General features: G+C 40.4%; 7 protein-coding genes, 1 non-coding gene and 2 pseudogenes across 22 annotated transcripts; 6 read left to right on the plus strand and 4 right to left on the minus strand.

Annotated features, from left to right (window-relative positions):
* Positions 1-20,009: 20,009 nt before the first annotated feature.
* Positions 20,010-22,102, minus strand: LOC135277224 (serine/threonine-protein kinase NLK-like). The gene has a single exon (XM_064383003.1). The coding sequence runs from the start codon at positions 22,100-22,102 to the stop codon at positions 20,540-20,542; it is 1,563 nt and encodes a 520-aa protein (XP_064239073.1). The 3' UTR covers positions 20,010-20,539.
* Positions 22,103-22,791: 689 nt separating this feature from the next.
* On the plus strand, positions 22,792-88,487 carry LOC110568865 (phosphorylase b kinase regulatory subunit beta-like). Its single transcript, XM_064383028.1, has 9 exons — positions 22,792-22,860; positions 23,296-23,365; positions 23,937-24,014; positions 26,475-26,633; positions 40,460-40,554; positions 76,010-76,065; positions 76,583-76,676; positions 85,734-85,853; positions 88,280-88,487. The coding sequence occupies exons 1-8, from the start codon at positions 22,852-22,854 to the stop codon at positions 85,737-85,739; spliced, it is 567 nt and encodes a 188-aa protein (XP_064239098.1). The 5' UTR covers positions 22,792-22,851; the 3' UTR covers positions 85,740-85,853; positions 88,280-88,487.
* LOC135277326 (small nucleolar RNA U13) lies at positions 82,022-82,124 on the minus strand. The gene has a single exon (XR_010344942.1). It is a non-coding gene; the product is annotated as a small nucleolar RNA U13 (small nucleolar RNA).
* LOC105713378 (ubiquitin-like) lies at positions 83,439-84,288 on the plus strand. Its single transcript, XM_012447082.3, has one exon. It carries the CDS (start codon positions 83,632-83,634, stop codon positions 83,863-83,865), a length of 234 nt encoding a protein of 77 aa, XP_012302505.1. The 5' UTR covers positions 83,439-83,631; the 3' UTR covers positions 83,866-84,288.
* An 8,657-nt stretch (positions 88,488-97,144) lies between the features above and the next one.
* LOC135277191 (uncharacterized) lies at positions 97,145-330,054 on the plus strand (the record flags this gene model as incomplete). The annotated part of the gene is made up of 25 exons (XM_064382928.1): positions 97,145-97,346; positions 105,568-105,611; positions 110,311-110,461; positions 113,703-113,829; positions 117,217-117,350; positions 192,686-192,729; positions 197,431-197,581; positions 200,845-200,971; positions 204,364-204,497; positions 223,730-223,773; positions 228,478-228,628; positions 231,890-232,016; positions 235,408-235,541; positions 254,783-254,826; positions 259,531-259,681; positions 262,947-263,073; positions 267,895-268,028; positions 287,262-287,305; positions 292,009-292,159; positions 295,426-295,552; positions 298,944-299,077; positions 318,315-318,358; positions 323,060-323,210; positions 326,487-326,613; positions 330,006-330,054. Coding segments are annotated over exons 1-25 (2,838 nt in total), but the record flags the coding sequence as incomplete, so codon positions are not given.
* Positions 147,687-149,018, minus strand: LOC135277227 (ubiquitin-like; annotated as a pseudogene).
* On the plus strand, positions 157,899-192,679 carry LOC135277230 (lon protease homolog 2, peroxisomal-like). 5 transcript variants are annotated; one of them, XM_064383032.1, is made up of 5 exons: positions 157,899-159,093; positions 159,741-159,859; positions 162,817-162,979; positions 164,427-164,522; positions 192,581-192,679. In XM_064383032.1, the coding sequence occupies exons 1-2, from the start codon at positions 158,861-158,863 to the stop codon at positions 159,799-159,801; spliced, it is 294 nt and encodes a 97-aa protein (XP_064239102.1). In that variant the 5' UTR covers positions 157,899-158,860; the 3' UTR covers positions 159,802-159,859; positions 162,817-162,979; positions 164,427-164,522; positions 192,581-192,679. The 5 variants fall into 5 exon arrangements, with proteins under 5 accessions (XP_064239102.1, XP_064239100.1, XP_064239103.1 ...); XM_064383030.1 differs by lacking the exon at positions 192,581-192,679 and adding an exon at positions 184,375-184,483; XM_064383033.1 differs by lacking the exon at positions 192,581-192,679 and adding an exon at positions 182,045-182,384.
* A 1-nt stretch (position 330,055) lies between the features above and the next one.
* Positions 330,056-396,341, plus strand: LOC105710574 (lon protease homolog 2, peroxisomal-like). 10 transcript variants are annotated; one of them, XM_064383022.1, is made up of 8 exons: positions 330,062-330,099; positions 341,020-341,146; positions 349,349-349,392; positions 354,096-354,246; positions 357,506-357,632; positions 361,024-361,157; positions 386,484-386,625; positions 391,526-391,614. In XM_064383022.1, exons 1-7 carry the CDS (start codon positions 330,082-330,084, stop codon positions 386,579-386,581), a joined length of 699 nt encoding a protein of 232 aa, XP_064239092.1. In that variant the 5' UTR covers positions 330,062-330,081; the 3' UTR covers positions 386,582-386,625; positions 391,526-391,614. The 10 variants fall into 10 exon arrangements, 9 of the variants coding, with proteins under 9 accessions (XP_064239092.1, XP_064239091.1, XP_064239093.1 ...); XM_064383021.1 differs by lacking the exon at positions 391,526-391,614 and adding an exon at positions 387,957-388,045; XM_064383023.1 differs by lacking the exons at positions 386,484-386,625; positions 391,526-391,614 and adding an exon at positions 383,553-383,667.
* A 4,005-nt stretch (positions 396,342-400,346) lies between these two features.
* Positions 400,347-536,439, plus strand: LOC105706659 (lon protease homolog 2, peroxisomal). 2 transcript variants are annotated; one of them, XM_064383000.1, is made up of 15 exons: positions 400,347-400,681; positions 411,266-411,500; positions 415,757-415,888; positions 417,677-417,799; positions 420,760-420,923; positions 422,396-422,490; positions 428,007-428,265; positions 453,477-453,618; positions 471,661-471,811; positions 475,025-475,151; positions 478,521-478,654; positions 515,647-515,789; positions 527,912-528,119; positions 528,510-528,700; positions 532,770-536,439. In XM_064383000.1, exons 1-15 carry the CDS (start codon positions 400,449-400,451, stop codon positions 532,989-532,991), a joined length of 2,559 nt encoding a protein of 852 aa, XP_064239070.1. In that variant the 5' UTR covers positions 400,347-400,448; the 3' UTR covers positions 532,992-536,439. The 2 variants fall into 2 exon arrangements, with proteins under 2 accessions (XP_064239070.1, XP_064239071.1); XM_064383001.1 differs by lacking the exon at positions 415,757-415,888 and having other exon boundaries at positions 400,434-400,681.
* LOC135277228 (ubiquitin-like) lies at positions 515,868-517,199 on the minus strand (annotated as a pseudogene).
* Positions 536,440-540,835: the final 4,396 nt, after the last annotated feature.

The raw sequence follows: 540,835 nt of genomic DNA on the forward strand, positions 1-540,835 counted from the left end.
GTGAAGTTTCTAATTGATAATATAATTAATCCTAAGCTACTGAAATGCTGTCAGTAAAGAAATATTTTAGGAAGTTACACAGTTGTGCACGAAAGTAACATGGTTTTTGTTATGGCAATTATAATACTATTTCTCAAGTCTTGAATTTAAGGAAGTTTCTAGTTGTAACATATTGACGCATCCACCACTCTTCTCCTCCTTAAATACACAAGCACTCTTCTCCTCCTTACATACGCAAGTACTCTTCTCACCCCAGCTCCCTCTAGAGGATGGATGGGCTCTGTCTATATGAAGGTCATGAGGAATTACCACACACTGTGGATCACACATTTTCATATTCCTGGATGGGTGGGTTAATGGATGGATGGAGGGAGGGAGGGAGGGATAGATGGACAGACCAGCAGACAGATAGATTAGATAGAAAGATAGATAGATAGATAGATAGATAGATAGATAGATAGATAGATAGATAGATAATTAGATAGATAGATAGATAGATGTAGGAAATAAAATGACACTAAAGAATGGCATTGTGTTAGGGGTCAGGAGACAGGATCACTACATGCGCTGTGCTCACTTCCACCAGTTAGTTTGGTTAGTTATTTACCTAAGCCTCAGCTTCCTCATCTAAAAAAATAAAGATAATGATAATAAAACCTAACTCAGGAGGTTTTCATGCAAATAAAAGTTAACTTAATTAGCATAGTGCTTGGCAGAGATTAAACTTTTAATAAATGCCATCTCTTGTTGCTATCATTTATGAAGTAGTAGTAATACAAAGGAAGGGAAATGAAGAGACAGAACTGAAAGCTTTCTAGAGCGTATCTCAAGGAGACTGAGAGGAAGCATGGTTTAAACTAGAGCTGAATTTAAACTAGAGCTGATGTTATCAGCAGTCGGAAAGGTACATGTCTTGCTAACCTGCTTCTGTGACATAACAAATACTGAGCTGAATGGAGCTGAGTGTCTCTTGGTTGACTCTTACATGGTAGCAGCCAGCTCTTTTTTGCAATTGTGTCATCTCCCTTGAAGTACCTGAGTCTTAGTGTATGTTGCTTACATACCTGTATGCACCCCTTCCAATTATGTGTATACTCACACACATACATACAAGCTACATTTCCTAACTCTACCTATCTTTCAGGGCTCTACTTTTCCCAGGAAGCTTTCATAGATTGCTCAGCTGTAATTCTAAAACCACTAAATTGCTTTACTCTGCATTTGGATTCTGAGTCATAACTGTATTGCTGATATTGTTCCTCAGCCAGTTTCTCAATCTTGACTACACATTGGAATCATCTGAGGAATTAAAAAAAATACTCATATATGAGCTTTACTTCCAGGGATTCTGATTTAGTTGGTGTAGGGGGAGGCCTTGGCATTGAGATTTTTTGGAACTCCTCAGGAATTCTAGCATACAACAAAGGATGAGAACGACCGCTCTGAGCCTAGTTAATTTTTGGCCTTGTTCAGGTCACATCTGTTTCCAATGGAGCTATGTATCAAATATTTGCTGAATTGACTACTACTTGATTATTTCAGATGGAAATATGAACAGATAATGTCTTCTTTCTTTTTTTTTTTTTGAGACCGAGTCTTGCTCTGTTGCCCAGGCTAGAGTGCAGTGCCACAATCTCAGCTCACTGTAATCTCTACCTCCTGGATTCAAGTGATTCTCCTGCCTCAGCCTCCCCAGTAGCTGGGACTACAAGCGTGTGTCACCACACCCAGCTAATTTTTGAATTTTTAGTAGAGACAGGGTTTCACCATGTTAGCCAGGCTGGTCTCGAACTCCTGACCTTAGGTGATCCGCCTGCCTTGGCCTTTCAAAGTGCTGGGATTACAGCCGTGAGCCACTGCACTCAGCTGTGTCTTATTTCTTTAGCCACAAGAATATCACATGTTGCCAGTAAAGCCCCTTCGTCTTCCATTTTTACAAGCTCGTGTCAGTGTCCTAGTTTTACAAATTCCCTTTCATCTCTTTTTCTGATACGGAGAAGTGCAGAAATATGACTTTGAAAATGTTACTATTCCCACCTCTACAGCAGTTAAATTAATAATGTGCCTACTAAACAGTAGCACATTTAGAAGTGCATGTGCTCTTTTTAGCGTTTTTATAATGTCATTGTATATACTTAAAAGAGCTGTGATCTAATTAAAAGTCAGTGGCTGGGAAAAGAATTGACATAAAGAAATGCTTGGGCCAGGCGCGGTGGCTCACGTCTATAATCCCAGCACTTTGGGAGGCCAAGGCAGGTGGATCACGAGGTCAAGAGATCAAGACCATCCTGGTCAACAAGGTGAACCCCTGTCTCCACTAAAAAATACAAAAATTAGCTGGGCATGGTGGCGCACACCTGTAGTCCCAGCTACTCGGGAGGCTGAGGCAGGAGAATTGCCTGAACCCAGGAGGCGGAGGTTGCGGTGAGCCGAGATCGCGCCATTGCACTTCAGCTTGGGTAACGAGCGAAACTCTGTATCAAAAAAAAAAAAAAGAGAAGAAAAGAAAAAAAAAGAAATGCTTTTACTCCAATGACAATCCATAAAAACCACCTCAAGACTTGGGGGATTTCAGATCATATTGATATTCACAGTTATTTCTAAAGGCCATTGGTATAAGGTTTTGGAGGACTTGATCATGTGTCTTTAACTAAATTAGTTTAGAACTTTCAAAAAGGACATTCCCTGTGGTGGCAACTCAAGAGAGTCATAGATCTTTGGAGATGGAAGAGCCCCTCTCCCAAAATGAATGATCAGAAGGTTGAGATAGTGTTTCTCAGATCACTGGTTTTGCACAGGTCCAGTAATTAAAACAAAGCCACTCCTTAATGAATCTATTACTAGAAGATCCACTTGTTGGTATGGGAAATTTCAGCTGTTGGACGCCTTCTACTTTTAGAATTAGGAACTGTGTATTTTCTTTAAAAACTCTTAAGCTGTTTTCTACTTAGTAATTATTGAGCTTCTGAAAGAGGTATCCATTTCACAAATAGTGTAAAAGGCTTGCCTTTTGCTCCTTTTAGGCTTCAGCATATGAGATAAAACAAATGTTAATTTTATTTTTATGGGCAACTGTTGGGAGGAAAAGTTTTTCACTTTGGTTTTGATTATTATGTGTTCCTGCACTTCCTTCTTTTTTTCCAATATTAGCTTTACTTATTATTCAAGGAAAAAAAACACTTTAAATTTTCATTCTGAAACTATTTTCCAAATTTATTTTTCTTTAGGACACTGAGAATAAAATGTGATAAAATGGCCTAGTTTCTTTAATGATTTGTTTACATTAAAGGCTAATTTGGGGCAGAGCTACATTTAGAAACATATATAATCCTCAATATGAGAATCACATATTTCATCATGATCTCAAATATATTCTGTATAAGTATCATGACAAATATATTTAAATATTATTTAAGTAATGTTTAATAATATTTAAATAGTAATATTTAAATAAATCATAATTTATTTTCATCAAATGTCATAGACATAGTAAGCAACAGTTTTGTGATTCCTGGGTTTGAGTCTCAGCTCTGTTCTTTTGAGACCCTGAAAATTAATGTCCAAATTTATCTGTCTCTGTAGTTTGAAAATTCCTTTCACAGTATGTGTGTGAGGAGAAAGAAGCCTGGATTGTGAGAGGGGCTGCTGGAAAGAGCTGTTAGGTCAGTAAGCAAAAGTTGGGTATTTACACATCTATTGCCACCACAGCCTTGGTGCAGAGGGGGAATTCCCATCAGTAAATACCTTTTCTAGAAGAATACATTTCTCCAGGCTCTGCTACAGAGCTCAGTGACAGCCTCGTAACTGAGCTAGGGGACAAAATCTCCTGACTGTAGTTTTGTGGTGTGGTTTTTGATTCCAGAATAAGAATGTGAAAGATCATATACAGTAGATCCAATGACCAGTTGTACCTTGTTTTATTTTTTGATTCTGGATGAGGACAGCAAGTCTCTTAGCTCAAACTCTGAAAAGTGATTAATGAAGAAAAGAAAGATCAGACAGTCTTTCAAATTGTTTTCTTTTGAATTGAGACCAGTGAGATCAGCAAAGTCTTATGTTTACAGTTGATACCCTTGGCCTTAGATACCATCTCAAAAGTGGTTGTTCTGGTCATGGGATTAAGGGAAATGTACTGCAGCCCTTCCCCACCACTGGAACTCAAGTCCCCATGATAGTGCAGGTTTCAGAATTGTCATCTCCCAGTCCCAGTATATTTACTAGAAGGAAAACGATTATAGAAAGTCAGTTAGGGAGTAAAGTTTGAGCTGTCAGTCTTAAAATAAGCTCTTTAGGTGGAGTCAGGATATTAATGGCAGAATTATAATGATTTCAGGAAATGAAAGATGAAAATAAAATATCCAAGTTGATCAGATACTCTGAAGCGACATATACATATAAAACATCCTTTCATATTCCTGACCTTAATTGGGGAAATCAAGATACTGGCAAATAAGATGAGGCCAGAATCTAAAAGGTAATGACTAGAGAGATTGCTCATGTTATGCAAAGTGTGGAAAGCAGTGCAGACATCTAGCTTCCTTTGAAATTTGCAGGCCTTAAATTAATGTGTCTGATGATGTAGAGTAGGTGATAATTAATTCCATGTGTGGATTCTCCTTGATGACTTTTAAAAAGACTTGCTTCTGGATTGGGAATAGCTGCCCATGACCTTGGGTGATTTTACCCTCTTGGAAATCTGGACTGTAATGCCTGAAGCATGGGATATTTTTGTGAGAAGACAGCCAAACAATACAGTTAATCACCCTTTGATCTTTGTGTTAAAATATGGTAACATTGTGAAACCATTTTTCCCTTTAGGCATATTTCTTAGGTTGGCAGAAAAAAATTGAGAACTGAATAAATACTTGGATGAATTTAAACAAACAAGCCGTTTATTTGTGGCCAGAAAATAGAAGTTGGCTGTTTACATTAATCAAGTAATGTAGAGAATTGCCACATTTGCCACTTCACTTCATTATTTATAAATTATCCTACTTAGATTGTATCTTTTGAAAATTTCATTCCAGGCAGATAGATTGGTATACAATTAACTGTATTAATTCTTGGCTTAAAGATAAATTATAGCTCCTATTTTTTGTGTATTCATAGGCTCCTAACATGTTGTATACGTTCATTTCTCTGCTCTTTCATTCTAACTACCCTACTTGCTCCACCAAAATTCAGAATCTAGCTCTAGTCCTCACCTTCTCTATGAAGTGCCCCAACTTCCCCGGGGACTTGTTTTATAATTTTCTTCTCTCCTTTAAACCACTAACTTTGATGAAACTAAGTCACGTGTTACGATGTGCTGCCTTTTTGTTTTCTCAATAATCTTCTTGTTGAGGACTGTCGCCTGGGTCAGCTCCTTGGGAGCACACGTCAAGTTTGATCATGCTTGTTTTCCTCAAAGCAGAGTGCACAGTACCTTGCCAGTGGCAGCTGCTGCGTGAACCAGGAGAGATGGAAGGTTGGAATTTCAGAGTAATAGAAAGGACAGTTTACCATTCATCTGGTGGTTGAGAGACAGCCTCACTGAATCATCGTTCATTTATTAATTTACTTGTCAGCTTTTAAAAAGATTTAAAATTGATATTCTGAATGAGAAGTCATTCTATTTTGAGCTAATTTTCATGTATGAATATGGGCTAACAGGAAAAATACACCTCTAGTGAACCTGATATCTAGATATGGGATCTGGTACTGCTAGATTTTGAAGTTTCAATTTAGGTGATTGATTGGAGATATTTTTGTTTCAGCGTGAATGGATCTGTGAAGTCGGTGAGAATTGGGACAAGATTCAGAAAATACTATTAAAGCAACATGGAATTAATAATTCTCTTCTCTTTTTCTCCATGTATTTTTCTGAGTATTCTCTTATATTGTAAGCAGTCTTTATTGCCATCCCATTCTACATGATTTCACATGTTTAGCTCCCCAGTAAAGCTATTGAATATGGAATGCACTAGTTTTAACCTGGTAAGCAGATCAATTAACATTTTCTGTTACACTTACTTTTTATATTCAAGCTTTTTGTTCTTACTTGAAAAAATATATATGTGTGTGTGTGTACATATATATGTATATATATGTATGTGTGTGTGTGAATATATATATAATATATATATACACACATATATATACATATATATACACACACACATATATGTGGAGAATTGTATAATCTAGTGTTTAAAGAATGGACTTCTGTGTGGGAGACTTGATTTTGAACCTTTGCTTTGTTAAAGTAAGGCTTAATGTCCTTTTCAGTAAAATGGGGAAAATCGTATCTACATATGGATATTAAATGAGACAACCCATGTGACACAAAAAGCATAGTATCTGATGCAGTGAATATTAGTTCAGATTATTTGCTTTATTGTTATTTGAGATTTCCCTGTCTTCATATTTTAATACGATATTCTTTACATTCATCTAGATTATATCTAAATTTGTTTAATTTGATCATATAGTCAATATTCCGTATGAGAAATGTACAACTCAGATGTTATGAATCTGCATTCTCTCTCATTCTGTGTCATGTTAGCTAAACTATATTTTCATTAAAATGAGTATCATTAATATATTGGCAATCTCATAATCAGTACATTTTGATTTATAAGAAAGTCAAGGAAAACTAGGGAAAACATAAGAACATTTTTATGATTATAAAATTCATGTTTATTGCAGTAAATTTGAGAAATATTGAAAGTATAAACAAAGTCTTCTGGAACTCCATGCTCAATGCCGGCAATGTCAGCATTTTTGTGAAGTTTTCACAGTCCAAATGCCAAATGTTCTACAAGTCTTTTTTCTTAAGTAATGTTTTTCTTTTTCTCTTTCCAGGGTTGTTCATGGTCAGTTATATTTGTGGATCTCGATGCTCACAATCGCAACAGGCAAACTTTGTGCTCACTGTTACCCAGAGAATCAAGATCACATGTGAGCCATTTAATAATGATAAATTTAACATGAACTATTGTTTATGATTTCTGTGTAGTTTTACCTTCATTTCCAAGAAAGTACTCTAAAATGTTAGTGGTTGTCCAGAAGAGATAAGAAGACATGATAGATATTGTCCCTTACTCTGGCCTGGGGAGGTCTTAGGAAGTGGACAGGAGTTGTGGACAGGGCTGCTTTGGCCTTTAAATGTTTTGCAGGGCTATAGAAAAATAGACTTTTCTTTTAGGGGAGTAGCAACATCGGGCCAAGATGAATTATTTTTTGCCATGGAATATTAGAAAAGTATTTTTCATAGTATATATTTCTTTTGAATAAAATAACCTTCCATTTCTTATTTCTTTTTGCTCATTCAATTGACTTTTTCCCCTTGGTTGATGAACTTCTGTATGCTTATCCTACCTAATTGCATAATTTTCTGGGGATTGTTTGTGGTCCTGTTATTTAGAAAACATCCAAAGTAGAATAATTTAGTTATTCAAAAACAACTGTTTTGTATAAGTAAGATTGTCATTAAAAAAAAAACCTCCCCAAATAAGCAAATAATATAATACCCACTCATGCCACCACTCTGATATAATCTTAGGGTAACAACATTTGAGTATATATGTTTTGACATATTTTTAGACACCTATAACATTTTTATTTTACAAAGCTAGAGGAGTGCTTTTTATATCGATTGATAACTTAGCTCTGTGAATAGATATTGTCCCATACCAATAAACAAATTTCTACAATATAAATTTTAATAGTTGCAAATTTACTCAACTAAATTGTTGGACATTTTAATTGTTCTCTCTTTTTTATTATTATAAGCAAATTGTTAGACTAACTTGTGACAACTATTAAATTTTTGTGCACTGTTTTAATTAGTATTTTGACATGTCAGCCCATTGAACCTTGAAAATGCTGTTAACAAATAAAGATTTATCTCCTCTGTAGGGTTCGCTGGAGCATGCCATAGAAATATCTGTCTGACCGTGGGAGCAGAGCACACTCACTTTTGACTACATAACCTCACTGGTTTTTCATCTCCATTGTTCTCCTTGGGCTGTGTTGATCACATCATTGTGGACACTCACAGTCTCTCTTTCTCTGCCTCCAGAACACAGATGCTGCCCTCCTCCCCTGCATCAGTTATCCTGCATTTGCCCTGGATGATGAAGTTCTGTTTAGCCAGACACTTGATAAAGTGGTTAGAAAACTAAAAGGAAAATATGGATTTAAACGTTTCTTGAGAGATGGGTATAGAACATCATTGGAAGATCCCAACAGATCCTACTACAAACCAGCTGAAATTAAGGTATTAAAAGATATCCTATGGTTTTTTTTTTAATGTTTTATTTTTTATTGTACTTTAGGTTCTGGGGTACATGAGCAGATCATGCAGGATTGTTGCATAGGTACATACATGGTAATGTGGTTTGCTGCCTCCTTCCCCCTGTCACCTATATCTGGCATTTCTCCTCATGTTATCCCTCGCCAACCTCCCTACCCCCACCTGTCCCTCCCCTAGTCCCCCCCAACAGACCCCACTGTGTGATGCTCCCCTCTCTGTGTCCATGTGTTCTCATTGTTCAACACCCACCTATGAGTGAGAACATGTGGTGTTTGCTTTTCTGTTTTTGTGTCAGTTTGCTGAGAATGATGGTTTCCAGATTCATCCCTATCCCTACAAAGGACACAAACTCATCATTTTTTATGGCTGTGTAGTATTTCATGGTATATACGTGCCACATTTTCCTTGTCCAGTCTACCATCAGTGGGCATTTGGGTTGGTTCCAGGTCTTTGCTATTGTAAACACTGCTACAGTGAACATACGTGTGCATGTGTCTTTATAACAGAGCAATTTATAATCCTTTGGATATATACCAGTAATGGGATTGCTGGGTCAAATAGAATTTCTATTTCTAGGTCCGTGAGAAATCATCACACTGCCCTCCACAATGGTTGAACTAATTTACACTCCCACCAACAGTGTAAAGGTGTTCCTATTTCTCCATATCCTCTCCAGCATCTGTTATCTCCAGATTCTTTAATGATTGCCGTTCTAACTGGCATGAGATAGTATCTCAATGTGGTTTTGATCTGCATTTCTCTAATGACCAGTGATGATGAGCATTTTTTTTATATGTTTGTTGGCCTCATATATGTCTTCTTTTGAAAAATGTCTGTTCATGTCCTTCACCCACTTTTGAATGGGTTTGTTTTTTTTCTTGTAAATCTGTTTTAGTTCTGTGTAGATTCTGGATATTAGCCCTTTGTCAGATGGGTAGATTGCAAAATTTTTTGCCTATTCTGTTGGTTGCCAGTTCACTCTAATGATTGTTTCTTTTGCTGTGCAGAAGCTCTGGAGTTTAATTAGATCCCATTTGTCTATTTTGGCTTTTGTTGCCAATGCTTTTGGTGTTTTAGTCATGAAATCCTTGCCTATGCCTATGTCCTGAATGGTATTGCCTAGGTTTTCTTCTAGGGTTTTTATGGTGTTAGGTTTTACATTTAAGTCTTTATTCCTTCTGGAGTTAATTTTAGTGTAAGGTGTCAGGAAGGGGTCCAGTTTCTGTTTTCTGCACTTGGCTAGTCAGTTATCCCAACACCATTTATTAAACAGGGAATCCTTTCCCCATTGCTTGTTTTTGTCAGTTTGTTCAAAGATCAGATGGTTGTAGATGTGTGGCATTGTCTCCAAGGACTCTGTTCTGTTCCATTGGTCTATATCTCTGTTTTGGTACCAGTACCATGCTGTTTTGATTACTGTAGCCTTGTAGTATAGTTTAAAGTCATGTAGCTTGATGCCTCCAGCTTTGTTCTTTTTGCTTAGGATTGCTTGGCTATGCGGGCTCTCTTTTGGTTCCATATGAAATTTAAGGTGGGTTTTTCCAGTTCTGTGAAGAAAGTCATAGGTAACTTGATGGGGATAGCATTGATCTATAAATTACTTTGGGCAGTATGGCCATTTTCATGATACTGATTCTTCCTAACCATGAGCATGGAATGTTTTTCCATCTGTTTGTGTCCTCTCTTATTTCCTTGAGCAGTGGTTCATGGTTCTCCTTGAAGAGGTCCTTTACATCCTTTGTTAGTTGTATTCCTAGGTATTTTATTCTCTTGGTAGCAATTGTGAATGGGAGTTCACTCTTTATTTGGCTCTCTTTTAATCTGTTATTGGTGTATAGGAATGTTTGTGATTTCTGCACATTGATTTTGTATACTGAGACTTTGCTGAAGTTGCTTATCAGTTTAAGGAGATTTTGGGCTGAGACAATGTGGTTTTCTAAATATTCAAATGTGTCATCTGCAAATAGACACAATTTGACTTCTTCCTTTCCTAATTGAATACCCTTTATTTTTTTCGTTGTTGCCTGATTGCTGTGTCTAGAACTTCCAATACTATATTGAATAGGAGTGGTGAGAGAGGGCATCTTTGTCTAGTGCCAGATTTCAAAGGGAATGCTTCCAGTTTTTGCCCATTCAGTATGATACTGGCTCTGGGTTCGTCATAATAGCTTTTATTATTTTGAGATATGTTCCATCAATACCTAGTTTATTGAGAGTTTTTAGCATAAAGCGCTGTTGAATATTGCCAAAGGCCTTCTCTGCATCTATTGAGATAATCGTGTGGTTTTTGTCTTTGGTTCTGTTTATGTGGTGAGTTACGGTTATAAACTTGCGTATGTTGAACCAGCCTTGCATCCCCGGGATGAAGCCTACTTGAACGTGATGGATAAGCTTTTTGATATGCTGTTGCAATCGGTTTGCCAGTATTTTATTGAAGATTTTTGCGTCTATGTTCATCATGGATATTGGCCTGAAGTTTCCATTGTTTGTTAAGTCTCTGCCAGGTTTTGGTATCAGGATGATGTTGGTCTCATAAAATGATTTGGGAAAGATTCCCTCTTTTGGATTGTTTGGAATAGTTTCAGAAGTAATGATACCAGCTACTCTTTGTATGTCTGGCAGAATTCGGCTGTGAACCCATCTGGACCTGGGCTTTTTTTGGGTGGTAGGCTCTTAATTGCTGCCTCAACTTCAGCCCTTGTTATTGGTCTATTCAGGGTTTCCACTTCTTCCAGGTTTAGGCTTGGAAAGATGCAAGTGTCCGGGAATTTATCCATTTCTTCCAGGTTTACTTGTTTATGTGCATAGAGTTGTTTGTAGTAATCTCTCATGGTAGTTTGTATTTCTGTGGAATCTGTGGTGATATCCCCTTTATCGTTTTTTATTGCATCTATTTGATTATTCTCTCTTTTCTTTTTTATTAATCTGGCTAGTGGTCTGTCTATGTTGTTGATCTTTTCAAAAAACCAGCTCCTGGATTTATTGATTTTTTGAAGGGCTTTTTGTGTCTCCATCTCCTTCAGTTCTGCTCTAATCTTAGTTATTTCTTGTCTTCTGCTAGCTTTTGAGTTTTTTTTCATCTTGCGTCTCTAGTTCTTTCAATTTTGAAGATAGGGTGTCAATTTTAGATCTTTCCTTGTTTCTCATGTGGGCATTTATTGCTATAAATTTCCCTCTAGATACTACTTTAAATGTGTCCCAGAGATTATTGTATGTTGTGTCTTCGTTCTCATTGTTTTCAAAGAACATCTTTATTTCTGCCTTCATTTCATTGTTTATCCAGTCAACATTCAAGAGCCAGTTGTTCAGTTTCCATGAAGCTGTGCAGTTCTGAGTTAGTTTCTTAGTCCTGAGTTCTAATTTGATTGCATTGTGGTCTGAGAGACAGTTTGTTATGATTTCCATTCTTCTGCATTTGCTGAGGAGTGATTTACTTCCTTCCAATTATGTGGTCAATTTTAGAGTAGGTGCGATGTGGTGCTGAGAAGAATGTATATTCTGTGGATTTGGGGTGGAGAGTTCTGTGGATGTCTATTAGGTTTGCTTGGTCCAGGTCTGAGTTCAAGTCCTGGATGTCACTGTTAATATCAATCTGTCTAATATTGACAGTGGAGTGTTAAAGTCTCCCACTTTTATTGTATGAGAGTCTAAGTCCCTTTGTAGGTCATTAAGAACTTGCTTTATGTATCTGGTTGCTCCTGTATTGGGTGTGTATATATTTAGGATCGTTAGCTCTTCTTGTTGCATTGATCCTTTTACCATTATGTAATGCCCTTCTTTGTCTCTTTTGATCTTTGTTGGTTTGAATTCTATTTTATCAGAGACTAGGACTGCAACTCCTGCTCTTTTTTTGCTCTCCATTTGCTTGGTAAATCTTCCTCTATAGCCCTTTATTTTGAGCCTATGTGTGTCCTTGCACGTGAGATTGTTTTCTGGATAAAGCACACCGATGAGTTTTGACTTTTTATCCAATTTGCCAGTCTGTGTCTTTTGATTGGGGCATTTAGCCTATTTACATTTAGGGTTACTATTGTTATGTGTGAATTTGATCCTGCCATTTTGATGCTAGCTGGTTGTTTTGCCCATTAGTTGATGCAGTTTCTTCATTGTGTCAATGGTCTTTACCATTTGGCACATTTTTGGAATGGCTGGTACTGGTTGTTTTTTCTATATATAGAGCTTCTTTCAGGAGCTCTTATAAGGCAGGCCTGGTGGTGGCTAATCTCTCAGCAATTGCTTGTTCATAAAGGATTTTATTTCTCCTTTGTTTATGAAGCTTAGTTTGGCTGGATATGAAATTTTAGGTTGAAAGTTCTTTTCTTTAAGGATGTTGAATATTGGCCTCCACTCTCTTCTGGCTTGTAGAGTTTCTGCTGAGAGATCCGCTGTGAGTCTGATGGGCTTCCCTTTGTGGGTAACCCGACCTTTCTCTCTGGCTGTCCTTGGCATTTTTCCTTCATTTCAACCCTGGTGAATCTGATGATTATGTGCTTTGGGGTTGCTCTTCTTGAGGAATATCTTTGTGGTGGTCTCTGTGTTTCCTGGACTTGATTGTTGGCCTGCCTTGCTAGGTTGGGGAAGTTCTCCTGGATAATGTCCAGAAGAGTGTTTTCCATCTTGGATTCATTCACTCTGTCACATTCAGGTACACCTATCAAACGTAGATTAGGTCTTTTCCCATAATCCCATATCTCTTGGAGACTTTGTTCATTTCTTTTCATTCTTTTTTCTCTAATCTTGCCTTCTCGTTTTATTTCATTGAGTTGATCTTCTATCTCACATATCCTTTCTTCTGCTTGGTTGATTCTGCTATTGAAACTTGTGTATGCTTCATGAAGTTCTTGTGTTGTGTTTTTCAGTTCCACCAAGTCATTTATATTCTTCTCTAAGCTGTTTATTCTCGTTCGCATTTTGTCTAACCTTTTTTCAAGGTTGTTAGTTTCTCTGCATTGGGTTAGAACATGTTCTTTTAGCTCAGAGAAGTTTGTTATTACCCACCTTCTGAAGCCTGTTTCTGTCAATTCATCATACTCATTCTCCATCCAGCTTTGTTCCCTTGCTGGTGAGGAGTTGTGATCCCTTGGAGTAGGAGAAGCATTCTGGTTTTTGGTGTTTTCATCCGTTTTGTGCTGGTTTCTTCCCATCTTCGTGGATTTATCTACCTGTGGACTTTGTAGTCGGGGACTTTTGTATGGGGTCTCTGAGTGGACATTTTTTTTGTTGATGTTGAAGTTATTTCTTTCTGTTTTTTAGTTTCCCTTCTACCTGTCAGGCCCCTCTGCTGTAGGACTGCTGGATGTCCACTCCAGACCCTGCTTGCCTGGGGATCACCTGCAGCAGCTGCAGAACAGTATAAGTTGCTACCAATTTCTTCTTCTGTTATCGTCGTCCCAGAAGGGTAACTGCCAGATGTCAGCTTGAACTCTCCTTTATGAGGAGGTCATAAAGGATATCTCTTTGGATATATGGGAGTTGGGGAGCTGCTTGAGGAGACAGTCTGTCCCTTATAGGAGCTCAGGTGCTGAGCTGTGAGCTCCATTGTTCTGTTCAGAGTTGCTGGGCAGGTACATTTAAGTCTGCTGCAGTGGAACTCATAACTGCCTTTTTTCCCAGGTGCTCTGTCCTGGGAAGGTGGGGCTTTATTTATAAGTTCCTGACATGCTGCTGCCTTTTTTCAGAGATGTCCTGCCCAGCAAGGAGGTAGTCTAGTCACAGTCTGCCAGTAGAGGCATTGCTGACCTGCCGTGGGCTCTGCCCAGTTTTTTTCTGAGCTTCCTTGCAGTTTTGTTTACAGAGGTACAGTTAGAACTGCATCGGTAATGGTGATCCACCTTCGGTAATGGTGGACTGCCTTGGTAATGGCGGACTGCCTCGGTACAGGCTGACTCCCTTTCCCCCACCAAGCTAGACCATCCTGGGTCCAGCTGAGCTTGCTGCAAAACTCTCAATCCAGAATGTTTCAGATTGCTGGTCTTTGTTGGGAGGGACCCGCTTAGCCAGATCACCTGGCTTCCTGTTTCAGCCCCCTTTTTTTCAGTTGAATGAGTGGCTCTGTATTCCAGGCATTCCAGGCGCCAGTTGAAACAGCTGCCCATATTTATGTGAGTTTTCGTGTGGAAACCCATGGCACCTGATACAGCCGTGCTGGAAACTTGTGACGCTTTTCAGCCTGGGAATCTCCTGGTCTGTGGGCAGTGAAAATTCATTTGGAAATGTGGTGATCACTCACCCTCTGCATTGTTCTCACTGGAAACTCAACTCCAGAGCTATTACTATTCAGCCATCTTGGATCCACCCAAAATATTCTATGTTAATAGTATACCAGAGTGGTTAAAAGCACAGATTCGAGAGACTGACCATTGGGTTTGAATTCTGACTCTGTTACTTACTAGCTGTGTGGCCTTGGGCCAGTTAATTAACCTCTCTCTGCATTTAATTTTTTTCCTTGGTAAAATAATAATAGTACCTATATCCTGAGGTTCTTATAAGGTTTAAATAACTTACAAAAAAGTGCTTAGAATAGTGCTTGGCACTAAGTGAATGCTCAGTAAGTGCTAGCTCTTATTACCAGTGAGGTATTTGCTGATATTGGGCCATGGTGATTTATTGGGTGAATAGTTTTTCTATTGCATTTTTAGTCCTGTGCTTGCCTGATCCATACTATTTGTCTTATATAATATTAAATATCTGTTTGTGATATATCTTTCAATCTATTAAGGAAATTCTTTTATCGAAACTGATGTGCAATTCTGTCTTCCTTTATCTGTTTCATTTAGACACTTTCTTTTAAAATATAGTCCTCTAAATGTTTAGTTTTAAAATATTTTGTATTTTGAAACACACACACACACTGTTATATATCTAGGTTTATACTAGCTACTTTTAAGTCATCTAGAAAACATCACCCCAAAAGAGTAAGAAGTCATGCACATTGCTGAGGACTTTGCTTTAATGTAGTGTATTGAAAGGTATTTTGTATGTGTGGGCATAACTGGATCACTCGCTGAAGGTAGGTAAGGTCCCCAGGAATCTCTACATAGAAAATGTGTAGGCAATATTATACCTTTTAAGTTGTTTGGCAATTAACATACTGTTTTAAAATTTAATATACACTTTTGCAGGAAAACTAAACAAGCTATTTATCATTTTATTTAACTTCTTTTCTTTTAAATAGAGACCAGATCCCACCATGTTGCCCAGGCTGGACTGGAACTCCAGGACTCAAGTGATTCTCCCGCCTCAGCCTCCCAAATAACTGGGACTACCAGCATACACCACTATAACCCAGCTTTGTTTTATTTAATTTCACAGTTGACTATCAGTTGGAAACCATTTTATTGTGTACACTTTTGAAATTTTCAGTAGTGTTGGCATTGTTACAATCTGTTAGGTTGGACCAAAAGATCCATTTATCTCTTAAACACCTTCAAGTGTTTCTTTCCTATTTAGTACATTTTCTGTGCCAGTGTATGGCACTGACATTTGAATTGGACCGCCTGCAACTACCACCTTGCACACTTCCAACTTTGGATCCGTCCAGCAAGCTTTCTCTACTTTTGCACCTGCTGCTGAGCACCACCAAGGAAAGCCACAGCACAGTGGGTAGGAGCTGCTCCACAGTCAGGAGATCTGTCTTGGTTCAGCCTCATCACTGTGTCAGTTCTTGTTAGTCCTGCTATCTGACTCTGCCAGTAACTCCCCATGAAGACTTTTCCAGCTTTTTTCAATTTGTACTCAAGTTGGCAGACTTTCCTTTTTATTACCTACTTGTTAGCCTTTCATTTCTGTATGGCCTCCTCCACTGTGTCTTTCCTCATCCATACTTACCTCCCTCTCTCTTGCCTGACAGAAGGAGCTCTCTGTTCTTTCTAAGGCTAACCCATCCTGTGTATACCCTGCCCTATTCTTTTTTACTTTCTTGATACCCTCACTTGTTTTCTTCTGTGATAGAAGGATATCCATTTCTCTTTCTTTTTTCTCCTCATTTTCCCCACTGCTACCTTCTCTGTCTTGTTTCCCCAACTTAAATTAGCTTTTTTCCTCATTGATGTTTATTATTAAGAAACAAAACCAAACCCTTCCTCAGCCCTTTCCCTGTCCAACTCCATCCTCTTTCTCTTTGTGCCACACGTCTGAAAGGCATGGCGTCTACTTGGTGTTTCTTGTTTGCTTCCCTCTTACTCTTTCCCCTTACAAACTGGCTTCCTTCCGAGCACTCCCCAGTAGCTGTGCAGGCTTCAGTCCATTTACAACCCCGAGTCGGAGTGGATGCTTTTCTGATCTTGTTTCATAGAACTTCTTGGCATTTGAGTGTCTTTGCTGAATCTTCTTTGTTGGAACATTCTCCATTTGTTGTGACCCCATTCTTTTTTTTTTTTTTTTTGAGACAGAGTTTCGCTCTTGTTACCCAGGCTGGAGTGCAATGGCGCGATCTCGGCTCACCGCAACCTCCGCCTCCTGCCTCAGCCTCCCGAGTAGCTGGGACTACAGGCATGTGCCACCATGCCCAGCTAATTTTTCGTATTAGTAGAGACGGGGTTCCACCATGTTGACCAGGGTGGTCTCGATCTCTTGACCTCGTGATCCACCCGCCTCGGCCTCCCATAGTGCTGGGATTACAGGCGTGAGCCACCGCGCCAGGCCTAACCCCATTCTTAATTCTCTACTTCTCTCACTTACTTCTTAGTCTCCTTTGCAGTTTTCTCTTCTTCCGCCCCCTCTTGAACACTGCTCTTCTCCTGGGGTCCATCCACAGCCCCAGTCTCTCTTCATTCTAGCTGTGAACTCTCAGCTTCAGCTATAGCTATTAACCGCAGATCTCCATCTCTAACTCATACCTTTCCTCGAGTGCCTGACCCCTGTATGCAGCTGCCTTGTGAACATCCTCGATTAGATGTCCTACAGTCTTCCTGTGTTCAGCTTCCACTCCTGTGCTCAAGTCCTATACCTGAGAGTCATTCTAGGCACTTCCTTCTCACCCATCTTCCTTTGTCAATCACCAAGGCTGGCAGATTTAGCCTCCTAAAAATCCTAAAATTCTGTTTCTTCCTCTCTATTACTCCCTGGTTTAGTCTAATGGATTTGGGGTGATTTTGCCCCCCAGGGGATATTTGATAATGTCTGCAGACATTTTGGGTTGTTCTGTACTACTGACATCTAGGAGGTAGATGCTAGGGATGCTACTAAACATTCTGCACCACACAGGACCGCCCAACAACAAAGAGTTATTTGGTAACAGTGTCAGTAGTACCCAACTTGAGAAACCTCAGTTTAGGCTGTCATCTTTTCTCTTTGGATTTTGCTCCAGCAATCTTCCAGCTGGTCCTGTTTCCTGCCCTATAACTCTCTTCAGTATTACCAGCTGCTCAGTCTGCCAAGTAAATATAATGAGTAAATCTGATCCTGCTCAGTATTCACCTGTGGTTCTTTTTTATTTCCAGACCAAAGTCTTAGCCACTTAGCATGACCTGCAAGGCCCTTCCTGATCTGGCTGGCCTGGGCCTCCTATTGGGTTTCAGTTTTCACTACTTCTTCCTTGTTTATTCCAGAAATACTGAATTACTGGTAGGTTCTTTAACCTACGTTGTACTTCTGTGCATCTGTGGTTTGTAACTGATGTTTCCTTTGCCTTGAGTTACCTTAGCTCGTCTCCCCAGTGAAGTCCATCCAGCGTTAGCTGAAACATCTCCTTTCCTATAAACCTTCCCTGACTCCAAGGCAGACTCAGGTGTTCCACCCACTATGAGCCTGATATACCATGTGTAGATATTTCCTACTGCACGATAGTTGTTTATTTACATGCCGGCCTCCCTACTAGGCTGTAGCCTCTAAGGGAAGTTCTCTATCTTTTATCTTAGTAGTTCTCTGTCTATTTGGTTCCAGGCATTAGTAAAGATTTATTGGAGGACTGCAATTCGATGGACTGAATGACTAGCTTTTGAATAATAAAACTTGAGGAAATTTTTTTTTAAGAAAAAACAACAAGGAAACTGCTTACAAAATCAGTTCAACTTTATTGCTATAAACAAATCTTTGACATATTGCCTAACTATAGTTCTTCTAATTTAATTGTTAGTGACCGGGCACAGTGGCTCACACCTGTAAACCCAGCACTTTGGGAGACCAAGGTAAGAGGATCTCTTGAGACCAGGAGTTTGACCAGCCTGAGAAAGATAGGGAGGAGATTACATCTCTGAGAAAAAAGAAAGAAAGAGAGACAGAGAGAAGAGAGAGAGAGAGAGAGAGAGACAGAGAGATAGCTATAGTCTCAGCAACTTGGGAGTCTGAGGCAGGAGAAAGGATTGTTTGAGCCCAGGAGGGCAAGGCTGCAGTGAGCCATGATTGTGCCACTATACTATAGCCTGGACAACAGAGTAAGATCTTGTCTCAAAATAATAATAATAATTGTTAGTGAAAAATTTAATGTTTTATTTTCTGTTTTAGCTATTTGATGGCATCGAATGTGAATTTCCCATATTTTTCCTCTATATGATGATTGATGGTAAGTGAGCTTTTTTTTTTTTTCAAATGTCACATTTAATGTTTTCACCACTGTACTTCAAATCTACATTGTACAAAGTGTGCCACGGTAATTGACCAACCTCTGAGATTGTACCTTTCACACCAGTGTCTTCTTGGGCTCTTTTGATACTAAACACGTTTCTCATTCAAGTGAATTGAAATGCTTCAGTTGGGTTGATTCTCAGGAGCCTCATAAAAAAAAAAACAAAGATATTGCACCATCTTTGTTTAGTAATTTGTTTCTTTCACAGCAAATAATTACTTCATTGAAGTTAAAACTTCCAAACATAACTTATTAATAGTCTTCAAATTCAGCTCAGATCACTCAAGTTGAAAATACTCTGCTAAATACAGATAACTTACAATAACTTTAACAGTTAATTGTCCATAACACACGCCAAGGTTTTTTCCTAGACCAGTTTTAAGACGATCCATTAATATTCCTTGTACAGGTGAAAAATGATCTTCAATTTTCTTTTTATTTTTAATATAAAAGTTGGAAGGGACATTCAAGTTTCAAGTCTCCACACTAAACTTAAAAAAAAAAAATAGTCATCATCAGCATGTGGAGGAAACAAGCCAAGTTGTATAACTCCAGGAGGTAGAGGCCTTCGATTTGTATTCACATGTACATATGCACAGAAGAATTCACTGTTCCAACAGAAAAAAAGAACTTGTCAAAAAGTAATAAGTTATTTACTACTGTGACATTTCAAGACTCCCACAGCTTTGCCTAAGGACACAAACACATTTGACATAATTCCCTATGTGCCTTTTTAGTTGTGGCTTAAAATTTTTTTAAATTGGTTTTTGTCTTTTATTATTTTTTTACTGTCCAGTGCAGGAAAAGTCTCACAAAATTTCACAGACCTAAAATGTGCAAGCTAGGTCTCTTTCTATACAGCAATGTTGGGATTCTTTTGAAATTAGCCCAGAAATGAATTATTTACACACATGAAAGATGCATGCTCGGGGTTCTTTTATGTAAGAAAGAGCAGAAAAACTTCTAATAAAAATAGATTAAATAAATATATATATATATTTATACTGGGTAAGGAAAACAAAAGTTTAGTCTCTCCTAGTCACAAACTCATTCTCTCTACCCACAACATTGGATTTTAGACAGCGCACATCACCATCATGGCTCTAATGAGAAGCTAATTATAGGGCTTGATCATTAGGTGGCATGCCCCTCATCCCTACCCTCCCCACCAGGTGCAGCCACGATCAGTTCACGTAGCTCCATGACTGGTCGCGGGCAAGGTTTCTAGATTTTTTTTAGTTTTAGAAAACCCCCAATCTTTAGGAATGGCTCAAATATCAAAATGTATGACTGTCCTGTGTGTGTGTGTGTGTGTGTGTGTGTGTGTGAACAATCTCACTTCATTTTAGAAAAGAAAAACAACAAACACATAAAACCCCAAACTCCCAAATTTGGTTCAATTCTCTTTTGTTCTGAGGTAAGCCATAACAGCTGCACTAAATTCATAAAACATGCACAACTCTGGGTAAAATATTTTTCTTCTAAAAGCACAACCACTTTACAAGATTAAAAGTCTAGTAACATTTCTAAATATTATTCATATCATACAAGTAGTGGTTGTTAATTTAAAACTTCATTAGTAAAATTACAGTACAAGCATGATTAACCTCTAGAATTGCAAATCCCAGACTCCAGTGGAAAGCTACATTACATCTTCAGTAGTACATTATCTTCCACCGTCACTCCCACACCAGAGGAGATGGGGGCATCTCAGATGGCTGAGCAACAGTGGAACTAATAAAGCTCTTAAAAGCAGCAGACTGAGGGTTGATGCAGAGAGGCACTCTGTTTCCTTTCTGCTGTTCCAAAATGAACTGGTGAATAATTTCTTTAACCTGTCGGACAGAACTGAGGTTCTTCTCAAAAGTGTCATCAAATTTGGGATTGGTGACAGGCTCAAAGTCACTGGTATAAACTCTTCCAGTAGAGGTGGAAAAGCAACATTTACACATACATGTGTGATATCGTAGTCGCCCTTCATCTAGGTAGGGGTGGGCTAAGGCATCCTTAGCGGATATTCTTTTGGATGGATCAAAGACCAACATCCTGCAAAGGAGATGAACAGCTTCATGTGTAGCCTGGCTAGACAGGGTATAGAGTACAGGAAGAGATGGCTGTTTATGAGGACCCCTGAGTATATGTGCCTTAGCGCCTTCACAAGCTGTCCTCATTGCTTCCAGTGATGGTGTGCCCAACAGATCCGTGATCAAATCCAACTGCTGAATGAGACTCTGTGCCTGAAACAATATTCTTCGTCCTAGTAGTTCTGCAAAGATACATCCAACAGAGCAGATGTCAATAGCATTGCTGTAATGACGGCTGCCCATCAGGATTTCCGGAGCCCAATAATACTGAGTAACAACTTCCTGAGTCATATGACGGGATTCATCTAATTCTTCCACTCTGGCCAATCCAAAATCACAAATCTTTAGAACACAGTTGCTGTTCACAAGGAGATTCCCTGGCTTAATGTCTCGATGTAAAATGCCAGCTGAATGGAGATATTTCAAACCTTGCAAAATTTGATAAAGAAAAACTTTGACATGATCTGAGCTGAGAGGTTGAGGAGAGACGATAATTTTATGTAGGTCACTCTGCATCAATTCTGTGACAACATATATTTCTTCAAAATAGTCAATGTGTGGAGGTTGGAGTATGTCAAGGGCAGAGAGTACATTATCATGCTTAAAAAAACACAACATCTTCAATTCCCGGAAGACCCTTTTGCAAGAGACCAGATTCTGGAAGACGTTGGGCATCTTTTTGAGCACCACTCTCTTTCCATCTCTTGGATCTGTTACTGACCAGACAACACCAAAGGCTCCATATCCAATAGGTCTATCCGGTTCAATATCCAGCTGCTGTTGTGGATGATGCGAGTGCTGATCATGGTGCGCCTTAACTGTAGCAGCTGTGGCAGCCTGTACCTGAGCTGGGGCTGCTGCAGCTGGTCCAGGAGCCTGCCCCGGTGCCGGTGACGGGAAATACGGCTGTCGTTGCCCAGGGTTTAACATGGCTGCAGCCGCAGCTGCCGAAGAGGTGTGCTGCTGTACACGGTGTACAGCGGCAGCTGACCCCGGATGAAGATGGTGTTGAGGGTGGTGGCGGTGGTGCAGGTGAGGAGGTGGGAGGTGTGGAAGGTGGTGGTGACGGTGGTGGTGGTGACCTGCTGCTGCTGCAGATGTACCGCCATTGTAAGCCGCCATCATTTTTGCGTTGGCTCTTGCGCCACAAACAGACATTCAAAATAAATGCCCTTTGATTGGAAAGCAAACTGGGTCAAGCTGTCATTTGGCCATTTAAAAATGAAGAAAAACCACTCACTCCACCTCAAAAAACATAAGAGCGTAACTGGCTTTATGTCTTCATCAGTCAATCCAAACAAGTTTAGAGGATCTTGGTGTTTTAATTTTGGGGTGAGCGTGTGTGAAGGGTGTGGATTGCCAAAAGGGAAAAAAAGAAAAGAAAAAGGAAAAAAGGACCCCTTCCCCCCAGGATTCCTGCCGCAAGTGGGTACTAAAACTCCATTCTTAATTCGGGGGAGGTTCCAACTTTGAATGTGGGACTAAAGGCCAAACCTCCCAACCCCCTGAACTCCACACACGAAAAGGATCTGGTAACACACCACCCTTGGAATCTTGAAAGAAGGTTGACTCATCTACCCCTTCCATTCCCACATCCTTTTCTAAACACCTACCACCTCCTCAAAAACACGATTAAAAAAATTCCCACCACCCTAAATGGAGAAGATAGGGGGAAATTATCCGGGAAACCAGCTTCCAGCTTCCCCCCCTCGAACTCTCAGGCCTTCCTACACCTCCCCCTACTCCTAGTCAGGTTGACCTGATTGGGGAGCGGGGGCGGGGGTTCTAAACTTTCCTGGGAGGAATGAGCCAGGGAAGGCGGCTGGAGTGAGGAGAGGAGGCGACAGCAGGGCAGAGAGGAGAAAGAGAGCCGGGGCAAAAGTGAAGGGAAGGAGGTGCAGGGAGGAATGAAAGAGGTGGGCAGCGCTCGGACGCCCAGACAGAGGGAACCGCCCCAGGAGAAGGTTAGGGTCCCGGGGCCAAAGAATAGGAGTCCCGGGAGGCGGGCGGGGTACGGTCGGAAGCGGGCTGACTCCTGCCCCCGCCGCCGGCTGCTTCTGCTGAGGGTTGGTGGGGGGAAAGCGGGTGGACCCCCCGCGCGACGGCCCCGCAGGGCTCAAGGCTGCTCCGTCTCCCCCGCCGCCCCCACCCAGCTTCCGTCCCCGCGGCCGCTTTCTCCTCAGCCGCCGCGGCCGCTTTCTCCTCAGCCGCCGCGGCCGCTTTCTCCTCAGCCGCCGCGGCCGCTTTCTCCTCAGCCGCCGCGGCCGCTTTCTCCTCAGCCGCCGCGGCCGCTTTCTCCTCAGCCGCCGCGGCCGCTTTCTCCTCAGCCGCCGCGGCCGCTTTCTCCTCAGCCGCCGCCTCCTGAGCCGCCGGTGCTGCCGCGGCCGGACTCACCTCCCCTAGCAAAGCCGGATAGAGCCGGTAAGTGAGTTTTTTCCTAAAATTTAAGCAAGCTTTTTCCTGAAATTTAAGCTATAGGATTTAAGTGATTTAAAGAAGAGCAGAAATGAAATATGACTCCTTTCAGCGATAAAAATGGTCTGCACTTCAGTGATGTGAATTGCCCTGCATTTGTGTATGCCTGCTCCTTTGCTTTCTGAGTGAATGCTAAATCTTTTAAAGAATTAAAAAAACACTCTGAAGCATTTAAAAAATTGCACCATATATATTATTCATATTTACAAAGAAAAATCTTTATTAGTAGAAGTCATAATCCATCATAATATGAATATCTATAACATTTATACTTAGGAATAGGGAAAGTTCAATTAAAATTCAGGTTTCTATTATAAATGCTAACATGACTTTCTAAAACCAATTTCTTGGAAAAATATCATACAGATTTGCATTACTTTTTTCCATTTTAATTTTACTATTTGCATAGAAAATTGCCAAAATAATTGTAACGGGGCTAATAGATTGTTTCTAAGGTAAAATTTTTGAGATGCTTATTGAGCTCAGCTGCTATTGTATTTTGTATTTTGTATTTTAGGAGTTTTTAGAGGCAATCCTGAGCAAGTACAGGAATATCAGGATCTTTTGACTCCAGTACTTCATCAGACCACAGAAGGTAGAGTGTATTTTTAAGAAATTCTTCCAACCAACATTTCTTTAATGTTTATTTGAAATGTGTAAGCCCTTTGTAAAACACAATAGCTTACGTTAAATTGAAAAAAATGATTGGTCCCTTAAATGAAATCAGAAAGAAGATTAACCAAAACAAAAATGGAGATGAATCTAGGTGGGCATGGCTATAGTCATTTCAAAATAGTTTGTCAGGTGGACTGAGTTCCTTCATCTGTTATTTACTATGTAATTCCGTTACTCTGTAAGTGTGACAGTAATAGAAAGTGACTAGTTTTTATCCAGGTCACCAAAAATGCTATAGTCAGGTGAGTGCCGCCTCTGCAGAGGGATACCTGGAGAGGTTCTGCCCTTGTCTAAGGCACTAGAATTGCCGAGAATATTCTGGACCCCTCTTTGGAGTTTTTTTCTAGGGTCCTTAGCATTGTATTTTGAACGTCTGCCATAGTGCTAAAATGTCATCCTTTGAGGATGGATTTAATATTTTAGAAATGGTCAGAAGGCCCAGTCTTAGAAATAAGGGTATATTGGTTTCAGTCAAACATCAGTAGGGACCCTCAAAAGACATAACTGAATTTTCTGTTTAACTTGGATTTTCAAAGGAATTCTGGATGAGATTTTCTAGATGTCTTTGGGATCTTGAAAGTACTGACAGTCACAGCACTGGGCCCCATTCCTATCTCACATGAAGTTTGTGATATTCTTTCAGATATCTCAGAGTAAATACTTCATATTATATGCTCACTCACATGCTTGTAATGTTAAAAGTTGTGAAATGTTTATGGATAAACATTGAATTCAAAGTGAATATTAATTTTTAAAAGCTATTTTTGTCTTTATGCTACAAATGATCACTTGTCCAATGTGAGAAATAACGTATTGAATTTTGTAATGCATGTAATATTTGAAATCCTTTGAAGCAGCTCTTTTAATATTTTGTGTTAGATCATTGATGCATTGAGGTGTAGTAGTTTAATGTACTTCAGGCTTCATCATGTTCAGAGTGATGTTCAAAGTATTCTCTGTATATCATAGACCTTCTTACTGATTTTAGACACAAATATTATTGTTGATTGTTTGATATGTAAGGAAGCAAAATTTTAGGGAAATCTCTGCAATTTTATTGGAAAAATTATGTTCACTACGGGTAATATGACAAAAAGTCTTCTGTAGCATCCTACCTAGATTGTTGATTATTTTCCCATTATATCATCCACAAAGATTCTACTCTTAAATAATAATTTTAGTTTCTACCAACCCAGTTTTCAATGGTCACTGGGGAGGATGGCTTTTTCTCTTCCATGATATTGAATGGTAGATAATGGGCTTAATGCTTAAATGGGAATTTCTTTGCTCTAGCAATGGCTCAGAGTTATAATTCTTCATTTAAGATTACACAATATCTCATTTGAAAAGCTTCTACGGACTAATCCTGTTAAAAATAGCTTCTTCTGTGGCTCTAAATATTTGCATACTGTGTATTTGTTGATTCAATTAAAGGTATTAAAATTAAATGTTGTTGAGGGAGATTATGTACTCATTGTTAGCCAAAGAATAACAACCTGCTGTTGAATTAGTGTTTTAAAGTCAATCTTTTCTCCACGATTTTCACTGACAATATCTGAAAAGAACCAGAATATCCAGCCTTCTATAGCTTATCAAATCTGCTGCCTCCTGTACAACAGTTCTCTCTCTCTGCTTTCTAATTGTTACAGTGTCTTGAAGGGAAATTTTGGAAAAGACACTGATTTTGTATGGTTTGACTGTGTCCCCACCCAAAGCTTACCTTGAATTTTAATAATCCCCCTATGTCAAGGGTGGGACCAGGTAGAGATAACTGAATCATGGAGGTGGTTCCCCCTCATGGTAGTAAGTCTCAGGAGATCTGATAGTTTTATAAATGCACAAGCCCTCTTGCCTCCACCACGTAAAACATACCTTTGCTTTTCCTTTGCCTTCCACCATGATTGTGAGGCCTCTCCAGCCATGTGGAACTGTGAAGCCATTAAAACTCTCTCCTTTATAAAATAAATTACCCAGTCTTCAGTATGTCTTTAATAGTAGCATGATAATGAACTAATACAGATTTGTTATATATATATATATATATATTTTTTTTTTTTTTGAGACGGAGTTTCACTCTTGTTACCCAGGCTGGAGTGCAATGGCGCGATCTGGGCTCACCGCAACCTCCGCCTCCTGGGTTCAGGCAATTCTCCTGCCTCAGCCTCTTGAGTAGCTGGGATTACAGGCACGCGCCACCATGCCCAGCTAATTTTTTGTATTAGTAGAGACGGGGTTTCACCATGTTGACCAGGATGGTCTCGATCTCTTGACCTCGTGATCCACCCGTCTCGGCCTCCCAAAGTGCCAGGATTACAGACTTGAGCCACCGCGCCCGGCCAGATTTGTTATTATTTTAAATATTTGTTTTTAAACTCCATAGGATATCCTGTTGTACCAAAGTACTATTACGTACCAGCTGACTTTGTAGAATATGAAAAAAATAACCTCGGTAGTCAAAAACGATTTCCTAGCAACTGTGGCCGTGATGGAAAACTGTTTCTTTGGGGACAAGCACTTTATATCATTGCAAAACTCCTGGGTAAGTGGAGAAGATTGGGAATGGTATTTTTTTCCTTGTTATTAAGCTATTAGAAATAAATATGCCTTTCCTGATGTTTATGTTGGATTTGGGTGGTGTTTCATGCTTTTAAGAGGTCTTTGGGGAGTGTCTTAGTATCTAATGGTATATTAATACATCTATTTCACTGAATGATGATGGACAGTTTCTGGGAAGAAAGCAAAATAGGTATGGGTACCATTTGTGATCATTTAGGAGGCTGCATTCAGCTTAGTGTATAGGCTTCCTGCAGAAGATTATAGAAACTTTGAGTTACTTTTATATGATATATTAAAAATTCTGCCTTAAGAAAGCAGTAACAGTCATGCTTGGTCATACCTTTAGTAAGCCACTTGCCAAAAGGTTTTGGTCATCTCAAAGTTCTTTTCTTTCCAATAAATACATATTGGCAATTTTAGTTGGAGGCTTAATAGGACCATTATTCATCATTCTTTGAGGAATTATTTTTCATCTTCTCCTACAACTTGAGCTGAATCACAGCATTCTTGGACACTTTGAAATGAAGACAAATTTGATAAACACAGAAAAAACATTATGCATTTTCCTGCACCATTCCTTGCTCAAATTTTAAATGTTATTAGCATTTATATAAAAAAGGCTATCGCTTTAGAGTCAGAATCCCTTTATGGCAAAAAGATTATGAAAAGGCTAACTATAAATACTGTACCTGCACTAAAATAACTACCTACTAAAGTGCCAGATATGGGTGACAGGGGGATGGAGGCAGCAAATCACATTGCCATGTATGTACCTATGCAACAGTCCTGCATGATCTGCACATGTACCCTAGAACCTAAAGTACAAAAAAAAAAAAAGAACTGCCTACTGTATAAAATACTATTATGATTTTTATTATTTCTAGCATTACTGCATAAATGTTAATAAATTTGTGCCACAAGAGTGATCATCTTTGGTTTTTTAAAAATATTCCATTAGGGAAGAATATTTCGCAGGACAGATTTCCAATGTGAGCTTTACATAAATGATACGTAAGAGCAGGAAGAAGCTAACCAAATAAGTAAAAACTAAGTTAATGCTGTTTTCAATTTGCTGCTTTCCTAATTTTATTTTCTGGGTCTCTATATATACCTATTACTAATTTAAGAACATGTAGAAACATTTTCTTCCTTTAAAGGGACCGTTTTTTGACAAAGAGTTGATATTATTTATATAGGCTTTGCTTTTAGAATTTCCAAAGGAGGGGAAGAGACACATGAAAGAGTCTTCTTAGAATCAAGCCAAGTTGGGAAGGTTATCTCTGGTTAGGATGTTATTTCCATCTCACTAGCATAATTACAAAGAAGCTTTGTTGATACAGCTAAGTAAAACATACTTTAGTAGAGGACTTAAAACATACTTTAGTAGAGGACTAGTTAACTTATGTAAGGATAAGAATTTTAACATTAGAATTATTAGTTTTTATGTACTACATTTGGAAATTACAAGTGAGCATGATGGATTTTTTCTGTGATTCTGAGGCTGAAACCTGGCACCTAGGATCTGGGATATGAAATTAAAACCTTCCTCCTCCTGCTTCTTGCCATATATCCAGCCTGGGTTTAGTGCAACTAGAAAGAATGTTGCTTGAGCAAAGCCTCTAGATAAAATTGACAAAGCTAGTGAAAACGTGGAATCGACTACACCCTGCATAAGCAAATTGAGCTTTAAAAGAAGAAAAAGATTGACAGTAGTATCAGTAAAAACGCATTGAACTTTCCAAAATAAATGTGTTGAATGTAGACAGATCTTGAGTGAAGACAGTATTTTTTCATGTTAAGACCAGAGTGAACAGAAATAGTACAGCCCATGCCTCCATTTCTGTTTCATGACCAAAAAGAGGAAGAAATCCTGCAGGGCTTCTGTAAAAGAAAATCAGTTTCTCTTTTCCCTGCTGATCTTCTGAAAAGGCAATGAGAACATGCAGTGAGTATGTTGCATACTATGAAATCACATCCATATCTCCATATTCATGAGTAGTCTAGCCTAGCTATGTGTCATCTGGTTAACAACTAACTGGTTAGGATGAATAACATCTCAGAAGATTGAATCATTTAATTGCTCTTAACTGTTGTATACTAGCCCTAAGAACCATCAGACTCTATAGATTTTCATTAAGATTCCGAATGCATTTACTTAAAAAGTCTTTATTCACTAAAGGAGCCTCAGTTGGATATCTGCTTGGCAACATTTTGTGGGCAATTAATTGTGGTTACTACTTTTACATGAAAATAATAGAGCAGTGAATCTTTAAAAATACTCTATAATATACGACTTTCACTAATTCACACCAGTTTGTATCTTATGAAGTCTAATAATACTTTGCTTTGTGTATGCCTAAGTTAATAATTATACAACAAAACAATGTGACTTCTATTTCATTGTTAAAAGAATGACACAGTATGCTATTTCCTGAACCAAGGCCTGAAGTCCCCGCTGTGTTCTTAAAAAATAAGTTAATTATTCACAGTATTTCCTTATAAAACTTATACTTTGAGAAAATCAATATTTGCTATATAACTGGTAAATTTATTATAAACATGTATACTTTAAGCCACCTAAGACATACCTTAAGATATGTTTGATGTGTCTTAGAATAAAATGATCATTAGTTATACCTTCAATTGTTACTCGAATTAGAAAGTTTAGAAACTATTCATGTAAGACCAGTCTAAAGAAAGCAGAGTAACTTTTTTAGCTCTTTGCAAAAATAAATAACCTTAAAAGTACAGTCATTCATTGCTTAATGGTAGGGCTACATTCTGAGAATTGTGTCTTTGGTGATTTTTAGCCTACGACATGCCTAGCCTGTATGATATATATACACCTGTGTATATATACCTAGCCTATATGATGTATACATACCTAGCTCCTAGACTACAAACTTGTAAAGCATGTTACTGTACTGAATACTGTGGACAGTTGTAACACAGTGCTAAGTATCTGTGTACCTAACGTATTTAAACATAGTAAAGGTATAGTGAAGTTACAGTATTATAATCTTATGGGACATCTTTATGCATCATCACATAACTGTATTTATTGCATTAAAAATCACTAGAGGCTGGGTGCAGTGGCTCACGCCTGTGTCCCAGCATCTGGGGAGGCTGAGGTGGGCAGATTGCTTGAGCCCAGGAGTTGACGACTAGCCTGGGTAACATGGCAAAAACCTGTATCTACAAACAATACAGAAAAATTACCCAGGCATGGTGGTACACAGCTGTAGTCCCAGCTACTCAGGAGGCTGAGGCTGGAGGATCACCTGAGCCCTGGAGGTCAAGGCTGTGGTGAGCCATGATCACGCCACTGCACTCTAGCCTGGCTGACAGAGTGAAACTCTGTCTCAAAAAAAAAATTAAAAATCGCTTGAAAATCTTGATGTTTGGATTGAATTTTTTTTGAGATTCCAAAAACTAAAGAAATATAAAGTTAATGATAACATTACTCTAATAGCATTATATAGCCATTATAAAGGCCATTATATAACTTTAATATATGTTCTTTTTCAATATATCCTAAAAAAGACACAAACATATCAACTTTTAAAAATCTGACCTCTAGACTTCAACTTGTCTTCTCCATATATGCAACTAAATTCTTATCCTGTACATCAGATATTCATAGTGATGATCTTCATTCATGTATTAGTACATAATCCTGATCCATTAGAGGTTAGAGCTTTACATACTATATAATTTAAGGCAGGTGAATACTAGAATTTTTTAGGGTGGATTTTTTGAAAACATTAATAAACGTTACTGGTTAAAAAAAGATATATTCTTGGCCAGGCATAGTGGCTTATGCCTGTAATCTCAGCACTTTGGGAGGCTGAAGTGGGCAGATCACGAGGTCAGGAGAGACCATCCTGCCATCCTGACTAACCTAGTGAAACCCCCTCTCTACTAAGAATACAAAAAATTAGCTGGGCATGGTAGCACGTGCCTGTAGTCCTAGCTACTCGGAAGCTGAGGCAGGAAAATTGCTTGCACCCATGAGACGGAGGTTGCAGTGAGCAGAGTTCGTACCACTGCACTTCAGCCTGGGTGGCAGAGCAAGATTCTGTCTCCAAAAAAAAAAATATATATATATATGTATTATTTTGATAAACTTGAATATTAAGCAGTTTTCACCAGTAACCTCTGTGGCATGAAATATTCCTATTAAAAGTAAAAACATTGCTAGCCTAATAAGATAATAAATTGCATCGTTTTCATTTGCATCCTATTAGAAATGTATTTCTTAGTCACTCTTCTGTGAGTTGTCTGGTAATTTTTTTTGCCAATTAATCTTGGTTTTATGGTTTTTCTTATCAGTATACATGAATGTTTTATATATATATACACACACACACACACACACACACACACACACATATATATATTTTTTTTCAGAAAAAAATGTATTGGAAATCTCTTGAATACATTTTGAAGCGTAGCTCAGTATTTCCAAACAAGTAGGTTGGAGAGGTTAGAGGAGAATGTTTTATATATTAAGAGTATAAAACCTCTCTAATATTTTCCTTGTTTGTTTGCCTTTAAACTTTGCTTTTCCTGTATTTTCAGTAGGAGAACTTAAAATCTTTACACACTCAGATCTACCAGTGTTTTCCTATTTAATTTGTGCTGTGGAATTTACCACTTAATTTTAGAAAGTCCATCCTTGTTTTTTTTTTTTTTTTTTTGAGACGGAGTTTCGCTCTTGTTACCCAGGCTAGAGTGCAATGGCGCGATCTCGGCTCACCGCAACCTCCGCCTCCTGGGTTCAGGCAATTCTCCTGCCTCAGCCTCCCGAGTAGCTGGGATTACAGGCACGCGCCACCGTGCCCAGCTAATTTTTGTATTTTTAGTAGAGACGGGGTTTCACCATGTTGACCAGGATGGTCTCGATTTCTTGACCTCGTGATCCACCCGCCTCGGCCTCCCAAAGTGCTGGGATTACAGACGTGAGCCACCGCACCCGGCCGAAAGTCCGTCCTTGTTAATCAGTTGAGTAAAATGCGTGCATATGTGCACACACACACTTGGAATTTTTTGGTATAATATGAGGTTAAGGATCTGCATTTTCTTTTTCTCTAAGTAACTCATTTCATAATACGTGTGTTACTAATATGTGTCACCACAGCTGAGGATCAGCTAGGCTTTGAAGTACATAATTTTACCCTGTAAATATCTGCTGAGCCTATTTTAGTATGTCCTATGTAATTTTTGTGTCATGATAAAAAAATACTTGCTCTATTAAATTTTCTTGAAATTATCATTTCATTAAAGAAACAAAGATTTTTCTTAATATTTTCTTTTTACCCTAGACAGTTTTTGCTGAGGTAAGCCAAGGATATATTTTATAAACTTTCTGTGCATAAAAAATATAAATATTAATTAATGTAATCCCTATGTTCTTAGGATTTAAAGACAGATATCTCTTTTATAAAAATTCTTGATTATCTTGGAGGTGTGGTTCTGTTCTGCAAATGTGGAAAGCCATTGACCTCTTACCCTCATCCTTTTATTTTCATTTTAAATATTCTGTAGTTGGTTGGATATAAGTTCTTTCAGGATTGTCACTCTTCACCAGAAAACCAGTTTCACTGAATGATAAAAATCAATACAGTGGGAAAAAAAAAAGGGAGGCCAAAAACTTGACCTTTTAATGACATTTATCACTTTTACCATTATGGAAATTAATGAGTATGGCAATTAGTGTTTCTGTATTTGCTAACCCACTAATTTATTCTTTTGCTTAGTAAGTCTATAGAGTGCCTGCTAGGTACTGGCTGCTGTACTAGGTACCGGGGTATTACCTTGTATAAGAAGGATACAGTCTATGAGGTTATAGATGAGCACATGGTGTAAGTTGGAACATCAAGCTAGGTAGAAAAGTGTGGCACAAAGAGAGACATATGAAGGAAATGCAAACAAATAAGCTTTCGAAAGACTTGGTTAACTATTCAGTTCTTATCAATTTTAATAGATTAGCATTTATGCTTTAAAAGGATACAAGGTTTCTTAATTTATCTGTCACCATTTATAAACAATAAAATACTGTAATAAAGATAGAATTTAATTTCTATAGCATGACTAAAAACTTGTTGGTTTTAGAAATTTTTTCACATCTCAGTGATCATACAAATGAAATAAATAGGGAAATAATTTGCTGCCTATTTAGAATATCAGTGTACTAATTAATCCCGTATCATGTGAGCTAAACTGAAATTAATACATTAAAGTTATATGTCGATATCTGCTTTTATTGGTTTGGTTTAAATTTTGAAGAAGTATATTTTTTTCAGAGAGGAAGGAGAACATTGGTAATATGCAACCTGATTTAGATAGGAAAAACGTAACATGTCTAGATAGTCTTTTTTATTTCTCCCTCCTCCTGGTATTGTTTTCACCAATGTTGTGTAGAATGTCAGGGTTCTTAAAGGGCAGGATTAGTATGTGTTTAAGAGCCCTGACTCTGGAAGCTGACTGTGTCTCAGCTTTGCTGTATATTAACCACAAGAAAGTTGCTTAAACACTCAGGTGTTTCTGGTTCATCATCTGTAAAATGACAAAATCGTTGTGAGGATTAATGAATGAGTATATGTGAAATACTTAATGCCTGGAGCTGAATAACTGTAGGTATTGCTGCTGCTGCAGAGGCAGCCGTGGCTCTGGCAGACTCTGCTGCTGCTCTTCTTCCCCCTTTTTCTTGTTATTCTACTATTGATACTACTTTAATTATTATTGAAAAGATCTTCCAAGAGTTACTAAAATCCTTTGGTGATTTTGTCTCAATTAACATTGCATATGTGCCTGGAAAGTACCCCAGAATAGAAATCTAATGTAGAAATATTCCTAAAGCTGCAAAGAAATTTGTAACCATTGATTCCCTGCTCTGTCATATTTACTACCTAAAAGCAACATATAAAATGCTATGGAAAATGAACTGTAACTTTTTTAGTAAATATTATATACAGGTACATTTATACAAAACTTAGCATAGTATTGTTTTTGAGTGATCATTTTAGAGCTGAAGATCAAGAATGAAATGTTGTATAGCTTACATGCAAGTTGTATAGCTTACATGCAGTAAAAATGAAGAAGTGCACAAACTCACTTTAGAAATTGGATTTTGTGGTCAGGCGCAGCGGCTCACACCTGTAATCCCAGCATTTTGGGAGGCTGAGTCGGGTGGATCATGAGGTCAGGAGTTTGAGACCGGCCTGGCCAATATGGTGAAACCCTATCTCTACCAAAAAAAAAAAAAAAAAAAAAAAAAAATTTGGACGTGGTGGCCTGTGCCTGTAGTCCCAGCTACTTGGGAGGCTGAGGCAGAAGAATTGCTTGAACTCAGGAGGGAGATTGCAGTGAGCCATGATTGCGCCACTGCACTCCAGCCTGGGTAACAGAGCAAGACTCCATCTCACACACACACACACACAAAAAGAGGTTTAATTTTGTTGTTGTTATTGTTCAACTAATTTGCACACATGTGAGCATAACTAAGATAACTTTATAGATACAGACTTGCTGGGTTGGAAAATATGCGCACTGTAAATTTGTATAGACAACTGATAACTCGCACTCCAAGGAGGTTTTGCAGAACTGCATTTCAGGGCCTTTTCCCACCACTGCCACCTGTCCCCGGCATATTCTCTTCCAGGCCCGTGGAGAAAACCTGCTGTAGTGAGTGGGCCTCCGGTGATGATGGGTATCCCTTAGGTGTGTTACAGCAGAAGACAGCAGAAAACTACAGACTTAGCCCCTTCCTCCCCACCGCCTCTCACTCTAAATTTTCTTCTTTCTTATGTCCTTGGATTTTATCAAAAGTTGCCATAAGGAACTACCAAGTTAAATGGGCTTCCATGTTTACAGTGCAGCAGCAGTTGAGGACGTTGCCCTCATGTTGGTCAGTGCCCCGTAACAAAACGCCCCTTCTCAGAAATCTCTTTTAGAGTTTTGTATCAGGAAACACTGCTTCTTCTTAACAAACTGATTTCCTTCCTATTATTTTTTTGATTTTTCTGAAAGAAATCTAACTGATTTCTTTCCTATTATTTTTAGAAGAGCTTTATTGGGATATGATTTACATACCATACATTTCACCTATTTAAAGTTCACAATTAATTGATTTTTAGTATATTTATACAGTTGTGCAACCATCACTGCAATCAATTTTACAATGTTTTCATCATCTCCCTGCCAAAAAACCTCATGCTCAGGAGCAGTCACTCCTCATTTTCCTCTCGTTAATTCACTCTTTCCTCCAGGATTAGGCAATGGTGAGTAAGTCTACTCTCTAATTCTATAGATTTGCCTATTTGGGACATTTCGTATAAGTCAATACTGATAATGTGGACTTTCGTGTCTGGCTTCTTTCACTTAGCCTAATATTTTCAAGGTTTATCCATGTTGTAACATGTTTCAGCAATTTATTCCTTTTTATGGCAGAACAATATTCCATTATAGATACACATTACACTTTATTTACCCATTCATCACGAGATGAGCATTTGGGTTGTTTCCACTTCTTAGCTATTGTAAGTAATGCTGCTATAAACTTTATGTAAAATTATCGTTTCATTTTTCTTGGATGTATACCTAGGCATGTAATTACTGGGTCTATGCTAACTCTTACGTTTTTTTTTGTTTGTTTGTTTTTTGTTTTTGAAACAGAGTTTCGCTCTTCTTACCCAGGCTGGAGTGCAATGGCGCGATCTCGGCTCACCACAACCTCCGTCTCCTGGGTTCAAGCAATTCTCCTGCCTCAGCTTCCCGAGTAGCTGGGACTACAGGCGTGCGCCACCATGCCCAGCTAATTTTTTTGTATTTTTAGTAGAGACGGGGTTTCACCATGTTGACCAGGATGGTCTCGATCTCTTGACCTCGTAATCCACCAGTCTCGGCCTCCCAAAGTGTTGGGATTACAGGCGTGAGCCACCGCGCCCGGCCCGCTAACTCTTACGTTTAACATTTTGAGCAACTTCCAGACTGTTTTCCAAACCTACTATATCATTTTGCTTTCCTATCAACACTCTTTGAGGGTTTCTATTTCTCTACATCTTTGCCAACATTTGTTCTTACCTATTTTCTTTTTTTAATTGTAGCCTTCATAATAGATATGAAGTGATATCTCATTGTGGTTTTGATTAGCATTTCTCAAATGACTAATGTTGTGAGCATTTTTTCGTGTGCTTATTGGTAATTTGTATATCTTCTTTGGATAAATGCCTATTTAGACACTGTGGCTATTTTTTAATTGTTTTTATTTTCTTTTTATTATTACATTGTTATGAGTTCTTTATATCTTCTAGATTTAAATCCCTTATAAGATACCTGATTTGTGAATGTTTTCTCACATTCCGTGGGCTCTAATTTCACTTTCTTGATGGGTCATTTGCAGCACAAAAAAGTTATTTTGATGAAATCCAATTTATCTCTTTACTTCTTTTATCACTTTTGCTGTCATAGTTTTGTCTAAATCAAAGTCACAAAAACTTCCTCCTATGTTTTCTTCTAACAGTTTTAACTCTTTGATTTGTTTTGAGTTGTTGTTTATATATGGTGTGAGGAAAAGTTCCAGCTTCATTCTTTTGCATTTGAATATCCAATTGTCTCAGCACTATTTGTCAATAAAAAACTTTTTTTGGCTGGGCATGGTGGCTCACGCCTGTAATCCCAACACTTCGGAGGCCAAGGCTGGTGGATCCCTTGAGGCCAAGAGTTTGAGACCAGCCTGGCCAACATGACAAAACCCTGTCTCTACAAAAAAATTAGCCAAGTATGGTGGTACATGCCTGTAATCCCAGCTACTCAGGATACTGAGGCACCAGAATCACTTGAACCTCGGAGGTCAAAGGTGCAGTAAACCAAAACTGTGCACTGCACTCCAGCCTGGGCAGCAGAGCAAGACTCTGTCTCAAAACAAAACAAAGAAAAACCCTTTCTCTCCTTGTTGAATTGTTTTGGCACCGTCTTGTCAAGAATCAGTTGACTATATATGCAAGGGTTTATTTCTGTAATCTCTATGATATTTCTGTGTCTATGCTTATGCTAATACCGCACTGTTAATTACTGTAGCTTTTTCCTTTCCAATCTGATACTTTTTATTTACTTTTTCTTTCTCAATTTCCCTGGATGGAACCTACACTTCAATGTTAAATAGAAGTGGTGAGAGTGCACATCCTTGTCTTATTCGTGATCTTTGGGTGAAAAGCATTCAGTCTTTTACCATTGAGTGTGGTATTAGCTGTAGCTTTTTCACAGATGCCCTTTATTAGGTTGAATACGTTTTCTTCTGTTCCTACTTTGTTGAATGCTTTTTTATTCAAGGGTGTTGAATTTTGTCAGATGCTTTTTCTCAGTCTGTTTAAGTGATCATATAGTGTTTTTGTCCTTTATTTTGTTGATATGGTCTATCAGTAATTGATTTTGGGGATGTTAAGCCACCCTTGCATTTGTGGGGTAGATTCTACTTGGTGATGGTGTGTAATCCCTTCTTTATGTTACTGGATTTAGTTTGCTAGTTTTTTATTTCAGTTTTTTGTGTCTGTATTCATAACATATTTTGGTTTGTAATTTTCTTGCAATACTTTGATTTTGGTGTTAGAATAATACTGACCTATTAGAATGAGTTGGGAGGTGTCCTTTTTTTTTCTTTTGGTTGTTGTTTGTTTTTGGTACAGTTTGTGAAACATTGACTTTAATTTTTCTTTAATTGCTTGGTAGAATTTACCAGTGACACCATCTAGTCCTGAGCTCGCCATGTGTGTGTGTGTGTGTGTGTGTGTGTGTGTGTAAAGTTTCAATTACTTTATGTATTTTTTACAAATCTGTTTAGATTTTCCATTCCATCCTAATTCAGTTTTTGTAGTTTCTGTTTTCCTGGACTAATTTGTCCATTTCATCTAGGTTATCTAATTTGTTGACATATATTCGTTGATATTATTCTCTTATAATCCTTTAGGCCTGTGATAATGTTTCTTTCTTGCATTCTTGACTTAGTAATTTAAGTCTTCTTTTTTTGTTGGTCAATCTAGCTAAAGATTTGTGAGTTTTATTGAGCTTCTTTTTTTTTTTTAATTTTTATTATTTTTTTATTTTTTTGAGACGGAGTTTCGCTCTTGTTACCCAGGCTGGAGTGCAATGGCGCGATCTCGGCTCACCGCAACCTCCGCCTCCTGGATTCAGGCAATTCTCCTGCCTCAGCCTCCTGAGTAGCTGGGATTACAGGCACGCGCCACCATGCCCAGCTAATTTTTTGTATTTTTTTTAGTAGAGACGGGGTTTCACCATGTTGACCAGGATGGTCTCGATTTTTTGACCCCGTGATCCACCTGCCTCGGCCTCCCAAAGTGCTGGGATTACAGGCGTGAGCCACCGCGCCCGGCCTTTATTGAGGTTTTTAAGAAACTACTTTTGGTGTCCTTGATTCTGCGTTTTCTATACTCTGTTTCATTGATTTCCACTCTAATCTTTATTATTTCCTTCCTTCTGCTTCCTTTTGATGTAGTATGCTTTTCATCCACTGTCTTAAGGTGGAAAAATGGGTTATTGATTTGAGATTTTTTTCTTCTGTTTAATATAGGCATTTATAGGTATAATTTTTTCTCTGAGCATTCTTTTACCCACATCCCATTAATTTTGGCGTTTGTCTTTATTCTCATTTATCTCATCAGAAAATATATTAGACGCCCTCTGGCTTCGTCCGCACCCCGCGCTTCGCGAGTTCGCTCTCCGCGGTGGCGGCGGCGGCTCCGGGGCTCGCCTCCCCTCGCGCTCCGGCGGGGCCGAGGGGGAGTCGGTGACTGTAGATAAACAAGACGGCGGCAGCGGCAGCGGCAGCGGCAGCAGCGGCGGCGGCCGAAGATCAGGGAAGGCAGAGGCGGCGACCGGCCTTATGGGTGGCATAGATGCTTTTTTTCTATGAGACTAATGGAGAAATGCAAATTCTTGCCAACTTTTCAAACGTGTTATTTTATTAAATGTGTTACAGTATTTATGCAGATCAAAAAATCAACACGTGATTTTTACCTACAAAGACCCAGTGATAGTATTATTGCTCCCGCCCTAGTAAGATCAGGTAAATTTTTTTTTATGAGATATTTTAATATAGATATTTAATCTCAAAATTCAATTATAAGTTGTAACTCTTTCTCTTAGTATTGTAATAATTTTCCCTTGATCTTTTAGTATGTAGGAGTGAAACCTCTTTTGCCTCTTTTTCCCTCCTCAGTCTGTCATTTAGTATCAGTCAGGTTCAGGGACTTTCATAGATTGGCAAACATACTGATCAAGGTGTATTTAAAATGGTTTTTGTGTGGTAACTGGTGACCACAATGACACAGGTAATTAAAATAACCAAGTACCAGAGATCTTCCAAATTATCACATATTATGCTGGCTGGTAATGGCTGTGTATATACAGATTCTGTAGACAAATGAAAGTGTATGTGTAGCCAGTCTTTAGGGTTTATCATTTGTTTTATCTTTTTTTTTTTTTTTTTTTGAAGAAAAAGCTTAAGTAAGGATGATAATGGTGCAGAGATAAAATGCTTGAGATTCTTTTGGAGAAGCACATTTGTAGGAGAGGATTCTGTACTTTGATTTTGACTGACTAAAGGTTTGTGTTTTGGGTATTTCTCCCAAAACCTCTTTAAAACAACAGATTTTTGAATCTAACTTTTTAAAGTTATTTTTTAAGTAGCAACTTCGAAATAGAGAACCATTGAAGTGCTTAGTTGATATATATTTTTAAAGAAACGTGGAATGTCTTCATTCTCTTGTACATGAAGTGTGGATAAGGTGCTATTAAAACAATCTGAATTAATTAAACTGCTGACTTGTACATTTTTCTGATTTCAAATAGAGATTTTTTTTTCTTGAAAATGCTATATAGCAGCAGCAACCTGGAATATTAAAAATACATTGCCTAAACTACGTTGTATAGAATAGTTACTTCTGAAGGAGATATAATAATCCCTTGTTCAAAATAAAGCATGTTTTTAATAAGAACACTATGTGTTTAATAATAGCATGCATTTTTTCTTTTGGCCTGTAGGTTTTATTTTTGAGTAGAGGAAAGTATTTATAAAGAATTTACCTAGATACTCATATTAGATTGAAATAAGAGATTAAAGTTCTATACCATGGTAATACCCACCCAGTTTATATTACCTTGAGGTGTTCATTATGGCTTACCAAAGGTTGATTGTGCAATCAGTCAGACACCTTAAGATTTCTGCTAGTCTTTTACTTTTTTCCTAATTTTTTTACTGCATGGAATAATATTCCTAAATTAATTTTTCAACATCCATTCCCTTTTCCTAATGTGTGAAAAACACCATTGTGTATATATGATATGGGTCATTGTATGTGTTTCTTATTCTTGCTGCTGTGAGATTTGTAGCTACAGTATTAAATGCATGCTTGGCTGTAAAAATATATATATATATATTCGAATGCATTTTCTCATTTCCCTTTTGATTTATTATTTGACCCATTAGTTATTTAATAGTATGTTTTCATTTCCACATATGTGTGAATTTATAAGATTTCTTTCTGTTACCGATTCCTGATTTCATTATCTTGTGGTCAGTGAATATAGTTTTTACGATTTCAGTCCTTTTCTAAATATTGAGACTTATTTTATGGCCTAGTATGTGGTATATCCTGGTGGAGGTTGTTTCATGTACACTGAGAAAAATGTATATTCTGCCCTTGTTGAGAGGAGTATTTTCTAAACGTCTAGTTGGTTTCCAGTGTTATGCAAACACATTTTCAATAATGTCATTCCCCTTCTTTTTTTCAGCTGATGAACTAATCAGTCCTAAAGACATTGATCCTGTCCAGCGCTATGTCCCACTAAAGAATCAACGTACCGTGAGCATGAGGTTTTCCAATCAGGTAAAGAGATTTTGTATTTCTCAAGTAGGACTCGTCCAAAGTCCGAAGACATTTAAGCTTAACTGAAGAGAAAATTTGTGTTCTGAATAAGTTTTTGTTGTTCCTTCTGAAGGAAAGTCTTCTCCCTCTTCTGGTTAGTTAAGATTTACTTGTGGTAAAGGATTATTTGTTAATGAGGAAGTAGGTTTCAGGTGGGTCCAACAAAGTGCCTTCCAGGTAAACATTTCCACCTTCAGAATGCTGAGTTTAAGGTGTCAAGTGTCTCTGAGAAGAAGCAGTGGATTTGGGTAGCAGGAGGAGTGAGATTCCCCGAAAGGCCTTGTGCTTGATGTCTCTCCTGCTCTGTGGCTCCGTGACAAGGCTGCATGACTGACACAGTTGTTACAGCAACAGTGACTTGGTGACATGTTGGAGAAGGAATAGTTTTAAAATTTTTACATTTAGTAGCTATGGATTCAGACTGTGTTGTATCAACAAAATTGTTTGTAGGATCAGCAGGATTGATATTGACTTGAGCAAACCCTCAAGTATTAAATGATACCAGTAATGACGACTGTTAAAATGAGAATGTTGTGGATTGTGGAAACTGCCTGAGGAGAAAGGGAATGAACCTGCGTGTGTGCCTGGGATTCTAAACAGTTAACATGCATTTAATAAGAATGGCATCAGTGCTTAAAGAAGATAGGCTTACAAATGGAAATGCTCCTTGTATTTAAAAAAATACAAATACATATTACACACACACACACACACACACATACACACAGCAGTAAGTGCTTGTTTCAATAAGAGAAAGGGAGAGCCAACGGCCCCACTAGGTTCTATTACACTGTTTCTTTGACTCCTTTGCTGGTCTTCAACAAAACATGTAATGACTCTGAGTTGTTTATGGATGAGAAGCTATTTGAGAGACTTGTAAATAGATGCTATGGTTTTGTCAAGAACATAAAATTCCTGTGTTAATTTGTGATGGGAATTTCTCACTGGCTGGTAGCTCCTTCGGTAAGGGGGAATTTGGCCTTTATCTTAGTTACCGGTTGTGTTGGTACAACTGGCAAAGTTGTTCTCAGCATTTGGCGACGTGTTGGGGAAGGAATAGTTTTTAAATTTTCGCATTTAGTAGCTACTTATTCAGACTGTGTTGTGTCAACAAGAGTTTGTAGGTGCAGTGCAAGTGTACAGTCTGTACCAGTTTGAAATACACCATTTTACTTGAAGACATGGCAAAATAGGGAATTCATCCAACTCATATTACCAGTGCTGTGACTGAGCCATTTTGAGACTAATGTGTATCATTAAAATAGTATTTCACATGTCTGACCCGCTTCTCTAGAGTGATGAAACCTCAAAGCCTTTTCTTAGATAATAAAGTAATAGATCACAGATTTGAGGTGTGGGGACAGGAGCCAGAGAACATCCAAGCATTTCATAGGCATATAGTGAACAGAATCATCAGTTTAAACAGTTGTTTCATGCTTGACACATATAATGATGGCTGTGGGTTATGTGTAAATTTTGGTATACTGCATACCACCTGCAACTCCTTCTCTCCTGCTCAAGAAAGCTTATCAGGATATGAGTGACTGAGAGTGAATTTTAAAGAGAATTCACTCTACAGGTATGTTTTATATCAAAATTACTTCGTACTGCTGCTACTGAATTATCTGTCATGCCTCCCAAGTGGAGAAAGGCTTCTCTCCTATGGCCATGTGGTAGATTACCTCTGTGCAGTGTTGTATACAGTTTCTGAGCAGGAGGTGATGGGGAGATTCACAGCAGAAAACTACTGGAAGTGGGTATGTCCCCGCGCGGTTGGCAGCTTGGTTGTGGTGGTATATAAAGTACTGAAGCTGCCTTGCCATTTTCTCAGCCATTTTAAGCAGAAGGAAAGGCCTGGCATGCCCATGTCTGTTCCCAGGGCTGGGTGAAGTGGACTGATGAGATAGAGGAGTCAGATATATCCGCAGATGCACAGCCCTCTGTTTGAAATGTTGGTGTCAGTAGCCACTTAGTCATGATTGACCAGGTCAGATTTTGTAACCAACTGGTCTGTGGGAATTCACTAGGTGCTTTAAACCCTGCCACAAGTTAGGAAAGTAAATAGGGAGTGGTTTACTACTACAAGCATTTCTGAAAATGGTAGAAGTGCTTGCCCTCGAAAGAAGGTATGTCAGGGATCCCATGACTACCCTCGGCCACTAGAATTCACTGGAGGATTCACAGAAGTCAGAAGCTGTTACACTTACACATAGGGTTGATTACTGTGAAAGGATACAGAATAAAATCAGCAAAGGGAAAAGGCACATGGGGCAAGTCCTGAGGAACCTTGGCACAGGCTTCCAAGTGTCTTCTTCCAGTGGAATCACATGAGATGCACTTAATTACCCTAGCGAGGATGTGTCAACACATGCACAGTGTTGCCAACCAGGGAAGCTTGCTCAAGCTTCGTTGTGTATAGTTTTTACTAAAGGTCAGTTATGTAAGCTTGCAGCATCTCAATTGTTTAAGCACCAGCCCCCCCAGGGAAAAAGAAGATGTTCACCGTAAATCACACTGTTAGTGCAAACTCTCTGGGCAAACTTGTACAATGTAGCCCAGGGCCTCACACATACAAAACACTCTTATCACCTTGTGAGTCTTTTACTTTTTCTCAAATATTTTCGTTTCTTTATTTTTGTCCATATTTTACAATTAGTTACATTTTATTAAAAAGTTTGTGTAACCACCACCACAGTCAAGATACTTAATTGTACCATCCCATGTCACCATAAGGCTTCCTTGTGTTCCTCCTTTGTGACCACACTAACTTCCTTCACTCCAGTTCTTAACCCCTTGCAACTACTAATATGCTATTTATTTTATAATTTTGGCATTTTAAGAATATTATAAAAAATTGAACTGTATTTACCCTTTTGGGATTGACTTTTTCACTCAACATAATTTCCATGAGATTCATCCAAGTTGTTGCGTGTATCAACAGTGTATTAGTCCATTCTCACACTGCTATAAAGAAATACCTAAGACTGGGTAATTTATAAAGAAAAGAGGTTTAATTGGCTCATGGTTCTGCAGGGCTGTACAGGAAGCATAGCAGCTTCCATGTTTCCGGGCTTCTGGGGAGGACACAGGGAGGTTTTACTCATGGAGGAAGGCAAAGTGGGAACAGGCATCTTATATGGCGGGAGCAGGAACAAGAGAGCGAGAGGGAGGAGCTACACACTTCTATTTATTTATTTATTTTTATTATGCTTTAAATTCTGGGGTACATATGCGGAATATGCAGATTTGTTATGTAGGTATACACATGCCATGGTGGTTTGCTGCATCCATCACCCCGTCATCTACATTAGATATTTCTCCTAATGCTATCCCTCCCTTTATCCCCCCACCTTCTGCTCTCCCTCCCCTAGTCCCCCAGCCCCCAGACAGGCCCCGCTGTGTAATGATCCCCTCCCTGTGTCCATGTGTTCTCATTGTTCAGCACCCACTTATGAGTGAGAACATGCGGCGTTTGGTTTTCTGTTCTTGTGTCAGTTTGCTGAGAATGATGGTTTCCAGCTTTATCCATGTCTCTGCAAAGGAGATGAACTCATCTTTTTTATGGCTACATAGTATTCCATGGTGTATCTGTGCCACATTTTCTTTCTCCAGTCTATCACTGATGGGCATTTGGGTTGGTTCCAAGTCTTTGCTATTGTGAACAGTGCCGCAATAAACATACATGTGCATGTGTCTTTATAACAGAATGATTTATAATCCTTTGGGTATATAGCCAGTAATGGGATTGCTGGGTCAAATGGTATTTCTAGTTCTAGATCCTTGAGGAATCGCTACACTGTCTTCCATAATGTTTGAACTAATTTACACCCCCACCAACAGTGTAAAAGCATTCTTATTTTTCTGCATCCTCTCCAGCATCTGTTGTCTCCTGATTCTTTTAATGATCACCATTCTAACTGGTGTGAGATGGTACCTCAATGTGGTTTTGATTTGCATTTCTCTAAGGACCAGTGATGATGAGCTTTTTTCATGTTTGTTGGCTGCATAAATGTCTTCTTTTGAGAAGTATCTATTCATATCCGTTGCCCACTTTTTGATGGGGTTGTTTGTTTGTCTTGTAAATTTGTTTCAGTTATTTGTAGATTCTGGATAGTCCTTTGTCAGATGAGTAGATTGCAAAAATTTTTTCCCATTCTGTTGGTTGCCAGTTCACTCTAATGATAGTTTCTTTTGCTGTGCAGAAGCTCTTTAGCTTAATTCAATCCCATTTGTCTATTTTTGCTTTTGTTGCCATTACTTTTGGTGTTTTTAGTCATGAAGTCCTTGCCCATACCTATGTCCTGACTGGTATTGCCTAGGTTTTCTTCTAGGGTTTTTATGGTGTTAGATCTGACATTTAAATCTTTAATCTATCTTGAGTTAATTTTTGTATAAGGTTTGTGTAAGGAAGGAATCCAGTTTCAGCTTTCTGCATATGGCTAGCCAGTTTTCCCAACACCGTTTATTAAATAGGGAATCCTTTCCTGATTGCTTGTTTTTGTCAGGTTTGTTAAAGATCAGATGGTTGTAGGTGAGTGGCATTATTTCTGAGGCCTCTTTTCTGTTACCTTGGTCTACATCTCTCTTTTGGTCTCAGTACCATGATGTTTTGGTTACTGTAGCCTTAGTATAATTTGAAGTCAGGTAGCATGATGCCTCCAGCTTTGTTTTTGCTTAGAATTATCTTGGCTATGCGGGCGTTTTATTGGTTCCATATGAAATTTAAGATGGCTTTTTCTAATTCTGTGAAGAAAGTCAGTGGTAGCTTAATGGGGATAGCATTGAATCTATGAATTGCTTTAGGCAGTATGGCCATTTTCATGATAGTGATTCTTCCTAACCATGAGCATGGAATGTTTCTCCATCTGTTTGTGTCCTCTTTTATTTCCTTGAGCAGTGGTTTGTAGTTCTCCTTGAAGAGGTCGTTCGCATCCCTTGTTAGTTGTATTCCTAGGATTTTATATTTTTGTAGCAATTGTGAATGGGAGTTCTCTCATGATTTGGCTCTCTGTTTGCCTGTTATTGGTGTATAGGAATGCTTGTGATTTCTGCACATTGATTTTGTATCCTGAGACTTTGCTGAAATTGCTTATCAGCGTAAGGAGATTTTGGGCTGAGACGATGGGGTCTTCTAAATATACAGTCATGTCATCTGCAAATATAGATAATTTGACTTCCTCTTTTCCTAATTGAATACGATTTATTTCTTTTTCTTGCCTGTTTGCCCTGGCCAGAACTTCCAATACTCTGTTGAATAGGAGTGGAGAGAGAGGGCATCCTTGTCTTATGCCAGTTTTCAAAGGGAATGCTTCCAGTTTTTGCCCATTCAGTATGATATTGGCTGTGGGTCTGTCATAATAGCTCTTACGATTTTGAGATACGTTCCATTGATACCTAGTTTATTGAGAGTTTTTAGCATAAAGTGCTGTTGAATTTTGTCGAAGGCCTTCTCTGCATCTCTTGAGATAATCGTGATTTTTGTCTTGGGTTCTGTTTATTTGATGGATTACATTTATAGATTTGTGTATGTTGAACCAGCCTTGCATCCCAGGGATGAAGTCAGCTTGATGGTGATGGATAAGCTTTTTGATATGCTGTTGCATTCAGTTTGCCAGTATTTTATTGAGGATTTACACATTGATGTTCATCAGGGATATTGGCCTGAAATTTTCTTTTTAGTTGTGTCTCTGCCAGGTTTTGGTATCAAGATGATATTGGTCTCATAAAATGAGTTAGGGAGGATTCCCTCTTTTTGCATTGTTTGGAATTGTTTCACAAGGAATGATACCAGCTTCTCTTTGTACCTCTGGTAGAATTCAGATATGAACCCATCTGGTCCTGGACTTTTTTTGGTTGGTAAGCTATTAATTGCTGCCTCAATTTCAGACGTTGTTATTGGTCTATTCAGGGATTCAACTTCTTCCTGGTTTAGTCTTGGGAGGATATAAGTGTCCAGGAATGTATCCGTTTCTTCTAGATTTACTGGTTTATTTCCATAGAGGTGTTTGTAGTATTCTCTGATGGTAGTTTGTATTTCTGTGGCATCAGTGGCGATGTCCCCTTTATCATTTTTTTATTGCATCTATTTGATTCTTCTCTCTTTTCTTTTTTATTCATCTGGCTAGTGGTCTATCTGTTTTGTTTATCTTTTCAAAAAACTAGCTCCTGGATTCATTGGGTTTTTTTGAAAGTTTTTTTGTGTGTGTCTATCTCCATCGGTTCTGCTCTGATCTTAGTTATTTCTTGTCTTCTTCTAGCTTTTGAATTTGTTTGATCTTGCTCCTCTAGTTCTTTCAATTGTGACATTAAGGTGTCAATTTCAGATCTTTCCTCATTTCTCTTGTAGGCATTTAGTGCTATAAATTTCCCTCTACAACACTGCTTTAAATGTGTCCCAGAGATTCTGGTACATTGTGCCCTTATTCTCATTGGTTTCAAAGAACATCTTTATTTCTGCTTTTATTTCATTATTTATCTAGTAGTCATTCAGAAGAAGCAGGTTATCCATTTTCCATATAGTTGTGTGGTTTTGAGTGAGTTTCTTAATCCTGAGCTCTAATGTGATTGCACTGTGGTCTGAGGGACTGTTTATGATTTCCGTTCCTATGCATTTGCTGAGGAGTGTTTTACTTCCAATTATGTGGTCAATTTTAGAGTAAGTGTGATGTAGTGCTGAGAAGAATGTATATTCTATGGATTTGGGGTGGAGAGTTCTGTAAATGTCTGTTAGGTTTGCTTGGTCCAGATCTGAGTTCAAGTCCTGGACATCCTTGTTAATTTTCTGTTTCATTGATCTGTCTAATACTGACAGTGGGATGTTAAAGTCTCTCACGATTACTGTGTAGGAGTCAAAGAGTTGTAGGTCATTAAGAACTTGCTTTATAAATCTGGGTGCTCCTGTATGCATATTTAGGATACTTAGCTCTTCTTGTTGCATTGATCCCTTTACCATTATGTAATACCCTTCTTTGTCTCTTTTAATCTTTGATGGTTTAAAGTCTGTTTTATCAGAGACTAGGATTGCAACCCCTGCTTTTTTTTGCTTTCCATTTGCTTGGTAAATCTTCCTCCATCCCTTTATTTTGAGCATATGTGTGTCTTTGCAGGTGAGATGGGTCTCCTGAATACAGTACACCAATGGGTCTTGACTCTATCCAATTTGCCAGTCTCTGTCTTTTGATTGGGGCATTTAGTCCATTTACATTTAAGGTTAATATTATTATGTGTGAATTTGATCCTGCCATTTTGATGCTAGCTGGTTGTTTTGCCCATTAGTTGCAGTTTCTTCATAGTGTCTGTGGTCTTTACAACACTTGTAAACAAACAGATCTCATGAGAACTCACTCACTACAGAGTACCATGGGGGGATGCTGCCAAACCATTCATGGGAACTCAACCCCCATGATCCAGTCACATCCCAGCAGAGTCCCTACCTTCAACACTGGAGATTGCAACTGGACATGAAATTTGGGTGGGAACACAGATCTAAACCATGTTACATAGTCTGTTTCTTTTTATTGCTGAGTTGTGCACCATGCTATGACTGTATCGTAGGTTGTTTATTCACACACTGAAGAACATTAGCAGTGGTATCATTCTGCTACTTTAAGTGAATTATAGAAATTTTACTTCTTCCATTAGTTTCTCTTACCTTCTTCATTTCTTAGACATAATTTTAAAAAGTATTTCCTCTACCTTCACTGAGCAGCACATCAGATTGTGTGAAAATGTTTACTTCAACCATAAACTTTGATTAAAGAAGTTCATGAGATGAAGGATAGTCTATTGTGCTGACCTCAGTTTTTACCATTCCATTGTTCTTTCCTTTCTGAATGTCCCAGCGTTCTGTTATCATTTTCTTTCTGTTTGGAGAGCTTCCTTTAGACATTATTTATGGGTAGGTCTGCTAGCAACAAATTTCTTAGTTTTCCTTTGAGAACATCTTTATTTCACTTTCATTCCTGAAGGGTAGTTGCATTGGATATAGGATTCCTAGTTAACAATTGTTTTACTTCAGCACTAAGACATACTGTGCCACTTCCTCTGGCTTCCATAGTTTCAAATGAAAAATTCCCTGTTGATTCAAATTTGTGTTCCTCTATAGGGAATGTGCCATTTCTTCTTGTCCTAAGTCTCCTTATGCCACTGGATGGAAGGCCAGAAGAACCAGGCTCAGCTGACATGGGAGGATCAGCCTAATTGCTGTTGCCCCTGGTGTGAGCAGGGGTCGAGTAGACTTGTCATTGCTTTGAACCCTCTGCAGGTGAATTGGACTATCCAAGGCTACCTGAGTAGTAGAGCACTGTGGAGTCAGGAAAACTCTCTGGGGCTTCTCTGTTGGTGCTGCAAATATGTTGGGCCATCAGTGCTCTGGTTATGAAGCAGAGGTTGGGTTGTCTCACCAGGACTTTGAAGTTGCTGCTGAAGACAGATTGGCAAACTGGTATCTCAGTTGAAGAGCTGAGATTAGAACTCCCCACTTGGTCTCTGTTGTGTTTTCCATTTCCCAGTCCTCTTGTGAGAGAGAACAGATTTTTTTTCTATGTCCATTGGTTGTTTTCAGGCTGCACACTCCTGCAGTGCCCAGCCTAGCATATGTGTGATCTCAGGAATCTCACTGCATTGCTATTCTTCAAGTGCTGAGGCCTCTGGCCAGTCCAGTCTGCTTTCTTTCCAGCTTTTAGAATCCTTTAATAGTTATCTGTCTAGGCCATCTTGTTCGTACTTCCAGTTTTTTATAGTTGATCATGTATGTTCATAAGTCTTTCTACAAGTAAAAAAGATTTCTTCTGTTCCTTGACTCACCTTTTCTCTTCAGAGTATTTTTTAAACATTAATGGCTATCATTTACTGAACATTTATTTTTAATCGCAGATTTATTGAAGTATAATTTGCATCCCATACAACTCACTAATTTAAAGCATACAATGAAGTGGTTTTCAGTATATTTACCAGAACCAATTTTAGAACATTCAGAACTATTCAGATACTGTGGCCATTTTTTAATTGATTTGTTTCTTTTTATGATTGAATTGTAACAGTCCTTTATGTATTCTGAGACCTTTATATGATTGCAAATATTTTCTCCCATTCTGTGGATTATTATTCCAGTTTCTTCTTGGTGTCATTTGAAGCACAGAAGTTTGTAATTTTGAAGAAGCCTCATTTATCTGTTGTTTTCTTTTGGTTGCTTGTGCTTATGGTGTCATGTCTAAGAAACCATTGCCTAATCCAAGGTCATGAAGATTTATATCCATGTTTTCTTCTAAGAATTTTATAGTTTTAGCTCTTATGCTTAGACCTGTGATCCATTCTGACTTAATTTTGTATATGGTATGAGGTATGAAACCAGCTTCATTCTTTGCATGTGGTTATCCAGTTGTCACCATTTGTTGATTCTCCACAGTAAATTTTTTCTTTTTTTAAAATAAAGTAAAATATATATGATATAGAAATATAATATGTAATAACACATTATACTAATATATATTAAATAATATATATTTAATATATAATATATTAAATATATTTTGTCATATAGCTATATGACATATAATATATCCTATATATTATGTTATATGCATATTAAATATTATATATAATATATAATATAATAAATAATGCATTATTGAATTAATGAAATTAATGAATTCTACATTATATATTATAATATATATTTATATATATCATTTCAATCATTTATAAGTATACATGTCAGTGGTATAAAGTACATTTACAGTGTAATGTAGCTCTTGCCACTGTGTATACCAAAACTTTTTTTATCATCCTCAATAAAATTTCAGTACCCATTAAGCAGTGACCCTCTCTCTCTACTCCCTCCAACCCCTGGTAATCTCTATTCTAGTTTTTGTCTCTATGAATTTACCTATTCTAGTTACTTCATGTAAGTGGAATCATGCAATATTTGTCCTTCTGTGTCTGGCTTATTTTAAGCATAACTTCCATGCTAATGTTTGTGTGTTTCATTAATATGGTGGTTTTCTTTCTTCCTGCTGGTTATTTTGTCACATACCTGGTAGACCTCATCATTCAATCACATATCAGTGTGTTAAGTGGGCTGATTATTCTCAGTGTATTAAGTAGTAGTCTCCTACTCCCAGCATCCCAGCTAGAGGTGAGGGAAATGTGATGGGAGTTTTGTCTCCTGGCTAACCTCATTGATGAGTCAGGGATCTGTTTGGGAAAAAGCAAGACTCTTATCACCCTTGCCAAATGCCAAGGCTTTATTTCAAGAATCTGTTGTTTGCAGTAGAAGCATTAACTCATCCCAACCAGCTCATTCTGTATATTTGGAGAAAAGTCCTGCTTTGTTGCTGACTGTGGTCCTCTTTGTGGTACATGGGGCTGGCCACTGTGGCCTTTAATCAGTCCTTCCATGTCACTTCTGTTTCTCCCATCTGTCCTCCATTGTGCTTGCAGACCAAGTGCCCCTCTGAGGCCCCTCTAGTTGCTGGGTCAGCTCCCACACCTGCTGCAGCACTTTGGTGATACTCTAAGTGGTGTCATTTGTTTTATACAGGTTTTCTCTGCTCTGCTTTATTCATTAATGCATTTTTATTTGCCATCTTTTACACTAGAAATGTGTTTAAATACCTTGTTATCTCTTGACCTTCTTTCTTTTTTCATTGCTCTGGCTTAATCTTTTTTGCTTATTTTAAATCTGTAGCTGGTCTCTTCTCTGGGGTCTGAAGAGAGATGAGAACTGAGAGCACTTTGCTCTCTGGAACTAGGAGCCCAGGCCTCACCTCCTGTGCTTGAGTCTTTCCTGTTTATTTCTGTTGAGTGTCTTTTTCTCCTTCTATATCCAAAGTTCTTCAGATCTTAGGGAATAAACCTAACATTGTGATATATATGAGTAGAGTAGATATTTACTAAATAGTTGTGATGGCCCCACATAGATACAAAGCAAGTAAATAAAATACCAGACTTTTTTATATTGTCTGGGAAAGTCATATATGAAAGAAAATTTACCCCAAACTGTTCATTGGACCATCCTTTATTCTTATAAACAAGGTAACAGTGTCTGCTTCTCTACCCCCACTTTTCTATGGCATATTTTATTTGGGGAAAATAAATTACAAAAAACACCATATTATCTTATCCTATAAATTACTCCCAGAAAACAAGTCATGTGTTTACAAGCTGTGCCATTAAGACTGATTTCTTTTGCGTACACCTTGTTATAACATTTGTCACTATTGCAGTTGTTGGTTTACATGCCTGACTTTCTCAAAGAGGTCCTCAGAGTAGAGAATTTGTCTTAACTCTTGTCTTCTCTTAACCTAGTTTGGTATCTGACAGGACCAGAGAATAGAAGTGAAAGATACAATGGTAACTACTATTGATAGTGTTTCTTTTGTTTATAGGCACTGTACAAGCCACTTTTATAAACATTATATCTGATTTTAACATTTTTTCTGAGACAAATATGATTATATCCATTTTACAGATAGAAAGTGTGAGTCTCAGAGAGGTTTAGTAATCTCTCCAAGGTCACACAGTTGTCAAGTGGCAGAACCAATATGAAGGTATTAACTGAAGAAGAAAAGGAAGGAGGAAATGTCAAGCATTTGGAAGCAGTGACTTTTGTAATGGTATGAAGGAGTGAACAGGAGAAATAGCTTGTTTGTTGAACAACCTGGCTGAATATCACATCATAGGAACCCAGTTGCACCTGTGCCTTAGGATGCTGAGAGGCCTGCGGAAGTGATCGGAAAAATTAAACACAAAGATGTCACATCAGTACAAAAACGTATGCCGGGATTCATTATATCATCATGTTAATTATTTCCTTCTTTCTTTTTCCCTGTTATGCTAGGATGAGAAACCAACTCTACAAATCTATAACAGTAATTTTAGTAGGGATTTTCTTCTTCCTTATCCAAAGGAAAACCCTTTCAGGAGGTGTTTACTCCCTCTCCTCATTCACCCTGACTTGTTCCTGTTAAAGGGCCCATCATCTTCTGTTGCCTAGGTAATTCTGGTTCCAGGTACCCACGGATTATCTATGAATGAGATCTTCATCATTCATACTGCAGTGCCTTTGCCATGCTAATGTGAGAGAATGGTTTCTTGAAGACTGTGTTTGTTTCCAGCCTTTGTAGCTCATTCACACTTGGAAGAGGTCTGGTTGCAGCAAAAACTGCATGTGCATTTTACTGATTTATTGCATTTTGCATTACAGTTGTCCACTAAGGATAAGGTGACCCTTAGAGGACATCCATTAATAGTAACTAAGGGGTGGGTTTCTATAGTTCTATAGCAAATGGACTTATTTTTACATGTGTATTATACTAATTAGAATACAGAAGATTCCTGGTTAAATAGGAAAACACACCTAACATCTTTCTACATGTTTGCGGGATTCTGTCTGAAACTATTGCATTTAACAGGCAATAGCTAGCCAGGAATTGCTTTTTTCCCCCTTCGTTTTGTTTTTAAACCAATTTAAGAAAAATTGATCTTTTTTCTCAAAATAGATGTTGTTGAATGCAGCAGAATTTTTACATAAATAAGCCATTCTAGTGTTATAGAAAAAGTCATCGAAAAAATATTCTGACATGAAAATGCTATTTCAATATTCAAGAGTACAAATAGGAAAGGTTTCATACTGTTGGATGTTCTGCCTAGCAAAATGATTAAGAACACAGGAGGCACACTGCATGCTTCTGAATCCAACCTTGGGCTTAGCCTTTGTTATTTGTATTTTGATAGTTCCAATGCAGATATAGCAATTAATTGAGGTGCCCAGTAGTTAATATAAATGAAACATGCAAGACTGTATTCTATTGAACATGGTTCATGGTGGAAATTAACCTATGGGAGCAGACAATTCTTGGAAGGCCAGGCTCCAGTCTTTGTTCTTTGTCACAGTATGGGTAACGCAGATGGTGGAGTAAAGAGATGTTCTAGGACCGGCAGGAGAGAGTAATCTATCAAGAAGTTTAAAACAGTGTCATGGATATTAAAATGTGAAGAATTTTGATTTCTTGATTCAAGAAGGCTGACTATCTCATTGGCTGGGAAGAGCAGCAAAGTACTGGCAGAAATTAAGGTGCTAGTTCTCTAGACCTGTGTGATTCACCTGGAGTATAAACTGGGGAAGGATTCCTAGCATCTCTGGAGTGTAGTTTTCTAATCTGTAAAATTATTTGATTGGGTTTAATTCGTAAATCCCCTTCTAGCACTTCTGTTGCTGGCTGCCATAATCTAGGTTACTGGTAACCTTTGAGAGACTTTAGTGGAGTAGTGTGCCCAGAAGCCAGATTGTAGGGAGTTAAAGAGCAATTAAATGGTGGAAGGCCATCTGCTCAGAAAGTTGAGTTTACTACAATCCAAGAACGGTTATAAGCTCCTCCTAATTTAGTAGGTACGTTATGTAGCACTCCTATAATATGGAATTGTAGCTATTTTCCTTTTTAAAGTTTTGTTCCAAATCTATTCAGTTTTAAAGGATTTATTAATCTTTCAAAAGATTTAAGGAAATTTAAGGTGGTTTAAGGAAATTTTGCATGTGGTTCAGTTTTATTTGGCTCGTTTTATTCTAATGCTCTCAAATAGTTTAACCAGTTTGAGACATAATTTTTCCTTAAAAGATTAAAAAATAACAACTTCACTAGCTTGGCAAAGAAAGAAAGTGTTTGTGTGGGACCAAAAACCCAAATTTATCTACAAGCATGGGAGGGAATTTGAGTACTGCATAGAAGTTCTTATGATTATCATAATAAAACAGCATAAAATAGTCAAGGCATCAAAGATCCTTCTGAAAGAGTATAGCCTGAATATGCCCAGCCACACAGTTTCTCCTCAATTCTCTCTGCCGTCTTGAAGGGTAATGAAGAGTCTCTTATCAACTGGTATTTATACCTGAGCCAATTAAAATTCAATGCCTTGATTAAAAAAAAAAATCCAGAACTTAGAAAACTTGAATTGGTAGTCAAAAAAATGAGCTTAAGCACATTTAATAACATCATTCTAATCAACCCATTGAACCTATTAAAATTAAAAGTTTCAATCATAGGCATGATATATAATTTTTTGATATGAAATATTTTATCTACAGGATGGAAACTTCTTATATTCATGGCTAAAATGTAAAAGAAGGAAAAACAGAAGTAAGAAAGCAAGATTTATGGTCCAGAATAAAGACATACAAGGATTGTTATGATCTAGTATTATTTTAATGAATCTGTATTTATGACATTTTTCTCTGAGGAAAGGAATCTCAGTTATTAATAAATATGAATATACTTATGAACTTAACCTGAAATGTACGTACTTTACTTTTTTTCTTGTTTTGACTGTATTCACAGTTTTTAAAGGTCTAGTGATCTTTGAAGCAAACCTATCAGTTAATCCCTTCTAGCCCCACCTTATTTAATAATCTGTATCCTGACAAGTTGCCCCCTTCTAAACCAGAGGATTGGGCTTCTGAGCCCCTACTTCCTTGAGGAATTATTTTTCTCTCATGAGGTCCTTGGAGAGTTCCATGTATGTTTGCCATCATGCAGGTGAATAAAATACAAGTATTTTTGGTCAGCTACTTGAGGTAATATTTTACATTAATGGCAGAATTATCATGATAGAGCAGATCATGTGTGTTGACACACCCTTGAGATAATTCAGTTTCACATTCAGTGACACCCAAGCTTTGAATCTATGAAGTAGACTAGCACATTTAATATGCCAATTCAGATTGATTGATCTGCTTTGACAGTCTTTGGAGAAAAGGCCAATATGAAAGGAATGCTTTTTAGTCATAAGAGCTTATTTTCTGTGCTGCAAGTTTCCAAATTGAGGAAGAAAATCAGTACTTATTTGCTAAATCATGTACATATTTATATAGATCTCAGCTAAAAACATATAGTACACTTAGTCTCTCACTTTTCAAATTAATGAGGAAGAGGGAGTTTCATGCTTTCTCTTCTAAAAATACAGATGCATAGAATTTTGCATGAGTTACTTTCTTAAAGATTAAAGAACACTCCAAATATGTGTAATAAAGTTTTGTTTTTAAGGAAGAAATATAGTATAGTGGCCTTACATCTCATACAGGCCTAGCTATAAAACCTGTCTCTTCTACATATTAACTGTGTGACCTTGGACAATTGAATTAATCTTTCTAAGCCCCACTTTTGTCATATTTTAAATAGGAATAATAATCCCTAACTCGGTGTGGTGTGTATGATTAAATGATCATATATGTGAACCTCTTAACTGAATGTCTGACACATTATGCAAACTAAATAAATATTATTGTGTTTTATTTCAGTAATTTATTATATAAGTAATATTTCTTTCTCATTAAAGAGATGAGAAAAAAATCCTACAAAGTCTGGAGGAAAACTTTTATATTTTCAACATTTTAGCTATTTTTTTAGGCTATATTCAACTTAGAAAAAAAATTAAATGTTTAATATTTAACCTGTTAGATTTCTTCTATTTCTTTGTATATGTCTGATGAAGACTGTCACTGTATAGACAGAAGCCATTGTTTTAATGGCCTTTGAACTAGGGTTTTTGGGGTTTTTTTGGAATTTAGTTCCATTAAAAAAATTAGCTCCATATATTGATAGTTTTGGTTTGTTATAGATACAGCTTAATTGCATATTTCCTCTTCTCAGATTACATTGTTTTCTTCTATCCTTTACTTTTTAAGAATGGTACTGAATTAGAAATATCAGAATATAATGCCTAAGAAACCTGCCTTTTTTTTTTTTTTTTTTCTACTCAATATCTTTCACCTGTAGGCTGCAACTTTTTTTTTTTTTTTTTTTTTTTTTTAATTGCATTTTAGGTTTTGGGGTACATGTGAATAACATGCAAGGTTGTTGCATAGGTGCACACGTGGCAGTATGATTTGCTGCCTCCCTCCCCTTCACCTATATCTGGCATTTCTCCCCATGCTATCCCTCCCCAACTCCCCACCCCCCCACTATCCCCCCTCCCCCCCAACAGACCCAAGTGTATAGTGCTCCCCTCCCTGTGTCCATGTGTTCTCATTGTTCAACACCCGCCTATGAGTGAGAACATGTGGTGTTTGATTTTGTGTTCTTGTGTCAGTTTGCTGAGAATGATGTTTTCCAGGTTCATCCATGTTCCTATGAAGGATGTGAACTCCTCCTTTTTAATGGCTGCATAATATTCCATGGTGTATATGTGCCACATTTTTCCTGTCCAGTCTATCATCGATGGGCATTTGGGTTGGTTCCAGGTCTTTGCTATTGTAAACTGTGCTGCAATGAACATTCGTGTGCATGTGTCCTTATAGTAGAACGATTTATAATCCTTTGGATATATGCCCAGTAATGGGATTGCTGGGTCAAATGGAATTTCTATTTCTAGGTCCTTGAGGAATCGCCACACTGTTTTCCACAGTGGTTGAACTAATTTACACTCCCACCAACAGTGTAAAAGTGTTCCTATTTCTCCACATCCTCTCCAGCATCTGTTTTCTCCAGATTTTTTAATGATCGCCATTCTAACTGGCGTGAGATGGTATCTCAATGTAGTTTTGATTTGCATTTCTCTAATGACCAGTGATGATGAGCATTTTCTCATATGTTTGTTGGCCTCATGTATGTCTTCTTTTGTAAAGCATCTGTTCATATCCTTCGCCCATTTTTGAATGGGCTTGTTTGTTTTTTTCTTGTAAATCTTTTTTAGTTCATTGTAAATTCTGGATATCAGCCCTTTGTCAGACGGGTAGGCTGCAAAAATTTTTTCCCATTCTATTGGTTGCCGATTCACTCTATTGACTGTTTCTTTTGCCGTGCAAAAGCTGTGGAGTTTGATTAGGTCCCATTTGTCTATTTTGGCTTTTGTCGCCAATGCTTTTGGTGTTTTGGTCATAAAGTCCTTGCCTACGCCTATGTCGTGAATGGTTTTGCCTAGGTTTCCTTCTAGTGTTTTTATGGTGTTACGTCTTATGTTTAAGTCTTTAATCCATCTGGAGTCAATTTTAGTGTAAGGTGTCAGGAAGGGGTCCAGTTTCTGCTTTCTGCATATGGCTAGCCAGTTTTCCCAACACCACTTATTGAACAGGGAATCCTTTCCCCATTGATTGTTTTTTTCAGGTTTGTCAAAGATCAGGTGGTTGTAGATATGTTGTGTCGCCTCCGACGCCTCTGTTCTGTTCCATTGGTCTATATCTCTGTTTTGGTACCAGTACCATGCTGTTTTGATTACTGTAGCCTTGTAGTAGAGTTTGATGTCCGGTAGTGTGATGCCTCCTGCTTTGTTCTTTTTGCTTAGAATTGACTTGGCTATGCGGGCTCTCTTTTGGTTCCATATGAAGTTTAAGGTGGTTTTTTCCAGTTCTGTGAGGAAGGTCATTGGTAGCTTGATGGGGATAGCATTGAATCTGTAAATTACTTTGGGCAGTATGGCCATTTTCACAATATTAATTCTTCCTAACCATGAACATGGAATGTTTCTCCATCTGTTTGTGTCCTCTCTTATTTCATTGAGCAGTGATTTGTAGTTCTCCTTGAAGAGGTCCTTTACGTTCCTTGTTAGTTGTATTCCTAGGTATTTTATTCTCTTTGTAGCAATTGTGAATGGCAGTTCGTTCTTGATTTGGCTCTCTTTAAGTCTGTTATTGGTGTATAGGAATGCTTGTGATTTTTGCACATTGATTTTGTATCCTGAGACTTTGCTGAAGTTGCTTATCAGTTTCAGGAGATTTTGGGCTGAGGTGATAGGGTCTTCTAGATATACAATCATGTCGTCTGCAAATAGTGACAATTTGACTTCCTCCTTTCCTAATCGAATACCTTTTATTTCTTTTTCTTGCCTGATTGCTCTGGCTAGAACTTCCAGTACTATATTGAATAGGAGTGGTGAGAGAGGGCATCCTTGTCTAGTGCCAGATTTCAAAGGGAATGCTTCCAGTTTTTGCCCATTCAGTATGATATTGGCTGTCGGTTTGTCATAAATAGCTTTTATTATTTTGAGGTACGTTCCGTCGATACCTAGTTTATTGAGAGTTTTTAGCATAAAGGGCTGTTGAATTTTGTCGAAGGCCTTCTCTGCATCAATTGAGATAATCATGTGGTTTTTGTTTTTGGTTCTGTTTATGTGGTGAATTACATTTATAGACTTGCGTATATTGAACCAGCCTTGCATCCCCGGGATGAAGCCTACTTGATCATGGTGGATAAGCTTTTTGATGTGCTGTTGTAGTCGGCTTGCCAGTATTTTATTGAAGATTTTTGCATCTATGTTCATCATGGATATTGGCCTGTAGTTTTCTTTCCTTGTTGAGTCTCTGCCGGGTTTTGGTATTAGGATGATGTTGGTCTCATAAAATGATTTGGGAAGGATTCCCTCTTTTTGGATTATTTGGAATAGTTTCAGTAGGAATGGTACCAGTTCCTCTTTGTATGTCTGGTAGAATTCGGCTGTGAAACCATCTGGGCCTGGGCTTTTTTTGGGTGGTAGGCTCTTAATTGCTGCCTCGACTTCAGACCTTGTTATTGGTCTATTCAGGGTTTCGACTTCTTCCTGGTTTAGACATGGGAGGATGCTACTATCCAGGAATTTATCCATTTCTTCCAGGTTTTCTAATTTATGTGCATAGAGTTGTTTGTAATAATCTCTGATGATGGTTTGAATTTCTGTGGCATCTGTGGTGATATCCCCTTTATCATTTTTTATTGCATCTATTTGGTTATTCTCTCTTTTCTTTTTTATTAGTTTGGCTAGTGGTCTGTCTATTTTGTTGATCTTTTCAAAAAACCAGCTTCTGGATTTATTGATTTTTTGTAGGGTTTTTCGTGTCTCTATCTCCTTCATTTCTGCTTTGATCTTAGTTATTTCTTTTCTTCTGCTAGGTTTTGAGTTTTTTTGATCTTGCTCCTCTAGCTCTTTCAATTTTGATGATAGGGTGTCAATTTTAGTTCTCTCCTTTCTTCTCATGTGGGCACTTATTGCTATATATTTTCCTCTAGAGACTGCTTTAAATGTGTCCCAGAGATTCTGGTATGTGGTGTCTTCGTTCTCGTTGGTTTCGAAGAACATCTTTATTTCTGCCTTCATTTCAGTGTTTATCCAGTCAACATTCAGGAGAAAGTTGTTCAATTTCCATGAGGATGTGCGGTTCTGGGTTGGCTTCTGAATTCTGAGTTCTAACTTGATTGCACTGTGGTCTGAGAGACTGTTTGTTATGGTCTCCGTTCTTTTGCATTTGCTGAGGAGTGATTTACTTCCAATTATGTGGTCAATTTTAGAGTAGGAGTGATGTGGTGCTGAGAAGAATGTATATTCTGTGGATTTGGGCTGGAGAGTTCTGTAAATGTCTATTAGGTTTGCTTGTTCCAGGTCTGAGTTCAAGTCCTGGATATCCTTATTAATTTTCTGTCTCGTTGATCTGTCTAATATTGACAATGGTGTGTTGAAGTCTCCCACTATTAATGTGTGGGAGTCTAAGTCTCTTTGCAAGTCTTTAAGAACTTGCCTTATGTATCTGGGTGCTCCTGTATTAGGTGCATATATATTTAGGATCGTTAGCTCTTCTTGTTGCATTGATCCTTTTACCATTATGTAATGTCCTTCTTTGTCTGTTTTGATCTTTGTTGCTTTAAAGTCTATTTTATCAGAGATGAGAATTGCAACTCCTGCTTTTTTTTGCTCTCCATTTGCTTGGTAAATCTTCCTCCATCCCTTTATTTTGAGCCTTTGTGTATCCTTGCATGTGAGGTGGGTTTCCTGGATACAGCACACTGATGGGTTTTGGCTTTTTATCCAATTTGCCAGTCTGTGTCTTTTGATTGGGGCATTTAGTCCATTTACATTTAGGGTTAATATTGTTATGTGTGAGTTTGGTCCTGTCATTTTGATGCTAGCTGGCTGTTTTGCCCATTGGTTGATGCAGATTCTTCATTGTGTTGCTGCTCTTTACCATTTTGTGCGTTTTTGGAGTGGCTGGTGCTGGTTGTTTTTTTCTAAGTGTAGTGTCTCCTTCAGGAGCTCTTGTAAAGCTGGTCTGGTGGTGATGAAATCTGTGAGTACTTGCTTGTTCACAAAGGATTTTATTTTTCCTTCACTTATGAAGCTTAGTTTGGCTGGATATGAAATTCTGGGTTGAAAGTTCTTTTCTTTAAGGATGTTGAATATCGGCCCCCACTCTCTTCTGGCCTGTAGGGAAACCTGCCTTTTGAAAATGATTTTCAGAAGCTCGATGAAGGCTATAAATTCATATAATTTATATAATTTTTATATATTTTCATGAATAATTTTCATAAACTATGACTTCATGAATTTTGAGCAAATATTTATATTTTAATGTTCTCCTTATTTATTTTTGTGAGTATCTTTATTGTTTCCCCAACCTTACTTAAAACATCTTCTTTTATGGGAGCCTGTGGTTTGTAGAGCCAGCTGGTTTATAAAGATGAATTGAAAGGGACACTGTAACATGGTCAGATATCTGGACACTGATTATGTCTCCTAATCATATCATTAATCAGAAGAAACTGTAAGTTCAGCACAAGAATATGAATTTAATGTGGCGATGAAGAATAAATAATCCTATGTAGCAGAACATGAGGCCTTCCTTGACTTGTCAAAATTGTTCAAAGTGGGAGATGGAGCTTTAGTTTCTCATAAGGGTTTATAAAAATAAAATTAAAACTGGACTAATGGATTCTAGTACATGCCAAGATCATTGCCTCTAATTATCATTGGATTTCTTCCTCTGAATCCCAGAAGACTAAGAAAAACCTCCATCCCTAGGCATTAACTCACCCAGCTTTTTTTCCTCTACTGTCAACTGTTCCAATTGATATTCCTTCTTTCCTCTATACTTTATACCTTTCTCTCTACTTATTCTTTCCCTGACCGTGTTTAAGTGCTCTGCAGCTATTCGCCTCTCTCAAGGGCCTGTCTTCCCTTTCAGACAGCTTGGAAAAATGCTTGCACCATCTTCATGTCCTCAGTTCTCAGTCGCTCCTTGTAATGCACAGTCTGGCTTCTTATACCGCCACTCTACAAAAACCACATGCGATGGGTTGTTAATCTCCTACTAGTTGATAAATCCAATGAACTGTTTTCAGATGTCAGTCTATTTGACTTCAAAGACATTCAGCACAATTGAACACTCCTTCCTTTAAACTCTGTAAAAGAATAGAAGTAATCTTTGATTCCTCTCTGCCTGCCTCACCTCTTCTCTTCCAAATTCAGTCCTGTCAAAATTCTGTTTTCTAAATAGTCCCTATATATTTTCACTAGCTCCTTCTTCCCTCCTCTTCACTCCGCTATGGTCCAGGTCACCATCATCTCTCAACTGCAGGCTCCAACTAATCTCCATATGTCTGCTCTGCCCTGCGCAAATCATATCTATATGGCAGCAAGAGAGCCACCATCATGTGAGTTAATATGTATGTAAAGTGCTTAGGAAGGGCCTGGCCCATATAAGTACCCTCTGTGTGTTTATTAATATTGTTGTAGAAATGTAGATTATATTGAGTCTTTTCCTTGTTTGAAACCCTTTTAAGTAGCTTTTCATTCCACTTAGATGAAAGCCAAATGCCTTGTTGCCTGTAGGGCCCTGTGGGGCCTTGTCTGTTTCCACCCTTATCTCTTGTCAGTCTTTGGCTTGCCTGTTTTGCTCCAGACACACTGGCCTCCTCTCAGTTTTTCCAGCACTTGAGGCTCTCTCCACCTCAGGGCCTTTGCACACTCTTCCCTTCTGCCTGAAGTGCTCATTACCAGACCTTAGCACACTCCATTTCTAAGTCACTAAGTCTCAGATTTAATGACACCCCCTAAGAGAGTGACTTTATGACCATCAATCTAAAGTATCCTCTGTCTTCATTCACTGTATTACCCTTTACTTTTTTTATGTTTATTTATATATATTTAATCAACTCTCTCACTGAAATGTAAGTTTAATGAGAGAAGGACTTTATTGTCTTAATGACACATAGTGAATGATGACTATTAACTGAATCACTTCATTAATGGCAAGTTTTTATCTTCAAGAACAGCTCAGATACCTTTTCGATAAAGTCCTCCTCAATTCCCTGAGGCTAAGTTGGATGCTCCCTCTCTTGCCCTAAAAGTATCCATTAACAGTGCTGTACTTAATATCCTATTGACTTCCATATGTAGTTGTCTTCTCTCTTATGTGGTGAGTTCATAAAGAATAGAGATGACGTTTCATTCATCTTTCTGCCATCCTAGTGCTCACTATGATGTCTGGATGCTTGAAAAAATTAGCAAACTCTCAAACCTTTCTAGTGTACAAAACCGTTGAATTGTTATCTCAATTGATGTAGAACACCCTTAGGTTTACTTGCAAAGAGTGATAGTAGAGTGTCTCCTCTGTAGTTGGGTCCCTTGTGTGAATCCGCACTAGGAACAGGTTGGCCTCAACTCAGTGAAGATGGCTCTGCACTGCTAAAAGCTTGTTGGATTCTAGAGCCTGCTGGGTGCCTCTGTAGTTGTTGGGTCTGACCCAGTGATGATAAATCTTGCCACAAGTTGGCCCTTGTACTGTCTTTCCAGCCCAGTCTTTTTGTCATTTAGACGAGCGTCAAGTGCCAAAAGAGAAAGTAGAGCAGGTTTTCATGCCCGTCCCCTCCAGGGTCACTCTTCTTAGGTGGCTTTTACACTGTAATAACTGCACACATGGCCTTTGTATTCATTTCCACTCCTAAGTGGAATGGTGCACTTGGCAATTCTCTAGTGAACTGAAAAGTTTATGGTACAGCCCGTAAGATGCAGCAGTCTGACTTAGCAAAGAGAACTCTAGACCGAGTCAGTCCAGAAACAGATTCTGCTTCTGGGTCTGCCACTAACTTGCAAAGGGACCGGGCTATTTCCCTTCTCTGAGTCTCTGTCTCTTCATCCATCAAGTGGATTAACTGATTTTATCAAGAAAAGCCAATTTTCAGACAAAATCTTAAGTAGAATTTCAGCATATAAAATAGTTCTAAGTTGTGCTGCTCTGGCTGAAATGGTGTCTTGCCACCAGTCTCCCTCATAGACCCCTCCCACAGCCAAATGACAGAAATGGCCACCTTCCGTCTCTGACATTTTCAACTCACAGGGAACTGATTGTTGGTACAAGCACCCAAAGGAGAAAAATTAAAAGCACATTGGTTTACTGGACTTGCTTTTTCCCCCCATGATTCTAAAACCCGGTTTCTTACTGTCTACCACTAGGGACTTTTTTTTGCCTGTAACCCACCATTTGAGGTGTTCCTAAATGACCTAAAAACCTGAGATTTAAATGACGAGATTCTTGGAATCTCTTCTCCCTTTTCTGCCTCTTCCTGCTCTGTTTCACCCTCATCTTACTCATCTTTCCTGATGTTGATCTTTCTGTTGTGTTTCTATGAGGTTCTCATAATTTGTTCTTCCCCTTTGTCGTGATTAAAGCTATGAGAACACCATAGGTAAGGGTTTCTCTACCTGGGTTCATGCGGCCATTTTGGCATTGTTCTAGGCAGTGCGCAAGACTGTTAGCACTGTCATTTCCTTAAGATAAAAATAAAGAAACACCAGTTACAGCAAGTACTTGGAAAGGGGTGAAAACGTTTTTTACAAATCAATTCATTGCAACAAAGCATTCAGTATTCTCTTCCACTCTAATCACAGTCATTGAAAGAACTGCTGTCAAAAAGCATTGCCTGATTTATTCATCTGGGTATTTGAAACTATGTGTTTGAGGTCTGGGAATACTTTTAAAAATTCATTTGTTTTCCTCTTTAATAGATAGCTTATATAATCACTAATCCAGTATATAAATACACAGGGCCTAAATGACCATTTTCTCCCAAGCCAAGTCGACTCTTGAGCCAAGTTTAGCTTTTTAACCATACTTAATGTTGTTAGTCCTCTGATATTTCTACTTAACTTTCCTCTGCTTTCCTATTAATTTTCTACATGTTGCTGCTTTGGCTTGGTTGGAAATGTCAGAACAAGATGCCAGTGTGTCTCACTGAGGACGTGGCTGTGTTCAAACTGCCGTAGCCTGTTACTTGGCTCCTGCGGGAAAAATACTGGGGGTGTAGTGTTTCCAGTTGGAATTGAGATGTATAAAGCATCTGCCTGGTTTCTTCAGCTAATGAGGTTTTGCTGAAAAATGAGTGTAATGAAAAAATGCTGGATGTTGGCAGGACCTACTGATGAACGCTAATGAGCATAAATGAGTGTTCTGTAAGGCCCCCAAAGCAGAGGCATAGAATGTTTCAAATACACTGGCCTTGAGGCAAGACCAGCCTTGGATGAAGTGTGACCCTTTTATTTGTTGGCTCCTTTTTCTTTCCTTCTCTCCCTCGTCCCTTGCCTTTCTTTGAATAAAAGACCTATGTAAGCCAGACATAGTAGCTTATTTTATGCAATATATGGCATATTAAAAATAAATCTACTAGACCAGGGCTCAGTACAATTGCAAAAATAAGAAAAGCTTTACATGCCATATGATTTAATAGAAAAGGCAGTCATTTTTGTATTTACTGGTCAAGAACTAAAGAATTATATTCTATCAGAAAGCAGATAAGATCTGTAACCTCAGCACTTTGGGAGGCCAAGGCAGGCAGATCACCTGAGGTCAGGAGTTCAAGACCTGCCTGGCCAACGTGGTGAAACCTCATCTCTACTAAAAATACAAAAATTAGCCAGGCATGGTGGCACATGCCTGTAATCCTAGCTACTCAGGAGGCTAAAGCATGAGAATTGCTTAAACCTGGGAGGAAGAGGTTGCAGTGAGCTGAGATTTTGCCACTGCACTCTAGCCTGGGTGACACAGGGGAAACTCTGTTTCAAAAAAATAAGCAGATAGGAAAATAGCTGTTTTGTAAACAATACTTGGAATTGAGTTTTCTTAAAACCTGATCTTAGGTGGCTGAAGAAGAGACTGTTGGTGGGATTTTGCCGACTCTACTCCCCATGAAATGTAACATGTTCCTGCACCTATGTGATTGTTAGTTTTATGTGTCAACTTATCTGGACCACAGGCTGCCCAGCTATTTGGTCAAACACTATTCTGAGTGTTTGTGTGACAGTGTTTCTGGATGAAGTTAACATTTACATCAGTAGACTGAGTAAAACTTATTTCCCTCCTTAATGGGAATGGGCCTCTTCCAATCAGCTGAAGCCTGAAAAGAACAAGGCTGACTCTCCACTGAGGAAGAGAAGGATTCTGCCTGCAAGACTGCCTTCCAGCTGGGACATGGGCTCTTTTCCTGTCTTTGGAGTTGAACTGAAACATCAGCTCCTCCTGGGTCCCAAGCCTGCCAGTTTTCAGACTGGAATGACACTGTCTGCTCTGCTGGTTTTAGACCTTCCGACCCAGACTGGAACTAACCCGTCAGCTCTCCTGGGTCTCAACTTGCCAGCTCACCTGCACATCCTAAGACGTGCCTGCCTCTGTAATTGTGTGGCCCAATCCTTATGATAAATCTCTTTCTTCTTCTCCTTCTCCTTCTCTTTCTCTTTCTTTCTTTCTGTTTCTCTTCCCCTCTCTCTCTCCTGTTTCTCTAGAGATCGCTGCCCAATACAGCAAGCAGCATGCACATAATCTGTGAAATACATACTGTGACATGTGCCATATTGACTTCAGACCTGGACATTCCTGCAGTCAGGTTAAACTCTATCACTGACTAGATGTGTGACCTTTGACAAATTATTTAACTGCTCTCCACCTCAGTTTCTTCATCTTTAAAATGGGAGTTCTTATGAGAATATACAACAAAGTGCTTGAATAACACATGGCACATAGCAAGCTGTCAAGATGTATTAATTCTTTCACATTTCAAACCAGACTACAAAACAAATGTAAGCAATAACATAATGAGGTAACTCTTATCAACGAGCTGTAACGTATTTCCATACACTGTAAATGGACATCTGTGCATCTTTTTGTGCCACCCTCCTAGAAAAGACTCAGACACTTCTCACTGCCCCCTCCCCAAACCCAAACCTACTGATCTTTTCTTATAATAGTTCTCTAGTGACCCACATAATCCAGTGGTGGCAATTCCTCTGAATGATATAGTTTGAGTGCTTATTCTACTCTTATAAGCAAAATTAAAACCTGATGTTTAATGGTGCCACTATGTAACCATAAGCATTTCCAGAGATTTCAGTGCAAAAGGTTGACTAGCCTTAATTGATAAAAAGGTGAAAAGATGACATTAATACATATGATACAGCTACATAATGGAATTCTAAGCAGTTAGAATGAAAATTAGGACATGTTCTATGTATTAATACATGAAAAGAGTTCCATGATATACAATTATCGACTAGAAAAAGGTGCTGAGAGTAACTTTTGAAAATAAGAACATATATTCACATTTGCTGTTGTAGGCATGAGGAAACTCTAGAGCAAGGCATAAACAATCACAGCAGTGATTGGTTGTTAGATGGAGGGGAACTGTGGTGATGAGGGCCCCAGGTGGGAACAACATGTCACCGAAAACTTTTTCATAATTTTTAAGTGTTTGAACCATATGAATGAATTATCTATTGAAAAAATTAGAAAAAAAGAACAAGCAGAAGAAACACTATTAGGGCACAGTCACATTGAGTTTTCTCTGTGTACCCTTTGAAAGTTGTGTTATACTGTTTTATTTATAGCCCCCAGCTGCAGATCTCTTAGCTTTACTACTTTGACCTGATTTGAGTAATTTAAAAACTAGAATCGAGACAGATAGACATGCAGTGTCTTAACTACTGTAGTTTTAAGTTTTGAGCCTGATGAGTTGCAATATTAATATAGTTAGTGACCAGCTTATAGAGAAGTTATGCTGTAAAAGTTCCTCTTCCACTATACACTTAAAAATGGATAAGATGTTAAATTTAGATTATGTGGGTTTTTTTGTCCCAATTAAAAAATGTTAGAAAAATACAGTCTGACTTTATAGAAATGAAAATTTTGAATGAGAATATTTCTAACTACGGGCTTTTGGTCCTCAGTTGTATTGTTACTCTGACGTGTACACTCTTTTATAGTGTACATAAATGTGTACATTTTACTGATGATTTTCTTTTTTTTTGTTTTTTTGAGACAGAGTCTTATTTTGTTGCGCAGGCTGCTGGAGTGCTATGGCATGATCTCAGCTCACTGCAGTCTCTGCCCCCTGGGTTCAAGCAATTCTCCTGCCTCAGCCTCCTAGTAGCTGGGATTACAGGCATGCACCACCACACCCGGCTAATTTTTGTATTTTTAGTAGAGACGGGGTTTCACCATGTTGGTCAGGCTGTTCTTAAACTCCTGACCTCATGATCTGCCCACCTCGGCCTCCCAAAGTGCTGGGATTACAGGCGTGAACCACCACGCCTGGCCTTGATTATTTTCTTTTGCTAAAAGTATCCTTGTTTATATTTGCAAACATTTGTTCTGTATGCTCAAAGGAAGATTTGTGGATTGCTAATAAATGTAACCAGCGATACTAAAAAAAAAGTTCTTCCTCCAGATCATCAAATGAATGACAATTGCTTTTCTTTTAGTACAAGGTATTGCCTACATCCTAAGTGAGAAAAGTAAGCATGAGGGGCCCCTGTAGTTTCACAGACCACTCATAGGTGTTCTAAAAGCTAAATAACCTTTCCAAAGACCTGGCATGAGGTGGTCCGGGACTTGCGCCCAGTGTCTCCTACAGGCAGTACCAGCTATTGCTAGTAGGGACAAAAGATACTTGGACTCTGATGTTTGGGGGAGTTTGGGAGGAGGATAGGTTAAAAGAGTGAGTCAGGATCTGGATAGATAAAGAAACAGAGAGAGCGGTCCAAATGTAGAGGGACAGCTAACAGAATCATGAGATGGACATGAGTGAACTGTTTTTTAGTGGAGTGCTCCAAAACAGATGGGAGGCCAACAGGGAACAGCAGGTAGCCCCTGAGTTGTAAAAGTCCTCAGAAGTTTGGGCTTTATTTGGGAAACATGAGTTTTGGGGTAGAGAAGTAATATGCTAAATATCGCATGACTGTATCTGTTTGCTTCCTCTTCTCCCTTCCTCTTTCTTCATTCATTCAACAAATATTTTTTGACCACCTCCTTTGTGCAAGAAAGTTAACTTGACCATAAAGTGCAGACAACAGGCAAAGGCAGGTATGAGGCAGAAAGCTAAGGAAGGCTATTGCAGTGACCCAGGGTTGTGGTTGTGTTACTGGCATTGATAGATAGCTAATGTTTTTTGGACACTTACTATATATGTTCTAGTGTTAAATGCTTATATATATTATGTATTAGTCTCATAATGCTAGGCAGTAGATTTTTTTTTTTTTTTGAGACAGAGTCTTGCTCTGTCACCAGGCCCCAGGCTGGAGTACAGTGGCGCGATCTCGGCTCAATGCAACGTCCGCCTCCTGGGTTCAAGCAATTCTCCTGTCTCAGCCTCCTGAGTAGCTGTGACTACAGGCGCACACCACCACGCCCAGCTAATTTTTGTATTTTTTTTTTTAGTAGAGATGGGGTTTCACCATGTTGGCCAGGATGGTCTCTATCTCTTGATCTCGTGATCCGCCCACCTTGGCCTCCCAAAGTGCTGGGATTACAGGCGTGAGCCACCACGCCCGGCTGGAAGTAGATATTTTTATTATTCTCAATTTATAGGTGAGGAAACTGAGGCTTATTGAGGTTAAGTGGCATAGTGAGTCACACAGCAAATACTAGTATAAATATTATTGTGTAACAGATCAAAGTTTCCAAATATTTTACATGCCTTCTTTTGTTTGATCCTCTTCTTTTGTGGTAGGCACTGTACATATTTTTTCCATTTTACAGATAAACAAAGAATTGAGAAACTTGCCTGGGCAGTCATTCATCAAATAGTAAGGCTGCCTACTATGTTCCACACATGGGGAGGTGGCAGTAGACCAGCTAGATCAAGTTCCCCGCCCGCTGGGAGTTACTTTCTTAAGGGAATGAGTAACAATAAGTGATATAATTTCTGTATGGGACAGGTACTATTAGGCAGGCAAAATAAGGTAAAGTGGTAGGCTGGGGCTGGAGATGCCTGAGGAGAGCAACTTTGGCCTTGGTGGAGAGAGAAGGCCTGTGCAGAAGGGATGGTGGTTGAGACCTGTGTGACTGGAAGGCATTCATTCTACAACCTGGAGGAGAAAACATACCAGACAACTGTAAACAGTGCACTTGATGACCACCGCAATAGGCTTCCGCATCTTTCTGCGTCACGTCTGCTTTTGCCACAGTAAGCTAAGGCATCTATCAGATGAACAGGGTCATTGCTGGAGGAAGTGACAAGATAGGACTTGTAGGTAGGTCTTTCAATCTAAAGTCTGCCCTCTTTCTGCTCTTTGAGAGGCAGGGTAAGTGAGTGATTATGAGCACAAACTGGGTCTGAATTCTAACTCTGCTAGGTCTGTGTCCTTGGATAAATTTCTTAAATTTTCTATGCCTCATTTTTTAACCTGTAAAATGGGATAATAGTTTGATAAAGCACTTAAACAGTTCCTGGTATGTGGAATATGGTTATATAAAGTGTTTGCAGTTGTTGCTACTTTTAAATCCTGAATGTTGCTATAGAAATGCAAAGAAAACAGCATTCAAGATACTATGTGAAGGAAGGATTAACAGGATTCTGGTGACTAATTGCAAATGGAGGGTAAAAGAGAAGCATCAAAGATGATTCTGAGGTTCTCAGTTAGAGCGACCCATTAAATGAGGTTTAAAGAATAAGAACCTGTTTGGGGTGGGGGTGAGGTTGATGATGAGTTTTAGATCTATTAACTTTGGAAATAGCCAAGAGAAAATGTCCGAAAAACAGTTTAAAATGTGGGAACTAGAACTCAAGAAAAAGTCAAGACTGCAAATATAAACATGGAAGCATCTGCTTATGATGGTGGCAGCGACCTGTCTGGAGCAGCCGCTGCAGGGACACCAACTGCAGCAGGGGAGGCATGGCCAGGGCTGCACACTCCATGGAGCCAGAGGGCGCCAGGAGTAGGCAGGAGCCCCACTCCCTACTGAGTTGGCAGGGCAGGAGCCCCAGGCTCTCAGGTGCAGCTGCAGACTCAGGCATCCCTGCATTTGTGGGGGCCCAGGAAGCCTCTGGCCCCTACAGGCTCAGAAGTGCCTGCTCCCGTTTCCTGGCCTCTCCCTGTTCTCAGCACCTGCTGCAGTATGGAGCAAAGTTGTGACCAAGCCCAGGCACTGTTGCAACCCAGCTGGGTGTGCGCACGCTGAGGGCAACGCTGACATGCCAACCCCCTGCTGCCTCAGCCCCCTCCGGGCTTTAAGTACCGATGAGCATAGAGGCTGAGGGCAGCTTGGTGTGGGCCTGCAGGCACCGCTTGACACAAACAGCCTGGGCACCATGGACAGCATGTTGATGATGGCAGGAGGCAAACAGGCTCCTGGGTGGCAGGGGGTGGGTCTCTGGTGAAAGCTTACCTTCAAACCAGGGATAACCTGAAGCCTGGGTGCTGGGCTGCCACCCCTGAATGGAGTCTGCAGTCCAGGATGAGAACTCGTGCTTTTTCCAGGCCCACCCATGGCCACCCATGGATCAACCAGCATGAACTTCCTCCCTTCTGAGCCCATACAAACTGCCAGACTCAGCCAGACTTGGACATAGGGACTACCGGCTGCAGGAAAGAGCTACCCACTTTGGGTCTTCAGGTCTCCTCGACTCATGGGGATGACCTGACTGCAGAAAGGAGGTACCCGTTGCAGGTTTCCACTCTGCTGAGAGCTGGACACTCATTGGAACAACCTGCCTGCAAAAAGAAGCTACCCATGTTGAGTCTCCTGAGAGCTATTCTGTCACTCAATAAAGCTCCTCTCTACCTTGTTCACCCTCCAGTGGTCTACATACCTCATTCTTCCTGGAGGCGGGAAAAGAATTTGGGACTTGCCAAATGGCAGGACTGAAAGAACTGGAACACAAAAGGGCTGAAACATGTAACATGCGCTCCCCTCACCCCACTCACCACATTGTGAGCAACCGCAAGGAGAGAAGAGCTGTAGCCCTTCAGAGAGCCCAGACCTAGGGCTCCCCGAGCTATGGCTGTGACACCCTCTTTGGGGCCCTGAAGTTCCTGGGATCTCCAAGCTTCTGTGCATTCCCCTCATCCAGACACAGGTGCCTGCAGTGGAAGCTGCGTGCAGTTCATCTGATCCAGCCACAGCCTCGCACAGAGCCAGCACCTGTACCAGTGCCTGGAGCTTCCCGCCCCACCGCAGCAGCCAGCGTGCCTGGCTGTGTGCAGTGGCCTGACCCTGTGCTTGCTCGCCCACACACCCCTCACCACCCCACACCTGGCTCACCCTTGGCAGGTATGGGATCCAGGCTGGTAGTGCGAGCTGAGCACAGCCTACTAGGCCAAGTGGGTGGAATGAGCCCAGGGGGTGTGAGCGATACTCAGGCAGAAGGCTCCACCAGCTACAGAGATTTCTGACTGGCAAAGCGACACCCCAAGGATCCCATGACACTTAGAAATAATAACTTAAAGCTACCAGAGTGGATGAGACTTGAGAGAGAGAATAAATAGAATGAATATGTGACCGTAGACTTGTGTTAGGATTATGTATATCCAAAGACAGCCCAGGATAGATTGTAGAGGGCAGAAGTACAGAGGCAAGAAAGGTAAGGACACAGTTACAGTCTTATGCTTGAGAAATGAAAGGAAAAAAATGGGTAGTAGTTAAGTGTCTTAGTTTGTTCAGGTTGCTATAACAAAATAGCATAAACTAGGTGGCATATCAACATCAGAAATTTATTTCTTGCAGTTCTAAAAGCTGGGTAATCCAAGACCAAGGTGCTGACAGATTGAGTGTGTGGTGTGGGCCTGCTGTCCTGTTCATAGATGGTGCCTTCTCCCTGTGTCCTCACATGATGGGAAGGGTGCAGGGCCTCTTTTATAAGGATACCAATCCTGCTCAGGAGGGTTCCACCCCCATGACCTAATTACCTCCCTAAGTACCCCTCTCCATTCCCTAGCCCCTTAGCCCCTGCCAATACCATCACCTTGGGGGCTGAAATTTCAACCTGAATTTCAGGAGGAACACACACATTCAGACCATAGCATTAAAGAAGGTGGTAAGTCACCTGAGGATGTCTTTTAAAAGATGTTCAGAATCATCTGGGGAAGAACTAGCCATATTAAAAAAATATAAGATAATGGATAATCCAAATGTCTTAGAATGGTGGAAGCCAAGGGGATCTTGGGCAACACAGGCATTATAGCAAATCTAGACAAGGAAGAGGGAACAGGTGTTCAAGGACAGGTGTGAAGATAACGGTAAGCAACTGTGCAACCACAGCAAGAATGACCGCCCTTTATTGAGTGTTTTTGTGTCAGATACTGTGCTTAGCACTTTGTTCTTTCCCTAAACCTTCAGCAGTTCTCTGAGATAGGGACAATTATTATATTCTCTGCAGAAATGAAGCATTGGAAACCACTTAAATGTCCATTGAAATAAACATTTTAAAAATAAAGTAGAAAAAAATTAAATAATAATAATAATAAAGTATGGTATATTCACAGAATGTCATGTCCTGCAGTCATGTAAGTTAATGAGGTAGATCTGCCAAAGAAAGATACCAGTAAAATACTTCTATGTGATAATAAGCACATGTGTGAAAACTTATCTGTTATCCATCCCTCCTAGTAGACTCAGCTCCTCAGGGAGAGACATTGGGTCATATTCACATTCTAACGTGGAGTCTTGTGGATAGTGTCCTCTTGGTGAGATGAATGAGTCAACAAATACCTGTAAAATGGAGTGTACTGGTACCACACAGGGCTTGAGTATGTGTATATACATATGTGTGTGTATGTGTGTGTGTGTGTCTGTAACCTATAAGCAGAAATTATTACAATATTATTAGGAAAAATGCCATTCAGAAAAGAAGGTATTAATTTCTATTAGTAAATTATCAGAGAGACTTCATGGATTTTAGACAACAATGGTGTTGGTTTGCTGGATGCAGTGGCTCACGCCTGTCATCTCAGCACTTTGGGAGGCCAAGGCTAGCAGATCTAGCCTTGGCAACATAGTAAAAGCCATCTCTACAAAAAAGTATAAAAATTAGCCAGGCATGGTGGTGCATACCGTAGACCTAGCTACTTGGGAGGCTGAGGCGGGAGGATTACCTGAGCCCAGGAGGTCTAGGCTACAGTGAGCCATGATCACACCACTACACTCCAGCCTGGGCAACAGAGTGAAAACCAGTCTGAAATAAATAAATAAACAAACAAACAAACCAATGGTGATTTTTTGAAGAAAATGATAAAAACAGAACAGATGTCTCCAACTTTGGCAGTGAGAGGAAGAGAGTTTTAGGAGTGGGGCTGCCCATGCTGAATTCTTTCTCTCGGTGGTAAATAGGGCAAAGGGTCCCCCTTGGGCTGGAGTTGAAAATCCAAGCTCATTGTGGTAGATGGTTTATGAACCAGACTATCTGAAATGCTTAGTTTTTTTTTTTTGAGACAGATTCTCACTTTGTCGCCAGGCGCCAGGATGGAGTGCAGTGGCACAATCTCAGCTCACTGCAACCTCCGCCTCCTAGGTTCAAGCAATTCTCCTGCCTCAGCCTCCCAAGTAGCTGGGATTACAGGCGCACACCACCACGCCCAGCTAATTTTTTTTTTTTTTTTTTTTTTTGAGATGAAGTTTCGCTCTTGTTACCCAGGCTGGAGTGCAATGGCGTGATCTCGGCTCACCGCAACCTCCGCCTCCTGGGTTCAGGCAATTCTCCTGCCTCAGCCTCCTGAGTAGCTGGGACTACAGGCTCGCGCCACCATGCGCAGCTATTTTTTTGTATTTTTAGTAGAGACGGGGTTTCACCATGTTGGCCAGGATGGTCTCAATCTCTTGACCTCGTGATCCACCCGCCTCAGCCTCCCAAAGTGCTGGGATTACAGGCTTGAGCCACCACGCCCGGCCTTAGTTTTTACAATGAAAGTGCTCTTCAGCCATCGAATAGTCCCTATGATGCTCAGTATGATTCAGCATGTGTAGTGGCCATTTTAGATCCGAGTACTCTGTCATACAAGTGGAAACAATATCCTAAACAGGCCTGTGATTTAAAAAGAAGATTCCAGTTTGCCAATTACAATCTATAAACTGCCTTCTTTATTGTAGTTAAAATATTATCTGTATTCTCATATGTTTTCATTTGCTTTTTATTTAAGAATCCCATAACTGTCCTGAAGATTGTACATAATGGCATATTTTAAGCTCACTCGTCCTTTTGAAGAAGTAAATACTAGAGATTTCATCCAAGAGAAATAAGGCTTAATTTTTTCATTTGTTGTTAGAAATCTTGATAAGGCTTTGAAAAGTTAAGTTTTTTTCTCATCCTTTTGAGAAACATTTAATTGTAAGGTCTTTATCAAGTAAAAACAGAAGTTATAACATTTTAAATGGGTATTTGTTTTTGTTGGATTGTTAAATCACATTTTCTCTTACACATTCATTTAAATCACATGAAAGTCTGCCTGAAATGGCACTTTCACGATGATTCTGGGAACCATCCCTTTGATTGTATGGTATTTACTGCTGATATATGTATGCTGGTGTTTCTTGCCTTCCATCATACATAAATTTCAGTGGCATATTGAATACCATAGAGAGGAACTGATTAATGATAAATCAAATGTTTTACAGCATATTATTTGGAATGTTGGATTCATTACTATAAAAGAGTTATGTCTGATCAGTATTATCAGAGCTCCCTAATACTGTAATTCATTGGTGCTTCTTAATGTTCTCTGTTAATTATATGCAGGTTCAAAATTGGGTTCAATTTAACAATGTATGATACATGTTATAGTGAATCTTTATCACACAAAAAATGATTAGCAAATATCTAACACTATCTTTGATGAGAACTATTAAGTCCAACAGCTTGTATTTAATGAACATAATGTTAATTATATAGTCAACTGGGTAGTTCATGCTCTATTATAGGAATCACATATTAGAATAAAGCTCTTTTGATGTGTAAGGTGCCAATGGAAAATTGGGTAACAAGAAAGGGAATAACCTTATATGTGGTTAAGATGTCAAATGAACAATTTTAACTCACAATCTTTTTTTTTTTTTACAGAGAATACATAAATTGGGTTTTTATTTTTAGTTCCTCCTCTTTCCTTTAGAATTAAATGATGGAAAATGACTCTCAGTCCCCAAACTACTCTTGTGCATCATTCAAAATAGCCCTGACAGGCTAGCCCCTGTGATAGTGGTGAGGTTTATGGCTTTCCATTCCTTGGTGTTCTATTACTCTGTCTACACAATCAAATTGATTAGTAGGCAGTATCGAGCAAGGAAAGAGAGGTGGCCGCTGAGAGCCAGCTGATGTCCATCATTTTAATGAACTGCTTAGAGATGGTTAATATTGTCCTGGATTCTCATTGTAGCTGATGATGACCGGATCTTTTAAAATGTTTCCCCCTCCCTTACTCTGCATTACAGGGCCCACTGGAAAATGATTTGGTAGTTCATGTGGCACTTACAGCAGAAAGCCAAAGGTATGAAATCCAAATGGATAGTAGGGTTTTTTTGGTGGGGGGAGGGGAGGGGAGGGGAAATGTTGCTTTATGCTTACAATATCGAGTATGGTAGAAGAGATTAACTTCAGAAACTCCTTTACAGGGTTTCAAGGATATCATTAACGCCACTTTAAATGGCCAGCATGTCATTCTTTTCATGTTTAAAAATAATTTTGTTTTAATTGAGGTAAATAGTAAAGACTTTGACCCATGCCATGTTACCTGGGTTATAGTTTTGAGAAATTCATGCAAACACATGGGGATTACCAAAATCAGTGCTTACTCTCCCTGCCAGCCCCTAATGTTTCCAAATGATGCTTCACGGAGAATCCATAAGAGCCTCTGAAGTCTAGTGCAGATGGCAAATTGCTAATACTAATAAATTAATAATGTCCTCCAAGTTAACATGCTCCCTTTTATCCTCCTCCTTCACTGCTTCCTAAACTGTAAATGCATTGTCTAAAAACATCTCTCTTTTTTTCCCTATGCTCTTTAGACTTCAAGTATTTCTGAACACATATGGTATTCAAACTCAAACTCCTCAACAAGTAGAACCCATTCAGATATGGCCTCAGCAGGAGCTTGTGAAAGTAAGTGGTTCTGCCTTTCTTTTCTTGCCTTGTAGAGGTACTAGAGCCTTATGGTCGTACTTAGTTTACAGACAAGTCACGCAGTTAAAATCTAACTCTGAGATATGACCAGTAATCCGAAAGCTTCTAATGAAATTGAGAAGCCCACTTTAAATGGACACTGTTACTAAAAACAATTTGCACTCTGTGTGTGTGTCTGTGTATATTATGTTTATAGGTCTTACTGATTTCTACTTCTTTCTAAACTCTATTGCTAACTTAGGCTGAGCAGTTAAAGCACAAGTTAGTCTTAATTTTAATAGGTATAAAAGTATTCTTTTCTTCTTTTATCAAAATGTATTCTTACATTTTGATTTGACTTTTTTCCTCTTTTTATCTTTGATTTTTTTCCTCTTTGATTATCACAAAATATTTAGGTATGCGAAGCTTTGTCAAAAATAAAAACACCTTCTCATACCTAAATATTTTTGATATCACTACTTTCCTTTTTTTCTCTTGCCTTACTTGCCAAATATGGTGTCTGAAGTAATTGCTACCCCTTTGGTTTGCTGGATCTCAAAGCAGTTATAAAGTAAAAGTAACATCTGTATTTCATTGATGTAGTTCCATACCTATTTGGGTTGGAATTAAAAGGTAACATTTGAGGCCTTTTGCATGCACTACTCTGCAGATGGGTCCATTATTGCCTATGCTTATGAATATTCTTGCTCATTAGAGACAGGACATTGTTGACTCCCACCCACTACTTATTTATAAACTGCCATTTTTATTTAGTATTTGTTAAAAACAATGTAAGAACAAACTGTTCAGTGTCTGGTAGAAGTCTTTCCTTCTTTTTTTTTTTTTTTGAGATGGAGTTTCGCTCTTGTTACCCAGGCTGGAGTGCAATGGCGTGATCTCCGCTCACTGCAACCTCCGCCTCTCGGGTTCAAGCAATTCTCCTGCCTCAGCCTCCTGAGTAGCTGGGGCTACAGGCACGCGCCACCATGCCCGGCTAATTTTTTTTTGTATTTTGTAGAGACGAGGTTTCACCATGTTGACCAGGATGGTCTCGATCTTTTGACCTCACGATCTACCCGCCTCGGCCTCCCAAAGTGCTGGGATTACAAGCGTGAGCCACCGCGCCCGGCCTGGTAGAAGTCTTTCTAACAGTATATCTCAAGTGGACATGGTTAAGTTTATTAGTTTAATGTACATGGTTGTAGTCAAAGTCTTAATGCTATAACAGAAGAATGAAGGCTTAGAGAAGAGAGATACATGTTACATGGGGAAATGCAGGACTTTGTTGCTGAGTATCGTGGCTAGTTCTTGACATTAGGCAACACAAACCAGAACCTGGATGTCAGGTCACCAAGAGCACCAGCTCTTGGAGAGTCCTTCCACCTTCTTTAATAAATTTAACCACCACTACCCCGCCAAGAGATAAACTGAAAATACAAGGATCCCTAGAGTAGGTAACAGTTTAAACTCATGCCCAGATGGAAATGATGGTCCAAGGCAAGGAAAGAAGGCAACGTGGAAGGAGAGAAAAGGATGCCAAAATCTAAGGCTCTCGCGCCGTGCTGTTAGTATTCAGCGGCAGGCTGTTGCTGCTAATACACTTCTATATTCTCCCGCTAAAAGCTCTAGAGAACGCCAACAAAGCTTATTCTTTGATAAACATACTCTTAAAACAAATTAACCCAAATCTGTTGTTTTAGTGTAATTAATAATTAGCAACTTATTTTAATAGTAGGTGAGTTCATATCCTACCAGACAACATGCAGTCAAGATTTAAAAGGCTAGCATGGTGAGCAAATGACTTGAATGTGGTATTCATTCATTCAGCAGCAAACACATGCTATATGCAGAGCACTGTGTAAAACACTTAGATGAAATGACTTTGTCCCTGTTCTCAGTGACCCCTGAGTTTACTGGTTTGACAGGAAAAAAACAGTTAATTACAGTTCACTTTGTTAACTGTTATAATAGATGTTCATACAAAGTGCTTGTGGAATCAGAGGCAGTAGAAGGCATTCTGTTATAGAGCAACTAAAGACACCAGTTCCTGGCTTATTTTATATCTTGTTGTTTTAAAGATGTTGTTGACAAATGACTTACAATTTTGGCGTAGTGTGGCTAAAAAGACAAACTTGTGAGCAAGAGCCAACCTTCCTGTGCATGTGTTGAGATGGAAGATTGTTTTTCGGTTGCAGCTGCAGCCTGTGTGTTCCTAAGTAGCTACTCTTTGGAATTCATCCTCTAAGATATATTGCCCAGTATTCCAGTCCTTATAAGTCTGCCTTTTAAAAGTAAAGGTGTTCCCTCGAATCTTAGCTGATGCACATCTTCTTATGCCAGCGATTGATCCCTTTCTTCTGAGAAGCCGCTCCCTCCCTCAGCCCACCGAAGAGCATGTGAGGGCAGACAGCTGAGAGCAGGGCTTTTATGCAGCATGTGGTTAATATTCATGATGTGAAGACTATAGTGTGATTTGCTTCATGGGGGTCTGAATACAGAATTCTGCTCTACGGTACAGACCTAGTAGCAAGTACTTCTGTATTTCTGGGTAGTTTGGTCACTACTGTGTCTTTCGGTGCATTAAATGGTATGAGTGTGCACAACATGGGGGCAGTGTTATATTCACCCTGGAATGTGGGATCACTAAATAAATTGTTACAGATCCTTGTACTGTAATAAAGAGTAGTATTTAAAGGAATCCCACCTAGATCAACACATTTTACTATTCATTTATTTCTGAAAATTTGAAACTATTAATATGTAAGGGAAAGGGGGCTGCATCTAGTGTTATGTGCTACGGTTTCAGTGCAGCTACGCAACATAATGCTTATAAAGCACTGTTTCTGGCCAGTTGACTTTGTCTAAAACCACTGCTATTCCAGAATCAATATTCACAGCACATGTGGTTCAGGAGAACATTCAGTTGCTCCCTCATTCATTTATCAAGTATTTCCTAAGCACCAGCTACATGCTATGTAGAAAATTAAAATATATGTATTTATATATACATAATACAGAGTTATTTTTATGTTCTAGACATTAACCCCAGATAAATATATAGTTTGCAAATGTTTTCTCTCATTTTATGGGTTGCTTTTTCACACTGTTGACAGTGTTTTTTATACACAAAAAGTTTTTACTTTTGATGAGGTCTAGTTTATCTATTTTTTTCTTTTGTGGTCTGTGCTTTGATCTCACATCTAAGAAATTATTGACAAATCCAGTCAAAAAGTTTTCTCCCTGTGTTTTCTTCTGGTTTTCTAGTTTTAAGGTTTACATTTAGGTCTTTGATTCATTTTAAGTTAATTTTTGCATATGGTTTTAAGGGTCCAAACTCATTCCTTTGCATGTGTATGTCCAGTCTTTCCAATATCATTTGTTGAAAAGGCTGCCCTTTCTCCATTGTGTGGTGATATGGCTTGGCTGTGTACCCCTACTCAAATCTCATCTTGAATTGTAGTTCCCATAATCCCCACCTGGTGGGAATATAATCATGAGGGTGGTTACCCCCCATGTTGTTCTCCTGATAGTGAGTTCTCAGGAGATCTGATGATTTTATAAGGGGATTTCCCCCTTTCCCTCTGTACTTCTCTCCTCTGCTGCCCTGTGAAGAAGGACGTGTTTGCTTCCCCTCCTGACATAATTGTAAGTTTTCTGAGGCCTCTCCAGCTATGTGGAATTGTGAGCCAATTAAACCTCTTTATAAATTAACCGATCTCAAGTATTTCTTCATAGCAGCAGGAGAATAGACTAATACATGTGGTCTTGGAACCTTTGCAGAAAATCGTTTAATCATATATGGGAGGGTTTATTTCTGGGATCTCTATTCTATTTCAAATATCTGTCTTTCTGCCAGTAAGATACTTTTTGGTTATTGTAGCTTTGTGATATGTTTTGAAGTCAAGATGTGTGAGGTCTTTTCTTTTTCAAGATTGTTTGGCCATTTGGGGATCCTTTGAGATTTTACATTTTTTTTTATATTTATGAAAAAATACCATTGGGATTTTGATAGAGATTGCATTAAATCTGAGATAGCTTTGGTTAGTCTGGACATTTTAACAATACTAAGTCTTCCAATCACAAATATAGACTTCATTTCTATTCAGTTGTATCTTCTTCAATTTCTCTTAGTAATATTTTGTAGTTTTTGGTGTACATGTCTTTTGCCTCCTTGATTAAATTTATTTCTCAGTATTTTATTATTTTTGATGCTGTTGTAAGTGGGATTACTTTCTTGATTTCCTTTTCTAATTGTTCATTGTTAATATATAGAAATGCAACTAATTTTTATGTGTTAATTTTGTATTAGGCAACTTTGCTCAATTAGTTTATTAGTTCTAACAGTTAAAAAAATTTTTAACAATGTATTCTATTTAACCCTCTATATTCAAAATATTTTAATGTGTAATCAAATAAAAATTATTAATAATTTTTAATTTTGATTTTAGCAATTAGAATCTTTTCTCTTGTTTTTCTTAATCTAGATAAAGGCATGTCAATTTTACTGATACTTGTGAAGAATCAACTTTTGGTTTTATTGATTTTCTCCGTTGTTTTTCTATTCTCTATTTTTATTTATATCTGCTCTAATCCTTATTATTTCCTTTCTTTTGCTAGTTTTGGGTTTAGTTTGTTCTTTTTTTCTTCTAGTTCCTTAAGGTTTAAAATCAGATAGTTGATTTTAGATCTTTCCTTTTAACATTAATATTTATAGCTTTAAATTTCACCCTTAGCCCTGCTTTTGCTACATTTCATAAGTTTTGATAGCTGGTGTTGTCATTTTCTGTTGTATCAAGATATTTTCTCTTTTTTTGTGTCAAGATATTTTAAAATTTCCCTTTGATTTTCTCTGTAACTCATTTATTGTTTAAGAGTGTGTTAATTTCCACATATTTATGAATTTTCCAGTTTTCCTTTTGCTATTGATTTGTTTCATTTCATTGTGATCAGTAAGGATACTTGGAATGACTTAAATCTTTTAAAATGTATTAGGAATTCTTTTTTTTTGCCCAACATGTGGTTTATCCTGGACAATGTTCCACGTACACTTGAGAAAAATGTATATTCTGCTGTTGTTGATGGAGTGTTCTGTATATGTCTGTTAGGTCCAATTGGTTTGTAGTGTTGTTCATGTCCTTTATTTCCTTATTGATCTGTCAGTTCTTCAGTCCTATCCATTATTTATGTGGAATCCATTATATATATATATATATATATATATATATATATATATATATATATGTATTTAAAGGATCCCACCTAGATCAACACCTGTGTATATACCTGTGTGTATATATATATACACACACATACACACAGACACAAACACACATATATATACAACACATCAGATCGGGTTATATGCCAATGATGTAAAAGGTTTTAGAGAGGCACATCTTATATGTGAGCGTGAAAACCCAATAATCATAATTATGAACTACAAAATATATGAAAATTTAAGTTGTTAATCACTAACCTTGTTTGCACTTTTGTACACTGCTGCTTGCACTAGGATATTAGTGTGAATTTTCAGTTGTTTTACAGTGTATACAGATTATTAAGCATAATGTATATAAAGATGTTTCTGTTTACCTTTGTGTATTTTACAACAAAGAGCTATAATAGATGGTTAAACGTTTTTGAATTGTGTTTATATGTTATTTTGATTATGTTCTAATTATGTCTTCACCTATGAATTTGAGTGTCAGGAAGGGAAAAATAAAATGCTAATCTGGTCTTGAATTAAAAAAAAAAAAAAAAAAGGAGAGCGCGTGCGGGCGGTCCCGGCGGCGCGCGCCTACCCCGGGATGCCGCTCTGGATCCTGAGGCCGTCGTCTGCCAGCCCCGACCCCGGACCGCCAGCCGGAGACGCCCCGGCGACCCTGCCCCGGAGGCCCGTCTCGCCGAGCGCGCTGGCGGGGCCCCTGTCGCTGGTGTTCCCGGGCTCGTCTTGGAGTGCGTGGGAGACGGAGCTGCTGCTGGGCGCGCTGCTCCGCCAGGCGCTGGCCCCCTCCCGCCGCGTGTTGGGCGCGCTGGCCGGGTAGCAGGTGCACCGCCCCCGCCAGGGCCGCCGCCGCCACTACCGGTTACTCCGGGTCAGCTTCCCCCAGGCGCAAGGCCAGCCGCCCGGGCCCTTCGACGAGCACATCCCGGAGCTCACGGGGTTGCCGGGTGACCACGGGCGCAAACTACCCCGATGCCGCTACCGGGGGTCTGGGCGCCCCCAGCAAGGCCGCGGTCCAGCCCCCAGCGCACCCGCGCTGGCTCGCGGCCAAGCAGGCGCCGCCCCGCTGCCGACCGCCGGCAGCCCCCACGCTGACCCCGCCTGAATGCCCCGCTTCAACCAGTCCCCGCAGAGGTCTGCGGACGCCTCCCGCGCCCCCGGAAGCCCCGAGGACCGCGCACCCCCGCCGCTGAACGCCGCCCTGCTGCTGACCCTGGGGCACCTGCACTGCCTCATGAGCATCCTGGGCCCGCTGCACGACCAGCTGCGGACCCTGAACCAGCACGTGGAGCAGTTGCGCGGCGCCTTCTACAAGACAGTGTCCCTGGCCATGGGTTTCGTTCTGGGCAGTGCGGCGGCCGTGGGCTTCATCCTGGGCAATGCGGCCGCCTAGGGAGGGGTCACCAGGGACCCATGCCAGTGACGCCCGGCTGCAGCCAGCCTCCCCGCTCCAGGCCAGGGCCCCTCCGCCCTGACCCCTCCTTCTGCCTTCCCATCCCCACGCCTATGCACGTTCAGTAAAAGCATTGTTTTCCTAGAAAAATAAAGCAGAAGAAGATGTCATTAAAAAAAAAAATGTGAAGGCCAAGATCTAGGATAAGGAAAGCATCCCCCCGCGACCAGCAGAGGCTCATCTTTGCAGGCAAGCAGCTGGAAGATGGCTGCACTGTTTCTAACTACAATATCCAGAAAGAGTCGACCCTGCACCTGGTCCTGCGTCTGAGAGGTGGTATGCAGATCTTCGTGAAGACCCTCACCGGCAAGACCATCACCCTGGAGGTGGAGCCCAGTGACACCATCGAAAATGTGAAGGCCAAGATCCAAGATAAAGAAGGCATCCCCCTCGACCAGCAGAGGCTCATCTTTGCAGGCAAGCAGCTGGAAGACGGCCGCACTCTTTCTGATTACAACATCCAGAAAGAGTCGACCCTGCGCCTGGTCCTGCGTCTGAGGGGTGGCTGTTAATTCTTAAGTCTTGCATTCGCAGTGCCCATTGATGGCAATACTCTGCACTATAGCCATTTGCCCCAACTTAAGTTTAGAAATTACAAGTTTCAATAATAGCTGAACCTGTTCAAAATGTTAATAAAGGTTTTGTTGCATGGTAGCAAAAAAAAGAAAAGAAAAAAAACTTTAATTGGAAATGTTACAGTTGAAATGAAGTTTTATCTGATAGACCACAAACAAATGTTTTAGACATTAAAAAGTGCTCAAAGACCAACTGCGCCCAGTCCCCCAAGTGCCGTTTTCTGAGTGCAGAACGGAGGGTGAGTCTTGAGCTGAGGCTGTGTCCCCAGCATCAGGTATTGTTCCCCACCCCTTCTTCCTTCCTTACCTGTTGCCCTTCACCCTTCTTTTTCTGTTTGCTGTGGCCTGGTTCAGTATAACATATCCATGAACTCTAGCATGGGCCTATGGACAGTCATAGCTGCAATCAGACTTTCTAAGCAAATGGGAGTGTGATATGCATATATGATAACCATTAGAAACTCTGCCACCTCAGAGGGGAAGTGAATTTCTTAATTTTTTTAGTTACAAGAGTCACTTCTTAGCCAACTGACTGGAGAATGCAGAGTGAACAGGGGAGGAAGTTGCTGACAGCACAGCCCTGCCACAGTAACCAGAACACACCCCCATCAAGTGTCACCTCCAGGAAGGCACCCCATCCCCACCCTCCCTTTTCTGGGCTCATATTTAGGCAAAGCTCTAAGACTCCCAACTTTCCCAGCTCACCTTCACCCTTGTCCAAAAATGTGAGGTGAATGGGCAGAACGAGCATCCTGTCTTCGCCTATCTGAAGGACAAGCTCCCCTACCCTTATGATGACCCCTTTTCTCTCATGACCGATCCCAAGTTCATCATTTGGAGCCCCGTGCACCATTCAGATGTGGCCTGGAACTTTGAGAAGTTCCTCATAGGGCCGGAGGGCAAGCCCTTCCGACGCTACAGCCGCACCTTCCCAACCATCAACATTGAGCCTGACATCAAGCGCCTCCTTAAAGTTGCCATATAGATGTGAGCTGCTCAGCACACAGTTCTCCAACTCCATCCAGTCCTGAGGAGCCTTAGGATTCAGCGTGCCCTCAGGAGACTCTGCTGGACCTCAGCATTCCCTTGATATCAGTCCCCTTCACTGAAGAGCCTTGCCTTTCCCCTCTGCCCGTTTCCTTTTCCTCTTCCAACGCTCTGGTTGGTGATTCAACTAGGGCTTCAAGACTTGGGTAAGCTCTGGGCCTTCATAGAATGATGGCACCTTCCTAAACCTTCATGGGTGGTGTCTGAGAGGCGTGAAGGGCCTGGAGCCACCCTGCTAGAAGAGACCAATAAAGGGCAGATGTGGAAACACACACACACAAAAAAATGGAGTTGTATAAATACTCCATCAACAACAGCAGAATATACGTTTTAATGGTAAGTTTTGATTTCTTTTGGTGTATATTCTATAACTATTTTCTTCATTGTTATCGGGGGATTACATAAAATATTCTAAATATAAAACAATCTACTTTGAATTGATACCAACTTAATCTTGATTGCATATAAAAACTAATCTTCACAACTCTGTTCCGCATTTTAATGTTATTTATGTTATAAACTATCCCTTTTATTGTGTACCCATAAAATAGATTTATAACTATTTTTATGCATTTGTATCTTCAATACTGTGGCAAATATGAAGTTCCTGATTCTTAGGTGGATTCTTAAATTATTCATTTTAAACTACAAATTTTCTTCTAAGTACTGTTTTAGCTGTAATTCCCCAGATATTAACGTTTTGGTTTCATTTTCATTAAGTTTTAAAGCTTTTTATTTTGTTTTGTTTTGTTTTTTAGAGATGAGGTCTTGGCTATGTTGCCCAGGCTGAAGTGCAGAGGCTATTCACAAGCACAATCATAGTGTACTGCAGCCTCTAACTCCTGACCTCAAGCAATTCTTCCACGTTGGCCTCCCAGGTAACTGGGAATATAGGCACATGCCACTGTGCCAGCTCTCATTTTCACAAAGTTTAAAATATTTCCTCATTAATATTGCAGTTTCTTTCTTTACTCATGTGTTATTTAGAAATGTGTTTAAAAATTTGTAAGTATTTGAGGGTTCCCAGATATTTTATTGTTATTGATTTCTAATTTAATTCCATTGCAGTCAGAGAACTTATTCTGCATAATTTCAGTTCTTTAACATTTATTGGGACTTGTTTTATGACCTATAATATATTCTGTTGTTGAAATTTCCACATGCCCTGAAAGGGAATGCGTATTCCACAATTATTCAGTGGGACAGTCTATAAATGTCAATTATGTTCAGTTGATTGAATGTTTTAAGTGTTTTGTGGTCTCACTGATTTACTGTCTACTTATTCTATCAGTTATTGAGACAAGAGTGTTGAAATATCCAGCTATAATTATGAATTATTTTATTTGGTTTTAAAATTATATTAGTAAAGTTTGCTTTATTTGATATTAACATACCCATTCCAGCTTTATTCCTTTTTTTTTTTTTTTGACACAGGGTCTCACTCTGTCACCTAGGCTGAAGTGCAGTAGTGCAAACATGGTTCACTGCACTTCCACCTCCTGGGCATAAGTAATTTTCTCACCTCAGCCTCCTGAGTAGCTGGGACAACAGGCACACACTAGTGTGCCTGGCTAATTTTTAAAAATTTTTTTATAGTAACAAGGTCTCACCATGTTGCTTAGGCTGGCCTCAAACTCCTAGGCTCAAGCAATCCTCCCTGTTTTGGCCTCCCAAAGTGTTGGGATTACAGGTATGAGCCACCACACCTGACCTCCAGCTTTAGTATCTTTAATGTTTACATCATATCTCTTTTTCTATATTTTTAAACTTATTTTTGTTTTAAATTTTAAAGTGTGTTTTTCGAATTCAGTATATAGTTGGGTCATGCTTTAAAAAAATCTAATTTAGTATCTACCTTTTAATTAAAATATTTAGATCATTTACATTTGATATCATAAATGAAAAAGTCAAGTTTAAGCCTGCCATCTTGATATTTGTTTTTAATTTTTAAAATTTTTTTAATTTTTCTTTTTATTTCTTTAATCTACCTTATTGTCTGACTTTTTTTTTTTTATTTACTTCCTCTGCTCTTTACTCTTTATACGTCTCCATTTTTTAGCCTCTGGTATGGTTTGGATATTGTCCCCTCTAAATCTCATGTGGAATTTTCATCCCTAGTGTTGGACTTTGGGGCTGGTGGGAGATGTTTTGATCGTGGGGGTGAACACTTCATGCTTTGGTGCTATCTTTGCAATAGTGAGTGAGTTCTTACAAGATACGGTTGCTTAAAAGTGTGTGGCAACTCCCTCCACCCCAACTCTCTCTCATTCCTGCTCTGGCCATGTGATATGCCTGCTCCTGTTTCACCTTCCACCATGAGTAAAAGCTTCCTGAGGCCTCACCAGAAACTGAGCAGATGCCCAATGCCATGCTTCCTGTACAGCCTACAGAACAATGAGCCAATGAAATCTCTTTTCTTTATAAATTACCCAGTCTTAGGTGTTTCTTTATAGTAACGCAAGAATAGCTAACACAGCATTCTTTCGAATTGAGTGTTTTTCGATTCCATTTTATCTGCTAATGTCTTCTTAGCTAAATATCTTTTAAACAGTTTTCTTATAGTTACTTTAGGGCTTAAAATACATATCAGTAGCCAGACACAGTGGCTCACACCTGTAATCCCAGCTCTTTGAGAGGCTGAGATGGGTGGATTACTTGAGGCCAGGAGTTTGAGACCAGCCTGGCCAAAATAGTGAAACCTTGTCTACTAAAAATAAAAAAAATTAGGTGGGCATAGTGGTTTGCACCTGTGGTCCCAGCTACTTGGAGGCTGAGGTAGGAGAATTGCTTGAATCCAGGAGGCGAAGGCTACAGTGAGCTGAGATCATGCCACTGTGCTCCAGCCTGGGCAGCAGAGTGAGATGCTGTCTCAAAAAAAAAAAAAAAAAAAGAGAGAGAAATGAAACATAAGATAAAATATACATCAACATCACAGACTGCCTTCAAATATTATATCATTTACTGAACAATATAAGAGTCTTACAATAATATACTTCAATCTCTCCTCATAGTTTGTGCACATATTTTATGTCTTTACGTTACGAATTCTCAAATATATTTGTTATAATTTTTGCTTCCATCAATTATCTTTAATAAAACTTAAAAGTGAAAGGAAAGTATTTTTTATTTACCGTCTCTCACACTTTTATTCTTTTGTTTATATGCAAGCTTTCATTTCAATAATTTTCCACTGCCTGAAGCACTTTTTAAAAATATTTTTTGTAGTGTAGATATACTAGTGATGAATTATCTTAGATTTTGCTTTTCTGAAAATGTTTTTATTTGCCTTCTTTTTTTTTTTTAGATGGGATCTTGCTCTGTCACCCAGGCTGGAGTGTAGTGGTGCAATCTCGGCTCACTACAACCTCCACCTCCTGAGTTCAAGTGATTCTCCTGCCTCAGCCTCCCAAGTAGCTGGGATTACAGATGCCTGCCACCCCACCCAGCTAAGTTTTGTATTTTTTAGTAGAGACAGGGTTTCACCATGTTGGCCAGGCTAGTCTTGACTGCCTGATCTCAAGTGATCAGTCCATCTTGGCCTCCCAAAGTACTGGGATTACAGGTGTGGGTCACCGTGTTGGGCCTGCTTTCATTTTTGAGATATACTTTTACTGTGTATAGAATCCTAAGATGACAGTTATTTTTTTCTCTTAGCATTTTAAAGATGTTATTTCATTTCTGGATTTCTGATGAAGGTCTGAAATTATTTTTATCTTTGTTTCTCTGTACACAGTGAGTCTATTATTTTCCTCTGGCTTTCAGGAATTTGATTAAGATATGTCTTGATGTGCTTTGCTTTATATTTATTTTGTTTGAAGTTTGTTGAACGTTTTGGCTCTTTTTCTGATTTTCATCAAATTTGTTAAAAAAAAGTTGGCATTGTTTCTTTCAGAGTTTTCTTGTGCTTCTTTATCTCTTTCTTTGGGACTCCAATTATGTGTACATTAAACTGTTTGATTTTGTTCCATACGATATTAAGACTGTTCATTTTTATATTTTTGTTTTGTGCCTTATTTTGGTTAGTTACTACTGTTACTTCTTCAATTACATATTTTCATCTGCAACATCTGTTGCGTTTTTCATTTCTGATATTTCTATTTAATAACAATAACTTCCGCTTTTCTCCTCATTGTTTGTGCTTTTAACTAGTTAAGCATTTTGAACATACTTACAAAAGCTTCCTTAATGCCTTTGTTTGTTAATTACATAAGTTCTGTCATTTTTAGGTCTGTTTCCATGGATTAATTTTTTCTTGTTTTATTTTTTAAATTAAAAAGTATTATTTATTGATTTTTGAGTTAGTGTCCTGCTGTTTTACCCAGGCTGGAGTGCAGTGGCATGATCTTGGCTTACTGCAGCCTCAGCCTCCTGGGCTCAGCAATCTTCCCACCTCAGCTTCCCAAGTAGCCAGGACTATAGGCATGTACCATGATGAGACAAGCCTGACAAACCTCAATTTGTAAATTTTGTATCATTAAGTACTACATTTTGCTATGATCTTTTAGAGAGTGTTGAACTTTGTTCTGGCAGGAAGTTAAGTGACTTGGAGATTAGTTTGATTATTTTGAGGCTTATTTTAAAATATTTCTTTCAAATTGTTGGTGCTTCTTTATCTACCTGGCTTTATTCTAGGATTGATTTAGCACTGTTAATAATACCTAATCATTTTTGGTCCTCTATTAAAGACCATGTGAATTCAGTGAGGTCTCTCTACTCTTGCTGGTGAGAACTTGAATAATTCTAGGCCCAGGATGAGCTATGGGCATTACCTGGCTTATATATCTTTAGTAATTATTCTTTCCTTAGGGTTTGTCCTTTCCTCGTCTCTATGGAGTCTCATCATATGCAGTTTGATATCTGGTCAAAGACTCAGAGGAATCCTCATGCACATGTTTGGAGCTTGTTTTATGATAGCTCCATGATAAAATAACTCATTCCTCCTCCTTCACATTCCACATCACAAATTTTGGCTCCCTAACCTCATTAAAATCCAACCTGTATCTCCTCGATTCAACAATACCTATAGTGTTTTACTTGGGATTCCCTTCCGTGTGCCACCAGAAATCAACCCTAGACAGAAAGCAGGAGTGATCATGGACTTCACCTCATTTTTCACTTTATTAATTTCCCTTCTCTCAGGAACCACAGTCTTATTTTATTTTATGTTTTACTTTTTGGAGACAGAGCCTTGCTCTGTTGCCCAGGCTGGAGTGCAGTGGTACCATCTTGGCTTACTACAACCTCTGCCCCCCTGGGCTCAAGCGATTCTCATGCCTCATCTGCTTGAGTAGCTGGGACTACAGGCATGCGCCAAGGCTAGTCTCAAACTCCTGGGCTCAAGTGATCTGCTCTTCTCAACTTCCCAAAGTAATCCCAAAGATTACAGTCCTGAGCCACCGCACCCAGCCAGTACAGTCTTTTGTTGTGAATTGTCTAATCTCTGAAAACAGTTTTTTCGGATATTTTGTACAGTTTCCTAATTGTTTATGGTGGGAAAGTAAGTCTAGACATTGTTATTCCCTCATCGCTGGAAGTGCATATGGGGCTGGTACTATTTTTCTACTATTCTCCCTTGGTTAAGTCCTGTATTACTCCCTTTCTGATTAGACAGCCACCGCCTTTAACTCACCAACCCATCTGCCTAGTGGGTCTATGTTTATTTTTTTCTTATTTCTCCCTTGTTTCATGTTTCATCCTGCTACTCCTATGCTTAAAAACATTCAGTAACTCCTGGAATGAGCATATGTTGTTTTTCCTGCCCTTCTGTTTTTTCCTTAGGGAACCATTCTTTCCCCCATTCCATTCCAATGGAAATGTCAGTTTCTATCCTTTGCCCCAAGACTACCCATTCTATGCTAGCTAGTCAATCTTGGTACCTCCTTTCACAGCTATAGCGATCATTCCAGGAATAGATAGTGTCACTCATAGTCTTCAATAGCACTAATACACAGATAGAGACAGATGCATGCTCTCTGGCTTGTCATGTTAAGCTGAGAGAATATGAATCTGGGTCAATTAAAGGTCATTTCCCTCTGCCTGATGGAGAAAGATTGACTGCTGTGGGAGAGAATGAAATCAACCCATTGAGTAAAGAAGGGCAAATGGATAGAGATAGACGAATAAAAAATAAGAATAAAAATATTAGGAAATCCCTAGATCCACCTGTGCACAGAGCTAACAAATCCTTACCTTTCCCTGTTCTTTGAACCAATTAATTCCCATTTTGCATAGTCTAGTTTGAGCTGAGATTTTCTTATTTATATTTGAAAGAATTGGTTTAAGACAGTCTCCTCTGTTTTTGTAATAAAGTGTAGCTCCAGGGAAGCTACTCACCGACCCCAGAAGCCTTCCCTGCTTTTGGCACTTTGTGCTGACATTCCTATCAGGCATGCCATGCTACACTTATCACAATGTGAGTCAGAACATGTCTTGGTACTGTGGAAAGAACTCAAGCTCAGAGCCAGAAATACCTGGGTGAAAGACTTTCTGCTGCCTATTAGCCGTATGAACTGACAGGTTACTGCACATACTCTATTTCCTTCCCAATAAAGAGGGGAGGAATGGGGAGGAAGTAGGGCAGCCGACAGTACCAGTGAGAATTAGGTTTAATCACATAGAAGTAGAAACCTAAGAACTCTTTGATAACATCGAAGTTTGTTTCTTCGTCCTGTAAATTAAACTGGAGGTAACTGATCCAGGCTTCACGAAGCCATCAGGCAAGCCACTCCTTCTAACTTTTTCCTTCACCATCCTAACATATGACTTCCATTATCAAAGTCCTTCCCTCTTTGTTGAAGTCATCTGGGCCTATGATGCAGAAGGGATGTGTTTCACCTCAGTTAGCAGAATCTGCTTAAACAAGAAATTGAATGCTTTCTGAATTTTCAATAAATGGGAAGAGATGAAATAAAAGACAATGTGATAGCAGCAACCGTGATGATAGCATTAGGAGAAATACCTAATGTAGATGATGGGGCGATGGATGCAGCAAACCACCACCATGGCATGTGTATACCTATGTAACAAACGTGCACGAACTGCACATGTGCCCCAGAACTTAACGTATAATAAATGAATAAATAAAATAAATTAAAAAAATGAAAATTCCCCCACAATCTTTGGGAAATTTTTGGCATGGAACTTAAGGGGACTTCGGCTGACAGAAGGAATGCTTTTACAATATGTGGATGAAATCCTTGTTGCAAGACCTTCAGAGCTTTCCTTGAAAATGCCGTAAAGCACCGATTTTCCTAGTGGAAACAGGCCAGATATGCCAAAAGACAGTAAAATATGTAGGGTCTGAACTGAGCAAGAGGCACAGAAACCTTCCCCCAGGCCACCTAGAGGCAATCGCCTGGATAGCTGTCCCCATCTCCTGTAAACAACTGCAACGGTTTCTAGGAATGGTGGGATTCTGTTGAATTAGGATTCTGAATTTTGGACTTATGGTAAAACCCCTTTATGAGGCTCTAAAAGGAAAAAAATCTGAGCCCCTGATCTGGACTTCAGCATGCCAAAATTCTTTTAATAAAGTCAAAGAGGCCAGGTGCGGTGGCTCATGCCTGTAATCCCAGCACTTTGGGAGGCCAAGGCTGTTGGATCACCTGAGATCAGGAGTTCGAGACCAGCCTGGCCAACATGGCAAAACCCTGTCTCTACTAAAAAATACAAAAATTATCTAGGCATGGTGGTGGACGCCTATAATCCCAGCTCTTGGGAGGCTGAGGCTGGAGAAATCAGGAAGCAGAGGTTACAGTGATCTGAGATTGCACCACTGCACTCCAGCCTGGGTGACAAGAACGAAACTCCATCTCAAAATAAATAACAAAATAAATAAAGTCAAAGACAAGTTAAAGACTGCCTCTGTGCTGGGCCTTCCAGATTTATGAAAGCCCTTTGATTTATTTTTGCACAAAAAACAAGGCATGGGCTTGAGAGTCCTAACTCAAAACTTGGGAACTGACTGAAAACTGACTGCCTATTTCTCTAAACAGTTTTACCGGGTGGCCAGGGGTTGGTCCCCCTGCCTCCGAGCAGTGGCTGCAACTTGCAACCTTTTCCAGGAGGCTGCAAAGCTAACTCTAGGTCAGCTCATCACTGTCCACACACTACATCACATCTTCCCTCTCTTAGAGCAAAAAGGTGGGTATTGGCTCACCTCTGAGAAGTTGGGAAAACACCAAGTCATCCATCCACCTTGACAATGCAGAGGTGAAGTCAAAGGCGTTCTTGGTTCTTAACCCTGTTACCTTAATATCTCCAGAGAAGGAGCCAGGCCCCATACACAATTGTCTTCCAGCTATTGAGCTGATCTTTCCCAGGCAAGCAGACCTGGCAGATCAGCCCCTGCTGCTCTCCAAACTAGGACTGTTCACAAATGGAAGCAACTTCATGGACCATGGGCATCATCATGCTGGATTTGAGGTCATACCTTACAAGGAATTAAGGAAGCCAAAGCCTTATTGCTAGGCACTTCAGCTCAGTAGGCCAAGGTGCCCTTATACATTTGCCCTCCAATTGTGTAAAAAAGAGTATGAATATTTATATAGACTTTGAATATGTTTTATTGGTGTCACACGACCATGGAGCCATGTAGAGAGAGGTCTTTTGACTAGCAAAAATGAAGAAATCAAATATGTTTCAGATATTTTGGCCTTATTAGAATCAGTACAAGGCTGGGCATGGTGGCTCACGCCTATAATCCCAGCACTTTGGGAGGCCGAGGCGGGTGGATCGCCTGAGGTCAGGAGTTCAAGACCAGCCTGGCCAACATGGTGAATCCTTGTCTCTACTAAAAAATACAAAAATTAGCCAGGCGTGGTGGCACGTGTCTGTAGTCCCAGCTACTCAGGAGGCTGAGGCAGGAAAATTGCTTGAACCCAGGAGGCAGAGGTTGCAGTTAGCTGAGATCGCACCACTGCACTCTAGCCTGGGTGACAGAGAAAGATTCCATCTCAAATTTTATAAAAAGAATCTGTAAATCCCCCTTCCAATAGTGGCTATCATCCATTGTCCCAGCCATTCAAAAAGGAGACTCCCGAATAGTCAAAGGAAATCAACCTGCCAACCTGCCAGCCAAGAAAGCCACAGAAATATTGGACTTGGAGGCTTTCTTAACCCCACTAATACCTCATGTCGATCTGACCAAGTTCCAACCTTGCCAAAAGGGATTTAAAGTGAGCCAAGGAATGGGGATTCACATCCCCAGCCCTGGCCCATCCAGCTGGAAATGTAATCCGGAATACATCATATTGGTTCCCAGTGCCCTCCTTAAAGATATAGTAAGCCAGTTCCATCCAAGCGTCTATTATGGAAGAGATGCAACCCTTCAGTGCCTACACGAGTACTTGATTGGCCGAGACATGCAACGGGTCATCAAAATGTGATCCGTCAGTGCATGCTTCGTGCACTAAAACTGGACCCTGCCCCTGTTCAAGGGTACAACATCAAGGGGACTCTTCATGCAGAAACTGGCAAGTTAATTTCACCATAATGCCACGGGCACCTGGAGGCTACCGGGCATCTTTTTGTACAAAAACCATCTTTTTGGATTTTTGTAGACACATTTACAGGATGGGTAGAGGCACACCCTATCCAAACAGAAAGAGCAGCTCAAGTGACCCACACCTTACTAAAGAGATAATTCCCCAGTATGAACTCCCTTTGATGACTCACAGTAACAATGCTGTGGTGTTCGTCTCTCACGTAGTGTCTTCAAGTGTCTCAAGTCCTAGACACTGAATGGAAACTTCATGCAGCACAGCCACAGCCCACTGGAAAGACTAAAACACCGAATCAAACTATTTAAAGAACAACTAGACCAGGTGTGGTGGCTCACGCTTGTAATACCAGAACTTTGGGAGGCCAAGGCGGGCAGATTATTTGAGGCTAGGAGTTTGAGACCAGCCTGGACAACATGGCAAAACCCCATCTCTACTAAAAATACAAAAAAAGTAACTGGGCGTGGAGGTGTGTCCACCTCCTGGGTTGAAGCCATTCTCTGGCCTCATCCTCCTGAGAGGCTAGGATTACAGGAACCTACCACCACACCCAGCTACTTTTAGTAGAGATGGCTTTCACCATGTTGGCCAGGCTGATCTCAAACTCCTGACCTCAGGTGACCCAACCACCTTGACCTCTCAAAGTGCTGGGATTACAGGCATGAGCCACCTTGCCCAGCCATAATTCCTTCTAAGGCAGCCTTTGATCCCTACCCCACCAAAGAAAACCTACAGTCAACAGCATCTCAAAACTTAAAAGCCTTTTTATTACTTATCTATTAATCCTAACGGATTTGTTTATTCAGTTTGAAAAGTATGTTATCGGAATCAATAAATTGTTATGTATCTATATATTTGGAAAACCAGCTGGTATCTAAAGTCAGGCCAACAGTCTCAGCAACTCGTAGATTCTGTAGCCATAGTATTGAGAAATTTCCATATCTTTTTCCCTTTAGATGAAGAACTGCAGTTTCCCCAAAGGGGTGTTTTTGGCAGCATTCGCACGCTCTTGCTGAGCCTTCCTCTTCATGGCCTCACGCTCTGGCCTCTGCTCTTTTGTGATGGGCGTTGACACTACTGGCCCAGAGATGTCAGGTGCCCTCCATGGCCTGGGTGGTAAGCTGAAGTCTTGGATTAGAAATTGATTTTGAGGCTTGGCCAGTGACTGGAGATTGGTCGTAGTAGAGGAAACAGGCTCCCGCTGGGAAGAAGAGCAAGATGATGTTTTGTAGGGTGCTGGCCTAGAAGCAGCAGACTGAGAGGCAGTAGGAGGCTGGTTAGGATTGGCTGAACCACGTTGGGTTGCATTGGTCGAAATGGGCTGAGCTGGTCTGGCAGGACCTGTCACAGATGTGTTGGTAGGAGCCGGTTGGGACAGACTGACTGCAGTCGACTGAGCTGACTTAGTAGAACCACGTGGAGCAGGGCAAGCCACAGCAGGCCTACGTGAGGCCGGAGGGTGTGGCCGCCGAGAAACACGTCGAACTTGAGGTTTGTCCAGGGTCAGAAAGGGCAATGGTATCAACTTGACCTTCCCAGGTGGTGGCAACTCATACTGGGATGGAGATGGACACGTTTTTTCAGCACTATCATCCAGTTTCTGGGCCTTGACTTGAGTTTTCTCCGGGCCTTTCCCCTCACGTCGGGTATCCAGCCATGGTTTGAGAGCTGAGAATGGCCGAGGGTTCTGGGTGTTGCTTGAGCTTCCCAGAGTCCGGGAGGAAGAGAATCCAGTTTTCTTGTTGGTCTTTTTCCCCACGGCATGGAAAACTTGCCCGGACTCTACCATGTGCACGTCCAGGGAGCTTCGTGGCTTTTTGAAGGTGTCTCGGCTAAGCTCAGGTTGATCTTTCTTGCGCTTCATATTGGGAATGGCTTGCTTCTCTTCTACCTTGACTTTGGTCCCTGACTCCTCACTGTGTTCAGATTTTTTGGAGCTGTTCTCTCTGCTCCTTTTGGTCTTCTCCTGCCCGTGCCTCTTAGTTGTGCTGCTCCTGCTGGATGCGTGAGGTTTGTTGTGAGGTTTGTGACATTTGTTGCTAGAATGCTTGCTCTTGTTCACAGAAGCGCCGTCACTGGCGGTAGCACCACGAACAGTCACTTCTCCCTGTAGTAGGCTCTCTGTGTCCTTTGGCTGGATTTTGGCCTTGGGAGCACCCTGGATAGGCTCGGCAGCTTTATGCTTGTTCTTCCTGACTTGATGAGAGTGACCCTTTCTGAAGCTTGACTTTTCCTGCACCTGATTTACCTTGATGGCACTGGGATCTTTCGCTTTCTTTGCAGAGGGTTGGTCAAGATCTTGTAAGGAACTGAAGCTGGAGGGGAGGGGAGTATCCTCCACCAATGTAGTGATGTCTGCAGGATCACTGCTAGACTCCATCCCATTTTCAAGTATCCCTTGGCCCTCAAGACTCAGGCTGTTCTTTCTCAGATTGGTGTTTTTGGAACCAGACTGCTCCTCTTGGCCAAGAGGATCAATGCAGGACAGAAGCTGGTGACTATCAGGGATTTCTAAAGGAAGCAGTGGAGGCTCTTGATTTTCTCTTGGGAACTGGTAGGCATCTAGAGGCTTTGAAAGCTTGGTTTTAATCTCATCCAAATTCTTATTCTCGGTTTTGTCCTGGCTTGGAGCTGGAGACAGTGTCAAGAGATTAGTTGGACTCTGGACTGGAGCTGTCGTTGAAATGTCCCCAAGGTCAGGTGTTGCGTTACTCTCGAGTATCTGGGTATTTCTGCTACTGCAGGACTTGGAGAATTCTGAAGTTCGTGCCAGACAAAATGTCTGGCTTGGAGATTGCAATCCCAGGGAAGTATCCATCCCCAGGGAAGTTTTCATCACTACAAAGGAATCAAGGAAGAAGTCAATCCCTGGTAAGTGAGATGCTCCCCCTACACACCGATGCAGCAATTGGATAGCTTTGTAACATGGGCAAGGCATTTCTAGTAGCTCTTCTTCATGACCATGGACAAGACCCTGCATTAGGGGATAGGCAGTGACTGTTCTCTTACTGGTTATCATTTGATGTGATTGTTTCTTGGCTTTCTTTGGATTTCATAGGGTTGTTGTAAGCCAAATAAAAAGCGAAAGTGATTTTTAAATAGGAGATGTTTTATAAAGCCTCATATTCTCATACGGGGTCCTTTCCATTCTCTCCACTCTCCTGAGGGAATAAGAACACCCTTTACACCATATACTACGGGAGAGAGTGGAGCCCTTCCTCATGAAATATATAAGCAAGCCCAGATTCTGAGCCTGTTTGTTTTGGAGAGGATCTGTAAGCACAAGGTCTTAAATCCTATTGTAAGTTAAGGAAAATCAAAATGTCACTGCAACAATAAGAGTTCTGAAGTGCCTTCCAGAGACACTAAAGTAATAGATTAGGGAAGGAAGTTACAGAGTGCTGGTGCAGGGGAACTGATCAGCCAGGCCACTAAAAAGTGTTGCATCTCTTGGGACTCTCTTCTATGTGGCATAGATGGCCATTGTAGTGTTCAACTTTCCCACTGAAAAGGTGTTCTTAGATAGACTCTGAAAATGGAGAGCAATGCCCAAGAATAGTGGTTGAAGTCTCAGGACTTAAATTCTGCCTGTCCATGGACTTACCACTCAGCTATAGATTTGACCCTCCCTTTCAATACTGTGTTTATTCCTCTCCTTTCTTGCTGTTTGTACTCACCTTGATTGTAGGGATTATAGGCAGACACCACTGCACCTGGCTATCTTTTTGTATTTTTAATAGAGACCGGGTTTCACCATGTTTGCCAGGCTTGTCTCTAACTCTTGACGTCAAGTGTTCTGCCCGCCTCGGCCTCCCACAATACTAGGATTGCCACATGAGCCACTGTGCTCGGCCTGGAAGCATCATTCCTAAAACACATTTCTAAAATATTGATATTAAAGGCTGCCAAGTGTCATCTATGTTCAAAAAGGCAAAAGAAAAAAAACAACTGAATGTGACTTCTGATAAGCTGCATTTTCTAGGGATACTTTATTCTAGCCTGTTTCCTTCCTAGTTTCTTGATCTAAGCATTTGCTAAAACCAACTTCATTTTGCCCTATTCAGAGTAGATTTTGCTCTGTTGTCTTTCTGCTTTTCTTCTAAAATTTAAAGTGTAGTTTTTGCTCTTTAAATCATTGTGTCATTCTCCAGGGCATATCCCAAGGGTAAGTGTAGGGGACCCGGTCTTTCTTCTTTCATTTAAAATGCCAAATTCCTTACCCTAGAATATCTGCCTCCTTATAACCCAGTAGTATTCATTTTCTCTTTCCATCTAGTTCAGATAGGAATCTCCAAAACGTGAATATTACTTTTGTTTGTTTGAGACAGGGTCTCACCTTGTCACCCAGGCTGAAGTCCAGTGGTGCGAACATGGCTCACTGCAGCCTCAACCTCCTGGGCTTAAACAGTCCACTGATCCTCCCACCTCAGACTCCTGAGTAGCTGGCATGCCCGCACACCTGGCTGATTTTTTAAAAAGTTTGTAGAAATGAAGTCTTGTCATGTCGCCCAGACTGGTCTGGAACTCCTAGGCTCAAGTGATTCTCCCATCTCGGCCTCCCAAAGCACTGAGATTACAGGCGGGAGCAACCGTGCCCAGCTGAATATTAAAAACATCACTACACATCACTAAATATCAAAGAGTAAAGTTGAAATATTAGTTAGGGAGATGTCCTCTCAAAGTGCTGAGATTACAGGTGTGAGCCACCATGGCTGGCTGAGTATTTAAAACATCACTGAATTTAAAATAGTGAAGTTGAAATATTAGTGGAGGGAGACTATTACACATGAAACACGTCAGAATATGTCGCTAGTTTTCTACGCCACTTAGGTTTTCCCTCTGTTTCTCTTGAAAGACACACGCTCAAAAAGTGTCTGCTTTCATTTTCTCTACGTGTGCCCTTTAAGACTCAGCATTAGAAAAGAAAGGGGCCAGAAGGAATAACCAATCTATTATCCTAATGTAACAGATGAGGAAACAGATTTTCTGAGAGAATAAGAGAGTCCTCTAAAGTCACACAGCTAGTAAATGTCAAAGGCAAAACTGAAATGAGGTCTCTAGATTTCTGTTGCAGGGAAGGAATGAGTGAGGAAAGGAATAACCATTTCTAGTGAGGGAAGGAATAACCTTCCCTGTTATTCCAAGCTGTTTGGGACTATACGGGTAAAGAAATCTAAAGTTAGGGGGAAAGAAATCAAATGAAAAACTGTCAAGAAAGTTTCTCTCTTTACCTGACTTGGTCAGAGAAGAAGAAACATCAACTGTAGATACAAGGGATGAAGAGACGATCCTAGTGGATGTCTGCGTGACTGAAGCCAAGGAGTGTGTGTGTCCAGTATGAAGGCTACTGGTCACACTGCTCACTGGCCACTTGTGATGATACATATCTACCCCAAGATTCTACCAGGTGGCAGTAGGCTTGGTGAGAGAATGATGTCACAAAGCAGGCAGTTGAAAGGTGTGCAATAGCCAATAGGGAGGCCAGGTTCCCAAGAAGATGGGATTGGCTGGCAGAGGTGGTAGGAAAGCTGAAACAGTAGTAAGGGGCTGAGTTCCAGGGAGGTGAAATCCTGCAAGATCATCTCAGTGTTTCTTATACATGTTCACTAATATCATTGACTAATATTGATATTTTATGTGTTATATTTCATATTATGTAATAGTCCTATACATTTATAGTTGTATAGTACACACACCATATGCTTGTACAGAAAGGAAAGGGACATCTGAGCAATTACACTTGTTCTAAAAGCATTTCAGTGAATCTGATTAATGAATTTCCTGCTGCTTTTAAGAGCCAAAGGAAGAGATTAAAGAGCCCTCTTTTGTACCTTGGCTGAAGAACAAAGTTCATTGACTGCCCCTTGAAGGAAATGATGTGGTCCAAAGCTCCTCTCTTTTAATTTCTTCTCCTTGAATCCTACCTTCCTTCAAATTACCGTATTTTTCAACTCCAAAATTTCTATTTTTAGTTTTTATTATTTATCTTTGTTTATATTCTCTATTTGTCAAGACGTCATTCTCATACTTTCTTGTAATTGTTTACACATAATTTCTTTTGGTTTTTTAATTTTAGTAAAATACGTATAACAGAAAAAGTGCCATTTTTTACCCCTTTTATGTGTGCAGTTCAGTAATGTTAAGCACATTCATATTGTTGTACAGGCAATCTGCAGAACTTTTTCATGTCATTAAAGTGAATCTGTATACTTATTACACAGCAGTTCCTCATTTCTTTCTCCCTTTCTCAGTCCCTGGCAGTTACCATTCTCTTTTCTGTTTCTATGAGTGACTACTCTATATACCTCATCTATGTGGATCATACAGTATTTATTTTTTTATAATGGACTGACTTCACATAGTGTTCTCAAAGTCAATCCTTGCTGTGGCATTACATGGATTATAAATATTTTAAAGCATATTTATAGTAGCCAATTTGATATTAATAATATTCATATTTGTAATATAAATATAAAAATTTATATTATGAATATTTTTAAAGCATATTTACAATAGCCGATTTGAAATCTCTGTCTAATAAATCCAACATGTCTTCCTTAGGGATGGTTTCCATTGACTTCTCTTTTTCTTTTTTGAGACAGCATCTTGCTCTGTTACCCAGGCTGGAGTGCAGTGGCACACTCATGGCTCATCATAGCCTCGACCTTACCCAGGGTCAAGTGATCCACCCGCTTCAGCCTCCCGAGTAGCTGGGACTACAGGCACATACCACCCAGGCTGGCTAATTTGTTTGCAGAGACAGGGTTTTGCCACATTGCCCAGGCTGGACTCAAGACTCCTGAGCTCAAGCAATTTGCTTGCCTTGGCCTCCTAGAGTGCTGGGCTTATAGGCATGAGCCATTGAACCCAGCTGACGTCTCTTTCTTTTACTGTGTTTACACCATACTTTTGTATGTCTCATATTTTTTTTTGTTGAAACTGAATATTTAGAATATTATATTTATATTAAATATAATCTGATATATACTTGAATAGTATAACCTTAAGGGGTTTTTGTACTGTTGTTGTTGCTATTTGTTTAGTGACTTTCTGGTTTCATCCCGTAAAGTCTGTGTTATTTGTTAATGTGTGGCCACTGAAGTTGCTCAGTTTGTTTAGCGGTCAGCTAGTGACCAGAGATTTCCTTAAGTACTTGGACAGTAGCTCTCCCACTCTTTGCCCAAGGGGTTCTTATGTAAGTATTGAAGTGGGCCTTTCACACTTGGGCAGATGGTTTGCAGTTGTACCTTAGCCTTCACTTCCTGCTATTGCAGAGCCTGTGTCTGCTAAACATGAGCTTCTGGGCCTTCTTGGGTCTGTCCTGGACATACTTAGAACCTGCACATTCACATGAAATTTTGGATTCCCAGGTGTATGTCAAGGCTTTTCAAGGCCCCTGTGAATATCTCATTTCCCAGTTTTTCCATTTAAGTTTTTGGTCAGCCTCTCCTTCGTCCCAACTAGTATCATTGCCTAGGCAGCTGCAGTGCTAAACAGTTGCCACTGGTTGTTTCTGGCAAATGTCGTAAGGATAAAACTGTTCTCACAGAGTGTTCTCTGAGTTAAGTTAATTAAGGATATGGAGCTCTTCCAAGGAACTGCCAGACAGGGACAGTTCTCTGGGGATGGGCTTTTGAAGGATAGTAATCCTTTTCTACCCCCTACAAGGTTGCTACGCTACCGGTTTTCACAGCTACTGGCTTATGAGGCTGTTGGTTGTCAAGCTACCATGAACTTGAGAGAAAGGGATGAGTGTAAAGCAAGTTAAAATATCACAAAGCTTGTTCTGTTTATTGTGATTCAGCTGTTTTTCTCGAATAAGCACTCCTGAAATTGTTAGAAGTTAATATGTAGCATTCTGAAAAAGTTGATTTTGACAATTTTTGCTAGTGCTCTCATTGCTTTTCTGGAGGAGCAGGTTTTCAGTTTCTTACTTTATCATTCTGTAATAGAAGTGCTTCCTCCCATATTTAGTTTTGATTCTGTGACTGAATGATTTCACTGCATGCTTCTGATCCTTGTATTTTGGTTTATCACTTGTTCAGTTGGAATATATCTTCAGGTTACTTGATTTGAAGATTTGTATATGAGTTGTATTTTGAATTCCTTTTATATTTGAGAAGGCTTCTTAGTTGTCTGCGCCAGTAGCCTCAATATGTTTTGTTCATATATGCCATCAGTAAAAAATTTTGAAAATATATTCCCATATATATTTACATATAACATATAGTAATATATATGTAAATAAAATTAGAATGTATTAGTCTTCTAATACATTCCTAACAAAGTATCACAGACTGGGTAGCTTTAAAGACAAAACAGAAATTTATTTTCTCATGGTTTTGGAGGCTAGAAGTCCAAGATCAAGGTGTCTATAGATCTGGTTTCTCCTAAGACCTTTCTCCTTGGCTTACAGACAACGGACTTGTGGCTGTGTCCTCGCGAGATGATCTGTGTGCATGTATTCCTGGGTGGGGGGGATTCCCTTTCTTCCTCTTGTAAGGGTACCAGTTGTATTAGATTAGGGGCCCACTCTTACCTTCATTTAACCTTAATTACCTTATTAAACACCCTGTCTCCAAATGCAGTCTTCACCCTGACTGCATTTGAGACAGAGTTGGGGAGTTAGGGCTTCTGTCAATTTTGAGGGGGCACAATTTAGTCCATAACAAAGGTATATACAATAGATACATAATATATATGTACCAGTGTGCTAATATCATGTACTTTATGTAAAACACAATCGATTTTAAAAGATAATTATATTTTCGGTGAAAGCACTGTGTTCTAATTAGATAATTGTTTTTACTTCATAATATGTCAATCGCAGCTTATTATAGAAACAAAGTGTCAACTTCATTATTTTCGTGTGGTTCATACCTTTGCCTATACACTTTTCAATGATATTTTGCAGGAATCTTTTTAAGCCACTCCTCCCATTTGTAATGTTAGGCACTGTGAGCCCAGAAAATTGGAGACAGGTCTTAGTTAATTTAAAAAGTTTATTTTGCCAAGTTGCGGGTGCGCACCAATGACACAGTCTCAGGAGGTCCTGATTACATGTGCCCAAGGTGGTCAGAGCACAGTTTGATTTTATATATTTTAGGGAAACCTGAGACATCCATCACCATATGTAAGGCGAACATTGGTTTGGTTTGGAAAGGTGGGACAACTGGCTGGAGAGGGCTTCCAGGTCACAGGTAGATAAGAGACAAAGGGTTGCATACTTTTGAGTTTCTGATTAGCCTCTCCAAAGGAGGCAATCAGATAATGCATTTACCACAGTGAGCAAAGGGGTGACTTTGAATAGAATGGGAGACAGATTTGCCCTAAGTAGTTCCCAGCTTGACTTTTTCCTTTAGCCTAGTGATTTTGGGGACCCAAGATGTTTTCCTTTGGCAGCACACATGGACTGCAATGTGCTGTAATTACAGTTAAGGCAGATAAGTGAGGGCACCACAGGCGGCCTTTGACATTATGGAACTTGTACTCTTCTCTCAGAATATCTCACATAAATGATATGCATACCAAGTGAAGACATCAATTCCATTTTACATATTAAATATTTACAAGCTAATTTTTTCTGGTATTTGTAAATAAAAAAGATAAATACAAATACTAATATTTTCTACTTCCACTTTGGTGGGGTCATTTTCCACTTTTATAACCATTGGTCTAAATAGATAAACAAATGTCTTCACAAATGGGGTAGTAGGTTCACAACTGTTCATTTTGTTGTTATGCATCATATCTTATATATGTTACATATATTAGATGTATTCAAGATTGTAAAATATTTTAAACTAGTGATAATTTTGCTTGAAAATTCTATAGGTGTTATTCTAACGACATCGTCATTTCTGTTGCACAGGAGGAGGAATCTAAAGCTTTTCAATCCATAGTGTCAGGGCCTTCTAGAATATTTTTATTCCTTTAATTATTCCCTATTGTAATTTACTGTGACCTCTTCTTTGGTTATATCAACTAGCTATGAATTGCATCTCTTAATTTCTCCCGTATTTATCCCCTACATGGCTCTAAAGCCCTTTTTCTTTTGTGTCCCGAACACTTTTCTCAAGTTTGTCTTTATCACTGGTTTAATTTCTGTAGTTGAGGATATAGAGGAAAAGCAAACTCAGTTTCTTCTGCTGTACTGTTATAACACAGAACACTTCTGACCAAATGCGTGGGGTTTTTCTCCACACGCCAAGCAAACAGTTCTTCAGTAGCAGACAACAGCTGGGTGTCCTCTAATTCAATTCTGACACTGTCTACATGGAGGCAGCGTCAGATCCTACAGGTTGAGCACTCAGTCCCACAAGACTGCCTCCCACTTCAGATGCCAGTCGTGAGTTGGCTTCCAGAACGTGTGACCAACCAGTTATAAATTGCAGTTCCCACAAGCCCCTTCTCAGGTTTGCTTATTGCGAGAGCAGCTCTCAGAGCTCAGGGAAACAGTATTTTAAAGAATACAAACAAACAGCACAGGAGCTTCCATCCCAGTGGAGTTGGGGTCCACCAGCCTCCTTGCACCTGGATGTGCTCATATTCACCTTCCTGGAAGCCTCCTGACCTTAGTCCTTTCAGGTTTTTAATGGAGGCCTCATCACATAGGCATGATTGATTAAATCACTGGCCATTGATGATCAACTCAACTCTTAGCCCCTCTGCCCTCCCCAGGGGTTGGGGTGAGGGACTGACAAGTCCTCAGTCCTCTAATAATGCCTTGGTCTTTCCTGTGACCAGCCCCCATCCTGAAACTACAGAGGGACTGCCGGCCACCAGACAGTCACTAGCGTATAAAATGATACTTAACCACTTTGTTGATTCCAAGGATTTTAGGAGTTGCCTGCTAGGAAATAAACAGATGAAAGTTAAATGTATATTTCACAGTATCATAATAGTATTAATTGTGTGTGGCTTTCAGAGCTGATTTTAGTTATGTTATTTTATCTTTGTTTTCTGGTGTGGAAAATTTCAACCACAGCAAAAGCAGAGAAGATAGTATAGTGAAGTATAATGAATCCTATGGAGTCATCACCCAGCTTTAATGTCTTCTTTCATCTATTTCTTCCCATTCTCCCACACCCAGCCTCTGATTATTTTGAAGCAGATTCCAGACATCACCATCTTTTCGTAAGTATTTCAGTGTCTGTCTACAAAAAATAGACACTTTTTAAAAAGCATAATCATACTATATCATACCTAAAGAGGACAGTTACCTAGTCATGTGTAGTGAACTCTGTTGTAGTCTATTCCTGGCTTGCCTCCAGACATCTGTAGTTCTTCTCTTCAGAAATTATTTATTTATTTTTGAGACAGAGTCTTGCTCTGTCACCCAGGCTGGAGTGCAGTGGCGAAGTCTTGGCTCACTGCAACCTCTGCCTCCCGGGTTCAAGTGATTTTCCTGCCTGAGCCTCCCGAGTAGCTGGGACTACAGGTGCATGCCACTACGCCTGGCTAATTTTTGTATTTTTGATAGAGATGGGGTTTCACCATATTGGCCAGGCTGGTATCAAACTTCTGACCTTGTGATTCACCCACCTTGGCCTCCCAAAGTGCTGGGATTACAAGTGTGACAGAAACTATTATTGAAGAACGATTTTCAGTGTACATTCCTCCCACGGTTCATCCCACCGTGACTTCACATTCCTAGGAATGTGTCGTATCACAGCTATTTCCATTTCCAGTCATACCTCATAGGTAGGAATTATGGTCCTAGGATTGATACAGAAAATCTTTTAGTTGGGGAGAGTAAAGGAGAAACAGCCCGAATTATTTTTGAAAGAAGCTCTGGATGTGGGCAGTAGAATCCCTGCTCTGAAGGTAGGGTAAGAAGCAGAGGTTTGATAGCTACAAAGCTCTTAATTGTAATTTTCGTCCTTCCATGGACTCAGCAGTTTGCCTTGGAGCTTCATCTGAGTAGTGATTACCAGAAATTATTTTCTGCCAGAATACTGATGAGTATTTCTGATGCTGTTTAAATTCTAAATGTCTTTTTATGCTTTGGTAAACCAGAAAGTATCTGAGACAGGTCTCAATCAATTTAGAAGTTTAGTTTGCCAGGGTTCTCCAAAGATGATTTTGTGGGCTTCAGTATTTCACGGGGAATGGGCAGATATTGGGGAAAGAGGTAGAAATTTTAAACGGTCTGGGTAGATAAAAGACAAAAGGTATGGGTAAATAAGAAACGGTTGCATTCTTTTGAGTCTTTGATCAGCCATTCACATGTGAGAGGGGGGCAGAGGAATAGTCACGGATTCATCTAGCTTAGTGAATCTGTATTTCTGTGTAAGATAAAATAAACATAGTGCACAGGAAGCCATCAGATATGCATTTGTCTCAGGTGAGCAGAGGGATGAGTTTGAGTCCTGTACATGTAAAGATAAAGCTATTAATTTACATTGCTGGGGTAAAATTCAACAGAACTGTTACAGGGTAAAGATCTTGGGGCCCACAAGGAATTTCTAAGTGGGGGAATTGTGAGGGAGGTATGTAGCTTTTTTTGTCTTTGTAGCTATCTTATTTGGGAACAAAATGGGAGGCAGGTTTCCGAGACACAGTTCCCAGCTTGTCTTTTCCCTTTGGCTTAGTGAGTTGGGGGCCCTGAGATTTACTTTCATTTCACATTTTACTAAGGAAAAGAGAAAGGCAGGCAAATTGGGCACAAATTTAGCCTAAATCTGCCTCCTTACATAATAATATCTTACGTTTGGCCTAAAGGTTTCCTCTTACAAAGTAAACTGCCGCCTAACTAGATGTGTAAATAGAGTATTCTTACACTAGTCACAGATTTTCATCAAGTCACAGGAAGTCAGCTGTTCAAACTGTGCTTAAATAAAGCAAACACCAAGCTGTAACCAGTCCCACTGTTTCTGTACATCACTCTCTGTTTTCTGTATGTCACTTTCCTTTTTCTGTCCCTAAATATTTTCAGACCATGTGCCAGGGTATCTCTGAACCTATTCTGGTTCTGGGAGCTGCCCAATTTGAGACTCGTTCTTTGCTCAATTAAACTGTTAAATTTAATTTATCTAGAGTTTTTATTTTAATAGGCATCACTGATTTTCTCTCCTTATACTCTAGGTATTTTGTAATACAGGTTTTAAAACCTCCTTTGTAATTCAGAAATGTTTCTTTATTAATTTTCCTACTTTTTAAAAACTCCAGTGTCTTAAAATTTTAAGAAAAAAATTACTTGTTCAGCTCTGACAGCCATTTCTAAAACACATCCAACATATATAAACTACCTTTGATTAGACCCATTTAGGATAGACTTTTTTCCTTAGCTAGTGTTAAAAAATTATTCATGACACTTGTTAAAGGTAGCAAGGATTACTTTATTGGGAGACTAGGTATAAGAAACACTGCAATAGGCTTTTGCAGTGGTAGGGAGAATGAGTGGGGAGTCAGTAGAGGGAAAGTTTTTAAGAGGAAACATTGGTGTTATGAGGGAATCTCACTAGAAGGACACAACAAAACTCTTGCTGAAGAGAGGCCGGGGTGAAAAGAAACTGGGTTGGGAGTGAGAACAGATTCAAAAGGTGTGGGACATTTTCAGTAACCTGACTAAGCAGGATTCGTGCTCAAATTGGGTTCTACAAAGACAGAGGAAAGGCTCACGGCCTAGTTGAGCAGAAGACTCGAAAGAGCCTGACTCAAGTTTGGGTCAAAAGGGGAGCGTCTTTGTCATTAGATAATAGTTTTAACTAAGATTACCACATTTTCCACGTATAGAGAGTTTGTTTGTTTGAGATGGTATTTTGCTCTGTCACGCAAGCTGGAGTGCGGTGGCGTGATCTCAGCTCACTGCAACCTCCACCTCCAAGATTCAAGCAATTCTCATGCCCCAGCCTCCCGAGTAGCTGGAACTACAGGTGTGTGCCACCACACCTGGCTAATTTTTATTTATTTTTTGGTAGAGATGAAGTTTCACCATGTTGGCTAGGCTGGTCTCAAATGCCTGACCTCAACTGGTCTGCCCACCTCAGCCTCCCAAAGTGGTGAGATTACAGGCGTGAGCCACCACATCTGACCTGTAAACAGTTTTCAGATAATTTGTAGACAATAAGACCACTGTTAACCAATTTGATACTGAACATAATTAGTTTTCTTTAATTACTTGGAAGTACTTGTTTTTTAGTGACATTAAACATTGTTAAGTCTGGTGAAAATGTGAAATTAGAGCTTTCTGGGAATTGTATTCTGGGAGTTTCCAGTAACAATTAATGTTTAACAAAATTCAAAATTTTGTATGAGGCCTAGAATTAAGACTAACTTGGGGTTGGATATGGTAATCTGAGCACTTTCAGAAGCCAAGGTGGGTGGATTGCTTGAGATGGGGAGTTTGAGACCAGCCTGACCAACATGGTGAAGCCCCATCTCTACTAAAAATACAAAAATTAGCCAGGCGTGGTGGTGCGCACCTGTAATCCCAGCTACTCAGGAGGTAAAGATTGCAGTGAGCTGAGATCATGCCACTTGCACTCCAACTCGTGTGACAAAATGATACTTTCTCAAAAAAAAAAACTAGGGGTAGTTTTGAAAATAAATAAAACTTCAGAAAGAATCAGAAGGTAGGAAAAACTGCTTATGTAGTTAAATTGTGGCTGGTGACTATATTAGTCATTTTATTGCCTTTTTGAATATGTATGGCAACCCTGTTTGTATTGATTGGGCGTAAGTGAAAGTGTTAATATGTTTAAGGTTTGGAACATGTAGAAGCTATTGGTGCCTTACTAAAGTCCTACACAGGCCCCTTAGCAATAAGTGCCTGTGACTCGAAGCTCTTTAACGTATAGTTGCACATTTTAAGACTCCAAGTTGACTGGTAAATTATCTGATGTATCTAATTCAAATATTTCTAAGAGCTGTTGTTGGGTGCAGTGGCTCATGCTTGTAATCCCAGCACTTTGGGAGGCCAAGGCAGGTGGATCGCTTGAGGCCAGGAGTTCAAGACCACCCTTGCCAGCATGATGAAACCCCATCTCTACTAAAAATACAAAAGTGAGCCGGGCATGGTGGTGCACACCTGTAGTCCCAGCTACTCGAGGCTGAGGCAGGAGAATCACTGGAACCCAGGAGGCAGAGGCTGCAGTGACGGCACTCTAGTGAGACTCTGTTCTTTTTTTTTTTTTTTTTTTTTTTTAAAAGAGCTATTGATGTTTTGCTTATTATAAGTGGCAGTGTTTTTGCATTAAGCCATTTTTAAATAGTGATGCTTTTTTTTTTTTCTCTATCAGAATATAGTACCATAGTGATTTTTATTGTAATTTAACTCATAGTAAAGTTTACTCTTATTTGGAATTCTCCTTTTGGTTAAATAATTTATACCAGACTTTCTGAAACTGTTTGAGAAGGATTATATGGGTTATTATTTTACTGGTTATCTGAGAATTTCAAAAGACTTTACACATTTACTTTATATTCCCATAGCAGTTTAGATAGGGTGTGTTCCCAAGATGGAAACTGGTTCTGCAGGACTGGAGACTTAGGATGGCCACACAGTGAATCATTAATAAACAGATTTTCGAATAAAGCTTGAAAGTAATTTCTTGATAATCAACACAATGCAAGAGAAAAACAAGTAATTTCTGTTGCTTTGTGCTATTATATTTTCAGAAATGTTGACGCTGAACATGTTTTATTTTTTAAAATTATGTAGAATGTAGAGAATACCAAGAATAATGCTCAGATGTTAGTTTTATCTGTTTTTTAAACTAACTATTCTGAGCAGAAATATCAACCTTGCCAGTACATCATGTGTGTTTTCACTTATATGCAGCCTTCTGTTGGAACTACTAAATTTTTTAAAATGTGTTTTGTTCTCCCCTAGGTGTTGGATCCTGAACAAAACCATAACTTCACCGATCATTATCTAAATGTGGCCTTTGACCTTTCTCAAGTTCTTTTTATAGCTACCGCCAACACCACTGCCACCATTCCAGCTGCCTTGTTGGACAGAATGGAGATCATTCAGGTTCCAGGTACTTGAATCTTCAGTGAAATCATTATTTGATATATCTTGCCTTTCTGACCATAACCCTTTAAAATTAGTCATGCTGTGGAGCGTTGACTAAGGAAGTTCCTTTGCCAACATACAATCTGCAGAAGTTCTGAGGAATGTATATAAATCAGCTTTTGTGTAGCTTCAGAATCTGGAAGAGCAAAATAACGAACGTTGACAACAACAATTTCACATTTAATTTAGCATTAAAGAATGATAATTTTATGACAAATAAGACATTCTTCTTTAAAGTAATTTCTAAAATTACAGGCCGGGTGTGGTGGCTCACGCTTGTAATCCCCGAGGCGGGCAGATCACTTGAGGTCAGGAGTTCGAGACCAGCCTGGCCAACGTGGGGAAACCCATCTCTACTAAAAATACAAAAATTAGCCAGTCATGGTGGTGTGCACCTGTAGTCCCAGCTACTCAGGAGGCTGAGGCAGGAGAATCCCTTTTACCTGGGAGGCAGAGGTTGCAGTGAGCTGAGATCACATCACTGCTCTCCAGCCTGGGTGACGGAGCAAGACTCAAAAAAAAAAAGAATAACTGAACTTTCTCATAAAATCTGGCTTCACTTTTATATTAAAATACATGACTTTTAAATTCCTCTTGAATCTATCAAATAGTTACATTTTTTTAATGTCTTCTTCAGTTACTGGAATGTGTGAAATGTATTCCTTCAGTTACTAAAACTAGATTTTAAACTACAGCATTTTCACTTTATTTTAATTGTGCAGAATTGTTTTCCCTGGAAGAGATCAAATATCAGTGGGGTTTTTTTTTAATGTAGAGTAAAATCTAAATGTCTTTATTTATTTATTTATTTATTTAGAGACAGAGTCTAGCTCTATTGCCCAGGCTGGAGTACCGTGGTACGATCTTGGCTGACTGCAACTTTTGCCTCCCAGGTTCAAGGGATTCTCGTGTGTCAGCCTCCCAAGTAGCTGAGATTACAGGCGCCTGTGACCACACCCAGATAATTTTCGTAGTTTTAGTAGAAACAGGATTTCACCATGTTGGCCAGACTGGTCTTGAACTCCTGGCCTCAAGTGATCTGCCTGCCTTGGCCTCCAAAAGTGCTGGGATTATAGACGTGCGCCATGGTGTCCAGCCTAAATACCTTTTCTTATTTCCACGTGCCCAGCCTAAATGTCTTTTTTTATTTTTTTGAGATGGAGTCTCACTCTGTCACCCAGGCTGGAGTGCAGTAGCACAGTCTTGGCTCACTGCAACCTCTGTGCCTTCTGAGTTCAACTGATTCTCGTGCCTTAGCCTCCTGAGTAGCTGGGACTCACTTGGTGCACACCATCACAGCTGGCTAATTTTTGTATTTTTAGAAGAGACGGGGTTTCGCCATGTTGGCCAGGCTGGTCTCGAACTCCTGACCTTAGGTGATTCATCTGCCTTGCCCTCCCAGAGTGCTAGGATTACAGGCATGAGCCACCACACCCAGCCCTAAATCTCTTTAAGATTCTAAATGTAATCTAAATGAATTTTTCATGTTAATCTCAAATACATTTTTACAGCTAAGTGAATTATAGTTGGATTTCTTAATTATCTGCTAGCATTTCAGGTTCCTATATTTAGTTTTGAAATATGGTAGAGTAAAAAGTTAATTGTGAATACTTAAAGTCTAAAGTAAATAGGTAATGAGACTAAATTCCCTGGAAACTCCAAGTTATCGCAGAAAATCCATTAGATATACTAAAGTAAAGTGAAAGAATCAGGACAGCTGCTGCAGAGGAGAACATATAATGCCACCTTCTTCCGCTGGCAGATTCAGCTGTCCAATCTTCTAGCTTTCCTGGTGTTTACTAACCTCCTCTTTCCATTCAAAAAGTGCCTTATCAATTCATATTTTTGATTTTTGCTTGTTAAATGGAAAGGGACATTAGATCGAATTTTGTCTTACAGGATTTAAAGACAAAGAAAATCTGTACTGATTCAGGCTATTATATAAGAACATAGTCTTTTAAATATGCTATTTATATATAAAAATACATATATATACACATATACAAATACATATACACACACGTATATATACCATCATGTGGAGGGAAAAACCTTTTATAGGGACATCTTAGGTTTTCTCTTTTTGCTACAATTTATTTTATAGTCATAGTTCTGGAAACAGTATCTTTAGAGCCCTTCCCTTGGAAACTCACTGCTTATTTAATTGAAGGGTGTGTGTGTGTGTGTGTGTGTGTGTGTGTGTGTGTGTTTCAAGTATAGATCAAATTATGCTAAAAAGATGCATTTATTTTTCTATTTGAAATCTCAGAGGGTTTGAGGACAAAGAGATAATTGTCTCTTAAGGTTTGAGGTTTTTTCCTTTCTTTGGGAGATGTATCATTTAATCAGAAGACTTTCAAACACTGTGCCTAGTAAATGCTTGTTTTGTTTGTGAAAAAGTCGGAAATGTTAAAAATTATTGATTTAGATTAAATTCTTTTTCTTCCTTTTTTTTTTTTTTTTTTGAGACTGAGGCTCTGTTGCCCTGACAGAGGCTGGAGTGCAGTGGCATGATCTCAGCTCAGTGCAACCTCCACCTCCCCACTGAAGCTATTCTTGTGCCTCAGCCTCCAGAGTAACTAGGACTATAGGTGTGCACAACCACATCCAGCTAATTTTTTGCATTTTTAGTAGAGACAGGGTTTTGCCATGTTGCCCAGTCTGGTCTCAAATTCCTAAGCTCAAGTGATCCACCCGCCTCAGCCTCCCAAAGTGCTAGGATTACAGGCGTGAGCCAATGTGCCTGGCCAGAATAAATTTATTTATTATAATTATAGTCTCATTTGAAATAATACTTAAATTTGTTCTAAACTGAGATCTATTTAATCTACATTTGAGTCATTCAAAAAGCATAGCATTGGCCGGGCTCAGTTGCTCATGCCTGTAATCTCAGCACTTTTGGGAGTCTGAGGCTGGTGGATCACTTGAGGCCAGGAGTTTGAGACCAGCCTGGCCAACATGGCAAAACCCTGTCTTACTGAAAGTACAAAAATCAGCCAGGCATGGTTGTGTATGCCTGTCATCCCAGCTACTTGGGAGGCTGAGGCAGGAGAATCGCTTGAACCCACCAGGTGTAAGTTGCAGTGAGCTGAGATTTCGCCACTGCACTCCAGCCTGGGTGACAGAGCAAGACTGTCTCAAAAAAAAAAGCATGGCATGATGGGAGCCATGTGAATAATTATGAAACAAGATCTCTTCTTTTCCAGGGTATACACAGGAGGAGAAGATAGAGATTGCCCATAGGCACTTGATCCCAAAGCAGCTGGAACAACATGGGCTGACTCCTCAACAGATTCAGATCCCTCAGGTCACCACTCTTGACATCATCACCAAGTTAGTTAGCCATCCTGAGGCTTCATTAACTCCAGGCACATTTTGCGTATTTAGTGAGTTACCAAACCTAGGACAGAGAGTATCAATATTTGAGTTTTTCATCTTTTGAGGTATTTCACAATCTCCTGAAAAGGAGATTATATTACTGGTATCCCATAGCATCTATTTCTCTTTCTTCACCAACTTCCAGCAGGCATCATATAACTATTGATTTACACCGTTCTCTATACTAGGCAGAAGTTTACAGAGAAACCATTTGGAATAGGTACAGCTAAAGCTGTAACAATTTATAGGAATTTTATGCTTTGTCACAATAGCAATATAAGGGGTTAATTTGATAATTTAAAAACCAAAATACATGGCAAATATAGAGATACTTTTTATGCCCAGGATCTTGGATGTTGTTGAATTATCTTAAGAGGTGATATGCTACTTTCAGATATCTGATATAAGTTACTCTGTTTTCTTTTCTTCTCTTTGGCTGAGAGATTTTTAAAGTCCTTGGAATTTTGATCTTCAGAACTAACAGTGGAACAATAGAGAAGGTACCTTCCCAAGTTTAGTACCAAATGCTTAAGCCTGTAGCAAGCAGTGAGTAACTTATCTGAATAGAGCATTGCTTAGTCTAATTTATAGATTCCCTGTTTGAATGGAAAATATACTCAGTTGAGAATTTATATCCACCACAGCCTCTTACAGTTTCCCTGGCTCGGTATTACAGATCCATTGCATCATCCAGCAAGTGGTGTCAGGCTGCCAGGCTCTCCTCATGCGGTCCTTTTCTAGTACCTACTGTTTTTAAGAGATGTGAAGTATCCCTCTATTTTGAACTTTACTTAGAGTTTGGCCATACTGCCTTTTGATCTATGCCTTCTCATGGATCTACTTGGATTTATATACAAAACAGTAAGACTACGTCTTACCTGAGGGTTCCTTTTCTTAGTTTGTTTTGTGATTTGCTGTGTGGATAATACCAGGAGAAATAAATTAGGTGATTTATATGCCTGAGTCTTCCAACAATGTCATTATTCCAGATAACACCCATGATGCCTTTGGGTAACATTCAATAAGTCATTTAACCTTTTTGATAGCTGCCCCGTCTGTAAAATATGAGGGATGGAGAAAAATCCAGAGCTTATCTGAATAATAATGATTCTGAAGAGGGATCATTATTTGCATTTCCCAATTGTTGCCTGGAGAACTATTTCTTTTTTATATATACTTGTTAACTTAGAATATCAGATCTTAAAAGCTATGGACATAAGAAAATCTCTGAGCAGTTTTGTTAGTTTTGATATTGTTTTTAAAAACAACACAAATATCTACTACTCCATTTACCAAACTTAGGATATAGAGTATCAGTATTTGAGTTTTTCATCTTTTGAGATATGTCACACTCATAGACCCTAATGTTCTAGTCTTTCTTATCTCCAACTATAACTCACCTACTTGAATACTTCCAGTCCCAGTATCCTTAATGCTAGCTAATAACTACCTCTTTGTGAGTAATTCTAATTGTTACAAAGATATTCTTTTTTTTTTTTTTTTTTTTTTTAAAGACAGGTTTTCACACTGTTGCTCAGGCTGGAGTGCAGTGGCATGATCTTGGCTTACTGAAACCTCCGCCTCCCAGGCTCAAGCAGTCTTCCCACCTCAGCCCCTGAGTAGCTGGGACCACAGGCACGAGCTGGGTGTGGTGGCATGCGCCTGAAATCCCAGCTACTCAGGAGGCTGAGGCACGAGAATCGCTTGAACCAGGGAGGTGGAATTTGCAGTGAGCCAAGATCGTGTCACTGCACTCCAACCTGCTCTGTCTCTGATGGTGACAGAGCAAGACTCCATCTCAAAAAAAAAAGTTTAATTTTTTTAGTAGAGATGGGGTCTCACCATTTGGCCAGGCTGGTCTGGAACTCCTGAGCTCAAGTGATAATTGTTACAAAGCTATCTTTCTATTCACTTTGTATAATTTTCTTCTTTCCTGCCTTTATAGGAACACCTGGAATCTAAGTGTAATTCCTTCTTGTACAGCCCTTCTGACATTAAAATAAAATACTGTTAGTTCTTCACACTAAATGTTGTCTTCTTCAAGCTAACCATTCCTATCCTCTGTACCATTCCTGTTGATGTAGTTTCAAGAATTCTTACCTTCCTGATTAGTCTTCTTCTGAAAGAATCCTGTATGTCAATGTGCCTTTTAAAGTTAAACACTCAGAATTGAACACAGTGTTTCAGATAGAGTCTAAGCAGTTCCTGGTATAGGAAGACCATGGTTTTCTTATCTGACTATGTTGTTTTATGACTCTATCTCTAGATTCTTAGCTTTTTGAAGATGATTCTCTTCCCTTTTTCATTGAATTTCACTAAGCTTGGCACATCCCATTTTGTATTTATACAGTTGAATTTTTTAAAGCTGAAATGTAGAAGTTTTTGAGATGCCTCCCTGTTTTCTTCCTATTGAAATTATATGTAGTTGCATAATATAAACTTTATATCTTTCTATACCTTTGACTGAAATGAGTTTTAGAGTGTTTAGCTTAGAGTTTTTTATCTGTCTTTTTCTCAGAACTTTTAAAATCTGCTTTCCTAAAGTCTACGGTGTATGTCTGACTTAATCAAATGTATGGCTCAGTCAGATCCAATTCTTCAGATGAAACTGCATTCTCCACCTGATCCTGTCTGTCCAGATCCATTCAAAGCTGAGTGGCCAAAAATGGTTATACTATATAATGGCCTGTGGAATGACTTAATGGAGTTTGATTCGAATGTGCATGTTTTTAAAGCATCTCTGCTTAACCACACGTAGAGTCTTTTTCACAGAGTCACAGTGCTTTCATCAGTTAGCCACCTTCTTCCTTCAGAAATCTTCACAGTGAAAATACACTGAAGAAAGGTGATTAGCAAAGTGCCTAGTGAAAACCAGATTTCTGTCTTAGAGTTGTTTTTGTTTTAGTTCCACAAAGAGCACAATTTCTCTGATTCTTTCAGCAATATTTCAAGTACCATAAATTGATCTAGAATTTCCTAAATTGACAAATTTTGTTTAAGAAGACTCTTCAACAAATTACCAAGGAGTAAATGGTTGTTTATATGCTGCCAAATTTACTTTGGTAATGTAAATTGAACTTAGAACTAGGGTTCATTTTTAAGCATAGGGTTATAATTCAAGATAATCTGTATAAAGGAAATAGTAGTAGCTGAAAATCCATCTAAGTGTTGAAGAAAGAACAATAATGAGGAGTTTTAACTGTGGAGAAGTTAGTACTCAAGAAAGGGTAATGAACATTTAAATATATGCTGTTTCTTTAGCAAAAATGTTAATAACATTACTTCTGTCTATTTTTTTTAGGTGGTGTATGGCTAAAAATAAAATATATTTTTTGATGACAGGTATACCAGAGAGGCAGGGGTTCGTTCTCTGGACAGAAAACTTGGGGCCATTTGCCGAGCTGTGGCCGTGAAGGTGGCAGAAGGACAGCCTAAGGAGGCCAAGTTGGAACGTTCTGATGTGGCTGAGAGAGAAGGTTGGTGACCTTGTTCTGGCGTTCTCAAGCTTAGTGGCTAGGAGTGAGTGACAGAAGAAGGTTGGATATGGAGGGGAAGGCATTGGGTAGTCCTTGGAGCAGTGGCACACATTACTCCACTGTTAAATGCGTCCAGTAAGTAATACTTTAATATTTCAATATATTTCATCAAGAGGATTGTCTTTTACAATTAGCACATGGTTTTAACTGGAAGAATAATAAGAATGCTTTGAGGATACAGTAGGTATATTAGGTTTCTCTAGAGGGACAAGACTCATAGGATAGATGTGTATATGAAGAGGAGTTTAAGAAGTATTGACTCACACGATCTTATGGTCAAGTCCCACAATAGGCCACCTGCGGGCTGAGGAGCAAGGAAGCCAGTCCGAGTCCCAAAACCTCAAAAATAGGGAAGCCGACAGTGTAACCTTCAGTCTGTGGCTAAAGCCCCAAGAGCCCCTGGAAAACCACTGGTGTATGTTCAAGAGTCCAAAAGTTGAAGAACTTGGAGTGTAATATTCGAGGGCAAAAAGCATCCAGCACGGGAGAAAGCTGAAGGCCAGAAGACTCAAGTCTCATCCTTCCACCTTCTTTAGTCTGTTTTACCCAGTCATGCTGGAAGCTGAGTAGATGGTACCCACCCATATTGAGGGTAGGTCTTCCTCTCCCAGTCCACTGACTCAATTGTTAAACTCCTTTGACAGTATCCTCACAGTCACACACCAGAACAATACTTTGCATCCTTCAATCCAATCAGGTTGACACTCAATATTCACCATCACAGTAACTTTCTCTAGATGTATAATGATGGTGTACATTATGTATGGGTTCTGGTGTTATCTTATTTCTTTCTGACCCAGACAGTTTTTTAGTAGAGACAGGGTTTCGCCTTGTTGACCTCAGGTGAGCCACTCTCCTCAGCCTCCCAGAGTGCTGGGATTACAGGCGTAAGCCAATGCACCTGGCTTTATTTTTATTTTTATTTTTATTTTTACTCTGCCTTAGGAGAATCCGGAAAACTTTTGCCTTTTGTCCCACTCTTCACCCGTGCTTTCGGGGCTACCTTGAATTCCTTAGCTTTTGTAGACTTTTATGGCTTAACATCAACTGATTGTTCTCTACCTCTAGCCCCACAGACGTTGAGGTTTCTGCTTTCTCTGGCCTGTTAAGTGTTTGTTACTTTTTGTCCATATACTTTTTGTTTTCCAAAATTTTGTCAGCATCTCTTATCAGCTGTTGTCTTCTTTCTCATTGTTTTTGTTCTTGTGGGTTTATATATATTTTACTTCTTGTCATTTTAATACAATTTGTCATTTAATACAGGAATTATAGAGATAAACATATGTTCAGACTACCATTTATAGAAATTTGAATTTTAAAAAAATGTTCTAGGTGAGGGAGTACCTATCAAGGGTGGAAATCACTGGTGTAGATGACAATGACAGTCAAGAACTGAGGTCTATAAAAGTTAAGACCTAGATCTAGATGCTCCTGAATTTCCCTTTTATTCTTACACTTCCTTTGTGCTGTGGTCTCAAGCAACTGAGCCTATATGTTTTTGTTCTTGTCTGTGATGTAACAGAAGGTAGAGGATGAAGTGAGTTTATTAGATAAAACATTTTGAAAATTGCCTTTAAGATTTAGACGATGTATTTTAGAACTTATAATAATACACTCAGAGGAATTCAGTGTCAAGCGAAACTTTTGCATAATTATACATTGCTTAATGTTTATACATATATCCATTAGAATATTTCTAACAATATCTTTGATTATACTAGCTATTTTTAAATAACCCACAAATACTCAAGGAATTGTTCAGTTGGTGAACTGTGTGAGAACTACGGTTTTTCATGGAATATTTATTTGTGTGGTTTTTTAAATATGTAATCACAGAACATCTTCTAAATGATAATATAATTAAGCAGATTTGCTTAGTTAAGATATTAGCAAGAGCATTCCAGATGAATAATTAGAATAAATGCTTGTCTCTTGGAGATGACTCTGGGTGTAGTCTTTACTAGAGGCACAGGTATGGACTCTAGTTGGCTCTTACCTCACGAGATACCCTTAAGTAAGCAACAACCATTCTCTAGCCCTTAGTAGAATAATTATTAGGTGTCCTGAATTGGTGTTTATGACCTCAACCAAACCAAAAAATAATTTCTACAAAAGAGTCTGTGTTAAGTTTTCATAGCGCAAAGTTCAAATGGAGCTTAGTAATGAAAAGTTTCTCATTAAGAAATAAATTTAAAATTAGAGTATAAAACAAAACAGTTGTTTTAGAAACTTCAAGTAATACAGTGTGGGAGTTATTTTTAATGTTAAAAATAAAGCTTTCCTAATTCAAGCACGAGAGACAGAATAATAATAATAATAATAAGGCGGAACTTGGAGTTACTGCCAAGAAGAAAAGTAAGTTTGGGCCACAAGCTTCAAAAGAGGCAGAAACCTCCAGTGTATCGAACTTTCTGGAATAGGCCCAGAAATACTGGTCTGTGAACAGTTGTCTTTGTATTTGTGGAGTCTTAACTGGCAGTTAAAGAGACTAAATAATAGCCGGGAGTTGAAAAAGCAGGTGAGATTTAGAGTTGATCAACCTGTGTTAGATGAGGAACATTTATGGTTTCAGTCACTTACCTATAAAGTATGAGAATTGTTTCTTTAAAAGAATGCTGCCTCTGTTTTTCTGCATGTTGTTAGTATTTTCTGAATTGCCCTTTTCCTTTCTTGGGTATTTGTTGGGTTGAGGAATTAGTTGGATTATATTACTACAGTTTTATTCTGCTTTTAGCCTACCTTTGCCAAGAAAGACACAAATGTTCCATGTATTTAATTTTTCATACTTGGGTGTTTCTAAACAGGCTAAATGTTCATGTGTTTAAGTAGCCATGTATCATATATGTTCAATTTATATCTAGCAAGATTTTTTCTTGAAAATTATCTTAAGCAAAGAAGGATTCATATTATAATCAGTCCTTATAAAGTTTCTCATAATACATAGCATTCTCAATTACTTTATTCTTAAAGAATATAGTATTTATTAGAGGAAGTTACATCAAACAGAAATAACCTTGGTACATAGTAGTTTCTGATTATTCTCATAGAAGTCACCTGAAAAATTGGTTTAAAAGAAGAGAAAATTAATACAGATTTAACAGTTATTCATGAAACATGTAGATGTTGTTATTTCATTTTGTTGTGCTGTAAAGGAGTACTTGAAGCTGGGTAATTTATAAAAAAAGAGGTTTTTGGCTCAGAGTTCTGCAGGCTGTATGAGAGGCACAGTGCCAGCACCTGCTTCTGGTGAGGCCTTAAGAAGTTTACAATTATGATGGAAGACAGAGGGAGAGCAGGCATGTCACATGGCGAGAGAGGGATCAAGAGAGAAAGGAAAAAGAGCCAGGCACCTTTTAACAACCAGCTGTCACATGAACTCATTACCTTGGGGAAGGCACCAAACCATTTATCAGGGATCTGCCCCTGTGACCCAAACACTTCCCTCTAACATTGGGATACAAAGCTATATTAATCAAAAAAGCACGGTACTGGTATAAAAATAGACACATAGGTCAATAGGACAGAATGCAGAAACTGGAAATAAAAATCTACAGCCAACCGATCTTTGACAAAGTAGACCAAAATGTACACTGGGAAAGGAAAACCGATTCAATAAATAGTGCTGAGAAAATTGAATAGCCATATGCAGAAAGAATGAAACTGAACCACTCTCTCTTATTTTATAAAAACCAACTCAAGAGACAAGGTGGGGTGGCTCACACGTGTAATCCCAGCACTTTGGGAGGCCGAGGTGGGCAGATCACTTGAGGTCAGGAGTTTGAGACCAGCCTGGCCAATATGGTGAAACCCCTTCTCTACTAAAAACATGGAAATTATCTGGACGTGGTGGCGCATGCCTGTAATAGGAAAATCACTTGAACCCAGGAGGTGGAAGTTGCAGTGAGCCGCGATCACCCTATGGCACTCCAGCCTGGGCATTGCACTGAGACTCTGTCTCAAAAAAAAAAAAAAAAATCAACTCAAGAGAGATTGAAGATTTAAATGTAAAATCTAAAACTAAAACACACTAGAAGAAAATCTAGAAAAATATTCTTTTGAACATTGCCCTAGACAAAGAATTCATGACGAAGACCTCAAAAACAAATGCAAGAAAACCAAAAGTAGACAAATAAGACTTAATTAAACTAAAAAACTTTTGAACAGCAAAAGAAATAATCAACAGAGTAAACAGACAACTTGCAGAATGAGCAAAAATGTTTGCAGATTACATATCCAGGAGACCAGTATCCAGAATCTACAAGGAACTGAAACAACTCAACAACAACAGCAAAATACAAAAAGTAACCCCATTAAAAAGTAGACAAAGCACATGAAAGACATTTTTCAAACGAAGACATACAAATGGTCAGGAAGCATATGAGAAAAATGCTCAACATCACTAATCATCAGAGAAATGAAAAATCCACAACGAGATATCATATTACACCAGTCAAAACGGCTATTTTTAGAAAGTCAAAAAAATAACAGATGTTGGTGAGGATTTGGAGAAAAGAGGGTGCTTATATAGTTTTGGGAGAAGTGTAAAGTAGTACTACCTCTATAGAAAACAGTATGGAGTGTGTGCCTGTAAACATAGAGTGTGGAATAGTTAATAGACGTAAGCATGAGCTACCATGCCCAGCCTCAAAAAATTTAATTTCCCTCTTCTTTTTTTTGCCCCCTGAGATGGAGCCTTGCTTGGTCACTTGGGCTGGAATGCAGTGGCATGATCTTGGTCCACTGCAACCTCTGCCTCCCGGGTTTAAGCGATTCTCCTGCCTCAGCCTCCGAGTAACTGGGATTACAGTCCACCACTGCACCTGGCTAAATTTTGTATTTTTAGTAGAGATGGGGTTTTACCATGTTGGCCAGGCTGGTATCACACTCCTGACCTCAGGTGATCCGTTCACCTTGGCCTCGCAAAGTGCTGGGATTACAGGAGTGAGCTACTGCGCCTGGCCTAATTTCCCTCTCAATTTTGTCATTGACCCAAAAGTTGTCCAGGAGCATGTTTAATTTACATGTATTTGTATATTTCTGAGAGTTCCTCTTCAAATTGATTTTTAGTTTTATTCTGTTGTGTGAAGATACTTCATATGATTTTGATATTTTTTTAAATTTATTGAGACTTGTTTTGTGGCCTAATGTTTGGTCTGTCTTGGAGAATGTCCCATGTGCTAATGAGAAGAATGTATCTTTTGTGGTTGTTGAGAAGAATATTCTGTAAATGTCTGTTAGGTCCATTTGGTTTTAAGTTCGGTGTTTCATTGTTGACTTTCTGTCTGTCTCCGTGATCTATTAGTGCTCTCAGTGGGGTGTTGAAGTCCCACGTTATTATTGTATTGCTATCTGTCTCTTTTCTTAGGTCTAATAGTGTTTGTTTTATTAATCCAGTGCTCCAGTTTTGGGTGCCTGTATATTATATACCTAGGATTATTATATCTTCTTGTTCAGTTGATAGCTGTGTCATTATATACTGACCTTTTTTAAAAAAAACTATTGTTGATTTAAAGTCTGTTTTATCTAATATAAGTATAGCTATTCCTGCTTGCTTTTGTTTACTTTTACATGGAAAATTCCACCCCTCACCACTTTACCTTCAGTCTATGTGTCTTTAACAGTAAGGCAGATTTCTTGTAAGCGGCATATCATTGTTGTTGTTGTTTGGTCCATTGCACCAATTTATATCTTTGAAGTGATGCCTTCAAGCTTCATACTGATGCATGAGGTTTGTTCCAGTCATAATGTTAATTGCTTCTAATTGCTTTGTAGATTATTTATTTATTGAGCAAGAGTCTTGCTCTGACACCCAGGCTGGAGTGCAGCAGCACAATCTTGGCTCACTTCAACCTCCACCTCTCAAGTTCAAGCGATTCCCATGCCTCAGGCTCCTGAGTAGCTGGGATTACAGGTACATCCTACCACACCTAGCTAATTTTTGTATATTTAGTTGGACAGGATTTTGCCATGTTGGCCAGGCTGGTCTCGAACTCCTGACCTCAGGTGATCTGCCTGCCTCCGCCTTCCAAAGTGCTGGGATTACAAATGTGAGCCACAACTGGCCAGCTTTGTAGATTCTTTGTTTTTTGTTCCCACTTTGTGATTTTCTGGAGTTCTGTCATGTTGCACTTTGATTAATTTCTTTTCCTTTTTTGTATAATTGTTTTATAAAACTTGTGAGTTTCATGTGTTTTTATGAAAGAATATCAACTTTTTGTTCCCATGTTTAGAACTTCCTTAAGCATTTCTCATAGGACCACTCCAGTGGTGATGAATTCCCTCATTTGCTTGTCTGGGAAACACTATTTTTCCTTCATTTGTGAAGCTTACACTAGCAGGATACAAAATTAGAGTTTGACCATTTTCTTTAAGCACTTTGAAGATAGAATCCCAGTCTCTTCTGGCTTCTAAAGTTTCTGCTGAGAATTCCACTGTTAGTTTGATGTCGTTTCTTGCCTGTGTAAGTGACTAGACACTTTTATTGTATTTAGGGATTTTTCCTTCACATTGACCTTAGACAGCCTGATGACTAGATGCTATGGTGAGATTCTTCTTGCAATGAATTTGGCTGGAGTTTGTTGAGCCTTTTGTGTCTGGATGTCTAGATCACTTGCTAGACTAGGGAAGGTTTCCTGAATTATTTTCTCAAATAGGTTTTCTGAGTTTTTTTGCTTTTTTTCTCCCCTGGGAATACCTGTGATTCGTAGTTTCCGAGGTCTTATGTAATGTCTTTCTTCTCAAAAGCTCTTCTCATTTTTTAAAATTCTTTTTACTTTTTTTCTGACTGGATTAATTCAAAAGACCTAACTTAAAATTCTGAGGTACTTTCTTCTGCCTGGTCTAGTCTGTTGTTGAAGTTTTCAAATGAATTTTATAATTCCTTCAATGAACTTTTTTTTCCAGAAATTCTGTTTGGTTTTCTTTTTAAAATGTCTGTCTCTTTGGTAAATATCTCATTTATATCCTGAATTGACTTTCTGACTTATTTGTATTAGTGTTCAGATTTTTCTTGTATCTGGTTGAACTTCTTTTCTTTTCTTTTCTTCTTGAGACAAGAGTTTCCCTACTGTTACCCAGGCTGGAGTGCAATGGTGCAATCTCGGCTTACCGCAACCTGCACCTCCTAGGTTCAAGCAACTCTCCTGCCTCAGCCTCCCAAGTAGCTGGGACTACAGGCATGCACCACCATGCCCAGCTAATTTTTGTATTTTTAGTAGAGACAGGGTTTCACCATGTTGACCAGAATGGTCTCGACCTCTTGACCTCGTGATCTACCCACCTCGGCCTCTCAAAGTGCTGGGATTATAGGCATGAGCCAACCGCGCCCAGCTGAACTTTTTTCTTTTACTTTTAATTTCATTTTATCTTATTTTAAAACAGGGTCTTGCTCTGTTGCCTTGTCTGGAGTGCAGTGATGCAATCATAGCTTACTGTAAGCTCAAGCAGTCCCCCTGCCTGACTGTCCTACGTAGTTACAAATTCAGGCACATACCACCACACCTAGCTTATTTTTTTATTTTTTATAGAGGTGGAGGGTCTTACTATGTTGCCCAGGCTAGTCTTGAACTCCTGGCCTTAAGTGATCCTCTTCCTTTGTATCTTGGCTTCCTAATGTATTGGGATTACTAGCATATGCCACTGTGCCCTACCCCGACAGCTTTTTTTTTTTTTTTTTTTTTTGAGACAGAGTTTTATCTTGTCACCCAGGCTGGAGTGCAATGGCATGATCTTGGCTCACCGCAACCTCCGCCTCCTGGGTTCAGGCAATTCTCCTGCCTCATAGCTGGCATTACAGGCATGTGCCACCATGCCCAGCTAGTTTTTTGTATTTTTAGTAGAGACGGGGATTCACCATGTTGACCTCATGATCCACCCACTTCGGCCTCCCAAAGTGCTGGGATTACAGGCGTGAGCCACCGCGCCCAGCCCTGAATTCTTTACCTGGCATTTTGAAGATTTTTTTTTAGTTAGGATCCATTGCCAGAGAATTGCTGTGTTTCTTTGGGGGTGTCATAGCACTTTTTTTTTTTTTTTTTCTTATTTCCAGTATTGCTGTGCTGATTCACTTGCATCTGGGATAACAGTTGCTTCTTCTTCTTTTTTAAGTTTACTTTTGTTGGGGCAGGACTTTTTTTTTCCCCTTAAGAATGTATCTATTTTAACAGCAACTGGAAAAAAAAAATGTATCTATGATGTGTGTTCAGTAGGGTCATTTGGCTTTGCTTCAAGGTGCATTCAGTGACATGGACATTGTATGTTAGCCTTCGTTATAAATACTCTTAGTATGGTGGCTTTCTCAAATGCCAGTAATAGTAGTAATGTACTGGGTGGGTGAGTGGGCTCAAGGCTTCCTGCCTAGCTGGGGTGGGTGATGGTGGCAGCAGAGGTCATGTAAATCTTGTTTCCTTCCAAGGCACTATGCAGTTGTATCAATAGATATTGTGATGGGTGGTGCAGGTTGATTTCTCCGCTAGGAGGTGCCACTTGCAGATGAGCGTCAGCTTCAGTAGTGGCAGTAGGGTGATTGACCTTTGTAATTCAAGAATTATTCAGGTATCTCAGGTGCCAAGGTGGGCCGTGACGCTCTCAGGGGTCCTGGTCTTGTGCTCTGCTTCCAGGGTAGGTTGCGGAGTAAAACCAGGTGGGCTGCACCAGCCAACCTCATGTTTGAGCCCCCTGAATGGGTACTTTGAGCCTGGGATAAAATTTCCAGTGGCTGCCTCAAACGTTGTTTCAAGAATTACTTTATCTTAGATAATCTTGGTATCTGGTCTTCCAGCTTTGTTGTTCTTTAGAATTGGGTTGGCTCTTGTAGGTCCTTCAAATATCCATGTAGAATTTAAAGTCAGTTTGTCATTTTCTACCAATAAGTAGGTAAATAAATAAAACTCCTGGGGCATTTTTATTATGATCGCATTGAATCTCTAAATAAAGTTGGGGAGAACTGGCAATTTGATATTATTAGGTCTTCTCGTTCATGACTAGCTTCATTTATTTAAGTCTTCTTAAAAACATTTTTTTTTCCAGTTTTTATTTTAAGTTCCAGGGTACATGTGCAGGATGTGCAGGTTTGTTACATAGGTAAACGTGCCATGGTGGTTTTCTGCACAGATCAATGCATCACCCAGGTATTAAGCCCAGGATCCATTAGCTATTCTTCCTGATGCCCTCCCTCCCCTCACTCCCACCCCCAACAGGCCCCAGTGTGTATTATAATTTGCCCCCACCTGTCCATGTGTTGTCATCGTTCAGGTCCCACTTATAAGTGAGAACATGCAGTGTTTGGTTTTCTGATCCTGCGTTAGTTTGCTGAGGATAATGGCTTCTAGTTCCATCTGTGCCCCTGCAGAAGACATGATCTTGTTCCTTTTTATGGCTGCATAGTATTCCATAGTGTACATGTACTACATTTTCTTTATCCAGCCTATCATTGATGGGCATTTGGGTTGATTTCATGTCTTTACTATTGTGACTAGTGCTGCAATGAATATATATATAAATCATTCTATTCCTTTGGATATATGCCCAGTAAGGGATTGCTGGATCAAATGGTATTTCTTCTTCTAGATCTTTGAGGAATCACCACACTGTCTTCCACAATGGTTGAACTAATTAAACTCCCACCAACAGTGTAAAAGCATTCCTTTTTCTCCACAACCTCACGAGCATCTGTTGTTTCTTGACTTTTTAATAATAATTGTCATTCTGACTGGCACGAGAGGGTATCACATTGTGGTTTCGATTTGCATTTCTCTAATGATCAGTGATGTTGAGCTCTTTGTCATACGTTTGTTGGTGACATAATGTCTTCTTTTGAGAAGTGCCTGTTCATGTCCCTTGCCCACTTTTCAATGGGGTTGTTTTTTCTTGTAAATTTTTTAAAATTCCTTGTAGCCTCTAGATATTAGACCTTTATCAGATGGATAGATTGCAAAATGTTTTCATTCTGATGATAGTTTATTTTGCTGTGCAGAAGCTCTTTAGTTTAATTAGATTCCATTTATCAAGATTTGCTTTTATTACTATTGTTTTTGTCATTTTCTTCGTGAAATCTTTGCCCATGCCTATGTCCTGAATGGTATTGCCTAGATTTTCTTCTAGAGTTTTTATAGTTTTGGGTTTTACATTTAAGTCTTTAATTCATCTGGAGTTATTAAATAATTTTTGTATAAAATGTAAGGAAGGGGTCCAGTTTCTGTTTTCTGCATATGGCTAGCCAGTTCTGCCAGCACTATTTATTAAATAGAGAATCCTTTCCTCATTGGTTACTGGTACAAAAACAGACACATAGACCAATGGAACAGAATGCAGAACTCAGAAATTCTAAGACTACACATCTACAAGCATCTGATCTTCTTAAGTTTTTTAAGAGCTTTGACCGTTTTCAGTGGCACACTTTTACATACCTTTTCTTTAGATATGTTCCTAGGTATTTGATCTTTGTATGTATATTATTGTAAATGATGTTCTTAGAATTTTGTTTCTAATTTTTTGTTGTTAGTATATGACAATACAATATTGACCTCCTGTTCAACAAACCTGCCACATTCACTTATTAATTATAATTGTTTATGGAATCTTTTGGATTTTCTGCATCCACTGTCTGTAATCACAGATGCAGATGTCAGTTTTTACTTCTTCCTTTCCAATCGTTATACCTTTTATTTCATTTCTTCCCTAATATGCTGTCTAGGACCTCCTGGAAAATGCTGAATAGAAATAATGATAATAGACAAAGTAAGCAGGATAAAAGCCTGTGAAGAGATTACCAACTGACACAGTCTTTGTTTCATAGCTTTAGGTCACCCATCATCTCCTAATATAAAATTGCAATTCAGTAGGATTCTCAGAAACTGTAAGGTCTGTTCTCGCCGAGTGTAAGATGAAGAAACTGAGGCCAGCACAAAAATAATCCAGTGCGAAGGAATTTATTCAGGCTCCCAGGTGAGGTTCTGCGGTCCGACAGGAGGGGCCAGAGAAGTCACGCGGACTCCTCTTAGACGTGGGGTTTTATAGGGAGTGAAGGAGTTTGATTGGTTGTGCCCAAGGTGAGTGGGGCAAAATGGCGGGGAGTGGGGCCCAGATGGAACAAAATGCCAGGGAGTGGGGCCCAGATAGGACAAAATGGTAGGCAGGGAGTGGGGCCCAGATAGGACAAAATGGTAGGCAGGAAGTGGGGCCCAGATAGGACAAAATGGCGGGGAGTGGGGCCTGGATTGGACAAAATGCTATCAGGTAGGTCCTGGTGGGGCTTTTTTTCCCCGGGCTTCCGGTGGGGGTGTGTCCGAGCTCCTGGCAAGGGAAGGAGGTGTGTGAGAGCTCCCAGCGAGGGGAGGCGGTGTGTCCGAGCTCCCTGTGAGGGAGGGAGTTGTGTGCGCAAGGTCCCGCGAGGGAAGGGGGTGCGTCTGAGCTCCCCGCGAGGGAGGGGGAAGCGTCCGAGCTCCCCGTGAGGGAGGGGGGTGTGTCCGAGCTCTCCACGAGGGAGGGGGGAGCGTCTGAGCTCCCGGCGAGGGAAGGGGGGGTGTACGCGAGCTCCTGGCGACGCAGCCAGCCTCACATTCTGACCTTTTGAAGATAGATAGAGGGCGCCGCTCTTTCTGACTACTTCCTGCTGAATAGGGGCGGAGTAAGGGGGACTGGTCAGTTGGCTTGTGCCTCGGCTGAGAATCGGACGAAGGGATGAAGCAGCATTTGGGTGACAGCCACTCGTCCAATTTCTCACATATGAGCTTGTAGGAACCTGGGCCAGTGACGTGATTTGTCACTGGAGGGAGGCCAGAGAGGCAGCTGACGCTTCAATGGCCACACAGAGCTTGTCTTCCAGTTGGGCGGCTATAGTCACACTGTACCCTGGGGCACCGCTCCCGAGTCCAGCTGCTGCTAGAGAGGATGCTAGAGAGAGACCAACAACTATTGGGAGGAAGACAGACTGCTCGTTTGTTTCGGGGAGCAGAGGAAAGCGTAAGGAGAGATAGGAGCTCATCTTGATCGTATACCTCCAACCGTGAGACTAGAGTAATGGGCACACAGGGGGAGGGGAGAGAGGCACTTATAACCTTGGTTAGGGTCCCATTACACCAAAAGTATTCTCTTGGAGGTGAAAATGTGAGGTCTGGGGTAGAGAGAGGAAGGTTAGACAGGCAGGCCCTCCCGAGGTGTAACAAATGTATCTATTTGTTCAGGACAGGAATGGGCTGGAGAGGGGGAATGGGATGGAAGAGAAAACAAAGTAGCCGAGTTGAGTAGAGAAGTGGGATGAAGGCTGACTGAAGGATTTTTAAAGAGAAAGTAAGACTCAGAGTGTAGAGGAATGGCAAAGAAGGACTGAGACCTGGGAAGGTATGCTAGGCCCTGAGTAGGAAGGTAATACAAAGTAGGTAGCCCCCATGTTCACTAAGAAGGAAATGGACTTACCCGCTACCTGCAGCGTTACCCTGGGCTCGGCAAGGGTGATGGGGGTCCTCGAGTCCGGGCTGCATCGGTCATTCAGAAAGCCAAGAGATTCAGGTGAAGGGACTGCCTCCTGCAGACTGGCCTGCTCCCCACATAGAGGTGCGGGGAGTGGGCCTGTGGTCCGGGACAGGCAATCAACCTTCCAGTGTCCAGTCTGCTTGCAGTTTGGGCAAGCTCCAGGAGGTGGACTAGGACAGGGGCACTCCCGGGCCCAATGTTCTTCTCGACCACATCTGAAACAGGCCCTGGACCGGGCCCTTGGAGCCTTTTGGAAGGGTTTTGATGGACCTCCCCCACCGGATGTTCAGTGGGCTGCCAGCCTCGGGGCTGCTACAAGAGCTCGGGCTGCTGTAAAAACCCGGTCCCGCTCATTTGGGGTGAGGGTGGATAGATTGGAGAGGGAGAAGGGAATGTGCACTCGGACAATGCTCTTTACTCCGTCCGCCTCGCAGAGGGGGCAAAGGAGGGAGTTTTCATCATTAGGAGCACAGCCTGAGCAGGTGTGTGCACTAACAGGAGAGGCCGGGTTGGAATTAGGAGGTGGAGGAGCTGAAGGGGGTTGAGGTCTATCATAAGGTGGAGGATTATTGGGTTGGGCCAGTGGAGAGGAGAGCTCCTCAGACGCATCGGGGTCAGAAAAGGAAGAGAAGGAGGGTGGAGGGGCTAAGGGCGAAGAGGAGGTTTCTTTGGCTGGGAGCACCTGGGCGGTGGTGCAAGAGGGACAGAGGGTGGGTGGGGAATGAAGATACCAGAAAGCCTGCACGGTTACAATGGTTATCATCATTGACTTTGCAAGCCCTAAGCATGCTTTATGCTAGTTATTTTAAGTGCAGCTCCTTCCTCAACCAAAACAGGAAGCTGTCCCTGCAAGAGAATCCAGTGTTTTTGATCCTTTCAGCTTTTTTTAAACTATTCTTCTCCAAATCTGAAGCATATCCATTCTCTTGTCTACTGACATGAGTGCATTTATGTTAACAAAAAATACTAAATTTAATGGTTTTAGAAAGTGACCTCTAAGGCTGGACACGGTGGCTAATGCTTGTAATCCAGCACTTTGGGAGGCCAAGGCAGGCAGATCACTTGAGGCCAGGAGTTTGAGACCAGCCTGAGCAGCATAGTGAAACCCCGTCTCTATTAAACATAGAAAAAGTTAGCTTGACATGGTGGTGGGCACCTGTAATCCCAGCTACTTGGGAGGGTGAGGCAGGAGAATCGCTTGAATCGAAGAGGTGGAGGTTTCAGTGAGCCAAGATCGAGCCACTGCTCTCTAGCCTGGATGACAGAGCAAGACTCTCTCTCTCAAAAAACAAAAGTAACCACTGTGCTTTGTGTAACTTTTTGCTAAATTCCTGTTTTTGTCTTCTTGGAACAGTCTTCTACTTGTTACAGGATCTGTCTATCTTTTGGATTTTATATTAGTTTTCTACTGCTTTGTAAACAAATTACCCTGAAATTTTGCTGATTAAAACATGTAACAAGCATTATAATCTCACAGTTTCTGTGGGTCAGGAATCTAGGAGCAGCTTAACTGAGTAGTTCTGACTTGAGACCGTTCATGAAGATTACAGTCAAACTGCCAGCCAGCTGAAGGCTCAACTCCTGAGGAATCTGTTCCCAGGCTCACTGACATGGCTGTTAGCTGACCTCAATTTCTTGCTGACTTGGCCAGAGCCTTCAGTTTCTTACCACATGTGTCTCTCCATAGGCCGAGGCCGTGGCAGCTGGCTTCTCCCACAGGGAATGATGTGTGAGAAAAGCAGGAGAGTAAGAACCAGACAAAACTGCAGTCTTTTATAATCATCACTATTGCCATATTCTGTTGGTCACACAGCCCAACCCTGATACGATATGGGAGGGTACTGACTCCATGGGGGTAGGATATCTGGGCGCCATCTTGAAGTCTAGCTGGCACAGATTATTTTTTGTGTGTGTGTGCCTATAAGAATTTTTCTGAGCCAGCATTGAAGTTTATGCTGTAGAATATCCATCAAACTTGAGCTGATTTCTTATTAAATACCCAGTTTGCACAGATAGAGTTTAGAAGTTTGGATTCAGTTTTGCATTTTCAGTATTTAAAGTCTTGCTTCATCCTGTTCATTCTTATCTTTCCTTTGATTGTATTAGTACCTTGGGACAAATAAAAATTTGTCATTTCCCAGGAACTAAGGTTACTGTTGAGGAAGATGGGTTTCAGAGACAAGAGTTTGGTCCTCAGGGCACTGGCTAATTGGTACTAAGCTTCAGTGGTTTGTAGTGTTGTTAGGGCTAATTAGATTTTCAGATAAACCAAGATTATTTTTTCAAAAATAAGTCTAGAGAGTAAGACTTTCTGTGCCAAATCCTTTGTATTTGGTAGAGATACTAGGCAGTATGCTATGTCCAAACTTCTAAAATCAGGTGGTGGTCTAATGTTGAGGTGAAAATATCATGTTGGTATATATTGCCAATATCATGAAGCTATGCTAAATATTATTTTGTAAGTCTGACATTTATACTGATTTACTGATTTATCCCTCATCAATATTGGCCTGGTTTCAAAGAGATTTGTTTGCCTGTACAGACTGGGAGGAAGTGTCAATTAAGTCAAAAAACTAATTATAATAGGGACCAAACATTTGTTATTTAAATTCTATTTGGAGACAGGAAAATAAAATATGACATAATTATAAAGTCATAATTCTGTTAAATGAATCATATATGAAAATGCAGTGACCTTTGAATGTGAAAATATATATATATATATATATATACAGTCTGACTCTGTCACTGGGGCTGGAGTGCAGTAGCCTGATTTCAACTTGCTGCAACCTCCACCTCACAGGCTTAAGCTTTCCTCCCACCTCAGTCCCTTGAGTAGCTGGGACTGCAGGTTTTGCCATTTTGCCCAGGCTGGTCTCAAATTCCTGAGCTCAAGCAGTCCACTTGCCTCAGCTTCCTGAAATGCTGGAATTACAGGCTTGAGCCACCACACTTGGCCTGCAATGTCCTTTGGTTGTCATTGTTATACATTATCAAAACAAGCTTAACTTCAAACTATACTATAAAGCTACAGTAATCAAAACAGGTACCAAAACAGAGATGTAGACCAATGGAACAGAACAGAGGCCTCGAAAGTAATGCCACACACCTATAACCATCTGATCTTTGACAAACCTGACAAAAACAAGCAATGGGGAAAGGATTCCCTGTTGAATAAATGGTATTGGGAAAACTGGCTAACCATGTGCAGAAAGCTGAAACTGGACCCATTCCTTACACCTTATACAAAAATTAACTACAGATGGCTTAAAGATTTAAAAATAAGACCTAATACCATAAAAACCGTAGAAGAAAACATAGGCAGTACCATTCAGGACATAGACATAGGCAAAGACTTCATGACTAAAACACCAAAGCATTGGCAACAAAAGCCAAAATAGACAAATGGGATCTACTTAAACTTAAGAGCTTCTGCACAGCAAAAGAAACAATTATCTTAGTGAACTGGCAACCAACAGAATGGGAAAAATTTTTGCAAGCTACCCATCTGACAAAGGGCTAATATCCAGAATCTACAAAAACTAGAACAAATTTACAAGAAAAAAAAAAAAAAACCAAATAACCCCATCAAAAAGTGGGTGAAGGATATAAACAGGCACTTTGCAAAAGAAGACATTTATGTGGGCAACAAACATATGAAAAAATGCTCATCATCACTGGTCATTAAAGAAATGCAGCTGGGCGCAGTGGCTCATGCCTGTAATCCCAGCACTTTGGGAGGCTGAGGCGGGCAGATCACCTGAGGTCAGAAGTTTGAGACCAGCCTGATCAATATGGTGAAACCCTGTCTTTAAAAATAAAGAAAGAAAGAAAAATAAATAAAAAATAAAAAAAAGAAATGCAAATCAAAACCACATTGAGATACCATCTCACACTAGTTAGAATAGCGATCACTAAAAAATCCAAAGACAACAGATGCTAGAGAGGATGTGGAGAAATAGGAACACTTAGATTGGAGTGTAAATTAGTGCAACCATTGTGGAAGACATTGTGGTGATTCCTCAAGGATCTAGAAATAGAAACACCGGTTGACCTAGCAATCTCCTTATTGGGTATGTACCCAAAGGATTATAAATTGTTCTATTATAAAGACACATGCACACGTATGTTCATTGAGGCACTGTTTACAATAGCACAGACTTGGAACCAACCCAGATGCCCATCAAGAATAGACTGGGTAAAGAAAATGTTGCACATATACACCATGGAATGCTGTGCAGCCATAAAAAAGGATGAGTTCATGTCCTTTGCAGTGACATGGATGAATCTGGAAACCATCATTCTCAGCAGACTGACACAAGAACAGGAAACCAAATACCTCATGTTCTTACTCATAAGTGGGTGTTGAACAATGAGAATACATGGACACAGAGAGGGAAACATCACACATTGGGGTATGTTGGGGGGTGGGGGGCTAGGAGAGCAATAGCAGGGGGTGGCGGGATTGGGGAGGGATAACATTAGGAGAAATACCTAATGTAGGTGACAGGGGGTTGGAGGCAGCAAACCACCATGGCAGATGTATACCTATGTAACAATCCTGCAAGATCTGCACATGTACCCCAGAACTCAAAGTATAATTTTTTTAAAAAAGAGCCTAAGTTATAAGAGTATTAAAGCAATACTTAGGGTTTAAAAAAAAACCATTACAAATGGTCTCTGCATTTTAACTACTCATCTAAATAATTGTCCAGAAATACTTTTGGAATCTCTAATACAGGAAATGAGGTTTATAATACATAAAACCCACTGAAAACAGGGGTGCAAACTCCCTTGTCTGGTACTAAGGATAGGATTCTATGTTTTGGTCACTTGTTTATACCAGTTTATGCAATCAGTGAGTCAGCTAGCGTTTACTGAATACAGTCATGTGCGTTACTTAATGATGGGGATATGTTCTGAAATGCACCCCTGGGAAATTTTGTTATTGTGGAAACATGGTAGAGTGTACTCACACAAACCTAGTTGGTATAGCTTTCTACGTACCTAGGCTATATGGTATATAGCCTGTTACTCCTAGGCTGTAAACTTATACAGCATGTTACTGTACTGAATATTGTAGGCAGTTATAACACAGTGGTAAATATTTGTGTATCTAAACAACAAATAAACAATAAAACAAACAAAATAAAACAAATAGCAAATAAAATAAAAGCTGGTACTTATCTATAAGGTACTTTCCATGAATGGAGCTTGCAGGACTGGAAGTAGCTCTTGGGTGAGTCAGTGAGTGAATGGTAATGAATGTGAAGGCCTAGGACATTATTTTATACTACTGTAGACTTATTAAACACGGTACACTTAGCCTATCCTATATATATATTTTAATTTTTTTCTTTTTTTGAGACAGGCTGTGTTACTCAGTCTGATCTTGAACTCCTGGACTCAAGTGATCCTTCTGTCTCAGCCTCCTGAATAGCTGGGATTACAGGTGTGTGCCATCACACCCAGCTTTTCAAAACTTTTCAAATCTTGTATAATAACACTCAGCTTAAAACACAAATACACTGTATAGCTATACAAAAAAATATTTTTAACCTAGTTTAGCCTAGTGCTCCATTATTGAAGCTAAGCTTATGGGAGTTATTTATATCTTACTGCTCAAGGTCATCTTCAAGGTCTGATTTTACACAAAATTCCTAAGTTCTGCCATAAATGGATTAATATTTTTGTTGTATATAAGCATTTTTTTTTAAATTTTTTACTTTTTAAACTTCTTTGTTAAAAACAAAGACACAAACACACATTGGCACAGTCCTGCACTGGGTCAGGATCTTCAGTATCACTGCCTTCCACCTCCACTTCTTGGCCCACTGGAAGGTCTTCAGGGGCAGTAACATGCATGGATAACAGTGACTTCTTCTGCCTACTGAAGGACCTGCCTGAGGCTGTTTTACAGTTCACTTCTTTTTAACAGAAGGGAGTACACTCTGAAATGATGATAAAAAGCAGAGTATAGTCCACACATGATAGTGTGTGCCTGTAGTCCCAGCTACTTGGGAGACTGAGGCAGGAGGATTGCTTGAACCCACCAGTTTAAAACCAGCCTTGGCAACATAGTGAGACCCCACCTCTAAAAACATATATAAAAATAAAAATTTTTAAAAATACAGTAAATACATAAACCAGTAACAGAGTCACTCACTATTACCATGAGGTATTATGTACTATACATAATTGTACATGCTGTGCGTTTATACAGCTGGCAGCACAGTAGGTTTATGTACACCAGGATCACCACAAACATTTGGGTAATGCACTGCATTGCCCTAAGGGGGCTATGACATCACTAGGCAATAGGAATCTTTGAGCTCCATTGTCTTCTGGGACTTTTATCACGTATGTGCTCTTTGACCAAAACGCTGTTATGCAGTGCATGACTATACCTACTATATGCCAAGTTCTAAATTGGATTCTGGGAAGCTGACTAAAGAGAACTCTTAATAATGTGTAGTCTGTTGGAGGAGGTAGATAGAGAAACAATTTTTTAAGAGAAATAAATGCTGATTTTTAACCTCTGTGGAGGCACTGAATTGATCAGTGAAAGCTCTGTTTTATTTATTAAAGATATGGTAGCTTATAAAAATTACTTATAGTAAATGGACACGAAAAGGTCATTTGCTTGCATCTCTAAATTTATTTTAATAGAAAAATAGTTGGAAAAAATTTTTGCAGATATTCTTTGTTTGTTTTTCATGAATAGATAATTGCCACTAAAACTGAAAAATGGCCAGGTGCATTGGCTCACGCCTGTAATCCGAGCACTTTGGGAGGCCGAGGCGGGTGGATTACTTGAGCTCAGGAGTTCAAGATTAGCCTGGCCAACATGACAAAACCCCATCTCTACGAAAAATACAAAAAAATTAGCTGGGTGTAGTGGCTCACATGCCTGTTGTCCCAGCTACTCAGGAGGCTGAGGCATGAGACTTACATGAACCGAGGTAGAGGTTGCAGTGAGCTGAGATCATACCGCCGCACTCTAGCCTGGGTGACAGAGTGAGACTCTGTCTAAAAAAAAAAACAACTTGAAAAATAACTCACAGTCATAACTTCCATCTGTATCTCAGTGGTTATGATGTAGAGATGTTCCGTAGGTAAACTTGAAAGAAAATGTATTTTTTTAATGGTTGTTTTGCCACCCCCAAAATAAGAAAATACCAACAGAAAGAAAATAAAGAATTTATTGCTGGCATGAAAGTTCTTCTGGACCTACAGATTTCTCCATTACAGCTAGTTCCTTTTCAAAAATAAAGATTGAAAATACACAGACCCAAATGCCTTGGCAGACCTGGTCAGTAACTTGAATCTCAGTTGCTTTTAGCACATTTCCTCTGGCTGGGAAGATGTTTTTTTGGAAAAGATTCACCTCAAATGACAGCACAAATTATACAGTTGGAAATACTCAGGTTTTTCTGATTTTTTTAAAAGATACTTTGTTTTCTCTTTTCTGCCTTCCATGAGAAGGTCCTTAGATGCATTATATCCTTGTCAGTTTAGCCTTGTGACAGATACTTCTGCTATTTTGTGCAATAAGAAAGCCACTCGAAATCTCAGCATTTCATGTCACTTTTTAAAGTAAGCTTAGTTAAAACAAAACAACTTGGTTGTTTGTATAAATGCAACCATATGTGTCTTTCTCTCCATGCTTAAACAAGGTCTGAAATCATGTGTGCCAGAGTGGACATGTAAACATCTCTTCCTCAAACGTGACCTCTCTGCCAGCTAGTTGTTTATATCCCCAGTGACACAGTTCTTGCCCCTGACACGAGTCCAACCATCTCCACATTCCATTTTGCTCCTACTCCACAATTCAGGAAGCCAGTGTGATGGAATTCAACTTACAAGAAAAAATTTTAATCATTCAGAAATAATTGTTACATAATTCATTTTCACTGATTAAAAATATTTGTTTACTTGACAAAATTAGCATTAAAAACAGTAATTATTTGGCAAATTAAAGTAATAAGTATTTTGATGATTTGTCATTTTTCACAGATGTTGATAAAATTTAAGAATTACATAGCCAAAATTTGGTCTAATTCAACAAACCACAGTTGACTATTTCGATAAGGCCCTCTGATGAATGGTATGGGAAAAGTGGAGTTCATCCAGTCTGACTTTCATTTTCTATAAGGAAACTGGGGCTCCATTTGTTCTTTTTTTAATTGCTACATAATAATTATACATATTTATGGGGTATAGTGTGATATTTCAGTACATACATACTTTTGTGTAAAAATCAAATTGTGTAAAAATCAAATTCTGTTTAGCTTGTCACCTCATACATTGATCATTTCTTTGTGGTAAGTATATTTAAAATTCTCTATTCTAGCTATTTTGAAATATACAATATTGTTAACCCTAGTCACTGTGCAACAGAACAGTGGTGCCCAACCTTTTTGGCACCAGGAGCCAATTTCATGAGAGACAGTTTTTCCATGGGCCTGTGTGGGGGATGGTTTCAGGATAAAACTGTTCCACCTTGGATCATCAGCATTAGATTCTCATAGGAACACCCAGCCTACATCCCTCACATGCACAGTTCACAGTTCACAATAGGGTTTGCGCTCCTATGAGAATCTCTTGCTGCTGCTGATCTGACAGGAGGTGGAGCTCAGGCAGTAATGCTCACTCACCCGCTGCTCACGTCCTGCTATGGGCCCAGTTCCTAACAGGCCATCACAGCCTAGTGGTTGGGGACCCCTGCCGTAGAATACCAAAACTTATTGCTCCTATTTATCTGCAGTTTTCTATCCATTGACCCATCTCTCCCTATCCACCCTTCATGTCTCCCCTTGCCAGCTTCTTGTAACCGTTATTCTACTCTGCTTTTGTAAGATCAACTTCTTTAGATTCCACATATAAATGAGATCATGCAGTGTTTGTCCTTTGGTACCTCGCTAATTTCACTTAATGTAATGTCCTCCAGGTTCAACCATGTTGCCACGTGTGACAGGGTTTCATTGTTTTTGTGGCTGAATAATATTCCATTGTGTGTGTGTGTGTGTGTATATATATATATATATATATATATACACCACATTACCTTTATCCGTTTATCTATTGATGGACACTTAGGTTGATTCCATATATTCGCTATTGTGAATAGTGCTGCAATAAACATGGAAATGCAGATATCCCTTTGGCATATCATTTCCCTTGGATAAATGCCTATTTGTGGGATTGCTGGATCATATGATAGTTCTACTTTTAAATTTTGAGAAGCCTCCATACTGTTTTCAATCATGGCTGTACTAACTTACGTTCCAGCCACTAGCGTGTAAGAGCTCTCCTTTCGCCACATCCACACCAACTACAGGTGGCTTTTCTAGACTGGACTTTAGGTAGGAACAAAAAGTCTCTCTGACTGAGAGTCAGGAGTTCTAATACTGTCTGTGAACGCTGTGGACTTAGGCAATTTGTTTAGGCTTGTTTAAACTGGGTCTCAATTTCCTTAGCTATAAAATGGAGGGTTAGACCAGATCTTTGAGCTTCTATCCAGCGTTTAGAGTTCTATTTATTGTGGTTCTATCCTGATTCTTACTGAATTCTGCTAAGCACAGAATGCAGCCTGTACATTCTCAACAAGCTGTTTCCCAAAGTCATGCTGTTAGTATGACAGAAACAGTAGTAGTCCTTTCTTAGAGAATGTTTCTGGACTCCATTTTATTGCTGGCTGCAATTAACAAGCTCTTGTATGTCCCATCCTTCCCTCCTCCATCCCTACCCCACAGGCATTTAAAAACCTGCTGTCTGCGAAAATGAATACTTCTTTGATAATCTAGAAGAAGGGGTTCCTGTTACCACAAAATTTAGCTTTTGAACTTACGGGACTGGGCTTGAAAACATAGTACTATATATGCTTCAGATGAAGCAGGGTCTAGAGAACAAGGAGTGATCACTAAAATTCTGTCTGGAATAAAGGTGATGATAGATATCCCAGGGCCCTCTATGGTTAGATAGCGTCCATTTCCACCGCATTCTGAGGAATTGTGGGTGTTGTGCTTTTTATGTTTCTGGCCTCCCTCCTACTTGCCATTGATTGGATCACCCGCCAAGAGATACCAAGAGCTACCATTTTGCTTCAAGATGTCTTCAAACAGCGAGGAACTTTTTATTTTTTAACAGAGAGCTACTCAACTTTCCTGAGTTATTACAACTCCTTTATCCGTCCTCCTTACTTCCCTTTTCAATATTCCCTTTCCTCCCTCTTCCCACAGCGATTCTTCGGTTTGTTGGGTCTGTTTTCATTGAAATCATGCTCCCGTGGCAGAGGGAAGAGATGAGTGGAGAAGAACAGTTGACTATGTCCGAGTGACAGCTGCTTAGGAAAAGCCTGGTCCTTCTCCAGACGAGTCTGTCCCTATAGGACTTCCCTCCATAATAGCTATGCTGCCATCAGCTCTAGCGTATGGCTTAGTCCCCTTTGGGGTTACGCCACATTTCACTCTCACTTTCCCCATAGCCATCACCACAGTCTACACCGTGAGTGCATTCGTGGTTCTGCCCCCATGCTATGTGCATCTCTGCTGCTTCAGTGCTGGGAAACTCCATGCTTATGCCCCAACTATCTTGACGATGTCCCAGATCAGACATAGATAATACCTATTAAAGGTATTAATAGGCCGATAAGACATATTAAAGAAGAACTGGGAGATACCTCTGAGTAGACTAAATCAACTCAAAAACACTGGCCCCTTCCATTTTCAGACCGATTTTATTTCTTTTAAGTAGAGAAGTAGTTGAAGTGGGATGAAGTAGAGCTAGCTTATTCTACTCATTTTATATTTCCATGTCCTTTCGTTCAAACTCTATTTAATAGCACTTTATTACTTTTTTTTTTTTTGAGATGGAATCTGACACTGCCACCCAAGCTGGAGTGCATTGGTGTGATCGCAGCTTATTGCAACTTCTACCTCCCAGCTTCAAGTGATTCTCCTGCCTCAGTGTCTCAAGTAGCTGGGATTACAGGCACCCACCAACATGTCCAGCTAATTTTTCTGTTTTCAGTAGAGGTGGGGTTTCACCATGTTGGCCAGGCTGGTCTCGAACTCCTGACCTCAGGTGGTCTGCCTGCCATAGCCTCCCAAAGTGCTGGGATTACAGGCATAAGCCACCACACCGGGCTGTACTTTATTACTTTCAAGAATATGCTTCAAAATAATTTGTAAAGATTTTAATAGGTAGCATTTATATGAAATAGAATAGTAATATGTAATATAGCATAGAGCAGAGTCTTGAGTCTTGATATCTTTTTTTTCTTATATATATTTAACTTATGTGATTTCCAACAGTTGTGTAATTGTGGTCAGAGCCTTGTCTGTGGGATGCTGGGTAGAATTAGATTGTAGAGAGCACTTTGTCTTCTTGTAATAGATGGGTTTGGGGTGAGAATATGTGAAGTCATAGAAATCTGTATAGGAAAAGTTACTCCAAAAAGGGAGCCATCAGGATCTGGGAGAATTTGCTAAAGGAAAACTAAAAAAAAAAAAAGTTCTGGCACGATGGCTTACACCTGTAACTCCAGCACTTAGAGAGGCCAAGGCAGGAGGATTCCCTGAGCCCAGGAGTTCAAGACCAACCTGGCCAGCATGGTGAAAACTCATCTCTACTAAAAATAAAAAAATTGGCCAGGTGTGGTGGTACACACCTGTAATCCCAGCTACTTGGAAGGCTGAGGCATGAGAATCTCATGAACCCAGGAGGCAGAGGTTGCAGTGAGCTGAGATCACGCCACTAGGCTCCAGTCTGGGCAACAACACCAGACTCTCAAAAACAAAAAAAGTGGGAGGAGGGGAGCAGGAGCCAATATATAACTTAGTATCTCTCATCTGTATATACTAAGGCTTTTTTGATGAGTATTAAATTCTCTCAGCAACTCTCTGAGGGTACTGTAATTCTGGTTTTGCTGATTAGAAAACCAGATAAAAAGAGGTAAAATCGGCCGGGCGCGGTGGCTCAAGCCTGTAATCCCAGCACTTTGGGAGTCCGAGGCGGGTGGATCACGAGGTCGAGAGATCGAGACCATCCTGGTCAACATGGTGAAACCCCGTCTCTACTAATACGAAAAATTAGCTGGGCATGGTGGCGCGTGCCTGTAATCCCAGCTACTCAGGAGGCTGAGGCAGGAGAATTGCCTGAACCCAGGAGGCGGAGGTTGCGGTGAGCCGAGATCGCGCCATTGCACTCCAGCCTGGGTAACAAGAGCGAGACTCTGTCTCAAAAAAAAAAAAAAAAAAGAGGTAAAATCACTTTGTTCACATAGGTGGGAATTCAGAGTCAGGACTGGAGACAATGATTTGCTATTTAATATCTCATGTGATGTTAATCTCATAACTCAGGGCATAACTCTTTTACTGTTTTGGACTATGTCATTTCATATATGATAAAGTCACTGTAGTTCCCCCTCACCTGCAGCTTCACTTTCTGCAGTTTTAGTTACCTGTGATCAACCATCATCCAAAAATATTAAATGGAAATTTATAGAAATAATTCATAAGTTTTAAATTGTGCACTATTCCGGGCAGTGTGAGGAAATGTCAAGCCATCCCGCTCTGTGTGGCCTGGGATGGGAAGCCTCCCTGTGTCCAGCATTTCCACGGTATATGACTCTCACCCCCTTAGCCACTCAGCAGCCATCTCGTTTACCAGATCAACTGTCTTGGTATCAGGGTGTTTGTGTTCAAGTAACCCTAACTTTACTTAATAATGGACCCAAAGCCAAAAGCAGTAATGCTGGCATTCTGGGTCTGTTTTATTAGTATTGTTGTAAATCTCTTCCTTTGCTTAATTTATAAAGTGAACATCATAAGTACGTATCTATAGGGAAAAATAGTATAATAAAAAAATTGAACATCATAAGTACATATCTAACAGTTCTGAACTATCCTGCATTTCAGGCATCCACCACGGGTCTAGAAATGTATCCCCTGTGGAGAAGGGGAGACTACTGCATATGTAAAAATCATGCTGCATGAAATGTTATATCCTCTTGCCCCAGTGTAACCTTGTTTTGGAAGAATTTTCTCACATTACTTGAAAACACTTAGGAAACCATTTTTAGTGACTATAGTATTTTACCAGATAGATGTGTCATGGTTTACTTAACCATGCTCCTAATGTTGGGTGCTTACATTGTATTAAGTTTTGCTCTTATGTGTAGTGCTGCAATGGGTAACTCTGCACAAATTTTTGCCTATACTTTTGTGTATTTCCCTAAGGGTAGATTGCTGCAAAAAAAAGAAAAAAAATCACTGAGTTTGAGACTGTAAATATTTGGAAAGCTTTCAGTCTGTTTCCATGTTGCTTTCCTGAAAGATTGAACGAGTTTATACTTCTGTAAGCAACAGTGTTTGAGAAGATATCTTTACTTTCTTTAACACTGACCTTTGTCATTTCTTAAACTTTACTAGTTATTTTGGTAACCAGCTTGTTTTTATAATTTGAATTTCTTTGCTTCTCAGTGAAGTCATAGTTTCTTTCGTATGAGTATTAAGCATTTGTTAAGAACCACTGTTTTAGTCCAGAAGAAAGGTATATAAGAAGAAAACTGCACAATTTCATAGGAAGGACTTGGGGTCAGGGACCCTGATACATTGGAAGGTTGAACTTTGTGTTGTCGGTTTTTTCCCCTTGCCTTCAAAAGTCCATATTGCTTGAATGTTGCAATCTTGGGCAAGGTTAGCAATTAATCCTAGGGACTCTGCCACTGCCTTCCTGGTGCTGGGAGAGAACATGGTACAAGGGCTGAGTGCTTGAATGCTTGCACATAGGACCCAGAAGGTGCAGATATAACCGGGGGTTTGTTCCTTGAGTGGTGTCTTTGTGAGATGATATTTTACTTGTTGTCTGTTTGTTTTAATGAGGAATCAAAGTGGGTATTCTAGGAAGATCCAGTGTTTCCCTACTCTCACTTTGCATTACACACAATCCAGGGGGTGAGTCGGAATCCAGTGCTATCTTGACTCTCCCATTTGGCTGGGACCATTTTTTTGACAGGAGCCTTAGTTTTCTGCCATATATTCTAATGATGGAACATTTTGAAGTGCAGATTATTTTTCAGTTTATTGATTTTTTTAATAACACAACTGCTGTACCTAAATTGCCATCTATCATATTATAAGGTCTAGTTACATTAGAAATAGCTCTCCTAGCCCCACTCCCCCAGTGCTCAAAACACTGAACCCAGTACTACACTTGGAAAAGGATTGGATGTCCTAAAGCATTGGTTACCTAATTGTGGATTGACTTTCACCCACTGAGCTTTACTTCCTCCTGTGATCGTGAAATACAGGCCGGCAACGGTAATTAGATCTCAGAAAAGCTTGTCACAAAGCACCACAGACTGGAGAAACTTGTAAGCTCCTTTTGCACTGGCTGAAGTTTTCGAGTACCGCTGCCTGGCATCTGTATAGTAACCTGAGACAGGTAGTGCTTTTCTTCTGTGCATTAATTTTAATTAAGCAATGACACCTGCTTTTTCCACTCTGAGATCTGCATGTAGCTAAACTGATAGGTTGAGTGCTTTCCCACCTTTGATCATTGATACTACTTAGAATACACTAGAAAAAGAGCAGCAAGCAGAAAATTGCCCATTTCCACAAGCTGCTGACTAACCCAGAATTGCTAGATTTTGTGAAGCAAATGAATGCTGTGAAAGAAGTCAGAAAGTGCATTGGAACCAAATCATTTTCTGAGTACAAAAAAAAAAAGTCAGAAAGATCAGGGAAGACATCCTAAGACATGGTCAGGCTGAACCTTTTTAAGACCAAGTGATGTCACAGAGGTACAATTATGAGAATATATGTAACTCAAGACTTACATATATGATACAATACCGCATTGTTCTTTGCAGTCTACAAAGGATTTTCTTTTTAATTCTTACAACTATTCTGCAGAGAGAGGTAGTGAGAGGTTTAACGCTTTGCTCAACATAATTTGCTGTTACATAGCCATCCATTGGCAGAAAATCTGAACTGTTGTGTTTTCTCTCCTGTGTCATTGATGATTTCAGTCCCGAAGAGGAGCCCATGAGAGCCCAGCGGGAGAGTAGAGTGGGAGATTCCCTCACCCAGAAGTTCGCAGAAGTATCACTGAGTGACACTCAGGATGTCTCTAGTTATCGTTAGCATTTAAAGTTAGGTTCATCCCTATGAGGTCAGAGAAAATATAAAAGTAAAATAAGGGTCTACTAGTATTAAACATATTCAGTAATCACTTTTGAAAGGAAAAGAGTTAGTGGAAAAAGTGGAAGAACCATAGCAAAACTAAAATAAATATATATAGATATATTGCCAGGCACAGTGGCTCATGCCTGTAATCCCAGCACTTTGGGAGGCTGAGGCAGCCGGACCACTTGAGGTCAAGAGTTCAAGACCAGCCTGGCCAACATGGTGAAACCCCTTCTCTACTAGAAATAGAAACATTAGGCCAGGCACGGTGGTTCAAGCCTGTAATCCCAATACTTTGGGAGACTGAGGTGGGCAGATCACCTGAGGTCAGGCGTTCGAGACCCGCCTGGCCAACATGGTGAAATCCCATCTCTACTAAAAATACAAAAATTAGCCTGGCACAGTGGCACATGCCTGTAGTCCCAGCTACTCAGGAGGCTGAGGCAGGAGAATCACTTGAACCCAGGCGGCGGAGGTTGCAGTGAGCCAAGATTGTGCCACTGCACTCCAGCCTGGGTGACAGAGCGAGACTCCATCTTAAAAAAAAAAATACAAACATTAGCCAGGCATAGTGTCGTGTGCCTGTAATCCCAGCTACTCGGGAGGCTGAAGCAGGAGAATCACTCGAACCCAGGAGGCAGAGGTTGCAGTGAGCAGAGATTGCACCACTGCACTGCAGCCTGGACAACAGAGGAAGACTCTGTCTCATAAAATATAGATAGATAGACAGACATTGTTAGATAACTGTGTAATTATTATATGCATGTGTTGATAAACAAAGCAATCACTTTCAGAAGGAATAGTATGTTTAAAAAGATAATGAAAGATTTTAAAACATTTATGAGACAAGAAGCTAGAATAATTATGGCAAATTAAAAGAAAAAGCTAGGAGTGAGATCGAATAGAGCCACGTATTTCCTGCATTTTTAAAACTTGTACTCGCTGTTTTAGGTTTCTAGCCACAAATTATGTAATGTTTCTTTACTTGAACTGGCATTACAAAGACTGATACAGAAGGTGGTTCGATAAGTCAATTGGGTCCTGCTCCTTGTATGTCTAGGCCCAAACCAAAATGAGTCAATATTTGGACAAGATATCAGCCATCCAGGTCTTATAGGCAGGTAAAGGAGATGGTCCATTATTACAGGGATTTCAAACCAGGCTTTATATTCTCTTATCCTGGCACTGCCAGTTATATTTATTTATTGGAAAATGATAACCTTAGAGTTAAGCTATATGCTTACAAGAGGCACTGCTTATATGGGTTTTGTCACGTCCAGGTTTACGTTGTCCAGTAGAAAACAGGACACCTTACTGGGTGTAGCAACTCATGCCTGTAATTCCAGCACTTTGGGAGGCCAAGCGGGGAGGATCACTTGAGCCTAGGAGGTTGAGGCTTCAGTGAGCTATGTTCATACCACTGCGTTAGACCCTGTCTCAAAAAAAAAAAAAAGAGAGAGAGATAGGGAGAGAGAAAGACAGAAAGGAAGGAAAGACAGAGACAGAGAAAAAGAAAGAAAATGAGAGAAAGAGAAAGACAGGAAGAGGGATAGATGTAGGGAGGGAGGAAGAGAAAACAGGATACCTGATTAGACTCCACTGAAGAGGAAATTGAAAAGTTTGTCAGCCAGGCACACTGGCTCATGCCTGCAATCCCAGCACTTTGGGAGGCCCAGGTGGCGGATCACGAGGTCCGGAGTTCAAGACCAGCCTGGCCAACATGGTAAAAAAACCCTGTCTCTACTAAAAATACAAAAATTAACCAGGCATGGTGGTGCGCGCCTGTAGTTCCAGCTACTCAGGAGGCTAAGGCAGAAGAATCGCTTGAACCCGGAGGGCAGAGGTTGCAGTGAGCTGAGATCAGGCCAGTGCACTCCAGCCTGGGCCACAGAGTGAGATTCTGTCTAAAAAATAAAAAAAGAAAAGAAAAGTTTGTCACAAGCCCTGAGTTAGGCAGATCTAACAGAGAATTGTTAGATCAGAGAATGCAAAGTAACCTACTACATTTAACTCTTCAGTCTTTGGCCTCTATAGGCCATTAAGTCAAATAGTGCTGGGAATTGTTCTTGACTTAAGAATATAATGGTCAAAAAGGACAGGCAAAGTTGTTTCCCCTCTGAACTTACACTTTAATGGGGGAGATAGACAATAAGCAAGTAAAAGTAATTGAACAAGGCAATTGCAAATACCACCCTCAGTGAGCTCTTGAAAGACAAATTCTTTCACCTACATTCCACAGATACGTAGACGAATGTTTGTGCCTTGATAAATGCATAAAGGTGACTGACTTTTGAGGTCCACTGGGCATTTCTTTGATATTTATTGCTAGTGAATTTTCAAACCTCCAGGTCTCTTAGAACTTCTAAATACGCTTTTTTTTTTCTTTTAGTTTGCAGAGAACACATCTTAGAAGATGAAAAACCTGAATCTATCAGTAACACTGCTGACTTGGCCCTACCTCCTGAAATGCCGATTTTGATTGATTTCCATGCTCTGAAAGACATCCTTGGACCCCCGATATATGAAATGGAGGTGATCAGTTTTTTTTTTTTATTTTTGCTCCAGTAAATGAAAGGAACACTTAATTGAGGCCCCAGTGCCATGGGACCTGGGCAGGAGGCTGCCCTTTGGGGAAGGAAACGCCTTATTTGACCTTTTTGGGGTACAGGTTGTTGGTGTGGTTGTACTTGCGGCAGTTGACAGCACGGGGGCGCAGGCGAGCACAGCACTTGCAGCCGATCATCTTGTCGAAGTTGTATTTCTGGGCCAGCTGGCGGAGGGAAGGCTCCATGATGCCACCTCGCAGGCATAGCATCAGGTGCAGGGTGGACTGTTTCTGAATGTTGCAGTCTAAGAGAGTGTGGCCATCCTCCAGCTGCTTGCTGTCAAATATCAGACACTGCTGGTCAGGTAGGATGCCTTACTTGTCTCGGATATTGGCTTTGACATTTTCAGTGGCGTCACTGGGCTCGACCTCAAGGGCAGTGGTCTTGCCTGTGAGGGTCTTCACAAAGATCCACATCTCTGCATCTGCGGCTTGGCCATTCTCGCTGCATTCTCATTTTTTTGTTGGTACCCACTGGTTTACTCGGGTGGTTGCTTAACAGAGAAATAGAATTGGGTGTTTCCAGAGGCTGAATTTTGCCTTAAGATGGAAATTTTTTTTCTGTATGGTATTGCGTTTTAGTGCTTAATGTGATAATATGACTGTTTCTGGGAGCCAGAGATCCCAGCCATATCCTCTTTTAGAACCCCAGTCTCATTTTATTCTCCACCATTCAGTTCCATTTTAAGAACAATGCCTCTGACTCTTCTCCTTAGAAAAATTCCATATTCCTATGTGGACTTTAATGAGGGATTTCTTTGAGCTATCAAGGGCTTGAGGGAAGAGGTGGGGAATCAACCTGATACAGGTCTAAAAACATGAGCATAGCTTAGCTTCAGACTGTGCTGGTGCAGACCCAGATGACATCTTTCAGGAACCTGTTGTTCCATTGTTAATAGTTCCTTTAGGGTTAAGCCCACATGCAGGTCTAGCCCTATTTTCATCTTTCTCTCCTAACTATACCTCATAGCAAAAGGCCTGGGCACCAAGACTGAGTTGAGGCAGCTGATAGAAATGGGTGGCATTATGAAATAATTTATAGGGCGCTTAGATGAGCTTTCATAGGTTGGTTACTATAAAAATGTTTGTATTATACTACTGCATTTAGCTTTATCATCACTTCCTTATCAGAATATTTTCAGAAAATAAATCTGATAAATTATGCAGAAGATAATCTCTTTATCTAACATTTGAAATCATTACCAGCAGATACAGTTTTCCTCAAGTTCTTACAACCCAGGAGTCGAGAAATAGCCCCCAAGCCCATCTTGTTTATCCGTTTAAACTCTAAGCTGGTCATTAAAGCTAATGAGCCTCTCTACAGAGCTCTCAGTTACAAGAATAGAACTTGTTTACTCTTGACAGTAAATCTGGACTTGAACAATAGAATCAGAAGCATTGTTTTGATTATTTGAATTCTGAAGATATCATGGATTTGAATTTTGAAGTGTTGAAAGAACTTGAGCAGAACATTGTTGGTTGAGAAAGTGAACAAAACCTGGTTTCTTTTTCTGGGAGAATCCAGTGACTGTGAGTGAAGACGCAAATCCGTTTGACTCCTGCATGGCCGATGGCTTTTTTCTTTAGACTTTCCAGAAACGTACATTCCAACAGTTATTTGAGGATTTAAACTAGAGCAACAAATAAAGACGAAAGCTTAATGCATGTCTTTGTTGTATATACCCCTCTCTCCAAGCCATTTCTGCTGATGTTAAGTTTGGAAGCATCGCTGACATTCCTGGAACATTTGCAAAGAAAGAGCGAAGAGAACAGAAAGGAGAAATTTTGTCAACACTGCTTACCAGCTCTCTTTGTTAGTATAGGAGAGCCTTATTTTCCTTGTAGCATGTGAGCTTTATATAAGAACACTTTTACCAACATGAGTCTGCAGAAAGACTCCAGTAGCCATTTTGTCTTTTATAAATAGCATCTTTGAATGGAAGATGTGGTGTCTGAGTGTTGGGAACATTTTGTTCTTTTTTTTTAATACTTGAAAGTGAGAACTGACCCTGTAGCCTGGAGTTTGTCTCTACCTATAGTGGTCTGATGACCACCAGCCCCAAATTACTTAACTACACAGCCTACCTCTGCTTTTGCAGCTATAAAATTAAGATTTATGCAACATTTCTTTCTTGTCCATGAGGGCCATCACTGTGTTGGGAGTCTTCCATTTTACATACAGGGGAAAATTTTTCAGAGATTAAATGAATAGTACAAATTCACATAAGGTGCAGTTGGTAGAGCTGAGATTCAGACTCAGATCAGCTTATTCTAAGTCCACTACCCTTTCTACTGTTCTACAGTAACCTGTCAGGCCAAGATAATCCCTGCCCTTGGCTGCTAAAAGAGAACCGCAGTTGTTGAGTATTGGAGTTTTTTAAAAAGGCATCTGCTCTACATCAGATGCTCATTTATATTCTTACCAACTCTCGTGCTCTGTTTTGGAATGGGAGAGGCTGGGCTCAACTTCCTGACCACTCGCATTTTTTTATCTGTTAGGTATCAGGCACTGTGCAAGGCCCTCCACAAGTGATCATTTAATCCTCACTCATGGTTGCCTTTCCAATAACAGTTGAGAGAGAAGATACAACTTATGCCAGAAATGAGATTTGGTTCTAGACCTGACCCACTCCAAACCTAGTGCTCCGTTTATTACTGTAGAAAAAACAGCACAGGCAACCCGAGCAGGGCCTCTGTCCTTTGCAGAAAGCTCGTAAGTGGCCAGTCTTACTTCTTTACTTCTTTGTGCTTTCCTAGGCAAAGAATCTGAAGAGAGAGGTTAAACTGGGAATATGGGAATACATGTCGAGATGTTCCCAAAATGTTATAAGATACCTTTCATTTGTTTGTTTTTTACTTTTTATTTTTTGAGATGGGGTCTCACTCTGTCACCTAGGTTGGAATGCAGTGGCATGATCATAGCTTACTGCAACCTCCACCTACTGGGCTCAAGCTGTTCTCCCACCTCAGCCTCTTGAGTAGCTGGGACCACAGGCATATGCTACCATACCTAGCTAATTTTTCTGTATTTTTTGTAGAGATAGGGTTTCACCATGTTGCCCCAGGCTGATCTCAAACTTCTGAGCTCAAGTCATCCACCTGCCTCAGCCTCCCCCAGAGTGCTAGAATTACAGGCGTGAGCCACCACATCCAGCCGATACCTTTTTTTGTCTAAATGTCTGTATTCTCCCTTAAGGTAAAAGTCTAGTGTCTGTGGCTTCTTCCAGAAAGAGTTTCACGTATTTAATAAATACCTATTAAGGACCTAACATGTGCTACCGGCAACATAGTAGTAAACAGGCAAGGTATGACGTCTGCCTTCATAGATCCCACTTTAATGCAGGAAACAATAGACGGGTAAACAGATAATCACAAATGGAAGTTAATGCTATAGAGAAAACAAACAGGGTGGTACTGAGGTAGACAGTAACTACTCTAGCTGTATCTGAGGTCTGCTTTAGAGGTAGAAGTAGACATGCTGATGGGTAACATTTAGGGAATGAAGGAAACAGTTATCAAAAGGGACTTACAGGTAGTTCTAGCCAGAGTCACAGGGTATGTGTGTAGTAGTGCCGTTTACTGAGATAGGGAAGGCTAGGGGAGGGAAATGGGGAGGGAGTGTTGCAAAGAAAACTGAGAGCTCTTTGAACACGTTACGGTTGAAATATCTAGGCTTGGCACAGTGGCTCACGCCTGTAATCCCAACACTTTGGGAGGCTGAGGCAGGTGGACTGCTTGAGTCCAGTTCAAGACCAGCCTGGGTGACACAGCAAAATCCCTTCTCTACAAAAAATACAAAAATTAGCTGGGCATGGTGGCTCATGCCTGTAATCACAACTACATGGGAGGCTGAGGTGGGAGGATCACTTGAGCCTGGGAGACGGAGGTTGCAGTGAACTAAGATCACGCTACCATACTTCAGCCTGCAGTCAGCCAAGATCACACCACCGCACTCCAGCCTGGGAGACAGAACAAGACCCTGTCTCAAAAAAAGAAAAAAGTTTGAAATATCTGCGATGCATAGGAGTAGAGACATTTAGACATTCAGATCTATTGCCCAAGGAGAGACCCAAGATGGAAACATAGTGTCTGACCTGCCCGGACCCTCATAACTTGGACCCCAAGGCGCGACCAAATTAGACCAGATGAAAGAGGAGTTCAGGCTTTATTGGAGAGTCTCCGGGCGGACTGGACTCGTAACGGGGGAAGAGTCAGCAGTCTTGCGCCGGCTTTCTTTGTTCTGTGACTTTTATAGAGGTAGAGTGACTGGGGGAGTGGGAAAGCTGGCGTGTCAGGTGGCGATTGGGTAGGTGGGATGTCGCGCGGGAAGTTTGCTGGACAGGAGTTAGTTGGGCGGGAAGCTGCTGGAGAGCTGACGGGCCAGGCCTGTTGCTGGGCAGAAAAGGAAGAGGGGCCTTTTAAGTGGAGAAGCCGAGTACTTTCTACGTGGCTGGGACCTGGGTGGGGTGAGAGGGGGGCCCGAGGGTCTCCTGCCAGACACATAGATGATAGAGTTGTCAGAAATAGAGGATATTTAGAGCCCCCAAAATTGAGGCTTTGATATCACCTAAGAAAAAAGGATACATAATAGAGAGCAGGTAGTCTAAAAGCAAGCCCTGAAGAACAACATTATTTAGGGATCATATAAGGAGAAGAGGAGCTGACGAAGTCAGGAAAAACAAAAAGGGACTGGAAAGGAACAAGCCATCAAGGAAGAGGAAAACCAGGATGCCGTGCTGCCATAGAGACAGAGGAGAATATTTCAAGAAAGAGGGGACATCAGAATGTGTTTACTATTTGAGAGATAAAAGAAGATAAAGGTCAGAAATAATGTGTATTGGATTAGATGGCATGAAGGTTGTTGGTGACCTTGAAAGAGATTTCACAAGGAAGGAGTGGTAGATATTGGAGTATGTTGGAGTGGATGGTAGATATTGGAGTATGCTGAAGAGAGAATGGGGGGCAAGGAAGTAGAATTAGTGTGTAGGCAGCTCTTTACAAGTTTGTGAACAATTGCAGAGAAATGAGGCAGCTAGAAGAGAATATGGCTGTCAAAGGGAGAATGTTTTCAAAGTAGTCGCTGCTGCTAAGAGTAATCCAGTAGAGAGTACAGGACTGATATTGAAGGACAGAGCAGTGGTACAATAGAAACGAAGTCTCCAGGAAAGTGAGGGGGGTGGGATCCAAAGCACGAGGGAGGAAATGCCTTGTGATGAGAGAAGGGATACTTTTTTCAGGGTATTATGAAGAAAGGGACAAGAATATTGAGTTATTTATAAGGAAAATATTATAATGATGGGGCAAAGGTTTGTGAACTCCACAAGAGAGGGGTGAAACTGGGGCAGAGCTGCTGTGTGATGGGAACGTGCTAGAGTTCATGGCTTGAGAACAGGCAAGTAGAAGGATGAGAAATGATGGTCAGGGGTTTCAGAGGTAGTATGATTTCTGTTGGTGATAAGTACCCGGAAGAGGGTGGCTGAGTTCAGGAGGCATTTAAAGAACTGAGAAGCCAGATTCTACATGAGCATCATGTCTTCACTGAGGACACCCAGGGTGATAGCAGGGGCTGGGGCAGAGAGGAAGAGCAGAGTCTAGAGTCTTCCTGAATGTTGGAGACAATGAGAACAGAGTCAGGATGGCAAAGCCAGCCAAATTTTGTACATATTTAATAACCTTGTACCACCACTTACTTTTACTTTCATCCAAGATAAATCTACAACAATTATTATGTCAAAAAATGTTACTGACCTAGCAAACTGGCAATTGGGAAGAAAGGCAGGAAGGCACACTTTTATTAATGAATAAGATCTCTTTAGAATTCTCTAAACAGGTTGAAAAATGGTGTATTAGTTCATTCTTGCATTCCTGTAAGGAATACCTGAGACCATGCACAGTGGCTCACGCCTGTAATCCCAGCACTTTGAGAGGCCAAGGTGGATGGATTGCTTGAACCCAGGAGTTCGAGACCAGCCTGGGCAGCAAACCGAGACCTGGTCTCTACAGAAAATCACGCGGGAGGCTGAGGTGAGAGGATCACCTGAGCCCAGAAGGTTGAGGCTGCAGTGAGCTATGATCACACCATTGTACTCCAGCCCGGGTGACTGAGTGAAGACTCTGTCTCAAAAAAAAAAAAAAAAAAAGAACTACCTGAGACTGGCTAATTTATAAAGAAAAGAGGTTTAATTAGCTCACAGTTCTGCAGGCTCTGCAGGAAGCATAGCTCCAGCATCAGCTTCTGTGGATGCCTCAGGAAACTTACAGGCTTGGCAGAAAGTGAAGGGGTAGCAGGCATATCACGTGGCCAGAGCAGGAGCAAGAGTGCCGGAGGGGAGGTGCCACACACTTTTCAACAAGCGCCTCCCACTAGAACTCACTATTGCGAGGACAGTACCAAGGGGATGGTGCTAAACCATTCATGAGAAATTTGCCCCCATGATCCAGCACCCCCCACCAGGCCCCACCTCCAACACTGGAGATTATAGTTCAACATAAGATTTGGTGGGTACAGAGATCCAAACCATATCAGATGGGTTCCAGGAACTTAGTCTAGATTTCATTTAGGAACAGTATCACAGAGATACTGAGAGAGTATCAAAACATACAAAGTTTCAAAACACATAAAGTTTCCTACAGAAACAAGATTAAGTGCATGTTGTAAAAATAGAATAAAGATTACTACAATACAAAAAGGTGGGAGGAGCAGGAGTGGGTGCCGGTGTCCCCAGGAAGCCTAGGTGTGGCTCACACTGCTTGTGCTATCACGGTGAGACTCAGAACTGCCCCAGATCCGAGGAGGGGCCACGCGAGTAGGTGGGCTTGAGCACCTGCTCAGTCCCTGGCTGTGCCCTTTTACTCTCTCACTGGGAGACAGAGTCCCAAGTGTTCTGCTTCAGGGACCTGCATGGAAAGAGTAGGTCACTACAGGAAATCAGGCTGTTTGTAGGGAAAGGAATGGACATTAGGCACCCACAAAGGGACAGATGACCAGTGTACCTGGTTGGGGCGGGATTCTGTCATTTGATTACTCTTGACTCTTTCATGTTTTCAGGTAGTCCCCCACCTCATGCAAAAGCCTCAGTGTTAGCTTCTGACCGTGGAGTGTGAAAAGTCCTTGTCTAAAGGTTATTTCCCTGAGAAAATAATAAAAGGAAGAAGAGGATAGACATGAAAACATTTTAAAGCCTCCTGAATAGAATGCATCCAGAGGCAAATTCCAGGAGATTCTATCATCATACTTGCCCTTCGAGCAAACAAAATCAGTTGCTAGAACTGAGAAAGAGTATAAACACCAACTAAATGCCTCCAACAATCATGGTAGTAAATTACTTCTCTGTCCCTCCGTATAAACCTGCTGTGCCACCTGTTGAAGGCAGTACTGATGCGTATTCAGTCTGGTCCAAGGCCCTGGCAGGAATCCATTGTGCCAAGAAAAGGCCCTACTAGAAGGATCAGAGAGCAGCTGGTTCTCAGCAATGCAAGTGTCAGGCCAGGCTGGGGCTGCTTAATGCTGCTTAGGAGATGACAGTGGTGGACCCCAGCACCTCTCCAAGGGATGTAGAATCCTCTCTTTCCTTGTTTGAATGCTACTGAAACAAATCTACAACTAGAAAAATATTGGTGAATTCAAGGCTTGGGATCTCAGTACTAAGACTTTAAAAGAGCTTGCCAGATGGATGGCTTCTGTGGTGACAGCCAAGGCAGGAGCATTCAGAGTGCTCTGTGAGCTATAAAAGAAACCAGTCGATGGTGAGAACAGCTCTACAGAGCAATCTGCACACCACGGCAATTTGATAGCTCAGGTTCTGTGTCTCTCGTAGCATAGAAAAAGGAAATTTTACCTTTAATATCCACTGAATCATGTCTTTGTGGATTTCTAGGTAGGGAGCATTTTGTAGTGTTTCCAGCATAGCTAGTATGCTAGGAGAGTTTTTTGGTGCTTCACCAGGTTCTATGGAGGAAGTGGAAAACGTGTCTAACTATGTTCTCTTTGGGCTCTGAGGATCCCCTACAGTAAGAATCTGATCTAGTCACAAACCCCATTTCTTTTTCTTTTTCTTTTTTTAAAAAGGGAAGAAAGAGAGAATGAAAAGAAAAGAATGAAGGAGAGGAAGAAAAAGGAAGAGAAAGAGGGAGAGAGAACGGGAGTATTGCTTTATTGCCCAGGCTAGAATGCAGTCTAGAAATGGGTATTGAAAACCTCTTTTATGCTAATAATCGTGCTTAACAATGGAGACAAGAAGGAATAAGGGAAGAAAATAACAAACAAGCAGCCAACCAATATTTCATTTAAACCTATGAAATGCTATGCAATTACAAGGGGTGATTTACTTCCAATTATGTAGTCACTTTTGGAATAGGTGTGATGTGGTATTGATAAGAATGTATGTTTTGTGTATTTGATCTATAAACGTTTATTAAGTTTACTTGTTCCGGGTCTGAGTTCAAGTCCTGGATATCCTTGTTAATTTTCTGTCTCGTTGATCTGTCTAATATTGACAATGTGATGTTACAGTCTCCCACTATTATTGTGTGGGAGTCTAAGTCTCTTTATAAGTCATTAAGGACTTGTCTTATATATCTGGGTGCTCCTGTATTGGGTGCGTATATATTTAGGATCGTTAGCTCTTCTTGTTGCGTTGATCCTTTTACCATTATCCCTGTTTATTTATTTATTAATTTTTGCTCTTCGTTTGGTTGGTAAATCTTCCTCCATCCCTTTGTTTTGAGTCTTTGTATCATTGCATGTGAGATGGGTCTGGATGCAGCATACCGATGGGTTTTGGCTTTTTATCCAGTTTGAATAATAATATATATGAGTTTAGTATTGCCATTTGATGCTAGCTGGCTGTTTTGCCCATTAGTTGATGTAAATTCTTCATGACGTTGATGCTCTTTACTTTTTGATATATTTTTGGAAAGGCTGATACTGGTTGTTCCTTTATATGCGTAGTGCTTCTTTCAGAAGCTCTTGTAAAGCAGGCCTGGTGGTGGTGAAATCTCTAAGTACTTGCTTGTTGGCAAAAGATTTTATTTTTCCTTCACTTGTAAAGCTCAGTTTGGCTGGATGTGAAATTCTGGGTTGAAAGTTCTTTTCTTTAAGGATGTTGAATATTGGCCCCTACTCTTTTCTAGCTTGTAGGGTTTCTGCTGACAGATCTGCTGTTAAGTCTGATAGGCTTCCATTTGTGGGTAACCTGACCTTTCTCTCTGGCTGCCCTTAGTATTTTCTCCTTCATTTCAACCCTAATGAATCTGAAAATTATATGCTTTCGGGTTGGTCTTCTTGAGGAATATCTCTGTGGTGTTCTCTGTATTACCTGGAGTTGAATATTGTCCTGCCTTACTAGATTAGGAAAGTTTTCCTGAATAGTATCCTGAAGAGTATTTTCCAACTTGGATTCATTCTCTTCATCACATTCAGGTACACCTATCAAACGTAGATTAGGTCTTTTCACATAGTCCCATATTTCTTGGAGACTTTGCTCATTCCTTTTTATCCTTTTTTCTCTAATCTTGTCTTCTCGTTTTATTTCATTAAGTTGGTCTTCGACCTCTCATATCCTTTCTTCTGCTTGATCAATTTGACTGTTAAAAATTGTGCATACTTCGTGAAGTTCTCGTATTTTGTTTGTCAGCTCCATTCATTCACTTATATTCCTCTCTAAACTGTCTATTCTTGTTAGCATTTCGTCAAACCTTTTTTCAAAGTTCTTAGTTTCTTTGCATTGGGTTACAACAAGATCTTTTAATTCACAGAAGTTTCTTACCATCCACCTTTTGAAGCATATTTCTGTTAATGGAACGCACTCATTCTCCATCAGGCCTTGTTCTGTTGCTGATGAGGAACTGTGATCCCCTGTAGAGAGGGAGGAGTTCTGATTTTGAGTATCCTCTGCCTTTTTAGGCTGGTTTCTACCCTTCATTATCAATTTATCCATCTGTCGTCTTTGTAATTACCGACTTTTTAATTAGGTCTCTGAGTGGACGTCCAACTTGTTGATTCCTAGCGCCGAAATCCGAGCAATCCACTGCGCCGGCCAAAACAGTGGTGCTAAGATTGATGGTGCTTTTCTGCCCGGGAATCTCCGGTCTGGCTCGCTTCTTGAGTCCATTCTTCAATCAGCTGAATAGGCGACTGCCTTCCCAGAGCTCCAAACGCTGGCCAAAAGGGGACCCAGTCCCGCTTACTCTGCACTGAGAAACGCCACACCGAGGCGCCGGCAAAACCGCCACGCCAGCAGCAAGAGTCGCACTGGTGACCCGTGGGGCTCCTCCGCTGGGAATCTCCTGGTCTGTGAGCAACAAAAGTTCGGAGCAACAAAAATTCGTCTGAAAGTGTGGCGTCCTCTCGTTCTCTGCTCTTTCACTGGCAGCTACAATCCCGAGCTGCTAGTAATCAGCCATCTTGGATCTCTCTCCTAAGTGATTTTAAGTAAAAAGCAATTAAGACATTTAAAACCTCTGTACATTTTGTAGGCATAGTATTAGTTCAATTTAAACTCTTCAGTCTGGAACAATCCTTTTACAGCAGAAACATTGTATTTGCTTTACAAGAAAACCCTTTTTGGCTAGGTGTGGTGGCTCACACCTGTAATCCCAGCACTTGAGGAGGCTGAGGCAGGTGGATCACCTGAGGTCAGGAGTTCAAGACCAGCCTGGCCAACATGGTGAAATCCCCTCTCTACTAAAAATACAACAATTAGCTGGGTGTGGTGGCGGGCACCTGTAATCCCAGCTACTCAGACGCTAAGGCAGGAGAATTGCTGGAACCCAGGAGGCGGAGGCTGCAGGGCACAGATGTCGCACCGCTGCACTCCAGCCTCCGCGACAGAGCGAGACTCTGTCTCAAAATAAACAAACAAACAAACATCAGTTAGAATCAAAAGTTAAAAACCCTTCAAGAATATACAATTCAAATGAGGTCATCCTTCCAAACATGCTGTGTAAGTCAGGCGAAGGCTTGAGCGCGCCTCTCTTCGCATATATACGACGCGCAAGTCTTACCAGGAGGCTCCGCGAGAGGGCAGCGCGAAGCGACGGCGTTTGGACCCGAGGGCTGACCGTAGCGCGGAGCCGGAAGCAGAGGCTCGTAGGCGGCTCTGAGGTTTGGAGGCAGCGGGGTAGGTCGTAGACAACTGTCTGTCCGGCTCCTTTTGACAGCCCCTGTGCGAAAGGCTGCCACCATGTCTTCAGTGAGCCCCATCCAGATCCCCAGCCGCCTCCCGCTGCTGCTGACCCACGAGGGCGTCCTGCTGCCCGGTTCCACCGTGCGTACCAGCGTGGACTCGGCCCGCAACCTGGAGGTGGTGCGGAGCCGGTTGCTGAAGGGCATGTCGCTGCAGAGCACCATCCTGGGCGTCATCCCCACCACGCCTGACCCCGCCAGCGACGCACAGGACCTGCCGCCGCTGCACAGGTAGGCCAGGCAGCCCCCGCGGCGGCGGCGGCAGAAGCGGGCGGCGCGGCCTCCTGCGGGCACCCGGGCCCAGTCCGCGGCCGGCCTTGAGCGCGAGGTTCGGTTTGGGGCGGACTTCGCCACTCGGTTACGCTCTTTCGTATGTTATCAGTTACTTCAATCCAACCTTTATAGTAGCAAACACAACTAATACAAACAGGTTGGTTGTATACAGGAATTCCGTTAAACCAGTGGGAGAAGAGTTACAGGACTGCCAGACAGCCCCCTGGCTGTGGGCGGCAGCGGTGTGTTTTACTGCGGGAATGGAGAGTGGCCGGTGCTCCTACAAATCACTAGTGAGAGTTGGTTTAGTGCTTCTGTTCTCTTGAACTGTGTCTGTTTTTTTCTTTTTTTTAAATCTTAAAAACACACAACTTCATTTTAAAGTGAAAAACCAAGATCCTGTTTTTTTCTTTCTCTTTTAAGGATTCTAATATGCATCTCAAACAATCTTGCTGATTAATGTAGTTCATTTGGTTGTTTCAGCCATAGTGTAGTGTTAATACTGATAAGAATTTTTTTTTTTAACTTGGCAATTTAAGCCCTGGCTCTCACTGCCTGTTTTTGGATTGTGTGTTTCTAAGAGAAATCCTCTTAATATATTTTAGATGCTGTGAGCCTGGAGGAGCGGTTCAAGATGACTATACCACTGCTTGTCAGACAAATTGAAGGACTGAAATTATTACTTCAGAAAACCAGAAAAGCCAAGCAAGATGATGATAAGAGGGTGAATATTTATTTGAATCCATTTCAGGCTTGAAAAAAAAATAAGGAGAATTAAAAAAGGAACAAAAAAAATGTTTATTGTCACCTAACTAGAGTTACTGATAACATTTAGGTGTTTCCTTCTCATCCTTTTCCTTCTCTGGAGTTTTTTATAAAGCATTTTTCTCATTTTGTTTTGGTTATCATCCCAAAGGATAAGTTACTGAGCCATTTCCCTTTTTGTGTTGTTTTCAACGTTTTGCATATTGTAAACACAAATAACTATGATGGGTGTCTTTGAATATAACAGTGTTTTACTGCATGTAGTATTAAGAAAGTAATGCAAAATTGTTTCCTAAAAGGACTATATGTCGTGCCAAAATTTGGCTGTTTTCAGCTTATAAAAATTTCCATTTTCCTTTAGTCATATCTTGATCTTTTCTTGTTTTCTAAGCTTAAGCCCTGTAGCCTCTAGTGGCTTGATAAATATTCACTTTCCTTTCATTTTAACTTCAGTTGATTTTTTAAAAAGTATTTAATTGGCTGGGCATGGTGGCTCATGCCTGTAATCTTAGCACTTTGGGAAATTGAGGCGGGTGGATCATGAGGTTAGGAGATCAAGACAATCCTGGCTAACACGGTGAAACCCCGTCTCTACTAAATTACAAAAAATTAGCCAGGTATGGTGGTGCATACCTGTAGTCCCAGCTACTCGGGAGGCTGAGGCAGGGGAATCGCTTGAACCCGGGAGGCCGAGATCAGGTCACTGCACTCCAGCCTAGTGACGGAGTGAGGCTCCGTCTGAAAACAAAAAAAGTAATTATTTGACCCATATGTTATTTATTTTGAAGACAGCAATTGTATTTTTACCTCAAATAGCTTTTGTTTGACTCCACACCACTATTCAATAATCCTTCCCATCCCCATTATCATCCATTACATTTATATGTATGATGGGATCTGTTTGACGTCTACCGTGATCTGTTGATTTTACTATTTTTGTATCTGGACAGAGTTAAGATTGGGAAGATATATTTAATGTGGACAGGATGTAAAAATGGCAGTTCTCTGAAGGCTGTTGGAGATGCAGAACTCTGACTTAATTGAAGTGCTGAGAATTATGTTAGCAATTTGATGTTCATCAGCACAGAAGTGTTTTGTCATCAAATAGAATACATTGTAGAGAAAGCAGAGCAGAAGGCAAGAACTCCTCCCTGGTGAGACTAGAGAAGGGGCAGTACAGTAGGCTGAGGAGAGAGATAGGAGTAGTGGTCATCATGCTGGCGTTTAGTACTCCAGGACACCATGCTGTTTAAAACATACAGAAAGCTGGATTCTTTCTGGCTTGAGATCAGATCAGGGACTCAATTACTCATTTTGTGCAGAAAGACAAATCCAGTGGGAGTTGCAGAAAACTGCAACTTACTCTGAATAAAGGTTGCCATCACTTAAAATGAAAGTTGTTCACAAGTGCTCCAGAAAATGATCAAACAAAAGACAGTTATTTAAAAAGTAAGAATCAGAGGATAGTATTTGGATTTGACCTAAAACTGTCTCCTTTTCATTCCCCTTAGAGTTGAAAAGCACCGTTTTAGCAGTCGAGGGAAAAATGCATAAAAAAGTGCTTTTGTCTTAACAGTGAAATTACTGATATGCTTATAAAAATCTCACTTTAGAAAATATATAATATGTTCAGTTTTTTATTTATAATATGTTGTCTGCTAATGACTTATATAAGAAGAAAAGCATATATTAATAGTTATGTTTTTATAAAATTAAATTGTTATTTACTGCTTTATGTTTTGAACATTTTTATATTTGAATGTATTAAATAGATAAATTTTCCAGGTTAAAAAATAAGTTCTGGGCTTAGTGTGGTGGCTCAGTGAGGTCTGTAATCCCAGCACTTTGGGAGGCCAAGGAAGGAGAACACTTGAGGCCAGGTGTTCAAGACCAGGCTGGGCAACATAGTGAGACCTCATCTGTACAAAAAAATTAAAAAAATTAGCCAGCATGCTGGTATATGTCTGTAGTCCCAGCTACTTGGGAAGCTGAGGTGGATGGATCCTTTGAGCCAGGGAGGTTGAGGCTGAAGTGAGCAGTGTTTGTGCCGTTGCACTTCAGCCCGGGTGACAACGCTTGACCCTGTCTCAAAAAGTAAAATGTTCTGGAGACTTTTAAATTAAATGCTAGTATATTATTTTGGTCCAGTAATGGTTGCTTATTCATGAATCTCAAGGAGCACATAAGGTAGTTTTAACATATGATAGAGAGATCATAGAGGAGAGCACAAAGGTCATTTAACTTTGCACAGAATATGTTTTTTCGATTTGAAAGAACAATTTTGTCAGGATGGGAACAGATGCCAAGGGCTCACTGAAGTAATGGATGAGGTAGTGGATGTGGTGGTTATAGCCACTTGTTAGAGAAGCAGAACCTCACAAGAAGGGAAGTAAATACTGCGGTAGTTAACTGGAAGGAACTAGAGGTAAGAAAAAATATTTTAAAAGCAGGAAAGCTTTGAAGACAAAATAGAGCCAGTGCTGGAAAGGTTGAACATGCTAGGAAGAAATTTTGTAATGTAGGAGAGAGAATGGAATTTTTTTCATTCACCAGGTGATAAGAAGTAATAATATATCAAGAAAATAGTGGCTGCAATAGTAGCTCAAAGAAAGATAGTTCCTAGATGTTTTCATTATTTCTAGTATCCAGTTCCTTGAAATTTGTTTTCTGATACAAATATTATTATAAGCATATACCAAAGAATCATGTCTACCTTGTGTTGGTCTACTTTTGCAATTCTGCTGCCTGTATATATACAACTGCCTTTTGATTATTATTCTGAACTTCGCTTCCTAAGCATATAGACTGTAGTCATAAAAGTGTTTATTCAGCACCAATCATAGTTTTCTATGTACCTGGGTACTTCATTTCCCATTTATTTTGACGTATGGTTTACTCTTCTGCCTTCTACGTTAGGTTATAGCAATACGCCCTATTAGGAGACTTACACATATCCCAGGTACTTTAGAAGATGAAGATGAAGATGAAGATAATGATGACATTGTCACAGTAGAGAAAAAAAACGAACATCTAGTATGCCAGAGCAGGCCCATAAAGTCTGTGTCAAAGAGATAAAGAGGTAAATTATAAAAGGCATTTGTTCATTATTGTTTTCATTTTGCTTATTAATGTTGAAAATTGTTGCTCATGGAAACTTGATTCTGCACTGTGGATCACAAAATGAAAGCCGAATCATTTGTTTTATATTCTCTGATCTTTCTCCTTTGTCTTATCCTTAGCATATTTATAGACAGCCCTACTCATTTGATGTTGTCGTTGCCAACTCTCATCTTTCATGGCTTTCCTGATTCTCAGCTTATATCTTTGATCCGTGGAGTACTTTCCCCTTTCTTCATCCTTCAACCAGAATCTAATTTTTAAAACATTCTTAGTACTCCTGATTAACACCACTTTCATTACTCTTTTCTCAAATACTGAGAATGCATGATACAAGTCTTCCACTTGCAGTGTGCTGTCAAGCTATATCACTCTTGGAGCTGCCTTTTTGTTGTCTGAAAGAGTGGACCATGCTTCTTTTCTTACACGTAATGTTTGTTCAGTTAGCATTGTATTCTTCACATGTGACTTTTTTTCTCAAGATTATAATCTACAGAAAAGATTTTCTCTTTGTACAAGAAAAAGTACAGGGAAACCTTGATAACAGAATAGGATATATAGGTTGATTACATTTTCTGGATATCCCCAGCATTAAACTGAAAGCCGTTTTTCCTTAGCATACTTTTAGCTTCAGAACTTTTATTGCATTTTCTTTTATTAGTGAATTGTAGTGAGCCTGCTTGAATGCTTAGTGACTTAACATTTGACTTTCTGAGGCTCACAGTTAAAAACACTGGTAATTGTAGTTGATGGGTATTTTATATTGCCTCTGACATTAGTTAATATGTGTAGAACATTTATTATGTGCAGAACACTTTGCTAAGCACTGCATATATTATGGAAGTAGCATTTGTTATTAAATATATGTTAGCTTGCTTTTATGAGCAGACCTCATTCATCTCTGATACAAAAAAATAAAATTATCGTATTACGCATAGTTAGGCACTTACATCTTATTGCGATAAGTAAACCAGTAGATACGTGTCACTTGACTCTCCTTGTGAGCTTAAAAGGGACCCACTAGTGAGGCCGTATTTCCAGGCTGGAATTAGATACACTGTTTTCTCCTGCAGTTTGCAGGTGTCTGTCTTATTTTGTTTTGTAAGTACATTAAGTACTTACAAAATAGGAGAATGCATTGTAGAGAAAGCAAAGCAGAAGGGAAGAACTCCTCCTTGGTGGGACTAGAGAAGAGGCATTAGAGTAGGCCAGTAAGAGATATAGGAGTAGTGATCATTACATTACAAAACAAAATGAACATTTCATTAACTGGATACTTTAAAACTTTTTCAGATTTAAGTAAACATGCATGATATATCTAACCAAGAAAGAGAGATATGTTTGATTTTTCTGTTACAGAATATTTCTGTGTTCTTGAACATGTTTGCTATGTATTTCTTTCTTCACAGACTCAAAAAAAATGCCTCAGTCAATGCCAGAATATGCTCTGACTAGAAATTATTTGGAACTTATGGTAGAACTTCCTTGGAACAAAAGTACAACTGGTAAGCCACAAAATAACACCATTTTTGCAGTGAAATTGTCACTCAGGAAGCACTGATTGTCTTACTGTTAAATTATTTTTATTTTTAATTTTTTGAAACCATTTTATTGAAGTGTGATTGGCATACAAAAAGCTGTATGTATTTAATGAATACATCCATCTCAGTGAGTTTCAGAATCAGTATGCACCCACGAAACCATCACTATCTTCATAGCCATAAACATATCCATCACCTCCATAGTTTCCTCCTACCTCTTCTGTGGTGATGATGATGATTGGCTTTTTTCTTTTGGTGCTGGTAAGAACGTTGAATATAAGGTCTAATGTTAAATTAGACTGTAGCAAATTTTAAATACACATTACAGTATTGTTAGCGATAGGTGCTTTGCTTTATAGTAGATCTCTTGAACTTATTTATCTAGCATAAAGGAAACTTTGTTCCCTTAAACCATCACCTCCCATTTCCTTCTCCTCTCATTCCCTGGCGACTACTAATCTACTCTGTATTTCTATGAGTTTGACTATTTTAGATTCCACATGTATGAAATAGGTGAAATCATACAGTACTTGTCTTTCTGTGTCTGCCTTATGTCAGTTAGCATAATACCCTGTAGGTCCATCCATGTTATCACAGATGGCAAGATTTCCTGCTATTTTAAGGCTGCATAATATTCCATTGTATGTCTATACCATATTTTCTTAATTCACTTCTGTGTCAATAGACTTTTCAGTTTTTTCTGTATCTTGGCTATTGTAAGTAATATTGCAGTGAATATGAAAGTGCAGATATCTCTTTGAGATCCTGCTTTCAGTTCCTTTGGCTATTTACCCAGAGGTGGAATTGCTGAAATCATATGGAAGTTCTATTTTAACTTGTTTAGTAACTTTGATACTTTTTTAGTAACTTTTTTAGTGACTTTTCGTAATGGTCATACCAATTTACATTCTGAACAACAGTGTGCAAAGGTGCCCTTTTCTCCATATCCTCACCTTCACTGGTGATTTTTTTTTTTTTAGTAATGGCCATCCTAACAGGCATAAAGTGCTTTCTCATTGTGGTTTTGATTTGCATTTCCCTGATGATTAGTCATGATAAGCACCTATTTGATTTTTTGCTATTAAGTTGCATGAGTTCCTTATATATTTTGGATATTAACCCTTTATCAGATATACAGTTTGCAGATATTTTCTCCCATTACATAGGTTGACTTCTCATTTTACTGATTTTTTTTTCTGTTTAAAAGCTTTTTAGTTTGATATAATCTCACTTGTTTATTTTTTGCTTGTGTTGCCTTAATTTTGGTGTCATATCGAAAAATATCATGCCCAGACCAATGAGGAGCTTTTAAAATATACTTTCTTCTAGGAGTTTTAAGGTTTCAGGTCTTCCATTAAAGTATTTAATCCATTTCAAATTAACGTTTGTGCAGTGGTGTAATAGAAGGGTTCAAATGCGTTCTTCTGCATGTGGGTATCCAGTTTTCCCAACAACATTTTTTTGAAGAGACTGCCCTTTACCTATTGTATATTCTTGGTGCCCTTGTTAAAAATTGGTCGACTTTCTAGGTAACCTTATAGGGTTTATTTCTGGACTCTTTATTCTGTTCCATTGGTCCATGTGTCTGTTTTTGTGCCAGAATCATAGTCTCTGATGACTGTAGCTTTGTAATATGACTTGAATTCAGAAAGTCTGATGCCTCCAGCTTTGTTCTTGCTCAAGATTGATTTTGCTGTTGAGGGTCTTTTGTAATGTCTTACTCATTTTAGGATTTTTTATCTATTTTTGTGAAAAATACCATTAGAATTTTAATAGGGGTTGCATGGAACTTGTGGATTGCTTTGAGTGGTATAGACATTTTAACAATACTCTTGTAGTCTATGAAAATGTAGTATCTTTCCATTTATATGTGTCTGACTTCTTTTCTCAGTGTTTTATAATTTTTAGTGTATAGCCCTTTCACCTCTTTGGTTAAATTTGTACCTAAGTATATCATTCTTTCTGAGACTATTGTAAATGAGATTGTTTCCTTAATTTCTCTTTAGTTATTTAGTTATTTATTTTGAGATGGAGTTTCACGCTTGTCACCTAGGCTGGAGTGCAGTGGCATGATCTCAGCACACTGCAACCTCCACCTCCCAGATTCAAGCAGTTCTCCTGCCTTAGCCTCCCAAGTAGTCTTGATTACAGGCACCCACCATGATGCCTGGCTAAGTTTTTGTATTTTTCGTAGAGACATGGTTTCACCATGTTGGCCAGGCTGGTCTTGAACTCCTGACTTTAAGTGATCCACCTGCCTCGGCCTCCCAAAGCGCTGGGATTACAGGCGTGAGCCACCACGCCCAGCCCTTAATTTCTCTTTAGAGAAAGATTTTTTTTGTGGGATTTTGTTTGAACCTTAATGAAGTGTAATTGACATACAGTAAACTTCACAAATGTAATATGTGCATTTTGATGAGTTTTGACTTACGTATACATCACCTAAGATGATAATGAGCATAACCATCACCTCCAAAAGTTACCTCATGCTCTTTGATAATCCCTTCCTTCTTCCCCACCTATTTCCTCCTTGCTTCCCAACCACCAAGCAACCACTAAAGATTAATCTGTATTTTCTAAAATTTCCTGTAAATGGAATCATAGAGAATGAGTCTTTGTTCTGGCTTCTTTAATTCAGCATGATTGTTTTGAGGTTCATCCATGTTGCTATATATAACAGTAATTTGTTTCTTTTTATTGCTGGAGTTGTATTCTGTTGTATGGCTATACCATCATTTGTTTATCAGTTCACCTATTGATGGACATTTGGGTTGTTTCCAGTTTTTTGGCTATTAAAAATAAAGTTGGCTGGGCACAGTGGCTCACGCCTGCAATCCTAGCACTTTGAGAGGCCAAGGTGGGTAGATCATTTGAGCCCAGGAGTTTGAGACCAGCATGGGTAACACAGGGACACCCTGACTCTATTTAAAATAAATAAAATAAAATAATAAATCATATAAACTAAAATATTTAATACAAGAAAATATCAAAAAATTAAGCTGTGAACTGCGGTAGTAAATGTATTTTTTAATTTATTTAATGTTGGCATGTCATGACAAAATACTGCTTTCTAGTTGAAATATTTCTTGGTAGTCTGAGATGCCATGTGTGTCAGCATTAGAGATGTATAGCAGCAATGTATCCATGATGAAAATAATTCCATTATTTAGCATTTGAACAAAGAACTGGAGATGAGTAAATGATGGTATAAAAGGAGTCATGTTAAGCTCCTAAACCATTACCATATAGGATTATGTCTAGATAATTGTGAGTGTGGCTATAAAACCATGAAAATGCCATTGATACATTTTTATAATTTTTTGAGACGGAGTCTTGCTCTGTCGCCCAGGCTGGAGTGTAGTGGTGTGATCTTGCGTCACTGCAGCCTCCACCTCCTGGGTTCAAGCAGTTCTCCTGCCTCAGCCTCCCAAGTAGCTGGGATTACGGATGCTTGTGACCACATCTGACTAATTTTGGTATTTTTACTAGAGAAAGGGATTCACCACGTTGACCAGGCTGATCTTGAACTCTTGGCCTCATATGATCTGCCTGCCTTGGCCTCCAGAAGTGCTGGGATTACAGACCTAAGCCAGTGTTTCCAGCCTAACTGTCTTTGTTTGTTTGTTTGTTTGTTTGTTTTTTGAGACAGCGTCTCGCCCTTTTACCCAGGCTGGAGTGCAGTGTGTGATCTTGGCTCACTGCAACCTCTGCCTCCTGGGTTCAAGCGATTCCCCTGCCTCAGTCTCCTGAGTAACTTGGGATTACAGGTGCCTGGCACCATGCCCAGCTAATTTTTATATTTTTAGTAGAGATGGGGTTTCACCATGTTGGCCAGGCTGGTCTTTTAACTCCTGACCTCAAGTGATCCTCCCATGTTGGCCTCCCAAAGTGCTGGGATTATAGGTGTGAGCCACTGAGACTGGCCCCCCATTCATAATTTTTGAAAGAGAAGTTTACCTACCAAGTAGAGGTCTCAGCTAGTAATCAAAAGCAGAAAGTAAAGCAGAGAGGAAAGAGTTGTAGGAAATAGTTTGCAGATTTTCCCATCTTAAATAAGAGGAGTCAGTAGATACCATTTCAGTTTTCAAATTATAAATAGAGGAATTTATATTGAAATTTAAAAATGTTTTACATGTCACCACGTGTTATTCAAGACAGGAAGAATGCTTTCTGAATCACTAAAAAGAATAATTAGAAAAATATATCCTGTATAGAAAAGATAGAACGTAATTTATATAACATGGAAATTGTTTCCTTAAAAGATCGCAAGAGCTTTTAAAATTGTCTTTACTTGGCCTATTTCTTGAAAGAAATTTCTTCACAGTTTTCAGTGTTTTCTAAATTACCTTGACTTTTATTCTTGCCTTACCGAATGTGTTAATCATGAATGGATAATGCATTATAACAAGTACCTTTTTACGTACAAGGTGATATTTTGATGGAAACTTTCTCTTCTTTAACATGATGATATTGATAACCTAACATTGAGCCATCTTTGCATAACTAAAATAAATCCCACTGAGACTTAGTAGATTATTCTTTGTAGATTTCATTTACTAGCATTTTAATATTTACAACTATAGGAATTAGTGTGAGGTTTTCTTTTATGTTTACTGTGGTAGGTTTTAGTGTCAGGGCTAGCATTGTGAAATAATTGAGAAACTTTCTCTCACTTACTCCTGTATTCGTTGGTTGGGTTCTGGGGCCAGGAAATGGGGAAGAAATTTTTGTTCTTCCCTTTCTACGTCACTTACCTAGAACTCTGACTAAAATCAGTAGTACTACAATTAAATTATATAGTTGACTGCTTAGCTAGGTTTTTGGGGGAACTAGCTTGGGAACCAAATTACCATCTCAGGCTATTTCTGTTGAGAGATCTGCTGTGAGTCTGATGGGCTTCCCTTTGTGGGTAACCCGACCTTTTTCTCCGGCTGCCCTTAGCATTTTGTCCTTCATTTCAACTCTGGTGAATCTGACAATTATGTGCCTTGAGGACTATCTTTGTGGTGTTCTCTGTATTTCCTGGACTTGAATATTGGCCTGCCTTGCTAGGTTGGGGAAGTTTCCCTGGATAATTTCCTGAAGAGTATTTTCCAGCTTGGATTCATTCTCTTCGTCACATTCAGGTACACCTATCAAACATAGATTAGGTCTTTTCACATAGTCCCATATTTCTTGTTGACTTTGTTCATTCCTTTTTACCCTGTTTTCTCTAATCTTGCCTTCTCGTTTTATTTCATTGAGTTGATCTTCAACCTCTGATATCCTTTCTTCTGCTTGGTCAATTCGGCTGTTGAAACTTGTGCATGCTTCGTGAAGTTCTCGTGTTGTGTTTTTCGGCTCCATCAGTTCACTCGTATTCCTCTCTAAGTTGTGCATTCTCATTAGCATTTCGTCAAATCTTTTTTCATTGTTCCTAGTTTCTTTGCATTGGGTTAGAACATGTTCTTTTCTTATTATCCACTTTCTGAAGGCTGATTCTGTCATTTCATCACACTCATTCTCCATCCAATCTTGTTCCCTTGCTGGTGAGGAGTTGTGATCCCTTGTAGGAGGAGAGGCGTTCTGGTTTCTGGTGTTTTCATCCTTTTTGCGCTGGTTTCTTCCCATCTTTGTGGATTTATCCACCTGTCGACTTTGTAGTTGTTGACTTTCTGATTTTGGTAAGTTTAAGTCTGCAGCAGCAGAACTCATAAACCCCCTTTTTTTTTCCCCAGGTGTTCTCTCCCAGGGAGTTAGGGCTTTATGAGTTTCTGCTGTGCTGCTGCCGTTTTTTTTCTTTTTTTTCTTCTTCTTCTTCTTCAGGACTGCCCTGCCCCCAAGGAGGCAGCCTAGTCACTCTAAGCCTGCAGAGGCTTCGCTGAGCTGCTGTGGGCTCTGCCCAGCTGCCGTGTGAACTTCCCTGCAGTCCTGTTTATATGGGTGTAGTTAGAACTGCCTCAGGAACGGTGGCCCGCCTCTGTAATGACACCTCTCTCTGTAATGGCAGATTGCCTTGGCAACGGCAGGTTGCCTTGGCAACTGCAGGCTGCCTCCGTAATGGCAGACGCCCCTCCCCCACAGAGCTGGACCGTCCTGGGTTCAGCTGCGCTTGCTGTGAAAGCCTCAACACAGAGCGTTTCCAATTGCTGTTTTTTTGTTTTTGTTTTTTTTGTGTGGGGATGGGACCAGCCGGGCCTGATCACCTGGCTCCCTGCCTCAGAGCCTTTTGTTTTTCAGTTGAACGGTCGGCTCTCTACCAGGTGACCTGGTCGCCTGTTGAATAGGCGCCGGGATCTCTGTGATTTCCCAGGCGGCGACCCACTGCGCCAGCTGAAACCGCGGCTCTGAGATTCGTGGCACTTTTTTGCCCGGGAATCTCCTGGCCTGGCTCCCTCTTTCAGCTCCCCTTGCTGGCTAAGAGGGGTCACAGTCTCGTTTACTCTGCACTGGGAACCGCTGCACTGGGGCTCAGGAAAAACAGCCACACCGGCCAAAACAGCCGCCCTGGCGACCCGTGGGGCTCCTCCGCCTGGGAATCTCCTGGTCTGTGGGCAGTAAAAATCCGTCTGGAAATGCGGCGTCCACTCGCCCTCTGCGCTTTCACTCGGACCTGCAATCCTGAGCTCCTCCTAACCGGCCATCTTGGATCTCTCTCTCCTCTTCTCTTTAATTAACAAAGCTCCCTAAAAGCTTGGGCGTAGCATACATGTATTTTCCTTAAAGTGCTATTTGTGGTACTTGGAATGGAAAGAACATTTATAAGACTTATCAGCTAGCCGATAGCCTCTAAGCATAATGATAAATCCAAACTAACCTTGATTTGTATGACAGTGGGTACCTACTCTGTGCCTCAGCTTTCCTGGAATCTCATTTGGATATAATTGTAAGTTATGATTGGATATTATTGTGTCTTTATACTCTTTTCAGCCCAGTAGCATTCTGTAAATATTGACCCCTAACTCTTAGAGTTTAAAAAAAAAAAGTAACTGCAGTAGGGAGGGCTAATAGGAGAAGGTGAGAAGTCTTTGATAACAAACTTGTTCGGATTGCAAGTCTAAACTTCCTTTCATGAAGTTGATTTCTATTATGAATATGAGTAATAAGGAGAAATGTTGGCATAATTATCAAGGCTTATTCTTGCATTTTGGACTCACTTTCTGTTAAAAAAATAAATAAACTGTAAGAACTGTCTCTCTAGGCTGGGCACAGTGGCTCACGCCTGTAATCCCAACACTTTGGGAGACTCAGATGGGTGGATTGTTTGAGCCTAAGAGTTTGAGACGAGCCTGGGCAACATAGGGAAATGCTGTCTCTACAAAAATTAAAAAATTAGGCAGGCACAGTGACGTGCGCCTGTGGTCCCAGCTTCCTAGGAGGCTGAGATGGGAGAATCATTTGGGCCTGGGAAGGTCCAGGCTGTAGTGAGCCAGGATTGTCTCACTGCATGCCAGCCTGGAGACAGAGACATTGTCTCAAAACAAACAAACAACAACAACATTAACTGTCTCGGATTAATCTGACATTATGAATCAGATTTGCAAGTTGCCTTCATTGTTCTCACTGATCTCTCTGTTGATCTGATGGAAGATGCCTTAGGAAAGCATGAATTTGCATTTCATGGTTTAAGGATTTCATAGCAATTGTAAGTTCTAAGAAAACATACCTATAGTGTACGTGTTAAAGAACGTATCTAAATGTAGGAACCGTGAACTTCTTAGAAAAGAATATGATGCTTTTTTAATATCTTGTTTTCTGTTTGCCTTATTCAAAGGGATCCCTATCCATAGACAGGGATGGGAAGCTGTTTCAGAAATTTTTCTATGAGAAATGGTTATTTTTATTCTCTTTTATTTGCTCACTTAAAATTCTTACGCATTAAAAAAGAATCATCACTGGCCTTGCATGGTGGCTCACGCCTGTGATTCCAGCACTTTGGGAGGCCGAGGCAGGCAGATTGCTTGAGCTCAGGAGTTCAACACCAGCCTGGGCAACACGGTGAGACCTCATCTCTAAAAAAAATAATAATAAATTTTAAAAAAGAATCATCAGAGGGTTTTAGTAAACAATGAGGGGTGCAGGTCAGAGTAGAGAATTGATTTGGGTGATTTCTTCGGGCAATTTCGAAAGCTATTTTTGTTGCCTAGACTTCTTATTCTTGCATGTACCACTAGAGGCTGTAGTTCGCTTTTGTAAAGGAATTGGCATCACTCTTGAACGAAACTTAAAGAAGCTGTGTCTAGGGCCTAAATCTTCTAATTTTAGCTACAGAGTAAGTATTTGATGGGATTTACAGAGTGAGTTTGTGGAATTAATGCTATTGACATCATCACCACATAACATGTAGGGAATTTATTCTTATTTCTTTTCACATTGGTATTGATTATTTGATAAGGCTTGGAAAGCACTTCTTCAGTGCCTGGCACACAGTGAGCATTCACTAAAAATTAGCTTTAAGCATTATTTTAATTCTATTAATAATTTCTCAGGAGGACAAGTTTAGATTTACAAGCTTCAGTGTGACTTTGTATAACTTTCAGTCTGATTTTTCAAATTGCCTTCTAAAATACTGATCCTATTCTCAGGATTATTACTTAATTTATATGGCAAATTTTGGGAAAATGCATTTTTCTGTTGCCCGTTAATGCACAATGTATAGTGTCATGATTCTCACTACTTACGAACATTGTTGGATTAAAATAAGTCTCTGTTTTAAATCCTTACTGACATATAAAATGTGTTCTTTTTTTCAAGGGAATATGCTTTTGTGTGTGTGACTATATTAAGAAAACTGAGTCTAAAGAAAATAAGAATTGACTTTATGAGTCTTTTGTAAAAGGAGGTCATGTTACAATAACCATTGCCTAAAATATTTGTAAATATAACCTTTTTAGAAATGTATATATGGTGGCTGTGATTGCTACCAAGTAAAAAGTATAAGGATTTGTTTTGTGAATCATTCTGTTCAGCCTGATTTTAGATACACCTTGCTGGTAAGTGTTACCTAGCCGTCAGTGTACAGATGTTTGATTAACTACTGCAGCAACCAGCCCTTGTGCTGTTGGGGACATATTACCCATCTACCCCATAAATTATTAAAACCTGGTGAAAATTTTTATTTCAAACCCTGTTTGGAAGCATGTGGAGAGTAGTGGGGTTCAGTTGTTGAGGGAAGGGTGAGGGCAGAGCATGCACTTAGGTCAGGGTTATGAATTGAAGGTGAACAGTAGGAGGAGGAGAGAAAGAACAGCCGACAATTCCAGCACAACCATGGGTGTGCCTGTGGGAACATGTGGTTCCATGTGACACTTGAGGCATTTGGGAGATACCCAGGTCTTGGCATTTGTGTACCGGTCACGTGCTCACAGTTAGAGTTCATGAAAAGTTTTGTTTTTCCTCAGCCTCTGAGTAGGCATCAATGTTCCACAGTCTAGGACTAGCCAAGGAAAGAGAGAGCTGCTTTGTTATCGCCCTTGCTTTTCCTCTGGACTTTGCCACTCGCTCTCACTATGGAACTCTGGCCTTTTGCTTAAAGTACCCGTGTATGAGAAGGAGGATGCTGATAAGTTGGGGATTGGTTTTAAAAACAAGCACAGATATATCGTTTAGGGTTAAATAATAATAATGAGGTGGGAGATGGGGTAGAAAAAGAAAGGCTTGCCTTACATTTAATCTTAAACTTGGAAAATAATAGTGATCTGACTAAACATTAGTTCATTTTTGTCTGTATTATTTTGAGTAGCTTAACGGAAGAATAATGTTTATGTTCCCTATTAACTCATTCAGTTTTTCAGTCTTCTCAACATTTCTCATTTGGGTTTATGTCCATTGTGATGTTTCTGTCCACTTTATAAGCCACAAAATACCCGTTCCCTTCTATCGGTTTCTACAACTTAAATTTTTATATTTAAATATTATATTTAAATCATTTGTATCAATTCGCACAAATTTTATATAAAGTAACTTCTTTTAGGATGAAGTTTTATGAAATCATGTTTGCATAATTGTTTTTCATTTGTTGTTCTTTGGTAAAAAGAATATATTATCGTCGATATATTATTAATCATAATATTTCTAGGATTTAATTGATAATAAACAGCTGGTAAAGTATTTCCAGGAGCTAAATATCCTAGAAATACTTTACCAGCTGTTTATTTAGATAATAAAATTATATTGTTGTGAGAAATACTTGGCTCAACTTGCAAACAAGTTGAGAAGGAAAATGAACTTGTGATTGCCACATTGATACATTTTCATATGCAACCTGAAATGCTAAAGTTATGAATAAAGTATTTTATTATTAGTTTCTACAAGGGAAAAATAACTGAAGCAGCCAGCTTCTAATATATTTTTTAGCATAGTATACCAGATATATTATGGTTTGCCCAGTATTCTTCTTTCAGCTTGTATTTGCATGTAGCTCTTCTTTGTTTCTCTAAAACTTAGGTTTATTTTAAGTCCTCGACCCAGGGCTTCCTCCATTAATATAAGTGCAGTCAGTCATGATTTTACTCTTCTCTAAACTAACCACCTATTGTGCTCCTTTATAGAATACGGGCCTCTGGCATTTCTACCATACAACTGTGTAGATGAAACATAAATACATTTATAAAAAGTACAAGCTTTCTCAGGCAGGGGATTTATTGTATATCTTCTTTATATACCCCATGGTGCTTATTTAACATGGTGAGTGCTCGATAGGTGTTTTGTGAATTCATATAATATTATAACATAATATTTTGGAAGGTATGCAACCCTTTAGATGAGTACACTTATCCAAATTAGTCTATAAAAAGATTTAGGAATGACTACTAGAAGAAGAAGAACCGCATTTGTTTAGACATGCTATTATACATTAAAATCCCAGTTTCTTTTAAAGACACTTTTTCTTTTTGAGATCATTAAGATCTTTTTTAAACTGATTACATTTTCCTGCTTGAGATGCGCATGCCGCGCGCGCGCACACACACACACACACACCCGCTTGGTAGAAATGTGAAAAATAAAAAGAAAGGAAAAAAAAATTCTCATGTTTTTCTACCATACAAAGGTAATCACTGTCAGTATTTCATTTTGTTCTGCCAGACTTACTGGATTTTAAGTAACAGTATTGTAATCCTGTCATTTTCACCTCACATTATAACACTTAAACTCTTTTATATTCCAGATTCTTTATAAATTTTATTTTAATGTTTTGCATTATAGCCTGTGGAAGCCCTTTAATTGACTAGGTAGGAAAAGTGGATGGTGAAATGTCTATGTTTTTCTCTGTTGTCTGGTGTAAAAGACATTTGCAAAAGTTGCTTCCATAAGGCAGAAATGGAAGTGGGACTGAAATTCAGGTGTACTGATTTCTGCTCTTGTACTTTTTCCAGGAAGCCAGAAGTAGACTTTAAATAGCTGTTGCTAATAACCATGAGCATCATCGGAAAGCTCACTGTGTGCCAGGCACTGTGCTGTGTGTGCTTTTCCTGTGTTCTGTCATGGTCCTTATATTAATATAACCCACCAGGTTGACACTGTTATCCCTATCTTATAGTTGAGGAAACTGAGGCTTAGGTCAAGTAAGTTGCTCAAAATAGTATTCAGAGGCTTGTACTATATAACCTTAAGAGTCGTGATGAAAAGCTGCTTTGAGCGCTGGTATGATGGTGGGGAACAATCTTCCAGCCGTATATCTAGCCTCTACTCTGTGGTAAAATCTCATCTGTGTCATAAAAGTGCTCACTGGCTCTTCAGAGGAGGTTATCATACCTATGAATAAAAACTAGGTCATAAGTAAGCATAAGATGAATTATGGGGCCAGTAAATATGTTGCATTATTAGAGCAATCACTTTTTGAGAGGTAGTCAGAAAAAGTTTCTTAGAATTGTTGGGATTTACATAGGCAGGAAAAGAAGTATTAAGGGCAGGAAGGCACCATATTGACGAAGGTAAAAATGTTTAAATGGCATAATAGCATCTTGATTGTGGACGAAGCAAGAAAGTAATGGCAGCAAGTTGGGAAGGTGAATGGGGGGCTGGATTGTGAAAAGCCTCAAACTCCAGACAAAGGAATTTGAACCTTATCGTGTAGGCTCTGGGAAGCAATGGAAAGTGTAAGAGGAATTGCTTGTATACAGTGTGACTAGAATCTAGGATTCCACCTTTTTTTAGAAAGGGTACCTGCCTAGAATATTATTTTCTCTGTGACTTTAGATGTAGAATTGTCAGTACCATTTTTTGAGATTTACTCATCAGAAAAGGAAAGGCAAACAAATAAGTGCCACAACAAATGACCCATGAGAGGCTTTAAGATTCTTTTAAAAATTCCCTTCCCTACCACTCTTAAAAATCAGAGTAATGGCAAATCTGTAAGTTCTCTAGAAAAATAATTTGATAGACTTTATTAATGCTGAGTCTTGTCTTCCCTGTACCTGATTCTGAAATCTTGAATGTGCTAATTACTTATATTAACAGGATAATGCTTATTGTATTTGGTTCCCATGCCTTGGCCACTTTTCCCTGATGAAAGGCATTCCCGTGATGGTTTTAAGGCTTGCTTGTCTTTTCAAAGATCACTCTTATTTATTCTGTCCTACTTTATACCAGTCATGTGGCAGAACTGAGGCCTGCTCTGTGAATGGGCTTTGTGCAGATCATGAGATACCTGCGGCTGTTCCACTTATCATTGATTATTTTCTCCTAGGTGGTCAGGCTTTTAGGCCTTTTCAGAAGCAGCATTTGCTTTGCGCAACATAGACAGCAAGGTTGTAATTAAAATTAGTAAATTGCTGCTTTGAGTTTTGCTGTCTGTAAAAAAAGCACCTGTTTTGGTTTGATACACATGTATGGTTTTATTTCATGCCACACTGTATATCTGTCATAATGATGTGGGTGATTCTTGTCCAAATATGATAAAGCAGCCTTTCACATATTAACACTCAACAAAATATATGGCTGGCTGAACATATATTATTGTCAATCAGTGCATATGCGACGAACATAGTTTTGTTCAAAAGGCCAGAATAATGAAATTGTGATATAAATACTGTTGACCCCAGATCCTCTTACTGTAATTAACAGATTATTACCTCTGAAAATAAAAGAGACTAAAGTTTTTCTTTTTTTGCTTGTTTGTTTTTGGTCTACATTCTGAGTGACTCTTTGAACTGATTTAAATCTCTTTCATGAAGATGATGATGTTTTAGCTGGCCTCGGGGCAGCCATTTCAGTGTGTATAAAGGTGGTTGTGTTGGGTAGGGGGATGTTCTGAAAAATCATGCAAACCGTGGAATTCATAGGGTACTTCAGATATTTTGGAATCCTGAAGAGTAAGAACCGTACCTGGTAACTCAAGTGTTGTGTTTCATGGGCAACTTGCAGCCAGAATTAGTAGAAGATTAGAATTGAATGTAATGACTTTCGATTTATCATAGTGCCTTTTAAATACATAGTACCTCTTTGCTATATTATTGTTGTGATGGCTGAATGATCTTTTCGTTTTTTGTTTTTTTTTAACTATACTTTTTTTTTTGAAAGAAAGAAAAAAAAGAATGCAGAAGAGGAAGAAAAAGGAAGAGAGAGAGAGAGAGAGAGAATGGGAGTATTGCTTTCTTGCCCAGGCTAGAATTCAGTTTAGTAATGGGTATTGAAAACCTCTTTTATACCAATAATTATATTTAATGATGACAGGAAGGAATAAGGGAAGAAAATAACAAACAAGCAGCCAACCAATATTTCATTTAAACCTATGAAATGCTCTGCGATTACTGAGGAGTGAATTACTTCCAATTATGTAGTCACTTTTGGAATAGGTGTGAGGTGGTAATGTATGTTTTATGTATTTGAAGTGGAGAGTTCTATAAATGTTTATTAAGTTTACTTGTTCCGGGTCTGAGTTCCAGTCCTGAATGTCCTTGTTAATTTTCTGTCTCGTTGTTCTGTAGAATCGTTAGCTCTTCTTGTTAGATTGATCTTTTTGCCATTATGTAATGTCCTTCTTTGCCTCTTTTGATCTTTGTTGCTTTAAGGTCTACTTTATCAGAGGTGAGAATTGCATCTCCTGCTTTTTGTTTACTTGTTGATTTTTACTCTCTGTTTGGTTGGTAAATCTTGCTCCTTCTCTTTGTTTTGAGTCTTTGTGTATCATTGCATGTGAGATGGGTCTGGATGCAGCATACCGATGGGTTTTGGCTTTTTATCCAATTAGAATATATATAAGTTTAATACTGGCATTTGATGCTAGCTGGCTGTTTTGCCCATTAGTTAATGTAAATTTTTCATTGTGTTAATGCTCTTTGCTTTTTGATATATTTTTGGAAAGGCTGATATTGGTTGTTCCTTTATATGTGTAATGTTTGTTTCAGAAGCTTTTGTAAAGCACGCCTGGTAGTGGTGAAGACTCTAAGTACTTGTTTGTTCGCAAAAGATTTAATTTTTCCTTGGCTTATAGAGCTTAGTTTGACTGGATATGAAATTGTGGGTTGAAAGTTCTTTTCTTTAAGGATGTTAAATATTGGTCCCCACTCTTTTCTGGCTTGTAGGGTTTCTGCTGAGAGATCTGCTGTAAGTCTGATAGGTTTCCCTTTATGGGTAACCTGACCTTTCTCTCTGGCTGCCCTTAGTATTTTCTCCTTCATTTCAACCCTAATAAATCTGGCGATTATGTGTCTTGGGGTTGGTCTTCTTGAAGAATATCTTTGTGGTGTTCTCTGTATTACATGGAGTTGAATATTACCCTGCCTTGCTAGGTTGGGAAAGTTTTCCTGAATGATATCCTGAAGAGTATTTTCCAACTTGGATTCATTCTCTTCATCACATTCAGGTACACCTATCAAATGTAAATTAGGTCTTTTCACATAGTCCCGTATTTCTTGAAGACTTTGCTCATTCCTTTTTATCCTTTTTTCTCCAATCTCGTCTTCTCGTTTCATTTCATTGAGCTGGTCCTCCACTTCTGATATCCTTTCTTCTGCTCGATCAATTCGACTGTTTAAACTTGTGCATACTTCGCAAAGTTCTCGTGTTGTGTTTTTCAGCTCCATCAATTCACTTATATTCTTCTCTAAATTGTCCATTCTCGTTAACATTTCGTCAAACCTTTTTTCAAGGTTCTTAGTTTCTTTGCATTGGGTTAGAACAAGTTCTTTTAATTCACAGAAGTTTCTTATCACCCACCTTTTGAAACCTGCTTCTGTTATTGGAACACACTCGTTCTCCATTAAGCCTCGTTCTGTTACTGATGAGGAATTGCGATCCCCTGTAGAGGGAGAGGCATTCTGATTTTGAGTATTCTCTGCATTTTTAGGCTGCTTTCTTCCCTTCATTATCTATTTATCCCTCTGTCGTCTTTGTAATTACCGACTTTCTAACTAGGTCTCTGAGCAGACGTCACTTGTTGATTCCCAGCCCTGAAATCTGAGCAATCCACTGCGCCGGCCAAAACAGCGGTGTTAAGATTGATGGTGCTTTTCTGCCCGGGAATCTCCAGACTCTGCACCAAGAACTGCCGCGCTAAGGCGCCAGCAAAACTGCCGCGCCAGCCACAGGAGTCGCCCTGGCGACCCGTGGGGCTCGTCCGCTGGGATCTCTTGGTCCGTGAGCAACACATATTCGTCTGAAAGTGTGGCGTCCTCTCGTTCTCTGAGTTCTCACTGGGAGCTACGAGCCCGAGCTGCTAGTGATCAGCCATCTTAGATCTCTCTCCCGTACAAAATAACGCTTGGGAAACATTAAAATTAAGCTAAATTGTAAAAAAATAAAAGCAGAAAATAAAATAAAACATACTACTAAATGAAAGAAGCCAGATACCAAATGTCACATATTGTATGGTTCCATTTATATGGAATGGTCAAAAAAGATAAATGCAGAGATTGGTGGTTGCCTGGGAGGAGGGAATGAGGAGTAACTACTAATGGGTAGATGGTTTTTTTTTTTTTTTTTGCAGGGGATGATGAAAATGTAATGGCTCAGATAGTTGCAACGATTGTACAACCTTGTGACATACTAAATGCCCCTCAATTGTACAATTTTGTTTTTTTTTTTTTGAGACGGAGTTTCACTCTTGTTACCCAGGCTGGATTGCGATGGTGCGATCTCGGCTCAACGCAAGCTCCGTCTCCTGGGTTCAGGCAATTCTCCTGCCTCAGCCTCCTGAGTAGCTGGGATTACAGGCACGCGCCACCATGCCCAGCTCATTTTTTTTTTGTATTTTTAGTATAGACGGGGTTTCACCATGTTGACCAGGATGGTCTCGATCTCTTGAGGTCAAGTGGTTCGCCCCCCTTAGGCTCCCAAACAGCTGGGATTACAGATCACTCCCGGCTGAATCATATGATTTTGAACAGTGAATTTTATGTTATGTAAATTACATATGAGAAACTAATTTTTAAAAAGTAAATTACTGATTTCCTCATGGAGACCATCCACTGCCCTCATCTTCCCTTCCCCCACCGTTCCTATCCCGCCCTCCCCCTACCTCCCTGAACCCTTTCTGCCTATCGCTGTGCCTCCAGGCGGGGTCCCCTCCCGCTAAGCAGCGCCTCTGCACAGTTGGGCGCCTGCGTCTTGCGGCTTTTGGAGGGCGACTCAGGGCACAGGCGCGCCCACCTCTCAGCCTGTGAAAATGGACGCTCCAAGCTGTTTTTTCTCCGGTACTTCAGTTAATGGTGATGACCGAGAAGGTTGCACGTACTGGAACGGATGGAGGAGGACCTGGCGGGCCTCTTAATATTTAAATCCCTCCTGAAGCTTGAGTTCGTCTGCCTCTAACCTCCGGATGCCTTGATCTCAAAGGCAGGTTGACTGCCTGCAGGCGCTCGTAAACGCTGGGGACTTCTGAGACCCACAGGCCTTACCCCTTTGCATGCAGTGTGACCCAAGCCCATTGCTGAACCTCACTAGGAAGGTGGCACAGTGTTACTGGTCTTGTGTGTTGTTGTGAAGGTGAAGTGAAGTAGTGCATCTCACTGACCCGTGCATGGGTGTTGAGTCAATGGTGATCTGTACTCCAGGGTCTTTTCTGGGTCAGCCTCAAGCTCCTGCAGTTCGCTTGGTTAGGCCCAAGGTTATCAGCTACACCTAGAACTGTGAGCCCTTGTTGTTCCCCTGGTGGTAGATACCCCTGTTTTGTACTGATGTTTCCCACCTGTGGTCATGTATGTATAAGGTAACCCAAACCTGTTGGAGATGAGACCTGAATCTTCTTTTCTAAAATACCTATCTGATAGGCCATGAGACATAAGGCCATCATCCATGGGAGATTTTGTACATTTCTTTTGGTCCACCCAGCCTTATCTTCTGCCATCTTCAACTTCTATCCCAATTTTATTCTTTTAGTCCTAACCTCAGATTCTGCATCTTACTTCTGCAATTTCCCCCATTTCTGATTGTTTGTATAAGCCCATGAAATCTCTCCCCTTTTGACCTTCTTAGTCTAGGACCATGTTCCTTCCTCTTTCCTCAATTCTGCTGATATTCTCCCATTCAAATTTTAGTTCCTCCATTTTCTTTTTTTTTTTTTTCAGCTGGAGTTTTGCTGCATTGTTCAGGCTGGAGGACAGTGGTGGTATCTCAGCTTACTGCACCTCCACCTCCCGGGTTGAAGCAATTCTCTGGCCTCAGCCTCCTGAGAAGCTAGGATTACAGGAACCCACCACCACACGCAGCTACTTTTAGTAGAGATGGATTTCACCATGTCGGCCAGGCAGGTCTCGGACTCCTGACCTCAGATGATCCACCCACCTTGGCGTCTCAAAGTGCTGGGATTACAGGCATGAGCCACCTTGCCCAGCCATAATTCCTTCTAAGGCAGCCTTTGATCCCTACCCCACCAAAGAAAACCCACAGTCAACAGCATCTCAAAACTTAAGAGCCTCTTTATTACTTATCTGTTAATCCTAATGGATTTGTTTATTCAGTTTGATAAGTATGTTATCGGAATCAATAAATTGTTATGTATCTATATATTTGGAAAACCAGCTGGTATCCAGAGTCAAGCCAACAGTCTCAGCACCTCTTAGATTCTGTAGCCATAGTATTGAGAAATTTACATATCTTTTTCCCTTTAGATGAAGAACCGCGGTTTTCCCAAAGAGGTGTATTTGGCAGCATTCTCACGCTCTTGCTGAGCTTCCTCTTCATGGCCTTACGCTCTGGCCTCTGCTCTTTTGTGATGGGCGTTGACACTGCTGGCCCAGAGATGTCGGGTGTACTCCGTGGCCTGGGTTGTAAATTGAAGTCTTGGATTAGAAATTGATTTTGAGGCTTGGCCAGTGACTGGAGATTGGTCACAGCAGTGGAAACAGGCTCCCGCTGGAAAGAAGAGCAACATGGTATTTTGTAGGATGCTGGCCTAGAAGCAGCAGACTGAGAGGCAGTAGGAGGCTGGTTAGGATTGGCTGAACCGCGTTGGGTTCCATTGGTCGAAATTGGCTGAGCTGGTCTGGCAGGACGTGTCAGAGATGTGTTGGTAGAAGCCGGTTGGGACAGACTGACTGCAGTCGACTGAGCTGACTTAGTAGAACCAGGTGGAGCAGGGCAAGCCACAGCAGGCCTACGTGAGGCCGGAGGGTGTGGCCGCCGAGAAACACGTCGAACTTGAGGTTTGTCCAGGGTCAGAAAGGGCAACGGTATCAACTTGACCTTCCCAGGTGGTGGCAACTCATACTGGGATGGAGATGGACACTCTTTTTCAGCACTATCATCCAGTTTCTGGGCCTTGACTTGAGTTTTCTCCGGGCCTTTCCCCTCACGTCGGGTATCCAGCCATGGTTTGAGAGCTGAGAATGGCCGAGGGTTCTGGGTGTTGCTTGAGCTCCCCAGAGTCCGGGAGGAAGAGAATCCAGTTTTCTTGTCGGTCTTTTTCCCCAGTGCATGGAAAACTTGCGTGGACTCTACCACGTGCACGTCCAGGGAGCTTCGTGGCTTTTTGAAGGTGTCTCGGCTAAGCTCAGGTTGATCTTTCTTGCGCTTCATATTGGGAATGGCTTGCTTCTCTTCTACCTTGACTTTGGTCCCTGACTCCTCACTGTGTTCAGATCTTTTGGAGCTGTTCTCTCTGCTCCTTTTGGTCTTCTCCTGCCCGTGCCTCTTAGTTGTGCTGCTCCTGCTGGATGCGTGAGGTTTGTTGTGAGGTCTGTGACGTTTGTTGCTAGAATGCTTGCTCTTGTTCACAGAAGCGCCGTCACTGGCGGTAGCACCGCGAACAGTCACTTCTCCCTGTAATAGGCTCTCTGTGTCCTTTGGCTGGATTTTGGCCTTGGGAGCACCCTGGATAGGCTCGGCAGCTTTATGCTTGTTCTTCCTGACTTGATGAGAGTGACCCTTTCTGACGCTTGACTTTTCCTGCACCTGATTTACCTCGATGGCACTGGGATCTTTGGCTTTCTTTGCAGAGGGTTGGTCAAGCTCTTGTAAGGAACTGAAGCTGGAGGGGAGGGGAGTATCCTCCACCAATGTAGTGATGTCTGCAGGATCACTGCTGGACTCCATCCCATTTTCAAGTATCCCTTGGCCCTCAAGACTCAGGCTGTTCTTTCTCAGATTGGTGTTTTCGGAACCAGGCTGCTCCTCTTGGCCAAGGGGATCAATGCAGGACAGAAGCTGGTGGCTATCAGGGATTTCTAAAGGAAGCAGTGGAGGCTCTTGATTTTCTCTTGGGAACTGGTAGGCATCTAGAGGCTTTGAAAGCTTGGTTTTAATCTCATCCAAATTCTTATTCTCGGTTTTGTCCTGGCTTGGAGCCGGAGACAGTGTCAAGAGATTAGTTGGACTCTGGACTGGAGCTGTCGTTGAAATGTCGCCAAGGTCAGGTGTTGCATTACTCTCAAGTATCTGGGTATTTCTGCTACCGCAGGACTTGGAGAATTCTGAAGTTCGTGCCAGACAAAATGTCTGGCTTGGAGATTGCAATCCCAGGGAAGTATCCATCCCCAGGGAAGTTTTCATCACTACAAAGGAATCAAGGAAGAAGTCAATCCCTGGTAAGTGAGATGCTCCCCCTACACACCGATGCAGCAATTGGATAGCTTTGTAACGTGGGCAAGGCATTTCTACTAGCTCTTCTTCATGACCATGGACAAGACCCTGCATTAGGGGATAGGCAGTGACTGTTCTCTTACTGGTTATCATTTGATGTGATTGTTTCTTGGCTTTCTTTGGATTTCGTAGGGTTGTTGTAAGCCAAATAAAAAGCGAAAGTGATTTTTAAATAGGAGATGTTTTATAAAGCCTCATATTCTCATACGGGGTCCTTTCCATTCTCTCCACTCTCCTGAGGGAAAAAGAACACCCTTTACACCATATACTAGGGGAGAGAGTGGAGCCCTTCCTCGTGAAATACATAAGCAAGCCCAGATTCTGAGCCTGTTTGTTTTGGAGAGGATCTGTAAGCACAAGGTCTTAAATCCTATTGTAAGTTAAGGAAAATCAAAATGTCCCTGCGAAAATAAGAGTTCTGAAGTGCCTTCCAGAGACGCTAAAGTAATAGATTAGGGAAGGAAGTTACAGAGTGCTGGTGCAGGGGAACTGATCAGCCAGGCCACTAAAAAGTGTGGCATCTCTTGGGACTCTCTTCTGTGTGGCATAGATGGCCATTGTAGTGTTCAACTTTCCCACTGAAAAGGTGTTCTTAGATAGACTCTGAAAATGGAGAGCAATGCCCAAGAATAGTGGTTGAAGTCTCAGGACTTAAATTCTGCCTATCCATGGACTTACCACTCAGCTATCGATTTGACCCTCCCTTTCAATACTGTGTTTAATCCTCTCCTTTCTTGCTGTTTGTACTCACCTTGATTGTAGGGATTATAGGCAGACACCACTGCACCTGGCTATCTTTCTGTATTTTTAATAGAGACCGGGTTTCGCCGTGTTTGCCAGGCTTGTCTCTAACTCTTGACGTCAAGTGTTCTGCCCGCCTCGGCCTCCCACAATACTAGGATTGCCACATGAGCCACTGTGCTCGGCCTGGAAGCATCATTCCTAAAACACATTTCTAAAATATTGATATTAAATGCTGCCAAGTGTCATCTCTGTTCAAAAACGCAAAAGAAATAAAACAACTGAATGTGACTTCTGATAAGCTGCTTTTTCCAGGGATACTTTATTCTAGCCTGTTTCCTCCTAGTTTCTTGATCTAAGCATTTGCTAAAACCAACTTCATTTTGCCCTATTCAGAGTAGATTTTGCTCTGTTGTCTTTCTGCTTTTCTTCTAAAATTTAAAGTGTAGTTTTTGCTCTTTAAATCATTGTGTCATTCTCCAGGGCATATCCCAAGGGTAAGTGTAGGGGACCCGGTCTTTCTTCTTTCATTTAAAATGCCAAATTCCTTACCCTAGGATATCTTGCCTCCTTATAACCCAGTAGTCTTCATTTTCTCTTTCCATCTAGTTCAGATAGGAATCTCCAAAACGTGAATATTACTTTTGTTTGTTTGTTACCCAGGCTGAAGTCCAGTGGTGCGAACATGGCTCACTGCAGCCTCAACCTCCTGGGCTTAAACAGTCCACTGATCCTCCCACCTCAGCCTCCTGAGTAGCTGGCATGCCCGCACACCTGGCTGATTTTTAAAAAAGTTTGTAGAAATGAGGTCTTGTCATGTCGCCCAGACTGGTCTGGAACTCCTAGGCTCAAGTGTTTCTCCCATCTCGGCCTCCCAAAGCACTGAGATTGCAGGCGGGAGCAACCGTGCCCAGCTGAATATTAAAAACATCACTACACATCACTAAATATCAAAGAGTGAAGTTGAAATATTAGTTAGGGAGATGTCCTCCCAAAGGGCTGAGATTACAGGTGTGAGCCACCGTGACTGGCTGAGTATTTAAAACATCACTGAATTTAAAATAGTGAAGTTGAAATATTAGTGGAGGGAGACTATTACACATGAAACACCTCAGAATATGTTGCTAGTTTTCTACGCCACTTAGGTTTTCCCTCTGTTTCTGTTGAAAGAGACACACTCAAAAAGCGTCTGCTTTCATTTTCTCTACGTGTGCCCTTTAAGACTCAGCATTAGAAAAGAAAGGGGCCAGAAGGAATAACCAATCTATTATCCTAATGTAACAGATGAGGGAACAGATTTTGTGAGAGAAGAAAAGAGTCCTCTAAAGTCACACAGCTAGTAAATGTCAAAGGCAAAAGTGAAATGAGGTCTCTAGATTTCTAGTGCAGGGAAGGAATGAGTGAGGGAAGGAATAACCATTTCTAGTGAGGGAAGGAATAACCTTCCCTGTTATTCCAAGCTGTTTGGGACTATACGGGTAAAGAAATCTGAAGTTAGGGGGAAAGAAGTCAAAGGAAAACCGTCAAGAAAGTTTCTCTCTTTACCTGACATGGTCAGAGAAGAAGAAACATCAACTGTAGATACAAGGGATGAAGAGACGATCCTAGTGGATGTCTGCGTGACTGAAGCCAAGGAGTGCGTGTGTTCAGTATAAAGGCTACTGGTCACACTGCTCACTGGCCACTTGTGATGATGCAAATCTACCCCAAGATTCTACCAGGTGGCAGTAGGCTTGGTGAGAGAATGATGTCATAAAGCAGGCAGTAGGGAGGCCAGGTTCCCAAGAAGATGGAGTTGGCTGGCAGAGGTGATAGGAAAGCTGAAACAGTAGTAAGGGGCTGAGTTCCAGGGAGGTGAAATCCTGCAAGATCATCTCAGTGTTTCTTACACATGTTCACTAATATCATTGACTAATATTTATATTTTATATGTTATATTTCACATTATGTAATAGTCCTATACATTTATAGTTGTATAGTACATACACCATATCCTTGTACAGAAAGGAAAGGGACATCTGAGCAATTTCAGTTGTTCTAAAAGCATTTCAGTGAATCTGATTAATGAATTTCCTGCTGCTTTTAAGAGCCAAAGGAAGAGATTAAAGGGCCCTCTTTTGTACCTTGGCTGAAGAACAAAGTTCACTGACTGCCCCTTGTAGGAAATGATGTGGTCCAAAGCTCCTCTCTTTTAATTTCTTCTCCTCGAATCCTACCTTCCTTCAAATTACTGTATTTCTCAACTCCAAAATTTCTATTTTTAAATTTTTATTATTTATCTTTGTTTGTATTCTCTATTGGTCAAGACATCATTCTCATACTTTGTTGTAATTCTTTAGACCTAATTTCTTTTAGTTTTTTTAATTTTAGTAAAATACATATAACAGAAAAAGTGCCATTTTTTACCCCTTTTATGCGTACAGTTCAGTAATGTTAAGCACATTCACATTGTTGTACAGGCAATCTGCAGAACTTTTTCATCTTGTTAAAGTGAAGCCGTATACTTATTACACAGCAGTTCCTCATTTCTTTCTCCCTTCCTCAGTCCCTGGCAGTTACCATTCTCTTTTCTGTTTCTATGAGTGACTACTCTATATGCCTCATCTATGTGGATCATACAGTATTTATTTTTTTATAATGGACTGACTTCACATAGTGTTCTCAAAGTTAATCCATGCTGTGGCATTACACGGATTATAAATATTTGAAAGCATATTTATAGTAGCCAATTTGATATTAATAATATTCATATTTGTAATATAAATATAAAAATTTATATTATGAATATTTTAAAAGCATATTTCTAATAGCCGATTTGAAATCTCTGTCTAATAAATCCAACATGTCTTCCTTAGGGATGGTTTCCATTGACTTCTCTTTTTCTTTTTTGACACAGCATCTTGCTCTGTTACCCAGGCTGGAGTGCAGTGGCACACTCATGGCTCATGACAGCCTCGACCTTACCCAGGGTCAAGTGATCCACCCGCTTCAGCCTCCCGAGTAGCTGGGGCTACAGGCACATACCACCCAGGCTGGCTAATTTGTTTGCAGAGACAGGGTTTTGCCACATTGCCCAGGCTGGACTCAAGACTCCTGAGCTCAAGCAATTTGCTCGCCTTGGCCTCCCTGAGTGCTGGGCTTACAGGCATGAGCCATTGAACCCAGCTGACATCTCTTTCTTTTACTGTGTTTACACCATACTTTTTTATGTCTCCTATTTTTTTTTTGTTGAAACTGAATATTTAGAATATTATATTTATATTAAATATAATCTGATATATAATTGAATAATATACCCTTAAGGGGTTTTTGTTTGTGCTGTTGTTGTTGCTATTTGTTTAGTGACTTTCTGGTTTCATCCCGTAAAGTCTGTGTTATTTGTTAATATGTGACCTCTGAGGTTGCTCAGTTTGTTTAGCGGTCAGCTAGTGACGAGAGATTTCCTTAAGTACTTGGACAGTAGCTCTCCCACTCTTTGCCCAAGGGGTTCTTATGTAAGTATTGAAGTGGGCCTTTCACACTTGGGCGGATGGTTTGCAGTTGTACCTTAGCCTTCACTTCCTGCTATTGCAGAGCCTGTGTCTGCCAAAGATGAGCTTCTGGGCCTTCTTGGGTCTGTCCTGGACATACTTAGAACCTGCACGTTCACATGAAATTTTGGATTCCCAGGTGTATGTGAAGGCTTTTCAAAGCCCCTGTGAATATCTCATTTCCCAGTTTTTCCATTTAAGTTTTTGGTCAGCCTCTCGTTAGTCCCAACTAGTATCATTGCCTAGGCAGCTGCAGTGCTAAACAATTGCCACTGGTTGTTTCTGGCAAATGTCCTAAGGATAAAACTGTTCTCACAGAGTGTTCTCTGAGTTAAGTTAATTAAGGATATGGAGCTCTTCCAAGGAACTGCCAGACAGGGACAGTTCTCTGGGGATGGGGCTTTTGAAGGATAGTAATCCTTTTCTACCCGCTACAAGGTTGCTAGGCTACCGGTTTTCACAGCTACTGGCTTATGAGGCTGTTGGTTTTCAAGCTACCATGAACTTGAGAGAAAGGGATGAGTGTAAAGCAAGTTAAAATATCACAAAGCTTGTTCCGTTTACTGTGATTCAGCTGTTTTTCTCGAATAAGCACTCCTCAAATTGTTAGAAGTTAATATGTAGCATTCTGAAAAAGTTGATTTTGACAATTTTTGCTAGTGCTCTCATTGCTTTTCTGGAGGAGCAGGTTTTCAGTTTCTTACTTTATCATTCTGTAATAGAAGTGCTTCCTCCCATATTTAGTTTTGATTCTGTGACTGAATGATTTCACTGCATGCTTCTGATCCTTGTATTTTGGTTTATCACTTGTTCAGTTGGAATATATCTTCAGGTTACTTGAGTTGAAGATTTGTGTATGAGTTGTATTTTGAATTCCTTTTATATTTGAGAAGGCTTCTTAGTTGTCTGCGCCAGTAGCCTCAATATGTTTTGTTCATATGTGTCATCAGTAAAAAATTTTGAAAATATATTCCCATATATATTTAAATATAACATGTAGTAATACACACGTAAATAAAATTAGAATGTATTAGGCTCCTAATACATTCCTAACAAAGTATCACAGACTGGGTAGCTTTAAAGACAAAACAGAAATTTATTTTCTCATGGTTTTGGAGGCTAGAAGTCCAAGATCAAGGTGTCTATAGATCTGGCTTCTCCTAAGGCCTTTCTCCTTGGCTTACAGACAACGGACTTGTGGCTGTGTCCTCGGGAGATGATCTGTGTGCATGCATTCCTGTGGGGGGGGAATCTCTTTCTTCCTCTTGTAAGGGTACTAGTTGTATAAGATTAGGGGCCCACTCTTACCTTCATTTAACCTTAATTACCTTATTAAACACCCTGTCTCCAAATGCAGTCTTCACCCTGACTGCATTTGGAGACAGAGTTGGGGAGTTAGGGCTTCTGTCAATTTTGAGGGGGCACAATTTAGTCCATAACAAAGGTATATACGATAGATACATAATATATATGTACCAGTGTGCTAATATCATGTACTTTATGTAAAACACAATCGATTTTAAAAGATAATTATATTTTCGGTGAAAGCACTGTGTTCTAATTAGATAATTGTTTTTAACTTCATAATATGTCAATCGCAGCTTATTATAGAAACAAAAGTGTCAACTTCGTTATTTTCGTGTGGTTCATACCTTTGCCTATACCCTTTTCAATGATATTTTGCAGGAATCTTTTTAAGCCACTCCTCCCATTTGTCATGTTAGGCACTGTGAGCCCAGAAAATTGGAGACAGTTAATTTAAAAAGTTTATTTTGCCAGGGTTGAGGGTGCGCACCAATGACACAACCTCAGGAGGTCCTGATTACATGTGCCCAAGGTGGTCAGAGCACAGTTTGATTTTATATATTTTAGGGAAACCTGAGACATCCATCACCATATGTAAGGCGAACATTGGTTTGGTTTGGAAAGGTGGGACAACTGGCTGGAGAGGGCTTCCAGGTCACAGGTAGATAAGAGACAAAGGGTTGCATTCCTTTGAGTTTCTGATTAGCCTCTCCAAAGGAGGCAATCAGATAATGCATTTACCACAGTGAGCAAAGGGGTGAGTTTGAATAGAATGGGAGACAGGTTTGCCCTAAGTAGTTCCCAGCTTGACTTTTTCCTTTAGTCTAGTGATTTTGGGGACCCAAGATGTTTTCCTTTGGCAGCACACATGGACTGCAATGTGCTGTAATTACAGTTAAGGCAGATAAGTGAGGGCACCACAGGCGGCCTTTGACATTATGGAACTTGTACTCTTCTCTCAGAATATCTCACATAAATGATATGCATACCAAGTGAAGACATCAATTCCATTTTACATATTAAATATTTACAAGCTAATTTTTTCTGGTATTTGTAAATCAAAAAGATAAATACAAATACTAATATTTTCTACTTCCACTTTGGTGGGGTCATTTTCCACTTTTATAACCATTGGTCTAAATAGATAAACAAATGTCTTCACAAATGGGGTAGTAGGTTCACAACTGTTCATTTTGTTATTATGCATCATATCTTATATATGTTACATATATTAGATGTATTCAAGATTGTAAAATATTTTAAACTAGTGATAATTTTGCTTGAAAATTCTATAGGTGTTATTCTAACGACATCGTCATTTCTGTTGCACAGGAGGAGGAATCTAAAGCTTTTCAATCCATAGTGTCAGGGCCTTCTAGAATATTTTTATTCCTTTAATTATTCCCTATTGTAATTTACTGAGACCTCTTCTTTGGTTATATCAACTAGCTATGAATTGCATCTCTTAATTTCTCCCGTATTTATCCCCTACGTGGCTCTAAAGCCCTTTTTCTTTTGTGTCCCGAACACTTTTCTCAAGTTTGTCTTTATCACTGGTTTAATTTCTGTAGTTGAGGATATAGAGGAAAAGCAAACTCAGTTTCTTCTGCTGCACTCTTATAACACAGAACACTTCTGACCAAATGCGTGGGGTTTTTCTCCACACGCCAAGCAAACAGTTCTTCAGTAGCAGACAACAGCTGGGTGTCCTCTAATTCAATTCTGACACTGTCTACATGGAGGCAGCGTCAGATCCTACAGGTTGAGCACTCAGTCCCACAAGACTGCCTCCCACTTCAGATGCCAGTCGTGAGTTGGCTTCCAGAACGTGTGACCAACCAGTTATAAATTGGAGTTCCCACAAGCCCCTTCTCAGGTTTGCTTATTGCGAGAGCAGCTCTCAGAGCTCAGGGAAACAGTATTTTAAAGAATACAAACAAACAGCACAGGAGCTTCCATCCCAGTGGAGTTGGGGTCCACCAGCCTCCTTGCACCTGGATGTGCTCATATTCACCTTCCTGGAAGCCTCCTGACCTTAGTCCTTTCAGGTTTTTAATGGAGGCCTCATCACATAGGCATGATTGATTAAATCACTGGCCATTGATGATCAACTCAACTCTTAGCCCCTCTCCCCTCCCCAGGGGTTGGGGTGAGGGACTGACAAGTCCTCAGTCCTCTAATAATGCCTTGGTCTTTCCTGTGACCAGCCCCCATCCTGAAACTACAGAGGGACTGCCGGCCACCAGACAGTCACTAGCGTATAAAATGATACTTAACCACTTTGGTGATTCCAAGGATTTTAGGAGTTGCCTGCTAGGAAATAAACAGATGAAAGTTAAATGTATATTTCACAGTATCATAATAGTATTAATTGTGTGTGGCTTTCAGAGCTGATTTTAGTTATGTTATTTTATCTTTGTTTTCTGGTGTGGAAAATTTCAACCACAGCAAAAGCAGAGAAGATAGTATAGTGAAGTATAATGAATCCTATGGAGTCATCACCCAGCTTTAATGTCTTCTTTCATCTATTTCTTCCCATTCTCCCACACCCAGCCTCTGATTATTTTGAAGCAGATTCCAGACATCACCATCTTTTCGTAAGTATTTCAGTGTCTGTCTACAAAAAATAGACACTTTTTAAAAAGCATCATCATACTATATCATACCTAAAGAGGACAGTTACCTAGTCATGTGTAGTGAACTCTGTTGTAGTCTATTCCTGGCTTGCCTCCAGACATCTGTAGTTCTTCTCTTCAGAAATTATTTATTTATTTTTGAGACAGAGTCTTGCTCTGTCACCCAGGCTGGAGTGCAGTGGCCCAGTCTTGGCTCACTGCAACCTCTGCCTCCCGGGTTCAAGTGATTTTCCTGCCTGAGCCTCCCGAGTAGCTGGGACTACAGGTGCACGCCACTACGCCTGACTAATTTTTGTATTTTTGATAGAGATGGGGTTTCACCATATTGGCCAGGCTGGTATCAAACTTCTGACCTTGTGATTCACCCACCTTGGCCTCCCAAAGTGCTGGGATTACAGGTGTGACAGAAATTATTATTGAAGAACGATTCTCAGTGTACATTCCTCCCACGGTTCATCCCACCGTGACTTCACATTCCTAGGAATGTGTCGTATCACAGCTATTTCCATTTCCAGTCATACCTCATAGGTAGGAATTTATAGCCCTAGGATTGATATAGAAAATCTTTTAGTTGGGGAGAGTAAAGGAGAAACAGCCTGAATTATTTTTGAAAGAAGCTCTGGATGTGGGCAGTAGAATCCCTGCTCTGAAGGTAGGGTAAGAAGCAGAGGTTTGATAGCTACAAAGCTCTTAATTGTAATTTTCGTCCTTCCATGGACTCAGCAGTTTGCCTTGGAGCTTCATCTGAGTAGTGATTAGCAGAAATTATTTTCTGCCAGAATACTGATGAGTATTTCTGATGCTGTTTAAATTCTGAATGTCTTTTTATGCTTTGGTAAACCAGAAAGTATCTGAGACAGGTCTCAATCAATTTAGAAGTTTAGTTTGCCAGGGTTCTCCACAGATGATTTTGAGGGCTTCAGTATTTCAAGGGGAATGGGCAGATATTGGGGAAAGAGGTAGAAATTTTAAACGGTCTGGGTAGATAAAAGACAAAAGGTATGGGTAAATAAGAAACGGTTGCGTTCTTTTGAGTCTTTGATCAGCCATTCACATGTGAGAGGGGGGCAGAGGAATAGTCACGGATTCATCTAGCTTAGTGAATCTGTATTTCTGTGTAAGATAAAATAAACATAGTGCACAGGAAGCCATCAGGTATGCATTTGTCTCAGGTGAGCAGAGGGATGAGTTTGAGTCCTGCACATGTAAAGATAAAGCTATTAATTTACATTGCTGGGGTAAAATTCAACAGAACTGTTACAGGGTAAAGATCTTGGGGCCCACAAGGAATTTCTAAGTGGGGGAATTGTGAGGGAGGTATGTAGCTTTTTTTGTCTTTGTAGCTATCTTATTTGGGAACAAAATGGGAGGCAGGTTTCCGAGACACAGTTCCCAGCTTGTCTTTTCCCTTTGGCTTAGTGAGTTGGGGGCCCTGAGATTTACTTTCATTTCACATTTTACTAAGTAAAAGAGAAAGGCAGGCAAATTGGGCACAAATTTAGCCTAAATCTGCCTCCTTACATAATAATATCTTACGTTTGGCCTAAAGGTTTCCTCTTACAAAGTAAACTGCCGCCTAACTAGATGTGTAAATAGAGTATTCTTACACTAGTCACAGATTTTCATCAAGTCACAGGAAGTCAGCTGTTCAAACTGTGTTTAAATAAAGCAAACACCAAGCTGTAACCAGTCCCACTGTTTCTGTACATCACTCTCTGTTTTCTGTATGTCACTTTCCTTTTTCTGTCCCTAAATATTACCAGACCATATGCCAGGGTATCTCTGAACCTGTTCTGGTTCTGGGAGCTGCCCAATTTGAGACTCGTTCTTTGCTCAATTAAACTGTTAAATTTAATTTATCTAGAGTTTTTATTTTAATAGGCATCACTGATTTTCTCTCCTTATACTCTAGGTATTTTGTAATACAGGTTTTAAAACCTCCTTTGTAATTCAGAAATGTTTCTTTATTAATTTTCCTACTTTTTAAAAGCTCCAATGTCTTAAAATTTTAAGAAAAAAATTACTTGTTCAGCTCTGACAGCCATTTCTAAAACACATCCAACATATATGAAGTACCTTTGATTAGACCCATTTAGGATAGACTTTTTTCCTTAGCTAGTGTTAAAAAATTATTCATGACGCTTGTTAAAGGTAGCAAGGATTACTTTATTGGGAGACTAGGTATAAGAAACACTGCAATGGGCTTTTGCAGTGGTAGGGAGAATGAGTGGGGAGTCAGTAGAGGGAAAGTTTTTAAGAGGAAACATTGGTGTTATGAGGGACTCTCACTAGAAGGACACAACAAAACTCTTGCTGAAGAGAGGCCGGGGTGAAAAGACACTGGGTTGGGAGTGAGAACAGATTGAAAGGGTGTGGGACATTTTCACTAACCTGACTAAGCAGGATTCGTGCTCAAATTGGGTTCTACAAAGACAGAGGAAAGGCTCACGGCCTAGTTGAGCAGAAGACTCGAAAGAGCCTGACTCAAGTTTGGGTCAAAAGGGGAGCGTCTTTGTCATTAGATAATAGTTTTAACTAAGATTACCACATTTTCCATGTATAGAGAGTTTGTTTGTTTGAGATGGTATTTTGCTCTGTCACGCAAGCTGGAGTGCGGTGGCGTGATCTCAGCTCACTGCAACCTCCACCTCCAAGATTCAGGCAATTCTCATGCCCCAGCCTCCCGAGTAGCTGGAACTACAGGTGCGTGCCACCACACCTGGCTAATTTTTATTTATTTTTTGGTAGAGATGAAGTTTCACCATGTTGGCTAGGCTAGTCTCAAATGCCTGACCTCAACTGATCTGCCCACCTCAGCCTCCCAAAATGGTGAGATTACAGGCGTGAGCCACCACATCTGGCCTGTAAACAGTTTTCAGATAATTTGTAGACAATAAGACCACTGTTAACCAATTTGATACTGAACATAATTAGTTTTCTTTAATTACTTGAAAGTACTTGTTTTTTAGTGACATTAAACATTGTTAAGTCTGGTGAAAATGTGAAATTAGAGCTTTCTGGGAATTGTATTCTGGGAGTTTCCAGTAACAATTAATGTTTAACAAAATTCAAAATTTTGTATGAGGCCTAGAATTAAGACTAACTTGGGGTTGGGTATGGTAATCTGAGCACTTTCAGAGGCCAAGGTGGGTGGTTTGCTTGAGGTGAGGAGTTTGAGACCAGCCTGACCAACATGGTGAAACCCCATCTCTACTAAAAATACAAAAATTAGCCAGGCGTGGTGGTGCGCACCTGTAATCCCAGCTACTCAGGAGGCAAAGATTGCAGTGAGCTGAGATCATGCCACTTGCACTCCAACTTGTGTGACAAAATGATACTTTCTCAAAAAAACAAAACTAGGGGTAGTTTTGAAAATAAATAAAACCAGAAAGAATCAGAAGGTAGGAAAAACTGCTTATGTAGTTAAATTGTGGCTGGTGAGTACATTAGTCATTTTATTGCCTTTTTGAATATGTATGGCAACCCTGTTTATATTAATTGGGCCTAAGTGAAAGTGTTAATATGTTTAAGGTTTGGAACATGTAGAAGCTATTGGTGCCTTACTAAAGTCCTACACAGGCCCCTTAGCAATAAGTGCCTGTGACTCGAAGCTCTTTAACGTATGGTTGCACATTTTAAGACTCCAAGTTGACTGGTAAATTATCTGATGTATCTAATTCAAATATTTCTAAGAGCTGTTGTTGGGTGCAGTGGCTCATGCTTGTAATCCCAGCACTTTGGGAGGCCAAGGCAGGTGGATCGCTTGAGGCCAGGAGTTCAAGACCACCCTTGCCAGCATGATGAAACCCCATCTCTACTAAAAATACAAAAGTGAGCCGGGCATGGTGGTGCACACCTGTAGTCCCAGCTACTCGAGGCTGAGGCAGGAGAATCACTGGAACCCAGGAGGCAGAGGCTGCAGTGACGGCACTCTAGTGAGACTCTGTTCTTTTTTTTTTTTTTTTTTTTTTTTTTAAAAGAGCTATTGATGTTTTGCTTATTATAAGTGGCAGTGTTTTTGCATTAAGCCATTTTTAAATAGTGATGCTTTTTTTTTTTTCTCTATCAGAATATAGTACCATAGTGATTTTTATTGTAATTTAACTCATAGTAAAGTTTACTCTTATTTGGAATTCTCCTTTTGGTTAAATAATTTATACCAGACTTTCTGAAACTGTTTGAGAAGGATTATATGGGTTATTATTTTACTGGTTATCTGAGAATTTCAAAAGACTTTACACATTTACTTTATATTCCCATAGCAGTTTAGATAGGGTGTGTTCCCAAGATGGAAACTGGTTCTGCAGGACTGGAGACTTAGGATGGCCACACAGTGAATCATTAATAAACAGATTTTCGAATAAAGCTTGAAAGTAATTTCTTGATAATCAACACAATGCAAGAGAAAAACAAGTAATTTCTGTTGCTTTGTGCTATTATATTTTCAGAAATGTTGACGCTGAACATGTTTTATTTTTTAAAATTATGTAGAATGTAGAGAATACCAAGAATAATGCTCAGATGTTAGTTTTATCTGTTTTTTAAACTAACTATTCTGAGCAGAAATATCAACCTTGCCAGTACATCATGTGTGTTTTCACTTATATGCAGCCTTCTGTTGGAACTACTAAATTTTTTAAAATGTTTTTTGTTCTCCCCTAGGTGTTGGATCCTGAACAAAACCATAACTTCACCGATCATTATCTAAATGTGGCCTTTGACCTTTCTCAAGTTCTTTTTATAGCTACCGCCAACACCACTGCCACCATTCCAGCTGCCTTGTTGGACAGAATGGAGATCATTCAGGTTCCAGGTACTTGAATCTTCAGTGAAATCATTATTTGATATATCTTGCCTTTCTGACCATAACCCTTTAAAATTAGTCATGCTGTGGAGCGTTGACTAAGGAAGTTCCTTTGCCAACATACAATCTGCAGAAGTTCTGAGGAATGTATATAAATCAGCTTTTGTGTAGCTTCAGAATCTGGAAGAGCAAAATAACGAACGTTGACAACAACAATTTCACATTTAATTTAGCATTAAAGAATGATAATTTTATGACAAATAAGACATTCTTCTTTAAAGTAATTTCTAAAATTACAGGCCGGGTGTGGTGGCTCACGCTTGTAATCCCCGAGGCGGGCAGATCACTTGAGGTCAGGAGTTCGAGACCAGCCTGGCCAACGTGGGGAAACCCATCTCTACTAAAAATACAAAAATTAGCCAGTCATGGTGGTGTGCACCTGTAGTCCCAGCTACTCAGGAGGCTGAGGCAGGAGAATCCCTTTTACCTGGGAGGCAGAGGTTGCAGTGAGCTGAGATCACATCACTGCTCTCCAGCCTGGGTGACAGAGTAAGACTCAAAAAAAAAAAACAATAACTGAACTTTCTCATAAAATCTGGCTTCACTTTTATATTAAAATACATAACTTTTAAATTCCTCTTGAATCTATCAAATAGTTACATTTTTTTAATGTCTTCTTCAGTTACTGGAATGTGTGAAATGTATTCCTTCAGTTACTAAAACTAGATTTTAAACTACAGCATTTTCACTTTATTTTAATTGTGCAGAATTGTTTTTCCCTGGAAGAGATCAAATATCTGGGGGGGGTTTTTTGAATGTAGAGTAAAATCTAAATGTCTTTATTTATTTATTTATTTATTTATTTATTTAGAGACAGAGTCTAGCTCTGTTGCCCAGGCTGGAGTACCGTGGTACGATCTTGGCTGACTGCAACTTTTCCTACCTGGTTCAAGGGATTCTCGTGTGTCAGCCTCCCAAGTAGCTGAGATTACAGGCGCCTGTGACCACACCCAGCTAATTTTCGTACTTTTAGTAGAAACAAGATTTCACCATGTTGGCCAGACTGGTCTTGAACTCCTGGCCTCAAGTGATCTGCCTGCCTTGGCCTCCAAAAGTGCTGGGATTATAGACGTGCGCCATGGTGTCCAGCCTAAATACCTTTTCTTATTTCCACGTGTCCAGCCTAAATGTCTTTTTTTATTTTTTTGAGATGGAGTCTCACTCTGTCACCCAGGCTGGAGTGCAGTAGCACAGTCTTGGCTCACTGCAACCTCTGTGCCTTCTGAGTTCAACTGATTCTCGTGCCTTAGCCTCCTGAGTAGCTGGGACTCACTTGGTGCACACCATCACACCTGGCTAATTTTTGCATTTTTAGTAGAGACGGGGTTTCGCCATGTTGGCCAGGCTGGTCTCGAACTCCTGACCTTAGGTGATTCATCTGCCTTGCCCTCCCAGAGTGCTAGGATTACAGGCATGAGCCACCACACCCAGCCCTAAATCTCTTTAAGATTCTAAATGTAATCTAAATGAATTTTTCATGTTAATCTCAAATACATTTTTACAGCTAAGTGAATTATAGTTGGATTTCTTAATTATCTGCTAGCATTTCAGGTTCCTATATTTAGTTTTGAAATATGGTAGAGTAAAAAGTTAATTGTGAATACTTAAAGTCTAAAGTAAATAGGTAATGAGACTAAATTCCCTGGAAACTCCAAGTTATCGCAGAAAATCCATTAGATATACTAAAGTAAAGTGAAAGAATCAGGACAGCTGCTGCAGAGGAGAACATATAATGCCACCTTCTTCCGCTGGCAGATTCAGCTGTCCAATCTTCTAGCTTTCCTGGTGTTTACTAACCTCCTCTTTCCATTCAAAAAGTGCCTTATCAATTCATATTTTTGATTTTTGCTTGTTAAATGGAAAGGGACATTAGATCGAATTTTGTCTTACAGGATTTAAAGACAAAGAAAATCTGTACTGATTCAGGCTATTATATAAGAACATAAAGTCTTTTAAATATGCTATATATATATAAAAATACATATATATACACATATACAAATACATATACACACACGTATATATACCATCATGTGGAGGGAAAAACCTTTTATAGGGACATCTTAGGTTTTCTCTTTTTGCTACAATTTATTTTATAGTCATAGTTCTGGAAACAGTATCTTTAGAGCCCTTCCCTTGGAAACTCACTGCTTATTTAATTGAAGGGTGTGTGTGTGTGTGTGTGTGTGTGTGTGTGTGTGTGTGTTTCAAGTATAGATCAAATTATGCTAAAAAGATGCATTTATTTTTCTATTTGAAATCTCAGAGGGTTTGAGGACAAAGAGATAATTGTCTCTTAAGGTTTGAGGTTTTTTCCTCTTCTTTGGGAGATATATCATTTAATCAGAAGACTTTCAAACACTGTGCCTAGTAAATGCTTGTTTTGTTTGTGAAAAAGTCGGAAATGTTAAAAATTATTGATTTAGATTAAATTTCTTTTTCTTCCTTTGTTTTTTTTTTTTTTTTTTTGAGACTGAGGCTCTGTTGCCCTGACAGAGGCTGGAGTGCAGTGGCATGATCTCAGCTCAGTGCAACCTCCACCTCCCCACTGAAGCTATTCTTGTGCCTCAGCCTCCAGAGTAACTAGGACTATAGGTGTGCACAACCACATCCAGCTAATTTTTTGCATTTTTAGTAGAGACAGGGTTTTGCCATGTTGCCCAGACTTGTCTCAAATTCCTAAGCTCAAGTGATCCACCCGCCTCAGCCTCCCAAAGTGCTAGGATTACAGGCGTGAGCCAACGTGCCTGGCCAGAATAAATGTATTTATTGTAATTATAGTCTCATTTGAAATAATACTTAAATTTGTTCTAAACTGAGATCTATTTAATCTACATTTGAGTCATTCAAAAAGCATAGCATTGACCGGGCTCAGTTGCTCATGCCTGTAATCTCAGCACTTTTGGGAGTCTGAGGCTGGTGGATCACTTGAGGCCAGGAGTTTGAGACCAGCCTGGCCAACATGGCAAAACCCTGTCTTACTGAAAGTACAAAAATCAGCCAGGCATGGTTGTGTATGCCTGTCATCCCAGCTACTTGGGAGGCTGAGGCAGGAGAATCGCTTGAACCCACCAGGTGTAAGTTGCAGTGAGCTGAGATTTCGCCACTGCACTCCAGCCTGGGTGACAGAGCAAGACTCTGTCTCAAAAAAAAAAGCATGGCATGATGGGAGCCATGTGAATAATTGCGAAACAAGATCTCTTCTTTTCCAGGGTATACACAGGAGGAGAAGATAGAGATTGCCCATAGGCACTTGATCCCAAAGCAGCTGGAACAACATGGGCTGACTCCTCAACAGATTCAGATCCCTCAGGTCACCACTCTTGACATCATCACTAGGTTAGTTAGCCATCCTGAGGCTTCATTAACTCCAGGCACATTTTGGGTATTTAGTGAGTTACCAAACCTAGGACAGAGAGTATCAATATTTGAGTTTTTCATCTTTTGAGGTATTTCACAATCTCCTGAAAAGGAGATTATATTACTGGCATCCCATAGCATCTATTTCTCTTTCTTCACCAACTTCCAGCAGGCATCATATAACTATTGATTTACACCGTTCTCTATACTAGGCAGAAGTTTACAGAGAAACCATTTGGAATAGGTACAGCTAAAGCTGTAACAATTTATAGGAATTTTATGCTTTGTCACAATAGCAGTATAAGGGGTTAATTTGATAATTTAAAAACCAAAATACATGGCAAATATAGAGATACTTTTTATGCCCAGGATCTTGAATGTTGTTGAATTATCTTAAGAGGTGATATGCTACTTTCAGATATCTGATATAAGTTACTCTGTTTTCTTTTCTTCTCTTTGGCTGAGAGATTTTTAAAGTCCTTGGAATTTTGATCTTCAGAACTAACAGTGGAACAATAGAGAAGGTACCTTCCCAAGTTTAGTACCAAATGCTTAAGCCTGTAGCAAGCAGTGAGTAACTTACCTGAATAGAGCATTGCTTAGTCTAATTTATAGATTCCCTGTTTGAATGGAAAATATACTCAGTTGAGAATTTATATCCACCACAGCCTCTTACAGTTTTCCTGGCTCGGTATTACAGATCCATTGCATCATCCAGCAAGTGGTGTCAGGCTGCCAGGCTCTCCTCATGCGGTCCTTTTCTAGTACCTACTGTTTTTAAGAGATGTGAAGTATCCCTCTATTTTGAACTTTACTTAGAGTTTGGCCATACTGCCTTTTGATCTATGCCTTCTCATGGATCTACTTGGATTTATATACAAAACAGTAAGACTACGTCTTACCTGAGGGTTCCTTTTCTTAGTTTGTTTTGTGATTTGCTGTGTGGATAATACCAGGAGAAATAAATTAGGTGATTTATATGCCTGAGTCTTCCAACAATGTCATTATTCCAGATAACACCCATGATGCCTTTGGGTAACATTCAATAAGTCATTTAACCTTTTTGATAGCTGCCCCGTCTGTAAAATAAGAGGGATGGAGAAAAATCCAGAGCTTATCTGAGTAATAATGATTCTGAAGAGGGATCATTATTTGCATTTCCCAATTGTTGCCTGGAGAACTATTTCTTTTTTATATATACTTGTTAACTTAGAATATCAGATCTTTAAAGCTGTGGACATAAGGAAATCTCTGAGCAGTTTTGTTAGTTTTGATATTGTTTTTAAAAACAACACAAATATCTACTACTCCATTTACCAAACTTAGGATATAGAGTATCAGTATTTGAGTTTTTCATCTTTTGAGATATGTCACACTCCTAGACCCTAATGTTCTAGTCTTTCTTATCTCCAACTATAACTCACCTACTTGAATACTTCCAGTCCCAGTATCCTTAATGCTAGCTAATAACTACCTCTTCGTGAGTAATTCTAATTGTTACAAAGATATTCTTTTTTTTTTTTTTTTTTTTTTTTTAAGACAGGTTTTCACACTGTTGCTCAGGCTGGAGTGCAGTGGCATGATCTTGGCTTACTGAAACCTCCGCCTCCCAGGCTCAAGCAGTCTTCCCACCTCAGCCCCTAAGTAGCTGGGACCACAGGCACGAGCTGGGCGTGGTGGCGTGCGCCTGTAATCCCAGCTACTCAGGAGGCTGAGGCACGAGAATCGCTTGAACCAGGGAGGTGGAATTTGCAGTGAGCCAAGATCTTGTCACTGCACTCCAACCTGCTCTGTCTCCGATGGTGACAGAGCAAGACTCCATCTCAAAAAAAAAAGTTTAATTTTTTTAGTAGAGATGGGGGTCTCACCATTTGGCCAGGCTGGTCTGGAACTCCTGAGCTCAAGTGATAATTGTTACAAAGCTATCTTTCTGTTCACTTTCTATAATTTTCTTCTTTCCTGCCTTTATAGGAACACCTGGAATCTAAGTGTAATTCCTTCTTGTACAGCCCTTCTGACATTAAAATAAAATACTATCAGTTCTTCACGCTAAATGTTGTCTTCTTCAAGCTAACCATTCCTATCCTCTGTACCATTCCTGTTGATGTAGTTTCAAGAATTCTTACCTTCCTGATTAGTCTTCTTCTGAAAGAATCCTGTATGTCAATGTGCCTTTTAAAGTTAAACACTCAGAATTGAACACAGTGTTTCAGATAGAGTCTAAACAGTTCCTGGTATAGGAAGACCATGCTTTTCTTATTCTGACTATGTTGTTTTATGATTCTATCTCTAGATTCTTAGCTTTTTGAAGATGATTCTCTTCCCTTTTTCATTGAATTTCACTAAGCTTGGCACATCCCATTTTGTATTTATACAGTTGAATTTTTTAAAGCTGAAATGTAGAAGTTTTTGAGATGCCTCCCTGTTTTCTTCCTATTGAAATTATATGTAGTTGCATAATATAAACTTTATATCTTTCTATACCTTTGACTGAAATGAGTTTTAGAGTGTTTAGCTTAGAGTTTTTTATCTGTCTTTTTCTCAGAACTTTTAAAATCTGCTTTCCTAAAGTCTACGGTGTATGTCTGACTTAATCAAATGTATGGCTCAGTCAGATCCAATTCTTCAGATGAAACTGCATTCTCCACCTGATCCTGTCTGTCCAGATCCATTCAAAGCTGAGTGGCCAAAAATGGTTATACTATATAATGGCCTGTGGAATGACTTAATGGAGTTTGATTCGAATGTGCATGTTTTTAAAGCATCTCTGCTTAACCACACGTAGAGTCTTTTTCACAGAGTCACAGTGCTTTCATCAGTTAGCCACCTTCTTCCTTCAGAAATCTTCACAGTGAAAATACACTGAAGAAAGGTGATTAGCAAAGTGCCTAGTGAAAACCAGATTTCTGTCTTAGAGTTGTTTTTGTTTTAGTTCCACAAAGAGCACAATTTCTCTGATTCTTTCAGCAATATTTCAAGTACCATAAATTGATCTAGAATTTTCCTAAATTGACAAATTTTGTTTAAGAAGACTCTTCAACAAATTACCAAGGAGTAAATGGTTGTTTATATGCTGCCAAATTTACTTTGGTAATGTAAATTGAACTTAGAACTAGGGTTCATTTTTAAGCATAGGGTTATAATTCAAGATAATCTGTATAAAGGAAATAGTAGTAGCTGAAAATCCATCTAAGTGTTGAAGAAAGAACAATAATGAGGAGTTTTAACTGTGGAGAAGTTAGTACTCAAGAAAGGGTAATGAACATTTAAATATATGCTGTTTCTTTAGCAAAAATGTTAATAACATTACTTCTGTCTATTTTTTTTAGGTGGTGTATGGCCAAAAATAAAATATATTTCTTTGATGACAGGTATACCAGAGAGGCAGGGGTTCGTTCTCTGGACAGAAAACTTGGGGCCATTTGCCGAGCTGTGGCCGTGAAGGTGGCAGAAGGACAGCCTAAGGAGGCCAAGTTGGAACGTTCTGATGTGGCTGAGAGAGAAGGTTGGTGACCTTGTTCTGGCGTTCTCAAGCTTAGTGGCTAGGAGTGAGTGACAGAAGAAGGTTGGATATGGAGGGGAAGGCATTGGGTAGTCCTTGGAGCAGTGGCACACATTACTCCACTGTTAAATGCGTCCAGTAAGTAATACTTTAATATTTCAATATATTTCATCAAGAGGATTGTCTTTTACAATTAGCACATGGTTTTAACTGGAAGAATAATAAGAATGCTTTGAGGATACAGTAGGTATATTAGGTTTCTCTAGAGGGACAAGACTCATAGGATAGATGTGTATATGAAGAGGAGTTTAAGAAGTATTGACTCACACGATCTTATGGTCAAGTCCCACAATAGGCCACCTGCGGGCTGAGGAGCAAGGAAGCCAGTCCGAGTCCCAAAACCTCAAAAATAGGGAAGCCGACAGTGTAACCTTCAGTCTGTGGCTAAAGCCCCAAGAGCCCCTGGAAAACCACTGGTGTATGTTCAAGAGTCCAAAAGTTGAAGAACTTGGAGTGTAATATTCGAGGGCAAAAAGCATCCAGCACGGGAGAAAGCTGAAGGCCAGAAGACTCAAGTCTCATCCTTCCACCTTCTTTAGTCTGTTTTACCCAGTCATGCTGGAAGCTGAGTAGATGGTACCCACCCATATTGAGGGTAGGTCTTCCTCTCCCAGTCCACTGACTCAATTGTTAAACTCCTTTGACAGTATCCTCACAGTCACACACCAGAACAATACTTTGCATCCTTCAATCCAATCAGGTTGACACTCAATATTCACCATCACAGTAACTTTCTCTAGATGTATAATGATGGTGTACATTATGTATGGGTTCTGGTGTTATCTTATTTCTTTCTGACCCAGACAGTTTTTTAGTAGAGACAGGGTTTCGCCTTGTTGACCTCAGGTGAGCCACTCTCCTCAGCCTCCCAGAGTGCTGGGATTACAGGCGTAAGCCAATGCACCTGGCTTTATTTTTATTTTTATTTTTATTTTTACTCTGCCTTAGGAGAATCCGGAAAACTTTTGCCTTTTGTCCCACTCTTCACCCGTGCTTTCGGGGCTACCTTGAATTCCTTAGCTTTTGTAGACTTTTATGGCTTAACATCAACTGATTGTTCTCTACCTCTAGCCCCACAGACGTTGAGGTTTCTGCTTTCTCTGGCCTGTTAAGTGTTTGTTACTTTTTGTCCATATACTTTTTGTTTTCCAAAATTTTGTCAGCATCTCTTATCAGCTGTTGTCTTCTTTCTCATTGTTTTTGTTCTTGTGGGTTTATATATATTTTACTTCTTGTCATTTTAATACAATTTGTCATTTAATACAGGAATTATAGAGATAAACATATGTTCAGACTACCATTTATAGAAATTTGAATTTTAAAAAAATGTTCTAGGTGAGGGAGTACCTATCAAGGGTGGAAATCACTGGTGTAGATGACAATGACAGTCAAGAACTGAGGTCTATAAAAGTTAAGACCTAGATCTAGATGCTCCTGAATTTCCCTTTTATTCTTACACTTCCTTTGTGCTGTGGTCTCAAGCAACTGAGCCTATATGTTTTTGTTCTTGTCTGTGATGTAACAGAAGGTAGAGGATGAAGTGAGTTTATTAGATAAAACATTTTGAAAATTGCCTTTAAGATTTAGACGATGTATTTTAGAACTTATAATAATACACTCAGAGGAATTCAGTGTCAAGCGAAACTTTTGCATAATTATACATTGCTTAATGTTTATACATATATCCATTAGAATATTTCTAACAATATCTTTGATTATACTAGCTATTTTTAAATAACCCACAAATACTCAAGGAATTGTTCAGTTGGTGAACTGTGTGAGAACTACGGTTTTTCATGGAATATTTATTTGTGTGGTTTTTTAAATATGTAATCACAGAACATCTTCTAAATGATAATATAATTAAGCAGATTTGCTTAGTTAAGATATTAGCAAGAGCATTCCAGATGAATAATTAGAATAAATGCTTGTCTCTTGGAGATGACTCTGGGTGTAGTCTTTACTAGAGGCACAGGTATGGACTCTAGTTGGCTCTTACCTCACGAGATACCCTTAAGTAAGCAACAACCATTCTCTAGCCCTTAGTAGAATAATTATTAGGTGTCCTGAATTGGTGTTTATGACCTCAACCAAACCAAAAAATAATTTCTACAAAAGAGTCTGTGTTAAGTTTTCATAGCGCAAAGTTCAAATGGAGCTTAGTAATGAAAAGTTTCTCATTAAGAAATAAATTTAAAATTAGAGTATAAAACAAAACAGTTGTTTTAGAAACTTCAAGTAATACAGTGTGGGAGTTATTTTTAATGTTAAAAATAAAGCTTTCCTAATTCAAGCACGAGAGACAGAATAATAATAATAATAATAATAAGGCGGAACTTGGAGTTACTGCCAAGAAGAAAAGTAAGTTTGGGCCACCAGCTTCGAAACAGGCAGAAACCTCCAGTGTATCGAGCTTTCTGGAATAGGCCCAGAAGCACTGGTCTGTGAACAGTTGTCTTTGTATTTGTGGAGTCTTAACTGGCAGTTAAAGAGACTAAATAATAGCCGGGAGTTGAAAAAGCAGGTGAGATTTAGAGTTGATCAATCTGTGTTAGATGAGGAACATTTATGGTTTCAGTCACTTACCTATAAAGTATGAGAATTGTTTCCTTAAAAGAATGCTCCCTCTGTTTTTCTGCATGTTATTAGTATTTTCTGAATTGCCCTTTTCCTTTCTAGGGTATTTGTTAGGTTGAGGAATTAGTTTTATTCTGCTTTTTGCCTACCTTTTGCCAAGAAAGACACAAATGTTCCATGTATTTAATTTTTCATACTTGGGTGTTTCTAAACAGGCTAAATGTTCATGTGTTTAAGTAGCCATGTATCATATATGTTCAATTTATATCTAGCAAGATTTTTTCTTGAAAATTATCTTAAGCAAAGAAGGATTCATATTATAATCAGTCCTTATAAAGTTTCTCATAATACATAGCATTCTCAATTACTTTATTCTTAAAGAAGATAGTATTTATTAGAGGAAGTTACATCAAACAGAAATAACCTTGGTACATAGTAGTTTCTGATTATTCTCATAGAAGTCACCTGAAAAATTGGTTTAAAAGAAGAGAAAATTAATACAGATTTAACAGTTATTCATGAAACATGTAGATGTTGTTATTTCATTTTGTTGTGCTGTAAAGGAGTACTTGAGGCTGGGTAATTTATAAAGAAAAGAGGTTTTTGGCTCAGAGTTCTGCAGGCTGTATGAGAGGCACAGTGCCAGCATCTGCTTCTGGTGAGGCCTTAAGAAGTTTACAATCATGATGGAAGACAAAGGGGAGAGCAGGCATGTCACATGGCGAGAGAGGGATCAAGAGAGAAAGGAAAAAGAGGCAGGCACCTTTTAACAACCAGCTGTCACATGAACTCATTACCTTGGGGAAGGCACCAAACCATTTATCAGGGATCTGCCCCTGTGACCCAAACACTTCCCTCTAACATTGGGATACAAAGCTATATTAATCAAAAAAGCACGGTACTGGTATAAAAATAGACACATAGATGAATAGGACAGAATGCAGAAACTGGAAATAAAAATCTACAGCCAACCGATCTTTGACAAAGTAGACCAGAATGTACACTGGGAAAGGAAAACCGATTCAATAAATAGTGCTGAGAAAATTGAATAGCCATATGCAGAACGAATGAAACTGAACCACTCTCTCTTATTTTATAAAAACCAACTCAAGAGACCAGGTGGGGTGGCTCACACGTGTAATCCCAGCACTTTGGGAGGCCGAGGTGGGCAGATCACTTGAGGTCAGGAGTTTGAGACCAGCCTGGCCAATATGGTGAAACCCCTTCTCTACTAAAAATATGGAAATTATCTGGACGTGGTGGCGCATGCCTGTAATAGGAAAATCACTTGAACCCAGGAGGTGGAAGTTGCAGTGAGCCGCGATCACCCTATGGCACTCCAGCCTGGGCATTGCACTGAGACTCTGTCTCAAAAAAAAAAAAAAAAAAAAAAAAAAATCAACTCAAGAGAGATCGAAGATTTAAATGTAAAATCTAAAACTAAAACACACTGGAAGAAAATCTAGAAAAATATTCTTCTGAACATTGCCCTAGACAAAGAATTCGTGACGAAGACCTCAAAAACAAATGCAAGAAAACCAAAAGTAGACAAATAAGACTTAATTAAACTAAAAAACTTTTGAACAGCAAAAGAAATAATCAACAGAGTAAACAGACAACTTGCAGAATGAGCAAAAATGTTTGCAGATTACATATCCAGGAGACCAGTATCCAGAATCTACAAGGAACTGAAACAACTCAACAACAACAGCAAAATACAAAAAGTAACCCCATTAAAAAGTAGACAAAGTACGTGAAAGACATTTTTCAAACGAAGACATACAAATGGTCAGGAAGCATATGAGAAAAATGCTCAACATCACTAATCATCAGAGAAATGAAAAATCCACAACGAGATATCATATTACACCAGTCAAAAGGGCTATTTTTAGAAAGTCAGAAAAATAACAGATGTTGGTGAGGATTTGGAGAAAAGAGGGTGCTTATATAGTTTTGGGAGAAGTGTAAAGTAGTACTACCTCTATAGAAAACAGTATGGAGTGTGTGCCTGTAAACATAGAGTGTGGAATAGTTAATAGACGTAAGCATGAGCTACCATGCCCAGCCTCAAAAAATTTAATTTCCCTCTTCTTTGTTTTGCCCCCTGAGATGGAGCCTTGCTTGGTCACTTGGGCTGGAATGCAGTGGCATGATCTTGGTCCACTGCAACCTCTGCCTCCCGGGTTTAAGCGATTCTCCTGCCTCAGCCTCCGAGTAACTGGGATTACAGTCCACCACTGCACCTGGCTAAATTTTGTATTTTTAGTAGAGATGGGGTTTTACCATGTTGGCCAGGCTGGTATCACACTCCTGACCTCAGGTGATCCGTTCACCTTGGCCTCGCAAAGTGCTGGGATTACAGGAGTGAGCTACTGCGCCTGGCCTAATTTCCCTCTCAATTTTGTCATTGACCCAAAAGTTGTCCAGGAGCGTGTTTAATTTACATGTATTTGTATATTTCTGAGAGTTCCTCTTCAAATTGATTTTTAGTTTTATTCTGTTGTGTGAAGATACTTGATATGATTTTGATATATTTTTTAATTTGTTGAGACTTGTTTTATGGCCTAATGTTTGGTCTGTCTTGGAGAATGTCCCATGTGCTAATGAGAAGAATGTATCTTTTGTGGTTGTTGGGTAGAATGTTCTGTAAATGTCTGTTAGGTCCATTTTGTTTTAGGTTCGGTGTTTCATTGTTGACTTTCTGTCTGTCTCCGTGATCTATTAGTGCTCTCAGTGGGGTGTTGAAGTCCCACGTTATTATTGTATTGCTATCTGTCTCTTTTCTTAGGTCTAATAGTGTTTGTTTTATTAATCCAGTGCTCCAGTTTTGGGTGCCTGTATATTATATACCTAGGATTATTATATCTTCTTGTTCAGTTGATAGCTGTGTCATTATATACTGACCTTTTTTAAAAAAAACTATTGTTGATTTAAAGTCTGTTTTATCTAATATAAGTATAGCTACTCCTGCTTGCTTTTGGTTTACTTTTACATGGAAAATTCCACCCCTCACCACTTTACCTTCAGTCTATGTGTCTTTAACAGTAAGGCAGATTTCTTGTAAGCGGCATATCATTGTTGTTGTTGTTTGGTCCGTTGCACCAATTTATATCTTTGAAGTGATGCATTCAAGCTTCATACTGATGCCTGAGGTTTGTTCCAGTCATAATGTTAATTGCTATCTAATTGCTTTGTAGATTCTTTATTTATTGAGCAAGAGTCTTGCTCTGACACCCAGGCTGGAGTGCAGCAGCACAATCTGGGCTCACTTCAACCTCCACCTCTCAAGTTCCAGCGATTCCCATGCCTCAGGCTCCCGAGTAGCTGAGATTACAGGTGCATGCCACCACACCTAGCTAATTTTTGTATATGTAGTAGAGACAGGATTTTGCCATGTTGGCCAGGCTGGTCTCGAACTCCTGACCTCAGGTGATCTGCCTGCCTCGGCCTTCCAAAGTGCCGGCATTACAAGTATGAGCTACAACTGGCCAGCTTTGTAGATTCTTTGTTTTTTGTTCCCACTTTGTGATTTTCTGGAGTTCTGTCATGTTGCACTTTGATTAATTTCTTTTCCTTTTTTGTATAATTGTTTTATAAAACTTGTGAGTTTCATGTGTTTTTAATGAAAGAATACCAACCTTTTGTTCCCATGTTTAGAACTTCCTTAAGCATTTCTCATAGGACCACTCCAGTGGTGATGAATTCCCTCATTTGCTTGTCTGGGAAACACTATTTTTCCTTCATTTGTGAAGCTTACACTAGCAGGATACAAAATTAGAGTTTGACCATTTTCTTTAAGCACTTTGAAGATAGAATCCCAGTCTCTTCTGGCTTCTAAAGTTTCTGCTGAGAATTCCACTGTTAGTTTGATGTCGTTTCTTGCCTGTGTAAGTGACTAGACACTTTTATTGTATTTAGGGATTTTTCCTTCACATTGACCTCAGACAGCCTGATGACTAGATGCTATGGTGAGATTCTTCTTGCAATGAATTTGGCTGGAGTTTGTTGAGCCTTTTGTGTCTGGATGTCTAGATCACTTGCTAGACTAGGGAAGGCTTCCTGAATTATTTTCTCAAATAGGTTTTCTGAATTTTTTGCTTTTTTTCTCCCCTGGGAATAACTATGATTTCGTAGTTTCCGAGGTCTTATGTAATGTCTTTCTTCTCAAAAGCTCTTCTCATTTTTTAAAATTCTTTTTACTTTTTTTCTGACTGGATTAATTCAAAAGACCTAACTTAAAATTCTGAGGTACTTTCTTCTGCCTGGTCTAGTCTGTTGTTGAAGTTTTCAAATGAATTTTATAATTCCTTCAATGAACTTTTTATTTATAGAAATTCTGTTTGGTTTTCTTTTTAAAATGTCTATCTCTTTGGTAAATATCTCATTTATATCCTGAATTGACTTTCTGACTTATTTGTACTAGTGTTCAGATTTTTCTTGTATCTGGTTGAACTTCTTTTCTTTTCTTTTCTTTTTTTTTGAGACAGAGTTTCGCTCTCATTACCCAGGCTAGAATGCAATGGCGCGATCTCGGCTCACTGCAACCTCCGCCTCCTGGGTTCAGGCTATTCTCCTGCCTCAGCCTCCTGAGTAGCTGGGATTACAGGCACGCGCCACCATGCCCAGCTCATTTTTTTTTTGTATTTTTAGTAGAGATGGGGTTTCACCATGTTGACCAGAATGGTCTCGATCTCTTGAGCTTAAGTGGTTCGCCCGCCTTAGCCTCCAAGACGGCTGGATTACAGATCACTCCTTGCTGAATAGTATGATTTTGAACAGTGAATTTTTTGTTATGTAAATTATATATGAGAAACTAATTTTTAAGAAGTAAATCACTGATTTCCTCATGGAGACCATCCACTGCCCTCATCTTCCCTTCCCCCACCGTTCCTATCCCGCCCTCCCCCTACCTCCCTGAACCCTTTCTGCCTATCGCTGTGCCTCCAGGCGGGGTCCCCTCCCACTAAGCAGCGTCTCCACACAGTTGGGCGACTGCGTCTTGCGGCTTTTGGAGGGCGACTCAGGGCACAGGCGCGCCCACCACTCATCCTGTGAAAATGGACGCTCCAAGCCGTTTTTTCTCTGGTACTTCAGTTAATGGTGATGGCCGAGAAGGTTGCACGTGCTGGAACGGATGGAGGAGGACCTGGCGGGCCTCTTAATATTTAAATCCCTCCTGAAGCTTGAGTTCGTCTGCCTCTAACCTCCGGATGCTGTGGTCTCAAACCCAGGTTGACTGTCTACAGGCGCTCGTAAACGCTGAGGACTTCTGAGACCCACAGGCCTTACCGCTTTGCATGCAGTGTGACCCAAGCCCATTGCTGAACCTCACTAGGAAGGTGGCACAGTGTTACTGGTCTTGTGTGTTGTTGTGAAGGTGAACTGAAGTAGTGCATCTCACTGACCTGTGCATGGGTGTTGAGTCAATGGTGATCTGTACTCCAGGGTCTTTTCTGGGTCAGCTTCAAGCTGCTGCCGTTTGCTTGTCTGGGCCCCAGGTTATCAGCTACACCTAGAACTGTGAGCCCTTGCCGTTCCCCTGGTGGTAGATTCCCCTGTTTTGCACTGACGTTTCCCACCTGTGGTCATGTATGTATAAGGTAACCCAAACCTGTTGGAGATGAGACCTGAATCTTCTTTTCTCAAACACCTATCTGATAGGCCATGAGACATAAGGCCATCATCCATGGGAGATTTTGTACATTTCTTTTGGTCCACCCAGCCTTATCTTCTGCCATCTTCAACTTCTATCCCAATTTTATTCTTTTAGTCCTAACCTCAGATTCTGCATCTTTCTTCTGCAATTTCCCCCATTTCTGATTGTTTGTATAAGCCCATGAAATCTCTCCCCTTTTGACCTTCTTAGTCTAGGACCATGTTCCTTCCTCTTTCCTCAATTCTGCTGATATTCTCCCATTCAAATTTTAGTTCCTCCATTTTCTTTTTTTTTTTTTCAGCTGGAGTTTTGCTGCATTGTTCAGGCTGGAGGACAGTGGTGGGATCTCAGCTTACTGCACCTCCACCTCCCGGGTTGAAGCAATTCTCTGGCCTCAGCCTCCTGAGAAGCTAGGGTTACAGGAACCCACCACCACACGCAGCTACTTTTAGTAGAGATGGCTTTCACCATGTCGGCCAGGCCGGTCTCGAACTCCTGACCTCAGATGACCCACCCACCTTGGCGTCTCAAAGTGCTGGGATTACAGGCATGAGCCACCTTGCCCAGCCATAATTCCTTCTAAGGCAGCCTTTGATCCCTACCCCACCAAAGAAAACCCACAGTCAACAGCATCTCAAAACTTGCGAGCCTCTTTATTACTTATCTGTTAATCCTAATGGATTTGTTTATTCAGTTTGAAAAGTATGTTATCGGAATAAATAAATTGTTATGTATCTATGTATTTGGAAAAGCAGCTGGTATCCAGAGTCAAGCCAACAGTCTCAGCACCTCTTAGATTCTGTAGCCATAGTATTGAGAAATTTACATATCTTTTTCCCTTTAGATGAAGAACCGCGGTTTTCCCAAAGAGGTGTATTTGGCAGCATTCTCACGCTCTTGCTGAGCTTCCTCTTCATGGCCTTACGCTCTGGCCTCTGCTCTTTTGTGATGGGCGTTGACACTGCTGGCCCAGAGATGTCGGGTGTACTCCGTGGCCTGGGTTGTAAATTGAAGTCTTGGATTAGAAATTGATTTTGAGGCTTGGCCAGTGACTGGAGATTGGTCACAGCAGTGGAAACAGGCTCCCGCTGGAAAGAAGAGCAACATGGTATTTTGTAGGATGCTGGCCTAGAAGCAGCAGACTGAGAGGCAGTAGGAGGCTGGTTAGGATTGGCTGAACCGCGTTGGGTTCCATTGGTCGAAATTGGCTGAGCTGGTCTGGCAGGACGTGTCAGAGATGTGTTGGTAGGAGCCGGTTGGGACAGACTGACTGCAGTCGACTGAGCTGACTTAGTAGAACCAGGTGGAGCAGGGCAAGCCACAGCAGGCCTACGTGAGGCCGGAGGGTGTGGCCGCCGAGAAACACGTCGAACTTGAGGTTTGTCCAGGGTCAGAAAGGGCAACGGTATCAACTTGACCTTCCCAGGTGGTGGCAACTCATACTGGGTTGGAGATGGACACTCTTTTTCAGCACTATCATCCAGTTTCTGGGCCTTGACTTGAGTTTTCTCCGGGCCTTTCCCCTCACGTTGGGTATCCAGCCATGGTTTGAGAGCTGAGAATGGCCGAGGGTTCTGGGTGTTGCTTGAGCTTCCCAGAGTCCGGGAGGAAGAGAATCCAGTTTTCTTGTCGGTCTTTTTCCCCAGTGCATGGAAAACTTGCATGGACTCTACCACGTGCACGTCCAGGGAGCTTCGTGGCTTTTTGAAGGTGTCTCGGCTAAGCTCAGGTTGATCTTTCTTGCGCTTCATATTGGGAATGGCTTGCTTCTCTTCTACCTTGACTTTGGTCCCTGACTCCTCACTGTGTTCAGATCTTTTGGAGCTGTTCTCTCTGCTCCTTTTGGTCTTCTCCTGCCCGTGCCTCTTAGTTGTGCTGCTCCTGCTGGATGCGTGAGGTTTGTTGTGAGGTCTGTGACGTTTGTTGCTAGAATGCTTGCTCTTGTTCACAGAAGCGCCGTCACTGGCGGTAGCACCGCGAACAGTCACTTCTCCCTGTAATAGGCTCTCTGTGTCCTTTGGCTGGATTTTGGCCTTGGGAGCACCCTGGATAGGCTCGGCAGCTTTATGCTCGTTCTTCCTGACTTGATGAGAGTGACCCTTTCTGACGCTTGACTTTTCCTGCACCTGATTTACCTCGATGGCACTGGGATCTTTGGCTTTCTTTGCAGAGGGTTGGTCAAGCTCTTGTAAGGAACTGAAGCTGGAGGGGAGGGGAGTATCCTCCACCAATGTAGTGATGTCTGCAGGATCACTGCTAGACTCCATCCCATTTTCAAGTATCCCTTGGCCCTCAAGACTCAGGCTGTTCTTTCTCAGATTGGTGTTTTCGGAACCAGGCTGCTCCTCTTGGCCAAGGGGATCAATGCAGGACAGAAGCTGGTGGCTATCAGGGATTTCTAAAGGAAGCAGTGGAGGCTCTTGATTTTCTCTTGGGAACTGGTAGGCATCTAGAGGCTTTGAAAGCTTGGTTTTAATCTCATCCAAATTCTTATTCTCGGTTTTGTCCTGGCTTGGAGCCGGAGACAGTGTCAAGAGATTAGTTGGACTCTGGACTGGAGCTGTCGTTGAAATGTCGCCAAGGTCAGGTGTTGCATTACTCTCAAGTATCTGGGTATTTCTGCTACCGCAGGACTTGGAGAATTCTGAAGTTCGTGCCAGACAAAATGTCTGGCTTGGAGATTGCAATCCCAGGGAAGTATCCATCCCCAGGGAAGTTTTCATCACTACAAAGGAATCAAGGAAGAAGTCAGTCCCTGGTAAGTGAGATGCTCCCCCTACACACCGATGCAGCAATTGGATAGCTTTGTAACGTGGGCAAGGCATTTCTACTAGCTCTTCTTCATGACCATGGACAAGACCCTGCATTAGGGGATAGGCAGTGACTGTTCTCTTACTGGTTATCATTTGATGTGATTGTTTCTTGGCTTTCTTTGGATTTCATAGGGTTGTTGTAAGCCAAATAAAAAGCGAAAGTGATTTTTAAATAGGAGATGTTTTATAAAGCCTCATATTCTCATACGGGGTCCTTTCCATTCTCTCCACTCTCCTGAGGGAAAAAGAACACCCTTTACACCATATACTAGGGGAGAGAGTGGAGCCCTTCCTCGTGAAATACATAAGCAAGCCCAGATTCTGAGCCTGTTTGTTTTGGAGAGGATCTGTAAGCACAAGGTCTTAAATCCTATTGTAAGTTAAGGAAAATCAAAATGTCCCTGCGAAAATAAGAGTTCTGAAGTGCCTTCCAGAGACGCTAAAGTAATAGATTAGGGAAGGAAGTTACAGAGTGCTGGTGCAGGGGAACTGATCAGCCAGGCCACTAAAAAGTGTGGCATCTCTTGGGACTCTCTTCTGTGTGGCATAGATGGCCATTGTAGTGTTCAACTTTCCCACTGAAAAGGTGTTCTTAGATAGACTCTGAAAATGGAGAGCAATGCCCAAGAATAGTGGTTGAAGTCTCAGGACTTAAATTCTGCCTATCCATGGACTTACCACTCAGCTATCGATTTGACCCTCCCTTTCAATACTGTGTTTAATCCTCTCCTTTCTTGCTGTTTGTACTCACCTTGATTGTAGGGATTATAGGCAGACACCACTGCACCTGGCTAGCTTTCTGTATTTTTAATAGAGACCGGGTTTCGCCGTGTTTGCCAGGCTTGTCTCTAACTCTTGACGTCAAGTGTTCTGCCCGCCTCGGCCTCCCACAATACTAGGATTGCCACATGAGCCACTGTGCTCGGCCTGGAAGCATCATTCCTAAAACACATTTCTAAAATATTGATATTAAATGCTGCCAAGTGTCATCTCTGTTCAAAAACGCAAAAGAAATAAAACAACTGAATGTGACTTCTGATAAGCTGCTTTTTCCAGGGATACTTTATTCTAGCCTGTTTCCTTCCTAGTTTCTTGATCTAAGCATTTGCTAAAACCAACTTCATTTTGCCCTATTCAGAGTAGATTTTGCTCTGTTGTCTTTCTGCTTTTCTTCTAAAATTTAAAGTGTAGTTTTTGCTCTTTAAATCATTGTGTCATTCTCCAGGGCATATCCCAAGGGTAAGTGTAGGGGACCCGGTCTTTCTTCTTTCATTTAAAATGCCAAATTCCTTACCCTAGGATATCTTGCCTCCTTATAACCCAGTAGTCTTCATTTTCTCTTTCCATCTAGTTCAGATAGGAATCTCCAAAACGTGAATATTACTTTTGTTTGTTTGTTACCCAGGCTGAAGTCCAGTGGTGCGAACATGGCTCACTGCAGCCTCAACCTCCTGGGCTTAAACAGTCCACTGATCCTCCCACCTCAGCCTCCTGAGTAGCTGGCATGCCCGCACACCTGGCTGATTTTTAAAAAAGTTTGTAGAAATGAGGTCTTGTCATGTCGCCCAGACTGGTCTGGAACTCCTAGGCTCAAGTGTTTCTCCCATCTCGGCCTCCCAAAGCACTGAGATTGCAGGCGGGAGCAACCGTGCCCAGCTGAATATTAAAAACATCACTACACATCACTAAATATCAAAGAGTGAAGTTGAAATATTAGTTAGGGAGATGTCCTCCCAAAGGGCTGAGATTACAGGTGTGAGCCACCGTGACTGGCTGAGTATTTAAAACATCACTGAATTTAAAATAGTGAAGTTGAAATATTAGTGGAGGGAGACTATTACACATGAAACACCTCAGAATATGTTGCTAGTTTTCTACGCCACTTAGGTTTTCCCTCTGTTTCTGTTGAAAGAGACACACTCAAAAAGCGTCTGCTTTCATTTTCTCTACGTGTGCCCTTTAAGACTCAGCATTAGAAAAGAAAGGGGCCAGAAGGAATAACCAATCTATTATCCTAATGTAACAGATGAGGGAACAGATTTTGTGAGAGAAGAAAAGAGTCCTCTAAAGTCACACAGCTAGTAAATGTCAAAGGCAAAAGTGAAATGAGGTCTCTAGATTTCTAGTGCAGGGAAGGAATGAGTGAGGGAAGGAATAACCATTTCTAGTGAGGGAAGGAATAACCTTCCCTGTTATTCCAAGCTGTTTGGGACTATACGGGTAAAGAAATCTGAAGTTAGGGGGAAAGAAGTCAAAGGAAAACCGTCAAGAAAGTTTCTCTCTTTACCTGACATGGTCAGAGAAGAAGAAACATCAACTGTAGATACAAGGGATGAAGAGACGATCCTAGTGGATGTCTGCGTGACTGAAGCCAAGGAGTGCGTGTGTTCAGTATAAAGGCTACTGGTCACACTGCTCACTGGCCACTTGTGATGATGCAAATCTACCCCAAGATTCTACCAGGTGGCAGTAGGCTTGGTGAGAGAATGATGTCATAAAGCAGGCAGTAGGGAGGCCAGGTTCCCAAGAAGATGGAGTTGGCTGGCAGAGGTGATAGGAAAGCTGAAACAGTAGTAAGGGGCTGAGTTCCAGGGAGGTGAAATCCTGCAAGATCATCTCAGTGTTTCTTACACATGTTCACTAATATCATTGACTAATATTTATATTTTATATGTTATATTTCACATTATGTAATAGTCCTATACATTTATAGTTGTATAGTACATACACCATATCCTTGTACAGAAAGGAAAGGGACATCTGAGCAATTTCAGTTGTTCTAAAAGCATTTCAGTGAATCTGATTAATGAATTTCCTGCTGCTTTTAAGAGCCAAAGGAAGAGATTAAAGGGCCCTCTTTTGTACCTTGGCTGAAGAACAAAGTTCACTGACTGCCCCTTGTAGGAAATGATGTGGTCCAAAGCTCCTCTCTTTTAATTTCTTCTCCTCGAATCCTACCTTCCTTCAAATTACTGTATTTCTCAACTCCAAAATTTCTATTTTTAAATTTTTATTATTTATCTTTGTTTGTATTCTCTATTGGTCAAGACATCATTCTCATACTTTGTTGTAATTCTTTAGACCTAATTTCTTTTAGTTTTTTTAATTTTAGTAAAATACATATAACAGAAAAAGTGCCATTTTTTACCCCTTTTATGCGTACAGTTCAGTAATGTTAAGCACATTCACATTGTTGTACAGGCAATCTGCAGAACTTTTTCATCTTGTTAAAGTGAAGCCGTATACTTATTACACAGCAGTTCCTCATTTCTTTCTCCCTTCCTCAGTCCCTGGCAGTTACCATTCTCTTTTCTGTTTCTATGAGTGACTACTCTATGTGCCTCATCTATGTGGATCATACAGTATTTATTTTTTTATAATGGACTGACTTCACATAGTGTTCTCAAAGTTAATCCATGCTGTGGCATTACACGGATTATAAATATTTGAAAGCATATTTATAGTAGCCAATTTGATATTAATAATATTCATATTTGTAATATAAATATAAAAATTTATATTATGAATATTTTAAAAGCATATTTCTAATAGCCGATTTGAAATCTCTGTCTAATAAATCCAACATGTCTTCCTTAGGGATGGTTTCCATTGACTTCTCTTTTTCTTTTTTGACACAGCATCTTGCTCTGTTACCCAGGCTGGAGTGCAGTGGCACACTCATGGCTCATGACAGCCTCGACCTTACCCAGGGTCAAGTGATCCACCCGCTTCAGCCTCCCGAGTAGCTGGGGCTACAGGCACATACCACCCAGGCTGGCTAATTTGTTTGCAGAGACAGGGTTTTGCCACATTGCCCAGGCTGGACTCAAGACTCCTGAGCTCAAGCAATTTGCTCGCCTTGGCCTCCCTGAGTGCTGGGCTTACAGGCATGAGCCATTGAACCCAGCTGACATCTCTTTCTTTTACTGTGTTTACACCATACTTTTTTATGTCTCCTATTTTTTTTTTGTTGAAACTGAATATTTAGAATATTATATTTATATTAAATATAATCTGATATATAATTGAATAATATACCCTTAAGGGGTTTTTGTTTGTGCTGTTGTTGTTGCTATTTGTTTAGTGACTTTCTGGTTTCATCCCGTAAAGTCTGTGTTATTTGTTAAGATGTGACCTCTGAAGTTGCTCAGTTTGTTTAGCGGTCAGCTAGTGACGAGAGATTTCCTTAAGTACTTGGACAGTAGCTCTCCCACTCTTTGCCCAAGGGGTTCTTATGTAAGTATTGAAGTGGGCCTTTCACACTTGGGCGGATGGTTTGCAGTTGTACCTTAGCCTTCACTTCCTGCTATTGCAGAGCCTGTGTCTGCCAAAGATGAGCTTCTGGGCCTTCTTGGGTCTGTCCTGGACATACTTAGAACCTGCACGTTCACATGAAATTTTGGATTCCCAGGTGTATGTGAAGGCTTTTCAAAGCCCCTGTGAATATCTCATTTCCCAGTTTTTCCATTTAAGTTTTTGGTCAGCCTCTCGTTAGTCCCAACTAGTATCATTGCCTAGGCAGCTGCAGTGCTAAACAATTGCCACTGGTTGTTTCTGGCAAGTGTCCTAAGGATAAAACTGTTCTCACAGAGTGTTCTCTGAGTTAAGTTAATTAAGGATATGGAGCTCTTCCAAGGAACTGCCAGACAGGGACAGTTCTCTGGGGATGGGGCTTTTGAAGGATAGTAATCCTTTTCTACCCGCTACAAGGTTGCTAGGCTACCGGTTTTCACAGCTACTGGCTTATGAGGCTGTTGGTTTTCAAGCTACCATGAACTTGAGAGAAAGGGATGAGTGTAAAGCAAGTTAAAATATCACAAAGCTTGTTCCGTTTACTGTGATTCAGCTGTTTTTCTCGAATAAGCACTCCTCAAATTGTTAGAAGTTAATATGTAGCATTCTGAAAAAGTTGATTTTGACAATTTTTGCTAGTGCTCTCATTGCTTTTCTGGAGGAGCAGGTTTTCAGTTTCTTACTTTATCATTCTGTAATAGAAGTGCTTCCTCCCATATTTAGTTTTGATTCTGTGACTGAATGATTTCACTGCATGCTTCTGATCCTTGTATTTTGGTTTATCACTTGTTCAGTTGGAATATATCTTCAGGTTACTTGAGTTGAAGATTTGTGTATGAGTTGTATTTTGAATTCCTTTTATATTTGAGAAGGCTTCTTAGTTGTCTGCGCCAGTAGCCTCAATATGTTTGGTTCATATGTGTCATCAGTAAAAAATTTTGAAAATATATTCCCATATATATTTAAATATAACATGTAGTAATACACACGTAAATAAAATTAGAATGTATTAGGCTCCTAATACATTCCTAACAAAGTATCACAGACTGGGTAGCTTTAAAGACAAAACAGAAATTTATTTTCTCATGGTTTTGGAGGCTAGAAGTCCAAGATCAAGGTGTCTATAGATCTGGCTTCTCCTAAGGCCTTTCTCCTTGGCTTACAGACAACGGACTTGTGGCTGTGTCCTCGGGAGATGATCTGTGTGCATGCATTCCTGTGGGGGGGGAATCTCTTTCTTCCTCTTGTAAGGGTACTAGTTGTATTAGATTAGGGGCCCACTCTTACCTTCATTTAACCTTAATTACCTTATTAAACACCCTGTCTCCAAATGCAGTCTTCACCCTGACTGCATTTGAGACAGAGTTGGGGAGTTAGGGCTTCTGTCAATTTTGAGGGGGCACAATTTAGTCCATAACAAAGGTATATACAATAGAGACATAATATATATGTACCAGTGTGCTAATATCATGTACTTTATGTAAAACACAATCGATTTTAAAAGATAATTATATTTTCGGTGAAAGCACTGTGTTCTAATTAGATAATTGTTTTTAACTTCATAATATGTCAATCGCAGCTTATTATAGAAACAAAAGTGTCAACTTCGTTATTTTCGTGTGGTTCATACCTTTGCCTATACCCTTTTCAATGATATTTTGCAGGAATCTTTTTAAGCCACTCCTCCCATTTGTCATGTTAGGCACTGTGAGCCCAGAAAATTGGAGACAGTTAATTTAAAAAGTTTATTTTGCCAGGGTTGAGGGTGCGCACCAATGACACAGCCTCAGGAGGTCCTGATTACATGTGCCCAAGGTGGTCAGAGCACAGTTTGATTTTATATATTTTAGGGAAACCTGAGACATCCATCACCATATGTAAGGCGAACATTGGTTTGGTTTGGAAAGGTGGGACAACTGGCTGGAGAGGGCTTCCAGGTCACAGGTAGATAAGAGACAAAGGGTTGCATTCCTTTGAGTTTCTGATTAGCCTCTCCAAAGGAGGCAATCAGATAATGCATTTACCACAGTGAGCAAAGGGGTGACTTTGAATAGAATGGGAGACAGGTTTGCCCTAAGTAGTTCCCAGCTTGACTTTTTCCTTTAGCCTAGTGATTTTGGGGACCCAAGATGTTTTCCTTTGGCAGCACACATGGACTGCAATGTGCTGTAATTACAGTTAAGGCAGATAAGTGAGGGCACCACAGGCGGCCTTTGACATTATGGAACTTGTACTCTTCTCTCAGAATATCTCACATAAATGATATGCATACCAAGTGAAGACATCAATTCCATTTTACATATTAAATATTTACAAGCTAATTTTTTCTGGTATTTGTAAATCAAAAAGATAAATACAAATACTAATATTTTCTACTTCCACTTTGGTGGGGTCATTTTCCACTTTTATAACCATTGGTCTAAATAGATAAACAAATGTCTTCACAAATGGGGTAGTAGGTTCACAACTGTTCATTTTGTTGTTATGCATCATATCTTATATATGTTACATATATTAGATGTATTCAAGATTGTAAAATATTTTAAACTAGTGATAATTTTGCTTGAAAATTCTATAGGTGTTATTCTAACGACATCGTCATTTCTGTTGCACAGGAGGAGGAATCTAAAGCTTTTCAATCCATAGTGTCAGGGCCTTCTAGAATATTTTTATTCCTTTAATTATTCCCTATTGTAATTTACTGTGACCTCTTCTTTGGTTATATCAACTAGCTATGAATTGCATCTCTTAATTTCTCCCGTATTTATCCCCTACATGGCTCTAAAGCCCTTTTTCTTTTGTGTCCCGAACACTTTTCTCAAGTTTGTCTTTATCACTGGTTTAATTTCTGTAGTTGAGGATATAGAGGAAAAGCAAACTCAGTTTCTTCTGCTGCACTCTTATAACACAGAACACTTCTGACCAAATGCGTGGGGTTTTTCTCCACACGCCAAGCAAACAGTTCTTCAGTAGCAGACAACAGCTGGGTGTCCTCTAATTCAATTCTGACACTGTCTACATGGAGGCAGCGTCAGATCCTACAGGTTGAGCACTCAGTCCCACAAGACTGCCTCCCACTTCAGATGCCAGTCGTGAGTTGGCTTCCAGAACGTGTGACCAACCAGTTATAAATTGCAGTTCCCACAAGCCCCTTCTCAGGTTTGCTTATTGCGAGAGCAGCTCTCAGAGCTCAGGGAAACAGTATTTTAAAGAATACAAACAAACAGCACAGGAGCTTCCATCCCAGTGGAGTTGGGGTCCACCAGCCTCCTTGCACCTGGATGTGCTCATATTCACCTTCCTGGAAGCCTCCTGACCTTAGTCCTTTCAGGTTTTTAATGGAGGCCTCATCACATAGGCATGATTGATTAAATCACTGGCCATTGATGATCAACTCAACTCTTAGCCCCTCTGCCCTCCCCAGGGGTTGGGGTGAGGGACTGACAAGTCCTCAGTCCTCTAATAATGCCTTGGTCTTTCCTGTGACCAGCCCCCATCCTGAAACTACAGAGGGACTGCCGGCCACCAGACAGTCACTAGCGTATAAAATGATACTTAACCACTTTGTTGATTCCAAGGATTTTAGGAGTTGCCTGCTAGGAAATAAACAGATGAAAGTTAAATGTATATTTCACAGTATCATAATAGTATTAATTGTGTGTGGCTTTCAGAGCTGATTTTAGTTATGTTATTTTATCTTTGTTTTCTGGTGTGGAAAATTTCAACCACAGCAAAAGCAGAGAAGATAGTATAGTGAAGTATAATGAATCCTATGGAGTCATCACCCAGCTTTAATGTCTTCTTTCATCTATTTCTTCCCATTCTCCCACACCCAGCCTCTGATTATTTTGAAGCAGATTCCAGACATCACCATCTTTTCGTAAGTATTTCAGTGTCTGTCTACAAAAAATAGACACTTTTTAAAAAGCATAATCATACTATATCATACCTAAAGAGGACAGTTACCTAGTCATGTGTAGTGAACTCTGTTGTAGTCTATTCCTGGCTTGCCTCCAGACATCTGTAGTTCTTCTCTTCAGAAATTATTTATTTATTTTTGAGACAGAGTCTTGCTCTGTCACCCAGGCTGGAGTGCAGTGGCCCAGTCTTGGCTCACTGCAACCTCTGCCTCCCGGGTTCAAGTGATTTTCCTGCCTGAGCCTCCCGAGTAGCTGGGACTACAGGTGCACGCCACTACGCCTGACTAATTTTTGTATTTTTGATAGAGATGGGGTTTCACCATATTGGCCAGGCTGGTATCAAACTTCTGACCTTGTGATTCACCCACCTTGGCCTCCCAAAGTGCTGGGATTACAGGTGTGACAGAAATTATTATTGAAGAACGATTCTCAGTGTACATTCCTCCCACGGTTCATCCCACCGTGACTTCACATTCCTAGGAATGTGTCGTATCACAGCTATTTCCATTTCCAGTCATACCTCATAGGTAGGAATTTATAGCCCTAGGATTGATATAGAAAATCTTTTAGTTGGGGAGAGTAAAGGAGAAACAGCCTGAATTATTTTTGAAAGCAGCTCTGGATGTGGGCAGTAGAATCCCTGCTCTGAAGGTAGGGTAAGAAGCAGAGGTTTGATAGCTACAAAGCTCTTAATTGTAATTTTCGTCCTTCCATGGACTCAGCAGTTTGCCTTGGAGCTTCATCTGAGTAGTGATTAGCAGAAATTATTTTCTGCCAGAATACTGATGAGTATTTCTGATGCTGTTTAAATTCTGAATGTCTTTTTATGCTTTGGTAAACCAGAAAGTATCTGAGACAGGTCTCAATCAATTTAGAAGTTTAGTTTGCCAGGGTTCTCCACAGATGATTTTGAGGGCTTCAGTATTTCAAGGGGAATGGGCAGATATTGGGGAAAGAGGTAGAAATTTTAAACGGTCTGGGTAGATAAAAGACAAAAGGTATGGGTAAATAAGAAACGGTTGCGTTCTTTTGAGTCTTTGATCAGCCATTCACATGTGAGAGGGGGGCAGAGGAATAGTCACGGATTCATCTAGCTTAGTGAATCTGTATTTCTGTGTAAGATAAAATAAACATAGTGCACAGGAAGCCATCAGGTATGCATTTGTCTCAGGTGAGCAGAGGGATGAGTTTGAGTCCTGTACATGTAAAGATAAAGCTATTAATTTACATTGCTGGGGTAAAATTCAACAGAACTGTTACAGGGTAAAGATCTTGGGGCCCACAAGGAATTTCTAAGTGGGGGTATTGTGAGGGAGGTATGTAGCTTTTTTTGTCTTTGTAGCTATCTTATTTGGGAACAAAATGGGAGGCAGGTTTCCGAGACACAGTTCCCAGCTTGTCTTTTCCCTTTGGCTTAGTGAGTTGGGGGCCCTGAGATTTACTTTCATTTCACATTTTACTAAGTAAAAGAGAAAGGCAGGCAAATTGGGCACAAATTTAGCCTAAATCTGCCTCCTTACATAATAATATCTTACGTTTGGCCTAAAGGTTTCCTCTTACAAAGTAAACTGCCGCCTAACTAGATGTGTAAATAGAGTATTCTTACACTAGTCACAGATTTTCAGCAAGTCACAGGAAGTCAGCTGTTCAAACTGTGTTTAAATAAAGCAAACACCAAGCTGTAACCAGTCCCACTGTTTCTGTACATCACTCTCTGTTTTCTGTATGTCACTTTCCTTTTTCTGTCCCTAAATATTACCAGACCATATGCCAGGGTATCTCTGAACCTGTTCTGGTTCTGGGAGCTGCCCAATTTGAGACTCGTTCTTTGCTCAATTAAACTGTTAAATTTAATTTATCTAGAGTTTTTATTTTAATAGGCATCACTGATTTTCTCTCCTTATACTCTAGGTATTTTGTAATACAGGTTTTAAAACCTCCTTTGTAATTCAGAAATGTTTCTTTATTAATTTTCCTACTTTTTAAAAGCTCCAGTGTCTTAAAATTTTAAGAAAAAAAATTACTTGTTCAGCTCTGACAGCCATTTCTAAAACACATCCAACATATATGAACTACCTTTGATTAGACCCATTTAGGATAGACTTTTTTCCTTAGCTAGTGTTAAAAAATTATTCATGACGCTTGTTAAAGGTAGCAAGGATTACTTTATTGGGAGACTAGGTATAAGAAACACTGCAATGGGCATTTGCAGTGGTAGGGAGAATGAGTGGGGAGTCAGTAGAGGGAAAGTTTTTAAGAGGAAACATTGGTGTTATGAGGGACTCTCACTAGAAGGACACAACAAAACTCTTGCTGAAGAGAGGCCGGGGTGAAAAGACACTGGGTTGGGAGTGAGAACAGATTGAAAGGGTGTGGGACATTTTCACTAACCTGACTAAGCAGGATTCGTGCTCAAATTGGGTTCTACAAAGACAGAGGAAAGGCTCACGGCCTAGTTGAGCAGAAGACTCGAAAGAGCCTGACTCAAGTTTGGGTCAAAAGGGGAGCGTCTTTGTCATTAGATAATAGTTTTAACTAAGATTACCACATTTTCCATGTATAGAGAGTTTGTTTGTTTGAGATGGTATTTTGCTCTGTCACGCAAGCTGGAGTGCGGTGGCGTGATCTCAGCTCACTGCAACCTCCACCTCCAAGATTCAGGCAATTCTCATGCCCCAGCCTCCCGAGTAGCTGGAACTACAGGTGCGTGCCACCACACCTGGCTAATTTTTATTTATTTTTTGGTAGAGATGAAGTTTCACCATGTTGGCTAGGCTAGTCTCAAATGCCTGACCTCAACTGATCTGCCCACCTCAGCCTCCCAAAATGGTGAGATTACAGGCGTGAGCCACCACATCTGGCCTGTAAACAGTTTTCAGATAATTTGTAGACAATAAGACCACTGTTAACCAATTTGATACTGAACATAATTAGTTTTCTTTAATTACTTGAAAGTACTTGTTTTTTAGTGACATTAAACATTGTTAAGTCTGGTGAAAATGTGAAATTAGAGCTTTCTGGGAATTGTATTCTGGGAGTTTCCAGTAACAATTAATGTTTAACAAAATTCAAAATTTTGTATGAGGCCTAGAATTAAGACTAACTTGGGGTTGGGTATGGTAATCTGAGCACTTTCAGAGGCCAAGGTGGGTGGTTTGCTTGAGGTGAGGAGTTTGAGACCAGCCTGACCAACATGGTGAAACCCCATCTCTACTAAAAATACAAAAATTAGCCAGGCGTGGTGGTGCGCACCTGTAATCCCAGCTACTCAGGAGGCAAAGATTGCAGTGAGCTGAGATCATGCCACTTGCACTCCAACTTGTGTGACAAAATGATACTTTCTCAAAAAAACAAAACTAGGGGTAGTTTTGAAAATAAATAAAACTTCAGAAAGAATCAGAAGGTAGGAAAAACTGCTTATGTAGTTAAATTGTGGCTGGTGAGTACATTAGTCATTTTATTGCCTTTTTGAATATGTATGGCAACCCTGTTTATATTAATTGGGCCTAAGTGAAAGTGTTAATATGTTTAAGGTTTGGAACATGTAGAAGCTATTGGTGCCTTACTAAAGTCCTACACAGGCCCCTTAGCAATAAGTGCCTGTGACTCGAAGCTCTTTAACGTATGGTTGCACATTTTAAGACTCCAAGTTGACTGGTAAATTATCTGATGTATCTAATTCAAATATTTCTAAGAGCTGTTGTTGGGTGCAGTGGCTCATGCTTGTAATCCCAGCACTTTGGGAGGCCAAGGCAGGTGGATCGCTTGAGGCCAGGAGTTCAAGACCACCCTTGCCAGCATGATGAAACCCCATCTCTACTAAAAATACAAAAGTGAGCCGGGCATGGTGGTGCACACCTGTAGTCCCAGCTACTCGAGGCTGAGGCAGGAGAATCACTGGAACCCAGGAGGCAGAGGCTGCAGTGACGGCACTCTAGTGAGACTCTGTTCTTTTTTTTTTTTTTTTTTTTTTTTTTAAAAGAGCTATTGATGTTTTGCTTATTATAAGTGGCAGTGTTTTTGCATTAAGCCATTTTTAAATAGTGATGCTTTTTTTTTTTTCTCTATCAGAATATAGTACCATAGTGATTTTTATTGTAATTTAACTCATAGTAAAGTTTACTCTTATTTGGAATTCTCCTTTTGGTTAAATAATTTATACCAGACTTTCTGAAACTGTTTGAGAAGGATTATATGGGTTATTATTTTACTGGTTATCTGAGAATTTCAAAAGACTTTACACATTTACTTTATATTCCCATAGCAGTTTAGATAGGGTGTGTTCCCAAGATGGAAACTGGTTCTGCAGGACTGGAGACTTAGGATGGCCACACAGTGAATCATTAATAAACAGATTTTCGAATAAAGCTTGAAAGTAATTTCTTGATAATCAACACAATGCAAGAGAAAAACAAGTAATTTCTGTTGCTTTGTGCTATTATATTTTCAGAAATGTTGACGCTGAACATGTTTTATTTTTTAAAATTATGTAGAATGTAGAGAATACCAAGAATAATGCTCAGATGTTAGTTTTATCTGTTTTTTAAACTAACTATTCTGAGCAGAAATATCAACCTTGCCAGTACATCATGTGTGTTTTCACTTATATGCAGCCTTCTGTTGGAACTACTAAATTTTTTAAAATGTGTTTTCTTCTCCCCTAGGTGTTGGATCCTGAACAAAACCATAACTTCACCGATCATTATCTAAATGTGGCCTTTGACCTTTCTCAAGTTCTTTTTATAGCTACCGCCAACACCACTGCCACCATTTCAGCTGCCTTGTTGGACAGAATGGAGATCATTCAGGTTCCAGGTACTTGAATCTTCAGTGAAATCATTATTTGATATATCTTGCCTTTCTGACCATAACCCTTTAAAATTAGTCATGCTGTGGAGCGTTGACTAAGGAAGTTCCTTTGCCAACATACAATCTGCAGAAGTTCTGAGGAATGTATATAAATCAGCTTTTGTGTAGCTTCAGAATCTGGAAGAGCAAAATAACGAACGTTGACAACAACAATTTCACATTTAATTTAGCATTAAAGAATGATAATTTTATGACAAATAAGACATTCTTCTTTAAAGTAATTTCTAAAATTACAGGCCGGGTGTGGTGGCTCACGCTTGTAATCCCCGAGGCGGGCAGATCACTTGAGGTCAGGAGTTCGAGACCAGCCTGGCCAACGTGGGGAAACCCATCTCTACTAAAAATACAAAAATTAGCCAGTCATGGTGGTGTGCACCTGTAGTCCCAGCTACTCAGGAGGCTGAGGCAGGAGAATCCCTTTTACCTGGGAGGCAGAGGTTGCAGTGAGCTGAGATCACATCACTGCTCTCCAGCCTGGGTGACAGAGTAAGACTCAAAAAAAAAAAAACAATAACTGAACTTTCTCATAAAATCTGGCTTCACTTTTATATTAAAATACATAACTTTTAAATTCCTCTTGAATCTATCAAATAGTTACATTTTTTTAATGTCTTCTTCAGTTACTGGAATGTGTGAAATGTATTCCTTCAGTTACTAAAACTAGATTTTAAACTACAGCATTTTCACTTTATTTTAATTGTGCAGAATTGTTTTTCCCTGGAAGAGATCAAATATCTGGGGGGTGTTTTTTGAATGTAGAGTAAAATCTAAATGTCTTTATTTATTTATTTATTTATTTATTTAGAGACAGAGTCTAGCTCTGTTGCCCAGGCTGGAGTACCGTGGTACGATCTTGGCTGACTGCAACTTTTGCCTCCCAGGTTCAAGGGATTCTCGTGTGTCAGCCTCCCAAGTAGCTGAGATTACAGGCGCCTGTGACCACACCCAGCTAATTTTCGTACTTTTAGTAGAAACAAGATTTCACCATGTTGGCCAGACTGGTCTTGAACTCCTGGCCTCAAGTGATCTGCCTGCCTTGGCCTCCAAAAGTGCTGGGATTATAGACGTGCGCCATGGTGTCCAGCCTAAATACCTTTTCTTATTTCCACGTGTCCAGCCTAAATGTCTTTTTTTATTTTTTTGAGATGGAGTCTCACTCTGTCACCCAGGCTGGAGTGCAGTAGCACAGTCTTGGCTCACTGCAACCTCTGTGCCTTCTGAGTTCAACTGATTCTCGTGCCTTAGCCTCCTGAGTAGCTGGGACTCACTTGGTGCACACCATCACAGCTGGCTAATTTTTGTATTTTTAGTAGAGACGGGGTTTCGCCATGTTGGCCAGGCTGGTCTCGAACTCCTGACCTTAGGTGATTCATCTGCCTTGCCCTCCCAGAGTGCTAGGATTACAGGCATGAGCCACCACACCCAGCCCTAAATCTCTTTAAGATTCTAAATGTAATCTAAATGAATTTTTCATGTTAATCTCAAATACATTTTTACAGCTAAGTGAATTATAGTTGGATTTCTTAATTATCTGCTAGCATTTCAGGTTCCTATATTTAGTTTTGAAATATGGTAGAGTAAAAAGTTAATTGTGAATACTTAAAGTCTAAAGTAAATAGGTAATGAGACTAAATTCCCTGGAAACTCCAAGTTATCGCAGAAAATCCATTAGATATACTAAAGTAAAGTGAAAGAATCAGGACAGCTGCTGCAGAGGAGAACATATAATGCCACCTTCTTCCGCTGGCAGATTCAGCTGTCCAATCTTCTAGCTTTCCTGGTGTTTACTAACCTCCTCTTTCCATTCAAAAAGTGCCTTATCAATTCATATTTTTGATTTTTGCTTGTTAAATGGAAAGGGACATTAGATCGAATTTTGTCTTACAGGATTTAAAGACAAAGAAAATCTGTACTGATTCAGGCTATTATATAAGAACATAAAGTCTTTTAAATATGCTATATATATATAAAAATACATATATATACACATATACAAATACATATACACACACGTATATATACCATCATGTGGAGGGAAAAACCTTTTATAGGGACATCTTAGGTTTTCTCTTTTTGCTACAATTTATTTTATAGTCATAGTTCTGGAAACAGTATCTTTAGAGCCCTTCCCTTGGAAACTCACTGCTTATTTAATTGAAGGGTGTGTGTGTGTGTGTGTGTGTGTGTGTGTGTGTGTGTGTGTTTCAAGTATAGATCAAATTATGCTAAAAAGATGCATTTATTTTTCTATTTGAAATCTCAGAGGGTTTGAGGACAAAGAGATAATTGTCTCTTAAGGTTTGAGGTTTTTTCCTCTTCTTTGGGAGATATATCATTTAATCAGAAGACTTTCAAACACTGTGCCTAGTAAATGCTTGTTTTGTTTGTGAAAAAGTCGGAAATGTTAAAAATTATTGATTTAGATTAAATTTCTTTTTCTTCCTTTGTTTTTTTTTTTTTTTTTGAGACTGAGGCTCTGTTGCCCTGACAGAGGCTGGAGTGCAGTGGCATGATCTCAGCTCAGTGCAACCTCCACCTCCCCACTGAAGCTATTCTTGTGCCTCAGCCTCCAGAGTAACTAGGACTATAGGTGTGCACAACCACATCCAGCTAATTTTTTGCATTTTTAGTAGAGACAGGGTTTTGCCATGTTGCCCAGACTTGTCTCAAATTCCTAAGCTCAAGTGATCCACCCGCCTCAGCCTCCCAAAGTGCTAGGATTACAGGCGTGAGCCAACGTGCCTGGCCAGAATAAATGTATTTATTGTAATTATAGTCTCATTTGAAATAATACTTAAATTTGTTCTAAACTGAGATCTATTTAATCTACATTTGAGTCATTCAAAAAGCATAGCATTGGCCGGGCTCAGTGGCTCATGCCTGTAATCTCAGCACTTTTGGGAGTCTGAGGCTGGTGGATCACTTGAGGCCAGGAGTTTGAGACCAGCCTGGCCAACATGGCAAAACCCTGTCTTACTGAAAGTACAAAAATCAGCCAGGCATGGTTGTGTATGCCTGTCATCCCAGCTACTTGGGAGGCTGAGGCAGGAGAATCGCTTGAACCCACCAGGTGTAAGTTGCAGTGAGCTGAGATTTTGCCACTGCACTCCAGCCTGGGTGACAGAGCAAGACTCTGTCTCAAAAAAAAAAGCATGGCATGATGGGAGCCATGTGAATAATTGTGAAACAAGATCTCTTCTTTTCCAGGGTATACACAGGAGGAGAAGATAGAGATTGCCCATAGGCACTTGATCCCAAAGCAGCTGGAACAACATGGGCTGACTCCTCAACAGATTCAGATCCCTCAGGTCACCACTCTTGACATCATCACCAGGTTAGTTAGCCATCCTGAGGCTTCATTAACTCCAGGCACATTTTGGGTATTTAGTGAGTTACCAAACCTAGGACAGAGAGTATCAATATTTGAGTTTTTCATCTTTTGAGGTATTTCACAATCTCCTGAAAAGGAGATTATATTACTGGCATCCCATAGCATCTATTTCTCTTTCTTCACCAACTTCCAGCAGGCATCATATAACTATTGATTTACACCGTTCTCTATACTAGGCAGAAGTTTACAGAGAAACCATTTGGAATAGGTACAGCTAAAGCTGTAACAATTTATAGGAATTTTATGCTTTGTCACAATAGCAGTATAAGGGGTTAATTTGATAATTTAAAAACCAAAATACATGGCAAATATAGAGATACTTTTTATGCCCAGGATCTTGAATGTTGTTGAATTATCTTAAGAGGTGATATGCTACTTTCAGATATCTGATATAAGTTACTCTGTTTTCTTTTCTTCTCTTTGGCTGAGAGATTTTTAAAGTCCTTGGAATTTTGATCTTCAGAACTAACAGTGGAACAATAGAGAAGGTACCTTCCCAAGTTTAGTACCAAATGCTTAAGCCTGTAGCAAGCAGTGAGTAACTTACCTGAATAGAGCATTGCTTAGTCTAATTTATAGATTCCCTGTTTGAATGGAAAATATACTCAGTTGAGAATTTATATCCACCACAGCCTCTTACAGTTTTCCTGGCTCGGTATTACAGATCCATTGCATCATCCAGCAAGTGGTGTCAGGCTGCCAGGCTCTCCTCATGCGGTCCTTTTCTAGTACCTACTGTTTTTAAGAGATGTGAAGTATCCCTCTATTTTGAACTTTACTTAGAGTTTGGCCATACTGCCTTTTGATCTATGCCTTCTCATGGATCTACTTGGATTTATATACAAAACAGTAAGACTACGTCTTACCTGAGGGTTCCTTTTCTTAGTTTGTTTTGTGATTTGCTGTGTGGATAATACCAGGAGAAATAAATTAGGTGATTTATATGCCTGAGTCTTCCAACAATGTCATTATTCCAGATAACACCCATGATGCCTTTGGGTAACATTCAATAAGTCATTTAACCTTTTTGATAGCTGCCCTGTCTGTAAAATATGAGGGATGGAGAAAAATCCAGAGCTTATCTGAATAATAATGATTCTGAAGAGGGATCATTATTTGCATTTCCCAATTGTTGCCTGGAGAACTATTTCTTTTTTATATATACTTGTTAACTTAGAATATCAGATCTTTAAAGCTGTGGACATAAGGAAATCTCTGAGCAGTTTTGTTAGTTTTGATATTGTTTTTAAAAACAACACAAATATCTACTACTCCATTTACCAAACTTAGGATATAGAGTATCAGTATTTGAGTTTTTCATCTTTTGAGATATGTCACACTCCTAGACCCTAATGTTCTAGTCTTTCTTATCTCCAACTATAACTCACCTACTTGAATACTTCCAGTCCCAGTATCCTTAATGCTAGCTAATAACTACCTCTTCGTGAGTAATTCTAATTGTTACAAAGATATTCTTTTTTTTTTTTTTTTTTTTTTTTTAAGACAGGTTTTCACACTGTTGCTCAGGCTGGAGTGCAGTGGCATGATCTTGGCTTACTGAAACCTCCGCCTCCCAGGCTCAAGCAGTCTTCCCACCTCAGCCCCTAAGTAGCTGGGACCACAGGCACGAGCTGGGCGTGGTGGCGTGCGCCTGTAATCCCAGCTACTCAGGAGGCTGAGGCACGAGAATCGCTTGAACCAGGGAGGTGGAATTTGCAGTGAGCCAAGATCTTGTCACTGCACTCCAACCTGCTCTGTCTCCGATGGTGACAGAGCAAGACTCCATCTCAAAAAAAAAAGTTTAATTTTTTTAGTAGAGATGGGGGTCTCACCATTTGGCCAGGCTGGTCTGGAACTCCTGAGCTCAAGTGATAATTGTTACAAAGCTATCTTTCTGTTCACTTTCTATAATTTTCTTCTTTCCTGCCTTTATAGGAACACCTGGAATCTAAGTGTAATTCCTTCTTGTACAGCCCTTCTGACATTAAAATAAAATACTATCAGTTCTTCACGCTAAATGTTGTCTTCTTCAAGCTAACCATTCCTATCCTCTGTACCATTCCTGTTGATGTAGTTTCAAGAATTCTTACCTTCCTGATTAGTCTTCTTCTGAAAGAATCCTGTATGTCAATGTGCCTTTTAAATTTAAACACCCAGAATTGAACAGTGTTTCAGATAGAGTCTAAGCAGTTCCTGGTATAGGAAGACCATGGTTTTCTTATCTGACTATGTTGTTTTATGACTCTATCTCTAGATTCTTAGCTTTTTGAAGATGATTCTCTTCCCTTTTTCATTGAATTTCACTAAGCTTGGCACATCCCATTTTGTATTTATACAGTTGAATTTTTTAAAGCTGAAATGTAGAAGTTTTTGAGATGCCTCCCTGTTTTCTTCCTATTGAAATTATATGTAGTTGCATAATATAAACTTTATATCTTTCTATACCTTTGACTGAAATGAGTTTTAGAGTGTTTAGCTTAGAGTTTTTTATCTGTCTTTTTCTCAGAACTTTTAAAATCTGCTTTCCTAAAGTCTACGGTGTATGTCTGACTTAATCAAATGTATGGCTCAGTCAGATCCAATTCTTCAGATGAAACTGCATTCTCCACCTGATCCTGTCTGTCCAGATCCATTCAAAGCTGAGTGGCCAAAAATGGTTATACTATATGATGGCCTGTGGAATGACTTAATGGAGTTTGATTCTAATGTGCATGTTTTTAAAGCATCTCTGCTTAACCACACGTAGAGTCTTTTTCACAGAGTCACAGTGCTTTCATCAGTTAGCCACCTTCTTCCTTCAGAAATCTTCACAGTGAAAATACACTGAAGAAAGGTGATTAGCAAAGTGCCTAGTGAAAACCAGATTTCTGTCTTAGAGTTGTTTTTGTTTTAGTTCCACAAAGAGCACAATTTCTCTGATTCTTTCAGCAATATTTCAAGTACCATAAATTGATCTAGAATTTTCCTAAATTGACAAATTTTGTTTAAGAAGACTCTTCAACAAATTACCAAGGAGTAAATGGTTGTTTATATGCTGCCAAATTTACTTTGGTAATGTAAATTGAACTTAGAACTAGGGTTCATTTTTAAGCATAGGGTTATATAATTCAAGATAATCTGTATAAAGGAAATAGTAGTAGCTGAAAATCCATCTAAGTGTTGAAGAAAGAACAATAATGAGGAGTTTTAACTGTGGAGAAGTTAGTACTCAAGAAAGGGTAATGAACATTTAAATATATGCTGTTTCTTTAGCAAAAATGTTAATAACATTACTTCTGTCTATTTTTTTTAGGTGGTGTATGGCCAAAAATAAAATATATTTCTTTGATGACAGGTATACCAGAGAGGCAGGGGTTCGTTCTCTGGACAGAAAACTTGGGGCCATTTGCCGAGCTGTGGCCGTGAAGGTGGCAGAAGGACAGCCTAAGGAGGCCAAGTTGGAACGTTCTGATGTGGCTGAGAGAGAAGGTTGGTGACCTTGTTCTGGCGTTCTCAAGCTTAGTGGCTAGGAGTGAGTGACAGAAGAAGGTTGGATATGGAGGGGAAGGCATTGGGTAGTCCTTGGAGCAGTGGCACACATTACTCCACTGTTAAATGCGTCCAGTAAGTAATACTTTAATATTTCAATATATTTCATCAAGAGGATTGTCTTTTACAATTAGCACATGGTTTTAACTGGAAGAATAGTAAGAATGCTTTGAGGATACAGTAGGTATATTAGGTTTCTCTAGAGGGACAAGACTCATAGGATAGATGTGTATATGAAGAGGAGTTTAAGAAGTATTGACTCACACGATCTTATGGTCAAGTCCCACAATAGGCCACCTGCGGGCTGAGGAGCAAGGAAGCCAGTCCGAGTCCCAAAACCTCAAAAATAGGGAAGCCGACAGTGTAACCTTCAGTCTGTGGCTAAAGCCCCAAGAGCCCCTGGAAAACCACTGGTGTATGTTCAAGAGTCCAAAAGTTGAAGAACTTGGAGTGTAATATTCGAGGGCAAAAAGCATCCAGCACGGGAGAAAGCTGAAGGCCAGAAGACTCAAGTCTCATCCTTCCACCTTCTTTAGTCTGTTTTACCCAGTCATGCTGGAAGCTGAGTAGATGGTACCCACCCATATTGAGGGTAGGTCTTCCTCTCCCAGTCCACTGACTCAATTGTTAAACTCCTTTGACAGTATCCTCACAGTCACACACCAGAACAATACTTTGCATCCTTCAATCCAATCAGGTTGACACTCAATATTCACCATCACAGTAACTTTCTCTAGAGGTATAATGATGGTGTACATTATGTATGGGTTCTGGTGTTTTCTTATTTCTTTCTGACCCAGACAGTTTTTTAGTAGAGACAGGGTTTCGCCTTGTTGACCTCAGGTGAGCCACTCTCCTCAGCCTCCCAGAGTGCTGGGATTACAGGCGTAAGCCAATGCACCTGGCTTTATTTTTATTTTTATTTTTATTTTTACTCTGCCTTAGGAGAATCCGGAAAACTTTTGCCCTTTGTCCCACTCTTCACCCGTGCTTTCGGGGCTACCTTGAATTCCTTAGCTTTTGTAGACTTTTATGGCTTAACATCAACTGATTGTTCTCTACCTCTAGCCCCACAGACGTTGAGGTTTCTGCTTTCTCTGGCCTGTTAAGTGTTTGTTACTTTTTGTCCATATACTTTTTGTTTTCCAAAATTTTGTCAGCATCTCTTATCAGCTGTTGTCTTCTTTCTCATTGTTTTTGTTCTTGTGGGTTTATATATATTTTACTTCTTGTCATTTTAATACAATTTGTCATTTAATACAGGAATTATAGAGATAAACATATGTTCAGACTACCATTTATAGAAATTTGAATTTTAAAAAAATGTTCTAGGTGAGGGAGTACCTATCAAGGGTGGAAATCACTGGTGTAGATGACAATGACAGTCAAGAACTGAGGTCTATAAAAGTTAAGACCTAGATCTAGATGCTCCTGAATTTCCCTTTTATTCTTACACTTCCTTTGTGCTGTGGTCTCAAGCAACTGAGCCTATATGTTTTTGTTCTTGTCTGTGATATAACAGAAGGTAGAGGATGAAGTGAGTTTATTAGATAAAACATTTTGAAAATTGCCTTTAAGATTTAGACGATGTATTTTAGAACTTATAATAATACACTCAGAGGAATTCAGTGTCAAGCGAAACTTTTGCATAATTATACATTGCTTAATGTTTATACATATATCCATTAGAATATTTCTAACAATATCTTTGATTATACTAGCTATTTTTAAATAACCCACAAATACTCAAGGAATTGTTCAGTTGGTGAACTGTGTGAGAACTACGGTTTTTCATGGAATATTTATTTGTGTGGTTTTTTAAATATGTAATCACAGAACATCTTCTAAATGATAATATAATTAAGCAGATTTGCTTAGTTAAGATATTAGCAAGAGCATTCCAGATGAATAATTAGAATAAATGCTTGTCTCTTGGAGATGACTCTGGGTGTAGTCTTTACTAGAGGCACAGGTATGGACTCTAGTTGGCTCTTACCTCACGAGATACCCTTAAGTAAGCAACAACCATTCTCTAGCCCTTAGTAGAATAATTATTAGGTGTCCTGAATTGGTGTTTATGACCTCAACCAAACCAAAAAATAATTTCTACAAAAGAGTCTGTGTTAAGTTTTCATAGCGCAAAGTTCAAATGGAGCTTAGTAATGAAAAGTTTCTCATTAAGAAATAAATTTAAAATTAGAGTATAAAACAAAACAGTTGTTTTAGAAACTTCAAGTAATACAGTGTGGGAGTTATTTTTAATGTTAAAAATAAAGCTTTCCTAATTCAAGCACGAGAGACAGAATAATAATAATAATAATAATAAGGCGGAACTTGGAGTTACTGCCAAGAAGAAAAGTAAGTTTGGGCCACCAGCTTCGAAACAGGCAGAAACCTCCAGTGTATCGAGCTTTCTGGAATAGGCCCAGAAGCACTGGTCTGTGAACAGTTGTCTTTGTATTTGTGGAGTCTTAACTGGCAGTTAAAGAGACTAAATAATAGCCGGGAGTTGAAAAAGCAGGTGAGATTTAGAGTTGATCAATCTGTGTTAGATGAGGAACATTTATGGTTTCAGTCACTTACCTATAAAGTATGAGAATTGTTTCCTTAAAAGAATGCTCCCTCTGTTTTTCTGCATGTTATTAGTATTTTCTGAATTGCCCTTTTCCTTTCTAGGGTATTTGTTAGGTTGAGGAATTAGTTTTATTCTGCTTTTTGCCTACCTTTTGCCAAGAAAGACACAAATGTTCCATGTATTTAATTTTTCATACTTGGGTGTTTCTAAACAGGCTAAATGTTCATGTGTTTAAGTAGCCATGTATCATATATGTTCAATTTATATCTAGCAAGATTTTTTCTTGAAAATTATCTTAAGCAAAGAAGGATTCATATTATAATCAGTCCTTATAAAGTTTCTCATAATACATAGCATTCTCAATTACTTTATTCTTAAAGAAGATAGTATTTATTAGAGGAAGTTACATCAAACAGAAATAACCTTGGTACATAGTAGTTTCTGATTATTCTCATAGAAGTCACCTGAAAAATTGGTTTAAAAGAAGAGAAAATTAATACAGATTTAACAGTTATTCATGAAACATGTAGATGTTGTTATTTCATTTTGTTGTGCTGTAAAGGAGTACTTGAGGCTGGGTAATTTATAAAGAAAAGAGGTTTTTGGCTCAGAGTTCTGCAGGCTGTATGAGAGGCACAGTGCCAGCATCTGCTTCTGGTGAGGCCTTAAGAAGTTTACAATCATGATGGAAGACAAAGGGGAGAGCAGGCATGTCACATGGCGAGAGAGGGATCAAGAGAGAAAGGAAGAAGAGCCAGGCACCTTTTAACAACCAGCTGTCACATGAACTCATTACCTTGGGGAAGGCACCAAACCATTTATCAGGGATCTGCCCCTGTGACCCAAACACTTCCCTCTAACATTGGGATACAAAGCTATATTAATCAAAAAAGCACGGTACTGGTATAAAAATAGACACATAGATGAATAGGACAGAATGCAGAAACTGGAAATAAAAATCTACAGCCAACCGATCTTTGACAAAGTAGACCAAAATGTACACTGGGAAAGGAAAACCGATTCAATAAATAGTGCTGAGAAAATTGAATAGCCATATGCAGAACGAATGAAACTGAACCACTCTCTCTTATTTTATAAAAACCAACTCAAGAGACCAGGTGGGGTGGCTCACACGTGTAATCCCAGCACTTTGGGAGGCCGAGGTGGGCAGATCACTTGAGGTCAGGAGTTTGAGACCAGCCTGGCCAATATGGTGAAACCCCTTCTCTACTAAAAATATGGAAATTATCTGGACGTGGTGGCGCATGCCTGTAATAGGAAAATCACTTGAACCCAGGAGGTGGAAGTTGCAGTGAGCCGCGATCACCCTATGGCACTCCAGCCTGGGCATTGCACTGAGACTCTGTCTCAAAAAAAAAAAAAAAAAAAAAAAAAATCAACTCAAGAGAGATCGAAGATTTAAATGTAAAATCTAAAACTAAAACACACTGGAAGAAAATCTAGAAAAATATTCTTCTGAACATTGCCCTAGACAAAGAATTCGTGACGAAGACCTCAAAAACAAATGCAAGAAAACCAAAAGTAGACAAATAAGACTTGAATAAACTAAAAAACTTTTGAACAGCAAAAGAAATAATCAACAGAGTAAACAGACAACTTGCAGAATGAGCAAAAATGTTTGCAGATTACATATCCAGGAGACCAGTATCCAGAATCTACAAGGAACTGAAACAACTCAACAACAACAGCAAAATACAAAAAGTAACCCCATTAAAAAGTAGACAAAGTACGTGAAAGACATTTTTCAAACGAAGACATACAAATGGTCAGGAAGCATATGAGAAAAATGCTCAACATCACTAATCATCAGAGAAATGAAAAATCCACAACGAGATATCATATTACACCAGTCAAAAGGGCTATTTTTAGAAAGTCAGAAAAATAACAGATGTTGGTGAGGATTTGGAGAAAAGAGGGTGCTTATATAGTTTTGGGAGAAGTGTAAAGTAGTACTACCTCTATAGAAAACAGTATGGAGTGTGTGCCTGTAAACATAGAGTGTGGAATAGTTAATAGACGTAAGCATGAGCTACCATGCCCAGCCTCAAAAAATTTAATTTCCCTCTTCTTTGTTTTGCCCCCTGAGATGGAGCCTTGCTTGGTCACTTGGGCTGGAATGCAGTGGCATGATCTTGGTCCACTGCAACCTCTGCCTCCCGGGTTTAAGCGATTCTCCTGCCTCAGCCTCCGAGTAACTGGGATTACAGTCCACCACTGCACCTGGCTAAATTTTGTATTTTTAGTAGAGATGGGGTTTTACCATGTTGGCCAGGCTGGTATCACACTCCTGACCTCAGGTGATCCGTTCACCTTGGCCTCGCAAAGTGCTGGGATTACAGGAGTGAGCTACTGCGCCTGGCCTAATTTCCCTCTCAATTTTGTCATTGACCCAAAAGTTGTCCAGGAGCGTGTTTAATTTACATGTATTTGTATATTTTTGAGAGTTCCTCTTCAAATTGATTTTTAGTTTTATTCTGTTGTGTGAAGATACTTGATATGATTTTGATATATTTTTTAATTTGTTGAGACTTGTTTTATGGCCTAATGTTTGGTCTGTCTTGGAGAATGTCCCATGTGCTAATGAGAAGAATGTATCTTTTGTGGTTGTTGGGTAGAATGTTCTGTAAATGTCTGTTAGGTCCATTTTGTTTTAGGTTCGGTGTTTCATTGTTGACTTTCTGTCTGTCTCCGTGATCTATTAGTGCTCTCAGTGGGGTGTTGAAGTCCCACGTTATTATTGTATTGCTATCTGTCTCTTTTCTTAGGTCTAATAGTGTTTGTTTTATTAATCCAGTGCTCCAGTTTTGGGTGCCTGTATATTATATACCTAGGATTATTATATCTTCTTGTTCAGTTGATAGCTGTGTCATTATATACTGACCTTTTTTAAAAAAAACTATTGTTGATTTAAAGTCTGTTTTATCTAATATAAGTATAGCTACTCCTGCTTGCTTTTGGTTTACTTTTACATGGAAAATTCCACCCCTCACCACTTTACCTTCAGTCTATGTGTCTTTAACAGTAAGGCAGATTTCTTGTAAGCGGCATATCATTGTTGTTGTTGTTTGGTCCGTTGCACCAATTTATATCTTTGAAGTGATGCATTCAAGCTTCATACTGATGCCTGAGGTTTGTTCCAGTCATAATGTTAATTGCTATCTAATTGCTTTGTAGATTCTTTATTTATTGAGCAAGAGTCTTGCTCTGACACCCAGGCTGGAGTGCAGCAGCACAATCTGGGCTCACTTCAACCTCCACCTCTCAAGTTCCAGCGATTCCCATGCCTCAGGCTCCCGAGTAGCTGAGATTACAGGTGCATGCCACCACACCTAGCTAATTTTTGTATATGTAGTAGAGACAGGATTTTGCCATGTTGGCCAGGCTGGTCTCGAACTCCTGACCTCAGGTGATCTGCCTGCCTCGGCCTTCCAAAGTGCCGGCATTACAAGTATGAGCTACAACTGGCCAGCTTTGTAGATTCTTTGTTTTTTGTTCCCACTTTGTGATTTTCTGGAGTTCTGTCATGTTGCACTTTGATTAATTTCTTTTCCTTTTTTGTATAATTGTTTTATAAAACTTGTGAGTTTCATGTGTTTTTAATGAAAGAATACCAACCTTTTGTTCCCATGTTTAGAACTTCCTTAAGCATTTCTCATAGGACCACTCCAGTGGTGATGAATTCCCTCATTTGCTTGTCTGGGAAACACTATTTTTCCTTCATTTGTGAAGCTTACACTAGCAGGATACAAAATTAGAGTTTGACCATTTTCTTTAAGCACTTTGAAGATAGAATCCCAGTCTCTTCTGGCTTCTAAAGTTTCTGCTGAGAATTCCACTGTTAGTTTGATGTCGTTTCTTGCCTGTGTAAGTGACTAGACACTTTTATTGTATTTAGGGATTTTTCCTTCACATTGACCTCAGACAGCCTGATGACTAGATGCTATGGTGAGATTCTTCTTGCAATGAATTTGGCTGGAGTTTGTTGAGCCTTTTGTGTCTGGATGTCTAGATCACTTGCTAGACTAGGGAAGGCGTCCTGAATTATTTTCTCAAATAGGTTTTCTGAATTTTTTGCTTTTTTTCTCCCCTGGGAATAACTATGATTTCGTAGTTTCCGAGGTCTTATGTAATGTCTTTCTTCTCAAAAGCTCTTCTCATTTTTTAAAATTCTTTTTACTTTTTTTCTGACTGGATTAATTCAAAAGACCTAACTTAAAATTCTGAGGTACTTTCTTCTGCCTGGTCTAGTCTGTTGTTGAAGTTTTCAAATGAATTTTATAATTCCTTCAATGAACTTTTTATTTATAGAAATTCTGTTTGGTTTTCTTTTTAAAATGTCTATCTCTTTGGTAAATATCTCATTTATATCCTGAATTGACTTTCTGACTTATTTGTACTAGTGTTCAGATTTTTCTTGTATCTGGTTGAACTTCTTTTCTTTTCTTTTCTTTTTTTTTGAGACAGAGTTTCGCTCTCATTACCCAGGCTAGAATGCAGTGGCGCGATCTCGGCTCACTGCAACCTCCGCCTCCTGGGTTCAGGCTATTCTCCTGCCTCAGCCTCCTGAGTAGCTGGGATTACAGGCACGCGCCACCATGCCCAGCTCATTTTTTTTTTGTATTTTTAGTAGAGATGGGGTTTCACCATGTTGACCAGAATGGTCTCGATCTCTTGAGCTTAAGTGGTTCGCCCGCCTTAGCCTCCAAGACGGCTGGATTACAGATCACTCCTTGCTGAATAGTATGATTTTGAACAGTGAATTTTTTGTTATGTAAATTATATATGAGAAACTAATTTTTAAGAAGTAAATCACTGATTTCCTCATGGAGACCATCCACTGCCCTCATCTTCCCTTCCCCCACCGTTCCTATCCCGCCCTCCCCCTACCTCCCTGAACCCTTTCTGCCTATCGCTGTGCCTTCAGGCGGGGTCCCCTCCCACTAAGCAGCGTCTCCACACAGTTGGGCGACTGCGTCTTGCGGCTTTTGGAGGGCGACTCAGGGCACAGGCGCGCCCACCACTCATCCTGTGAAAATGGACGCTCCAAGCCGTTTTTTCTCTGGTACTTCAGTTAATGGTGATGGCCGAGAAGGTTGCACGTGCTGGAACGGATGGAGGAGGACCTGGCGGGCCTCTTAATATTTAAATCCCTCCTGAAGCTTGAGTTCGTCTGCCTCTAACCTCCGGATGCTGTGGTCTCAAACCCAGGTTGACTGTCTACAGGCGCTCGTAAACGCTGAGGACTTCTGAGACCCACAGGCCTTACCCCTTTGCATGCAGTGTGACCCAAGCCCATTGCTGAACCTCACTAGGAAGGTGGCACAGTGTTACTGGTCTTGTGTGTTGTTGTGAAGGTGAACTGAAGTAGTACATCTCACTGACCTGTGCATGGGTATTGAGTCAATGGTGATCTGTACTCCAGGGTCTTTTCTGGGTCAGCTTCAAGCTGCTGCCGTTTGCTTGTCTGGGCCCCAGGTTATCAGCTACACCTAGAACTGTGAGCCCTTGCCGTTCCCCTGGTGGTAGATTCCCCTGTTTTGCACTGACGTTTCCCACCTGTGGTCATGTATGTATAAGGTAACCCAAACCTGTTGGAGATGAGACCTGAATCTTCTTTTCTCAAACACCTATCTGATAGGCCATGAGACATAAGGCCATCATCCATGGGAGATTTTGTACATTTCTTTTGGTCCACCCAGCCTTATCTTCTGCCATCTTCAACTTCTATCCCAATTTTATTCTTTTAGTCCTAACCTCAGATTCTGCATCTTTCTTCTGCAATTTCCCCCATTTCTGATTGTTTGTATAAGCCCATGAAATCTCTCCCCTTTTGACCTTCTTAGTCTAGGACCATGTTCCTTCCTCTTTCCTCAATTCTGCTGATATTCTCCCATTCAAATTTTAGTTCCTCCATTTTCTTTTCTTTTTTTTTCAGCTGGAGTTTTGCTGCATTGTTCAGGCTGGAGGACAGTGGTGGGATCTCAGCTTACTGCACCTCCACCTCCCGGGTTGAAGCAATTCTCTGGCCTCAGCCTCCTGAGAAGCTAGGGTTACAGGAACCCACCACCACACGCAGCTACTTTTAGTAGAGATGGCTTTCACCATGTCGGCCAGGCCGGTCTCGAACTCCTGACCTCAGATGACCCACCCACCTTGGCGTCTCAAAGTGCTGGGATTACAGGCATGAGCCACCTTGCCCAGCCATAATTCCTTCTAAGGCAGCCTTTGATCCCTACCCCACCAAAGAAAACCCACAGTCAACAGCATCTCAAAACTTGCGAGCCTCTTTATTACTTATCTGTTAATCCTAATGGATTTGTTTATTCAGTTTGAAAAGTATGTTATCGGAATAAATAAATTGTTATGTATCTATGTATTTGGAAAAGCAGCTGGTATCCAGAGTCAAGCCAACAGTCTCAGCACCTCTTAGATTCTGTAGCCATAGTATTGAGAAATTTACATATCTTTTTCCCTTTAGATGAAGAACCGCGGTTTTCCCAAAGAGGTGTATTTGGCAGCATTCTCACGCTCTTGCTGAGCTTCCTCTTCATGGCCTTACGCTCTGGCCTCTGCTCTTTTGTGATGGGCGTTGACACTGCTGGCCCAGAGATGTCGGGTGTACTCCGTGGCCTGGGTTGTAAATTGAAGTCTTGGATTAGAAATTGATTTTGAGGCTTGGCCAGTGACTGGAGATTGGTCACAGCAGTGGAAACAGGCTCCCGCTGGAAAGAAGAGCAACATGGTATTTTGTAGGATGCTGGCCTAGAAGCAGCAGACTGAGAGGCAGTAGGAGGCTGGTTAGGATTGGCTGAACCGCGTTGGGTTCCATTGGTCGAAATTGGCTGAGCTGGTCTGGCAGGACGTGTCAGAGATGTGTTGGTAGGAGCCGGTTGGGACAGACTGACTGCAGTCGACTGAGCTGACTTAGTAGAACCAGGTGGAGCAGGGCAAGCCACAGCAGGCCTACGTGAGGCCGGAGGGTGTGGCCGCCGAGAAACACGTCGAACTTGAGGTTTGTCCAGGGTCAGAAAGGGCAACGGTATCAACTTGACCTTCCCAGGTGGTGGCAACTCATACTGGGATGGAGATGGACACTCTTTTTCAGCACTATCATCCAGTTTCTGGGCCTTGACTTGAGTTTTCTCCGGGCCTTTCCCCTCACGTTGGGTATCCAGCCATGGTTTGAGAGCTGAGAATGGCCGAGGGTTCTGGGTGTTGCTTGAGCTTCCCAGAGTCCGGGAGGAAGAGAATCCAGTTTTCTTGTCGGTCTTTTTCCCCAGTGCATGGAAAACTTGCATGGACTCTACCACGTGCACGTCCAGGGAGCTTCGTGGCTTTTTGAAGGTGTCTCGGCTAAGCTCAGGTTGATCTTTCTTGCGCTTCATATTGGGAATGGCTTGCTTCTCTTCTACCTTGACTTTGGTCCCTGACTCCTCACTGTGTTCAGATCTTTTGGAGCTGTTCTCTCTGCTCCTTTTGGTCTTCTCCTGCCCGTGCCTCTTAGTTGTGCTGCTCCTGCTGGATGCGTGAGGTTTGTTGTGAGGTCTGTGACGTTTGTTGCTAGAATGCTTGCTCTTGTTCACAGAAGCGCCGTCACTGGCGGTAGCACCGCGAACAGTCACTTCTCCCTGTAATAGGCTCTCTGTGTCCTTTGGCTGGATTTTGGCCTTGGGAGCACCCTGGATAGGCTCGGCAGCTTTATGCTCGTTCTTCCTGACTTGATGAGAGTGACCCTTTCTGACGCTTGACTTTTCCTGCACCTGATTTACCTCGATGGCACTGGGATCTTTGGCTTTCTTTGCAGAGGGTTGGTCAAGCTCTTGTAAGGAACTGAAGCTGGAGGGGAGGGGAGTATCCTCCACCAATGTAGTGATGTCTGCAGGATCACTGCTAGACTCCATCCCATTTTCAAGTATCCCTTGGCCCTCAAGACTCAGGCTGTTCTTTCTCAGATTGGTGTTTTCGGAACCAGGCTGCTCCTCTTGGCCAAGGGGATCAATGCAGGACAGAAGCTGGTGGCTATCAGGGATTTCTAAAGGAAGCAGTGGAGGCTCTTGATTTTCTCTTGGGAACTGGTAGGCATCTAGAGGCTTTGAAAGCTTGGTTTTAATCTCATCCAAATTCTTATTCTCGGTTTTGTCCTGGCTTGGAGCCGGAGACAGTGTCAAGAGATTAGTTGGACTCTGGACTGGAGCTGTCGTTGAAATGTCGCCAAGGTCAGGTGTTGCATTACTCTCAAGTATCTGGGTATTTCTGCTACCGCAGGACTTGGAGAATTCTGAAGTTCGTGCCAGACAAAATGTCTGGCTTGGAGATTGCAATCCCAGGGAAGTATCCATCCCCAGGGAAGTTTTCATCACTACAAAGGAATCAAGGAAGAAGTCAGTCCCTGGTAAGTGAGATGCTCCCCCTACACACCGATGCAGCAATTGGATAGCTTTGTAACGTGGGCAAGGCATTTCTACTAGCTCTTCTTCATGACCATGGACAAGACCCTGCATTAGGGGATAGGCAGTGACTGTTCTCTTACTGGTTATCATTTGATGTGATTGTTTCTTGGCTTTCTTTGGATTTCATAGGGTTGTTGTAAGCCAAATAAAAAGCGAAAGTGATTTTTAAATAGGAGATGTTTTATAAAGCCTCATATTCTCATACGGGGTCCTTTCCATTCTCTCCACTCTCCTGAGGGAAAAAGAACACCCTTTACACCATATACTAGGGGAGAGAGTGGAGCCCTTCCTCGTGAAATACATAAGCAAGCCCAGATTCTGAGCCTGTTTGTTTTGGAGAGGATCTGTAAGCACAAGGTCTTAAATCCTATTGTAAGTTAAGGAAAATCAAAATGTCCCTGCGAAAATAAGAGTTCTGAAGTGCCTTCCAGAGACGCTAAAGTAATAGATTAGGGAAGGAAGTTACAGAGTGCTGGTGCAGGGGAACTGATCAGCCAGGCCACTAAAAAGTGTGGCATCTCTTGGGACTCTCTTCTGTGTGGCATAGATGGCCATTGTAGTGTTCAACTTTCCCACTGAAAAGGTGTTCTTAGATAGACTCTGAAAATGGAGAGCAATGCCCAAGAATAGTGGTTGAAGTCTCAGGACTTAAATTCTGCCTATCCATGGACTTACCACTCAGCTATCGATTTGACCCTCCCTTTCAATACTGTGTTTAATCCTCTCCTTTCTTGCTGTTTGTACTCACCTTGATTGTAGGGATTATAGGCAGACACCACTGCACCTGGCTAGCTTTCTGTATTTTTAATAGAGACCGGGTTTCGCCGTGTTTGCCAGGCTTGTCTCTAACTCTTGACGTCAAGTGTTCTGCCCGCCTCGGCCTCCCACAATACTAGGATTGCCACATGAGCCACTGTGCTCGGCCTGGAAGCATCATTCCTAAAACACATTTCTAAAATATTGATATTAAAGGCTGCCAAGTGTCATCTCTGTTCAAAAACGCAAAAGAAATAAAACAACTGAATGTGACTTCTGATAAGCTGCTTTTTCCAGGGATACTTTATTCTAGCCTGTTTCCTTCCTAGTTTCTTGATCTAAGCATTTGCTAAAACCAACTTCATTTTGCCCTATTCAGAGTAGATTTTGCTCTGTTGTCTTTCTGCTTTTCTTCTAAAATTTAAAGTGTAGTTTTTGCTCTTTAAATCATTGTGTCATTCTCCAGGGCATATCCCAAGGGTAAGTGTAGGGGACCCGGTCTTTCTTCTTTCATTTAAAATGCCAAATTCCTTACCCTAGGATATCTTGCCTCCTTATAACCCAGTAGTCTTCATTTTCTCTTTCCATCTAGTTCAGATAGGAATCTCCAAAACGTGAATATTACTTTTGTTTGTTTGAGATCTCACCTTGTCAGGCTGAAGTCCAGTGGTGCGAACATGGCTCACTGCAGCCTCAACCTCCTGGGCTTAAACAGTCCACTGATCCTCCCACCTCAGCCTCCTGAGTAGCTGGCATGCCCGCACACCTGGCTGATTTTTAAAAAAGTTTGTAGAAATGAGGTCTTGTCATGTCGCCCAGACTGGTCTGGAACTCCTAGGCTCAAGTGTTTCTCCCATCTCGGCCTCCCAAAGCACTGAGATTGCAGGCGGGAGCAACCGTGCCCAGCTGAATATTAAAAACATCACTACACATCACTAAATATCAAAGAGTGAAGTTGAAATATTAGTTAGGGAGATGTCCTCCCAAAGGGCTGAGATTACAGGTGTGAGCCACCGTGACTGGCTGAGTATTTAAAACATCACTGAATTTAAAATAGTGAAGTTGAAATATTAGTGGAGGGAGACTATTACACATGAAACACCTCAGAATATGTTGCTAGTTTTCTACGCCACTTAGGTTTTCCCTCTGTTTCTGTTGAAAGAGACACACTCAAAAAGCGTCTGCTTTCATTTTCTCTACGTGTGCCCTTTAAGACTCAGCATTAGAAAAGAAAGGGGCCAGAAGGAATAACCAATCTATTATCCTAATGTAACAGATGAGGGAACAGATTTTGTGAGAGAAGAAAAGAGTCCTCTAAAGTCACACAGCTAGTAAATGTCAAAGGCAAAAGTGAAATGAGGTCTCTAGATTTCTAGTGCAGGGAAGGAATGAGTGAGGGAAGGAATAACCATTTCTAGTGAGGGAAGGAATAACCTTCCCTGTTATTCCAAGCTGTTTGGGACTATACGGGTAAAGAAATCTGAAGTTAGGGGGAAAGAAGTCAAAGGAAAACCGTCAAGAAAGTTTCTCTCTTTACCTGACATGGTCAGAGAAGAAGAAACATCAACTGTAGATACAAGGGATGAAGAGACGATCCTAGTGGATGTCTGCGTGACTGAAGCCAAGGAGTGCGTGTGTTCAGTATAAAGGCTACTGGTCACACTGCTCACTGGCCACTTGTGATGATGCAAATCTACCCCAAGATTCTACCAGGTGGCAGTAGGCTTGGTGAGAGAATGATGTCATAAAGCAGGCAGTAGGGAGGCCAGGTTCCCAAGAAGATGGAGTTGGCTGGCAGAGGTGATAGGAAAGCTGAAACAGTAGTAAGGGGCTGAGTTCCAGGGAGGTGAAATCCTGCAAGATCATCTCAGTGTTTCTTACACATGTTCACTAATATCATTGACTAATATTTATATTTTATATGTTATATTTCACATTATGTAATAGTCCTATACATTTATAGTTGTATAGTACATACACCATATCCTTGTACAGAAAGGAAAGGGACATCTGAGCAATTTCAGTTGTTCTAAAAGCATTTCAGTGAATCTGATTAATGAATTTCCTGCTGCTTTTAAGAGCCAAAGGAAGAGATTAAAGGGCCCTCTTTTGTACCTTGGCTGAAGAACAAAGTTCACTGACTGCCCCTTGTAGGAAATGATGTGGTCCAAAGCTCCTCTCTTTTAATTTCTTCTCCTCGAATCCTACCTTCCTTCAAATTACTGTATTTCTCAACTCCAAAATTTCTATTTTTAAATTTTTATTATTTATCTTTGTTTGTATTCTCTATTGGTCAAGACATCATTCTCATACTTTGTTGTAATTCTTTAGACCTAATTTCTTTTAGTTTTTTTAATTTTAGTAAAATACATATAACAGAAAAAGTGCCATTTTTTACCCCTTTTATGCGTACAGTTCAGTAATGTTAAGCACATTCACATTGTTGTACAGGCAATCTGCAGAACTTTTTCATCTTGTTAAAGTGAAGCCGTATACTTATTACACAGCAGTTCCTCATTTCTTTCTCCCTTCCTCAGTCCCTGGCAGTTACCATTCTCTTTTCTGTTTCTATGAGTGACTACTCTATGTGCCTCATCTATGTGGATCATACAGTATTTATTTTTTTATAATGGACTGACTTCACATAGTGTTCTCAAAGTTAATCCATGCTGTGGCATTACACGGATTATAAATATTTGAAAGCATATTTATAGTAGCCAATTTGATATTAATAATATTCATATTTGTAATATAAATATAAAAATTTATATTATGAATATTTTAAAAGCATATTTCTAATAGCCGATTTGAAATCTCTGTCTAATAAATCCAACATGTCTTCCTTAGGGATGGTTTCCATTGACTTCTCTTTTTCTTTTTTGACACAGCATCTTGCTCTGTTACCCAGGCTGGAGTGCAGTGGCACACTCATGGCTCATGACAGCCTCGACCTTACCCAGGGTCAAGTGATCCACCCGCTTCAGCCTCCCGAGTAGCTGGGGCTACAGGCACATACCACCCAGGCTGGCTAATTTGTTTGCAGAGACAGGGTTTTGCCACATTGCCCAGGCTGGACTCAAGACTCCTGAGCTCAAGCAATTTGCTCGCCTTGGCCTCCCTGAGTGCTGGGCTTACAGGCATGAGCCATTGAACCCAGCTGACATCTCTTTCTTTTACTGTGTTTACACCATACTTTTTTATGTCTCCTATTTTTTTTTTGTTGAAACTGAATATTTAGAATATTATATTTATATTAAATATAATCTGATATATAATTGAATAATATACCCTTAAGGGGTTTTTGTTTGTGCTGTTGTTGTTGCTATTTGTTTAGTGACTTTCTGGTTTCATCCCGTAAAGTCTGTGTTATTTGTTAAGATGTGACCTCTGAAGTTGCTCAGTTTGTTTAGCGGTCAGCTAGTGACGAGAGATTTCCTTAAGTACTTGGACAGTAGCTCTCCCACTCTTTGCCCAAGGGGTTCTTATGTAAGTATTGAAGTGGGCCTTTCACACTTGGGCGGATGGTTTGCAGTTGTACCTTAGCCTTCACTTCCTGCTATTGCAGAGCCTGTGTCTGCCAAAGATGAGCTTCTGGGCCTTCTTGGGTCTGTCCTGGACATACTTAGAACCTGCACGTTCACATGAAATTTTGGATTCCCAGGTGTATGTGAAGGCTTTTCAAAGCCCCTGTGAATATCTCATTTCCCAGTTTTTCCATTTAAGTTTTTGGTCAGCCTCTCGTTAGTCCCAACTAGTATCATTGCCTAGGCAGCTGCAGTGCTAAACAATTGCCACTGGTTGTTTCTGGCAAGTGTCCTAAGGATAAAACTGTTCTCACAGAGTGTTCTCTGAGTTAAGTTAATTAAGGATATGGAGCTCTTCCAAGGAACTGCCAGACAGGGACAGTTCTCTGGGGATGGGGCTTTTGAAGGATAGTAATCCTTTTCTACCCGCTACAAGGTTGCTAGGCTACCGGTTTTCACAGCTACTGGCTTATGAGGCTGTTGGTTTTCAAGCTACCATGAACTTGAGAGAAAGGGATGAGTGTAAAGCAAGTTAAAATATCACAAAGCTTGTTCCGTTTACTGTGATTCAGCTGTTTTTCTCGAATAAGCACTCCTCAAATTGTTAGAAGTTAATATGTAGCATTCTGAAAAAGTTGATTTTGACAATTTTTGCTAGTGCTCTCATTGCTTTTCTGGAGGAGCAGGTTTTCAGTTTCTTACTTTATCATTCTGTAATAGAAGTGCTTCCTCCCATATTTAGTTTTGATTCTGTGACTGAATGATTTCACTGCATGCTTCTGATCCTTGTATTTTGGTTTATCACTTGTTCAGTTGGAATATATCTTCAGGTTACTTGAGTTGAAGATTTGTGTATGAGTTGTATTTTGAATTCCTTTTATATTTGAGAAGGCTTCTTAGTTGTCTGCGCCAGTAGCCTCAATATGTTTGGTTCATATGTGTCATCAGTAAAAAATTTTGAAAATATATTCCCATATATATTTAAATATAACATGTAGTAATACACACGTAAATAAAATTAGAATGTATTAGGCTCCTAATACATTCCTAACAAAGTATCACAGACTGGGTAGCTTTAAAGACAAAACAGAAATTTATTTTCTCATGGTTTTGGAGGCTAGAAGTCCAAGATCAAGGTGTCTATAGATCTGGCTTCTCCTAAGGCCTTTCTCCTTGGCTTACAGACAACGGACTTGTGGCTGTGTCCTCGGGAGATGATCTGTGTGCATGCATTCCTGTGGGGGGGGAATCTCTTTCTTCCTCTTGTAAGGGTACTAGTTGTATTAGATTAGGGGCCCACTCTTACCTTCATTTAACCTTAATTACCTTATTAAACACCCTGTCTCCAAATGCAGTCTTCACCCTGACTGCATTTGAGACAGAGTTGGGGAGTTAGGGCTTCTGTCAATTTTGAGGGGGCACAATTTAGTCCATAACAAAGGTATATACAATAGAGACATAATATATATGTACCAGTGTGCTAATATCATGTACTTTATGTAAAACACAATCGATTTTAAAAGATAATTATATTTTCGGTGAAAGCACTGTGTTCTAATTAGATAATTGTTTTTAACTTCATAATATGTCAATCGCAGCTTATTATAGAAACAAAAGTGTCAACTTCGTTATTTTCGTGTGGTTCATACCTTTGCCTATACCCTTTTCAATGATATTTTGCAGGAATCTTTTTAAGCCACTCCTCCCATTTGTCATGTTAGGCACTGTGAGCCCAGAAAATTGGAGACAGTTAATTTAAAAAGTTTATTTTGCCAGGGTTGAGGGTGCGCACCAATGACACAGCCTCAGGAGGTCCTGATTACATGTGCCCAAGGTGGTCAGAGCACAGTTTGATTTTATATATTTTAGGGAAACCTGAGACATCCATCACCATATGTAAGGCGAACATTGGTTTGGTTTGGAAAGGTGGGACAACTGGCTGGAGAGGGCTTCCAGGTCACAGGTAGATAAGAGACAAAGGGTTGCATTCCTTTGAGTTTCTGATTAGCCTCTCCAAAGGAGGCAATCAGATAATGCATTTACCACAGTGAGCAAAGGGGTGACTTTGAATAGAATGGGAGACAGGTTTGCCCTAAGTAGTTCCCAGCTTGACTTTTTCCTTTAGCCTAGTGATTTTGGGGACCCAAGATGTTTTCCTTTGGCAGCACACATGGACTGCAATGTGCTGTAATTACAGTTAAGGCAGATAAGTGAGGGCACCACAGGCGGCCTTTGACATTATGGAACTTGTACTCTTCTCTCAGAATATCTCACATAAATGATATGCATACCAAGTGAAGACATCAATTCCATTTTACATATTAAATATTTACAAGCTAATTTTTTCTGGTATTTGTAAATCAAAAAGATAAATACAAATACTAATATTTTCTACTTCCACTTTGGTGGGGTCATTTTCCACTTTTATAACCATTGGTCTAAATAGATAAACAAATGTCTTCACAAATGGGGTAGTAGGTTCACAACTGTTCATTTTGTTGTTATGCATCATATCTTATATATGTTACATATATTAGATGTATTCAAGATTGTAAAATATTTTAAACTAGTGATAATTTTGCTTGAAAATTCTATAGGTGTTATTCTAACGACATCGTCATTTCTGTTGCACAGGAGGAGGAATCTAAAGCTTTTCAATCCATAGTGTCAGGGCCTTCTAGAATATTTTTATTCCTTTAATTATTCCCTATTGTAATTTACTGTGACCTCTTCTTTGGTTATATCAACTAGCTATGAATTGCATCTCTTAATTTCTCCCGTATTTATCCCCTACATGGCTCTAAAGCCCTTTTTCTTTTGTGTCCCGAACACTTTTCTCAAGTTTGTCTTTATCACTGGTTTAATTTCTGTAGTTGAGGATATAGAGGAAAAGCAAACTCAGTTTCTTCTGCTGCACTCTTATAACACAGAACACTTCTGACCAAATGCGTGGGGTTTTTCTCCACACGCCAAGCAAACAGTTCTTCAGTAGCAGACAACAGCTGGGTGTCCTCTAATTCAATTCTGACACTGTCTACATGGAGGCAGCGTCAGATCCTACAGGTTGAGCACTCAGTCCCACAAGACTGCCTCCCACTTCAGATGCCAGTCGTGAGTTGGCTTCCAGAACGTGTGACCAACCAGTTATAAATTGCAGTTCCCACAAGCCCCTTCTCAGGTTTGCTTATTGCGAGAGCAGCTCTCAGAGCTCAGGGAAACAGTATTTTAAAGAATACAAACAAACAGCACAGGAGCTTCCATCCCAGTGGAGTTGGGGTCCACCAGCCTCCTTGCACCTGGATGTGCTCATATTCACCTTCCTGGAAGCCTCCTGACCTTAGTCCTTTCAGGTTTTTAATGGAGGCCTCATCACATAGGCATGATTGATTAAATCACTGGCCATTGATGATCAACTCAACTCTTAGCCCCTCTGCCCTCCCCAGGGGTTGGGGTGAGGGACTGACAAGTCCTCAGTCCTCTAATAATGCCTTGGTCTTTCCTGTGACCAGCCCCCATCCTGAAACTACAGAGGGACTGCCGGCCACCAGACAGTCACTAGCGTATAAAATGATACTTAACCACTTTGTTGATTCCAAGGATTTTAGGAGTTGCCTGCTAGGAAATAAACAGATGAAAGTTAAATGTATATTTCACAGTATCATAATAGTATTAATTGTGTGTGGCTTTCAGAGCTGATTTTAGTTATGTTATTTTATCTTTGTTTTCTGGTGTGGAAAATTTCAACCACAGCAAAAGCAGAGAAGATAGTATAGTGAAGTATAATGAATCCTATGGAGTCATCACCCAGCTTTAATGTCTTCTTTCATCTATTTCTTCCCATTCTCCCACACCCAGCCTCTGATTATTTTGAAGCAGATTCCAGACATCACCATCTTTTCGTAAGTATTTCAGTGTCTGTCTACAAAAAATAGACACTTTTTAAAAAGCATAATCATACTATATCATACCTAAAGAGGACAGTTACCTAGTCATGTGTAGTGAACTCTGTTGTAGTCTATTCCTGGCTTGCCTCCAGACATCTGTAGTTCTTCTCTTCAGAAATTATTTATTTATTTTTGAGACAGAGTCTTGCTCTGTCACCCAGGCTGGAGTGCAGTGGCCCAGTCTTGGCTCACTGCAACCTCTGCCTCCCGGGTTCAAGTGATTTTCCTGCCTGAGCCTCCCGAGTAGCTGGGACTACAGGTGCACGCCACTACGCCTGACTAATTTTTGTATTTTTGATAGAGATGGGGTTTCACCATATTGGCCAGGCTGGTATCAAACTTCTGACCTTGTGATTCACCCACCTTGGCCTCCCAAAGTGCTGGGATTACAGGTGTGACAGAAATTATTATTGAAGAACGATTCTCAGTGTACATTCCTCCCACGGTTCATCCCACCGTGACTTCACATTCCTAGGAATGTGTTGTATCACAGCTATTTCCATTTCCAGTCATACCTCATAGGTAGGAATTTATAGCCCTAGGATTGATATAGAAAATCTTTTAGTTGGGGAGAGTAAAGGAGAAACAGCCTGAATTATTTTTGAAAGCAGCTCTGGATGTGGGCAGTAGAATCCCTGCTCTGAAGGTAGGGTAAGAAGCAGAGGTTTGATAGCTACAAAGCTCTTAATTGTAATTTTCGTCCTTCCATGGACTCAGCAGTTTGCCTTGGAGCTTCATCTGAGTAGTGATTAGCAGAAATTATTTTCTGCCAGAATACTGATGAGTATTTCTGATGCTGTTTAAATTCTGAATGTCTTTTTATGCTTTGGTAAACCAGAAAGTATCTGAGACAGGTCTCAATCAATTTAGAAGTTTAGTTTGCCAGGGTTCTCCACAGATGATTTTGAGGGCTTCAGTATTTCAAGGGGAATGGGCAGATATTGGGGAAAGAGGTAGAAATTTTAAACGGTCTGGGTAGATAAAAGACAAAAGGTATGGGTAAATAAGAAACGGTTGCGTTCTTTTGAGTCTTTGATCAGCCATTCACATGTGAGAGGGGGGCAGAGGAATAGTCACGGATTCATCTAGCTTAGTGAATCTGTATTTCTGTGTAAGATAAAATAAACATAGTGCACAGGAAGCCATCAGGTATGCATTTGTCTCAGGTGAGCAGAGGGATGAGTTTGAGTCCTGTACATGTAAAGATAAAGCTATTAATTTACATTGCTGGGGTAAAATTCAACAGAACTGTTACAGGGTAAAGATCTTGGGGCCCACAAGGAATTTCTAAGTGGGGGTATTGTGAGGGAGGTATGTAGCTTTTTTTGTCTTTGTAGCTATCTTATTTGGGAACAAAATGGGAGGCAGGTTTCCGAGACACAGTTCCCAGCTTGTCTTTTCCCTTTGGCTTAGTGAGTTGGGGGCCCTGAGATTTACTTTCATTTCACATTTTACTAAGGAAAAGAGAAAGGCAGGCAAATTGGGCACAAATTTAGCCTAAATCTGCCTCCTTACATAATAATATCTTACGTTTGGCCTAAAGGTTTCCTCTTACAAAGTAAACTGCCGCCTAACTAGATGTGTAAATAGAGTATTCTTACACTAGTCACAGATTTTCATCAAGTCACAGGAAGTCAGCTGTTCAAACTGTGTTTAAATAAAGCAAACACCAAGCTGTAACCAGTCCCACTGTTTCTGTACATCACTCTCTGTTTTCTGTATGTCACTTTCCTTTTTCTGTCCCTAAATATTACCAGACCATATGCCAGGGTATCTCTGAACCTGTTCTGGTTCTGGGAGCTGCCCAATTTGAGACTCGTTCTTTGCTCAATTAAACTGTTAAATTTAATTTATCTAGAGTTTTTATTTTAATAGGCATCACTGATTTTCTCTCCTTATACTCTAGGTATTTTGTAATACAGGTTTTAAAACCTCCTTTGTAATTCAGAAATGTTTCTTTATTAATTTTCCTACTTTTTAAAAGCTCCAGTGTCTTAAAATTTTAAGAAAAAAAATTACTTGTTCAGCTCTGACAGCCATTTCTAAAACACATCCAACATATATGAACTACCTTTGATTAGACCCATTTAGGATAGACTTTTTTCCTTAGCTAGTGTTAAAAAATTATTCATGACGCTTGTTAAAGGTAGCAAGGATTACTTTATTGGGAGACTAGGTATAAGAAACACTGCAATGGGCTTTTGCAGTGGTAGGGAGAATGAGTGGGGAGTCAGTAGAGGGAAAGTTTTTAAGAGGAAACATTGGTGTTATGAGGGACTCTCACTAGAAGGACACAACAAAACTCTTGCTGAAGAGAGGCCGGGGTGAAAAGACACTGGGTTGGGAGTGAGAACAGATTGAAAGGGTGTGGGACATTTTCACTAACCTGACTAAGCAGGATTCGTGCTCAAATTGGGTTCTACAAAGACAGAGGAAAGGCTCACGGCCTAGTTGAGCAGAAGACTCGAAAGAGCCTGACTCAAGTTTGGGTCAAAAGGGGAGCGTCTTTGTCATTAGATAATAGTTTTAACTAAGATTACCACATTTTCCATGTATAGAGAGTTTGTTTGTTTGAGATGGTATTTTGCTCTGTCACGCAAGCTGGAGTGCGGTGGCGTGATCTCAGCTCACTGCAACCTCCACCTCCAAGATTCAGGCAATTCTCATGCCCCAGCCTCCCGAGTAGCTGGAACTACAGGTGCGTGCCACCACACCTGGCTAATTTTTATTTATTTTTTGGTAGAGATGAAGTTTCACCATGTTGGCTAGGCTAGTCTCAAATGCCTGACCTCAACTGATCTGCCCACCTCAGCCTCCCAAAATGGTGAGATTACAGGCGTGAGCCACCACATCTGGCCTGTAAACAGTTTTCAGATAATTTGTAGACAATAAGACCACTGTTAACCAATTTGATACTGAACATAATTAGTTTTCTTTAATTACTTGAAAGTACTTGTTTTTTAGTGACATTAAACATTGTTAAGTCTGGTGAAAATGTGAAATTAGAGCTTTCTGGGAATTGTATTCTGGGAGTTTCCAGTAACAATTAATGTTTAACAAAATTCAAAATTTTGTATGAGGCCTAGAATTAAGACTAACTTGGGGTTGGGTATGGTAATCTGAGCACTTTCAGAGGCCAAGGTGGGTGGTTTGCTTGAGGTGAGGAGTTTGAGACCAGCCTGACCAACATGGTGAAACCCCATCTCTACTAAAAATACAAAAATTAGCCAGGCGTGGTGGTGCGCACCTGTAATCCCAGCTACTCAGGAGGCAAAGATTGCAGTGAGCTGAGATCATGCCACTTGCACTCCAACTTGTGTGACAAAATGATACTTTCTCAAAAAAACAAAACTAGGGGTAGTTTTGAAAATAAATAAAACTTCAGAAAGAATCAGAAGGTAGGAAAAACTGCTTATGTAGTTAAATTGTGGCTGGTGAGTACATTAGTCATTTTATTGCCTTTTTGAATATGTATGGCAACCCTGTTTATATTAATTGGGCCTAAGTGAAAGTGTTAATATGTTTAAGGTTTGGAACATGTAGAAGCTATTGGTGCCTTACTAAAGTCCTACACAGGCCCCTTAGCAATAAGTGCCTGTGACTCGAAGCTCTTTAACGTATGGTTGCACATTTTAAGACTCCAAGTTGACTGGTAAATTATCTGATGTATCTAATTCAAATATTTCTAAGAGCTGTTGTTGGGTGCAGTGGCTCATGCTTGTAATCCCAGCACTTTGGGAGGCCAAGGCAGGTGGATCGCTTGAGGCCAGGAGTTCAAGACCACCCTTGCCAGCATGATGAAACCCCATCTCTACTAAAAATACAAAAGTGAGCCGGGCATGGTGGTGCACACCTGTAGTCCCAGCTACTCGAGGCTGAGGCAGGAGAATCACTGGAACCCAGGAGGCAGAGGCTGCAGTGACGGCACTCTAGTGAGACTCTGTTCTTTTTTTTTTTTTTTTTTTTTTTTTTAAAAGAGCTATTGATGTTTTGCTTATTATAAGTGGCAGTGTTTTTGCATTAAGCCATTTTTAAATAGTGATGCTTTTTTTTTTTTCTCTATCAGAATATAGTACCATAGTGATTTTTATTGTAATTTAACTCATAGTAAAGTTTACTCTTATTTGGAATTCTCCTTTTGGTTAAATAATTTATACCAGACTTTCTGAAACTGTTTGAGAAGGATTATATGGGTTATTATTTTACTGGTTATCTGAGAATTTCAAAAGACTTTACACATTTACTTTATATTCCCATAGCAGTTTAGATAGGGTGTGTTCCCAAGATGGAAACTGGTTCTGCAGGACTGGAGACTTAGGATGGCCACACAGTGAATCATTAATAAACAGATTTTCGAATAAAGCTTGAAAGTAATTTCTTGATAATCAACACAATGCAAGAGAAAAACAAGTAATTTCTGTTGCTTTGTGCTATTATATTTTCAGAAATGTTGACGCTGAACATGTTTTATTTTTTAAAATTATGTAGAATGTAGAGAATACCAAGAATAATGCTCAGATGTTAGTTTTATCTGTTTTTTAAACTAACTATTCTGAGCAGAAATATCAACCTTGCCAGTACATCATGTGTGTTTTCACTTATATGCAGCCTTCTGTTGGAACTACTAAATTTTTTAAAATGTTTTTTGTTCTCCCCTAGGTGTTGGATCCTGAACAAAACCATAACTTCACCGATCATTATCTAAATGTGGCCTTTGACCTTTCTCAAGTTCTTTTTATAGCTACCGCCAACACCACTGCCACCATTCCAGCTGCCTTGTTGGACAGAATGGAGATCATTCAGGTTCCAGGTACTTGAATCTTCAGTGAAATCATTATTTGATATATCTTGCCTTTCTGACCATAACCCTTTAAAATTAGTCATGCTGTGGAGCGTTGACTAAGGAAGTTCCTTTGCCAACATACAATCTGCAGAAGTTCTGAGGAATGTATATAAATCAGCTTTTGTGTAGCTTCAGAATCTGGAAGAGCAAAATAACGAACGTTGACAACAACAATTTCACATTTAATTTAGCATTAAAGAATGATAATTTTATGACAAATAAGACATTCTTCTTTAAAGTAATTTCTAAAATTACAGGCCGGGTGTGGTGGCTCACGCTTGTAATCCCCGAGGCGGGCAGATCACTTGAGGTCAGGAGTTCGAGACCAGCCTGGCCAACGTGGGGAAACCCATCTCTACTAAAAATACAAAAATTAGCCAGTCATGGTGGTGTGCACCTGTAGTCCCAGCTACTCAGGAGGCTGAGGCAGGAGAATCCCTTTTACCTGGGAGGCAGAGGTTGCAGTGAGCTGAGATCACATCACTGCTCTCCAGCCTGGGTGACAGAGTAAGACTCAAAAAAAAAAAACAATAACTGAACTTTCTCATAAAATCTGGCTTCACTTTTATATTAAAATACATAACTTTTAAATTCCTCTTGAATCTATCAAATAGTTACATTTTTTTAATGTCTTCTTCAGTTACTGGAATGTGTGAAATGTATTCCTTCAGTTACTAAAACTAGATTTTAAACTACAGCATTTTCACTTTATTTTAATTGTGCAGAATTGTTTTTCCCTGGAAGAGATCAAATATCTGGGGGGGGTTTTTTGAATGTAGAGTAAAATCTAAATGTCTTTATTTATTTATTTATTTATTTATTTATTTATTTATTTAGAGACAGAGTCTAGCTCTGTTGCCCAGGCTGGAGTACCGTGGTACGATCTTGGCTGACTGCAACTTTTGCCTCCCAGGTTCAAGGGATTCTCGTGTGTCAGCCTCCCAAGTAGCTGAGATTACAGGCGCCTGTGACCACACCCAGCTAATTTTCGTACTTTTAGTAGAAACAAGATTTCACCATGTTGGCCAGACTGGTCTTGAACTCCTGGCCTCAAGTGATCTGCCTGCCTTGGCCTCCAAAAGTGCTGGGATTATAGACGTGCGCCATGGTGTCCAGCCTAAATACCTTTTCTTATTTCCACGTGTCCAGCCTAAATGTCTTTTTTTATTTTTTTGAGATGGAGTCTCACTCTGTCACCCAGGCTGGAGTGCAGTAGCACAGTCTTGGCTCACTGCAACCTCTGTGCCTTCTGAGTTCAACTGATTCTCGTGCCTTAGCCTCCTGAGTAGCTGGGACTCACTTGGTGCACACCATCACAGCTGGCTAATTTTTGTATTTTTAGTAGAGACGGGGTTTCGCCATGTTGGCCAGGCTGGTCTCGAACTCCTGACCTTAGGTGATTCATCTGCCTTGCCCTCCCAGAGTGCTAGGATTACAGGCATGAGCCACCACACCCAGCCCTAAATCTCTTTAAGATTCTAAATGTAATCTAAATGAATTTTTCATGTTAATCTCAAATACATTTTTACAGCTAAGTGAATTATAGTTGGATTTCTTAATTATCTGCTAGCATTTCAGGTTCCTATATTTAGTTTTGAAATATGGTAGAGTAAAAAGTTAATTGTGAATACTTAAAGTCTAAAGTAAATAGGTAATGAGACTAAATTCCCTGGAAACTCCAAGTTATCGCAGAAAATCCATTAGATATACTAAAGTAAAGTGAAAGAATCAGGACAGCTGCTGCAGAGGAGAACATATAATGCCACCTTCTTCCGCTGGCAGATTCAGCTGTCCAATCTTCTAGCTTTCCTGGTGTTTACTAACCTCCTCTTTCCATTCAAAAAGTGCCTTATCAATTCATATTTTTGATTTTTGCTTGTTAAATGGAAAGGGACATTAGATCGAATTTTGTCTTACAGGATTTAAAGACAAAGAAAATCTGTACTGATTCAGGCTATTATATAAGAACATAAAGTCTTTTAAATATGCTATATATATATAAAAATACATATATATACACATATACAAATACATATACACACACGTATATATACCATCATGTGGAGGGAAAAACCTTTTATAGGGACATCTTAGGTTTTCTCTTTTTGCTACAATTTATTTTATAGTCATAGTTCTGGAAACAGTATCTTTAGAGCCCTTCCCTTGGAAACTCACTGCTTATTTAATTGAAGGGTGTGTGTGTGTGTGTGTGTGTGTGTGTGTGTGTTTCAAGTATAGATCAAATTATGCTAAAAAGATGCATTTATTTTTCTATTTGAAATCTCAGAGGGTTTGAGGACAAAGAGATAATTGTCTCTTAAGGTTTGAGGTTTTTTCCTCTTCTTTGGGAGATATATCATTTAATCAGAAGACTTTCAAACACTGTGCCTAGTAAATGCTTGTTTTGTTTGTGAAAAAGTCGGAAATGTTAAAAATTATTGATTTAGATTAAATTTCTTTTTCTTCCTTTGTTTTTTTTTTTTTTTTTTGAGACTGAGGCTCTGTTGCCCTGACAGAGGCTGGAGTGCAGTGGCATGATCTCAGCTCAGTGCAACCTCCACCTCCCCACTGAAGCTATTCTTGTGCCTCAGCCTCCAGAGTAACTAGGACTATAGGTGTGCACAACCACATCCAGCTAATTTTTTGCATTTTTAGTAGAGACAGGGTTTTGCCATGTTGCCCAGACTTGTCTCAAATTCCTAAGCTCAAGTGATCCACCCGCCTCAGCCTCCCAAAGTGCTAGGATTACAGGCGTGAGCCAACGTGCCTGGCCAGAATAAATGTATTTATTGTAATTATAGTCTCATTTGAAATAATACTTAAATTTGTTCTAAACTGAGATCTATTTAATCTACATTTGAGTCATTCAAAAAGCATAGCATTGGCCGGGCTCAGTTGCTCATGCCTGTAATCTCAGCACTTTTGGGAGTCTGAGGCTGGTGGATCACTTGAGGCCAGGAGTTTGAGACCAGCCTGGCCAACATGGCAAAACCCTGTCTTACTGAAAGTACAAAAATCAGCCAGGCATGGTTGTGTATGCCTGTCATCCCAGCTACTTGGGAGGCTGAGGCAGGAGAATCGCTTGAACCCACCAGGTGTAAGTTGCAGTGAGCTGAGATTTCGCCACTGCACTCCAGCCTGGGTGACAGAGCAAGACTCTGTCTCAAAAAAAAAAGCATGGCATGATGGGAGCCATGTGAATAATTGCGAAACAAGATCTCTTCTTTTCCAGGGTATACACAGGAGGAGAAGATAGAGATTGCCCATAGGCACTTGATCCCAAAGCAGCTGGAACAACATGGGCTGACTCCTCAACAGATTCAGATCCCTCAGGTCACCACTCTTGACATCATCACCAGGTTAGTTAGCCATCCTGAGGCTTCATTAACTCCAGGCACATTTTGGGTATTTAGTGAGTTACCAAACCTAGGACAGAGAGTATCAATATTTGAGTTTTTCATCTTTTGAGGTATTTCACAATCTCCTGAAAAGGAGATTATATTACTGGCATCCCATAGCATCTATTTCTCTTTCTTCACCAACTTCCAGCAGGCATCATATAACTATTGATTTACACCGTTCTCTATACTAGGCAGAAGTTTACAGAGAAACCATTTGGAATAGGTACAGCTAAAGCTGTAACAATTTATAGGAATTTTATGCTTTGTCACAATAGCAGTATAAGGGGTTAATTTGATAATTTAAAAACCAAAATACATGGCAAATATAGAGATACTTTTTATGCCCAGGATCTTGAATGTTGTTGAATTATCTTAAGAGGTGATATGCTACTTTCAGATATCTGATATAAGTTACTCTGTTTTCTTTTCTTCTCTTTGGCTGAGAGATTTTTAAAGTCCTTGGAATTTTGATCTTCAGAACTAACAGTGGAACAATAGAGAAGGTACCTTCCCAAGTTTAGTACCAAATGCTTAAGCCTGTAGCAAGCAGTGAGTAACTTATCTGAATAGAGCATTGCTTAGTCTAATTTATAGATTCCCTGTTTGAATGGAAAATATACTCTGTTGAGAATTTATATCCACCACAGCCTCTTACAGTTTTCCTGGCTCGGTATTACAGATCCATTGCATCATCCAGCAAGTGGTGTCAGGCTGCCAGGCTCTCCTCATGCGGTCCTTTTCTAGTACCTACTGTTTTTAAGAGATGTGAAGTATCCCTCTATTTTGAACTTTACTTAGAGTTTGGCCATACTGCCTTTTGATCTATGCCTTCTCATGGATCTACTTGGATTTATATACAAAACAGTAAGACTACGTCTTACCTGAGGGTTCCTTTTCTTAGTTTGTTTTGTGATTTGCTGTGTGGATAATACCAGGAGAAATAAATTAGGTGATTTATATGCCTGAGTCTTCCAACAATGTCATTATTCCAGATAACACCCATGATGCCTTTGGGTAACATTCAATAAGTCATTTAACCTTTTTGATAGCTGCCCCGTCTGTAAAATATGAGGGATGGAGAAAAATCCAGAGCTTATCTGAATAATAATGATTCTGAAGAGGGATCATTATTTGCATTTCCCAATTGTTGCCTGGAGAACTATTTCTTTTTTATATATACTTGTTAACTTAGAATATCAGATCTTTAAAGCTGTGGACATGAGGAAATCTCTGAGCAGTTTTGTTAGTTTTGATATTGTTTTTAAAAACAACACAAATATCTACTACTCCATTTACCAAACTTAGGATATAGAGTATCAGTATTTGAGTTTTTCATCTTTTGAGATATGTCACACTCCTAGACCCTAATGTTCTAGTCTTTCTTATCTCCAACTATAACTCACCTACTTGAATACTTCCAGTCCCAGTATCCTTAATGCTAGCTAATAACTACCTCTTCGTGAGTAATTCTAATTGTTACAAAGATATTCTTTTTTTTTTTTTTTTTTTTTTTTTAAGACAGGTTTTCACACTGTTGCTCAGGCTGGAGTGCAGTGGCATGATCTTGGCTTACTGAAACCTCCGCCTCCCAGGCTCAAGCAGTCTTCCCACCTCAGCCCCTAAGTAGCTGGGACCACAGGCACGAGCTGGGCGTGGTGGCGTGCGCCTGTAATCCCAGCTACTCAGGAGGCTGAGGCACGAGAATCGCTTGAACCAGGGAGGTGGAATTTGCAGTGAGCCAAGATCTTGTCACTGCACTCCAACCTGCTCTGTCTCCGATGGTGACAGAGCAAGACTCCATCTCAAAAAAAAAAGTTTAATTTTTTTAGTAGAGATGGGGGTCTCACCATTTGGCCAGGCTGGTCTGGAACTCCTGAGCTCAAGTGATAATTGTTACAAAGCTATCTTTCTGTTCACTTTCTATAATTTTCTTCTTTCCTGCCTTTATAGGAACACCTGGAATCTAAGTGTAATTCCTTCTTGTACAGCCCTTCTGACATTAAAATAAAATACTATCAGTTCTTCACGCTAAATGTTGTCTTCTTCAAGCTAACCATTCCTATCCTCTGTACCATTCCTGTTGATGTAGTTTCAAGAATTCTTACCTTCCTGATTAGTCTTCTTCTGAAAGAATCCTGTATGTCTCAGTAGGAATGGTATCAGTTCCTCTTTGTATGTCTGGTAGAATTCTGCTGTGAACCCATCTGGACCTGGGCTTTTTTTGGGTGGTAGGCTCTTAATTGCTGCCTCGACTTCAGACCTTGTTATTGGTCTATTCAGGGTTTCGACTTCTTCCTGGTTTAGGCATGGGAGGAGGCTACTGTCCAGGAATCTATCCATTTCCTCCAGGTTTTCTAATTTATGTGCATAGAGTTGTTTGTAATAATCTCTGATGATGGTTTGAATTTCTGTGGAATCTGTGGTGATATCCCCTTTGTCATTTTTTATTGCATCTATTTGATTATTCTCTCTTTTCTTTTTTATTAGTCTGGCTAGTGGTCTGTCTATTTTGTTGATCTTTTCAAAAAACCAGCTCCTGGATTTATTGATTTTTTGTAGGGTTTTTCGTGTCTCTATCTCCTTCAATTCTGCTTTGATCTTAGTTATTTCTTGTCTTCTGCTAGGTTTTGAGTTTTTTTGATCTTGCTCCTCTAGCTCTTTCAATTTTGATGATAGGGTGTCAATTTTAGTTCTCTCCTTTCTTCTCATGTGGGCACTTATTGCTATATATTTTCCTCTGGAGACTGCTTTAAATGTGTCCCAGAGATTCTGGTATGTGGTGTCTTCATTCTCGTTGGTTTCGAAGAACGTCTTTATTTCTGCCTTCATTTCATTGTTTATCCAGTCAACATTCAGGAGAAAGTTGTTCATTTTCCATGAGGCTGTGCGGTTCTGGGTTGGTTTCTGAATTCTGAGTTCTAACTTGATTGCACTGTGGTCTGAGAGACTGTTTGTTATGGTTTCCGTTCTTTTGCATTTGCTGAGGAGTGATTTACTTCCAATTATGTGGTCAATTTTAGAGTAGGTGTGATGTGGTGCTGAGAAGAATGTATATTCTGTGGATTTGGGGTGGAGAGTTCTGTAAATGTCTATTAGGTTTGCTTGTTCCAGGTCTGAGTTCAAGTCCTGGATATTCTTATTAATTTTCTGTCTCGTTGATCTGTCTAATATTGACAATGGTGTGTTGAAGTCTCCCACTATTATTGTGTGGGAGTCTAACCTGGAAACCATCATTCTCAGCAAACTGACACAAGAACACAAAATCAAACACCACATGTTCTCACTCATAGGCGGGTGTTGAACAAGGAGAGCACATGGACACAGGGAGGGGAGCACTATACATGGGGGTCTGTTGTGGGGGAGTGGGGGGGACAGCGGGGGGGTGGGGAATTGGGGAGGGATAGCACGGGGAGAAATGCCAGATATGGGTGAAGGGGAGGAAGGCAGCAAATCACACTGCCACGTATGCACCTATGCAACAACCTTGCATGTTTTTCACATGTACCCCAAAACCTAAAATGCAATAAAAAAAAAAAAAGAAAAAAAAAAAAAAAAAAAAGAATCCTGTATGTCAATGTGCCTTTTAAAGTTAAACACTCAGAATTGAACACAGTGTTTCAGATAGAGTCTAAACAGTTCCTGGTATAGGAAGACCATGCTTTTCTTATTCTGACTATGTTGTTTTATGATTCTATCTCTAGATTCTTAGCTTTTTGAAGATGATTCTCTTCCCTTTTTCATTGAATTTCACTAAGCTTGGCACATCCCATTTTGTATTTATACAGTTGAATTTTTTAAAGCTGAAATGTAGAAGTTTTTGAGATGCCTCCCTGTTTTCTTCCTATTGAAATTATATGTAGTTGCATAATATAAACTTTATATCTTTCTATACCTTTGACTGAAATGAGTTTTAGAGTGTTTAGCTTAGAGTTTTTTATCTGTCTTTTTCTCAGAACTTTTAAAATCTGCTTTCCTAAAGTCTACGGTGTATGTCTGACTTAATCAAATGTATGGCTCAGTCAGATCCAATTCTTCAGATGAAACTGCATTCTCCACCTGATCCTGTCTGTCCAGATCCATTCAAAGCTGAGTGGCCAAAAATGGTTATACTATATGATGGCCTGTGGAATGACTTAATGGAGTTTGATTCTAATGTGCATGTTTTTAAAGCATCTCTGCTTAACCACACGTAGAGTCTTTTTCACAGAGTCACAGTGCTTTCATCAGTTAGCCACCTTCTTCCTTCAGAAATCTTCACAGTGAAAATACACTGAAGAAAGGTGATTAGCAAAGTGCCTAGTGAAAACCAGATTTCTGTCTTAGAGTTGTTTTTGTTTTAGTTCCACAAAGAGCACAATTTCTCTGATTCTTTCAGCAATATTTCAAGTACCATAAATTGATCTAGAATTTTCCTAAATTGACAAATTTTGTTTAAGAAGACTCTTCAACAAATTACCAAGGAGTAAATGGTTGTTTATATGCTGCCAAATTTACTTTGGTAATGTAAATTGAACTTAGAACTAGGGTTCATTTTTAAGCATAGGGTTATAATTCAAGATAATCTGTATAAAGGAAATAGTAGTAGCTGAAAATCCATCTAAGTGTTGAAGAAAGAACAATAATGAGGAGTTTTAACTGTGGAGAAGTTAGTACTCAAGAAAGGGTAATGAACATTTAAATATATGCTGTTTCTTTAGCAAAAATGTTAATAACATTACTTCTGTCTATTTTTTTTAGGTGGTGTATGGCCAAAAATAAAATATATTTCTTTGATGACAGGTATACCAGAGAGGCAGGGGTTCGTTCTCTGGACAGAAAACTTGGGGCCATTTGCCGAGCTGTGGCCGTGAAGGTGGCAGAAGGACAGCCTAAGGAGGCCAAGTTGGAACGTTCTGATGTGGCTGAGAGAGAAGGTTGGTGACCTTGTTCTGGCGTTCTCAAGCTTAGTGGCTAGGAGTGAGTGACAGAAGAAGGTTGGATATGGAGGGGAAGGCATTGGGTAGTCCTTGGAGCAGTGGCACACATTATTCCACTGTTAAATGCGTCCAGTAAGTAATACTTAATATTTCAATATATTTCATCAAGAGGATTGTCTTTTACAATTAGCACATGGTTTTAACTGGAAGAATAATAAGAATGCTTTGAGGATACAGTAGGTATATTAGGTTTCTCTAGAGGGACAAGACTCACAGGATAGATGTGTATATGAAGAGGAGTTTAAGAAGTATTGACTCACACGATCTTATGGTCAAGTCCCACAATAGGCCACCTGCGGGCTGAGGAGCAAGGAAGCCAGTCCGAGTCCCAAAACCTCAAAAATAGGGAAGCCGACAGTGTAACCTTCAGTCTGTGGCTAAAGCCCCAAGAGCCCCTGGAAAACCACTGGTGTATGTTCAAGAGTCCAAAAGTTGAAGAACTTGGAGTGTAATATTCGAGGGCAAAAAGCATCCAGCACGGGAGAAAGCTGAAGGCCAGAAGACTCAAGTCTCATCCTTCCACCTTCTTTAGTCTGTTTTTCCCAGTCATGCTGGAAGCTGAGTAGATGGTACCCACCCATATTGAGGGTAGGTCTTCCTCTCCCAGTCCACTGACTCAATTGTTAAACTCCTTTGACAGTATCCTCACAGTCACACACCAGAACAATACTTTGCATCCTTCAATCCAATCAGGTTGACACTCAATATTCACCATCACAGTAACTTTCTCTAGATGTATAATGATGGTGTACATTATGTATGGGTTCTGGTGTTATCTTATTTCTTTCTGACCCAGACAGTTTTTTAGTAGAGACAGGGTTTCGCCTTGTTGACCTCAGGTGAGCCACTCTCCTCAGCCTCCCAGAGTGCTGGGATTACAGGCGTAAGCCAATGCACCTGGCTTTATTTTTATTTTTATTTTTATTTTTACTCTGCCTTAGGAGAATCCGGAAAACTTTTGCCCTTTGTCCCACTCTTCACCCGTGCTTTCGGGGCTACCTTGAATTCCTTAGCTTTTGTAGACTTTTATGGCTTAACATCAACTGATTGTTCTCTACCTCTAGCCCCACAGACGTTGAGGTTTCTGCTTTCTCTGGCCTGTTAAGTGTTTGTTACTTTTTGTCCATATACTTTTTGTTTTCCAAAATTTTGTCAGCATCTCTTATCAGCTGTTGTCTTCTTTCTCATTGTTTTTGTTCTTGTGGGTTTATATATATTTTACTTCTTGTCATTTTAATACAATTTGTCATTTAATACAGGAATTATAGAGATAAACATATGTTCAGACTACCATTTATAGAAATTTGAATTTTAAAAAAATGTTCTAGGTGAGGGAGTACCTATCAAGGGTGGAAATCACTGGTGTAGATGACAATGACAGTCAAGAACTGAGGTCTATAAAAGTTAAGACCTAGATCTAGATGCTCCTGAATTTCCCTTTTATTCTTACACTTCCTTTGTGCTGTGGTCTCAAGCAACTGAGCCTATATGTTTTTGTTCTTGTCTGTGATATAACAGAAGGTAGAGGATGAAGTGAGTTTATTAGATAAAACATTTTGAAAATTGCCTTTAAGATTTAGACGATGTATTTTAGAACTTATAATAATACACTCAGAGGAATTCAGTGTCAAGCGAAACTTTTGCATAATTATACATTGCTTAATGTTTATACATATATCCATTAGAATATTTCTAACAATATCTTTGATTATACTAGCTATTTTTAAATAACCCACAAATACTCAAGGAATTGTTCAGTTGGTGAACTGTGTGAGAACTACGGTTTTTCATGGAATATTTATTTGTGTGGTTTTTTAAATATGTAATCACAGAACATCTTCTAAATGATAATATAATTAAGCAGATTTGCTTAGTTAAGATATTAGCAAGAGCATTCCAGATGAATAATTAGAATAAATGCTTGTCTCTTGGAGATGACTCTGGGTGTAGTCTTTACTAGAGGCACAGGTATGGACTCTAGTTGGCTCTTACCTCACGAGATACCCTTAAGTAAGCAACAACCATTCTCTAGCCCTTAGTAGAATAATTATTAGGTGTCCTGAATTGGTGTTTATGACCTCAACCAAACCAAAAAATAATTTCTACAAAAGAGTCTGTGTTAAGTTTTCATAGCGCAAAGTTCAAATGGAGCTTAGTAATGAAAAGTTTCTCATTAAGAAATAAATTTAAAATTAGAGTATAAAACAAAACAGTTGTTTTAGAAACTTCAAGTAATACAGTGTGGGAGTTATTTTTAATGTTAAAAATAAAGCTTTCCTAATTCAAGCACGAGAGACAGAATAATAATAATAATAATAATAAGGCGGAACTTGGAGTTACTGCCAAGAAGAAAAGTAAGTTTGGGCCACCAGCTTCGAAACAGGCAGAAACCTCCAGTGTATCGAGCTTTCTGGAATAGGCCCAGAAGCACTGGTCTGTGAACAGTTGTCTTTGTATTTGTGGAGTCTTAACTGGCAGTTAAAGAGACTAAATAATAGCCGGGAGTTGAAAAAGCAGGTGAGATTTAGAGTTGATCAATCTGTGTTAGATGAGGAACATTTATGGTTTCAGTCACTTACCTATAAAGTATGAGAATTGTTTCCTTAAAAGAATGCTCCCTCTGTTTTTCTGCATGTTATTAGTATTTTCTGAATTGCCCTTTTCCTTTCTAGGGTATTTGTTAGGTTGAGGAATTAGTTTTATTCTGCTTTTTGCCTACCTTTTGCCAAGAAAGACACAAATGTTCCATGTATTTAATTTTTCATACTTGGGTGTTTCTAAACAGGCTAAATGTTCATGTGTTTAAGTAGCCATGTATCATATATGTTCAATTTATATCTAGCAAGATTTTTTCTTGAAAATTATCTTAAGCAAAGAAGGATTCATATTATAATCAGTCCTTATAAAGTTTCTCATAATACATAGCATTCTCAATTACTTTATTCTTAAAGAAGATAGTATTTATTAGAGGAAGTTACATCAAACAGAAATAACCTTGGTACATAGTAGTTTCTGATTATTCTCATAGAAGTCACCTGAAAAATTGGTTTAAAAGAAGAGAAAATTAATACAGATTTAACAGTTATTCATGAAACATGTAGATGTTGTTATTTCATTTTGTTGTGCTGTAAAGGAGTACTTGAGGCTGGGTAATTTATAAAGAAAAGAGGTTTTTGGCTCAGAGTTCTGCAGGCTGTATGAGAGGCACAGTGCCAGCATCTGCTTCTGGTGAGGCCTTAAGAAGTTTACAATCATGATGGAAGACAAAGGGGAGAGCAGGCATGTCACATGGCGAGAGAGGGATCAAGAGAGAAAGGAAGAAGAGCCAGGCACCTTTTAACAACCAGCTGTCACATGAACTCATTACCTTGGGGAAGGCACCAAACCATTTATCAGGGATCTGCCCCTGTGACCCAAACACTTCCCTCTAACATTGGGATACAAAGCTATATTAATCAAAAAAGCACGGTACTGGTATAAAAATAGACACATAGATGAATAGGACAGAATGCAGAAACTGGAAATAAAAATCTACAGCCAACCGATCTTTGACAAAGTAGACCAAAATGTACACTGGGAAAGGAAAACCGATTCAATAAATAGTGCTGAGAAAATTGAATAGCCATATGCAGAACGAATGAAACTGAACCACTCTCTCTTATTTTATAAAAACCAACTCAAGAGACCAGGTGGGGTGGCTCACACGTGTAATCCCAGCACTTTGGGAGGCCGAGGTGGGCAGATCACTTGAGGTCAGGAGTTTGAGACCAGCCTGGCCAATATGGTGAAACCCCTTCTCTACTAAAAATATGGAAATTATCTGGACGTGGTGGCGCATGCCTGTAATAGGAAAATCACTTGAACCCAGGAGGTGGAAGTTGCAGTGAGCCGCGATCACCCTATGGCACTCCAGCCTGGGCATTGCACTGAGACTCTGTCTCAAAAAAAAAAAAAAAAAAAAAAAAAAAATCAACTCAAGAGAGATCGAAGATTTAAATGTAAAATCTAAAACTAAAACACACTGGAAGAAAATCTAGAAAAATATTCTTCTGAACATTGCCCTAGACAAAGAATTCGTGACGAAGACCTCAAAAACAAATGCAAGAAAACCAAAAGTAGACAAATAAGACTTGAATAAACTAAAAAACTTTTGAACAGCAAAAGAAATAATCAACAGAGTAAACAGACAACTTGCAGAATGAGCAAAAATGTTTGCAGATTACATATCCAGGAGACCAGTATCCAGAATCTACAAGGAACTGAAACAACTCAACAACAACAGCAAAATACAAAAAGTAACCCCATTAAAAAGTAGACAAAGTACGTGAAAGACATTTTTCAAACGAAGACATACAAATGGTCAGGAAGCATATGAGAAAAATGCTCAACATCACTAATCATCAGAGAAATGAAAAATCCACAACGAGATATCATATTACACCAGTCAAAAGGGCTATTTTTAGAAAGTCAGAAAAATAACAGATGTTGGTGAGGATTTGGAGAAAAGAGGGTGCTTATATAGTTTTGGGAGAAGTGTAAAGTAGTACTACCTCTATAGAAAACAGTATGGAGTGTGTGCCTGTAAACATAGAGTGTGGAATAGTTAATAGACGTAAGCATGAGCTACCATGCCCAGCCTCAAAAAATTTAATTTCCCTCTTCTTTGTTTTGCCCCCTGAGATGGAGCCTTGCTTGGTCACTTGGGCTGGGATGCAGTGGCATGATCTTGGTCCACTGCAACCTCTGCCTCCCGGGTTTAAGCGATTCTCCTGCCTCAGCCTCCGAGTAACTGGGATTACAGTCCACCACTGCACCTGGCTAAATTTTGTATTTTTAGTAGAGATGGGGTTTTACCATGTTGGCCAGGCTGGTATCACACTCCTGACCTCAGGTGATCCGTTCACCTTGGCCTCGCAAAGTGCTGGGATTACAGGAGTGAGCTACTGCGCCTGGCCTAATTTCCCTCTCAATTTTGTCATTGACCCAAAAGTTGTCCAGGAGCGTGTTTAATTTACATGTATTTGTATATTTTTGAGAGTTCCTCTTCAAATTGATTTTTAGTTTTATTCTGTTGTGTGAAGATACTTGATATGATTTTGATATATTTTTTAATTTGTTGAGACTTGTTTTATGGCCTAATGTTTGGTCTGTCTTGGAGAATGTCCCATGTGCTAATGAGAAGAATGTATCTTTTGTGGTTGTTGGGTAGAATGTTCTGTAAATGTCTGTTAGGTCCATTTTGTTTTAGGTTCGGTGTTTCATTGTTGACTTTCTGTCTGTCTCCGTGATCTATTAGTGCTCTCAGTGGGGTGTTGAAGTCCCACGTTATTATTGTATTGCTATCTGTCTCTTTTCTTAGGTCTAATAGTGTTTGTTTTATTAATCCAGTGCTCCAGTTTTGGGTGCCTGTATATTATATACCTAGGATTATTATATCTTCTTGTTCAGTTGATAGCTGTGTCATTATATACTGACCTTTTTTAAAAAAAACTATTGTTGATTTAAAGTCTGTTTTATCTAATATAAGTATAGCTACTCCTGCTTGCTTTTGGTTTACTTTTACATGGAAAATTCCACCCCTCACCACTTTACCTTCAGTCTATGTGTCTTTAACAGTAAGGCAGATTTCTTGTAAGCGGCATATCATTGTTGTTGTTGTTTGGTCCGTTGCACCAATTTATATCTTTGAAGTGATGCATTCAAGCTTCATACTGATGCCTGAGGTTTGTTCCAGTCATAATGTTAATTGCTATCTAATTGCTTTGTAGATTCTTTATTTATTGAGCAAGAGTCTTGCTCTGACACCCAGGCTGGAGTGCAGCAGCACAATCTGGGCTCACTTCAACCTCCACCTCTCAAGTTCCAGCGATTCCCATGCCTCAGGCTCCCGAGTAGCTGAGATTACAGGTGCATGCCACCACACCTAGCTAATTTTTGTATATGTAGTAGAGACAGGATTTTGCCATGTTGGCCAGGCTGGTCTCGAACTCCTGACCTCAGGTGATCTGCCTGCCTCGGCCTTCCAAAGTGCCGGCATTACAAGTATGAGCTACAACTGGCCAGCTTTGTAGATTCTTTGTTTTTTGTTCCCACTTTGTGATTTTCTGGAGTTCTGTCATGTTGCACTTTGATTAATTTCTTTTCCTTTTTTGTATAATTGTTTTATAAAACTTGTGAGTTTCATGTGTTTTTAATGAAAGAATACCAACCTTTTGTTCCCATGTTTAGAACTTCCTTAAGCATTTCTCATAGGACCACTCCAGTGGTGATGAATTCCCTCATTTGCTTGTCTGGGAAACACTATTTTTCCTTCATTTGTGAAGCTTACACTAGCAGGATACAAAATTAGAGTTTGACCATTTTCTTTAAGCACTTTGAAGATAGAATCCCAGTCTCTTCTGGCTTCTAAAGTTTCTGCTGAGAATTCCACTGTTAGTTTGATGTCGTTTCTTGCCTGTGTAAGTGACTAGACACTTTTATTGTATTTAGGGATTTTTCCTTCACATTGACCTCAGACAGCCTGATGACTAGATGCTATGGTGAGATTCTTCTTGCAATGAATTTGGCTGGAGTTTGTTGAGCCTTTTGTGTCTGGATGTCTAGATCACTTGCTAGACTAGGGAAGGCGTCCTGAATTATTTTCTCAAATAGGTTTTCTGAATTTTTTGCTTTTTTTCTCCCCTGGGAATAACTATGATTTCGTAGTTTCCGAGGTCTTATGTAATGTCTTTCTTCTCAAAAGCTCTTCTCATTTTTTAAAATTCTTTTTACTTTTTTTCTGACTGGATTAATTCAAAAGACCTAACTTAAAATTCTGAGGTACTTTCTTCTGCCTGGTCTAGTCTGTTGTTGAAGTTTTCAAATGAATTTTATAATTCCTTCAATGAACTTTTTATTTATAGAAATTCTGTTTGGTTTTCTTTTTAAAATGTCTATCTCTTTGGTAAATATCTCATTTATATCCTGAATTGACTTTCTGACTTATTTGTACTAGTGTTCAGATTTTTCTTGTATCTGGTTGAACTTCTTTTCTTTTCTTTTCTTTTTTTTTGAGACAGAGTTTCGCTCTCATTACCCAGGCTAGAATGCAGTGGCGCGATCTCGGCTCACTGCAACCTCCGCCTCCTGGGTTCAGGCTATTCTCCTGCCTCAGCCTCCTGAGTAGCTGGGATTACAGGCACGCGCCACCATGCCCAGCTCATTTTTTTTTTGTATTTTTAGTAGAGATGGGGTTTCACCATGTTGACCAGAATGGTCTCGATCTCTTGAGCTTAAGTGGTTCGCCCGCCTTAGCCTCCAAGACGGCTGGATTACAGATCACTCCTTGCTGAATAGTATGATTTTGAACAGTGAATTTTTTGTTATGTAAATTATATATGAGAAACTAATTTTTAAGAAGTAAATCACTGATTTCCTCATGGAGACCATCCACTGCCCTCATCTTCCCTTCCCCCACCGTTCCTATCCCGCCCTCCCCCTACCTCCCTGAACCCTTTCTGCCTATCGCTGTGCCTTCAGGCGGGGTCCCCTCCCACTAAGCAGCGTCTCCACACAGTTGGGCGACTGCGTCTTGCGGCTTTTGGAGGGCGACTCAGGGCACAGGCGCGCCCACCACTCATCCTGTGAAAATGGACGCTCCAAGCCGTTTTTTCTCTGGTACTTCAGTTAATGGTGATGGCCGAGAAGGTTGCACGTGCTGGAACGGATGGAGGAGGACCTGGCGGGCCTCTTAATATTTAAATCCCTCCTGAAGCTTGAGTTCGTCTGCCTCTAACCTCCGGATGCTGTGGTCTCAAACCCAGGTTGACTGTCTACAGGCGCTCGTAAACGCTGAGGACTTCTGAGACCCACAGGCCTTACCCCTTTGCATGCAGTGTGACCCAAGCCCATTGCTGAACCTCACTAGGAAGGTGGCACAGTGTTACTGGTCTTGTGTGTTGTTGTGAAGGTGAACTGAAGTAGTACATCTCACTGACCTGTGCATGGGTATTGAGTCAATGGTGATCTGTACTCCAGGGTCTTTTCTGGGTCAGCTTCAAGCTGCTGCCGTTTGCTTGTCTGGGCCCCAGGTTATCAGCTACACCTAGAACTGTGAGCCCTTGCCGTTCCCCTGGTGGTAGATTCCCCTGTTTTGCACTGACGTTTCCCACCTGTGGTCATGTATGTATAAGGTAACCCAAACCTGTTGGAGATGAGACCTGAATCTTCTTTTCTCAAACACCTATCTGATAGGCCATGAGACATAAGGCCATCATCCATGGGAGATTTTGTACATTTCTTTTGGTCCACCCAGCCTTATCTTCTGCCATCTTCAACTTCTATCCCAATTTTATTCTTTTAGTCCTAACCTCAGATTCTGCATCTTTCTTCTGCAATTTCCCCCATTTCTGATTGTTTGTATAAGCCCATGAAATCTCTCCCCTTTTGACCTTCTTAGTCTAGGACCATGTTCCTTCCTCTTTCCTCAATTCTGCTGATATTCTCCCATTCAAATTTTAGTTCCTCCATTTTCTTTTCTTTTTTTTTCAGCTGGAGTTTTGCTGCATTGTTCAGGCTGGAGGACAGTGGTGGGATCTCAGCTTACTGCACCTCCACCTCCCGGGTTGAAGCAATTCTCTGGCCTCAGCCTCCTGAGAAGCTAGGGTTACAGGAACCCACCACCACACGCAGCTACTTTTAGTAGAGATGGCTTTCACCATGTCGGCCAGGCCGGTCTCGAACTCCTGACCTCAGATGACCCACCCACCTTGGCGTCTCAAAGTGCTGGGATTACAGGCATGAGCCACCTTGCCCAGCCATAATTCCTTCTAAGGCAGCCTTTGATCCCTACCCCACCAAAGAAAACCCACAGTCAACAGCATCTCAAAACTTGCGAGCCTCTTTATTACTTATCTGTTAATCCTAATGGATTTGTTTATTCAGTTTGAAAAGTATGTTATCGGAATAAATAAATTGTTATGTATCTATGTATTTGGAAAAGCAGCTGGTATCCAGAGTCAAGCCAACAGTCTCAGCACCTCTTAGATTCTGTAGCCATAGTATTGAGAAATTTACATATCTTTTTCCCTTTAGATGAAGAACCGCGGTTTTCCCAAAGAGGTGTATTTGGCAGCATTCTCACGCTCTTGCTGAGCTTCCTCTTCATGGCCTTACGCTCTGGCCTCTGCTCTTTTGTGATGGGCGTTGACACTGCTGGCCCAGAGATGTCGGGTGTACTCCGTGGCCTGGGTTGTAAATTGAAGTCTTGGATTAGAAATTGATTTTGAGGCTTGGCCAGTGACTGGAGATTGGTCACAGCAGTGGAAACAGGCTCCCGCTGGAAAGAAGAGCAACATGGTATTTTGTAGGATGCTGGCCTAGAAGCAGCAGACTGAGAGGCAGTAGGAGGCTGGTTAGGATTGGCTGAACCGCGTTGGGTTCCATTGGTCGAAATTGGCTGAGCTGGTCTGGCAGGACGTGTCAGAGATGTGTTGGTAGGAGCCGGTTGGGACAGACTGACTGCAGTCGACTGAGCTGACTTAGTAGAACCAGGTGGAGCAGGGCAAGCCACAGCAGGCCTACGTGAGGCCGGAGGGTGTGGCCGCCGAGAAACACGTCGAACTTGAGGTTTGTCCAGGGTCAGAAAGGGCAACGGTATCAACTTGACCTTCCCAGGTGGTGGCAACTCATACTGGGATGGAGATGGACACTCTTTTTCAGCACTATCATCCAGTTTCTGGGCCTTGACTTGAGTTTTCTCCGGGCCTTTCCCCTCACGTTGGGTATCCAGCCATGGTTTGAGAGCTGAGAATGGCCGAGGGTTCTGGGTGTTGCTTGAGCTTCCCAGAGTCCGGGAGGAAGAGAATCCAGTTTTCTTGTCGGTCTTTTTCCCCAGTGCATGGAAAACTTGCATGGACTCTACCACGTGCACGTCCAGGGAGCTTCGTGGCTTTTTGAAGGTGTCTCGGCTAAGCTCAGGTTGATCTTTCTTGCGCTTCATATTGGGAATGGCTTGCTTCTCTTCTACCTTGACTTTGGTCCCTGACTCCTCACTGTGTTCAGATCTTTTGGAGCTGTTCTCTCTGCTCCTTTTGGTCTTCTCCTGCCCGTGCCTCTTAGTTGTGCTGCTCCTGCTGGATGCGTGAGGTTTGTTGTGAGGTCTGTGACGTTTGTTGCTAGAATGCTTGCTCTTGTTCACAGAAGCGCCGTCACTGGCGGTAGCACCGCGAACAGTCACTTCTCCCTGTAATAGGCTCTCTGTGTCCTTTGGCTGGATTTTGGCCTTGGGAGCACCCTGGATAGGCTCGGCAGCTTTATGCTCGTTCTTCCTGACTTGATGAGAGTGACCCTTTCTGACGCTTGACTTTTCCTGCACCTGATTTACCTCGATGGCACTGGGATCTTTGGCTTTCTTTGCAGAGGGTTGGTCAAGCTCTTGTAAGGAACTGAAGCTGGAGGGGAGGGGAGTATCCTCCACCAATGTAGTGATGTCTGCAGGATCACTGCTAGACTCCATCCCATTTTCAAGTATCCCTTGGCCCTCAAGACTCAGGCTGTTCTTTCTCAGATTGGTGTTTTCGGAACCAGGCTGCTCCTCTTGGCCAAGGGGATCAATGCAGGACAGAAGCTGGTGGCTATCAGGGATTTCTAAAGGAAGCAGTGGAGGCTCTTGATTTTCTCTTGGGAACTGGTAGGCATCTAGAGGCTTTGAAAGCTTGGTTTTAATCTCATCCAAATTCTTATTCTCGGTTTTGTCCTGGCTTGGAGCCGGAGACAGTGTCAAGAGATTAGTTGGACTCTGGACTGGAGCTGTCGTTGAAATGTCGCCAAGGTCAGGTGTTGCATTACTCTCAAGTATCTGGGTATTTCTGCTACCGCAGGACTTGGAGAATTCTGAAGTTCGTGCCAGACAAAATGTCTGGCTTGGAGATTGCAATCCCAGGGAAGTATCCATCCCCAGGGAAGTTTTCATCACTACAAAGGAATCAAGGAAGAAGTCAGTCCCTGGTAAGTGAGATGCTCCCCCTACACACCGATGCAGCAATTGGATAGCTTTGTAACGTGGGCAAGGCATTTCTACTAGCTCTTCTTCATGACCATGGACAAGACCCTGCATTAGGGGATAGGCAGTGACTGTTCTCTTACTGGTTATCATTTGATGTGATTGTTTCTTGGCTTTCTTTGGATTTCATAGGGTTGTTGTAAGCCAAATAAAAAGCGAAAGTGATTTTTAAATAGGAGATGTTTTATAAAGCCTCATATTCTCATACGGGGTCCTTTCCATTCTCTCCACTCTCCTGAGGGAAAAAGAACACCCTTTACACCATATACTAGGGGAGAGAGTGGAGCCCTTCCTCGTGAAATACATAAGCAAGCCCAGATTCTGAGCCTGTTTGTTTTGGAGAGGATCTGTAAGCACAAGGTCTTAAATCCTATTGTAAGTTAAGGAAAATCAAAATGTCCCTGCGAAAATAAGAGTTCTGAAGTGCCTTCCAGAGACGCTAAAGTAATAGATTAGGGAAGGAAGTTACAGAGTGCTGGTGCAGGGGAACTGATCAGCCAGGCCACTAAAAAGTGTGGCATCTCTTGGGACTCTCTTCTGTGTGGCATAGATGGCCATTGTAGTGTTCAACTTTCCCACTGAAAAGGTGTTCTTAGATAGACTCTGAAAATGGAGAGCAATGCCCAAGAATAGTGGTTGAAGTCTCAGGACTTAAATTCTGCCTATCCATGGACTTACCACTCAGCTATCGATTTGACCCTCCCTTTCAATACTGTGTTTAATCCTCTCCTTTCTTGCTGTTTGTACTCACCTTGATTGTAGGGATTATAGGCAGACACCACTGCACCTGGCTAGCTTTCTGTATTTTTAATAGAGACCGGGTTTCGCCGTGTTTGCCAGGCTTGTCTCTAACTCTTGACGTCAAGTGTTCTGCCCGCCTCGGCCTCCCACAATACTAGGATTGCCACATGAGCCACTGTGCTCGGCCTGGAAGCATCATTCCTAAAACACATTTCTAAAATATTGATATTAAAGGCTGCCAAGTGTCATCTCTGTTCAAAAACGCAAAAGAAATAAAACAACTGAATGTGACTTCTGATAAGCTGCTTTTTCCAGGGATACTTTATTCTAGCCTGTTTCCTTCCTAGTTTCTTGATCTAAGCATTTGCTAAAACCAACTTCATTTTGCCCTATTCAGAGTAGATTTTGCTCTGTTGTCTTTCTGCTTTTCTTCTAAAATTTAAAGTGTAGTTTTTGCTCTTTAAATCATTGTGTCATTCTCCAGGGCATATCCCAAGGGTAAGTGTAGGGGACCCGGTCTTTCTTCTTTCATTTAAAATGCCAAATTCCTTACCCTAGGATATCTTGCCTCCTTATAACCCAGTAGTCTTCATTTTCTCTTTCCATCTAGTTCAGATAGGAATCTCCAAAACGTGAATATTACTTTTGTTTGTTTGTTACCCAGGCTGAAGTCCAGTGGTGCGAACATGGCTCACTGCAGCCTCAACCTCCTGGGCTTAAACAGTCCACTGATCCTCCCACCTCAGCCTCCTGAGTAGCTGGCATGCCCGCACACCTGGCTGATTTTTAAAAAAGTTTGTAGAAATGAGGTCTTGTCATGTCGCCCAGACTGGTCTGGAACTCCTAGGCTCAAGTGTTTCTCCCATCTCGGCCTCCCAAAGCACTGAGATTGCAGGCGGGAGCAACCGTGCCCAGCTGAATATTAAAAACATCACTACACATCACTAAATATCAAAGAGTGAAGTTGAAATATTAGTTAGGGAGATGTCCTCCCAAAGGGCTGAGATTACAGGTGTGAGCCACCGTGACTGGCTGAGTATTTAAAACATCACTGAATTTAAAATAGTGAAGTTGAAATATTAGTGGAGGGAGACTATTACACATGAAACACCTCAGAATATGTTGCTAGTTTTCTACGCCACTTAGGTTTTCCCTCTGTTTCTGTTGAAAGAGACACACTCAAAAAGCGTCTGCTTTCATTTTCTCTACGTGTGCCCTTTAAGACTCAGCATTAGAAAAGAAAGGGGCCAGAAGGAATAACCAATCTATTATCCTAATGTAACAGATGAGGGAACAGATTTTGTGAGAGAAGAAAAGAGTCCTCTAAAGTCACACAGCTAGTAAATGTCAAAGGCAAAAGTGAAATGAGGTCTCTAGATTTCTAGTGCAGGGAAGGAATGAGTGAGGGAAGGAATAACCATTTCTAGTGAGGGAAGGAATAACCTTCCCTGTTATTCCAAGCTGTTTGGGACTATACGGGTAAAGAAATCTGAAGTTAGGGGGAAAGAAGTCAAAGGAAAACCGTCAAGAAAGTTTCTCTCTTTACCTGACATGGTCAGAGAAGAAGAAACATCAACTGTAGATACAAGGGATGAAGAGACGATCCTAGTGGATGTCTGCGTGACTGAAGCCAAGGAGTGCGTGTGTTCAGTATAAAGGCTACTGGTCACACTGCTCACTGGCCACTTGTGATGATGCAAATCTACCCCAAGATTCTACCAGGTGGCAGTAGGCTTGGTGAGAGAATGATGTCATAAAGCAGGCAGTAGGGAGGCCAGGTTCCCAAGAAGATGGAGTTGGCTGGCAGAGGTGATAGGAAAGCTGAAACAGTAGTAAGGGGCTGAGTTCCAGGGAGGTGAAATCCTGCAAGATCATCTCAGTGTTTCTTACACATGTTCACTAATATCATTGACTAATATTTATATTTTATATGTTATATTTCACATTATGTAATAGTCCTATACATTTATAGTTGTATAGTACATACACCATATCCTTGTACAGAAAGGAAAGGGACATCTGAGCAATTTCAGTTGTTCTAAAAGCATTTCAGTGAATCTGATTAATGAATTTCCTGCTGCTTTTAAGAGCCAAAGGAAGAGATTAAAGGGCCCTCTTTTGTACCTTGGCTGAAGAACAAAGTTCACTGACTGCCCCTTGTAGGAAATGATGTGGTCCAAAGCTCCTCTCTTTTAATTTCTTCTCCTCGAATCCTACCTTCCTTCAAATTACTGTATTTCTCAACTCCAAAATTTCTATTTTTAAATTTTTATTATTTATCTTTGTTTGTATTCTCTATTGGTCAAGACATCATTCTCATACTTTGTTGTAATTCTTTAGACCTAATTTCTTTTAGTTTTTTTAATTTTAGTAAAATACATATAACAGAAAAAGTGCCATTTTTTACCCCTTTTATGCGTACAGTTCAGTAATGTTAAGCACATTCACATTGTTGTACAGGCAATCTGCAGAACTTTTTCATCTTGTTAAAGTGAAGCCGTATACTTATTACACAGCAGTTCCTCATTTCTTTCTCCCTTCCTCAGTCCCTGGCAGTTACCATTCTCTTTTCTGTTTCTATGAGTGACTACTCTATGTGCCTCATCTATGTGGATCATACAGTATTTATTTTTTTATAATGGACTGACTTCACATAGTGTTCTCAAAGTTAATCCATGCTGTGGCATTACACGGATTATAAATATTTGAAAGCATATTTATAGTAGCCAATTTGATATTAATAATATTCATATTTGTAATATAAATATAAAAATTTATATTATGAATATTTTAAAAGCATATTTCTAATAGCCGATTTGAAATCTCTGTCTAATAAATCCAACATGTCTTCCTTAGGGATGGTTTCCATTGACTTCTCTTTTTCTTTTTTGACACAGCATCTTGCTCTGTTACCCAGGCTGGAGTGCAGTGGCACACTCATGGCTCATGACAGCCTCGACCTTACCCAGGGTCAAGTGATCCACCCGCTTCAGCCTCCCGAGTAGCTGGGGCTACAGGCACATACCACCCAGGCTGGCTAATTTGTTTGCAGAGACAGGGTTTTGCCACATTGCCCAGGCTGGACTCAAGACTCCTGAGCTCAAGCAATTTGCTCGCCTTGGCCTCCCTGAGTGCTGGGCTTACAGGCATGAGCCATTGAACCCAGCTGACATCTCTTTCTTTTACTGTGTTTACACCATACTTTTTTATGTCTCCTATTTTTTTTTTGTTGAAACTGAATATTTAGAATATTATATTTATATTAAATATAATCTGATATATAATTGAATAATATACCCTTAAGGGGTTTTTGTTTGTGCTGTTGTTGTTGCTATTTGTTTAGTGACTTTCTGGTTTCATCCCGTAAAGTCTGTGTTATTTGTTAAGATGTGACCTCTGAAGTTGCTCAGTTTGTTTAGCGGTCAGCTAGTGACGAGAGATTTCCTTAAGTACTTGGACAGTAGCTCTCCCACTCTTTGCCCAAGGGGTTCTTATGTAAGTATTGAAGTGGGCCTTTCACACTTGGGCGGATGGTTTGCAGTTGTACCTTAGCCTTCACTTCCTGCTATTGCAGAGCCTGTGTCTGCCAAAGATGAGCTTCTGGGCCTTCTTGGGTCTGTCCTGGACATACTTAGAACCTGCACGTTCACATGAAATTTTGGATTCCCAGGTGTATGTGAAGGCTTTTCAAAGCCCCTGTGAATATCTCATTTCCCAGTTTTTCCATTTAAGTTTTTGGTCAGCCTCTCGTTAGTCCCAACTAGTATCATTGCCTAGGCAGCTGCAGTGCTAAACAATTGCCACTGGTTGTTTCTGGCAAGTGTCCTAAGGATAAAACTGTTCTCACAGAGTGTTCTCTGAGTTAAGTTAATTAAGGATATGGAGCTCTTCCAAGGAACTGCCAGACAGGGACAGTTCTCTGGGGATGGGGCTTTTGAAGGATAGTAATCCTTTTCTACCCGCTACAAGGTTGCTAGGCTACCGGTTTTCACAGCTACTGGCTTATGAGGCTGTTGGTTTTCAAGCTACCATGAACTTGAGAGAAAGGGATGAGTGTAAAGCAAGTTAAAATATCACAAAGCTTGTTCCGTTTACTGTGATTCAGCTGTTTTTCTCGAATAAGCACTCCTCAAATTGTTAGAAGTTAATATGTAGCATTCTGAAAAAGTTGATTTTGACAATTTTTGCTAGTGCTCTCATTGCTTTTCTGGAGGAGCAGGTTTTCAGTTTCTTACTTTATCATTCTGTAATAGAAGTGCTTCCTCCCATATTTAGTTTTGATTCTGTGACTGAATGATTTCACTGCATGCTTCTGATCCTTGTATTTTGGTTTATCACTTGTTCAGTTGGAATATATCTTCAGGTTACTTGAGTTGAAGATTTGTGTATGAGTTGTATTTTGAATTCCTTTTATATTTGAGAAGGCTTCTTAGTTGTCTGCGCCAGTAGCCTCAATATGTTTGGTTCATATGTGTCATCAGTAAAAAATTTTGAAAATATATTCCCATATATATTTAAATATAACATGTAGTAATACACACGTAAATAAAATTAGAATGTATTAGGCTCCTAATACATTCCTAACAAAGTATCACAGACTGGGTAGCTTTAAAGACAAAACAGAAATTTATTTTCTCATGGTTTTGGAGGCTAGAAGTCCAAGATCAAGGTGTCTATAGATCTGGCTTCTCCTAAGGCCTTTCTCCTTGGCTTACAGACAACGGACTTGTGGCTGTGTCCTCGGGAGATGATCTGTGTGCATGCATTCCTGTGGGGGGGGAATCTCTTTCTTCCTCTTGTAAGGGTACTAGTTGTATTAGATTAGGGGCCCACTCTTACCTTCATTTAACCTTAATTACCTTATTAAACACCCTGTCTCCAAATGCAGTCTTCACCCTGACTGCATTTGAGACAGAGTTGGGGAGTTAGGGCTTCTGTCAATTTTGAGGGGGCACAATTTAGTCCATAACAAAGGTATATACAATAGAGACATAATATATATGTACCAGTGTGCTAATATCATGTACTTTATGTAAAACACAATCGATTTTAAAAGATAATTATATTTTCGGTGAAAGCACTGTGTTCTAATTAGATAATTGTTTTTAACTTCATAATATGTCAATCGCAGCTTATTATAGAAACAAAAGTGTCAACTTCGTTATTTTCGTGTGGTTCATACCTTTGCCTATACCCTTTTCAATGATATTTTGCAGGAATCTTTTTAAGCCACTCCTCCCATTTGTCATGTTAGGCACTGTGAGCCCAGAAAATTGGAGACAGTTAATTTAAAAAGTTTATTTTGCCAGGGTTGAGGGTGCGCACCAATGACACAGCCTCAGGAGGTCCTGATTACATGTGCCCAAGGTGGTCAGAGCACAGTTTGATTTTATATATTTTAGGGAAACCTGAGACATCCATCACCATATGTAAGGCGAACATTGGTTTGGTTTGGAAAGGTGGGACAACTGGCTGGAGAGGGCTTCCAGGTCACAGGTAGATAAGAGACAAAGGGTTGCATTCCTTTGAGTTTCTGATTAGCCTCTCCAAAGGAGGCAATCAGATAATGCATTTACCACAGTGAGCAAAGGGGTGACTTTGAATAGAATGGGAGACAGGTTTGCCCTAAGTAGTTCCCAGCTTGACTTTTTCCTTTAGCCTAGTGATTTTGGGGACCCAAGATGTTTTCCTTTGGCAGCACACATGGACTGCAATGTGCTGTAATTACAGTTAAGGCAGATAAGTGAGGGCACCACAGGCGGCCTTTGACATTATGGAACTTGTACTCTTCTCTCAGAATATCTCACATAAATGATATGCATACCAAGTGAAGACATCAATTCCATTTTACATATTAAATATTTACAAGCTAATTTTTTCTGGTATTTGTAAATCAAAAAGATAAATACAAATACTAATATTTTCTACTTCCACTTTGGTGGGGTCATTTTCCACTTTTATAACCATTGGTCTAAATAGATAAACAAATGTCTTCACAAATGGGGTAGTAGGTTCACAACTGTTCATTTTGTTGTTATGCATCATATCTTATATATGTTACATATATTAGATGTATTCAAGATTGTAAAATATTTTAAACTAGTGATAATTTTGCTTGAAAATTCTATAGGTGTTATTCTAACGACATCGTCATTTCTGTTGCACAGGAGGAGGAATCTAAAGCTTTTCAATCCATAGTGTCAGGGCCTTCTAGAATATTTTTATTCCTTTAATTATTCCCTATTGTAATTTACTGTGACCTCTTCTTTGGTTATATCAACTAGCTATGAATTGCATCTCTTAATTTCTCCCGTATTTATCCCCTACATGGCTCTAAAGCCCTTTTTCTTTTGTGTCCCGAACACTTTTCTCAAGTTTGTCTTTATCACTGGTTTAATTTCTGTAGTTGAGGATATAGAGGAAAAGCAAACTCAGTTTCTTCTGCTGCACTCTTATAACACAGAACACTTCTGACCAAATGCGTGGGGTTTTTCTCCACACGCCAAGCAAACAGTTCTTCAGTAGCAGACAACAGCTGGGTGTCCTCTAATTCAATTCTGACACTGTCTACATGGAGGCAGCGTCAGATCCTACAGGTTGAGCACTCAGTCCCACAAGACTGCCTCCCACTTCAGATGCCAGTCGTGAGTTGGCTTCCAGAACGTGTGACCAACCAGTTATAAATTGCAGTTCCCACAAGCCCCTTCTCAGGTTTGCTTATTGCGAGAGCAGCTCTCAGAGCTCAGGGAAACAGTATTTTAAAGAATACAAACAAACAGCACAGGAGCTTCCATCCCAGTGGAGTTGGGGTCCACCAGCCTCCTTGCACCTGGATGTGCTCATATTCACCTTCCTGGAAGCCTCCTGACCTTAGTCCTTTCAGGTTTTTAATGGAGGCCTCATCACATAGGCATGATTGATTAAATCACTGGCCATTGATGATCAACTCAACTCTTAGCCCCTCTGCCCTCCCCAGGGGTTGGGGTGAGGGACTGACAAGTCCTCAGTCCTCTAATAATGCCTTGGTCTTTCCTGTGACCAGCCCCCATCCTGAAACTACAGAGGGACTGCCGGCCACCAGACAGTCACTAGCGTATAAAATGATACTTAACCACTTTGTTGATTCCAAGGATTTTAGGAGTTGCCTGCTAGGAAATAAACAGATGAAAGTTAAATGTATATTTCACAGTATCATAATAGTATTAATTGTGTGTGGCTTTCAGAGCTGATTTTAGTTATGTTATTTTATCTTTGTTTTCTGGTGTGGAAAATTTCAACCACAGCAAAAGCAGAGAAGATAGTATAGTGAAGTATAATGAATCCTATGGAGTCATCACCCAGCTTTAATGTCTTCTTTCATCTATTTCTTCCCATTCTCCCACACCCAGCCTCTGATTATTTTGAAGCAGATTCCAGACATCACCATCTTTTCGTAAGTATTTCAGTGTCTGTCTACAAAAAATAGACACTTTTTAAAAAGCATAATCATACTATATCATACCTAAAGAGGACAGTTACCTAGTCATGTGTAGTGAACTCTGTTGTAGTCTATTCCTGGCTTGCCTCCAGACATCTGTAGTTCTTCTCTTCAGAAATTATTTATTTATTTTTGAGACAGAGTCTTGCTCTGTCACCCAGGCTGGAGTGCAGTGGCCCAGTCTTGGCTCACTGCAACCTCTGCCTCCCGGGTTCAAGTGATTTTCCTGCCTGAGCCTCCCGAGTAGCTGGGACTACAGGTGCACGCCACTACGCCTGACTAATTTTTGTATTTTTGATAGAGATGGGGTTTCACCATATTGGCCAGGCTGGTATCAAACTTCTGACCTTGTGATTCACCCACCTTGGCCTCCCAAAGTGCTGGGATTACAGGTGTGACAGAAATTATTATTGAAGAACGATTCTCAGTGTACATTCCTCCCACGGTTCATCCCACCGTGACTTCACATTCCTAGGAATGTGTCGTATCACAGCTATTTCCATTTCCAGTCATACCTCATAGGTAGGAATTTATAGCCCTAGGATTGATATAGAAAATCTTTTAGTTGGGGAGAGTAAAGGAGAAACAGCCTGAATTATTTTTGAAAGCAGCTCTGGATGTGGGCAGTAGAATCCCTGCTCTGAAGGTAGGGTAAGAAGCAGAGGTTTGATAGCTACAAAGCTCTTAATTGTAATTTTCGTCCTTCCATGGACTCAGCAGTTTGCCTTGGAGCTTCATCTGAGTAGTGATTAGCAGAAATTATTTTCTGCCAGAATACTGATGAGTATTTCTGATGCTGTTTAAATTCTGAATGTCTTTTTATGCTTTGGTAAACCAGAAAGTATCTGAGACAGGTCTCAATCAATTTAGAAGTTTAGTTTGCCAGGGTTCTCCACAGATGATTTTGAGGGCTTCAGTATTTCAAGGGGAATGGGCAGATATTGGGGAAAGAGGTAGAAATTTTAAACGGTCTGGGTAGATAAAAGACAAAAGGTATGGGTAAATAAGAAACGGTTGCGTTCTTTTGAGTCTTTGATCAGCCATTCACATGTGAGAGGGGGGCAGAGGAATAGTCACGGATTCATCTAGCTTAGTGAATCTGTATTTCTGTGTAAGATAAAATAAACATAGTGCACAGGAAGCCATCAGGTATGCATTTGTCTCAGGTGAGCAGAGGGATGAGTTTGAGTCCTGTACATGTAAAGATAAAGCTATTAATTTACATTGCTGGGGTAAAATTCAACAGAACTGTTACAGGGTAAAGATCTTGGGGCCCACAAGGAATTTCTAAGTGGGGGTATTGTGAGGGAGGTATGTAGCTTTTTTTGTCTTTGTAGCTATCTTATTTGGGAACAAAATGGGAGGCAGGTTTCCGAGACACAGTTCCCAGCTTGTCTTTTCCCTTTGGCTTAGTGAGTTGGGGGCCCTGAGATTTACTTTCATTTCACATTTTACTAAGGAAAAGAGAAAGGCAGGCAAATTGGGCACAAATTTAGCCTAAATCTGCCTCCTTACATAATAATATCTTACGTTTGGCCTAAAGGTTTCCTCTTACAAAGTAAACTGCCGCCTAACTAGATGTGTAAATAGAGTATTCTTACACTAGTCACAGATTTTCATCAAGTCACAGGAAGTCAGCTGTTCAAACTGTGTTTAAATAAAGCAAACACCAAGCTGTAACCAGTCCCACTGTTTCTGTACATCACTCTCTGTTTTCTGTATGTCACTTTCCTTTTTCTGTCCCTAAATATTACCAGACCATATGCCAGGGTATCTCTGAACCTGTTCTGGTTCTGGGAGCTGCCCAATTTGAGACTCGTTCTTTGCTCAATTAAACTGTTAAATTTAATTTATCTAGAGTTTTTATTTTAATAGGCATCACTGATTTTCTCTCCTTATACTCTAGGTATTTTGTAATACAGGTTTTAAAACCTCCTTTGTAATTCAGAAATGTTTCTTTATTAATTTTCCTACTTTTTAAAAGCTCCAGTGTCTTAAAATTTTAAGAAAAAAAATTACTTGTTCAGCTCTGACAGCCATTTCTAAAACACATCCAACATATATGAACTACCTTTGATTAGACCCATTTAGGATAGACTTTTTTCCTTAGCTAGTGTTAAAAAATTATTCATGACGCTTGTTAAAGGTAGCAAGGATTACTTTATTGGGAGACTAGGTATAAGAAACACTGCAATGGGCTTTTGCAGTGGTAGGGAGAATGAGTGGGGAGTCAGTAGAGGGAAAGTTTTTAAGAGGAAACATTGGTGTTATGAGGGACTCTCACTAGAAGGACACAACAAAACTCTTGCTGAAGAGAGGCCGGGGTGAAAAGACACTGGGTTGGGAGTGAGAACAGATTGAAAGGGTGTGGGACATTTTCACTAACCTGACTAAGCAGGATTCGTGCTCAAATTGGGTTCTACAAAGACAGAGGAAAGGCTCACGGCCTAGTTGAGCAGAAGACTCGAAAGAGCCTGACTCAAGTTTGGGTCAAAAGGGGAGCGTCTTTGTCATTAGATAATAGTTTTAACTAAGATTACCACATTTTCCATGTATAGAGAGTTTGTTTGTTTGAGATGGTATTTTGCTCTGTCACGCAAGCTGGAGTGCGGTGGCGTGATCTCAGCTCACTGCAACCTCCACCTCCAAGATTCAGGCAATTCTCATGCCCCAGCCTCCCGAGTAGCTGGAACTACAGGTGCGTGCCACCACACCTGGCTAATTTTTATTTATTTTTTGGTAGAGATGAAGTTTCACCATGTTGGCTAGGCTAGTCTCAAATGCCTGACCTCAACTGATCTGCCCACCTCAGCCTCCCAAAATGGTGAGATTACAGGCGTGAGCCACCACATCTGGCCTGTAAACAGTTTTCAGATAATTTGTAGACAATAAGACCACTGTTAACCAATTTGATACTGAACATAATTAGTTTTCTTTAATTACTTGAAAGTACTTGTTTTTTAGTGACATTAAACATTGTTAAGTCTGGTGAAAATGTGAAATTAGAGCTTTCTGGGAATTGTATTCTGGGAGTTTCCAGTAACAATTAATGTTTAACAAAATTCAAAATTTTGTATGAGGCCTAGAATTAAGACTAACTTGGGGTTGGGTATGGTAATCTGAGCACTTTCAGAGGCCAAGGTGGGTGGTTTGCTTGAGGTGAGGAGTTTGAGACCAGCCTGACCAACATGGTGAAACCCCATCTCTACTAAAAATACAAAAATTAGCCAGGCGTGGTGGTGCGCACCTGTAATCCCAGCTACTCAGGAGGCAAAGATTGCAGTGAGCTGAGATCATGCCACTTGCACTCCAACTTGTGTGACAAAATGATGCTTTCTCAAAAAAACAAAACTAGGGGTAGTTTTGAAAATAAATAAAACTTCAGAAAGAATCAGAAGGTAGGAAAAACTGCTTATGTAGTTAAATTGTGGCTGGTGAGTACATTAGTCATTTTATTGCCTTTTTGAATATGTATGGCAACCCTGTTTATATTAATTGGGCCTAAGTGAAAGTGTTAATATGTTTAAGGTTTGGAACATGTAGAAGCTATTGGTGCCTTACTAAAGTCCTACACAGGCCCCTTAGCAATAAGTGCCTGTGACTCGAAGCTCTTTAACGTATGGTTGCACATTTTAAGACTCCAAGTTGACTGGTAAATTATCTGATGTATCTAATTCAAATATTTCTAAGAGCTGTTGTTGGGTGCAGTGGCTCATGCTTGTAATCCCAGCACTTTGGGAGGCCAAGGCAGGTGGATCGCTTGAGGCCAGGAGTTCAAGACCACCCTTGCCAGCATGATGAAACCCCATCTCTACTAAAAATACAAAAGTGAGCCGGGCATGGTGGTGCACACCTGTAGTCCCAGCTACTCGAGGCTGAGGCAGGAGAATCACTGGAACCCAGGAGGCAGAGGCTGCAGTGACGGCACTCTAGTGAGACTCTGTTCTTTTTTTTTTTTTTTTTTTTTTTTTAAAAGAGCTATTGATGTTTTGCTTATTATAAGTGGCAGTGTTTTTGCATTAAGCCATTTTTAAATAGTGATGCTTTTTTTTTTTTCTCTATCAGAATATAGTACCATAGTGATTTTTATTGTAATTTAACTCATAGTAAAGTTTACTCTTATTTGGAATTCTCCTTTTGGTTAAATAATTTATACCAGACTTTCTGAAACTGTTTGAGAAGGATTATATGGGTTATTATTTTACTGGTTATCTGAGAATTTCAAAAGACTTTACACATTTACTTTATATTCCCTTAGCAGTTTAGATAGGGTGTGTTCCCAAGATGGAAACTGGTTCTGCAGGACTGGAGACTTAGGATGGCCACACAGTGAATCATTAATAAACAGATTTTCGAATAAAGCTTGAAAGTAATTTCTTGATAATCAACACAATGCAAGAGAAAAACAAGTAATTTCTGTTGCTTTGTGCTATTATATTTTCAGAAATGTTGACGCTGAACATGTTTTATTTTTTAAAATTATGTAGAATGTAGAGAATACCAAGAATAATGCTCAGATGTTAGTTTTATCTGTTTTTTAAACTAACTATTCTGAGCAGAAATATCAACCTTGCCAGTACATCATGTGTGTTTTCACTTATATGCAGCCTTCTGTTGGAACTACTAAATTTTTTAAAATGTGTTTTGTTCTCCCCTAGGTGTTGGATCCTGAACAAAACCATAACTTCACCGATCATTATCTAAATGTGGCCTTTGACCTTTCTCAAGTTCTTTTTATAGCTACCGCCAACACCACTGCCACCATTTCAGCTGCCTTGTTGGACAGAATGGAGATCATTCAGGTTCCAGGTACTTGAATCTTCAGTGAAATCATTATTTGATATATCTTCCCTTTCTGACCATAACCCTTTAAAATTAGTCATGCTGTGGAGCGTTGACTAAGGAAGTTCCTTTGCCAACATACAATCTGCAGAAGTTCTGAGGAATGTATATAAATCAGCTTTTGTGTAGCTTCAGAATCTGGAAGAGCAAAATAACGAACGTTGACAACAACAATTTCACATTTAATTTAGCATTAAAGAATGATAATTTTATGACAAATAAGACATTCTTCTTTAAAGTAATTTCTAAAATTACAGGCCGGGTGTGGTGGCTCACGCTTGTAATCCCCGAGGCGGGCAGATCACTTGAGGTCAGGAGTTCGAGACCAGCCTGGCCAACGCGGGGAAACCCATCTCTACTAAAAATACAAAAATTAGCCAGTCATGGTGGTGTGCACCTGTAGTCCCAGCTACTCAGGAGGCTGAGGCAGGAGAATCCCTTTTACCTGGGAGGCAGAGGTTGCAGTGAGCTGAGATCACATCACTGCTCTCCAGCCTGGGTGACAGAGTAAGACTCAAAAAAAAAAAAACAATAACTGAACTTTCTCATAAAATCTGGCTTCACTTTTATATTAAAATACATAACTTTTAAATTCCTCTTGAATCTATCAAATAGTTACATTTTTTTAATGTCTTCTTCAGTTACTGGAATGTGTGAAATGTATTCCTTCAGTTACTAAAACTAGATTTTAAACTACAGCATTTTCACTTTATTTTAATTGTGCAGAATTGTTTTTCCCTGGAAGAGATCAAATATCTGGGGGGTGTTTTTTGAATGTAGAGTAAAATCTAAATGTCTTTATTTATTTATTTATTTATTTATTTAGAGACAGAGTCTAGCTCTGTTGCCCAGGCTGGAGTACCGTGGTACGATCTTGGCTGACTGCAACTTTTGCCTCCCAGGTTCAAGGGATTCTCGTGTGTCAGCCTCCCAAGTAGCTGAGATTACAGGCGCCTGTGACCACACCCAGCTAATTTTCGTACTTTTAGTAGAAACAAGATTTCACCATGTTGGCCAGACTGGTCTTGAACTCCTGGCCTCAAGTGATCTGCCTGCCTTGGCCTCCAAAAGTGCTGGGATTATAGACGTGCGCCATGGTGTCCAGCCTAAATACCTTTTCTTATTTCCACGTGTCCAGCCTAAATGTCTTTTTTTATTTTTTTGAGATGGAGTCTCACTCTGTCACCCAGGCTGGAGTGCAGTAGCACAGTCTTGGCTCACTGCAACCTCTGTGCCTTCTGAGTTCAACTGATTCTCGTGCCTTAGCCTCCTGAGTAGCTGGGACTCACTTGGTGCACACCATCACAGCTGGCTAATTTTTGTATTTTTAGTAGAGACGGGGTTTCGCCATGTTGGCCAGGCTGGTCTCGAACTCCTGACCTTAGGTGATTCATCTGCCTTGCCCTCCCAGAGTGCTAGGATTACAGGCATGAGCCACCACACCCAGCCCTAAATCTCTTTAAGATTCTAAATGTAATCTAAATGAATTTTTCATGTTAATCTCAAATACATTTTTACAGCTAAGTGAATTATAGTTGGATTTCTTAATTATCTGCTAGCATTTCAGGTTCCTATATTTAGTTTTGAAATATGGTAGAGTAAAAAGTTAATTGTGAATACTTAAAGTCTAAAGTAAATAGGTAATGAGACTAAATTCCCTGGAAACTCCAAGTTATCGCAGAAAATCCATTAGATATACTAAAGTAAAGTGAAAGAATCAGGACAGCTGCTGCAGAGGAGAACATATAATGCCACCTTCTTCCGCTGGCAGATTCAGCTGTCCAATCTTCTAGCTTTCCTGGTGTTTACTAACCTCCTCTTTCCATTCAAAAAGTGCCTTATCAATTCATATTTTTGATTTTTGCTTGTTAAATGGAAAGGGACATTAGATCGAATTTTGTCTTACAGGATTTAAAGACAAAGAAAATCTGTACTGATTCAGGCTATTATATAAGAACATAAAGTCTTTTAAATATGCTATATATATATAAAAATACATATATATACACATATACAAATACATATACACACACGTATATATACCATCATGTGGAGGGAAAAACCTTTTATAGTGACATCTTAGGTTTTCTCTTTTTGCTACAATTTATTTTATAGTCATAGTTCTGGAAACAGTATCTTTAGAGCCCTTCCCTTGGAAACTCACTGCTTATTTAATTGAAGGGTGTGTGTGTGTGTGTGTGTGTGTGTGTGTGTGTGTGTGTGTGTTTCAAGTATAGATCAAATTATGCTAAAAAGATGCATTTATTTTTCTATTTGAAATCTCAGAGGGTTTGAGGACAAAGAGATAATTGTCTCTTAAGGTTTGAGGTTTTTTCCTCTTCTTTGGGAGATATATCATTTAATCAGAAGACTTTCAAACACTGTGCCTAGTAAATGCTTGTTTTGTTTGTGAAAAAGTCGGAAATGTTAAAAATTATTGATTTAGATTAAATTTCTTTTTCTTCCTTTGTTTTTTTTTTTTTTTTTTTTGAGACTGAGGCTCTGTTGCCCTGACAGAGGCTGGAGTGCAGTGGCATGATCTCAGCTCAGTGCAACCTCCACCTCCCCACTGAAGCTATTCTTGTGCCTCAGCCTCCAGAGTAACTAGGACTATAGGTGTGCACAACCACATCCAGCTAATTTTTTGCATTTTTAGTAGAGACAGGGTTTTGCCATGTTGCCCAGACTTGTCTCAAATTCCTAAGCTCAAGTGATCCACCCGCCTCAGCCTCCCAAAGTGCTAGGATTACAGGCGTGAGCCAACGTGCCTGGCCAGAATAAATGTATTTATTGTAATTATAGTCTCATTTGAAATAATACTTAAATTTGTTCTAAACTGAGATCTATTTAATCTACATTTGAGTCATTCAAAAAGCATAGCATTGGCCGGGCTCAGTGGCTCATGCCTGTAATCTCAGCACTTTTGGGAGTCTGAGGCTGGTGGATCACTTGAGGCCAGGAGTTTGAGACCAGCCTGGCCAACATGGCAAAACCCTGTCTTACTGAAAGTACAAAAATCAGCCAGGCATGGTTGTGTATGCCTGTCATCCCAGCTACTTGGGAGGCTGAGGCAGGAGAATCGCTTGAACCCACCAGGTGTAAGTTGCAGTGAGCTGAGATTTCGCCACTGCACTCCAGCCTGGGTGACAGAGCAAGACTCTGTCTCAAAAAAAAAAGCATGGCATGATGGGAGCCATGTGAATAATTGCGAAACAAGATCTCTTCTTTTCCAGGGTATACACAGGAGGAGAAGATAGAGATTGCCCATAGGCACTTGATCCCAAAGCAGCTGGAACAACATGGGCTGACTCCTCAACAGATTCAGATCCCTCAGGTCACCACTCTTGACATCATCACCAGGTTAGTTAGCCATCCTGAGGCTTCATTAACTCCAGGCACATTTTGCGTATTTAGTGAGTTACCAAACCTAGGACAGAGAGTATCAATATTTGAGTTTTTCATCTTTTGAGGTATTTCACAATCTCCTGAAAAGGAGATTATATTACTGGCATCCCATAGCATCTATTTCTCTTTCTTCACCAACTTCCAGCAGGCATCATATAACTATTGATTTACACCGTTCTCTATACTAGGCAGAAGTTTACAGAGAAACCATTTGGAATAGGTACAGCTAAAGCTGTAACAATTTATAGGAATTTTATGCTTTGTCACAATAGCAGTATAAGGGGTTAATTTGATAATTTAAAAACCAAAATACATGGCAAATATAGAGATACTTTTTATGCCCAGGATCTTGAATGTTGTTGAATTATCTTAAGAGGTGATATGCTACTTTCAGATATCTGATATAAGTTACTCTGTTTTCTTTTCTTCTCTTTGGCTGAGAGATTTTTAAAGTCCTTGGAATTTTGATCTTCAGAACTAACAGTGGAACAATAGAGAAGGTACCTTCCCAAGTTTAGTACCAAATGCTTAAGCCTGTAGCAAGCAGTGAGTAACTTACCTGAATAGAGCATTGCTTAGTCTAATTTATAGATTCCCTGTTTGAATGGAAAATATACTCAGTTGAGAATTTATATCCACCACAGCCTCTTACAGTTTTCCTGGCTCGGTATTACAGATCCATTGCATCATCCAGCAAGTGGTGTCAGGCTGCCAGGCTCTCCTCATGCGGTCCTTTTCTAGTACCTACTGTTTTTAAGAGATGTGAAGTATCCCTCTATTTTGAACTTTACTTAGAGTTTGGCCATACTGCCTTTTGATCTATGCCTTCTCATGGATCTACTTGGATTTATATACAAAACAGTAAGACTACGTCTTACCTGAGGGTTCCTTTTCTTAGTTTGTTTTGTGATTTGCTGTGTGGATAATACCAGGAGAAATAAATTAGGTGATTTATATGCCTGAGTCTTCCAACAATGTCATTATTCCAGATAACACCCATGATGCCTTTGGGTAACATTCAATAAGTCATTTAACCTTTTTGATAGCTGCCCTGTCTGTAAAATATGAGGGATGGAGAAAAATCCAGAGCTTATCTGAATAATAATGATTCTGAAGAGGGATCATTATTTGCATTTCCCAATTGTTGCCTGGAGAACTATTTCTTTTTTATATATACTTGTTAACTTAGAATATCAGATCTTTAAAGCTGTGGACATAAGGAAATCTCTGAGCAGTTTTGTTAGTTTTGATATTGTTTTTAAAAACAACACAAATATCTACTACTCCATTTACCAAACTTAGGATATAGAGTATCAGTATTTGAGTTTTTCATCTTTTGAGATATGTCACACTCCTAGACCCTAATGTTCTAGTCTTTCTTATCTCCAACTATAACTCACCTACTTGAATACTTCCAGTCCCAGTATCCTTAATGCTAGCTAATAACTACCTCTTCGTGAGTAATTCTAATTGTTACAAAGATATTCTTTTTTTTTTTTTTTTTTTTTTTTTAAGACAGGTTTTCACACTGTTGCTCAGGCTGGAGTGCAGTGGCATGATCTTGGCTTACTGAAACCTCCGCCTCCCAGGCTCAAGCAGTCTTCCCACCTCAGCCCCTAAGTAGCTGGGACCACAGGCACGAGCTGGGCGTGGTGGCGTGCGCCTGTAATCCCAGCTACTCAGGAGGCTGAGGCACGAGAATCGCTTGAACCAGGGAGGTGGAATTTGCAGTGAGCCAAGATCTTGTCACTGCACTCCAACCTGCTCTGTCTCCGATGGTGACAGAGCAAGACTCCATCTCAAAAAAAAAAGTTTAATTTTTTTAGTAGAGATGGGGGTCTCACCATTTGGCCAGGCTGGTCTGGAACTCCTGAGCTCAAGTGATAATTGTTACAAAGCTATCTTTCTGTTCACTTTCTATAATTTTCTTCTTTCCTGCCTTTATAGGAACACCTGGAATCTAAGTGTAATTCCTTCTTGTACAGCCCTTCTGACATTAAAATAAAATACTATCAGTTCTTCACGCTAAATGTTGTCTTCTTCAAGCTAACCATTCCTATCCTCTGTACCATTCCTGTTGATGTAGTTTCAAGAATTCTTACCTTCCTGATTAGTCTTCTTCTGAAAGAATCCTGTATGTCAATGTGCCTTTTAAATTTAAACACCCAGAATTGAACAGTGTTTCAGATAGAGTCTAAGCAGTTCCTGGTATAGGAAGACCATGGTTTTCTTATCTGACTATGTTGTTTTATGACTCTATCTCTAGATTCTTAGCTTTTTGAAGATGATTCTCTTCCCTTTTTCATTGAATTTCACTAAGCTTGGCACATCCCATTTTGTATTTATACAGTTGAATTTTTTAAAGCTGAAATGTAGAAGTTTTTGAGATGCCTCCCTGTTTTCTTCCTATTGAAATTATATGTAGTTGCATAATATAAACTTTATATCTTTCTATACCTTTGACTGAAATGAGTTTTAGAGTGTTTAGCTTAGAGTTTTTTATCTGTCTTTTTCTCAGAACTTTTAAAATCTGCTTTCCTAAAGTCTACGGTGTATGTCTGACTTAATCAAATGTATGGCTCAGTCAGATCCAATTCTTCAGATGAAACTGCATTCTCCACCTGATCCTGTCTGTCCAGATCCATTCAAAGCTGAGTGGCCAAAAATGGTTATACTATATGATGGCCTGTGGAATGACTTAATGGAGTTTGATTCTAATGTGCATGTTTTTAAAGCATCTCTGCTTAACCACACGTAGAGTCTTTTTCACAGAGTCACAGTGCTTTCATCAGTTAGCCACCTTCTTCCTTCAGAAATCTTCACAGTGAAAATACACTGAAGAAAGGTGATTAGCAAAGTGCCTAGTGAAAACCAGATTTCTGTCTTAGAGTTGTTTTTGTTTTAGTTCCACAAAGAGCACAATTTCTCTGATTCTTTCAGCAATATTTCAAGTACCATAAATTGATCTAGAATTTTCCTAAATTGACAAATTTTGTTTAAGAAGACTCTTCAACAAATTACCAAGGAGTAAATGGTTGTTTATATGCTGCCAAATTTACTTTGGTAATGTAAATTGAACTTAGAACTAGGGTTCATTTTTAAGCATAGGGTTATATAATTCAAGATAATCTGTATAAAGGAAATAGTAGTAGCTGAAAATCCATCTAAGTGTTGAAGAAAGAACAATAATGAGGAGTTTTAACTGTGGAGAAGTTAGTACTCAAGAAAGGGTAATGAACATTTAAATATATGCTGTTTCTTTAGCAAAAATGTTAATAACATTACTTCTGTCTATTTTTTTTAGGTGGTGTATGGCCAAAAATAAAATATATTTCTTTGATGACAGGTATACCAGAGAGGCAGGGGTTCGTTCTCTGGACAGAAAACTTGGGGCCATTTGCCGAGCTGTGGCCGTGAAGGTGGCAGAAGGACAGCCTAAGGAGGCCAAGTTGGAACGTTCTGATGTGGCTGAGAGAGAAGGTTGGTGACCTTGTTCTGGCGTTCTCAAGCTTAGTGGCTAGGAGTGAGTGACAGAAGAAGGTTGGATATGGAGGGGAAGGCATTGGGTAGTCCTTGGAGCAGTGGCACACATTACTCCACTGTTAAATGCGTCCAGTAAGTAATACTTTAATATTTCAATATATTTCATCAAGAGGATTGTCTTTTACAATTAGCACATGGTTTTAACTGGAAGAATAGTAAGAATGCTTTGAGGATACAGTAGGTATATTAGGTTTCTCTAGAGGGACAAGACTCATAGGATAGATGTGTATATGAAGAGGAGTTTAAGAAGTATTGACTCACACGATCTTATGGTCAAGTCCCACAATAGGCCACCTGCGGGCTGAGGAGCAAGGAAGCCAGTCCGAGTCCCAAAACCTCAAAAATAGGGAAGCCGACAGTGTAACCTTCAGTCTGTGGCTAAAGCCCCAAGAGCCCCTGGAAAACCACTGGTGTATGTTCAAGAGTCCAAAAGTTGAAGAACTTGGAGTGTAATATTCGAGGGCAAAAAGCATCCAGCACGGGAGAAAGCTGAAGGCCAGAAGACTCAAGTCTCATCCTTCCACCTTCTTTAGTCTGTTTTACCCAGTCATGCTGGAAGCTGAGTAGATGGTACCCACCCATATTGAGGGTAGGTCTTCCTCTCCCAGTCCACTGACTCAATTGTTAAACTCCTTTGACAGTATCCTCACAGTCACACACCAGAACAATACTTTGCATCCTTCAATCCAATCAGGTTGACACTCAATATTCACCATCACAGTAACTTTCTCTAGAGGTATAATGATGGTGTACATTATGTATGGGTTCTGGTGTTTTCTTATTTCTTTCTGACCCAGACAGTTTTTTAGTAGAGACAGGGTTTCGCCTTGTTGACCTCAGGTGAGCCACTCTCCTCAGCCTCCCAGAGTGCTGGGATTACAGGCGTAAGCCAATGCACCTGGCTTTATTTTTATTTTTATTTTTATTTTTACTCTGCCTTAGGAGAATCCGGAAAACTTTTGCCCTTTGTCCCACTCTTCACCCGTGCTTTCGGGGCTACCTTGAATTCCTTAGCTTTTGTAGACTTTTATGGCTTAACATCAACTGATTGTTCTCTACCTCTAGCCCCACAGACGTTGAGGTTTCTGCTTTCTCTGGCCTGTTAAGTGTTTGTTACTTTTTGTCCATATACTTTTTGTTTTCCAAAATTTTGTCAGCATCTCTTATCAGCTGTTGTCTTCTTTCTCATTGTTTTTGTTCTTGTGGGTTTATATATATTTTACTTCTTGTCATTTTAATACAATTTGTCATTTAATACAGGAATTATAGAGATAAACATATGTTCAGACTACCATTTATAGAAATTTGAATTTTAAAAAAATGTTCTAGGTGAGGGAGTACCTATCAAGGGTGGAAATCACTGGTGTAGATGACAATGACAGTCAAGAACTGAGGTCTATAAAAGTTAAGACCTAGATCTAGATGCTCCTGAATTTCCCTTTTATTCTTACACTTCCTTTGTGCTGTGGTCTCAAGCAACTGAGCCTATATGTTTTTGTTCTTGTCTGTGATATAACAGAAGGTAGAGGATGAAGTGAGTTTATTAGATAAAACATTTTGAAAATTGCCTTTAAGATTTAGACGATGTATTTTAGAACTTATAATAATACACTCAGAGGAATTCAGTGTCAAGCGAAACTTTTGCATAATTATACATTGCTTAATGTTTATACATATATCCATTAGAATATTTCTAACAATATCTTTGATTATACTAGCTATTTTTAAATAACCCACAAATACTCAAGGAATTGTTCAGTTGGTGAACTGTGTGAGAACTACGGTTTTTCATGGAATATTTATTTGTGTGGTTTTTTAAATATGTAATCACAGAACATCTTCTAAATGATAATATAATTAAGCAGATTTGCTTAGTTAAGATATTAGCAAGAGCATTCCAGATGAATAATTAGAATAAATGCTTGTCTCTTGGAGATGACTCTGGGTGTAGTCTTTACTAGAGGCACAGGTATGGACTCTAGTTGGCTCTTACCTCACGAGATACCCTTAAGTAAGCAACAACCATTCTCTAGCCCTTAGTAGAATAATTATTAGGTGTCCTGAATTGGTGTTTATGACCTCAACCAAACCAAAAAATAATTTCTACAAAAGAGTCTGTGTTAAGTTTTCATAGCGCAAAGTTCAAATGGAGCTTAGTAATGAAAAGTTTCTCATTAAGAAATAAATTTAAAATTAGAGTATAAAACAAAACAGTTGTTTTAGAAACTTCAAGTAATACAGTGTGGGAGTTATTTTTAATGTTAAAAATAAAGCTTTCCTAATTCAAGCACGAGAGACAGAATAATAATAATAATAATAATAATAAGGCGGAACTTGGAGTTACTGCCAAGAAGAAAAGTAAGTTTGGGCCACCAGCTTCGAAACAGGCAGAAACCTCCAGTGTATCGAGCTTTCTGGAATAGGCCCAGAAGCACTGGTCTGTGAACAGTTGTCTTTGTATTTGTGGAGTCTTAACTGGCAGTTAAAGAGACTAAATAATAGCCGGGAGTTGAAAAAGCAGGTGAGATTTAGAGTTGATCAATCTGTGTTAGATGAGGAACATTTATGGTTTCAGTCACTTACCTATAAAGTATGAGAATTGTTTCCTTAAAAGAATGCTCCCTCTGTTTTTCTGCATGTTATTAGTATTTTCTGAATTGCCCTTTTCCTTTCTAGGGTATTTGTTAGGTTGAGGAATTAGTTTTATTCTGCTTTTTGCCTACCTTTTGCCAAGAAAGACACAAATGTTCCATGTATTTAATTTTTCATACTTGGGTGTTTCTAAACAGGCTAAATGTTCATGTGTTTAAGTAGCCATGTATCATATATGTTCAATTTATATCTAGCAAGATTTTTTCTTGAAAATTATCTTAAGCAAAGAAGGATTCATATTATAATCAGTCCTTATAAAGTTTCTCATAATACATAGCATTCTCAATTACTTTATTCTTAAAGAAGATAGTATTTATTAGAGGAAGTTACATCAAACAGAAATAACCTTGGTACATAGTAGTTTCTGATTATTCTCATAGAAGTCACCTGAAAAATTGGTTTAAAAGAAGAGAAAATTAATACAGATTTAACAGTTATTCATGAAACATGTAGATGTTGTTATTTCATTTTGTTGTGCTGTAAAGGAGTACTTGAGGCTGGGTAATTTATAAAGAAAAGAGGTTTTTGGCTCAGAGTTCTGCAGGCTGTATGAGAGGCACAGTGCCAGCATCTGCTTCTGGTGAGGCCTTAAGAAGTTTACAATCATGATGGAAGACAAAGGGGAGAGCAGGCATGTCACATGGCGAGAGAGGGATCAAGAGAGAAAGGAAGAAGAGCCAGGCACCTTTTAACAACCAGCTGTCACATGAACTCATTACCTTGGGGAAGGCACCAAACCATTTATCAGGGATCTGCCCCTGTGACCCAAACACTTCCCTCTAACATTGGGATACAAAGCTATATTAATCAAAAAAGCACGGTACTGGTATAAAAATAGACACATAGATGAATAGGACAGAATGCAGAAACTGGAAATAAAAATCTACAGCCAACCGATCTTTGACAAAGTAGACCAAAATGTACACTGGGAAAGGAAAACCGATTCAATAAATAGTGCTGAGAAAATTGAATAGCCATATGCAGAACGAATGAAACTGAACCACTCTCTCTTATTTTATAAAAACCAACTCAAGAGACCAGGTGGGGTGGCTCACACGTGTAATCCCAGCACTTTGGGAGGCCGAGGTGGGCAGATCACTTGAGGTCAGGAGTTTGAGACCAGCCTGGCCAATATGGTGAAACCCCTTCTCTACTAAAAATATGGAAATTATCTGGACGTGGTGGCGCATGCCTGTAATAGGAAAATCACTTGAACCCAGGAGGTGGAAGTTGCAGTGAGCCGCGATCACCCTATGGCACTCCAGCCTGGGCATTGCACTGAGACTCTGTCTCAAAAAAAAAAAAAAAAAAAAAAAAAAAATCAACTCAAGAGAGATCGAAGATTTAAATGTAAAATCTAAAACTAAAACACACTGGAAGAAAATCTAGAAAAATATTCTTCTGAACATTGCCCTAGACAAAGAATTCGTGACGAAGACCTCAAAAACAAATGCAAGAAAACCAAAAGTAGACAAATAAGACTTAATTAAACTAAAAAACTTTTGAACAGCAAAAGAAATAATCAACAGAGTAAACAGACAACTTGCAGAATGAGCAAAAATGTTTGCAGATTACATATCCAGGAGACCAGTATCCAGAATCTACAAGGAACTGAAACAACTCAACAACAACAGCAAAATACAAAAAGTAACCCCATTAAAAAGTAGACAAAGTACGTGAAAGACATTTTTCAAACGAAGACATACAAATGGTCAGGAAGCATATGAGAAAAATGCTCAACATCACTAATCATCAGAGAAATGAAAAATCCACAACGAGATATCATATTACACCAGTCAAAAGGGCTATTTTTAGAAAGTCAGAAAAATAACAGATGTTGGTGAGGATTTGGAGAAAAGAGGGTGCTTATATAGTTTTGGGAGAAGTGTAAAGTAGTACTACCTCTATAGAAAACAGTATGGAGTGTGTGCCTGTAAACATAGAGTGTGGAATAGTTAATAGACGTAAGCATGAGCTACCATGCCCAGCCTCAAAAAATTTAATTTCCCTCTTCTTTTTTTTGCCCCCTGAGATGGAGCCTTGCTTGGTCACTTGGGCTGGAATGCAGTGGCATGATCTTGGTCCACTGCAACCTCTGCCTCCCGGGTTTAAGCGATTCTCCTGCCTCAGCCTCCGAGTAACTGGGATTACAGTCCACCACTGCACCTGGCTAAATTTTGTATTTTTAGTAGAGATGGGGTTTTACCATGTTGGCCAGGCTGGTATCACACTCCTGACCTCAGGTGATCCGTTCACCTTGGCCTCGCAAAGTGCTGGGATTACAGGAGTGAGCTACTGCGCCTGGCCTAATTTCCCTCTCAATTTTGTCATTGACCCAAAAGTTGTCCAGGAGCGTGTTTAATTTACATGTATTTGTATATTTTTGAGAGTTCCTCTTCAAATTGATTTTTAGTTTTATTCTGTTGTGTGAAGATACTTGATATGATTTTGATATATTTTTTAATTTGTTGAGACTTGTTTTATGGCCTAATGTTTGGTCTGTCTTGGAGAATGTCCCATGTGCTAATGAGAAGAATGTATCTTTTGTGGTTGTTGGGTAGAATGTTCTGTAAATGTCTGTTAGGTCCATTTTGTTTTAGGTTCGGTGTTTCATTGTTGACTTTCTGTCTGTCTCCGTGATCTATTAGTGCTCTCAGTGGGGTGTTGAAGTCCCACGTTATTATTGTATTGCTATCTGTCTCTTTTCTTAGGTCTAATAGTGTTTGTTTTATTAATCCAGTGCTCCAGTTTTGGGTGCCTGTATATTATATACCTAGGATTATTATATCTTCTTGTTCAGTTGATAGCTGTGTCATTATATACTGACCTTTTTTAAAAAAAACTATTGTTGATTTAAAGTCTGTTTTATCTAATATAAGTATAGCTACTCCTGCTTGCTTTTGGTTTACTTTTACATGGAAAATTCCACCCCTCACCACTTTACCTTCAGTCTATGTGTCTTTAACAGTAAGGCAGATTTCTTGTAAGCGGCATATCATTGTTGTTGTTGTTTGGTCCGTTGCACCAATTTATATCTTTGAAGTGATGCATTCAAGCTTCATACTGATGCCTGAGGTTTGTTCCAGTCATAATGTTAATTGCTATCTAATTGCTTTGTAGATTCTTTATTTATTGAGCAAGAGTCTTGCTCTGACACCCAGGCTGGAGTGCAGCAGCACAATCTGGGCTCACTTCAACCTCCACCTCTCAAGTTCCAGCGATTCCCATGCCTCAGGCTCCCGAGTAGCTGAGATTACAGGTGCATGCCACCACACCTAGCTAATTTTTGTATATGTAGTAGAGACAGGATTTTGCCATGTTGGCCAGGCTGGTCTCGAACTCCTGACCTCAGGTGATCTGCCTGCCTCGGCCTTCCAAAGTGCCGGCATTACAAGTATGAGCTACAACTGGCCAGCTTTGTAGATTCTTTGTTTTTTGTTCCCACTTTGTGATTTTCTGGAGTTCTGTCATGTTGCACTTTGATTAATTTCTTTTCCTTTTTTGTATAATTGTTTTATAAAACTTGTGAGTTTCATGTGTTTTTAATGAAAGAATACCAACCTTTTGTTCCCATGTTTAGAACTTCCTTAAGCATTTCTCATAGGACCACTCCAGTGGTGATGAATTCCCTCATTTGCTTGTCTGGGAAACACTATTTTTCCTTCATTTGTGAAGCTTACACTAGCAGGATACAAAATTAGAGTTTGACCATTTTCTTTAAGCACTTTGAAGATAGAATCCCAGTCTCTTCTGGCTTCTAAAGTTTCTGCTGAGAATTCCACTGTTAGTTTGATGTCGTTTCTTGCCTGTGTAAGTGACTAGACACTTTTATTGTATTTAGGGATTTTTCCTTCACATTGACCTCAGACAGCCTGATGACTAGATGCTATGGTGAGATTCTTCTTGCAATGAATTTGGCTGGAGTTTGTTGAGCCTTTTGTGTCTGGATGTCTAGATCACTTGCTAGACTAGGGAAGGCGTCCTGAATTATTTTCTCAAATAGGTTTTCTGAATTTTTTGCTTTTTTTCTCCCCTGGGAATAACTATGATTTCGTAGTTTCCGAGGTCTTATGTAATGTCTTTCTTCTCAAAAGCTCTTCTCATTTTTTAAAATTCTTTTTACTTTTTTTCTGACTGGATTAATTCAAAAGACCTAACTTAAAATTCTGAGGTACTTTCTTCTGCCTGGTCTAGTCTGTTGTTGAAGTTTTCAAATGAATTTTATAATTCCTTCAATGAACTTTTTATTTATAGAAATTCTGTTTGGTTTTCTTTTTAAAATGTCTATCTCTTTGGTAAATATCTCATTTATATCCTGAATTGACTTTCTGACTTATTTGTACTAGTGTTCAGATTTTTCTTGTATCTGGTTGAACTTCTTTTCTTTTCTTTTCTTTTTTTTTGAGACAGAGTTTCGCTCTCATTACCCAGGCTAGAATGCAGTGGCGCGATCTCGGCTCACTGCAACCTCCGCCTCCTGGGTTCAGGCTATTCTCCTGCCTCAGCCTCCTGAGTAGCTGGGATTACAGGCACGCGCCACCATGCCCAGCTCATTTTTTTTTTGTATTTTTAGTAGAGATGGGGTTTCACCATGTTGACCAGAATGGTCTCGATCTCTTGAGCTTAAGTGGTTCGCCCGCCTTAGCCTCCAAGACGGCTGGATTACAGATCACTCCTTGCTGAATAGTATGATTTTGAACAGTGAATTTTTTGTTATGTAAATTATATATGAGAAACTAATTTTTAAGAAGTAAATCACTGATTTCCTCATGGAGACCATCCACTGCCCTCATCTTCCCTTCCCCCACCGTTCCTATCCCGCCCTCCCCCTACCTCCCTGAACCCTTTCTGCCTATCGCTGTGCCTCCAGGCGGGGTCCCCTCCCACTAAGCAGCGTCTCCACACAGTTGGGCGACTGCGTCTTGCGGCTTTTGGAGGGCGACTCAGGGCACAGGCGCGCCCACCACTCATCCTGTGAAAATGGACGCTCCAAGCCGTTTTTTCTCTGGTACTTCAGTTAATGGTGATGGCCGAGAAGGTTGCACGTGCTGGAACGGATGGAGGAGGACCTGGCGGGCCTCTTAATATTTAAATCCCTCCTGAAGCTTGAGTTCGTCTGCCTCTAACCTCCGGATGCTGTGGTCTCAAACCCAGGTTGACTGTCTACAGGCGCTCGTAAACGCTGAGGACTTCTGAGACCCACAGGCCTTACCCCTTTGCATGCAGTGTGACCCAAGCCCATTGCTGAACCTCACTAGGAAGGTGGCACAGTGTTACTGGTCTTGTGTGTTGTTGTGAAGGTGAACTGAAGTAGTACATCTCACTGACCTGTGCATGGGTATTGAGTCAATGGTGATCTGTACTCCAGGGTCTTTTCTGGGTCAGCTTCAAGCTGCTGCCGTTTGCTTGTCTGGGCCCCAGGTTATCAGCTACACCTAGAACTGTGAGCCCTTGCCGTTCCCCTGGTGGTAGATTCCCCTGTTTTGCACTGACGTTTCCCACCTGTGGTCATGTATGTATAAGGTAACCCAAACCTGTTGGAGATGAGACCTGAATCTTCTTTTCTCAAACACCTATCTGATAGGCCATGAGACATAAGGCCATCATCCATGGGAGATTTTGTACATTTCTTTTGGTCCACCCAGCCTTATCTTCTGCCATCTTCAACTTCTATCCCAATTTTATTCTTTTAGTCCTAACCTCAGATTCTGCATCTTTCTTCTGCAATTTCCCCCATTTCTGATTGTTTGTATAAGCCCATGAAATCTCTCCCCTTTTGACCTTCTTAGTCTAGGACCATGTTCCTTCCTCTTTCCTCAATTCTGCTGATATTCTCCCATTCAAATTTTAGTTCCTCCATTTTCTTTTCTTTTTTTTTCAGCTGGAGTTTTGCTGCATTGTTCAGGCTGGAGGACAGTGGTGGGATCTCAGCTTACTGCACCTCCACCTCCCGGGTTGAAGCAATTCTCTGGCCTCAGCCTCCTGAGAAGCTAGGGTTACAGGAACCCACCACCACACGCAGCTACTTTTAGTAGAGATGGCTTTCACCATGTCGGCCAGGCCGGTCTCGAACTCCTGACCTCAGATGACCCACCCACCTTGGCCTCTCAAAGTGCTGGGATTACAGGCATGAGCCACCTTGCCCAGCCATAATTCCTTCTAAGGCAGCCTTTGATCCCTACCCCACCAAAGAAAACCCACAGTCAACAGCATCTCAAAACTTGCGAGCCTCTTTATTACTTATCTGTTAATCCTAATGGATTTGTTTATTCAGTTTGAAAAGTATGTTATCGGAATAAATAAATTGTTATGTATCTATGTATTTGGAAAAGCAGCTGGTATCCAGAGTCAAGCCAACAGTCTCAGCACCTCTTAGATTCTGTAGCCATAGTATTGAGAAATTTACATATCTTTTTCCCTTTAGATGAAGAACCGCGGTTTTCCCAAAGAGGTGTATTTGGCAGCATTCTCACGCTCTTGCTGAGCTTCCTCTTCATGGCCTTACGCTCTGGCCTCTGCTCTTTTGTGATGGGCGTTGACACTGCTGGCCCAGAGATGTCGGGTGTACTCCGTGGCCTGGGTTGTAAATTGAAGTCTTGGATTAGAAATTGATTTTGAGGCTTGGCCAGTGACTGGAGATTGGTCACAGCAGTGGAAACAGGCTCCCGCTGGAAAGAAGAGCAACATGGTATTTTGTAGGATGCTGGCCTAGAAGCAGCAGACTGAGAGGCAGTAGGAGGCTGGTTAGGATTGGCTGAACCGCGTTGGGTTCCATTGGTCGAAATTGGCTGAGCTGGTCTGGCAGGACGTGTCAGAGATGTGTTGGTAGGAGCCGGTTGGGACAGACTGACTGCAGTCGACTGAGCTGACTTAGTAGAACCAGGTGGAGCAGGGCAAGCCACAGCAGGCCTACGTGAGGCCGGAGGGTGTGGCCGCCGAGAAACACGTCGAACTTGAGGTTTGTCCAGGGTCAGAAAGGGCAACGGTATCAACTTGACCTTCCCAGGTGGTGGCAACTCATACTGGGATGGAGATGGACACTCTTTTTCAGCACTATCATCCAGTTTCTGGGCCTTGACTTGAGTTTTCTCCGGGCCTTTCCCCTCACGTTGGGTATCCAGCCATGGTTTGAGAGCTGAGAATGGCCGAGGGTTCTGGGTGTTGCTTGAGCTTCCCAGAGTCCGGGAGGAAGAGAATCCAGTTTTCTTGTCGGTCTTTTTCCCCAGTGCATGGAAAACTTGCATGGACTCTACCACGTGCACGTCCAGGGAGCTTCGTGGCTTTTTGAAGGTGTCTCGGCTAAGCTCAGGTTGATCTTTCTTGCGCTTCATATTGGGAATGGCTTGCTTCTCTTCTACCTTGACTTTGGTCCCTGACTCCTCACTGTGTTCAGATCTTTTGGAGCTGTTCTCTCTGCTCCTTTTGGTCTTCTCCTGCCCGTGCCTCTTAGTTGTGCTGCTCCTGCTGGATGCGTGAGGTTTGTTGTGAGGTCTGTGACGTTTGTTGCTAGAATGCTTGCTCTTGTTCACAGAAGCGCCGTCACTGGCGGTAGCACCGCGAACAGTCACTTCTCCCTGTAATAGGCTCTCTGTGTCCTTTGGCTGGATTTTGGCCTTGGGAGCACCCTGGATAGGCTCGGCAGCTTTATGCTCGTTCTTCCTGACTTGATGAGAGTGACCCTTTCTGACGCTTGACTTTTCCTGCACCTGATTTACCTCGATGGCACTGGGATCTTTGGCTTTCTTTGCAGAGGGTTGGTCAAGCTCTTGTAAGGAACTGAAGCTGGAGGGGAGGGGAGTATCCTCCACCAATGTAGTGATGTCTGCAGGATCACTGCTAGACTCCATCCCATTTTCAAGTATCCCTTGGCCCTCAAGACTCAGGCTGTTCTTTCTCAGATTGGTGTTTTCGGAACCAGGCTGCTCCTCTTGGCCAAGGGGATCAATGCAGGACAGAAGCTGGTGGCTATCAGGGATTTCTAAAGGAAGCAGTGGAGGCTCTTGATTTTCTCTTGGGAACTGGTAGGCATCTAGAGGCTTTGAAAGCTTGGTTTTAATCTCATCCAAATTCTTATTCTCGGTTTTGTCCTGGCTTGGAGCCGGAGACAGTGTCAAGAGATTAGTTGGACTCTGGACTGGAGCTGTCGTTGAAATGTCGCCAAGGTCAGGTGTTGCATTACTCTCAAGTATCTGGGTATTTCTGCTACCGCAGGACTTGGAGAATTCTGAAGTTCGTGCCAGACAAAATGTCTGGCTTGGAGATTGCAATCCCAGGGAAGTATCCATCCCCAGGGAAGTTTTCATCACTACAAAGGAATCAAGGAAGAAGTCAGTCCCTGGTAAGTGAGATGCTCCCCCTACACACCGATGCAGCAATTGGATAGCTTTGTAACGTGGGCAAGGCATTTCTACTAGCTCTTCTTCATGACCATGGACAAGACCCTGCATTAGGGGATAGGCAGTGACTGTTCTCTTACTGGTTATCATTTGATGTGATTGTTTCTTGGCTTTCTTTGGATTTCATAGGGTTGTTGTAAGCCAAATAAAAAGCGAAAGTGATTTTTAAATAGGAGATGTTTTATAAAGCCTCATATTCTCATACGGGGTCCTTTCCATTCTCTCCACTCTCCTGAGGGAAAAAGAACACCCTTTACACCATATACTAGGGGAGAGAGTGGAGCCCTTCCTCGTGAAATACATAAGCAAGCCCAGATTCTGAGCCTGTTTGTTTTGGAGAGGATCTGTAAGCACAAGGTCTTAAATCCTATTGTAAGTTAAGGAAAATCAAAATGTCCCTGCGAAAATAAGAGTTCTGAAGTGCCTTCCAGAGACGCTAAAGTAATAGATTAGGGAAGGAAGTTACAGAGTGCTGGTGCAGGGGAACTGATCAGCCAGGCCACTAAAAAGTGTGGCATCTCTTGGGACTCTCTTCTGTGTGGCATAGATGGCCATTGTAGTGTTCAACTTTCCCACTGAAAAGGTGTTCTTAGATAGACTCTGAAAATGGAGAGCAATGCCCAAGAATAGTGGTTGAAGTCTCAGGACTTAAATTCTGCCTATCCATGGACTTACCACTCAGCTATCGATTTGACCCTCCCTTTCAATACTGTGTTTAATCCTCTCCTTTCTTGCTGTTTGTACTCACCTTGATTGTAGGGATTATAGGCAGACACCACTGCACCTGGCTAGCTTTCTGTATTTTTAATAGAGACCGGGTTTCGCCGTGTTTGCCAGGCTTGTCTCTAACTCTTGACGTCAAGTGTTCTGCCCGCCTCGGCCTCCCACAATACTAGGATTGCCACATGAGCCACTGTGCTCGGCCTGGAAGCATCATTCCTAAAACACATTTCTAAAATATTGATATTAAAGGCTGCCAAGTGTCATCTCTGTTCAAAAACGCAAAAGAAATAAAACAACTGAATGTGACTTCTGATAAGCTGCTTTTTCCAGGGATACTTTATTCTAGCCTGTTTCCTTCCTAGTTTCTTGATCTAAGCATTTGCTAAAACCAACTTCATTTTGCCCTATTCAGAGTAGATTTTGCTCTGTTGTCTTTCTGCTTTTCTTCTAAAATTTAAAGTGTAGTTTTTGCTCTTTAAATCATTGTGTCATTCTCCAGGGCATATCCCAAGGGTAAGTGTAGGGGACCCGGTCTTTCTTCTTTCATTTAAAATGCCAAATTCCTTACCCTAGGATATCTTGCCTCCTTATAACCCAGTAGTCTTCATTTTCTCTTTCCATCTAGTTCAGATAGGAATCTCCAAAACGTGAATATTACTTTTGTTTGTTTGTTACCCAGGCTGAAGTCCAGTGGTGCGAACATGGCTCACTGCAGCCTCAACCTCCTGGGCTTAAACAGTCCACTGATCCTCCCACCTCAGCCTCCTGAGTAGCTGGCATGCCCGCACACCTGGCTGATTTTTAAAAAAGTTTGTAGAAATGAGGTCTTGTCATGTCGCCCAGACTGGTCTGGAACTCCTAGGCTCAAGTGTTTCTCCCATCTCGGCCTCCCAAAGCACTGAGATTGCAGGCGGGAGCAACCGTGCCCAGCTGAATATTAAAAACATCACTACACATCACTAAATATCAAAGAGTGAAGTTGAAATATTAGTTAGGGAGATGTCCTCCCAAAGGGCTGAGATTACAGGTGTGAGCCACCGTGACTGGCTGAGTATTTAAAACATCACTGAATTTAAAATAGTGAAGTTGAAATATTAGTGGAGGGAGACTATTACACATGAAACACCTCAGAATATGTTGCTAGTTTTCTACGCCACTTAGGTTTTCCCTCTGTTTCTGTTGAAAGAGACACACTCAAAAAGCGTCTGCTTTCATTTTCTCTACGTGTGCCCTTTAAGACTCAGCATTAGAAAAGAAAGGGGCCAGAAGGAATAACCAATCTATTATCCTAATGTAACAGATGAGGGAACAGATTTTGTGAGAGAAGAAAAGAGTCCTCTAAAGTCACACAGCTAGTAAATGTCAAAGGCAAAAGTGAAATGAGGTCTCTAGATTTCTAGTGCAGGGAAGGAATGAGTGAGGGAAGGAATAACCATTTCTAGTGAGGGAAGGAATAACCTTCCCTGTTATTCCAAGCTGTTTGGGACTATACGGGTAAAGAAATCTGAAGTTAGGGGGAAAGAAGTCAAAGGAAAACCGTCAAGAAAGTTTCTCTCTTTACCTGACATGGTCAGAGAAGAAGAAACATCAACTGTAGATACAAGGGATGAAGAGACGATCCTAGTGGATGTCTGCGTGACTGAAGCCAAGGAGTGCGTGTGTTCAGTATAAAGGCTACTGGTCACACTGCTCACTGGCCACTTGTGATGATGCAAATCTACCCCAAGATTCTACCAGGTGGCAGTAGGCTTGGTGAGAGAATGATGTCATAAAGCAGGCAGTAGGGAGGCCAGGTTCCCAAGAAGATGGAGTTGGCTGGCAGAGGTGATAGGAAAGCTGAAACAGTAGTAAGGGGCTGAGTTCCAGGGAGGTGAAATCCTGCAAGATCATCTCAGTGTTTCTTACACATGTTCACTAATATCATTGACTAATATTTATATTTTATATGTTATATTTCACATTATGTAATAGTCCTATACATTTATAGTTGTATAGTACATACACCATATCCTTGTACAGAAAGGAAAGGGACATCTGAGCAATTTCAGTTGTTCTAAAAGCATTTCAGTGAATCTGATTAATGAATTTCCTGCTGCTTTTAAGAGCCAAAGGAAGAGATTAAAGGGCCCTCTTTTGTACCTTGGCTGAAGAACAAAGTTCACTGACTGCCCCTTGTAGGAAATGATGTGGTCCAAAGCTCCTCTCTTTTAATTTCTTCTCCTCGAATCCTACCTTCCTTCAAATTACTGTATTTCTCAACTCCAAAATTTCTATTTTTAAATTTTTATTATTTATCTTTGTTTGTATTCTCTATTGGTCAAGACATCATTCTCATACTTTGTTGTAATTCTTTAGACCTAATTTCTTTTAGTTTTTTTAATTTTAGTAAAATACATATAACAGAAAAAGTGCCATTTTTTACCCCTTTTATGCGTACAGTTCAGTAATGTTAAGCACATTCACATTGTTGTACAGGCAATCTGCAGAACTTTTTCATCTTGTTAAAGTGAAGCCGTATACTTATTACACAGCAGTTCCTCATTTCTTTCTCCCTTCCTCAGTCCCTGGCAGTTACCATTCTCTTTTCTGTTTCTATGAGTGACTACTCTATGTGCCTCATCTATGTGGATCATACAGTATTTATTTTTTTATAATGGACTGACTTCACATAGTGTTCTCAAAGTTAATCCATGCTGTGGCATTACACGGATTATAAATATTTGAAAGCATATTTATAGTAGCCAATTTGATATTAATAATATTCATATTTGTAATATAAATATAAAAATTTATATTATGAATATTTTAAAAGCATATTTCTAATAGCCGATTTGAAATCTCTGTCTAATAAATCCAACATGTCTTCCTTAGGGATGGTTTCCATTGACTTCTCTTTTTCTTTTTTGACACAGCATCTTGCTCTGTTACCCAGGCTGGAGTGCAGTGGCACACTCATGGCTCATGACAGCCTCGACCTTACCCAGGGTCAAGTGATCCACCCACTTCAGCCTCCCGAGTAGCTGGGGCTACAGGCACATACCACCCAGGCTGGCTAATTTGTTTGCAGAGACAGGGTTTTGCCACATTGCCCAGGCTGGACTCAAGACTCCTGAGCTCAAGCAATTTGCTCGCCTTGGCCTCCCTGAGTGCTGGGCTTACAGGCATGAGCCATTGAACCCAGCTGACATCTCTTTCTTTTACTGTGTTTACACCATACTTTTTTATGTCTCCTATTTTTTTTTTGTTGAAACTGAATATTTAGAATATTATATTTATATTAAATATAATCTGATATATAATTGAATAATATACCCTTAAGGGGTTTTTGTTTGTGCTGTTGTTGTTGCTATTTGTTTAGTGACTTTCTGGTTTCATCCCGTAAAGTCTGTGTTATTTGTTAATATGTGACCTCTGAAGTTGCTCAGTTTGTTTAGCGGTCAGCTAGTGACGAGAGATTTCCTTAAGTACTTGGACAGTAGCTCTCCCACTCTTTGCCCAAGGGGTTCTTATGTAAGTATTGAAGTGGGCCTTTCACACTTGGGCGGATGGTTTGCAGTTGTACCTTAGCCTTCACTTCCTGCTATTGCAGAGCCTGTGTCTGCCAAAGATGAGCTTCTGGGCCTTCTTGGGTCTGTCCTGGACATACTTAGAACCTGCACGTTCACATGAAATTTTGGATTCCCAGGTGTATGTGAAGGCTTTTCAAAGCCCCTGTGAATATCTCATTTCCCAGTTTTTCCATTTAAGTTTTTGGTCAGCCTCTCGTTAGTCCCAACTAGTATCATTGCCTAGGCAGCTGCAGTGCTAAACAATTGCCACTGGTTGTTTCTGGCAAGTGTCCTAAGGATAAAACTGTTCTCACAGAGTGTTCTCTGAGTTAAGTTAATTAAGGATATGGAGCTCTTCCAAGGAACTGCCAGACAGGGACAGTTCTCTGGGGATGGGGCTTTTGAAGGATAGTAATCCTTTTCTACCCGCTACAAGGTTGCTAGGCTACCGGTTTTCACAGCTACTGGCTTATGAGGCTGTTGGTTTTCAAGCTACCATGAACTTGAGAGAAAGGGATGAGTGTAAAGCAAGTTAAAATATCACAAAGCTTGTTCCGTTTACTGTGATTCAGCTGTTTTTCTCGAATAAGCACTCCTCAAATTGTTAGAAGTTAATATGTAGCATTCTGAAAAAGTTGATTTTGACAATTTTTGCTAGTGCTCTCATTGCTTTTCTGGAGGAGCAGGTTTTCAGTTTCTTACTTTATCATTCTGTAATAGAAGTGCTTCCTCCCATATTTAGTTTTGATTCTGTGACTGAATGATTTCACTGCATGCTTCTGATCCTTGTATTTTGGTTTATCACTTGTTCAGTTGGAATATATCTTCAGGTTACTTGAGTTGAAGATTTGTGTATGAGTTGTATTTTGAATTCCTTTTATATTTGAGAAGGCTTCTTAGTTGTCTGCGCCAGTAGCCTCAATATGTTTGGTTCATATGTGTCATCAGTAAAAAATTTTGAAAATATATTCCCATATATATTTAAATATAACATGTAGTAATACACACGTAAATAAAATTAGAATGTATTAGGCTCCTAATACATTCCTAACAAAGTATCACAGACTGGGTAGCTTTAAAGACAAAACAGAAATTTATTTTCTCATGGTTTTGGAGGCTAGAAGTCCAAGATCAAGGTGTCTATAGATCTGGCTTCTCCTAAGGCCTTTCTCCTTGGCTTACAGACAACGGACTTGTGGCTGTGTCCTCGGGAGATGATCTGTGTGCATGCATTCCTGTGGGGGGGGAATCTCTTTCTTCCTCTTGTAAGGGTACTAGTTGTATTAGATTAGGGGCCCACTCTTACCTTCATTTAACCTTAATTACCTTATTAAACACCCTGTCTCCAAATGCAGTCTTCACCCTGACTGCATTTGAGACAGAGTTGGGGAGTTAGGGCTTCTGTCAATTTTGAGGGGGCACAATTTAGTCCATAACAAAGGTATATACAATAGAGACATAATATATATGTACCAGTGTGCTAATATCATGTACTTTATGTAAAACACAATCGATTTTAAAAGATAATTATATTTTCGGTGAAAGCACTGTGTTCTAATTAGATAATTGTTTTTAACTTCATAATATGTCAATCGCAGCTTATTATAGAAACAAAAGTGTCAACTTCGTTATTTTCGTGTGGTTCATACCTTTGCCTATACCCTTTTCAATGATATTTTGCAGGAATCTTTTTAAGCCACTCCTCCCATTTGTCATGTTAGGCACTGTGAGCCCAGAAAATTGGAGACAGTTAATTTAAAAAGTTTATTTTGCCAGGGTTGAGGGTGCGCACCAATGACACAGCCTCAGGAGGTCCTGATTACATGTGCCCAAGGTGGTCAGAGCACAGTTTGATTTTATATATTTTAGGGAAACCTGAGACATCCATCACCATATGTAAGGCGAACATTGGTTTGGTTTGGAAAGGTGGGACAACTGGCTGGAGAGGGCTTCCAGGTCACAGGTAGATAAGAGACAAAGGGTTGCATTCCTTTGAGTTTCTGATTAGCCTCTCCAAAGGAGGCAATCAGATAATGCATTTACCACAGTGAGCAAAGGGGTGACTTTGAATAGAATGGGAGACAGGTTTGCCCTAAGTAGTTCCCAGCTTGACTTTTTCCTTTAGCCTAGTGATTTTGGGGACCCAAGATGTTTTCCTTTGGCAGCACACATGGACTGCAATGTGCTGTAATTACAGTTAAGGCAGATAAGTGAGGGCACCACAGGCGGCCTTTGACATTATGGAACTTGTACTCTTCTCTCAGAATATCTCACATAAATGATATGCATACCAAGTGAAGACATCAATTCCATTTTACATATTAAATATTTACAAGCTAATTTTTTCTGGTATTTGTAAATAAAAAAGATAAATACAAATACTAATATTTTCTACTTCCACTTTGGTGGGGTCATTTTCCACTTTTATAACCATTGGTCTAAATAGATAAACAAATGTCTTCACAAATGGGGTAGTAGGTTCACAACTGTTCATTTTGTTGTTATGCATCATATCTTATATATGTTACATATATTAGATGTATTCAAGATTGTAAAATATTTTAAACTAGTGATAATTTTGCTTGAAAATTCTATAGGTGTTATTCTAACGACATCGTCATTTCTGTTGCACAGGAGGAGGAATCTAAAGCTTTTCAATCCATAGTGTCAGGGCCTTCTAGAATATTTTTATTCCTTTAATTATTCCCTATTGTAATTTACTGTGACCTCTTCTTTGGTTATATCAACTAGCTATGAATTGCATCTCTTAATTTCTCCCGTATTTATCCCCTACATGGCTCTAAAGCCCTTTATCTTTTGTGTCCCGAACACTTTTCTCAAGTTTGTCTTTATCACTGGTTTAATTTCTGTAGTTGAGGATATAGAGGAAAAGCAAACTCAGTTTCTTCTGCTGCACTCTTATAACACAGAACACTTCTGACCAAATGCGTGGGGTTTTTCTCCACACGCCAAGCAAACAGTTCTTCAGTAGCAGACAACAGCTGGGTGTCCTCTAATTCAATTCTGACACTGTCTACATGGAGGCAGCGTCAGATCCTACAGGTTGAGCACTCAGTCCCACAAGACTGCCTCCCACTTCAGATGCCAGTCGTGAGTTGGCTTCCAGAACGTGTGACCAACCAGTTATAAATTGCAGTTCCCACAAGCCCCTTCTCAGGTTTGCTTATTGCGAGAGCAGCTCTCAGAGCTCAGGGAAACAGTATTTTAAAGAATACAAACAAACAGCACAGGAGCTTCCATCCCAGTGGAGTTGGGGTCCACCAGCCTCCTTGCACCTGGATGTGCTCATATTCACCTTCCTGGAAGCCTCCTGACCTTAGTCCTTTCAGGTTTTTAATGGAGGCCTCATCACATAGGCATGATTGATTAAATCACTGGCCATTGATGATCAACTCAACTCTTAGCCCCTCTGCCCTCCCCAGGGGTTGGGGTGAGGGACTGACAAGTCCTCAGTCCTCTAATAATGCCTTGGTCTTTCCTGTGACCAGCCCCCATCCTGAAACTACAGAGGGACTGCCGGCCACCAGACAGTCACTAGCGTATAAAATGATACTTAACCACTTTGTTGATTCCAAGGATTTTAGGAGTTGCCTGCTAGGAAATAAACAGATGAAAGTTAAATGTATATTTCACAGTATCATAATAGTATTAATTGTGTGTGGCTTTCAGAGCTGATTTTAGTTATGTTATTTTATCTTTGTTTTCTGGTGTGGAAAATTTCAACCACAGCAAAAGCAGAGAAGATAGTATAGTGAAGTATAATGAATCCTATGGAGTCATCACCCAGCTTTAATGTCTTCTTTCATCTATTTCTTCCCATTCTCCCACACCCAGCCTCTGATTATTTTGAAGCAGATTCCAGACATCACCATCTTTTCGTAAGTATTTCAGTGTCTGTCTACAAAAAATAGACACTTTTTAAAAAGCATAATCATACTATATCATACCTAAAGAGGACAGTTACCTAGTCATGTGTAGTGAACTCTGTTGTAGTCTATTCCTGGCTTGCCTCCAGACATCTGTAGTTCTTCTCTTCAGAAATTATTTATTTATTTTTGAGACAGAGTCTTGCTCTGTCACCCAGGCTGGAGTGCAGTGGCCCAGTCTTGGCTCACTGCAACCTCTGCCTCCCGGGTTCAAGTGATTTTCCTGCCTGAGCCTCCCGAGTAGCTGGGACTACAGGTGCACGCCACTACGCCTGACTAATTTTTGTATTTTTGATAGAGATGGGGTTTCACCATATTGGCCAGGCTGGTATCAAACTTCTGACCTTGTGATTCACCCACCTTGGCCTCCCAAAGTGCTGGGATTACAGGTGTGACAGAAATTATTATTGAAGAACGATTCTCAGTGTACATTCCTCCCACGGTTCATCCCACCGTGACTTCACATTCCTAGGAATGTGTCGTATCACAGCTATTTCCATTTCCAGTCATACCTCATAGGTAGGAATTTATAGCCCTAGGATTGATATAGAAAATCTTTTAGTTGGGGAGAGTAAAGGAGAAACAGCCTGAATTATTTTTGAAAGCAGCTCTGGATGTGGGCAGTAGAATCCCTGCTCTGAAGGTAGGGTAAGAAGCAGAGGTTTGATAGCTACAAAGCTCTTAATTGTAATTTTCGTCCTTCCATGGACTCAGCAGTTTGCCTTGGAGCTTCATCTGAGTAGTGATTAGCAGAAATTATTTTCTGCCAGAATACTGATGAGTATTTCTGATGCTGTTTAAATTCTGAATGTCTTTTTATGCTTTGGTAAACCAGAAAGTATCTGAGACAGGTCTCAATCAATTTAGAAGTTTAGTTTGCCAGGGTTCTCCACAGATGATTTTGAGGGCTTCAGTATTTCAAGGGGAATGGGCAGATATTGGGGAAAGAGGTAGAAATTTTAAACGGTCTGGGTAGATAAAAGACAAAAGGTATGGGTAAATAAGAAACGGTTGCGTTCTTTTGAGTCTTTGATCAGCCATTCACATGTGAGAGGGGGGCAGAGGAATAGTCACGGATTCATCTAGCTTAGTGAATCTGTATTTCTGTGTAAGATAAAATAAACATAGTGCACAGGAAGCCATCAGGTATGCATTTGTCTCAGGTGAGCAGAGGGATGAGTTTGAGTCCTGTACATGTAAAGATAAAGCTATTAATTTACATTGCTGGGGTAAAATTCAACAGAACTGTTACAGGGTAAAGATCTTGGGGCCCACAAGGAATTTCTAAGTGGGGGAATTGTGAGGGAGGTATGTAGCTTTTTTTGTCTTTGTAGCTATCTTATTTGGGAACAAAATGGGAGGCAGGTTTCCGAGACACAGTTCCCAGCTTGTCTTTTCCCTTTGGCTTAGTGAGTTGGGGGCCCTGAGATTTACTTTCATTTCACATTTTACTAAGGAAAAGAGAAAGGCAGGCAAATTGGGCACAAATTTAGCCTAAATCTGCCTCCTTACATAATAATATCTTACGTTTGGCCTAAAGGTTTCCTCTTACAAAGTAAACTGCCGCCTAACTAGATGTGTAAATAGAGTATTCTTACACTAGTCACAGATTTTCATCAAGTCACAGGAAGTCAGCTGTTCAAACTGTGTTTAAATAAAGCAAACACCAAGGTGTAACCAGTCCCACTGTTTCTGTACATCACTCTCTGTTTTCTGTATGTCACTTTCCTTTTTCTGTCCCTAAATATTACCAGACCATATGCCAGGGTATCTCTGAACCTGTTCTGGTTCTGGGAGCTGCCCAATTTGAGACTCGTTCTTTGCTCAATTAAACTGTTAAATTTAATTTATCTAGAGTTTTTATTTTAATAGGCATCACTGATTTTCTCTCCTTATACTCTAGGTATTTTGTAATACAGGTTTTAAAACCTCCTTTGTAATTCAGAAATGTTTCTTTATTAATTTTCCTACTTTTTAAAAGCTCCAGTGTCTTAAAATTTTAAGAAAAAAATTACTTGTTCAGCTCTGACAGCCATTTCTAAAACACATCCAACATATATGAACTACCTTTGATTAGACCCATTTAGGATAGACTTTTTTCCTTAGCTAGTGTTAAAAAATTATTCATGACGCTTGTTAAAGGTAGCAAGGATTACTTTATTGGGAGACTAGGTATAAGAAACACTGCAATGGGCTTTTGCAGTGGTAGGGAGAATGAGTGGGGAGTCAGTAGAGGGAAAGTTTTTAAGAGGAAACATTGGTGTTATGAGGGACTCTCACTAGAAGGACACAACAAAACTCTTGCTGAAGAGAGGCCGGGGTGAAAAGACACTGGGTTGGGAGTGAGAACAGATTGAAAGGGTGTGGGACATTTTCACTAACCTGACTAAGCAGGATTCGTGCTCAAATTGGGTTCTACAAAGACAGAGGAAAGGCTCACGGCCTAGTTGAGCAGAAGACTCGAAAGAGCCTGACTCAAGTTTGGGTCAAAAGGGGAGCGTCTTTGTCATTAGATAATAGTTTTAACTAAGATTACCACATTTTCCATGTATAGAGAGTTTGTTTGTTTGAGATGGTATTTTGCTCTGTCACGCAAGCTGGAGTGCGGTGGCGTGATCTCAGCTCACTGCAACCTCCACCTCCAAGATTCAGGCAATTCTCATGCCCCAGCCTCCCGAGTAGCTGGAACTACAGGTGCGTGCCACCACACCTGGCTAATTTTTATTTATTTTTTGGTAGAGATGAAGTTTCACCATGTTGGCTAGGCTAGTCTCAAATGCCTGACCTCAACTGATCTGCCCACCTCAGCCTCCCAAAATGGTGAGATTACAGGCGTGAGCCACCACATCTGGCCTGTAAACAGTTTTCAGATAATTTGTAGACAATAAGACCACTGTTAACCAATTTGATACTGAACATAATTAGTTTTCTTTAATTACTTGAAAGTACTTGTTTTTTAGTGACATTAAACATTGTTAAGTCTGGTGAAAATGTGAAATTAGAGCTTTCTGGGAATTGTATTCTGGGAGTTTCCAGTAACAATTAATGTTTAACAAAATTCAAAATTTTGTATGAGGCCTAGAATTAAGACTAACTTGGGGTTGGGTATGGTAATCTGAGCACTTTCAGAGGCCAAGGTGGGTGGTTTGCTTGAGGTGAGGAGTTTGAGACCAGCCTGACCAACATGGTGAAACCCCATCTCTACTAAAAATACAAAAATTAGCCAGGCGTGGTGGTGCGCACCTGTAATCCCAGCTACTCAGGAGGCAAAGATTGCAGTGAGCTGAGATCATGCCACTTGCACTCCAACTTGTGTGACAAAATGATGCTTTCTCAAAAAAACAAAACTAGGGGTAGTTTTGAAAATAAATAAAACTTCAGAAAGAATCAGAAGGTAGGAAAAACTGCTTATGTAGTTAAATTGTGGCTGGTGAGTACATTAGTCATTTTATTGCCTTTTTGAATATGTATGGCAACCCTGTTTATATTAATTGGGCCTAAGTGAAAGTGTTAATATGTTTAAGGTTTGGAACATGTAGAAGCTATTGGTGCCTTACTAAAGTCCTACACAGGCCCCTTAGCAATAAGTGCCTGTGACTCGAAGCTCTTTAACGTATGGTTGCACATTTTAAGACTCCAAGTTGACTGGTAAATTATCTGATGTATCTAATTCAAATATTTCTAAGAGCTGTTGTTGGGTGCAGTGGCTCATGCTTGTAATCCCAGCACTTTGGGAGGCCAAGGCAGGTGGATCGCTTGAGGCCAGGAGTTCAAGACCACCCTTGCCAGCATGATGAAACCCCATCTCTACTAAAAATACAAAAGTGAGCCGGGCATGGTGGTGCACACCTGTAGTCCCAGCTACTCGAGGCTGAGGCAGGAGAATCACTGGAACCCAGGAGGCAGAGGCTGCAGTGACGGCACTCTAGTGAGACTCTGTTCTTTTTTTTTTTTTTTTTTTTTTTTTAAAAGAGCTATTGATGTTTTGCTTATTATAAGTGGCAGTGTTTTTGCATTAAACCATTTTTAAATAGTGATGCTTTTTTTTTTTCTCTATCAGAATATAGTACCATAGTGATTTTTATTGTAATTTAACTCATAGTAAAGTTTACTCTTATTTGGAATTCTCCTTTTGGTTAAATAATTTATACCAGACTTTCTGAAACTGTTTGAGAAGGATTATATGGGTTATTATTTTACTGGTTATCTGAGAATTTCAAAAGACTTTACACATTTACTTTATATTCCCATAGCAGTTTAGATAGGGTGTGTTCCCAAGATGGAAACTGGTTCTGCAGGACTGGAGACTTAGGATGGCCACACAGTGAATCATTAATAAACAGATTTTCGAATAAAGCTTGAAAGTAATTTCTTGATAATCAACACAATGCAAGAGAAAAACAAGTAATTTCTGTTGCTTTGTGCTATTATATTTTCAGAAATGTTGACGCTGAACATGTTTTATTTTTTAAAATTATGTAGAATGTAGAGAATACCAAGAATAATGCTCAGATGTTAGTTTTATCTGTTTTTTAAACTAACTATTCTGAGCAGAAATATCAACCTTGCCAGTACATCATGTGTGTTTTCACTTATATGCAGCCTTCTGTTGGAACTACTAAATTTTTTAAAATGTGTTTTGTTCTCCCCTAGGTGTTGGATCCTGAACAAAACCATAACTTCACCGATCATTATCTAAATGTGGCCTTTGACCTTTCTCAAGTTCTTTTTATAGCTACCGCCAACACCACTGCCACCATTCCAGCTGCCTTGTTGGACAGAATGGAGATCATTCAGGTTCCAGGTACTTGAATCTTCAGTGAAATCATTATTTGATATATCTTGCCTTTCTGACCATAACCCTTTAAAATTAGTCATGCTGTGGAGCGTTGACTAAGGAAGTTCCTTTGCCAACATACAATCTGCAGAAGTTCTGAGGAATGTATATAAATCAGCTTTTGTGTAGCTTCAGAATCTGGAAGAGCAAAATAACGAACGTTGACAACAACAATTTCACATTTAATTTAGCATTAAAGAATGATAATTTTATGACAAATAAGACATTCTTCTTTAAAGTAATTTCTAAAATTACAGGCCGGGTGTGGTGGCTCACGCTTGTAATCCCCGAGGCGGGCAGATCACTTGAGGTCAGGAGTTCGAGACCAGCCTGGCCAACGTGGGGAAACCCATCTCTACTAAAAATACAAAAATTAGCCAGTCATGGTGGTGTGCACCTGTAGTCCCAGCTACTCAGGAGGCTGAGGCAGGAGAATCCCTTTTACCTGGGAGGCAGAGGTTGCAGTGAGCTGAGATCACATCACTGCTCTCCAGCCTGGGTGACAGAGTAAGACTCAAAAAAAAAAAACAATAACTGAACTTTCTCATAAAATCTGGCTTCACTTTTATATTAAAATACATAACTTTTAAATTCCTCTTGAATCTATCAAATAGTTACATTTTTTTAATGTCTTCTTCAGTTACTGGAATGTGTGAAATGTATTCCTTCAGTTACTAAAACTAGATTTTAAACTACAGCATTTTCACTTTATTTTAATTGTGCAGAATTGTTTTTCCCTGGAAGAGATCAAATATCTGGGGGGGGTTTTTTGAATGTAGAGTAAAATCTAAATGTCTTTATTTATTTATTTATTTATTTATTTATTTATTTATTTAGAGACAGAGTCTAGCTCTGTTGCCCAGGCTGGAGTACCGTGGTACGATCTTGGCTGACTGCAACTTTTCCCTCCCAGGTTCAAGGGATTCTCGTGTGTCAGCCTCCCAAGTAGCTGAGATTACAGGCGCCTGTGACCACACCCAGCTAATTTTCGTACTTTTAGTAGAAACAAGATTTCACCATGTTGGCCAGACTGGTCTTGAACTCCTGGCCTCAAGTGATCTGCCTGCCTTGGCCTCCAAAAGTGCTGGGATTATAGACGTGCGCCATGGTGTCCAGCCTAAATACCTTTTCTTATTTCCACGTGTCCAGCCTAAATGTCTTTTTTTATTTTTTTGAGATGGAGTCTCACTCTGTCACCCAGGCTGGAGTGCAGTAGCACAGTCTTGGCTCACTGCAACCTCTGTGCCTTCTGAGTTCAACTGATTCTCGTGCCTTAGCCTCCTGAGTAGCTGGGACTCACTTGGTGCACACCATCACAGCTGGCTAATTTTTGTATTTTTAGTAGAGACGGGGTTTCGCCATGTTGGCCAGGCTGGTCTCGAACTCCTGACCTTAGGTGATTCATCTGCCTTGCCCTCCCAGAGTGCTAGGATTACAGGCATGAGCCACCACACCCAGCCCTAAATCTCTTTAAGATTCTAAATGTAATCTAAATGAATTTTTCATGTTAATCTCAAATACATTTTTACAGCTAAGTGAATTATAGTTGGATTTCTTAATTATCTGCTAGCATTTCAGGTTCCTATATTTAGTTTTGAAATATGGTAGAGTAAAAAGTTAATTGTGAATACTTAAAGTCTAAAGTAAATAGGTAATGAGACTAAATTCCCTGGAAACTCCAAGTTATCGCAGAAAATCCATTAGATATACTAAAGTAAAGTGAAAGAATCAGGACAGCTGCTGCAGAGGAGAACATATAATGCCACCTTCTTCCGCTGGCAGATTCAGCTGTCCAATCTTCTAGCTTTCCTGGTGTTTACTAACCTCCTCTTTCCATTCAAAAAGTGCCTTATCAATTCATATTTTTGATTTTTGCTTGTTAAATGGAAAGGGACATTAGATCGAATTTTGTCTTACAGGATTTAAAGACAAAGAAAATCTGTACTGATTCAGGCTATTATATAAGAACATAAAGTCTTTTAAATATGCTATATATATATAAAAATACATATATATACACATATACAAATACATATACACACACGTATATATACCATCATGTGGAGGGAAAAACCTTTTATAGTGACATCTTAGGTTTTCTCTTTTTGCTACAATTTATTTTATAGTCATAGTTCTGGAAACAGTATCTTTAGAGCCCTTCCCTTGGAAACTCACTGCTTATTTAATTGAAGGGTGTGTGTGTGTGTGTGTGTGTGTGTGTGTGTGTGTGTGTGTGTTTCAAGTATAGATCAAATTATGCTAAAAAGATGCATTTATTTTTCTATTTGAAATCTCAGAGGGTTTGAGGACAAAGAGATAATTGTCTCTTAAGGTTTGAGGTTTTTTCCTCTTCTTTGGGAGATATATCATTTAATCAGAAGACTTTCAAACACTGTGCCTAGTAAATGCTTGTTTTGTTTGTGAAAAAGTCGGAAATGTTAAAAATTATTGATTTAGATTAAATTTCTTTTTCTTCCTTTGTTTTTTTTTTTTTTTTTTTGAGACTGAGGCTCTGTTGCCCTGACAGAGGCTGGAGTGCAGTGGCATGATCTCAGCTCAGTGCAACCTCCACCTCCCCACTGAAGCTATTCTTGTGCCTCAGCCTCCAGAGTAACTAGGACTATAGGTGTGCACAACCACATCCAGCTAATTTTTTGCATTTTTAGTAGAGACAGGGTTTTGCCATGTTGCCCAGACTTGTCTCAAATTCCTAAGCTCAAGTGATCCACCCGCCTCAGCCTCCCAAAGTGCTAGGATTACAGGCGTGAGCCAACGTGCCTGGCCAGAATAAATGTATTTATTGTAATTATAGTCTCATTTGAAATAATACTTAAATTTGTTCTAAACTGAGATCTATTTAATCTACATTTGAGTCATTCAAAAAGCATAGCATTGGCCGGGCTCAGTGGCTCATGCCTGTAATCTCAGCACTTTTGGGAGTCTGAGGCTGGTGGATCACTTGAGGCCAGGAGTTTGAGACCAGCCTGGCCAACATGGCAAAACCCTGTCTTACTGAAAGTACAAAAATCAGCCAGGCATGGTTGTGTATGCCTGTCATCCCAGCTACTTGGGAGGCTGAGGCAGGAGAATCGCTTGAACCCACCAGGTGTAAGTTGCAGTGAGCTGAGATTTCGCCACTGCACTCCAGCCTGGGTGACAGAGCAAGACTCTGTCTCAAAAAAAAAAGCATGGCATGATGGGAGCCATGTGAATAATTGCGAAACAAGATCTCTTCTTTTCCAGGGTATACACAGGAGGAGAAGATAGAGATTGCCCATAGGCACTTGATCCCAAAGCAGCTGGAACAACATGGGCTGACTCCTCAACAGATTCAGATCCCTCAGGTCACCACTCTTGACATCATCACCAGGTTAGTTAGCCATCCTGAGGCTTCATTAACTCCAGGCACATTTTGCGTATTTAGTGAGTTACCAAACCTAGGACAGAGAGTATCAATATTTGAGTTTTTCATCTTTTGAGGTATTTCACAATCTCCTGAAAAGGAGATTATATTACTGGCATCCCATAGCATCTATTTCTCTTTCTTCACCAACTTCCAGCAGGCATCATATAACTATTGATTTACACCGTTCTCTATACTAGGCAGAAGTTTACAGAGAAACCATTTGGAATAGGTACAGCTAAAGCTGTAACAATTTATAGGAATTTTATGCTTTGTCACAATAGCAGTATAAGGGGTTAATTTGATAATTTAAAAACCAAAATACATGGCAAATATAGAGATACTTTTTATGCCCAGGATCTTGAATGTTGTTGAATTATCTTAAGAGGTGATATGCTACTTTCAGATATCTGATATAAGTTACTCTGTTTTCTTTTCTTCTCTTTGGCTGAGAGATTTTTAAAGTCCTTGGAATTTTGATCTTCAGAACTAACAGTGGAACAATAGAGAAGGTACCTTCCCAAGTTTAGTACCAAATGCTTAAGCCTGTAGCAAGCAGTGAGTAACTTATCTGAATAGAGCATTGCTTAGTCTAATTTATAGATTCCCTGTTTGAATGGAAAATATACTCTGTTGAGAATTTATATCCACCACAGCCTCTTACAGTTTTCCTGGCTCGGTATTACAGATCCATTGCATCATCCAGCAAGTGGTGTCAGGCTGCCAGGCTCTCCTCATGCGGTCCTTTTCTAGTACCTACTGTTTTTAAGAGATGTGAAGTATCCCTCTATTTTGAACTTTACTTAGAGTTTGGCCATACTGCCTTTTGATCTATGCCTTCTCATGGATCTACTTGGATTTATATACAAAACAGTAAGACTACGTCTTACCTGAGGGTTCCTTTTCTTAGTTTGTTTTGTGATTTGCTGTGTGGATAATACCAGGAGAAATAAATTAGGTGATTTATATGCCTGAGTCTTCCAACAATGTCATTATTCCAGATAACACCCATGATGCCTTTGGGTAACATTCAATAAGTCATTTAACCTTTTTGATAGCTGCCCCGTCTGTAAAATATGAGGGATGGAGAAAAATCCAGAGCTTATCTGAATAATAATGATTCTGAAGAGGGATCATTATTTGCATTTCCCAATTGTTGCCTGGAGAACTATTTCTTTTTTATATATACTTGTTAACTTAGAATATCAGATCTTTAAAGCTGTGGACATGAGGAAATCTCTGAGCAGTTTTGTTAGTTTTGATATTGTTTTTAAAAACAACACAAATATCTACTACTCCATTTACCAAACTTAGGATATAGAGTATCAGTATTTGAGTTTTTCATCTTTTGAGATATGTCACACTCCTAGACCCTAATGTTCTGGTCTTTCTTATCTCCAACTATAACTCACCTACTTGAATACTTCCAGTCCCAGTATCCTTAATGCTAGCTAATAACTACCTCTTTGTGAGTAATTCTAATTGTTACAAAGATATTCTTTTTTTTTTTTTTTTTTTTTTTTAAGACAGGTTTTCACACTGTTGCTCAGGCTGGAGTGCAGTGGCATGATCTTGGCTTAACTGAAACCTCCGCCTCCCAGGCTCAAGCAGTCTTCCCACCTCAGCCCCTAAGTAGCTGGGACCACAGGCACGAGCTGGGCGTGGTGGCGTGCGCCTGTAATCCCAGCTACTCAGGAGGCTGAGGCACGAGAATCGCTTGAACCAGGGAGGTGGAATTTGCAGTGAGCCAAGATCTTGTCACTGCACTCCAACCTGCTCTGTCTCCGATGGTGACAGAGCAAGACTCCATCTCAAAAAAAAAAGTTTAATTTTTTTAGTAGAGATGGGGGTCTCACCATTTGGCCAGGCTGGTCTGGAACTCCTGAGCTCAAGTGATAATTGTTACAAAGCTATCTTTCTGTTCACTTTCTATAATTTTCTTCTTTCCTGCCTTTATAGGAACACCTGGAATCTAAGTGTAATTCCTTCTTGTACAGCCCTTCTGACATTAAAATAAAATACTATCAGTTCTTCACGCTAAATGTTGTCTTCTTCAAGCTAACCATTCCTATCCTCTGTACCATTCCTGTTGATGTAGTTTCAAGAATTCTTACCTTCCTGATTAGTCTTCTTCTGAAAGAATCCTGTATGTCAATGTGCCTTTTAAAGTTAAACACTCAGAATTGAACACAGTGTTTCAGATAGAGTCTAAACAGTTCCTGGTATAGGAAGACCATGCTTTTCTTATTCTGACTATGTTGTTTTATGATTCTATCTCTAGATTCTTAGCTTTTTGAAGATGATTCTCTTCCCTTTTTCATTGAATTTCACTAAGCTTGGCACATCCCATTTTGTATTTATACAGTTGAATTTTTTAAAGCTGAAATGTAGAAGTTTTTGAGATGCCTCCCTGTTTTCTTCCTATTGAAATTATATGTAGTTGCATAATATAAACTTTATATCTTTCTATACCTTTGACTGAAATGAGTTTTAGAGTGTTTAGCTTAGAGTTTTTTATCTGTCTTTTTCTCAGAACTTTTAAAATCTGCTTTCCTAAAGTCTACGGTGTATGTCTGACTTAATCAAATGTATGGCTCAGTCAGATCCAATTCTTCAGATGAAACTGCATTCTCCACCTGATCCTGTCTGTCCAGATCCATTCAAAGCTGAGTGGCCAAAAATGGTTATACTATATAATGGCCTGTGGAATGACTTAATGGAGTTTGATTCGAATGTGCATGTTTTTAAAGCATCTCTGCTTAACCACACGTAGAGTCTTTTTCACAGAGTCACAGTGCTTTCATCAGTTAGCCACCTTCTTCCTTCAGAAATCTTCACAGTGAAAATACACTGAAGAAAGGTGATTAGCAAAGTGCCTAGTGAAAACCAGATTTCTGTCTTAGAGTTGTTTTTGTTTTAGTTCCACAAAGAGCACAATTTCTCTGATTCTTTCAGCAATATTTCAAGTACCATAAATTGATCTAGAATTTTCCTAAATTGACAAATTTTGTTTAAGAAGACTCTTCAACAAATTACCAAGGAGTAAATGGTTGTTTATATGCTGCCAAATTTACTTTGGTAATGTAAATTGAACTTAGAACTAGGGTTCATTTTTAAGCATAGGGTTATAATTCAAGATAATCTGTATAAAGGAAATAGTAGTAGCTGAAAATCCATCTAAGTGTTGAAGAAAGAACAATAATGAGGAGTTTTAACTGTGGAGAAGTTAGTACTCAAGAAAGGGTAATGAACATTTAAATATATGCTGTTTCTTTAGCAAAAATGTTAATAACATTACTTCTGTCTATTTTTTTTAGGTGGTGTATGGCCAAAAATAAAATATATTTCTTTGATGACAGGTATACCAGAGAGGCAGGGGTTCGTTCTCTGGACAGAAAACTTGGGGCCATAAGGAGGCCAAGTTGGAACGTTCTGATGTGGCTGAGAGAGAAGGTTGGTGACCTTGTTCTGGCGTTCTCAAGCTTAGTGGCTAGGAGTGAGTGACAGAAGAAGGTTGGATATGGAGGGGAAGGCATTGGGTAGTCCTTGGAGCAGTGGCACACATTATTCCACTGTTAAATGCGTCCAGTAAGTAATACTTAATATTTCAATATATTTCATCAAGAGGATTGTCTTTTACAATTAGCACATGGTTTTAACTGGAAGAATAATAAGAATGCTTTGAGGATACAGTAGGTATATTAGGTTTCTCTAGAGGGACAAGACTCACAGGATAGATGTGTATATGAAGAGGAGTTTAAGAAGTATTGACTCACACGATCTTATGGTCAAGTCCCACAATAGGCCACCTGCGGGCTGAGGAGCAAGGAAGCCAGTCCGAGTCCCAAAACCTCAAAAATAGGGAAGCCGACAGTGTAACCTTCAGTCTGTGGCTAAAGCCCCAAGAGCCCCTGGAAAACCACTGGTGTATGTTCAAGAGTCCAAAAGTTGAAGAACTTGGAGTGTAATATTCGAGGGCAAAAAGCATCCAGCACGGGAGAAAGCTGAAGGCCAGAAGACTCAAGTCTCATCCTTCCACCTTCTTTAGTCTGTTTTTCCCAGTCATGCTGGAAGCTGAGTAGATGGTACCCACCCATATTGAGGGTAGGTCTTCCTCTCCCAGTCCACTGACTCAATTGTTAAACTCCTTTGACAGTATCCTCACAGTCACACACCAGAACAATACTTTGCATCCTTCAATCCAATCAGGTTGACACTCAATATTCACCATCACAGTAACTTTCTCTAGATGTATAATGATGGTGTACATTATGTATGGGTTCTGGTGTTATCTTATTTCTTTCTGACCCAGACAGTTTTTTAGTAGAGACAGGGTTTCGCCTTGTTGACCTCAGGTGAGCCACTCTCCTCAGCCTCCCAGAGTGCTGGGATTACAGGCGTAAGCCAATGCACCTGGCTTTATTTTTATTTTTATTTTTATTTTTACTCTGCCTTAGGAGAATCCAGAAAACTTTTGCCCTTTGTCCCACTCTTCACCCGTGCTTTCGGGGCTACCTTGAATTCCTTAGCTTTTGTAGACTTTTATGGCTTAACATCAACTGATTGTTCTCTACCTCTAGCCCCACAGACGTTGAGGTTTCTGCTTTCTCTGGCCTGTTAAGTGTTTGTTACTTTTTGTCCATATACTTTTTGTTTTCCAAAATTTTGTCAGCATCTCTTATCAGCTGTTGTCTTCTTTCTCATTGTTTTTGTTCTTGTGGGTTTATATATATTTTACTTCTTGTCATTTTAATACAATTTGTCATTTAATACAGGAATTATAGAGATAAACATATGTTCAGACTACCATTTATAGAAATTTGAATTTTAAAAAAATGTTCTAGGTGAGGGAGTACCTATCAAGGGTGGAAATCACTGGTGTAGATGACAATGACAGTCAAGAACTGAGGTCTATAAAAGTTAAGACCTAGATCTAGATGCTCCTGAATTTCCCTTTTATTCTTACACTTCCTTTGTGCTGTGGTCTCAAGCAACTGAGCCTATATGTTTTTGTTCTTGTCTGTGATATAACAGAAGGTAGAGGATGAAGTGAGTTTATTAGATAAAACATTTTGAAAATTGCCTTTAAGATTTAGACGATGTATTTTAGAACTTATAATAATACACTCAGAGGAATTCAGTGTCAAGCGAAACTTTTGCATAATTATACATTGCTTAATGTTTATACATATATCCATTAGAATATTTCTAACAATATCTTTGATTATACTAGCTATTTTTAAATAACCCACAAATACTCAAGGAATTGTTCAGTTGGTGAACTGTGTGAGAACTACGGTTTTTCATGGAATATTTATTTGTGTGGTTTTTTAAATATGTAATCACAGAACATCTTCTAAATGATAATATAATTAAGCAGATTTGCTTAGTTAAGATATTAGCAAGAGCATTCCAGATGAATAATTAGAATAAATGCTTGTCTCTTGGAGATGACTCTGGGTGTAGTCTTTACTAGAGGCACAGGTATGGACTCTAGTTGGCTCTTACCTCACGAGATACCCTTAAGTAAGCAACAACCATTCTCTAGCCCTTAGTAGAATAATTATTAGGTGTCCTGAATTGGTGTTTATGACCTCAACCAAACCAAAAAATAATTTCTACAAAAGAGTCTGTGTTAAGTTTTCATAGCGCAAAGTTCAAATGGAGCTTAGTAATGAAAAGTTTCTCATTAAGAAATAAATTTAAAATTAGAGTATAAAACAAAACAGTTGTTTTAGAAACTTCAAGTAATACAGTGTGGGAGTTATTTTTAATGTTAAAAATAAAGCTTTCCTAATTCAAGCACGAGAGACAGAATAATAATAATAATAATAAGGCGGAACTTGGAGTTACTGCCAAGAAGAAAAGTAAGTTTGGGCCACCAGCTTCGAAACAGGCAGAAACCTCCAGTGTATCGAGCTTTCTGGAATAGGCCCAGAAGCACTGGTCTGTGAACAGTTGTCTTTGTATTTGTGGAGTCTTAACTGGCAGTTAAAGAGACTAAATAATAGCCGGGAGTTGAAAAAGCAGGTGAGATTTAGAGTTGATCAATCTGTGTTAGATGAGGAACATTTATGGTTTCAGTCACTTACCTATAAAGTATGAGAATTGTTTCTTTAAAAGAATGCTCCTTCTGTTTTTCTGCATGTTATTAGTATTTTCTGAATTGCCCTTTTCCTTTCTAGGGTATTTGTTAGGTTGAGGAATTAGTTTTATTCTGCTTTTTGCCTACCTTTTGCCAAGAAAGACACAAATGTTCCATGTATTTAATTTTTCATACTTGGGTGTTTCTAAACAGGCTAAATGTTCATGTGTTTAAGTAGCCATGTATCATATATGTTCAATTTATATCTAGCAAGATTTTTTCTTGAAAATTATCTTAAGCAAAGAAGGATTCATATTATAATCAGTCCTTATAAAGTTTCTCATAATACATAGCATTCTCAATTACTTTATTCTTAAAGAATATAGTATTTATTAGAGGAAGTTACATCAAACAGAAATAACCTTGGTACATATTAGTTTCTCATTATTCTCATAGAAGTCACCTGAAAAATTGGTTTAAAAGAAGAGAAAATTAATACAGATTTAACAGTTATTCATGAAACATGTAGATGTTGTTATTTCATTTTGTTGTGCTGTAAAGGAGTACTTGAGGCTGGGTAATTTATAAAGAAAAGAGGTTTTTGGCTCAGAGTTCTGCAGGCTGTATGAGAGGCACAGTGCCAGCATCTGCTTCTGGTGAGGCCTTAAGAAGTTTACAATCATGATGGAAGACAAAGGGGAGAGCAGGCATGTCACATGGCGAGAGAGGGATCAAGAGAGAAAGGAAGAAGAGCCAGGCACCTTTTAACAACCAGCTGTCACATGAACTCATTACCTTGGGGAAGGCACCAAACCATTTATCAGGGATCTGCCCCTGTGACCCAAACACTTCCCTCTAACATTGGGATACAAAGCTATATTAATCAAAAAAGCACGGTACTGGTATAAAAATAGACACATAGATGAATAGGACAGAATGCAGAAACTGGAAATAAAAATCTACAGCCAACCGATCTTTGACAAAGTAGACCAAAATGTACACTGGGAAAGGAAAACCGATTCAATAAATAGTGCTGAGAAAATTGAATAGCCATATGCAGAACGAATGAAACTGAACCACTCTCTCTTATTTTATAAAAACCAACTCAAGAGACCAGGTGGGGTGGCTCACACGTGTAATCCCAGCACTTTGGGAGGCCGAGGTGGGCAGATCACTTGAGGTCAGGAGTTTGAGACCAGCCTGGCCAATATGGTGAAACCCCTTCTCTACTAAAAATATGGAAATTATCTGGACGTGGTGGCGCATGCCTGTAATAGGAAAATCACTTGAACCCAGGAGGTGGAAGTTGCAGTGAGCCGCGATCACCCTATGGCACTCCAGCCTGGGCATTGCACTGAGACTCTGTCTCAAAAAAAAAAAAAAAAAAAAAAAAAAAAATCAACTCAAGAGAGATCGAAGATTTAAATGTAAAATCTAAAACTAAAACACACTGGAAGAAAATCTAGAAAAATATTCTTCTGAACATTGCCCTAGACAAAGAATTCGTGACGAAGACCTCAAAAACAAATGCAAGAAAACCAAAAGTAGACAAATAAGACTTAATTAAACTAAAAAACTTTTGAACAGCAAAAGAAATAATCAACAGAGTAAACAGACAACTTGCAGAATGAGCAAAAATGTTTGCAGATTACATATCCAGGAGACCAGTATCCAGAATCTACAAGGAACTGAAACAACTCAACAACAACAGCAAAATACAAAAAGTAACCCCATTAAAAAGTAGACAAAGTACGTGAAAGACATTTTTCAAACGAAGACATACAAATGGTCAGGAAGCATATGAGAAAAATGCTCAACATCACTAATCATCAGAGAAATGAAAAATCCACAACGAGATATCATATTACACCAGTCAAAAGGGCTATTTTTAGAAAGTCAGAAAAATAACAGATGTTGGTGAGGATTTGGAGAAAAGAGGGTGCTTATATAGTTTTGGGAGAAGTGTAAAGTAGTACTACCTCTATAGAAAACAGTATGGAGTGTGTGCCTGTAAACATAGAGTGTGGAATAGTTAATAGACGTAAGCATGAGCTACCATGCCCAGCCTCAAAAAATTTAATTTCCCTCTTCTTTTTTTTGCCCCCTGAGATGGAGCCTTGCTTGGTCACTTGGGCTGGAATGCAGTGGCATGATCTTGGTCCACTGCAACCTCTGCCTCCCGGGTTTAAGCGATTCTCCTGCCTCAGCCTCCGAGTAACTGGGATTACAGTCCACCACTGCACCTGGCTAAATTTTGTATTTTTAGTAGAGATGGGGTTTTACCATGTTGGCCAGGCTGGTATCACACTCCTGACCTCAGGTGATCCGTTCACCTTGGCCTCGCAAAGTGCTGGGATTACAGGAGTGAGCTACTGCGCCTGGCCTAATTTCCCTCTCAATTTTGTCATTGACCCAAAAGTTGTCCAGGAGCGTGTTTAATTTACATGTATTTGTATATTTTTGAGAGTTCCTCTTCAAATTGATTTTTAGTTTTATTCTGTTGTGTGAAGATACTTGATATGATTTTGATATATTTTTTAATTTGTTGAGACTTGTTTTATGGCCTAATGTTTGGTCTGTCTTGGAGAATGTCCCATGTGCTAATGAGAAGAATGTATCTTTTGTGGTTGTTGGGTAGAATGTTCTGTAAATGTCTGTTAGGTCCATTTTGTTTTAGGTTCGGTGTTTCATTGTTGACTTTCTGTCTGTCTCCGTGATCTATTAGTGCTCTCAGTGGGGTGTTGAAGTCCCACGTTATTATTGTATTGCTATCTGTCTCTTTTCTTAGGTCTAATAGTGTTTGTTTTATTAATCCAGTGCTCCAGTTTTGGGTGCCTGTATATTATATACCTAGGATTATTATATCTTCTTGTTCAGTTGATAGCTGTGTCATTATATACTGACCTTTTTTAAAAAAAACTATTGTTGATTTAAAGTCTGTTTTATCTAATATAAGTATAGCTACTCCTGCTTGCTTTTGGTTTACTTTTACATGGAAAATTCCACCCCTCACCACTTTACCTTCAGTCTATGTGTCTTTAACAGTAAGGCAGATTTCTTGTAAGCGGCATATCATTGTTGTTGTTGTTTGGTCCGTTGCACCAATTTATATCTTTGAAGTGATGCATTCAAGCTTCATACTGATGCCTGAGGTTTGTTCCAGTCATAATGTTAATTGCTATCTAATTGCTTTGTAGATTCTTTATTTATTGAGCAAGAGTCTTGCTCTGACACCCAGGCTGGAGTGCAGCAGCACAATCTGGGCTCACTTCAACCTCCACCTCTCAAGTTCCAGCGATTCCCATGCCTCAGGCTCCCGAGTAGCTGAGATTACAGGTGCATGCCACCACACCTAGCTAATTTTTGTATATGTAGTAGAGACAGGATTTTGCCATGTTGGCCAGGCTGGTCTCGAACTCCTGACCTCAGGTGATCTGCCTGCCTCGGCCTTCCAAAGTGCCGGCATTACAAGTATGAGCTACAACTGGCCAGCTTTGTAGATTCTTTGTTTTTTGTTCCCACTTTGTGATTTTCTGGAGTTCTGTCATGTTGCACTTTGATTAATTTCTTTTCCTTTTTTGTATAATTGTTTTATAAAACTTGTGAGTTTCATGTGTTTTTAATGAAAGAATACCAACCTTTTGTTCCCATGTTTAGAACTTCCTTAAGCATTTCTCATAGGACCACTCCAGTGGTGATGAATTCCCTCATTTGCTTGTCTGGGAAACACTATTTTTCCTTCATTTGTGAAGCTTACACTAGCAGGATACAAAATTAGAGTTTGACCATTTTCTTTAAGCACTTTGAAGATAGAATCCCAGTCTCTTCTGGCTTCTAAAGTTTCTGCTGAGAATTCCACTGTTAGTTTGATGTCGTTTCTTGCCTGTGTAAGTGACTAGACACTTTTATTGTATTTAGGGATTTTTCCTTCACATTGACCTCAGACAGCCTGATGACTAGATGCTATGGTGAGATTCTTCTTGCAATGAATTTGGCTGGAGTTTGTTGAGCCTTTTGTGTCTGGATGTCTAGATCACTTGCTAGACTAGGGAAGGCTTCCTGAATTATTTTCTCAAATAGGTTTTCTGAATTTTTTGCTTTTTTTCTCCCCTGGGAATAACTATGATTTCGTAGTTTCCGAGGTCTTATGTAATGTCTTTCTTCTCAAAAGCTCTTCTCATTTTTTAAAATTCTTTTTACTTTTTTTCTGACTGGATTAATTCAAAAGACCTAACTTAAAATTCTGAGGTACTTTCTTCTGCCTGGTCTAGTCTGTTGTTGAAGTTTTCAAATGAATTTTATAATTCCTTCAATGAACTTTTTATTTATAGAAATTCTGTTTGGTTTTCTTTTTAAAATGTCTATCTCTTTGGTAAATATCTCATTTATATCCTGAATTGACTTTCTGACTTATTTGTACTAGTGTTCAGATTTTTCTTGTATCTGGTTGAACTTCTTTTCTTTTCTTTTCTTTTTTTTTGAGACAGAGTTTCGCTCTCATTACCCAGGCTAGAATGCAGTGGCGCGATCTCGGCTCACTGCAACCTCCGCCTCCTGGGTTCAGGCTATTCTCCTGCCTCAGCCTCCTGAGTAGCTGGGATTACAGGCACGCGCCACCATGCCCAGCTCATTTTTTTTTTGTATTTTTAGTAGAGATGGGGTTTCACCATGTTGACCAGAATGGTCTCGATCTCTTGAGCTTAAGTGGTTCGCCCGCCTTAGCCTCCAAGACGGCTGGATTACAGATCACTCCTTGCTGAATAGTATGATTTTGAACAGTGAATTTTTTGTTATGTAAATTATATATGAGAAACTAATTTTTAAGAAGTAAATCACTGATTTCCTCATGGAGACCATCCACTGCCCTCATCTTCCCTTCCCCCACCGTTCCTATCCCGCCCTCCCCCTACCTCCCTGAACCCTTTCTGCCTATCGCTGTGCCTTCAGGCGGGGTCCCCTCCCACTAAGCAGCGTCTCCACACAGTTGGGCGACTGCGTCTTGCGGCTTTTGGAGGGCGACTCAGGGCACAGGCGCGCCCACCACTCATCCTGTGAAAATGGACGCTCCAAGCCGTTTTTTCTCTGGTACTTCAGTTAATGGTGATGGCCGAGAAGGTTGCACGTGCTGGAACGGATGGAGGAGGACCTGGCGGGCCTCTTAATATTTAAATCCCTCCTGAAGCTTGAGTTCGTCTGCCTCTAACCTCCGGATGCTGTGGTCTCAAACCCAGGTTGACTGTCTACAGGCGCTCGTAAACGCTGAGGACTTCTGAGACCCACAGGCCTTACCCCTTTGCATGCAGTGTGACCCAAGCCCATTGCTGAACCTCACTAGGAAGGTGGCACAGTGTTACTGGTCTTGTGTGTTGTTGTGAAGGTGAACTGAAGTAGTACATCTCACTGACCTGTGCATGGGTATTGAGTCAATGGTGATCTGTACTCCAGGGTCTTTTCTGGGTCAGCTTCAAGCTGCTGCCGTTTGCTTGTCTGGGCCCCAGGTTATCAGCTACACCTAGAACTGTGAGCCCTTGCCGTTCCCCTGGTGGTAGATTCCCCTGTTTTGCACTGACGTTTCCCACCTGTGGTCATGTATGTATAAGGTAACCCAAACCTGTTGGAGATGAGACCTGAATCTTCTTTTCTCAAACACCTATCTGATAGGCCATGAGACATAAGGCCATCATCCATGGGAGATTTTGTACATTTCTTTTGGTCCACCCAGCCTTATCTTCTGCCATCTTCAACTTCTATCCCAATTTTATTCTTTTAGTCCTAACCTCAGATTCTGCATCTTTCTTCTGCAATTTCCCCCATTTCTGATTGTTTGTATAAGCCCATGAAATCTCTCCCCTTTTGACCTTCTTAGTCTAGGACCATGTTCCTTCCTCTTTCCTCAATTCTGCTGATATTCTCCCATTCAAATTTTAGTTCCTCCATTTTCTTTTCTTTTTTTTTCAGCTGGAGTTTTGCTGCATTGTTCAGGCTGGAGGACAGTGGTGGGATCTCAGCTTACTGCACCTCCACCTCCCGGGTTGAAGCAATTCTCTGGCCTCAGCCTCCTGAGAAGCTAGGGTTACAGGAACCCACCACCACACGCAGCTACTTTTAGTAGAGATGGCTTTCACCATGTCGGCCAGGCCGGTCTCGAACTCCTGACCTCAGATGACCCACCCACCTTGGCCTCTCAAAGTGCTGGGATTACAGGCATGAGCCACCTTGCCCAGCCATAATTCCTTCTAAGGCAGCCTTTGATCCCTACCCCACCAAAGAAAACCCACAGTCAACAGCATCTCAAAACTTGCGAGCCTCTTTATTACTTATCTGTTAATCCTAATGGATTTGTTTATTCAGTTTGAAAAGTATGTTATCGGAATAAATAAATTGTTATGTATCTATGTATTTGGAAAAGCAGCTGGTATCCAGAGTCAAGCCAACAGTCTCAGCACCTCTTAGATTCTGTAGCCATAGTATTGAGAAATTTACATATCTTTTTCCCTTTAGATGAAGAACCGCGGTTTTCCCAAAGAGGTGTATTTGGCAGCATTCTCACGCTCTTGCTGAGCTTCCTCTTCATGGCCTTACGCTCTGGCCTCTGCTCTTTTGTGATGGGCGTTGACACTGCTGGCCCAGAGATGTCGGGTGTACTCCGTGGCCTGGGTTGTAAATTGAAGTCTTGGATTAGAAATTGATTTTGAGGCTTGGCCAGTGACTGGAGATTGGTCACAGCAGTGGAAACAGGCTCCCGCTGGAAAGAAGAGCAACATGGTATTTTGTAGGATGCTGGCCTAGAAGCAGCAGACTGAGAGGCAGTAGGAGGCTGGTTAGGATTGGCTGAACCGCGTTGGGTTCCATTGGTCGAAATTGGCTGAGCTGGTCTGGCAGGACGTGTCAGAGATGTGTTGGTAGGAGCCGGTTGGGACAGACTGACTGCAGTCGACTGAGCTGACTTAGTAGAACCAGGTGGAGCAGGGCAAGCCACAGCAGGCCTACGTGAGGCCGGAGGGTGTGGCCGCCGAGAAACACGTCGAACTTGAGGTTTGTCCAGGGTCAGAAAGGGCAACGGTATCAACTTGACCTTCCCAGGTGGTGGCAACTCATACTGGGATGGAGATGGACACTCTTTTTCAGCACTATCATCCAGTTTCTGGGCCTTGACTTGAGTTTTCTCCGGGCCTTTCCCCTCACGTTGGGTATCCAGCCATGGTTTGAGAGCTGAGAATGGCCGAGGGTTCTGGGTGTTGCTTGAGCTTCCCAGAGTCCGGGAGGAAGAGAATCCAGTTTTCTTGTCGGTCTTTTTCCCCAGTGCATGGAAAACTTGCATGGACTCTACCACGTGCACGTCCAGGGAGCTTCGTGGCTTTTTGAAGGTGTCTCGGCTAAGCTCAGGTTGATCTTTCTTGCGCTTCATATTGGGAATGGCTTGCTTCTCTTCTACCTTGACTTTGGTCCCTGACTCCTCACTGTGTTCAGATCTTTTGGAGCTGTTCTCTCTGCTCCTTTTGGTCTTCTCCTGCCCGTGCCTCTTAGTTGTGCTGCTCCTGCTGGATGCGTGAGGTTTGTTGTGAGGTCTGTGACGTTTGTTGCTAGAATGCTTGCTCTTGTTCACAGAAGCGCCGTCACTGGCGGTAGCACCGCGAACAGTCACTTCTCCCTGTAATAGGCTCTCTGTGTCCTTTGGCTGGATTTTGGCCTTGGGAGCACCCTGGATAGGCTCGGCAGCTTTATGCTCGTTCTTCCTGACTTGATGAGAGTGACCCTTTCTGACGCTTGACTTTTCCTGCACCTGATTTACCTCGATGGCACTGGGATCTTTGGCTTTCTTTGCAGAGGGTTGGTCAAGCTCTTGTAAGGAACTGAAGCTGGAGGGGAGGGGAGTATCCTCCACCAATGTAGTGATGTCTGCAGGATCACTGCTAGACTCCATCCCATTTTCAAGTATCCCTTGGCCCTCAAGACTCAGGCTGTTCTTTCTCAGATTGGTGTTTTCGGAACCAGGCTGCTCCTCTTGGCCAAGGGGATCAATGCAGGACAGAAGCTGGTGGCTATCAGGGATTTCTAAAGGAAGCAGTGGAGGCTCTTGATTTTCTCTTGGGAACTGGTAGGCATCTAGAGGCTTTGAAAGCTTGGTTTTAATCTCATCCAAATTCTTATTCTCGGTTTTGTCCTGGCTTGGAGCCGGAGACAGTGTCAAGAGATTAGTTGGACTCTGGACTGGAGCTGTCGTTGAAATGTCGCCAAGGTCAGGTGTTGCATTACTCTCAAGTATCTGGGTATTTCTGCTACCGCAGGACTTGGAGAATTCTGAAGTTCGTGCCAGACAAAATGTCTGGCTTGGAGATTGCAATCCCAGGGAAGTATCCATCCCCAGGGAAGTTTTCATCACTACAAAGGAATCAAGGAAGAAGTCAGTCCCTGGTAAGTGAGATGCTCCCCCTACACACCGATGCAGCAATTGGATAGCTTTGTAACGTGGGCAAGGCATTTCTACTAGCTCTTCTTCATGACCATGGACAAGACCCTGCATTAGGGGATAGGCAGTGACTGTTCTCTTACTGGTTATCATTTGATGTGATTGTTTCTTGGCTTTCTTTGGATTTCATAGGGTTGTTGTAAGCCAAATAAAAAGCGAAAGTGATTTTTAAATAGGAGATGTTTTATAAAGCCTCATATTCTCATACGGGGTCCTTTCCATTCTCTCCACTCTCCTGAGGGAAAAAGAACACCCTTTACACCATATACTAGGGGAGAGAGTGGAGCCCTTCCTCGTGAAATACATAAGCAAGCCCAGATTCTGAGCCTGTTTGTTTTGGAGAGGATCTGTAAGCACAAGGTCTTAAATCCTATTGTAAGTTAAGGAAAATCAAAATGTCCCTGCGAAAATAAGAGTTCTGAAGTGCCTTCCAGAGACGCTAAAGTAATAGATTAGGGAAGGAAGTTACAGAGTGCTGGTGCAGGGGAACTGATCAGCCAGGCCACTAAAAAGTGTGGCATCTCTTGGGACTCTCTTCTGTGTGGCATAGATGGCCATTGTAGTGTTCAACTTTCCCACTGAAAAGGTGTTCTTAGATAGACTCTGAAAATGGAGAGCAATGCCCAAGAATAGTGGTTGAAGTCTCAGGACTTAAATTCTGCCTATCCATGGACTTACCACTCAGCTATCGATTTGACCCTCCCTTTCAATACTGTGTTTAATCCTCTCCTTTCTTGCTGTTTGTACTCACCTTGATTGTAGGGATTATAGGCAGACACCACTGCACCTGGCTATCTTTCTGTATTTTTAATAGAGACCGGGTTTCGCCGTGTTTGCCAGGCTTGTCTCTAACTCTTGACGTCAAGTGTTCTGCCCGCCTCGGCCTCCCACAATACTAGGATTGCCACATGAGCCACTGTGCTCGGCCTGGAAGCATCATTCCTAAAACACATTTCTAAAATATTGATATTAAATGCTGCCAAGTGTCATCTCTGTTCAAAAACGCAAAAGAAATAAAACAACTGAATGTGACTTCTGATAAGCTGCTTTTTCCAGGGATACTTTATTCTAGCCTGTTTCCTTCCTAGTTTCTTGATCTAAGCATTTGCTAAAACCAACTTCATTTTGCCCTATTCAGAGTAGATTTTGCTCTGTTGTCTTTCTGCTTTTCTTCTAAAATTTAAAGTGTAGTTTTTGCTCTTTAAATCATTGTGTCATTCTCCAGGGCATATCCCAAGGGTAAGTGTAGGGGACCCGGTCTTTCTTCTTTCATTTAAAATGCCAAATTCCTTACCCTAGGATATCTTGCCTCCTTATAACCCAGTAGTCTTCATTTTCTCTTTCCATCTAGTTCAGATAGGAATCTCCAAAACGTGAATATTACTTTTGTTTGTTTGAGACAGGGTCTCACCTTGTCACCCAGGCTGAAGTCCAGTGGTGCGAACATGGCTCACTGCAGCCTCAACCTCCTGGGCTTAAACAGTCCACTGATCCTCCCACCTCAGCCTCCTGAGTAGCTGGCATGCCCGCACACCTGGCTGATTTTTAAAAAAGTTTGTAGAAATGAGGTCTTGTCATGTCGCCCAGACTGGTCTGGAACTCCTAGGCTCAAGTGTTTCTCCCATCTCGGCCTCCCAAAGCACTGAGATTGCAGGCGGGAGCAACCGTGCCCAGCTGAATATTAAAAACATCACTACACATCACTAAATATCAAAGAGTGAAGTTGAAATATTAGTTAGGGAGATGTCCTCCCAAAGGGCTGAGATTACAGGTGTGAGCCACCGTGACTGGCTGAGTATTTAAAACATCACTGAATTTAAAATAGTGAAGTTGAAATATTAGTGGAGGGAGACTATTACACATGAAACACCTCAGAATATGTTGCTAGTTTTCTACGCCACTTAGGTTTTCCCTCTGTTTCTGTTGAAAGAGACACACTCAAAAAGCGTCTGCTTTCATTTTCTCTACGTGTGCCCTTTAAGACTCAGCATTAGAAAAGAAAGGGGCCAGAAGGAATAACCAATCTATTATCCTAATGTAACAGATGAGGGAACAGATTTTGTGAGAGAAGAAAAGAGTCCTCTAAAGTCACACAGCTAGTAAATGTCAAAGGCAAAAGTGAAATGAGGTCTCTAGATTTCTAGTGCAGGGAAGGAATGAGTGAGGGAAGGAATAACCATTTCTAGTGAGGGAAGGAATAACCTTCCCTGTTATTCCAAGCTGTTTGGGACTATACGGGTAAAGAAATCTGAAGTTAGGGGGAAAGAAGTCAAAGGAAAACCGTCAAGAAAGTTTCTCTCTTTACCTGACATGGTCAGAGAAGAAGAAACATCAACTGTAGATACAAGGGATGAAGAGACGATCCTAGTGGATGTCTGCGTGACTGAAGCCAAGGAGTGCGTGTGTTCAGTATAAAGGCTACTGGTCACACTGCTCACTGGCCACTTGTGATGATGCAAATCTACCCCAAGATTCTACCAGGTGGCAGTAGGCTTGGTGAGAGAATGATGTCATAAAGCAGGCAGTAGGGAGGCCAGGTTCCCAAGAAGATGGAGTTGGCTGGCAGAGGTGATAGGAAAGCTGAAACAGTAGTAAGGGGCTGAGTTCCAGGGAGGTGAAATCCTGCAAGATCATCTCAGTGTTTCTTACACATGTTCACTAATATCATTGACTAATATTTATATTTTATATGTTATATTTCACATTATGTAATAGTCCTATACATTTATAGTTGTATAGTACATACACCATATCCTTGTACAGAAAGGAAAGGGACATCTGAGCAATTTCAGTTGTTCTAAAAGCATTTCAGTGAATCTGATTAATGAATTTCCTGCTGCTTTTAAGAGCCAAAGGAAGAGATTAAAGGGCCCTCTTTTGTACCTTGGCTGAAGAACAAAGTTCACTGACTGCCCCTTGTAGGAAATGATGTGGTCCAAAGCTCCTCTCTTTTAATTTCTTCTCCTCGAATCCTACCTTCCTTCAAATTACTGTATTTCTCAACTCCAAAATTTCTATTTTTAAATTTTTATTATTTATCTTTGTTTGTATTCTCTATTGGTCAAGACATCATTCTCATACTTTGTTGTAATTCTTTAGACCTAATTTCTTTTAGTTTTTTTAATTTTAGTAAAATACATATAACAGAAAAAGTGCCATTTTTTACCCCTTTTATGCGTACAGTTCAGTAATGTTAAGCACATTCACATTGTTGTACAGGCAATCTGCAGAACTTTTTCATCTTGTTAAAGTGAAGCCGTATACTTATTACACAGCAGTTCCTCATTTCTTTCTCCCTTCCTCAGTCCCTGGCAGTTACCATTCTCTTTTCTGTTTCTATGAGTGACTACTCTATGTGCCTCATCTATGTGGATCATACAGTATTTATTTTTTTATAATGGACTGACTTCACATAGTGTTCTCAAAGTTAATCCATGCTGTGGCATTACACGGATTATAAATATTTGAAAGCATATTTATAGTAGCCAATTTGATATTAATAATATTCATATTTGTAATATAAATATAAAAATTTATATTATGAATATTTTAAAAGCATATTTCTAATAGCCGATTTGAAATCTCTGTCTAATAAATCCAACATGTCTTCCTTAGGGATGGTTTCCATTGACTTCTCTTTTTCTTTTTTGACACAGCATCTTGCTCTGTTACCCAGGCTGGAGTGCAGTGGCACACTCATGGCTCATGACAGCCTCGACCTTACCCAGGGTCAAGTGATCCACCCGCTTCAGCCTCCCGAGTAGCTGGGGCTACAGGCACATACCACCCAGGCTGGCTAATTTGTTTGCAGAGACAGGGTTTTGCCACATTGCCCAGGCTGGACTCAAGACTCCTGAGCTCAAGCAATTTGCTCGCCTTGGCCTCCCTGAGTGCTGGGCTTACAGGCATGAGCCATTGAACCCAGCTGACATCTCTTTCTTTTACTGTGTTTACACCATACTTTTTTATGTCTCCTATTTTTTTTTTGTTGAAACTGAATATTTAGAATATTATATTTATATTAAATATAATCTGATATATAATTGAATAATATACCCTTAAGGGGTTTTTGTTTGTGCTGTTGTTGTTGCTATTTGTTTAGTGACTTTCTGGTTTCATCCCGTAAAGTCTGTGTTATTTGTTAATATGTGACCTCTGAAGTTGCTCAGTTTGTTTAGCGGTCAGCTAGTGACGAGAGATTTCCTTAAGTACTTGGACAGTAGCTCTCCCACTCTTTGCCCAAGGGGTTCTTATGTAAGTATTGAAGTGGGCCTTTCACACTTGGGCGGATGGTTTGCAGTTGTACCTTAGCCTTCACTTCCTGCTATTGCAGAGCCTGTGTCTGCCAAAGATGAGCTTCTGGGCCTTCTTGGGTCTGTCCTGGACATACTTAGAACCTGCACGTTCACATGAAATTTTGGATTCCCAGGTGTATGTGAAGGCTTTTCAAAGCCCCTGTGAATATCTCATTTCCCAGTTTTTCCATTTAAGTTTTTGGTCAGCCTCTCGTTAGTCCCAACTAGTATCATTGCCTAGGCAGCTGCAGTGCTAAACAATTGCCACTGGTTGTTTCTGGCAAGTGTCCTAAGGATAAAACTGTTCTCACAGAGTGTTCTCTGAGTTAAGTTAATTAAGGATATGGAGCTCTTCCAAGGAACTGCCAGACAGGGACAGTTCTCTGGGGATGGGGCTTTTGAAGGATAGTAATCCTTTTCTACCCGCTACAAGGTTGCTAGGCTACCGGTTTTCACAGCTACTGGCTTATGAGGCTGTTGGTTTTCAAGCTACCATGAACTTGAGAGAAAGGGATGAGTGTAAAGCAAGTTAAAATATCACAAAGCTTGTTCCGTTTACTGTGATTCAGCTGTTTTTCTCGAATAAGCACTCCTCAAATTGTTAGAAGTTAATATGTAGCATTCTGAAAAAGTTGATTTTGACAATTTTTGCTAGTGCTCTCATTGCTTTTCTGGAGGAGCAGGTTTTCAGTTTCTTACTTTATCATTCTGTAATAGAAGTGCTTCCTCCCATATTTAGTTTTGATTCTGTGACTGAATGATTTCACTGCATGCTTCTGATCCTTGTATTTTGGTTTATCACTTGTTCAGTTGGAATATATCTTCAGGTTACTTGAGTTGAAGATTTGTGTATGAGTTGTATTTTGAATTCCTTTTATATTTGAGAAGGCTTCTTAGTTGTCTGCGCCAGTAGCCTCAATATGTTTGGTTCATATGTGTCATCAGTAAAAAATTTTGAAAATATATTCCCATATATATTTAAATATAACATGTAGTAATACACACGTAAATAAAATTAGAATGTATTAGGCTCCTAATACATTCCTAACAAAGTATCACAGACTGGGTAGCTTTAAAGACAAAACAGAAATTTATTTTCTCATGGTTTTGGAGGCTAGAAGTCCAAGATCAAGGTGTCTATAGATCTGGCTTCTCCTAAGGCCTTTCTCCTTGGCTTACAGACAACGGACTTGTGGCTGTGTCCTCGGGAGATGATCTGTGTGCATGCATTCCTGTGGGGGGGGAATCTCTTTCTTCCTCTTGTAAGGGTACTAGTTGTATTAGATTAGGGGCCCACTCTTACCTTCATTTAACCTTAATTACCTTATTAAACACCCTGTCTCCAAATGCAGTCTTCACCCTGACTGCATTTGAGACAGAGTTGGGGAGTTAGGGCTTCTGTCAATTTTGAGGGGGCACAATTTAGTCCATAACAAAGGTATATACAATAGAGACATAATATATATGTACCAGTGTGCTAATATCATGTACTTTATGTAAAACACAATCGATTTTAAAAGATAATTATATTTTCGGTGAAAGCACTGTGTTCTAATTAGATAATTGTTTTTAACTTCATAATATGTCAATCGCAGCTTATTATAGAAACAAAAGTGTCAACTTCGTTATTTTCGTGTGGTTCATACCTTTGCCTATACCCTTTTCAATGATATTTTGCAGGAATCTTTTTAAGCCACTCCTCCCATTTGTCATGTTAGGCACTGTGAGCCCAGAAAATTGGAGACAGTTAATTTAAAAAGTTTATTTTGCCAGGGTTGAGGGTGCGCACCAATGACACAGCCTCAGGAGGTCCTGATTACATGTGCCCAAGGTGGTCAGAGCACAGTTTGATTTTATATATTTTAGGGAAACCTGAGACATCCATCACCATATGTAAGGCGAACATTGGTTTGGTTTGGAAAGGTGGGACAACTGGCTGGAGAGGGCTTCCAGGTCACAGGTAGATAAGAGACAAAGGGTTGCATTCCTTTGAGTTTCTGATTAGCCTCTCCAAAGGAGGCAATCAGATAATGCATTTACCACAGTGAGCAAAGGGGTGACTTTGAATAGAATGGGAGACAGGTTTGCCCTAAGTAGTTCCCAGCTTGACTTTTTCCTTTAGCCTAGTGATTTTGGGGACCCAAGATGTTTTCCTTTGGCAGCACACATGGACTGCAATGTGCTGTAATTACAGTTAAGGCAGATAAGTGAGGGCACCACAGGCGGCCTTTGACATTATGGAACTTGTACTCTTCTCTCAGAATATCTCACATAAATGATATGCATACCAAGTGAAGACATCAATTCCATTTTACATATTAAATATTTACAAGCTAATTTTTTCTGGTATTTGTAAATCAAAAAGATAAATACAAATACTAATATTTTCTACTTCCACTTTGGTGGGGTCATTTTCCACTTTTATAACCATTGGTCTAAATAGATAAACAAATGTCTTCACAAATGGGGTAGTAGGTTCACAACTGTTCATTTTGTTGTTATGCATCATATCTTATATATGTTACATATATTAGATGTATTCAAGATTGTAAAATATTTTAAACTAGTGATAATTTTGCTTGAAAATTCTATAGGTGTTATTCTAACGACATCGTCATTTCTGTTGCACAGGAGGAGGAATCTAAAGCTTTTCAATCCATAGTGTCAGGGCCTTCTAGAATATTTTTATTCCTTTAATTATTCCCTATTGTAATTTACTGTGACCTCTTCTTTGGTTATATCAACTAGCTATGAATTGCATCTCTTAATTTCTCCCGTATTTATCCCCTACATGGCTCTAAAGCCCTTTTTCTTTTGTGTCCCGAACACTTTTCTCAAGTTTGTCTTTATCACTGGTTTAATTTCTGTAGTTGAGGATATAGAGGAAAAGCAAACTCAGTTTCTTCTGCTGCACTCTTATAACACAGAACACTTCTGACCAAATGCGTGGGGTTTTTCTCCACACGCCAAGCAAACAGTTCTTCAGTAGCAGACAACAGCTGGGTGTCCTCTAATTCAATTCTGACACTGTCTACATGGAGGCAGCGTCAGATCCTACAGGTTGAGCACTCAGTCCCACAAGACTGCCTCCCACTTCAGATGCCAGTCGTGAGTTGGCTTCCAGAACGTGTGACCAACCAGTTATAAATTGCAGTTCCCACAAGCCCCTTCTCAGGTTTGCTTATTGCGAGAGCAGCTCTCAGAGCTCAGGGAAACAGTATTTTAAAGAATACAAACAAACAGCACAGGAGCTTCCATCCCAGTGGAGTTGGGGTCCACCAGCCTCCTTGCACCTGGATGTGCTCATATTCACCTTCCTGGAAGCCTCCTGACCTTAGTCCTTTCAGGTTTTTAATGGAGGCCTCATCACATAGGCATGATTGATTAAATCACTGGCCATTGATGATCAACTCAACTCTTAGCCCCTCTGCCCTCCCCAGGGGTTGGGGTGAGGGACTGACAAGTCCTCAGTCCTCTAATAATGCCTTGGTCTTTCCTGTGACCAGCCCCCATCCTGAAACTACAGAGGGACTGCCGGCCACCAGACAGTCACTAGCGTATAAAATGATACTTAACCACTTTGTTGATTCCAAGGATTTTAGGAGTTGCCTGCTAGGAAATAAACAGATGAAAGTTAAATGTATATTTCACAGTATCATAATAGTATTAATTGTGTGTGGCTTTCAGAGCTGATTTTAGTTATGTTATTTTATCTTTGTTTTCTGGTGTGGAAAATTTCAACCACAGCAAAAGCAGAGAAGATAGTATAGTGAAGTATAATGAATCCTATGGAGTCATCACCCAGCTTTAATGTCTTCTTTCATCTATTTCTTCCCATTCTCCCACACCCAGCCTCTGATTATTTTGAAGCAGATTCCAGACATCACCATCTTTTCGTAAGTATTTCAGTGTCTGTCTACAAAAAATAGACACTTTTTAAAAAGCATAATCATACTATATCATACCTAAAGAGGACAGTTACCTAGTCATGTGTAGTGAACTCTGTTGTAGTCTATTCCTGGCTTGCCTCCAGACATCTGTAGTTCTTCTCTTCAGAAATTATTTATTTATTTTTGAGACAGAGTCTTGCTCTGTCACCCAGGCTGGAGTGCAGTGGCCCAGTCTTGGCTCACTGCAACCTCTGCCTCCCGGGTTCAAGTGATTTTCCTGCCTGAGCCTCCCGAGTAGCTGGGACTACAGGTGCACGCCACTACGCCTGACTAATTTTTGTATTTTTGATAGAGATGGGGTTTCACCATATTGGCCAGGCTGGTATCAAACTTCTGACCTTGTGATTCACCCACCTTGGCCTCCCAAAGTGCTGGGATTACAGGTGTGACAGAAATTATTATTGAAGAACGATTCTCAGTGTACATTCCTCCCACGGTTCATCCCACCGTGACTTCACATTCCTAGGAATGTGTCGTATCACAGCTATTTCCATTTCCAGTCATACCTCATAGGTAGGAATTTATAGCCCTAGGATTGATATAGAAAATCTTTTAGTTGGGGAGAGTAAAGGAGAAACAGCCTGAATTATTTTTGAAAGCAGCTCTGGATGTGGGCAGTAGAATCCCTGCTCTGAAGGTAGGGTAAGAAGCAGAGGTTTGATAGCTACAAAGCTCTTAATTGTAATTTTCGTCCTTCCATGGACTCAGCAGTTTGCCTTGGAGCTTCATCTGAGTAGTGATTAGCAGAAATTATTTTCTGCCAGAATACTGATGAGTATTTCTGATGCTGTTTAAATTCTGAATGTCTTTTTATGCTTTGGTAAACCAGAAAGTATCTGAGACAGGTCTCAATCAATTTAGAAGTTTAGTTTGCCAGGGTTCTCCACAGATGATTTTGAGGGCTTCAGTATTTCAAGGGGAATGGGCAGATATTGGGGAAAGAGGTAGAAATTTTAAACGGTCTGGGTAGATAAAAGACAAAAGGTATGGGTAAATAAGAAACGGTTGCGTTCTTTTGAGTCTTTGATCAGCCATTCACATGTGAGAGGGGGGCAGAGGAATAGTCACGGATTCATCTAGCTTAGTGAATCTGTATTTCTGTGTAAGATAAAATAAACATAGTGCACAGGAAGCCATCAGGTATGCATTTGTCTCAGGTGAGCAGAGGGATGAGTTTGAGTCCTGTACATGTAAAGATAAAGCTATTAATTTACATTGCTGGGGTAAAATTCAACAGAACTGTTACAGGGTAAAGATCTTGGGGCCCACAAGGAATTTCTAAGTGGGGGTATTGTGAGGGAGGTATGTAGCTTTTTTTGTCTTTGTAGCTATCTTATTTGGGAACAAAATGGGAGGCAGGTTTCCGAGACACAGTTCCCAGCTTGTCTTTTCCCTTTGGCTTAGTGAGTTGGGGGCCCTGAGATTTACTTTCATTTCACATTTTACTAAGGAAAAGAGAAAGGCAGGCAAATTGGGCACAAATTTAGCCTAAATCTGCCTCCTTACATAATAATATCTTACGTTTGGCCTAAAGGTTTCCTCTTACAAAGTAAACTGCCGCCTAACTAGATGTGTAAATAGAGTATTCTTACACTAGTCACAGATTTTCATCAAGTCACAGGAAGTCAGCTGTTCAAACTGTGTTTAAATAAAGCAAACACCAAGCTGTAACCAGTCCCACTGTTTCTGTACATCACTCTCTGTTTTCTGTATGTCACTTTCCTTTTTCTGTCCCTAAATATTACCAGACCATATGCCAGGGTATCTCTGAACCTGTTCTGGTTCTGGGAGCTGCCCAATTTGAGACTCGTTCTTTGCTCAATTAAACTGTTAAATTTAATTTATCTAGAGTTTTTATTTTAATAGGCATCACTGATTTTCTCTCCTTATACTCTAGGTATTTTGTAATACAGGTTTTAAAACCTCCTTTGTAATTCAGAAATGTTTCTTTATTAATTTTCCTACTTTTTAAAAGCTCCAGTGTCTTAAAATTTTAAGAAAAAAAATTACTTGTTCAGCTCTGACAGCCATTTCTAAAACACATCCAACATATATGAACTACCTTTGATTAGACCCATTTAGGATAGACTTTTTTCCTTAGCTAGTGTTAAAAAATTATTCATGACGCTTGTTAAAGGTAGCAAGGATTACTTTATTGGGAGACTAGGTATAAGAAACACTGCAATGGGCTTTTGCAGTGGTAGGGAGAATGAGTGGGGAGTCAGTAGAGGGAAAGTTTTTAAGAGGAAACATTGGTGTTATGAGGGACTCTCACTAGAAGGACACAACAAAACTCTTGCTGAAGAGAGGCCGGGGTGAAAAGACACTGGGTTGGGAGTGAGAACAGATTGAAAGGGTGTGGGACATTTTCACTAACCTGACTAAGCAGGATTCGTGCTCAAATTGGGTTCTACAAAGACAGAGGAAAGGCTCACGGCCTAGTTGAGCAGAAGACTCGAAAGAGCCTGACTCAAGTTTGGGTCAAAAGGGGAGCGTCTTTGTCATTAGATAATAGTTTTAACTAAGATTACCACATTTTCCATGTATAGAGAGTTTGTTTGTTTGAGATGGTATTTTGCTCTGTCACGCAAGCTGGAGTGCGGTGGCGTGATCTCAGCTCACTGCAACCTCCACCTCCAAGATTCAGGCAATTCTCATGCCCCAGCCTCCCGAGTAGCTGGAACTACAGGTGCGTGCCACCACACCTGGCTAATTTTTATTTATTTTTTGGTAGAGATGAAGTTTCACCATGTTGGCTAGGCTAGTCTCAAATGCCTGACCTCAACTGATCTGCCCACCTCAGCCTCCCAAAATGGTGAGATTACAGGCGTGAGCCACCACATCTGGCCTGTAAACAGTTTTCAGATAATTTGTAGACAATAAGACCACTGTTAACCAATTTGATACTGAACATAATTAGTTTTCTTTAATTACTTGAAAGTACTTGTTTTTTAGTGACATTAAACATTGTTAAGTCTGGTGAAAATGTGAAATTAGAGCTTTCTGGGAATTGTATTCTGGGAGTTTCCAGTAACAATTAATGTTTAACAAAATTCAAAATTTTGTATGAGGCCTAGAATTAAGACTAACTTGGGGTTGGGTATGGTAATCTGAGCACTTTCAGAGGCCAAGGTGGGTGGTTTGCTTGAGGTGAGGAGTTTGAGACCAGCCTGACCAACATGGTGAAACCCCATCTCTACTAAAAATACAAAAATTAGCCAGGCGTGGTGGTGCGCACCTGTAATCCCAGCTACTCAGGAGGCAAAGATTGCAGTGAGCTGAGATCATGCCACTTGCACTCCAACTTGTGTGACAAAATGATGCTTTCTCAAAAAAACAAAACTAGGGGTAGTTTTGAAAATAAATAAAACTTCAGAAAGAATCAGAAGGTAGGAAAAACTGCTTATGTAGTTAAATTGTGGCTGGTGAGTACATTAGTCATTTTATTGCCTTTTTGAATATGTATGGCAACCCTGTTTATATTAATTGGGCCTAAGTGAAAGTGTTAATATGTTTAAGGTTTGGAACATGTAGAAGCTATTGGTGCCTTACTAAAGTCCTACACAGGCCCCTTAGCAATAAGTGCCTGTGACTCGAAGCTCTTTAACGTATGGTTGCACATTTTAAGACTCCAAGTTGACTGGTAAATTATCTGATGTATCTAATTCAAATATTTCTAAGAGCTGTTGTTGGGTGCAGTGGCTCATGCTTGTAATCCCAGCACTTTGGGAGGCCAAGGCAGGTGGATCGCTTGAGGCCAGGAGTTCAAGACCACCCTTGCCAGCATGATGAAACCCCATCTCTACTAAAAATACAAAAGTGAGCCGGGCATGGTGGTGCACACCTGTAGTCCCAGCTACTCGAGGCTGAGGCAGGAGAATCACTGGAACCCAGGAGGCAGAGGCTGCAGTGACGGCACTCTAGTGAGACTCTGTTCTTTTTTTTTTTTTTTTTTTTTTTTTAAAAGAGCTATTGATGTTTTGCTTATTATAAGTGGCAGTGTTTTTGCATTAAGCCATTTTTAAATAGTGATGCTTTTTTTTTTTTCTCTATCAGAATATAGTACCATAGTGATTTTTATTGTAATTTAACTCATAGTAAAGTTTACTCTTATTTGGAATTCTCCTTTTGGTTAAATAATTTATACCAGACTTTCTGAAACTGTTTGAGAAGGATTATATGGGTTATTATTTTACTGGTTATCTGAGAATTTCAAAAGACTTTACACATTTACTTTATATTCCCTTAGCAGTTTAGATAGGGTGTGTTCCCAAGATGGAAACTGGTTCTGCAGGACTGGAGACTTAGGATGGCCACACAGTGAATCATTAATAAACAGATTTTCGAATAAAGCTTGAAAGTAATTTCTTGATAATCAACACAATGCAAGAGAAAAACAAGTAATTTCTGTTGCTTTGTGCTATTATATTTTCAGAAATGTTGACGCTGAACATGTTTTATTTTTTAAAATTATGTAGAATGTAGAGAATACCAAGAATAATGCTCAGATGTTAGTTTTATCTGTTTTTTAAACTAACTATTCTGAGCAGAAATATCAACCTTGCCAGTACATCATGTGTGTTTTCACTTATATGCAGCCTTCTGTTGGAACTACTAAATTTTTTAAAATGTGTTTTGTTCTCCCCTAGGTGTTGGATCCTGAACAAAACCATAACTTCACCGATCATTATCTAAATGTGGCCTTTGACCTTTCTCAAGTTCTTTTTATAGCTACCGCCAACACCACTGCCACCATTTCAGCTGCCTTGTTGGACAGAATGGAGATCATTCAGGTTCCAGGTACTTGAATCTTCAGTGAAATCATTATTTGATATATCTTCCCTTTCTGACCATAACCCTTTAAAATTAGTCATGCTGTGGAGCGTTGACTAAGGAAGTTCCTTTGCCAACATACAATCTGCAGAAGTTCTGAGGAATGTATATAAATCAGCTTTTGTGTAGCTTCAGAATCTGGAAGAGCAAAATAACGAACGTTGACAACAACAATTTCACATTTAATTTAGCATTAAAGAATGATAATTTTATGACAAATAAGACATTCTTCTTTAAAGTAATTTCTAAAATTACAGGCCGGGTGTGGTGGCTCACGCTTGTAATCCCCGAGGCGGGCAGATCACTTGAGGTCAGGAGTTCGAGACCAGCCTGGCCAACGTGGGGAAACCCATCTCTACTAAAAATACAAAAATTAGCCAGTCATGGTGGTGTGCACCTGTAGTCCCAGCTACTCAGGAGGCTGAGGCAGGAGAATCCCTTTTACCTGGGAGGCAGAGGTTGCAGTGAGCTGAGATCACATCACTGCTCTCCAGCCTGGGTGACAGAGTAAGACTCAAAAAAAAAAAAACAATAACTGAACTTTCTCATAAAATCTGGCTTCACTTTTATATTAAAATACATAACTTTTAAATTCCTCTTGAATCTATCAAATAGTTACATTTTTTTAATGTCTTCTTCAGTTACTGGAATGTGTGAAATGTATTCCTTCAGTTACTAAAACTAGATTTTAAACTACAGCATTTTCACTTTATTTTAATTGTGCAGAATTGTTTTTCCCTGGAAGAGATCAAATATCTGGGGGGTGTTTTTTGAATGTAGAGTAAAATCTAAATGTCTTTATTTATTTATTTATTTATTTATTTAGAGACAGAGTCTAGCTCTGTTGCCCAGGCTGGAGTACCGTGGTACGATCTTGGCTGACTGCAACTTTTGCCTCCCAGGTTCAAGGGATTCTCGTGTGTCAGCCTCCCAAGTAGCTGAGATTACAGGCGCCTGTGACCACACCCAGCTAATTTTCGTACTTTTAGTAGAAACAAGATTTCACCATGTTGGCCAGACTGGTCTTGAACTCCTGGCCTCAAGTGATCTGCCTGCCTTGGCCTCCAAAAGTGCTGGGATTATAGACGTGCGCCATGGTGTCCAGCCTAAATACCTTTTCTTATTTCCACGTGTCCAGCCTAAATGTCTTTTTTTATTTTTTTGAGATGGAGTCTCACTCTGTCACCCAGGCTGGAGTGCAGTAGCACAGTCTTGGCTCACTGCAACCTCTGTGCCTTCTGAGTTCAACTGATTCTCGTGCCTTAGCCTCCTGAGTAGCTGGGACTCACTTGGTGCACACCATCACAGCTGGCTAATTTTTGTATTTTTAGTAGAGACGGGGTTTCGCCATGTTGGCCAGGCTGGTCTCGAACTCCTGACCTTAGGTGATTCATCTGCCTTGCCCTCCCAGAGTGCTAGGATTACAGGCATGAGCCACCACACCCAGCCCTAAATCTCTTTAAGATTCTAAATGTAATCTAAATGAATTTTTCATGTTAATCTCAAATACATTTTTACAGCTAAGTGAATTATAGTTGGATTTCTTAATTATCTGCTAGCATTTCAGGTTCCTATATTTAGTTTTGAAATATGGTAGAGTAAAAAGTTAATTGTGAATACTTAAAGTCTAAAGTAAATAGGTAATGAGACTAAATTCCCTGGAAACTCCAAGTTATCGCAGAAAATCCATTAGATATACTAAAGTAAAGTGAAAGAATCAGGACAGCTGCTGCAGAGGAGAACATATAATGCCACCTTCTTCCGCTGGCAGATTCAGCTGTCCAATCTTCTAGCTTTCCTGGTGTTTACTAACCTCCTCTTTCCATTCAAAAAGTGCCTTATCAATTCATATTTTTGATTTTTGCTTGTTAAATGGAAAGGGACATTAGATCGAATTTTGTCTTACAGGATTTAAAGACAAAGAAAATCTGTACTGATTCAGGCTATTATATAAGAACATAAAGTCTTTTAAATATGCTATATATATATAAAAATACATATATATACACATATACAAATACATATACACACACGTATATATACCATCATGTGGAGGGAAAAACCTTTTATAGGGACATCTTAGGTTTTCTCTTTTTGCTACAATTTATTTTATAGTCATAGTTCTGGAAACAGTATCTTTAGAGCCCTTCCCTTGGAAACTCACTGCTTATTTAATTGAAGGGTGTGTGTGTGTGTGTGTGTGTGTGTGTGTGTGTGTGTGTTTCAAGTATAGATCAAATTATGCTAAAAAGATGCATTTATTTTTCTATTTGAAATCTCAGAGGGTTTGAGGACAAAGAGATAATTGTCTCTTAAGGTTTGAGGTTTTTTCCTCTTCTTTGGGAGATATATCATTTAATCAGAAGACTTTCAAACACTGTGCCTAGTAAATGCTTGTTTTGTTTGTGAAAAAGTCGGAAATGTTAAAAATTATTGATTTAGATTAAATTTCTTTTTCTTCCTTTGTTTTTTTTTTTTTTTTTGAGACTGAGGCTCTGTTGCCCTGACAGAGGCTGGAGTGCAGTGGCATGATCTCAGCTCAGTGCAACCTCCACCTCCCCACTGAAGCTATTCTTGTGCCTCAGCCTCCAGAGTAACTAGGACTATAGGTGTGCACAACCACATCCAGCTAATTTTTTGCATTTTTAGTAGAGACAGGGTTTTGCCATGTTGCCCAGACTTGTCTCAAATTCCTAAGCTCAAGTGATCCACCCGCCTCAGCCTCCCAAAGTGCTAGGATTACAGGCGTGAGCCAACGTGCCTGGCCAGAATAAATGTATTTATTGTAATTATAGTCTCATTTGAAATAATACTTAAATTTGTTCTAAACTGAGATCTATTTAATCTACATTTGAGTCATTCAAAAAGCATAGCATTGGCCGGGCTCAGTGGCTCATGCCTGTAATCTCAGCACTTTTGGGAGTCTGAGGCTGGTGGATCACTTGAGGCCAGGAGTTTGAGACCAGCCTGGCCAACATGGCAAAACCCTGTCTTACTGAAAGTACAAAAATCAGCCAGGCATGGTTGTGTATGCCTGTCATCCCAGCTACTTGGGAGGCTGAGGCAGGAGAATCGCTTGAACCCACCAGGTGTAAGTTGCAGTGAGCTGAGATTTTGCCACTGCACTCCAGCCTGGGTGACAGAGCAAGACTCTGTCTCAAAAAAAAAAGCATGGCATGATGGGAGCCATGTGAATAATTGTGAAACAAGATCTCTTCTTTTCCAGGGTATACACAGGAGGAGAAGATAGAGATTGCCCATAGGCACTTGATCCCAAAGCAGCTGGAACAACATGGGCTGACTCCTCAACAGATTCAGATCCCTCAGGTCACCACTCTTGACATCATCACCAGGTTAGTTAGCCATCCTGAGGCTTCATTAACTCCAGGCACATTTTGGGTATTTAGTGAGTTACCAAACCTAGGACAGAGAGTATCAATATTTGAGTTTTTCATCTTTTGAGGTATTTCACAATCTCCTGAAAAGGAGATTATATTACTGGCATCCCATAGCATCTATTTCTCTTTCTTCACCAACTTCCAGCAGGCATCATATAACTATTGATTTACACCGTTCTCTATACTAGGCAGAAGTTTACAGAGAAACCATTTGGAATAGGTACAGCTAAAGCTGTAACAATTTATAGGAATTTTATGCTTTGTCACAATAGCAGTATAAGGGGTTAATTTGATAATTTAAAAACCAAAATACATGGCAAATATAGAGATACTTTTTATGCCCAGGATCTTGAATGTTGTTGAATTATCTTAAGAGGTGATATGCTACTTTCAGATATCTGATATAAGTTACTCTGTTTTCTTTTCTTCTCTTTGGCTGAGAGATTTTTAAAGTCCTTGGAATTTTGATCTTCAGAACTAACAGTGGAACAATAGAGAAGGTACCTTCCCAAGTTTAGTACCAAATGCTTAAGCCTGTAGCAAGCAGTGAGTAACTTACCTGAATAGAGCATTGCTTAGTCTAATTTATAGATTCCCTGTTTGAATGGAAAATATACTCAGTTGAGAATTTATATCCACCACAGCCTCTTACAGTTTTCCTGGCTCGGTATTACAGATCCATTGCATCATCCAGCAAGTGGTGTCAGGCTGCCAGGCTCTCCTCATGCGGTCCTTTTCTAGTACCTACTGTTTTTAAGAGATGTGAAGTATCCCTCTATTTTGAACTTTACTTAGAGTTTGGCCATACTGCCTTTTGATCTATGCCTTCTCATGGATCTACTTGGATTTATATACAAAACAGTAAGACTACGTCTTACCTGAGGGTTCCTTTTCTTAGTTTGTTTTGTGATTTGCTGTGTGGATAATACCAGGAGAAATAAATTAGGTGATTTATATGCCTGAGTCTTCCAACAATGTCATTATTCCAGATAACACCCATGATGCCTTTGGGTAACATTCAATAAGTCATTTAACCTTTTTGATAGCTGCCCTGTCTGTAAAATATGAGGGATGGAGAAAAATCCAGAGCTTATCTGAATAATAATGATTCTGAAGAGGGATCATTATTTGCATTTCCCAATTGTTGCCTGGAGAACTATTTCTTTTTTATATATACTTGTTAACTTAGAATATCAGATCTTTAAAGCTGTGGACATAAGGAAATCTCTGAGCAGTTTTGTTAGTTTTGATATTGTTTTTAAAAACAACACAAATATCTACTACTCCATTTACCAAACTTAGGATATAGAGTATCAGTATTTGAGTTTTTCATCTTTTGAGATATGTCACACTCCTAGACCCTAATGTTCTAGTCTTTCTTATCTCCAACTATAACTCACCTACTTGAATACTTCCAGTCCCAGTATCCTTAATGCTAGCTAATAACTACCTCTTCGTGAGTAATTCTAATTGTTACAAAGATATTCTTTTTTTTTTTTTTTTTTTTTTTTTAAGACAGGTTTTCACACTGTTGCTCAGGCTGGAGTGCAGTGGCATGATCTTGGCTTACTGAAACCTCCGCCTCCCAGGCTCAAGCAGTCTTCCCACCTCAGCCCCTAAGTAGCTGGGACCACAGGCACGAGCTGGGCGTGGTGGCGTGCGCCTGTAATCCCAGCTACTCAGGAGGCTGAGGCACGAGAATCGCTTGAACCAGGGAGGTGGAATTTGCAGTGAGCCAAGATCTTGTCACTGCACTCCAACCTGCTCTGTCTCCGATGGTGACAGAGCAAGACTCCATCTCAAAAAAAAAAGTTTAATTTTTTTAGTAGAGATGGGGGTCTCACCATTTGGCCAGGCTGGTCTGGAACTCCTGAGCTCAAGTGATAATTGTTACAAAGCTATCTTTCTGTTCACTTTCTATAATTTTCTTCTTTCCTGCCTTTATAGGAACACCTGGAATCTAAGTGTAATTCCTTCTTGTACAGCCCTTCTGACATTAAAATAAAATACTATCAGTTCTTCACGCTAAATGTTGTCTTCTTCAAGCTAACCATTCCTATCCTCTGTACCATTCCTGTTGATGTAGTTTCAAGAATTCTTACCTTCCTGATTAGTCTTCTTCTGAAAGAATCCTGTATGTCAATGTGCCTTTTAAATTTAAACACCCAGAATTGAACAGTGTTTCAGATAGAGTCTAAGCAGTTCCTGGTATAGGAAGACCATGGTTTTCTTATCTGACTATGTTGTTTTATGACTCTATCTCTAGATTCTTAGCTTTTTGAAGATGATTCTCTTCCCTTTTTCATTGAATTTCACTAAGCTTGGCACATCCCATTTTGTATTTATACAGTTGAATTTTTTAAAGCTGAAATGTAGAAGTTTTTGAGATGCCTCCCTGTTTTCTTCCTATTGAAATTATATGTAGTTGCATAATATAAACTTTATATCTTTCTATACCTTTGACTGAAATGAGTTTTAGAGTGTTTAGCTTAGAGTTTTTTATCTGTCTTTTTCTCAGAACTTTTAAAATCTGCTTTCCTAAAGTCTACGGTGTATGTCTGACTTAATCAAATGTATGGCTCAGTCAGATCCAATTCTTCAGATGAAACTGCATTCTCCACCTGATCCTGTCTGTCCAGATCCATTCAAAGCTGAGTGGCCAAAAATGGTTATACTATATGATGGCCTGTGGAATGACTTAATGGAGTTTGATTCTAATGTGCATGTTTTTAAAGCATCTCTGCTTAACCACACGTAGAGTCTTTTTCACAGAGTCACAGTGCTTTCATCAGTTAGCCACCTTCTTCCTTCAGAAATCTTCACAGTGAAAATACACTGAAGAAAGGTGATTAGCAAAGTGCCTAGTGAAAACCAGATTTCTGTCTTAGAGTTGTTTTTGTTTTAGTTCCACAAAGAGCACAATTTCTCTGATTCTTTCAGCAATATTTCAAGTACCATAAATTGATCTAGAATTTTCCTAAATTGACAAATTTTGTTTAAGAAGACTCTTCAACAAATTACCAAGGAGTAAATGGTTGTTTATATGCTGCCAAATTTACTTTGGTAATGTAAATTGAACTTAGAACTAGGGTTCATTTTTAAGCATAGGGTTATATAATTCAAGATAATCTGTATAAAGGAAATAGTAGTAGCTGAAAATCCATCTAAGTGTTGAAGAAAGAACAATAATGAGGAGTTTTAACTGTGGAGAAGTTAGTACTCAAGAAAGGGTAATGAACATTTAAATATATGCTGTTTCTTTAGCAAAAATGTTAATAACATTACTTCTGTCTATTTTTTTTAGGTGGTGTATGGCCAAAAATAAAATATATTTCTTTGATGACAGGTATACCAGAGAGGCAGGGGTTCGTTCTCTGGACAGAAAACTTGGGGCCATTTGCCGAGCTGTGGCCGTGAAGGTGGCAGAAGGACAGCCTAAGGAGGCCAAGTTGGAACGTTCTGATGTGGCTGAGAGAGAAGGTTGGTGACCTTGTTCTGGCGTTCTCAAGCTTAGTGGCTAGGAGTGAGTGACAGAAGAAGGTTGGATATGGAGGGGAAGGCATTGGGTAGTCCTTGGAGCAGTGGCACACATTACTCCACTGTTAAATGCGTCCAGTAAGTAATACTTTAATATTTCAATATATTTCATCAAGAGGATTGTCTTTTACAATTAGCACATGGTTTTAACTGGAAGAATAGTAAGAATGCTTTGAGGATACAGTAGGTATATTAGGTTTCTCTAGAGGGACAAGACTCATAGGATAGATGTGTATATGAAGAGGAGTTTAAGAAGTATTGACTCACACGATCTTATGGTCAAGTCCCACAATAGGCCACCTGCGGGCTGAGGAGCAAGGAAGCCAGTCCGAGTCCCAAAACCTCAAAAATAGGGAAGCCGACAGTGTAACCTTCAGTCTGTGGCTAAAGCCCCAAGAGCCCCTGGAAAACCACTGGTGTATGTTCAAGAGTCCAAAAGTTGAAGAACTTGGAGTGTAATATTCGAGGGCAAAAAGCATCCAGCACGGGAGAAAGCTGAAGGCCAGAAGACTCAAGTCTCATCCTTCCACCTTCTTTAGTCTGTTTTACCCAGTCATGCTGGAAGCTGAGTAGATGGTACCCACCCATATTGAGGGTAGGTCTTCCTCTCCCAGTCCACTGACTCAATTGTTAAACTCCTTTGACAGTATCCTCACAGTCACACACCAGAACAATACTTTGCATCCTTCAATCCAATCAGGTTGACACTCAATATTCACCATCACAGTAACTTTCTCTAGAGGTATAATGATGGTGTACATTATGTATGGGTTCTGGTGTTTTCTTATTTCTTTCTGACCCAGACAGTTTTTTAGTAGAGACAGGGTTTCGCCTTGTTGACCTCAGGTGAGCCACTCTCCTCAGCCTCCCAGAGTGCTGGGATTACAGGCGTAAGCCAATGCACCTGGCTTTATTTTTATTTTTATTTTTATTTTTACTCTGCCTTAGGAGAATCCGGAAAACTTTTGCCCTTTGTCCCACTCTTCACCCGTGCTTTCGGGGCTACCTTGAATTCCTTAGCTTTTGTAGACTTTTATGGCTTAACATCAACTGATTGTTCTCTACCTCTAGCCCCACAGACGTTGAGGTTTCTGCTTTCTCTGGCCTGTTAAGTGTTTGTTACTTTTTGTCCATATACTTTTTGTTTTCCAAAATTTTGTCAGCATCTCTTATCAGCTGTTGTCTTCTTTCTCATTGTTTTTGTTCTTGTGGGTTTATATATATTTTACTTCTTGTCATTTTAATACAATTTGTCATTTAATACAGGAATTATAGAGATAAACATATGTTCAGACTACCATTTATAGAAATTTGAATTTTAAAAAAATGTTCTAGGTGAGGGAGTACCTATCAAGGGTGGAAATCACTGGTGTAGATGACAATGACAGTCAAGAACTGAGGTCTATAAAAGTTAAGACCTAGATCTAGATGCTCCTGAATTTCCCTTTTATTCTTACACTTCCTTTGTGCTGTGGTCTCAAGCAACTGAGCCTATATGTTTTTGTTCTTGTCTGTGATATAACAGAAGGTAGAGGATGAAGTGAGTTTATTAGATAAAACATTTTGAAAATTGCCTTTAAGATTTAGACGATGTATTTTAGAACTTATAATAATACACTCAGAGGAATTCAGTGTCAAGCGAAACTTTTGCATAATTATACATTGCTTAATGTTTATACATATATCCATTAGAATATTTCTAACAATATCTTTGATTATACTAGCTATTTTTAAATAACCCACAAATACTCAAGGAATTGTTCAGTTGGTGAACTGTGTGAGAACTACGGTTTTTCATGGAATATTTATTTGTGTGGTTTTTTAAATATGTAATCACAGAACATCTTCTAAATGATAATATAATTAAGCAGATTTGCTTAGTTAAGATATTAGCAAGAGCATTCCAGATGAATAATTAGAATAAATGCTTGTCTCTTGGAGATGACTCTGGGTGTAGTCTTTACTAGAGGCACAGGTATGGACTCTAGTTGGCTCTTACCTCACGAGATACCCTTAAGTAAGCAACAACCATTCTCTAGCCCTTAGTAGAATAATTATTAGGTGTCCTGAATTGGTGTTTATGACCTCAACCAAACCAAAAAATAATTTCTACAAAAGAGTCTGTGTTAAGTTTTCATAGCGCAAAGTTCAAATGGAGCTTAGTAATGAAAAGTTTCTCATTAAGAAATAAATTTAAAATTAGAGTATAAAACAAAACAGTTGTTTTAGAAACTTCAAGTAATACAGTGTGGGAGTTATTTTTAATGTTAAAAATAAAGCTTTCCTAATTCAAGCACGAGAGACAGAATAATAATAATAATAATAATAAGGCGGAACTTGGAGTTACTGCCAAGAAGAAAAGTAAGTTTGGGCCACCAGCTTCGAAACAGGCAGAAACCTCCAGTGTATCGAGCTTTCTGGAATAGGCCCAGAAGCACTGGTCTGTGAACAGTTGTCTTTGTATTTGTGGAGTCTTAACTGGCAGTTAAAGAGACTAAATAATAGCCGGGAGTTGAAAAAGCAGGTGAGATTTAGAGTTGATCAATCTGTGTTAGATGAGGAACATTTATGGTTTCAGTCACTTACCTATAAAGTATGAGAATTGTTTCCTTAAAAGAATGCTCCCTCTGTTTTTCTGCATGTTATTAGTATTTTCTGAATTGCCCTTTTCCTTTCTAGGGTATTTGTTAGGTTGAGGAATTAGTTTTATTCTGCTTTTTGCCTACCTTTTGCCAAGAAAGACACAAATGTTCCATGTATTTAATTTTTCATACTTGGGTGTTTCTAAACAGGCTAAATGTTCATGTGTTTAAGTAGCCATGTATCATATATGTTCAATTTATATCTAGCAAGATTTTTTCTTGAAAATTATCTTAAGCAAAGAAGGATTCATATTATAATCAGTCCTTATAAAGTTTCTCATAATACATAGCATTCTCAATTACTTTATTCTTAAAGAAGATAGTATTTATTAGAGGAAGTTACATCAAACAGAAATAACCTTGGTACATAGTAGTTTCTGATTATTCTCATAGAAGTCACCTGAAAAATTGGTTTAAAAGAAGAGAAAATTAATACAGATTTAACAGTTATTCATGAAACATGTAGATGTTGTTATTTCATTTTGTTGTGCTGTAAAGGAGTACTTGAGGCTGGGTAATTTATAAAGAAAAGAGGTTTTTGGCTCAGAGTTCTGCAGGCTGTATGAGAGGCACAGTGCCAGCATCTGCTTCTGGTGAGGCCTTAAGAAGTTTACAATCATGATGGAAGACAAAGGGGAGAGCAGGCATGTCACATGGCGAGAGAGGGATCAAGAGAGAAAGGAAGAAGAGCCAGGCACCTTTTAACAACCAGCTGTCACATGAACTCATTACCTTGGGGAAGGCACCAAACCATTTATCAGGGATCTGCCCCTGTGACCCAAACACTTCCCTCTAACATTGGGATACAAAGCTATATTAATCAAAAAAGCACGGTACTGGTATAAAAATAGACACATAGATGAATAGGACAGAATGCAGAAACTGGAAATAAAAATCTACAGCCAACCGATCTTTGACAAAGTAGACCAAAATGTACACTGGGAAAGGAAAACCGATTCAATAAATAGTGCTGAGAAAATTGAATAGCCATATGCAGAACGAATGAAACTGAACCACTCTCTCTTATTTTATAAAAACCAACTCAAGAGACCAGGTGGGGTGGCTCACACGTGTAATCCCAGCACTTTGGGAGGCCGAGGTGGGCAGATCACTTGAGGTCAGGAGTTTGAGACCAGCCTGGCCAATATGGTGAAACCCCTTCTCTACTAAAAATATGGAAATTATCTGGACGTGGTGGCGCATGCCTGTAATAGGAAAATCACTTGAACCCAGGAGGTGGAAGTTGCAGTGAGCCGCGATCACCCTATGGCACTCCAGCCTGGGCATTGCACTGAGACTCTGTCTCAAAAAAAAAAAAAAAAAAAAAAAAAAATCAACTCAAGAGAGATCGAAGATTTAAATGTAAAATCTAAAACTAAAACACACTGGAAGAAAATCTAGAAAAATATTCTTCTGAACATTGCCCTAGACAAAGAATTCGTGACGAAGACCTCAAAAACAAATGCAAGAAAACCAAAAGTAGACAAATAAGACTTGAATAAACTAAAAAACTTTTGAACAGCAAAAGAAATAATCAACAGAGTAAACAGACAACTTGCAGAATGAGCAAAAATGTTTGCAGATTACATATCCAGGAGACCAGTATCCAGAATCTACAAGGAACTGAAACAACTCAACAACAACAGCAAAATACAAAAAGTAACCCCATTAAAAAGTAGACAAAGTACGTGAAAGACATTTTTCAAACGAAGACATACAAATGGTCAGGAAGCATATGAGAAAAATGCTCAACATCACTAATCATCAGAGAAATGAAAAATCCACAACGAGATATCATATTACACCAGTCAAAAGGGCTATTTTTAGAAAGTCAGAAAAATAACAGATGTTGGTGAGGATTTGGAGAAAAGAGGGTGCTTATATAGTTTTGGGAGAAGTGTAAAGTAGTACTACCTCTATAGAAAACAGTATGGAGTGTGTGCCTGTAAACATAGAGTGTGGAATAGTTAATAGACGTAAGCATGAGCTACCATGCCCAGCCTCAAAAAATTTAATTTCCCTCTTCTTTGTTTTGCCCCCTGAGATGGAGCCTTGCTTGGTCACTTGGGCTGGAATGCAGTGGCATGATCTTGGTCCACTGCAACCTCTGCCTCCCGGGTTTAAGCGATTCTCCTGCCTCAGCCTCCGAGTAACTGGGATTACAGTCCACCACTGCACCTGGCTAAATTTTGTATTTTTAGTAGAGATGGGGTTTTACCATGTTGGCCAGGCTGGTATCACACTCCTGACCTCAGGTGATCCGTTCACCTTGGCCTCGCAAAGTGCTGGGATTACAGGAGTGAGCTACTGCGCCTGGCCTAATTTCCCTCTCAATTTTGTCATTGACCCAAAAGTTGTCCAGGAGCGTGTTTAATTTACATGTATTTGTATATTTCTGAGAGTTCCTCTTCAAATTGATTTTTAGTTTTATTCTGTTGTGTGAAGATACTTGATATGATTTTGATATATTTTTTAATTTGTTGAGACTTGTTTTATGGCCTAATGTTTGGTCTGTCTTGGAGAATGTCCCATGTGCTAATGAGAAGAATGTATCTTTTGTGGTTGTTGGGTAGAATGTTCTGTAAATGTCTGTTAGGTCCATTTTGTTTTAGGTTCGGTGTTTCATTGTTGACTTTCTGTCTGTCTCCGTGATCTATTAGTGCTCTCAGTGGGGTGTTGAAGTCCCACGTTATTATTGTATTGCTATCTGTCTCTTTTCTTAGGTCTAATAGTGTTTGTTTTATTAATCCAGTGCTCCAGTTTTGGGTGCCTGTATATTATATACCTAGGATTATTATATCTTCTTGTTCAGTTGATAGCTGTGTCATTATATACTGACCTTTTTTAAAAAAAACTATTGTTGATTTAAAGTCTGTTTTATCTAATATAAGTATAGCTACTCCTGCTTGCTTTTGGTTTACTTTTACATGGAAAATTCCACCCCTCACCACTTTACCTTCAGTCTATGTGTCTTTAACAGTAAGGCAGATTTCTTGTAAGCGGCATATCATTGTTGTTGTTGTTTGGTCCGTTGCACCAATTTATATCTTTGAAGTGATGCATTCAAGCTTCATACTGATGCCTGAGGTTTGTTCCAGTCATAATGTTAATTGCTATCTAATTGCTTTGTAGATTCTTTATTTATTGAGCAAGAGTCTTGCTCTGACACCCAGGCTGGAGTGCAGCAGCACAATCTGGGCTCACTTCAACCTCCACCTCTCAAGTTCCAGCGATTCCCATGCCTCAGGCTCCCGAGTAGCTGAGATTACAGGTGCATGCCACCACACCTAGCTAATTTTTGTATATGTAGTAGAGACAGGATTTTGCCATGTTGGCCAGGCTGGTCTCGAACTCCTGACCTCAGGTGATCTGCCTGCCTCGGCCTTCCAAAGTGCCGGCATTACAAGTATGAGCTACAACTGGCCAGCTTTGTAGATTCTTTGTTTTTTGTTCCCACTTTGTGATTTTCTGGAGTTCTGTCATGTTGCACTTTGATTAATTTCTTTTCCTTTTTTGTATAATTGTTTTATAAAACTTGTGAGTTTCATGTGTTTTTAATGAAAGAATACCAACCTTTTGTTCCCATGTTTAGAACTTCCTTAAGCATTTCTCATAGGACCACTCCAGTGGTGATGAATTCCCTCATTTGCTTGTCTGGGAAACACTATTTTTCCTTCATTTGTGAAGCTTACACTAGCAGGATACAAAATTAGAGTTTGACCATTTTCTTTAAGCACTTTGAAGATAGAATCCCAGTCTCTTCTGGCTTCTAAAGTTTCTGCTGAGAATTCCACTGTTAGTTTGATGTCGTTTCTTGCCTGTGTAAGTGACTAGACACTTTTATTGTATTTAGGGATTTTTCCTTCACATTGACCTCAGACAGCCTGATGACTAGATGCTATGGTGAGATTCTTCTTGCAATGAATTTGGCTGGAGTTTGTTGAGCCTTTTGTGTCTGGATGTCTAGATCACTTGCTAGACTAGGGAAGGCGTCCTGAATTATTTTCTCAAATAGGTTTTCTGAATTTTTTGCTTTTTTTCTCCCCTGGGAATAACTATGATTTCGTAGTTTCCGAGGTCTTATGTAATGTCTTTCTTCTCAAAAGCTCTTCTCATTTTTTAAAATTCTTTTTACTTTTTGTCTGACTGGATTAATTCAAAAGACCTAACTTAAAATTCTGAGGTACTTTCTTCTGCCTGGTCTAGTCTGTTGTTGAAGTTTTCAAATGAATTTTATAATTCCTTCAATGAACTTTTTATTTATAGAAATTCTGTTTGGTTTTCTTTTTAAAATGTCTATCTCTTTGGTAAATATCTCATTTATATCCTGAATTGACTTTCTGACTTATTTGTACTAGTGTTCAGATTTTTCTTGTATCTGGTTGAACTTCTTTTCTTTTCTTTTCTTTTTTTTTGAGACAGAGTTTCGCTCTCATTACCCAGGCTAGAATGCAGTGGCGCGATCTCGGCTCACTGCAACCTCCGCCTCCTGGGTTCAGGCTATTCTCCTGCCTCAGCCTCCTGAGTAGCTGGGATTACAGGCACGCGCCACCATGCCCAGCTCATTTTTTTTTTGTATTTTTAGTAGAGATGGGGTTTCACCATGTTGACCAGAATGGTCTCGATCTCTTGAGCTTAAGTGGTTCGCCCGCCTTAGCCTCCAAGACGGCTGGATTACAGATCACTCCTTGCTGAATAGTATGATTTTGAACAGTGAATTTTTTGTTATGTAAATTATATATGAGAAACTAATTTTTAAGAAGTAAATCACTGATTTCCTCATGGAGACCATCCACTGCCCTCATCTTCCCTTCCCCCACCGTTCCTATCCCGCCCTCCCCCTACCTCCCTGAACCCTTTCTGCCTATCGCTGTGCCTTCAGGCGGGGTCCCCTCCCACTAAGCAGCGTCTCCACACAGTTGGGCGACTGCGTCTTGCGGCTTTTGGAGGGCGACTCAGGGCACAGGCGCGCCCACCACTCATCCTGTGAAAATGGACGCTCCAAGCCGTTTTTTCTCTGGTACTTCAGTTAATGGTGATGGCCGAGAAGGTTGCACGTGCTGGAACGGATGGAGGAGGACCTGGCGGGCCTCTTAATATTTAAATCCCTCCTGAAGCTTGAGTTCGTCTGCCTCTAACCTCCGGATGCTGTGGTCTCAAACCCAGGTTGACTGTCTACAGGCGCTCGTAAACGCTGAGGACTTCTGAGACCCACAGGCCTTACCCCTTTGCATGCAGTGTGACCCAAGCCCATTGCTGAACCTCACTAGGAAGGTGGCACAGTGTTACTGGTCTTGTGTGTTGTTGTGAAGGTGAACTGAAGTAGTACATCTCACTGACCTGTGCATGGGTATTGAGTCAATGGTGATCTGTACTCCAGGGTCTTTTCTGGGTCAGCTTCAAGCTGCTGCCGTTTGCTTGTCTGGGCCCCAGGTTATCAGCTACACCTAGAACTGTGAGCCCTTGCCGTTCCCCTGGTGGTAGATTCCCCTGTTTTGCACTGACGTTTCCCACCTGTGGTCATGTATGTATAAGGTAACCCAAACCTGTTGGAGATGAGACCTGAATCTTCTTTTCTCAAACACCTATCTGATAGGCCATGAGACATAAGGCCATCATCCATGGGAGATTTTGTACATTTCTTTTGGTCCACCCAGCCTTATCTTCTGCCATCTTCAACTTCTATCCCAATTTTATTCTTTTAGTCCTAACCTCAGATTCTGCATCTTTCTTCTGCAATTTCCCCCATTTCTGATTGTTTGTATAAGCCCATGAAATCTCTCCCCTTTTGACCTTCTTAGTCTAGGACCATGTTCCTTCCTCTTTCCTCAATTCTGCTGATATTCTCCCATTCAAATTTTAGTTCCTCCATTTTCTTTTCTTTTTTTTTCAGCTGGAGTTTTGCTGCATTGTTCAGGCTGGAGGACAGTGGTGGGATCTCAGCTTACTGCACCTCCACCTCCCGGGTTGAAGCAATTCTCTGGCCTCAGCCTCCTGAGAAGCTAGGGTTACAGGAACCCACCACCACACGCAGCTACTTTTAGTAGAGATGGCTTTCACCATGTCGGCCAGGCCGGTCTCGAACTCCTGACCTCAGATGACCCACCCACCTTGGCCTCTCAAAGTGCTGGGATTACAGGCATGAGCCACCTTGCCCAGCCATAATTCCTTCTAAGGCAGCCTTTGATCCCTACCCCACCAAAGAAAACCCACAGTCAACAGCATCTCAAAACTTGCGAGCCTCTTTATTACTTATCTGTTAATCCTAATGGATTTGTTTATTCAGTTTGAAAAGTATGTTATCGGAATAAATAAATTGTTATGTATCTATGTATTTGGAAAAGCAGCTGGTATCCAGAGTCAAGCCAACAGTCTCAGCACCTCTTAGATTCTGTAGCCATAGTATTGAGAAATTTACATATCTTTTTCCCTTTAGATGAAGAACCGCGGTTTTCCCAAAGAGGTGTATTTGGCAGCATTCTCACGCTCTTGCTGAGCTTCCTCTTCATGGCCTTACGCTCTGGCCTCTGCTCTTTTGTGATGGGCGTTGACACTGCTGGCCCAGAGATGTCGGGTGTACTCCGTGGCCTGGGTTGTAAATTGAAGTCTTGGATTAGAAATTGATTTTGAGGCTTGGCCAGTGACTGGAGATTGGTCACAGCAGTGGAAACAGGCTCCCGCTGGAAAGAAGAGCAACATGGTATTTTGTAGGATGCTGGCCTAGAAGCAGCAGACTGAGAGGCAGTAGGAGGCTGGTTAGGATTGGCTGAACCGCGTTGGGTTCCATTGGTCGAAATTGGCTGAGCTGGTCTGGCAGGACGTGTCAGAGATGTGTTGGTAGGAGCCGGTTGGGACAGACTGACTGCAGTCGACTGAGCTGACTTAGTAGAACCAGGTGGAGCAGGGCAAGCCACAGCAGGCCTACGTGAGGCCGGAGGGTGTGGCCGCCGAGAAACACGTCGAACTTGAGGTTTGTCCAGGGTCAGAAAGGGCAACGGTATCAACTTGACCTTCCCAGGTGGTGGCAACTCATACTGGGTTGGAGATGGACACTCTTTTTCAGCACTATCATCCAGTTTCTGGGCCTTGACTTGAGTTTTCTCCGGGCCTTTCCCCTCACGTTGGGTATCCAGCCATGGTTTGAGAGCTGAGAATGGCCGAGGGTTCTGGGTGTTGCTTGAGCTCCCCAGAGTCCGGGAGGAAGAGAATCCAGTTTTCTTGTCGGTCTTTTTCCCCAGTGCATGGAAAACTTGCATGGACTCTACCACGTGCACGTCCAGGGAGCTTCGTGGCTTTTTGAAGGTGTCTCGGCTAAGCTCAGGTTGATCTTTCTTGCGCTTCATATTGGGAATGGCTTGCTTCTCTTCTACCTTGACTTTGGTCCCTGACTCCTCACTGTGTTCAGATCTTTTGGAGCTGTTCTCTCTGCTCCTTTTGGTCTTCTCCTGCCCGTGCCTCTTAGTTGTGCTGCTCCTGCTGGATGCGTGAGGTTTGTTGTGAGGTCTGTGACGTTTGTTGCTAGAATGCTTGCTCTTGTTCACAGAAGCGCCGTCACTGGCGGTAGCACCGCGAACAGTCACTTCTCCCTGTAATAGGCTCTCTGTGTCCTTTGGCTGGATTTTGGCCTTGGGAGCACCCTGGATAGGCTCGGCAGCTTTATGCTCGTTCTTCCTGACTTGATGAGAGTGACCCTTTCTGACGCTTGACTTTTCCTGCACCTGATTTACCTCGATGGCACTGGGATCTTTGGCTTTCTTTGCAGAGGGTTGGTCAAGCTCTTGTAAGGAACTGAAGCTGGAGGGGAGGGGAGTATCCTCCACCAATGTAGTGATGTCTGCAGGATCACTGCTAGACTCCATCCCATTTTCAAGTATCCCTTGGCCCTCAAGACTCAGGCTGTTCTTTCTCAGATTGGTGTTTTCGGAACCAGGCTGCTCCTCTTGGCCAAGGGGATCAATGCAGGACAGAAGCTGGTGGCTATCAGGGATTTCTAAAGGAAGCAGTGGAGGCTCTTGATTTTCTCTTGGGAACTGGTAGGCATCTAGAGGCTTTGAAAGCTTGGTTTTAATCTCATCCAAATTCTTATTCTCGGTTTTGTCCTGGCTTGGAGCCGGAGACAGTGTCAAGAGATTAGTTGGACTCTGGACTGGAGCTGTCGTTGAAATGTCGCCAAGGTCAGGTGTTGCATTACTCTCAAGTATCTGGGTATTTCTGCTACCGCAGGACTTGGAGAATTCTGAAGTTCGTGCCAGACAAAATGTCTGGCTTGGAGATTGCAATCCCAGGGAAGTATCCATCCCCAGGGAAGTTTTCATCACTACAAAGGAATCAAGGAAGAAGTCAGTCCCTGGTAAGTGAGATGCTCCCCCTACACACCGATGCAGCAATTGGATAGCTTTGTAACGTGGGCAAGGCATTTCTACTAGCTCTTCTTCATGACCATGGACAAGACCCTGCATTAGGGGATAGGCAGTGACTGTTCTCTTACTGGTTATCATTTGATGTGATTGTTTCTTGGCTTTCTTTGGATTTCATAGGGTTGTTGTAAGCCAAATAAAAAGCGAAAGTGATTTTTAAATAGGAGATGTTTTATAAAGCCTCATATTCTCATACGGGGTCCTTTCCATTCTCTCCACTCTCCTGAGGGAAAAAGAACACCCTTTACACCATATACTAGGGGAGAGAGTGGAGCCCTTCCTCGTGAAATACATAAGCAAGCCCAGATTCTGAGCCTGTTTGTTTTGGAGAGGATCTGTAAGCACAAGGTCTTAAATCCTATTGTAAGTTAAGGAAAATCAAAATGTCCCTGCGAAAATAAGAGTTCTGAAGTGCCTTCCAGAGACGCTAAAGTAATAGATTAAGGAAGGAAGTTACAGAGTGCTGGTGCAGGGAAACTGATCAGCCAGGCCACTAAAAAGTGTGGCATCTCTTGGGACTCTCTTCTGTGTGGCATAGATGGCCATTGTAGTGTTCAACTTTCCCACTGAAAAGGTGTTCTTAGATAGACTCTGAAAATGGAGAGCAATGCCCAAGAATAGTGGTTGAAGTCTCAGGACTTAAATTCTGCCTATCCATGGACTTACCACTCAGCTATCGATTTGACCCTCCCTTTCAATACTGTGTTTAATCCTCTCCTTTCTTGCTGTTTGTACTCACCTTGATTGTAGGGATTATAGGCAGACACCACTGCACCTGGCTATCTTTCTGTATTTTTAATAGAGACCGGGTTTCGCCGTGTTTGCCAGGCTTGTCTCTAACTCTTGACGTCAAGTGTTCTGCCCGCCTCGGCCTCCCACAATACTAGGATTGCCACATGAGCCACTGTGCTCGGCCTGGAAGCATCATTCCTAAAACACATTTCTAAAATATTGATATTAAATGCTGCCAAGTGTCATCTCTGTTCAAAAACGCAAAAGAAATAAAACAACTGAATGTGACTTCTGATAAGCTGCTTTTTCCAGGGATACTTTATTCTAGCCTGTTTCCTTCCTAGTTTCTTGATCTAAGCATTTGCTAAAACCAACTTCATTTTGCCCTATTCAGAGTAGATTTTGCTCTGTTGTCTTTCTGCTTTTCTTCTAAAATTTAAAGTGTAGTTTTTGCTCTTTAAATCATTGTGTCATTCTCCAGGGCATATCCCAAGGGTAAGTGTAGGGGACCCGGTCTTTCTTCTTTCATTTAAAATGCCAAATTCCTTACCCTAGGATATCTTGCCTCCTTATAACCCAGTAGTCTTCATTTTCTCTTTCCATCTAGTTCAGATAGGAATCTCCAAAACGTGAATATTACTTTTGTTTGTTTGAGACAGGGTCTCACCTTGTTACCCAGGCTGAAGTCCAGTGGTGCGAACATGGCTCACTGCAGCCTCAACCTCCTGGGCTTAAACAGTCTACTGATCCTCCCACCTCAGCCTCCTGAGTAGCTGGCATGCCCGCACACCTGGCTGATTTTTAAAAAAGTTTGTAGAAATGAGGTCTTGTCATGTCGCCCAGACTGGTCTGGAACTCCTAGGCTCAAGTGTTTCTCCCATCTCGGCCTCCCAAAGCACTGAGATTGCAGGCAGGAGCAACCATGCCCAGCTGAATATTAAAAACATCACTACACATCACTAAATATCAAAGAGTGAAGTTGAAATATTAGTTAGGGAGATGTCCTCCCAAAGGGCTGAGATTACAGGTGTGAGCCACCGTGGCTGGCTGAGTATTTAAAACATCACTAAATTTAAAATAGTGAAGTTGAAATATTAGTGGAGGGAGACTATTACACATGAAACACCTCAGAATATGTTGCTAGTTTTCTACGCCACTTAGGTTTTCCCTCTGTTTCTGTTGAAAGAGACACGCTCAAAAAGTGTCTGCTTTCATTTTCTCTACGTGTGCCCTTTAAGACTCAGCATTAGAAAAGAAAGGGGCCAGAAGGAATAACCAATCTATTATCCTAATGTAACAGATGAGGGAACAGATTTTGTGAGAGAAGAAAAGAGTCCTCTAAAGTCACACAGCTAGTAAATGTCAAAGGCAAAAGTGAAATGAGGTCTCTAGATTTCTAGTGCAGGGAAGGAATGAGTGAGGGAAGGAATAACCATTTCTAGTGAGGGAAGGAATAACCTTCCCTGTTATTCCAAGCTGTTTGGGACTATACAGGTAAAGAAATCTGAAGTTAGGAGGAAAGAAGTCAAAGGAAAACCGTCAAGAAAGTTTCTCTCTTTACCTGACTTGGTCAGAGAAGAAGAAACATCAACTGTAGATACAAGGGATGAAGAGACGATCCTAGTGGATGTCTGCGTGACTGAAGCCAAGGAGTGTGTGTGTCCACTATGAAGGCTACCGGTCACACTGCTCACCGGCCACTTGTGATGATACAAAACTACCCCAAGATTCTACCAGGTGGCCGTAGGCTTGGTGAGAGAATGATGTCACAAAGCAGGCATTTGAAAGGTGTGCGATAGCCAATAGGGAGGCCAGGTACCCAAGAAGATGGGGTTGGCTGGCAGAGGTGGTAGGAAAGCTGAAACAGTACTAAGGGGCTGAGTTCCAGGGAGGTGAAATCCTCCCAGATCATCTCAGTGTTTCTTACACATGTTCACTAATTATCATTGACTAATATGTGTATTTTATATGTCATATTTCATATTATGTAATACTCCTATACATTTATAGTTGTATATTACACACACCACATCCTTGTACAGAAAGGAAAGGGACATCTGAGCAATTACAGTTGTTCTAAAAGCAGTTCAGTGAATCTGATTAATGAATTTACTGCTGCTTTTAAGATCCAAAGGAAGAGATTAAAGGGCCCTCTTTTGTACCTTGGCTGAAGAACAACGTTTATTGACTGCCCCTTGTAGGAAATGATGTGGTCCAAAGCTCCTCTCTTTTAATTTCTTCTCCTTGAATCCTACCTTCCTTGGGCTGGACTAGGCTGGGCCAGGTTGGACTTGGATCTCTCTTCTGCTCTTTTTTTTCCCCTTTGATTTTAGGGATTATTTCTGGGCCAAGCCTTGATCTTGCATTTTTACAGCCATGGATATGACTTCCTGTCAACTTCCAGAGCAGGGGTCTTCTTTTCAGTGTCCTGACACTTGGAAAACGGACTCTTCTCATGAGAAGGAAAGACCAGAGAGGTAGAAGACAAGGCTGACTGCACACCTTCCCTCTTCTAGCCTTTGGTCACAATTATTTTGCCCATAGTTTGCTACCTCTGGCTCCTTGGGCCATACAGACATCCTGCCATCCTGCTCTTTTATACGTGAGAGGCATTCAGGATACTTTCTTTCTTCTCACTTAAGAGGATCCAGTGTGGCCGTTACTTACAGCCTCCTCTCCCTTGTAAACAGCCACTGTGGAATCCTGGGCCTTTAGAATTCCCTGTCGGCCATGCTTGGGTGCAAGGGCCAGACAAAATGAAGAGTTGAATTTAGTGGAGAATAGGAAAGAGGCCAGGTGAGGGTACAGGAACAAAGAGATTTGTGTGGACTTTTTGGTTTCTGTGAGAAACAATTACACCCCCTTATTTTGTATTAACTGAGCAGACAATTCAATATTTTTTATGTAGCTAGATAGTCCAGAAACCTCCATGACTTTTGTACACTGAAGGAAATAATCATAACATATGTTTTCCATTTCGTTTTATGTCATATTGCTTCTTTTATATCATTCATTAGTATGTTTATAGAATGTAGATTGCTTTTATTTTGTTATTTTTATGTTTTTTATTTTTTGAGACAGCTTTGCATGCTTGTCGCCCGAGTGGAGTGCAGTGGCATCATCTTCGCTAACTGGAAGCTTCACCTCCTGGGTTCAAGTGATTCTCTTGCCTCAGCCTCCTGAGTAGGTGGGAGTATAGGTGCAGGCCACCATGCCCGACTAATTTTTATATTTTGAGTAAAGGCAGGGCATCGCCATGTTGGCCAGACTGGTCTCAAACTCCTAACCTCATGTGATCTGGCCTCCTCAGCTTCCCAAAGTGCTGAGATTATAGGCGTCAGCCACTGTACCCAGCCCGTAGATTGCTTTTCATTGCCCTGGTTTTACTACATGCTTTTTCCTTGGGATTTTTAAAGAAAACAACATTGGAAGACAAACCGCACGTTTTTCTTGTAATGGTTGTTTATTTTGAAACATCATGAACTATCTTGCCCTGTTAGGTTTTGTGGAGGAAATCAAAGAGGTGTGTGTGAAAAAGGCACTGTGGTGAGTTGTGCTGTGTGCTCAAGCAAAGAAAGAGATGTCTGCAGTCAGCCCAAGTTGACGTGGATTGCCCTGGTTTTTGTTTTCCTAGTTAGTGCTTGTCTCACTAACTTCTCTTATAACTGTGATAAAATGAGTTAGGGCTGGGTTGCTGGTGATTTCTGTGTGGAATTAGCTGGTTTGGGGGAGGAAATCTATGAATATAATTACTTTTCTTGGTAGTAAGCGTTTAGAGATACCTGAATTGATCCTTTTTTTTTTTTAATTCCCCTTGAGATGGAGTCTCACTCTATCACCCTGGCTAGAGGGCAGTGGTTCAATCTTGGCTCACTGCAATCTTGGCCTCCAGGGTTCAAGCAATTCTCCTGCCTCAGACTCTGGAGTAGCTAGGATTACAAGTGAACGCAACCAGCTAATATTTGTATTTTTAGTAGAGGTGGGGTTTCACCATGCTTGCCAGGCTGGTCTGGAACTCCTGACCTCAGGTGATCCGCCCACCTTGCCTCTCAAAGTGCTGGGATTACAGGCGTGAGCCAACATGTCTGGTCCTGAATAGATCTACTGAGGGACTTTTCTAGTGTGAGAGAGAAGGTACAGAGTGCCAAGAGCCCACAAGAGGATAAACTCAAGGTGGGACCTCTGAAAATAAGTATTACATTTATAGACCTATTTTCTCATCTCTTCCAATAATGCTTCTAGTATTACGAGATAGGAATTTTTTCCATCATTGTATGTGGGTGGGTGATGCTTATCTGAGAAGAAATTCAGAAAGGGCTGGCAGAATAGAGATAGGCTTAAACTATACAAGGTTTTGAAGTTTTATTTTCTCCTTTCAGCTTAGTTTCGTAGTTGAGATAGCCTGCTTCCATGCTTGTATGTAATGTGAGACTAGTACACACTAAGTATCTGCAAGCCAGACTAGGGTCTATTTTCTCTCTGTTCCAGTGGAAGTCAAGGGAATCCATAGCTACTACAGATTATACTGGTGGTATAAGGTGGGAGGAGTATAATAAGATTATTTCTGATACAAAAAAAATGTTTACTTATTAAAATATTCAGTTCTAACATTCAATTCTAGTTAGGCAAATGCTTATCATAGGTTGACCTTTCTTGGTCCCCAGCCTCTATAATGATACTCTGTCCGTAGTTCCAGCCACTTAACAATCGCCTTCAGTCTTAATATCATCTTAACCTCTAAAATAAATCTTAAATGTAGGATGAAGATCCTAAAAAGCTTGAGCACAATGCTCTGGAACTTAGCATTAAGTCCTACCATGACCTAAAGCCTCAGTTTTTATAGTTAGGGCTTTGTCTTGTTTCAGAGACCTAGTCCCTGCATTTTGCACCCATCAGGATGACTGGTACTTGGTGTAACATAACCAGTCCTTCTACCCGTTAGGCCTTTCCTACTCTCTCCATAGTCTCTTTCTGGTCTTATTGAAGACTGGCATCCCTCAAACTACAATATGGTATCCAGGGCCCTAGCAGATACTGGTAGACTTGTCAGCATCAACTGCTTAGCTGTTTGGTGCTCTAAGTATGCCTTGCTCCTGTGATTTCCATCCTAGAGTAGTATACACTTGTGAAGACATTCTTCTACCTCATGTTGGACTCAGTCCTATCTAAAGACCTACTCTTTGTCAGTTCCCATACTTTGTAAAAACCCTATTGTGCCTAGGTCTGGGTTTTGTTGTGTCAATTGTAACTGAGTTTGTTCTCACCCCAGTGTTGTGTCTTTTAGCAAACTGAAAGTGAAGGAGGTCGGAAACCACATCCCCAAAACGTAACATGTCTTGGGCCCTGGGCAAGGCCTTTCCAGCTCGTGGCTTCTGGGCGTGGGCTTCATCTTTTGTGGTCCCTGCGTCTCACTTTTGCTGTCACAGGCTTGGCTTGTCTGCCCCTTGATTTGAGACTTTGACCCTCTTCGCCACCCGCTGCAGCTGAAAGGGGCAATGTGTGTGATGTCCTTTGATTTCTCCTTAGTGCTGGCGAGTGCTCTTAGGTAAAATACGGAAGGTTTCCTTTAAGGCGGGACTGTTACTTTTGGGGACACTCCTTAATTCCCAAAATAGAACCTCCTCAATTCCATGTTACTTGACACGGGAAGTGTAATGATTTGAGTTAGGAACCCAGCAGTAGTAGCGCCTGTGATCTCACATGGAAAGTTGGTTTGTATTGTTTTCCGAAATCACAAAGAGCATACGTTGTTAGGTCCTAACAGGCCTCATTGGAGAGATGTTCCTTTATACGTACAAATGATTAAGTTTGAGACTTTGCACGTATGTGCAGTGAACTGCACTCAAAAGGTCCAGCACCTCAATTACACAGAACAGATGTTCCAAAAACATCTGCTGAATTAGTCATTGCCATCAAGTAGAAGCATTCCATAAATGCAAGCACTATCCAACATTAGATATTTATTGGAATCATCATGCTTTTTATCATTTTCACCAGTTTATTGGTTCTGTGGCCTTAGGTAACTTGTTCATCCTCTCTGAAGCTGTAGAATAATAAGAGAACCAACCTCATAGGATTGTCGTCTCATAGGATTCCATGAGTTTGTACATATAAAGCATGTAGGCATTGGGTAGTGGTTAACACGTGTAAGCTGTACAACTAGTGTTAGTTTCCGTTAGGCCTTGAGCTCCACTGTCCTCCTGCACTTGACGGACAGCTAAAGGATCTCCCTGTTTGTCTCAGGAAAATCAGCGTAAACACCCCTAACTTACTGTTAGCCATACATGGCTCCAAGTGCATTACTTACATTGGCTTGGCCAGTCCTCTAACATCCCTCTTGTGTGGCACGTTCTGTTATTGTCCCCATTGTCACTAAGGAGGAAACGGAGGCAAGGAAAGGTAACTTGTACAAGGTCATGTGATTCCTAGGTGCCAGAGCCTGAATTGGGACACAATGCCTAGCTGCAGAGTCCAGGTCTTCAACCCTGGCACTCACCTGCCTCACTACGGAGCCCTGCACTAAGGCCTAGCTTGGTTCCTTTCTGTATATTCTGAGCACCTGTTATATGCAAAGCCCAGTTTCCTCAAACATTTTCATAGAAGCGTAAAACAAAACGGTCCTTTTAAGAGTGTAGATGGAAGTAATTTCTGAGATAAGGATTTCTAGGCAGTTGCTTAAATACATTTTAATTAAATTAAATTTATTTATTTGTTTTTGAGTTTCCCTTTTGTTGCCCAGGCTGGAATGCAGTAGCGGGATCTCAGCTCACTGCAACCTCTGCCTCCTGGATTCAAGTGATTCTCTTGCCTCAGCCTCCCAAGTAGCTGGGACTACAGGTGTGTGCCACCTCACCTGGTTAACTTTTGTATTTTTAGCAGAGACAGGGTTTTACTGTGTTGGCCCGGCTGGTCTCAAACTCCTGACCTCAGGTGGTCTGCCTGCCATGGCCTCCCAAAGTGCTGGGATTACAGGCATGAGCCACAGCCCCCAGCCTACGTTTAATTTTTATGTATATATTTTTAAGACAGGGTTTCACCACGTTGGTCAGGCTGGTCTCAAACTCCTGACCTCAGGTGATCCGCTCACCTCGGCCTCCCAAAGTGCTTGGATTACAGGCATGAGCCACCGTGCCCAGCCTACATTAATTTTTTTAAATAATTTTTTTACTTAAAAACACTTCTTTGTCCTTTCTCTTGCAGTAAAATTAATTTTTTTAAAAGATCTGAATATACTCCCCTGGGAAACAAAATAAAATAGTACAGAAGTTGCCTTAGGCCTAGTTTCTTCCCCTATGCCCAGAGGTTAGCACCATTAGCAACTTGGTTTGTGTCCCTTAGACCTTTTAAAGCACAGTTTTAACTGGATGAGGTGGCTCACATCTATAACCCTAGCACTTTGGGAGGCCGAGTCGGGCAAATCGCTTAAACTCAGTAGTTCATAACCAGCTTGGGCAACAGAGCGAAATCCTGTGTGTACCAAAAATACAAAAAATTATCCGAACACGGTGGCATGTGCCTGTGGTCCCAGCTAGTTGGGAGGCTGAGGCAGGAAGATGGCTTAAGCCTAGAAGCCATGAGTTGCAGGAGCTGAGATTGTGCCACTGTACTCCAGCCTGGACAAAATAGTGAGACCCAGTCTCAAAAAACAAAACAATACAAAACATAAAAAACCATCCATTTAGGTACACATGCAAGTTATCCATAGAAAACATTGGATTTTGTGTTTGTGTATTTTTATGTAAAGTACTATGTTTTACATAGCGTCCTCCTCTTGGGTTTTGCCAATAGAAAATGTGGAACAAAGCTTTTGGGGGAGTTTTTACATCAATGATACAACAGCTTTGTGTTGCTTTGTAGCCTTCCCGCCCGCTCATTGTGACTGAACTTTCCAGTTAGCACAGATAGATCATCCTTATTTGTATTAGTGCATTTTCACACTGCTGATAAAGACACCCAAAACTGGGTAATTTATAAAGGAATAGAGGCTTAATGGACTCACAGTTCCATATGGCTGAGGAGGCCTCACAATCAAGGCAGAAGGCAAAAGACACATGCTACAGGGCAGCAGACAATGGAGAATGAGAGAGCTTCTGTAGGGAAACTCCCCCTTCTAAAACCATCAGATCTTGTGAGACTTATTCACTACCATGAGAACAGCATGGGAACGACCTGTCCCCCTCATTCACTTACCTCCCACTGGGTCCCTCCCACAACATATGGAAATTGTGGGAGCTTCAATTCATGATGAGATTTGTGTGGGGACCCAGCCAAAGCACATCATTATTTTTTCAGTGATGCTGAATCATAATTACAGTACTTTCAATGTGTCCCAGTAAAGTGCTATGTATACATTATCTAGCACCGTTCTCAAATCAACATGAGGAAGCAGGTTGTATTATTATTCCCATTTCACTGATGAGATGACAGAGGCACAGAGAGGTGGAATAACTTGTCTATGGTTGCACAGCTGGTAAATGACAAGTCTGGGACAGTTTAACTCCAGGACCCAAGATTACCTACTGCTTCTGGGGTGACTTTGTTGTTCTTTGAGACAGGTTCTCACTCTGTCACCCAGGCTGGAGTGCAGTGGTGCCATCATAACTCACTGCAGCCTCTACCTCCTGGGTTCCAGGAATCTTCCCCTCTAAGCCTCCTGAGTAGCTAGGACTGCAGACATGCATCACTATGCTTGGCAAATTTTTAATTTTTTTTTTTTAGAGCTGGGATCTTGCTATGTTTCCCAGGTTGGTCTGGAACTCCTGGCCTCAAACAATCTTCCTGCTTCAGCCTCCCAAAGTTTTGGAATTACAGGCATGAGCCACTTTGCACAGCCTGGGGTGAACTTCTTTAATCCTTTCCCGATGACTTCCTGAATGTTTCCAGCATTTGCCTGGCGTAGGCAGTGTTGTAATGAACATCCTTTTATGTGTTTCATCTAATACGTGTGACTGTTTCTCAACAGAAAAGTGAAATCACCAGATCATAGAGTTTTGTGCAAATGTTAACTTTAAAAGATACTTTAAAATTGTCCTTCACAGTGGCTAAACCAATTGACTCTCCCTAATGTACTTTTAAAAGTTTTAAAGGCTCCCACTAGGGCTTGTTCTGGGAACTGGAAGGAGTTTAGGTGAAAGTTAAAAGCAAATCACTTTGTAAGGGATTCTAGACAACATTAATGAATTGTTCTTTAAAGATTTCCTGATTTGGAATGTAAGTTTTCGTGTTTTTGTTTTTGCTTTGAGACTGAGTCACTCTCTTGCTCAGGCTGGAGTGCAGTGGCATGATTACAGCTCATTGCAACCTTGATCTCCCTGGCTCAAGTGATCCTCCAGCCTCCGCCTCCTGAGTAGTTGGGACTACAGGCATGTGCCACCATGCCCGGCTAATTTTCCTACTTTTTGTAGAGATGGGGTTTGGCCATGTTGTTCAGGCTGGTCTCAAACTCCTGGGCCCAAGTGAACCACCCACCTTGGCCTCCCTGTGCCCAGCCAAATGTTACTTTATATATAGCATTAAGCCAGGCAATATATGTGGGAGGAGGAAAGTAGGCAGAAGAATCTATAGTAAAAAAGAAGAAAAAGGAGAAAATTTAATTAATATTATTATTAGTAGTAGAATGAATAAAATCGAATGAAGAATAGAAGCAATTCTCTGGAATATAGATATTAGTATTGTTACCAAGCAAAAGGGACTCACTGCCCGATGGGCTAGAAGCTAATACTTTGACACTGGGTTTTTGAGAAAAGGAAAACTTTTTATTGCAAGTTGGCTCACAAGGAGACAGGAGTCCAGCCCAGATCTGTCTCCTTGTGCTGGCTTTAAGACTGTAATTTTATTAGGAAAGGTTTAAGGGGTGGATTCTGAGATTAGTAGGTGATTGGTGTAATTAGAGGGGAAGGGGTCTGAAAAGTCCTTGCACATATGCGGTGATCTCTTCATGTCTCTTCATGGGTCCCATTTGCAAATTCAGGGGAAGTTAGTATGAAACATATGGTGGAAATTTAGGCTGTGACATTAGCAAGCTGGTTCTGCACAGACTCTAGTTAGCCATACTGGTTCCTTCCGTTTCAGTGAGTTGTGTTATCTTACAAGCATAGGGACTTAAAGCAAGTTGTTTTTTGTTGTAACTGCTATCCTACAAACTCAAGAGTTTCTGTTAGTTACTGGTTTCTTTAACTCTTTCAGGCATGGTGTCAGTAGCAGTAGTAATAGTAGTAGTAGTAATTGTAGTAAAATATCCCTTTTATTGAGCACCTTCTATATATGCGGATACTGTCTATTTCATTGAAATCTCACACAGCCCATAAAAAGTAAGTATAATTATTCCAGCTTTACAGATGGAGAAACTGAGGCTGAGAGTGGAAAGTAACTTTTTGAGGGTCACACAGCCAGACAGAAAAGAAGTATGAACCTGCGGTGTCTGTCTCTATTCTTCCTTCCTGCCTCTCAAGCCTTCCTTCAAGGAGAGGGCATGGAGAGGCCACCTGCCACCCTTTCTGGGTACCCAGTGAGGTGACACCTGTGCCTGTGGACTTCCTGTCTTGCAGGCCATCAGCTTCTTCACAAGTGACTTTAATTACCTGTTTGAAGTGGTGTACTATGGCCCCCTGTTACTGCTGGCCTGCTCCTCAGTGATCATCTCCAGCATTTCTTCCTACCTCGTTATTGGACAGACTGCACTTATAGCCACTTTCTGCTATCTCCTGGTTTTCCCACTGGAGGTAATGTCTTTCTTTGCCACCCATTTGATGGTGGGCCCCGGAAGTCCCAGGGCTCTTGAATCTGGGATAGCTCTTGAGTGAGAATGTTGGTGCTTGTTGACCATTCAATCTGTGATGGTTAAGATTCAGCTCCAATCCTTAACTCAAACTATTCTCTGGCCACAATATTTGGTTAATAAGAGGTGAATAAGAGGTGAATAGCAAAGTCTGCCTCGTAGCTTTCTATGGGAGATTATCTGCTTCACCAACTTTCCTTTGTAGATAATCTCTGTGCAAGATACCTCTTCTACCCAGAATGTGCTGATGTAAGAATGCAGCCAGCATTTAACATTTATCTGAGCACAATATAATGAGGAAAGGGAAGCACATTTCTTACCAAAGACTCAGGTGAAATAAAATTGAGCAAAACAGAAATGGCTCTTGGATTATGTGTGCTCTGAATTATTGAAATCAAGTATTTTCCTGAGTGTGGTCACTCTGATTAAAGGTGACTTTAATTATTAGAGGCTTTAGGGTTCCAGAAGACAGAGGAAGCATTTCCGTTTAGTTTCTGCCTTAGTAGCCACAGCCTGGCTTGGGACTCAGGAGAGAAAGGCCCCTGGGATGCTCTAAGGCATGGTGGCCTGGAGAGCTTTGATTGGAAAACCTCTCTTTGGAAATATACCCAGTTGCCCTACTTATGCCAGGCTGAACTCTCCTGCCCTTGTCAAAGGAAGCCCTTGCAGATGAATTCCAAACTTGCTGTATCCTGACTCCAGGTGTTCATGACCCAGACGTCTTTGAAGACTCAGCATCACAGTCTGAGGTCAGTGACCAGCGTATCCATGTGACCAGTGAAGTTCTCACTTGCATTAAGCTGATTAAAATGTACACATGGGAGAAACCATTTGTAAAAATAATTGAAGGTATGGAAAATCTGACTTCCTGCTCTGAACCTGGTGATGTCACAGTGAGTCATGCCCCTCTCACCTTTTGGAGATCTTTTGATGCTTTGGGGATGGTGCTGTGCTCTTTGGAGAATGTTCCTGTGGTTACCTTTGGTGTATTTCTTTTTTCTTTCCTCTTGAGCAAGCCTTTATTGTCAATTTGTAAAGTAGCTAAACTATCTCCAAATAAACAGAACATACACACTGAAAGAAAAAAAGTAAACTATATTATGCAATACACACTATTTTTTCTTCTCTTTTTTTCTTTTTTTTTTTTTTAGAAAGAGTCTCACTCTGTCACCAGGCTGGAGTGCAGTGGCGCAATCTTGGCTCACGCAACCTCTGCCTCCTGGGTTCAAGTAATTCTCCTGCCTCAGCCTCCCGAGTAGCTGGGATTACAGGTGTGCACTGCCATGCCCAGCTAATTTTTATATTTTTTTTAGTAGAAACGGGGTTTCACCATGTTGGCCAGGATGGTCTCGATCTCTTCACCTCGTGATCTACCCGCCTCAGCCTCCCAAAGTGCTGGGATTACAGACTCTTCTCTTAAATTAAAACATTTAATTAAATTTCTTCTGAATTATTACATTTTGTCAATCAATATTTTTGCCTGTTCTGAAATGTTTTTATTGTTAAATATGTAATATTTCTATTCTACATGACTTGGCACATTATCTCAATATGAATTCAAGAGCCCCACATTTGTCCGTCAATGTTAATCCTTTGGTAAATTGATTTCCCTATCATCTTTCCTAGTATATTTCTTCTCCTCTTGTAGTAATTTTTCAATGAAGTATTTCTAGGCTTTTAATGGAAATGGTAGGTGCTAGAGAACCATAGAAAACCAACTTCCTTGATCGCATCTTATTTTGCTACTTTTCATTTTGCCAGTAAGTCTGTGTTCTAACCTATACATTTTTTGGAAAATATATTGAGTATTTCTGTAAATTCAATGTGATTATCAGAGTATATAAAGCAGACTTTTATCCTTCAACCAGAGCAAATGTGGCAGTCAGTAATAATCAATGATAAGTTGTCATTGCTCACACATATTGATCAGATTCAGCAGTTCCAAAAGAAATACTTTTTTCTAATTTTAAAAATGCATGAACACCATCAAGTCAATTCTCCAGGAAAGATACCTTTAACCTTGTTATGTTTGATTGACTTCTAAAATTGTTTAGATTTTCTTTATCTAGATGGAAGTAGAACAAACTTCATTCCTTCTGCAATTCTGCAGTGCAGTGTTGGTTTAAATTACCAAAGCATTACAAATGCAGGTGCAAGTGAGTGCATAAGTGAAACTTCACATTCTTGCATTTAGGGATTCATAACACGGTAAATGAGGAATTATTAGTGTTTTTTTAATTTTTATTTTTTATTATACTTTAAGTTCTGGGGTACATGTGCAGATCATGCAGGATTGTTGCATAGGTACACACAGGCCATGGTGGTTTGCTGCCTCCATCCCCTCGTCACCTACATCAGGCATTTCTCCCAGTGTTATCCCTCCCCAACCTCCCACCCCCCACCATCCCTCCCCTAGCCCCCTATCCCTGAACAGATCCCAGCGTGTGATGTTCCCCTCCCTGTGTCCGTGTATTTTCATTGTTCAACACCCACCTATGAGTGAGAACGTGTGGTGTTTGGTTTTCTGTTCTTACGTCAGCTTGCTGAGAATGATGGTTTCCAGATTCATCCATGTTCCTGCAAAGGACATGAACTCATCCTTTTTTATGACTGCATAGTATTCCATGGTGTATATGTGCCACATTTTCTTTATCCAGTCTATCATTGATGGGCATTTGGGTATTTCTTTTTTATTTCCTAGACCTAAGAAAGAAGGAAAGGAAACTAGTGGAGAAGTCTGGGCTTGTCCAGAGCCTGACCACTACAGTCTTGTTCATCACCCCAATAGTGGCCACATGATTCTCATCCACACATTCTTCAAGTTGAAACTCACAGATTCAATGGTAAGGGTTTGGGGTGCTTTGTTTTCTCCCTATTGTCATCGCACGTTTTTTCATGTGTCCTTTTTTAGCCCATGCCCCTCAAAGGTCTGAAGACTTTGTGAATAGACACTATATGTTGATTTTTAATTTCCAGACAAGAGAATGGCACTGTCTTCCATCTCAACCCATCTGAGAGAGTGACATCTCAGATAGCCCTGAGGGTGGGCCGGATGGCAGAACCATCAGTTTATGGGGGAGGTGGTACCTATAGTTAAAATTCTGATAATTAGAATTACACCTTGAAGTTGAAAAGTTCCTCTAATCCCCAAATAAAGGCCCTGGAAATGCACTTTAAATACAGAGGTATATAACTTCTTTGGTATTTCCCTTCATGATCTGAACCTGGCCCTTAGAAGTGGCAACTGCCTTTCAGGGTTAGGAATCCCAGCTCTTCGAGCAGAATAAGACAGTGTGCTGCTCTAAGAGGGGTGGTAATACGACTGGGGAGGCCGGGAGGCCGCATCCAGAGCAAGAAGGGAAGCACATGACAGTCTGCAGCCAGGGGTTGGTGTGTGCCTCAGATGGCTGGCCCCTCTGCTTGGCTCAGGCACGCACCAGGGAAACATCCCCAAGAAGTCTGAGGGTACTGGGGGGCTACGGAAGGAATACTTTCAGAGAGATTTGAGGCACTGAGATAACACCAGGCAGGTCTAGACCAAGGCATTCCTGCTCCATTGGAGTTCACTTTTGGATGAAGCCAGAAGGAGAAAGGAGGAGAGATGGGCATGGATTGGAAGCAGCATGGATTGGCAGCTCCGGGAGGGTACCTTCTGAGGTCCTGAGAGCCTAAGGTGTTTTGCTCTAGTCACAGTGCAGCATGGGTTAGGCATGAAGGGTAAGAAGATGTTGAACGTAGGAAGAAAACAAACATCTAAGGCAAAGAAGAAGAAATAGGACCTTGACAGCAAGAATAACACCAAGCTACATTGAAAGGAAGTAATGCTCACTCCCATGAGTTTTCTTGGCCTTTCCCAAACTTAATTCCTGTACACACTTTATGATTTTTCTCACTGTGCCATTGGGGAAACTGGGCTGTGGTAGGGGCGACCTGCCCAAAGCTACAGGTGTGAGTGGCTAAGCTGCAACAGGGACTAGGCCTTCAACTCTAAGACTCCAAGAAGAGTGCTCTTTTCCCAGCTTTTTCCAGTCTCCCCCAAACACTAGTTTAGCCTCTGTTGGATGAAGCAACTGCTTGTTGGAAGCTGAGGATGCAGCTCAGGGATGCGGGTGCCAGGGAATGGAGGAAGCAGGAAGGACCACAACCCTCACCGCCTCCTCCCCTTCTTACCCAGGCCTTCACCACGGTGGCCTCCCTGAATCCCCTTTGGCTGTCAGTGTTCTTTGTGCCCTTTGCAGTCAAAGGCCTCACGAATTGCAAGTCTGCGGTGAAGAGGTGCAAGGTAGGTGGTCAGGGGACTGGCTGTAGGCCCCCTGCTTGGACACTGCTCTGCCTTCAGCCCCTGTGATGTTCCTCCCAAACACGACTCCTGGCCAAGGCCTAGGTCGAGAGAGGGATTGGCTAACTCAGTGACCTCCTGTGTCCAGGCTGGTGTGGGGCCTGAGAAGACAGACGAATCGGGTCAGGTCTTGGTCCCCAAGGAGATCTTAGGATAGTGTGTCCAAACCAGGTCTCAGACAGATGCTCTACAGACTTTATCCAGGTTTGCATAGAGTTACCCTGATAGTTTTGTTTTAGAAAAACACCATAGATGTTGCTTGCATTGAAAAACGTGAACATTTTATGTGAAAACCCAGATTTTTGAATTCTCTTGAATGGTTAGAAGATCTGGCGACCCTGGACCACATTCTCCAATGGCCGCAAGCAGCTGGAGCTGAGGTGATAGCTTCCCTGTTTAGTTGGAGGCATTTGGCTTAAGTTTGCTGCAATGTCTACCATACGCTATTGCATCTCCAGCCCTGAAGCTGCATTTTACTTACCATTTATCATCTTAGAAATGGTCCACTTCACTTATTTATATGGCTGGCATCTAAGTTTGAAAGCCCTAATGTAAATCAATTTTTAAATGTCATTTTGCGGCCAGGCGCTGTGGCTCACACCTGTAATCCCAGCACTTTGGGAGGCCGAGGCAGGCAGATCACCTGAGGTCAGGAGTTCGAGACCAGCCTGGCTAGCATGGTGAAACCCTGTCTCTACAGAAAATTAGCCAGGCATAGTGCAGGCACTTGTAATCCCAGCTACTTGGTAGGCTGAGGTAGGGAATCGCTTGAACCTGGGAGGTGGAGGTTGCAGTGAGCTGAGATCGTGCCACTGCACTCCGGCTTGGATGACAGAGTGAGACTCCATCTCAGAAAAAAAGTCATTTTGTAGTCATCCCACTTTTATGTACATGCAGTCCACGACCTATATCACTCATTCACTCATTCATTCATTAATGCAAAAAGTATTTATTGAGCTTTTACTACAAGCCAGGCACTGAGAATACTGCATTGAACAGGGGTCCCTGCTGTCAGGGAGTTCTGTTCTGATTTTTTATTGGAAGCAGACAATTAACAAGTAAATGAATGATCAAAGAGGCTTAGATCAGATCACCTGAAGAGCCACGATGCCAGTAAAAAAAATGTGATGTTCTAGAGCAAGTTTGTCTTGCTCACAGGTCACATGCAGCCCAGGATGGCTTTGAATGTGACCCAACACAAATTTGTGAATTTTCTTAAAACATTAGGAGATTTTTTTTGCAACTTTTTTTTTTCTCATCAGCTGTTGTTGGTGTTAGTGTATTTTCTGTGTCCCAAGACAATGCTTCTTCCAATGTGGCCCAGGGAAGCCAAAGGATTGGACACACTGGTTCTAGGGAGTATACTGGGGAGGGCTGGGGGCTCCTGGGAAGAGCCTGGTTAGGGAAGGCCCCTGTGAAGGTGACTTTGGAGCTGAGTGATGATGACCAAGCAGAGGAAACAACAAGTGTGAAAGCCCTGAGGCTGGAATGAACTTGGCTGGTCTGAGTGACACAAATAGTGCTGTGCTTATCACCAGCCCAGTGTGCTTCCCTGACTGGTCAGCAGCTGTGAAAGGGTTCCTGCGGCTGCCTTCCTTCCCATGGGGGCACTGGGTTCTCCCATCTATTTTCCCCTTCTTTGCCTGTTTTCATCTGTGGAGGGGGCAGAGATGAGGAAGCCGCAATCTGGGCTCAGGAGGATGGGTAAGAGTCCAAAATGTCAGTAAGCACCCTTCTAGATCTTTTAAGCGTATCTCCAGGTAGGGATATGTGAATGTAACCTGACTTTGGTGGGATCATACTCCCCTCCCATTCTTTTAATTGCTAGAATTTATGTAGTTCAACACTTGTGCTTTATAGACAGGGAGCTGGAGATGCAGAGAGAAGTGACCTGCTGATGGTCACCTTTTGAAATGTATGACCCCAAATGACCTTTCCCCAGTGTGGAACAGAGCAGAGCTTTTCATTTTCAACAGCTATAAGTAGATTTTTTTTTTTGGGAGATGGAGTCTCGCTGTGTTGCCCCAGCTGGAGTGCAGTGGCATGATCTCGGCTCACTGCAACCTTCCCCTTCTGAGTTCTAGCAATTCTCCTGCCTCAGCCTCCCGAGTAGCTGGGACTACAGGCACATGCTGCTACACCTGGTGAAATTTTTGAATTTTAGTAGAGACAGAGTTTCACCATGTTGCCCAGGCTGGTCTCAGACTCCTAAACTCAGGGAATCCACCTGCTCGGCCTCCCAAAGTACTACGATTACAGGTGTGAGCTACAACACCCAGACAATTAGAATTTTTTTTTTTTTTTTTTTTTTGAGACAGAGTTTCGCTCTTGTTACCCAGGCAGAAGTGCAATGGTGTGATCTCGGCTCACTGCAACCTCCGCCTCCTGGGTTCAGGCAATTCTCCTGCCTCAGCCTCCAGAGTAGCTGGGATTACAGGCACGTGCCACCATGCCCAGCTAATTTTTTGTATTTTTAGTAGAGACAGGGTTTCACCATGTTGACCAGGATGGTCTCTATCTCTTGACCTCATGATCCACCCACCTTGGCCTCCCAAAGTGCTGGGATTACAGGCGTGAGCCACCGCGCCCGGCCCCAGAAATTTTTTTTAATTGAGGAAAGTTTCACTATGTTTCCCAGGCTGGTCTTCAACTCCCGAGCAATCCCCCAACTTGGCCTCCCAAAGTGCTAAGATTACAGACATGAGTCATTATGTCCAGTCCAATATAATTTAATTAGGCCGGCACAGTGGCTCATGGCTATAATCCCAGCACTTTGGGAAGCTGAGGTGGGCATATCATCTGAGGTCTGGCGTTCAAGACTAGCCTGACGACCATGGTGAAACCTCCTCTCTACTAAAAATGCAAGAATTAGCCAGGCATATTGGTGGGTGCCTGTAATCCCAGCTACTCGGGAGACTGAGGCAGAAGAATTGCTTCAACCCGGGAGGTGGAGGTTGCAGTGAGCCAAGATCATACCATTGCTCTCCAGCCTGGGCAACAGAGCAAGAAAGACTCCATCTCAAAAATAAATAAATGAAAAATAATTAAATAAATAGAATTCAATTAGAAAAACCTCTGTCCTATGAGACAATGGCTGTCATCATTTGGGATGAGGCTAATGTAGGTTAGGCCTTAGTCAACCTCCTGAGTGCAGAGTTGCAGTTGATAGTGCAGTGTTTGCAAATATGGAAGAGTGGCCTGGTGGTCTGAAGTTTGGAAAACACTAATCTAGAATTTTCCCCAGCAGTAACTGGCCTTTCCTACTGGTGGTACTGCTGCAAACTTACTGCTTATTAGAAATTCACAAAACCATACCAAGTGGCAGGCTTGTAAAACTGGGAACATATTCCTGCTGAACTAAAGAACTGTATTCCTCCTCCCTCCATTTCTTTTTGTCTTTACAGAAGTTCTTCCTCCAGGAGAGCCCTGTTTTCTATGTCCAGACATTACAAGACCCCAGCAAAGCTCTGGTCTTGGAGGAGGCCACCTTGTCATGGAGACAGACCTGTCCTGGGATCGTCAGTGGGGCATTTGAGCTGGAGAGAAATGGACACGCTTCTGAGGGGATGAACCAGCCTAGAGATGCCCTCGGGCCAGAGGAGAAAGGGAACAGCCCAGGCCCAGAGTTGCACAAGATCAACCTGGTAGTGTCCAAGGTAGCCTTGTCCAGGCCATGCAGGCAGGCTGGCTGCCAGACTCTCAGGGCCTAAGCTGGGAACTTGTCTGGGTGCCCCACCATTTCCTTGGTTGAAAACTGCCCTCTTCAAGATCTCTCCCTTTAAAATTCAAATTTTCATGGAGGGCAAATACAGGATGTCTTTCATTCTTTAGTGTGAATTAATCTATCATCGAAATTTTTTTGGCTTAGGTAAGACCCAAAATAATATGAAAGTACTGTGTGCTGTTCCTTGGAAGGACCAAGGACACAGAAAGGAGAAGGGGAAGGAGACCAAGCTGACATTTATTATATTCCTCATATGTGCCAAGCACTATCCTATGTTTGAATTGGGTTATTCTGTGATCTCACCTTATCTGGCTCTTTCTCTGCCTAATGTTTACAAACATTAGCTTCCTCCTGTCTGCTGTTTGCCCCTCCTCTTTTCTTCTCTGTTATCTGTTAATGTAGATATTGATATCTAATAACAATTGATACAGAATAGATATAGATATTGATCTATATATAATGACAAATGTCTACAAATAATATCTAGTGGTAATAGGTATTAATATCTAATACCTGCTGTCTCTTATCTATTTATACTTTCTTCCTTGGTGATCATCTCTAGTCCTATGGCTTTAAGTTCTATCTCTGTGCCATAATCTCTAGATTTGAAGTCTTTTCTGGGTTCCAGACTCAATTGCCTATTTAATATCTCTCTTAAATGTCCATCAAGCATTTAAAATGAAACAAGGTTTTGATACTCACCCCCTTTGATGAGTTCCCCAAATCTTCCTTCTCCTGGGAGATGGTACCATCATCCTTCCAGTGGTCGAGGACCTGGAAATCACACTTGATTCCTTTCCTTCCTTCCCTTGAATCCAGTCCGTCAGCTCGACTTCCACATCTGCCCTGAACCCACTGCCCTCACCAATGCCCCTCCACTGCCCTATCCCTGCTGCTGTCACGCCACTCCCAGAACCTCCTCATCCACCTCTCTGCTCCCATATTAGCCTTCTTTTATGAGCCTTCTACCATGCAACAGACAGAGGGATTTTTCTTTTTTGTTATTATTTTTATTTGAGATGGAGTCTTGCTCTTTCACCCAGGCGGGAGTGCAGTGGCATGATCTCGGTTCACTGGAACCTCTGCCTCCTGGATTCATGCGATTCTCTGCCTCAGCCTCCTGGGTAGCTGGTATTACAGGCATGTGCTAGTACACCTGGATAATTTTTAGTAGAGACAGGGTTTTACCATCTTGGCGAGGCTGGTCTTGAACTCCTCACATCGTGATCCATCCGCCTCGGCCTCTCAAAGTGCTGGGATTTCAGGCGTGAGCCACCGTGCCCAGCCGATTTTCCTTTTTTAAATACTTAATATGTATTTTTTATTTCAATAGCTTTTGGAGTACAAGTGGGTTTTGGTTAGATGAGTTATATAGCGGTGAAGTCGAGATTTTAGTGAACCTATCACCTGATAGTGTGCAGTGTACCCAATAGGTAATTTGTATCTCTCAGCCAACTCCCACCCTCTGTCTCTCTGAGCCTCCAAAATCCATTATACCAGGGGTCCCCAACACCTGGGCTGCAGATCCTCTCTGGTCCTCAGCCTGCTGCACAGCAGGAGGTGAGCGGCAGGCCAGTGAGCATCACCACCTGAGCTCCGCTTTCTGTCAGATCAGCAGCAGCATTAGATTCTCGTAGGAGCGTGAACCTTATTGTGAAGTGTGCATGTGAAGGATCCAGGTTGCATGCTCCTTATGAGAATCTTGCTTGTTGATCTGAGGTGAAACAAGTTTCATCCTAGAACCAATCCCCCACCATCCCCGGTTTTAAAAAAATTGTCTTCCATGAAACTGGTTCATGACAGAGGGATCTTTCTAAAACATAAACCAATTCAAGTCACTCTCCCTAAACCCTTCAGTGACTTTTCACTGCCCTTAGAGCCCAGGTTCCTCCAAATCCCTACCTGTACCTCTGACCTCTTCCCCACCAGAGTTCTCACAGCTCTTGGGCAGCCGTGACACTTGCTCTGTAGAAGCCTTCCCTGGCTGACTCATCTAAAATGGCCTCAACCCCGAACTCTCTGTCATAAGAGCCAACTTCATTTTCCTTGCATCACTTATCACCATCGAATTATTTATTTATTTATGTAGTCTCTCTTCCCCCCACCCCCTCAGCTTATATTCTAAGCTCAATGTGAGGTCTTTTCTTCATTACTGAGTCCACAGAGGAAACTCAGATCACTATTTGATGGATGAATGGATGTTTGAATAAATGAATGAATGCATGCATGCATGAATTCTGTGAGTCTGGCTTCTTTATTCCCATTTCACAGATGGAGAAACTGAGGCTCAGAGAGGCTAAGTGGCTTTCCCAGGATTACTGCATAGAATAGACACCAATCTGGAATGCAGGATTCTTGCCACCTACCCCTGAGTTCCCCTCTACCATTCCCATATGACCTTCTTCCTCTTGGGTTGCCCCTCCTGCCTCCAGGGACTGAATGCAAAGCTCCTCTGGAGCTTTGCTTGTCTGAGGGGTCTTGGGTTGTGTGTGGTTGTTTTGTTTTCTGTGTGTTGGTTTGGGTTCTAAACAGTCGAGCAGGTGGGTGTGCCAGGGCTGTGCTTTCCCAACACTTGTTTGTCCTCCTTGGCTTGCAAGGGATGATATTAGGGGTCTGTGGCCCCACGAGGAGTGGTAAGAGCAGCCTGTTGTTGGCCATTCTGGGTGAGGTAAGTAACCTGTGGCCACATACATGTCCGTCCACAGACAATCCAGGGCCTCCCAAGCTCCAGTTCCCTGGGTGGGGCCCCCCACTGCTTTCTTCCTCACAGGGGTCTGAGCAAGTGAGTTGTGCTTACCCTGTGTGGGAGGTGCCTGATGAAGGTGGCCCTTTCTCCTCACCCTGTGGCAGTACTCCTGATGCGAGCTGCCTCTTACGTCACCTGGAGACCCATCCTTAACTGGGCTCTGTGAGGATACAGGACGACTCAAAGTTAATATGATCATAAAAGTTATTTCACAGAGAGTCAAGTCCAATCTCTCTCCCACAGTACAATACCCTGTTGCAGTGGTTCCTGTAAAAAAGGAGTGTAAAAGTCATTTCATAAAGTCAAACTCATACCATTGAGGAGTGGGATGAATGTGCCTTTTAGGATGACATCGGAAGAGAAATGAAGGGGGAGAAACAGGGAGAAGGAAGGAAAGCTGGGGAGAGGAGTCCTGCTGGATGGGATGGGGCAGTCTTATTTGTACCCCAGCAGTGGGGTACACATGCCTGCCGGGTGCCCTTGCCCTTGAGATTGGAACTCCCCCAATCCATCCCCTGTATACGAGTTTGAGGTCTGCTGCCGTGTGGACATGTGGCTCACACACCTTTTCTCCAGTTCCTCCCCATGTGGCTCACACACCTTTTCTCCAGTTCCTCCCCTCTCCTCTCCTCCCCTCCCCTCCCTTCCCCTCCCCTCTCCTCTCCTGTCTGACACAGTCTCGCTCTGTCTCCCAGGCTGGAGTGCAGTGGCACAGTCTCAGCTCATTGCAACCTCCACCTCCAGGGTTCAAGTGATTCTTGTGTCTCAGCCTCCTGAGTAGCTGAGACTACAGGCATGCACCATCAAGCCCAGGTAATTTTTGTATTTTTTGGTAGAGATGGGGTTTCACCATGTTGGCCAGGTTGGTCTCGAAATCCTGTCCTAAAGTGATCCACCTGACTTGGCCTCCCAAAGTGCTGGGATTACAGGCATTAGCCACCACGCCTGGCCATTTCTTCAGTTTCAAAAAAAAAAAAAAAACCCAAATCCATTCCCCAGCTCTTTTGGGGTCACACTGGACACCTCATAATGATCACTAAAAATGCCCGTGAAACCTGCTATGCACTTTTGGTCACGTTCCCACAGGCATCTCACACCAGCCCTTCCCCAAGGAGCCCCAGCCTCACTCCCTCCTGGGCTGCCATCTCTTTCCCCTTCTTCTTCTGCCCATTGTCCCTTCTTCCCACATCGGCGGGAGTTTTCCTTCCTATATTTGGCTTTTCCTTCAGCTCCTTCCCCCAAATGAACATGGCCAAACTCGTCCCCTCTTCGGGATTCAGTTATGTTACCAACGCCAGCTCTCTCCTACACATCAGCCACGTGCTGCATGTGGGATGGCCTTTCTCCAGTTTCTTTGCAACCGCAAAGAAGAAAGACTCCATTAAAAAAAAAAAAAAAAAAAGTAAAACTAGCTTCATTACTTACATGCCAAGTCCTGTGCAAAGAGCTTTCCATTTTCCCCTTCAACCCTGGTAACCTCCCTTAATGAAGGCACACTCACGATGACCCATTTATAGGTGAGTACATGAGGTTCAGAGAAGTGACTCGTCCAAGGTCATGCAGCAGGTGAGGGGTGAGCCAGTGCTGAGTCCCAGGTCCACCTGAGGTCGGAGCTCTGTTCTACATCACAGCAGCATTGCCCAGCAGCCTCCAGGCAAGGCCACCTCCCTACCGGGCCAGTGGTTTGTCAGTTTCCTATGCAAATGAGCCTGTCACTTTCCTTCTAATAAAGGGAAACACAGAGATGGCATTTTAGAGTTTTGTTTTTTTTGTTAAAGCCTGGCTCCAAACCAGATGTAAACCTTTCGGGGTACAAAAGAGAAAGGAGCAAGAATGATGAGGTCCCCTGTTGGGGTGCTGCGGATGAGTGTCCATCTCTATTTGTTTTTAACATGTTTTTTTGAACTTATGTAGAAAAGCAGGAAGAACACTACAGCAGAGATTCGGATACCCACCACCTGGATGCAGCAGTTGATAGTTTTTGCATATTTACCTTACTATATAGACATAGATTTTGTAGAATGCTTTAAATTACAGAGGTTTAACACTTTCCCTTCTAAATACTTCATCACGATGTCCAAAAGTAAGAACTTACCTAACCGTGGTAACATTATCCTACCTAACAATAATAATTCCATAATACCCAGGCATGCTCAGAGATGGCCTGGATCTTTCCGTGTGCACAGTGAAGACCATGAAGGCACTAGCAGCTAGGGAATGGGGCTGGGACAAATAAGAGGAAAAAACATGGGGAGTCTTTAGTGCAGACCTTGGATTCAGTCCAAGGAGGACCTGGCGGGGCCTGACTCCAGCTGCTTCCACATGTTCTCATGGCTTGCCCCTGAGACTCACTGGTGGACCTGGCAGGGCCACGTTAAAAGTCCCTTTTACCTAGGAGAGCTCCCAAGGTCCTGGAGGGCAGTGGGGCCCTGGGCACTGTGCCTGCTGAACCAGGCACAGCCTGATCCTTGGCCCGCCTGATCCTGAGGCTGGACTCATTCTGCTGCAGATGCACTTGCTTGAGGGCTCAATGGGGGTGCAGGGAAGTCTGGCCTATGTCCCGCGGCAGGCCTGGATCATCAGTGGGCACATCAGGGAGAACATCCTCATGGGAGGCTCATATGACGAGGCCCGGTAAGCTCCTGGGAGGGGAAGGGGAGAGCATGGGGCGTGTGGCTGGTCTGAGGGCACCTCCAGCTTCGAATGGTAATCTGACAACTGCTAACACTTGTGTGCTCCACTTACACGCATTACCATATTCACTTCTCACTGTGAAAGAAATACCATCATATCCATTCTCCAGATGAATCAGCTGAGGTCCCAAGAGGTTAAGTAATTTGCCCAAAGTCACCCAGGTGGTGGGATGTGATAGAGTCAGGATTTGAATCCAGTTGCTTTCAGAAACTTCATGCTTAACTGTTATGCTATATTGACTCAAAATAGTTAATACACTCTCCCCCTCCAAAATTGCTACATTAGAACTTCATTTGTATTCATAAAATCTTGGCCCCTAAGTGAAAAGGAAAACAAATGTGAGCGCTGAGGCTCCGACACGTTGAGGAAACGGGTTTGAATCTGTGGCCCCGTGGATCTCCCAAGTCTTGTCCACATCCCTCCTTTCCCTCTATGGCCTCTTCCTGCCCCAGAATCCCGGGGTTAACCTGCTCGAGACATGAGCCTGGATGTCATGAGTGAAGCCTGTTCAGTGGAGGATTTAGGAAAACTGCCCTGAATGCTATAGCTATGCTTCCAACTATGGTGGACTTTAACCTGGGACTGTTTGCTTGATTTTGCAATCTGCCCCCAGTAACAGCATAGATATGGAGGTGTATGAACTGGCTGTCTCTGTCTAGTTGTCCTGTGGACACCTCACAATCATGTCCAATACCAACTCATGAGCACCCTGCCTGCCCAGCTCCATACCCCTGGTTTCTCTTCCCAAATTGTGCAACTCAGTTTAATGGCGTCAGCCAAGCCTTGCACCCCAGGAAGCCAGAAGCCTCCTTCTCTGGTTCCTTCCACATCTAATTGGTCACTGATCGTGAATAAGTCTGTCTCCTATATATCTCTTGTATGTCTCTCTTCTCCATCTCTGCTTCTAGTGAGTTCAGCCTGTGAGCTCTTGTTCGAACAGTTCTCACTGCCCCTGCCCTTGGGTCCCTGTCTCTAATCTCCTGCTCTGTTCCACGCCACATAAGATTATCTCCAGGGCAATGAGAGCAAGTCCCAGCTCTCATCTTGTCATTGCTCTTTTTTACGGTCTTCTGTGAGACTGACAGAACTCATACAAAAGTTTTGAAATATCTGTTAAAATAAAAATGCACCTACCCTTTGACTCAGCAAATCCACAGTTAGGTATTTAATGTGTAGATATTTTCACCCATGAAAGCAAAGACCCATGTACAAGGATGTTCCACACTGCATTGCTCACAGGAGCAAAGGAGTAGAAACAATTCGAATGTCCATCACTAGGGCACTGGTTAAGTAATTTATGGTGCAACCTTATAATGGAACACTACAGTGCCATTAAAACACTATAAACCTATACATGCAGTACACATCCACATATGAATAGATTATTTCTGAATAAATACATAAGGCACTGTAATAGTATTTTTTTTTTTTTTTTTTGAGATGGAGTCTCACTTTGTCTCCCAGGCTGGAGTGCAGTGTCCACAATCTTTGCTCACTGCAAACTCCACCTCCTGGGTTTAAATGATTCTCCTGCCTCAGTCTCTTAAGTAGCTGGTACTACAGGCACATGCCACCACACCCAGCTAATTTTTGTATTTTTAGTAAACACAGTGTTTCGTCATGTTGGCGAGGCTGGTCTGAAACTCCTGACCTCAAGTCAAGTCATCTAAAGGGGGATGGGGTAGGGAGAGAAAGAGTGTCAGGAAGAATAGCTAATGGATGCTGGGCTTAATACCTAGGTGATGGATTGATCTGTTCAGCAAACCACCAAGGCACATGTTAATACCTAGGTGATGGGTTGATCTGTTCAGCAAACCACCATGGCACATGTTTACCTACGTAACAAACCTGCACATCCTGCACATGTACCCTGGAACTTAAAATATTAGTTTGGTGCAAAAGTAATTGTAGTTTCCTGTCATTACTTTTGCACAAACCTAATACAAATTGAAGGAAAAATAAACAAATGTAAAATTATATCCTTACACAATACTTAGTAGTTACAAAGAGAAAAATAGTAACTTACAGTGAACAAATTTGGCAGATATCACTTTCACTTGACAAGTAGTCAAGATTCAATTCATCATTAATGAGACATTTCATCATATGTCACATGACCACAACATCACTTTTACGGTATTTGGCCCCAAAATGCATACCATTGATCTAATCATGAGAAACAGTAGATAAACTCGAATTGAATGAACTCTTACAAAATAACTGACTAATGTCCTTTAAAAGTATCAAGGTTTTAAAAGACAAAAAAAAAAAAATATTGAGGAATTGCCACAGATTAGAGGATACCTAGGAGAGTTCATGACAAAATAAAGAGTGGGATCCTGGATATTGGATCCTGGACCAGATCCAGTGAAGGACATTAGTGGGAAAACTGGCAAAATGTGTGTAAGGTCTATAGGTTACACAATAGTAATGTTAATTTCCTGGTTTTGATAATTGAACTATGATTATGTAATATGGTAACAGGCGAAACTGGGTGAAAGGTATATAGGAACTCTTTGCTGTGTTTTTGTGTATCTAAAATGAAATTGGGCCAGGCACGTTGGCTCACGCCTGTAATTCCAGCACTTTGGGAGGCCGAGGTGGACGGATCACTTGAGGTCAGGAGTTCGAGATCAGCCTGGCCAACGTGGTGAAATCCCCTCTCTACTAAAAATACAACAATTAGCTGGGTGTGGTGGCGGGCACCTGTAATCCCAGCTACTTGGACGCTAAGGCAGGAGAATTGCTCCAACCTAGGAGGCCGAGGCTGCAGGGCGCAGATATCGCACCACTGCACTCCAGCATCCGCGACAGAGCGAGACTCTGTCTCAAAATCAACAAACAAACAAACATCAGTTAGAATCAAAAGTTAAAACCCTTCAGGAATATACAATTCAAATGCGGTCATCGTTCCAAACACCGTGTAAGTCAGGCGAAGGCTTGAGTGCCCCTTTTTTCGCATATATACGACGCGCAAGTCTTACCAGGAGGCTCCGCGAGAGGGCAGCGCGAAGCGACGACGTTTGGACCCGAGGGCTGACCGTAGCGCGGAGCCGGAAGCAGAGGCTCGTAGGCGGCTCTGAGGTTTGGAGGCTGCGGGGTAGGTTGTAGAGAGCTGTCTGTCCGGCTCCTTTTGACAGCCCCTGTGCGAAAGGCTGCCACCATGTCTTCAGTGAGCCCCATCCAGATCCCCAGCCGCCTCCCGCTGCTGCTCACCCACGAGGGCGTCCTGCTGCCCGGCTCCACCATGCGTACCAGCGTGGACTCGGCCCGCAACCTGCAGCTGGTGCGGAGCCGCTTGCTGAAGGGCACGTCGCTGCAGAGCACCATCCTGGGCGTCATCCCCAACACGCCTGACCCCGCCAGCGACGCGCAGGACCTGCCGCCGCTGCACAGGTAGGCCAGGCAGCCCCCGCGGCGGCGAGCGGCGGGCGGCGTCGGCGGGATGCGGCGGCGGCCGGCGGCGGGCGGCGGGCGGCGGGCGGCGGCGGCGGGCGGCGGGCGGCGGCGGGCGGCGCCGGCGCTGAGCGGCGCGGCCTTCTGCGGGCACCCTGGCCCAGTCCGCGGCCGGCTTTGAGCGCGAGGTTCGGTTTGGGGCGGACTTCGCCGCTCGGTTACGCCTCCCAGGCAGAATGGAGATGACAGAGACCCTTCCCATGACCGTGAGTGAGATCGTTCGTGAAATAGTGCCTGACACCTGGTGGAACTATGCAGTTTCCTGCTGCTGTGGATAAGTTAATTTGAATCCCCGCCTCCCAACCCCCCACAGACCCCGCAATTCCTCGCCCTCGGTCTTCAGCCTCCTAGACCAGTGGTCTTAACTTTCCAGACCCTTTCTTTCTCTCCTGTGATCTCTGCCTTCACTTTCCTTCGCTTTCCACCTTCCTCCCCACTGCCCTTCCTATCCACTTCCCCTTTTCTCTCACCCATCAATTTTGTCCTCTGAGACATTCTCTGCTCCGTAAGTTTTAACTTTTTCTTGTTTCATCCTAGACTGCACTATTTGTGGGTGCCTTTCTGCTATACTCGCTGCCACCCTTTTCCTTCTCCCCCTAATGCTTCTGTTTCCCTTTGTGAAGGGCCTTTCCTGCTCACATTTTCTCTGGTGCCCCTTTTCTGGAACTTTCCTGCTTCTCACCTCTGCTCCTTCAGTCATAACATTTCTTAGGCCCCAGGCTTACTATTACATTGCCCAGTACTGTCGCCCTATTGGTGTGACTTTGGGTGAGAGCCTTAACCTCTGTTTCTTTTAGTCTGTAGTTTAGAAACTGGCAGCATCCATCTCTTAGGCGCGTTATGAAGAATACATTGAATAATTTGTGTATTCCGCTTTGCACCATGCTTGATAAATGACTGTGCGGTCCAATAGTGTGTAGTGCATGTGGCTCGTCAGATTGAGATGCCAGAGTGGCCAATTGTCCTGGTTTGCTGGGATTGTCTGTTTTAGCATTGAAAGTCCTATGTTTCAGCCCCTCCGTCTCAGGAAAACTAGGAGTTTGGTCACCCTAAATGTGCTGTTAAGTGTACAATACACACCAGATTTTGAAAAAACTTTTTGATTAGTAAATTTTACATAGATTAAATGTTGGAATGGTAATATTTTGAGTACTTGGGCTAAATAAAATATTAAGATTTCTGCTGTTTTTATAATGTGGACACTAACATTTTACATGTGGCTCATATTATAATTTTGTTGGACAGTGCTGGTAAAATAATACGCTCTCAACAAATCATCTTCAAACTCATCTCCCAAGCACCCACCTCCTATCTCTAACTCTACTGGAGGTGTTGTGTTTTCGTTTTAGAGCTTCTCCTTCCCTGTCAGTTATCTCTTATTTTTAAATTAGTGGTTCCTGACTCTGAGTGGATTTCCAGAGGGTTAGACATGCCTTATTTTTTTTCAAAATCTTGTGACTGTGTACATTTTTTTAAAGGAGAATCCTTTGCTTTCTTCGGATTTTCCAAGGAGACTGGTACCTTCCCCAGCCGCCCCATTCCCTCCCATTCCCCCCTCTCCCCGCCACGATAAAAGAAAGCCAGACAAAGCAACAAAGACCTACAAACCTTCCACAACAGCCCGGTATTCGTTTATATTGTGAAAGCCTTGCCTTTCGCAAGCATGGAAAATATCTTGGCTCCCATCAGACCTGCTTTAGTTATCGCCTGAGTGGAATTGGTCACATTTCAAGTTTAAGTACTCTTTGATAAATTGTGTTGGATTTTAGTTTCCCAACATATGACCTTGCTCCTTTTGCCTTCTGTGCCCAGGCACTTAGTTCGCTGGGGCTACAGGTGTGCGCCACTACACCCAACTGATTTCTAAATTTTTTGTAGAGATGGGGTCACGCTATGTTGCCTAGGCTGGTCTCAAACTCCTGGACTCACGTTATCTCCTGCTTTGGCCTCTGGAGTAGCTGGGACTATAGGCAAGCCCCACCACACCCTGCAGGTTTTTTATTTCTTTTATGAAAATCTCTCCAGAACAACAATTCTCAATTCTCCTGCTTGGAAGTAAACACTTATAATCAGATACTTCTAATCTGATCCTTGATGTTCATATATCATTGCCTTTGTTTTAAATGAGTAGCAATGTTAAAATTTAGTCATTTAAATTAGAAAACATACATTGAAAACTCTTTATAGAATTCCAGCATTATAAGAACCCATTAGACCATCTAGTTATCCTAGAAGTATTGTTCGCTACTTTAAAAGCCTGTGTGGAAAGATTGTACCATATTCCTTGGTAATCGTTTCCAATGCCTTTTTTTCTCTAATATGGCCTTTATAATACTCTACTTAAAAAAAAAACTTTAATAATACAAATACTGAGTTATCCATAGCGTTAGTCTGTTTCCATGCACAGATCTGTCCTTCCCCAGTTACCTGCTTTTCCATATGGTAGCCCAGAGACAAGGCGAGGGTCTCTGTTCCTGTCTCTTGTTTCCTTTACACCATCCAGGTGACACTGGCCACAACCTTCAAGGAGCAGCAGAAGTAATTTGCTCCCAGCGTTCTTTGCCGCACAGAGGGGCAGGGTCAGATGGTGACTTACCTCTGCCACTTCCTTGGTAGTTTTGGGTAGTACAGTCCCTTTCTTCACATTAGTGTGCAGACATGTTGCCTGCGGGAGCCTTTTTAAGGGAGGAGCTTTGGACTTGGCCTGCAGTATAGAACTTGGCTGACGTGCTGCCCCAGGGCACCCTGCATTTTTCTGCTTGGTTGAACTGCATTTTTAGTGCCTCCCGAGTGACCCATTGTTTTCTCAGTGAAAAGGGGTAATAATTTAGCACTATCTGTACAATATCTTTCCAAGCATTTCAAGGTGGTCATCCAGTCTTCTTCCAAATTTACACTCTTCAAGGTACATGGCTTCATTTCATCATAATGCTGACTTCTCAATCCCCTTCTTTGTTGACTTGCTTCTTATCAGTAAGACTCCAGCTAAGTTTCATCAGTGTTTATCTAACAAACTATTAATGCCTATGTATAACAGGTACACAGTTTCATAAGTTGGATCAATTCTTTGTCTATACATTATTTCTATTTCTATTCTTAGAATTCTTAGGCATTCAAGAAATACTGCCTGATAATAGCAAAATTTTAAAATTTAATCTATTAGATTTTCCTAAATCTTCATTTACTCTTCTTAAGGAAAGTCTATGGTATACAAGTGAAATTTCTTCTATTTAGAAATGAAGTTTTAAGAAAGAGTGAGAAGCTGATACATTGGCTTATACCTGTAATCTCAGCACTTTGGAAGGTCGAGGCAGGAAGATGGCTTGAAGTCAGGAGTTTAAGACAGCCTGGGCAACATAGGGAGACCTGTCTCTACCAAAAAAAAAAAAAACTAGCCAGGCATGGTAGCACATGCCTGCAGTCCCAGCTTTTGGGGGTGCCGAGATGAGAGGATTGCCTGAGCCAGAGAGGTCTAGGCTGCAGTGAGCTGTGATTGTGCCACTACACTCCAGCCTGGGTAGCAGAGTAAGACCCTGTTTCAAAAAAAAAAAAATAGAGATGTGGTCTCCCTATGTTGACCAGATTGGTGTCAGACTCATGGGCTCAAGTGATCCTCCTGCCTCAGTCTCTCAAAGTGTTAGTATTACAGGCATGAGCCACTGTGCCTGGCCTTTGTTTATAATTCTTATAGGTACAGTTGGTACCTATTGTCTGTTGTGTTGGACAAAAAAGTAAAATTTGTCTTAAAATATAATTAAGGAATTCTTAATTGATTAAATTATCTTTTAAGTTTTTAATTTAAATTTATTTCTATTAAATTTTCTTGTAACCTTGTATAACTAAGTTCTGTTTTTATTTTTTTGAGACAGGGTCTCACTTTGTCACCCATGCTGGTACAGTGGTGCCATCTTGGCACTCACTGCATCCTCTGCCTCCCAGGTTCAGGTGATCCTCCCACCTCAGCCTCCAGAGTGGCTGGGACTACAGACGCATACCACCATGCCCAGCTAATTTTTTTATTTTGGTAGAAACGGGGGTTTGTCATGCTCCCCAAGCTGGTTTTGAACTCCTGAACTCAAGCAATTCACTTGCCTTGGCCTCCCAAAGTGCTGGGATTACAGGGGTGAGCCCCAATGCCGTGTTCTACCTTTTTGAATCTCATTTACTCACTTGTAATAAGGAAATAATACCACCTTCTTCGTGAGGTGAAAGGAGGTATAAAATGAAGTGTGCATATGAAAGCCTTTTGAAACTGCAAATCATTCTAAACCTATATCCCAGTGGTATGATTATTCCCCAGATGGGTAGTTTAAATGTAGATTTTCACAAAAGGGGATTAAAGAGAGGAGTGCGGAGGCCCCATAATATTCCACCATGGGCTGAATGGGTCTAGCATCATTGCAGGAAGGTCTTGGAAGAATAAAAATTCCAAGAAAAATCAAGGGCTTTAAGTAAAAAAAATGTTTAAAAAGTGGTTGGGTCTGCTGGCACATGCCTGTAGTCAAAGCTACTCATGATGCTGAGGTGGGAGGATTACTTGAGCCCAGATGGTTGAAGCTGCAGTGAACTATGATCACACCACTGCACTCCAGCCTGGGTAACAGAGGAAGATTCTGTCTGTAGGGGAAAAAAAAGAAAATCGAGTGCTGGGCATATAGGCCCGATTTAGATATTTACATAATATCCTCATCTTGGAAAACTGCTTTTTCCAGTAGTGCTGCTTTTAGATTTTCCCACTACTGCAGTTGATGGTTCTTAAACATGTTTGGAACTCTTATATTATTTAGTTAGTTTTCAAATTACACAAATTATAACCATTGTAGTCAGATGTCATTTGGATTAAAACAGTATTTTACAAACTCTGAGGGTAGATTCAAGTTAGGAGTTTTGACACTTCTTTGAACAATATCATAATAATTAGAGGATAGAATTACCGAGCTACTACCTAAAGAGAAGGACACCACATATTGGGATGTATAAATTTGGTTCTGTTGCAAAATTAAAATGCTGCCTTTTGATCATACCTAATAATACACATATAGTAGAAAAGCCAGAATGTTTAGAAAAATGACTGACTTGATACACAATCTTTTGTAAATGATGACTTGATATACAACCCTTTGTAGAATATACAGTCTTTTGTGTATCATAGAAGGAAAGTATTAGTTGAATATTTTATTTACCTATTTGTATATATAAAACCTAGAGCCCAATATACAATAGATTATTTTTCACTATGTTTTTCACCCAAAATGCCTTTCACCCGGTACTCTGTTTCTAGCCATGTATAATTTCGCAGATCATGTTTTTCTTTAAAAGGGATATATTCTAGGCTGGGCACAGTGGCTCATGCCTGTAATCCTAGCACTTTGGGAGGCTGAAATGGGAGGATTGCTTAAGGCCAGGAGTTTGAGATCAGCCTGGTCAACATGAGACCCATCTCTGTTTAAAAAAAAAAAAAAAAGAAAGAAAGAAAAAAGAAAAGAAAAGATTTTTTTAAAGGAGTAATATACTCTAGTCAACTATAAGAGATTTTATTTTATTTTATTTTAGTATTTAATGTTTCTCACAAAAAGCAGTCAATGTAGGAAATTTTACCTTTAATATCCACCGAATCATGTCTTTGTGGATTTCTAGGTAGGGAGCATTTTGTAGTGTTTCCAGCATAGCTAGTATGCTAGGAGAGTTTTTTGGCGCTTCACCAGGTTCTATGGAGGAAGTGGAAAACGTGTCTAACTATGTTCTCTTTGGGCTCTGAGGATCCCCTACAGTAAGAATCTGATCTAGTCACAAACCCCATTTCTTTTTCTTTTTTTTTTTAAAAAAAAGGGAAGAAAGAGAGAATGAAAAAAAAAAAGAATGAAGGAGAGGAAGAAAAAGGAAGAGAAAGAGGGAGAGAGAACGGGAGTATTGCTTTATTGCCCAGGCTAGAATGCAGTCTAGAAATGGGTATTGAAAACCTCTTTCATGCTAATAATTGTGCTTAACAATGGAGACAGGAAGGAATAAGGGAAGAAAATAACAAACAAGCAGCCAACCAATATTTCATTTAAACCTATGAAATGCTATGCAATTACTGAGGAGTGATTTACTTCCAATTATGTAGTCACTTTTGGAATAGGTGTGATGTGGTATTGATAAGAATGTATGTTTTGTGTATTTGATCTATAAACGTTTATTAAGTTTACTTGTTCCGGGTCTGAGTTCAAGTCCTGGATATCCTTGTTAATTTTCTGTCTTGTTGATCTGTCTAATATTGACGATGTGATGTTACAGTCTCCCACTATTATTGTGTGGGAGTCTAAGTCTCTTTATAAGTGATTAAGGACTTGTCTTATGTATCTGGGTGCTCCTGTATTGGGTGCGTATATATTTAGGATCGTTAGCTCTTCTTGTTACATTGATCCTTTTACCATTATCCCTGTTTATTTATTTATTTATTTATTTTTGCTCTTCGTTTGGTTGGTAAATCTTCCTCCATCCCTTTGTGTTGAGTCTTTGTATCATTGCATGTGAGATGGGTCTGGATGCAGCATACCGATGGGTTTTGGCTTTTTATCCAGTTTGAATAATAATATATATGAGTTTAGTATTGCCATTTGATGCTAGCTGGCTGTTTTGCCCATTAGTTGATGTAAATTCTTCATGATGTTGATGCTCTTTACTTTTTGATATATTTTTGGAAAGGCTGATACTGGTTGTTCCTTTATGTGTGTAGTGCTTCTTTCAGAAACTCTTGTAAAGCAGGCCTGGTGGTGGTGAAATCTCTAAGTACTTGCTTGTTGGCAAAAGATTTTATTTTTCCTTCGCTTGTAAAGCTTAGTTTGGCTGGATGTGAAATTCTGGGTTGAAAGTTCTTTTCTTTAAGGATGTTGAATATTGGCCCCCACTCTTTTCTGGCTTGTAGGGTTTCTGCTGAGAGATCTGCTGTAAGTCTGATAGGCTTCCATTTGTGGGTAACCTGACCTTTCTCTCTGGCTGCCCTTAGTATTTTCTCCTTCATTTCAACCCTAATGAATCTGACAATTATATGCCTTGGGGTTGGTCTTCTTGAGGAATATCTTTGTGGTGTTCTGTGTATTACCTGGAGTTGAATATTGTCCTGCCTTGCTAGGTTGGAAAAGTTTTCCTGAATAATATCCTGAAGAGTTTTTTCCAACTTGGGTTCATTCTCTTCGTCACATTCAGGTACACCTATCAAACGTAGATTAGGTCTTTCCACATAGTCCCATATTTCTTGGAGACTTTGCTCATTCCTTTTTATCCTTTTTTCTCTAATCTTGTCTTCTCGTTTTATTTCATTAAGTTGGTCTTCGACCTCTCATATCCTTTCTTCTGCTTGATCAATTTGACTGTTAAAACTTGTGCATACTTCATGAAGTTCTTGTATTTTGTTTGTCAGCTCCATTAATTCACTTACATTCCTCTCTAAATTGTCTATTCTCGTTAGCATTTCGTCAAACCTTTTTTCAAAGTTCTTAGTTTCTTTGCATTGGGTTAGAACAAGTTCTTTTAATTCACAGAAGTTTCTTACCATCCACCTTTTGAAGCCTACTGCTGTTAATGGAATGCACTCATTCTCCATCAGGCCTTGTTCCGTTGCTGATGAGGAACTGTGATCCCCTGTAGAGAGGGAGGAGTTCTGATTTTGAGTGTTCTCTGCCTTTTTAGGCTGGTTCTTCCCTTCATTATCAATTTATCCATCTGTCGTCTTTGTAATTACCGACTTTCTAATTAGGTCTCTGAGTCGACATCCAACTTGTTGATTCCCAGCGCCGAAATCTGAGCAATCCACTGCGCTGGCCAAAACAGTGGTGTTAAGATTGATGGTGATTTTCTCCCCGGGAATCTCTGGTCTGGCTCCCTTCTTGAGTCCGTCCTTCAATCAGCTGAATAGGTGATTCTGCCTTCCCGGAGCTCCAAACCCCGGCCAAAAGGGGACCCAGTCCCGCTTACTCTGCACTGAGAAACGCCACGCCGAGGCGCCGGCAAAACCGCCGCGCCGGGAGCAAGAGTCGCACTGGTGACCCGTGGGGCTCCTCCGCTGGGAGTCTCCTGGTCTGTGAGCAACAAAAATTCGTCTGAAAGTGTGGCGTCCTCTCATTCTCTGCACTTTCACTGTGAGCTACAATCCCAAGCTGCTAGTAATCAGCCATCTTGGATCTCTCTACTAAGTGATTTTAAGTAAAAAGCAATTAAGACATTTAAAACCTCTGTACGTTTTGTAGGCATAGTATTAGTTCAATTTAAACTCTTCAGTCTGGAACAATCCTTTTACAGCAAAAACATTGTATTTGCTTTACAAGAAAACCCTTTTTGGCTGTGTGTGGTGGCTCACACCTGTAATCCCAGCACTTTAGGAGGCTGAGGCGGGTGGATCACCTGAGGTCAGGAGTTCAAGACCAGCTTGGGCAACACAGTGAAACACCCTCTCTCTGAAAAATACAAAAATTAGCCAGGCATGGTGGTGCTTGCTTGTAACCCCAGCTACTCGGGAGGCTGAAGCCCAAGAATCCCTTAAACCCGGGAGGCGGAGGTTGCAGTAAGCAGAGATCATGCCATTGCACTCTAGCCTGGGCAACAGAGTGAGACTCCGCCCCAAAGCAAACAAACAAAACACTGCAGTGACTCACGCCTGTAATCCAGCATGCTGGGAGGCCAAGGTGGGCAGATCATGAGGTCAAGAGATCGAGACCATCCTGGCCAACATGGTGAAACCTTGTCTCTACAAAAATTACAAACAATTACCTGGGTGTGGTGGCACGGGCCTGTAGTCCCAGCTACGCGGGAGGCTGAAGCAGGAGAATCGCTTGAACCCAGGAGGCAGAGGTTGCAGTGAGCCAAGATCACGCCACTGCACTCCAGCCCGGTGACAGAGTAAGTCCCCGTCTCAAAAAACAAAACGAAACGAAACAAAAAAACATCTCTTTTTAGCATCACCTTTTAGCAGTGATGTAGCTCAATTAATTGTGTCTCCTGATCTGGAGGTTTGGATTTGTCTCATCTCTCTGGTTTCTCCTTGGTTTCTACTTTGTAAACCCTTGAGGCTGGGGATCCAGTTTCTTGTCTGTGGATGTTTTATATACAAACAGGACTGTGAGTGCTTTCAGCGTTGTGCAAATGTTGATGAATATCATCTGCAATGAATTGTGGTCTAAGTTCTCTAATCAGTTTAGATGTGACTCACTTTCTCGGGCAATCTGAGTGGGCTTTCGGGAAGTGGGAAACGTAACCTACTATTGAAGAAAAGGAGCCACAACACAAATAAATGAAAATACTAGCTAATTGCCAAATCAGTTCAAGTTTTTTATGTATGTGATTGTTTTCTGTCACCAATTTATCTTCTCAGTTGTTTGGCTTAAGTTACTATTTAAATCAGTTTTTATTGTAAACATGATAATGATTGAAAGGTAAGGAAGGATGGACGTGGTTCAAAATAAGCTGAGTGGCAGAAAGAAGCCAAAGGCTATGTGTAATCCACGGAATGAATAATTTATAAGGAAGTAATCAAGAATTCACTGTGTTTAGAAGTAAGCAAGTTCACTCACATATTCACATACTGTATTGTATGATTTATTATCTTTGAGATAAGTGTTCTTTCCCAGGGTGTTGAGAGTTCTAGTCCTTCTGGTTTGTTTTCTGGAATTACTGCTTTTCCTATGGCTGAAGAGAGAAAATATGATTTATTTTGGGATCTGGAAGTATCTTCTGAATGCTGGTTTTTCTATTTTATATAACTGGCTTAGTTTGGATGAGACTTCCTTTCTGTGAATTAAATTTGTGTGTGACTTGATCAGAGTTCTATATGCTGCTGAGGAGCTGAGACTTAAATAAAGCCTTTTCACCTGTTAGGTGGAGTGATTACCACTTAGAACTAAGTTGAAACCTTTTGAGATGTGGGTCTTTAGCTTTCCTCAGTCTGTGCCAGTGTGTGGACTATAATATTTAGCTCTCACACTTAGAAATTCAGTGTTAAGGGCATATATATATATGTAAGTTCCCAGATTGTGATGGCAGTTTGTGATAAGGTGGGTATGTAGGTAGAAGTTTCATAGATTGATTATGTAAGAAAACTGACTTGCTGTTAGTAGCACAACTGGTGTTGGAACAGAGATTTCTTAGATTGGTTTATGCTATTTATATTTAAATCTATTCAAATTGATAGTATTTATCCTGGTGTAAGATTGCCTTATTCTTAGTTGGCAACATTAATTTAAGCTATATACTCGTCAGCTACTTTTCTCTTACATTTTTATGCCTGAATAATCCAAATGTTTGCAAATTCCTACCTAATTTTTTAAAAGAGGTGCTAATTATAGTGAGATGGTTTGTTTTGCCCTATAGCTGAGGGTAGTGACAGAAGAGACCACATACTGGATGCTAAGTTAAATCGAGAAACAATTTATTTACATTTCAGATGTTCTTTGCTTAATATGAATTTATCAGGAAAGCCAACACTTTTTGAAGTGAGTTTCTGTTTACCATATTGACTATTTGTAATACGACGTTCCGTGTGTTTTTCAGGATCGGGACAGCTGCACTGGCGGTTCAGGTTGTGGGCAGTAACTGGCCCAAGCCCCACTACACTCTGTTGATGACCGGCCTGTGCCGTTTCCAGATTGTACAGGTCTTAAAAGAGAAGCCATATCCTATTGCTGAAGTGGAGCAGTTGGACCGACTTGAGGAGTTTCCCAACACCTGTAACATGAGGGAGGAGCTAGGAGAACTATCGGAGCAGTTTTACAAATATGCAGTACAAGTAAGTTGCTTTTATTTTTTCTTAAAACCCATTTTTCTTTGGTTCCTTTGCTGTCCTAAGATATGATGAATCTGTTGGATGGTGAAGTTTTAGGACAGTATACATTTAAGTGATTTAGTAACATCATTTATTAATTTCGATCTATTCTTGTCTGGGTTGTACCTAGATCATTCCAGGACATACTGGCCTGCCCTTTCTAAAGTTTTTCCAAATGTTATTTCTATAGTTTTCCTTACAACTTCTACTGTCTCTAAACTAGATAATTATTAAACCTAAATATTTAAAGCTAAGAAATAAAATAGTGCACAGAAGCTCTTTGTCACTAAAATATCTAGGCACCATTTATATAAGTTATAATATATCACTTCAAAAGTCAAGATCACACTATGTCTAGCAGTAACTATGGTAGATCAAGGCTGTGGTGGACTGATTTCACGTATGGTTAAAACCTTGATTAGCTAGAATGCTGGGGAGGGAAGCGCATTTTAGGTATGCGTTAAATATTTGACTCCTTAATTCTAGTTTTTTGATTAACTCTCGATAGAACAGAAAACTCCTCTTCCCACCCTATTTTGTTTCAAACCTCAACGAAACATATTAAAAAATTGTAAAATATGGTCTTCTACTTTTCTATTGATAGAATCCAGTGACTATAACTAGATATCTATGAGGATCAGATAATGTCTAAAAGTCTCAATTATAAATACTACTGATCATTAAAATATGTGTAGTGCAAGTGTTCATAGCCCTACACATATTTTAATGTATCTGATGTGGCATTTGAAGAGCCATACTTACAGTGTAATGAAGAATAATAGAAGAATAGAAAATTAGGGGGCCAGGTGCAGTGGTACATGCCTGTAATCTCAGCACTTTGGGAGGCTGAGGTGAGCAGATTGCTTGGGCACAGGTCTTCGAGATAAGCCTTGGCAACATGGTGAGATGCCGCCTCTACAAAATATACAAAAATTAGCCAAGTGTGGTGGCGCACACCTGTAGTCCCAGCTAGTGGGGAGGCTGAGGTGGGAGGGTTACTTGAACCTAGGAGGCGGAGGTTGCAGTGAGCCAGGATTGCGTCAGTGCACTCCAGTCTGGGCAACAGAGCGAGGCCCTGCCTCAAAAAAAAAAAAATAGAAAAATAGAAAATCTGGATCTATAACTTCCGTAGGGGCTGAAAGAAAGGACTTTGAGGAAAGAAACTTCAGTTTGAAAATTAGAGTAAGTGAATATACTGCTTAGGAATAAAGGAGATGGAGGGAAATAGAATTTCTTTTTCTTTTCAGCAGCGATGTTCCCTGGGTCTTTGTACTTCTGTTGGACGTAGCTTCATAGCCTCTTTCACTATGTCTTGACTTCTTTGCACTTTGAAATCTAGATAAATTTTTTAAACTTGTAAGGATTTTGCAGTGACATTAAAGGAATTTTTAGAGAGAACTAGATCACCATACATCTTACTATCATCATGCGTCAAATTGCATTTTTGTTTGTCTTCTGGGCTCAGTCCATATTCAATTATATGTTTTGTTTTCATATCCATGTCTAATGTTCATATACTTTTATAAATTTAATTGAGTTAATGTACACTAATTTTATCATTTCTCTTTTTAGACATTAAGATTATTTCCAATTAATTATTCTCTTTCATTCCCTTCTCCAGCCCTCTTCAATTGACTTCTTCAGTTACCTCCTGTCTCCCAGTTCTTCTGTCTTGAAACTTTTCTGTTCCCTGAGCCTTTCTAAAAGAAGTTTGGGGCATCCCTTTCCCTTGAGTAAAAGACTTTAATGGTTATAGGATAGACACCAAATTTCTTAGTATAACATTAAAACTGTTGTAACTTGTTTTGGGCCTATCTGTCTTGCCTCAACTCTAGTTATCACCTTATTGACACCCTAATTCTAACTCTACTGAGTGTAAAAGAGCTTCACATTGAGTTATTTCATGTCTCTATAATTCTGCCTTCCATTCTCTGCTGGGAGTGCTCTTCCATCTCGGGATTTTTTTTTTTTTTTTTTTTTTGAGACCCAGTCTCGCCCTGTCGCCCAGGCTGGAGTGCAATGGTGCAATCTTGGCCCACTACAACCTCCGCCTCCCGGGTTCAAGCGGTTCTCTTGCCTCAGCTTCCCAAGTAGCTGGGATTACAGGCACGCGCCACCACGCCCGGCTAATTTTTTGTGTCTTTAGTAGAGACAGTGTTTCACCACGTGGGCCAGGCTGGTCTCAAACTCGAGACCTCATGATCTGCCCTCCTCGGCCTCCCAAAGTGCTGGGATTACAGGTGTGACCCACTGTGCCCAGCCTCCATCTCTGAATTTTAAAATTGAATCTTTGCTTTCCCAGCGCCTGTAGGCTGTTAGCGTTCCTTTCTGTGCCTTCACGGTCTGTCATACATATCATTTAACATAATGCTTATCACATTGTATTGAAATGTATCTTACAGGTATTTTTTCTTTACCAAACTTGAATTATTTTTCTCCTTTAGCCATCCTGTGCTGAACAGTGTATTGGGTCTGGCAAATAGTTTGTACTCAGTAAATGTTTGGAAAATGAGTTTTAGCTGTTTTATTTTCATAGGGTGAATTCCTAGTAGCAGGAGTATTCAGATTTCATTATCTGCTTTTTCCACCTGAACAGCTTCATCATAATTATACTTTAATTCCCTTGATTCTAGGCAAGTAATAGATAAGTTCCAAAATTACAATGTTGTTGGAGGGATTTGATTATTATTAGCACATGAAATCTTATTTGAATGGACTAAATGAGGATTTAATATATCATTTGTGAATTAGTGAGAACTAAATTTTGCTGTGTTAACTACTCTGAAATCTGAGTCATGTAACATGAGTGTCTTTCTTGCTCATGCTTCATGCCTGAGACTAGTGGGGGTCGTATCTGCCTATTAGAGTCACTTGGACCCAGTTGGATTGGAGATTCATCTCAAGACATGCTTCCCTTATGTCTGAGGCAGGAAAAGAAAATGGGGCGCATCTCTCATTGGCTTGTAATGCTTCTGCCCTGAAGGAACTGACACTTCCACTATGTTTCATGGGTCAATTTAAGACTCATAGACACGCATATTAATATATTCAAAGGAAGTTAGAAAGATCAGTGCCCAAAAGAAAAGGGGAGTTTGTCAGTAGCACTGATGACTACCACAGTTACTGAAAGTGTGCCTTGGGCTTAATCTATCTTAACTCCCAGGTATACCCTGGCAGTTGTTTTTCTAAAAATCTTTCATAGTCAGTGCTCAGATTCTAGTTAGTCCAAACTGATATGGTTTGGCTGTGTCCTCACCCACATCTCACCTTGAATTGTAATAATTCCCATGTGTCAAGGGCGGGGCCAGATGTAGATAATTGAACATGGGGGTGGTTTCACCCATACTGTTCTCGTGGTAGTGAATAAGTCTTACTAGATCTGATGGTTATATAAATGGTAGTTCCTCTGCACATGCTGTCTTGCCTGCCTCCATGTAAGACGGGCCTTTGCTTCTCCTTTGCCTTCCTCCATGATTATGAGGCCTTCTCAGCTGTGTGGAACCGAGTCGATTAAACCTCTTTTATAAATTACCCAGTCTTGGGTATGTCTTTGTTAGCAGTGTGAAAACAGACTAACACACAAATGTTATACTAAATATTACTATTTCAGCTTCTGCTTGGCAGTGATAATAGTGTCAACTATGCTAAATTTCTAATAATACACATATTTCTAATAATGTACATCTAATAATTATATTGTGATTATGTAAGAGAATATTCTTGTTCTTAAGAACAAGGTCCTTAATCTGTCATGGGATTAGAGATTTAAAGAAAGAATAAGGATCTCAATTCTGCAGCTTAACCTCAAATGTTCAGTAATTATAATGTGTGAGTGAAGAGAGAAAGCAAATGTGGCAAAATGCTAACAATTGGTGAATCTGGGAGAAGGCTATACAGGAGTTATTGTATGATTCTTGCAACTTTTTTGTAGATTTGAATTTTTTTAATAGAAAGTTAAAAATCATGCCAGAAGTTTACAAAACCTTTTTAAACATTAGTCTTAACTACTTTAGAGCTAATATTGCTTTTCATTCTGATTGACATTTTGAAAGTACTTTTCTTTTCCTCTGAGGCCTCAAAAATACCTAGGCTGTATTAATCAGTGATCTTTCAGAAACAAAGATGGAGGCCCAAACATTAAACCTAGATGGAAATCTGATTTTTAAAAATTCACAAATAATGCCAGATTTCATTTAAAAGACTTTTTTTCCCCCTTCTAGTTGGTTGAAATGTTGGATATGTCTGTCCCTGCAGTTGCTAAATTGAGACGTCTTTTAGATAGTCTTCCAAGGGAAGCTTTACCAGACATCTTGACATCAATTATCCGAACAAGCAACAAAGAGAAACTCCAGGTACAGTGTTCCCTTCTTGAACGCTAGGTTGCTTTGTCACTTTTTATTGAGCTCTAGATAGTGAGTAATTAAGTGTTGACCTTCCAGAAAAAGATACTGGAGACTCAAGGTAGTTGAAATGCTTTTACATTTAAATTGACTCTCAAATGTGATTGTTTTCCGTTTTTGTTTACATGAGCAGCTCTTTTATTTGCATAATCAGTACTAGTAGTCAATTTACCCAAAAAGTTAAAGAATCAAAAAAAGGTAAATATTTAGCCGGGCTCAGTGGCTCACACCTGTAATCCCAGCACTTTGGGAGGCTGAGACATGTGGATCACTTGAGATCAGGAGTTGGAGACCAGCCTGGCCAATATGGTGAAATCCCATCTCTACTAAAATACAAAAATTAGCTGAGCGTGGTGGCGCACGCCTATAATCCCAGCTACTTGGGAGGCTGAGGCAGGAGAATCACTTGAACCCAGGAGGTGGAGGCTGCAGTAAGCCAAGATCATGCCACTGCACTCCAGCCTGGGCAACAGAGACTCTGTCCCAAAAAAAAACGGTAAATATTGAATTTAACTTAATATATAGACATTCTTTGATTGACTATTTTAAAATGTGGAGCCATGGCCCTTCCCTTGTATGTGGACCTGCTTTCTTAGAATCTTCACTGTGTTTCTTATATAAATCACACCTATGATGCATGACTTATTATTTTAAGTTTCTATTTATTTCAAATGAAATGAATTTTAAAGATACTTGAAAAGTAATCCAAGTATAGAATCCTAGGTTTACATGACTTAATACCCAAACTCTAATACTTTTTTCTTGCACACTTATTTTTAAGGTACTTTTAAAGCAGTCTTTTTATTGAATCATCCTAGAACATTTGTTTGTTTTCATTGAAACAGCTCTTTCGTATGTTATCAGTTACTTCAATCCAACCTTTATAGTAGCAAACACAACTAATACAAACAGGTTGGTTGTATACAGGAATTCAGTTAAACCAGTGGGAGAAGAGTTACAGGACTGCCAGACAGCCCCCTGGCTGTGGGCGGCAGCGGTGTGTTTTACTGCGGGAATGGAGAGTGGCCGGTGCTCCTACAAATCACTAGTGAGAGTTTGTTTAGTGCTTCTGTTCTCTTGAACTGTGTCTGGTTGTTTTTTTTTTTTTTTTTTAAATCTTAAAAACACACAACTTCATTTTAAAGTGAAAAACCAAGATCCTGTTTTTTTCTTTCTCTTTTAAGGATTCTGATATTCATCTCAAACAACCTTGCTGATTAATATAGTTCATTTGGCCGGGTGCGGTGGCTCACGCCTGTAATCCCAGCACTTTGGGAGGCTAAGGCGGGTGGATCACGAGGTCAAGAGATCGAGACCATCCTGGTCAACATGGTGAAACCCCGTCTCTACTAAAAATACAAAAAATTAGCTGGGCATGGTGACGCGTGCCTGTAATCCCAGCTACTCAGGAGGCTGAGGCAGGAGAATTTCCTGAACGCAGGAGGCGGAGGTTGCGGTGAGCCGAAATCGTGCCATTGCACTCCGGCCTGGGTAACAAGAGCGAAACTCCATCTCAAAAAAAAATATATATATATGTGTGTGTGTGTATATATATATATATATATATATATATATATATATATATATATAGTTCATTTGGTTGTTTCAGCCATAGTGTAGTGTGAATGCTGATAAGAATTTTTTTTTTTAACTTGGCAATTTAAGCCATGGCTCTGACTGCCTGTTTTTGGATTGTGTGTTTCTAAGTGAGATCCTATTAATTGACTCACATTTCCTTAGATTTTAGATGCTGTGAGCCTGGAGGAGCGGTTCAAGATGACTATACCACTGCTTGTCAGACAAATTGAAGGACTGAAATTGCTTCAGAAAACCAGGAAACCCAAGCAAGATGATGATAAGAGGGTAAATATTTATTTGAATCCATTTCAGGCTTGAAAAAAAAATAAGGAGAATTAAAAAAGGAACAACAAAAAAAGTTTATTGTCACCTAACTAGAGTTACTGATAACATTTAGGTGTTTCCTTCTCATCCTTTTCCTTGTCTGGATTTTTTTATAAAGCATTTTTCTCATTTTGTTTTGGTTATCATCCCAAAGGATAATTTACTGAGCCATTTCCCTTTTTGTGTTGTTTCCAGTGTTTTGCATATTGTAAACACTAACAAATAGCTATGATTGGTGTCTTTGAATATAACAGTTTTTTACTGCATGTAGTATTAAGAAAGTAATGCAAAATTGTTTCCTAAAAGGACTATTTGTCATGCCAAAATTTGGCTGTTTTCAGCTTATAAAAATTTCTATTTTCCTTTAGTCATATCTTGATCTTTTCTTGTTTTCTAAGCTTAAGTCCTCTAGCCTCTAGTGGCTTGATAAATATTCACTTTCCTTTCATTTTAACTTCAGTTGATTTTTTAAAAAGTATTTAATTGGCTGGGCATGGTGGCTCATGCCTGTAATCTTAGCACTTTGGGAAGCTGAGGCGGGTGGATCATGAGGTTAGGAGATCAAGACAATCCTGGCTAACACGGTGAAACCCCGTCTCTACTAAATTACAAAAGATTAGCCAGGTATGGTGGTGCATACCTGTAGTCCCAGCTACTCGGGAGGCTGAGGCAGGGGAATCGCTTGAACCCAGGAGACCGAGATCAGGTCACTGCACTCCAGCCTAGTGACGGAGTGAGACTACGTCTGAAAAAAAAAAAAGTAATTATTTAACCCATATGTTATTTATTTTGAAGACAGCAATTGTATTTTTACCTCAAGTAGCTTTTTGCTTGACTCCACACCACTATTCAATAATCCTTCCCATCCCCATTATCATCCATTACATTTATATGTATGATGGGATCTGTTTGACGTCTACCTTGATCTGTTAATTTTACTATTTTTATATCTGGACAGAGTTAAGATTGGGAAGATATATTTGATGTGGACAGGATATAAAAATGGCAGTTCTCTGAAGGCTGTTGGAGATGCAGAACTCTGATTTAATTGAAGTGCTGAGAATTATGTTAGCAATTTGATGTTCATCAGCACAGAAGTGTTTTGTCATCAAAGAGAATACATTGTAGAGAAAGCAGAGCAGAAGGCAAGAACTCCTCCCTGATGAGACTAGAGAAGGGGCAGTACAGTAGGCTGAGGAGAGAGATAGGAGTAGTGGTCATCATGCTGGCGTTTAGTACTCCAGGACACCATGCTGTTTAAAACATACAGAAAGCTGGATTCTTTCTGGCTTGAGATCAGATCAAGGACTCAATTACTCATTTTGTGCAGAAAGACAAATCCAGTGGGAATTTCAGAAAACTGCAACTTACTCTGAATAAAGGTTGCCATCACTTAAAATGAAAGTTGTTCACAAGTGCTCCAGAAAATGATCAAACAAAAGACAGTTATTTAAAAAGTAAGAATCAGAGGATAGTATTTGGAGTTAGCCTAAAGCTGTCTCCTTTTCATTCCCCTTAGAGTTGAAAAGCACCGTTTTAGCAGTCGAGGGAAAAATGCATAAAAAAGTGCTTTTGTCTTAACAGTGAAATTACTGATATGCTTATAAAAATCTCACTTTAGAAAATATATAATATGTTCAGTTTTTTATTTATAATATTTTGTCTGCTAATGACTTAGAAGAAAAGCATATATTAATACTTATGTTTTTATAAAATTAAATTATTATTTACTGCTTTATGTTTTGAACATTTTTATATTTGAATGTATTAAATAGATAAATTTTCCAGGTTAAAAAATAAGTTCTGGGTTTAGTGTGGTGGCTCAGTGAGGTCTGTAATCCCAGCACTTTGGGAGGCCAAGGAAGGAGAATCACTTGAGGCCAGGTGTTCAAGACCAGGCTGGGCGACATAGTGAGACCTCATCTGTACAAAAAAATTAAAAAAATTAGCCAGCATGCTGGTATATGTCTGTAGTCCCAGCTACTTGGGAAACTGAGGTGGATGGATCCTTTGAGCCAGGGAGGTTGAGGCTGAAGTGAGCAGTGTTTATGCCGTTGCACTTCAGCCCGGGTGACAACGCTTGACCCTGTCTCAAAAAGTAAAATGTTCTGGAGGCTTTTAAATTAAATGCTAGTATATTATTTTGCTCCAGTAATGGTTGCTTATTCATGAATTTCAAGGAGCACATAAGGTAGTTTTAACATATGATAGAGAGATCATAGAGGAGAGCACAAAGGTCATTTAACTTTGCACAGAATATGTTTTTTCGATTTGAAAGAACAATTTTGTCAGGATGGGAACAGATGCCAAGGGCTCACTGAAGTAATGGATGAGGTAGTGGATGTGGTGGTTATAGCCACTTGTTAGAGAAGCAGAACCTCACAAGAAGGGAAGTAAATACTGCGGTGGTTAACTGGAAGTAACTAGAGGTAAGAAAAAATATTTTAAAAGCAGGAAAGCTTTGAAGACAAAATAGAGCCAGTGCTGGAAAGGTTGAACATGCTAGGAAGAAATTTTGTAATGTAGGAGAGAGAATGGAATTTTTTTTCATTCACCAGGTGATAAGAAGTAATAATATATCAAGAAAATAGTGGCTGCAGTAGTAGCTCAAAGAAAGATAGTTCCTAGATGTTTTAATTATTTCTAGTATCCAGTTCCTTGAAATTTGTTTTCTTATGCAAGTATTATTATAAGCATATACCAAAGAATCATGTCTACCTTGTGTTGGTCTACTTTTGCAATTCTGCTGCCTGTATATATACAACTGCCTTTTGATTATTATTCTGAACTTCGCTTCCTAAGCATATAGACTGTAGTCATAAAAGTGTTTATTCAGCACCAATCATAATTTTCTGTGTACCTGGGTACTTCGTTTCTAGTTTATTTTGACATATGGTTTACTCTTCTGCCTTCTACGTTAGGTTATAGCAATACGCCCTATTAGGAGAATTACACATATCCCAGGTACTTTAGAAGATGAAGATGAAGATGAAGATAATGATGACATTGTCATGCTAGAGAAAAAAATACGAACATCTAGTATGCCAGAGCAGGCCCATAAAGTCTGTGTCAAAGAGATAAAGAGGTAAATTATAAAAGGCATTTGTTCATTATTGTTTTCATTTTGCTTATTAATGTTGAAAATTGTTGCTCATGGAAATTTGATTCTGCACTTTGGATCACAAAATGAAAGCCGAATCATTTGTTTTATATTCTCTGATGTTTCTCCTTTGTCTTATGCTTAGCATATTTATAGACAGCCCTACTCATTTGATCTTTTCATTGCCAACTCTCATCTTTCATGGCTTTCCTGATTCTCAGCTTATATCTTTGATCTGTGGAGTACTTTCCCCTTTCTTCATCCTTCAACCAGACTCTAATTCTTAAAACATTCTTAGTACTCCTGATTAGCACCACTTTCATTACTCTTTTCTCAAATACTGAGAATACATGATACAAGTCTTCCACTTACAGTGTGCTGTCAATCTATATCACTCTTGCAACTGCCTTTTTGTTTGAAAGAGTGGACCATGCTTCTTTTCTTACACGTAATGTTTGTTCAGTTAGCATTGTATTCTTCACATGTGACTTTTTTTCTCAAGATTATAATCTACAGAAAAACTCTCAAGGGCAAGGACTCTCCATTTCTCTTTGTACAAGACAAAGTACAGGGAAACCTTGATAACAGAATAGGATATATAGGTTGATTGCATTTTCTGGATATCCCCAGCATTAAACTGAAAGCCGTTTTTCCTTAGCATACTTTTAGCTTTAGAACTCTTATTGCATTTTCTTTTATTAGTGAATTGTAGTGAGCCTGCTTGAATGCTTAGTGACTTAACATTTGACTTTCTGAGGCTCACAGTTAAAAACATTGGTAATTGTAGGTGATGGGTATTTTATATTGCCTCTGACATTAGTTAATATGCGTAGAACATTTATTATGTGCAGAACACTTTGCTAAGCACTGCATATATTATGGAAGTAGCATTTGTTATTAAATATATATTAGCTTGCTTTTATGAGCAGACCTCATTGATCTCTGATACAAAAAAATAAAATTCTTGTACTATGCATAGTTAGGCACTTACATCTTATTGCGATAAGTAAACCAGTAGATACGTGTCACTTGACTCTCCTTGTGAGCTTGAAAGGGACCCACTAGTGAGGCCGTATTTCCAAGCTGGAATTAGATACACTGTTTTCTCCTGCAGTTTGCAGGTGTCTGTCTTATTTTGTTTTGTAAGTACATTAAGTACTTACAAAATAGGAGAATGCATTGTAGAGAAAGCAGAGTAGAAGGGAAGAACTCCTCCCTGGTGGGACTAGAGAAGGGCCATTAAAGTAGGCCAGTAAGAGATACAGGAGTAGTGATCATTACATTACAAAACAAAATAAACATTTCATTAACTGGATACTTTAAAACTTTTTCAGATTTAAGTAAACATGCATGATATATCTAACCAAGAAAGAGAGATATGTTTGATTTTTCTGTTACAGAATATTTCTGTGTTCTTGAACATGTTTGCTATGTTGTATGTATTTCTTTCTTCACAGACTCAAAAAAATGCCTCAGTCAATGCCAGAATATGCTCTGACTAGAAATTATTTGGAACTTATGGTAGAACTTCCTTGGAACAAAAGTACAACTGGTAAGCCACAAAATAACACCATTTTTGCAGTCAAATTGTCACTCAGGAAGCACTGATTGTCTTACTGTTAAATTATTTTTATTTTTAATTTTTTGAAACCATTTTATTGAAGTGTGATTGGCATACAAAAAGCTGTATGTATTTAATGAATACATCCATCTCAGTGAGTTTCAGAATCAGTATGCACCCACGAAACCATCACTATCTTCATAGCCATAAACATATCCATCACCTCCAAAGTTTCCTCCTACTTTTTTTGTGATGATGATGATGATGATGATGATTGGCTTTTTTCTTTTGGTGCTGGTAAGAACATTGAATATAAGGTCTAATGTTAAATTAGACTGTAGCAAATTTTAAATACACATTACAGTATTGTTAGCGATAGGTGCTTTGCTTTATAGTAGATCTCTTGAACTTATTTATCTGGCATAAATGAAACTTTGTTCCCTTAAACCATCAGCTCCCATTTCCTTCTCCTCTCATTCCCTGGCGACTACTAATCTACTCTGTATTTCTATGAGTTTGACTATTTTAGATTCCACATGTATGAAATAGGTGAAATCATACAGTACTTGTCTTTCTGTGTCTGGCCTATTTCACTTAGCATAATACCCTGTAGGTCCATCCATGTTGTCACAGATGGCAAGATTTCCTGCTATTTTAAGGCTGCATAATATTCCATTGTATGTCTATACCATATTTTCTTTGTTCACTTCTGTGTTAGTTGCCTCCTTAGCGCAGTAGGCAGCGCGTCAGTCTCATATTCACTTCTGTGTCAATAGACTTTTCAGTTTTTTCTGTATCTTGGCTATTGTAAGTAATATTGCAGTGAATATGAAAGTGCAGATATCTCTTTGAGATCCTGATTTCAGTTCCTTTGGCTATTTACCCAGAGGTGGAATTGCTGAATCATATGGAAGTTCTATTTTAACTTGTTTAGTAACTTTGATACTTTTTTAGTAACTTTTTTAGTGACTTTTCATAATGGTCATACCAATTTACATTCTGAACAACAGTGTGCAAAGGTGCCCTTTTCTCCATATCCTCACCTTCACTGGTGATTTTTTTTTTTTTTAGTAATGGCCATCCTAACAGGCATAAAGTGCTTTCTCATTGTGGTTTTGATTTGCATTTCCCTGATGATTAGTCATGATAAGTACCTATTTGATTTTTTGCTATTAAGTTGCATGAGTTCCTTATATATTTTGGATATTAACCCTTTATGAGATACACAGTTTGCAGATATTTTCTCCCATTACATAGGTTGATTTCTCATTTTGCTGATTTAATCCATTTCAAATTAACGTTTGTGCAGTGGTGTAATAGAAGGGTTCAAATGCGTTCTTCTGCATGTGGGTATCCAGTTTTCCCAACACCATTTTTTTGAAGAGACTGCCCTTTACCTATTGTATATTCTTGGTGCCCTTGTTGAAAATTGGTCGACTTTCTAGGTAACCTTATAGGGTTTATTTCTGGGCTCTTTATTCTGTTCCATTGGTCCATGTGTCTGTTTTTGTGCCAGAATCATAGTCTCTGATGACTGTAGCTTTGTAATATGACTTGAATTCAGAAAGTCTGATGCCTCCAGCTTTGTTCTTGCTCAAGATTGATTTGGCTGTTCAGGGTCTTTTGTAATTTCTTATTCATTTTAGGATTTTTTATCTATTTTTGTGAAAAATACCATTAGAATTTTAATAGGGGTTGCATGGAACTTGTAGATTGCTTTGAGTGGTATAGACATTTTAACAGTATTCTTGTAGTCTATGAAAATGTAGTATCTTTCCATTTATATGTGTCTAACTTCTTTTATCAGTGTTTTATAATTTTTAGTGTATAGACCTTTCACCTCTTTGGTTAAATTTGTACCTAAGTATATCATTCTTTCTTAGACTATTGTAAATGAGATTGTTTCCTTAATTTCTCTTTAGTTATTTAGTTATTTATTTTGAGATGGAGCTTCACGCTTGTCACCTAGGCTGGAGTGCAGTGGCATGATCTCAGCACACTGCAACCTCCACCTCCCAGGTTCAAGCAGTTCTCCTGCCTTAGCCTCCCAAGTAGTCTTGATTACAGGCACCCACTATGATGCCTGGCTAAGTTTTTGTATTTTTCGTAGAGACATGGTTTCACCATGTTGGCCAGGCTGGTCTTGAACTCCTGACTTTAAGTGATCCACCTGCCTCGGCCTCTCAAAGTGCTGGGATTACAGGCGTGAGCCACCACGCCCAGCTCTTAATTTCTCTTTAGAGAAAGATTTTTATTGATGGACATTTGGGTTGTTTCCAGTTTTTTGGCTATTAAAAATAAAGTTGGCTGGGCACAGTGGCTCACGCCTGTAATCCTAGCACTTTGAGAGGCCAAGGTGGGTCGATCATTTGAGCCCAGGAGTTTGAGACCAGCATGGGTAACACAGGGACACCCTGACTCTATTTAAAATAAATAAAATAAAATAATAAATCATATAAACTAAAATATTTAATACAATAAAATATCAAAAAATAAAGCTGTGAACTGTGGTAGTAAATTTATTTTTTAATTTATTTAATATTGGCATGTCATGACAAAATACTGCTTTCTAGTTGAAATATTTCTTGGTAGTCTGAGATGCCATGTGTGTCAGCATTAGAGATGTATAGCAGCAATGTATCCATGATGAAAATAATTCCATTATTTAGCATTTGAACAAAGAACTGGAGATGAGTAAATGATGGTATAAAAGGAGTCATGTTAAGCTCCTAAACCATTACCATATAGGATTATGTCTAGATAATTGTGAGTGTGGCTATGAAACCATGAAAATGCCATTGATACATATTTATAATTTTTTGAGATGGAGTCTTGCTCTGTCGCCCAGGCTGGAGTGTAGTGGTGTGATCTTGCGTCACTGCAGCCTCCACCTCCTGGGTTCAAGCAGTTCTCCTGCCTCAGCCTCCCAAGTAGCTGGGATTACAGATGCTTGTGACCACATCTGACTAATTTTGGTATTTTTACTAGAGACAGGGATTCACCACGTTGACCAGGCTGGTCTTGAACTCTTGGCCTCATATGATCTGCCTGCCTTGGCCTCCAAAAGTGCTGGGATTACAGACCTAAGCCAGTGTTTCCAGCCTAAATGTCTTTTGTTTGTTTGTTTGTTTTTTGAGACAGCGTCTCGCCCTTTTACCCAGGCTGGAGTGCAGTGTGTGATCTTGGCTCACTGCAACCTCTGCCTCCTGGGTTCAAGCTATTCTCCTGCCTCAGTGTCCTGAGTAACTTGGGATTATAGGTGCCTGGCACCATGCCCAGCTAATTTTTATATTTTTAGTAGAGATGGGGTTTCACCATGTTGGCCAGGCTGGTCTTTTAACTCCTGACCTCAAGTGATCCTCCCATGTTGGCCTCCCAAAGTGCTGGGATTATAGGTGTGAGCCACTGAGACTGGCCCCCCATTCATAATTTTTGAAAGAAAAGTTTACCTACCAAGTAGAGGTCTCAGCTAGTAATCAAAAGCAGAAAGTAAAGCAGAGAGGAAAGAGTTGTAGGAAATAGTTTGCAGATTTTCCCATCTTAAATAAGAGGAATCAGTAGATACCATTTCCGTTTTCAAATTATAAATAGAGGAATTTATATTGAAATTTAAAAATGTTTTACATGTCACCACGTGTTATTCAAGACAGGAAGAATGCTTTCTGAATCACTAAAAAGAATAATTAGAAAAATATATCCTGTATAGAAAAGATAGAACATAATTTATATAACATGCAAATTGTTTCCTTAAAAGATTGAAAGAGCTTTTAAAATTGTCTTTACTTGGCCTATTTCTTGAAAGAAATTTCTTCACAGTTTTCAGTGTTTTCTAAATTACCTTGACTTTTATTCTTACCTTACTGAATGTGTTAATCATGAATGGATAATGCATTATAACAAGTACCTTTTTACGTACAAGGTGATATTTTGATGGAAACTTTCTCTTCTTGAACATGATGATATTGATAACCTAACATTAAACCATCTTTGCATAACTAAAATAAATCCCACTGAGACTTAGTAGATTATTCTTTATAGATTTGATTCACTAGCATTTTAATATTTACAACTATAGGAATTAGTGTGAGGTTTTCTTTTATGTTTACTGTGGTAGGTTTTAGTGTCAGGGCTAGCATTGTGAAATAATTGAGAAACTTTCTCTCACTTATTCCTGTATTCGTTGGTTGGGTTCTGGGGCCAGGAAATGGGGAAGAAATTTTAGTTCTTCCGTTTCTACGTCACTCACCTAGAACTCTGACTAAAATCAGTAGTACTACAATTAAATTATATAGTTGACTGCTTAGCTAGGTTTTGGGGGGGACTAGCTTGGGAACCAAATTACCATCTCAGGCTATTTTTCTTCCTTTATGAAGAATGCTTAGCACATTCTAAATAATTAATTAAAAGAGTGGATTTGTGTGTATTTCTCTCTCCCATCTTCTTTTCACTGTCAGCATGATCATGTGGCTGTGTATTATCCCCTGGCAGCCATCCAGCTAGTGAATTCATTTTGGCTTCTGTCACCTGTCATTTAATTTGAGTATTTTAAATGCTAAAGCATATTAGTAAACCTGTTGAAAGCTTGGCTCTAGAAACAAAGCCTAACTCATACACTTCTGGTGAGACTTTGATACAACTTTCTGTATGGCAATTAGGCAATTCTTTACACCATCTTTTTTTTTTCTTTTTGATTCAGCACTTCTGTTAGTAGAAGACAAGCTGAAAGAAATCATTGCAGATATATGGGAAGATTTAGTTACAGTGATGCATAGTGTGAAGCATTTTTTATAAGTGTAAAGATAATGTAAACAACTTGAATGCTCAGCAGTAGGGAATTAAATGAATATAGATAATTAAGTAATGGAATATTAAATAGCCATAGAATATTACTGAAAAATAGTGTGACAGTGAAAGTTTTCTGTAATATATTAAGTGAAAAAACATCTTACAAAATTTAAAGGCCCCATAAAAGCCCATTTTGAAAAGTAGGTTTGTAAATGCACGCATACATGCTGGAATAATACATACTGAAGTAAAGGTAGTGGTGATCTCTTGATGGCATGAGATTATGGGTAATTGTTTTCTTCTTTTTTATTAGTGTTATCAGCTTTTCTGGAATTAACATATATTGCTATTGAACTAAGGGAAAAATCACCCTTTTTAAAAAGGAACAAATGCCAGCACACATAGAATATGTAGAAATTATATCTCTATGAGAAGTAACGTATAACTAGAAAATCATTCCACATAAAATGGTATGAACATTGAGTTTTTAGTTGTATAGTGCCTACTATCTCTGGAGACACTAAGTCTTAAGCAGAAAAGCCAAACCAAATTTAGATCATTTAGAAGCCTCATTTAGAAGGATCCAAGTCTGTTCTTACCACATCTGTTTTAAAAAAAAAATATATATATATATATATATTTTGCTCTCATCATGCTTGAAAGGAGTTCTTTAACTTAAAATTTTTATGTGTTCTAATTGTTTCTGTTGGGTTATTTAACAGACCGCCTGGACATTAGGGCAGCCCGGATACTTCTGGATAATGACCATTATGCCATGGAAAAATTGAAGAAAAGAGTACTAGAATACTTGGCTGTCAGACAGCTGAAAAATAACCTAAAGGGCCCAATCCTATGCTTCGTTGGCCCTCCTGGAGTTGGTAAAACAAGCGTGGGAAGATCAGTGGCCAAGACTCTAGGTCGAGAGTTCCACAGGATTGCGCTTGGAGGAGTATGTGATCAGTCTGACATTCGAGGACACAGGTAGAACGCTTCTCTCAATTTTATCTCTGATTCCTCTTCTCTTTTTTTTTTTTTTATTGCATTTTAGGTTTTGGGGTACATGTAGAGAACATGCAAGATTGTTGCATAGGTGCATATGTGGCAGTGTGATTTGCTGCCTTCCTCCCCTTCACCCTTATGTGCCATTTCTACCCATGCCATCCCTCCCCGACTCCCCACCACCCGCTGTCCCTCTGCTATTTCCCCCCAACAGTCCCCAGGGTATAGTGCTCCCCTTCCTGTGTCCATGTGTTCTCATTATTCAACACCCGTCTGTGAGTGAGAACATGCGGTGTTTGATTTTGTGTTCTTGTGTCAGTTTGCTGAGAATGATGGCTTCCAGGTTCATCCATGTCCCTACAAAGGACGTGAACTCATCGTTTTTGATGGCTGCATAATACTCCATGGTGTATATGTGCCACATTTTCCCTGTCCAGTCTATCATCGATGGACATAGGTCTTTGCTACTGTAAACTGTGCTGCAGTGAACATTCGTGTGCATGTGTCCTTATAGTAGGGCGATTTATACTCCTTTGGATATATACCTAGTAATGGGATTGCTGGGTCAAATGGAATTTCTATTTCTAGGTCCTTGAGGAATCGCCACACTGTCTTCCACAATGGTCGAACTAATTTACACTCCCACCAACAGTGTAAAAGTGTTCCTATTTCTCCACATCCTCTCCAGCATCTGTTGTCTCCAGATTTTTTAATGATCGCCGTTCTAACTGGCGTGAGATGGTATCTCAATGTAGTTTTGATTTGCATTTCTGTAATGACCAGTGATGATGAGCATTTTTTCATGTGTTTGTTGGCCTCATGTATGTCTTCTCTTGTAAAGTATCTGTTCATATCCTTTGCCCATTTTTGAATGGGCTTGTTTGTTTTTTTCTTGTAAATCTGTTTTAGTTCATTGTAAATTCTGGATATCAGCCCTTTGTCAGATGGGTAAGCTGCAAAAATTTTTTCCCATTCTGTTGGTTGCCGATTCACTCTAATGATTGTGTCTTTTGCCGTGCAGAAGCTGTGGAGTTTGATTAGGTCCCATTTGTCTATTTTGACTTTTGTTGCCAAGGCTTTTGGTGTTTTGGTCATGAAGTCCTTGCCTACGCCTATGTCCTGAATGGTTTTGCCTAGGTTTTCTTCTAGGGTTTTTATGGTGTTAGGTCTTATGTTTAAGTCTTCAATCCATCTGGAGTTAATTTTAGTGTAAGGTGTCAGGAAGGGGTCCAGTTTCTGCTTTCTGCATATGGCTAGCCAGTTTTCCCAACACCATTTATTAAACAGGGAATCCTTTCCCCATTGCTTGTTTTTTTCAGGTTTGTCAAAGATCAGATGGTTGTAGATTTGTTGTGTTGCCTCCGAGGCCTCTGTTCTGTTCCATTGGTCTATATCTCTGTTTTGGTACCAGTACCATGCTGTTTTAATTACTGTAGCCTTATAGTATAGTTTGATGTCCGGTAGTGTGATGCCTCCCGCTTTGTTCTTTTTGCTTAGAATTGACTTGGCTATACAGGCTCTCTTTTGGTTCCATATGAAGTTTAAGGTGGTTTTTTCCAGTTCTGTGAAGAAGGTCATTGGTAGCTTGATGGGGATAGCGTTGAATCTGTAAATTACTTTGGGCAGTATGGCCATTTTCATGATACTGATTCTTCCTAACCATGAACATGAAATGTTTCTCCATCTGTTTGTGTCCTCTCTTATTTCGTTGTGCAGTGGTTTGTAGTTCTCCTTGAAGAGGTCCTTTACGTTCCTTGTTAGTTGTATTCCTAGGTATTTTATTCTCTTTGTAGCAATTGTGAATGGCAGTTCGTTCTTGATTTGGCTCTCTTTAAGTCTGTTATTGGTGTATAGGAATGCTTGTGATTTTTGCACATTGATTTTGTATCCTGAGACTTTGCTGAAGTTGCTTATCGGTTTCAGGAGATTTTCGGGCTGAGACGATGGGGTCTTCTAGATACACAATCATGTCGTCTGCAAATAGAGATAATTTGACTTCCTCTTTTCCTAATTGAATACACTTTATTTCTTATTCTTGCCTGATTGCTCTGGCTAGAACTTCCAGTACTATATTGAATAGGAGTGGTGAGAGAGGGCATCCTTGTCTAATGCCAGATTTCAAAGGGAATGCTTCCAGTTTTTGCCCATTCAGTATGATATTGGCTGTTGGTTTGTCATAAATAGCTTTTATTATTTTGAGATACATTCCATCAATACCTCCTTTATTGAGGGTTTTTACCATAAAGGACTGTTGAATTTTGTTGAAAGCCTTCTCTGCATCAATTGAGATAATCATGTGGTTTTTGTCTTTTGTTCTGTTTATGTGGTGAATTACATTTATAGACTTGCGTATGTTGAACCAGCCTTGCATCCCTGCGATGAATCCTACTTGATCATGGTGGATAAGCCTTTTGATGTGCTGTTGCAATCGGCTTGCCAGTATTTTATTGAAGGTTTTTGTATCTATGTTCATCATGGATGTTGGCCTATAGTTTTCTTTTCTTTTTGAGTCTCTGCCGGGTTTTGGTATCAGGATGATGTTGATCTCATAAAATGATTTGGGAAGGATTCCCTCTTTTTGGATTATTTGGAATAGTTTCAGAAGGAATGGTACCAGTTCCTCTTTGTATGTCTGGTAGAATTCGGCTGTGAACCCATCTGGACCTGGGCTTTTTTTGGGTGGTAGGCTCTTAATTGCTGCCTCGACTTCAGACCTTGTTATTGGTCTATTCAGGGTTTCGACTTCTTCCTGGTTTAGGCTTGGGAGGAGGCAACTGTCCAGGAATTTATCCATTTCTTCCAGGTTTTCTAGTTTATGTGCATAGAGTTGTTTGTAATAATCTCTGATGGTGGTTTGAATTTCTGTGGAATCTGTGGTGATATCCCCTTTATCATTTTTTATTGCATCTATTTGGTTATTCTCTCTTTCCTTTTTTTTTTTTTTTTGAGACAGAGTTTCGCTCGTTACCCAGGCTGGAGTGCAATGGCGCGATCTCGGCTCACCGCAACCTCCGCCTCCCGGGTTCAGGCAATTCTCCTGCCTCAGCCTCCTGAGCAGCTGGGATTACAGGCACGCGCCACCATGCCCAGCTAATTTTTTGTATTAGTAGAGACGGGGTTTCACCATGTTGACCAGGATGGTCTCGATCGCTTGACCTCGTGATCCACCCGCCTCGGCCTCCCAAAGTGCTGGGATTACAGGCTTGAGCCACCGCGCCTGGCCTCTTTTCTTTTTTATTAATCTGGCTAGTGGTCTGTCTATTCTGTTGATCTTTTCAAAAAACCAGCTCCTGGATTTATTGATTTTTTTGAAGGGTTTTTCGTGTCTCTATCTCCTTTAGTTCTGCTCTGATCTTAGTTATTTCTTGTCTTCTGCTAGGTTTTGAGTTTTTTTGATCTTGTTCCTCTAGCTCCTTCAGTTTTGACGATAGGGTGTCAATTTTAGATCTCTCCTTGTTTCTCCTGTGGGCACTTATTGCTATATATTTTCCTCTACAGACTGTTTTAAATGTGTCCCAGAGATTCTGGTATGTGGTGTCTTCGTTCTCGTTGGTTTGGAAGAACATCTTTATTTCTGCCTTCATTTCATTGTTTATCCAGTCAACATTCAAGAGAAAGTTGTTCAGTTTCCATGAAGCTGTGCGGTTCTGGGTTGGTTTCTGAATTCTGAGTTCTAACTTCATTGCACTGTGGTCTGAGAGACTGTTTGTTATGGTTTCCGTTCTTTTGCATTTGCTGAGGAGTGACTTACTTCCAATTATGTGGTCAATTTTAGAGTAGGTATGATGTGGTGCTGAGAAGAATGTATATTCTGTGGATTTGGGGTGGAGAGTTCTGTAAATGTCTATTAGGTTTGCTTGGTCCAGGTGTGAGTTCAAGTCCTGGATATCCTTGTTAATTTTCTGTCTCGTTGATCTGTCTAATATTGACAATGGTGTGTTAAAGTCTCCCACTATTATTGTGTGGGAGTCTAAGTCTCTTTGTAAGTCATTAAGAACTTGCCTTATGTATCTGGGTGCTCCTGTATTAGGTGCATATGTATTTAGGATCGTTAGCTCTTCTTGTTGCATTGATCCTTTTACCATTATGTAATGTCCTTCTTTGTCTGTTTTGATCTTTGTTGCTTTAAAGTCTATTTTATCAGAGATGAGAATTGCAACTCCTGCTTTTTTTTTTGCTCTCCATTTGCTTGGTAAATCTTCCTCTATCCTTTTACTTTGAGCCTTTGTGTATCCTTGCATGTGAGATGGGTTTCCTGGATACAGCACACTGATGGGTTTTGGCTTTTTATCCAATTTGCCAGTCTGTGTCTTTTGATTGGCGCATTTAGTCCATTTACGTTTAGGATTAATATTGTTATGTGTGAATTTGATCCTGCCATTTTGATGCTAGCCGGCTGTTTTGCCCGTTGGTTGATGCAGATTCTTCATTGTGTTGATGCTCTTTACCATTTGGTATGTTTTTGGAGTGGCTCATACTGGTTGTTCTTTTCTATGTGTAGTGCCTCTTTCAGGAGCTCTTGTAAAGCAAGTCTGGTGGTGATGAAATCTCTGAGTACTTGCTTGTTCACAAAGGATTTTATTTTTCCTTCACTTATGAAGCTTAGTTTGGCTGGATATGGAATTCTGGGTTGAAAGTTCTTTTCTATAAGGATGTTGAATATCAGCCCCCACTCTCTTCTGGCTTGTAGGGTTTCTGTTGAGAGATCTGCTGTGAGTCTGATGGGCTTCCCTTTGTGAGTAACCCAACCTTTCTCTCTGGCTGCCCTTAGCGTTTTCTCCTTCATTTCAATCCTGGTGAATCTGACGATTATGTGCCTTGGGGTTGCTCTTCTTGAGGAATATCTTTGTGGTGTTCTCTGTATTTCCTGGACTTGAATATTGGCCTGTCTTGCTAGGTTGGGGAAGTTTTCCTGGATAATATCCTGAAGAGTATTTTCCAGGTTGGATTCATTCTCTTCGTCACATTCAGGTACACCTATGAAACGTAGATTAGGTCTTTTCACATAGTCCCATATTTCTTGTTGACTTTGTTCATTCCTTTTTACCCTGTTTTCTCTAATCTTGCCTTCTCATTTTATTTCATTGAGTTGATCTTCGACCTCTGATATCCTTTCTTCTGCTTGATCAATTCGGCTGTTGAAACTTGTGCATGCTTCGTGAAGTTCTCGTGTTGTGTTTTTCAGCTCCATCAATTCACTCGTATTCCTCTCTAAGTTGTCCATTCTCGTTAGCATTTCGTCAAATCTTTTTTCATTGTTCTTAGTTTCTTTGCATTGGGTTAGAACGTGTTCTTTTAGCTCATGGAAGTTTCTTATTATCCACTTTCTGAAGGCTGATTCTGTCATTTCATCACACTCATTCTCCATCCAGTCTTGTTCCCTTGCTGGTGAGGAGTTGTGATCCCTTGTAGGAGGAGAGGTGTTCTGGTTTCGGGTATTTTCATCCTTTTTACACTGGTTTCTTCCCATCTTTGTGGATTTATCCACCTGTCGACTTTGTAGTTGTTGACTTTCTGATTTTCATAAGTTTAAGTCTGCAGCAGCAGAACTCATAAACCCCTTTTTTTTTTCCCCAGGTGTTCTCTCCCAGGGAGTTAGGGCTTTATGAGTTTCCGCTGTGCTGCTGCCGTTTTATTCCTTTATTTCTTCTTCTTCTTCAGGGCTGCCCTGCCCCCAAGGAGGCAGCCTAGTCACTCTAAGCCTGCAGAGGCTTCGCTGAGCTGCTTTGGGGTCCGCCCAGCTGCCGTGTGAACTTCCCTGCAGTCCTGTTTATATGGGTGTAGTTAGAATTGCCTCAGGAACGGTGGCCCACCTCTGTAATGACGCCTGTCTCTGTAATGGTGGATTGCCTTGGCAATGGCAGGTTGCCTTGGCAACTGCAGGCTGCCTCCGTAATGGCAGATGCCCCTCCCCCACAGAGCTGGACCGTCCCGGGTTCAGCTGCGCTTGCTGTGAAAGCCTCAACACAGAGCGTTTCCAATTGCTGTTTTTTTGTTTTTGTTTTTGTTTTTGTGAGGGTGGGACCAGCCGGGCCTGATCACCTGGCTCCCTGCCTCAGAGCCTTTTGTTTTTCAGTTGAACGGTCGGCTCTCTACCAGGTGACCTGGTTGCCTGTTGAATAGGCGCCGGGATCTCTGTGATTTCCCAGGCGGCGACCCACTGCGCTGGCTGAAACCGCGGCTCTGAGATTCATGGCGCTTCTTTGCCCGGGAATCTCCTGGCCTGGCTCCCTCTTTCAGCTCCCCTTGCTGGCTAAGAAGGGACACAGTCTCGTTTACTCTGCACTGGGAACCGCTGCACCGGGGCGCAGGCAAAACAGCGACACCGGCCAAAACAGCCGCCCTGGCGACCCGTGGGGCTCCTCTGCCTGGGAATCTCCTGGTCTGTGGGCAGTAAAAATCCATCTGGAAATGCGGCGTCCACTCGCCCTCTGCGCTTTCACTCGGACCTGCAATCCTGAGCTCCTCCTAACCGGCTATCTTGGATCTCTGTCTTCTCTTCTCTTTAATTAACAAAGCTCCCTAAAAGCTTGGGCATAGCATACATGTATTTTCCTTAAAGTGCTATTTGTGGTACTTTGAATGGAAAGAACATTTATAAGACTTACCAGCTAGCCGATAGCCTCTAAGCATAATGATAAATCCAAACTAACCTTGATTTGTATGACAGTGGGTACCTACTCTGTGCCTCAGCTTTCCTGGAATCTCATTTGGATATAATTGTAAGTTATGATTGGATATTATTGTGTCTTTATACTCTTTTCAGCCCAGTAGCATTCTGTAAATAATGACCCCTAACTCTTAGAGTTAAAAAAAAAAAAAGTAACTGCAGTAGGGAGGGCTAATAGGAGAAGGTGAGAAGTCTTTGATAACAAAGTTGTTTGGATTGCAGTCTAAACTTCCTTTTATGAAGTTGATTTCTATTATGAATATGAGTAATAAGGAGAAATGTTGGCATAATTATCAAGGCTTATTCTTGCATTTTGGACTCAGTTTCTGTTAAAAAAATAATAATAAACTGTAAGAACTGTCTCTCCAGGCTGGGCACAGTGGCTCACGCCTGTAATCCCAACACTTTGGGAGACTCAGATGGGTGGATTGTTTGAGCCTAAGAGTTTGAGACGAGCCTGGGCAACATAGGAAAATGCTGTCTCTACAAAAATTAAAAAATTAGGCAGGCACAGTGACGTGCGCCTGTGGTCCCAGCTTCCTAGGAGGCTGAGATGGGAGAATCATTTGGGCCTGGGAAGGTCCAGGCTGTAGTGAGCCACGATTGTCTCACTGCATGCCAGCCTGGAGACAGAGACATTGTCTCAAAACAAACAAACAACAACAACATTAACTGTCTCGGATTAATCTGACATTATAAATCAGATTTGCAAGTTGCCTTCATTGTTCTCACTGAACTCTCTGTTGATCTGATGGAAGATGCGTTAGGAAAGCATGAATTTGCATTTCATGGTTTAAGGATTTCATAGCAATTTAAGTTCTAAGAAAACATACCTATGGTGTACGTGTTAAAGAACCTATCTAAATGTAGGAACCGTGAACTTCTTATAAAAGAATATGATGCTTTTTTAATATCTTGTTTTCTGTTTGCCTTATTCAAAGGGATCCCTATCCATAGACAGGGATGGGAAGCTGTTTCAGAAATTTTCCTATGAGAATTGGTTATTTTTATTCTCTTTTATTTGCTCACTTAAAATTCTAACGCATTAAAAAAGAATCATTACTGGCCTTGCATGGTGGCTCACGCCTGTGATTCCAGCACTTTGGGAGGCCGAGGCAAGCAGATTGCTTGAGCTCAGGAGTTCAACACCAGCTTGGGCAACACGGTGAGACCTCATCTCTAAAAAAAAATAATAAATTTTAAAAAAGAATCATCAGAAGATTTTAGTAAACAATGAGGGGTGCAGGTCAGAGTAGAGAATTGATTTGGGTGATTTCTTCGGGCAATTTCGAAAGATATTTTTGTTGCCTAGACTTCTTATTCTTGCATGTACCACTAGAGGCTGTAGTTCGCTTTTGTAAAGGAATTGGCATCACTCTTGAACGAAACTTAAAGAAGCTGTGTCTAGGGCCTAAATCTTTTAATTTTAGCTACAGAGTAAGTATTTGATGGGATTTACAGAGTGAGTTTGTGGAATTAATGCTATTGACATCATCACCACATAACATGTAGGGAATTTATTCTTATTCTTATTTCTTTTCACATTGGTATTGATTATTTGATAAGGCTTGGAAAGCACTTCTTCAATGCCTGGCACACAGTGAGCATTCACTAAAAATTAGCTTTAAGCATTATTTTAATTCTATTAATAATTTCTCAGGAGGACAAGTTTAGATTTACAAGCTTCAGTGTGACTTTGTATAACTTTCAGTCTGATTTTTCAAATTGCCTTCTAAAATACTGATCCTATTCTCAGGATTATTACTTAATTTATATGGCAAATTTTGGGAAAATGCATTTTTCTGTTGCCCGTTAATGCACAATGTATAGTGTCATGATTCTCACTACTTATGAACATTGTTGGATTAAAATAAATCTCTGTTTTAAATCCTTACTGACATATAAAATGTGTTCTTTTTTTCAAGGGAATATGCTTTTGTGTGTGTGACTATATTAAGAAAACTGAGCCTAAAGAAAATAAGAATTGACTTTATGAGTCTTTTGTAAAAGGAGGTCATGTTACAATAACCATTGCCTAAAATATTTGTAAATATAACCTTTTTAGAAATGTATATATGGAGGCTGTGATTGCTGCCAAGTAAAAAGTATAAGGATTTATTTTGTGAATCATTCTGTTCAGCCTGATTTTAGATACACCTTGCTGGTAAGTGTTACCTAGCCGTCAGTGTACAGATGTTTGATTAACTACTGCAGCAACCAGCCCTTGTGCTGTTGGGGACATATTACCCATCTACCCCATAAATTATTAAAACCCGGTGAAAATTTTTATTTCAAACCCTGTTTGGAAGCATGTGGAGAGTAGTGGGGTTCAGTTGTTGAGGGAAGGGTGAGGGCAGAGTATGCACTTAGGTTAGGGTTATGAATTGAAGGTGAATAGGAGGAGGAGAGAAAGAACAGCCGACAATTTCAGCACAACCATGGGTGTGCCTGTGGGAACATGTGGTTCCATGTGACACTTGAGGCGTTTGGGAGATACCAAGGTCTTGGCATTTGTGTACCGGTCACGTGCTCACAGTTAAGAGTTCATGAAAAGTTTTGTGTTTCCTCAGCCTCTGAGTAGGCATCAATGTTCCACAGTCTAGGACTAGCCAAGGAAAAGAGAGAGCTGCTTTGTTATCGCCCTTGCTTTTCCTCTCGATTTTGCCACTCGCTCTCACTATGGAACTCTGGCCTTTTGCTTAAAGTACCCGTGTATGAGAAGGAGGATGCTGATAAGTTGGGGATTGATTTTAAAAACAAGCAAAGGTATATCGTTTAGGGTTAAATAATAATGAGGTGGGAGATGGGGTAGAAAAAGAAAGGCTTGCCTTACATTTAATCTTAAACTTGGAAAATAATAGTGATCTGACTAAACATTAGTTCATTTTTGTCTGTATTATTTTGAGTAGCTTAACAGAAGAATAATGTTTATGTTCCCTATTAACTCATTCAGTTTTTCAGTCTTCTCAACATTTCTCATTTGGGTTTATGTCCATTGTGATGTTTCTGTCCACTTTATAAGCCACAAAATACCCGTTCCCTTCTATCAGTTTCTACAACTTAAATTTTTATATTTAAATATTATATTTAAATCATTTGTATCAATTCACACAAATTTTATATAAAGTAACTTCTTTTAGGATGAAGTTTTATGAAATCATGTTTGCATAATTGTTTTTCATTTGTTGTTCTTTGGTAAAAAGAATATATTATCGTCGATATATTATTACTCATAATATTTCTAGGATTTAATTGATATTAAACAGCTGGTAAAGTATTTCCAGGAGTTAAATATCCTAGAAATACTTTACCAGCTGTTTATTTAGATAATAAAATCATATTATTGTGAGAAATACTTGGCTCAACTTGCAAACAAGTTGAGAAGGAAAATGAACTTGTGATTGCCACATTGATACATTTTCATATGCAACCTGAAATGCTAAAGTTATGAATAAAGTATTTTATTATTAGTTTCTACAAGGGAAAAATGACTGAAGCAGCCAGCTTCTAATATATTTTTTAGCATAGTATACCAGATATATTATGGTTTGCCCAGTATTCTTCTTTCAGCTTGTATTTGCATGTAGCTCTTCTTTGTTTCTCTAAAACTTAGGTTTATTTTAAGTCCTCGACCCAGGGCTTCCTCCATTAATATAAGTGCAGTCAGTCATGATTTTACTCTTCTCTAAACTAACCACCTATTGTGCTCCTTTATAGAATACGGGCCTCTGGCATTTCTACCATACAACTGTGGAGATGAAACATAAATACATTTATAAAAAGTACAAGCATTCTCAGGCAGGGGATTTATTGTATATCTTCTTTATATACCCCATGGTGCTTATTTAATATGGTGAGTGCTCGATAGGTGTTTTGTGAATTCATATAATCTTATAACATAATAGTTTGGAAGTTATGCAACCCTTTAGATGAGTACACTCATCCAACTTAGTCTATAAAAAGATTTAGGAATGACTACTAGAAGAACAATAATTGCATTTGTTTAGACATGCTACTATACATTAAAATCCCAGTTTCTTAAAGACACTTTTTCTTTTTGAGATCATTAAGATCTTTTTTAAACTGATTACATTTTCCTGTTTGAGATGCACGCGCGCGCGCGCACACACACACACACACCCGCTTGGTAGAAATGTGAAAAATAAAAAGGAAAAAAAATTCTCATGTTTTTCTACCATACAAAGGTAATCACTGTCAGTATTTCATTTTGTTCTGCCAGACTTATTGGATTTTAAGTAACAGTATTGTAATCCTGTCATTTGCACCTAACATTATAACACTTAAACTCTTTTATATTCCAGATTCTTTATAAGTTTTATTTTAATGGTTTGCATTATAGCCTGTGGAAAGCCCTTTAATTGACTAGGTAGGAAAAGTGGATGGTGAAATGACTATGTTTTTCTCTGTTGTCTGCTGTAAAAGACGTTTGCAACAGTTGCTTCCATGAGGCAGAAATAGAAGTGGGACTGAAGTTCAGGTGTACTGATTTCTGCTCTTGTACTTTTTCCAGGAAGCCAGAAGTAGACTTTAAATAGCTGTTGCTAATAACCATGAGCATCATCGGAAAGCTCACTGTGTGCCAGGCACTGTGCTGTGTGCTTTGCCTGTGTCCTGTCATGGTCCTTATATTAATATAACCCACCAGGTTGACACTGTTATCCCTATCTTATAGTTGAGGAAACTGAGGCTTAGGTCAAGTAAGTTGCTCAAAATAGTATTCAGAGGCTTGTACTATATAACCTTAAGAGTGGTGATGAAAAGCTGCTTTGAGTGCTGGTATGATGGTGGGGAACAGTCTTACAGCCGTATATCTAGCCTCTACTCTGTGGTAAAATCTCATCTGTGTCATAAAAGTGCTCACTGGCTCTTCAGAGGAGGTTATCATACCTATGAATAAAAACTAGGTCATAAGTAAGCATAAAATGAATTATGGGGCCAGTAAATGCATTGCATTATTAGAGCAATCACTTTTTGAGAGGTAGTCAGAAAAAGTTTCTTAGAATTGTTGGGATTTACATAGGCAGGAAAAGAAGTATTAAGGGCAGGAAGGCACCATATTAACGAAGGTAAAAATGTTTAAATGGCGTAATAGCACCTTGATTGTGGACGAAGCAAGAAAGTAATGGCAGCAAGTTGAGAAGATGAATGGGGGCTGGATTGTGAAAAACCTCAAACTCCAGATAAAGGAATTTGAACCTTATTGTGTAGGCTCTGGGAAGCAATGGAAAGTGTAAGAGGAATTGCTTGTATACAGTGTGACTAGAATCTAGGATTCCACCTTTTCTTAGAAAGGGTACCTGCCTAGAATATTATTTTCTCTGTGACTTTAGATGTAGAATTTCAGTACCATTTTTTGAGATTTACTCATCAGAAAAGGAAAGGCAAATAAATAAGTGCCACAAAAAATGACCCATGAGAGGCTTTAAGATTCTTTTAAAAATTCCCTTCCCTATCACTCTTAAAAATCAGAGTAATGGCAAATCTGTAAGTTCTCTAGAAAAATAATTTGATAGACTTTATTAATGCTGAGTCTTGTCTTCCCTGTACCTGATTCTGAAATCTTGAATGTGCTAATTACTTATATTAACAGGATAATGCTTATTGTATTTGGTTCCCATGCCTTGGCCACTTTTCCCTGATGAAAGGCATTCCCATGATGTTTTTAAGGCTTGCTTGTCTTTTCAAAGATCACTCTTATTTATTCTGTCCTACTTTATACCAGTCATGTGGCAGAACTGAGGCCTGCTCTGTGAATCGGCTTTGTGCAGATCATGAGATACCTGCGGCTGTTCCACTTATCATTGATTATTTTCTCCTAGGCGGTCAGGCTTTTATGCCTTTTCAGAAACAGCATTTGCTTTGCGCAACATAGACAGCAAGGTTGTAATTAAAATTAGTAAATTGCTGCTTTGAGTTTTGCTGTCTGTAAAAAAGGCACCTGTTTTGGTTTGATACACATGTATGTTTTTATTTCATGCCACACTGTATATCTGTCATAATTATGTGGGTGATTCTTGTCCAAATATGATAAAGCAGCCTTTCACATTTTAACACTCAACAAAATATATGGCTGACTGAACATATATTATTGTCAATCAGTGCATATGCGACGAACATAGTTTTGTTCAAAAGGTCAGAATAATGGAATTCTGATATAAATACTGTTGACCCCAGATTCTCTTACTGTAATTAACAGATTATTACCTCTGAAAATAAGAGAGACTAAAGTTTTTCTTTTTTTGTTTGTTTGCTTTTGGTCTACATTCTGAGTGACTCTTTGAACTGAATTAAATCTCTTTCATGAAGATGATGATGTTTTAGCTGGCCTCGGGGCAGCCATTTCAGTGTGTATAAAGGTGGTTGTGTTGGGTAGGGGGATGTTCTGAAAAATCATGCAAACCGTGGAATTCATAGGGTACTTCAGACATTTTGGAATCCTGAAGAGTAAGAACCGTACCTGGTAACTCAAGTGTTGTGTTTCATGGGCAACTTGCAGCCAGAATTAGTAGAAGATTAGAATTGAATGTAATAACTTTCGATTTTCATAGTGCCTTTTAAATACATAGTACCTCTTTGCTATATTATTGTGATGGCTGAATGATCTTTTTTTTTTTTTTAACTGTACTTTTTTTTGAAAGAAAGAAAAAAAGAATGAAGAAGAGGAAGAAAAAGGAAGAGAAAGAGAGAGAGAGAATGGGAGTATTGCTTTCTTGCCCAGGCTAGAATGCAGTTTAGTAATGGGTATTGAAAACCTCTTTTATACCAATAATTATACTTAATGATGACAGGAAGGAATAAGGGAAGAAAATAACAAACAAGCAGCCAACCAATATTTCATTTAAACCTATGAAATGCTATGCAATTACTGAGGAGTGAATTACTTCCAATTATGTAGTCACTTTTGGAATAGGTGTGAGGTGGTATGTATGTTTTGTGTATTTGAAGTGGAGAGTTCTATAAATGTTTATTAAGTTTACTTGTTCCAGGTCTGAGTTCCAGTCCTGGTTGTCCTTGTTAATTTTCTGTCTCGTTGTTCTGTAGAATCGTTAGCTCTTCTTGTTAGATTGATCTTTTTGCCATTATGTAATGTCCTTCTTTGCCTCTTTTGATCTTTGTTGCTTTAAAGTCTACTTTATCAGAGGCGAGAATTGCATCTCCTGCTTTTTGTTTACTTGTTTATTTTTACTCTCTGTTTGGTTGGTAAATCTTCCTCCTTTTTGTTTTGAGTTTTTGTGTATCATTGCATGTGAGATGGGTCTGGATGCAGCATACCGATGGGTTTTGGCTTTTTATCCAATTAGAATATATATAAGTTTAATACTGGCATTTGATGCTAGCTGGCTGTTTTGCCCATTAGTTAGTGTAAATTTTTGATTGTTTTAATGCTCTTTGCTTTTTGATATATTTTTGGAAAGGCTGATATTGGTTGTTCCTTTATATGTATAATGTTTCTTTCAGAAGCTCTTGTAAAGCAGGCCTGGTGGTGGTGAAGACTCTAAGTACTTGTTTGTTCGCAAAAGATTGAATTTTTCCTTGGCTTATAAAGCTTAGTTTGGCTGGATATGAAATTGTGGGTTGAAAGTTCTTTTCTTTAAGGATGTTAAATATTGGTCCCCACTCTTTTCTGGCTTGTAGGGTTTCTGCTGAGAGATCTGCTGTAAGTCTGATAGGTTTCCCTTTATGGGTAACCTGACCTTTCTCTCTGGCTGCCCTTAGTATTTTCTCCTTCATTTCAACCCTAATAAATCTGACAATTATATGCCTTGGGGTTGGTCTTCTTGAGGAATATCTTTGTGGTGTTCTCTGTATTACCTGGAGTTGAATATTACCCTGCCTTGCTAGGTTGGGAAAGTTTTCCTGAATGATATCCTGAAGAGTATTTTCCAACTTGGATTCATTCTCTTCATCACATTCAGGTACACCTATCAAATGTAAATTAGGTCTTTTCACATAGTCCCGTATTTCTTGAAGACTTTGCTCATTCCTTTTTATCCTTTTTTCTCCAATCTCGTCTTCTCGTTTCATTTCACTGAGCTGGTCCTCCACTTCTGATATCCTTTCTTCTGCTCGATCAATTCGACTGTTTAAACTTGTGCATACTTCGCAAAGTTCTCGTGTTGTGTTTTTCAGCTCCATCAATTCACTTATATTCTTCTCTAAATTGTCCATTCTCGTTAACATTTCGTCAAACCTTTTTTCAAGGTTCTTAGTTTCTTTGCATTGGGTTAGAACAAGTTCTTTTAATTCACAGAAGTTTCTTATCACCCACCTTTTGAAACCTGCTTCTGTTATTGGAACACACTCGTTCTCCATTAAGCCTCGTTCTGTTACTGATGAGGAATTGCGATCCCCTGTAGAGGGAGAGGCATTCTGATTTTGAGTATTCTCTGCATTTTTAGACTGCTTTCTTCCCTTCATTATCTATTTATCCCTCTGTCGTCTTTGTAATTACCGACTTTCTAACTAGGTCTCTGAGCAGACGTCACTTGTTGATTCCCAGCGCTGAAATCTGAGCAATCCACTGTGCCGGCCAAAACAGCGGTGTTAAGATTGATGGTGCTTTTCTGCCCGGGAATCTCCAGACTCTGCACCAAGAACTGCCGCGCTAAGGTGCCAGCAAAACCGCCGCGCCAGCCACAAGAGTCACCCTGGCGACCCGTGGGGCTCGTCCGCTGGGAATGTCTTGGTCCGTGAGCAACAAATATTCGTCTGAAAGTGTGGCGTCCTCTCGTTCTCTGAGGTTTCACTGGGAGCTACGAGCCTGAGCTGCTAGTACTCAGCCACCTTAGATCTCTCTCCCGTCCAAAATAACGCTTGGGAAACATTAAAATTAAGCTAAATTGTAAAAAAATAAAAGCAGAAAATAAAATAAAACATAGTACTAAATGAAAGAAGCCAGATACCAAAGGTCACATATTGTATGGTTCCATTTATATGGAATGTCCAGAAAAGATAAATCCAGAGATTGGTGGTTGCCTGGGAGGAGGGAATGAGGAGTAAGTGCTAATGGGTAGATGGGTTTTTTTTTTGTTTTTTTTTTTTGCAGGGGATGATGAAAATGTAATGGCTCAGATAGTTGCAACGATTGTACAACCTTGTCACATACTAAATGCCCCTCAATTGTACAATTTTGGTTTTTTTTTGAGACGGAGTTTCGCTGTTGTTACCCAGGCTGGAGTGCAATGGTGCGATCTCAGCTCAACGCAATCTCCGCCTCCTGGGTTCAGGCAATTCTCCTGCCTCAGCCTCCTGAGTAGCTGGGATTACAGGCACGCGCCACCATGCCCAGCTCATTTTTTTTTGTATTTTTAGTAGAGACGGGGTTTCACTATGTTGACCAGGATGGTCTCTATCTCTTGAGCTCAAGTGGTTCACCCGCCTTAGCCTCCCAAATGGCTGGGATTACAGATCACTCCTTGCTGAATGGTATGATTTTGAACAGTGAATTTTATGTTATGTAAATTATATATGAGAAACTAATTTTTAAAAAGTAAATTACTGATTTCCTCATGGAGACCATCCACTGCCCTCATCTTCCCTTCCCCCACCGTTCCTATCCCGCCCTCCCCCTACCGCCCTCACCCCTTTCTGCCTATCGCTGTGCCTCCAGGCGGGGTTCCCTCCCGCTAAGCAGCATCTCCGCACAGTTGGGCGCCTAAGTCTTGCGGCTTTTGGAGGGTGACTCAGAGCACAGGCACGCCCACCACTCATCCTGTGAAAATGGACACTCCAAGCCGTTTTTTCTCCGGTACTTCAGTTAATGGTGATGACCGTGAAGGTTGCACGTGCTGGAGAGGATGGAGGAGGACCTGGCGGGCCTCTTAATATTTAAATCCCTCCGGAAGCTTGAGTTCGTCTGCCTCTAACCTCCAGATGCCTTGATCTCAAAGCCAGGTTGACTGCCTGCGGGCGCTCGTAAACGCTGAGGACTTCGGATTCCCACAGGCCTTACCCCTTTGCATGCAGTGTGACCCAAGCCCATTGCTGAACCTCACTAGGAAGGTGGCACAGTGTTACTGGTCTTGTGTGTTGTTGTGAAGGTGAAGTGAAGTAGTGCATCTCACTGACCCGTACATGGGTGTTGAGTCAATGGTGATCTGTACTCCAGGGTCTTTTCTGGGTCAGCTTCAAGCTGCTGCAGTTCACTTGGCCAGGCCTCAGGTTATCAGCTACACCTAGAACTGTGAGCCCTTGCCGTTCCCCTGGTGGTAGATTCCCCTGTTTTGTACTGACGTTTCCCACCTGTGGTCATGTATGTATAAGGTAACCCAAACCTGTTGGAGATGAGTCCTGAATCTTCTTTTTTAAAACACCTATCTGATAGGCCATGAGACATAAGGCCATCATCCATGGGAGATTTTGTACATTTCTTTTGGTCCACGCAGACTTACCTTCTGCCATCTTCAACTTCTATCCCAATTTTATTCTTTTAGTCCTAACCTCAGATTCTGCATCTTACTTCTGCCATTTTCCCCATTTCTGATTCTTTGTATAAGCCCATGAAATCTCTCCCCTTTTGACCTTCTTAGTCTAGGACCATGTTCCTTCCTCTTTCCTCAATTCTGCTGATATTCTCCCATTCAAATTTTAGTTCCTCCTTTTTTTTTTTTTTTTTTCAGCTGGAGTTTTGCTGCATTGTTCAGGCTGGAGGACAGTGGTGGGATCTCAGCTTACTGCAACCTCCACTCCTGGATTGAAGCAATTCTCTGGCCTCAGCCTCCTGAGAAGCTAGAATTACAGGAACCCACCACCACACCCAGCTACTTTTAGTAGAGATGGATTTCACCATGTTGGCCAGGCTGGTCTTGAACTCCTGACCTCAGGTGATCCACCCACCTCGGCCTCCCAAAGTGCTGGGATTACAGGCATGAGCCACCTTGCCCAGCCATAATTCCTTCTAAGGCAGCCTTTGATCCCTACCCCACCAAAGAAAACCCACAGTCAACAGCATCTCAAAACTTAAGAGCCTCTTTATTACTTATCTGTTAATCCTAATGGATTTGTTTATTCAGTTTGAAAAGTATGTTATTGGAATAAATAAATTGTTATGTATCTATGTATTTGGAAAACCAGCTGGTGTCCAGAGTCAAGCCAACAGTCTCAGCACCTTTTAGATTCTATAGCCATAGTATTGAGAAATTTACATATCTTTTTCCCTTTAGATGAAGACCCGCGGTTTTCCCAAAGAGGTGTATTTGGCAGCATTCTCACGCTCTTGCTGAGCTTCCTCTTCATGGCCTTACGCTCTGGCCTCTGCTCTTTTGTGATGGGCGTTGACACTGCTGGCCCAGAGATGTCGGGTGTACTCCGTGGCCTGGGTTGTAAATTGAAGTCTTGGATTAGAAATTGATTTTGAGGCTTGGCCAGTGACTGGAGATTGGTCACAGCAGTGGAAACAGGCTCCCGCTGGAAAGAAGAGCAAGATGATGTTTTGTAGGGTGCTGGCCTAGAAGCAGCAGACTGAGAGACAGTAGGAGGCTGGTTAGGATTGGCTGAACCGCGTTGGGTTCCATTGGTCGAAATTGGCTGAGCTGGTCTGGTAGGACGTGTCAGGGATGTGTTGGTAGAAGCCGGTTGGGACAGACTGACTGCAGTCGACTGAGCTGACTTAGTAGAACCAGGTGGAGCAGGGCAAGCCACAGCAGGCCTACGTGAGGCCGGAGGGTGTGGCCGCCGAGAAACACGTCGAACTTGAGGTTTGTCCAGGGTCAGAAAGGGCAACGGTATCAACTTGACCTTCCCAGGTGGTGGCAACTCATACTGGGATGGAGATGGAAACTCTTTTTCAGCACTATCATCCAGTTTCTGGGCCTTGACTTGAGTTTTCTCCGGGCCTTTCCCCTCACGTTGGGTATCCAGCCATGGTTTGAGAGCTGAGAATGGCCAAGAGTTCTGGGTGTTGCTTGAGCATCCCAGAGTCCGAGAGGAAGAGAATCCAGTTTTCTTGTCGGTCTTTTTCCCCAGTGCATGGAAAACTTGCGTGGACTCTACCACGTGCATGTCCAGGGAGCTTCGTGGCTTTTTGAAGGTGTCTCGGCTAAGCTCAGGTTGATCTTTCTTGCGCTTCATATTGGGAATGGCTTGCTTCTCTTCTACCTTGACTTTGGTCCCTGACTCCTCACTGTCTTCAGATTTTTTGGAGCTGTTCTCTCTGATCCTTTTGGTCTTCTCCTGCCCGTGCCTCTTAGTTGTGCTGCTCCTGCTGGATGCGTGAGGTTTGTTGTGAGGTCTGTGACATTTGTTGCTAGAATGCTTGCTCTTGTTCACAGAAGCGCTGTCACTGGCAGTAGCACCGCGAACAGTCACTGCTCCGTCTAATAGGCTCTGTGTGTTGTTTGGCTGGATTTTAGCCTTGGGAGCACCCTGGATAGGCTCGGCAGCTTTATGCTTGTTCTTCCTGACTTGATGAGAGTGACCCTTTCTGACGCTTGACTTTTCCTGCACCTGATTTACCTCGATGGCACTGGGATCTTTGGCTTTCTTTGCAGAGGGTTGGTCAAGCTCTTGTAAGGAACTGAAGCTGGAGGGGAGGGGAGTATCCTCCACCAATGTAGTGATGTCTGCAGGATCACTGCTAGACTCCATCCCATTTTCAAGTATCCCTTGGCCCTCAAGACTCAGGCTGTTCTTTCTCAGATTGGTGTTTTCGGAACCAGGCTGCTCCTCTTGGCCAAGGGGATCAATGCAGGACAGAAGCTGGTGACTATCAGGGATTTCTAAAGGAAGCAGTGGAGGCTCTTGATTTTCTCTTGGGAACTGGTAGGCATCTAGAGGCTTTGAAAGCTTGGTTTTAATCTCATCCAAATTCTTATTCTCGGTTTTGTCCTGGCTTGGAGCCGGAGACAGTGTCAAGAGATTAGTTGGACTCTGGACTGGAGCTGTCGTTGACATGTCCCCAAGGTCAGGTGATGGATTACTCTCAAGTATCTGGGTATTTCTGCTACTGCAGGACTTGGAGAATTCTGAAGTTCGTGCCAGACAAAATGTCTGGCTTGGAGATTGCAATCCCAGGGAAGTATCCATCCCCAGGGAAGTTTTCATCACTACAAAGGAATCAAGGAAGAAGTCAATCCCTGGTAAGTGAGATGCTCCCCCTACACACCAATGCAGCAATTGGATAGCTTTGTAACATGGGCAAGGCATTTCTACTAGCTCTTCTTCATGACCATGGACAAGACCCTGCATTAGGGGATAGGCAGTGACTGTTCTCTTACTGGTTATCATTTGATGTGATTGTTTCTTGGCTTTCTTTGGATTTTGTAGGGTTGTTGTAAGCCAAATAAAAAGCGAAAGTGATTTTTAAATAGGAGATGTTTTATAAAGCCTCATATTCTCATATAGGGTCCTTTCCATTCTCTCCACTCTCCTGAGGGAATAAGGACCCTTTACACCATATACTAGGGGAGAGAGTGGAGCCCTTCCTCGTGAAATATATAAGCAAGCCCAGATTCTGAGCCTGTTTGTTTTGGAGAGGATCTGTAAGCACAAGGTCTTAAATCCTATTGTAAGTTAAGGAAAATCAAAATGTCCCTGCGAAAATAAGAGTTCTGAAGTGCCTTCCAGAGACACTAAAGTAATAGATTAGGGAAGGAAGTTACAGAGTGCTGGTGCAGGGGAACTGATCAGCCAGGCCACTAAAAAGTGTGGCATCTCTTGGGACTCTCTTCTGTGTGGCATAGATGGCCATTGTAGTGTTCAACTTTCCCACTGAAAAGGTGTTCTTAGATAGACTCTGAAAATGGAGAGCAATGCCCAAGAATAGTGGTTGAAGTCTCAGGACTTAAATTCTGCCTATCCATGGACTTACCACTCAGCTATAGATTTGACCCTCCCTTTCAATACTGTGCTTATTCCTCTCCTTTCTTGCTGTTTGTACTCACCTTGATTGTAGGGATTATAGGCAGACACCACTGCACCTGGCTAACTTTTTGTATTTTTAATAGAGACCGGGTTTCATCATGTTTGCCAGGCTTGTCTCTAACTCTTGATGTCAAGTGTTCTGCCCGCCTCGGCCTCCCACAATACTAGGATTGCCACATGAGCCACTGTGCTCGGCCTGGAAGCATCATTCCTAAAACACATTTCTAAAATATTGATATTAAATGCTGCCAAGTGTCATCTCTGTTCAAAAACGCAAAAGAAATAAAACAACTGAATGTGACTTCTGATAAGCTGCTTTTTCCAGGGATACTTTATTCTAGCCTGTTTCCTTCCTAGTTTCTTGATCTAAGCATTTGCTAAAACCAACTTCATTTTGCCCTATTCAGAGTAGATTTTGCTCTGTTGTCTTTCTGCTTTTCTTCTAAAATTTAAAGTATAGTTTTTGCTCTTTAAATCATTGTGTCATTCTCCAGGGCATATCCCAAGAGTAAGTGTAGGGGACCCGGTCTTTCTTCTTTCATTTAAAATCCCAAATTCCTTACCCTAGAATATCTGCCTCCTTATAACCTAGTACTCTTCATTTTCTCTTTCCATCTAGTTCAGATAGGAATCTCCAAAACGTGAATATTACTTTTGTTTGTTTGAGACAGGGTCTCACCTTGTTACCCAGGCTAAAGTCCAGTGGTGCGAACATGGCTCACTGCAGCCTCAACCTCCTGGGCTTAAACAGTCCTCTGATCCTCCCACCTCAGCCTCCTGAGTAGCTGGCATGCCCACACACCTGGCTGATTTTTTAAAAAGTTTGTAGAAATGAGGTCTTGTCATGTCGCCCAGACTGGTCTGGAACTCCTAGGCTCAAGTGTTTCTCCCATCTCGGCCTCCCAAAGCACTGAGATTGCAGGCAGGAGCAACCATGCCCAGCTGAATATTAAAAACATCACTACACATCACTAAATATAAAATGGTAACGTTGAAATATTAGTTAGGGAGATGTCCTCCCAAAGTGCAGAGATTACAGGTGTGAGCCACCATGGCTGGCTGAGTATTTAAAACGTCACTAAATTTAAAATAGTGAAGTTGAAATATTAGTGGAGGGAGACTATTACACAGGAAACACCTCAGAATATGTTGCTAGTTTTCTATGCCTCTTAGGTTTTCCCTCTGTTTCTGTTGTGAGAAACACGCTCAAAAAGTGTCTGCTTTCATTTTCTCTACGTGTGCCCTTTAAGAGTCAGCATTAGAAAAGAAAGGGGCCAGAAGGAATAACCAGTCTATTATTCTAATGTAACAGATGAGGGAACAGATTTTGTGAGAGAAGAAAAGAGTCCTCTAAAGTCACACAGCTAGTAAATGTCAAAGGCAAAAGTGAAATGAGGTCTCCAGATTTCTAGTGCAGGGAAGGAATGAGTGAGGGAAGGAATAACCATTTCTAGTGAGGGAAGGAATAACCTTCCCTGTTATTCCAAGCTGTTTGGGACTATACAGGTAAAGAAATCAAAATTTAGGGGGAAAGAAGTCAAATGAAAAAGTGTCAAGAAAGTTTCTCTCTTTACCTGACATGGTCAGAGAAGAAGAAACATCAACTGTAGATACAAGGGATGAAGAGACGATCCTAGTGGATGTCTGCGTGACTGAAGCCAAGGAGTGCGTGTGTCCAGTATGAAGGCTCCTGGTCACACTGCTCACTGGCCACTTGTGATGCTACAAATCTACCCCAAGATTCTACCAGGTGGCAGTAGGCTTGGTGAGAGAATGATGTCACAAAGCAGGCAGTTGAAAGCTGTGCGATAGCCAATAGGGAGGCCAGGTTCCCAAGAAGATGGGATTGGCTGGCAGAGGTGGTAGGAAAGTTGAAACAGTAGTAAGTGACTGAGTTCCAGGGAGGTGAAATCCTGCAAGATCATCTCAGTGTTTCTTATACATGTTCACTAATATCATTGACTAATATTTATATTTTATATGTCATACTTCATATTATGTAATAATCCTATACATTTATAGTTGTATAGTACATACACAACATCCTTGTACAGAAAGGAAAGGGACATCTGAGCAATTACAGATGTTCTAAAAGCATTTCAGTGAATCTGATTAATGAATTTACTGCTATTTTTAAGAGCCAAAGGAAGAGATTAAAGAGCCCTCTTTTGTACCTTGGCTGAAGAACAAAGTTCATTGACTGCCCCTTGTAGGACATGATGTGGTCCAAAGCTCCTCTGTTTTAATTTCTTCTCCTTGAATCCTACCTTCCTTGGGCTGGACCAGGCTGGACCCGGTTGGACTTGGATCTCTCTTCTGCTCTTTTTTTTTCCCCTTGATTTTAGATATTATTTCTGTGCCAAGCCTTGATCTTGCATTTTTACACCCATGGATATGACTTCCTGTCAACTTCCAGAGCAGGGGTCTTCTTTTCAGTGTCCTGACACTTGGAAAAGGGACTCTGCTCATGAGAAGGAAAGACCAGAGAGGTAGAAGACAAGGCTGACTGCAGACTTTCCCTCTTCTAGCCTTTGGTCACAATTCTTTTGCCCATCGTTTGCTACCTCTGGCTCCTTGGGCCACACAGACATCCTGCCATCCTGCTCTTTTATACGTGAGAGGCATTCAGGGTACTTTCTTTCTTCTCACTTAAGAGGATCCAGTGTGGCCTTTACTTATAGCCTCCTCTCCCTTGTAAACAGCCACTATGGAACCTTGGGCCTTTAGAATTCCTTGTCGGCCATGCTGGGTACAAGGGCCAGACAAAATGAAGAGTTAGTGGAGAATAGGAAAGAGGCCAGGTGAGGGTACAGGAACAAAGAGATTTGTGTGGATTTTTTGGTTTCTGCGAGAAACAATTGCACACGCTTATTTTGTATTAACAGAACAGACAATTCAATATTTTTTATGTAGCTAGATAGTCCAGAAACTTCCACGCCTTTTGTACACTGAAGAAAATAATCATAACATATTTTTTTCCATTTCATTTTATGTCATATTGCCTCATTTATATCATTCATTAGTATGTTTATGGCGTAATAGCATCTTGATTGTGGACGAAGCAAGAAAGTAATGGCAGCAAGTTGGGAAGATGAATGGGGGCTGGATTGTGAAAAGCCTCAAACTCCAGACAACGGAATCTGAACCTTATTGTGTAGGCTCTGGGAAGCAATGGAAAGTGTAAGAGGAATTGCTTGTATACAGTGTGACTAGAATCTAGGATTCCACTTTTTTTTAGAAAGGGTACCTGCCTAGAATATTATTTTCTCTGTGACTTTAGATGTAGAATGGTCAGTACCAGTTTTTGAGATTTACTCATCAGAAAAGGAAAGGCAAATAAATAACTGCCACAAAAAATGACCCATGAGAGGCTTTAGGATTCTTTTAAAAATTCCCTTCCCTATCACTCTTAAAAATCAGAGTAATGGCAAATCTGTAAGTTCTCTAGAAAAATAATTTGATAGACTTTATTAATGCTGAGTCTTGTCTTCCCTGTACCTGATTCTGAAATCTTGAATGTGCTAATTACTTATATTAACAGGATAATGCTTATTGTATTTGGTTCCCATGCCTTGGCCACTTTTCCCTGATGAAAGGCATTCCCATGATGTTTTTAAGGCTTGCTTGTCTTTTCAAAGATCACTCTTATTTATTCTGTCCTACTTTATACCAGTCATGTGGCAGAACTGAGGCCTGCTCTGTGAATCGGCTTTGTGCAGATCATGAGATACCTGCGGCTGTTCCACTTATCATTGATTATTTTCTCCTAGGCGGTCAGGCTTTTATGCCTTTTCAGAAGCAGCATTTGCTTTGCGCAACATAGACAGCAAGGTTGTAATTAAAATTAGTAAATTGCTGCTTTGAGTTTTGCTGTCTGTAAAAAAGGCACCTGTTTTGGTTTGATACACATGTATGTTTTTATTTCATGCCACACTGTATATCTGTCATAATTATGTGGGTGATTCTTGTCCAAATATGATAAAGCAGCCTTTCACATTTTAACACTCAACAAAATATATGGCTGGCTGAACATATATTATTGTCAATCAGTGCATATGCGACGAACATAGTTTTGTTCAAAAGGCCAGAATAATGGAATTCTGATATAAATACTGTTGACCCCAGATTCTCTTACTGTAATTAACAGATTATTACCTCTGAAAATAAGAGAGACTAAAGTTTTTCTTTTTTTGCTTGTTTGTTTTTGGTCTACATTCTGAGTGACTCTTTGAACTGATTTAAATCTCTTTCATGAAGATGATGATGTTTTAGCTGGCCTCGGGGCAACCATTTCAGTGTGTATAAAGGTGGTTGTGTTGGGTAGGGGGATGTTCTGAAAAGTCATGCAAACCGTGGAATTCATAGGGTACTTCAGACATTTTGGAATCCTGAAGAGTAAGAACCGTACCTGGTAACTCAAGTGTTGTGTTTCGTGGGCAACTTGCAGCCAGAATTAGTAGAAGATTAGAATTGAATGTAATAACTTTCGATTTATCATAGTGCCTTTTAAATACATAGTACCTCTTTGTTATATTATTGTGATGGCTGAATGATCTTTTCACATTCCTACGTTTTTATTTCTAAATGGCGTCGCTTCTGCCTCCTCACATCTCACTCTGAATGTGCCTCTTGCTTACTGTAGGCGCACCTATGTCGGCAGTATGCCTGGGCGCATCATCAACGGCTTGAAGACTGTGGGAGTGAACAACCCAGTGTTCCTATTAGATGAGGTTGACAAACTGGGAAAAAGTCTACAAGGTGATCCTGCAGCAGCTCTGCTTGAGGTAAGATTCGGAAAATTCCCTGTCTTCATACTGGAAGACTATGGAGGAGAGTTGATCATTATATTCAAGTGATACACACAGTGGTGTAGCTTTAGTTATGGGAAGAATAGTTGAATACTGGCTGAGGGCTGAGCAATTTTGGCACTTAAATTAAAATGTTTTTAAGATTTCTTTCACTAAATCCCTTCATTTCTTTTTTTCTTTTCCTTTTCTATTTTAATCAAATAGTTTAACAAAATTTTGTGCACACTTATTATCTGGAGACCTACATAGTTATGACAAAAAGCAGCAAGGAGGTCTCCTTCTCCCTGGGGTCCCCCATGCGCTCTTCTGCCCTTGACCTCTTTAGCTTTTAGTTGATTAACCCCATTTTCAAAATAGCATGGCTTTCTTGCACTTCTTGATATTTTTTTTTTTAGTTTTCGTCATTTTCTATAGACCGCCCCCAACAGGAGATGAAGATTTTTACCATTTTTCTTCCCTTTGTCCCCACTGTATCATTTTTACATCCCAGATCTCTCAAAATGAGCTTTATCTTATTTCTGTTCCATCCATATTAATATTTACATTATTATGATTATGTAAATGCTTTTCACATTAGGAGCCACATGGTAAACTATGATCACTTTTCTTGTTCCTGTTTTTGTTTTTCTCTGCATGTTTTAAAAATCTTTTCAGAGTTAATTGTCTTGTTTCTTTTGTTTACTTTTTCACCAGTCGTCTGATTCTGTCAAGACATTTAGACGCTTTAGGTGTTCTATCCATTTTGTCTTCTTAAGCTTCGGTCTGAACTAGTTGTTTTTGACATCCAGTTTTATGGCTGCCTTCCTAGGTTCTCCTTCACCTCTCACTGTGTTGGATTTCCTGTCTCCTGTATTCCATTTCTTGCTCTTTCTTGGTCCATTCCCTCATTTTTGTGGTGTTCATTCCCTGATAGTTTCCTGAGAAAGCTTGCATGAGTGGCAAATGTTTTAGACTTTGCATATCTGAAAATGTCTTTATGTTTCCCTCATACTTGATTAGTAATTTGACTGAGTATAGAATTCTGGTTGGAAAGAATTTTTCTACAGAATTGTACTTTGCCTCCATTTTACTTCAATTTCCCATTTCCAGTGTTGCTGTTGGTAAGACTGATTCCATTCAGTTCCTATCCTTTGAGACCTGTTTTATCCTGAAAACTTTCCGGTTCTTCCCTTTATCGTGGGATTCTGAAATTTCATAGTAATCTGCCTTGGCATGGGTTTCTTTTAATGCATTTTTGCTCATTCTTTTAAGATTCTTTGAATTCTTCCTATTCTTTGGTTCTAAAATTTTTTCTTAAATTTTTTTATTGATGATTTTTCCCATTATTTTTTGGAACACCCATGACTTGAATGTTAGGTTTCTAACTTTCTTATTTTTTCTCTCCTGTTAGTCGCCACTTTTACGTTTTGCTCTACTTTATGTGCAGAGTTTCTCAGATTTATCTTTTAAAAACCCTCTGAGTTTATTATTTCAAAAAAATTTTTTCTCTGCATGTTATAGTATCCTGCTCTTATTACATAGTTGTAATATGTCTTATCTCTGTAAGAAAGATACTTACAAATTTTTTTTAAATTTTACTTTTCTCTCTGACCACTTGGTATATGAAAAAGAAAAAGAAAAAAAAATACTTCCCTATAAGCAGCTTTTATCTATTTGTTTGTCTCTGTCTTTAATATTAGAGTCTTTCATTAAATATCTGGACATTTTTGTTTGTGTGTTCATATTTAATAGTAAGGAACAAAAAGGCTAATTGGAAGCTATAAGCATAGGAGTGGGGCTTACCAACAGTGAATTCCACAATAGAGTTGCCTCGCTGGGCTGTTTGGTTGAGGAATCTTCTGCTCAATAACTTTAGATCTTCCTTCTTAGGATGTTCAGATTCCTCAGAGAATCACGAGAATCATGTCTCTTGCCTTGAGAATGAAGGCCTGGCTGCTGACATTCTGGGAACCAAGTAGGGGAAGAAGGGTTGGAGTGGGGAAGTATCACTGCATTTGGCATCTGTGTATATGCATTCACCTGAGCTCTTGTTTTCAGCATAGTGTATGTTCTTCTCAGCTGTGCCCAAGGTCCGCTGTGCAGAGAACCGCTGTTTTACGTTCTTAAGGAAATAAACTTCCAGTGTTTTGCTGGGATAGGGGAGGGAATCTGGACTCTGACTGCTTCCTAAATTTATTCAGCCAGTCCTCCTCTTTTTTTTTTTTTTGGCACATCTGTTCCTCCTCCCTTTTACCCTTACTTAAGATATTATTAATGCAAATTGATTTGTAAAATTGAGGAAAATTACTTTGTGAAAGTTTTTTTTTATCTTGTTTATTTCTGTGCTTTGAACTCCCTCATCCTTCCTGTTTTTTTCTGTTTTTTGTGATCTTAGGACAGGATGGCCTGGGACATGTGTCTTATTAAGCAGGAGACCATACATTCTGGTTTGCCTGGCACATTTCCAGTTTATGGCTAATATTAATCGTGTTCTTTTTTAGTCTCAGAAGTGGGTTTTGTTTGGACATTTAAAAAGTACATTTACCTTACTTAAGAGCCCTGGTGTTTGGAGGTAAGGGTTTGATTTGGTTCAGTTTTGCTATTTTTTTTTTTTTTTTTGTAAGGCCATTCATTACCTTCTGGCCCCATAACTGGTTTACTCTGGTTCATTTTACTATGAAGAGTAAAATAGTGAACATTATTTTAAGATTTTAGTAGTTTCTTATATAATATCTTTAGACTTTCAGTTTAATTTACATTGGGACATTTTTCAGATTATCTGGCAGATTCTCCCATTAGACACTTATAGTTATCCTGTTGAAAAGAATTTTAGAGCACTCCCCTGACACTTAAACTTTTTCAACAACTGTTTTGAAACAAGTTCACAAAAGACAGCTTCACAAGTAGTAGGAGATGATAAGTCCCCTGTTTATTTGTTCAGTTGATACATAATGTATTTTAGGTCTTCACCTATATATACTTTGTAATGATTCAATAATATTTGTTAAATTGATCTTTCATAACAAGCAGCTAGCATAATGATATTTTCTTGTCTGATGTAGACCTTGGTACTCACTTTTTTGGCAATCAATTTATTAGCATTCAAAAATAAAAGTATGAAAACCTCAAATGATATCTTAAAGTAAATGCCCCTTGGACCCACGTAGTAATCACTGTAGTTTGGTTGTGAATAGCATGGTTTCTTACAGACTATAAATAATATAAAATTAAGCAAGACATACCTATGGAGGAACTGAGTATCTTGGTACCTGACATCCTCTTCCTTTCTACTTGTCCAAGTCCTGGATAAAAACCTCAGACCTCACAGGTTGTTGAAACAAATAACAGTGCATGTTAAAGAACTCTATAAACTGTAAAGTACTCTACAGATGTTAATTTAGTATTCACTGATATTTCTTCTGTGTCCATTTTGAAAGCCACTTGCTGTTTTGATAACCACTAGATTCACTTAAAGTAAAAAAGAGAACAAATTTAATTACACAACACTTTACATATAAAGTAGAACATTACTGAGAGTTTGGAGACCCAAGTATAGTTTTATTAGCTTTCCACATAGAAAGCCTACTTTTAAAAAATGGTATCTAAAAAAAAAAAAAAGGATATCTAGATATTATTTGTAAAATGTATGAGATTATTTTATGTTTAAGCTAATTTATATTAAGGTAATGTAGGCTAGATGTGAAGTATGTAATAGTAGATATAAATATAAACTATCGTAGTCACTCCGAATAAAAAATAAACTTTTTCTGCTGTGTATTCTTCTTGCTTTTATATTTATGAAGAATATACCCATTTCCTTGATCTACCATGCAATTGTTGCTTATATAAAACAGAATATGTTTCAAGTTACTACCTAATATTGTCTAAAAAAGGAATATTCAGAATTTAGCCTCTTTTGAAAATTTATTGAACAAATATAAAAATAGGTTCAACTACGTGATAAACAAATGGTGGCAGACAGTAGAATATGGGTAAGTCTGTAATTGAGTAGCATTAAAATACTAGATAGAAGGAAAGTAAGGGCTTGTATGTAATTAATAGACTTGAAAGAAAATTACAGAATTATTTTCTTACCAGATATATGTTATATTTATAATTGACACATGTCCAGGCTTTATTGTTAAATATGAGTGCATTTTTCAAATACATTTTTGTGTGAATGGGCAAATAAAATGCATGGATACTATATTAGTTTTCTATATAGATAATAATATTTACAGTTCTGAAAGCATATATTCCCCAAAATAGACAAGTTACTAGTCTAGACATAGCAAACTTTCTTTAAAACTGAAGTTCTTACTTAGAATTAGATCCGTTAGTAATTAGATCAATAGTATATTTACTACTTATATACAATAGGCATATGATCTTCTGATTGGAGCTATACATTTATTGTCAAAGAATGTCAGAAGAGAGGGACTTAGACATCATCTAATCCAGCTTCCTCCTCTTAAGGATAAAAAACTTAAGGCCCAAGGTATTATCTTAATTTTTTATTTCACTGCATGCTATATTAATGATACCATTTCCAAAAATTGAGTGGAGTGAAAAATGCTTTAAATAAAGCGTATCTTCTTTTATTGTGTTGTGTTTCATTGTACTTCACAGATACTGTGTTTTTTAACGATTTAAATGTTTATGCCAGGCCAGGCACAATGGCTCATGCCTATAATCCTAGCACTTTGGGAGGCCAAGGCGGGTGGATTGCCTGAGCTCAAGAGTTCAAGACCAGCCTGGCTAATATGGCAAAACCCCATCTCTACTAAAAATACCAAAAAATTATCTGGGCATGGTGGTGCATGCCTCTAATCTCAGTCACTCAGGAAGCTGAGGCATGAAAATATCTTGAACCTGGGTGACAGAGGTTGCAGTGAGCCAAGATCACACCATTGCACTCCAGCCTGGGTGACAGAGTAAGACTCTGTCTCAAAAAAAAAAAAAAAAATGTTTATGGCAACCCTGTGTCAAATCTATTGGCACCGTTTTTCCAACAGTTTACTTCATGTCTGTATGTCACATTTTGGAAGTTATTGCAATATTTTTAACTTTTTCATTATCATTATATCTATTATGATGATCTGTTATCAGTGATCTTTGATGTCACTATTATAATTGTTTTGAGGCACCACAAACTGCACCTATGTAAGACAGCATATTTAATAAATGTTGAGTATGCACTAACAGCTCCACTGCCCAGTCATTCTGCCTTCTGTCTCCCTCTCCTCTGGCTCCTGGTCCCTGAGACACAACAGTATTGAAATTAGGTGGAGTAATAGCCCTGCAGTGGCTTCTAAGTGTTGAGGTGAAAAGAAGAGTCACACATCTCTCATTGTAAATCAGAAGCTAAAAATAATTAACCTTAGTGAGGAAGGCATGTTAAAAGCCTAGATAGGCTGAAAGCTAGGCCTCTTGTGCCAGATAGCCAAGTTGTGAATTCAAAGGGAAAATTCTCAAAGGAAATTAGAAATGCTATTCCAGTGAACATACCAATGATAAGAAAGTGAAACAGCCTTATTGCTGATATGAAGAAAGTTTTAGTGGTCTGGATAAAAGATCAAGTGAACCACATCATTCCCTTAAGCCAAAACCTAGTAGTCTAGAGCAAGGCCCTAACTCTCTTCAGTTCTATGAAAGCTGAGAGAGGTGAGAAAGCTGCAGAACAAAAATTTGAAGCTCCCAGAAGTTGGTTCATGAGGTTTAAGGAAAGACGCCATTTCCACAACATAAAGTGCAAAGTGAAGCAGCAAGTACCGATGTATTATAGAAGCTGCAGCACGTTATCCAGAAGAACCTAGCTAACATCACTGATAAAGGTAGCTACACTAAACAACAGATTTTCTAGGTAGATGAAACAGTCTTATGTTTTGTTGGAAGAAATGTCATCTAGGACTTTCATAGCTAGAGATCAAAGCTTCAAACAGCAGGCTAACTTGTTAGGAGATAATACAGCTAGTGATTTTAGATGAAACCAGTGCTCATTGACCATTCTGAAAACCCTAAGGCCTTAAGAATGATGCAGAATCTACTCTGCCTTTGTTCTGTAAATGGAACAACAAAGCCTCAGTGACAGCACATCTGTTTATAGCATAGTTTTACTGAATACTTTAAGCCCACTGTTGAAACCTACTTCTCAGAAGAAAAGATTCTTTTGAAAATATTACTGCTCATTGTCAATGCTTCTGGCCACCCAAGAGTTGTGATGGAGACATACAAGGAGGTTAATATTGTTTTCATGCCTTCTAAAACAACATCCATTCTGCAGCCCATGGATCAAGGAGTCATTTCAACTTTCAAGTCTTATTATTTAAGAAACACATTTTTTTTAAGGCTATTGCTGCCATAGATTGTGATTCCTCTCATGCATCAGGGCAAAGTAATCGAAAATCTCTAGAAAAGTTTCACCATTCTTGATGCCATTAAGAACATTCATGATTCATGGGAGAAGATCAAAATATCAACATTAACAGGGGTTCAGGAGGAGTTGATTCCAGACCTCATGGATGACTTAGAGGGCTTCAGGACTTCAGTGGAAGAAGTTACTGCAGATGTGGTAGAAGTAGCAATAGAACTAGAATTAGAGCTCAAAGATGTGACTGAAGTACTACAATCTCATGACAAAATTTAAACAGATGAGGAGTTGCTTCTTATGGATGAATAAAGAAAGTGGGTTTCTTGAAATGGAATCTTCTCCCGGTGAAGATGCTATGAACTTGTTGAAATGAAAACCTTGATGCTGTGAACCTTGTTGAAATTCTAAAGGACTTAGACTATTATGTGAACATAGTTGATAAAAGGCAGCAGCAGGGTTCGAGAGGATTGACTTCAATTTTGAAAGAAATTCTCCAGTGGGTAAAATGCTGTCAAACAGCAATGCAGGCTATAGGGAATTCTTTCATGAAAGGAAGAGTCAATAGATGAAGCAAATTTTACTGTTGCCTTATTTTAAGAAATTGCCACAGCCACCCTAACTTTCAGCATCCACCACTCTGATCAGTCATCAGTCATCAATATTGAGGCAAGATACTCCACCGGCAAAATGATAACAACTCACTGAAGACTCAGGTGATTAGCATTTTATAGCAATAAAGTGTTTTTAAATTAAGGTATGTACATTGTTTTTTAGACATATGCTATTGTACACTTAATGGACTATAGTATATTGTGTAAACATAACTTTTATGTGCACTGGGAAACCAAAAAAAATACATGTGACTCACTCTGTTACAAAATTTGCTTAATTGCAGTGGTCTGGAATTGAACCCACAGTGTCTCTGAGGTATGCCTGAATTGATTTGAGGGTTGCAAATTTGCAAATATGGAAGGATAAGGATCAACTGTAATTACTGCTTTATGCCATTAACATTTAAATCAGATAAAAAGTTACATCAAAAATATATTTATGCTGTCTTTTATGTTTACAGTGTAATCACTTCTGCCAGTGCTCTCTATTTCTTTGTATGGATACTGTTTATTGTCCTTTAACTTCAGCCTTTTGTATTTCTTATAGTCTCATCTCATGGTGACACATTCTCAGTTTTTGTTTTTGTGGGAATGTCTTAATTTCTCCTTCATTTTTGAAGTAATTTTGTTGGTGTAGAATAGGGGTTGACAGTTGTTTGCTTTCAGCCCTTTCGTATGGTATCAGCTGTGAAGCCAGCAGTTGGACTCGGGACAGATCTCTTATGCCTAAGGAGGGCAGCATTTTTTCTCTCATAGCTTTCAGGATTTTCTCTGTTTGTCTTTTGTTTTGAACAGATTGACTGTGTTTATGTGTGAACCTCTGAGTTTACTTACTTCTTTTTGAGCTTCTTGGATGTGTAGGTAAATGTTTTTCACCAAACTTGAGAAATATTTAGCCATTATTTCTTTAAGTATTCTTTATGTTCCTTTCTCTTTTTCTTCTCCTTCTGTAACTCCTATTATGGTGTGTTGGTAATCTTTGCACAGTCCCTTAGGTCTCTAAAGTGCTGTTCACTTTTTTTAAAGCCTTTTTTCTTTCTGTTCTTCAGACAGAATCATCTCAGTTACCTGTCTGTCTTCAAGTTCATTGATTCTTTCTTCTGCCAGCTGAAATTGTCATTTAGCCCCTCTAGTGAATTTTTCCATTCAAATTACTGTATTTTTCAACTCCAAAATTTCTATTTTTAAATTTTTATTATTTATCTTTGTTTATATTCTCTATTTGTCAAGACATCATTCTCATACTTTCTTGTAATTCTTTAGACATAATTTTTTTGTAGTTTTTTTAATTTTAGTAAAATACATATAACAGAAAAAGTGCCATTTTTTACCCCTTTTATGTGTACAGTTCAGTAATGTTAAGCACATTCACATTGTTGTACAGGCAATCTGCAGAACTTTTTCATCTTGTTAAAGTGAAACTGTATACTTATTACGCAGCAGTTCCTCATTTCTTTCTCCCTTCCTCAGTCCCTGGCAGTTACCATTCTCTTTTCTGTTTCTATGAGTGACTACTCTATATACCTCATCTATGTGGATCATACAGTATTTATTTTTTTATAATGGACTGACTTCACATAGTGTTCTCAAAGTTAATCCATGCTGTGGCATTACATGGATTATAAATATTTGAAAGCATATTTATAGTAGCCAATTTGATATTAATAATATTCATATTTGTAATATAAATATAAAAATTTATATTATGAATATTTTTAAAGCATATTTCTAATAGCCGATTTGAAATCTCTGTCTAATAAATCCAACATGTCTTCCTTACGGATGGTTTCCATTGACTTCTCTTTTTCTTTTTTGAGACAGCATCTTGCTCTGTTACCCAGGCTGGAGTGCAGTGGTGCACTCATGGCTCATGGCAGCCTCGACCTCACCCAGGGTCAAGTGATCCACCCACTTCAGCCTCCCGAGTAGCTGGGACTACAGGCACATACCACCCAGGCTGGCTAATTTGTTTGCAGAGAAAGGGTTTTGCCACGTTGCCTAGGCTGGACTCAGACTCCTGAGCTCAAGCAATTTGGTCACCTTGGCCTCCCAGAATGCTGGGCTTCTAGGCATGAGACATTGAATCCAGCTGACGTCTCTTTCTTTTACTGTGTTTACACCATACTTTTGTACATCTCGTATTTTTTTTTTTGTTGAAACTGAATATTTAGAATATTATATTAAATATAATCTGATATACAATTGAATAATATAACCTTAAGGGGTTTTTGTTTGTGCTGTTGTTGTTGCTATTTGTTTAGTGACTTTCTGGTTTCATCCCATAAAGTCTGTGTTATTTGTTAATGTGTGGCCACTGAAGTTGCTCAGTTTGTTTAGCGGTCAGCTAGTGACCAGAGATTTCCTTAAGTACTTGGACAGTAGCTCTCCCACTCTTTGCCCAAGGGGTTCTTATGTAAGGATTGAAGTGGGCCTTTCACACTTGGGCAGATGGTTTACAGTTGTACCTTAGCCTTCACTTCCTGCTATTGCAGAGCCTGTGTCTGCCAAAGATGAGCTTCTGGGCCTTCTTGGGTCTGTCCTGGACATACTTAGAACCTGCACGTTCACATGAAATTTTGGATTCCCAGGTGTATGTGAAGGCTTTTCAAAGCCCCTGTGAATATCTCATTTCCCAGTTTTTCCATTTAAGTTTTTGGTCAGCCTCTCGTTAGTCCCAACTAGTATCATTGCCTAGGCAGCTGCAGTGCTAAACAATTGCCACTGGTTGTTTCTGGCAAATGTCCTAAGGATAAAACTGTTCTCACAGAGTGTTCTCTGAGTTAAGTTAATTAAGGATATGGAGCTCTTCCAAGGAACTGCCAGACAGGGACAGTTCTCTGGGGATGGGGCTTTTGAAGGATAGTAATCCTTTTCTACCCCCTACAAGGTTGCTAGGCTACTGTTTTTCACAGCTACTGGCTTATGAGGTTGTTGGTTTTCAAGCTACCATGAACTTGAGAGAAAGGGATGAGTGTAAAGCAAGTTAAAATATCACAAAGCTTGTTCCGTTTACTGTGATTCAGCTGTTTTTCTCGAATAAGCACTCCTCAAATTGTTAGAAGTTAATATGTAGCATTCTGAAAAAGTTGATTTTGACAATTTTTGCTAGTGCTCTCATTGCTTTTCTGGAGGAGCAGGTTTTCAGTTTCTTACTTTATCATTCTGTAATAGAAGTGCTTCCTCCCATATTTAGTTTTGATTCTGTGACTGAATGATTTCACTGCATGCTTCTGATCCTTGTATTTTGGTTTATCACTTGTTCAGTTGGAATATATCTTCAGGTTACTTGAGTTGAAGATTTGTGTATGAGTTGTATTTTGAATTCCTTTTATATTTGGGAAGGCTTCTTAGTTGTCTGCGCCAGTAACCTCAATATGTTTTGTTCATATATGCCATCAGTAAAAAATTTTGAAAATATATTCCCATATATATTTAAATATAACATCTAGTAATATATATGTAAATAAAATTAGAATGTATTAGTCTCCTAATACATTCTTAACAAAATGTCACAGACTGGGTAGCTTTAAAGACAAAACAGAAATTTATTTTCTCATGGTTTTGGAGGCTAGAAGTCCAAGATCAAGGTGTCTATAGATCTGGTTTCTCCTAAGGCCTTTCTCCTTGGCTTACAGACAACGGACTTGTGGCTGTGTCCTCGGGAGATGATCTGTGTGCATGCATTCCTGGGTGGGGGGGAATCTCTTTCTTCCTCTTGTAAGGGTACTAGTTGTATTAGATTAGGGGCCCACTCTTACCTTTATTTAACCTTAATTACCTTATTAAACACCCTGTCTCCAAATGCAGTCTTCACCCTGACTGCATTTGAGACAGAGCTGGGGAGTTAGGGATTCTGTCAGTTTTGAGGGGGCAGAATTTAGTCCATAACAAAGGTATATACGATAGAGACATAATATATATGTACCAGTGTGCTAATATCATGTACTTTATGTAAAACACAATCGATTTTAAAAGATAATTATATTTTCGGTGAAAGCACTGTGTTCTAATTAGATAATTGTTTTTACTTCATAATATGTCAGTCGCACCTTATTACAGAAACAAAAGTGTCAACTTCATTATTTTCGTGTGGTTCATACCTTTGCCTATACACTTTTCAATGATATTTTGCAGGAATCTTTTTAAGCCACTCCTCCCATTTGTAATGTTAGGCACTGTGAGCCCAGAAAATTGGAGACAGGTCTTAGTTAATTTAAAAAGTTTATTTTGCCAGGGTTGAGGGTGCGCACCAATGACACAGCCTCAGGAGGTCCTGATTACATGTGCCCAAGGTGGTCAGAGCACAGTTTGATTTTATATATTTTAGGGAAACCTGATACATCCATCACCATATGTAAGGCAAACATTGGTTTGGTTTGGAAAGGTGGGACAAGTGGCTGGAGAGGGCTTCCAGGTCACAGGTAGATAAGAGACAAAGGGTTGCATTCTTTTGAGTTTCTGATTAGCCTCTCCAAAGGAGGCAATCAGATAATGCATTTACCACAGTGAGCAAAGGGGTGACTTTGAATAGAATGGGAGACAGGTTTGCCTTAAGTAGTTCGCAGCTTGACTTTTTCCTTTAGCCTAGTGATTTTGGGGACCCAAGATGTTTTCCTTTGGCAGCACACATGGACTGCAATGTGCTGTAATTACAGTTAAGGCAGATAAGTGAGGGCACCACAGGCGGCCTTTGACATTATGGAACTTGTACTCTTCTCTCAGAATATCTCACATAAATGATATGCATACCAAGTGAAGACATCAATTCCATTTTACATATTAAATATTTATTTACAAGCTAATTTTTTCCGGTATTTGTAAATCAAAAAGATAAATACAAATACTAATATTTTCTACTTCCACTTTGGTGGGGTCATTTTCCACTTTTATAACCATTGGTCTAAATAGATAAACAAATGTCTTCACAAATGGGGTAGTAGGTTCACAACTGTTCATTTTGTTATTATGCATCATATCTTATATATGTTACATATATTAGATGTATTCAAGATTGTAAAATATTTTAAACTAGTGATAATTTTGCTTGAAAATTCTATAGGTGTTATTCTAACGACATCGTCATTTCTGTTGCACAGGAGGAGGAATCTAAAGCTTTTCAATCCATAGTGTCAGGGCCTTCTAGAATATTTTTATTCCTTTAATTATTCCCTATTGTAATTTACTGAGACCTCTTCTTTGGTTATTTCAACTAGCTATGAATTGCATCTCTTAATTTCTCCCGTATTTATCCCCTACATGGCTCTAAAGCCCTTTATCTTTTGTGTCCCGAACACTTTTCTCAAGTTTGTCTTTATCACTGGTTTAATTTCTGTAGTTGAGGATATAGAGGAAAAGCAAACTCAGTTTCTTCTGCTACACTGTTATAACACAGAACACTTCTGACCAAATGCATGGGGTTTTTCTCCACACGCCAAGCAAACAGTTCTTCAGTAGCAGACAACAGCTGGGTGTCCTCTAATTCAATTCTGACACTGTCTACATGGAGGCAGCATGAGATCCTACAGGTTGAGCACTCAGTCCCACAAGACTGCCTCCCACTTCAGATGCCAGTCGTGAGTTGGCTTCCAGAACGTGTGACCAACCAGTTATAAATTGGAGTTCCCACAAGCCCCTTCTCAGGTTTGCTTATTGCTAGAGCAGCTCTCAGAGCTCAGGGAAACAGTATTTTAAAGAATACAAACAAACAGCACAGGAGCTTCCATCCCAGTGGAGTTGGGGTCCACCAGCCTCCTTGCACCTGGATGTGCTCATATTCACCTTCCTGGAAGCCTCCTGACCTTAGTCCTTTCAGGTTTTTAATGGAGGCCTCATCACATAGGCATGACTGATTAAATCTCTGGCCATTGATGATCAACTCAACTCTTAGCCCCTCTCCCCTCCCCAGGGGTTGGGGTGAGGGACTGACAAGTCCTCAGTCCTCTAATAATGCCTTGGTCTTTCCTGTGACCAGCCCCCATCCTGAAACTACAGAGGGACTGCTAGCCACCAGACAGTCACTAGCATATAAAATGATACTTACCACTTTGGTGATTCCAAGGATTTTAGGAGTTGCCCGCTAGGAAATAAACAGATGAAAGTCAAATGTATATTTCACAGTATCATAATAGTATTAATTGTGTGTGGCTTTCAGAGCTGATTTTAGTTATGTTATTTTATCTTTGTTTTCTGGTGTGGAAAATTTCAACCACAGCAAAAGCAGAGAAGATAGTATAATGAAGTATAATGAATCCTATGGAGTCATCACCCAGCTTTAATGTCTTCTTTCATCTATTTCTTCCCATTCTCCCACACCCAACCTCTGATTATTTTGAAGCAGATTCCAGACATCACCATCTTTTCATAAGTATTTCAGTGTCTGTCTACAAAAAATAGACACTTTTTAAAAAGCATAATCATACTATATCATACCTAAAGAGGACAGTTACCTAGTCATGTGTAGTGAATTCTGTTGTAGTCTATTCCTGGATTACCTACAGACATCTGTAGTTCTTCTCTTCAGAAATTATTTATTTATTTTTGAGACAGAGTCTTGCTCTGTCACCCAGGCTGGAGTGCAGTGGCGCAGTCTTGGCTCACTGCAACCTCTGCCTCCCGGGTTCAAGTGATTTTCCTGCCTGAGCCTCCCGAGTAGCTGGGACTACAGGTGCACGCCACTACGCCTGGCTAATTTTTGTATTTTTGATAGAGATGGGGTCTCACCATATTGGCCAGGCTGGTATCAAACTTCTGACCTTGTGATTCACGCACCTCGGCCTCCCAAAGTGCTGGGATTACAGGTGTGACAGAAATTATTATTGAAGAACGATTCTCAGTGTACATTCCTCCCACGGTTCATCCCACCGTGACTTCACATTCCTAGGAATGTGTCGTATCACAGCTATTTCCATTTCCAGTCATACCTCATAGGTAGGAATTATAGTCCTAGGATTGATATAGAAAATCTTTTAGTTGGGGAGAAGAAAGGAGGAACAGCCTGAATTATTTTTGAAAGAAGCTCTGGATATGGGCAGTAGAATCCCTGCTCTGAAGTTAGGGTAAGAAGCAGAGGTTTGATAGCTACAAAGCTCTTAATTGTAATTTTCGTCCTTCCATGGACTCAGCAGTTTGCCTTGGAGCTTCATCTGAGTAGTGATTAGCAGAAATTATTTTCTGCCAGAATACTGATGAGTATTTCTGATGCTGTTTAAATTCTGAATGTCTTTTTATGCTTTGGTAAACCAGAAAGTATCTGAGACAGGTCTCAATCAATTTAGAAGTTTAGTTTGCCAGGGTTCTCCACAGATGATTTTGAAGGCTTCAGTATTTCAAGGGGAATGAGCAGATACTGGGGAAAGAGGTAGAAATTTTAAACGGTCTGGGTAGATAAAAGACAAAAGGTATGGGTAAATAAGAAACGGTTGCATTCTTTTGAGTCTTTAATCAGCCATTCACATGTGAGAGGGGGGCAGAGGAATAGTCACGGATTCATCTATCTTAGTGAATCTGCATTTCTGCGTAAGATAAAATAAACATAGTGCACAGGAAGCCATCAGGTATGCATTTGTCTCAGGTGAGCAGAGGGATGAGTTTGAGTTCTGTCCTTTGTCCAGTACATGTAAAGATAAAGCTATTAATTTACATTGCTGGGGTAAAATTCAACAGAACTGTTACAGGGTAAAGATCTTGGGGCCCACAAGGAATTTCTATGTGGGGGAATTGTGAGGGAGGTATGTAGCTTTTTTTGTCTCTGTAGCTATCTTATTTGGGAACAAAATGGGAGGCAGGTTTCCGAGACGCAGTTCCCAGCTTGTCTTTTCCCTTTGGCTTAGTGAGTTGGGGGCCCTGAGATTTACTTTCATTTCACATTTTACTAAGGAAAAGAGAAAGGCAGGCAAATTGGGCACAAATTTAGCCTAAATCTGCCTCCTTACATAATAATATTTTAAGTTTGGCCTAAAGGTTTCCCCTTACAAAGTAAACTGCAGCCTAACTAGATGTGTAAATAGACTATTCTTACACCAATCACAGATTTTCAGCAAGTCACAGGAAGTCAGCTGTTCAAACTGTGTTTAAATAAAGCAAACACCAAGCTGTAACCAGTCCCACTGTTTCTGTACATCACTCTCTGTTTTTCTGTATGTCACTTTCCTTTTTCTGTCCCTAAATATTATCAGACCATATGCCAGGGTATCTCTGAACCTATTCTGGTTCTGGGAGCTGCCCAATTTGAGACTCGTTCTTTGCTCAATTAAACTGTTAAATTTAATTTATCTAGAGTTTTTATTTTAATAGGCATCACTGATTTTCTCTCCTTATACTCTAGGTATTTTGTAATACAGGTTTTAGAACCTCCTTTGTAATTCAGAAATGTTTCTTTATTAATTTTCCTACTTTTTAAAAGCTCCAATGTCTTAAAATTTTAAGAAAAAAATTACTTGTTCAACTCTGACAGCCATTTCTAAAACACATCCAACATATATGAACTACCTTTGATTAGACCCATTAAGGACAGATATTTTTCCTTAGCTAGTGTTAAAAAATTATTCATGACGCTTGTTAAAGGTAGCAAGGATTACTTTATTGGGAGACTAGGTATAAGAAACACTGCAATAGGCTTTTGCAGTGGTAGGGAGAATGAGTGGGGAGTCAGTAGAGGGAAAGTTTTTAAGAGGAAGCATTGGTGTTATGAGGGAATCTCACTAGAAGGACACAACAAAACTCTTGCTGAAGAGAGGCCGGGATGAAAAGATACTGGGTTGGGAGTGAGAACAGATTCAAAGGGTGTGGGACATTTTCAGTAACCTGACTAAGCAGGATTCGTGCTCAAATTGGGTTCTACAAAGACAGAGGAAAGGCTGACGGCTTAGGTGAGCAGAAGACTCGGAAGAGCCTGACTCACATTTGGGTCAAAAGGAGAGCGTCTTTGTCATTACATAATAGTTTTAACTACGATTACCACATTTTCCGTATATAGACAGTTTGTTTGTTTGTTTGTTTGAGATGGTATTTCGCTCTGTCATGCAAGCTGGAGTGCGGTGGCGTGATCTCAGCTCACTGCAACCTCCACCTCCAAGATTCAAGCAATTGTCATGCCCCAGCCTCCCGAGTAGCTGGAACTACAGGTGCGTGCCACCACACCTGGCTAATTTTTGTTTATTTTTTGGTAGAGATGAAGTTTCACCATGTTGGCTAGGCTGGTCTCAAATGCCTGACCTCAACTGATCTGCCTACCTCAGCCTCCCAAAGTGGTGAGATTACAGGCGTGAGCCACCACATCTGGCCTGTAAACAGTTTTCAGATAATTTGTAGACAGTAAGACCACTGTTAACCAATTTGATACTGAACATAATTAGTTTTCTTTAATTACTTGAAAGTACTTGTTTTTTAGTGATATTAAACATTGTCAAGTCTGGTGAAAATGTGAAATAAGAGCTTTCTGGGAATTGTATTCTGGGAGTTTCCAGTAACAATTAATGTTTAACAAAATTCAAAATTTTGTATGAGGCCTAGAATTAAGACTAACTTGGGGTTGGGTATGGTAATCTGAGCACTTTCAGAGGCCAAGGTGGGTGGTTTGCTTGAGGTGAGGAGTTTGAGACCAGCCTGACCAACATGGTGAAACCCCATCTCTACTAAAAATAACAAAAATTAGTCAGGTGTGGTGGTGCGCACCTGTAATCCCAGCTACTCAGGAGGCAAAGATTGCAGTGAGCTGAGATCATGCCACTTGCACTCCAACTTGTGTGACAAAATGATACTTTCTCAAAAAAATACAAAACTAGGGGTAGTTTTGAAAATAAATAAAACTTCAGAAAGAATCAGAAGGTAGGAAAAACTGCTTATGTAGTTAAATTGTGGTTGGTGAGTACATTAGTCATTTTATTGCCTTTTTGAATATGTATGGCAACCCTGTTTATATTAATTGGGCCTAAGTGAAAGTGTTAATATGTTTAAGGTTTGGAACATGTAGAAGCTATTGGTGCCTTACTAAAGTCCTACACAGGCCCCTTAGCAATAAGTGCCTGTGACTCGAAGCTCTTTAACGTATGGTTGCACATTTTAAGACTCCAAGTTGACTGGTAAATTATCTGATGTATCTAATTCAAATATTTCTAAGAGCTGTTGTTGGGTGCAGTGGCTCATGCTTGTAATCCCAGCACTTTGGGAGGCCAAGGCAGGTGGATCGCTTGAGGCCAGGAGTTCAAGACCACCCTTGCCAGCATGATGAAACCCCATCTCTACTAAAAATACGAACGTTAGCCGGGCATGGTGGTGCACACCTGTAGTCCCAGCTACTCGAGGCTGAGACAGGAGAATCACTGGAACCCAGGAGGCAGAGGCTGCAGTGACGGCACTCCAATGAGACTCTGTTTTTTTTAAAAAAATGGAGCTATTGATGTTTTGCTTATTATAAGTGGCAGTGTTTTTGCATTAAGCCATTTTTAAATAGTGATGCTTTTTCTCTATCAGAATATAGTACCATAGTAATTTTTATTGTAATTTAACTCATAGTAAAGTTTACTCTTATTTGGAATTCTCCTTTTGGTTAAATAATTTATACCAGACTTTCTGAAAATGTTTGAGAAGGATTATATGGGTTATTATTTTACTGGTTATCTGAGAATTTCAAAAGACTTTACACATTTACTTTATATTCCCATAGCAGTTTAGATAGGGTGTGTTCCCAAGATGGAAACTGGTTCTGCAGGACTGGTAACTTAGGATGGCCACACAGTGAATCATTAATAAACAGATTTTCGAATAAAGCTTGAAAGTAATTTCTTGATAATCAACACAATGCAAGAGAAAAAAAAGTAATTTCTGTTGCTTTGTGCTATTACATTTTCAGAAATGTTTACGCTGAACATATTTTTTAAAATTATGTAGAATGTAGAGAATACCAAGAATAATGCTTAGATGTTAGTGTTATCTGTTTTTTAAACTAACTATTCTGAGCAGAAATATCAACCTTGCCAGTACATCATGTGTGTTTTCACTTATATGCAGCCTTCTGTTGGAACTACTAAATTATTTTAAATGTTTTTTGTTCTCCCCTAGGTGTTGGATCCTGAACAAAACCATAACTTCACCGATCATTATCTAAATGTGGCCTTTGACCTTTCTCAAGTTCTTTTTATAGCTACCGCCAACACCACTGCCACCATTCCAGCTGCCTTGTTGGACAGAATGGAGATCATTCAGGTTCCAGGTACTTGAATCTTCAGTGAAATCATTATTTGATATATCTTCCCTTTCTGACCATAACCCTTTAAAATTAGTCATGCTGTGGAGCGTTGACTAAGGAAGTTCCTTTGCCAACATACAATCTGCAGAAGTTCTGAGGAATGTATATAAATCAACTTCTATGTAGCTTCAGAATCTGGAAGAGCAAAATAACGAACGTTGACAACAACAATTTCACAATTAATTTAGCATTAAAGAATGATAATTTTATGACAAATAAGACATTCTTTTTTAAAGTAATTTCTAAAATTACAGGCCGGGTGTGGTGGCTCACGCTTGTAATCCCGAGGCGGGCAGATCACTTGAGGTCAGGAGTTCGAGACCAGCCTGGCCAACATGGGGAAACCCCATCTCTACTAAAAATACAAAAATTAGCCAGTCATGGTGGTGTGCACCTGTAGTCCCAGCTACTCAGGAGGCTGAGGCAGGAGAATCCCTTTTACCTGGGAGGCAGAGGTTGCAGTGAGCTGAGATCACATCACTGCTCTCCAGCCTGGGTGACGGAGCAAGACTCAAAAAAAAAAAAAAAGAATAACTGAACTTTCTCATAAAATCTAGCTTCACTTTTATATTAAAATGCACACCTTTTAAATTCCTCTTGAATCTATCAAATAGTTACATTTTTTTAATGTCTTCTTCAGTTACTGGAATGTGTGAAATGTATTCCTTCAGTTACTAACACTAGATTTTAAACTACAGCATTTTCACTTTATTTTAATTGCGCAGAATTGTTTTTCCCTGGAAGAGATCAAATATCTGTGGGGGGTTTTTTAAATGTAGAGTAAAATCTAAATGTCTTTATTTATTTATTTATTTAGAGACAGAGTCTAGCTCTGTTGCCCAGGCTGGAGTACAGTGGTACGATCTTGGCTGACTGCAACTTTTCCCTCCCAGGTTCGAGGGATTCTCGTGTGTCAGCCTCCCAAGTAGCTGAGATTACAGGCACCTGTGACCACGCCCAGCTAATTTTTGTACTTTTTAGTAGAAACAGGATTTCACCATGTTGGCCAAAGTGGTCTTGAACTCCTGGCCTCAAGTGATCTGCCTGCCTTGGCCTCCAAAAGTGCTGGGATTACAAACGTGCGCCATGGTGTCCAACCTAAATACCTTTTCTTATTTGCACATATCCAGGCTAAATGTCTTTTTTTTATTTTTTTTGAGATGGAGTCTCACTCTGTCACCCAGGCTGGAGTGCAGTAGCACAGTCTTGGCTCACTGCAACCTCTGTGCCTTCTGGGTTCAACTGATTCTCGTGCCTTAGCCTCCTGAGTAGCTGGGACTCACTTGGTGCACACCATCACACCTGGCTAATTTTTGCATTTTTAGTAGAGACGGGGTTTCGCCATGTTGGCCAGGCTGGTCTCGAACTCCTGACCTTTGGTGATTCACCTGCCTTGGCCTCCCAAAGTGCTGGAATTACAGGAATGAGCCACCATACCCAGCCCTAAATCTCTTTAAGACTCTAAATGTAATCTAAACATATTTTTCATGTTAATCTGAAATACATTTTTGCAACTAAGTGAATTATAATTGGATTTCTTAATTATCTGCAAGCACTGCAGGTTCCTATATTTAGTTTTGAAATATGGTAGAGTAAAAAGTTAATTGTGAATACTTAAAGTCTAAAGTAAATAGGTAATGAGACTAAATTCCCTGGAAACTCCAAGTTATCGCAGAAAATCCTTTAGATATACTAAAGTAAAGTGAAAGAATCAGGACAGCTGCTGCAGAGGAGAACATATAATGCCACCTTCTTCCGCTGGCAGATTCAGCTGTCCAATCTTCTAGCTTTCCTGGTGTTTACTAACCTCCTCTTTCCATTCAAAAGGTGCCTTATCAATTCATATTTTTGATTTTTGCTTGTTAAATGGAAAGGGACATTAGATGGAATTTTGTCTTATAGGATTTAAAGATGAAGAAAATCTGTACTTATTCAGGCTATTATATAAGAACATAAAGTCTTTTAAATATGCTATATATATAAATACATATATATACACATATACAAATACATATACACACACATATATATACCATCATGTGGAGGGAAAAACCTTTTATAGGGACATCTTAGGTTTTCTCTTTTTGCTACAATTTATTTTATAGTCATAGTTCTGGAAACAGTATCTTTAGAGCCCTTCCCTTTTAAACTCACTGCTTATTTAATTGAAGGGTGTGTGTGTGTGTTTCAAGTATAGATCAAATTATACTAAAAAGATGCATTTATTTTTCTATTTGAAATCTCAGAGGGTTTGAGGACAAAGAGATAATTGTCTCGTAAGGTTTGAGGTTTTTTCCTCTTCTTTGGGAGATACATCATTTAATAAGAAGACTTTCACACACTGTGCTTAGTGCTTGTTTTGTTTGTGAAAAAGTTGGAAATGTTAACAATTACTGATTTAGATTTAGATTAAATTTCTTTTTCTTCCTTTTTTCTTTTTTTTTTTTTTTCTTTGAGACAGAGGCTCTGTTGCCCAGGCTGGAGTGCAGTGGCATGATCTCAGCTCAGTGCAACCTCCACCTCCCCACTGAAGCTATTCTTGTGCCTCAGCCTCCAGAGTAACTAGGACTATAGGTGTGCACAACCACATCCAGCCAATTTTTTGCATTTTTAGTAGAGACAGGGTTTTGCCATGTTGCCCACACTGGTCTCAAATTCCTAAGCTCAAGTGATCTACCAAAGTGCTAGGATTACAGGCTTGAGCCAATGTGCCTGGCCAGAATAAATTTATTTATTGTAATTATAGTCTCATTTGAAATAATACTTAAATTTGTTCTAAACTGAGATCTATTTAATCTACATTTGAGTCATTACAAAAGCATAGCATTGGCCGGGCTCAGTGGCTCATGCCTGTAATCTCAGCACTTTTGGGAGTCTAAGGCTGGTGGATCACTTGAGACCAGGAGTTTGAGACCAGCCTGGCCAACATGGCAAAACCCCGTCTTACTGAAAGTACAAAAATCAGCCAGGCATGGTTGTGTATGCCTGTCATCCCAGCTACTTGGGAGGCTGAGGCAGGAGAATCGCTTGAACCCACCAGGTGTAAGTTGCAGTGAGCTGAGATTTTGCCACTGCACTCCAGCCTGGGTGACAGAGCAAGACTCTGTCTCAAAAAAAAAAGCATGGCATGATGGGAGCCATGTGAATAATTGTGAAACAAGATCTCTTCTTTTCCAGGGTATACACAGGAGGAGAAGATAGAGATTGCCCATAGGCACTTGATCCCAAAGCAGCTGGAACAACATGGGCTGACTCCTCAACAGATTCAGATCCCTCAGGTCACCACTCTTGACATCATCACCAGGTTAGTTAGCCATCCTGAGGCTTCATTAACTCCAGGCACATTTTGGGTATTTAGTGAGTTACCAAACCTAGGACAGAGAGTATCAATATTTGAGTTTTTCATCTTTTGAGGTATTTCACAATCTCCTGAAAAGGAGATTATATTACTGGCATCCCATAGCATCTATTTCTCTTTCTTCACCAACTTCCAGCAGGCATCATATAACTATTGATTTACACCGTTCTCTATACTAGGCAGAAGTTTACAGAGAAACCATTTGGAATAGTTACAGCTAAAGCTGTAACAATTTATAGGAATTTTATGCTTTGTCACAATAGCAGTATAAGGGGTTAATTTGATAATTTAAAAACCAAAATACATGGCAAATATAGAGATACTTTTTATGCCCAGGATCTTGAATGTTGTTGAATTATCTTAAGAGGTGATATGCTACTTTCAGATATCTGATATAAGTTACTCTGTTTTCTTTTCTTCTCTTTGGCTGAGAGATTTTTAAAGTCCTTGGAATTTTGATCTTCAGAACTAACAGTGGAACAATAGAGAAGGTACCTTCCCAAGTTTAGTACCAAATGCTTAAGCCTGTAGCAAGCAGTGAGTAACTTACCTGAATAGAGCATTGCTTAGTCTAATTTATAGATTCCCTGTTTGAATGGAAAATATACTCAGTTAAGAATTTATATCCACCACAGCCTCTTACAGTTTTCCTGGCTCGGTATTACAGATCCATTGCATCATCCAGCAAGTGGTGTCAGGCTGCCAGGCTCTCCTCATGCGGTCCTTTTCTAGTACCTACTGTTTTTAAGAGATGTGACGTATCCCTCTGTTTCGAACTTTACTTAGCGTTTGGCCATACTGCCTTTTGATCTATGCCTTCTTATGGGTCTACTTGGATTTATATACAAAACAGTAAGACTACGTCTTACCTGAGGGTTCCTTTTCTTAGTTTGTTTTGTGATTTGCTGTGTGGATAATACCAGGAGAAATAAATTAGGTGATTTATATGCCTGAGTCTTCCAACAATGTCATTATTCCAGATAACACCCATGATGCCTTTGGGTAACATTCAATAAGTCATTTAACCTTTTTGATAGCTGCCCCGTCTGTAAAATATGAGGGATGGAGAAAAATCCAGAGCTTATCTGAATAATAATGATTCTGAAGAGGGATCATTATTTGCATTTCCCAATTGTTGCCTGGAGAACTATTTCTTTTTTATATATACTTGTTAACTTAGAATATCAGATCTTTAAAGCTGTGGACATAAGGAAATCTCTGAGCAGTTTTGTTAGTTTTGATATTGTTTTTAAAAACAACACAAATATCTACTACTCCATTTACCAAACTTAGGATATAGAGTATCAGTATTTGAGTTTTTCATCTTTTGAGATATGTCACACTCCTAGACCCTAATGTTCTAGTCTTTCTTATCTCCAACTATAACTCACCTACTTGAATACTTCCAGTCCCAGTATCCTTAATGCTAGCTAATAACTACCTCTTCGTGAGAAATTCTAATTGTTACAAAGATATTCTTTTTTTTTTTTTTTTAAAGACAGGTTTTCACACTGTTGCTCAGGCTGGAGTGCAGTGGCATGATCTTGGCTTACTGAAACCTCCGCCTCCCAGGCTCAAGCAGTCTTCCCACCTCAGCCCCTGAGTAGCTGGGACCACAGGCACGAGCTGGGCGTGGTGGCGTGCGCCTGTAATCCCAGCTACTCAGGAAGCTGAGGCACGAGAATCACTTGAACCAGGGAGGTGGAAGTTGCAGTAAGCCAAGATCGTGTCACTGCACTACAACCCAGGTGACAGAGCAAGACTCCATCTCAAAAAAAAAAGTTTAATTTTTTTAGTAGAGATGGGGTCTCACCATTTGGCCAGGCTGGTCTGGAACTCCTGAGCTCAAGTGATAATTGTTACAAAGCTATCTTTCTATTCACTTTGTATAATTTTCTTCTTTTCTGCCTTTATAGGAACACCTGGAATCTAAGTGTAATTCCTTCTTGTACAGCCCTTCTGACATTAAAATAGAATACTATCAGTTCTTCACACTAAATGTTGTCTTCTTCAAGCTAACCATTCCTATCCTCTGTACCATTCCTGTTGATGTAGTTTCAAGAATTCTTACCTTCCTGATTAGTCTTCTTCTGAAAGAATCCTGTATGTCAATGTGCCTTTTAAATTTAAACACCCAGAATTGAACACAGTGTTTCAGATAGAGTCTAAGCAGTTCCTGGTATAGGAAGACCATGGTTTTCTTATCTGACTATGTTGTTTTATGACTCTATCTCTAGATTCTTAGCTTTTTGAAGATGATTCTCTTCCCTTTTTCATTGAATTTCACTAAGCTTGGCACATCCCATTTTGTATTTATACAGTTGAATTTTTTAAAGCTGAAATGTAGAAGTTTTTGAGATGCCTCCCTGTTTTCTTCCTATTGAAATTATATGTAGTTGCATAATATAAACTTTATATCTTTCTATACCTTTGACTGAAATGAGTTTTAGAGTGTTTAGCTTAGAGTTTTTTATCTGTCTTTTTCTCAGAACTTTTAAAATCTGCTTTCCTAAAGTCTACGGTGTATGTCTGACTTAATCAAATGTATGGCTCAGTCAGATCCAATTCTTCAGATGAAACTGCATTCTCCACCTGATCCTGTCTGTCCAGATCCATTCAAAGCTGAGTGGCCAAAAATGGTTATACTATATGATGGCCTGTGGAATGACTTAATGGAGTTTGATTCTAATGTGCATGTTTTTAAAGCATCTCTGCTTAACCACACGTAGAGTCTTTTTCACAGAGTCACAGTGCTTTCATCAGTTAGCCACCTTCTTCCTTCAGAAATCTTCACAGTGAAAATACACTGAAGAAAGGTGATTAGCAAAGTGCCTAGTGAAAACCAGATTTCTGTCTTAGAGTTGTTTTTGTTTTAGTTCCACAAAGAGCACAATTTCTCTGATTCTTTCAGCAATATTTCAAGTACCATAAATTGATCTAGAATTTTCCTAAATTGACAAATTTTGTTTAAGAAGACTCTTCAACAAATTACCAAGGAGTAAATGGTTGTTTATATGCTGCCAAATTTACTTTGGTAATGTAAATTGAACTTAGAACTAGGGTTCATTTTTAAGCATAGGGTTATAATTCAAGATAATCTGTATAAAGGAAATAGTAGTAGCTGAAAATCCATCTAAGTGTTGAAGAAAGAACAATAATGAGGAGTTTTAACTGTGGAGAAGTTAGTACTCAAGAAAGGGTAATGAACATTTAAATATATGCTGTTTCTTTAGCAAAAATGTTAATAACATTACTTCTGTCTATTTTTTTTAGGTGGTGTATGGCCAAAAATAAAATATATTTCTTTGATGACAGGTATACCAGAGAGGCAGGGGTTCGTTCTCTGGACAGAAAACTTGGGGCCATTTGCCGAGCTGTGGCCGTGAAGGTGGCAGAAGGACAGCCTAAGGAGGCCAAGTTGGAACGTTCTGATGTGGCTGAGAGAGAAGGTTGGTGACCTTGTTCTGGCGTTCTCAAGCTTAGTGGCTAGGAGTGAGTGACAGAAGAAGGTTGGATATGGAGGGGAAGGCATTGGGTAGTCCTTGGAGCAGTGGCACACATTACTCCACTGTTAAATGCGTCCAGTAAGTAATACTTTAATATTTCAATATATTTCATCAAGAGGATTGTCTTTTACAAATAGCACATAGTTTTAACTGGAATAATAATAAGAATGCTTTGAGGCTACAGTAACTATATTAGGTTTCTCTAGAGGGACAAGACTAATAGGATAGATGTGTATATGAAGAGGAGTTTAAGAAGTATTGACTCACACGATCATATGGTCAAGTCCCACAATAGGCCACCTGCGGGCTGAGGAGCAAGGAAGCCAGTCCGAGTCCCAAAACCTCAAAAATAGGGAAGCCGACAGTGTAACCTTCAGTCTGTGGCTAAAGCCCCAAGAGCCCCTGGAAAACCACTGGTGTATGTTCAAGAGTCCAAAAGTTGAAGAACTTGGAGTGTAATATTCGAGGGCAAAAAGCATCCAGCACGGGAGAAAGCTGAAGGCCAGAAGACTCAAGTCTCATCCTTCCACCTTCTTTAGTCTGTTTTACTCAGTCATGCTGGAAGCTGAGTAGATGGTACCCACCCATATTGAGGGTAGGTCTTCCTCTCCCAGTCCACTGACTCAATTGTTAAACTCCTTTGACAGTATCCTCACAGTCACACACCAGAACAATACTTTGCATCCTTCAATCCAATCAGGTTGACACTCAATATTCACCATCACAGTAACTTTCTCTAGATATATAATGATGGTGTACATTATGTATGGGTTCTGGTGTTATCTTATTTCTTTCTGACCCAAACAGTTAAGTTTTTAAATAATTTATAACACAAAAAAGTTTCTACAACATTAGAAAATCCATGCTGTTCAAGTACTGCAAGGGCAGACCTTTGTACTCTGGAATAGCACGATGTGTAATAATTTTTTCACACATTTTCTTTTATAGGTAAACAATTAAATAATTTAAATTATTTCTTTTTAAAAAATTATTGTGGCGGTGGTGACATAAGGAGGGTTCTATTACTGAAATTAATCAAATGTGGACATTCCTTTCGTGTACCCACTTAAAATCTTTTAACTGGCTGGGCACCGTGGCTCACACCTTTATTCCCAGCACTTTGGGACATTGATGCAGGCAGGTAACTTGAGGTCAGGAGTTTGAGACCAGCCTAGCCAACATGGTGAAACCCCATCTCTACTAAAAATGCAAAAATTATCCAGGTGTGGTGGCGGGCACTTTTAGTCCCAGGTACTCCAGAGGCTGAGGCAGGAGAATCACTTGAGCCCAAAAGTCAGAGGTTGCAGTGAACAAAGATTATGCCACTGTATTCCAGCCTGGGCGACAGAGCAAAACTCTATCTCAAAAAAATAAGTAAGTACACAAATTCTAGTCAGCCATCTTGGCAAAAAAGAGAGAGAGAGAGAAAAAAATCAGTACATAAAATAAAATGTTTTAATTTCTTGCCCCAAAACTGTATGGGGTCTCAGTTCATCTACCATGCTGTTACATAGTTGGCCAAAACTTGCTTTAACAAACAGGAGTAGTAGGAAAATGACAATTTCTTTCATAGTAAAAGAGATGTATTAGATTTTTCTACCATTTCCATAGCTCTTTCCAGAAAGGATTTGGATGACTATGATTAAAGAACTGTAATTTATGGTGGACCCAGTTGAACAGACGCACCCAAACATCTTTCCTGTTTTTCCTTCAGTTGCTGAACACTGTGCATTTTACAGCAGTAGCATCAGAGTCAGCTTTCACAGAATCCTCCTGTGGCCAGTACAGTGCTTCACCCCTGCTCCCCCGTGCCTGGAACCTCACTGGTTCATTTTGTCCAGAGAGCGAAGCTCGTATCTTCTGTTGGGTTGGAGAGGGGCAGTGTTTTTACTACGTGGAGGAGGAGTAGCGGTAGTGAATTCTAATTGTTTTTTATCCAGACATTAAAACTTTTGCTTTATTTTTACTTTTATTATTTTTATTTTATTTTATCTTTTGAGATGGAGTCTTGCTCTGTCACCCTGGCTGGGATGCAATGGCGCAATCTCGGCTCACTGCAACCTCCACTTCCCAGGTTCAAGCAATTCTCGTGCCTCAGCCTCCCCAGTAGCTGGGACTATAGACGTACACCACCACGCCCGGATAATGTTTGCATTTTTAGTAGAGACAGGGTTTCACCATGTTGACCTCAGGTGATCCACTCGCCTCAGCCTCCCAAAGTGCTGGGATTACAGGCATGAACCAACGCACCTGGCTTTATTTTTATTTTTGTTTTTACTCTGCCTTAGGAGAATCCGGAAAACTTTTGCCCTTTGTCCCACTCTTCACCCGTGCTTTCGGGGCTACCTTGAATTCCTTAGCTTTTGTAGACTTTTATGGCTTAACATCAACTGATTGTTCTCTACCTCTAGCCCCACAGACATTGAGGTTTCTGCTTTCTCTGGCCTGTTAAGTGTTTGTTACCTTTTGTCCATATAGTTTTTGTTTTCCAAAATTTTGTCAGCATCTCTTATCAGCTGTTGTCTTCTTTCTCATTATTTTTGTTCTTGTGGGTTTATGTATTTTTTATTTCTTGTCATTTTAATACAATTTGTCATTTAATACAGGAATTATAGAGATAAACATATGTTCAGACTACCATTTATAGAAATTTGAATTTTAAAAAAATGTTCTAGGTGAGGGAGTACCTATCAAGGGTGGAAATCACTGGTGTAGATGACAATGACAGTCAAGAACTGAGGTCTATAAAAGTTAAGACCTAGATCTAGATGCTCCTGAATTTCCCTTTTATTCTTACACTTCCTTTGTGCTGTGGTCTCAAGCAGCTGAGCCTATGTCTTTTTGTTCTTGTCTGTGATATAACAGAAGGTAGAGGATGAAGTGAGTTTATTAGATAAAACATTTTGAAAATTGCCGTTAAGATTTAGACGATGTATTTTAGAACTTATAATAATACACTCAGAGGAATTCAGTGTCAAGCGAAACTTTTGCATAATTATACATTGCTTAATGTTTATACATATATCCATTAGAATATTTCTAACAATATCTTTGATTATACTAGCTATTTTTAAATAACCCACAAATACTCAAGGAATTGTTCAGTTTGTGAACTGTGTGAGAACTACAGTTTTTCATGATAATATTTATTTGTGTGGTTTTTGTAATCACAGAACATCTTCTAAATGATAATATAATTAAGCAGATTTGCTTAGTTAAGATATTAGGAAGAGCATTCCAGATGAATAATTAGAATAAATACTTGTCTCTTGGAGATGACTCTGGGTGTAGTCTTTACTAGAGGCACAGGTATGGACTCTAGGTGGCTCTTACCTCACGAGATACCCTTAAGTAAGCAACAACCATTCTCTAGCCCTTAGTAGAATAATTATTAGGTGTCCTGAATTGGTGTTTATGACCTCAACCAAACCAAAAAATAATTTCTACAAAAGAGTCTGTGTTAAGTTTTCATAGCGCAAAGTTCAAATGGAGCTTAGTAATGAAAAGTTTCTCATTAAGAAATAAATTTAAAATTAGAGTATAAAACAAAACAGTTGTTTTAGAAACTTCAAGTAATACAGTGTGGGAGTTATTTTTAATGTTAAAAATAAAGCATTCCTAATTCAAGCACGAGAGACAGAATAATAATAATAATAATAAGGCGGAACTTGGAGTTACTGCCAAGAAGAAAAGTAAGTTTGGGCCACCAGCTTCGAAACAGGCAGAAACCTCCAGTGTATCGAGCTTTCTGGAATAGGCCCAGAAGCACTGGTCTGTGAACAGTTGTCTTTGTATTTGTGGAGTCTTAACTGGCAGTTAAAGAGACTAAATAATAGCCGGGAGTTTAAAAAGCAGGTGAGATTAACCTGTGTTAGATGAGGAACATTTATGGTTTCAGTCACTTACCTATAAAGTATGAGAATTGTTTCTTTAAAAGAATGCTGCCTCTGTTTTTCTGCATGTTGTTAGTATTTTCTGAATTGCCCTTTTCCTTTCTTGGGTATTTGTTGGGTTGAGGAATTAGTTGGATTATATTACTACAGTTTTATTCTGCTTTTAGCCTACCTTTGCCAAGAAAGACACAAATGTTCCATGTATTTAATTTTTCATACTTGGGTGTTTCTAAACAGGCTAAATGTTCATGTGTTTAAGTAGCCATGTATCATATATGTTCAATTTATATCTAGCAAGATTTTTTCTTGAAAATTATCTTAAGCAAAGAAGGATTCATATTATAATCAGTCCTTACAAAGTTTCTCATAATACATAGCATTCTCAATTAGTTTATTCTTAAAGAATATAGTATTTATTAGAGGAAGTTACATCAAACAGAAATAACCTTGGTACATAGTAGTTTCTGATTATTCTCATAGAAGTCACCTGAAAAATTGGTTTAAAAGAAGAGAAAATTAATACAGATTTAACAGTTATTCATGAAACATGTAGATGTTGTTATTTCATTTTGTTGTACTGTAAAGGAGTACTTGAGGCTGGGTAATTTATAAAGAAAAGAGGTTTTTGGCTCAGAGTTCTGCAGGCTGTATGAGAGGCACAGTGCCAGCATCTGCTTCTGGTGAGGCCTTAAGAAGTTTACAATCATGATGGAAGACAAAGGGAGAGCAGGCATGTCACACGGCGAGAGAGGGATCAAGAGAGAAAGGAAAGAGAGCCAGGCACCTTTTAACAACCAGCTGTCACATGAACTCATTACCTTGGGGAAGGCACCAAACCATTTATCAGGGATCTGCCCCTGTGACCCAAACACTTCCCTCTAACATTGGGATACAAAGCTATATTAATCAAAAAAGCATGGTACTGGTATAAAAATAGACACATAGATGAATAGGACAGAATGCAGAAACTGGAAATAAAAATCTACAGCCAACCGATCTTTGACAAAGTAGACCAAAATGTACACTGGGAAAGGAAAACCGATTCAATAAATGGTGCTGAGAAAATTGAATAGCCATATGCAGAAAGAATGAAACTGAACCACTCTCTCTTATTTTATAAAAACCAACTCAAGAGACCAGGTGGGGTGGCTCACACCTGTAATCCCAGCACTTTGGGAGGCCGAGGTGGGCAGATCACTTGAGGTCAGGAGTTTGACACCAGCCTGACCAATATGGTGAAACCCCTTCTCTACTAAAAACATGGAAATTATCTGGACGTGGTGGCACATGCCTATAATAGGAAAATCACTTGAACCCAGGAGGTGGAAGTTGCAGTGAGCTGAGATCACCCAATTGCACTCCAGCCTGGGCATTGCACTGAGACTCTGTCTCAAAAAAAAAAAAAAAAAAAATCAACTCAAGAGAGATTGAAGATTTAAATGTAAAATCTAAAGCTAAAACACACTAGAAGAAAATCTAGAAAAATATTCTTCTGGACATTGCCCTAGACAAAGAATTCATGACTAAGACCTCAAAAACAAATGCAAGAAAACCAAAAGTAGACAAATAAGACTTAATTAAACTAAAAAACTTTTGAACAGCAAAAGAAATAATCAACAGAGTAAACAGACAACTTGCAGAATGAGCAAAAATGTTTGCAGATTACATATCCAGGAGACCAGTATCCAGAATCTACAAGGAACTGAAAAAACTCAACAACAACAGCAAAAAACAAAAAATAGCCCCATTAGAAAGTAGGCAAAGTACATGAAAGACATTTTGCAAAAGAAGACATACAAATGGTCAGGAAGCATATGAGAAAAATGCTCAACATCACTAATCATCAGAGAAATGAAAAATCCACAATGAGATATCATATTACACCAGTCAAAACGGCTATTTTTAGAAAGTCAGAAAAATAACAGATGTTGGTGAGGATTTAGAGAAAAGAGAGTGCTTATATAGTTTTGGGAGAAGTGTAAAGTAGTACTACCTCTATAGAAAACAGTATGGAGTGTGTGCCTGTAAACATAGAGTGTGGAATAATTAATAGACATAAGCATGAGCTACCATGCCCAGCCTCAAAAAATTTAATTTCCCTCTTCTTTTTTTTGCCCCCTGAGATGGAGCCTTGCTCGGTCACTTGGGCTGGAATGCAGTGGCATGATCTTGGCTCACTGCAACCTCTGCCTCCCGGGTTCAAGCGATTCTCCTGCCTCAGCCTCCGAGTAGCTGGTGTTACAGTCCACCACTGCACCTGGCTAATTTTTGTATTTTTAGTAGAGATGGAGTTTTACCATGTTGACCAGGCTGGTATCACACTCCTGACCTCAGGTGATCCGCTCACCTCGGCCTCACAAAGTGCTGGGATTACAAGAGTGAGCTACTGCACCTGGCCTAATTTCCCTCTTAATTTTGTCATTGACCCAAAAGTTGTCCAGGAGCATGTTTCATTCACATGTACTTGTATATTTTTGAGAGTTCCTCTTCAAATTGATTTTTAATTTTATTCTGTTGTGTGAAGATACTGGATATGATTTTGATATTTTTTTAATTTTATTGAGACTTGTTTTATGGCCTAATGTTTGGTCGGTCTTGGAGAATGTCCCATGTGCTAATGAGAAGAATGTGTCTTTTGTGGTTGTTGGGTAGAATGTTCTGTAAATGTCTGTTAGGTCCATTTGGTTTTAAGTTCAGTGTTTCATTGTTGACTTTCTGTCTGTCTCCGTGATCTATTAGTGCTCTCAGTGGGGTGTTGAAGTCCCACGTTATTATTGTATTGCTATCTGTCTCTTTTCTTAGGTCTAATAGTGTTTGTTTTATTAATCCAGTGCTCCAGTTTTGGGTGCCTGTATATTATATACCTAGGATTATTATTTCTTCTTGTTCAGTTGATAGCTGTGTCATTATATACTGACCTTTTTTTAAAAAAACTATTGTTGATTTAAAGTCTGTTTTATCTAATATAAGTATAGCTACTCCTGCTTGCTTTTGGTTTACTTTTACATGGAAAATTCCACCCCTCACCACTTTACCTTAAGTCTATATGTCTTTAACAGTAAGGCAGATTTCTTGTAAGCAGCATATCGTTGTTGTTGTTTAGTCCATTGAACCAATTTATATCTTTGAAGTGATGCATTCAAGCTTCATACTGATGCCTGAGGTTTGTTCCAGTCATAATGTTAATTGCTATCTAATTGCTTTGTAGATTCTTTATTTATTGAGCAAGAGTCTTGCTCTGACACCCAGGCTGGAGTGCAGCAGCACAATCTTGGCTCACTTCAAACTCTACCTCTCAAGTTCAAGCAATTCCCATGCCTCAGCCTCCCAAGTAGCTGGGATTACAGGTGCATGCCACCACACCTAGCTAATTTTTGTATATGTAGTAGAGACAGGATTTTGCCATGTTGGCCAGGCTGGTCTTGAACTCCTGACCTCAGGTGATCTGCCTGCCTCGGCCTTCCAAAGTGCCGGCATTACAAGTGTGAGCCACAACTGGCCAGCTTTGTAGATTCTTTGTTTTTTGTTCCCACTTTGTGATTTTCTGGAGTTCTGTCATGTTGCACTTTGATTAATTTCTTTTCCTTTTTTGTATAATTGTTTTATAAAACTTGTGAGTTTCATGTGTTTTTATGAAAGAATATCAACCTTTTGTTCCCATGTTTAGAACTTCCTTAAGCATTTCTCATAGGACCACTCTAGTGGTGATGAATTCCCTCATTTGCTTGTCTGGGAAACACTATTTTTCCTTCATTTGTGAAGCTTACACTAGCAGGATACAAAATTAGAGTTTGACCATTTTCTTTAAGCACTTTGAAAATAGAATCTCAGTCTCTTCTGGCTTCTAAAGTTTCTGCTGAGAATTCCACTGTTAGTTTGATGTCGTTTCTTGCCTGTGTAAGTGACTAGACACTTTTATTGTATTTAGGGATTTTTCCTTCACATTGACCTTAGACAGCCTGATGACTAGATGCTATGGTGAGATTCTTCTTGCAATGAATTTGGCTGGAGTTTGTTGAGCCTTTTGTGTCTGGATGTCTAGATCACTTGCTAGACTAGGGAACGTTTCCTGAATTATTTTCTCAAATAGGTTTTCTGAATTTTTTGCTTTTTTTCTCCCCTGGGAATACCTATGATTCGTAGTTTCTGAGGTCTTATGTAATGTCCTTCTTCTCAAAAGCTCTTCTCATTTTTTTAAATTCTTTTTACTTTTTGTCTGACTGGATTAATTCAAAAGACCTAACTTAAAATTCTGAGGTACTTTCTTCTGCCTGGTCTAGTCTGTTGTTGAAGTTTTCAAATGAATTTTATAATTCCTTCAATGAACTTTTTATTTCCAGAAATTCTGTTTGGTTTTCTTTTTAAAATATCTATCTCTTTGGTAAATATCTCATTTATATCCTGAATTGACTTTCTGACTTATTTGTACTAGTGTTCAGATTTTTCTTGTATATGGTTGAACTTCTTTTCTTTTCTTTTCTTTTCTTTTCTTTCCTTTTCTTTCCTTTTCTTTTTGAGACAGAGTTTCGCTCTTGTTACCCAGTCTGGAGTGCAATGGTGTGATCTCGGCTCACCAGAACCTTCACCTCCTGGGTTCAAGCAATTCTCCTGCCTCAGCCTCCCAAGTAGCTGGGACTACAGGCGTGCACCACCATGCCCAGCTAATTTTTGTATTTTTAGTAGAGACGGGGTTTCACCATGTTGACCAGAATGGTCTCTACCTCTTGACCTCGTGATCTACCCACCTCGGCCTTCCAAAGTGCTGGGATTATAGGCATGAGCCGACCGCGCCCAGCTGAACTTTTTTTTCTTTTACTTTTAACTTCATTTTATTTTATTTTGAAACAGGGTCTTGCTCTGTTGCCTTGTCTGGAGTGCAGTGATGCAATCATAGCTTACTGTAAGCTCAAGCAGTCCCCCTGCCTCACTGTCCTACATAGTTACAAATTCAGGCACACACCACCACACCTAGCTTATTTTTTTATTTTTTATAGAGGTGGAGGGTCTTACTATGTTTCCCAGGCTAGTCTTGAACTCCTGGCCTTAAGTGATCCTCCTTCTTCCTACCTTGGCTTCCTGAAGTATTGGGATTACAAGCATGAGCCACTGTGCCCTACCCTTGGCAGCTTCTTCTTCTTTTTTTTTTTTTTTTTTTGAGACAGTTTTACCTTGTCACCCAGGCTGGAAGGCAGTGGCACGATCTGAGCTCACTGCAGCCTCCACCTCATGGGTTCAGATAATTCTCATGCCTCAGCCTCCTGAGTAGCTGAGAATACAAGTGTGCGTTACCATGCCTGGCTAATTTTTTAATTTTTTTAGTAGAGATTGGATTTCACCATAGGCAGGTCTTGAACTCCTGGCCTCAAGTGATCTGCCTACCTCAGTCTCCTAAAGTGCTAGGATTACAGGTGTGAGCCACTGCATCCGGCCCCTGACAGCTTCTTTAAATCAGTGTTCTGAATTTTTTTTTTTTTTTTTTTTTTTTTGAGACGGAGTTTCGCTCGTTACCCAGGCTGGAGTGCAATGGCTCGATCTCGGCTCACCGCAACCTCCGCCTCCTGGGTTCAGGCAATTCTCCTGCCTCAGCCTCCTGAGTAGTTGGCATTACAGGCATGTTCCACCATGCCCAGCTAATTTTTTGTATTTTTAGTAGAGACGGGGTTTCACCATGTTGACCTCGTGATCCACCCGCCTCAGCCTCCCAAAGTGCTGGGATTACAGGCGTGAGCCACCGTGCCCAGCCCTGAATTCTTTACCTGGCATTTTGAATTTTTTTTTTAGTTAGGATCCATTGCTAGAGAATTGCTGTGTTTCTTTGGAGGTGTCATAGCACCTTTTTTTTTTTTTCTCGTATTTCCAGTATTGCTGTGCTGATTCACTTGCATCTGGGATAACAGTTGCTTCTTCTTCTTTTTTAAGTTTACTTTTGTTGATGCAGAACTTTTTTTTTCCCTTAAGAATTTATCTATTTTAACAGCACCTGGAAAAAAAAAAATGTATCTATGATGTGTGTTGAATAGGGTCATTTGGCTTTGCTTCAAGGTGCATTCAGTGACATGGACATTGTATGTTAGCCTTGGTTATAAGTACTCTTAGTATGGTGGCTTTCTCAAATGCCAGTAATAGTAGTAATGTACTGGGTGGGTGAGTGGGCTCAAGGCTTCCTGCCTAGCTGGGTGGGTGATGGTGGCAGCAGAAGTCATGTAAATCTTGTTTCCTTCCAAGGCACTATGCAGTTGTATCGATAGATATTGTGATGGGTGGTGCAGGTTGATTTCTCCGCTAGGAGGTGCCACTTGCAGATGAGCGTCAGCTTCAGTAGTGGCAGTAGGGTGATTGACCTTTGTAATTCAAGAATTATTCAGGTATCTCAGGTGCCAAGCTGGGCCGTGAAACTCTCAGGGGTCCTGGTCTTGTGCTCTGCTTCCAGGGTAGGTTGCAGAGTAAAGCCAGGTGGGCTGGACCAGCCAAGCTCATGTTTGAGCCCCCTGAATGGGTACTTTGAGCCTGGGATAAAATTTCCAGTGGCTGCCTCATACGTTGTTTCAAGAATTACTTGATCTTAGATAATCTTGGTATCTGGTCTTCCAGCTTTGTTGTTCTTTAGAATTGGATTGGCTCTTGTAGGTCCTTCAAATATCCATGTAAAATTTAAAGTCAGTTTGTCATTTTCTACCAATAAGTAGGTAAATAAATAAAACTCCTGGGGCATTTTTATTATGATCGCATTGAATCTGTAAATGAAGTTGGGGAGAACTGGCAATCTGATATTATTAGGTCTTCTCGTTCATGACTAGCTTCATTTATTTAAGTCTTCTTAAATAAATTTTTTTTTCCAGCTTTTATTTTAAGTTCCAGGGTACATGTGCAGGATGTACAGGTTTGTTACATAGGTAAACGTGCCATGGTGGTTTTCTACACAGATCAACGCATTACCCAGGTATTAAGCCCAGGATCCATTAGCTATTCTTCCTGATGCCCTCCCTCCCCTCACTCCCACCCACAACAGGCCCCAGTGTGTATTATAATTTGCCCCCACGTGTCCATGTGTTGTCATCGTTCAGGTCCCACTTATAAGTGAGAACATGCAGTGTTTGGTTTTCTGATCCTGCGTTAGTTTGCTGAGGATAACGCCTTCTAGTTCCATCTGTGCCCCTGCAGAAGACATGATCTTGTTCCTTTTTATGGCTGCATAGTATTCCATAGTGTACATGTACTACATTTTCTTTATCCAGCCTATCATTGATGGGCATTTGGGTTGATTTCATGTCTTTGCTATTGTGACTAGTGCTGCAATGAATATATATAAATCATTTTGTTCCTTTGGATATATGCCCAGTAAGGGATTGCTGGATCAAATGGTGTTTCTGCTTCTAGATCTTTGAGGAATCACCACTCTGTCTTCCACAATGGTTGAACTAATTAAACTCCCACCAACAGTGTAAAAGCATTCCTTTTTCTCCACAACCTCACGAGCATCTGTTGTTTCTTGACTTTTTAATAATAATTGTCATTCTGACTGGCATGAGATGGTATCACATTGTGGTTTCGATTTGCATTTCTCTAATGATCAGTGATGTTGAGCTCTTTGTCATACGTTTGTTGGTGACATAATGTCTTCTTTTGAGAAGTGCCTGTTCGTGTCCCTTGCCCACTTTTCAATGGGGTTGTTTTTTCTTGTAAATTTTTTAAAATTCCTTGTAGACTCTAGATATTAGACCTTTATCAGATGGATAGATTACAAAATTTTTTCATTCTGATGATAGTTTATTTTGCTGTGCAGAAGCTCTTTAGTTTAATTAGATTCCATTTATCAAGATTTGCTTTTATTACTATTGTTTTTGTCATTTTCTTCATGAAATCTTTGCCCATGCCTATGTCCTGAATGGTATTGCCTAGATTTTCTTCTAGAGTTTTTATAGTTTTGGGTTTTACATTTAAGTCTTTAATTCATCTGGAGTTATTAAATAATTTTTGTATAAAATGTAAGGAAGGGGTCCAGTTTCTGTTTTCTGCATATGGCTAGCCAGTTCTGCCAGCACTATTTATTAAATAGAGAATCCTTTCCTCATTGGTTACTGGTACAAAAACAGACACATAGACCAATGGAACAGAATGCAGAACTCAGAAATAAGACCACACATCTACAAGCATCTGATCTTCTTAAGTTTTTTAAGAGCTTTGACCGTTTTCAGTGGCACACTTTTACATACCTTTTCTTTAGATATGTTCCTAGGTATTTGATCTTTGTATGTATATTATTGTAAATGATGTTCTTAAAATTTTGTTTCTAATTTTTTGTTGTTAGTGTATGACAATACAATATTGACCTCCTGTTCAACAAACCTGCCACATTCACTTATTAATTATAATTGTTTATGGAATCTTTTGGATTTTCTGCATCCACTGTCTGTAATCACAGATGCAGATGTCAGTTTTTACTTCTTCCTTTCCAATCGTTATACCTTTTATTTCATTTCTTCCCTAATATGCTGTCTAGGACCTCCTGGAAAATTCTGAATAGAAATAATGATAATAGACAAAGTAAGCAGGATAAAAGCCTGTGAAGAGATTACCAACTGACACAGTCTTTGTTTCATAGCTTTAGGTCACCCATCATCTCCCAATATAAAATTGCAATTCAGTAGGATTCTCAGAAACTGTAAGGTCTGTTCTTGCCGAGTGTAAGATGAAGAAACTGAGGCCAGCACGAAAATAATCCAGTGCGAAGGAATTTATTCAGGCTCCCGGGTGAGGTTCTGCGGTCCGACAGGAGGGGCCAGAGAAGTCGCACGGACTCCTCTTAGACGTGGGATTTTATAGGGAGTGAAGGAGTTTGATTGGTTGTGCCCAAGGTGAGTGGGGCAAAATGGAGGCAAGTGGGGCCCAGATGGAACAAAATGCCAGGGAGTGGGGCCCAGATAGGACAAAATGGTAGGCAGGAAGTGGGGCCCAGATAGGACAAAATGGCGGGGAGTAGGGCCTGGATTGGACAAAATGCTATCAGGTAGGTCCTGGCGGGGATTTTTTTCCCCAGGCTCCCGGGATGGGGGTGTGTCCAAGCTCCCGGCAAGGGAAGGAGGTGTGTCCGAGCTCCCGGCGAGGGGAGGGGGTGTATCCGAGCTCCCCGCGAGGGAGGGAGTTGTGTGCGCAAGGTCCCGCGAGGGAAGGGGGTGCGTCTGAGCTCCCCGCGAGGGAGGGGGGAGTGTCCGAACTCCCCGCGAGGGAGGAGGGTGTGTCCAACCTCTCCGCAAGGGAAGGGGGTGTGTCAGAGCTCTCCACAAGGGAGGGGGGAGCGTCCGAGCTCCTGGCGAGGGAAGTAGGGGTGTGCGCGAGCTCCCGGCGACGCAACCAGCCTCATGTTCCGACCTTTTGATGATAGGTAGAGGGCGCCGCTCTTTCTGACTACTTCCTGCCGAATAGGGGCAGAGTAAGGGGGACTGGTCATTTGGCTGATGCCTCGGCTGAGAATCAGACGAAGGGATGAAGCAGCATTTGGTTAACAGCCACTCGTCCAATTTCTCACATACAAGCTTGTAGGAACCTGGGCCAGTGACGTGATTTGTCACTGGAGGGAGGCCAGAGAGGCAGCTGATGCTTCTGGCCACACGGAGCTTGTCTTCCAGTTGGGCGGCTGAAGTGACACTGTACCCTAGGGCACCGCTCCTGAGTCAGGCTGCTGCTAGAGAGGATGCTAGAGAGAGACCAACAACTATTGGGAGGAAGACAGACTGCTCGTTTGTTTCAGGGAGCAGAGGGAAGCGTAAGGAGAGATAGGAGCTCAGCTTGATCGTATACCTCCAACCCCGAGACTAGAGTAACGGGCACACAGCGGAAGGGGAGAGAGGCACTTATAACCTTGGTTAGGGTCCCATTACACCAAAAGTATTCTCTTGGAGGTGAAAATGTGAGGTCTGGGGTAGAGAGAGGAAGGTTAGACAGGCCCTCCTGAGGTGTAACAAATGTATCTATTTGTTTAGGACAGGAATGGGATGGAAGAGGAAACAAAGTAGCCGAGTTGAGTAGAGAAGTGGGATGAAGGCTGACTGAAGGATTTTTAAAGAGAAAGTAAGACTCAGAGTGTAGAGGAATGGCAAAGAAGGACTGAGACCTGGGAAGGTATGCTAGGCCCTGAGTAGGAAGGTAATACAAAGTAGGTATCCCCCATGTTCACTAAGAAGGAAATGGACTTACACGCTACCTGCAGCATTACCCTGGGCTCGGCAAGGGTGATGGGGGTCCTCGAGTCCGGGCTGCATCAGTCATTCAGAAAGCCAAGAGATTCAGGTGAAGGGACTCCCTCCTGCAGACTGGCCTGCTCCCCACATAGAGGTGCAGGGAGTGGCCCTTTGGTCCGGGACGGGCAATCAACCTTCCAGTGTCCAGTCTGCTTGCAGTTTGGGCAAGGTCCAGGAGGTGGACTAGGACAGGGGCACTCCCGGGCCCAATGTCCCTCTCAACCACATCTGAAACGGGTCCTGGACCGGGCCCTTGGAGCCTTTTGGAAGGGTTTTGATGGACCTCCCCCACCGGATATTCAGTGGGCTGCCAGCCTCGGGGCTGCTACAAGAGCTCGGGCTGCTGTAAAAACCCGGTCCCGCTCATTTGGGGTGAGGGTGGATAGATTGGAGAGGGAGAAGGGAATGTGCACTCGGACAGTGCTCTTTACTCCGACCACCTCGCAGAGGGGGCAAAGGAGGGAGTTTTCATCATTAGGAGCACAGCCCGAGCGGATGTGTGCACTAACAGGAGAGGCCGGGTTGGAATTAGGAGGTGGAGGAGCTGAAGGGGGTTGAGGTCTATCATAAGGCGGAGGATTATTGTGTTGGGCCAGTGGAGAGGAGAGTTCCTCAGACGCATCAGGGTCAGAAAAGGAAGAGAAGGAGGGTGGAGGGGCTGAGGGCGAAGAGGAGGTTTCTTTGGCTGGGAGCACCTGGGCGGTGGTGCAAGAGGAACAGAGGGTGGGTCGGGAATGAAGATACCAGAAAGCCTGCACGGTTACAATGATTATCGTCAGGAAGAAAACAAAAAGAGACAGGGCTAGGGCTGTCTGCCACATGGGTAAATTAGAGGGTTATAACAACAACAGTACCACATACAAGACTGACGGACAAAGGGTGGGTGCCCCCCAGATGGGAGACCAGTCTGATGCCTTCCCGGCCACGTCCCCGTGGAACTGCGGGTTGAGGCCCACACAAGCCCCATAGCTGTTAGGCCGTGGGACTACACATAAACTCACTCACTCACTCACATCGGAATTAGAAAGAGAGAGAGAGAAGGATAGAATTAAAAGTGTAAAGTGGCCACCATCTTAAGGGCAAGGTACAGCCGCCATCTTAGATGGGAGAGAAAGAGAGAGCTAAGAGCAGGAAGCGGCCGCCATCTTAAGGGCGCGGTACAGCCGCTATTTTGAGAGGGAGAGAGAGAAGAAAAGAGAGAAAAAAAAGAGAGAGAAACAGAAAAAGAAACCGAAAATACAGTTTCTTAAGTTAACGGGAGCCTTTTATGCCAATGGGCTAGTTTAAAATAGAGAATTTGGTATAAGCCGGGGGGTTTCGCTCTGCTGTGAGGCAGGGCTGCTTGAACGGGGCTTCTGAATACCCACACCTCAGTTGCTGGTGAGGGTTCAGGAAAGTGGGGACGTCTCCCTCAAATTCCTGACCCTAAAAAACCCCTCACGGGGAGAGGACAAGAGTGTAGGGACGTCTCCTCTCACACTCAGGTCCTAAGCCGGAGTCCCAGACTCAATGGCAGGCAGCCGGAGTCCCGGACCCACGGCCGGAGTCCTGGACTCAAGTCCCGGACCCCCAACAGGAATCCCTGACGCTGCAGGGATCCCGAGTTGGTGGGCAACAGAAGTCTTACCTTGTGGTGAAACGGTGGCTCCCCAGTCCGGCTTTGTGTGGAGGTTTCAGTTCCCCCCAGGAGGGGTCTTACAACCCCTCCTGGGTTTCGGCACCATATGTAAGGTCTGTTCTCGCCGAGTGTAAGATGGAGAAACTGAGGCCAGCATGAAAATAATCCAATGCGAAGGAATTTATTTAGGCTCCCAGGTGAGTTTCTGCGGTCCAACAGGAGAGGCTGGAGAAGTCATGTGGACTCCTCTTAGATGTGGGGTTTTATAGGGAGTGAAGGAGTTTGATTGGTTGTGCCCAAGGTTAGTGGGGCAAAATGGCGGGGAGTGGGGCCCGGATAGAACAAAATGCGAGGGAGTGGGGCCCAGATAGAACAAAATGGTAGGCAGTGAGTGGGGCCCAGATAGGACAAAATGGTAGGCAGGAAGTGGGGCCCAGATAGGACAAAATGCCAGGGAGTGGGGCCTGGATTGGACAAAATGCTATCAGGTAGGTCCTGGCGGGGCTTTTTTTCCCGGGCTCCCCGGGTGGGGGAGCGGTGTGTCCAAGTTCCCAGCAAGGGAAGGAGGTGTGTCCGAACTCCCAGCGAGGGGAGGGGGCGTGTCCGAGCTCCCTGCGAGGGAAGGGGGTGCGTCCGAGCTCCCCGCGAGGGAGGGAGGTGTGTCCGTGGGCTCCCGCGAGGGAAGGGGGTGCGTCTGAGCTCCCCGCGACGGAGGGGGAGCGTCCGAGCTCTCCATGAGGGAAGGGGGTGTGTCCGAGCACTCTGCGAGGGAGGGGGTGTGTCCGAGCTCTCCGTGAGGGAGAGGGGAGCATCCGAGCTCCCGGCAAGGGAAGGGCGGGTGTGCACAAGCTCCCAGCGATGCAACCAGCCTTACAGAAACTATCTAGTTCAACCCTGATTTAATTTCCAACATTCTCCAATAACCACTATGCTTTGCCTCTTTGACTTTGTTAACAGACATGTCTGACAGACAATCATGCAGTTTGGTGTGATTTTACTTGTTTGTTCAACCTGAGATTTGCTGACAATGTTAGTTTGTTTTCTGTTGCTGTAACAAAATACCACACTGGTTAATTTTAAATGAGCAGAAATGTATCGGTTCACAATTCTGGAGGCTGAAAAGTCCAATGTCAAGGTGGCAGCTTCTGACAGAACCTTCTTGCTGCATCTTCACATGGCAGAAGGGCAAAGAAAGAGAAGGGGGCCTGAACTCAATCTTTTATAAGGACATCAGTCTCAGCTATGAGGGCAGAATCTTCAGAAACCTAAGAGCAGCTTGTAACTTCATGGCCTACTGACCTCTTAAAAGTCCCACTGCTTAATCTTGTTACAATGGCAGTTAAATTTCAACATGAGTTTTGAAGGGGACAAACATTTAAACCATAGCACTGACTTTCTTGAATTTGTATACTAAACTCTTTCGTCAGCTTTGGGAAGATTTCAGCCATTATCTTTTTAAATATTCTTCTCATGTTTTTACACTTCCTTCAGAGATTTGAGAAGAGAGCTCTTCACCATCTCTTATCCTCCGTTCTATTGTTGTTGTTGTTGTTGTTAATTTTTCTCTCTCATTCAGTTTAGATATTTTCTGTTGCCCTGTATTCCAGTTCACTATTGCTTTCTTCTCTTATTTCTGGTCTGCTATTAAGCCTATGGAGTTCTTAATTTCCATGTTGTATTTTTACTTTTAGAATGTCCGTTGGATTTTTTTTTTTTTTTTTTTTTTTTTAGACACAGTCTCGCTCTGTCGCTCAGGCTGGAGTGCAGTGGTGCGATCTTGGCTTACTGCAACCTCTGCCTCCTGGATTCAAGCGATTCTCAGCCTCAGCCTCCAGAGTAGCTGGGATTAGGTGTGTACCACCACACCTGGCTAATTTTGTATTTTTAGTGGAGATGGGATTTCACTATGTTGGCCAGGCTGGTCTCGAACTCCTGACCTCAAGTGATCCACCCTCAGCCTCCCAAAGCGCTAGGGTTACAGGTGTGAGCCACCACACCTGGCCCATTGAACTCTCTCTCTCTCTCTGTATATATATATATATATAGACTCCAATATGTTCTCCATTGAAGTTTTTTATCTTTTTATCTATTTATCCCTCTGTTCCTCTGTTTTCTTGGACATGCTAGACATTATTTTAAAAATCTCTGTCTGAACACTCCATTATCTGATTCAGTTATATTTGTTTTGTTTCCATTACTTTTGTTTTTCCCCCTTGGTTTCTAGTTACTTGTTCTGTTTTTTAGCATTTTTTGTATTTTTTTTTTTTTACTGGATGACAGACATTGTGGATGAAAAATGTAAGGGCTGTAACTATTATATCTGAAAAGAGTTACATTGTCTTCTAGTGGGTAGTTACAGTACCAGCAGGTCACTTGGTCCTGTCAAGCCTGAATTTTAGGCTTTGTCGGGACTAGTCAATTTTAGTTTGGGTATTATTCCTGGGGTATAGTCTTTATTTCTGTTATGTGGCACTCCCAGGCTGTGGTTCTTATTCCTTGGCGGGTGACCTTTACTTCTAGTGCATGATCTTTCTGAGTTCTCACTCGAAAATCCAGTCAGGTCTTTAGCATCCGGGTTACTCCTTTCTCCTGAGTTTCTAAATGACTCACCCTGAATATACTTAACTTAGGTGTTAGTCAGCAGGTTTCTTCCTTCATTGGGATTTTGCCAGTGAAGTCCCAGTTGCTTTGACAACCTCTAATTCTCAGAGTTATTTTTTACTAAATATTTTATGATTCTAGACATAGCATATACTCTTTGTCAATTCTGAATTATGGTGATATTCAATTCTACCTCGAATCCCAAAGAAAAGAGGAGGGAAAAAAACTAAGAAGAAACATTGCTTTCAATTTGTAGCTTTAGATTTCTACTTATATAGTTGACTATTATAAAATCTCATTTGAGTAGGATCTTTGATTTGATTTATAAATCCCTTCACATAACATTCCCCAATAAACACTATGCTTTGCCTGTTTGACTTGGTCAACAGGCATGTCATTATAAACTTGGCTATCCAGTTTCCAGTCTGTAGGAAAAGAGAAGCTATAAGTTGGAGAAAGGACTGGTGGTTGGGTGGTGAGTCATAAGCAATAAGATTTGATGTCAGTGATGACAGGCCTGTTCTCTTATGACAGGTTCCTTGAGCTCCCTGCTGACCACAAAGCTTTGGCTGGCTAGACCACAAGTCTGTCTCGCACAATGACAATTTCTGTAGCTCAATATGAATCCTATTTTGTGTGAGTTGCATTTTGACATGTATTGTTTATCTGCTATATTTGCCTTATGTGGGACAGTGAAATCAACCTAATGTAGTGGAAGAAAGTAGATATTACATCCTTAATTCCTTGATACACCCTTTCCAGACAACCTCAATTTAAAATGCATCAAAAGTGGGGCCTGGTGGCTCACGCCTGTAATCTGGCACTTTGGGAGGCCAAAGCGACCGGATCACTTGAGGTCAGGAGTTCGAGACCAGCCTGGCCAACATGATGAAACCCCATTTCTTCCAAAAACACAAAATTAGCTGGGCATGGTGGCACAAGCCTGTAGTCTCAGCTACATGGGAGGCTGAGATTGGAGGATCACTTGAACCTGAGAGGCAGAGATTGCAGTGAGCCGAGATCACACCACTGTACTCTAGCCTGGGCAGCAGAGCAAGACTGTGTCTCCAAAAAAGAAAGAAAATAAATAAAACGTATCAAAATAAAATATTTGAATTTTGCAGCACTAGTTCTCTTTATTCATTGACTTTAATTCTCCCACTTCACCATACATACAGCTGTTGGCAAGAATGTGGTGAGTGGGAGAAAGGTATCCTGCCACGTAAGCAAGTATTCCTAGAGCCAAGGGGTCAGAGTGTCACAGAGGAGAGCCACATGCTGATGGGCTTGCGTTTGTTCCCCTTGCCATCCCACTCACTGACTGTGCAAGCATCCCTTCCCTTAGCCTTTCTCAGGATCCAGTTCTCCAGGAGGAATCAGCCTTCCGTTGGGCTGCTTTCAGAGCTCTTTGTTGTGGCTTCCTGCCATTGACTTTGCAAGCCCTAAGCATACTTTATGCTAGTTATTTTATAATTTTTTTTTTTTGAGACGGAGTTTCGCTCTTGTTATCCAGGCCGGAGTGCAATGGCGCGATCTCGGCTCACCGCAACCTCCGCCTCCTGGGTTCAGGCAATTCTTCTGCCTCGGCCTCCTGAGTAGCTGGGATTACAGGCATGCGCCACCATGCCCAGATAATTTTTTGTATTTTTAGTAGAGACGGGGTTTCACCATGTTGACCAGGATGGTCTCGATCTCTTGACCTCGTGATCCACCCACCTCGGCCTCCCAAAGTGCTGAGATTACAGGCGTGAGCCACCGCGCCCAGCCTGTGCTAGTTATTTTAAGTGCAGCTCCTTCCTCAACCAAAACAGGAAGCTGTCCCTGCAAGAGAATCCAGTGTTTTTGATCCTTTCAGCTTTTTTTAAACTATTCTTCTCCAAATCTGAAGCATATCCATTCTCTTGTCTACTGACATGAGTGCATTTATGTTAACAGAAAATACTAAATTGAATGGTTTTAGAAAGTGACCTCTATGTCTGGACACGGTGGCTAATGCTTGTAATCCAGCACTTTGGGAGGCCAAGGCAGGCAGATCACTTGAGACCAGGAGTTTGAGACCAGCCTGAGCAGCATAGTGAAACCCCGTCTCTATTAAACATAGAAAAAGTTAGCTTGGCATGGTGGTGGGCACCTGTAATCCCAGCTACTTGGGAGGGTGAGGCAGGAGAGTCGCTTGAATCGAAGAGGTGGAGGTTTCAGTGAGCCAAGATCGAGCCACTGCTCTCTAGCCTGGATGACAGAGCAAGACTCTCTCTCTCAAAAAAACAAAAGTAACCACTGTGCTTTGTGTAACTTTTTGCTAAATTCCTGTTTTTGTCTTCTTGGAACAGTCTTCTACTTGTTACAGGATCTGTCTATCTTTCGGATTTTATATTAGTTTTCTACTGCTTTGTAAACAAATTACCCTGATATTTTGCTGATTAAAACATGTAACAAGCATTATAATCTCACAGTTTCTGTGGGTCAGGAATCTAGGAGCAGCTTAACTGAGTAGTTCTGACTTGAGACCGTTCATGAAGATTACAGTCAAACTGCCAGCCAGCTGAAGGCTCAACTCCTGAGGAATCTGTTCCCAGGCTCACTGACATGGCTGTTAGCTGACCTCAATTTCTTGCTGACTTGGCCAGAGCCTTCAGTTTCTTACCACATGTGTCTCTCCATAGGCCGAGGCCGTGGCAGCTGGCTTCTCCCACAGGGAATGATGTGTGAGAAAAGCAGGAGAGTAAGAACCAGACAAAACTGCAGTCTTTTATAATCATTACTATTGCCATATTCTGTTGGTCACACAGCCCAACCTTGATACGATATGGGAGGGCACTGACTCCATGGGGGTAGGATATCCGGGCGCCATATTGAATTCTAGCTGGCACAGATTATTTTTTGTGTGTGTGTGCCTATAAGAATTTTTCTGAGCCAGCATTGAAGTTTATGCTGTAGAATATCCATCAAACATGAGCTGATTTCTTATTAAATACCCAGTTTGCACAGATAGAGTTTAGAAGTTTGGATTCAGTTTTGCATTTTCAGTATTTGAAGTCTTGCTTCATCCTGTTCATTCTTATCTTTCCTTTGATTATATTAGTACCTTGGGACAAACAAAAATTTGTCATTTCCCAGGAACTAAGGTTACTGTTGAGGAAGATGGGTTTCAGAGACAAGTGTTTGGTCCTCAGGGAACTGGCTCATTGGTACTAAGCTTCAGTGGTTTGTAGTGTTGTTAGGGCTAATTAGATTTTACAGATAAACCAAGATTATTTTTTCAAAAATAAGTCTAGAGAGTAAGACTTTCTGTGCCAAATCCTTTGTATTTGGTAGAGATACTAGGCAGTATGCTATGTCCAAACTTCTAAAATTAGGTGGTGGTGTAATGTTGAGGTGAAAATATCATGTTGGTATATATTGCCAATATCATGAAGCTATGCTAAATATTATTTTCTAAGTCTGACATTTATACTGATTTACTGATTTATCCCTCATCAATATTGGCCTGGTTTCAAAGAGATTTGTTTGCCTGTACAGACTGGGAGGAAGCTTCAATTAAGTCAAAAAACTAATTATAATAGGGGCCAAACATTTGTTATTTAAATTCTATTTGGAGACAGGAAAATAAAATATTATGAAATAATTATAAAGTCATAATTCTGTTAAATGAATCATATACGAAAATGCAGCCTTTGAATGTGAATATATATAAATATATATAAACAGTCTGACTCTGTAACTGGGACTGGAGTGCAGTAGCCTGATTTCAGCTTGCTGCAACCTCCACCTCACAGACTTAAGCTCTCCTCCCACCTCAGTCCCTTGAATAGCTGGGACTGTAGGTTTTGCCATTTTGCCCAGGCTGGTCTCAAATTCCTGAGCTCAAGCAGTCCACTTGCCTCAGCTTCCTGAAATGCTGGAATTACAGGCTTGAGCCACCACACTTGGCCTGCAATGACCTTTGGTTGTCATTGTTATACATTATCAAAACAAACTTAACTTCAAACTATATTATAAAGCTACGGTAATCAAAACAGGTACCAAAACAGAGATATAGACCAATGGAACAGAACAGAGGCCTCGAAAGTAATGCCACACACCTACAACCATCTGATCTTTGACAAACCTGACAAAAACAAGCAATGGGGAAAGGATTCCCTGTTGAATAAATGGTATTGGGAAAACTGGCTAACCATGTGCAGAAAGCTGAAACTGGACCCATTCCTTACACCTTATACAAAAATTAACTACAGATGGCTTAAAGATTTAAAAATAAGACCTAATACCATAAAAACCCTAGAAGAAAACATAGGCAGTACCATTCAGTACATAGACATAGGCAAAGACTTCATGACTAAAACACCAAAGCATTGGCAACAAAAGCCAAAATAGACAAATGGGATCTACTTAAACTTAAGAGCTTCTGCACAGCAAAAGAAACAATTATCTTAGTGAACTGGCAACCAATAGAATGGGAAAAATTTTTGCAAGCTACCCATCTGACAAAGGGCTAATATCCAGAATCTACAAAAACTAAAACAAATTTACAAGAAAAAAAAAAACAAATAACCCCATCAAAAAGTGGGTGAAGGATATAAACAGGCACTTTGCAAAAGAAGACATTTATGCGGGCAACAAACATATGAAAAAATGCTCATCATCACTGGTCACTTTTAAAGAAATGCAGCTGGGCGCAGTGGCTCATGCCTGTAATCCCATCACTTTGGGAGGCTGAGGCGGGCAGATCACCTGAGGTCAGAAGTTTGAGACCAGCCTGACCAATATGGTGAAACCCTGTCTTTAAAAATAAATAAATAAATAAATAAATAAAAATAAAAAATAAAAAAAAGAAATGCAAATCAAAACCACATTGAGATACCATCTCACACTAGTTAGAATGGCAATCACTAAAAAATCTGAAGACAACAGATGCTAGAGAGGATGTGGAGAAATAGGAACACTTGGGTGGGAGTGTAAATTAGTGCAACCATTGTGGAAGACATTGTGGTGATTCCTCAAGGATCTAGAAATAGAAACACCGGTTGACCCAGCAATCCCATTATTGGGTATGTACCCAAAGGATTATAAATTGTTCTCTTATAAAGACACATGCACACGTATGTTCATTGCAGCACCGTTTACAATAGCAAAGACTTGGAACCAACCCAGATGCCCATCAGGGATAGACTGGGTAAAGAAAATGTTGCACATATACACCATGGAATACTGTGCAGCCATAAAAAAGGATGAGTTCATGTCCTTTGCAGTGACATGGATGAATCTAGAAACCATCATTCTCAGCAGACTGACACAAGAACAGGAAACCAAATACCTCATGTTCTTACTCATAAGTGGGTGTTGAACAATGAGAATACATGGACACAGGGAGGGAAACATCACATATTGGGGTATGTTGGGGGGTGGGGGGCTAGGAGAGCAATAGCAGGGTGTGGCGGGATTGGGGAGGGATAACATTAGGAGAAATACCTAATGTAGGTGACAGGGGGTTGGAGGCAGCAAACCACCATGGCAGATGTATACCTATGTAACAATCCTGCAAGATCTGCACATGTACCCCAGAACTCAAAGTATAATTTTTTTAAAAAAGAGCCTAAGTTATAAGAGTATTAAAGCAATACTTAGGGTTTAAAAAAAAACCATTACAAATGGTCTCTGCATTTTAACTACTCATCTAAATAATTGTCCAGAAATACTTTTGGAATCTCTAATACAGGAAATGAGGTTTATAATACATAAAACCCACTGAAAACAGGGGTGCAAACTCCCTTGTCTGGTACTAAGGATAGGATTCTATGTTTTGGTCACTTGTTTATACCAGTTTATGCAATCAGTGAGTCAGCTAGCGTTTACTGAATACAGTCATGTGCGTTACTTAATGATGGGGATATGTTCTGAAATGCACCCCTGGGAAATTTTGTTATTGTGGAAACATGGTAGAGTGTACTCACACAAACCTAGTTGGTATAGCTTTCTACGTACCTAGGCTATATGGTATATAGCCTGTTACTCCTAGGCTGTAAACTTATACAGCATGTTACTGTACTGAATATTGTAGGCAGTTGTACCACAGTGGTAAATATTTGTGTATCTAAACAACAAATAAACAATAAAACAAAATAAAACAAATAGCAAATAAAATAAAAGCTGGTACTTATCTATAAGGTACTTTCCATGAATGGAGCTTGCAGGACTGGAAGTAGCTCTTGGGTGAGTCAGTGAGTGAATGGTAATGAATGTGAAGGCCTAGGACATTATTTTATACTACTGTAGACTTATTAAACACGGTACACTTAACCTATCCTATATATATTTTTTAATTTTTTTCTTTTTTTGAGACAGGCTGTGTTACTCAGTCTGGTCTTGAACTCCTGGACTCAAGTGATCCTTCTGTCTCAGCCTCCTGAATAGCTGGGATTACAGGTGTGTGCCATCACACCCAGCTTTTCAAAACTTTTCAAATCTTGTATAATAACACTCAGCTTAAAACACAAATACACTGTATAGCTATACAAAAAAATATTTTTAACCTAGTTTAGCCTAGTGCTCCATTATTGAAGCTAAGCTTATGGGAGTTATTTATATCTTACTGCTCAAGGTCATCTTCAAGGTCTGATTTTACACAAAATTCCTAAGTTCTGCCATAAATGGATTAATATTTTTGTTGTATATAAGCATTTTTTTTTTAATTTTTTACTTTTTAAACTTCTTTGTTAAAAACAAAGACACAAACACACATTGGCACAGTCCTGCACTGGGTCAGGATCTTCAGTATCACTGCCTTCCACCTCCACTTCTTGGCCCACTGGAAGGTCTTCAGGGGCAGTAACATGCATGGATAACAGTGACTTCTTCTGCCTACTGAAGGACCTGCCTGAGGCTGTTTTACAGTTAACTTCTTTTTAACAGAAGGGAGTACACTCTGAAATGATGATAAAAAGCAGAGTGTAGTCCACACATGATAGTGTGTGCCTGTAGTCCCAGCTACTTGGGAGGCTGAGGCAGGAGGATTGCTTGAACCCACCAGTTTAAAACCAGCCTTGGCAACATAGTGAGACCCCACCTCTAAAAACATATATAAAAATAAAAATTTTTAAAAATACAGTAAATACATAAACCAGTAACAGAGTCACTCACTATTACCATGAGGTATTATGTACTATACATAATTGTACATGCTGTGCGTTTATACAGCTGGCAGCACAGTAGGTTTATGTACACCAGGATCACCACAAACATTTGGGTAATGCACTGCATTGCCCTAAGGGGGCTATGACATCACTAGGCAATAGGAATCTTTGAGCTCCATTGTCTTCTGGGACTTTTATCACGTATGTGCTCTTTGACCAAAACGCTGTTATGCAGTGCATGACTATACCTACTATATGCCAAGTTCTAAATTGGATTCTGGGAAGCTGACTAAAGAGAACTCTTAACAATGTGTAGTCTGTTGGAGGAGGTAGATAGAGAAACAATTTTTTAAGAGAAATAAATGCTGATTTTTAACCTCTGTGGAGGCACTGAATTGATCAGTGAAAGCTCTGTTTTATTTATTAAAGATATGATAGCTTATAAAAATTACTTATAGTAAATGGACACGAAAAGGTCATTTGCTTACATCTCTAAATTTATTTTAATAGAAAAATAGTTGGAAAAAATTTTTGCAGATATTCTTTGTTTGTTTTTCATGAATAGATAATTGCCACTAAAACTGAAAAATGGCCAGGTGCATTGGCTCACGCCTGTAATCCGAGCACTTTGGGAGGCCGAGGCGGGTGGATTACTTGAGCTCAGGAGTTCAAGATTAGCCTGGCCAACATGACAAAACCCCATCTCTACGAAAAATACAAAAAAATTAGCTGGGTGTAGTGGCTCACATGCCTGTTGTCCCAGCTACTCAGGAGGCTGAGGCATAAGACTTACATGAACCCGGGAGGTAGAGGTTGCAGTGAGCTGAGATCATACCGCTGCACTCTAGCCTGGGTGACAGAGTGAGACTCTGTCTCAAAAAAAAAAAAAAAAAAAAAAAACTTGAAAAATAACTCAGTCATAACTTCCATCTGTATCTCAGTGGTTATTATGTAGAGATGTTCCGTAGGTAAACTGGAAAGAAAATGTATTTTTTTAATGGTGGTTTTGCCACCCCCAAATAAGAAAATACCAACAGAAAAAAAATAAAGAATTTATTGCTGGCATGAAAGTTCTTCTGGACCTACAGATTTCTCCATTACAGCTAGTTCCTTTTCAAAAATAAAGATTGAAAATACACAGACCCAAATGCCTTGGCAGACCTGGTCAGTAACTTGAATCTCAGTTGCTTTTAGCACATTTCTTCTGGCTGGGAAGATGTTTTTTTGGAAAAGATTCACCTCAAATGACAGCACAAATTATACAGTTGGAAATACTCAGGTTTTTCTGACTTTTTTAAAAGATACTTTGTTTTCTCTTTTCTGCCTTCCATGAGAAGGTCCTTAGATGCATTATATCCTTGTCAGTTTAGCCTTGTGACAGATACTTCTGCTATTTTGTGCAATAAGAAAGCCACTCGAAATCTCAGCATTTCATGTCACTTTTTAAAGTAAGCTCTGTTAAAACAAGCAACTTGGTTGTTTGTATAAATGCAACCATATGTGTCTTTCTCTCCATGCTTAAACAAGGTCTGAAATCATGTGTGCCAGAGTGGACATGTAAACATCTCTTCCTCAAACGTGACCTCTCTGCCAGCTAGTTGTTTATATCCCTAGTGACACACTTCTTGCCCCTGACACGAGTCCAACCATCTCCACATTCCATTTTGCTCCTACTCCACAATTCAGGAAGCCAGTGTGATGGAATTCAACTTGCAAGAAAAAATTTTAATCATTCAGAAATAATTGTTACATAATTCATTTTCGCTGATTAAAAATATTTGTTTACTTGACAAAATTAGCATTAAAAACAGTAATTATTTGGCAAATTAAAGTAATAAGTATTTTGATGATTTGTCATTTTTCACAGATGTTGATAAAATTTAAGAATTACATAGCCAAAATTTGGTCTAATTCAACAAACCACAGTTGACTATTTCGATAAGGCCCTCTGATGAATGGTATGGGAAAAGTGGAGTTCATCCAGTCTGACTTTCATTTTCTATAAGGAAACTGGGGCTCCATTTGTTCTTTTTTTAATTGCTACATAATAATTATACATATTTATGGGGTATAGTGTGATATTTCAGTACATACATACTTTTGTGTAAAAATCAAATTGTGTAAAAATCAAATTCTGTTTAGCTTGTCACCTCATACACTGATCATTTCTTTGTGGTAAGTATATTTAAAATTCTCTATTCTAGCTATTTTGAAATATACAATATTGTTAACCCTAGTGACTGTGCAACAAAACAGTGGTGCCCAACCTTTTTGGCACCAGGAGCCAATTTCATGGGAGACAGTTTTTCCATGGGCCTGTGTGGGGGATGGTTTCAGGATAAAACTGTTCCACCTTGGATCATCAGCATTAGATTCTCATAGGAACACCCAGCCTACATCCCTCACATGCACAGTTCACAGTTCACAATAGGGTTTGCGCTCCTATGAGAATCTCTTGCTGCTGCTGATCTGACAGGAGGTGGAGCTCAGGCAGTAATGCTCACTCACCCGCTGCTCACGTCCTGCTATGGGCCCAGTTCCTAACAGGCCATCACAGCCTAGTGGTTGGGGACTCCTGCCGTAGAATACCAAAACTTATTGCTCCTATTTATCTGCAGTTTTCTATCCATTGACCCATCTCTCCCTATCCACCCTTCATGTCTCCCCTTGCCAGCTTCTTGTAACCGTTATTCTACTCTGCTTTTGTAAGATCAACTTCTTTAGATTCCACATATAAATGAGATCATGCAGTGTTTGTCCTTTGGTGCCTGGCTAATTTCACTTAATGTAATGTCCTCCAGGTTCAACCATGTTGCCACGTGTGACAGGGTTTCATTGTTTTTGTGGCTGAATAATATTCCATTGTGTGTGTGTGTGTATATATATATATATATATATATATATATATATATATATATATATATATGTCACATTACCTTTATCCGTTTATCTATTGATGGACACTTAGGTTGATTCCATATATTCGCTATTGTGAATAGTGCTGCAATAAACATGGAAATGCAGATATCCCTTTGGCATATCATTTCCCTTGGATAAATGCCTATTTGTGGGATTGCTGGATCATATGATAGTTCTACTTTTAAATTTTGAGAAACCTCCATACTGTTTTCAATCATGGCTGTACTAACTTACGTTCCAGCCACTAGCGTGTAAGAGCTCTCCTTTCGCCACATCCACACCAACTACAGGTGGCTTTTCTAGACTGGACTTTAGGTAGGAACAAAAAGTCTCTCTGACTGAGAGTCAGGAGTTCTAATACTGTCTGTGAACGCTGTGGACTTAGGCAATTTGTTTAGGCTTGTTTAAACTGGGTCTCAATTTCCTTAGATATAAAATGGAGGGTTAGACCGGATCTTTGAGCTTCTATCCAGCGTTTAGAGTTCTATTTATTGTGGTTCTATCCTGATTCTTACTGAATTCTGCTAAGCACAGAATGCAGCCTGTACATTCTCAACAAGCTGTTTCCCAAAGTCATGCTGTTAGTATGACAGAAACAGTAGTAGTCCTTTCTTAGAGAATGTTTCTGGACTCCATTTTATTGCTGGCTGCAATTAACAAGCTCTTGTATGTCCCATCCTTCCCTCCTCCATCCCTACCCCACAGGCATTTAAAAACCTGCTGTCTGCGAAAATGAATACTTCTTTGATAATCTAGAAGAAGGGGTTCCTGTTACCACAAAATTTAGCTTTTGAACTTACGGGACTGGGCTTGAAAACATAGTACTATATATGCTTCAGATGAAGCAGGGTCTAGAGAACAAGGAGTGATCACTAAAATTCTGTCTGGAATAAAGGTGATGATAGATATCCCAGGGCCCTCTATGGTTAGATAGCGTCCATTTCCACCGCATTCTGAGGAATTGTGGGTGTTGTGCTTTTTATGTTTCTGGCCTCCCTCCTACTTGCCATTGATTGGATCACCCGCCAAGAGATACCAAGAGCTACCATTTTGCTTCAAGATGTCTTCAAACAGCGAGGAACTTTTTATTTTTTAACAGAGAGCTACTCAACTTTCCTGAGTTATTACAACTCCTTTATCCGTCCTCCTTACTTCCCTTTTCAATATTCCCTTTCCTCCCTCTTCCCACAGCGATTCTTCGGTTTGTTGGGTCTGTTTTCATTGAAATCATGCTCCCGTGGCAGAGGGAAGAGATGAGTGGAGAAGAACAGTTGACTATGTCCGAGTGACAGCTGCTTAGGAAAAGCCTGGTCCTTCTCCAGACGAGTCTGTCCCTATAGGACTTCCCTCCATAATAGCTATGCTGCCATCAGCTCTAGCGTATGGCTTAGTCCCCTTTGGGGTTACGCCACATTTCACTCTCACTTTCCCCATAGCCATCACCACAGTCTACACCGTGAGTGCATTCGTGGTTCTGCCCCCATGCTATGTGCATCTCTGCTGCTTCAGTGCTGGGAAACTCCATGCTTATGCCCCAACTATCTTGACGATGTCCCAGATCAGACATAGATAATACCTATTAAAGGTATTAATAGGCCGATAAGACATATTAAAGAAGAACTGGGAGATACCTCTGAGTAGACTAAATCAACTCAAAAACACTGGCCCCTTCCATTTTCAGACCGATTTTATTTCTTTTAAGTAGAGAAGTAGTTGAAGTGGGATGAAGTAGAGCTAGCTTATTCTACTCATTTTATATTTCCATGTCCTTTCGTTCAAACTCTATTTAATAGCACTTTATTACTTTTTTTTTTTTTGAGATGGAATCTGACACTGCCACCCAAGCTGGAGTGCATTGGTGTGATCGCAGCTTATTGCAACTTCTACCTCCCAGCTTCAAGTGATTCTCCTGCCTCAGTGTCTCAAGTAGCTGGGATTACAGGCACCCACCAACATGTCCAGCTAATTTTTCTGTTTTCAGTAGAGGTGGGATTTCACCATGTTGGCCAGGCTGGTCTCGAACTCCTGACCTCAGGTGGTCTGCCTGCCATAGCCTCCCAAAGTGCTGGGATTACAGGCATAAGCCACCACACCGGGCTGTACTTTATTACTTTCAAGAATATGCTTCAAAATAATTTGTAAAGATTTTAATAGGTAGCATTTATATGAAATAGAATAGTAATATGTAATATAGCATAGAGCAGAGTCTTGAGTCTTGATATCTTTTTTTTCTTATATATATTTAACTTATGTGATTTCCAACAGTTGTGTAATTGTGGTCAGAGCCTTGTCTGTGGGATGCTGGGTAGAATTAGATTGTAGAGAGCACTTTGTCTTCTTGTAATAGATGGGTTTGGGGTGAGAATATGTGAGTCATAGAAATCTGTATAGGAAAAGTTACTCCAAAAAGGGAGCCATCAGGATCTGGGAGAATTTGCTAAAGGAAAACTAAAAAAAAAAAAAAGTTCTGGCACGATGGCTTACACCTGTAACTCCAGCACTTAGAGAGGCCAAGGCAGGAGGATTCCCTGAGCCCAGGAGTTCAAGACCAACCTGGCCAGCATGGTGAAAACTCATCTCTACTAAAAATAAAAAAATTGGCCAGGTGTGGTGGTACACACCTGTAATCCCAGCTACTTGGAAGGCTGAGGCATGAGAATCTCATGAACCCAAGAGGCAGAGGCTGCAGTGAGCTGAGATCACGCCACTAGGCTCCAGTCTGGGCAACAACACCAGACTCTCAAAAACAAAAAAAGTGGGAGGAGGGGAGCAGGAGCCAATATATAACTTAGTATCTCTCATCTGTATATACTAAGGCTTTTTTGATGATTATTAAATTCTCTCAGCAACTCTCTGAGGGTACTGTAATTCTGGTTTTGCTGATTAGAAAACCAGATAAAAAGAGGTAAAATCGGCCGGGCGCAGTGGCTCAAGCCTGTAATCCCAGCACTTTGGGTGGCCGAGGCGGGTGGATCACGAGGTCAAGAGATCAAGACCATCCTGGTCAACATGGTGAAACCCCGTCTCTACTAATACAAAAAATTAGCTGGGCATGGTGGCGTGTGCCTGTAATCCCAGCTACTCAGGAGGCCGAGGCAGGAGAATTGCCTGAACCCAGGAGGCGGAGGTTGCGGTGAGCCAAGATCACGCCATTGCACTCCAGCATGGGTAACAACAGCAAAACTCCGTCTCAAAAAAAAAAAAAAAAAAAAAAGAGGTAAAATCACTTTGTTCACATAGGTGGGAATTCAGAGTCAGGACTGGAGACAATGATTTGCTATTTAATATCTCATGTGATGTTAATCTCATAACTCAGGGCATAACTCTTTTACTGTTTTGGACTATGTCATTTCATATATGATAAAGTCACTGTAGTTCCCCCTCACCTGCAGCTTCACTTTCTGCAGTTTTAGTTACCTGTGATCAACCATCATCCAAAAATATTAAATGGAAATTTATAGAAATAATTCATAAGTTTTAAATTGTGCACTATTCCGGGCAGTGTGAGGAAATGTCAAGCCATCCCGCTCTGTGTGGCCTGGGATGGGAAGCCTCCCTGTGTCCAGCATTTCCACGGTATATGACTCTCACCCCCTTAGCCACTCAGCAGCCATCTCGTTTACCAGATCAACTGTCTTGGTATCAGGGTGTTTGTGTTCAAGTAACCCTAACTTTACTTAATAATGGACCCAAAGTCAAAAGCAGTAATGCTGGCATTCTGGGTCTGTTTTATTAGTATTGTTGTAAATCTCTTCCTTTGCTTAATTTATAAAGTGAACATCATAAGTACGTATCTATAGGGAAAAATAGTATAATAAAAAAATTGAACATCATAAGTACATATCTAACAGTTCTGAACTATCCTGCATTTCAGGCATCCACCACGGGTCTAGAAATGTATCCCCTGTGGAGAAGGGGAGACTACTGCATATGTAAAAATCATGCTGCATGAAATGTTATATCCTCTTGCCCCAGTGTAACCTTGTTTTGGAAGAATTTTCTCACATTACTTGAAAACACTTAGGAAACCATTTTTAGTGACTATAGTATTTTACCAGATAGATGTGTCATGGTTTACTTAACCATGCTCCTAATGTTGGGTGCTTACATTGTATTAAGTTTTGCTCTTATGTGTAGTGCTGCAATGGGTAACTCTGCACAAATTTTTGCCTATACTTTTGTGTATTTCCCTAAGGGTAGATTGCTGCAAAAAAAAGAAAAAAAATCACTGAGTTTGAGACTGTAAATATTTGGAAAGCTTTCAGTCTGTTTCCATGTTGCTTTCCTGAAAGATTGAACGAGTTTATACTTCTGTAAGCAACAGTGTTTGAGAAGATATCTTTACTTTCTTTAACACTGACCTTTGTCATTTCTTAAACTTTACTAGTTATTTTGGTAACCAGCTTGTTTTTATAATTTGAATTTCTTTGCTTCTCAGCGAAGTCATAGTTTCTTTCGTATGAGTATTAAGCATTTGTTAAGAACCACTGTTTTAGTCCAGAAGAAAGGTATATAAGAAGAAAACTGCACAATTTCATAGGAAGGACTTGGGGTCAGGGACCCTGATACATTGGAAGGTTGAACTTTGTGTTGTCGGTTTTTTCCCCTTGCCTTCAAAAGTCCATATTGCTTGAATGTTGCAATCTTGGGCAAGGTTAGCAATTAATCCTAGGGACTCTGCCACTGCCTTCCTGGTGCTGGGAGAGAACATGGTACAAGGGCTGAGTGCTTGAATGCTTGCACATAGGACCCAGAAGGTGCAGATATAACCGGGGGTTTGTTCTTGAGTGGTGTCTTTGTGAGATGATATTTTACTTGTTGTCTGTTTGTTTTAATGAGGAATCAAAGTGGGTATTCTAGGAAGATCCAGTGTTTCCCTACTCTCACTTTGCATTACACACAATCCAGGGGGTAAGTCGGAATCCAGTGCTATCTTGACTCTCCCATTTGGCTGGGACCATTTTTTTGACAGGAGCCTTAGTTTTCTGGCATATATTCTAATGATGGAACATTTTGAAGTGCAGATTATTTTTCAGTTTATTGATTTTTTTAATAACACAACTGCTGTACCTAAATTGCCATCTATCATATTATAAGGTCTAGTTACATTAGAAATAGCTCTCCTAGCCCCACTCCCCCAGTGCTCAAAACACTGAACCCAGTACTACACTTGGAAAAGGATTGGATGTCCTAAAGCATTGGTTACCTAATTGTGGATTGACTTTCACCCACTGAGCTTTACTTCCTCCTGTGATCGTGAAATACAGGCCGGCAACGGTAATTAGATCTCAGAAAAGCTTGTCACAAAGCACCACAGACTGGAGAAACTTGTAAGCTCCTTTTGCACTGGCTGAAGTTTTCGAGTACCGCTGCCTGGCATCTGTATAGTAACCTGAGACAGGTAGTGCTTTTCTTCTGTGCATTAATTTTAATTAAGCAATGACACCTGCTTTTTCCACTCTGAGATCTGCATGTAGCTAAACTGATAGGTTGAGTGCTTTCCCACCTTTGATCATTGATACTACTTAGAATACACTAGAAAAAGAGCAGCAAGCAGAAAATTGCCCATTTCCACAAGCTGCTGACTAACCCAGAATTGCTAGATTTTGTGAAGCAAATGAATGCTGTGAAAGAAGTCAGAAAGTGCATTGGAACCAAATCATTTTCTGAGTACAAAAAAAAAAAGTCAGAAAGATCAGGGAAGACATCCTAAGACATGGTCAGGCTGAACCTTTTTAAGACCAAGTGATGTCACAGAGGTACAATTATGAGAATATATGTAACTCAAGACTTACATATATGATACAATACCGCATTGTTCTTTGCAGTCTACAAAGGATTTTCTTTTTAATTCTTACAACTATTCTGCAGAGAGAGGTAGTGAGAGGTTTAACGCTTTGCTCAACATAATTTGCTGTTACATAGCCATCCATTGGCAGAAAATCTGAACTGTTGTGTTTTCTCTCCTGTGTCATTGATGATTTCAGTCCCGAAGAGGAGCCCATGAGAGCCCAGCGGGAGAGTAGAGTGGGAGATTCCCTCACCCAGAAGTTCGCAGAAGTATCACTGAGTGACACTCAGGATGTCTCTAGTTATCGTTAGCATTTAAAGTTAGGTTCATCCCTATGAGGTCAGAGAAAATATAAAAGTAAAATAAGGGTCTACTAGTATTAAACATATTCAGTAATCACTTTTGAAAGGAAAAGAGTTAGTGGAAAAAGTGGAAGAACCATAGCAAAACTAAAATAAATATATATAGATATATTGCCAGGCACAGTGGCTCATGCCTGTAATCCCAGCACTTTGGGAGGCTGAGGCAGCCGGACCACTTGAGGTCAGGAGTTCAAGACCAGCCTGGCCAACATGGTGAAACCCCTTCTCTACTAAAAATAGAAACATTAGGCCAGGCACGGTGGTTCAAGCCTGTAATCTCAATACTTTGGGAGACTGAGGTGGGCAGATCACCTGAGGTCAGGCGTTCGAGACCCGCCTGGCCAACATGGTGAAATCCCATCTCTACTAAAAATACAAAAATTAGCCTGGCACAGTGGCACATGCCTGTAGTCCCAGCTACTCAGGAGGCTGAGGCAGGAGAATCACTTGAACCCAGGCGGCGGAGGTTGCAGTGAGCCAAGATTGTGCCACTGCACTCCAGCCTGGGTGACAGAGCGAGACTCCATCTTAAAAAAAAAAATACAAACATTAGCCAGGCATAGTGTCGTGTGCCTGTAATCCCAGCTACTCGGGAGGCTGAAGCAGGAGAATCACTCGAACCCAGGAGGCAGAGGTTGCAGTGAGCAGAGATTGCACCACTGCACTGCAGCCTGGACAACAGAGGAAGACTCTGTCTCATAAAATATAGATAGATAGACAGACATTGTTAGATAACTGTGTAATTATTATATGCATGTGTTGATAAACAAAGCAATCACTTTCAGAAGGAATAGTATGTTTAAAAAGATAATGAAAGATTTTAAAACATTTATGAGACAAGAAGCTAGAATAATTATGGCAAATTAAAAGAAAAAGCTAGGAGTGAGATCGAATAGAGCCACGTATTTCCTGCATTTTTAAAACTTGTACTCGCTGTTTTAGGTTTCTAGCCACAAATTATGTAATGTTTCTTTACTTGAACTGGCATTACAAAGACTGATACAGAAGGTGGTTCGATAAGTCAATTGGGTCCTGCTCCTTGTATGTCTAGGCCCAAACCAAAATGAGTCAATATTTGGACAAGATATCAGCCATCCAGGTCTTATAGGCAGGTAAAGGAGATGGTCCATTATTACAGGGATTTCAAACCAGGCTTTATATTCTCTTATCCTGGCACTGCCAGTTATATTTATTTATTGGAAAATGATAACCTTAGAGTTAAGCTATATGCTTACAAGAGGCACTGCTTATATGGGTTTTGTCACGTCCAGGTTTACGTTGTCCAGTAGAAAACAGGACACCTTACTGGGTGTAGCAACTCATGCCTGTAATTCCAGCACTTTGGGAGGCCAAGCGGGGAGGATCACTTGAGCCTAGGAGGTTGAGGCTTCAGTGAGCTATGTTCATACCACTGCGTTAGACCCTGTCTCAAAAAAAAAAAAAAAGAGAGAGAGAGATAGGGAGAGAGAAAGACAGAAAGGAAGGAAAGACAGAGACAGAGAAAAAGAAAGAAAATGAGAGAAAGAGAAAGACAGGAAGAGGGATAGAGGTAGGGAGGGAGGAAGAGAAAACAGGATACCTGATTAGACTCCACTGAAGAGGAAATTGAAAAGTTTGTCAGCCAGGCACACTGGCTCATGCCTGCAATCCCAGCACTTTGGGAGGCCCAGGTGGCGGATCACGAGGTCCGGAGTTCAAGACCAGCCTGGCCAACATGGTAAAAAAACCCTGTCTCTACTAAAAATACAAAAATTAACCAGGCATGGTGGTGCGCGCCTGTAGTTCCAGCTACTCAGGAGGCTAAGGCAGAAGAATCGCTTGAACCCGGAGGGCAGAGGTTGCAGTGAGCTGAGATCAGGCCAGTGCACTCCAGCCTGGGCCACAGAGTGAGATTCTGTCTAAAAAATAAAAAAAGAAAAGAAAAGTTTGTCACAAGCCCTGAGTTAGGCAGATCTAACAGAGAATTGTTAGATCAGAGAATGCAAAGTAACCTACTACATTTAACTCTTCAGTCTTTGGCCTCTATAGGCCATTAAGTCAAATAGTGCTGGGAATTGTTCTTGACTTAAGAATATAATGGTCAAAAAGGACAGGCAAAGTTGTTTCCCCTCTGAACTTACACTTTAATGGGGGAGATAGACAATAAGCAAGTAAAAGTAATTGAACAAGGCAATTGCAAATACCACCCTCAGTGAGCTCTTGAAAGACAAATTCTTTCACCTACATTCCACAGATACGTAGACGAATGTTTGTGCCTTGATAAATGCATAAAGGTGACTGACTTTTGAGGTCCACTGGGCATTTCTTTGATATTTATTGCTAGTGAATTTTCAAACCTCCAGGTCTCTTAGAACTTCTAAATACGCTTTTTTTTTTCTTTTAGTTTGCAGAGAACACATCTTAGAAGATGAAAAACCTGAATCTATCAGTAACACTGCTGACTTGGCCCTACCTCCTGAAATGCCGATTTTGATTGATTTCCATGCTCTGAAAGACATCCTTGGACCCCCGATGTATGAAATGGAGGTGATCAGTTTTTTTTATTTTTGCTCCAGTAAATGAAAGGAACACTTAATTAAGGCCCCAGTGCCATGGGACCTGGGCAGGAGGCTGCCCTTTGGGGAAGGAAACGCCTTATTTGACCTTTTTGGGGTACAGGTTGTTGGTGTGGTTGTACTTGCGGCAGTTGACAGCACGGGGGCGCAGGCGAGCACAGCACTTGCAGCCGATCATCTTGTCGAAGTTGTATTTCTGGGCCAGCTGGCGGAGGGAAGGCTCCATGATGCCACCTCGCAGGCATAGCATCAGGTGCAGGGTGGACTGTTTCTGAATGTTGCAGTCTAAGAGAGTGTGGCCATCCTCCAGCTGCTTGCTGTCAAATATCAGACACTGCTGGTCAGGTAGGATGCCTTACTTGTCTCGGATATTGCCTTTGACATTTTCAGTGGCGTCACTGGGCTCGACCTCAAGGGCAGTGGTCTTGCCTGTGAGGGTCTTCACAAAGATCCACATCTCTGCATCTGCGGCTTGGCCATTCTCGCTGCATTCTCATTTTTTTGTTGGTACCCACTGGTTTACTCGGGTGGTTGCTTAACAGAGAAATAGAATTGGGTGTTTCCAGAGGCTGAATTTTGCCTTAAGATGGAAATTTTTTTTCTGTATGGTATTGCGTTTTAGTGCTTAATGTGATAATATGACTGTTTCTGGGAGCCAGAGATCCCAGCCATATCCTCTTTTAGAACCCCAGTCTCATTTTATTCTCCACCATTCAGTTCCATTTTAAGAACAATGCCTCTGACTCTTCTCCTTAGAAAAATTCCATATTCCTATGTGGACTTTAATGAGGGATTTCTTTGAGCTATCAAGGGCTTGAGGGAAGAGGTGGGGAATCAACCTGATACAGGTCTAAAAACATGAGCATAGCTTAGCTTCAGACTGTGCTGGTGCAGACCCAGATGACATCTTTCAGGAACCTGTTGTTCCATTGTTAATAGTTCCTTTAGGGTTAAGCCCACATGCAGGTCTAGCCCTATTTTCATCTTTCTCTCCTAACTATACCTCATAGCAAAAGGCCTGGGCACCAAGACTGAGTTGAGGCAGCTGATAGAAATGGGTGGCATTATGAAATAATTTATAGGGCGCTTAGATGAGCTTTCATAGGTTGGTTACTATAAAAATGTTTGTATTATACTACTGCATTTAGCTTTATCATCACTTCCTTATCAGAATATTTTCAGAAAATAAATCTGATAAATTATGCAGAAGATAATCTCTTTATCTAACATTTGAAATCATTACCAGCAGATACAGTTTTCCTCAAGTTCTTACAACCCAGGAGTCGAGAAATAGCCCCCAAGCCCATCTTGTTTATCCGTTTAAACTCTAAGCTGGTCATTAAAGCTAATGAGCCTCTCTACAGAGCTCTCAGTTACAAGAATAGAACTTGTTTACTCTTGACAGTAAATCTGGACTTGAACAATAGAATCAGAAGCATTGTTTTGATTATTTGAATTCTGAAGATATCATGGATTTGAATTTTGAAGTGTTGAAAGAACTTGAGCAGAACATTGTTGGTTGAGAAAGTGAACAAAACCTGGTTTCTTTTTCTGGGAGAATCCAGTGACTGTGAGTGAAGACGCAAATCCGTTTGACTCCTGCATGGCCGATGGCTTTTTTCTTTAGACTTTCCAGAAACGTACATTCCAACAGTTATTTGAGGATTTAAACTAGAGCAACAAATAAAGACGAAAGCTTAATGCATGTCTTTGTTGTATATACCCCTCTCTCCAAGCCATTTCTGCTGATGTTAAGTTTGGAAGCATCGCTGACATTCCTGGAACATTTGCAAAGAAAGAGCGAAGAGAACAGAAAGGAGAAATTTTGTCAACACTGCTTACCAGCTCTCTTTGTTAGTATAGGAGAGCCTTATTTTCCTTGTAGCATGTGAGCTTTATATAAGAACACTTTTACCAACATGAGTCTGCAGAAAGACTCCAGTAGCCATTTTGTCTTTTATAAATAGCATCTTTGAATGGAAGATGTGGTGTCTGAGTGTTGGGAACATTTTGTTCTTTTTTTTTAATACTTGAAAGTGAGAACTGACCCTGTAGCCTGGAGTTTGTCTCTACCTATAGTGGTCTGATGACCACCAGCCCCAAATTACTTAACTACACAGCCTACCTCTGCTTTTGCAGCTATAAAATTAAGATTTATGCAACATTTCTTTCTTGTCCATGAGGGCCATCACTGTGTTGGGAGTCTTCCATTTTACATACAGGGGAAAATTTTTCAGAGATTAAATGAATAGTACAAATTCACATAAGGTGCAGTTGGTAGAGCTGAGATTCAGACTCAGATCAGCTTATTCTAAGTCCACTACCCTTTCTACTGTTCTACAGTAACCTGTCAGGCCAAGATAATCCCTGCCCTTGGCTGCTAAAAGAGAACCGCAGTTGTTGAGTATTGGAGTTTTTTAAAAAGGCATCTGCTCTACATCAGATGCTCATTTATATTCTTACCAACTCTCGTGCTCTGTTTTGGAATGGGAGAGGCTGGGCTCAACTTCCTGACCACTCGCATTTTTTTATCTGTTAGGTATCAGGCACTGTGCAAGGCCCTCCACAAGTGATCATTTAATCCTCACTCATGGTTGCCTTTCCAATAACAGTTGAGAGAGAAGATACAACTTATGCCAGAAATGAGATTTGGTTCTAGACCTGACCCACTCCAAACCTAGTGCTCCGTTTATTACTGTAGAAAAAACAGCACAGGCAACCCGAGCAGGGCCTCTGTCCTTTGCAGAAAGCTCGTAAGTGGCCAGTCTTACTTCTTTACTTCTTTGTGCTTTCCTAGGCAAAGAATCTGAAGAGAGAGGTTAAACTGGGAATATGGGAATACATGTCGAGATGTTCCCAAAATGTTATAAGATACCTTTCATTTGTTTGTTTTTTACTTTTTATTTTTTGAGATGGGGTCTCACTCTGTCACCTAGGTTGGAATGCAGTGGCATGATCATAGCTTACTGCAACCTCCACCTACTGGGCTCAAGCTGTTCTCCCACCTCAGCCTCTTGAGTAGCTGGGACCACAGGCATATGCTACCATACCTAGCTAATTTTTCTGTATTTTTTGTAGAGATAGGGTTTCACCATGTTGCCCCAGGCTGATCTCAAACTTCTGAGCTCAAGTCATCCACCTGCCTCAGCCTCCCCCAGAGTGCTAGAATTACAGGCGTGAGCCACCACATCCAGCCGATACCTTTTTTTGTCTAAATGTCTGTATTCTCCCTTAAGGTAAAAGTCTAGTGTCTGTGGCTTCTTCCAGAAAGAGTTTCACGTATTTAATAAATACCTATTAAGGACCTAACATGTGCTACCGGCAACATAGTAGTAAACAGGCAAGGTATGACGTCTGCCTTCATAGATCCCACTTTAATGCAGGAAACAATAGACGGGTAAACAGATAATCACAAATGGAAGTTAATGCTATAGAGAAAACAAACAGGGTGGTACTGAGGTAGACAGTAACTACTCTAGCTGTATCTGAGGTCTGCTTTAGAGGTAGAAGTAGACATGCTGATGGGTAACATTTAGGGAATGAAGGAAACAGTTATCAAAAGGGACTTACAGGTAGTTCTAGCCAGAGTCACAGGGTATGTGTGTAGTAGTGCCGTTTACTGAGATAGGGAAGGCTAGGGGAGGGAAATGGGGAGGGAGTGTTGCAAAGAAAACTGAGAGCTCTTTGAACACGTTACGGTTGAAATATCTAGGCTTGGCACAGTGGCTCACGCCTGTAATCCCAACACTTTGGGAGGCTGAGGCAGGTGGACTGCTTGAGTCCAGTTCAAGACCAGCCTGGGTGACACAGCAAAATCCCTTCTCTACAAAAAATACAAAAATTAGCTGGGCATGGTGGCTCATGCCTGTAATCACAACTACATGGGAGGCTGAGGTGGGAGGATCACTTGAGCCTGGGAGACGGAGGTTGCAGTGAACTAAGATCACGCTACCATACTTCAGCCTGCAGTCAGCCAAGATCACACCACCGCACTCCAGCCTGGGAGACAGAACAAGACCCTGTCTCAAAAAAAGAAAAAAGTTTGAAATATCTGCGATGCATAGGAGTAGAGACATTTAGACATTCAGATCTATTGCCCAAGGAGAGACCCAAGATGGAAACATAGTGTCTGACCTGCCCGGACCCTCATAACTTGGACCCCAAGGCGCGACCAAATTAGACCAGATGAAAGAGGAGTTCAGGCTTTATTGGAGAGTCTCCGGGCGGACTGGACTCGTAACGGGGGAAGAGTCAGCAGTCTTGCGCCGGCTTTCTTTGTTCTGTGACTTTTATAGAGGTAGAGTGACTGGGGGAGTGGGAAAGCTGGCGTGTCAGGTGGCGATTGGGTAGGTGGGATGTCGCGCGGGAAGTTTGCTGGACAGGAGTTAGTTGGGCGGGAAGCTGCTGGAGAGCTGACGGGCCAGGCCTGTTGCTGGGCAGAAAAGGAAGAGGGGCCTTTTAAGTGGAGAAGCCGAGTACTTTCTACGTGGCTGGGACCTGGGTGGGGTGAGAGGGGGGCCCGAGGGTCTCCTGCCAGACACATAGATGATAGAGTTGTCAGAAATAGAGGATATTTAGAGCCCCCAAAATTGAGGCTTTGATATCACCTAAGAAAAAAGGATACATAATAGAGAGCAGGTAGTCTAAAAGCAAGCCCTGAAGAACAACATTATTTAGGGATCATATAAGGAGAAGAGGAGCTGACGAAGTCAGGAAAAACAAAAAGGGACTGGAAAGGAACAAGCCATCAAGGAAGAGGAAAACCAGGATGCCGTGCTGCCATAGAGACAGAGGAGAATATTTCAAGAAAGAGGGGACATCAGAATGTGTTTACTATTTGAGAGATAAAAGAAGATAAAGGTCAGAAATAATGTGTATTGGATTAGATGGCATGAAGGTTGTTGGTGACCTTGAAAGAGATTTCACAAGGAAGGAGTGGTAGATATTGGAGTATGTTGGAGTGGATGGTAGATATTGGAGTATGCTGAAGAGAGAATGGGGGGCAAGGAAGTAGAATTAGTGTGTAGGCAGCTCTTTACAAGTTTGTGAACAATTGCAGAGAAATGAGGCAGCTAGAAGAGAATATGGCTGTCAAAGGGAGAATGTTTTCAAAGTAGTCGCTGCTGCTAAGAGTAATCCAGTAGAGAGTACAGGACTGATATTGAAGGACAGAGCAGTGGTACAATAGAAACGAAGTCTCCAGGAAAGTGAGGGGGGTGGGATCCAAAGCACGAGGGAGGAAATGCCTTGTGATGAGAGAAGGGATACTTTTTTCAGGGTATTATGAAGAAAGGGACAAGAATATTGAGTTATTTATAAGGAAAATATTATAATGATGGGGCAAAGGTTTGTGAACTCCACAAGAGAGGGGTGAAACTGGGGCAGAGCTGCTGTGTGATGGGAACGTGCTAGAGTTCATGGCTTGAGAACAGGCAAGTAGAAGGATGAGAAATGATGGTCAGGGGTTTCAGAGGTAGTATGATTTCTGTTGGTGATAAGTACCCGGAAGAGGGTGGCTGAGTTCAGGAGGCATTTAAAGAACTGAGAAGCCAGATTCTACATGAGCATCATGTCTTCACTGAGGACACCCAGGGTGATAGCAGGGGCTGGGGCAGAGAGGAAGAGCAGAGTCTAGAGTCTTCCTGAATGTTGGAGACAATGAGAACAGAGTCAGGATGGCAAAGCCAGCCAAATTTTGTACATATTTAATAACCTTGTACCACCACTTACTTTTACTTTCATCCAAGATAAATCTACAACAATTATTATGTCAAAAAATGTTACTGACCTAGCAAACTGGCAATTGGGAAGAAAGGCAGGAAGGCACACTTTTATTAATGAATAAGATCTCTTTAGAATTCTCTAAACAGGTTGAAAAATGGTGTATTAGTTCATTCTCGCATTCCTGTAAGGAATACCTGAGACCATGCACAGTGGCTCACGCCTGTAATCCCAGCACTTTGAGAGGCCAAGGTGGATGGATTGCTTGAACCCAGGAGTTCGAGACCAGCCTGGGCAGCAAACCGAGACCTGGTCTCTACAGAAAATCACGCGGGAGGCTGAGGTGAGAGGATCACCTGAGCCCAGAAGGTTGAGGCTGCAGTGAGCTATGATCACACCATTGTACTCCAGCCCGGGTGACTGAGTGAAGACTCTGTCTCAAAAAAAAAAAAAAAAAAAGAACTACCTGAGACTGGCTAATTTATAAAGAAAAGAGGTTTAATTAGCTCACAGTTCTGCAGGCTCTGCAGGAAGCATAGCTCCAGCATCAGCTTCTGTGGATGCCTCAGGAAACTTACAGGCTTGGCAGAAAGTGAAGGGGTAGCAGGCATATCACGTGGCCAGAGCAGGAGCAAGAGTGCCGGAGGGGAGGTGCCACACACTTTTCAACAAGCGCCTCCCACTAGAACTCACTATTGCGAGGACAGTACCAAGGGGATGGTGCTAAACCATTCATGAGAAATTTGCCCCCATGATCCAGCACCCCCCACCAGGCCCCACCTCCAACACTGGAGATTATAGTTCAACATAAGATTTGGTGGGTACAGAGATCCAAACCATATCAGATGGGTTCCAGGAACTTAGTCTAGATTTCATTTAGGAACAGTATCACAGAGATACTGAGAGAGTATCAAAACATACAAAGTTTCAAAACACATAAAGTTTCCTACAGAAACAAGATTAAGTGCATGTTGTAAAAATAGAATAAAGATTACTACAATACAAAAAGGTGGGAGGAGCAGGAGTGGGTGCCGGTGTCCCCAGGAAGCCTAGGTGTGGCTCACACTGCTTGTGCTATCACGGTGAGACTCAGAACTGCCCCAGATCCGAGGAGGGGCCACGCGAGTAGATGGGCTTGAGCACCTGCTCAGTCCCTGGCTGTGCCCTTTTACTCTCTCACTGGGAGACAGAGTCCCAAGTGTTCTGCTTCAGGGGGCCTGCATGGAAAGAGTAGGTCACTACAGGAAATCAGGCTATTTTTAGGGAAAGGAATGGACATTAGGCACCCACAAAGGGACAGATGACCAGTGTACCTGGTTGGGGCGGGATTCTGTCATTTGATTACTCTTGACTCTTTCATGTTTTCAGGTAGTCCCCCACCTCATGCGAAAGCCCAAGTGTTAGCTTCTGACCGTGGAGTGTGAAAGGCCCTTGTCTAAAGGTTATTTCCCTGAGAAAATAATAAAAGGAAGAAGAGGATAGACATGAAAACATTTTAAAGCCTCCTGAATAGAATGCATCCAGAGGCAAATTCCAGGAGATTCTATCATCATACTTGCCTTTCGAGCAAACAAAACCAGTTGCTAGAACTGAGAAATAGTATAAACACCAACTAAATGCCTCCAACAATCATGGTAGTAAATTACTTCTCTGTCCCTCTGTATAAACCTGCTGTGCCACCTGTTGAAGGCAGTACTGATGCGTATTCAGTCTGGTCCAAGGCCCTGGCAGGAATCCATTGTGCCAAGAAAAGGCCCTACTAGAAGGATCAGAGAGCAGCTGGTTCTCAGCAATGCAAGTGTCAGGCCAGGCTGGGGCTGCTTAATGCTGCTTAGGAGATGACAGTGGTGGACCCCAGCACCTCTCCAAGGGATGTAGAATCCTCTCTTTCCTTGTTTGAATGCTACTGAAACAAATCTACAACTAGAAAAATATTGACGAATTCAAGGCTTGGGATCTCAGGACTAAGACTTTAAAAGAGCTTGCCAGATGGATGGCTTCTGTGGTGACAGCCAAGGCAGAAGCATTCAGAGTGCTCTGTGAGCTATAAAAGAAACCAGTCGATGGTGGGAACAGCTCTACAGAGCAACCTGCACAGCACGGCAGTTTGATAGCTCAGGTTCTGTGTCTCTCGTAGCACCGTGCTTACAAAATTCTTCATATCTCCATTCCTCGGCATCTGCTGGCCCTTCTCTGCCCAGCACACTCCTCATATTTTAAGACTCAGCCTTTCCTGTGACACCTGTGCCTTCTCTTGAGACAGGGAGGGACCCTGCCTCTTCAGGTCTCCCGTGGATCAAAGCATTTCATAGATAGCTTGTTGCTCCGCAGACTGGAGTGTAATTGCTCCTGTGTCTGATGCCCTTACGTAGCCTCTCAGTGCTGGGATGTATTCATGCTTATGTCCCTGTGGCCTGTAACAGCGTCTGTATCAGGATGCTTGGTAAAGGATTGTTGAATGAATGTAAAATCTGGGTCCCTCCGATGGGTCTATATGCATTGGTCTAGGCTTGGAAGGGACACAAAGAGTTGTGCATACTTAAGATTTCAATCAAATATCACTGTTTTTAGTTAATCAAGAGGGAAGAGTAGTGTGAAATTGGGAATGATTAGATACTCCAAATGCTCTTTAAAAACTAATAGCATTGACGTATTAAGAATGCAGTCATACATTAGAAGACACATTCTATTATTAGGTTTTTACTTAAATATTTTAAATAATTCCTTAATCTGTATATTTACCTTATTGATAGAATTATTTTAGAAGAAATCGATCATTTCATGGAACAAGATTTATTAGACATAGAAGGAAACTGAATCGTAACAATTGTACAGGTGGGAAATTGAGCAACAAAAATGACCTTGAGATACCACATTACACTTCGGCATCTAGTGGGAAAAACATTCTAGACTTCAAGCCTAGGCTTGTCTCGGCTCATGTAACTGATGACTCCACAAACCAGTCATGGGAATAGAAGCTGATAGGAAAGTACTGGTGGATGAACATCATACTGAAATTATGTTGAGTCACTTATTTGCTATAAAACACAAATTGTTTTGTGTCAAGGGGTTAAGATGCTGGAAAACTGTGTCTGCATTTAAGAGCAAAAAAGCAGTATGTATCTTATCCTGTACAGTCCTATTTACTTGTACTTCATCATTTCTGAAGGAGAAATATATGGAAGCCAGATGCTTGATTTAACAATCAGTTAAATCAGTTAGTTTCAAAACACACATCCTTAAAGAATATGGCTCCAAGTCCAAGAATTAAAGGTCCTTTGCTTCTTAGATAACTACTGTTAGCCTTGATCAGAGATTCCAGGTTTGATAGTAACTTCAGTTTCCCCCCCCACTCCCCCCCATGTATGTTGATGTTAAGTTTCACAGATTTGGCATTACTCCCATTTTCAGGTTAATATCAGAACATTTGTTATCAAGTCAGGATAGTAATTGTGAGCCTAGATGCTCTAGGATTGGCCATATATAGTTATCTACACCACCCACCCTTCCAATTAACAATTTACCAGTTGCTTCTACCCAAAGTACCAAGACTCTCCAGCAAATGGGGAATGTTGAAAACTGGCTTGGCTTCTTCGAGCAACATGGTAATCAATAAGAATCTTGGCCAGGCATGGCGACTCATGCCTGCAATCCCAGAACTTTGGGAGGCCAAGGTGGGAAGATCGCTTGAGGCCAGGAGTTCAAGACCAGCCTGGGCAACATTGTGAAACCCTATCTCTACAAAAAAATTTAAAAATGAGCTGGACATGGGCATGGGTGCCTGTAGTCCTAGCTACTTGGGAGCTGAGGTAAGAGGGAAGCAGTTGCATTAAGCCAAGATTGCGCCACTGCACTCCAGCCTGAGTGACAGAGTGAGACTCTGCCAACCTGGGTGACAGAGTGAGACTCTGTCTCAAAACAAACAAAACAACAATCTGGCTGGGTGCGGTCTCTCACCCCTGTAATCCCAACAATATGGGAGGGTGAGGCAGGTAGATCACTTGAGGTCAGGAATTCGAGACCAGCCTGGCCAACATGGTGAAACCCATCTCTACTACAAATACAAAAATAAGCTGGGCATGGTGGTGCATGCCTGTAATCCCAGCTATTTGGGAGGCTGAGGCAAGAGAATCGCTTGAATCAGGAAGCAGAGGTTACAGTGAGTCAAAATCATGCCTCTGCACTCCAGCCTGGGCCACAGAGCAAGACTCTGTCTCAAAAAAAAAAAAAAAGTCAACAACAAGAATCTTACTACTGCTTCTTTGAAGATACTTTTGGTACTGTTTTGACAAATGAATTTTGAGGATTCAAATATTATAAGAAAGGGGTTATTCTTGGTAGAGCTAACAAAATTGTACCAAATGACTTTTTGTGTTAAATTAAATATAATTCAGTCATCCAGCCCTAGAAAGGAGCCTGAATGATGTCTAATTTGGGTGGCAAATTCCCACCTAAATTACATGTGTCATTCAGGTATAGAGAATTGATTTCATATTAGAAAAAACAAACCTTGTGAACAGTTTTATAAATAATGATTTCACCATCTCTTGCATATAGATCTTTTGTATCTTTCTCCTCAAGTTAGTACAGAACAGGGCAAGTGGCAACGCTCAAGAGAAGTGTGACCTGAGGTGCATGCTGTCAGCTCAGTGATGCTGGAGTTTGGCCTCTCAGATCTTTAACCTGTCAAATGTAGTTAATTAGGTTTACTTTTTTAAAATGTGTATTTACTACTGAAAGTAAGTGCTTGGCCAGGCACAGTGGCCCACGTCTGTAATCCCAGCACTTTGGGAGGCCGCATGCCTGTAATCCCAGCTACTTGGAGGCTGAGACAGGACAATCGCTTGAACCTGGGAGGTGGAGGTTGCAGTGAGCTATGATTGTGCCATTGCACTCCAGCCTGGGTGACAGGGCGAGACTCTCCAAAAAAAAAAACAAAAACGGAAAGAAGTACCCGGTAGTTTCAATGGATGCCACACAATTTTGGAGTAAATTTTACAATCAGGATTTTCACTGTCCAACACCCTTAGAAAAAGAAGCAACCCAGCCCTGTACCCAGAAAATCAGGCTGTAGACTGCTGTTCCTTAGTGAAGCCACCTCTCAGTAGAAGAATGTTTGGATTAGTGCTTAGTTGGCCTGTGGTGTTCAGTTCCTCTAACATGAGTAACTTCTGTTGGATAGGAAATTTTGAAGCTCAGAGGGTACAATGAGAGTTAACATTGCTGATTTTCCACTGTTACTTTTTATATGTTTTCATAACTTGGATGTGTTAGCCTATGGCCCATCACCTAAGCTACTAATGTCAGGTGACAACATGTTCAATTTAAGATGGCAGGTGGTACAGTGAACCTCGCATCCTACGGGAAAGAACCTAGGATGTTTATTATGTAGTATTGTATACTCTCTGCAGCAATAACAGAGAGAATTAAAGGTAAGCTGTGGAGAAGCAAAATCTAGAGTTTCTAATATAACTCTTCTTTTCAAATAAAGAAATAAGACACAGGGTCTCACCATGTTGCCCAGGATGGTCTCGAACTCCTAGGCTCAAGCAATCCTCCTGCCTCAGCCTCCCAAAGTGCTAGGATTACAGGCATGAGTTATCGTGCTTGGCCAGGCTCACTCTTCTTAAAGGTCTGCTAATAAGAGGGTTTCTACTTTTTGAAACAAACTTATGATTACTGAAAAGAAGCTAGGTTCTGAAGTATATATAAATGTGCAGCCCAGTAGACTGAGTGCAGTGGCTCATGCCTGTAATCCTAGCACTTTGGGAGGCTGCAGCAGGCAGATCACTTGAGGTCAAGAGTTTGAGACCAGCTTGGCCAACATGGCGAGACTACATCTCTACAAAAAATACAAAAATTAGCTGGACATGGTGGCCTGTACTCACCTGTAGTACCAGCTACTTGGGAGGCAGAGGCAGGAGAATCACTTGAAGCTGGGAGGCAGAGGTTGCAGTGAGCTGAAGTCGTGTCACTGCACTCCAGCCTGGGCAATGGAATGAGACTCTGATGCATATATATATATATATATATATATATCAGCCTAATAAAGATACTTAGATAAAACTATTAGGTGTATTCCTTGAAAACTAGGGCATGTGTAACTAGATCTGGTTCATAAAAAGCAAAGTTATTTACATATATTTTAAGGTAAAATTGCTTCTGATAAATGTCAAAGAGGAAGTTTAGGTCTGTCTTCTGGCAGAAAGCCAGAGAGTAAGTGCTCAATATGACTCAGAATTATGTTAGGTAACAAGAAGTTTGAAGTAAATGGCTTAAGTCCTCTATGGAATAAGCAGACTCTTGCAGTCACCTGAAAATATTTTGACATTTGCCAGCCCGACTCTGATCATTTTTCCTCTTTCTTTCAAGGTATCTCAGCGTTTGAGTCAGCCAGGAGTGGCAATAGGTTTGGCTTGGACTCCCTTAGGTGGAGAAATCATGTTCGTGGAGGCGAGTCGAATGGATGGCGAGGGCCAGTTAACTCTGACCGGCCAGCTCGGGGACGTGATGAAGGAGTCTGCTCACCTCGCTATCAGCTGGCTCCGCAGCAATGCAAAGAAGTACCAGCTGACCAACGGTAGGGGCCTGCACCCGTCCAGGCAGGCATGACCCAGGAGGCGGCTCCATTCCGTGGCGGAGACTGGCATGACCTTGAGACTGTCAGTTACGCATCTAGCGAAGTACACACCTTTGCTTTTGAACCCCTGTGGAAATTCTAGTTCTCATTTCAGGACTATTTGGCTAGTGCTAGAACTCGAAACTAATTCAAAAGGTTTTATTTTGTTTTAATCTGACTTAGAGTAGAATGGAACTCTTCTTCTAGACCCTCACTCAAATTGTACTGTCCACTAATATTTTGAAGGATTCATTTACCCAAAACATGCATTTTTGTGATTTTTTTTTTTTTAGGATAAAAAGAAAACAGGTTTAGTTTTTCTGCATTAAAGTCCTTTTTTCCTTTTTAAAGCTTTTGGAAGTTTTGATCTTCTTGACAACACAGACATCCATCTGCACTTCCCAGCTGGAGCTGTCACAAAAGATGGACCATCTGCTGGAGTTACCATAGTAACCTGTCTCGCCTCACTTTTTAGTGGGCGGCTGGTGCGTTCAGATGTGGCCATGACTGGAGAAATTACACTGAGAGGTCTTGTTCTTCCGGTAAGTATGAAAAAAACCAATTTATATGGTTTTTATTTTTTATTTAATTTTTTAAAATTAGTACTATTTTTAAACTTAAATAGGGGTTTGCCTTCTATCAAAACCTTGGTTTTAAGTATAAAATTTTTATACCTGTAACTAATTCATATTTTAAATTTTTGATCAAATAAAAGATAGACTAACAATTTTTCATTTTCCCTTCTCTCTCATTTTTTTAAAATACGTCTCACTATGTTTTCCAGGCTAGAGTGCAGTGGTGTGATCGTAGCTCACTACAGTCTCTAACTCCTGGGCTCAAGCGATCCTCCGGTCTGTCTCCCAAATAGCTGGGGCTATAGGAGCATGCCACCATGCTCAGCTAATTTTTTTTTAATTTTGTGTAGATTCAGGGTCTCTCTGTGCTGCCCAGGCTTGTCTCAAACTCCAGGCTTCATGCAGTCCTCTTCTCTCCACCTCCCAAAGTGCTGGGATTACAGGCATGAACCACCACACTCAGCCCACATTTTCCCTTCTAAGAAGACTTGCTAAGGGAAAAAAATATTAGCGTGGTCATCAGAAATATCAGTAGTTCACATGAAGATTTGAGGCCTTGTTCGACTTGACAAATTGTTAAAGATATAGCACATGTGCAAAATAGGATAGTAGCTGTTTTTAAGCTTTAAGCTCAATTCTTAAAGTTTCTTTGACACCTCCTGTCCCCCTACGGAAACCTTTGCTAGTATAGAATGGAAACTGTAATAAAGATTAACCGTATCTATTGGCTATGTTTTGAGAAGATTCTATATATGTGGGGTCTTGAGGCTCCAGAACATATTCTAAACTGCTTATAAAAATATTGTTTTAAAATGCACAGAACTTGAGAGATTCTTTAAAGTTATTAGTTGCCAGTATTAGTCTACAACAGACTAATTAGACTACATTTTAGTCCACAACAAAATTTTGGCAGTTTCATAGCAAGGTTAGGCAAAAAAAAGAAATAGTCTTTTATTTTTTATGAGATGGAGTCTCGCTCTTGCCCAGGCTGGAGTGCAGTGGCATGATCTCGGCCCACTGCAACCTCTTGTCTCCCAAGTTGAAGTGATTCTTCTGCCTCAGTATCTGAAGTAGCTGGGATTACAAGCATGCACCCACCACCATGCCCGGATAATTTTTTGTATTTTTAGTAGAGATGGAGTTTCACCATGTTGGCCAGGCTGGTCTCAAACTCCTGACCTCAGGTGATCCGCCTGCCTCAGCCTCCCAAAGTGCTGGGATTACAGGTGTGAGCCACTGCACCCAGCTGAAAAATAGTCTTTTTTTTTTTCTAAGAAAGTCCTTATTTTATGAAGTAATGGTGAAACTAGATCATAGAATAGTCAAAAGATCACTACAAATGCTCTCAGTTTCCTGTTAAAATGTAATTCAGCCATAAAGTCAGAAAGTCACATTCTGAACTCTATTACATATTTGTAGATCTATACTCAAAAGGAATGGGTGACCTCTTTTCTGCACCTTTCCCAGGAACTCTTGCATTTCAGGTGGCATAGGGGTTTACACTAGCTGTGCTACTAAAAGGAAATGAGCAGGTGCTTATTGACCATAAACTTTCCTTCAGTGTCCTGATTCAAGATGGTAGCCTAAGCAAGGAATAAAAGGGAATAAATTCTAAAACCCCAAAAGCAGTGGGATCATCAGCTGACAGTTCAGACAATTTCTGGGAAGATGAAAGTGTCCTGGCTGATGAAACAGAATTGGAGGTAGAGACAGTCTTCCCAGCAGAAGAAATCTGGGATAAGTGCTGGTGGGTCAGAGCCAGAAGGTACATACCAAGAGAGCAGGAGTGGGATGTGAAATGGAAACATCTGGGAATTTATTGAAAATCTCCATAGAACAAATGGATTTTCTACTTGGTCCTCTCAGAGCGAATCGTAGCCCAAGTAAAGGTTTCCATAGCCTCAGCAGCGGAGAGCCACAGTGGTCTGGAGTACGCCTCAGCTCCAGACTATTACGAGAGGCAGGACAGAAAGCAGCAGCACTTGAAAGGCCTGCCAAGGCTGGGCAAAACCTCCTTCGATTCCTTGACATACACAGGTAAAAAAAGAAAAAAAGCTCCTTCGAGAACAGAGGACAAAACAGAGCTTTGAGATTTAAAAGTGGTCAAAGAATTATTCAGGAAAAAACTGTAGTGAAAAACAGTTTGTTCCAACAATTGTTGGAACTCCAGCATCTAAAAGGAGTTCTAACAAACAGGAAAATGGAATGGAACAAATTATCCAAGAAATAATTGAACATTTCCTAGAAGTTAAGGTATCTCCAGATTGAAAGGACCGTTACTAACCAGGAAAAACATTTCATCTTCTTGACTTACCACTGAAGGTAAAGCAGCCTCATCACTTACACTGTATGTGCAATACCTTCAAAACTGCAAGGGAAACTGGGCCAGGTGTGGTGGCTCACACCTGTAATCTCAGAACTTTCGAAGCCTAAACAGGAGGATAGCTTGAGTCCGGGAGTTCAAAACCAGCCTGGGAAATACAGTAAGACTTCATCTCTACAAAAAATTGTTTTAAAAATAGTAATGAGGCTGGGTGTGGTGGCTCATGCCCGTAATCCCAGCACTTTGGGAGGCTGAGGTGGGCAGATCACTTGAGGTCAGGAGTTTGAGACCAGCCTGACCAACATGATGAAACCCTGTCTCTACTAAAAATACAAAAAATTAGCCAGATATGGTGCCACATGCCTGTAATCCCAGCTACTCGGGATGCTGAGGCAGGAGAATCGCTTGAATCTGGGAGGCAGAGGCTGCCGTGAGCCAAGATCGTGCCAGCCTGGGCAACAGAGCGAGATTATCTCAAAAGAAAAAGAAAAATGTAACAAAAACTGTGAGAGGACATGATTTGAAATCTAGTCTTGTATACATAGCCTTACTATTAATCGAGTGTGAAAGTAAAATATTTTCAAATATGCAAGGAATCAGTTCATCTTACACTCTTTTAAAGAAGGTACTTTGAAGGTGTACTTCAGCAGCATGAACAAAAAAACCTTGAAAGAAGATGCCAGTGGGCAGGAAGGCCTGGAGCAGCCAGTCTTGATGGGAGCAGATGCTTAGAGGGCTCCCGAAGGGGCTTGCGGATGCTGGGAGCTGTGATTGAGAGCAGTATTTGTGAGCAATTACTGCGCAGCACATTGCCCCAAAGCAAGAATACTTCATACTCTCCAAGTTCCTTTGAGCCAGGAATTCAGGAGAGGCTGAGCTGGGTTCCTCTGACGCAGAGTCTCTCGGCTTACAGTCTAGGTTCCAGCCAGGCTGCAGTCACCTGAAGGCTGACAGGCTGGAGGAGCTGCTTCCTTGATGGTTGACTCATGTAACTAGCAAATTGGTCCTGGTTGGTGGCAGGAGGCCCTAGTTCCTTACCTGATGGGCCTGCCCATAGGCTGCTTGAGTGACTCAGACATGATGACTCACCACCTCCAGGGCAGGTGATCAGGAGAGACTCAGCCATGGAGATCATACAGCATCACTCCCACCACACTGTTTCTTACCGAGTCACAAGGCCTGGCCCACATTCAAGCGGGGGACCATTATAGACATGTTTTAAAGCCACCATAGGAGCCTATTTTGGGGATATGTTCTCTTCATTAACCAGCACAGAGATTCTGGCTTTAAATCTGTAGAGACGGAAGCAGCCCCAGCATACAGCTAAGCTCTGCAGGAGCAGTGCTTATGGTCAGAATCACGTGCTGCTGCTTGAGACCAACCTTAAGATGGTTGTGATTCCACATGGAATGCCAATGTCTACTTTGACAGTATTTATAAAAAGACTCATTGACAGAAGAGGTACTCATACCTATCAACAATTTAGAATCCCCCCCATCAGAAGCTTTAATATAACACCAATTGAAACATTACAAAAGTTTACTACTTATCAGCCTTTTTCCTGGCTTTCCTAGCTCATACTGTAACAAAACGGAAGATGATCTGGATGTTTTAAAATAGTAGTGGTTAAATTCAGTGAAAGAAAGGTAGATCCGAGTTTCTTTCAACTGGAGGGTGATCATTAACGCTAAGAACTGTCTTCTCTCCGCACAGGTGGGTGGAATTAAAGACAAAGTGCTGGCTGCGCACAGAGCAGGACTGAAGCAAGTCATTATTCCTCGGAGAAACGAAAAAGACCTTGAGGGAGTCCCGGGCAACGTACAACAGGATTTAAGTTTTGTCACAGCAAGCTGCCTGGATGAGGTTCTTAATGCAGCTTTTGATGGTGGCTTTACTGTCAAGACCAGACCTGGTCTCTTAAATAGCAAACTGTAGGCCCATATCTCAACTTTTTAGAATTTTAAGTTATGAAGTGCGCAGAGGTACTGACACAGTTGATTTTATTCACACCATTAGGGGTATGCAAGATGTCCCTGTTTCGTAACAGGGACATAATCACAACAGTAATGAACCACAAGTAGTGGCTAGTGTTTAGTATAGAAATATAAGATGTTGATTGCCGGGTGTGGTGGCTCACGCCTGTAATCTCAGCACTTTGGGAGGCCGAGGCAGGTGGATCACGAGGTCCGGAGATCGGTACCATCCTGACCAACTTGGTGAAACCCTGTCTCAAAAAAAATGTTGATTTAGTAAACTGATAAAAATCAAATTCTTGTCTTGGTTTTAGTGGGATCATTACTATCCCTAGAAAGGTACAGTATAGTGGTTCTCAGCAGTCTCCAGAACAGAAGCATCTGTAATACCTGAGAACTTGTTAGAAATGTACATTCCCAGGCCCCACAGCAGGCTGCCAGAATCAGATCCTGGGAGGTGGGGACAGAAATCCATGTTTTAAGAAGACTTCCAGGTGATTCTGCTGCATAGTCAAGTTCAGGAACCACTGGTATAGACCATTACTTAGTAGATTTACCTATAGAATTTATTGGATCCTGAAACCAATCACTTAGAACTGGGCAAAGATGAAAGTATAGCCAACTGTTCTTGGAGAGAGATATATATATATATATATATATATATATATTCACGTGGGCTGGGTGTGATGGCTCACACCTGTAATTTCAGCACTTTGGGAGGCCGAGGCAGGTGGATCACCTGAGCCCAAGAGTTCAAGACCGTCCTGGCCATTGGTGAAACTCCCTTTACAAAAAATTAAAAATTATCCAGGCATGGTGGCACATGCTTGTAATTCCAGCTAGCAGGGAAGCTGGGTAGAATCCCCTAAACCCAGGAGGCCGAGGTTGCAGTGAGCCAGGATCGCACCATTGTACTCCAGCCTGGCTCTGTCTCTAAAAAAAAATACTCAAGTGAACCCTACAATGAGGCCTACACATTCCAATAGAGGCCCCTTCTTATGCTGAGGGAGGCAGCCCTCAGAACATGAGAATTTGTATCCGGCAGAGTGGCACGTGCTGGCACACCGCACAGAAGCACCGTGGCCCTGGTTACCTGCAACCTCAGAAGAGTGCAGCTCCCAGAGGGAGGCAGCCATCCATTCTGGGATGGTCCTAAACCTGGAATCCTGACTCCTGATTCTGTCACTTTGGGAGATCAAGGGAGTGGATCGCTTGAGCTCAGGAGTTCAAGACGAGCCTGGGAAACATGGCAAAACCCCATTTCTACAAAAATTAGCTGGGCATGGTGGCACCCTCCTGTAGTCCAGCTACTTGAGGCTGAGGTGGAGGATCAGGGAGGTCGGGGCTGCAGTGAGCCAAGATCGCGCCACTGCACTTCAGCAGCCAGGGTGACAGTGAGAAAGAACCTGTCTCCTATTTCTTGCTTGCCTATACCGGTTCCCAAACCTGGTAGACTTCCATGCCCATGTGCTCCTACTGGGACTCAGTCCGGACTGTATATGACTATGAAGTCAGGCTCTTCTGCCTACTGGCAAAAAAACCTACTTTTTGTATCTTAGTTTTCCTCATCCATGAAATCCAAGTAATAGTGGGTTGCTTGGATTACTAATTGTTACTGTGAAGATTAAGTTCAAATGCAATGTGAGATAATAGTAAGCAATTTCTAGTTATTACTCTAGCCAGTAATGAACTTTAGAATCTTATATTACACAATATAAGAATATGTATGTAAACACATTTTGGAATTTCCTGGATAAAAAGGAGGTCTAGGCCTGGCATGGTGGCTCATGCCTGTAACCGCAGCCGTTTGGGAGATCAAGGCGAGTGGATCGCTTGAGCTCAGGAGTTCAAGACCAGCCTAGGCGACATGACAAAACCCCATTTCTACAAAAAATAAATACAAAAATACAGGAGGGGCATGGTGGCACCCTCCTGTGGTCCAGCTACTTGAGGCTGAGGTGGGAGGATCAGGGAAGTTGGGGCTGCAGTGAGCCAAGATCATGCCACTGCACTCCAGCAGCCAGGGTGACAGAGTGAGAACCTGTCTCAAAAAAAATAAAAAGATTCAGCCAAAATACTGTGATAAAATAGCAGACCTGCTGATAAAATTTATCTGAATACATTCTGAGAGGAAAAGTCCAGACCTAGCACTAGTTACGGCAGTTGGAGAGAAAGAACATAAGGACGTTTGAAAATTGACTCTCTTAGCAACTACTATAATTTTATCATTTCCATTGTCATCTAACAGGGGACTAGAACAAACTGTGAATTCACTTTCAGCAACCAGAGGGAGCTCATCCATACCCACATTGCTCTGCCCTGTTCCACACAGCAGGGAAAACAAAGGACATTTTTAATATAAGTTGGCTTCTCGGCCTTCTTCCTTTAACCTGACACAGGCAGCCTTGAATTTGTTTGTAGCAAAGAGGGCACTTGCTTTTACGTGGCTTTCGAAAGGGGCCCGTTGAGAAAATGATGCCTTCTCTCTTTGCTGTGTGTGGCAGGGAACAACAGTATGACTACTCACTAGCTTGGAGTTTTTTGGGTTTTTTTCAGGGTTTCAAGGTTGGTTGAAGTCTAAGCTTTTCCTTCCTTTTTCACCTGTTTTTTTTTTTTTGGAGGTGAGGTTGGGGGGGAGCCAAAATATAAAATTTACTATTTTAACTTTTTAAGCATACAGTTCAGGGGTATCAGTTACATTTGGTGTGGCCACTGTCGACATGCACTTTTTATCGTCACACACTGACTCTGTACCCACTTACTTAAAGAGCTCCAAATTCCACCCTCACCCCCGACTTTGGTAACCACTGTTGCACTTTCTCTGTCTCTAAATTTGCCCTTATATGAGTGGGATCAAACAAGAGTTGCCTTTTGTGTCTGGCATTCTTACTTAGCAAGCCGTGTTTATCCATGTGGTAGCATGTACACCGTCATATGCATAGGCTGCATTTGGCTTATCCACTCACCTGCTGATTGATTTCTCCTCTCAGCTATTATGAATAATCATGTGAACATGTGTGTACACTTCTCTCTTCAAGTCCCTTCTTAGGTCCTTTAGGGATACATACCCAGGAGCAGAACTGCTAAATCAATATGCTAGGGTCTGAATGTCCCGCCACTAAATTCGTGTGTTGAAAGCAATCACCAGTGTGCTAGAGGTGGGGCTTTAGGGGGTAATTATGTCATGAGAGCCTCACTCTCATTAATGGATTTAGTGCCTTTATAAAGGGGCTCAAGGGAACTAATTACCTCCTTTTTGCCCTTCCGTCCCTTCCACCATATGAGGACACAGCAACAGGTCCCATCCTGGAAGCTGAGACTGGGCCCTCAATAGACAGCAGTCTGCCAGCACCTTGACCTTGAACTTCTCAGCCTTCAGAACTATGAGAAATAAATTTGTTTTTAAATTACTCGGTCTCAGGTATTTATTTTGTTATAGTAACACAAATGACTAAGACAACAGTGTAATTCTGTTTTTTTGATAACTGCCAAACTTTCCCACTGCAGCTGCACCATTGGACATTCCCGCCAGCAATGCGCAAATGTTCCAGTTTCTCCACATCCTTGCCAACACTCATTTTCTGGGTTTTTTATAATAGCCCTCCAAATGGGTGTGACGTATTTTGATTCTATGTCCCTGATGACTAGTGATGTTGAGCATCTTTTTCTAGCATCGATTTTTTAAGATGATACCCAAAGACCACTTGTATCACAATAAACTGGATTTTTTTTATTTAAAATTAACTCACTTTTCATCTAATGTGGGGAAAAAAAAAAGAAAATTAACTCTAGAAATTTTAGTTCACTAGACCTAGGGATCTGTGTATTTTACCAGTATTCCACATGTTTTATACATGGGATTTTAAAACTTGTCAAGTATTAAAACTAAAGCTTTAGGTGCTTTGCTGATCAAGAAATTCTACCCTGTCCACTGGAGGCATCCGTGTGTTTACTTGGCTTTGCCCTTTAGTAGTCCCTCTGAACCTTACCTCAAACCATACTTCAGGGGCAGAGATCCTTTGTGGTGACTACAAATGCAAATACAGTGGAGAATGTCATCTATGTGATTGTTCCTAAAATAGTTCACATCATTTGAGAACTCCGTGGCCATAAAGTAATGTGATAGTGATGTCTCCCACCATGAGCTTCCAGTTCTAGGCGACTGGTCCACATTTACAGTGACCAAAATCAACGACGTGGTCAGGTAATTCACTGCTGAGGGCTTTGCATTTTCCTTTACGAACTACTGAAATGAAATCAACTCGACTATTATAAGGGACATTTTGCTACAAAGAATGTTTTGCCAATTCCCTTTCCAAATCTAAAATTTATTTTAACCAGGATTATTAGATGTAAACATCAAGTAGTTTTGTTTTAATGAACTACATGTTTAAACTCACATTATTTTGGCCAAAATGAGTACTTCAGCTCCTATCTCCATGAAAATCATATCCAGCACCTTAAAAAAAAGCAAGACTACAGTTAGTCATTATCCAGTTTGATGATTTATGGTCCAACACTAATGCTCATTTGTTAACATTTGGCGGATCCCACAATGAAAACTGCACTAAAAAAAATGCTGAAGAGGAAGGAAAAAGAATGCTGTAAAAGGGTCTGATCTGGTGAGTGGTCATTGAGATGTTTTAGAAGGTGTAACTAAAGGACTTCTAAACAATTCTAGGACAAGCTTTATTTGCCATGAAAATTCACTTCTTTGGAACATACTATAGTTTTTACTTAATGAACTAAAGAATATTCAATGTGTTTAACATTTTTTGGACCTAATAAAATCTTTCGTATTAAATAGTAAGTAAGTTCAACTCTAATATTGTCAGCACATTTCTAGGCAATACAAACTCTTTAGGCTAAATCCTCATCCTGATGTGACAGTGCCAAATGACATGTGTCAAAATGTGACCCCAAAACCAGGTGTCCTTTCATTCCATTATTTGTATCTGCAAACCTGTTATGCTTTTCAGAATTGAGAAAGGCCTAAGAAGATTACATCTATGGTAATAAAATGTATTTGTCAAAGAAATTTCTTAGAGCTATGTAAGGATAGGGAAAACGTTTCAGCAAGACACTGAGACACTGGGGTATCGTGCCAGGCATAATAAGCACTTTATAGCATATCTAGCCTTCCCCATTCCCTCACGCAGTGGACACCATACCCTTTTACAGAGGGACCAGGCAGACACCGTATTTAAATAAAAACTGGTATATACAGGGTCAGAGGTCAACCCAGGCAGTTAGAATCCACAGCCCACAGTTGGCTACTGAATCTCAGTAGATGCTTGATGAGGAATTTTGTTTGGATGGTGCCATTTTTAGATAAATGTAAATTTCTTGTGGTAAATCCAGTTTAGGATCTTAAGCAGTAAAATACCATATAATCTTCTGTGTTTTGAACATGCACACTGGATAAGTGGGGAGGGGAATGACAAAGCTTCAAACTTCAGGACTCTTAACCCTCTATCCATACCTTTCACGTTTAACCTACACAAATGACCACGGCCCTGCATGGTATTCACACACACTATTCACCCTGTCGAGTTCCAACATTACTTTTATGTCCTAATGCAGCAGTCAGACTCAGCCCCCAGATATGTTGAATTTGACCTACTGTTTTCTTAATTTGGATTACTTACGAATTCTTCAATCAGGAGTGTGAATGAAACAATTCCAACATTAGTAGAATCACTGAGGTGTTACTGAATATGAAGAGCTTTGGGGGGTTGGAGGCAACACATTATTATTTTGGTGAGCCAAGCTATCTACAGCCATTTATGTAAATTTGAAGTCTGCAAAAATGTGGGTCTTGAAAAAAATCATACGTATTACAATAAAAATTACATTCAAAGGAAAAACTGTTCCCCAACAAGTAACACACCAAACTGGCCCATGATTCAACAGGACAATTTCAAGTTTAAGGGCATAAAAGCAACAGAACAAAGTTAATGAGTGTCTCCCATTCCTACCCCATGTACTACAACCTGAAAGAAGACACCACAAGAAATGAAGTCTTCACTATAACAATTTAAGGACAAGCATTATGCCTCATCATCAAATGTGTAATGGACCAAGAAATATGGCTATATTCTTGGCCTTATCTCTATATGCCAAGAATATAGAGACAAATGCAAATAATACTAAGATGTCAAGTTAACTGTCAAACACAAAATGTACTACCTTAATTTGTTTAAATTAGTAAAACATGAGGTGAAAATGAAATGGAAAACTTCACACTGCTACTGGTGTCCTCTGGAACCTCTCCAGAAAGCAATAATAAAGTATGTCAAAAATAATCCTAAGAATATAAACAGAAAACAGGTATGTTCATGGGTTGTTTATGAATAACCAGGGCCAGGTGCAGTGGCTCACACCTGTAGTCCCAGCACTTCGGGAGGCCGAGGCGGGTGGATCACGAGGTCAGAAGTTTGAGACCAGCCTGGCCAACATGATGAAACCCCATCTCTACTAAAATTAGCCGGGGATGGTGGTGCACACCTGTAGTCCCAGTTACTCGGGAGGCTGAGACAGTGGAATTGAACCCGGGAGGCAGAGGTTGTAGTGAGCCAAGATGGCACCATTGCACTCCAGCCTGGCGACAGAGCAAGACTCCATATAAAAAAGTAACTGCCAGGTAAATATCCAACAAGAACCCAGCTAAACTTACAGTGAATCCTCATAAATTTGAAAAACTGTGTTTTTCAAGATTAAAGTGGTGAAACACTCAAATGATCATATTGTATGGTGAAAGGGCTACATAATACATAAAAGGGTTCCCAATATCTTTCAAAATAAACATGTGGCTGGAACTGGTGCCTCATACCTGTAATCTCAGCACTTTAGGAGGCCAAGGCAGGAGGATCACTTGAGCCTAAAGAGTTTTGAGACCTCCCTGGGCAACACAGCAAGACTCCATCGCTACAAAAAAATTCAGTTAGCCAGGCATGATGCTACACACTTGTACTCCCAGCTACTTAGAAGGCTGAAGTGGGATCACTTGAGCCCCGAGTTTGAGGCTGCAATGAGCCAGCTGCACCATTATATTCCAGCCTGGGTGACAGAGCAACACACCCCGTCTCTAAAAAACGTCGATGAGCACATGTACATACACTTAAAAAACTGGAAAAATAAAATGTCACTTCTGAGTGGACAGTAAGATTACAGATCTCGATTGTATGTGCAGTTTTATAATTTCCAAAGTATACATGATGGACACATTTTATAATAAAAAACTTAAAAATACCAAAACTAGGCCGGGTGCGATGGCTCACACCTGTCATCTCAGCACTGTGAGAGGCCGAGGTGGGTGGATCACAAGGTTAGGAGTTCAAGACCAGCCGGACCAACATGGTCAAACCCCATCTCTACTAAAAATACAAAAATTAGCTGGGCATGGTGGCGAGTGCCTGTAATCCCAGCTATTTGGGAGGCTGAGGCAGGCGAATCACTTGAACCTGGGAGGTGGAGGTTACAGTGAGCTGAGATCACGCCACTATACTCCAGCCTGGGTGACAGAGTGAGACCCTGTCTTAAAAAAAAAAAAAAAAGAAGAAGAAGAAATGAAAACTACGAAATGATATGCCTCCGCAAATATACCCAATATGGTTTTGTTTTTTTTTTGGAGGTTGGGGAGACAGAGTCTCACTCCATCACACAGGCTGCAGGTGTGGTATACAATCTTGACTTGCTGCAACCTCCACTTCCTGGGTTGTCCAAGGGATTCTTGTGCCTCAGCCTCCCTAATAGGGTGTGCCATCATGCCCGGCTAATTTTTTTTTGCACTTTTAGTAGAGACAG

Source organism: Aotus nancymaae, unplaced genomic scaffold, assembly GCF_030222135.1.
Source record: "Aotus nancymaae isolate 86718 unplaced genomic scaffold, 86718_ANA_hifiasm-v0.15.2.pri h1tg000030l, whole genome shotgun sequence".
In the NCBI taxonomy this organism is placed as follows: domain Eukaryota; kingdom Metazoa; phylum Chordata; class Mammalia; order Primates; family Aotidae; genus Aotus; species Aotus nancymaae.

Bases quoted from the DNA above. Each gene is read 5' to 3' on its own strand.
- LOC135277224 (XM_064383003.1), bottom strand. From the start codon at position 22,102: ATGTCTGTTTGTGGCGCAAGAGCCAACGCAAAAATGATGGCGGCTTAC.
- LOC110568865 (XM_064383028.1), top strand. The intron at 24,015-26,474 runs GTAGAGTGTATT...TAAACTCCATAG, and splicing joins ACTTCATCAGACCACAGAAG to GATATCCTGTTGTACCAAAG. The intron at 76,066-76,582 runs GTATGAAATCCA...TATGCTCTTTAG, and splicing joins CTTACAGCAGAAAGCCAAAG to ACTTCAAGTATTTCTGAACA.
- LOC105713378 (XM_012447082.3), top strand. From the start codon at position 83,632: ATGCAGATCTTCGTGAAGACCCTCACCGGCAAGACCATCACCCTGGAG.
- LOC135277230 (XM_064383032.1), top strand. From the start codon at position 158,861: ATGTCTTCAGTGAGCCCCATCCAGATCCCCAGCCGCCTCCCGCTGCTG. The intron at 159,094-159,740 runs GTAGGCCAGGCA...AATATATTTTAG, and splicing joins GACCTGCCGCCGCTGCACAG to ATGCTGTGAGCCTGGAGGAG.
- LOC105710574 (XM_064383017.1), top strand. From the start codon at position 372,114: ATGTCTGGCTTGGAGATTGCAATCCCAGGGAAGTATCCATCCCCAGGG. The intron at 384,532-386,483 runs GTCAGTGACCAG...TTTATTTCCTAG, and splicing joins ACTCAGCATCACAGTCTGAG to ACCTAAGAAAGAAGGAAAGG. The intron at 386,626-387,956 runs GTAAGGGTTTGG...CTTCTTACCCAG, and splicing joins TGAAACTCACAGATTCAATG to GCCTTCACCACGGTGGCCTC.
- LOC105706659 (XM_064383000.1), top strand. From the start codon at position 400,449: ATGTCTTCAGTGAGCCCCATCCAGATCCCCAGCCGCCTCCCGCTGCTG. The intron at 400,682-411,265 runs GTAGGCCAGGCA...TGTGTTTTTCAG, and splicing joins GACCTGCCGCCGCTGCACAG to GATCGGGACAGCTGCACTGG. The intron at 428,266-453,476 runs GTAGAACGCTTC...TGCTTACTGTAG, and splicing joins TCTGACATTCGAGGACACAG to GCGCACCTATGTCGGCAGTA.